The 576,716-nt window shown below is 40.4% G+C and overlaps 2 protein-coding genes, 1 non-coding gene and 2 pseudogenes across 4 annotated transcripts; 4 read left to right on the forward strand and 1 right to left on the reverse strand.

The window, feature by feature from the left end:
- The first annotated feature begins 445 nt into the window (after positions 1–445).
- On the forward strand, positions 446–1,796 carry LOC147001958 (protein-L-histidine N-pros-methyltransferase CARNMT1-like; annotated as a pseudogene). Its single transcript, XR_015048906.1, has 2 exons — positions 446–1,444; positions 1,549–1,796. The product of XR_015048906.1 is annotated as a protein-L-histidine N-pros-methyltransferase CARNMT1-like (transcript).
- Positions 1,797–20,836: 19,040 nt separating this feature from the next.
- Pgr (progesterone receptor) lies at positions 20,837–84,902 on the forward strand. The gene is made up of 8 exons (XM_021172709.2): positions 20,837–22,526; positions 24,046–24,197; positions 41,039–41,155; positions 65,010–65,315; positions 74,640–74,784; positions 76,742–76,872; positions 80,161–80,318; positions 83,882–84,902. Exons 1-8 carry the CDS (start codon positions 20,911–20,913, stop codon positions 84,035–84,037), a joined length of 2,781 nt encoding a protein of 926 aa, XP_021028368.1. The 5' UTR covers positions 20,837–20,910; the 3' UTR covers positions 84,038–84,902.
- Positions 84,903–114,907: 30,005 nt separating this feature from the next.
- On the reverse strand, positions 114,908–370,573 carry Arhgap42 (Rho GTPase activating protein 42). The gene is made up of 24 exons (XM_021171512.3): positions 370,106–370,573; positions 311,547–311,642; positions 283,484–283,545; positions 233,323–233,394; positions 192,514–192,615; positions 180,921–181,031; positions 170,715–170,819; positions 168,327–168,456; positions 156,223–156,323; positions 154,187–154,296; positions 151,399–151,477; positions 149,997–150,036; positions 138,846–138,908; positions 137,616–137,690; positions 136,807–136,891; positions 135,963–136,021; positions 131,731–131,836; positions 129,656–129,815; positions 128,329–128,473; positions 126,612–126,995; positions 126,083–126,239; positions 123,990–124,052; positions 118,516–118,595; positions 114,908–118,035 (listed from the first exon to the last, which is right to left on the reverse strand). Exons 1-24 carry the CDS (start codon positions 370,257–370,259, stop codon positions 117,947–117,949), a joined length of 2,628 nt encoding a protein of 875 aa, XP_021027171.1. The 5' UTR covers positions 370,260–370,573; the 3' UTR covers positions 114,908–117,946.
- A 55,742-nt stretch (positions 370,574–426,315) lies between these two features.
- LOC115031991 (U7 small nuclear RNA) lies at positions 426,316–426,377 on the forward strand. The gene has a single exon (XR_003837642.1). It is a non-coding gene; the product is annotated as a U7 small nuclear RNA (small nuclear RNA).
- A 146,569-nt stretch (positions 426,378–572,946) lies between these two features.
- LOC110302637 (protein cornichon homolog 4 pseudogene) lies at positions 572,947–573,251 on the forward strand (annotated as a pseudogene).
- Positions 573,252–576,716: the final 3,465 nt, after the last annotated feature.

Below are 576,716 nucleotides of genomic sequence, written 5' to 3' on the forward strand. Positions count from 1 at the left end.
ATAGGATGTTGTTTTCCTGTCAGTTGCAGTTTTTTTTTCTAAACAGCAAACCTATGATTCCCCAATTTTATATTTTTATTGAATGCTTACAGAATTCTTGATGTTCTTTTTTCCCCCAAAAGTTGGTTATGATTAACACTATAAGCTGTACACATGGCTTGAGTTGATTCCAGTGTTTGGAGCTTCATCTTCTCTGACATCTTACCCACATTTTTCTTCTGTTCCCAGAGAGAATACAGCCTATTCAGGTTCTGTTTCAGCATCCTCCATGTTTCTATAGGTTTATGTTACCAATTCACTGTTTTCTGCATATATTAATTATGTAACAATGTGACTAGATTTGTATGTCTTCCTCAGGAACTAGATGGTTACAGTAAATTAAAAGACTTAGACGCACTCGGGAGCCGGGAAGCGCAGGCGGGTCACGCTGTGGGCCGCGGCAGCGATGCAGCGACGACAGCGCGCTCTGCCCGCGTCTCAACCGGCCCAGGACTGCGGGCGAAGCGAGGGGAGGTGGAGGTGCAGTTCTCCGCCGGGCGTTTGGGCTCGGCCGCGCCTGCCGGGCCCCCGGCGCGCGGCACCGCGGAGGACGAGGAGCGGCTGGAGCGCGAGCACTTCTGGAAGGTCATCAACGCGTTCCGCTACTACGGCACCAGTATGCATGAACGAGTGAACAGAACAGAAAGACAGTTTCGATCCCTTCCAGATAACCAGCAGAAACTGCTTCCTCAGTTTCCTCTTCACTTGGACAAGATCCGGAAATGCATTGACCATAATCAGGAAATACTGCTGACCATTGTGAATGATTGCATACATATGTTCGAAAATAAGGAATATGGAGAAGATGCCAATGGAAAGATTATGCCAGCATCTACATTTGACATGGATAAGTTAAAATCTACACTGAAACAGTTTGTAAGAGACTGGAGTGAGACCGGGAAAGCAGAAAGGGACGCCTGCTATAAGCCAATCATTAAAGAGATTATCAAAAATTTTCCAAAAGAGAGATGGGATCCTTCTAAAGTAAATATTCTGGTACCTGGTGCTGGACTAGGAAGATTGGCCTGGGAAGTAGCTATGCTAGGTTATGCTTGTCAAGGAAATGAATGGAGTTTTTTTATGCTCTTTTCTTCCAACTTTGTACTCAACAGATGTTCTGAAATTAACAAATATAAACTTTATCCCTGGATCCATCAGTTTAGCAATAATCGGAGATCAGCTGATCAGATTCGACCCATTCTTTTCCCTGATGTTGACCCCCACAGTCTTCCTCCTGGTTCTAACTTTTCCATGACAGCAGGAGACTTTCAGGAGATTTACTCCGAATGCAATACCTGGGACTGTATTGCCACCTGTTTCTTCATAGACACAGCTCACAATGTAATTGATTATATTGATACGATATGGAGAATACTCAAGCCAGGTGGAATCTGGATAAATCTTGGTCCTCTACTATACCATTTTGAAAATCTGGCAAATGAACTGTCTATAGAATTGAGCTATGAGGATATTAAAAATGTTGTTCTGCAGTATGGATTTCAGCTAGAGGTGGAGAAAGAATCTGTATTGTCAACATATACTGTGAATGATCTCTCTATGATGAAATACTACTATGAGTGTGTTTTGTTTGTGGTCCGGAAGCCACAATAATGGTCTTAAGTGCTATTACCCAGAAAAACATTTAATAAGAATAAATGATGAAATAAACAACTCACAGTCAACTACCAGTGACAACAGGACACAACCTCAAATCAGTGGTGCCTTCTTATTCCTAACAAAATTTAGAAATAGTGTCTATTTTCTTAATGATGTCTATTGCGTTTTTCAGAAATATACTATACCGTGCAAATTTATACCACACAAGTTTAAAAAAAAAAAAGAAGAAGACATTATCTCCCATGCAGATATCTAATGGAGGAACTATCTTCAAGTACTGTTTTCTTTGAAGCCCCGAATTGTCTTTAAGAAAATAAACATAAACTCCAGGTTTCATGAAGCTCTTGCGAGTCTGCCATCCTAGTGACTGATCTTAAAAAAGTCCGTAACGATCTCCTTTTTGTGTTAAGCATTACCTGTGTTACTTTTAAAAGGGTCTTCTGTCAGATTTAGAATCTGGAACTGGAATTGTTCTCATTGGACCTAAGTAAAGTATACTTAGAGAATTTGAAACTATTCTTTCATCATTCAAAAGAGTTTTATTTTATCTTTTAGCTCAGCTGCATTTAGAGAACATCAAACGTCATGTATGAAATGCTAAATCAGTTGTATCACAGGTTAAAATTCATGAACTACAGTAACAGAGAAAGTCTTTGTCCATGTTAAACTGAATCTTAATCACTGGATCCCTTTGAAATGTATGTAAATATAAATATTTGGAGGTCCAAAAGCTTCTTTTATAAAGCAGTGTTAAGAAACTGGAAAAGTAAGAATAAAATCTGCCCATCTGAAATACATAATTTCGAATTAGAAATTTAAAAAAAAAATTAAAAGACTTAGTAAAGTTTTCATATAACTAAACATAAATTAAAAATCTAAGCTCATAGTGTACTTCAGGAAGAAGTAAAAAGTGACTATTGAATATCAATTTGAAATACTGAAAAATTTTGATAAAGATTTCTCTTTGGATGTTGTAAATGTGGAATTGAAGCAATAAAGTCAACTAATCTCATCACATATATTGAAGGTTGGTATTGATTATTATCTTGACTGGATCTAGAAGCATCTAGGAAACAAGCCTCCAGGCAACCCTCTGATAGGTGATGATGGATTATATTGATTGGTAAATTGAATTAGGAAGACCAACTTTAACAGTGGGGGTACCATTGGTTGACTTAGGGTTTGGACTGTAGAAAATGGAGAAGGCATGCTGAGCACTATAGTCATTATTCTCTAGTTTCTGACTATAGATGCCTTATAACTAGCTGCCTCAAGCACCTCATGCCAGGATTTCCCTGCCACGATGAAATTTAACCTTGAACTGTAAGACAATATAAACTCTTTTCCCTTTAAGTTCTTTTTGTTGAAGTACCTTATTACACTAGCAGGAACAGCCCAAAACAAACATCAAATTAAAAACTCACAGAGGAGTTATAGTGTTCTCCATGGATATATATACCTTGGACACACATAAATCAATTTATAATGCTAGAACTGATATTAAAAGACTGACAATATAATTAAACTTTATAGTTAAAAAGCAACAAGCAACATGCTCTTATCTACAAACAACATGCCCCCAAATCCTGTAGTGGCTGCCTGAAACTAAAAATAACACCAGGTTATGTATATATACATTATATATGTATATGTACATGTATTTGTATATCCTGTGTTTCATTTTAATTATAGATCTCCAGCTCCACATTCATTCTTTTTCTTAATTAAGCCTAGAGATTTTGTCTTTTCACTTACTTAAAAAGTAACTTTATGCTTTCTTTTACATTTCTAAATTTATAGCATCCTGCACTTTGATGTTTAGTAAAAATATGAGCCACTAAAACATAAGTTCTCTGCTACTGCAGCAGTGAATTGGACAACTAAGAGAGCTATGTAGTGATTTGCAGTTGGGTAGTATAAACAAAAGGGATATATATAAAGAGAGATTGGGGATTGGGGATGGGAAGGGAAGGGGAGGGGAGGGAAGAGGAGGGGAGGGGAAAGGAGGGGAGAGGAGAGGAGAGGAGTGGAAGGGAGGGGAGAGGAAGGGGAGAGGAGGGGAGGGGAGGGGAGGGGAGGGGAGGGGAGGGAAGAGGAGGGGAGAAAAATCATGTCCTGGATAAGACAGAGAATGTGATTTCACTGTGTTCTTAGAAAAAAAAAAAACAATTTAAAATTTATGAGTTTTTATTTTTTAGAACTTTCTGGCTAGTATTTTTGGACTACTATTGACTGTACTAAACCAAGTTGTAGATAAATGGAAACAGCTCTGTCCACAACTTATTTGAATGGATGGGATCTAAGTTATACACAAACTCTTTGATGAATCAAAACCAAGGATTTTCAGTGCTTGTTTTGTGTCTTATTCTGCCTTAAAAAATTGTTGAGGATTGGAATCACCACGGATTCATAAGGATGTGTTAATCTTCCTATCTTGCTTCAAGGGCACATTAAACATTGGTTTCATCTTTAAAAGAACTGTGATGATATTGACATAAATTTAAACACATTTTGGGTTTTCCTGTAACTTGTTCTGTGCTTAAAGATACAATTGTCCATTGACCACTATTACAAAATCTAAACAAATCAATACATACATTAGCCAAAAAAAAAAAAAAAAAGTACAGAATACCCAGGATTCAATCCACAGAAGTCAAGAGGGTTAACAAGACAAAGGGCCCAACTGAGGATGTCTCAATTCTACTTGTGAGGGAGAAGAAAGCAATCATGGGGGCAGATGGAGGAAGAGACATGGGTGGGAAGGGGAGGGGGAAGGGAAAGGGGGAACATGATCAAGCATTGGGGTTGAGAAACAATAGTGAAGCCCTGAGGGCCAGCAGAATGAATGGAAATATGCATTCTCTGGAGGTGGGAGGTGATGGGACTCTCCAGAATGTACCAGAGACCTGGGTGGTGAGACACTCTCAGGACTCAAAATGAGGAACTTTAGGTGAAACACCCAACAGTGGGAAGAGGGAGCCTGTAGAGTCCACCTCCAGTAGAAAGGCAGGGCATTAAGTGGAGGGATAGGGTTGACATTTCAGTCAAACACTCTGACCCAGAGTTTTCCTGTCTAAAAGAACTGCAGGGACAAAAAATCGAGAAGAGACTGAGGGAAAGGAGGTGCAGTCACTGGCCCAAATTTGGATCCATCTCAAGGAGAGGCCCCAAGGCCTTACACTATTACTGGTGCTAGGGTGTATTTATATAAAGAGCCTTTATAAAAAAAGCTATGGAGAATGTCTTGAGTGTTTTTCTTCTTCTGCACAATGAGGAAGTTCTGAGAGAATGACCCCAACAGATATCAGATGAATCAGTGTAGAACTCATTTAGAATCATAACAGATTGTGGGATGGGATATCATTAGGGAAGTCTATGAGTAATGTTCTCTAAGTTATAGACTGATAAATTCTGCTTTGCCTTACTATGAAAGGAGACATTGCTTTGGTCAGGAGGGAGAGGACTGTTTAGCCTGATGATGAGTTTGATCCTTAGGACCAATGTGGTTTAAGTTCTTGTGTTTCTAACTCAGTAAAAACATACTTCTGCCTTCTGGCTCAGGATTTGCAGTCTATCTTTATTTAATGCAGGTTTTGTTCTGATTATTATGTATTGGGAGTAATTTCTTTTCTGATCTAGTCTATTTGGAGTTCTATAGGCTTTTTGTATGTTCATGGGCATCTCTTTCCTTAGGTTAGGGAAGTTTTCTTCTATAATTTTCTTGAAGATATTTTCTGGTCCTTTAAGTTGGAAATCTTCATTCTCATCTACTCCTATTATCTGTAGGTTTGGTCTTCTCATTGTGTTCCTGGATTTCCTGGATGTTTTGAGTTAGGATCTTTTTGCATTTTACATTTTCTTTGATTGTTGTGTCCATGATCTCTATGGAATCTTTTGCATCTGAAATTCTCTCTTCCATCTCTTGTATTCTGTTGCTAATGCTCGCATCTATGGTTCCAGATTTCTTTCTTAGGGTTTCTATCTCCAGAGTTAACTTCCTTTGGGTTTTCTTTATTGTTTCTACTTCCATTTTTAGATCTTGGATGGTTTTGTGCAATTCCATCACCTGTTTGGTTGTGTTTTCCTGTAATTCTTTAAGGGATTTTTGTGTTTCTTCTTTAAGATCTTCTACCTGTTTAGCCATGTTCTCTTTTATTTTTTTAATTGAGTTACTAATGTCCTTCTTAAAATCCTCTACCAGCATCATGAGATATGATTTTAAGTCTGAATCTTGCTTTTCACATGTGTTGGGGTATCCAGGACTTGCTGAGGTGCGAGTGCTGGGTTCTGATGATGCTTAGTGGTCTTGGTTTCTCTTAGTAAGATTGTTACATTTGGCTTTCACCATGTGGTAATCTCTGGAGTCAATTGTTCTAGCTGTCTCTGGCTAGAGTTTGTTCCTCCTGTGATTCTGTTAGACTCTGTCAGCACTCCTGGGAGTCCAACTCTCTCCTGAGTTTCAGTGGTCAGAGTACTCTCAGCAGGCAAGTGCACAGAGGTCTGGAGCTCAGCTCTGCCTTCTGGCTGAAGATGAAGGCCCGAAAGTGACCTTGTCCCAGAAGCTATGTTGCTTCTGCTGCCTGAGTGCTCTCCTGTGTAGACTGGTCTCTTTGGGACCCGGGATACAAGATGATGTTCTCACCTGCTCCAGCAGACAGAGCCCTTCCCTGGAGGCTGCCTCTCCTCTGGTGGGGAAAATGTGCAGATCTCTTTTTTATTATTATTAAATTATTTTATAGATTTCCATCACAAATGTTGCCCCCTCCCTGTGTCTTCTCTGTAGAGTTCTTCTCCCATCTTCCCTCTGCTTTACCTCCAAGAAGATGCTCCTCACTCCAGTATCCCCCTACCCTGAGCCATCTCTACAGGATTAGGAACATCCTCTTCCACTGAGGTCAGACAAGTCAGCCCTCTACTACATACATGCCCAGAGGGTGGTATGGGAGTATTTTAGAAACTTTACTCCTTTAATAGACTTTTGATTTCTAAAAGGGAATAATTTCTACTGAGGTTGCTTTAAGTTTTGAATTTCCTGGATTGAATTTGAAATATGACCTGTCTTGATAATTTTTGAGAGTCACAAATATCTTCATAAAGCCAGCTCTTCCTGACCTAATGGGAAATGCTAAGGCATAGCAAGGGGAGGGATTAAAATGGAAAGTATTGAAATGACTAACCTATGGAAAGAAAGCAAAGTGCAGAAACTAAAGGAAAATTGGAAGAACTGAGCCAGGAGTTGCATAGATCCATTAAGAAATGATGAAACAGGATAACTTGTGATCACCTATCCCTAAAGTGATCTAAAATACAGAAAATTTTAATAAATAGGTAAGAAGACATATCTTAGGCTGCAAGATGACTCAGCACATAAAGGTGCTTCCTGCCAAAACTGACTACTTGAGTTCAGTCTCTGGGACCCCAAAAAATTGTCTTTTGAATGCTGTACACACAGCTATGGTATACGTGTACACACATACACACATTCACATACATGTACACACACACATACATGCAAACACACATGCACAATCATGCATGTACAGACACACCAGGTAAGAATAGTATTTAAACAATGCATTTCTGTGCAGGTGATAAAGGTGTGCCCTAAACATTGTGTTTGAGGAAACTGTCATGATGTTAGTGCAGAGATGGGACTATAAATAGGGAGAATATAGATAGGAATGCTGATGCTAGAATACAGGCTCTAGGAAACAAGATATGAGCACACAATGCAGCATGGAGAAAAGCAGAGCTGAAGGTGGGATTGAAGTGAAGCATTCCATAAGGCAGTGCTCATTTTATAGGGCTCCCATGGGACTAATAGGAAGATGTCATTTTTTGAGAGCATAGCAAAGCATCAGGATTCTGAAATCATCATAAACAGCCTCAGAGATCTGAGCCTTGTGAAGCAGCATACTGGTAGAAGGAAAAGTGATAAATCTCCGGTTTTAACACATTTTTTCTGTGAAACCCTTTATAAGGTCACGATAAATGATACCATACTAGCTCAAGTGTGATACAGTCATCAGAATGCTATGACTGAATTATCCATGCATAGCCATTATTGCATCAAAAAAATCTAGCTTTTGCAGATCACTAAGAAAGGAAATGGAAACTTAAAAAACAAACATAAAACGTAGCCTAAAAATAATAACATTTTCTTATGGCCAAATGTCAAACAGTTGACATTTATGAGATTAAGTTAAGCCAAGGTTCTCATTTAATCAAGCTATGGTTGTTGAAGGGGACATAGGGATCTGACAGACTATGTTTGAGAAAAGTGTTTAATTTTAACATAAATATGACTATGGTGATAAGTGTTAAAACTACTCTACTCAGGAAAATGCCTTCCTTTATATAAATATTATCTCCACAAGTAGTCAGCTCTAAACAAATACACAAGTGATGTTAAATAGAAGAAATAGGCTGTACTTAGATGAATGTTGTGCGTGTGTGTGTGTGTGTGTGTGTGTGTGTGTAATAGTGAAAGAGACATGAACTTGAAGGGACACAATGTTGCAACAGGAGAGGAAGGGGTGTCAATGATATATATATATATAGTACTCATGTTTAAAATCCTCAAACAATTTTTTAAAATAAAATATTTCAACTTTTTATTATTAGCAAAGAAACAATATAGACAAATACTTATGAGTGCTTCTGGAACAAGGTCAAATGGAGCCATGTTTACATGGGCTGTATTGTTTAAACATAGACAGGGCAGAAGTGACACCATTCTGCTGGCCTTAAGGGTTTTGTGTTGGCCAAGTTTATAATGTGCATAGCAGATGGTAAGAAAAGAAAAAGCTTTTAAAAGTAATTTCTGAAATAGTAATATGATCATATGATAATATATGTCTTACCAAAATATATCTGCCTCATATGGATACTTTTAGAGGTCCCTCTGAGTCTTCAAAGTGTAATACGTCTGCTCTTGGATTAAACCTATGTAACTAAAATTGAAGTTGTGAGACAGAAAAAAATGTTCTTCAGTGGTTATTGACAAGCACATAAAATCACACTGTTGGATGTATGTAGTCATATCAGAAATAATAATTGTTAAGAAATTCTTAAGTTAAAATATTAATCCCTTGTCAAGTGTCATATCTTGTAAACATCTTTTGCCATCTTCTTAGCTGCTTCTTTACACATTTTTTGTGTGTTTCTTAAATTTTATAGCAATTTCATGGTCTGATTCAGTATCATTTATTTTGTACTTGATGTTTATATTTTATGAATTTTGATAAAAATTATTTTTCATATTTGTATGTTATTAAAGATTTATTTATTTGTTATTTATATGAGTACATTGTAGCTGTCCTCAGACATCCCATTACAGATGGTTGTGAATTGAACTCAGGACCTCCAGAAGAGCAGTCAGTGCTCTTAGCCTCTGAGCCATCTCCCCCACCCCCCACATTTGTATCTTAAAGCATATAGTTTCTTCCTATCACTTTGCCAGCTCATGTCTTCTATATGGGTCTTTTGCCCATTTGGAGTTGATTTTTGTGTATGGTGAGAGAGGAAAGAGTGAAGCTCATGTCATTTGTTCAAGCAACCTACACTGTTTAATTAGGACATTTATTCTGAATATATATATATATTCCATCACTTGTCAGTTTCTGTCTGTGTTGTCCATGTGCCTCTTACTCTTCTCTTGCATGTCTTTGTAGTTAGTGGCATTCTGGGTAATGTTTGCTTCCCTTTTTCTTCTCCATGTTAATATTCTGGGACATTCTCATTCTCAGCAATGTTCCTTGTTCCTTGTAAGGCTAGTCTAAAGGGAATGAATCCTACAATCTGCTTATCTCGGGAAGATTTCATGTCTGCTGGGTTTCTGAAGGGTAGCTTTGCTGTATTCAGTCCCCACTATTACCACAATCTCCCCTTTTCCTTTTTAGGGCTTTGACAATGCCATCCTCTTGTCTCCTAAAAACTCTGCTGTGGTTTTAGTGGGGATCTTTGTGGGAAGCTGGACTTGGTATTGTTTTTTTTTGCTTAGCCCTCTTTCTCTGTCTTAGACTTTGGACAGTGAGAAGTACCTTTTGGCCTCCAGAAGCTGTTCTATTACTATTTTCTGTCACGTCTCTGAGGTCTCTGAGCCTAAAAACCTAAATGGTCATATCTTTGTCATAAGTAGGGAAGTTTCGAGATATTCCATTGCCTAAGCTGTGTCCATTTCACCTGTTCTGGAACATCATAATGTCAGTATTTGCTGATGTCTGTTTTTGCCTGTTCTGGACTGCCCATACTGCCAGTACTTGCTAAGTACATCTTATAAGATTTGAGACTTTCTTCATTTTTGCTTTTCTTTGAGTTTTATGCAACTGACATATTTTAGCAGATTGCTTTCTAGTTCAGGAAGTCTCTCTTCCACTTGAGCTGCTCTGTACTTAAGGTCCTGGGCTGCATTTTTGAATCTTATAAGTGGAATTCTTCCACTTGAGGGCTTCTGTTTGGCTGCTTTCAATGATCTCTATCTCACAGCTAGATTTCTTATTTGGATCATGAATTGCCTTCCTGATTTACTTGAAATGGCTATCTTTCCAATTGCAGCTCATTAGAATTCCTTAGAATCATTGTTTTGGGTTCTACCACATAGTTGGTCCATTTTCTCCCACTTCGGAGTCTGGGCAATGGTGACCCTTGAGAAGCATCAACCTGCCTTGCTTTTATTTTCATATTTTTATGATCCTCTGGTGATATTTGCACATCTTGATTTATTGTTTCTATTAACTTTATAGTATGTCTTTTGTAGTAAAGACTAATACAACCTGTTTTAGAATGACACATTGGTACAATGTGTTGGCTACTTGCAATTGGGCTCAGTGGTGCCATATCCATAAGCCTTCTTCACACTGCAGTCAGTGACTTTGTGTGTGGTGAATGCACAGTAGCTTTCCGAGAGTGTGGAATAATGACTACAGCAACATGGAGTGCACTTCAGCATCTTATGTAAATGTAGCATGGAACATACTTAGTAGAGCATACTACACCAGACCTTCCCTAAATCCCAATTCTGTGGACTTCGAGATTCATAGAAGCCCAGAGAACTGGAGGCAAGGGTTACGGAAGCTTAGGGGACTGAAACTTTCTGTGCCTGGAATCTATGTCATCACATCAGAGAAGTCTCATTCTTTTCTATCATCCTTTGAAGTGCCTTCTTCAAAATGTGGGCCATGGTTAGGTTGTATGTCTGATCTGACATTCCCTGACCAGCCTTTTCTAGCAATAATGCTCTCTTCACGCTGCAGAGGGAACCCACGGGTTTGTATACTGGATTTCAACTGACAGTAAATTGGCCTCAGTCTTTTCCTTGTTTTGCCAGTGTTGAAGGAATTTGGCAAGAGCCATTTGATTTTAATGCCCTTGTAGTTACTTTTTTCTTTTTTACAGATACTTGGCATGCAGAGCAAGCTTCTTATTCTCTTCTACACATTTACAAGCCTAATATCTCGTAGCAGAAGTTTTAATTAGCAGACGACTGTCACATATCTAGGACAATGTTCCGCCTACCTTCAGCGATGGCATTGGCCTCACATCCAGATATCAAATGATCTCATTCCCAAACCATCTTTCCAGAAATCTTCTTTCTCAGACCACAGTTGTGGTTGGTGAGAACCTCTGGCATTCAGGCCCTGAAAGGATAATGCTAATTAAGTGGTATTTGGAACCTTGGCAGCGGGTTGGGGGAAGACAAAAATTCACCTGTGATGTACATTCAACAAAAGGGCCAAGGGGATAAAGAAGCCTATCATGTAATGCTAGACAAACTCCAGATAAGAAATGCTACCATGATTCACAATTGCCCAAGACAAAGACATGGGCAGAGCATGTAATCAACAGTCACTGAATGTCTATTTAATACACTGTTAAATTAAAAGAAGTGAAAAATCATTCTTAAAACAAGGAAAGAAGAAAGAGAAGAGTGTCATGGTTGTTTACAAGCTGTTTATGAAACTTATCACCTATTTTCTTGCATACTTAATTTGACCACTTTTCCCAGCCTGTAGTGCTGTTTGATATAGTTAATTAGCTAAATTCTGAATGGTGTAAGGTTACCATAAAGGGTAATTTCTGTTTACAGGCTGGGTCCATGTTCAACTGCCCATTTTCCTTACTTGGAGGCTAAATCCAGAGGACTCAGGTGCTCTGGAGGACAAAAGGAACCCTAAGGTATAAGCAGACACTGTACAGAAAACCTATGAGGGACCATGTCCACCAGCGATGGACAGACTTCTGGTGAGAGTAAAGTTTAGTTGGAGAATTTGGTGACTTGTTTACAGCATTTTCCTAATGCTTTGAAGGTCATGTATATTGTTAAGAGATTTTACTCTGGAGGAAATGTACATATAGATGAATAAAACAGAACTCATCAGGAAAAAAGAAAAAGCATATCTCTAAAACAAGAATGAGTTGTATATAAGTTAGTTTGAAATAGTCAGAGGAAGACCCTTTAAGTAAAATGAATCCATTGAAATTGATTCAGTGTGAATGAAGTTGGCTACTGAAATGCATTAAGGGAGACAATAGTGAAGAATTTGACAAAACTCATTTTCAGAGAAATATTTTCCCAAGATGTGAACAGAGTGACAAGGGGGCACTGGGATTGAAGTCCTCTGTAAACTGTACTGCAGACGTTTCATTTAACTCTGGGACAAGATCACTTTAAAGTGTTTTGCCTAGTCAGTGTATTTCATACAGGATTTTTCTATGCTGTGCAGGATTCTTAAGAAAAAAAAAACCTACAAATTTTTCATGCAAATAAATATAAATGTGCTTCTTATTACCTCAGTGAAGCCAAAGGATGTGCTCATATCAGTACTAAATAATAAGATGGAGTAGATGTACTAACAATATCGGATTTACAGTAATTGTGGATTCTTCCAATTTCAATGCCAAATCCATTATTTACAAAAATATTCTGAGTTTATTATTTACTAGTTTTTGGAAAAAAAATGGTTAACTTTTATTTTTTCATTAGTTATTTATTCACTTTTCAGCCAAATAACAGTCACCTTTCTCCCCTCCTCCCAGTCTACCCTTACAAATCCCTCCTTTGTTACACTCTCCCCTTCTCCTCAGAAAGGGAAGCCCTTTTGGGTACCACTCTGCTCTGACAGTCCTGTTAGAGGAAGGGGTTTCAATGGCAGGGAAGAGTCACCCCTACTCCATTTTTAGGGAACCCACATGAAGGCCAAGCTGCACATCTGCTGCAAATGTGTTTGGGTCTAGGTCTAGACCCTACATGCTCTTTGGTTGGTGGTTCAATCTGTGTGAGTCATGTGGGCCCAAGTTAGTTGACTTTGTAGGTCATTTTGTGGTGTCCTTGACCCCTCTGGCTCCCTCAATTTTCCCCCACTCTTCCACAAGACTCCCTAAGCTCCATGTGATATTTGGCTTTGGCTCTCTGCATCTGTTTCCATCAGCTGTTGAATGAAACCTCTCAGAAGAAAATTATGCTGGGCTCCTCTTTGCAACCATAGCAGAGTATCATTAAGTGTCAGGGGTTGGATTCACATGGGATGGGTCTCTAATACAGTCAGTCTTTGGTTTGCCTTTCCTCAATCTCTGTTCCATCTTTATTCTTGAGCATTTTGTAGGCAGGACAAATTTTGGGTTGAAGGTTTTGTGGGTGAGTTGATGTTTTTCTCCCTCCACTGGAAGTCTCACCTAGCTACAGGGGGTGACTACTTCAGTCTTCGTATCACTTGCTGTCAGGAGTCTCAGCTAGGGTCACCCCCATAAATTCCTGGGAACCTCCCTTTTCCTACCAAGGTCTCCTGCTAGTCCCAGAAATGCTTGGTAACAATTTCTTTCCTCACTCCCAGGCCTCTCAACACCTACCTGATCCCCATCCCTGTTCCCATCCTCACCCCTTCTCCTATCCAGTTTCCTCCCTCCCTCCACCTCTGATGTCTATTTTATTTCTGTTTCTGAGTGACATTCACACACCCTCCTTTGAGCCTTCCTTATTACTCAGTTTTGTTGGGTCTGTGGATTGTAGCATGGTTACCCCATACTTTTTGGCTAATATCTACTTAGATGTAAGTACACACCATGGGTATGTTTCTGAATCTGCCTTACTTCACTCAGTATGATATTTTCTATTTCCATCCATTTGCCTGCAAATTTCATCACATCTTTTTTTTTAATGGCTGAATAGTATTCCACTGTGTAGATGTACCACATTTTCTTTATCCAGTCTTCAGTTTAGGGATATGGACTTCTTGTGTCATCATCAATTTTACTATTATTAGCAGATTATAGTTGTAAGTGTGCAAGATTACCAGACAAGATTACCTACAGTTCTTGTGCCTCTCCCAGTTTGGGGAAGTTGGAAGTCCAGGGTCATTAGGCTAAGTCTGGGTTCTTAGGAAGCTTCACTTCCTAGATTGCTGCTAGCAACCATCTCAGTGTGTACTTTTCATCTCTCTCTCTCTCTCTCTCTCTCTCTCTCTCTCTCTCTCTGCTTCACTTCCTAGATTGCTGCTAGCAACCATCTCAGTGTGTACTTTTCATCTCTCTCTCTCCTTCTCTCCCTCTCTCTCTCTCTCTCTCTCTCTCTCTCTCTCTCTCTTTCTCTGTGAGAGAGAAAAACATAGAAACTGTGATTGTATCAGAGAGAGAGAGAGAGATCCAATCACATTGTGGGTGAGTGATTCAACCAAGAACTTGGAAGAGACACATTCAGGGAAGTACCTACCATTTTAACAATTCTACCAGGCATTATATCAATTCCAGGCTCTCAGTGTGGTCTTATATCATCTTAATAGATATTAACTAATCTCCTTTGACAATAAGTAAAGCCTGACACAACACATTTAAATAGCCATGGAATAAGGAAATGAAAGTTTATAAATGAAGCTCTAATTCCCATCAAGATGTTGATTTCAGGGTAGCTATGAATCATGCCACTAGTTCAGAAGATGGTGTAGAAGGAAATAAAGATGATGGGATAACAATGGAAAATAATTTTCAAGAAAGGCAGAAGACAGAGAAACTGCCTTCAAGGTGCAAAGCTTACACAAGTGCTGTTAAAAACAAAGCTGGTACAAAGCTTGCAGAAAACCTGGTGTGTTTGAAGTCCACAGCAAATGACAAGCTCATGGAATGATCCCAAGTCGTATGATACATAAGCATTCCTACGAGGAAACCCTTCTTTAAATGATAGTGCTTTTCCCAATCTGTTTGTCTGCTGTGGCCATAAAACACTGATGGAAAGCAACGCTGAGGAGGAAAGGGCTTGTCACATTTTAAGGGCTGTGCTCCACCACTGAGGGTAACCAAGGCAGGAACTGAATCAGCAACCACAGACCAATGTTGATCACTGGCTTCTACCACGCTCATGCTCAGATACCCAATGTTGATCACTGGCTTACACCATGCTCATGTTCAGATACTTTTCTTATGCAGGCTCAACTGCTCAAGCTAACGCCCAATAGCCATTCCTGCATCTTGTTCTGATAAAGGCAATTCTTCACTTGAGGTCCTTCTTCCCAAGTAACTCTGGATTGTGTCAAGTTGACAAAAACTTGATAGCCATACACACAAAAAGTGGGCACAGAGATAGACTTTGTGCCATATGAAAAGTCAAATTTAATTATATCTTAGATGTAATGCAAAATCGACATGAGAGAAAGCTTCAGAGTCTCACCTTAGTAATGATTTTTTATATTTGTTTTGACAGTGAAAATGTGATTAATCAAAACATAAATTGATCAAAATAATCTCTATCAGACAGTTCCAATTGACAAAGAACTTAAAGATGAACATGCCTGGAGGTCTTAAACACATCGATGAGTTGTATCAGTTGCTAAAAGAGCTAAAAGGTATCTTAGCAGATGGTTTTTGACAAGTTCATACATGCATACAATGTTCTTGATCACACCCAAGCACCCCACCTCTCCCTTACTAATGCTGGCTATCTCCAACAAACTTCCCTCCCACCTTCATTGTCTCTTCCTTTGTTTTACATGCAGTGAGTTTAGTTGGTGCTGTCCACTTGTACATGGGTGCAGGGCCCTCCACTTGATCATGCATAAGCTACCAGTGACTGTACACCCAGTCCCAATTACTCACTCTTCCTAGGAGCTGCCAACTAGCTATGAGCGGTGCTTATGAACCCCCTGCCCAATCTATACCAGAAATTGGTTTGCCACTTATTCTTAGCATTTTGAGCAGATAATTTTTAAAAGCCAATAAATATGTGATCAGACCCAGAGATAGATGGAAGAAGATATACAGAAAACAAACAAGGGAAGGAAGGTGAGCATCATAAGTCTTTAGAGCAAAACCAAAATCCCACTGAGATTACTTCACACACTTCTTACATCAGCTGAAATAAAAAAAAATATTGACCAACTGTTTCTCAGGTTATGGCATAATTAGAACTCCAGCAACGTATGGTGAAAGAAAAATGGGGCAGCCACTGTGGAAAGTGATTTGACAGTTGTCTGCACACCTACGGGGTTGTGTGCACACCTAGGTATAGGTCCACTGGGAATGCTATAATAAAGCACCATTTCTTCAATGGGTAGCTTCGATACACCAAAAGGATAGCTACCTTGCACAGAGCAGAGCATCATCCAAGTGGCAGATTCAATTTCTGGGGAGATTTTTCTCTCTGGTGCATCGATGATACTTCTTACCATCTTACCATGGGACAGGAGTGACTGTGCAACTGTCCATTGTATATCACCCTCTCAGCAGCCCAACCTCCGAGGATTGTGATGATAGCAATGCAGCCAATGTATGAAGTCCATGGAGATCACAAGAAGGCCACAGAACACGTGAATATAGCTAGCCATTTCACTTCGGAATACTTATCTAAGAAAAATTAAAACATATGTATATAAAGACAGGAATATACATGGTAAATTTCTAGTCAATGATAAACCATACAACTGTCAATTGTCAGCATAGGCAAACACAACATGTTATAGTCATTCAGTGTATTTCTAACTTTGCAATAGAGTAAACTATTGATGTATAGTATAAATAGTTGAAACTCAAAGTGTTATACCAAAAATAAGAGCATATTATATAAACTGGAGTGGAAGTCTTCATTTCTAATGACAGTTTTTTCAAATAAAATAATTTAATTCCAAGGAGAAATGGCTGATTCTAGGAGGATAGAGGTAGCAGGCAAAACATCTCCGAAGAAGCTTGGAGAACCAAAGAGAACTTTTTTTATTGACTCCAGAGAACCAAAGAAAAAGTATTCAAAATACTTTACTCCATGCCCATGCCCATACCCATGCACCTTTGCCACACATAGCAACAAAGCATGACACCTGGCACAGAGGACAGCAAAGGAGCCTGGAGTACCCAAAGCTGAAAAACATTTGAGGAACAAAGTGTATCCATAGTGGTCTACACAAAAGACTGGATAAAGTGGTACTGGGGCTCAACTGTGTTCACCCATGCAGAATTACAGATAAAGCTTTTAGTTAATTGCTCCATCTTGGAGTAGAGAATGTAACTTCCTGCTCCCACATGTTTCCACTCATACTGACTCTTACTGCTCATAGTGACTTCCTTCCCAAATGTGGAACTAATACCCATGTGAAGGACACTGAGAATCACTGCATCACACATGTGCTCAAGGCCAACAGCATACCGTAAGTCCTGTCAGTGTGAACCCTTTATGATAGATGGTGCAAACACCACTTGCCAAATTTAACTTTCTTTCCCAAATCCATGAGCCATGACCACTTAAAGAATGTCACCCTACAAGAGTTCTCAGAAGTATCAGGGTCATGAAATACAAGGGATGTCTGAGATTCATCATAGCCAAGAGGATTCTGGGAAACAATGATAACAATGAAACAAGTTGTTCCAGGTAGAGTGTTAGAAAAGAAAACAGATATTGAAAGAAAACTGTATATATTCTGGGCATTAGTTAACAACCATGCACCTGCCTGAGCTCACTAATAGCAACATGCAGGAAGCTGCACAGAGAGCATACAGTTACTCTGTATTCGCTGGTAGATTTTGCTATAAATCTAAAACTATTCTGAAAAGGGATGCCTATTGATATAAAGTCTTTAAAAAAAAAAGTCATGTCGAAGACAGAGCATAACCTAACACCTAGTAAAGCAGCCAGGAACCTTTAGACGCCCTGTGTACAGTGATAGGATGCAGATCATCATCCTAGTGTACAGTGATAGGATGCAGATCATCATCCTAGTGTACAGTGATAGGATGCAGATCATCATCCTAGTGTACAGTGATAGGATGCAGATCATCATCCTAGTGTACAGTGATAGGATGCAGATCATCATCCTAGTGTACAGTGATAGGATGCAGATCATCATCCTAGTGTACAGTGATAGGATGCAGATCATCATCCTAGTGTACAGTGTTAGGATGCAGATCATCATCCTAGTGTACAGTGTTAGGATGCAGATCATCATCCTAGTGTACAGTGTTAGGATGCAGATCATCATCCTAGTGTACAGTGATAGGATGCAGATCATCATCCTAGTGTACAGTGATAGGATGCAGATCATCATCCTAGTGTACAGTGATAGGATGCAGATCATCATCCTAGTGTACAGGATAGGATGCAGATCATCATCCTAGTGTACAGTGATAGGATGCAGATCATCATCCTAGTGTACAGTGTTAGGATGCAGATCATCATCCTAGTGTACAGTGATAGGATGCAGATCATCATCCTAGTGTACAGTGTTAGGATGCAGATCATCATCCTAGTGTACAGTGATAGGATGCAGATCATCATCCTAGTGTACAGTGTTAGGATGCAGATCATCATCCTAGTGTACAGTGATAGGATGCAGATCATCATCCTAGTGTACAGTGTTAGGATGCAGATCATCATCCTAGTGTACAGTGATAGGATGCAGATCATCATCCTAGTGTACAGTGATAGGATGCAGATCATCATCCTAGTGTACAGTGATAGGATGCAGATCATCATCCTAGTGTACAGTGATAGGATGCAGATCATCGGTTACTGTGTGGGTAGTAATGTTGCAAAGAAAGGAGGAGGAAGGACAGTATGCAGAGATTTTAAAGGGAATGAGTGCACTTTTGGAGGCAAATGTTCAATATCTTACTCTGTCTTTAGTCAAGGCTCCCCATATACATTATACATGCATGTGCTCGTATAGGAGACTACCTGCTAGCCTCATTTCTTTGCTTCCTACACTTATTCTATGCACTGTCCAGAATGCCTCCACCCCCAGCTCCCACACTCCAGTTTTACCATTTGATACCATAAAGACATACAATAGCTGCTTCCTTGAATTCTCTTCTCCCTCCCTAATTCTCACACATTTAAAATTAGTCAGCAATATCTCATTGCTGGAATAGTCCACACCCAAGCCCAATGGTCCAGTGTAACAGCAGCGATTCACGACTATGTAGCACCTCCCTGGTGATTGACTCAGGCATCTAGGCACCTTGCCTCCAGCAGCTCCGCCTGCTCGGAAGTCTTGGAGCCTTTCACAAATCTTCTAGACCTGGCTAAGAATAACTGCAAGGCTTCAGCATTAAAATGACCTGGAAACACTCAAAGACATTTCCCAAATGACTAACTCACTTTTGAATAGCAATGTGTTAGGGCATGCACTGACTGGGATTGAGAGTGGACAGCTTATGACTGTATATAAAATATATCATATTACTCTCTCCCCTCCACATTGTTTTCATGACTTTAAAGGTGATTTATTTTTAAAGCTCAATGGTAATTATTCTAAGAGTAGAGAAACATAAAGGGGAGAAAATGCCATTTAGCTTTCCCAGTGGAAAACTTAATATGTGATGTAGATATTTAGTAAGGACTGAAGGGAACCTCATGAAAATCAGGACAAACAGAATATGACAATGTCCAAACTCCCCATACAGGCAGCGATGTGTTTCCAACTGTATTCCATCCTTAACTGCTAAGTCACATTGGTGGCCCACTTGTCACAAGAATAGTTTGAACGTGTTAGAGGAAGGCTGGACAGGCAGCTAGTAAGGTTGTTCAGTGCCAAACTCAGGATGAGTTCTATCTCCAGAATCTGCATGGTTCAAGGAGGAAATCCACCCCTTGGGGCTAGTCTTAGACTACCATATGCACAGCGACACATGTAAGCACTCACACATATACACACAAGAGCACCTGCTGCTCCTGCAGAGGACCCCAGTTTGGATCTCAGCACCTACATCAGACCACCTGTAACTTCACCTCTGAGGGCTCTCACCCTCTCTGCTGACGTCTGAGCAACTATGTAACCATGTAACATACACTCCCAGAGACATATACACATAATAAAAATGAAAATACTTGAGATCATTTTATACCTTTTATACAAAAAATAAAATGTCATGATATGTCATTGTGTTGAATATTTACAATTTTCAAATCCTGAAATCTTTACAATAACTTTGCTTTTTATAGGGTGGGGCTGGCATGCTTCTTAATTCAGTACAAATTCTGATATGTTTAGATTTCTTCTCAAAGCATCTGATATTCCAGGTGGAATCAGACTAGTGAGTAGCAGGAATGCCAACGCCAGAGATTTGGATCTAGCCAGTGATTGGCTAGGGAGGGGCTTTGGGCGGGCCTTCCTAGAGCGCCAAGGCTTGCTAGAAAGCTATGGAGCCAGTCTAGACTGTCACTATCAGTCTTTGTAGTATTTACCGGTGCGAGGATTCTGACATTCTGCTAACTTCTCTTAGCTTTACTAGAGCAACCTGCAACCAGAACTCGCTGGGATTGTAGAAAACCTAGGGAGCTGTAAAGACTGTCACTGCAGGAGAACGAGTAAGAATGAGCTACGTCTTAGTCCCAGGTTTTTGGTGAGGACTGTAAAGCAAACTTCCTAAGATGTCTAGGTTTCAACAAACATAAGTCCGGAGATAGCGGGAGTCCTTTTTTGCAGCACCGGCCACTCCAGCGCCGGGTCTCCCATTCAAGAAGAAACACGAAAAAAAGTCTCTCGAATAACTCCCAGTTCTCAGACCAGACCAGACCAGCTTGCTCCAGCTACTTCTTCCTGTCCTCACCCCACCGCCACCGGGACAGCGCGACTACCACCCTTCCTCTGCGTCTGGGTGGAGGGTAAGGACAGGAGCTGACCAAGACCGCCCCTCCCAACCAGGAGGTGGAGATCCCACGGGTCCTGCGACTCTACACCCACTTCCTCCTCCCTCTGCCCCTATATCACCAGCACCCCCTCCTCCTTCCCTTTTCCCTCCTCCCAGGAGACAGGGGAGGAGAAAAGGGGAGCTTGGGTCGTCATGACTGAGCTGCAGGCAAAAGATCCGCAGGTTCTCCACACGTCTGGCGCTTCGCCCTCCCCCACACACATCGGGTCCCCCTTGCTTGCACGCTTGGACTCGGGTCCCTTCCAAGGGAGCCAGCACTCGGACGTGTCGTCTGTAGTCTCGCCTATACCGATCTCCCTGGACGGGCTGCTTTTTCCTCGGTCCTGCCAGGGTCCGGAGCTCCCAGACGGAAAGACAGGGGACCAGCAGTCGCTGTCCGACGTGGAGGGAGCTTTCTCTGGGGTAGAAGCCACTCATAGGGAAGGAGGCAGAAATTCCAGAGCCCCGGAGAAGGACAGCAGACTCTTAGACAGTGTCTTAGACACGTTGTTGGCTCCCTCCGGGACCGAGCAGAGTCACGCCAGCCCTCCAGCCTGCGAGGCCATCACTTCCTGGAGTCTCTTTGGGCCAGAGCTTCCAGAAGACCCCCGCAGTGTCCCTGCTACCAAAGGGTTGTTGTCCCCGCTCATGAGTCGGCCAGAGATCAAGGCTGGCGACAGCTCCGGGACAGGAGCAGGACAGAAGGTGCTGCCCAAAGGACTGTCACCACCCAGGCAGCTGTTGCTCCCTACCTCAGGGAGTGCTCACTGGCCCGGGGCAGGGGTGAAGCCGTCCCCGCAGCCAGCTGCAGTGGAGGTGGAAGAGGACAGTGGCCTGGAGACCGAGGGCTCTGCAGCTCCGCTTCTAAAGAGCAAACCTCGAGCACTGGAAGGCACCGGCAGCGGAGGAGGAGTCGCAGCCAACGCGGCCTCAGGGGCCCCAGGAGGCGTCACTCTGGTTCCAAAGGAAGATTCCCGGTTTTCTGCTCCCAGGGTCTCCTTGGAGCAAGACTCTCCTATTGCCCCCGGGCGCTCCCCACTGGCCACCACGGTGGTGGATTTCATCCATGTGCCCATCCTGCCTCTGAACCACGCACTCCTGGCCGCCCGCACCCGGCAGCTGCTGGAGGGGGACAGCTACGACGGCGGGGCCACAGCCCAGGGCTCTTTTGCCCCGCCTAGGGGCTCGCCCTCCGCGCCATCCCCGCCGGCGCCCTGCGGTGACTTCCCAGACTGCACCTACCCTCTGGAAGGCGACCCCAAAGAGGACGTGTTCCCTCTATACGGCGACTTCCAGCCGCCTGGCTTGAAGATCAAGGAGGAGGAGGAGGGCGCGGATGCTGCTGTGCGCTCGCCGCGCCCCTACCTGTTGGCAGGAGCCAGCTCCTCCACCTTCCCAGACTTCCCGCTGGCACCGGCGCCGCAGCGAGCGCCATCCTCCAGGCCCGGAGAAGCGGCCGTGGCCGGCGGACCCAGCAGCGCCGCGGTGTCGCCAGCGTCCTCCTCGGGCTCCGCGCTGGAGTGCATCCTGTACAAAGCGGAGGGCGCGCCGCCCACGCAGGGTTCGTTCGCGCCACTGCCGTGCAAGCCACCAGCCGCCGGCTCCTGCCTACTACCCCGGGACAGTCTGCCGGCCGCCCCGGCCACCGCGGCAGCACCCGCCATCTACCAGCCGCTCGGCCTCAATGGGCTCCCGCAACTGGGCTACCAGGCCGCGGTGCTCAAGGACAGCCTGCCCCAGGTCTACCCGCCATACCTTAACTACCTGAGGTGAGCACCTGCAGGCAGCCCTGCCCTGCTCCATTCCCCCATCATCTCTGGGTGGCAGGATGGCCGCGGGGGCTTGTGGAGCTGGGCTTTGGAGACCCAACACCCACTGTCCATTGCCTCCCTTTTTCTTACATTTGTGTGTGTTTGGGGGGTGGGGTGCATAAAAGGAAGTGCAGATATACCATTTTATTGTGCACCATTCTCCTAAACATTGCCTGCAAACTTCCTGAAGCCTGAGCACCCAGGTTCAAACCCTGAGGCCTCACACACAATCTTTGATTGTGCTAAGGATTTGTTGGGGGCCTCATTAAATACTTTGTAAGAAGGACACCCCCCACCCCGGTGTGTGTGTGTGTGTGTGTGTGTGTGTGTGTGTGTGTGTGTGTGTGTGTGTGTTGGGGGAGGCTGAGATGTAAAAGCCCAGTTTTTCTGGGAGGGGTGGGGCTTAACTGTCCCTTCAGAACTGAAATCAAAAAGCCCTTAGGGATCTGCACAGGACTCTGGCCTGATTTTCTGAGGAACATCAAGAGTGTGGTAATCTGCAGGAGGCAAGTGTTTGAATGGTGGGTTTAAACAACAATTGCAGGCGGCCAGAGCATGGAACCTCACACTGGTGCAGACACCTATACTTCCCTCATATATGTCTTCAAGATCATTTTCCCCACATACTGAAGTAATGGACATGAAAAGGAAAAAAAAAACATGCTCAAGTTTTAGAGTCTCAGATGCAGTAACTAGGCAAAATAATGTCAATGTGTTAACAATGCCTTGAAATCACAACTATATTTATATGTTGGAGCAATCAACTGTTTCAGAGTTTTCAAACCGGAACCAGTGCTAATTCCAGTTAAATTCCTAAAGCTCAGCCGTGTTTGTTGTGACCCAGCATTGAGGAAGGAGGTCATATTTCATCTGCCAAAGGCAAAATCACTTCTGTATAAGGAGCTCTTTTTAAAGGAGTGTTTCTAGCATTTGTGAACATGGAAGGATGCACCTGCTCCCCTTTATTAATGTAAATGATTTGTGTGTTCAAGGAATCCATTATAGGGAGTTTAAGATATCAAGCACCAAGTTTAGTGCACTGACATTCAAATATGTGTGTATACATATGTATGTGCATATGTGTGTATGTATGTAAGTATATATGTATTTTTGTATGTTTATGGTCCTAGGAGCTGGGGATATAGATCAGTTCCTAGAAACTTTGCTTACCTACCATACACTGAGCCCAGAGTTCTGTCCCCAGCTCTTTAGAAACTGGGAATGGTGGCAAGTGCTTCTGTTTCCAGCACTTGGAAGCTGGAAATTCATGAGTTCAAGGCCAGACTTGATATGGAACAAGTTTAAAGTCAACCCAATTACATGAGACCTTTAGCAAAAAACTAATACACAAACAAAAAACCCATAAATAAATACTATGGTTCTATTTTAAAAATTCTCATAGATACCAGTTTAGGAAAGCTTTCTTTATCAGATAGCAGTGCACCTAAAACTAAACAGAGTCTGTTTGCATTTCAAGGCCAGATTCAGAAGCCAGCCAGAGCCCACAGTATGGCTTTGATTCCTTACCTCAGAAGATCTGCTTAATCTGCGGGGATGAAGCATCTGGCTGTCACTATGGTGTGCTTACCTGTGGGAGCTGCAAGGTCTTCTTTAAGAGGGCAATGGAAGGTAGGAAGCTTCCTCCTCATTCTTCCTCTCCATCCCATTGTCATGGAGACTATCTAAGACTTTATACATTTTAGTTATGCTTGTTTCTAAGAAATGATGGCATTTCTTTACACCTTAGATTATGATGCTCTTTTAACCATATGCATTGCCTACAATACCCAAGAGTGAATGTGGTTTGCTATTATAACTGTATGCTGTGACTCACACTTTCAACAGTACTCAAGCCATGACACTGGTGAGAGATTCTCTTCTTCTCAAGATACAGCTTTACTCTAGTGATGTGTTCATATGTATCTCCTGTATAAACAAAACACTGGGATTATAGTAATCAAAGCTACATATGTGTACGTATTTGCATATGTGTGCATACATTTACATACATATGAAACATGTTCACAGAATACATACAAATATATAGGATATATATACATATGTATATATATACATATATATCATTTAATACAATTGCAAATTATCTACATTTGTCCTTTCCATAAATCATGTTGATATAATATTGATATAATAATTTTAAACAAAAGTTTAGTGAGTAGATCTTTTTGTTTAGCATAGCTTCATGTGTATGAGAGGACAGGAATAATTGCTTTGAATAAATGAACAATTTGAATTTCAAAGTAACACGGTTTTCCTGAGACTATCATGCTTTCAGTAAAACCTGCACTTTTTTGGTTTTTTGTTTTTTTTTTCAAGACAGGGTTTCTCTGTATAGCCCTGGCTGTCCTGGAACTCACTCTGTAGACCATGCTGGCCTCGAACTCAGAAATCTGCCTGTCTCTGCCTCCCAAGTGCTGGGATTAAAGGTGTGCGCCCCCATGCCCAGCTAAGAACATTTATTTACATACTTAACAATGGTTTTGCAATAGTTTGTAGGGTATCTTTCAGACTTTACCTTCCATAGAAACATTTTAAAATTCCTTCCACCTCAGTAAACGCCAAGCCAAACATGTTTGCCTTTGAAGATAAGAATGCATTAACAGATGTGTCACAGTTTGATGCTGGAGAGAAAGATATTTTCTAAGAAGCTGACATGGAGTACAGAGATGGCGTGTGGGCTGAAGGTCAGCAGTAGGCTCTCCTGGTTTCTTGGGTTCTAAGTTCTAACAGCCCCCCCACACACACCTCATAAGCAGCCCATAAGGGGCTGGAACATTCATACTTCAGAGATTTCTAGGGAGGCTCTTCTGGAAATTTATGTGCTTTGTTTACTTTTAGAGGCTTGTTTTGGTTTTGGTTTTTGTTCTGACTAAGTAACTAAATTCTTAAGTGATTTGGAATGCATGCAGCTTCAAGGAGCTGAGTTCACTGTGCACCATCCAAGAGCACATGTGAGAATGGGGCAAGTGAGAGGACTTTATGATTCTGGACTCATTAGTGGAGTGTTGACTCCTTTCATGTTAGTATTTCTTGTATTCTATAGTATCCCTAGAATGCTGTAAACTTGCAATCGACCAGCCCCTTTAGAATCTTCCAAAGGCCAATTATTCTATCCTACTTCCAGTTTACGCAAGTCTCAAAGTCATAAATATGGGTAATTGGCAACTGATTCCTAGTAGTCATATATATTAAGTGGATATATATTAAATGGATACACACTAAGTGGATACATAGTAAATGGATACATAATAAGTGGATATATTAAATGGATACACACTAAGTGGATACATATTAAGTGGATATATTGAATTGATATGTATGTAAATACATATTAAATGGATACATATTAAGTGGATATATTAAATGGATATATGTATATGTATATATTAAGTAGATACATATTAAATGGATATATATTAAGAGAATATATAGTAAGTGCCTTTAACTGCAATGCTGTAAGTTAGTTGGTGTCCACAATATGTGCTGTTACTTTTCAGAAGTTACTGCATCAACTGCATACACAGAATGAGGATCACCTGTCATTGTCATTGGAATAGCATCCTAGTTTACTCTCAAAGGACATTATTAGTAAGACCCTATTTTAAACTGAAGTAGTAGAAATGAAGCACCTTTATTCAATAATACATACAAGGAACAACTAAATATACATATTTATAAATCATTTATTAAGTTAAATCAAATCTGTGAGCAAACCTATCCCTGTAGCAATTATTTATGTGCTTCCTATATCTTGAGAAAGGTACTCTTCTGTGACTTCATTTTTCTCTGTCCTGAACACAAAATGAGGGTAATAATGGCAGATAAGTTTTAAGGTGCAGATTAAATGAATTCATACATACGGTATTCAAAGACTATCCTCAGTAATGGTTTCACCCTTAAGAAGCATATAATACCGCTGAGGGGTTACTATATGCAAAAATGAAGTTTCACTGGAGATTGTCATTAAGTACCAGATAAAGAGTCAGAAAACTTAGGAGATTTATTTGGTTTCCTGTGGGAACAGAAGTTAGGAGCTGGAGAGCTTTGTGTGTGTGTGTCATATACTGTCAGGTTTTCATGATCAGTACTTAAACTCCTGAGCCATCTTGCTGGACTCTGAGCTGGGATTTGTAGGTTCTAGTACAATAAAGGAGGCTTCTTGTAAGGTATGAAGCTCAGTTTGCTCAAGGGCAACCGAGGTGTCTAAATACTGAGGAAAGGTGTCTAATCACATGCTCAGGAAAGATAGAGTTAGGTTGTGAGGGTATGGATGAATTGGGAATCAGTGGGCAAATGCAAGTGAATAGAATTGACAGACCCTTCTAGGAGTTTCCAGGAATGCGAGATAATCAGAGGATGTTAGTGGGTGGGAAGATGCTGTAACAGAGCTGGGTTGTGAATTAGTTCGAAGTAGAGGGCTGCTGTGCATATGGCAGGAGGACCAGAGGGCAATGGCAGGTGAGTTAACTGAAGCAATGATGTGACTGACAACCTTGGAATTACAAAGTGCTTCTTACAATCCAGTGCCTGTTTCCTAGGCTCCACTGAACTCATTTCATCTCCACAACAGAGGCAAGTTAGTACTCACTGTTTGCTCAGAGGAAATATAGCTGTCCTCATGACAGTTAGGAAGTGGTGAAGTCAGGATTCAAACCCAGATGGTGTGCTCCAGGTCTCAGCCCTCAACCACAGTGCTTCCTTTCTCAATATAGGAAACACAGTTAAACATGTTTGCCAAGTGAGGAAACATCTAGAATGCTAAATATGAATATTAAGAAAGAATGTAAAGAACAGAAATATGTGATATAAAGATATAGATCACATTAACTTCACATTTGGTGAAGCACCCGGAGAAAAGGCTTATCCAGGTGCCAAGTCAGTGTCCTGAGTGTTCCTTTCCTAGGGTAAGAGTGAGAGACACAGTCAACTAGGACAACTGGTTTTAATTGGTTCTACTGGTTTTATGTGGAAGAGCGAGGAGAGAGAGAAAAAAACATAACATTCAGGAAATAGAGAATACAAATGAGGAGAAAGTCAATTCAGTTGGTTGAAAAACCTATTGCACTCCTTTGACAAGACACTGGCAGAGTCAGTGTGAGCCAGGACATGGTCAGGAATTACACAGTGTCTATCAGAGGTGAAAATAGCACTTTCCAATTCTACTAATTTAGGCCAGAAATTTGGTCTTGTGGGGCACAAAGACATTTTTATTGGCTCACTTTAATATGCATAATGACCAGAAAACTATTAGACATTCAGTAAATCAATATTTTACTCTGTAAACTGGTCATCATACCTAATTATGCTACATTCTTATTTGGATGGGTCACTGTGTGACAACATTGGTAGGAGAGACATTGAATGCAGTATGGTTAGACAAATATTATAATAGAACTGTATTATTTATAATACTCAAGACTGTAACATGAATGCATTTGTAATTGTTTTGCTATATTATAACACTTTCATTTGGGTATTAATTATTCATGAATTAGTTACCTGAAGTACCTCAGCTCAAGCACTAATGTACTGACTACCTGTCTTACCCAGGCCCTAGGCTAAGTACAGGAGGGAGGTCAATAAAGCAGAGTATACACTGCTGGCCACTGCTTGAGAGGTGACATGCAGAAAAGGATATACTACCAATAGCCACAATTAACTACATATATGCTAAATGGTTTATGCATGCAGTGCTTTACTGCCTGAAGCACTGGCCCTTGTCAGAAACAATGGGGTTTAGAGAACTTTTATAGGAGAATTGTTATGGGTAGGCCATGGTAAAAACAGGACAGAAATGAAATGCTTTTATTTTATTAAGAACGTGTTTCTTTCAATTGGTGATGATAATTGAGCATCTAAACAAGACTGACTTAGAATCAGACTTTCCCACAATATCACTTTATGAAGAGAAATAAGAGTAGGCTGTCCACTAACAGCTGAGTAAGTCAGGAATGCTTTATCATCTGTAGTCCACAAAATTACCCAACAATCTCCTCCACTATAATTTATGTAATTAACATTTAGGGTCTTGAAATAATTCACCAATCATCGTATTTGATTTAATGTGATCTCAGAAAGTTTATCCTGGGCAGTTTCCCATTATCATAAAAATAAATGTGTAGTCATTCACTGGACTTCATTTCAAAACTCTATAGCCAGTTTCTTCTCAAGCAGGAGGTCTTTCTGTCTAACACTGAAAATAAATGAACATAGGTAGAGCTTGACACACTGAAGTAAGGAGGAAGTAGAAAGATGCATTGTGTGGCATATGTTTGACAGTGCCATTAAGAACTGTATACCATTAACACCACTGTACTGAGGAAAGCAGAGCCATCAGACATCCATATTTACCATGGCAGCTGTGTCCGCGAGCACTGAGGCCAAATTTTCTCCTAACTGCCCAAGGAACATGACAGTGCATTGTACTTAAAAAAAATTAAATCATTACTGATAAAGCTTAAGTCCTCATGCTCAACACTGTTAGTCTTCTCCTATCATGGACTCTTCAGTGTGTCTATGTTAATGCTTTACAATATGTGCATATAATATGAGGAGCTGTTTAAAACATAAGCAGTATCATTTACTAGAATGTATGTGCCATTGAATCATTATCCATAAGGCTTTTTTTCATCTAATGATGTGTATACACTTGCATATGCATGTGTACATCTGGACATGTGTGCGTGCTTCTTATGAATGTTTATGTACATAAGTGTACCTGTATGGGAGTGGGGGAATCATGTGTGTATGCATACATATGTATGTGTTTGTGCATGTGTATGTATACATGTATGTCTAAGTCATACTCTATTGCTGTGAAAAGACACAATGAATATGACAGCTCCAATAAAGGTAAGCACTTAATTTGGACTTGCTTATAGTTTCAGAGGTTTAGGCCATTATTCTCATGGTGGGGAGCATGGAAGCACACAGACAGACATGACAGCTGAGAGTTCAATATCTGGATCTGAAGGCAGCAGGAAGAGAGAGATACTGGACCTGGCTTGAGCATCTCAAACCCTACAGTTCCTGCCCCAACAAGGACTCACGTACTCCAACAAGGCTATACATCCTAATTCCTTCCAAGTAGTGACATCCTGATGACTAAGCATTCAAAGATATGCACCTCTGGGGGCCATGCATATTCATGCTACCACAATGTGTGTGCATGCTTGTATTCATTCATATGTGAATGGCATTTACATGCTTATATACATATATATTTGTGTGTACACATATGCATGCTGGTGTGTGTACCAGTGTGTGTCCATACATGTGTATGCCTTACACATATATTTGTATGTATGCTTGTGTGTACTGTATATATGCATACATGCATGTGGGGGATACATGTGTGAGTGGAATGGTGTAGTTCTAACTTGCTCTTTGAAACTTTCTCTAATGATTTAGAATTAAAATTCTTCTCTCCAAGCATTGCTGGAGTTAACATTTCTTGTGCTTGGTAAATGCCTGCCCCATTCTCTGGGTTTAAGTCCTTTGATGAAGCTCCTAAAACATCAAATCCTCCTGCTGCCAACATGACTTCATTCATTTTATAGGTGTCTATGTTATATTTAAGAAAAAATTCTATTAGGATTACAGAGATAAATATGTATGTAGTGCCTGCCTTCATTCACTGCAAACATAGGAAGAGAAAACTCAAATGCAAATCTAGTCTATTCAATGTACAAAAACATACAATGCATGTATGAATGAACACAAGCATACATATGTATGTATACACTCATGAACTTCCACTGCCATATAGACACACAAATGTACACACACATTCACACAGAAGCATTCACACATATGTATACATGCACATGCATACACATGTGCACATGCACAAATTATATGAAAAGAATATGAGAATGTTCTGGTGTGGGTATCCTAGAACTACGGAAGACAACACTACATTGCAGAAGGTCAGGACAGATATAGGATGTCCAACTAAAATATCTGATGGTACACAAAGGGATCACTCATCTAACAGACCCTGACTGGCCTTGACTTTATCTGGGCACTTGTCTAACACATGTAACTCCTTTATGAATACAATGAAGTAGAGATACTATATTATAACTAAATTTTACCAAGAAATGCACAAAGAATTACCACTACCCAATAAGTCTGACTGTAATGTCTCTGTCTTTTAAACTCCTACCTCCCCTAATGTCTTATCAGATTATTTTGGATTTGAATAAAGATTAATTATGTTTTTTAGGAGTAAGCATGGTTTCTATCTGGAGACTGGCTCCTTAACACTGTCCTAATCCTTTCTCTGCTCAGAGTGGCTCTGCATTGTGCTTTTCTTTGATTTATGTTTCCACTGCAAAGTTTATATAAACAAACTATTATAAACCAACACACTAAAACACACACACACACATCTTCTATGACAGGAAATTCTTACATCTCAATTGAGTGATTATGGTGGCAGAACAAATCCTTGGCAGGTCGTTTTATGTGAGGAAATCTTTGACGTCTGATAAAAGATAGGCGAACACCATTTGGTGAAGATTAAACACCACCTGAAAACCATGCCTGATATATATGGCTGACACTTTTTTTCATTTCCAATGATCTTAAGACAGACTTTAATGTAGACATGTGGGTCACTTTTTTTGGTTTTAAAACCCTGTCATCATTGAAAGCATTTGAAAATCATCTTTGAAAGTGATTGTTTACGCCTGTAACCTAAGCCTTAGGAGACTGACACAGGAAAGCCTTGGATTTAAAGACATCCTAATCTACACAGAAGGCCCTGTTTTCTAAAAGAAGTAAGCCATATATTTTGTGCTGGATCCACAGCTACCTAACAACACATGGAAGGGAACATGAATCCAAATTCTACTGATGCTGAATATGTTTGTGCATTTAAATATAGATGCACGCCCCATTTAATTTCTCTTTGGGAAGTTTGTCCCATTTCAGTGAACTGTTCTATGTTATTTTATACTGTGATGATCCTTACAAAGTCTTTCTTGTTTCTTCTTCTTTTTTCACTTTATCTTCTACAGAACAAAGAAACAAAATTCCTTTCCAAAAAGTTTTAGCATATTATTAATTTAGTTTTAAATTCAGCAACTGCTGCTACATAATCTGTTATTTCCTTGACTTATTTTCATGACTACATATTTTTCTGGAGGCACATTATGCAATATAATAACATCTTCTACAGAAAATCATACATAGACTTACCACATTCTTTATTGTTTTGCAACCAACGGACTTACTTATACAACTGACCAAACACTTAGTGAATATGAATCACTGACCCAAAGCTGTTCTCAAATATCTGTAGACAATATGATAGAAAGAATTCAACAGTAAGGTCCAATGATGAAATTTAAATCTATATGGAAGCTAGAAAGATCAGAAGATGACTCCAACTATGCAGACCTCAGAGTGAAGGTGTAACTTCAGAATGGTGAGAAAATAACAAACATGGAAATTATGTGATAAGTTATTGCTTTTGCTCCACATCAGTCATTGTGAGAGCCTCTTACTTAGCTCCTTTCATCAATACAGAGGCATGTATAACATTTATCTTCATCTCTAACTGCACATGCAAAATAGACTGAACAGATAATTTCCCTATGGGGTAGATACTGTTCAAACTGAATTTGCGGAAAACTCTATTGCGCTGTAATGAATGTGGTGTGTTCGCTTTGTAGTTAGATAACAAATCAGGTGAACAGAAAATGGATATTTAACTCAATAAAAAAATAGGTCTCTGGAGGAGATAATGAGAACCAACTCCAGTAAAAGCATTTAATGGTTACGGAAAATAAACTTCTGGGGATAAAAAATTATACAGGCACATGGTAGATAGTCAATAAGTATTTGTTTATTGAACCATCAGAATTACTACCCAGTGAGCATTTAGACTGCCGCTGAGGTGCGGAAGGTTTGATCTACATCACTGTACACTGAAGTGCTGTTTTATAGATAAGGAAAGGAAAGCGCCAGGAGATTAAATGAGTTGTTCAAGGCCAAGTCCTAATAGGTGGAAACTTGGATAGCAAAAGTATGTTTAATAGCAATATAAAAATTGTTTTTAGTAGATCAAAGAGACTTAGAGCATCCTAGAAACGTTAGCATTATTGAGACCTCCAAAGATCTTGTGTATATATGGATTATACGTTACCCACCATATTAGAAACTAAAATTGACATTACAGAAATTGAAAAAATTGCCCAGTGGTTATGAGCACATGCTAGGGTAGGAGTATAGATACAAGCACCCTCATGCCTAGCAACTCACAAATGTGTGTGTGTGTATGTGTGCGTGTCTGCGTCTCTCTCTCTCTCTGTCTCTCTCTCTCTCTCTCTGTCTCTCTCTCTGTGTGTGTGTGTGTGTGTGTGTGTGTGTGTGTGTGTGTGTGTGTGTATGCATCTGTGCGTGTGTATGCCAGGTACCTGTGAAGGTCAGAAGAGAGCACTCACTCCCCTGGAGTTATACTTATAGGTGGTTGTGAGCCACCAATGTGGGTGCTGAGAGCCCCTGTCTGATCCTCTAGGAGAGCAAGAATCACTCTTAAGCACTGAGCCATCTCTTCAGCCCCATGATTTTATACATTCTGAAATTCTGCTTCCCTCATTTCAAACATAATAATCCATTAGATATTGTTTTTTTTTCTGAACAAAGAATCCAATGGCAAGTAAAATTGTGCTTACAAGAATCTTTGATTATCAGCATGATTCTTTTGTTCATGTTTTATGAATCTCTGACAGGATACATGCACAACAAATCCTACTGGTTTCATATTAAAGTGAAATTAAGATATGCTTGTAAGCTGTAAGAAGAATGGCATTGTTTTACAAGTTTGTAAGTCACTTTAATATTAGCCTTCATAAAAGACTGATCGAGTCTCCTTTCTGTAATCACATCCAATCTGCTGTTTTGGGTGAAGTCTATAAAGTGGTGGTTCCACAAAGACACAAAGTTGTAAAATGGACGAGTGTTTTGATGGCCTTTTTAGACATCACAAGGAGTGGTTATTTCTTTGGACACAGCAAAAGGATGCTTTTCCACTTTTATTGTCCTTTCTGATTTTATCTCCTACAAATCACTCTCCTGTTTCTTTCTTCCAAAAGGAAATTTTCTATTTTTAAAGTACAATTTATAATGGAAGCCTTGAGCTGGGCAAGTTTTTAAATTTAATTATCAAGTTCCAAAGTGAGTAGTTTGTATCCTAAAATCTAGAATTTTCCAGTGAGTTTTGTGTCTTTCTCTCATTTGTTCCTTTTAACATTATCATGATCTTTATACATTCAATGTGCTTTAATCACATGAATTTATTTAAATTATGTTTAGCCACTGTCTTAGTTCATTTCCTGTTGCTAACAACATAATACGGCAGGCTGGATGAATTATGAGGAAAGTGATTTGTTTCTAGATCATGGTTCTGGTCCAGGTTGAGGGGACACACCTAATACCTTCTTGGTTTCTGAGTCCTGAGACAAAGAAGGACTTATGTTGAGACAAAGAGCTAAACTGAGTTCCAGAAAACTGGATGTTATAGTAGACCCTCTCCTGAAGTTATCCATGAAATCACTATTCTCTTAAATCTTGAATGGCATGCACAGGTTAGCCCCCTGTTATGACAAAGCTCTATTCAGCGATCCCATCTGCTCCTACCTCTTCATGTCTCTCTATGATATTAAATATCAGCATAAACTCTGGAGGCAGAAACAGTCTTCACGCCATAGCACCAACATGGCTTTGGCACAGTTTTCTCAGACTTCCATAAAAATCAACTTTTTTTTTTTTTTTTTTTTTTGCTGTAAAAGAGCATCCCATTTGTTTGCCTATTATTTCATCAATAATTTCTCCAATGATTGCAGGTTATTTTGGATGATAAGATTAAATTTGAATAATCTAACTCCTAGTATCTGTTGTAGCCAACACTGGACAGAAGTAGAAAATACAGTTTTTGAAAAGTGACGGGGCCAAAAATTTATGCCATTATTTCACAAACAGTTGTACAGATATTTGGATACCACAAAGTTCTTCATTGTGAGGGATTTTCTATCCATTGTAGGATGCTTGGCAGAGTGTCAGAACCTTTCTTCATAAGCACCTACTTAAGTTTATCAATCAAAATTCTGTTCATTCATTGTGGAATACCTTGCAGAGAGTTGAGGAAAATCGACTCTAGCTGCTCCTGTTTCTGTTAAGAGCATATAAAGCTTTTAAATTCTACAAAATATTCTTTAGTTAAAAATAATTTGTAAGTATCTATATTTCTAGTAGCATTGAAATAATCTGCATTGCACTGGTTGTGTACAGTTGTGACTAAATAACTGACAGAATGACTTAAAGAGAGAGTGGTTTACTTTGGCTCAGAGTTTCAGAGGGCTCTGTACATGGAAATTGGGCCCAAGTTGAGCCCCAAATCATGGAAGAATTGTGGAGGAATAAGCCATTCTTCACGATGCAGAAACAAAGTAGAAAAGGACAAGAAAAGTCCTGCATAGCTGTCCAAGGGAAGGCTCCAGCCACCCACTACACACAGCTGCCCTGCTCTATATCCAACGATTTATTTTGTCTTGGTTTTAGTCCTAGTCATTTTGCCTTCTCATCTTAAGTTTGACTTCATTGGCCTTCCTGTGCTGTGTCTTCTCCTATTTTCATGGTCGCGGTAGCCTTGTGAAAGTCTACTTTTTAAGCAGAGTTCAGGTTTTTTCTTTTTTTTAACTTTTTTTTTGTTTTTTGTTAATTAGGTATTTATTTCATTTACATTTCCAATGCTATCCCAAAAGTCCCCCACACACTCCCCCACCCACCCACTCCCACTTCTTGGCCCTGGCGTTCCCCTGTACTGAGGCAGATAAAGTTTGCACGATCAATGGGCCTCTCTTTCCACTGATGGCCGACTAGGCCATCTTCTGATAAATATGCAGCTAGAGACACGAGTTTTTAGTGTTCTCCTTTAAGCCTGCTTAGTTTACCTGTGTTTTTTTTCCATTAGAAATTTTATTCATTCAATATGTATTTAATCATACTTTTTCTCCCTGTCTCAGATCCTCTTCATCTTTCTACCTATCCAACCTTATGCTCTCTCTTTCTTCACCTCTCTTGCTTTCTTTTGCTTTTTTTGTCAAGCGCGCGCGCGCGCGCGCGCGCACACACACACACACACACACACACACACACACACACACACGAAAAACAAAATAAATAAGTAAAAAATATAGTAAGACAAAAAGGATACTCAAACAAAATCAACAACAAGATGAAACAAAATCCCACAGAAAAATCATGGAGTTTGCTTTGTGTTGGTCAACTATTCCTGGGCATGGAGCCCGCTTTGGGGTGAGGTTGATATACCCAGTGGCACTCATCCATGGGCTTTAAAGCCCAGTTCTTAGAGCCTAGGCTCTACATGTGCCTTTTGAGATTATCTCTGCCCTTTTCTTTCTCCATTTCTGGGTTATAGAAATTGAGTCTATAAAAAGTAGCCCAAATTAATAAGCAACATGCGTCTATTGAATTTTATCCAAGACTTCTGTGTGTCTGTGGTGGGAAGACTTTCTTCATGTGCACCAATTCATGGCACCTCCGTTTCCACCTCCTGGGTCATAGTTCCTGAGATAGACTACACTTACTCTTTTTTGTTGTTGCTGTTTTGTTTTGTTTGTTTGTTTGTTTGTTTTGTTTTGTTTTTTTGAGACAGGGTTTCTCTGTGTACCCCTAGCTGTCCTGGAACTTACTTTGTAGACCAGGCTGGCCTCGAACTCAGAAATTCGCCTGCCTCTGCTTCCCAAGTGCTGGGATTAAAGGCATGCGCCACCATGCCCGGCTACTACACTTACTCTTATAGATTCTTTTCTGTGTAGTTTCTTCCGATTTACAAAAGAAAACCATGATACCCTGTAAATATTCCTATACACAACTGACATTTGGTCACTTGTGCTCTTACTAAAAGGCAGCTCAAACGCTAGAGTAATGGCTCGATGCATAGGACCATGCACTCTTCTTACAAAGGATGTAAGTTTGGTTCCAAGCATCCATGTCAGGCAGCTTGTAACTGCCTAGAACTCCAACTCCAGGGACCTGGCACTCATGGCTTCCAAGGGCAGTTCTACTCATGTGGACATCCTTCTTCCATACTCAGATAATCCTAACCCCCCCCCCCAAAGAAAACAAAAACAAAAAATGAAACAACACAAAAAAACTCTTCAAAAATGACCAACATCATACAGACTTTTCTTTTAATATTTTATAGGAGATTCTTCTTCTAATTTACAGTGTGAAAGTTTTATTTCAGTTAAAATGGAACCATGTAACATAATTAAAATATTATGAATAAAAATTCACTAGACAGTGAAGTTACTTAGTCACATTTTTTTATAATATGAATGTTTTTAAATAATTGAAACAGCAGGGAGTTTAATATAGGGAGAGGTTAGAAACAATATGTAAGTGCAATTACTCAGCCACACATACACACACACACACACACAAACATTCAGGCATGCACACATGCACGCACAGGGTACCTAATGCAGTTGCTAATTCTCTTTGACTTAGAAGGCCTTATTTCCCTCTGGCTCTCATACTCTTTCTGCCTCCTCTTCCATGGGTTTCCTGAGCTCTGAGGGGAGGAATTTGATGGGGATGTTTAAATCTGAGTGTCTCAAGGTCTCTGACTCTCTATGTAATATCTGGCTATGGGTTTTTGTATTTTTTCTGTATGCTGCAGGAGGAGGCCTCTCTGGTGACAGATGAACAAGGCACTGAAAAAAATACAGAGGAATATCATTAGGGGACATTTTATCTCTACTTATTTTTCCTTTTTTAGACCAGTATTATGTGGCTTTTCCATAATCCTTGGACTGTCTAGTCTTAGGTTCTTGATCACACAAGCAGTGCTACGTATGGGCTACATCTGGTAGATTGGAATTAGTTATTGGTTAGTTACTTTCACAAGCTTTGTGTCACATTGCCTCAACATATCAGGCAGTATACCCTTGTGGTAAAGGAGTTGTGGTTGCCTTGGTGTTTATGTTACTTTTTTGATAGCATGCAGATTACTTTCCTGTACCAAAGAAGCATGGCATGAAGGCTCTATGTAGACACTAGCTCACTATCATGTTCAATATAGGCATTGTCTTCAGCAATGTGTCCTTGCTATCTGTGGAGAGCAACCCTATAGTACTGGCAACAGACTGTGTTGTTTGGGGATTCCCACTAGTCCCTTTGGCCAACAACTTAATTAGATGTAACCTAATCCCAGTACTGGGAGCTTGGCTGGGTGACAAGAGATGGGGATCCTGTCTCCCCCATTACTTGTAGATTTTATTTAGATTACCTTCATGCATGTATATATTTTAAGAAGTTTCTACTACATTAGGTTGCCATACTACCCCTCAAATGCCCCTTAATTTTAGCTGTCTCTTCCCATAGTCTCTCCCACAACTCCCCATGGCCTCCAACTCCCCACTCTTGTGAAATGAGTGGGTCTCTGATTCCAGTGCCTTCTTTTCCATCTGTTGCTTTGACTTGTCCAACTGTGATGTGATAGTTTTTGTTTTATCTTACTATATTTTATTTTGTATTTTTTAAAAAATGAATGAATGAATGAATGAATGAATGAATGAAAACCTAGCTACAAGAGTAAAAGTTGACAACTGAACTGTCATTTATACATGCTTGGAGAGGGAAAATCTGTTTTCTCTATTAGTGTGGACACTGGTTATATCAGTCACGCCAGGACAGTCCTTATGTTGAGGAGTAGTTGACTAACACATATGGATACCATGTACTTCAGTGTGGTTTTCTTTTGTTACAGTTTGGAGTTTTGTTTTTTCTTTTTCCTTTTTGTGTATGGTTTTATTTTGTTGTCTTAGTTTGGGGGTTTGTTGCTGTATAGGGTGTTTGAGAAAGAACTTAAATCTGAGTGTGTTGGGAGGAGCAGAGGATTTGGAGGGACTTGGGGATAGGGGAAATATGATCAAAGTGTATTTAAATTTAAAAGTTGTTTTAAACAAGAAAAATATAATTTAAAAATCACCATGGCAAAAAACCGAAAAGGATGTTTTAGATATCTGCTATGATCTATGCTGATAGAAGGAATGATTTTAAAATGATGAAGTAAATACATAGTCAACTGTGAAAAATAAAAGCCAGAAAGATACCCGAGAAATCCAAAGTTGTTATCTCACTTCCATGTGCATGTACCCACCCAACACCAATATACACATACAGAGATGCACACATGTACACACAGAGACACACACATGCACGCACATACATGCACACACACACAAACACATACACAGACACTCATGCATGCACACATGCATGCACACATGCACATACAGACATGCACACACATACACACACATATGCATACACATACACACAAATACACACATGTGTATTCTTATATTGTACTCATGAATTATGTTATAATTCATGGTATAGTATTATAAATGGCAGTGGGTTATATATAAAATTGTATATAATAAAAATGCTTGGAGAGGAAAAAATAACCATCTTAATTTACTATGCCTAACAATGCATTCAATTGTATAGGTTACATCCCTGTGTATGACTATATTCGGATGGCCATATGTGAACAATAAGCATTAAGATGCATATATTTATCCAACAAATGTTTATCGACATTTTATTAGATAAATGTGTTAAAGCATTAAAATTCAGCTTCCACTATGAAAAATTGGCATGCGGATTGTATGAAACAAGCATTTGGCTCATAGAAAAACACCAAAGGTTTTCTGGGATCATTCAGGTTAGACTAGATGGAAAAGGATAAGCAGATCCTTAAAGGATGAGTCAGAGGAGGGAAGGGTGTCAAGGAGCGTGGGAGACACTTGTAAGATAGGGATAGTTAGCATGCTAGACTCTGAAGAACACAAAAAGATATACATAATTTAAATGAAAAGGGAGGGGGGCTGAGGTAGCTTAAGGACCCAGCCATGTATGATGGTGTGAGCCTTTAATCACAGTGTTGGAGAGGCAAAGACAGATGGCTCCAGGAGCTTACTGAGACCAGCCAACCTAGTCTAATAGGTGAGCCCTAGGACTCAGAGGGAGATCTTTTGTAAGATACTAAAGGTTGACTTATAGCCTTCAACTGCACCCACTGATACACACACACACACACACACACACACACACACACACACACACACACAAATAAATACAAAGGAAAAACAAATATAATGTAATAGTTGCTATTTCTTCCCTTCTTTTCCCATTCTGAAATAGATGATAAATTTCCCCAGGAGAAATGTCATGTTGTGTCATACAGTTCAGGAAATTCTTCCTCAAGTTTCAACATAGACAGGTGCTGTAAACATTAATTGGGAGCTAGACAGCATCTCCTATTGGGGTTGTCATTATGACATGCATGTGGTTAACTCCTGTTGGAGAATGTGCAGGTAGATAGCTAAGTAGTTTAATAGATTGCCTTGTTATAGACATGCAGAATGATCATGTAATATTGGACCAGGGCGAAGTTATGTTGTACAAGGAACAAGCAAATAAATGTAGCATTTGCTACATCTTAAAACCTGCATATAAGCTGGGAAAGATTGTTATTAGAAAAGTGTAGGCAACAGATGTTTTACTGGACTGTCATTCCCAAAGTTTAAGACTGTATAGATTTCCATACTAACACTGGAACAAATCCAGTCCATTTGTTCTTGACTTTTTTAAACCTAAACATGCACCCAGGTACTTAAGGAAATGATACCTGTAATGAAGTCCCTTATATTCTGAATGGCTGCAAGTTCTGGGCAGTTATTGAGCTACAGAGGCAGTGTCTGGGCTCCATGCTACATTCATAGGCAACTCTTGTTGGGACTGCATGATTGCCATGTTCCTTTTGCCAAACAGACTACATGGAGACTAACCTGTAACTATACCTTACGGGATGGTGTTTCTGCTTCCAAGTTCTGATGGCCCCGCACTTAGTTGCAAAGATGCTCATCATTAGAATGAACTGAGCTTCCAGGCCCTATGGATCCACTAATACCATTTGAGCATCCATTCCAGTCTTCTGTAGTTGCCATTGAAGTGACACATTAGAGGAAATGTGGGTTATGTCAACCCATTAAGATTGTAACTTCATGTCAGGGTGCTCAACTATCAGAATGCCCCTTGCCACTTAAAATTAAATGCTAGACTACCCAGCTCTTTACCTGCCATGACATAAAAATTGTATTCAATTTAATAGTCATGGCTTCCTTATTTAGATGCAAACTTCTGTTTAAATGTTTTTAGCACTCACTATTATCTCATTTAGACCCTGAACTCAAAGGTGAGGTACCACGTGGGTCTGTCTCATTTCTAGCATACAGTGGTGGCCAGCAAAAGGCAGGCTATAAGGATCATAAGCCTGATGCTCTGTGTAGACCTTTTGACTCTGAGTCTTTATAACTTGTGAATAACTTGTACTTTTTCATTTTTAGGGCAGCATAACTATTTATGTGCTGGAAGAAATGACTGCATTGTTGATAAAATCCGCAGAAAAAACTGCCCAGCATGTCGTCTGAGAAAGTGTTGTCAGGCTGGGATGGTCCTTGGAGGTAATGTTGATGTTTTCATCAATAGTGTAGTGTGGCTTACACTTTATTATAACACTGAGTCAGAAGGATCTCAATACTTTTATTTGTTTATTTATTTATTTATTCACTTTGCATCTTAATCACAGCATCTCTCCCTTCCTTCCTCCCTCACCCTTACAAATCCATCTCCCATTACCCCCATCCCTTTTCCTCAGAGAAGGGGCAGTCCTCCTTGGGTACCACCCTGTCCTGGGACATCCAGTCTTTGCAGGACTAAGCACATTCTCTCCCATTGAGGTCCAACCAGATATTAGGGGAAGGGAATACAATGGCAGAGTCAGAGACAGCCCCTGCTCTGCTTCAATTCTTAGAGGGCCGACACAAAGACCAAGCTACACATCTGCTGCAAATGAGTAGGGAGCTTAAGTCTAGCCACTACATGCTCTTTGGTTGCTATTTCAGTCTCTGTGAGCTAATATGGGCCCAGGTTAGTTGACTCTGTAGGTCTTTTTGTGGTGTCCTTGACCTCCATGGCTCCCTCAATCCTACCCCCTACTCTTCAATAAGACTCCAAAGGTCTGCGTGGTGTTTTGGTTATGGTATATGGGTTTATTTCTGGAAAGCAGCTCTGCATCTTTTTTGATCAGCCGCTGGATAAAGCCTCTCAAGCATAGTTATGTTAGGTTCCTGACTGCAAGCATAGCAGAGTATCGTTAAGTGTCAGGGGTTGGCTCTTGCTAGTCTTAGACATGTTCCCCACCAATTTTTGTTCTCACACCCAGCCCTCTCCCATCCTCTCCCCCCACCTGATTCCCATCCTTGTTCTCTTCCTTACCTCCTCCTTCATCCTGGTCCCTTCCTTCACCCACCTCTGATGTCTATTTTATTTTCCCTTCTGAGTGGGATTCACACATCCTCCCTTGGGTCTTCTTTATTACTCAGTTTCTTTGGGTCTGTGGATTGCAACACGGTTATCTTGTACTTTATGGCTAATGTCTACTTAGATGTAAGTGCATGCCATGGGTGTCTTTCTGGGTCTAGGTTACGTCACTCGAGTTGATATTTTCTAGTTCCATCCATTTAGCTGAAATTTTCATGATGTCTTTGTGTTTCATATCTGAGTAGTTTTCCATCGTGTAAATATACCACATTCTCTTTATCCATTCTTCAGTAGAGGGACATGTGGGTTGTTTCCTTACATGTCCTTGCTATTATGAAAAAAGCTGCTACAAACATAGTTGAGCAAGTGTCCTTGTGGTATAATAGAGCATCTTTTGGGTATATACCCAGGAGTGATATAGCTGGGTCTTGGAATAGAACTAATCCAAATTTTCTGAAAAACCACCAAATTGGTATCCAAAGTGGTTGTACAAGTTTGTACTCCCATCAGCAACAGAGAATTTTTAAATGATTTTCAAGCCTGTTGGGGGCCTTAGGCTCCTTGAATAAAGAGTGAGAGATCAGAGATATCATCAAGCTTAGAACTTGATCCTGAAGGTTTATCAGATGCAGATTAAACAGTGAGAAATTAAATGACCATCACCACCATTGGACTGAAAATCCACTTGATGGACATGTAGTTATTCCCTGTACATGGTTTTGCTATTAGGCTCCCTAAGGCTTTTAATTATATGGCAATAAATACACTAAGGACGGACCTGGCAGATGACTGAGTAGGTAAAGATGCTTGCCACTAAGCCTAATGACTCAAGTTCAAACCCTAAAGCCCATGTGGTGGAAGGGAAAAACCAATGTTCCATAGTAATCCTTTATGTTAACCATACATACAGCATGGCATATGGATATGCCACTCAATCAGTCATACTGAAGTCATGAACTGTAGGAATAGTAAAAACCTTGTCTTGCAAATGTGAGTTTGACCTCCAGAATCCACCTTTTTTAAAAGGCTGGGTATAGTAACTCTGACTTATGACCCAAGTTCTTGGGAGACAAAGACCAAAATGTGACTGAGGCTTGGAGGCTAGCCAGTGCAGCCTATTAAGTTCCCGGTCTGTTAGTAGAAACCATCTAACAAAAGAAGAGGAGAAACTCCCATGGTTATCCTTTAACCCCCACAAACACATGCACAAGAATGCATGCACACTCTTACACACACACACACACACACACACACACACACATGCACTCACACATATACCCAAAAATATTGTGTCAGACTTCAAAATAATGGTTTGTTTATTCTTTGGGTATTTCATATATTTTGATCATATTCATTCCCTCTATAACATTTCCCAGAGCTCCCCTGGTTCCCTACCTACACAGCTTCTACCTGTTTCTCCCTTCCTCTTTTTCTCTCTCTTAAAAATAAAAAAATATGTGGAATCCAAGGCCTGGCTTGGTGTATGGTTGGTGGACCCAAATGACATTCCATTGTGGGGTGACAGTCATATACTATATAAGAATGCTTAGGAATCAGTTTTGTATGTGGATACAACCATTAAAAAGCCCAATGGAACATGCATTATATGTTGACATTAAAAGATTTCTTCTTCCTCGTGCTGCCTAAGGCAAGCTTGCTTGTGTTCCCTCAATGTTCCATATTTCTTCCTTCAGGAGGTGTTATTTTTAGACCAATGTTCTTCAGATTTACAACCTCACCCAAGTGCTATTTCCTCCCTAAAATTTTGCCAGTGTTCTTGGGCAAAATTTACACCCGCTCAACACACTTCCCACTTTGCTAGCTCACTGTGTTAGAGCATTCCTGGTATTTTATGGTCTCATGATTACTGTTTTCCCCAAGTCAACACCCAGGTCTCAAATGTGCTCATACAATGCCTGGCTGGGAAGGCACTCAGAAGGCAGTGACTACATTAGTACACCCACTTTTCAAATCCTGCACCTCAATTTCCTCCTCCCTTTGTGTCAATGTTATCTCCAGAAGTCTTTGTGACCTTCCATGTTTTAGAAAGCCAGCCTTTCTCACAAGTCACACATCTTGTTTGCTTTCTGAGAAAGACTTGGAGATGTTATGGTTTCTTCTGCCTCTACCTCTGCTTTTTCTATGGCACTGGGATCTCTAATACAATAGCCTTCCTCCATCATGATTATAATGATTCATCAATTCACTGGCAATTTCATAATGGGTTTTGATGATACTTAACACCTGCTCCTCTCCCAACTCCTCCTATCTCTATCCTACTCAACTTTGTATCTCCTCTCTCTCTCTCTCTCTCTCTCTCTCTCTCTCTCTCTCCTTAAATTAATTATCTACATTTCTACAGAGTCCTGTTTGACTGCCCATATACCTCTGGGTATGAGGTCATCCACTGAAGCTTGGCTGACGCATCTGTCAGGAACTTTAATCATATTATTCCTTAAATGCCTTTAAATTTTTCCCTTCAACCACAGATTAGATATAAGGTAGTAGACAGACTCTCTGGGGTCTGTCTGATAATGTGGGGTCTGACCTATAGAGTCTCATGATATTCTTGGGCTTTGCCCTGTCATCCAAGCTTGTATAGTCTTCCATTGTCTTCTCTGTACAAACTTCTTATCTTCTTGTCTGTTCACCTCATTATTTGAGTACTTCTCAAGCCATGCTCTAACACTTCCATAGTTACCACCATATTTTCCCAATTCTACATTATCACTTTTAACTAAGATTTCTCCTTCTTCTGACTTCTTCCTTCTGCTCACTTCTCCTTTTTTCTTATTTGCTTTCCTCCTGCCTACCCCTCTTCACTCCTCTTTTCCCTAATTTTCTTTATATCAGCAGAAAATTAAAATTTCCATTGTGTCCAGTGTTTGTCTTGCAATTATGAGGACATTTTGCTTGATATCTATAACTTACTATTTAGAATGGATGGGCATAATGATTCTAGTTTTAGGCAGTAAAGACCAACATATCACTGGGAGTTGGTGGCCAGCCATTCTAGCCAACCTGATACACTCCAGGGTTGTAACAGACAGTTTCACAAACTTCAGCCTTCACAGGGCTTGCACTCAGAAGTGTGGAAGGTGACACACATGCTAAAGGACAACAGGTTCTGTGAACAATGTTAAGCAGGTATATAGATGCATGAGGGTCAGGGAGATCAGCTGGTTCCTGAGCCCTATTCTGGCTCACACCTTTATTCTATAAGCAGAGCTATTTCTAAGACAGTGGGTTTGATAGCGATGACTTTCCTAAAGCAGTCCTAAAGCAGTGTGAATATATTCCTAACAGTTAAAATATGCATCCAATGTACTGCTGAAAAACAGCTTACATAGTGGTTTGCACTCCTTCATGGGAATAAAGTTAGACCAGTATGGTTTTTGTTTAGTGTATTACACACCCTGCTTAGAACCATCTTTGCTGCTCTTATCCACAGAACAGCCTAATCTCTACTAAGATAATTATGTTGTAAAAGGTGTGAGTCTGGGTCTGGAGAGCAAGGGCAGATTTTACCAGGGTAAGATCTAGAGGATCCTGGAGGTATGCTACTTACTGCCTGTGGCCTAGTTTCTAGGGGATAAAAGTGGGGAGAGAAGAGAAGTAACCCTACCTGGACCTTCTGTGTGCCACTTCATAGTGCCATATCCCTTCCAAGTTCATATCATTGGCATGTCAGAGCCCTTCTACTCAATGAAGCCAAGGTAAATAAGGGCGTCCTTTGCAAACTGGTTTTCTCCAGATGATGATCTTTATGTAGCTTTCTCTAGTCCTAACTAACACTCCCACCTCTCCAGGAGGGCAGCTTGCAGACCCGATGTCTCCAGAGTGCTATGCTCAGGATAAGGGAAGAGCACTTTCTAAGAGACATGGCCAAAGTTTTCAAGGAGAGACCCAGAGTGTGAACATTTTAGGAGAAAATGGAGAGTGCTGTTTATAAAATAATACTGTATATCCAAAAAAGTACAATATTATACATCTTGGTGAAGATCTCTTTAGGAAGTAACTCAGTGGAACTGGAAGAAGTTAGCTTGCAGCAGCAGGAATGTGGAGTTTGACCTCCACTCATCAGAGAGAATAACAGTGATCTTTTAAAGCAATTACTCTTGATCTGTCTGTGAATGAACCCCCAATTTCATATGCAATGCATCTTCTACCCCTAAAACTGTCTTTCTCTTCTCCTCAACCATTTCCACCACCACTTTTGAAGCTTGTGATCTGGATCACTTCCTTCTGTGTCTCTCCATGGTTTGTCTCTGCCTGACTTCTCTGTTACTATTCATGAGCTCTGACTTGCACTTTATTCTAAGTTCAGATGTGACATTCAACAGAGTTTCTAGCATCTGAGGAGAGACACTGAGGCTGATCTCTGGTGCATGTGTGCTTGCAGTTGCTCCAGATTTCTTTGTATTTCTCTTGTTTACAGGTGAGAGTAGTTTTTACATTGGAGTCAACAGTTCACTGCCCAGTTGCTGCAGTTTCATGGATCTGAAAAAGATGCAGAGCTAGGAGCCTGTTGGCAAAGTTTCTTTGTCCACTCTTTTATTTCCCTATTTTTATTGCCATCCTATGGCTTAGATCTCAAATCATAGGGAATCTGATTCCTTTGCATAGCATGCTTACATCAGTGAACCTCTTTTATGTGTAATGGTCTTTGAGAATGAAGGGAAACTAGCAATATTTAAAATGTGACAAAGAATATAAATGGGAACTTTTATGGGCTAGCTGACATGAGGGTGTGTCCTCCATTTCCCTAATACAATGTAGCCAAAACAAATATATATCCTCTTAGGTATGTGGATGAAACATTAAGTATTTTGTTATAAAGTATCTAATGCATAAAGTCAACTAAATGATGATATGTAGATTAAATACAGGAATTAATTCTTTAAAGTGGCATGTAAAGTATATTTTACTAAGTGCTCTTCCCTGCTTATTCCGTGCATGAGTTCTTGCCCCAAGAAATAATTAAAGATATATATTTTTACTCTTTAAGAGCCAGATATTTTCAACAATGTTATAAACCACCACTGAAGTTTTTTGTCCTTTTTAGTTTGTCTTTTCAAACAACATGCTTTCTCCAAAATAATCAAGTGTCATGGTATGGATGGGCAATAAAAATTAACACAGTATAGCTTCTTTGTTTTGTTTGTGTTTTAGTTACAATGTTTCTCCTTTCCCTTCTTCCTCTCAAAGAGCCCTCCCTGCTTTTTGCTATTTGTTATTGCATGCTTATATGTATTTGCATATACATCTATATTCCTAAATATAACCTAGTAATCACGATTAGTGTTACTTGTATACATGTTTCAGGGATGGCCATTTGGCTCTGCAACATTTGGTGTTCTTTCCAAGGGAAGATCCCCTCTCCCACTCCCAGCTTGTCTCAGTTGCCTAGGGTTGAGCCTTCTTGGGCCTTTCCCATCCAGCTTGTCGTGTTCATTGGTATCATCTTTGTTCAACTCACATTTGGGCAACCATGTTGATGACACTTGAAGATGTGTTGCTAGGAGAAATACTCTCAAAGCAAACTGCCTGGTCCTCTGGCTCTTAGATGCTTTCTGCTTCCTTGTCCACAGTGTTCCATGAGCTATAGGTGCAGGAGTCTGGTCTCCACAACTCTGCATCTTGGTTGATTGGAAATTTCTGTAACATTCTCTGTTGCAAAGAGAAGTTTGCATGAGAGGGGAGGAGTACACTTAACTGCATGTAAGGGCAGCTGTTTATAGATGACTGTTAGGGCTTATGCTGGATTAGCAAACTGTGGATTCTTTTCCAGCAACCATGGTTTTACTAGCACTGAATAGTTAGGTAGGTTCCCAGCACCAGGAATAGAGCAGTTTTTGAAAGATAATTTTGAGATTAAAAAACTTAGTATATCCCAGGGCTATATATTAGAAAGAAACATTGAAATGTATCTTTATAATATGCAGTGGCTCAATACTGTGAAGAACAGAAACACAACAGTGGCCTACCTTTTTATACCATAAATGGATTTATACAGAAGTTTATTAGCACAGTATGCTGAGATTCAAACATCGCTAATTCTTTCCTAGAGTCATTGACAAGAATCTGTACAATAAATTATCCAGGTTCCTTCCATTCACCACCAGTGCCAGGTCACCTTGGCCACTAACTCAGTGGACAGTCCCACAGTCCCCAGAGGACTCTCCACTCCGCCAGGGCCCTAGCATGCCCAGGATCTTAGGATCACTGGTGAGTGGAACACAACATCTGTTCCAATGATACCAGAAGTGCCTGGTGCCAGCAGGAACAGGGACATGGGAACCCTGCCCAACCAGTGGCTCGGGTTCCTTCCAGTCAGCACTGGTCTACCTTGGTTTCTACAGCCCCACTGCCCACAGAGCAGGTACCACTTCCAGTCACTCTAATATGCTCAGGATCTGAGGATCCCAGGACCCCAGGAGCTTGGTCAAACCAGGATCTCAGGGTCTTGGAGGAAGCTTGACTGCCAAGAACTCTGACACACCCAGAATCTCAGGAACACAGAGAAAGCTGGACTCTGAGGAGTTCTGACTCAACCGGGATTAAAGGAGGGACAGGCTTCATCAGATATAGCAAGGGCTGGGAGCACTTGAGATGATCTGATGGTGGGAGACAAGCATCAGAACAGACGCAACAAAAACCAAGGTTACTTGTCATCATCAGAACCCAACTCTCCCACCATAGCAAGTCCTGGATACACTATCACACCAGAAAAGCAAGATATGGATCTAAAGTCACTTCTCATAATGATGATGGAGGACATAAATAACTCCCTTAAAGAAATACAGGAGAACAACACAGGTAAAAAGGTAGAAGCCCTTAAAGAGGAAACCCAAAAATCCCTTAAAAATTAGAGGAAAACATCAAAACAGGTAAAAGAATTGAACAAAACCATCTAGGATCTAAAAATGGAAGTAGAAACAATAAAGAAAGAGACAACAACACACGGAGACACTCTGGAGCTAGAAAACCTAGGGAAGAAGGCAGGAGCCATAGATGCAAGCATCACCAACAGAATACAAGAGATAGAAGAGAGAATCTCATGTGCAGAAGATACCATAGAAAACATCGATACAACAATAAAAAAAATGTGAAATGCAAAAAGCTCCTAACCCAAAACATCTAGGATATCCAGGATACAATGAGAAGACCAAACCTAAGGATAATAGGTATAGACAAGAAGGAAGATTTCCAACTGAAAGGACCAGTAAATATCTTCAACAAAATTATAGAAGAAAACCTCCCCAACCTAAAGAAAGAGATGACCATGAACATACAAAGCACCTACAGAACTCCAAATACTTTGGACCACAAAAGAAATTCATCCCATCATATAATAATGAAAACACGAAATGCACAAAACAAAGAAAGAATATTAAAAGCACTAAGGGAAAAAGGTAAAGTAACATAAAGCCAGACCTATCAGAGTTACACCTAACTTCTCCCCAGAAACTATGCAAGCCAGAAGATCCTGGGCAGATGTCATACAGACCCTAAGAGAATGAAAATACAAGCCCAGGCTACTATACCTCGCAAAATTCTCAATTGCCATAGATGAGAAACCAAGGTATTCAATGACAAAACCAAATTCACACTATATCTTTCCACAAGTCCAGCCCTTCAAAGAATAATAAAGGGAAAACTCCAACACAAGGATGGAAATTACGCCCTACAAAAAGCAAGAAAGTAATCCTTTAAAAAACCTAAAAGAAGATAGCTGCAAGAACAGAATCCCAAATGTAACAACAAAAATAAAAGGAAGTAACAATGGCTTTTCCTTATTATCTCATAATATCAATGGAGACAGTTCTCTAATAAAAAGATATTGACTTACAGGTAGGGTTATGTAAACAGGCCACAACATTTTCCTACATACAAGAAACCCACCTCAGTGACAAAGACAGACACTACCTCATAGTAAAAGGCTGGAAAACAATTTTTCAAGCAAATGGTCCAAAGAAACAAGCTGGAGTAGCCATTCTAATATTGAGTAAAATGTACTTTTAAACTAAAGTTATCAAAAAAGATAAAGAGGGAAACTTCAGATTCATCAAAGGTAAAATCTACCAAGATGAACTCTCAATTCTTACCATCTATGCTCCAAATGCAAGGGCATCCCCATTCATTAAAGAAATGTTGATAAAGATAACAGCACACATAGCACTGCACACAATAATAGTGGGAGACTTCAACACCACACTCTCATCAATGGACAGATCCTGGAAACAGAAACTGAACAGAGACACAGTGAAACTAACAGAAGTTATGACAGTAATGGAGTTAACAGATATCTATAGAACATTTTATCCTAAAACAAAAGACTATACCTCCTTCTCAGCACCTCATGATACCTTCTCCAAAACTGTCCATGTAATCGGTCATAAACCAGGCCTCAACAGATACAAGAAAATTGAAATAAACTCATGCATCCTATCAGATCATCACGGACTAAGGCTGATCTTCAATAACAACATAAATAATAGAAAGCCCACATACATAACACATGGAAGCTGAACAACACTCTACTCAATGATAACTTGGTCAAGGAAGAAATTAAGAAATTCTAGACTTTTTAAAGTTTAATGAAAATGAAGCCACAGCATACTCAATCTTATGGGACACAATGAAAACAGTCCCAAGAGGAAAACTCATAGCTCTGAGATAGCTCCAAGTGCCTCCAAAAAGAAACTGGAGAGAGCATACACTAGCAGCTTTAGAGCAAACCTAAAAGCTCTAGAACAAAAGGAAGCAAATTCACCCAAGAGGAGTAGATGGCAGGAAATAATCAAACTCAGGGCTGAAATCAACCTAGTGGAATCAAAATGATCCATAGAATCAACCAAACCAGAAGGTGGTTCTTTGAGAAAATCAACAAAATAGATAAACCCTTAGCCAGATTAACTAGAGGGCACAAAGACAGTATCCTAATTAAAAAGAAAAATCAGAAATGAAAAGGGAGACATAACAACGGAAACTGAGGAAATCCAAAAAAAAAAAAAAAAAAAAAACAACAAAAAAAAAAAAACCAGATCCTACTACAAAACTCAACAAAACTGGAAAACCTGGATGAAATGGACACAGATACCAGGTAAAAAAGTTAAATCAGGATCAGATTAATGATCAAAACAGTCCCATATCCCCTAAAAAAACAGAAACTGTCATTAATAGTCTCTCACCAAAAAATGCCCAAGACCTGATGGGTTTAGTGCAGAGTTCAAACAAATCTTCAAAGAAGACCCAATACCAATACTCCTCAAACTATTCCACACAATAGAAACAGAAAATACTCTACCCAGTTTGTTCTATGAAGCCAAATTACTCTGAAACCTAAACCACACAAAGAACCAACAAAGAAAGAGAACTTCAGACCGATTTCTGTTATGAATATCAATGCAAATATACACAATAAAATTTTCACAAACTGAATCCAAGAACACATTAAAAGGATAATCCAACATGATCAAGTAGGCTTCATCCCAGGGATGCAGGAATGGTTCAATATATGGAAATCCATCAATGTAATCCACTATATATAAACAAACTCAAAGAAAAAAAAATATGATCACCTTATTAGATGCTGAGAAAGCATTTGACAAAATCCAACACCCCATTATGAAAAAAGTTTGGAAAGATCAGGAATTCAAGGCCCATACCTAAACATAGTAAAAAGCAATATACAGCAAACTAATAGCCAACATTAAACTAAATAGAGAGAAACTTGAAGCAATCCCACTAAAATCAGGGACTGGACAAGGCTGACCACTCTCTCCCTACCTATTCAATATAGTGCTTGAATTTCTAGCCAGAGCAATTAGACCACAAAAGGAGATCAAGGGATAAAAATTGGAAAGAAAGAAGTCTAAATATCGCTATTTGCAGATGATATGATAGTTTAATTAAGTGACCCCAAAAATTTCACCAGAGAACTACTAAACCTGATAAACAACTTCAGCAAAGTGGATGGATATAAAATTAATTCAAACAAGCCAGTGGCCTTCCTCTACACAAAGGATAAACAGACTGAGAAAAAAATTAAGAAAACAACACCCTTCACAATTTTCACAAATAATATAAAATATCTTGGTGTGAATCTAACTAAGGAAGTGAAAGATCTGTCTGTTAAGAACTTCAAGTCTCTGAAGAAAGCAATCGAAGAAGATCTCAGAAGATGGAAGATCTCCCATGCTCATGGATTGGCAGGATTAATATAGTCAAAATGGTCATCTTGCCAAAAGCTATCTACCTATTCAATGCAATCCCCATCAGAATTTCAACGCAATTCTTCATAGATTTAGAAAGAGCAGTTTACAAATTCATCTGGAATAACAACAACAACAAAAAAACAGATAAAGAATATCAAAAATTATTCTGAACAATAAAAGAACTTCTGGGGGAATCATCATCCCTGACTTGAAGCTGTACTACAGAGCAATTGTGATTAAAAAAAAAAAAGAAAACAAAAACAAAAAAAAAAACTGCATGGTATTGATACAGTGACAGGCAGGTAGTTCAATGGAATAGAATTGAAGATCCAGAAAAGAACCCACACACCTATGGTCACTTGATCTTGGACAAAGGAGCTAAAACCATCCAGGGGAAAATAGACAGCATTTTCAACAAATGGTGCTGGCTCAGCCGGTAGAAGAAGACAAATCAACCATTCTTATATTCTTCTACAAAGCTTAAGTCCAAGCAGATCAAGGACCATCACATAAAACCAGATACACTGAGGCTTATAGAAGAGAAAGTGGGGAAGAGCCCCAAAGATATGGGCACAGGGGAAAAATTCCTGAACAGAAAAACAATGGCTTGTGATATATGATCAAAGATCGACAAATGGGACCTATAAAATTGGAAAGCTTCTGTAAGGAAAAGGACACTGTCAAGAAGATAAAAAGGCCACCAACAGATTGAGAAAACTTCTTCACCAGTCCTACATCCGATACAGGACTAATATCCAATATATACAAAGAACTCAAAAAGTTAGACTACAAAGAAACAAATTACCCTATTAAAATGGGGTACAGTGCTAAACAAAGAATTCTCAACTGAGGAATACCAAACGGCTGAGAAGCACCTGAAAAAAAAATTCAACATCCTAAGTCATTAGGGAAATGCAAATTAAAACACACTGAGATTTCAACTCACACCAGTCAGAATGGATAAGATCAAAAACTCAGGTGACACAGATGCTGGCAAAGATGTGGAGAAAGAAGAACACTCCTCCATTGCTGGTGGAATTGAAAGCTGGTACAAGCACTCTGGAAATCAGTTTGGTGGTTCCTCAGAAAATTGGGCATATTAGTACCTGAGGACCCAGTAATACCACTCCTGGGCATATACCCAGAAGATGCTCCAACATTTAATAAGGACACATGCTTCACTATGTTCATAGCAGACATATTTATAATAGCCAGAAGCTGGAAAGAACCCAGATGTCCCTCAACAAAGGAATGGATACAGAAAATGTGGTACATTTACACTCAGCTATTAAAAACAATGAATTGATGAAATTCTTCAGCAAATGGATGGATCTGGAGAATTTCATTTTGAGTGAGGTAACCCAATCACAAAAGAACACACATGATATGTACTCACTGATAAGTGGATATTAGCTCAGAAGCCCAGAAGCTCTGAATACCCAAGATACAATTCACAAACCACATGAAACTCAAGAAGAAGGAAGACCAGAGTGTGGATACTTCTATGCATCTTAGAAGGGGGTGGGGTGGACAAAACACCCATGGAAGGCATTACAGAGACAAAGTGTGCAATAGAAACTGAAGAAATGATCATCTAGAGACTGACCACCTGGGGATCCATCCCATTTACAATCACAAGACCCAGGCACTGTTGTGAATGCCAACAAGTGCTTGCCTCTCTCCTGAGAGGCTCTGCCAGTGCCTCACAAATACAGAGGTGGATACTCACAGTCATCCATTGGACTGAGCATAGGATCCCCAAGGAAGGAGCTAGAGAAAGGACCCAAGGATCTGAAGTAGTAGGCAGCCCCATAGGAGGAACAACAATATGAACTAGCCAGTACTCTAGAGCTCACAGGGACTAAACCCTCAACCAAAGAGCACACATGGTGAGACTCATGGCTCCAGCTGCATATGCAGCAGAGGATGGCCTTGTTAGACATCAATGAGAGGAGAGGTCCTTTGTCCTATGAAGGTCTATGCCCCTGGGAGAATGCCAGGGCCAGGAAGTGGGAGTGGGTGGGTTGGTGAGCAGGGAGAAGGGGGATGGGATAAGGGGAGGGTGCTTTTTGGAGGGGAAACCAGGAAAAGGGATAACATTTGAAATGTAAATAAAGGAAATATCGAATTTTAAAAAAAGGAAAAACTTAAATTATCCAACTCATGTCACCCAGGAAGGAGGTCATTATTGAAGAGGACTAGATTCTAAGTGTCAGCACAAGTTAAGTTTAGTTCAAGTTTCTGCAGTAGAGGAGCTCTCAAGTTTCTGTGAGCTGGAGGAGATGTATTCTCCTTTGAGTGACATCTGAGGTATTAGTAGCTGGGTCCTCCCACATCAAGTAGAGAATACTGTAGAATTAATTACAGCTTGCACACTGATGGAGACTAGAACTCTCCTCCTCCTTCCTTCCATCTTTCTTTCCTTCCTTCCTCTACTCTCTTCTTCCTTCTCCGTCTTCCTTCAGTTAGCTTCTCCTTCCTAAGGTTTCTGATTTCATATACAAATCTTCTGAAGAAAGGTGAAATATGAGATGGTACTGGAAAATCTTGCCCAGAATTTAATAAAATCCTATTGGGGAATGTCAGAAGAAATATGATTTTGACATGCCAAGACATAGATTCTGCTAATGGGCTGTTTGTTCCTATCTGCTCCAATGACTGTGTTCTCATCCTAGGAATGATGTCAAGGCTCTCTGATCTTCTCAGTGCATGTGATTCTTGTTTTTATGAATCATTTCCCCAGCTTTTCACAGGTCACAGTGAACTTTTACATTTAGTTCACTGCTGTGCATTACCGAGTAGGAAGATAATTCCACCCCTAAGTATGGTGATATATCTTCTCACTAAGGCTTCATTTGGCTAAATTCTTGCCTTTAGAAAAAACATTTCTGCATAATGACTCATACACACAGAGAAAGGGAGAAGGAGAGAGAGAGAGAGAGATTCTTGTTACATTTGTAGAAAGAATGCTATAGTACCACAAATGTGACTAGTTCTTTGAAAACTAAGGAGTTTCTGCATAGAGCAATAAGTAAATGAACATGTTACTAATTAAATGAATGATGTTTTGTGGAATGTTATTGTAGCTAAGTTTCCTTTGTAGAAAGTCATACACTCGATATTTAATGAGGAAACCAGTTTCTGCCCGACTTTCCTCACTTCTCCTCCACTCACAGTTAGCCCCATTTGTCTTCATGTAGAGGAGGATGTCCTGGGATGTAGAGGATAAGCTGTATGAAAATTTTCCTACACTGCACTGCCACCCACACTTTCTCTGGATAATCCACAAATATGAATTTCTGGTTCCTAAAATGTGCCTACATATGTTCAAAAGTCTAGGAGCTTGTTCTGTCCATTGTTGAAGAACAAGAAGAAGGAGGTGGGGGAGGAGGAGGAGGAGGAGGAGGAGGAGGAGGAGGAGGAGGAGAAGAAGAAGAAGAAGAAGAAGAAGAAGAAGAAGAAGAAGAAGAAGAAGAAGAAGAAGAAGAAGAAGAAGAAGAAGAAGAAGAAGAAGAAGAAGAAAGAAGGAGGAGGAGGAGGAAGGGGGAGGAGGGGAGGAGGAGAAACCTTGAAGCTACTGTTCCCTTCTTAATGCAAGTTGCTGTGGATGATGACTACGTCCTATTTCTCTGGACTTCTCCCCATCTTCCCCTCACAGAGAAATCCTTTTATATGCTTTGAGCCAGCATTTCAGTAGGAAACCACCACACCTTACTCCCCATCTGCCTCCCTGAATTCTGCAGTCTCAAGATGTCTTCTGATCACTGTCTAGGTGTGTCTGCTACACAGCATTTCACACATGTGAGCCAGAGAACTGTGTGGAGTATCTACCAGAATTGTTCATTCTTAGGGTCCATATTGAGTAGAGATACAGGGGTTCAAGTTTAAATTTTTCAGGTGACATTGAGTGATTGAGAGAAGATGTATATTTGTAACTCAACTCTTAAATAATTGTATAAATGATTACATTGACATGTTTATTTTCTTTGAATTTATGTAGTCACATTTTTGGAACTGGAAATTGTAGGTGGATCCTAACATGAAAATGAGCCAAGTGGTATCAGGACACTAGTTGCTGTTAGAGCCTGGTCTGAAGCTGAATTCCTGACCTTGTACAGTGGCCACTGTGTCCTGTTAATCTGAAGTCATAACTTTACCAAAAACACTCTTCCAAAATTCTCTACAAGTACTGAGGAGAGACATCTAAAAAGTCTCCCAGACTAGAGTGATGTGAATTATGACACTCATGAAGTCAGAGGACTCACAGTGATCCTTAATGACTGCCAAGCCTCATGCCCTGTGTCTGCATCCTTTTCCCTGAAGCTCGGGGACCTCATCAAGGCTGTGTTTTACCTTTTGACATCTTGCTGGTGCTTCACTTCCTGCAACAACATTGAGTGCTGTCACATGAAGGTGTCACACCACACTTTCAAAATCAGATGTTTGCAGCAGGGATAAAGAAAAGCAGCGGCAAGAGAGAGGGTGTGCAGGTGCATAAGTAAGCAACAGGCATTCAGAGCTGTCTCCATCACTCATCTTGTTTATTTATGCACAGCCCAGTAGTTTGAGGACCATGCTAGGCCAGCATCTTTCTAACAGCTCTTTCTGATTTGCTTCCTCTTTCAGAGAACACTTAGATGCACCATCTCACCGTTATCTCCCCCTGCTCATTTTCCAGTTATTCATATCATTGCTATTGATTGCATACTTTAGTTGGTTCTGTGTTTTAGTTCATGATTCTTCTATGGATTGTGTAGTTCAGTTTTATTTTTTTTTCTATCTTAATGGGAATTTTAAAAATATGGGTGTTGGTATGTATGTACAATGTACACATGTTTGTGTGTATGCATGTTTCCATGTGTCTGTGAAGGCCTAAAGTTAATGCCTGGTGATGTTCTCAATCTCTTCCCACTTAATTTATTCAGCTGATATCTCTTATTGAACCTGAAGCTTCCTAATTCAAGCTGGACTCGCTAGCCAGCTTGCCCCTAGGATCCAGTCTCTGCTTAAGCACTGGGATTATAACAGCCACCATGCATGCCTGGTTTACCCTTGAAGATACCAAACTGTCTCTCCGTATCTAGTATTTCTTTTATATCAGACACTGTTCTTGTTTATTTAAAAAAAAAGTTGTCTCTTTTTTGAGAATAGCTTTTATGTTCTTGTCTTTTAAATTCCTTATTAATTATATTGCAAACAATAACTCTAAGATTCAAATATTCAGTTAACTATTTAACACTATTATAGCATGCTGGTAAACCCAATCTATTTCCCGTTGATAGTGATGCCAGTATTCCATCTGGCTTCCATTGGTCACATGGGATTTTTAAATATCAGCCCTTTATAGTTCTTGAATAGCTAGCAATCAAATATTTTTAATTTAATTAATTAAGATTTTTACATTCCATATTTTATCCCCCCTGCCCACCAATCTACCCTTCAACTGTTCCACACCCCATACCTCCTCCCCACCCCCTGTCTCCATGTAGATGTCCCCACACCCCACTCTGCCTGACCTCTAAACTCCCTGGGGCCTCCAGTCTCTTGAAAGTTAGGTGCATCATCTCTGAATGAACACAGACCCAGCAGTCCTCTACTGTATGTGTGTTGGGAGCCTCCTATCAGGTGGTGTATGCTGCCTGTTAGGTGGTCCAGTGTCTGAGAGATCTCGGGGGTCCAGATTAATTGAGACTGCTGTTCCTCCTACAGGATCACCCTTCTCGTCAGCTTCTTTCAGCCTTCCCTAATTCAACAACAGGGGTCAGCTGCTTCTCTCCATTGGTTGGGTGCAAATATCTGCATCTGACTCTTTCAGCTGTTTGTTGCGTGTTTCGGAGGGCTCACGCTGATAGGATTTGCTAAAGGAGGCAGAGGCAGGAGGATTACCATTTTGAGACCAGCCTGGACAATAAGTCACTCACACTAGAGTGAGCCAAGGACAGCACAGTTGTGACTGATTGTGCCGTTCCTTACTTCTTGTACTTCTAAAATTTGGACCACAGGCTCATTTTCAGTAGAATTTAGTCCTGTGTGGCTTTAATTCGGGGTGTGTCTTTCATAGAGAATTTACATTGTGGTATCCCAGGAACTTGGGGATAGCATCAGTGTAGGACAACTTTTAGCACTTACTCTTTGCTCTTGGTTTCCCATGTCTTGCAAGTAGGATGATCACAAGCCTCAGAGCTGCATGAGACTATGAATATGAACTATGAACTTCTACACATTCAAGTGGAGAAAGAAAGAATTGCTTCACCGACAGTCCCATTAGTCCCACCAAGTGTCCTTTATTAGGGGCCTCCAGGCAACTTACTGACATTTCCAAGAGCTAAGACACACAACAATAGAGGTATTTGATTTAATGGCTGTTGGATGGTATAAAGTATATACTTCTATCCTCAAAGTAATTTACATAAAGAAACGTAATCTTAAGAGCAGTGTATATATTTTTCAAAAGGTAGAAAAAATATGTAAATGAGTAAACTTATCTGTCAGTTGGAGATTTTGTTTCCTTTAGAGAACAGCATCATGCACAGATTTATTTTAGAAGTGCCTTGTAGAATAGAGTCTATGACTTCAGGAGCATTATGAAGTTAAAGTAATTGCTAATTTGACATACTGAAGAAAAGAGATAGGAATCTATGCTGTTGGGGAAGGTACACATAAGAAAGAAGAGGTGAGGGTGAAATCAGCTGTGTGTGCATCTTCTTCAGCTTCCCAGATCTGAACTAAAGTTTTCTGGGAAGAACATACATGACATGATCTGCACATTTATCTAATACTAGTGAACAAACCCCCAGGAGTCTATGTTGTTTTCTTTCCTTGGTGAGCTACTGTGTCTTGTCAAATGCACACACACACAGACACACACACACACATGCATATATATATATATATATATATATATATATATATATACCTTGAATATATATATATTCCTTGAAGTTCAGGAAGTGACTTTGTCAAGATTTATCTCTGCCAGGCCTGTTTTTCTTTACCAGTGGTAAGCCCTTTTGAGCTGAAAACTGGAGTCTTTGTAGGTGCCCTGGTATCTTCCTTAAAGACAAGCCCATTTCTTTTCCTTCTCCTGGTCCCTGGTCAGAATCTGGGAGTTCACACTCCATTTTTGACTCTACACCATTGTCTTTCCTCTGCTCCCATGAGTCTTAGACCTTCAACAAACTAATGGGGTAAGTTTTCTCCTTTAAAATTCACAAGACTGACATAATTTCTTATACTGATAAATTCTCATTTAGGTTTTCCAAGTGTGTTCTTAAATTCCTGATGGTCCCCATGTTTGTCCGGCCACCTCATTTTGCCTTATTATTGTTTATAGTTGTTTTTTTATTTGTTTCTCTTTAACACTTAAGTGTCTCTTAACACTTAGATGCCACTGTCTCTTTCCCATGTACTGAATGATCTAAGGGAAAGTTGGCTTTTCTAATCAAACATTGATCACCTACGACAAAAGATATGACATTATGTGTAGGTGTTAGAGACAATTAATAAATAGGAAAATGAAAAACAAACACAAATAATTTTCCTTCAGCTCTCATTTCTTTCCCACCAAGTATCAAACACAATTAAGGGTTCTGGACAGATGACTTCAAAGTTAAAGTGCTTACTGGCTGAGAATGAGGACTGGAGTTTGCATGCCCTAAACCCATGAAAGTGCTGTGGAGGTGAAGCAACCCTGGTCTAATCCCAGCCTCAAGCTGGCTGGTGAGATTGAGACTCCCTATGTCTGTGAATGGGATGGAGAACAACTGAGGATGATTCCAAACACTAACCTTGGGCGTTCATACATATGTACACAGACCTGTACAGGCATAAGCACACACATAAACATACATATACACCTATGCATGTATCCCTGTATATACGTTACACATTCACACACACACACACACACACACACACACACTTATACATGTGTCCCTATACATACACACCACAAGCACATACCCTTTTTGTACATGCTTCCGTACATACAAAACACATACATAAGATACACACACAAACACAAGTACACACACACACACACACACACACACACTTATACATATCTTCCCACACATAAACAACACACACACATACACACACAGTGGAAAAGGTGGAAAAGTGATTACTATTAGTGACTGTCATTATATATGAGCCATCTAAGATGCATAATTATACCTTATCCTGTGGTAAATACATACACTAATTTAAAAATGAGTAGCTTTGAACAGGTAAAATAATGAACACTAGAAATCAAGCTTTTATAAAATGACAGAATTGATATGCAGATATGGCCACTCCAGAGTTCATTATTTATTATTATATACTACTGTAACTGCAGACGAGAAAAAGGGCCATCACATCTCTTCTAAGCACTTTTGGAAGAATAGGCTGACCCCATAGCAGGAGGTATATTTTACAGTTAGGAAGATTCTAACAATTCAGCTCTTTAAGAAAAGATTTCCTAAGAACACTATACTTTATTTTACACCTTAAAATTAATTCTCCTGATGTTCAAAGTCCTCCATTAGATGAATTGCTTGATTTGTTCATAAAGAGTCATCAGCCTGGAGGTTTCAAAGTAAAGGCAGTTAGGAAGACCTCAGTGGGGTCAAGTGCAAATGTTTCTCTGACTTTATTAGCTGAGATTGCCTTATTTTCTCAGCTCACTGCGCATTGGGCTACATCTATTTTCTTTGTAATATGTCTGTCCAGTGTTTACCATAAGTTTCCTTTCTGTTTAAGGACCTTTTTTTTTTTTTTGGTTTTTAGCATCAAAATAAAATACACATTAAAGAAGTCTCTGTGTTATTTGATGCTGTGAACTTGAATTCTTACTCAAGACAGCACATGACACCACTAAACATTTAACTAGAAAGTAAAAGAATAAATGAAAATAGCCTTCGAGTGGAACATTTTCTCTGCTCCATATTTCCCTCATAAAGTTGGCAAGTCACTAGATTCCCATAAATCTCATCCCTAAAACGCAAACACTAATATTTGTTCAAACATTTGATCTATTAATCAGGACACTGGAATGACACAGTTATCAATATTGGATAACTCTGTGACTCATGAAAAGACTGAGCATAACCATGAGTGCTTCCTATATTTATTCAAGTTATATTTTAAATAATCAATATGTCAAAAAGTTGGGGTTTTTATTTGGGGAAGATTTTTTTTATATAGAAAATTCCAGTCAGTTTGTAAAACATTTATTCTGGTTTTCAAAAAGGCACCAGTATTTCAATGTATTCAAATACAGATGAATTCAGAATGGAGGGGGAGGGGCAGACAAGAAAAGGAGAAAGAGGGGAAATCTGCATTGTAATAAAAAGCGAAAGATTGTGGGTTGCCATAGAAATCAAAGTGCCTGTCGAGGGAGAGGGCTAAGGTTTAAAACGGTTTTCTGTGGTGCTGGCCACATTTAGTATTTATCTTTTTATCTGAGCATTTACTTTTCAATGACCTGTTTTGCTCTACACTTTTCTTGTGTTCTTAGATAATAAAGTGTAACTAAATACTTGGAAAGAAAACCTTAAGATGATTGTGTGCTGAGGATGGTTAGAGAAGAGATGAGATTACGGTGATTCCCATATCATTCCTTCTGCTTCCCTCGCTCTCTGTCTCTCTCTTTGTGTCGCACACATGTGTCCATGTATGAGTCAGTCTGTTTGTCTGTCTCACACATGCCAGACAAGTGTCTTCCAACTGACTTGCATTCCTGATGTCCTTATAGTTTATATTCTGAGACACCAAAGAATTTTCATTTGCTCACTAAGTTACCCAAGTTGGCCTTACATTCCAACATTTTATATTAAGTGTCAATTTGAAACTCTGCTGTTTAAGCCATGCAATTAAAATGTTAAGCATATAATTATCATTATAAGTTAAAATATGCTAAAAGAGATAAGAATTCACAAGGAAAAATCACATGGAGTAATCAATAGAGTTGAGTGAGGGTATGTCATATTAGCTATTAACTATTGCATTGTTAAATTGGAACCAACCATTAAAATGTATTGGAATCAAAGTCTGTGCTCTTGCTTGCAAATTCTTCCCTAAATATCCTCACAAAACCTCACCCCATGAGAACTTAGCCCACAATAAATCCCAGAGGGAGGGGCAAGGAGCAGGGAGAGCCAGGGTTTTAACATCTTATATAGCCTGAGCTCCTGAGCTAAACTCTGCTCTACTGCTCCCATTACACCATCGCCAACCTACAAATGGAATCATTAGTTTTCACTTGAGACTGCAGTGAGACTAGATTACACATCTGCAAACTTCCCAGTTTACTGTGAGAGCTTTGTAAGTCCGACCTTTCTTCTCCTTACTGACATATTCCTTTACCAAGAACCCTGTCTGCCTTCTGAACAGGATTCTGCCTCTGTTGACTCTGGGAACTCTCCACTATGACCTACACATTTTTGTTGATGTTCATGGGGTTTCACGGCACAACTCTCATCCTTTGTCATTATGACAACACCTGAAACAAGAACACTGGCATTTTTCTACTGCTAGTATATAGTAGGAGCCAGGACATCCATGTCTCACCAAATATAGCAGTATCTTCCACTCAGGTCCCCAGTCTAATGCCTAATCAAGGTGGGTGTTTTCTTAACTCAGCTCAGTGCTGTAGGAGCAAATAGATGTCTGAGTCACATCAAGTGTGTTGTATGACACTATTCCCAGGGAGACATGAACAAATGCCTGCTTGTCCCAGGAAAGAACTGACAATAGACAAATATAATGATACTTGCAAAGTCCAATTTGCTGAACCAGTGAGTTTACTGGGGTCATGTAAAGAACCATTGACAATCCAGAGGCAGCTACATCACCAAAGGCCAACCTTGCATGGTGACAGCTCAGGAAAGATGGAACCCTAAAGTATTCTGCGTGACTTATAGGCAGCTCAACAGGTTGACGAGTTCCTCTTCAAGGTATTTAGGAGAGCTTCCTCCCTGGCAGTTATTCACTGCATCTAAAACTGGGAGGTGTCCTCATGGATCTTCTAAGTTTCAATTCTCCCAAACTTACTAATGGTTTTACCTCCTCAGTGTCAAAAGCCTCCTCCAGGGAGGAAAGTTTCCACTTAGAGAAAATTGCTGTGCAACTACCTGCCATCTAGAGATGTGTTTGGATACAGTGATTGCTATCCCAAACACATGTAGCCTATTGACCAGAAGTGGACATGCCTGGACCATTACAGTTGCCATGCTTCTCTAGAGCCATGGCACACGCCCTTCACATTAAAAGTTATGCCTGTTTTGCAAATTGTATCTTGAGTGTTCTATGTTTCTGGGCTAATGTCCACTTATCAGTGAAAGCACCCAAGGAGCTGAAGGGTTCTGTAACCCTATAGGTGGAACAACAATATGAACTAATCAGTACTCCCAGAGCTCTTATCTCTAGCTGCATATGTAGCAGAAGATGGCCTAGTCGGCCATCACTGGGAAGAGAGGCCCCTTGGTATTGCAAACTTTATATGCCCCAATATAGAGGAATGCCAGGGCCAAGAAATGGGAGTGGGTGGGTAGGGGAGCAGGGCGGGGAGAGGGTATAGGGAACTTTTGGGATAGCATTTGAAATGTATATAAAGAAAATATCTAATAATAAAAAAACGTTATGCCTGATTCAGGGTGACTTGTACTAAAGTCAGCCCATCCTCAGTCACAAAGTCTTTCTCTCTGATTCACTCTCAACATGTTGCAAAGCATCAGTCTTCATAAGCTTCCAGATATCAATCAACCTGTTCTCCCACCCAAGCATTACTCAGGACCAACCCTGTTTAGCTTCTGAGATCAGATGAGTATGAGTAGGTTCAAGGTGGTTTGGCTGCCAATATCCAATCTGTTCTCAAAAGCTGACTCCTTCTGAGCCTTGCCCTCATGACTTTCCTTCTGAGTATACAACCATTCACCAAAATAGGGATTCTACAAGTTGACTAGAAATACATATAATCTGCAAACACAGATCACAGGATGAAAATAATCTCTTCTCTTAATCTAGAAAAGATTTTTGTTATTTAGATCTTGAATTTTGGTTATTTAGATCTTGTAGCAGTACGTGGGTTTATTTCAAGAAACATATGAATATGCTGCAAGTGTATGAAAGATGTTGTGGGATTTACATAATGGACATGAATTATAATAGATACATAAAGAATAAAACCCAAAAGAAGACTCACAATGGTTACATAAATGTAGCCTGGACCTCCAGCTTAGGAAGGCAATCCTGTTAACACAACTCATGATGCTGGTGTCTTCCACACACTACTTTGGCATACATCTTTTTACTCAAGACTTTATAACCTCTACTTGGTCCTGATGTGACTACAGTCTACCAACCCAGGAAATACTGTTATTATTTAACCCAAATCTGATGCCTATCATTTACATTCCATTTTTCTGTCTGTCTATCTCTGTCTGTCTCTGTCTGTCTGTCTGTCTGTCTCTGTCTGTCTGTCTCTGTCTGTCTCTGTCTGTCTGTCTGTCTGCCTGTCTCTCTCTCTGTGTGTGTGTGTGTGTGTGTGTGTGTGTATGTGTATGTCTCTTTTGAGACAAGGTCTTACGTAAGCATTCAGTAAGGATGCCTGGAGCTCCCACCTCTCAAGCACTGGGATCGCAGGTCAGCATCACCATGCCTGGCTTTGTTTCATTTCCAGATTTATGATGAGTGACAGCACAGTGATTATAAAATCTTTTTAAAAAGTACCCTGCTAGGATAATTAATTCCTATGCGTTTACATGAAGTTCTTTCCTTTTTGTCTTCTCCACAGGTCGTAAGTTTAAGAAGTTTAATAAAGTCCGAGTTATGAGAACCCTTGACGGTGTTGCTCTCCCCCAGTCGGTGGGCCTTCCTAATGAGAGCCAGACCCTGGGCCAGAGAATCACCTTTTCACCAAATCAAGAAATTCAACTGGTCCCGCCACTCATCAACCTGCTCATGAGCATTGAGCCTGATGTGGTCTATGCAGGGCATGACAACACAAAGCCTGACACTTCCAGCTCTTTGCTGACCAGTCTCAACCAACTAGGCGAGAGACAACTGCTTTCAGTAGTCAAATGGACTAAATCTCTGCCAGGTAATTTGTACATGGTATCATGCATTAAAAGGTACTATGTTTGTGGCACTATCTGAATGTGAAAATAGTCTGTATGAAAAGTCAACTACCATGTAAAGAGCACCGTATGTTTTAGTAATTCAAAATGCTTGGTGAATCTCATGTGTGTACTTGGTTTAGTTGGTAGAGCCCTAGGTCAGCATGCATCAGCCCTTGGATCAATCCCCATCAACACCTGCACACAGGCAAGACTCATATAAACTATAGGAACCCAGAGAAGGAGGAAGCACATTAATGCTGGCTGATTGCTGCCTACATGAAAAAATTAACAGCTAAGTGTTAAATCACACAAATACAGTAATTTAGAAAAAAATATGTTAGCCATCTCCTGAGAGTGTCTAGTTCATTCTTAAACCTAACTGAAGCTTTGCGCCTGTTGGAGATAAAAATCAAATGTCCCTACTCATGTAACAAATCATAACAGCATTGAAAGTACCTATATAAAGTCAGTGAAGAGTACAGAAGTTCTGAGGTTAGTAAGGAGTCTGGAAAGTCAGACAGACCTCAATCCCTTGCTCTTCTCATCACACCAAGAGAAGGATATGGCCCAGCGATACTGAGAAATTGTGTATTTTTATGGAAGTGCTTCACTGACTTTACTGGCAATATGTGTCCCTCAGTGAAGCGCTTTAGCAGCCACGTGGATGATCAAATTACAAAAAATCCATTTCTCACCTGGTTGAACCTTAGATGGCAGACACAGGTGAAGGCTTGCAGTTGTTTGTGTAGGCCTTAACCTCATCATTAGAAACAGAATAATTCTTTCAAAAGTCACCTGTTTCTCATACCATTAACATTCTTGTAATGTTCATTTTTCTGACATATGGTCAAAAATTAAACACATTATGTCCTGTTTATCCTAGAAGAAATTCAATTTTTTTTTTAAAGATCCCATTTTAATTTGCCTGAGTACATTTCTCGGCTATTATTCTACCTGAAAGTTTTGAAATATAATAGATGAATTGCTATTGAACATCCAAGGTTATATGAAACAGAAGAGATTCTTGTTTGTTTGACCTTCAAATGGATCTGACAGATGAGTCAGACTACCCAGCTTTTCATTCGCTTTACTGTAGCTGACAGGCCTTGGACAGGTAATGTTTTCCTTCAGAAAAAAGTTTTGAATATTTAAAACTTACTGTGAAGTGGCTATCAAATTTCATACATCTTTATTAAGTAAATGTCATAATAGCATTGATAAAATAACTCTGTTTTTAAAATTGGCGTTTAGCGGTGCGTTTGCTTTTCTGTTTCCATTATCTGGAAATGGTGATTTCCTTGACACCATTGCTATGGGTCGTTATTTCTCTCGCTTGTATTTTTGGAAGCTCTTTATTATCTTAAAAGAAGATTTTATAGTTAGCTAGTAAATTTAAAAAAGAAAGCAATTAAAAAGAGCATTTATTCATTTAAGATAAAAGCTGTTTTTACGTTTAAATGTTTATAAATCAAGATATTTTGACCTCCACACACTGTTGAAGAAATAATGAGAAGAAATATATGTATTGAATTTGGTAGCAACTTTTTTTATGGTAGCAACTTTTTAAGTGCTGCAGAACATAATTTATGTGTGGCAAATGAAAACAATGGTCATGCCTTTATGATTCCCTCAGTTTCTATTAATAATGCTCAAGGGCAACATTGAGATGATCAAAATTTTGTGTGGACCCTGCTCTCTTTAAGCCATATTTGCAAACAGTGAATTCAAAAGGAACACTGTGAAATGGATGCGGAGATGCTCAGTGAAATATGATTACTTTTCCTCTGAGAAGAGCTGAAGGGGACATAAATTTAATATTGCTCTCATTGCCTTTCTCACCACTGTGACATGCTAGCAGAAGTAACCTAAGGAAGCAGAGGGTTATTTTGGCTTATAAGATGATACAGCCCATCTCAGAGGGGAAGGCATTGCGGTAGGAGTGCAGGACAACTGGTCACATTGTGCCCAGTCAAGAGGGAGGAAGAGATCAATGCTGGTGTGCAGTGAACTTTCCCCTTTGTGTCCAGTTGGACATTCCAGGCATGAATGGTGACGCTGGTGTTGAGTAGATCTTCTCTCTCCAATTAACACTATGGAAATGTCCTCAAAGACAGGCCCAGGGTTTTGGTCCCTAGCTGGTTTGGAATCCAGGCAAGTTATTTAAGACTAAACATGGCACTGATCCAGTGTTATTAGATACTCTGAACTAATGTCATCTGCCTTCACATAAGGTTATGATTCTTATTTAGTGACTAATTGAATGCCTACCACATGCCTGCTGAGTGCAGATCTTAGCAATTAAATCGTGCTGCTAGGACAAAAAGCCAGAAATCGGGCTTACAGTGTGAATGCATTAGATGCTGCACACCTTTGCATCTGGGCACCGGTTTTGCACAGAAGAGAAATGTTTTTGATTCAGTTACTCATTTTCAACAATATTATTAATTATGTGGAAGGTGGACTTTTGTTAAAAGAGCCTTAACAATAAGCCAGATTGTGAAAATATAGAATTTATCCATTGTATGCATATGCTGTTGGAAATCCTGTTGACAGACCAGATCATTCTTTTGAGACAGTAAGGTGTACATCAATGTCTGATGAAAAGAACAAGGTCAAAGGCAAATCAGCCAGGGAAGACCCTGGACATGATGCTGCAGGGGCCATGAGGTTCTTTACTTCCCAGTCAGGGAAGCCTCTTTTCCTCTGTGTCTTCATTCTCATTGTCATTGACCTGTTACCATAATTACAACTAATTTTACTTCTCTCCAATAATATTTCAGAGATTCTTTTTAATTTAATGGGAACACGTAAGATGCCATAGACTCGAGGTGTTATATTTATAGACCACCTCGTAGATAATCTCCATTTGATGTTTAGCATCTGCATATGAATGACTTTGTGTAGTATTTTTGTTGTTGTCTTGAGTGAGCACCGTAGTCCTGGTTAAGACATGAAGCAGGGCATTACCTATGAAATTTTAAAACTTAACAGTACACGTTTCCTGTATTAAAGAACTTTCAACCCAGAGAGAGATCTGAGACACCTGACAATTGCATCAGACACAGAACTTATGAAAACGGACAGATGTATAACTTTAGCATTGGGTTCTAAGGAATGAACAAGGAGACTCATTAACTGTGTAAAGAGAAAGCACATTCATTAGAACAGGTGTACCTGAGGTATAGGAAATGAAAACTGTGAGTGAAATTTGGTTAGTGATAAATGGAAATACATAGAAGACAGTCGGTTGCTCTGCACCTTTTAAATGTGGGGATTCTTAAATAACATCAGAAATTTAAGTATTCAGTTACCAAAAAACTGCAATGAAAGGTTTTAGTAGCTAGTGAGAAAATGCATCTGCATAGATGAGCACTTGTATACTCTTTCCTTTGTAAGTGTTGGCCTTCTTAGGATTTCACTAATTTACTCTGAAACAAATGGCAATAGATGTACTTGGGGATTAGTAGTGGAAAGTAATGGCACAGATGAAAGTCATAAGCTTGTCAAATAGGGTCTTGAAAGTCGTAGTAAGACAAAAGTTAATAAGTACTAATTCAAAAAGCAAGGTCACCTTCTCTACCAGTGAGTTGTACAAGAATTAAAGCAATAGAGAAGTGTAGAGCAAACATTTTCTTGTGATGAATTTGTCTTGCTGTTTCCCTTTACTTGGTGAAATATTCATCCCAGGCCATGCTGTGACATTCCAACTATTGCCCATTGGAGTGCATTCCTTCTTGCTTTAAACTACCCAGACTGCACGCCATGATGAGGAGCTGAAGATAGGGACAAACTTTCCTTCATTTTCTAGCTCTGCAGCGTGAGTCGGTGACAGTGTGAAAAGGGACTTTTTTCTTTCTTCCCAAATGCAATGAAAAAGGCAAATTATCACCTTCAAAGCATGAGGAGAGAGTGGATGTGGCCTCCATCTTAGACCTGACCAGAGCTTCTATAACAACAGTCAAAATCCCCTACCTGTCTTCCACCGAAACTACCATCACCAATGTTAATGTCTTCAAATTGTCAAGTTGCATGTCTGTTCTCTTTCATGCAACTCCACTGCCTGAGGGGGAACTGGTAGAGTAACCACTTCCTAGTGAAACTCATCCTCTGGTGTCCATCCACTCCTTCCAGGGACATGGTTTCTCCCACAAAGTTTTAGTCACTATACATTTGTGCTTCTTCCTACACTATACGTTTTACTGTCCTGAGTTCTGTTCTCTCTTCCACTGGCTTCTCATGTTGCATATTTGGGATGAACAGATGTATATCTTTGATGTTCTTACTCCACTCCAATGACATTTAAGTAATGGCGTCAGTCCAGCTCCTTCAGTCATGTATTCCAAATGCTCTCAACACAGCTCCACCCAGATCACCTCTCAAGTCATCATGACCTTACTGCTCATATGCCAAAACCATTTTTCTGTATCCTGAAATAAGTCGTCAGTCAGCCCCTTCAGAACCATCTTTAGCTTTCTCCTCCTTTGTTTCCTGCCTGGGTGGTTGTCAGTTCTTTCAGCACCTCTTATTCAATACAAGGCTGGCTTACTACAATGCTACTTCCATGGACCTTTCTTTGTTTACGTAGGTTTCAGCTCTCAAACAGTTTAACCCAAGATTCTAACCCAAGAATCATTTTTCTAAAAATAATTGTAACCAACTATGTTTTTCTTCTTTCATTTCTGAATAAACTCTAAACTTTGTGGCCTTACAATTCAAGGCAGTTCTGTCATCCAGTTCTGAAATTAACAGCACTCCTCTTTCCCTCCCTTCAATTCATGGAATTTAAGCAGCACTTGCTGAAAGGCTCTTGGCTCTATTTCCCATCTTTTTCTTCTCATTTTGGTGTTGTTTTCTGTATGTAGAGGATCTTCACACACATATTCTCCTGTGTGACTTTCTAACAACTCTCCAGCATTCATACTAATCTAATCTGCCCTGCATCTTCCCAGACTGAATCCCAATACTTGGGAAGAGATAAAGGCAAGGAAGAGTCTTAGGTTCAAGACCAGCTTCTGACAGAAGTAAGACCCTATCCCAGGAAAGACAAATAAAATGGTGTAGAAATCTCAAGTGTGGAATGTATAACAAAGAGTTGTGTTACCTTAGATGAACTCTGTCATTCTTGATCAGACTAAGCCACTGAAGGTATTGGTGGTATATTGCCTATGTCTCCCTTCGATCTGGAAATATACACACATATTGACATTGATGTCTTGTAATACAAGGTCCTGAGATATGTAATTCTCCATCTAGGTTGACGCTCATCATTTCAACTGTATGACACTTTGACACTTTTTTCAAAAACAGAGATAGAACGTGTGCATTTTTATCAGAACCTTGGAAGCGCAGCAAGTCTCATGAATCATCTTTTGTCCTCTCCTTTGTCCTTTTTTTTTTTTTAAGGATTGAGAATTGGAAAATCCACAGCAATATTTTTCAAGGATTATTAAGCAAAGACACTTACAGAAAAGTACATTTTTTACACTACTTGTTAAGCACAATTAGCGGTCGTCCATCACTTCCTGTGGGTTGTTCAGTTTGCTTATCATCTCAAGTGCATGAAATCTCTCAAATCATTATCATCACAGGAATCTGATCTCTATTTTCCTAGCTTTGTTTCAGTATAAAATAATGGAATGGTGTCACAGTCAATGGGGAGAAACTTTACTTGTGAGCTAGCCTTGTACAAGTTATTTAACATTGGACTTTTTCCACAGCTACACCTCCAAAAGGTGAAGTAAGGAGGTTATTTTCTGAGTTCTATTCTGTTAGATGGAAATATATGTTCTGCTATGAATGTTAGTAACTGAGTAAATTTTGAAATATTTCAATAAAAGTTACCTTTTATACTACAAAAAAGTGTTCCTTTATTTCAAGACACTGATAAGCCTAGAATCCAGAAGTGCAAGAGAACGAGATAAAAATAAGGATAAAGTGAATATATACACAGAGTCTGATTTTCAGAAAACAGAATCATGTATGTATATATAGCTTTATAAGAAAATTTAAAACTAGTCATAGATTAATATAAAACAATGACTTAAAATGAAAAAATTAGCATAGTTATGTCAATTATTTAGATGTTTTAAAAATATATTAGAAAGGTTAGAAGTTAGAACCAATTTACAGAATAATGAGTGAATTACTAAAGATCATACTGAACATTCTGTTAATACTTTATTATGTCTAATTAATTGAACCTCACTTTCTACCAACCTGACACTTTATATATGATAAAGTTCATATATGGATATGATACAAGCTAATAAATAATATATATGAAATTAATGTTCTGAAAATATACTAAATATATGTTTCATTACTGTTTATTTGTACAGATATGTGTAATTGGTATGAATCTACTCATATATTTATGTCCATGTGCACATAAAAGTGTATGTGTGCATGTGTGGAGGTCAGAGGTTACCACTGAGTGTTCCCAGCTGTTCTCTTCCTTACTTTTAAGGGCAGGGTTTCTCACTGAGCCTGGGGCTCACGGATTTGTCTAGACTGGCTGGCAGTGAGCTCTGAGGAGTCACTTGTCCAGGCTTGTCCTTAGCTCTAGGATTATGCAACAGAACACTTTTTAGTGAGTGCTGGAAGGAAAAGCTTGCTCCCTTTGTTTCTTTGAGAAGCACTTTGCTGGCTGAGCTGTTTTCTCAGGTTAGTGGTGCCTAATTTGTCTTCTGAATTTATTGTCATTTGCAGCATTTATACTTTAATTATATGTATGTTTTCCATAACATAAAGGATAATGTTTTCTAGCTTATAATTTTGATCTCATTTTGTTTGGGAGCATATATTTCCTTCTTATTTATTTATATATATTTTTATATTGTTATTTTGACACAGCTATGGTTAGCCTAGAACTTACTCTGAAGTCAAGGATAAACTTGAACTCTTGATCTTCCTGCCACCAGCTCCTCAGTGCTGAAATGATTAGATGATACTACTACAGTGTGTTTCATTTGTTCTAAATTGGAGATTTCTCTCAATTTGATTAGTGGTTTTCCTATAGCCATTAATCTAATTAGTGGTTGGAATAAAAATATTTGCATATTCCTCAACAAAAATTCAGTTATCCTGAATCTTTAATTCAGTTATATTTAGTTACGTTTATCCTCACGGCCTAATTTGTTCAAGGTATCATTCAGTTACTAGAGTCAGGAGTGGAACTGAGGCCTCTCTGATCAACCCTTGAGGTCACACTAACACACAGTGAGTGCTTCATGTGCTTTCATTGGGTAATCGTCATGTTTTACAAAGAATTTGTTCATCAATTGATTCTGATTTTAATCAAAGAATTATCCATTTGTTCAATAGTCAATGACAAGCAGTACTTATGCTCTAGGTGAATTGTGTTAAGATTCACACTTTTTCTAAAATGACATACCATATAGATATGCACTTTAAGGAGTAAAGTCATATGAAAATATGAAACTTAAAAAAACACAAAACATTTTTTTCTTGGCAAGTTGGAGTCTTTCTGCCACAAAGTAAATTGGATTTGTGGGTGATAACAGTATCAAAACAAAGGAAAATAACTATTCTAATCATAAAAAAGAAAACCCTGGGCTCTCAAAACAGAAATGAAAGAAAACAACCTCTGGAGGGCACCAGGAATTCACTCATCTGGAGTGAAGGACAGGTTTGGATTCCGCACAAACTGAGAGATGTGATGGGAGGAAAAATGAATAAGTGTCATACATACATCCCTTGGATGCCTTGGTACCCTCTAGGCCTCTCACAGTACATCCCCACACCTTGCCTTTGCTTACTCACAGTCAGAGTCTTGGTGGTGACTGCTTCACAGCCTTTCTCCAGGCACCACACAGAGGGCAGCAAGGGTTGTGTGCATTTTCCCTGATAGCAGCATCTGCTGTTCTACCAAACTCCAAATGGAGGGACTCATTAGTCAAGCAGAAACAAGAAGGAATAATGAGAAACAGTGGTCAGACATTGAAGAGTGTGCCTCAAAAATCGGGAGATTGCTGCTTTACCATTAACTAAGGAGGCACACTTGATTTTTCATTTCAAGGAGGCTAAAAAACAGACAAATGCCATTTCCCAGCTGCTGGTGGGGCTGTTAGGAGCATGTGCAGAGAATTTCAGTGTCTAACAGAAGGAAATGCCCTCTCTCTCAGTAGCTAACAGATTAAGTATTACTCTGGCTTGATTTCTGAATTAGTCATTTATAAATGGGTAGCAGTGGACTTTTAAGGAAAATAAGTATTTTCGAAAGAGCTTCATGGAAAGGGTTTGATGCTCCCATGAAAACATTTATTTTTACTTAATCTTAAACAAAACATTAAATCCAGTTTTGTTATTCAACTGTTGTAAGTTACAATAACATCCACATTCATAGTCTCTCCTTGACCTATCCCCAGGCTCAAGTCCATGTACCCAACTGCAATCAATACTCTGAAGGTCTCGCAAATATGTCCAAAATGTGCTGCTTTTATCCCACTTGTTTCTTTGTCCTTATTTCAGATTTGGGGAGAGCTACTGAATCTCTTAAATCCTTCTTGCCTCCATAGGAAAACAAGTGTCTTATATTTTCTTCTTTAAGTGTTTGGACGATGAAACTCAACCTCACTTCTCTGCCTAACTCCTCCTACATCAACATGGTTCACATGATTTCTATGATTGTTTTCTTCCAAAACATTTGTAGGTCTCCTTCCATGCCCTTTCCAGCACTGTGTCCTCTTTTTCTTCTTTTGCTTTCTCAACAATAACCCACGTGCTCAAATTTGTGCTGCTCATATACTCAGTTATGGGAGCAACCATTGGCGTAAGGTTGACCTTTCAAGTACCATATCCTTAATGAAATTGACCCTCCCTTTCCCAGAAACAATCAATTGTCTACAGGTCTTCAGCTAGGGGTAGGGCTTCTGAGTCCCTCCCTCTCCATGCTGGAATGCCTACAGCATACTTGCTCTTGTACAGGTGTTGCATATGCACCACAGAAGCTATGGCTCATGATGAGAGAATATCATGTCAAGAAGACACCAAAAGAGTAAATTCTAGCATTTATTTCTATCATGTTAACATAGTGCCTACCATGGAAATGGGTGTTCATGAATCCAGAATGGATAGTTAATTCAATTAATGATTCTCACCAGCACTAAACCGTAGTGACAATGTTAATGACTTATAAAATAGCTATCCATTTGTCTCCTTATAGGCTGTTGTTCTGAGCATTTTCTGAATTTTAGGGAAACATTAATATCTAGTTTTGACTTCTTACAAAATTTTAACATGGTTCACATGATTTCTATGATTGTTTTCTTCCAAAACATTTGTAGGTTTCCGGAACTTACACATAGATGACCAGATAACCCTGATTCAGTACTCTTGGATGAGCCTGATGGTGTTTGGCCTGGGGTGGAGGTCGTACAAGCATGTCAGTGGACAGATGCTATATTTTGCACCCGATCTAATCCTAAATGAGTAAGTTGTTACTTTTGGTGCTGTCATTGTTATCACAGGTACATCATATAATTTGGAAAACTGCATTTCAATTGTTAATCATGTGGCAATATCCATTGATGTAAGGTCTCTATAATATGTTGACTAAGAGACCTTTGGGTGACTACTCAGGAATGTGTTAGGTGGGTAGTAGGTAGGTCTATTTTTTTGTGTTTTGGAAAGCCTCTAGACTGATTTCCATGGTGACCAGACTGGATTATATGCCCATCAGCATGATGTTTTCTAACTGCCATCCTGACTGTGGTAAGATAGACTCTCACTGTAGCTGTAATTAACTTTTCCTGGGTGACACATCAGGGTGAACAGTTTTATGTATTTATTGGCCATTTTACTCCATCATTAGGAAACTGTCTGTTCATTTCACAATAAGTTCATTAACTGATTTATTGATTAAGTGCTTTCATTTCTTGATTTTTTTAGTTTATGATCCTTGCATATTCTAGATATTAAATGCAGTATTAGTGTAGTAAATAATGTAATATTAATTAGATTCTCCTGTTAAATGTTTAGTTAAAAAATATTTTTACCTATCTTTTTAGGCTTTCTCTTCACTCAATTAAGTTTTTCTCTTGCTATACAGAAGCAACTTAATTTCATTTAATCCCACTTGCCAACTCTCTTTATTACTTCTTGAGAATTTGGAGACTTTTTCAGAAAGATTTTTGTCTATGTTTATTTGCTAAAAATTTTTGTTAAATCTTTTGATGCTTATTTGGTATTTGGATTCCATTCCTCTTGTCTTGAAAAAAATGTTTTTATCCAAACTAATATTTTTATTTATTTTTCAAAATCTGATATGTGCAATTCAATATATCATGTTATCATACTAAATGCTTATCATATTAATTTAAGTTTTCAGACTTGTACTTGTGATAATGTACTTGAGATAATGAAATCAAATATTTTTGCTTGAGAGTAGACTTACTTTTAAAAATTAAACAAAAAATGTTCTATGACTAATCCAATTTGATTTATCATATTTAAATAAATAGTTTTCAGCATGTAGTCTTTAGATGATAAGAATTTATCCAATATAATGTCTACACGGTTCTAATGGTGAATGTCAAGTTGTGAACATCTAAGTTAATAACTGACCCTATCTAATGTTTTCACAGTTGACAATCTTCATGCTTCACTCATACCTTTTTAACTGATAGTCCCTTGAAATAGGCAAGGACTCAGCATTATCCACCTTAGCAGTTCAAGAAACTGGGGCTCAGGAAAAATGGATAACCTGGCACAGACCTGAGGGTCTTAATCCTTCAGTGTGGGTGTCTTGTCTTCCTCCCACTATTAATACTAGACACAGTGACTAATTCTGGCCTTACAAAATGGCACATGCTGAGAGAATCCCTCAAATCAGGGAACCATCTACAGAGCCTGTACTAACTTTTTCAATTACATTCACTACCATTCTTTAATTTGTTTTTCTGTGTCACCACACATATCATCTAGAAAAAGTCACAGTGTTGTAAATTTTTATGAACTGAAGCAATCCATTAACTTGTGCACAAAATTATATCTACACATACAAATACATATACTAGTCTGTCAATAAAGCTGTTCCTGGCTCTAAATGCTCCAGTTCCTTCAAGATTGCTCTCAGTAGATTTAGGTATTTAAAGTGTTATAATAAAAGCAAGAAACAATATGAACTTTAATCAATGTGTATGTAATATTATTTTATAAGTCTAAATTTTCTTTGCCTTAAAAATGTAGTGCTACCATGTAAAAAAGTTTAGAGACTTTAAAAATTCCAAATATTACTTTGTTTATTAAATATATCAGTAAACTCAACAATAGGAAAGAGAGTTCCTGAACTCCTGTTCGCTGACAAGTTGTATCACTGCCTGGCTGACTAGCAATGGGTTTCCATGCTTATGCTTGTTTTTCTTTTGTGTACTGTGTGTGGTACAAGGCAGAGGATGAAGGAGCTGTCATTCTACTCGCTGTGCCTTACCATGTGGCAAATCCCACAGGAGTTTGTCAAACTCCAGGTGACCCATGAGGAATTCCTCTGTATGAAAGTCTTACTACTTCTTAACACAAGTGAGTACCCAAGTGTAAAGACACTTGGCACCTTACTTTTTAATTTCCAAGATAAATGTCAAAATATCATCATATGGTCACATACCAGATATACAATTTAGATTGTAACTGTGAAGTTACACTGTATCATGGGGCCTGCAGTCTTTATTTCCTCTGACTAGAAACAATCAGATAAGGAGTGGGTGGAAGTTTGGAGGTAAGACCTGAGAGGCACAGGATAGCCATGGGAGAAGGCAGCAAAAGAGAGTATGCGTGCACTGAGCCTTCCTGTGCCCTCCCCACACACATGACACATGCATGCACTGAGTCTTTCTGTGGCCTTACCATACAGGGCAGGTTCAGCCTGGCACTGTATGATTGATTCTTTGATTTGCAAGTAAGTCACTGGGAGCTAAGACTTTATGATTAGTGTTTTTCTCAGCAGTGTCTTTTCAGGGACTTCTGCTAGTTGCACAAATTTCAGATGTCTGAGTAAAGGAGCTTGGGATGGGAAGGAAGATACAGCTCCTTAGAATGCAAGGTACTTTTGTGGAATCCTCATGAATGTACCTATATAGCCTATGCATCCTAGTGAAAATGTGCATAACATTTTTGCCAGTAGGGAGAACTATGCAACATCCCTGGAAAGGCATCTTTAAATCTAAGAGGACAATTAAGCATTACAAAATATCAAGAGAATTGGAATGCCACGTACTTCTTACCATCTAGGAGATGGGGGGTTACATTCAGTTGTCAAGCAGAAATTTAAATACTATAGTGAGTATATCAAAATTAATGGTGTTAAGAGGAATAACTTCATGTTTCAAAAAATAGTTTATTTAGCTTAGATGATATCTTTCTATATCAAGATAATTAAGTTAAATAAAAAATTGAAATTAATTAAAAGCTATTGAAGAAATATAAACTTTTCAAACCTCAAATAGGAACTACCTTTGCAAAGACAAACAAAAAATATGGGTCTCGAGATGTGTCTTGGAAGAGCTACGAGTGCTTGTACCTGCCGGGCAGTGGTGACACACGCCTTTAATCCCAGCACTTGGGAGGCAGAGGCAAGCAGATCTCTGAGTTCGAGACCAGCCTGGTCTACAAAGTGAGTTCCAGGACAGCCAGGGCTACACAGAGAAACCCTGTCTCAGAAAAAAAAAAAAAAAAAAAAAAAAAGAGTGCTTGTGCCCTTGCAGAAAAAGGACCACAACTTGATTCCCAGCATTTTGGCAGGGTAGCTGACAGCCACTGTAACTCTAGATACAGAGGAATTCTACATCCTCACACATAGGTGTGAATACACACACACACACACACATTAAAAATAAAATGAAATGGAAAAGTTGTAAAGGGGAGGGGGCATTTGATAATTTCTTACAAACTTAAAGCTCCTGTGTACCATGAAAAAACAAAGGAAACCTTTCTAGGAATAGGTATCAGAGTCACACAGACTTTCATGAGTTTCCTAATGAAGGGATTACAAACAAAAAGTAATTTCATGTTCTCCTGTCAGGGTGAGTTAGCTGTGGGGATTAGTTTGGAAGTTCTAGAAGTACATGGATTTGAAATAACTAGAAATTGAAGTAACTGGAGAGAAAAGACTAAGTATTTAACACATGCATACAGTACATCCATAGTGATGTGTAAAAATCTTCAGTGAATTTTGCAAGAATTACTCCTGAGAAACCCCTGTATATTTAGGATCTGAGCAGCTACAAACTGAAAACCAAAGCATTATTTCTTTGATTTCTCTTTGGTTTGCATTCTTATCCCAGAGATGTAGAAAGCAGCATCTCAGTAGATGCAGGGGAAGTTGTGGGTTTTAAAGTTAGGTATGTACAGTATCTTTAACCTGAGTGCATGTCTTTACAGAAATAGTGCTGAGTAAACATCACTAAAGTAGAGTGCCGTCAATTGAGGAGGTTTTCTATTTTTCACTTGGATCTATCCATGGCTTCAGGAAAATTTTGCTTAAGGCTGGAGGTTTGTGTGTAGGGATGCAAAGAAGGAAGAGGTGTCATCTGTGGCCTCTGGAAGCAGGGGGTGTGGAATGGGGAGAGTGGATGATGATGTACTTGTATGTGAGATCCATGGAGAATTTGGACGGAAAGGAGCTAAAACTTTGTGTATAGCTGAGGAGTCACAGGAATGCTCATCTTAGTTCCAGCACACAAATACACATGAAGGCAGGCCAAAGATTAATATCCAAATTGTTTGCTAATGTACATGACAAAGTACATTAAAATAAATAATCAAATGTACATATCTTCCATCCCTATTGTTAGTAATAATGCTATGTGAGTATTGAACAGTACAATGAATTGATTGGCAAGTGAAATCTAGAAGAGCTGAGCATATTGTCTCATGTTTATAATCCAAAATTTGAAAAGTAAAGGCAGGAAGATCAAAAACTCAAGGTCATTTGTAGTTGCATAATGAGTTTTGAGTGCAGCCTGGGCTAAATAAGACCCTCCCTGTCAGGAAGGGAGGAAGAGAGGGAGGGAAGAAATGAGCGGGAAAGGAAGGGAAGGAAGGAGGGAGAGGAGAGGAGAGGAGAGGAGAGGAGAGGAGAGGAGAGGAGAGGAGAGGAGAGGAGAGGAGAGGAGAGGAGAGGAGAGGAGAGGAGAGGAGAGGAGAGGAACTACAGCTGACAGCTACAATTACAGGAAAGAGGACAATAGAAACACTATTAGAAATATAAACAAGAAAACCAAGTGGCCTGGTATAAGAGTTAAGTCAATGAATATAAAATAAATACTCAAATATGATCACCATTTCCCACAGCAGCAGGAAAGCAGTAGTAAATATAACAAAGTGATGTTAAAATTACAAGAAAAAGATCAAGTTTCCAAGACCAATCTTCATAAGAAATATTTGCGATTTACATGAAAACAAAGCTATATAAAGAAACACAAATAGTTGCTTAAAAGAGAAAAAATAAAATAAGAAGGTACAAAATAAAGTCATAAGTGAAATAAAACTAGATATTTAAAGAAAGACTATGTAGTAATGCCAAGACCTCTTTGGAGCAAATGCTACATTAAATGCACAGTTCATATAAAAGTCTGAAATGTAAGTTGTTCATATATTCTTTAACAATTACAAGATTTCTATGTCCTGATTTTGTCTTTCACTATTGTTTTCCTTTCTGAATTGTTTCTATTTAAAAATTAAATGTGTGTGTGTATGTTTGTGTAAACTCAGAAATTATGTATAAAATGTTAGTTACCTAGCTCAGGAATATATTCATTCCTAGTGTCATATTTCTTAACATAACTGCCACTTCTTGTTAATTTTATACAGTTCCTTTGGAAGGACTGAGGAGTCAAAGCCAGTTTGAAGAGATGAGATCAAGCTATATCCGAGAATTGATCAAGGCAATTGGTTTAAGACAGAAAGGGGTTGTCCCCAGCTCACAGCGTTTCTACCAACTCACAAAACTTCTTGACAGCTTACATGATGTAAATATCTTTGTTTTACAGATTATTGGTGAAAACTCTTATTAATTTCTTGTCTTAGTTGGGGTTTTATTGCTGTGAGGAGGCACCATGACCAAGGCAACTGTTATAAAGGAGAACATTTAATTGGGAATGGCTTACAGGTTCAAAGGTTCAGTCCATTATCATCATGGTGGGGAGCAAGGCAGTGTCCAGGCAGACACAGTGCTGGAGGAGGAGCTGAGAATTCTACATCTTGAAACAAAGGCAGCCAGGAGGAAGGTCTCTTCCACACTGGGCAGAGTGTGAGCTTAGAGACCTCAAAGTCCAGTCCCACCATGACACACTTCCTCCAACAAGGCCACACTTCCTCCAATAATGCCATACCTCCTAATAATGCCACTTCCCATTGGTCAAGCATTTGAAACCACCACATTTCTCTAATCTCTAGTTACACGATGAACTCTGGAGCTCTGTAAGCATTTTCCTTTTTAGATAGTCCAGGCTCCAAGCCTAGGAAATGGTGCCATTAACCCAATCTTTCACAGTGTACCTAAAAACTAATATAAAGTAGACAATCCCTCTTAGATGTGTCCAAAGGCTTATCTTCTGGGTCATTCTAGATCTTGTTAGTTGATGACTAATGTTAGTTATCACAGTGTAGTTTCCCCAAATTCTTTCTTGTAATTTGCTTTTAAAAGACAATATGATACGGTTGTATTCAATGTTGACCATATGTTGATCAATGTTGACCATATGTTGACCATACAACCATACTATATGCACACACACACACACATACATATGTGGTTTTCTGAGACATTTTTGTTACAAGCTTTTATTGCTGGCATATTAAAAAAAACACATAAAATGAGAGTCAAAGTCATTTTTAAAAAGCTACCCACTCACCAGGTCAGCTTGTGAGCATGAATTATGAAAACACTGCAAAGATGATGAGCTACTTGAATTAAACCTTTACAATGAAAGGCAAAAAAATAAAATAACCTTAAAACAATCAACTTGAAGAATAAAGCACCAGTGCTGAAGACCAAAGAAAATACACAGAACCTCAAAGAAACACAATGTTACTGTGTCAAAGAAAGAACAGAGAGCCTTCAGAAAGGTACAGTTAGCAAAACTAGCTGTCTTAGTCAGGGTTTTCTATTCCTGCACAAACATGACTAAGAAGCAAGTTGGGGAGAAAAGGGTTTATTCAGCTTACACTTCCACATTGCTGTTTATCACTAAGGAAGTCAGGACTGGAACTCAGGCAGGTCAGGAAGCAGAAGCTGATGCAGAGGCCATGGAGGGATGTTTCATACAGGCTTGGCTTCCCTGGCTTGCTTAGCTTGCTTTCTTATAGAACCCAAGACTACCAGCCCAGAGATGGTCCCACCCACAAGGAGCCTTTCCCTCCTTGATCACTAATTGAGAAAATGTCTTACAGCTGGATCTCATGGAGGCAATTCCCCAACTGAAGCTCCTTTCTCTGTGATAACTCCAACTTGTGTCAAGTTGACACAAAACTAGCCAGTACACTAATTAATAAATAAATAAATAAATAGATAAATAAACTTCAGGATTACTAAGTTCAAAATAGTAGACATCAAAATTCATATTTCATGTATTTCACAAAGGACATTCTTAGTAGAAAATCATTTAAAACTTAAGACATAAAAAATCAGACAGGAAAAGGTAGGAGTCTTAGGAGATTAGTCATGCAGATTTCATCCTCAAATTTAACTTAATAGGAATTTACAGAATAAAAACTCCATTCAGGGAAATTATTATAAAAGTTGCTGAAACTGAAGGATATGAGTTTTCTTTTCTCATTTTTTTGAGACACAGATTTTTTTGTAGCCTATACTGATCTACAGCTGGTAGCAGTCCTCCAGGCTTGCATGCCTGCTCTTTGCTAAAGATGTGAGTTTTCTAACTATAAAGGAGCAGAATATGGGCACTGAGTAATTGACTCAAGGTACACTATAAAAATTCATCATACCAAGATCGAGAAGACTATCCTAAGCATACAAATGAGAAAAGAAGCAAATCATATTAAATTACCAGCATCCTGAATGACATTGGATCTATACAATGACATATGACAATGAGCAGTGTCTTCAGAATCCCCATGAAAGCAAAACCATCAGCCAAACAATCAAACAAATGACAATGCCACCATAAGAGTCTTTTCATACACGCAAAGTCTTACAGAGTTTATCTCAAATATAACTTTTCCTAGAAACTACTTTAGGATGTGTTACAATAAAACAAGCTGAAGGCAGAGGATTCAGGCCAGAAGGTGATGTCCCTGTATAATAATGGGAAGGATCAGTCAGAAGCCTGTACTGGACCAGTAAAATATCATGAGTCTCCAGGGCACCCGCTCTGGGATGAAAATGGAGCTAAGGGATTGTTGAAATGCATAATCATATTGGGGTGATTTCTCACAGTCTTTCAGAGAACTTGATTATGGTTTTGTGACAAACGAGAAGAAAAATGAAGAAAATAAAATAAAATAAAATAAAATAAAATAAAATAAAATAAAATAAAATAAAATAAAAATGGTCAAGAAAAGAAGTGAAATGCCATGCATCAGGAAGTAATACCAACTTTACTAGTAAAAATGTAGGATACTGATTTAGTCAAAAATGGAAATACAATAGAGCAAGATGCCTATCGAGGAGCTTCTGGATTTTGCTTCCTCTGTTTCTTTTGTGATTCATCTTTAAGTAGTATGATACTTTTAAAATTGTGTACATAACATATTTCATTAAACTAGAAGTTGATCCTGTTGGTGTAGGCCTGAATTCCCCAAGAAGCTCACATGTTCACAGACTCCTCTGGGCTAGAGGGAAAGATTTCAGTGGTGTGGGACACTTAGCAAATTCCTGTCTCAAAATAAATTCAATATTAAAGAAAGACCATGTTGCTCAGCCATTCACTGCTTAGATAACATGCCTGAGGCCCTTGGCTTCATGATTTATGCTGGGTTCTTGTCATAGAAACAGTACATTTGTGAAAAATTCTCATTAGCAAGCAGGATTTATGAAATAATTGCATTTTGAAAGTGTATAACTTTAGGTATTTAATACTCGGTATATATCTGCATGCATGCATAGAAAAGAAAAAGTGTTGAAAATTAAATCACGAGAATGTAACTAATTTTATTACTTTAAAATACTGAAGATTTGGGCCTGTAGAGAAGACTCAGCAGTTCAGAGCCATTGCCGCTCTTACAGAAGAACTGGGTTCAGGTCTCAGGACATACATGGTGGCTCACAAGCATCTGTAATTCCAATTCGAGTGACTCTGATGCCATCTGCTGGCTACTATGGGCAGTTCATTCAAGGGATGCATGTCTACACACAAGACAAAAATAAGTAAATACCATACTATCATCATGTTCCCTTATGTATCTAAAGCATTTCCACATTACCCTGGAGCATGGAGAGAGTTATTTGCATTCTGGTAAGAAGAAGCATCTAGATAGGTGCTTAACAGCATTAGAAAAATGTTATCATATTTGCACAGTGTGTGATTGTATTGTTTGTCTCTCATTTTCTACCCACGGGTTGAACTAACAGCTTGTGAAACAGCTCCACCTGTACTGCTTGAATACATTCATCCAATCCCGGACACTGGCTGTGGAATTTCCAGAAATGATGTCTGAAGTTATTGCTGCCCAGTTGCCCAAGATCCTGGCGGGCATGGTGAAGCCGCTCCTCTTTCACAAAAAGTGATGACTTTTCTTTGTTTTCTTTGTGAAAATTGAATTTTGTGGTGTGCCATCTTTTTCTCAATCAGGATGGTCAGGTCTTGTGTCTTTATAATGCCTTTCTGATAGCCTTATATGTATGCACTATCACACTGTAAAGTTAGGAGAAAAACAATGACATTCTGACTTTCCTTTGTAATGTCTAAGCAGAGGTTTTTTTTTAAGTGTTGTGTGCACCCATATTTTAAGAGTTTACATGGTTTTTTAAAAAAAGGACTAAAATTGATTGTACAAGTAAACTATATTTCACCCATTATTTCAAACTTTTCAGATGAGTGTAATCAACTTTTTCATCTGACAGATCTCCATGAGAAGGGAAGAAACACCCCTACCTTTAATTACAACAGGCTACTACACAGGCTACGGCTATGTAGCTCCTTTGGTCTCCGTGCTTATATTTCCAAAAATGACTCTTAAAATGGCAGTCAAAATGTGATGTGAAACAGATTTTCAGAGGGCTTTTAGTGAAAAACAAAACAACAACAAAAAAAAAAAAAACAGAGATGAAATGGGTTGATGTTTTTAACTCTAGGCAAACTGTGTTCAGGGTGCCTGCCTGAAAACAGATTGATGACAGAGTTAATGGCAGCTATTCAGTTGCTGTGACATTTTTGAGGGCAGGTTCAGGGGGAGGGTGTCTTTAAATAAGACCTGTGAATAGACAGAAATTGTGAGATCTGTTTTCTCATTGGAATCCCTGCGGTTGGCTGACCTTACAAAGTCGGTCTCCATTGGTAGTTCCGTGTCCTTGCTTTTAAAAATGATATGGCAGCATTTCTCTTGACAAATGTTTCCTTTGGCCATTTAGTCTTATTGACATTTACCAAAGAAGCCGGGGGTTGGGGGGGGGGGGGAGGAAGGAGGAGGGAGAAAGGCAAGGGTGGGAGATAAAGGCCATTTCTTTCTTGGGGATAGTGTTTTTCTCTAGGAAATGTATAGAGCGAATCAGTGAATCTCAGGTGGGAATGATTTTTAGTGCCTCTAGATCTGAAAGAGATGCTTTAGAAATAGACAAGTCTCAGTGGAAAGTTCTGAGTGCCTATGACCCAATTCTAAGTGAGATACTTCAAGAAATCCTAGATATTGCTTAAAATCACACAACCAGGTACAACACAACAGATAAAACACAGTTCCATTTGTCATTTCTACTTAAAATATTCCTTTGAAAGACAAATAATAGTTCTTTTCTAAGATGAGTCACTGGAGATATATTAATTTAAAAAACAACTCAAACATATAAACATACACCATTATGGTATATACATAAATAGTGAGTTCTTTAGCACATTTGGAATAGGGATTAAAGTGGAGTCTAATCAGAACCCTTGACTTGTGTTCCCTTCATGCATGTGGGAATCATAATGGCTTTCCTGCACAGCAGTACCTTTATTAAGAGCAGTCAGTCAGAGTTTTACCCAAGTACTCCAATGGTCAGCATTAGTAAATAGATGCTCTTCCTATTGGTCTACATGGCTCCTTCTACAATATGTCTGAAATGCATTATGTTCTTTACTGGTGCTTGGCTCTTCGTAATATCCATACACACAGACATACTTCATTTTTCAGGCCAAAATGAGATCAGATTCCTTGGACAATATCCTAAGAGTTATTTTTTTTAATTCCTCAACTTACCCTGCTGCCATTATGTTCCTGCTATGCCAATCTTTATGTAAGAAAAAGAAAGAAAACAATTTTCTACCAGAACTTGACTCCAGACTCGTGCATGTGTCAACCTTCAATATCTGCCTTATCACTCCTGTAAAGTCTTTCTCAGTCTCTCATACTGTGATTTGATCCCTCATCTGTTTCCAAGAAGTTGTTTAAATTACAATAGTATGTAGCTGCACCATTCTAATGGTCCACAGGTCCAGGGCTTGTGCTAAGGAAAGACCATAGTGTTTTGTGACAGAGTTGACTGTGACATTCGTCCTGCTGAGGGTCTTCTGAGTGACATTGATAAACCTCTTCTTGTGTCTTTATTATTCCTTTTATCTGCAACTTTGTTTCTCTTCATTCCCAAGCTATATTTTCCCCATCCTGTGATAACTTGCCTTTTTGAACTACGTCATGGGAGCACATTTTATATGCAATTAGAAGAAAACAGTCCATTTCCTGTTCTGAACTGAATGAATGGAATATTAATTCCTTCCCTATAAAAGATTCTATAAACTCTGACATGCTTTATATTGCAAACCTCAATGTAAAAATTTCCCTGCATTTTTTTATTTTCTTCAACAAATATTTTTGAGTGAGTAATGTGAGCATAAGAAATCATATGAATAAGCTTTAATAGAAACTGGAGCTAAAGGAAACTGTATATAACTCAAGAAGTTATAGCCGAGGAGTTGTACAAATATAATGTCTGATAAGTGCAGGGCCACTAGATATTTGTAGTATATAAACTACATCATTAAGGTTTAATATGTGCAAGGCATTACAGCATTACTTATGTGCAACTTGAATGAGATAAGTGCTAAAAAAAAATAGTATTTTAAAATTAATAATTATTTAACCTAGGCAACTGCCAGCAATTAATTTGCTTTAAACTTTTGTGTATTATTTGTATATTGGAAAAGTTTTTAATACCATTTTTCAAAAATATAATTACAATAAAATATTTTTAAGATCTCTCAAACAGAATACCTGGTAACTTTTGTTCTGTGGCAGTTGTATTCATTGTGAGAGATTGGTGAACCAAAAACAATGTCATGAGTCCTTTTAGTAAAGTAACGGACCCTGAAACAGTAGATACAATCATTATTCAGTTATTTATTATTCATTATTCAATTAGTTTTCCTTTGAATTAACGGATTAATTTGATAGTAGTTATCTTTGTATATCAGAACAGTTTAACTTTCAAAATAATGAAAAGTTTCTAATTTCATTTAACAGTGGGGAAATAGAGTCTGTTGGCCCCAGGACTGAATTTTATAGTGTCCCTTGCTTTGGAACTGTCTAAAAACACTTGACAGTCTTGACCTTGATCTCCACACGTAGTTTAAATGTCTAAACACCAGGTTTTAATATTTAAGGCTAAGCTTAGAAAAAAAAAATATTCCCAGAAGAACATGACATGAGCAAATGGAAGTTATCTCATCTCCAAATCTTCTAATCTACAATTCCAACTGCGGAGACTCCATGCCTGTGTAGTCATCATAACCTTTATCTCCACTCTGAAGACCATGCTCTTTGGGTTACTCTAAACTAAAATAAAAGCTTAAGAACAAAGGAAATACTTGAAGCTTAGATGAGTTTGCTCACTGACCTATTTCATTTACAAAAGTTAGAAAAATGATTTGTGTCTAAAGAGATGTCATGTCCAGTATTGTTTTGTGGAACTATTTTGTTTCTGGTGTATAGAAACATGGCATGTTTAGTTAGGCAATGCTTTTCCATTGTACTTTTTCACACTTAACTTTAAGTTTTACTATTGTACATTGTATGAAATAAAATATTTTTAAATAGCCACAGTAAATCAACTTGTAACTTCTAACTTATTGCCAACTATAGTGATAGACTTAATGATGTATATAAAGGGCTATCTATCCTATGACTGCTCACTTCTTGGTTACTTGCTGGCTACCTGAGTGTCATATAGAGCTATTTCATTAAACTTTACCCAACTGCTTTGCAAACAATAGGCACACGATATATATCTGTACACATATATAGAGATGTTCAGAAATAGCATTTCTGTCATTTCATCTTCATTATGCCATAATTTTGTTATAACCTTGCCATGCTAATCTGTTCTAGTCACTAGTGACACCTGGGATCTGGAAAGTCTGATTCTTTTCCTTCTCCCACTGTTTACTATGAAATATTTTTATCAATTCAATGTGTGTTTATTTATTTTCCTGAATAAAATGTAGTTCTTTGAGTTTAGGGCCTAATTTATAAGAAATCTAAAGAGCATATCACCCTTTGCTTATAATATCTAATAGAACCAGTATTAATTTTTGACATTTCCCACAAACTCTTAAATATCCAGACAGCCTATGCAGAGCAGAGCACAGCTCTCTAACAAACTGTATGAAAAGTTTTTCTTCTCTTCACCTATAACAACTGACAATGGGATCAAAAACTTATGATACAATCAACTCCCCAAATAGTATTATTCTGATTATAAGAACTTTCCCTGCCCACTGGATCTGGTAGCCTTAATTCCATTGATAACTGCTACAATTTCTGGTTTTGCTAGGAACAATTGGATCATCTCTGTTTTTCCTTGTTAGCCAGATTCCAGGCTGGAATATGAACCCTTTAAATCTCTTTAAAACTCTGTAACCTCATGTATAAGAAGCACTCAAGATTTTTTTTCACAATTTTTATTCCATATTTTTAAAATACACCTTTATTTTTTATTGCATAATTCAGCAACCACTCTCTTAAGGATAGAAGGAGTTGGACAAGAGGAAGACACTAAGGAAGGCATAACTTTCTCTTTCCTATGATCCTGCCTTTTAGACATAGAAAACATATTCATCTCTTAAATTCCAAAAGAAATCCAAAGGTGGATACTCTAGGAAAAGACTGTCAACTCCCAAGTTGCTCACACACACTAAACCAGGTCATGACATAATTTTCATTAGCAGAATATCACCAGGAGTCCATGATGGTACTCTTGTCTTTATTTGGGGATGGGCACCAAGTTCATTGTCTACCTCTACCTTCAGTCTGCCACTTGTTTAGCATAGCATTGTTTCATACCCTCTGGCCTCTAAATTAAAAATGAGTGAAAAGCCCTAGAGCATCTAACTGTTCATCCACAGGATGGAATACAGTTGGTTAGGCATTGTGCTCTACATCATTATATGAATCGAAGTTAAACAAGACCTAGATAGCCAGATTCAGGTCGAATTCCACCTTTATTTAGACTCAGGGTTGGGGGAGAGCCTGCAGACTACCAGTTTCTCAGACCTAACCTTCACCAAAGTTAGTTCTTCAAAACTGAAGCTAAATGTTGTGTGTGTTAGTGCCTTCCTGGACCCCAAGGACTGTGTAGGCTGAGGCAGGATTGCACAATCTAAACCAGCCCGGGCCACACAGTTAGACTTTGTCTCCATTTTAAGATAAAATGCAAAGAGTAGTTTCCTTTATTCTTCTCTTCCCTGGAAGAATTTAAGAGTTTATGAGGCATTAATGATGAGGTAAATAACAGCAAGAGCCTGGTTACTGCAAAGGGAGGGGAGCAGAGGACTGCTTTCCTCCTAGAGTTGACAGCATTCCAAAGCAGAGCTCTGGCCCTGACTGGAGGCTGCTCCCAGGCTCCTTCAAGCTCCGTGCAGCTGGGGAGTCTGGAAAACTCTTGCAGGATTGCTGGATGAGTCCCAGAATGTCGACCTCATTTTCGATTTACTGGACTGGTTGCCTCATGTCACGCTGACCTTATTGTTAAACACAGGTTTGTTTGCCTTCTTACGACTCATGGCGAAATGGGGAAAAGCATTACTTTTAAGCTGGTTGAAAGCTTTTAACTGACAGGGCACTTTCAGAGAAATGTGAAGAGACCAGCCATGAAAGGCCACTCTGCTCATTACTTCCAGGAAGCTGCAGTATTATTAACTCTCAGAGTGACATCAGTGTCATGGCCCATATTTAGACCAATATAAGTAAAATATGCAAGCCGCATTGTAAATAGTTTTCAGGAATACATTGTACTTTATTTTTTAATTGTCTTTTGAAACTGCTCAACCCCAATAGTAACCAATTTTTTAGACATTACTGTAAATGAAACCTGTTTAAATATGATTTTCTTTTGTAGGGTATATAAGAAGCTTAACACTTGGTTACTTTTCTTTTGAGTTTTCATGATTAGCTATTTCATTCAGCAATGGCTTAAAGTGTTTTGTCACTGGAGGTAACTTTTGCTATCTTCCTTGCTCCAGGAAGATTGATTTTAAAGTATCTGTTCATCAAACTGTGTTTCTATTACATATGCAGCTGTTTTGCTTTCTTAATGTCTTCTTCAAATACATATCACTTAGACTTACTGGACCATGCAGCAATACACTTGGTGTGATTGGATTTTTAAATGTAGATTTAACTTGGTAAACACAATTTTTTTAACTTTTTAAAATAGGAAAATGGCCAATGAACTCCTATCATAGCTTTTCTGAACTCAGTTGTCAACTAGAGTATTAGCTTTTATTCCTGAGGGTTTTATGACTTATAAGAGAAACAGAAAGAAAAGAACCTGTGAGTGAATAGCAGTATGCCCTATAGCTGTCAAAAACAGAGATGCACCCTGCTCAGTCTCCACTGGGTAGAAACTCTGCCTAGAATTTCAGACAGTAAGCAGAGATAGACAGAGTCACACAGACTGCCTTCTGCGGCCATCATTTTCATCTGTACTATGTCTCTTTCTGATCTAAATATTCTGTGTATTTTAACTCTTCTGGGTAATCATTGCTCCAAGAAAAATAAGAGAGGTGTGACATCTAATTTTAAAGTATTTCAAAAGAACAACAACAATTAAAAAAAATTTCCAAATTGATGCTTTGAAACAAATAGGGGAAACATGTAAGAACTTGGAAAAAAGAAGTGTAGCTTACTAGGTCAGTTGGAAAGTTCATTGACATAAAAGCAAATATCACCCTCTTAATTACTGAGCAACATCCATGACAGGATGATACAAACCCCCAGTGATGTGCCAGGTCAACAACATGAGAAATGTTTGAAGAATTACCAGTCATTATGCAAACATAAATTGTAAATAAGCCCAGAACATGCCTCTGGGATGTTTAAGGATTTCATTGTTCTAATTGGAGGCTACATGGCTTAGGGGGAAAATCACCAATCCATATCTCTGCCTAGATGTCAACTGAGGTTTGTTGTTGTTGTTGTTGTTTGGTTTGGTTTGCTTTTAAGATCTTAATATTTCCCCTTAAAACAAAGAGAAAAATGATAAAAGCAAATTATCTATTCTGACTCCCACAGTAAATCAAAGCACCGGGTTTAACTCTGAAACTACCAACATTCTAAAGAGTTTATTTCAATGTGTCATTGTCAGTTCAATTACCTATTTAAGTATAGGGAAATCATGCCCAGAACACAGAACCAAAATGATGGTGGTGGTATGGTGGGGTGGTTGTGGTGGTTGTTGTGGTGGAGGTGGTATGGTGGTGGTGTGGTGGTGGTGTGGTGGAGGTGTGGTGGAGGTGTGGTGGAGGTGTGGTGGAGATGGTGTGGTGATGGTTGTGGTGGAGGTGGTAGTAACAATGGTGAAGTTGAGAAGCATTACTTTAGGCATCATCCCACTCTCAACAGGAAGACATCACCCTGCTGGACTGTGGCAGTACCCAGTTCTCTCTTCTCTGGTTTACAGTTGGGTGGAGAGGAAAGATGGATAATCAAAGAGCTGGGTATTACACAGTGAAAGATCGAGAACACATAGGAAATTTTTACAATAGCAGATTCCAAAGTGAGTCAAGGCATCCTAGAAAACATGTAAAGTAGTTGAGGAATTAGCTTAGCTAGCATTCAATCAAGAAGAAGGGAAGAGTCCTCCAAACTTGTAAACAATAGAGGCACAAACTAAAAAAGGAACACATGGACATGGTGCTGCCAGAGAGCGTGGAGCCAAAACTGATGTGACAGAATGAAATCCAAGTCCCAAATATATATGGTCTTGTGTACCATAGTATCGCATGAAAATGTAACTCTACATGAAAAGAGTGTCCTCTGTGTGATGCTCTAGAAGATGTCCTCCATAGCACAGACAGTGGGGTTGGGGAGGACGCATCCTGGAGGCAGGGAGCATGTTTTGAAGGAAGTTGCAATATTCTGAGCAAATGATGGGTCATAAACATAAAGAGCTGGGGTGATCGTGACCTCCTTAGTTTTCCAGAAGGCTTTGTGAGACATTACCAAGAGGCACTGACAGAATGACGACAGTAGATGAACACACAGATAACCTGCTGTACACCAGACCAGATGCCTCATTGTTTGGCTTCTGTGTTGAAACCAAAAATCCTTGTCATAAAGAATATAAAAACTAAGAAACTTTGGTTTTACCAACCACTAAAATCCAAATGAGCACCCAAACAAGCTGTACCCCTCCTCCAACATCCCCAGAGTTGCAAGTACCTGCAACCTCAAACCCCTGGTGTAGGCACTGAGGCAAGGCCAGAAGAGCTCCAGGCTTAGCCAATGGGACATAAATACACTGATTTGCCAACAAATACAAAACAAGCACATCTAATGTGTAGCTACTACCCAGTAGTGTGGCAGTATAGGGTAGGAATAAAAAGATCAAATATCTATACAGGATCTTGCCTCATGAACCATAGGAGGAGTCTGCAGGGTAAGAAGGAAGCCAATGGGTGATAGGCTGGGAAGGAAATGTGTCAGTCTGAGGTATGTCCAGCTCTCCTAGTTTAACGTATCCTGCGTTCTGTCGGTTTCTATCAAGGACTCATCTCCCATCTTATTACTACTCACAAGAGCATAGTGAGGAGTGGGAGAAGCTGACTGTGAGCTTGGTACCAGGGGGAAGTAGGGATTCCCAGCCACTCTTCTCCCACTACTTCACTTTCTGGCAATTACTAAGCCTGATCATAAATGCAACAGGATCATTCCAAGTAGAAATCCATGACTTTTGAATGTCTCAGGAGCATCAGCACCACGGAGCACTTTGATTACTGGCTTGATGCTTCCTATTCTTTACTGGCTTGACAGATTTCTGCTATAGGAGCTGGTTTCACTGTCTGGATTCTACTACAGGGTCATTTTGTCCTTTCAAGGGAACTGTGGTTTTCAGTACCTGCTATATCCTCTCCACACTGGAAGCAGACAGAATGTAGGTATCTCAAATATGAAGACTTTACAGCTTCGTAGGACACTAGCCACTGTGTTCTTGGACTTCTCCTGCCTGTGCACCACCTTTTCTTCTTCAAGATTAGTCCCTGAGTGTAGAATTCTGACATCCCTGCCACACCTGTCAGTTATGGGATGCTGTTTCTAAGGCTGAATTCTTGCTATATCTTTTAAGAGCCACCTGTAGTCAAGCCTGACTTTGTTTTCTTTGAGACAGGATCTCACAATGGCTTTCCTTGAACTATGTAGAACAAGGTCTACAACTATGTAGAACAAAGAAATTCACCTGCCTCTGGTTTCTGAGTGCTGGGGTTAAAGGTATATGTCATCAGGCCCAGTATTCAAGTCTAATTCAAGGTCTATATGCTTAACATTTAGGAGACCATATAATTTATTTTAGAAAGCCCAGCTCTTCAGACTTGCCTTGCTCTGGTCCATTTAAAGACCATCCCAGGAAGTCTGGCTTTCTTTAAGCATTTCTCCTCCAGTGTCCCTTGAGAAGGACCCATTGCCAAAAAAGACCAACAAAGATTGATGTACTTCAATGAGCTACTACACAGTTCTTTGGGAATTTCTGTCAAGAGGGTGAAATGCTCCTTTCATCTGAAATGAAGCTTTACCCCATTTGGTGCTGAGACATATGAAGCTGTGAAAGAAGGGATGACTTTAAATAGTTAACAGTAGTCAGACACTCCCTTTAATCTCATGTTCTGTGCTTCCCTTGCAGTAACTTTACTACTTTGAGTGCTCACTTCCACAGTTGATGCTCAAGTTGTTCTTTGTTTGTGAAACTAGTGTTCATGGTGGTCCAAGAAGAGAAACTCATCAATGCTCTGTCATGCCCATACCCTTTCTGAACTTTTTGTTATTAGTCTACTTTAAGTAAACAATAGGTCTCTAAGTCGATTCAGCACACATGGGTATGGAGTCTCATGTCTGTCGGTAAAGTTTTATGCCTGTGGCTTCCAATTGCTGATTAGGAAAGAAAGTATTTTGAAAAGTATTGAAATATATTGAAATTTGAGGGTCTTTGCTAGAAAGGTGAGATTGTGTCCCCATTTGTGGAACCCTGGCTCTGTTTCCCTGGAGCTGGCCAGGTGATGACTGTGAGAGCCGACAAGCAGCACCAGCATTATCCTATATTTATTTTCATCCTATTAAAAGTTCCCTCTTGACTTTTCCACTATGGCTGGATTTCAGAGGAACTGTTTTGTGGTTCCCACAAGAAAGTGGAGTTAGCCTACCCAGCTTGAACAATTTTCAGACAAATCATTTTCAGAAACATTGGGAATGTAAGTGGCTTCTAGTATAATATCAAGTAATGGTGAGAAATAATCTCTTTCTTTATCGATGAATTAAAACACCTCAAACCTTGCTATAATGACATACCAGATACATATGAATAGTCAAGACATGGCTCACATTTTTAATTCTAGTCACTATTTAAACTTGCATATGACCATATATGGCATAAAGTAGGATGTTAATATAATTTGGTGATATGTATTTTTGATAATCTATGCATTTTAATAAAGCAAGAATTGATTCTCAAGATAATTAAAGCAAACTAGTTGTTTTAATTATAAATGTAAGACAAAATACCTTATATCTTTTGAGACAGTAATGTGTGTGTGTGTGTGTGTGTGTGTGTGTGTGTGTGTATTAATTACAGTGGTCAAAATGTGATATTTATTCTACAAATATTAGTTTTCATAAGAAATTGTGTATTAAACATTAGTAAATTAGAGAGTTGTAATCTAGTTGTAAAGCTTGTTAGTCTGCACTGGTTTCATTAAAGTAATATAATTTAGTAAAGTATTGTAAATAAATGGTAGTCAATAAATAAAATTTGTGTCTACAGTGTATGTGAACCTTGCAGGGAATTTTAAGACAAAAAGATAAAAGGGTAGATTTTTTTCTTTCTGTGTTTCTGCTTGATTGGATGCCCGATATTTCATACTGTTTGTAATAAACGTATCTGTTTAATTTTCATCAAGTAAGAAGTTGGAGAAAGTAACATGTTCTATTTAGTTATTTGATCCACAAAAATGTTCTGACACCATAAAACATTTATTTCTGGCTTACGGTTATGTTTTCACATTAAACATGTCTCATCTTACCAGTTAAATGTTTCAATAATGTTGAGAAATTTTCTATTTACCTATGAAATCATATGTCATGTATTTTGTAAATACCTGATTACAACTATGAATAGTGTGTTTTTGTTTTAAGTTAACTAATCTATAAGAGGCAAATGTGCTGCTGGGTGTGTCGCTGATGCATGCTGGCACTCCCAACACTGAGGCCAGCTGAGGCTATGTCATAAACCCTAGGCTAGCCTGATCTTCACAATAATACTTAACCTCAAATTAAAAAAAAGAAAAGAAGAGAAGAGAAAAGAAAAGAAAAAAGAAAAAGAAAAGGAAAAACTGCAGTAAATCCCAGAGAATGTGTAGGCACAGTTTTAGTGCAGCTGTCAGAAATGCTGCCCTCTGGAGCCGCTTAGCTAGAGTGTTTGCATTGCTCTCTGTACTACTGATGCATAAGATCAAAATATCGACATTTTAAAACAATCTACATGACATGATATTATTTCATTTGATCAGAAGTGGTGAAATCTCATCTTATACATAATCTAATCCTAGCAGGGTTATTTTATAATGTGCAGAAGCCCACTATGTGTGAGCAGTTTGGAATTCAAAATGCCTAAGCATGAGCAGAGTGAAAAAGCAAAGCCCAGAGGAAAACTCTGTGGCACCACACTGAGGGGACACACTCTGACACAGCACTGAGGGGACACACTGTGACACAGCACTGAAGAGACACACTGTGACACAGCACTGAGGAAACACACTGTGGCACAGCACTGAAGAGACACACTGTGACACAGCACTGAGGAGACACACTGTGGCACAGCACTGAGGGGACACACTGTGACACAGCACTGAAGGGACACACTGTGGCACAGCACTGAGGGGACACACTGTGGCACAGCACTGAAGAGACACACTGTGGCACAGCACTGAAGAGACACACTGTGGCACAGCACTGAAGAGACACACTGTGACACAGCACTGAAGAGACACTGTGGCACAGCACTGAGGAGACACTGTGACACAGCACTGAGGGGACACACTGTGGCACAGCACTGAGGGGACACACTGTGACACAGCACTGAGGGGACACACTGTGACACAGCACTGAAGAGACACACTGTGACACAGCACTGAGGAAACACACTGTGGCACAGCACTGAAGAGACACACTGTGACACAGCACTGAGGAGACACACTGTGGCACAGCACTGAGGGGACACACTGTGACACAGCACTGAAGGGACACACTGTGGCACAGCACTGAGGGGACACACTGTGGCACAGCACTGAAGAGACACACTGTGGCACAGCACTGAAGAGACACACTGTGGCACAGCACTGAAGAGACACACTGTGACACAGCACTGAAGAGACACTGTGGCACAGCACTGAGGAGACACTGTGACACAGCACTGAGGGGACACACTGTGGCACAGCACTGAGGGGACACACTGTGACACAGCACTGAGGAGACACACTGTGACACAGCACTGAGGAGATACACTGTGGCACAGCACTGAAGAGACACACTGTGGCACAGCACTGAAGAGACACACTGTGACACAGCACTGAAGAGACACTGTGGCACAGCACTGAGGAGACACACTGTGACACAGCACTGAGGGGACACACTGTGACACAGCACTGAGGGGACACACTGTGACACAGCACTGAGGGGACACTGGGGAGCCACCTGGAACCATCTGTTCTGTACCATTTGCTCACACATCATTCAACCTTCTTCATCCCTTTTCACTGTTCCTTTCATTGTCTGTCTATAAGATGACCAGGTAAGAGCATATTCAAAGCAGCCATGACCCAGTAAAACTCTTAGTAATCATACTTTTTGATTCCTGTGCTTGAAATGATCCCAAATGGGGCACACTGGAGGACTACCACATACATCTCATACTTGCACATCTGGTCCCCCAGTATATTACATAATGTTTATAAAGAAAATATGAATAAAGCAAAGGAATTTGAGTTTATTAAAGATACTTAATTTAAAAATGGAAAAATCTGCTTGTTAAATTGCTAAGAATAAATTACCAATCCAAAACTTCATTTTGTTGTCATTAAAGGATTTTGGTATTATTTGTATGTCAAAAACCACTTGGGAGACTCACAAACTAAGAATTTTTTTTGAAAAGTATTCTTTTGTGTATTGCTTGTATAACATGATAAACACCCTGAACATTAAATTTTTTCTAATAAAATATGAATCACATATAAATGAAATATGTTTAAAGGAGAGAATAACTCAGCATGAACAATAACTACTGTTGATCAATCAGTTAACATGGTTATTACTAATCTAAGGTATGATGTGAGTAGCATAGCTCTTTATTTCCTTTTCATGTTTTGATTTCTCCCCATCAAGAAAGCCACTGTTAACTTTCATCATCGCTTTTGGTTCTCATGGACTCTAAACCACCTTGAATTTTATAATTCTTACACTCTTAAATAGCACTAGTCAGAGGAAATCCTGCACCTCTGTGCAAAAACCTTTCCTTGTAAGCCAGCTTTTGTAGCTCATGCCTGCAATCACAGCACTTGGGAGGCAGAGGCAGTGAAATGTGTGCTAATTGGAAGCAAGTCTGGTCTGTATAATAAACCCTAGATTAATCAGGGCTGCATAATGAGGTTCTGCCTAGTTGCAACCTGGCAAAATCAGGAGCCAAGCTGACACCCAAGTACTTGCTAGTCAGGGAAGATCAATGAGAGTGCTCATCTTTCCATTTTCTTGCACACTTGCTGTTCTATAGTAACAGTTCCTATATATAATAGACCAGTGATAACATTCAGCCTGGGCACACTGACAAATTTTGATGTGGGTGCGTGTTATATTGATTTTGGAAAGACTCATAATCACTGAGAACTTCCTTTAAAATTACAAGCCCCTTAAATAACCTGATTATGGCTTAGAAATGAAATGAAAACAGGACATCAGAAGTACATGGATACTTACGAATCACCCATAGACAGCCTGTCTATCTCAGTAAATCAAAAGCAGCACCCTGCCCAGGGCTCTAAAAGATAGGAGTGTCACTGTTTGGACAACAAATAGATCCTTGTGATTTCAGTAACCTGACCTAAACTCGGGGTCTCAGTGTCACTTAAGTGGTGACGCTTCAGTCAAGAACTCTGTGCTTACACAGGGAATCACCTACGAAGCCACTTTAAACGATAGAACACTCACATGCACATGGCCTTTTTTCCCTAAGTAATTGCCAAATGCATGCTAAAAATCAAGTCACCACATAATTTCACGCATCATTATAGGGTTATATTAACAAATTAATCAGTTTTGGATTACCAAATTTGTGATTTTTTTTAAGAACCCAAACACCCAAAGCTTATGGATATAGATGTTTATTGGGAAAAAAAGTGAAATATTCAGACATCAAAAATATTTGAATGTTAATTTGGAAGAACATTATGTTGCATAAGAGAGGTCCATTTGTGTGGCAGCCTGGGGAAGGGATTGGAAAGTCCTGTGGATGCTCAACCTCACCTCTGCTGTGTAGTTCAAGAGGATGACATTTCTATAAATGTATGCTCTAAGGTAGCAGATCTGTGAGAACCTATGTTCTGGTAAGTGTGATACTTTTGTGAGGGAGACAACGGAAAATGCACATTTTCATAACCTTTACTCCCATTCTCCAAAGAGAAAATCTCATCCATTATTCTGTAAGATGTTCTTCCCTCCCCCTTAGGATAAATCTTATGGAAAAGGAAAGAATATTATACTTAAAATTCATGTATAAGAAGAAGTTTATACTGCTGTTTTAGAATTCTTTCTGAGACAAGCACACGTCTGTGAGGAGAAGGCAGGCTTGGGGAGGTATAGTTAAGCTGCGGTGATAGACTTCTGTGCTGGTTTGAGTTCCTCTATACAGTTACACAGTGCAACTCATGGTGGGCTTACACTTAGGGGCTTGTCACACATAGCATCATTTTTATGTTTTAAAAGTTTGATCTGAATTCAGTTACTTGTGTCAGGGAGATCTTTTTCTCCATTATGTTGTTATCCCAGTATTTATACTGAGCCAGGGATTTCTTTGGAATCCTTCTGACTGAGAATGAGTGTGTGCATCCAGTTCATGAATGAACACTGCCAGTCTAGAGCATAATGTGGACGATATTACCCTGCAGATAACAAACAGAGGCAAGAGTCTGGATGCTTAGCGTTCTACACAGTGATCAGCAAACACTATTGAATTGAGTTGAGTTAGTTACCAGTGGAAATCTTAAGTTTCTCCAATCTTTGTTTTCATTTTCTCTATTTAAAAAAAAAAGTGCACCTTGGGTACTTTTTCTAGTCAGCCATCAATGGGAGGAGAGGCCCTTGGTATTGTGAAGATCATATACCCCAGTACAGGAGAATGCCAGGGCCAGGAAGCAGGAGTGGGTGGGTTGGGGAGCAGGGTGGGGAGAGGGTATAGGGGACTTTGGGGATAGCATTTGAAATGTAAATGAAGAAGATATCTAATAAAAAAAAGAAAAAAAAAGAAAGTAAAAAAAAGTGCAATATGATATTCTCTGTATGAAGAATGGGCCGTATTAAATATTCAAAAAATAATTTGTTTTTGTAAACCACTGAACAATTTTAACTGCATTTTATTTAAATTTTAATGCTTGATGCTCATAGTGAAATCTACATAATAATGACTTAATAAAAATTTTAATAGAATTTATTTAATTTCATGCTGTAAATTTCTCTTTAAATCTGTGTAATTATATTTATTGGAAAATCTAGAAACATTTAATTTCTTCCTAATTCCCTATACATATACAAATAATCTGAAGTAATGTATGATATTAAACAATAATTCTTTCAATTAATTTTACAATTATTTTCTCCATTATGTTGTAAAATTGGATACTCTCATACTAAAACATAAAATACTTAAAATATTGATATTTTGATTTGTGATGCTTTCAACCCCAATGCAGTTTTTTCTTCATTTTTTCTGAATTCTGGGTTGTTTTTTTTGTTTGTTTGGTTGGTTTGGTTTGGTTTCTGGTAAATTTGAACTATCTTTTTATATAAAAACTGTTTAATCTGAAAAAATGCCTCTTGCCTTTCTATTCCTTCATCCATCTTCATTGATAAAACTTTGGCTCAGAAAAGCAAGTAACATTTCCCACTACGTGTTCCTAAAACTGATTTTGGCATTACAATTCAAAATATCCACCTGTACTCTAATTCTTTCCAGCTCTATTTAGAAATTTCCATCTTTTAATTGTTTGAAAAAATAGGCAGATGGCTTTACACTGTACTTCAAGGATAAACTATCAAACTCCAATATGGAAGTTTTATTGATTAAGAATAATTGTGAACTAATTGCAACTGAACATTTAACAGTGTGCCTGCCATGTGTAATAAACTAGTTATTTAAAACTATGTACAGGTCATCCAAGCACTTGGGAGATAGAGACAGGAGAATTGGGAGCATAAAGTCAACCTTAACTACTTAGGTTAGTAGGTAGTTAAGAGCTCAAGGCCAGCCTGGGCTACATGATACCCTGTCTAAAAGAAAACTCAAAATACATATTTTAAATGGGTAAAGTCTTCTATATTGATTTGAAGTATTATGTATTAGTTAAATTAGTGTTTCTATAGATGAAATTTTGAATAGCATGAGAAAATCATGGGCTGAAATGGTCATGTAATGAATTTCTATTTTAATTGCAAGTGCTCTTGTAAAACTGCATTGCTTCCTCTGATATATCTTCTACAGCCTATTCATTGCTGAATGTCAAATTCATCACATCATATTCAAATTCTAAGACTGTAGTCTAGGTTCAATTTGTCATTTTTTACCCAAATATGTGTTGCACTTGAAAAACTTAGTTTATAAATATTGTTCCTTCCTTTGTGTGGTTCTTTCACCTCTCAGTATACTATTGATGCAGACTTCAAATGATCATATACGTAGAGAACCACAGGATGAGAGGACGGCATGAGCCTAAAGATCATGTGGGCCATGGAATCTTCATACTGCTTCATTTGAAGCAGTAGAAATCCTACCTCACTCTAGCACATATTTAAAGTCTGGGTAATGAATGATTTTTTCCATTGTTCCCATGAACTTCTTATAGATCAACAATGAGAATTATCTCCATCTCCCATGTCACAGAGATTCTGAGCTTGAAAAGAGTTTATCACTCATCTAAGGCCAGAGTGGATGGCGGGTTGGATCCAGAAACGGAGTTGTTTGTTATGAGGGATGGAGCAAGGTGCTTTTCTAGTAGAACTGTGTGCATGTGTTTGCATCTTGCGAAAATATAAAAGACTTTCTTCTATTGTCATCTTTCAAATTCATTGTAGACACAAATAAGCAGTCCTCTGACTCAATGCAATTCTCACACTATGGACCTGCAGTTATTCAGTCCTTACAAGTTACAGTTCCTTCACAGAAGATGGCTCCACCTCACCTGCCAGGTGCGTACAGGTTACTTTGAATTTCTGTACAACTTTCCTACAAATCCAAAGATCTCACAATTCTCCCTTCAGGTGCAGTTATTTCTCTAAGGCTCACAGAACAAACATTTATTTTCACAAGCTTAACATAAAATATTCTGAAGAACATTGGGTGAGACTTAGAAGGATCCCAAGTTCAGGAGGGATGGTTTTCTACTGAGCAGAGTTCCATTATCCTCTTATCCTCTCACCACGTGGGTTCACTAAGTAGAAGCTCTCATAATGGGGTCCTTTGGGAGGTTGTGTAGAAACCTCATCAGCTAGACACACAACCTATTAATTCACTCTCCAGCTCTCTTCTCTCAATTTCCAGGAGGGTAGGAGATAGAGTTAAAAGTTCTAATCCTCTACTCATGGATTGGTCTTTTTGCAGATAAATTTTATATATATATATATATATATATATATATATATATATATATATATATATTGAATATATATATATATATATTCAAACCGCAGTTTGACAGTAAAATAACAATAGCAGATTCTACCCTACAGCTTTCTCAGCCTTGGGCTTTTTGACCAGAAATACAGTGCCAGGCATGATGCTCACTACTGCACAGGCCTCAAATCCAATCAGAAAGTGCCTCGTTATCTCATGATAATCCAGTCTATCTTACACCAATGGGTACTTTTTACCTGGCAGGTCAGTGTTGCAGCATACAGGGTCCAGCAATGGGAAGAGCCCACTGTGAATTGACTGCTCCAGCCCCCTGGATAGTACCTTCCAACACTATAAGAGGAGGAAGTTTCTGTTAGTTTGAGTTTGCCTCTAAAGTATGAGTTCTAAAGAATTGAATTATACATAGGGCCTATGGAGGTTAACCATGGGCAATGACAATATCCTGTATTGTTTTGGAAACCTGTGGCCAGTAACTCGGAAAGAAGGTATCCCGTGCCTTGCACTGTGATTTTAATTTCATAACCCAGATCTTCTAGGAAGGACATAATTCACACATGCAAGATAGTTTCTTTTTCTCAAATCTATCTATTATCTTTCCTTAAGGCTTTTCAGAAACTCTTAGTTTGGGTTAATCCACACTCTAATGTGGCTCTGCTTTGCCACGTTCATTTTTTTTGTAGTATATATTTTTTTATTCTTTAAAGTTCCATATATCCATACAGTTTATGATAGTACCTACCTACATCTCCTTTCAATTCTCCTAGGACAGCCCCCTGCCAGCTTCATGCCAGAAGGAGGAGCTTCTGAAAAATCCTAAGTCCAGTATTTGTTGCATCTGTTCCATAAAACAAAGTTTAGCATGTGGCAATTATCCACACGACCAAGCAACTACAAAGAAGTCATATGAAATTAGCCCAAATGTCTAAATTTAAAAGAAATAAGAGCAGCATAATTAATGAGGAAAGTCGAGGCTTAGATAACTAACCAGTCACAAACAGTAGTTTTTAAACAACCACAAGGAAATCCCTTACAGTGAGAATAAGATTTTAACTTAGGATGCTTCTGCCCTCCCTCTCCCCTTTTCTCTCAAACTCTAGCTGAACCACTAATACTTCCTTACCTTTGCATGGATCCCAGAGTCTTACTGCATAGCCCAGGATAGCCTCAAACCCTTGCACATGTGGCAACTGATCAATTCTACACCATTTGCCTCTCTCCCCAGTACTGGGATTCCACAGTATGCTAGCCACAAAGGCCACCTTGATTTCAAACATCAGACACGCTTCCTGCTCCTTAATACATCTCACATGCATTCAGTCATGTGGAAAAGCAGTCTTGAGGGGATGCAGATATCTGACACTTTTACACGTTCCAGGTGGAAAAATGCGGTTCTGCAATCTTTACGCCTATCAAAGTATCATGGCCCCAGTCAGTTCTGTCCCATTCCCCTGAAACCAAATCTACATTTGCCTTCTGAGTTAGACCTGCTTCTTCCCTCTTAGAGCAAGTCAGTTTGGAAATGAGAATAATGTGCTATGACTTATTGGAACACTAGCTATCAATCAGGCTGTTTAATGTGGAACTGGAAGCATTGTTATATCCCCAAACTTATTAGCAGCACAACAAAGTTTTCAATAAGTACAGAGGGTACTATCATCACCCACCAGGACATGAGGTTGTAAAATCTGGTCTTCTTCCTCACAGATGTCACACTCAGTACGGATGTAGGGGAGTCTCACCTGTGGCTCTAAGTGCTCCTGGAAACATGTCTGTTAAGTACATACTGTGAAATGTCTTAGCCACATCCCCTGGTGCAGCTAAGAAAAAGAGGCAATCACTGGTCTGGTTTGCCTCTCACAACCAGCCTAGGGATCATTAGCAGTGTTGATGAGAACTAGGAGGGAAGGTTGCATCTCATGCAATGTCCTCAACATTTTACAACATAATGGTCTTAGGTAGCTCTGCAGTTTCTTTAAGGTTCTCCTGAAAAACTCCTCATCTGACACTTGGCTGCCCCTAAATGTCCTCAGCTTTCTCCCTTGTTCTCACTTCCCCCCAGGTCTACCTTTCCTAGCCCCTCAAATCTCCCTTTGCCTTCTGTCTATGAGCTCTCCTTGTGCAGCTGAAGCAGAGATATCCTTCAGAATGTGAGTGTCTAAACTAGGCACTGAGAGGTCATGTATCCTGTAAGATGCACTACAGGGGGTCAGTGATGCTGTGGGCTCTTTGCTTCCATGAGTAACACTTCAAAAAGATAGTCTCCTGTCATTATGCATAAATGTCCTAACTATAAGCAAAACACTTACAATTGTGCTTTGCCTTGGGGTTTATGATTTTAACCACTGAACACTGGTACTGAGGGAAACACAAGCTGAACAAAGATCTAAAATACATTGTATTGGTGAGTCATATATCACAAAACCAGACTCTCCTGTATCAGAGTTCTAGCTCTTCCTAATACAGGTGACATTAAGTAGTTCTCAGCCATTGTAGTATATGTAGCATTCCTTTGATGGTATGGAATGACTTAATAGATTGATAGGGAAGCAAGCCATTTTTTTTTCAGACTGAATGTAAAATAAACATTGCTGCAGTACCTATCCAAACAATTGTCTTTCCTCACAAAACAATCAAATTGTAGCTAGCTACTCTGGGTTGTGTGGTGGCTTGTCTATGATTTTTCTTGCATTAATTTCAGGATCACAAACTGGGTGCTCTGCCTTCAGTCTCTCACCTGTTTTCTAGGTATGATGAAGTGAAGGAGAATCACTGGAGGAAAGGGGTAGCCCATACTACAAGGAACACAGATATTCCTGGAGATATGCCATTTACTCTTGCTTGCATCTCATTGGTGGGAGAAGTATACAGCAACCCTTATATTGCAAGGGAGGGCAGGAGATGTGGCTTTCATACAGACCTACAGAAGTTCTAAGATTAATTTAAAAAAAGAGAGCCCAGACAGTGATTAGACAATTCATCCTGCCTATGCTCATTGGATGTGGTTACATGGAACTCATGGCCTGGTAGACTCCAAACATGTAATGGTTAGATGTAATCCAGGCATGATTATAATGGAACCACAGTGAAGGGTGCCATGCACAGTCAAGGAGGCAAGACTATGGATTTGTTCCTCCATCCAGCACTTGTCTGAGCTATATACACACTCTGCAGCAGGGCACAGTTTCTCATCACCTGTGGGATCACATGTGCTCATGACAAACTCAAGCTAAGCAGCCAATCACATATCTTTCCAAGTTCCACTGAAGACAGAGCAGCACCTGGTATGATACATATGCAGCTTCTCCTAGTCATTACTGCTGCCAGGATGAGGAGTTTGTAGAAATCCTAACGTAACAGTTGACATAAGAATTCCATTACATATAATACAGAAGATTTCTAAGCAAATACATAAAACATCCAACTTTCTCTTTTATGTATCAAACCAATGGGTCGCTTGTGCCCAAGGATACAAAATAAAAACGTTATGAGATTGGGGGTGTGGCTCTATTATAAGGGTCTCAAGCACAAACTGTAAATAATGACATGTCACAATGTCAAAACCTGGTAAATGCCATTCTCCTCTGTAGAACTGTGTAAAAATTCACAGTCATATTTTGTTGTTTCACCAATCTGACACAAATTTGATCCTCGTCTCATCAGCAAGCCCTTAAGAACTAGCAAGGAAGTTGTATGTCCATTTCCCCATCAACTTAGCCATAGAGCCAGAGGCAAGGTAATGTGAACTTCATTTTCAGGGTTTTGGTTTTTTTTTTTTTTTTTTTTTTTTTTTTGTCTTCTACTAAGAACTGAGGCTTCCATTTGGTGAGAAAAAGGAAAGGAGAGACCACAAGGAGTGCCAGTAACTACTATATGCAACCAGAGAGAAGAGATTGAGAAAATTATTCTAAATGAACTTTTGGGTATCTGTATGATGTGTGTATGCATTCCTGTGTATCTGTGTATATGTGGTGGGTGAGTGGGTATAGGTGAGTGCATGAGAGCATATGTGCATGTATATTTGTGCACACATGTTCACACAAGCAAGGTTTGGGTGTGTGAGTGCAGATATACATGTGGTATGCAAGTGTGGTCAAAGGCAACCTATGGCTGGTACTGGCTTTCAGTCCTGTTTCAGACAGGTTCTCCTCATTGTTCAGCATTATGTGAAAGCTAGGTCCCATGAACTTCAGAGAATTTTCTTGCCTTTTCCTCCTATCTCACAGGAGCACTGGGACTACTGCATACAGCTTTATGTGCATCCTAGGGATTTTGACTGAGGACCTATTGTTTTCACAGACAATTCTCCTTCTTCCCAGCCAGAGCTTAAAGAAATCTAGGGCTCTGACCCTAAAATGAAACCTCTTTTAATTTCTTTTTCTTTTTCCAAATTGGATATTGTCTTTATTTACATCTCAAAAGTTTTCCCCTTCCCAGGTCTCCTCCTCGGAAACCCTCTATGCCACTCCCCATCCTCTATGTGGGTGCTCCCCCACCCACCCACCCATCTACCCACTCCTGGCTTCCTTCCTTGGCATTCTCCTACATTGGGGCATTGAACAACCTCAGGCTAAAGTGCCACTCCTCCCACTGATGTCCAATAAGGCCATCCTCTGCCACACATGTGGCCGGAGCCATGGGTATCTCCATGTGTACTCTTTGATTGGTGGTCCAGTACCCAGGAGCTTCAGGGGATCTCGGGGGTTGACACTGGTAATCCCCCCACCATGGGGCTACAACCCCTATCAGATCCTTCAGTCCTTTCTCCAACTCCTCATAATGTTTGACCTATTTTTTTCAGGCTTGGGAATACAGTCTGTTAGTGTAAATACTAACATAACTACCTTCATATACTTAAAAAAAAAGATACCTTCTTTATTTACATTTCAAATGTCATCCTCTTTCCTGGTTTCCCATCCAAAAACCCTCATCCCCTTCCTCCCTCCCTCTGCTCACCAACCTACCCACTCTGGTTTCCTGGTCCTGGCATTCCCCTATAGTGGGGCATCGAGCCTTCACAGGACCAAGGGACTCTCCTCCCATTGATGACCAACAAGGTCATTCTCTTCTACACATGCAGCAGGAGCCATGGGTCTCTCCACATGTACTCTTTGCTTGATGGTTTACTTCTTGGGAGCTCTGGGGGTCCTGGCTGGTTCATATTGTTGTTTCTCATATGGGGCTGCAAACCCCTTCTGCTCCTTGGATTCATTCTCTAGCTCCTCCATTGGGGACCCTGTGCTCAGTCCAATGGTTGACTGAGAGTATCCACCTCTGTGTTTGTCAGGTTCTGGCAGAGCCTCCCAGGAGACAGCTATATCAGGCACCTGTCAGCAAACACTTCCTGGGTTCACAATAATGTCCAGGTTTGGTGACTGTATATGGGATGGATGCCCAGGTGGGGCATTCTCTAGATGGCCTCTCCCCCAGTCTCTGCTCCACAATTTATCTCCATATTTCCTCCCATGAGTATTTTGTTCAACCTTCTAAGAAGCATTTAAAAATCTACACTTAGATCTTCTTTCTTCTTGAGCTTCATATGATCTGTGAATTGAATCTTGAGTATTTCAAACTTTTGGGCTGATATCCACTTATCAGTGAGTGCTTACCATGTGTTTTGCTGTTGTTGTTGATGATGTTACTCAATTACTTCACTGAAGATGATATTCTCAAGTTCCATCCATTTGCCTGCGAATTCAATGACATCATTTTTTTTTTAATGGCTGAGTAGTACTCCATTGTGTAAATGTACCACATTTTCTGTATCCATTACTCTGTTGAGGGACACCTGGGTTGTTTCCAGCTTCTGGGTATTATAAATATGGCTTCTATGAACATGGTGGAGCATGTGTCCTTATTACATGTTGGATCATCTTCTGAGTGGTATTGGGTCATCAGGTAGTACTACATCCAATTTTCTAAGGAACTGCCAGACTGATTTCCAGAGTGGTTGTACCAGCTTGCAATCACACCACCAATGGAGGAGTGTTCCTCTTTCTCCACATCTTAGCCAACATCTACTGTCACCTGAGTTTTTGATCTTAGTCATTCTGACTGGTGTGAGGTAGAATCTCAGGTTTGTATTGATTTGCATTTCCCTGATGACTAACGATGATGTTGAACATTTCTTTAGGTGTTTTTCAGTCCTTTGAGTTTCCTCAGTTGAGAATTCTCTGGTTAGCTATGTTCCCCATTTTTAATAGGGTTACTTGGTTCTCTGGCATCTAACTTCTTGAGTTCTTTGTATATATTGGATATTACTCCTCTATTGGATATAGGATTGGTAAAGATCTTTTCCCAATCTGTTGGTTGCCATTATGCCCTATTGACAGTGTCCTTTGCCTTATAGAGGCTTGGCAATTTTATGAGGTACCATTTGTTGATTCTTGATAACCCATTGGAGTTCTTTTCAGGACCTTTTCCCTTGTACCCATGTGTTCAAAAATTTTCTCTACTTTCTCTTCTGTTAGATTCAGTGTATGTGGTTTTATTTGGAGGTCTTTGATCCACTTGGCTTTGAGTTTTGTACAGGAAGATATGAATGGATCAATTTGGATTCTTCTACACATTGACAGCCAGTTGAACCAGCACCATTTGTTGAAAATGCTTTCTGTTTTCCACTGGATGGTTTTAGCACCTTTGTCAAAGATCAAGTGAACATAAGTATATGAATACATTTCTGGGTCTTCAATTCTTTTTTTTAATTAATTTATTTTTTATTAGATATTTTCTTTATATACATTTCAAATGCTATCCTGAAAGTTCCCTATACCCTCCCTCGGCCCTGTTCCCCTACCCACCCACTCCCGCTTCTTGGCCCTGGCATTCCCCTGTACTGGGGCATATAAAGTTTGCAATACCAAGGGGCCTCTCCTGCCAGTGATGGCCGACTAGGCCATCTTCTGCTACATATGCAGCTAGAGATACAAGCTCTGTGGATACTGGTTAGTTCATTTTGTTGTGCCACCTACAGGGTTACAGACCCCTTCTGCTCCTTGGGTGCTTTCTCTAGCTTCTCCATTGGGGGCCCTGTGTTCCATCTTATAGATGACTGTGAGCATCCACTTCTGCATTTGCCAGACACTGGCACAGCCTCATACGAGACAGCTATAACAGGGTCCTGGGTCATTCTATTCCATTGATTTACCTGCCTGTCACTCTACCAATTCCATGCAATTTAATTACTAGTGCTCTGTAATGCAGCTTGAGGTCAAGGTTGGTGATTCCCACAGAAGTTCTTTTATTGTGGAGAATAGATTTTACAATCCTAGGTTTTTTGTTATTCCAAATGAATTTGAGAATTGAGATTATTTCTAATTTGGTGAAGAATTGATTTGGAATTTTGATGGGGATTGCATTGATTCTGTAGATTGCTTTCAGCAAGATAGCCATTTGTACTATATTAATCCTACCAATCCCCAAGCATGGGAGATCATTCCATCTTCTGAGATCTTCCATTTCTTTCTTCAGAGACTTGAAGTTCTTGTCATACTGATCTTTCACTTGTTTGGTTAGAGTCAAACCAAGATATTTTATATTGTTTCTGACTAATGTCATTTCCTTAAATTGTTTCTCAGCCCATTTATCCTCTGAGTATAAGAAGCCTACTGATTTATTTGAGTAAATTTTATATCCGGGTACATTGCTGAAGTTGCTTATCAGTTTTAAGAGTTCTCTAGTGGTATTTTGGGGGTCACTTCAATATATTATCATCTGCAAATAGTGATATATTGACTTCTTCCTTCCTAATTTGTATCTGCTTGATCTCCTTTTGTTGTCTAAGTGCTCTAGGTGGAACTTCAAGTACTATACTGAATATATAGGGAGAGAGAGGGCAGCCTTGTCTAGTCCCTGATTTTAGTAGGGTTGCTTCAAGTTTCTCTCCATTTAGTTTGATGTTGTCTATTTTGCTGTATATTGCTTTTACTATGTTTAGGTATGTGCCTTGAATTCCTAATCTTTCTAAGACTTTTAACATGAAGGGATGTTGAATTTTGTCAAATGCTTTTTCAGTATCTAATGAAATGACCATGTGGCCTTTTTCTTTGAATTTGTTTATGTAGAAGATTACCTTGATGGATTTCCATATATTGAACCATCTCTGTATCCCTGGGATCAAGCCTACTTTCATGGTAAATGATTGTTTTGATTTGTTCTTTGATTCAGTGAGAACTTTATTATTTTTTCATTGATGTTCACAGGGGAAATTGGTCTGACGTTCCCCTTCTTTGTTGGGTCTTTGTACGGTTTAGGGATAAACATAATTGTGGCTTCATAGAACAAACTGGGTAGTGTTCCTTCTGTTTCTATTTTGTAGAATAGTTTGAAGAGTATTGGTATTACGTCTTTTTGGAAGATCTGATAGAATTATGAATTAAACCCTTCTGATCCTCTGTTTTTTTTTTTTTTCCTTTGGGAGACTTTTAATGAGTACTTCTATTTCTTTAGGGAATATGGGACTGTTTAGATAGTTTATCTGATCCTGATTTAACTTGGGTATGTGGTATCTGTCTAGAGAATTATTGTCCATTTCATCCAGATGTCCCAGTTTTGTTGAACATAGGCTGTTGTAGTAGGATTTGATGATTTTTTAAAAAAATGTCCTCAGTGTCTATTTGTTATATATCCCTTTTCATTTCTGATTTTGTTAATTTGGATACTGTCTCTGTGCCCTCTGGTTAGTCTGACTAAAGGTTTATCTACCTTGTTGATTTTCTCAAAGAACCAGATCCTGGTTATGTTGATTCTTTGTATAGCTCTTTTTGTTTTTATTTGGTTTATTTCATTTCTGAGTTTGATTATTTCCTGCCTACTCCTCTTGGGTGTATTTGCTTCTTTTTGTTCTAAGCTATCAGGTGTGCTGTCAAGCTTCTAGTGTATGCTCTCTCCAGTTTCTTTTTGGAGATACTCAGAGCTGTGAGTTTTCCTCTTAGCACTGCTTTCATTGTGTCCGATAAGTTTGAGTATGTTGTGCTTTGGTTTTCATTAAACTCTTAAAAGTCTTTAATTTCTTTCTTTATTTCTTCTTTGACCAAGTTATCACTGAGTAGAGCTTTCATGTGTATGTGGGTTTTCTGTTGATTTTGTTGCTATTGTTGATTTTGTTGCTATTGATGACCAGCCTTAATCCGTGGTGATCTGATAAGATGCAGGGCATTATTTCAATCTTCTTGTATCTGGTGAGGCCTGTTTTGTGACCAATTATATGATCAGTTTTGGAGAAGGTACCATGAGGTGCTGAGAAGAAGGTATATTCTTTTGTTTTAGGATGAAATGTTCTATAGATATCTGATAAATCCACTTGGTCCATTACTTCTCTCAGTGTCACTGTGTCTCTGCTTAGTTTGTGTTTCCATGATATGTCCATTGATGAGAGTGGGGTGATGAAGTCTCCCACTATTTTTGTGTGCAGTGCAATGTGTGCTTTGAGCTTTAGTAAAGTTTCTTTTATGAATGTGTGTGCCCTTGCATTTGGAGCACAGATATTCAGAATTGAGAGTTCTTCTAGGTAGATTTTTCCTTTGATGAGTATGAAATGTCCTTCCCTATCTTTTTACAGGGATTTTTGTGTTTTCCCTTTAAGGGCTTCTACCTTTTTACCTGTGTTCTGTTGAATTTCTTTAAGGGAGTTATTTATGTCCTTCTTAAAGTCCTCTATCATCATCACGAGATGTGATTTTAAAACAGAATCTTGATTTTCTGATGTTTTGGGGTTTCCAGTGCCCACTGTGATGGGAGGGCTGGGTTCTGATGATGCCAAGTAGCCTTGGTTTCTGTTGCTTATGTTCTTGCCTTTGCCTCTTGCCATCTGGTTTTCTTTGGTTTTAGCTGGTCTTGTCTCTGACTGTCCCTCCTCCAAGCTTATGTGTTAGCACTCCTGGAAGATCAGTTCTCTCTGCAAGGAATTTGGGTATGGAATTAGGCTGTGTCACAGGGTCAGCTCTGGGCTAAAGGTGGAAAAGGGAGGGATCCTGTCCCCCACTGATCCTTTGTTCCTGTATCCTGATGTCTCTGGGTGGGTCCCTTTTGTGCCAGGAATTTGAGCTGAAAGGAAGGTTTCACTTGTGCTCACTGTTGTTTCAGCACTCCTGGGAGACCAACTCTCTCCCAGTGGTATTTGGCATGGAGCTCTGTGGCACAGAGTCAGCTCTGGGTGCAGACGGAAACCAGAAGAATCATGTCCCAGGCTGCTCCCACTTTTAATTTATATTATTCCATAACTAGCCACACTGAGTTTATTTGGCTTACTACAATAATTTATTATGTTTTGTGACTTTGCCAGGAACTTGAGTAACTTGGCTGAGCAGATTTAAAAATGAGCTGTCTGGGGCATCTCACTCAGGTGAGTCCATCACGTGACCCCTGTGCTGAACTGAAAGGTTTAATACCATTATTCTAACACTTATCTGCTTCTCTGCAAGACATTGATGCTGGGACTATAAATCAGTTCTCTGGAAGATTAGTATGCACTCCTACCATCCCTCCAGCCATAGAGAGATAGCTCCTCCATAGTACACTGGAGTGTTTTAAGAAGATGTAGTATCTTTGAAAACAAAACAAAACAAAACAAAAAATCGCACCCAGGCTGTTACAGTTACCCAGGCCCATTTCTGATATCTCCTCAGATATGTGAATTATTAAGACTATGGGAAATATTCTCCTAACCTCTCATTCAAGTTTATAAAGAGAAGGTCACTAAGCACTCATAACATTTCTCACTTAACTAAATTCCAAATAGTAATTTATGAAACTGATTGAAAACTTTGGTCTTCCTCAACATGAAGTCCAGAATACTCTCCAGTGGAGTGGGTCTTCAAGTACAAAGACCAAGTTAGAATGTGCTTATATATAGCTTCTTTTTTAAGTCACTGAGACACAGAATAAGTGTACAGCAAAGCTATTGTGCCAACTTAGATTCTTAGATTAGGAAAACAAAACACTACAAAGTAAGCAAAAAAAATCAGCATTATAGTTTGCTGACTATAATATTCACCATATTTATTACTTAATTCTTCATGTTAATGGCTGCAAAGAAGCTCCTGGTTTGGTACCTAAATATCTGAATTTACAGAAACAATAGCACCTCAAACTTGAACACAACATAAATGGATTACAAATGAAAACACAATTATCTTTCATGTTAAACTCCCTATTCATAATGGTATGTGTGGTGCTGTGGGTTTTAAGCATGGAGTATGAACACGCAGTGCTCCCAGATCCAGCAAGGTACATACCATTTTTCTCAAAAGTAGGTGGCAGAGGACATACTAGAACACACAAACTTCTACCATTTTGTGGCACAGAGAAGTACACAGTCTTCATCAGAGGCAAGTGATTCAGCCATAGCTTCCATATCAACCATGGAAGAGCACAGACTATGGGAAGCACCAGTATGAGATGGCCAATGGTAAGAATGCCACCATCTCACTGAGATGTCTTGGGACCCTCAGCTACAACTCTTTCCCACATTTCACTTCCTCAAATAAACCTCATTATGAACATCTTGAATCATGAAAAATGCTTCTTGAAGCCTGTTGGTCTTATTCAGTAAGCACAAAGACTCGACTTCTCCCTATGACCCTAAGAAATGCCCGCCCACAAGCATGTCTGTCTGTTGTAAATAGAGAGGCATGACATCATACCCTGTCAGGCCCCTCATCCATAAGGAAGTTAATAAACATTGTACAAATACTGATCTCGTTCCTGCCAAGAGCTTTCTAGTGAGTGCTGTCAACATTCCTACTGTGGTTTCTTAAAAAGATGGATACAACTGTATTAACATGCTTTTTAAAGTACCACACAAGTGTTTGATCCACTATGTCATTCATAAGCCTGTTTTTCCAAAGGTACTACCACTGAAGCAGGAAGTTCATGGTAACAATGGATGAACATGCCAAATGTGGTCAGGAAGTGGATAAATGCCTGTTATTAACTGTGAATTAACAAGACAGAGGCTGGCTAGAGTCAGACTGTTCAGAAATGCTAATCTCATCTTTTTAAAGTGTTTTTATTTTGGAAAGCAAGAGAATAACAAAGGAAGTGAAATTTGATTCTCAGGGGAACATCTATAGTCAACATAGAAGTAGTTTCTGGATGGGAGCCAAACCTCTGTTTTTGTCTTTACTAAGAGATGATTCACAAAGTCTCACACAGTGACATGAGGTCATGATAAGAGCTATCAGTAAGAAATGTGATGTGAATTCAAAAGACAGATTCTGTTCCTAATGTGGAGTGCTTCTGGTATTATTTGATAAACTGGACAATACATCATATCAAGCTCTAGCTGCTAAAGCACCCTTAGCACAAACATGGTACAGAGGAAAGCCTCTCATCCACAAACCCGAAACCTACAGTATTTTGAGCACTTGTATGATTCTACAACTGGAAAATTCCAGCCTGTGAAACTTGCCTCTGTACATATTAAAAATACTGCTTGAATGGTCTTTTAAGCTACATATAGCAAATATAAGAACCGGAAAGGAATTTCTTGATTTGAGCTGTCTCATCCCTGCAATCATTGCATATTTTAGAATATCTGTTAGAACATAAGGCATCTTATTTATCCACAATATTCCACAATCTGAAAGACTCGGGCCTTTTTAGATAAAGCATGCTCCGGCTGCACTATCAATTACTGTTCTGATCTGAGGTCTGAGCAACTATTCTAATTAGCGTCTGTGGAAGAGAAGGATGTGAGGTTGGGAGAGAAGTTAGCAGCAAGGAATCTTCACAGAAGCACAGAGAGATTTCATGTATTCTCGACCTAGTTCATATTCTGAAGGCAGGCACCATATGGAAGCGTAACTACAAAAGAGAAAATGGAGGACGTCTCATGCATTTTTATTGTCACTACTTGGTGTCTCAGTAGTTGGGGATTAACAGAAATATAAAGTATATCTTTTATATCTTTAACCCACTATCTCTCTGACAAAGTCTTTCCACAATGGGGCTATTGGTGAATATTTCAGTCCTACCTATAACACAATGAATCACACCAGCAAGCAGGGAGATAATGCTTCTTCACACTGCATGGACACTGGAGAGATTGAAAGTTTATTGTACTTTTCAGATACTGACACACAATACATTAGGAAAATTGTTCAGTTGAATGACTAACTTGTATGAACCAAATGAAGTGGGATGGCAGAATAGGTCAAAAATCACCTGCCAAATACAACAGTGTTGCAAACCCAAGGATACTTGCAGAGAACACCCAAGGGAATTACATCAACCCCCAAGACGTCCTCACATTGATCAAACTATAGGCATTTATTTGGATGTATATTGCAGCTTTCAGGGTGTACATATGACAGTTCATCCCACTGTCTCACAGGTAAGTTCTTCATGTCATGAATAGTATCACAGTTTGAGACATGACTCTTCCATCACCGCAATGCTCTCCTGTCCAGCACACCTTCCATGTACTCCAGAACACACATCTTCATTTTTTGTAGTGCTCCTGCATACTTCATCTTTAGGGTACTTAATTCAGGAAGAAAGTACCCTTAGCCTCTCTCCCATATATCATCATGGTTTCCTTACATATATAATTAACATGAAGAAAAAAATTCTAAAAGGTTAAATCGCAAGCACAAGTGCAACATGAACCAGCATGTTTATGTCTTGTTTCAGGGAAGGAACTTCAACAAATAATGACACAGAGTAGATCTCACCATCAGAAAGCAGAGCTGGCTTTCATACCCATGTCCTACTAAGCTCTAAGTCCCCAGTAAGCATCTGTTGGTTTAGCTCACAGACAACTGGGAGTCAGGAATGCTGGGATCTACATTAAAATAAAAGGAAAAGTTGGGATTTCTTTGTGCATCAGCAGTGGACGAAGATATTGAATCTTTACTGTCAAGCTGGTCTTTGAGAGCAAACCAGCTTCTCTTTAGGGGTTCTGATCTAACACTATGCAAGAGGTTAATGACAAAGGGCTTCAACAGAAAGCCACGTAGTCAGGCTACTGGTGCATTATAAAAGCTACCTTTTGTCTCAGAAAATGGTTACCAGAGACAGGAATGTTATTAATATACTAAAAAACATCAGGCTCTACCTTGACCAAGGAGTTTAGCAATACCTCACTGCAGTGTACAAGGACTAGAATAAGGAGGAAAGAAAAAGAAGGAGCCAAACTTTTATCAGTTACCTATCATGTCATTGTCTTTATGAGACACCCATTGCATTCAGTTCGCTCCTGTAATTTCTGGATGCATCTGTCTGTCAACTGTTACTCTCTACACATTAACTCTAATCCATTATCTTATTTCATTTAAAATCATAGATATACTGATGCATAACATTGTATGTATACTCTGCTTATTTTCCCTAGAAATTTTGATGTAATGAAGAATGAACTGAGACCCTAGGCTATAACATGTAAGCTCTTTAGACACCTGAGTGTATATGAACTAGAGAAAACATTGAAGAAGTCAGTTAGATAACAAGGCCACATGGAGAGGCTCTGGTGAGACAACCTTTTAGGCTATGGGGAAGAAAGGCTTTTTGTGATTGTAGATATTCATAGGAATTTTATGTTGAAATTACTGAAATATGTTATAATAGAAGAAGTGGCTGATATAGAACCCTTTGTTGATAACATAATAATGGAGACTAAGTACCTCTCTACTGTATGAGGTCTATAATTCAGTGGAATTCATAGGAAAGGCTATGGCTGAATGCCATAGAAGAAAACCTTGTAAATCTCACTCCTGTTAACCATGATGGCTTGTTTGCTTTTAAACTCTGTGGTCTGGGGCTAGAGAGATAACTCAGTGGTTAGAAGTACTTGTTGCTCTCCCAGAGGACCCAATTTGAAGTCCTATTTGTAACTCAGTAGCCTCTGTAACTCCAGTTCAAGGCTATCTACCTCCCTTTTCTGACTTTCATGGGTAAAAGGCATACATGTAGTACACTTACACACATGCAGACAAAACATTTATATAAATAAATAAATCTTTTTAAAAAAGCAGACTTTGTGGTCTAAGAATCGAGTACTTTGGTGTTTGTTTCCTGTTTCCACTAAAAAAAGTTTAGAAGGCATAATTTCCCAATTCAGATTTGCAAACAATGCTTTTATCATTTATACAAGAGCATCCGAAGCCCAAACTTCCCCATCATTAAAATACTTGGAGGCATTTCAAGTGGGCAGGCTGCATGTTACACCACATCCTTACAGTTCACCCACAATGGTCACTATAATGTCACAATACTGATAGGAAGCAAAAAATATGCACATGTGATTTATTAACACGTGTGTTTTAATAGAAAATTTTATAAAAGTCTCAAGATAGGTGTACATGACTTCTAAAGGAAGGGTTATTCATCTGTGCTTCACAAGTCAAATCTAGCCTGCAACAAATTATTTACTTACAGGCTTTATAGACTTATTTCTTTGACTTTTGCTCAGAAGCCAGAGAAGCCATCTAATATTCTGGATGGACTGCTTATGGTAGAATCAGTGTTTGACTTACACTCGCTTACTTTACAGACATCATATACACTATTGCTTTCAGATACTATCATTTTAGAAAACAAATAAAATATAGTTATGATAAAACAAAGACTGATTTTCTTGAAATGTTTAGGACCAGCAAAATAATCACACATAAAAACAGTATATTTAAAAAGAACAAAAATAATAAATGAACAATTTAAATTACATTTTTAAAGTAATGATTTCAAGGTTCCCCAGAGACTATCAGGCAATAAGGAACAGATCTTAACATGGGTACAGCAGATTTCTGACTTCCATATTTTGGGTATGCAGAATTGAGCTCAGGATCTAAAATTCTGCAACTGCTAGAGAGAGTAGACTGTTGAAAATCACTTCTTATTCAAAAATAAACAAGCATATTTTAAAAGTAAGAAAACAGCCAAAAGAATGGCTATGATGCAAATATTTATGTTTCTCTTTCCGTCATGGGAGCTACAAAGTCTGCTGGTGAAAAAGTTGAGACACATAGATGTTTCTTTTAGTGGCTGGTCCCTCATATCTGTGTCAGATAAAATTATAGCACTTATTATGTGTTACCATGGATACCATGAAGATACTGCCATCCACTAATACTATTAGAGGAAGACAACGTAGTTTTCAGGGACTAGTCCTGTTCTGCCTTCATAAGTTGCCTTTAGCCACCCTGGCTCCACCGACGGGTGTACTGGTCAAAGAAAGAGACAAATAAATGTTACTCTGATGACACTAGCTTCAAATAAGTACTGCAAACTAAACCATCAGCTAATAATTTATACACTCATGTTCTTATTGTCTCTCTGAAATTGGAAAGTTCTTTGTACTCACACAATCAATTAGACAAATTATATTTGTCTAAAATAGTCTCATTCTGTATACTTTTGTAAACATGATATTCTTGCCAGGCTAGCCTTGTAAGACTCATTATGTCGCTCTGGCTATCCTCAAACTAGTGGTCCTTCTTGCCAACTTCAGGAGTGCACTACCCTGTATGTCTTGTGAGTAAAGGCTCCCATGACAGAGGCTGGGATCTAGAAAGATGTGTTCACTGAGACAGTTCTGAGAACTTGGGTTTGGGATGGAATCTGAACCTTGTCTTACTGTGCTAACATTCCTTTATGCTCCCCCAAATGAGTCACTTAAGTAAGTAAATGACAGAGATACTCACCATTGGAAAAAATGGCCCCCTGGGGGAAGGACAGCTCATGGCTGTGTTCTGCTTTGCAGGAGTACATGGCTTTGGCTTGGCTGAAAGATAAAGCAGTTTATAAAAATAACATTCAATTCTAATATAGCTAAAACTACTTTTAAAAACTAATTTATTTATTTACTTTATATTATGAGAGCAGCTTCCCCTTGCTCCCTCCTCCCTGTCCCTTCCTCTCACCTTACCCTACCCCAGTCCTCTTGTCTCCTCATAAAAAGGGAGGGCACTCTCAATATGCAACCTGGCACATCAAGTTGCTAAAACTACACTTCCTTTTCTAAAAAAAAAAAAAATAATAAGATTTATTTATTTACTATATGTAAGTACACTGTAGCTGTCCTCAGACAGCACCAGAAGAGGGCATCAGATCTCATTAAGGATGGTTGTGAGCCACCATGTGGTTGCTAGGAATTGAACTCAGAACCTCTGGAAGAGCAGGCAGTGCTCTTAACCTCTGAGACATTTCTCCAGCCCGCTAAAACTACTCTTAATTAATGTTAACATAAAGACAAGTACAAATGAGTCCACATCAATGTATTCTTCACAAACAGTGTGTGATCCCGTTGTGACCAGATCACATCCTGTGCATCACTGACACATTGGAAACTCTTTTTGTGTTTCTACACAACACATCCTAAGGAGGCAACACAACTGGTAACCAGCAGCAGAGGGTCGTTTAAATATGCTGTCATCTGGCTGGGCAGTGGTGGTACATGCCTTTATTTCTAGCACCCCGGAGGCAGAGGCAGGGAGATCTCTGTGAGACTGAAGCCAGCATGGACTATAGAGCAAGTTCCTCAATGGCCAGAGCTACAAAGAAGACCCTAGTCTTGAAAAATGACAACAAAAGTATGCTGTGGTTTGTTAGGAAGCTGCTGATCATGCTCCTTTTGCTGTGGTTTTGTTTTTGCTTTTGTTGTGGTTTTGGTTTTTTCCCCCACTTTAATTTTCAGGTTACCTTATACTTAGAAGATACAGTAAATACATTGCGTACATGTGATATTAGAAGAATAACAGTAGAGGTTGCTGATGAAAACCCGGTATCTGTCACCTCATTGTGTGGGTGATGATGGATGCCAATGGATGCTTTGCAACCCACAAAGGTATTCATGTCACCTCTTAAAGGCAACAACAGCAAACTTCTACAGCCATCACCAAATGCTCTGTGCAGGCAGAACCTCTGTCTTAAGAGCAGCCAGAAGTTGGGGCTTTTGTATGAAGTCTAGTTTAAAAACACCAGAGTCCACACTAAAGCTCCATCAACCAATGCTGGTCAGGGAGGAAGTCACCAGACAAGTCCCCTCTCCTCTGCCACATTCAATTATATCCCAAAAGACTTGCCATACCCCTGACTCCACCCTCCATGTCTTCTACCAGCAATGCCCAAACAAGGACGTTTCTGCCTTTATTAACTTGATGGCTTCCCTGGTACCCTACAACCTCTCAGCTTCCTGTTCTGATCACCTACTATCCTATTATCTCCATAGCAAGCAGAGAGCAATCCCACAGTCATCAGAACCTTCAATGGTGTTCTAGTGATCTTGATGTTCGTCGCAACTTCTACTACTGCAGGTCAGGCTTTCTCCCCACCATTCTCCATTGATCTCTGTTGCCAGGTTCAAAAGTGAAAACACTTTGCCAAGACTACTGCTACTCTTTCTTTTTCACTCTTTAAGCTCTGGCACCTCCCTATATACATAGCCACTACTCGTTACGGGTTTCACTGCTCCATAGAATCCCATACTCTCTTCTCCCAGCATCTGTTGGCAACTGTCTCACCTTATCCTCCGATGCTTGGCATCCTTCTCTTCCTACCTATTACTTGTGTTCTTCAAGCATGTGTCCACGTTGATCACAGCCCTGAAAAGTCCTACTGACAAGTTTTGGGTCCTCCTGAGTCCCACCATTCCACCAAGAGTGGTCAACTCTCCCTTCCTCAGGCTGTAAAAAGCCACATGAGTGATTTGTTTACATCTTTATGGATCTTTGTGGCAGCCAGAACCCACATGGTTCTTAGAGGCAAAGCTGTATTTTAGTTTGTCTGTTTGTTTGTTTGCTGTCTGGATCAAGGACATCCACTAAAATGATGTCTTGACATCCCCTGCTTCCACTCACTCTGTCAGCTCTCAGTGTCCACAACAGGGTTCTCTCTCTGAGCTCCTTAGAAGGAACACCCAGCAGGTATGGGGAAGATTAGTCAGGGAAAGGGTCTCATGTGGAATTTAGTTTCATTCAACAGAACAAAAGGACACCAGAAGAGTCTAATGTGTTTCAAATTAAAAAACACAAACATTAGGAGCTTGAATATTTCATACAACTAACTCAATAATCATAACTATAATAGTTATAATTGAAGTAGAGACTGCCTCCAAGGCATCAGCTATTCATTTCAGAAATGTTATTGTATATATTCACAGTCATTTTTGTAAGTGCAGAATTATGATCTTCCTTTTACATAGAAAACATAGACATCTGAAATGCATAACTATGCAGCACTACAAATGATGTTCAGTAATGAGGGTAATCTGTCCCTGAGAGTGATGTGTGATCTACAGTGTATATGTCTCAGTAAAAATTAAGAACACAGTCCATAGGTACTTGGATTGGTCGATGAAGGGAGCCTAGACATCTCTGCTGAAGCCCATTTGAAGTTGATTTCAGCTTTAGAATATACAGAATTATTACAAATGCATAGGCTGATTATTAAACATCTAAGTGTGTCTTTATCATGGAACAGCCCTCTGATTTCCCTAATAGCTTGCTTTGCTAAAGCTCATGGGTTATCTTTATAATTATAGTCCTGGCCAGCCTCTATATCCTTAGGCTCCTCCTCAAACACATGTTCAACCAACCACATTGAAATATTCAGAAAAAAAAGTATCTGACTTGAAAACATACAGATCTTTTTCTTATGAGCATTTCCTAGTCAAGACAGATATAATATCTGTTTACAAAACATGTATATGTTAGATATTTTACATATTCTATGATGGCTATATCAAGGCAGATATAAATAGGTATTATGCAAATGCCACACATGATGTATGAGAGGCTGAACAGCCATGAATTTTGTGCACTGGAGGAAAGGTCTTAAATAATCTTTTTATGGAAAGTGACATAGGCTTGCTGTTCAGTTTTTACTGAACATGAAGACTACTTAGCACTTCATAATAGAAAGGCTCCATCTAGTGGAGCAATTCCACTATTGGCTCTTAACCTTCCTAATGCTTAGATACAATTCTTCATGCTGTGGTGACCCCCTCCCCCCCCCCCCGCCCCTCCAACGATAAAATTATTTCATTGCTACTTCATAACTTCAATTTTGCTACTGTTATGAATCATAATGTGAATATCTGATAAGCAGAATATCTGATATGTGACCCCTGTTAAAGGAGTTGCAATTCATAGGTTGAGAGCCTCTGCAGGACAGACAGGTAGAAATATAAGGTTAATTCTCTACGCTGAGGCCAGAAAGCAACAAGAACCTCAAAGAAATGGAAGTGATGTTTGTTGTGGCATGGTGGCTCAGTATCCTGTGCCTTTTCTGGAAGGAAGCATACCTAGACTGGTATGTGTGATCATTCTGGCATGGATTTCATTCTGTGCAACAATTATTGTACAAAAGTAGCATGATGAGTCCATGTAGGAATTCAAACCAGACAAACCCAAAACCAACATGCGAACTGTATTTCATGCTTTTGCCAAGAAAGTCATTGTTACCTTTAATAACTAGCATGCGCCTATAATCATCCAGGCACAAAGTATCCTAAAGGGAACACACTAGTGTTCCCTTTGGTTGTCAGACTATTAAAACAATGGGGCCCCCAAGGAACTGGAATTCCTCCAAGAAACTCATATAGGACAGTGAAAAAAGCAGAAGCCTAGTATCCCCAGAGGTGCCCTTCTCCTGGGAGACATTTTACACAGTTCTGACAACTTAGTAGACCACCTTGTAAGAGATAGTCAATGATGGGGCACGCTATTCCTTGACCAGCACTGCTTAGTTATACATATATATCTCTTGCCCTCTCTTCAAACACAAATCTTTTATCACACCACAAAGAGGATCTTGTTGGAGGATGTCACCAGGCCTCTTTGTTCCTCTTCCCGAATGTGTCCACAATGAATAAATCTTATCTTTCTGCTTTTCTCTATAACCTGTCTCTTTAATTAGCCTACCAAGAACAGGTGGACAGGTCAGGCTTATTTTGTTAAAGCTCTGTGGTATGACTTGCAAGAACATGAATTTGACTCTAACTACAGATGATGGCCTGAGATTATGTGAGCTTAAGACAGGCTTGGTGGGAAGTTCATATACTTTTGTAAAATTGACCAAAAAAAAAAAAAAAAGCAATAAACAACAGCATGAGTATAACTAAAAATTAACACCAAGAAGCTTTGGTTGAGTAACCTCCAGAAGACATATACACACACACATACACACACACACACACACACACACACACACACACACACACACAGCAGCAGCAGCAGCTATCCAGTTGTGGTAGCTCAGAAATGCCCCAGTATATCTGAAAGGATCAGGAGGTGAGGCAGGTTTGTTCTCTAAGTGAGCTCATTTATATGCTTTTATGACGTACCTCTTCTAACGAGAAAACCTTGGAAAACTGGCCACCTCCAAGCAATTTCATTATTCAAATTATAACCAAACTCCTCTGCAGATTGGAGGAATTTGGAGAGAATGAGGAAACTGGAACTTGAGATAGAAGCAGCAAGGAGCAGACTCACAAGACTGGAAACAGAGCCAAGTACCTTCCAGAAACAACAGAGGCTCCTTGGCTAGTTAGCTCTGCAATACTGTGCTATATTATACAGCATTTTCTGGAAGATTCTTTTAGAGCAGCAATAACTTTTAAAAGTCAAAAATATGTTTTTGACCATTGGCCCAAATTTTACTATCATTAGACATGTACTAAGAGACAAGTTACAGTAATTTCCATTCTTAGAAATTTTGTTTACAATCCTTCTTTTGGACAAGAGTGAGAGCAGGACCTCATGTATCCCAGGTTGGCCTGAAACCTTCCATGTAGCCAAAGATGATCCTCAACTTCTGAGCCTCATGACTTCACCTCCTGTGTCCTAGGATTATAGATGCACACTACCACATCTGGTTGATGGTCAGTTGAAGATCAAACCAGGGCCTATGTATGCCAGGCAAGCACTCCTCAATTGAGTTGCAGTCCAGCTAGAATTCTTTTCCAAGCATTTTAGAAGAAAGGCATCATGGTAACAATCTGATACAATGCTGTTTGCAGACATACTCTTCCTGGGAAAGGCCACTGGACAAGGCTTACTTCATTATCTGAAAAACTGAGGTCAGGTCTGCCACAAATTGTGTTGTATCAGAACAATGGAGTCCCTCACAGCCGCCGATATTTTATTTAGTTAATATGTAAATGCTTTTGAGAACGTACCGTCCAGAAGAAACTGGCTTGGGTGACCCAGCATTTTCAAATAGTTGAGCCTTTGCTGCCACTCTGAAAAATATTTTTAAATGTATTGAGTAATATCTTAAAAAGAATATTTAGAGAATTACAACATTTTTATATTTTTTGAAGTCAATCAGAAAAGGCATTCTGTTCAATGGGATATTCAGAACTATTGTGCAAACAAAACAAAACAGTTTTGAACTGCCCTCCAAAATGGAACCACAGTGGAATTTCTTTCTGCTTTAATGTGAAAGAGTCCTAGCTGTAGTTGATGGCTCACGGAGCCTGAGACTGTAGTAGACCTTGCTCCCTGGGCTCTTACTGTCCTCTTTTTTCACCTCTAAAAACAGAGGTCTCAGCAGAGAGAACATTCTCTCCCACTCAGCTCCCACCAGGAAGCATGCTATTGGCTCATATGAATCATCAGGGAAGAATCACAGTTGATGTGACAGGAGGAGCTGTTGTTCTTTCTGACTGCAGAGGGATATTATTTACTGTGTTTGCTATAAAGCAAAAAGGATAAAAACTCTGAAAAATGTCTACTAAATGAATGTGTTGATTTGCATCTTGAGTAGTCACAGAGTGTGTGTTGGAGAGTGGGGAGGACAAGATGGAGCTACTGGCTACAGAACAATGGAAGCAAGTACAGTTAATGAGTACTTGATAAATAAACACATAGAACTTTGAATTCCATGAATGAGGTTCTAAATTTGCCTTTAAATAACCTTCTTTATAATCATTGTAATTAAGCCATTAAATTATTATTAGTTGAATAACATTTTGCATGCTTGGAGAGGTCGCAGGACAACTGTTAGCAGCTGTTTCTTTCCTTCCACCATGTATACCTTGGGATAGAATTCAGGTACTTAAGGCTTGGTGGCAAACCCCTATATATACTGAGCCATCTCACTGGTCCCAAACTTTAATTAGTACTCTTGACAGAACTGTAACAGATAATTCTAAGGACCACTTCCCATCTAACTCTCAGAAGATAACCACCCAAAAGAAAACCCAGGTTTTCTGTCTCCTAAAGGATAAAGTATATATTCTATCATCTCCTCTGACTATTCATCTAAATTTTAATTTCTTTTAACAACTTTAACTGAACACCAAGAAAAGAGACTTGCAGTCTAGTTGGATTTCTGGAGACTGGCAGGAGCCATTGGACACATTCTGTAACTAAAGACACAGAAAGACAATTATGGCCAGAACGATTTATGAGCCCATTTCTATGGAGATGAGCTTAGAAATTAAAATGCCTTACTAAACCTTCAACAAATAATGAAAATGTCAGGAAGACCCTTATATGACAGATGAACACTGCATAGGGAACCTGACAGTCAGGGAACCCAGGGAGCTTAAACATTTAGACATCTGTTCTGGTCTCTGAAGAAGGCCTCACTCATATTGCCAATCTTGATGGCAATGAGACTGCAGACCTTTTGAGGAGACCATACATAGGAAGACATCCAGTGAGGGCTCACAGACACTGAAAATGCTCAGCAACTGCCAGTAACATGGAAGCAGAGGAAGAAGAGCTTCCTGGTTGGATTTTAATAGCCTGTTTCTTCGGGCTCTCATTCATCCCTCCTTCCTCTTTTCTGCTTCCATTTATGTGCTATGTTCTACAAGCTTTATTCTCTGGTCACTGTGTTGATGAGAACTGCCCTCTTCTGATTGCCTTTGTGACCCTGTCTCTCACCTTGTGGAGGCAGAAAACCCTCACATGTGGGGGGCAATCATATTGGGGGAGTTCAAAGTTTTAATAGAAAGGATCCTAGTTTTAAATGCCATAACAACTTTAACTCTCTTCTCTCTCCCCCCTTCCCCTCCCCCCCTCTTCTTTAAGTCATGAATCTTAATGTAGACTAGCCTTTGAAGCAATAGCCCATGAGATTAGTGATACTCTAAGCCTACAGTAACTTTTACTTTCCTTATAGAAGTAGACACAGTCTTACAGAAGTTACCAGCTCTATAGATGGACCATTTAACTATAGAACCCCCAAATTCTTTTAGTACAGACTCAATCCCTTTGCACCATCAGGAGACACAGTGAATACAAACACATTCTAACTCACACTGAGCCAGGTCGCTGGTAGCCATTGCTGGAGGCAGTGTCTAGCCTTAACCTCCTGCACATTTTTGGAGGCAGCTCTGGGTTTGGTATGGCTTTGGGTGACTCTTTGGAGCCTATAGAAGTTAAGCTTTGAATGGATCCACTGTAGCTCTTGTTTCCTACAAAGAAAGTCCAAGAAAACAGGCAAAGTGCTATTAGCCAAAATAATAGCAAAAACACAGCACAGTACATAACAAAAGGCTGCCTTTCCCTCAAGAAACAGGAAGGTACAGAATGTAATTTGGGTACAGCAGTCCATCACTTACGAAGATCAAAATCTACAGCAATTATAAGACATCACCTCACAAAGATGGAAAGATTCAGAGTGGGAAATGTCACAGTGTTGAGAATTTTGAAAACCCAAGCTCAAGAACAAAGCAGGCAAGTTCAGGTGGTTTCCCCATTAACCTAGTCCCTGATTAGTCACCCTGAATGGGCCAGCCAGCAACACTGGGACGGTGCCATCTAGCATGGGCTTCTAGCTTGCTCACCTTCAGCTGCAGAGATGGATCTGAGAGAGGAAGAAGCAGAGGATCTTTTCAGTCCTGAGAGCCCATAGGGCCCTTTTTTGACTAGGTCTATGGGGGGAGAGACATTCCCCGGGCTTGTGATGGAGGCCACACTCTGGCAATCTGACTCCACATCTGTTTTGGTTGCATCTTCTCGAGAACTTGATTCTGGACTAGTTGTCCAGAGACCCTGACTTTTCTGTCCATTGGAAGATGATGGGGCTGTGATCCAGGGAATCCCTCCTGACTTCTCCCTGGGCTGGCAGGCAGTGGATTTTGTGGTGCTGTTTTGTTCAGAAGAGTGAGAGGAGAGTGACTCTATGCTGCCCATGGGAGTGCTGTCTGGGCTGCTGCTGTAGGAGTCACCTGAGGAGAAGACAGACAACAGTGCTGGTAACTATGAGTCATTAACACAGAACAGCACCACCAAAGCCCTCATGCAGCCTGTCCATCACGCCTTCCATGGGCATCTGACTCCAAAGGCATGGTGAGCCTTTACCTGACATGGTAGACTATTCCTCAGTCCTAGAGAAAGGCTTTAAAGTCCGCCTCTGATGGTGGTGAATGGGACTTTCCATACATTCTCTAGGATGGTTGTTTTTTTCATGCATCACTGTGAACTAACTGCCCCATGGACAAATGTAGATCTTTGAATCATTTTTGGACTCACTCAAAGTTGAACAAAAATTGCCTGTGACTCGGGACTTAGAAGTAAGAGAAATAGGCTCCCTTCATGATATTTTGTAGTTTTTAAAATTCAATGGAAAAGACATATTTCTATTAGAGACCTATTTTTGCCTTTTTTATTTTCCTGATCACAGGTGGCTCTGAGTTATAAATAAGGTACAAGGTCTCTGTCATTCAAAGGCACCATTGAATTTCACCAGAAAATTACAAGTTGCTCCGAGCTTTGGAAGGAAAGATTTTTTTTTTCATTTTTCTACTATGAATATAGTGAAAAGAGACTGGTTGTTGAACTGGGGTGTAACTCAATGGTACAATGTCTGTCTATTCTGACATTTAACTAGGCTTATTTTTTAATGTTTCTAAAAGTATCAAAAGTCAGAGACATTATACTAAATCTTATAAATATACCTAAGTCAAAGTTTACTGGACAATTTTCTATTAAATATGAACCACAAGGAAATACTGGGGGCCTGGCAGGAAAGAGGTCAAATGAGAATCACCATTTTTTAATGTCTGTCATAGGCTCAAGCAGTGGTCCACCCTACCCAGAGGCTTAGCTCAGAAAACGTTAGTGATTTCCTGTGTGCTATTGGCTTTCTTTTTATTTCCTTATGCTCTTTGGGACAGTCTGACATCCAAGAGCTGATTCTTTAAGAACATAATGTGAAAGAAAGCTGGAAAATGTCTTTTCAGTATGACATCCTCTAGCTTCTTATCAGCTCCTCTGACAACAGGACAAAACCTGCCTCAAGTAGCACCCAGTGTCCTTGATCACAGCAACAGAAAAAAGGCAGTGAGCAAACTATTTCTTTTTCTCTTTGTAGCAACAATAAATTTGCTTGTCTAAGGAACATTACCATGAAGCTGACAGGGACTGTCTCAGTTCTAGAAGACGGGTGCTAGGGGGAAAAAGCACCCACAAGAACATCTATTTATTCCTAATTACCCAAGAAGTGAAGTCAGAATGAATGGAAGAATAAGGAAAGCCACTCCCTGTAACCAGCACACTTACTATCAGGCTCTGCCAGGCACGGCGTGTACCTCCCTCTGGGCTTCCGAGAACCTGTGGACAGGCAGATGGCCCGGGTTCTTCGGGATCCAGATCGAGACTGAGGCTGAGGAAGAGGAATGGTTGGGTCTGGGGCAGTATGAAAAATCTACAGAGGAGAAAAATGGACTGAGGTCAAGAAATAGTGAAACTGTCCTGTGCATCCACACAATGGATGCTTTAGTGGATATGAAAAGCATCCTAGCAGTACAGGAGAGACATGATACAAGAACGATTGCTTTCTTTTGCATCTCCTGAATAACACCTCTGGGGTTTCATCTTTGCAGTTCCCCATAGCTTATGGTGAAAGTGAGATCTGATATCTTTAGGGAGCCTATCAAATATGAGAAAATGTCTACCTATGCTTGTTCACAATGCACTGTTCTTTCCTTTTTGCTTTCATTTCAGGAAAGTATAACCTGAGGGAACTTGGTTCTATGGGCCTTTCCATGGAGTAACTCCTTGCAATTCAGGGGACGGTCCTAAGATGCTGAGGGCTCTGGGCTGTACAGAGACGGGGCTACCTGTCAAAAATAGAATGAGTCCAGCCTTCAGTTGTAGCTACTTAATGGGACTGTGAGCTTGCAACCTTATGTAATGACTAAGGACACCATTGTGTAGTCATTAGGAAAGGATGGCTCATTCTCTTAGAAGAAGCAGATCAGACATAATGGGCTAAATTTGCTAAGAGTCTACCTAATTTGGCTTTCACAAGTTCTTGTTTCCATAGTTACTACAAGAACTTACATTTTTAGGGAAAACTTTTATGGGAGACTTCAATTAACTAAGACTCCACTTTCCAAGCATCCCCATCCTTCATTTTGAGACAGGCTTTTGCATGTATCACAAATGAGCTTCAAACACAAGACCATGATTTGGATTCTCATGGTCTGAGATCATACGTGTATATGACCACATCTGATCTCAGTTTTCTATTAAAAATATTGGAATTACTATACAGATAGGAGTCTAATTCCATAGGGAAAGAGAGAAAACTAAATCATACTTAAGCACAAGCAATGTTGCAGTACCTTCTGAATCCATGCATTGAGCTGAGTACAAGTCACTAAAGAAGGGAACTTTAAACATCCATGATGGGAGTAGAAGTGAGCTACTCATTGGACTCTGAGACACTGAATAAATAGTGGACAAGAATCAAAGTCCCCATAAAGAAATTTAAGGAACTGACAAGATGGGTGCTTTACAGGAATCTCAAATCACAAAGGAAAGTTCACAGATAATACAAGTGTCCTTAAGGCAGAGTTGGCAGTGTGAGGAAGTTCCCAGCTACCTTCTCATAGTGCTCGATTAGGATTTCCACCACTATGTTCTGAAATTTGATGTTCATCATGGCAGCCACAGTTTCCTCCTGTGCTCTCATCAGGGTTGGACCAAATATGACACCGAGATTTGAGATGGTCATAAGATTTTGTTGGCTATGTAGTGATACTCTGAAAATAAAGAACATGTACCATTAATGTAAAGTTTCAATAGACATGAAATGTTCTTTGTCTATCAGTATGGGTGTACAAAGGAATTAAGCTATATATGCCACTAAAGGACAGTTTCCCTGCTCAGTACTGCTTATTCCCAATGTGTACAAGTAGAAAATAGATCAACAGGGGAGAAAGGTATTTAGAAGATTAATAATTAATTGCTTTGCAACAGAGGTCACATTGCTGCTCAGTAACATGAGACGTATCTCCACCATCCTACTGCATTTTGGCACCTCTTACTGGGCTTCCCTTCTCCTCTTCTCCCAAGGCTCCCTATGAAATTGACAAATGTTTAAGCAGATAGAAATAATTAACTTTATCTAATAGTTTTATACTATGTGTAAATACTCACTAAATTATCACATGGCACAATGTGCTATGTCTATCTATGTCAATTAAAGATTTAATAAGGGGTCTGGCAAATGGTTCAGAGGTAAAACATTTCTGATATGCAACCTTGATGACCTGAGTTAGATACCTGGGCCCCAAGATGGATGGAGAGAAGGAATTCCTGAATGGTTTCCTTTGACTCCACAGTACATTGTGCATGCCCGCACCATCTCCCATAACAATACAAATATGTATATTTATGATTTAAAGAAAAATCACAGGATAATAACACTAGATAAAGAAAAGCTAATAACAATAAAGGCCAAACTACTGAAGGAAATATGTCTTAGGGGTTTTATTTTATTTTTATTTTTTTGCCTGCATTAGATTCAATTTCCTCAGAGAAGCATTCAACTGTTTGGTATTTCTGCATTGTACTTCTAGTATACAGACAATTAAGAGTAGATAAGCTGACACTGTATTTTGATTCAAAGAAATTTCTTAGGACCAATTCTTAATCCAATTTATATACACATTTCACTTTATCTGAAAATTCTGGAGATTGAATTTAGAAGAATCTAGGCCTGTTGATAGAAACCCAGTATCCCATACACCTAGAAGGCTCAGACAAGCAGATGTGAGGTTCATCCTCTCCACTGCGTTACATCACCAATTCTAATCAAGGCAATTCATCAGTACAACAAGTCATCCCATCATACAAACAAAAAGTCATCTACCATTCATCTATCTATTCATCCATCTATCTACCTATTCACCTATCATTTATCTACCTGTCTATTCATCTGTCTATGCATCCATGCATCCATCCATCCACCCATCTCTCCATCTGTCTATCTTCCTATCCATCCATCTATTATTTATCATCCACCCATTTGTCTGTCTGTCTATCTATCTATCTATCTATCTATCTATCTATCTATCTATCTATCATCTATCTATTGTCATCTGTCTATTATCTATCTATATCTCTCTACCTATATATCTGTCAACTATGTATCATCTATTTATCATCTATCTACATCTATCTACCATCTACTTGTTCATCATCCTAGTTAGCTATCTGCCTACTTACTTACCTGCTAATCTGAGTGAAATAAAATCTTTATGAAAAATTGTGAACCCCAAGGAATACTCTGCAGAGTTACTATAACCTGTGGGAACTTGTTGACCTCAGTCATATCTAACACTGGTCTTCAAGCTCACTATTCTAACACACCTAAAAGAACTTGAAATACTATAAAGTAACATACATTCCTTCATACATTTCCAAGTTGATATGAAATGTTTTATCACTAGTTTAATGGTCACAGTGGACACAATTATCTGCATATTGGAGACATCCATATTGACAAAAGACAAACACATATCTTAAAAACAAACTGCATACCATTTTCTAAAGCTCACTCAAGGGAGTCCAATTACAACAGCAAACACATAACAGCATTGTTTATTTCAAAATAGACATAAGCAACCTTATCTTAACAAGACATTAAAAGAACATTGTGAGTCACAGAATTACTTGAGAAGGTGTTTTATCAAGATGTCCAGCATTTCTCTGTTTTTCTCCGGCAATTTGTGTACCAGTGCATGGACGGCCTCCACCCTGTAGTTTTGGTCGTCTGACTCTGTTATGTAAAAAAGGTTACAGATATAATTGTGGTCAAACCTGTGGTGGATAGTGCACGCCTTTAATCCCAGCACTCCGGAGGCAGAGGCAGGAGGATTTCTGAGTTCGAGGCCAGCCTGGTCTACATAGTCCAGGACAGCCAGGGCTATACAAAACAAACAAACAAACAAAAAAAAACAAACCAAACAAAACAAAACAAAGCAAAACAAAAAAAAATTAGTCAAGTGAACATCACATCCAGTCCTGCCATTCGTGCCTTAAAGCGTTGCTTCACGTGTTGCTATTAACACATGTTTAAAGCTAAGAAATGTTGAGTGAGCTTGTCCATGGTTGTAATGTTAAGAAGTACAAAAACCAAACTGCAATGTTTTGTGACTTGTTCCTCATCACTAAACTATATTGTTCCAGCCTAAGGCACTGCCGACTTGAGTTTAACAATAATACCTTCATAACTATAATATACATACATGGATGTGTGTGGATACTGGTGTAGACTGCCCAGTGTGTTAGTTGATATAATTCACATTCCTACATAGAAACATACTAGAGCTCTAACCCTGCATGACCAGAGGGAGCCAGAGCTCCTTTCTTTAGTTCATAGTCAAAGGGAAAATTCAGTGTGACTGTGATGATTTGAATGAAAATGGCTCCCACCAGTTCATAGGGAATGGTGCAATTAGGAGAGACAGCCTTGTTGGAGTAGGTGTGGTCTTATTGGAGGAAGTATGACATTAAGGGTGGGTTTTGAGGTGTCACATGCTCAAGCCAGGCCCAATGTCATTCTCTCTTCTTGCTGCCTGCCTATCTAGATGAAAAACTCTCAGCTACTTCTCCAGCACCATGTCTGCATATATGCTAACATGTTTCCTATTATGATGGTAATAAACTGAAAGTCTGAACTGTAAGCCAGCCCCAATTAAATGTTTTCCTTTTTAAAACTTGCCATGGTCACAGTGCCTCTTCACAGCATAAGACAGTGAGTGACATTTCTGAAGTGTGGACATTATAGAAACAGAAAACAGTGAGCTCACAGTAACATTAGGACAGCTGAAACTTGAGATGTCACCTTAGCAAGACCTGTGCTGCCAGACTAAAGCCTGAGTTCCTGTAACATTTTAAAAACAGCTGACATCCCTCAATGTCGGTAACAAGTTTGGGCATAAGTGTCCAGCCTTTCGAGATTTTTCTCAAACTCTATGTTATATCACCATGTCACCTAGACACAACTGTGTGGAAACAGGAAGAAAGCACCTAGGTAAAGCTAATTCTGAGGACTCTCTAAGGTGGTAGAATGCCAAGACTCTGAAATATCTGCATACATATGAAGGTAAGAGCATTTAGAACCAAGGCCAGAGTAAGCAAAGGCACCTAAGAAAATATGACTGCATAGGCAAAGAGAATGGACTGTAAATGCAATGAACAGAGATATCTCACAGAGTGAGGAGGAGCGATAACTGTTAATACTAGCTTTTAAGATCTGGAAGGAGAAAAATGACCCCAGTTTCAATGCTGGGAATGATTACCAGGTTAGATTGCTACACTGTGAGATCCTATCTAAAAAAAAAAAAAAGAAAAAAGAGAAAGAAAGAAAGAGAAAAAGAAAAAGAAAGGAAGAAACAAAGAAAGAGAGAGAGAAAGAAGCCCCATTTTCCAACTAAATCAAACAATCCAACAACCAAATATAAGATTAAGAGAAAAACATCACTGCCCAACTCACAAATGCTTGATTCATCTAACCCTCTCTCCCTGTGAGTTCTGAATATTCCTAGAATTTCAGTCATGTTTCCCTTTTTACTGAAATTTGGTACAAGAAACTTGATTCTAACTAGTCTAAAATCCACTCAACAATTGACTTAACACATAGCAAACCCTTGCCTAAGACCAAAGATGAACTCATCTGCCTAAAATATATATTTTAAATATCAGGTTCTAGGTAATGTTTTCCAAAGATGGAAGTAAAGAAAACTTCCCACCAAAAACTTGTATTAACACAGTGGCTCAAATATCACAAAGTAAAATCCCTGGATTAAGAGTCTAAAACCAAAAAGAACAACAGGGCCTAACTTATAGCTCTGGCTGGTACGATATGCTAGCGTCTTAGAGAAGTCATTTATCTACTCCAGGTCCTGACTGGCTCATCAACAAAATGAGATCATATTCCTTGGGCCTTATTCATTTTGCAAAGCTGTATTCACATGAAGACCATGTTGAATGGAGAACATTTGGGGAAAACTTTAGAAAGGTGTTGTGCTAGCATATGGCCAGCCATGATTGCTGAACTTAAATCCAAGTGACCTGTGTTTCCTGAAGGTTTTATTGGCAGGTAGCACTTTTGAAGCATTTCAAAGCTTGGTGGAAATGAAGGAAGCTGATTGGATGATTTGTTTGTGTTTTTGGTTTTCTTGACTGTGAAGAATGAAGAATACTCTTAAATTACAGTCATACCTCATACACTTCTAACAATGAAATGGCACCTCAGTGTTACAGGTGTAGGTCACTTAGGTCACTAAATTTACACTGTGGTGATCAATCAGATGCCAAGCTGGTAGTCTGGTTCCAATAGCTGTGAAGTACATATACCTAACTCCTTAGGTTACATGCTTATGTCTCTGAGCTTTCAACTCCTGATTTTCCAATGAAATCCACTAATGTAACAGTATGGCTCTCAGTGACATAAATAAATGACGAGAATCTGGGAATATAGCAAGTAACTTTAGGGAAAGGGAATTTATTCAAGATTTGTACTGGCTCATAATGTTTGACCTGTTTTTTCAGGCTTAGGAATATAGTCTGTTAGTATAAATACTAACATAACTACCTTCATACACTTGTTTATTTTTATTTTATTATTTTAATTTTTAATTAGATACTTTCTTTATTTACATTTCAAATGTTATCTCCTTTCCCGGTTTCCCCTCTGAAAACCCCTATCCCCTTCCCCCTCCCCCTGCTCATCAACCTACCCTCTCCTGCTTCCTGGTCCTGGCATTCCCCTACACTAGGACATCAAGCCTTCACAGTACCAAGGGCCCCTCCTCCCACTGATGACTGACAAGGTCATCCTTTGCTACATATGTGGCTGGAGCCATGGGTCCCTCCATGTGTACTCTCTGGTCTAGACTCTGGGAGCTCTGGGGGTCCTGGTTGGTTCATATTGTTGTTCCTCCTATGGGGTTGCAAACCCCTTCACCTTCTTGGGTCCTTTCTCTACCTCCTCCATTGGGGACCCTGTGCTCAGTCCAATGGTTGGCTGAGAGTATACACCTCTGTATTTGTTTGGCACTGGCAGAGCCTCTCAGGAGACAACCATATCAGGCTCTTGGTAGCAAGCACTTATTGGCATCCACAGTAGTATCTAGGTTTAGTGACTGTATATGGGATGAATCCCCAGGTGGGGCAGTCTCTGGACCTTCATAGACTTGAGATCATGCTTATAACCACACAGCTGCTGTCACGAGGATGGAGAGGTGGTTCAGTGGTTATGGACACTTACTGCTCTTGCAAAGGGCCTGGGTTTAGTTACCAGTACCCATATCAGAAAACTCATAACTGCCTGTATCTCAAATCCCAAAGGATCCAATGCTTTCTGGACCTCAAGGGCATACATATGATACAAATACATTCATGAAGGCATTCCACATAAGTAAAAATTAATATAATTTAAAACTTTTCTGTCAGCCAGGTGGTGGTGGTACATGTCTTTGATCCCAGCACTTAGTGGGCAGAAGCAGGTGGATCTCTGAGTTCTGAATTTGAGGCCAGCTGGTCTACAGAGAGTTTTCCAGGACTACTAAAGGTACACAGAGAAACTCTGTCTCAAAACCCCCCAAAAAATTTCCTATCATAGAAAATATGTTTTTGTCACTCAAATAAGAAATTAGAATTTCTTTCAGCCTTTTCAAATCATATAAGACTGTCACCTCAATAACAACAGATTTTGGGAGTGTACATAGTTTGTCTTATTAAAGAACAAAATATTTAGTTTACTGTGTAATTTTTATTGGCTATAATATGCCACATTGTCAATATTTTTTAAAAAATATGAAAAATGTCTAGGAGAGTTCAATGTGCGTGTTTAAGTAATAGGCACTAAAGTAGTAGGCTTCAGGAGCAAGTGTACTTACTGACAGCAATGATGAAATCCTTGTGCAATTTGTAAGTCATTAATGGTTCAGCAAGGCACCTACAACAGAAAACCAAAGAACAGCTAGAACTATAGAAACCTTTGTCTTCCTACATTTCCAGGTCATCTTTTACAAACTCTGTGATTGTTTTTAGCCAACCAAAGATAATACAATGACTAACAGAAATAACTGACTGGTTATGTAGTATGAGAAAGTCCTAGAAAGGGGCTCCAGACAGAGCTAAACTACAGACCTCAGACAGCCACTTGCCCTGAGCACTCTTACCACAAGTGTGTGAAAAGGGATGCTACACTTAGCATGTAGGTCTGATGGTGGATGCTGGCCTAGCATGCGCAACACCCTGAATGGGTCCCTAGTACAATGTAACCCAGGTATGGCAGTATACATCTGCAATCCTAGCACTGTTGAGGTAGAGACAGGTGGATCACAAGCTCACAGCCATTCTCAGACATGTGGTAAGTTGAAGGATAGTCAGGGCTACAAGAGACCCTGTCTCAAAACTAAACAAAAACAAAACAACAAAAAGGTGCTATAACTTTAGAAAAACTCATTTGAATATATTTTAAAACACACACAAAGCCTGAAATATTTAAAGCAACAACAAGACTAACTTGGGATGCACAAAATACTGCAGTTTTTTAAGATACTGTTGGAAAAAGCATTCCTAAATGTGTAAATGCCATTGATGTTGCTTCCCCTCATGGAAACGCTTTGGCCTGGGGAGTGAAGCCCATGCACATGGATGCCATGTAATCACGTGGTTCCTTCCCAAGGAAGAGGAGAGCATTCGTGGCCAGAATCCCCAGTACTAAACCGTCCTCACCTGAGGTAGTTTTTCAGCCCACTCGTTATAGTCTTATTGTCCCACAGCTCAATATCAATGTCCATATCAGGAGGGGACTTGGGAGCTGTAAAGAATAAAAATTGAAATGTTTAAACTGCAATTCAAAATATTCCCTGTGACATGACAAGAACATATACCAATTCAAGTCGGTTGAAGGATGAGAGGTTCAGTTCTTAGGACTCCAGTAGAGCGCAGGAAACTATACTCCAGTAGAGTTCACTACTGGAAAGTTGTATTTGTCATCTGATTGGAAACTCACTCTGTTTCTTACACTAAAAGATACCATGTAGCATTATTGTCTCTTGAATCAGTTTCTTGATAATGAGAACAGGACAGGACATGCTTCTAAGTGCTTAGCATGGGGCAACATTAATTCAATCCTCAAATATCTGAAGAAGCAGGTAGTATTATCACCCTCGACTTGAAAATGAAGACACAGAGAAACTAAGCAAATTACACAATAGAAGAAAGCTTTTAAATGGTGGAGTGGGATTCCAAGCTAAGAAACAGTCTAGAACTATAAATGCCATCTGTTACAGTGCAACATTTAAAACTGAATAAAAGGACTAGTGTTTTAGCAGACTGGTAAAATGTGAGTTCTTACATCCATGGTCTTGGGTTCAGGTGGCAGGACCCACACATTTGAAGCAAACTTTAGAAAGTTAACTTTCAGTATGATGTAAGAATTGACAAAGATAAGAAACCATCTATGTCTCAGAGAGACCTGAGTTGGATTACCTGTACAAATATCCAAAATCAATGGCACCCCTCCTTCCTCTAAAACTTACAAAATGTGGTGTTCATGAGTTTCTGGACCTTGGAGTTCACTCCTCCTATTCGGTACAGGCCCAAGATGGTGATGCCTAGTAGGAAGAAATTTACAAGAAAATGACTTAAGGACTGAGTCTAGCACAGAGCCTAAAAATCCCAGACAAACATGCCCATGCAGAATCTGAAAGGCATTCACCCAGTTTTGCTGTGGATTATTAGGCATCTTACCCTGAAAGCACCCATTTAGCACCGACATCTGAGAGCAGACACTCAACAGTGATTTATGTGTTTTGAGACCTTCAAAGTCTTGAAATAAAGCCGCCTATTTACCACTCTTTGAACATAAAAATGCATCAAAGATAGAAGACCAATATTTCCCATCTATTTCCTCTGTGTTAAAGAGTGCTCTGCATTCAATAGTCCCATGTCAAGTACATCTTTATTTCAAAAGCAAGGGAGAAGATTGAGAGAATCCAAGAATTCTACTCCACCCCTTAAAAAAAGGTACACGTAGGAAAACTGTGAATGCAAGTTCAAAGAACTCTGAAGCACAGCAGGACTTTTGCTTTAAGCAAGTGTCTCAGGAAGTAAAAGTAGTAAAAGTAAAAGGAGAAACAGTATCACGAGGTCATGATTTATTCCCAGAGGGAAAGTTGAAAGATCGGAAGAATAAAACAGTCTTTCAAGTCACAGAGAATGTAAGGCAAGTGGTACAGTCCTCCTAAGATCTGACCTCTAGTATTTGACAAACTTGAAAAAGCTTCCAATGATAGTTTGCTCTTCAGCAAGAAGTAAACATGGTAACATGTTTGACAAAGGTCTGAGAGAAATAGTGAAGAGGTTGGAGAGAGGCCTCAGTGGAGAGCACTGCCTATTCTTACAGGAGCCAGGTTGTTTTCCCAGCACCCATAAAAATAGCTTTCAACCATCCATAACTCAAGTTTCAAGTGATCTGATGTCCTTTTTTTTTTTTTTTTTTTTTTTTTTTTGGCCTCTTCAGACACCAGGCATTCACACAGTATACATAAATACATTCAGGCACTCACATATACATATAAAATAAAATAAATTAATCTTTAAAAACATATTGTTCAATTAAAAATATAGCTAGCATAGTTTAAATCTATAGCATTCTCAATATTATTTTCCTGTTCATGCCCCAAAGCTCACTACCACTAACTGAGGAGGTTGGGTGGGAGATGGATTCATACATATGGGGATAGCCGTGTACCCAGCCCCAAACTCACCTCTCATTTCTACAGCTTGAATGCATTTTCTCACAAAGTTGAACCCTGCTTCATTTAAGTACACTGCAAATGAGAAAAGCCTAATTAAGATCTGATGTGGAGTTTGCCTTCCCCACTTCAGCTGGAGACCTCAAGGTTTACCAGCATGGTGGTTGCTACTGCATTCATCAAATATCTTAATTCATCAGGGAGTCTCCCACTCAGTTACTTCATGAAGCTGCATAGTAGGAAGCACAGACCCCTCGATGTGGTGTTGAGGCCCTCCACTTTTCCTGAGGCAGCATCCCCCACATCCAGAAGAATGAAAAGTAAGAGAAAGGCCTTTCGGGTATTTATTCTTCCCCCATGAGGCCACTACAGCATTGTGAGGCCCTAAGCATAATTCATCAGCTTGCTGAAAACTCTAGTGCTCTCTTTCCATTTAGGGTCTGGGTTTCAAGCTTGCTTCTCTTTAAGTTATTCTTTATACTCAGAGTAACCCAGATCTACTCAGTCTTCCTGCAGGACTTGTGAGTACACATGCACAACCTGAGTCCATGGCCTGGACCTCCTCTACCCCTGGTCTTCACGTAGAAAATAGCAAATAATTTTCACTCTGTGCTAGACTTTCTTTAAATCAAGCTTAGGGTTGGGAAGATGGTTCCGTGGTCAGAGGCACTTGCTGCCAGACATTATGACCAGAATTTGATCTCTGAGACCCACAAAGAAGAAACAGAGAATCAACTCTTGCAAGTTGTCCTCTGAGCTCCACACAAAAGCCACTACAGCATGTGTCCACCAACTACAGCCATCACTCAATATCAATCATGTAATAAATATATAAGCTGTGAAGGCAAAACTAAACTAGATTAATTACATAAAGGAAAACATTTAAAAATGCCAAGTAAGAGGAAAACTTGAAAAGTCTTTATATTGTTATAATTTTCATCATGTGTGAGGCATGCAATTTTTTAGTATGCTAAAATAGTAATAAATAAGAATAATTCAAACCATTAAAATTTAAACCCTTCCAATTTTAAAATGGTTTTAATTTTAACTTAAAATTTGGGTAACTGAGCACATTGTTCATCTTGTCAATGAAACTGTATAGGAGGAAGAAATCATTTCCAAACTGTTTCAATAAAACTAACCTATAACACATAGAACCAAGAAAACAGTATAATGTAAAATAGAGTTGTTTTGTTACATGTTCATTTTGAGTTAAATAAGCAATAGACAGGCTATCTTTCAAATGCAGACTGTAATTTGGAAATAATGTCCTAGTCTATTCTAATACACTGAAAGCAGCTGCCTTACATAGCAAAAATATGTTAGAGTTCTTTGACTATAATGCATGATCATTATTAATTCAGGGTGTGGAGAAAAATCAAAACAGTGTTGGCAATAGCAACCAAGCATTTTTGTTTGTTGCCTTGAACTGTTTGGACTTTACCTCAAAGAGCTAACTCCATGGAGCTGAGACAACAGCCAACATTGAATACAGACAGGCAACCAACCCTGCAGCCTCATCCAAGTCCGGATATGATTCTGTGTGTCTTAGAGCATGCCTATTGACTTTTACAGATGAGATCCTTCACGTATAAGATGGAAAAAGTGGGCCTTCTGGTTTCCATCTGTGCCCGGAGCTGATCCTGTGCCATAGGACTCCATATATAAATAGTGTTAGGAGAGAGCTGGTCTCCCAGGAGTATCTCCACACCTGCAAGCACAGGTAAGACTACAACTTCTCTTCAAATTCCTGGTCCAAGACGGACCCTCCCAGAGCCATCAAAACACAGGAACAGCTGGGGACAGGATGCTGCTGGTTTCTGTCTGCACCCAAGAGCTGACCATGTAGCCACAGCTCTCCATACCTAAATTCCACACTGAGAGTTTCCCAGGAGTACTGACACAGAAGCTTGTAGGAGAGAAAAACCACAGTAAGAAACAGCAAGACTAGGTAATCAGGGATAACCAGATGGTGAAAGGCAAGGACAAGAACATAAGCAACAGAAACCAAGGATACTTGGCATCATCAGAACCCAATTCTCCCACCACAATGAGCCCTGGTTACCCCAATACACCAGAAAAGCAAGGCTCTGATTTAAAGTCACATCACAGGATGATTATAGAAGACTTTAAGAAGGACATAAATAACTCCCTTAAAAAAATACAAGAGAACACGGGTAAAAAGGTAGAACCCCTTAAAGGGAAAACACAAAAATCCCTTTTAAAAAGATAAGGAAGGACACTTCATACTCATCAAAGGAAAAAAAATCTACCAAGAAGAACTCTCAATTCTGAACATCTATGCTTCAAATGCAAGGGCACCCACATTCATAAAAGAAACTTTAATAAAGCTCAAAGCATACAATGCACCACACACAACAACAGTGGGAGACTTCAATAGCCCACTCCCATCAATGGACACATCATGGAAATACAAACTAAACAAAGAAACAGTGAAACTAACAGAAATTATGGACCAAATGGGTTTAACAGATATCAATAGAACATTTCATCCTAAAACAAAAGAATATACCTTCTTCTCAGCACCTCACCCTCTCCAAAATTGACCTCAACAGATATAAGAAGACTGAAATAATCCCATGCCTCCTATCAGATCACTATGGATTAAGGTTGGTCTTCAATAGCAACAAAACACCAGGAAGCACACATACACGTAGAAGCTGAAGAACACTCTACTCAATAACTTGGTCCAGGAAGAAATAAAGAAAGAAATTAAAGACTTTTAAGAGTTTAATGAAAACCAAAGCACAACATACTCAAACTTATGGGACACAATCAAAGCAGTGCTAAGATAAGAACTCATAACTCTGAGTGCCTCCAAAAAGAAACTGCAGAGAGCATACACTAGGAGCTTAACAGCACACCTGAAAACTCTAGAACAAAACTAAGCAAATACACCCAAGAGGAGTAGGCAGGAAATAAGTAAACACAGGGCTGAAATCAACCATGTAGAAACAAAAAGAACTATACAAAGAATCAACAACACAAGGAGGAGCTGGTTGTTTGAGAAAATCAACAAGATAAATAAACCCTTAGCCAGACTAATCAGAAGGCATAGAGACAATATCCAAATTAACAAAATCAGAAATTAAAAGGGAGATATAATAACAGAAACTGGGGAAATTAAAAAAAAAATCATCAGATCCTACTACAAAAGCCTATACTCAACACCTGGAAAATCTGGATGAAATGGACAATTTTGTAGACAGACACCAAATAACAAATTTAAATAAGGATCAGATAAATCATCTAAACAGTCCCTTAATCCCTAAAGAAATAAAAGCAGTCACCAAAATTATCACAAACAAAAAAGCCTAGGACCAGATGAGTTTAGTGCAGAGTTCTATTAAACCTTCCAGAAAGACCTAATACCAATACTCTTCAAACTATTCCACAAAATAGAAACAGAAGGAACACTACTTGATTCTTTCTGTGAAGCCACAGTTACTCTGATACTAAAACCTCACAAAGACACAACAAAGAAAGAGAACTTTAGACCAATTTCACTTATGAATATCAGTGCAAAAACACTCAATAAAATTCTCACAAATCGAATCCAAGAGCACATGAAAATGATCATTCATCATGATCAAGTAGGCTTCATCACAGGGATGGAGGGATAATTCAATATACAGAAATCTATCAATGTAATTCACTACATAAACAAACTCAAAGAAAAGAAATACATGGTCAATTCATTAGGTGCTGAAAAATCATTTGAAAAAATCCAACACCCCTTCATGATAAAAGTCTTAGAAAGGTCAGAAATTTAAGGCCCATACATAAACATAGTAAAAGCAATATATAGCAAACCAGTATACAACATCAAACTAAATAGAGAGAAACTTGAATCAATCCCACTAAAATCAGGGACTAGAAAAGGCTGCCTGTTCTCTCCCTATCCATTCAATATAGTACTTGATGTTCTAGCTAGAGTAATTAGACAACAAAAGGAAGTCAAAGGGATACAAATTGGAAAGGAAGAAATCAAAATAACACTATTTGCAGATGACAGTATACTTAAATGACCCTAAAAACTCTACCAGAGAATTCGTACAGCTGATTAACAACTTCAGCAAAGTAGCTGGATATAAAATTAACTTAAACAGATCAGTAGCCTTCCTATACTCAAATGATAAGCAGTCCGAGAAAGAGGTTAGGGAAATGACACCCTTCACAATAGTCACAAACACTATAAAGTATCTTGGTGTGACTCTAACTAAACAAGTGAAAGATCTCCATGACAAGAAGGAAATCAAAGAGATCTCAGAAGATGGAAAAATCCCCCATGCTTGTGGATTGGCAGGATTAATATAGTACAAATAGCCATCTTGCTGAAAGCAATCTACATATTCAATGCAATCCCCATCAAAATTCCAAATCAATTCCACATAGAGTTAGAAAGAACAATTCTCAAATTCATTTGGAATAACAAAAAACCCAGGAGAGTGAAAACTATTCTGAACAATGAAAGAACTTCTGGGGGAATCACCATCCCTGCCTTCAAGCTGTACTACAGAGCAATAGTGATAAAAACTGCATGGTACTGGTACAGTGACAGACAGGCAGATCAATGGAATACAACTGAATACCCAGAAATGAACCCACATACCTATGTTTTCTTGATCTTTGACAAGGGAGCTAAAACCATCCAGGGGAAAATAGAAAGCATTTTCAACAAATGGTACTAGTTCAACTGGCTGTCCACATGTAGAAGAATGCTAATTGATCCGTTCTTATCTCCCTGTACAAAGCTCAAGTCAAAGTGGATCAAGGAACTCCACATAAAATCAGATCCACTATATCTAATAAAAGAGAAAGTGGGGAAAAGTCTCAAACACAAGGGCACAGGGGAACAGTTCCTGAACAGAACACCAATGGCTTATGCTCTAAGATCAAGAATTGACAAATGGCACCTCATAAAATTGCAAAGCTTCTGTACAGCAAAGGACACTGTCAATACGACATAATGGCAACCAACAGATTGGGAAAAGGTCTTTACCAACCCTACTTCCAATAGAGGGTTAGTATCCAATATATAAAAAGAACTCAAGAAGTTAGATTCCAGAGAACCAAATAACCCTATTAAAATTGGAGAACAGAGCTAACCAGAGAATTTTCAACTGAGGAAACTGGAAGGGCTGAAAGACACCTAAAGAAATGTTCAATATCCTCAGTCATCAGGGAAATGCAAATCAAAACAACCCTGAGATTCTTCCTCACACCAGTCAGAATGGCTAAGATGAAAATCTCAGGTGACAGCAAATGCTGCCAAAGATGTGGATTAAGAGAAACACTCCTCCATTGCTGGTGGGATTGCAAGCTGGTACAAACACTCTGGAAATCAGTCTGGCGGTTCCTTAAAGAACTGGACCTGAGGACCCAGCTATCCAACTCCTCGGCATATACCCAGAAAATGCCCCTACATGTAATAAGGACACATGCTCCACTATATTCATAGCAGGCATATTTATAATAGCCAGAAGCTAGAAACAACCCAGGTGTCCTTCAACAGAATAGCAGATACAGAAAATGTGGTACATTTACAGAATGGAATACTCCTCAGTTATTAAAAACAATGACATCATTAAATTTGCAGGCAAGTGGATGGAACTTGAGAATATCATTCTGGGTGAGGTGACTCAGTCACAAATAAACAAACATAACACATACTCACTAATAAGTGGATATTAGCCCAATAGTTAGGAATACTCAAGATGCAATTCACAGACCATATGTAGTATAAGAAGAAGGAAGACCAAAATGTGCATTCTTTAGTGCTTTTTAGAAGGGTGAACAAAATATTCACAGGAGGAAATATGGAGACAGTGTGTGGAGCAGAGACTGAAGGAAAGGCCATCCAGAGAGTGCTCCACGTAGGGATCCATCCTAAATATAGTCACCAAACCCAGATGTTATTGTGGACACCAGGAAGTGCTTGCTGATGGGAGCCTGGTATGGCTGTTTCCTGAGAGACTCTGCCAAAGCCTGACAAATACAGAGGCAGATGCTTGCAGCCAACCATTGATTGGAACGAGGACAGGAATCCCAGATGGAGGAGTTGGAGAAGAGACTGAAGGACCTGAGAGGGTTTGCAGCCCCATAGAGGGAGCAACAATGTTAACAATCCAGAGCCCCCCCCCCCCGCCCCCCCGGAGCTCCTGGGGACTGGACCAACAACCAAAGAATACACATGGAGCTACCAATGATGCTGGTCACATATATGGCAGAAGATAGCCTTGTTGGACATTAGTGTGAGGAGAGGCCCTTGTTCCTGAGGGTGTTTGATGCCCTAGTGTAGGGTAATGCCAGGGCAGGAGGACGGGAGTGGGTGTATGGGAAAGCACCCTCATAGAGGCAGGGGGAGGTAGGATGGGATAAGGGGTTTCTGAAGGGGAGATCTGGAAAGGGGAAAATATTTGAAATGTAAATAAAGAAACTATCCAATAGAAGAAAAAGCATTCATTCATTCAAAAAAAAGAAAAAAGATGTGAATAGTGGCAATGGGTAGACACAACTGTCATCCCAGCACTACAGAGCAGAGTAGGATGGAGAATGCAGAGGTTAAGGCCAGCTTGGGCTACACAGTGAGACTGTGTTAAACCCAAAACTAACAGCGACAATAAAAGACAACAGAAACAAAAGGGTCCTTCGAGGTGAGAGGATGGAAAGCAGAAGATGTAGTCAAATCCAGATGAGAAAGGAAGATGATGTGTACCCTTCCAATTAAAACTCATGTCACTAGGAGTTGGGGAGATGACTCAGTAGGTAAAAGTGCTTGCCACATAAGCATGGTAACTAGCGTTCAGATACCCAGCAGGCCACAAAAATACAAAAAATAAAACAACAACAAAAAATACCCTCCTAGGTGGACATGGAAGCTCAGCCATAATTCCAAACCCAGAAAGCAGAGACAGAGGACCCCCCCCCCCCCGCCCCCCAGCTAAGTGGGCTAGTGAGGCTAGCCCTTGGTGAGCTCTTGTTTTTGCTGAGAGACTTCCACTCAGTGTATAATGTGAAAGAACAATGGTAGATGACTTCAGACACCAGTCTTAGACCACCCCATTGGCCCACAAGTACACACACATAAGCATGGGTACACACACACACACACACACACACACAAAGAAAACAAACAAAAATACATATAAACACAAAGATACAGAGTCATGTAAAAGCATTCAGAGACTTGCCCATACACAACATATAATGAAACTGGTAAAAAGAGAATAAAATGTTTGTTAGTTGACATGGTTTTAATCTCTTTTACAAACTTAGTATAAAAATCTCACCTTATAGGACTGCTAAAGGATGAATTAAAAAAAAAACACTTTAAAAGCTACAAAAATGATGTTTTAAGTAAAGTAAGTGATGTGGGGTGTTGGCTTTGTGCTCACACCTGTTGCTGACTGCAGTTTAATGTAAACCCCTGTGTGTATATGGATGCGTCAGGCCTTCCTTATTCTTTGGGTATGTCTGAAACAACTACAGCTTGAGGAAGTGTCAACCAGCAGTGTCCTTGTTTAAAAAAGAATGTCATATTACTTAAAACACACACACACAAACAAACAAAACAGAGCAAACTGAAGCCAGAGCAATGCTTTGTTTCTTTGAATAGACATAGCTCAAGCATTTAGTGGGGGAAGCCTTGTGATCCTAGGAGGCAGCTGAGAAGATTAAGAAATGTTCCATTATGCTTCAATAAATCGCATGGATTAAATGCAATACAACACTGAACTGAAAAGACTGTGCACACTGTAGCTACTGTTTACATATGTTCACTGCTTTGTCCCTCATCCAGGAAGACCATATTTCTTAGAATCTTGAAGACTAGTTATCATTATAGAATCAATGCTATCCAATGCGATGGAATGAAAATGATTCTATTGTCACTTCCCAGGAGACCAAGGTTATTGCAATTGGCATAGGATCAGCGTGATGCAGAAGGAGGTTACACTCTGAACTCCCAAATCACTGAGGCCCTTTGTGGACATCCACTATGAGCCAGATAAGAACATTTGCTGCTGCAAGCCTCTGAGATCTGCCAATCAGTAATCAGCTGTCACCACAGCCTGGCCTGGCCTTCTCTCATTTAATATGTGTAATTTAAGCAATTTTTGCTGTGACAACACAGACTCAAGAAAATAAATTCAAGCCAACAAAATTCATAGTCTTAATGAGAATAATATGCCCCCTTTGCATCATCTCATGTCAGTTCACATTCCCAAAGGTCTGTTGAACAATGCCTCCACTACAGTGCTCAACATTCACTGATATGGTGGAGAAAAGGGGGCATATGGTTAACATAGTTTGTCTCCAGTTGACCTGTAAAATATAGCCTTGGGAAATATCAAATTTTAGGACATTTGTGTGATGCAAAATGATCAATATTCTAAAGTCATGAGAGGGTTATTATATAGCTTTCATTAGTGCTAAGAAAAATTCAACTAAAGATGTTGGTTTTAATGGCTGAAAAATAGAAACCACTTACTATTAATTACAGAAAAGACAGCCATGGAAAGTTTCATTAATATGTTAAATGACACCATTAAAAGGGGTGTGCATGAGCTGGGAGATGGCATGAGTAAAGCTCTTACCATGCAAGCTTGAAGTTAAACCTGAGGAACCTACGTGAGGTTAGACTTGGGAGATGAAACTGCCCTCCTAGCACTCAGACAATCGATGGGAGTCACAGAAAAGAGATCCCCTGGAAGCCCAGGGCTGGGTAGCCTGGTGTGCTCAGCTGCAAACAGGAGGCCTTGTCGTTATTAAAGTAGACAGTAAGGACCAACAGAGAGGTTGTTCTCTGAGCTGCACACAATGCTATGGCAAGGGGGTCCCCACACTTACACACACACAGATAGTGAGTGTTTCTCTTAGCTCTACTATGGCAGAAGACAACGTATTCTTGGCATGGGGTAGAAAGAAAGGGAACTCATCTTACGTGGTAGAAACATGAAGTTCTGGATGGGGGCTATGTCTACTTCAGAACAGTCAGCCAAGAAGAGCAATCGAATGCTATTCCTTTGGTCCCCTTTCTCCACCATGCCTGAGACTGAGCAAGCTTCTTCCATGGCTTCCTCGAGGGGTAAAGTGGATCAGCTAACAAGCTATAAACTCTCTGGAGACTGTTCTGTGCCCCACCCCTACTTCTCCGTGTTTTGACGAAGACCAGAAGAATACTGAGAGCCCACCTGCCACCAAATTCCCAGACACTGAAATCCTACAGTACTAATGGCATCTGGTCTGAAGACAAACTACTTAATAAAGTTGAGTTACTCAGTCAAAAGTTAAGTATAAGCATTTTTCCCCGTTGAAAACTGTTCAGGGCCAAAGCTTTTATTAAAATCCAACTAAAGTTTCCATGAGGCTGTTTAGCATCACAAAAGCTATGAATCTCGACAGAGTTCCAACAGCAGTGAGGACAAGAACTGCTTTTTGCAGCTAAAGAGGTTTTGTTCTTTCAACTGCCTCCTGACTCAAAACCCAGCTCTCCCTTCCTCCGTGTGACCCTGGTGGTCTCACTGCACCTCCCTGGGGCTGCCAGGAAAAAGCAATGCTTGTCTTTAATCTCTCACTCACATTTCTAATCTGGCAATCTGACTAAAACGTACAGATATCCAACATCATGCCATATGTGTTTTTAGAGGGAAAAAGGAGACAAGAACACATTTATCTTGAGATACCCTCAGGACCTTTCTCTTCTTTCTAAAGGACCCATGTAACATGTGTAAGCTAGAACTCTCTTTGGTGGGAGTAAAACTGCATTTGACCTTTGAACATACAGAGCTTTGTCCCTGTGGGAGGGTAAAATGATGGCCCAAGCTACCTAGGACACCTGGAAAATCCCAGTGACAAACTATTCAAGCAAGGCTCAGGAGGAAGACTGTGCACTGACAGCAGCTGTTTAGAATATGAAGAGAAAGGTTAATGTCTGTTTCACACTAGGAAGACCACATGCCAAGGCACACATGAAGAAAGTCATCTAGACAATGGTTAAATGTTAAAGCCCTTCAGGAACTTTAAGAGTGTATATCCCACACAAACATCCACTGAGATACATCCCTGTTATCCACCCAGGAGTAAAGCAGAAAAATATAGAAAGGACCACACAGGAGGATGTGGAATTAAATACTTTGGCTTACAGAATTGCTACTTCATCTAGATCCAGGGGTGAAGAACCTGCTAAAGTCCCCCACAAAATTTGCCACCTGAGGAGCAACAGGCTTAAGGTGGCAGCAGAGAAAAACTCTGACACACTGATTGCCTTTTTCTTTGTTAAGGGCCAAGACAGAGGTGTTCAGCTATGACTACTAGTCAAGAAAGATGATTTTGTTTTCCTGAAAAAGGAGTTCAGATGGCAAAATTATGGCATTTTCCTAGTGAGGTTCTATCTCAATGGTCCCATTTGAGGAGAAGTCCCATTCTCATTTCAACTAGGCAGCATCTGTTTAAAAATAAGGATAGATACTTTCAAAAAATAAAATAATTAATGATGTTTTATAGTCTCCAGAAGAACATATTATGTTCTTCATAACCAAATAGACATACGTTCAATATCCTGGCCAGTTTTTTCTGGGGTTCTTGTTTCATTTCTCACATGGAGGTTTGCCCTGAGAATGACCAAACTTTCCTTTTCTAATGAGTTACGCAGCTTTACTTATAGCACAGAGAGCAAGTATTGAATCAAGTGTGACAGCAAAGCAAGGGACTTCTTCCTGCTCAGACTGTACAGGTCTTTTGGCTACACCAGAACACCACAGCCTCATTCTCTGCTCTATGGCATGTCTCTGAACACAGCCTTGTTGAGAACACTCCGTCGTCCTTACTGTTTGTTTTCATGATACTGTGTGGAATTAGAAGTTAAGGGTTTTCCCTCAGGTTGTGTTTGAAGGGATGGACCAAGCTGAGGGGGATGACACCAGCAAGGATCATATTCAGAACTCACATGCTCTTTCTATGGCTTTCTTGTTTTTCTGTCAGGAAATGTGACTGCATTGATTTATGGTTTACTCTTCAGGGTCAGTCAGAATGTAGAAAAGCTTGTTTCTCATTAAAAATTTCTGTTTCTTTAAAACTCTTAGTCCAAAATCTATGAAGTGTTCATGCAAAAGCTCTAAAGGGAGAGGAAAAATGACTTACTTTCTTCTTTCTTGCTAATTATGGCGGGTAGCGTGTAAATCTAGAGAAGAAAGGACATCAATTAGTTACTGCCATTTATGGCCACCCAGAATATTGGCAAGGTGATGCTTACATAAAAACAAAAATCCAGGGACCAGGCTTGCAGGCCACCAGCTGACCAGGCACTAGGCTGGCAGTCCACCAACTGACCAGGGCCTAGGCTGGCAGTCCACCGACTGATTCCAGGGTGTTCCCATTTGCTCAGCTTATCTACTGACCCCTGCTATGGGTATATCCTTGATGGTCCAACCTGAGCTAAGTTCTGCCCTTCTCCATCTGACTTGGGCATTTCACTCTCTTTTCCAACTCATGCTTATAGCACCTTCTTCTGGAAGTGTCTCTCACCATAAAATTCATCTGACTTTGCTCCTTCCTCAAACTTATTTCATGTGGGCACAGTCTTGTTGACATTGCTGACATCACAAACCATTCCTGAATCTGCTCTAGGTCAGGACTTCTTAGGTATTTGTTAAAAGTTTTTCAGAAATTTAAAATCTAGCACTGATTGAAATTTTTGATTTTTGATTGACTGACACTAACAACAACACAGTAAAAAAAAAGAAAATAACATAGAGCCAAATCCTTTTACTATCTAGTTTTGTAGTCTTGAAATCACACCTTTGTGTACTTAGTGCTTAAAATTTAGACTGTAAACTTTAGAGTCTAAAATGGACTCTCAGTGCCTGGCACACCTGACTGTAACCTAGGAACAGGGTTTGAGGGAGGCTCTCAGGGTCCGTAGAACATGCTAGCTAGTGCTGTTACTCACGCATTACTTGGACTGCTCTGGGTCTTTGCCACCAGTAGAATCTTCTCTAGTGATGGAGTGGTATCTGTTTTTTTCAATGTGCTCTCCTTCTATGACCCGAGAACAGTGTTCAGTAAGGAAGCAAAGAGCAACGAGTAGCTCCTCTCTTCCCTGCATAAAGCTCCCTGGTGTTTGTGAGTAAACTACTACACAGAGACATCAAAACGACTATTACAGACAAGATGTGCATCACATGGGGATGGCTCCCACCACAGCTCTGGTCAATTGCTGGTCTTTAAAGAGAAGCCTAGACCACAGGATGACCCCACACATATTCCTAATAAAATGAGGCAAGACATGAAACCAAATTCATGACTGTAAATGCTTTAAAGTAATTTTAGAATTGTACATTGGTCTAGGTAATCTCCCTGAAAGACTAATTACAAGGAGTTACATGATAATGACTGAGGAGACACCAGGAAAGCAGGACAGGCCGTTCTCTTCTTTGTTACTTTAATGCTTCCAGTTATATTGTATACACATAAAAAGGAAATGCAGAGGTGCTTTGTAAGTTTTAGAGTGAAACAAAAATTAGATATGGCGTCACACTCTTACCGGTTCTTTCCCGTCCATGGCCTCCAGCCAGAGCTTCCGGTTAGCTTCAGAGAATGCCTGTAGCGTAATGATGCCATGCCTATCAATAGACAGACACTATACATGTGACATTCATTCTACTGTGCCTTGGCTAATTTTCTACAGCATTTGTTAATTTTCATATCCTTGATTAATTAATTATAAACTCATAATTTGGAAAGAAAAGATTAGAAGAATGAAGAAAATAGAAAAAGAAAACTGGAAGGTTTGTTTTACAGTCCTTTTCTGGAAAAGTCATGCATGTCACTCACACATGACAGACACTCACACATGACACACATGACACTCACACCCATACATGCACTCACACGCATGCATACACACATACACTCTCAAACACTTACCTGCTCACATACATACGTGGAAACCCAGATACTCATACACATCTACACATGTGGACACCCATAGACAGACACACATATACACATGTACAAGCACACACATGCGCACACACTTTTTAAATTTAAATGATGACAGGTAAGTCATGAATGTATTGAGTACAGGGTTGTCTGGAGGAATTAATTCAAAGTTTCCCCCGAAAAGGTCAAAAAGATGGCAAATGCATATCCACTGCTACTCAGTCACCTGCTATTCAACAGTGAGAGTGATTAAGCTCATGAGCCTGATATGGGACCAGCCAGTCACTAAAAATGGCTTAGCTCACAACCAGCCAATGGTCCGTAGCATTTCTCTGAACCGTGATCACAGTATTAAATGAAGTCCCCAAAATAATTCTCACGCCAGGCATGCTGTGAATGTCTGCACTGGGAGGCTGAGACCAGAGAATCACAAGCCCAAGGCCAGCATGGCTTACACAATGAGTCTGAGTCCAGACTTGGACTACAAAATAAGATCCTGTCTCAACAATGTCCCCAAATTTCTTCCATGCAGTCACTGTGAAAAATTACTTAAGGATGTATTTCCAGATAAAAGAAGGCACCAAATAGAGGGGAGTTGAGGGTGATATAAAACTTATACATTAACTCATGTACAAGAATTGATATAAACCCATAATTCCCCTGCAAAACACTGGGAACTTTCACTACTTACATGAAATGATTAAAAAGCTGGAATAGCCAGGCGTGGTGGCACACGCCTTTAATCCCAGCACTCGGGAGGCAGAGGCAAGTGGATTTCTGAGTTCGAGGCCAGCCTGGTCTACAAAGTGAGTTCCAGGACAGCCAGGGCTACACAGAGAAATTCTGTCTCAAAAAACAAAAAACAAAAACAAAAAAAAAAAACAAAACAAAAACGTTGGAATAGCATAATCTGTCAACAAACAATTTGCATTTCTTCTGTAAATATGAAAATGGCTCACTAGAATGACAAGAAAAGAAAAAATGTATAGAAGGGCCCAGATAATTGGATATGATTGAATTGATTTTTGTTTCTCTGGGACAAGTTCTAAGCACCACAAGCTTTATATACTTCAAGCTTGTGTTCCTCTCCCTTCAGCCCTTAGAGTGCTGTGATTACAGATGCTTGTTGCTGTGCCCAGCCTTGCTCCAGAGTTTAGGTCAATATTAAAATGTGATACAACTGTCAATACCTGCTGGATGGTTTTAGTTTGTTCTGGGTGCTGTGTTCATAAGAACACTTTATTATCTCATTTAACCCTCAGCAAACTCTAGAGGTGTGGATTTAATTTTTTATTTTAGAGATGGAAATGACAAAAGTACAGAGTTTAAGTAATTATAACTAGAATATGCAGAAATATAACAGTGCTGTGCACCTAGTAGCCCTCTAGACACTTGGCCAGCTCTGGAGTATGTTGTATTCCCTCTAGAATCTTCTGAGTCCATGATAGTAAAACCATCAGTGATGTTAAAAATGCCTATGATGAGCTTTTGCCTGCTTTAGGTACCCCTGTCTTCTTACTGGGTTGCTTTATCCAGCCTTAAGATAAAGGGAGGTGCCTTGTCTCACTGCAATTTGATATGCTGTGTTTAGTTGATATCCCTGGGAGGTCTGCCCTTTTCTGAAGGGAACCAGAGGAGGAGTGGATGGTGGGGGGAGTGGGAGGACTGGGAGGAGAGGAGGGAAGGGAAACTGTGATCAGAATATAAGATGTGAGAGAATAAATTTTAAAAGTAAAAACATTTGTCTTGAAACCAGCAACCAACACTATGGGCTTCTTCTCCTTTGCTGGGGTATAGGCTGCTCTGCTCTTTCCTTTACTATGCTAATCATATATATATATATATATATATATATATATATATACACACACACACACACACACACACACACACATATAGTTTCTCTGGGACAAGCAGCATTATGCCTTGTGGCTCTTTTCTATTTTAAATATAATACAATGAAAATTTCTTGGATAAATATGTGAAAGACTGAAGTAAACATGTTCACAGTCTCATTACAAACACTATATGTCAGTGGTTTTCAGCCTTCCTAATGCTTTGACCCTTTAATACAGTTCTTCATGTTGCAGTGACCCAAACTACAAACTTATTCCCATTTCTAGTTCATAATAATAATTTTGATACGTTTGTGAATTGTAATGTAAATATTTGTGTTTGCCAATGGTCTCCTACTGCCCCTGTGGAAAGGTGAATCACCAGTAAAGAGGCTGTGACCCCCAGGTTGAGAACCTCTGCTCTACCCCATTTCAGTAAAGAGGCTGTGACCCCCAGGTTGAGAACCTCTGCTCTACCCCATTTCATGTTGTGCTTCTTCAGACTTAGAAACGGAAATTAAGTAAAAGCTACAAAGTGGAAAGTAATGCTCAAACCTTTCGACCACTTCTATGTCAAAGCAGAAGCGCTTGTCAATGGAATCTGTCTTCCGTCGGATACACGACTTTAATTTAAACATTTCAGGCGAACCAGTAACAAGGCCGTTCTGAAAAACAAGGTATCTGGTTACTAACATAAGGTAGTAGTGGATTGAGTACAGTGATCAAAAGTTGTCAACTGGATCTGCTAACTTAAAGATAAGTCATGCATAAAAATTTAACTTCCTCTGCTTTCTAATTTTCTCCTCTCATTGACAATATACTGTGTTTTGTTTTAAAAAAAAAATCTGCCACAGGATTTCCCTGTACCTTAAGGCAATCTACCCTGAAGAGGAATAGGCATTGTACAGAGTACACACTCTTGGACTCGGAAAGATGACACAGTCACTGTAACATCACAGTTGCATGTGTGGTATGTGTGCTAGGATACTGAACAATTTCTCCATCAAAATCCCCTATTATAATAAGTAAACATGATACAGATAGCTTAGAGATTAGTGCCATAGGTATGTTTTTGTACTGGAGTCTTGGAGTGATAAACAGTGGCTTGCACCAAATCCCAAAGGAGCCTGAACAGGAAAGAACAGGAGCCAGAACAGGAAAGCTCACATTCACCGTTCTGCTCCTGCAGGCAGCCATAACATGCATGGTTTCACTGCTAGCCCACTTCTTGGAGAATAAAATGCATCCTCTCTGGATGGGACAGAAGAGGGGCCTGAGGACTCTCAGAAATCCTCTTCTCCATGTGAGATACCCATCTAGAATGCAGAAAAGTTTAGCTCAATATTCGTTAGCCATTTGGTGGTTGTGAGCCTCACAGATTTATTATCAGCAGTCTGGCTTAGTTTGTTTGCATTATTGTGACATAAGTTGACTTTCTGTCAATCGCTATTCAAAGTGAGTCACAGATAAATGTGAATTGTGACTTAAGGACTCTGCAGGTGAAACACAGGCTTTTTTTTCTCTGGTATGTTCCCCTTCTTTTATGTGTGTCTTTCACTTTGAATTATTAGGCTCTGGTGGATGCCTGAGCACAATAAGTTTCAGTTAATACATCATAACATTTCTAGCTTTAACCATCTACTCTACCATGCCCCACATGACAAACTGCCTGGGTGACTCATTTACTTTCTGGAAACAACTTCCTCATCTGTTAAAATAAGGTTGGAACAAATTATCTTTTGGACAAAATCCACCTCCAGAATTCTTAGCCCATGACCAAATTAGCTAATTCACAAGATTGGGTTAGGGTTAGGGATAAGGGTAGGGGTAGGGTTTGGTTAACTAAAAAAAAAAAAAAAAAAAAAAAAAAAAAAAATGGAAAAAAGGAAAAAGAAGGCAATATAGAAGGAAAGATAGACAGACAGGAAGGAAGGAAAGAAGAAAAGAAGGAAGGAAGTAGGAAAAAGAAAGACAGACATAAGGAAGGAAAGGCACAGACAGAAGATGAAAGAGAAGAAAGAGTGAGTTACACTTGATGTGCAGCACAGACTGTACCATTTCATCAAATAAGGTTCATCATGTTCTATAATCCTGGCTAGCCATGAAACATTTAGTGACAAATTTAGAACCTTGATTGTTGATTTGAAAAATTGTTAGTCAGCATTTTGTTATATGAATTTATTGAATGTCAGAGGCTAGGGCATACAAGGGCTTCTATAGCATTGCTGGCTAGGACAGGATACAGAATCTTGGGGACAAGCTGGGCCCAGGCACTGGCAGTCCCTTCCTTGTCTGGTAATGAACCCGTAGTGTAGACCTCTCTTCTGAAGCTAGAAATGTAGGAGGGTACCTCAGATATTTACTGAAAGATTCCTACTTGCAACACAACTGTTTATAACTACACGGTAGCCCAGCTAAATAAAAACACTACCCATTAGTTTTAATGTAGTTAAGGTCACTAAAAGTCTTTTAGTGACCTTTTCAGTTATTGACAATGCATGCAGTTACTAGGGAAAGGAAGCGTAAGTGACTATTGATCGCCCATTCCTTAAATAACATGTTTTAACTTCAAAAGGAGAGAGCTCACTCACCATCTTCCCACTGGCTTTCACATCGGAGACGCTCATTGTGAACATTTTGCTTCCTTTGTCGTAAGTACAGTAGTGTTTAGTCCATGTGAAACCCAGTGGTCCTAGTGCAGAAGACAAAAGCCACTTCAGATTTGGAGGAATGCTCTGTACCTGAGTGTGTGTGGGCATGGGCAAATGGAGAGTGTCCACACATCACTGTACCTGAGTGTGTGGGCATGGGCACATGGAGAGTGTCCACACATCGCTGTACCTGAGTGTGTGCATAGGCACATGGAGAGTGTCCACACATCGCTGTACCTGAGTGTGTGTGTGCATGGGCACATGGAGAGTGTCTACACATCACTGTACCTGAGTGTGTGCATGGGCACATGGAGAGTGTCCACACATGACTGTACCTGAGTGTGTGCATTGGCACATGGAGAGTGTCCACACATCACTGTACCTGAGTGTGTGCATTGGCACATGGAGAGTGTCCAGACATCGCTGTACCTGAGTGTGGGTATGGGCACATGGAGAGTGTCCACACATCGCTGTACCTGAGTGTGGGCATGGGCACATGGAGAGTGTCCACACATCACTGTATCTGAGTGTGTGCATGGGTGGGCACATGGAGAGTGTCCACACATGACTGTACCTGAGTGTGTGCATGGGCACATGGAGAGTGTCCACACATCGCTGTACCTGAGTGTGTGCATGGGCACATGGAGAGTGTCCACACATCGCTCTACCTGAGTGTCCACACATCGCTGTACCTGAGTGTGGGCATGGGCACATGGAGAGTGTCCACACATCACTGTACCTGAGTGTGTGCATGGGCACATGGAGAGTGTCCACACATCGCTGTACCTGAGTGTGGGCATGGGCACATGGAGAGTGTCCACACATCGCTGTACCTGAGTGTGAGCATGGGCACATGGAGAGTGTCCACACATCACTGTAGATGGAACATCTCTGTCAGGAAAGGTGACTGAGGAACATATTACAGATTCAAACAGCTTCATTCAAGCTCCCTCAGAGACTCTGGAAACCCACAAGTGAGCCCATCTGTAAACTTCAGCTATCTTAATCTTGTCTATTGACATGGAATTTGGTAATAGGTCCAAACTATGAACAGAAAGTACTTGAAAAGCCAATCACACAGACATTGAACTATACTTTTAAAGATGGGGGTCTTCTTTGATTATTCTCAATCTTACCATGTAACCGAAGCTAGCCTTGAGCTCATGTTCCTCCTGCCTTCAGCTCCAGAGGGCTGGGGTTCCCAGTGTCTGTCACTATCCCTGGCTGCTGATAGAATACTTTCAGTACTTAGAATGTGGACAGATATATAGTCAGCACTTGACAAGTCAAGTAAGCACTTGAAAAATAAATTAAAAGTAAACAATCATTTTGTCTGACATTTTGACTTTGGAATTACTTCCTCTTAGTGTTATTGTGAGAGAAATAAGCCCGAGGATGGGTCTTGGAAGGTAGGATGCCCTTTGTATACCACAATAGCAGACATGGGTCTCCAGGGCTGAAATTCAGCACTTAAGACGCAGAAGCAAGAGAAGTTCACAGTCATTGTTAGGTACCTAGCAAGGCCAAGGCCCACCTAGGCTACAGGACACCTTGTCTTTTTTAAAAAATTCAATTGTTTTTAAAAATCATAACCCTAGCGTCTTGTGGAAAAGCAGGGGATAGAACTGAGCAAGCTGGAGGGGGGAATCTGGTACACCACAAGAAGACCTACAGAGTCAACTAACCTGGGCCCGTGGGGGCTTACAGAGCCTGAGCCACCAACCGAAGAGCTTGCATGCGCTGGACCTAGAGCCCCACCAGACCTAGACAGATGTGCAACCTGGTCTTCATGTGGGTCCCCTAACAAGTGGAGGAGGAGCTGTTTCTGACTCTGTTGCCTGCAATTGGATTCCCTTTCCCTAACTGGACTGCTTAGCTGGGCCTCAGTAGGAGAGTGTGTGATGAGTTCTATTGAAATGAACAAGGGTGAGTAGTACCCAAGAGAGGCTTCTCCTTTTCTGCGGAGAAGGGAGGATATAATGAAAGGAGGGATTTGTAAGGGTTGGACTGGGAGGCTACAATTGGGATGTAAAGTGAATGAATAAATTAATGAAAAAAATCCCCTATTTATATCATTTGTATTAAAAAGAAATGTGTATTATCAGTAACACTCATTTTGTTTCTGCCCTTCTCATAGCACAGCACTCCATGTTATGGGCTGCTAGTATCCCTGAAGAACCAGATGCTCCTGTGTCTGCAGTGGGGTGTAGCCTTCATTCTGTGTTTTCCTGACAAAGTACAAGAGCTTGCAATTACCCAGAAGACTGTCCTGAATCCGAAAGCCATGATGGGCTGTGTGAGTTGGAAATAGAGCTTAGGGCTCCCTTCCTCGAAGCTTCTTCAGCTCCCACTCCAACCACTTTAAACCGAATCCCTTAGATACCTCTGTGCATAATATGACTGCTGGCTTGATTTCAGAACACTGCACTGAAAGGCAAGCAGTTAGAACAGAAAACAGCCCCTCGAGACAGAGCTTCAGGAGCTGCTGGGTTTCATTTTTATTAATAACAAGCATCCATGGTATCAGCTTTAACTTTGGTAAATACTTAAGGTACTTTAGATTTTAAAATGACAGGGTACACATACACTTGGCAACCATGGAGGGATTACAGCAATTAGCTCCAGTTCTGTTGTGAAAGCACTTCATACCGCAGTACTTGACAAAACTAGATACTCCATGCCATGTGAGGTAGACTTCTTAACAGCTGGTGGCACTGAGTGGCACACAGCTGATGCAAACTGGGGACTCATTAGGTAGGATAAGCTGGTATTTTAAAACGAAGCAGCCACCATGCTCCAATGACATTTGAAACAGAAAATGTCTTTTTATCCTGCCTTATCTTACACATGAAACCCATTGCACCTTGTGATGATGTTTGCTGTTCATCCTGTGTCTCCCCTCAAGGCTTGCTGGCAGCTGTGTGGGAGATGGACTTAGATCTAAGTTGCTTAAAATTCCTTTACTAAAGAATCTGGAAAGATAAATTTTATCACAACTCCAAGGCTGCAAAACAAAAAAAGCCCAGTCATCCTTTCCAGTGATTAAAGAAAGTGGTGACAGTTATTTGGCAGGGTGGGGATCATATTCTTCAATACCTACTACAAACCTTTACTTCAAAACCTTCATGTTAGACTTTATAAAAGAGCATGACACACCTAAGAAAAGCAAGGCCACCAGCTGTGGTCATTTTAAAGAAATAATACTGTAAATTGTTTTCATCACTTTACTTTTGAAGGTAAAGTTATTTTCATACATTATGTTCTGATTATGGCTTCCCTCATCTTGTCCAGATCTACCCCACACCCCATCATTCCAACACCACACTTTCTCTCTTAAAAAGCAAACAAGAATAAGACAACAAACAATTAACAACAACAAAAGAAACAAAGAAAGAAGAAATATAGACACACACACATAAACATACGCACACACAAACTCAAAATTGGATATCATAATTAACAAATAAAAGATTTTTAAAAATATTTTGTAACCAATCCTAAATCTGATAGGGGACTAATTTCCAATATATACAAAGAGCTCAAGAAGCTAGACTCCAGAAATTCAAATAACCCTGTTAAAAATGGGGTTCAGAGCTAAACAAAGAATTCTCAACTGAGGAATACCAAATGGCTGAGAAACACCTGAAAAAATGTTCAGCATCCTTAGTCATCAGGGAAATGCAAATCAAAACAACCTTGAGATTACACCTCACACCAGTCAGAATGGCTAAGATCAAAAATTCAGGTGACAGCAGATGCTGGCAAGGATGTGGAGAAATAGGAATACTCCTCCATTGTTGGTGGGATTGCAAGTGGTTACTCTGGAAGTCAGTCTGGAGGTTCCTCAGAAAATTGGACATAATACTACTGGAAGATCCAGCAATACCTCTCCTGGGCATATACCCATAAGAAGTTCCAACTGGTAATAAGAACACATGCTCCACTATGTTCATAGCAGCCTTATTTATAATAGCCAGAAGCTGGAAAGAACCGAGATGTCCCTTAACAGAGGAATGGATACAGAAAATGTGGTACAGTTACACAATGGAGTACTATTCAGCTATTAAAAACAATGGATTTATGAAATTCTTGGACAAATGGATGGATCTGGAGGATATGATCCTTAGTGAGGTAACCCAATCACAAAAGAAGTTCTTAGATATACACTCACTGATAAGTGGATATTAGCCCAGAAACATAGAACACCCAAGATACAATTTACAAAACACAAGAAAATTGAGAAGCGGGAAGACCAATGGGTGCATACTTCATTCCTCCTTAGAATAGGGAACAAAATACCCATGAAAGGAGTTACAGGACAAAGTTTTGAGCTAAGACGAAAGGATGGACTATCCAGAGACACCCCACCCAGGGATCCATCCCATAATCAGCCCCCAAACCCAGACACAATTGCATATGTCAGAAAGATTTTGCTGAAGGGACCCTGTTATAGCTGTCTCATATGAGGCTATGCCAGTGCCTGGCAAATACAGAAGTGGATGCTCACAGTCATCTATAAGATGGAACACAGGGCCCCCAATGGAGAAGCTAGAGAAAGCACCCAAGGAGCTGAAGGGGTCTGCAACCCTATAGGTGGAACAACAATATGAACTAACTAGTACCCCCAGAGTTCATATCTCTAGCTGCATATGTAGCAGAAGATGGCCTAGTCAGCCATCACTGGGAAGAGAGGCCCTTGGTATTGCAAACTTTATATGCCCCAGTACAGGGGAATGCCAGGGCCAAAAAGTGGGAGTGGGTGGGTAGGGGAGCAGGGCGGAGGGAGGGTATAGGGAACTTATAATAAAAAATAAATTAATTAAAAAATATTTTTAAAAGCCCAATATAAAGCAATATAAGACCCCCACCCTGGAAAAAAACTGTGCAGAAATACTTGAGTTCATTTTGTGTTGGCCATCTACTTCTGGCCATGAGGCCTGCCCTTAAGAATGGTTAGTAAGCCTGGTGGGACTCACTGGAGAAGTTAATTTTTTGTTTGTAAGCAGTTATCAGCTGAAGATAGCTTATTGTCTAGGAACAGGAGCTTGCATCTGCATCCCCATCTCAGCACTAGTAACCCCTGTGTCTGGGAATGTGTAGGGGGCCCTTTGCTTGTTGCCACAGGGTCTGTGAGTTCACATGTGTCCCAATCCTACTGTGTCTGGAGGCCTTGTTTCCATGATGTCTTCCATGCAAGCAATCTTCCCACCTCCCCATAGTTCCTTGAGTGCCGAAGGGAAGAGTTTGACAGAGACATCCCATTTAGGACTGAGAGCTCTAAGGTCGCCCATACTCTCTGCATTGTCCAGTTGTGGGATTGTCTCTTTCCATCTACTGCAAGAAGCATCATCTCTGCTGATGTTTAATGAGACATTGATCTACCGGTGTGGGGTTTCTTTTGTTGTTATTGTTTGTTTATTTGGTTTTGCTTTTGTTTTGGAGCAGTCGTATTTGGTTTAATCCTAGGTCCCCAGGTTCTTGGCCACCTGAGCAGTATTGGAGATGGGTTCCATCTCATGGAGTGGACCTTACACCCAATGAGATACAGTTGGTTAGAGCTACACGTTTGATCCACCATTGCATTAGCTCATCTTACGAGAAGGTCACCATTGTAAAGTGTTTGTAGCTGTGTTGGTGTTCAACATTCTCCTCTAGTAGCTTGTAGAGTACTTTCCATTACTAGAACACCAGTCAGTAGTGGTGAGGCTCAACTTCTCTGTGTTCACTGAGTTATAGAGGTCTTATCTTCAGCAATAGCACAGTTTGTGGAGAGCAACCAATAGCCTTGGAAATAGCCTAAGCTATTACATGCTTCCATAATATAGCTTGGGCCAGCAACTCAACTAGCTATAGCCCATTCCTGGTACTGGGCTGCAGTTGCTGGCTGGTAGGAGGAAGCTCGCCCACCTGATCACACCTGAGCTTTGTGTACACTACAGCACTACCCCTGGACACTGCCATCACTGTGCCCTGCGCTACCTGGGACACACACATTTTAATCGTGGCTTCTAGTGATCTGTGCTCTTCAGGTTGGGCATGTGTTCCAACACCACCCCCAACCTTGTGCCTCAAATGCACATGCCTGTTTCTCACCCCACGCAACTGGCCCGCTCCCATGTCCTACATGCTCAATTCGTGTCATAGGCCTGAACCTTCCTGGATATATTTTTCATCACCACAGTCTCATGGCACAGCTGTCAGCTCTCTGATTCTTTCCATTCTGGTCCACACCAACTCTAAGCCAACTGTCTCTCTGCTAATGCAAAATATGTTTTTATATTACACAATCTGTCAAAGTTACTCAAGATTTTCTCTCCTATGCTGTCTTGATGATTATTTTTTGCTACTGCTAATAAATTATGATGAGCTCTATTCAGATATGACAAATTGACTTAGCTCTCAATCTTGTCACAAGTCTGCCTATTATTAATATATTTAAGTTTATGATAGATAGAATCTCCCAAAGTCTAACAGTTTACCCCACAGGGTCTCAGAAGCTATGGACACAGATACAAGAGACTGCCTGAATTGTGGTATGAAAACTACTGTAAAACACTGTGTACAGACTAAAGAGTCAAAGGCCATATTGTCTATGTTAAGGTGAGCCATTTCTCATTTCATGAATTATCTGATCCACAGGAAAAAAAGGGGTCTCTTCATAAAAAGCCCTTAGTCTTCTGGGCTTGAAAGCCAGACTGACTCCAACCAGGTTACCATGGAGACCACAGAGAACTGTTTAGACTATAGATGATCTCTGCCATTTTTTTTTTTTTTTTTTTCGAGACAGGGTTTCTCTGTGTAGCCCTGGCTGTCCTGGAACTCACTTTGTAGACCAGGCTGGCCTCGAACTCAGAAATCCACCTGCCTCTGCCTCCCGAGTGCTGGGATTAAAGGCGTGCGCCACCACGCCTGGCTGCCATTTTTTAATATATGACCCTAGATTGTAATTTATTCTTCCTCAATTTCTGACTACATTGACAACTAAGATAACTATAGCTTGACAGCTAAAAAACAGACCTAGCTCCTTACCCTAAGGTATTCCACCACTATATCTAATCATTAATTCGTTAACTAGCTAAGACTGCAAAATTTCTTACAGACTTCACAATAAATGGTACATAAGCTCAGATGTAAGCTTTCCCAGATATAATCTGTTACTTCCTTACCTAAACTAGGTTTCCATTGATTAAATGCTTCATAATTCCTCTTCTTGCTAATTCCACTGTCCTAACATTATTCAAGTTCTTATAAATTTGCCTAACTCTAATAAAACATTCCACTATACAATCCAACTATATAATCACAAATTTTTGTTCCTTCTGCTCCGCAAAAATGTTATCTTAAAGACACTTCATGTTGTTAACTCATGCTGTTATCTCTTTTATAAACGTATAAGCTACCGGAAACTCACTCAGATCTACCTCTCATGAACCAAGTAGATTCTACCCAGATAGGTGCCTAAAGTTCCCACTTACTACCTATTCCAGAGGGTGGGATTCCTCTGGGTTTCAAATGTACATCTAGTGTGTGTGTGTGTGTGTGTGTGTATGTGTGGTGTGTTTTAGCATCTTGTCAAGTCCAGACACTTAGTACATCCAGGACAGCTCCAGAGAGGCAATCTCCAAATAATCCAATCTTCTCTCACAGACATAGACACTTCTGCTGAACTTGCTCTCTCTTATCTAACCACAGATGGTTCCACAGACCATAGACAGCAAGGAAGCAGCCAACTCTCCTAAGACTACACCAACATTCCCATACCCATTCTTCTAGTTTGCCTGGAGATGACATGTCACCCCAAAGACAGCAAGAAGTAGTTAAAGATGATGAAGACGACCCTATTCCTGCTCCACCATTACCTCTTTCTAATTTTCTTCTTGTTTAATTAAACCAAAATGTAAGAATGTTAGCATTTTGTCTAAGCTCCTCCCCACTATGCCTGACTCACTATAAAAGGTGCTGCTTACCCCCTCCCCTCTCTCTTAATTGACCCTCTTCCATGTGCTCACAGCTGGCCTCTACTTCTCCTCTCTCTCCTCTCCTCTCCTCTCTCCTCTCCTCTCCTCTCCTCTCCTCTCCTCTCCTCTCTCCTCTCCTCTCCTCTCCTCTCCCTCTCCTCTCCTCTCCTCTCCCTCTCCTCTCCTCTCCCTCTCCTCTCCCCTCCCCTCCCCTCCCCTCCTCTCCCCTCCTCTCCCCTCCCCTCCCCTCCCCTCCCCTCCCCTCTCCCCTCTCCCCTCTCCCCTCTCCCCTCTCCCCTCCCCTCCTCTTCCTCTTCCTCTTCCTCTTCCTCTTCCTCTTCCTCTTCCTCTTCCTCTTCCTCTTCCTCTTCCTCTTTCTTCCTCTTTCTTCCTCTTCCTCTTCCTCTTCCTCTTCCTCTTCCTCTTCCTCTTCCTCTTCCTCTTCTTCCTCTTCCTCTTCCTCTCCTCTCCTCTCCTCTCCTCTCCTCTCCTCTCCTCTCCTCTCCTCTCCTCTCCTCTCCTCTCCTCTCCTCTCCTCTGCTCTCCTCTCCTCTGCTCTCTTCTTCTCTGCTCTCTCTCTCTCTCTCTCTCTCTCTCTCTCTCTCTCTCTCTCTCTCTCTCTCTCTCTCTCTCTCTCTGTGTGTGTCCCTATTACCCTCTCAACTCCCCTCCCCATGCCTTAAATAAACTCTATACTGTCATGTGGCTGGTCCCTCAGGGCGAAGGGATGCCTCAGCATGGGCTTGTGGAGGGACCCCTTCCCCCCATACCTGACTACACATCCACCAAAACATACCCTCTCTGTTATTTTTTATAAACACATCATCAGGTGTTTCAGTTTGTGATGTCTCAGTGTGTGTCTCAGTACGTGCTGCTCAATGTCACAAATCCTCACCTTTGATGAAATTCTTACTCAGTACAAATTAAATTACTCTCAGATAACACTCACTCTGGCCCTTCAAAGATGAGAAATTTAAAATAAATATCATATTATCTGAACCAGTGGAATGCTCTATGACCAGTGGATAGATCTATGAACTGGGGCCTCAAAGCTAATTCTTGAGGGTTGGTCTGTTGCTATGTATTGTAATGCTAAATTCTGTACTAGAAGGTGTAGGCCTAGGCGTGAATTCTCATGTTTGCCACCTTTTGCTGTGCAAACCCTACTCCTTAATTTAAAACTTTTGGTTGAATAAAATTAGTTACAATTATTGGAGGATTAGAGGCAGGTGGGTTTTGAGTTACCTGGTTGGGGTTAAAAAAGCCAAGAAGAGGAAGAACAAGAGGAGAGGTGGAAGCTGCCATGAGGGGAGAGGAACCACGAGCCCATGGCCAGGAGGATGAGCAAGTATCTGAGTACACCAGTGGGGAGGTAGCCAGGCCAGTAGTCAAAAAAGTAAATTAGGGGTGGGTTACCCCCCAGTAATTGTCAAAGACAAATAAAATAACAATAGTATGAGTCTCATTTATTTGTAAGCTAGTCAGGGATAAGTTTAAAATAGTTGCCCTATAGCTATTTCTTATGCTGTAATTATAAAATAGCTGCAAAGTCATCAAGATTCATAACCTCAAATCTGAAAGGAGCATATGGTTAATGAGAGAGACAGTGCTAGTCCCTCACCTGACCCTGGGTCCTTTGTCCATCCAGAGTGTGTGGCAATTCATGCTTCCAAGTCTGTCTGTCAGATTGGTATGTGCTTGTATGACACTATTTAATAACTGAGCACAACCTGAGTATCTCACATGCAATTTTCATTGGCTTGTTAGTGACCATCTTATACATGATACCGAATTCCTTCATAGTCAATGTTACAGCTCTGAGTTCTCCATCACAAACCCTTCAATTATAGAATATTGCCAACTAAACCAACCTTTTCCACCTTTAGCATGGAGACTTTGGAACATGCTCCCTTGAGTTCCCTAGAGTTTCAATGGACAGGACAAGAAATGCAAAGGCTGTATGTGATGTATTTGTGTGTTGAAGTTGATATATGTAGATGTTATAGCTTTTGTCAACTTGATACAAATATAGACTTACTATAAAAGAGGGAATATCTACCGAGGCATTACCTTTATCTGGCTGCCCTGTAGGCATGTGTGACACTTATTTTCTTGATTGCTTTAGATGTGGGAGAGCCCTACCCACTGTGAGTGGTTCCATCCCTTGGCTGGTGGGCCTTGGCTCTATAAGAAAGGGAAGTGAGCAATCGGTGGAAATCAAGCTAGTAAGCAGTTCTTATCTATTGTCTCTCCGTCAGTTCCTGCCTTCAGGATTCTGTCCTGACTATCTCATTGATGGTCAGTGATGTAAAACTATAGAATAGAGCTTTACCTCCCTCTAAAAAGCAAAACAAAACAAAACAAGAAACAACAAAACAAAACAAACAAACAAAAAAACAAAAGAGTGCATGAACAAATGTTTCTAAGCCTTGGTGGCAATTTGATTTGACACTGCTGCAAAAATCTAAACATGCATTTTTCTACTTTACAGAGCACATACTGATCCATAAGGCCAGAAATAACAGCTCACTCGTCACAAATGTAAGGATAGCATGTTAGGGTACATCTGACATGAAAATAGTCAAAATAGTCAAGGTGGTTTCATTTACCAACCACACACAGAAATGACCCCAGTTACCCACATATAAGTGGATTTACTTTGATTTTTGTGGGAAGAACATTCTGAGTATGGGGTTGTTGTGACAGGTCTCTGTTGCATCTGGTAGTTGTTTTCTCTGTTCAGGAAGTAGAGAGTGTCAATGTGACATGGCATAATTGCTGTTTTTACTTCTGAAAACTGGCAGAACCCAGAATTTAATGACATGATGCTGCTGAGGGAAAGATGACTAGGGCAATATTTGTTATCCTGAATAGGACTTTCATTCACAAGCTCCCATGGGACTTTAAATAGCGAGTGCTGCCACAATTACCTTCTAAAACTGACCCCTGTAGTCTTTTCACTGGAGATCCTTCACTAAAGTCTGTGGTGAAATAACACTTCCTCACTCTGGTTATGGTAGTGGTGGAGAGAAGACTGTCTTACATTCTGTATAGAAATTCAGTCTTCCTATATGAAATCATAGTGATGCTTTCAAGTAAGTAACCAAGATGTGTGGTGCAGATACAACATGGTAAATTATAAAACATACTAAATCCCAGGGCCAGCTAGATGGCTCAGCAGTAAAAGGGTCTGCTGCCCAGGCTTACAACCTGAGTTCAATCCCTGGGACAAAGATGGTGGAAGGAGATTCCACAAGTTATCTTATGACCTGCATATAGTACATGTGCACACACCATAAACACACACAGACAAATGCACACATTTTTACAAGGAGGGGATAATGGCTTGGGAGTTATTTGTTATGCAAGCATGAAGACCTGCATTTGGATCTCTAGAACCCAGGTGAAATATCAGTATGGCAGCCCACACACACACAAGGCAAAATGGGGAGTCCTAGAACAAGCTGGCTGTGATGACTATTCTTGTTTGTCAACTTGAATATATCCGTTATTAAAACCCAACCTGCAGGGTACACCTGAGGGATTTTTTTTATTGATTCATTTGAGGTGGGAAGATCCACCTTAAATCTGGACCATGGAAAAAGGATGCTTGCTATCTTTGTCTGCTTGCCCTGCGAGCAAGGTCAAGTTAATTTCTTCACTGTTATTAAAGCCTACTTCCTTGGGATTCCAGTGTATACTGAAGAGCAGCTGAGACATTCTGGACTGAGCAACTATAGGTTGCTTGTTCTTTCCACTGAAAATCAGACATTGTTGGAATAGTTGGATCATAGCCTATAAGCTCCTCTTATAAATCTATCAAACCTGTTTCTCTAGATCCCTGACTAACGCACTAGCTAATGGGAATAGCCCCACTGGGAGAGCTCTGGGCTGGACTGACAGAGTCTGTCTACATGAAAAGGTGGAGTGATGTGAGGGATGACATGAACCACTATGGGCATGAGTGCATAAATGTGCATGCAACCACACATGTGTCCACACACATGCAAACATGCATATACACACATGGACCCCACACACATGGAAAATAAAAAGAGAGACCTCAAGTCTGTCTCTGGGACTCACTTTTCTCCTGGACGTAAAGATAGCCCTCCATGGTCCACTGGCTGGGAGGTCTATAATCTTGATTGGCAGACTTCATCCTCTGCATCAGTCTCTCCACTTCTTGCCGAGTGCTTTCAAAGTTATTCCTTGTCTTAAGTGAAGAGAAGCCACAAACTCACTGAGCATTTTCCACCAGGTTTGAGGAAGTGGTTATCTAAAGTTTTAAAACTGCCCCGGAGAGCAGGGTAACCTTCAAGTCTACTCAGTGTAAATGGAATCTGCTGTGCTGAGCTGTGTGCCTGCTCTGAGTCACTTTAGTAGAAGCATCCCTGGATGACTCTGTACATTCTTCTCTGACTCTTGTGTGAGAGAGACGTTCTAATTCAGATTCTGTGGAGAGTCCCAAGTCGGTGAATTACAGCAAATGAAATTATTGACCATCTGCTAGCTTTGGATTAGCTCAGATTAAAAGTAGATACATAAGAACTTAATCTCTTTTTTGAGGAAGAAAAGAAATGGTGTTTTTGATATATGTGACAATGAGCATGTTTAAAATAAAATCCCTTCTTGTCCCAATGGCTTTTACTTTTATTTTTTTTAGAATTAAAGAAAATCACTTTGCTATAATGAACTCACAAATAAAAGTTTCACATGGATAGATTAAGGTGGTTACTCAGAAAACCTCAGCTCCAGAGTCTATCGCTCAGTGAAGTCTACAGCTGAAAGTCTTGTTAGAAAGCACTCACATGGTTTAGTTTCTAGAAATACTAATACAGTTGTTAAAAGGCCAGTGTAAAACTTATTCACACAAAATCCACGTTCTTCTTTCTTTTGAGAATAATAATTTATATGCTTGATAATACATTTGCTTAAGATGTAGGAAAAAGAACAAGGTTTTCTCGAAAAGAATCTGGTTTGCATTCAAAGCACTTCACCCTAACAACAGTGTGTCAAAAAATAAAGTCCAAAGCTTACTCCAAGAGCACTCGATGGATGGTCCATGAGAGGTGAACCTCAGAGTAGAGTAGGGTCTTTATCTGGAGACTATCATGCTGTTTTATGCTTTTAAATATAAAGATTGATTGGGTCTTTCAAGTGCTTCCTTTCTCCTATCCCAACTGAGGTAATTGCAGCTAATACTGAAAGAACTTGTAAAATCTCTCTGGCATCTGCAATTTTCCATTTTATTTTATTTTACGGAAGACAGACAACCATCTTCTACATTGAAAAACAAAACAAAACAAACAAACAAAAAAAAAAAAAAAACAAAGACAAAAAAACATAGTGCAGACAAGCTAAAGGCAAAAGTATTTCTGCTGGGGAACCTAAGTGTAAAAGCAGAAATCCAAACATGATGAGAAAAATCCAATTGCATAGTTCTGCAGGGACATGCCAGCTCAGTAGCATACTGTCGAGATTCCAGAATGATGAGACCCAGAGAAGCAGAGAGAGACACACCTTTTACAGAAGACTACGTGAAGGTTATTTTGGCTAGATTGCTATCCACTCGGGCATTCAGTGATTGATGACTCAACAGTAGGATTTTGTTCTTCCCCAGGTTTGAGGATGGCAGAAATGTATTGGCCAATGGTAGACATGTGACTATGTGTTCTGAGACCAAAAGAGCTAGAGGACATCACAAAATAAGTTGGTAGAAACGGATAATGTGTAAATGGCTCTCATCTGTATGTTAAAGCAAGGCTTTTGAATGCTTCAAAACTACTTTTAAATATTCTGCAAATAATTAATTGCAGGTGTTTTATGTGTGCTTTCAGAGATATTAGACATAGAACACGAAGCCAGAGACCATCCCTTTGAAACTGGAGAAATACTACTTTCTCAACAAACGAGACTTGCCTAAAGCCAGCCAGTCCCTTTTGTGTTCCTGGCTTTGAGAAGTAACTGAGAGATGGAAGACAAACACACTGTGAGTCCCTGTGATGTTTTGATATCTGCATATATTGTGAAATCATTTCTATAATCAGACTAAGTAATATATGCATCACTACATGTATTTTCTGTTCTTGTTTGTGTGGTGAGAAGAATTGAAGGTCCATTAAAGAAATTTCAGGTGTATATACTGTACTAACTATACTCAGCACAGAGGATGTGAGAATCTCATTCACTCTGAAGTCACCCACTAAGCTAACAAGATTACCACTAACTTGCAAGGACCCTACTTTGTAATACTTTTATAAAACCCAGTAACATACATTTTTCTATCATGAAATCAGTTCCTCTTTGGCATACATTCACCTAGTTGCTAGAAAATAAATCATGAGGATGTCTGGAAAGAGGACTCCCTAAGCTACTGTGGTTTGCCACATTTACATAAGGTCTGGCTTGGTCCTAACTGAGTCACTTTGAGGTCATTGCTAAGGAATGGCAAAGAGGACAGAGTATCCTTACATTCTGCAAGTTGAACTGTAGCTGTTGCTTGTACGGTGCAAATTCCTGGGCAAGTTCATATCCCTCGTGGTAAAATGTAAACAAACCCTGAAGGAAGGACAATAGCTGCAAAAGATAAAAACATGCACGTAAAAAATCATAAAAGCTTGCTTTTCTATATATGAAAAGACCATCCAATACAAAATATCAAGGTGATTATCTTTCATTCTAATTTCTCAAAGCAATAATTTTCGATCAATGCATTTAGCCATGGAAACATGGGTGTGAGGCAGAAACAAGAGGTCATTGCCCTTTCACTGTCTTTCCCTGTGGTCATGAACATGCATTGTCTGCTGTTCTACCTTCCAAATGCATCATGAAACAACCACAGGAGGCCACTAAGGGGATCACAGATAACTGGGAAAGGTCTCTAGACAAAACTTAAGGTGAAAAGGCATTCGATTTAGAGACTGGGCAGGATATCACAGGAAGGAGCTGGCCACAGTCAATAACAATTTGTCCCGAGGGAGAAAAGAAAATTTACCACCAGGTGGCAGTATAGATCCTGTTTTGGCTAGGGAAGGCTATTCAAGGAGAATTTAAAGCGGGTTAAGAGTGAGTTCGAGGCCGGCCTGGTCTACAAAGTGAGTTCCAGGACAGCCAGAGCTATACAGAGAAACCCTGTCTTGAAAAACCAAACCAAACCAAACCAAACCAAACCAAACCAAACCAAACCAAACCAAACCAAACCAAAACAAAACAAAACAAAACAAAAAAACAAAAAACAAAAACCAAAAACCAAAGAGTTAAGTCCAAACATAGAATCACATGATCTTTTTTACTCTGAGCAAAATCTTCAGAAAAGAAATTTCATATTCCTAGCCTTGAAATCACAAATTCTTTTTGTGCTTACATTTGTAAATAAGGAGGACTTATAAAATTATGGGATGAGTATGTATGTTACTAAGTTTATCTAGAAAAAGTGATTCATTTGATACTTTATATAATTGCCTGCAGTCTTATTCCATAACCATAGCCACTGTCTTGGTCAGCCTACAGCTTCTTGCTGCAATAGAGTGGAAAATACCTTCAAAAGAAGCCTAGAGTGTACCATTTGTTATTTTTCAAAATAAAAAGAGAAAGGCTATTTGAAACCATCTTCTTGTGAGAGTGGCTTCTCTCACCTGCTCTGTGTGGGGAGGCAGGGACACCCAAGAGTCATCCCATGTTAGTGTGTGTGTTGGGATTGCTAATTCGGATGTGAGCCGGATCTACTAGGGAATGATGATTTCATGTTTTTCTTCCAACATGCAAGTCAACTCCATTCTGAGTTAGGTTCATTTTTAGGAGTTTAACACTTTAAAAATATTCTCTTATTTTTTTTTTCATTTAACTTAATTCTCCAGTTTAGAGCAAACTGGGGCTTAAAGCTGGATTTAAACACTTCCAGGTAGGCCCTGCATGTGTAGATCTAGACTTTTTCAAAGGTTAAAAAACATTAAAATACTTCTGAAATGCCTAACTAACAGCAGTCCTCTGACTAGCCATTAGAAGAGCATTTTCTCTGTTGGCATCAGTAATTGACCCATAGTGAAACTCTCCCACTGTGTATTAGACATCATAGGTAGTGGGTGTCCTTTCAAAGCCATCAGAAGCCACCCAGGTAATTAAATTTACAGGTAAGATATTTTTAAAACATTGCAAAACCTACAAAATATCTAATACCCTTAAATCCGCTTTTCTAATATTCAGAGTATGGGGGCAGGAAGGACACACTGTGTCAGAAATATCATGGCATCTCAATAGTGTGTGTGGATTCCTGGAGTCTAGCTTGAGGCTCTGGAGTACGGTCAGTTTATCTATTAAAAGATTAGATGCATACAGAAGTGTCACATGCTTGCCACTGTGTCCACAACTATCTAAGAGACACCTCTTCCCACACAGAAAAAACACCTCTGGTGTTTGTCAAGTCACTCGTCTGGAAATAATTTGATAGAGATTGTGGTGAGCCAGCACTCTCCACTGAAACCTGTTTGTTAATTGCGCTTTAAAAGTCATGATTCCAGCACTTCTGTCTCTCTGAGGTTGCTCTGTATCCTAAGCATTTCCAACACATCGACTGCCACAGACAGAAATCCACCTGCCAGCCTCATTAGTGGGGCTGTAGAACCTCGTAGTAGGAAGCATGCATTTTCTTCCAAGACACATTCTAAGCACCCAGAGGGGAGTGAACACTTTTATTGAAGTACATAAAAATTACACACCGAGAGATGGCTCAGAGGTTAAGAGTACTAGCTGCCCTTCCAGAGGATCTGGATATTGACATCCAGCTTCCAAATGGCAGCTTATAGCACGCTGTAACTCTAGTTTCCAGGGATCGAGTGGCCTTCTTCTGGCCTCCATGGGTATTAGGTCCATATATGGTTCACATACATACATACATGCAGACTAAGCTTATACACACACAAAGTAAAATAAATAAATAAATCTGAAATATTAATTAATGGCACACCAAGAGCTGTCACCTTTTTCCTCTGTGCTGCATTTCCTTGGAAGAAGCTTGGTAAAGTCTAAACAAAATGGGTGTGAAAGAAGAGTCCCTAGATGGCGGCAGAGCTCAACATTTTAAAAAGGAGTGTGTACATGTGCAGGCAGATGGCACACTGGGCAGATGCCATGGTGGTAAACAAATGACAGTCAGTAGAAAGACCCGGGAAATATGAACACCTGCTCTTCCCAGACCTTCGTCATCTTTGGTCAGTATGGGGGAAAAACAAACAAACAAACAAACAAACAAACAAAAAGAAATAAGGCTTAAGCTCTCTGTAGAATAAATGTGCCGTTCACAAAAATGATAATAAGGACTAATTGATGTATAATTTTATTTTGCATTTATTATTTTGTGTGTATGTGTGCATGCAGTGGGTGAGTGTGTCACAGTGCACATGTACAGAACAATCAAGAAGGAGTTGGCGCTCTCCTTCTACCATGTGGGTTTTAGGGAATAGGGCTTGGTGGCAAGTACTTTTTCTCCAGATTCACGTTCGTTTAGTACCAGGAAATGCTGTCACACTTTATTGTTTCCATGGTGTTTAGAGTCAAATTGTTATTTATTAGCCCTCAGACCAAACCAAAAGTCAAAACTTATATACACACTGCAATAAACTGACTGTCATAAAAAATACAAGAAGGGTAAGTGGGATGTCACAATTTGGGATAAGGTAAGGAGAAACACACACACACACACACACACACACTTCAAGTGAATGGAAGCTTCCATTTCCCCACAATTCAACAATACTAATCATACTTGACATCATGACCCCATGTTTGTAGATAATTTTTAGAACTAAATAAAAGTTCATAATCTTCCCACCTGTTGGTTGCCACTTGACTAAAATCCAAATGGATTCGTGGGCATGCATTAGCTACTGATCTCTACACACACAACTCAGTGGGCTAACGTAAGATGATAGAGCATGGGCAGTGCCTAGCAAGAGGCAGAACCAGCTGCAGCAGGATGCTCCACAGCCCCTACTTCCTACAGCCACACACCAACTTCTCATAGTTCCACAACCTCTGGAAACTGGGGCATGCATTAAAATAAATAAAATGCAAAAGGAAATGCAAGACATCTAGAGTACAAAGCAAATTGCAAAACTAACCATTCATCACTGCCCTGAACTTGTATACACAAAATACTAAAGAATCCATTTTATAGAAAACTAGTAGAACTAATCAGCCACTTCCGTGAGATTAGTGTGTAAAGACTGAGTTTATACTGGCATACACTACTACAGACAATCTGAAATAAATGAAATTAAGAAAACTCCCATCTTCAAATGCCTTAAAGGAATAAAATACTTACCAGCTAATTTAGTAAATTTAATTCAAAGCTTATTTTGAAAACCATGAATGCAGAATAAATAAATTAGAAATTGAAACAAATAAAATCTCTCCCTTTCACAGTTTGAAGAACTTGAAACTGTTAAGAAGGTATTTTCTCCACATTAAAAGGCAAGTACAGTAAAATCAAAACCACACTTCACATCTTTGCAGAATCCAGAAATTGTAAATTCACATAGATTGGGAAGCAGTACTAGCTGACCAAAGAGCTCTTAGTAAAAATAGAGTAGGAAGCCTTACGCATCTTAATGTCATTCCAACTTAATGCCAGACAGCATAAATGTGCAGCTCACTGTGATGGGAACAGACAAACAGATACATATCAGTGACCATGGCAGAGTTTGAACGGCCACATTTGGTTCTCAGCTGGTAGCACTGTTAGGGAGGCCGTGGAACTTTCAGGAGGTGGGATGCTGCTGGAGGAAATGAGTCACTGCAAGTGAGACGTATGGCTTACCATCCACTTGGCTTCTAGTTTTCTATTCTGCCCAGATCTGAGCCATCTCCCACAGCTACCTTGCATTCTCTATCACAATGGACTGAGTCCCCCTAAACAGTGAACCACATCTATCTTCCCACACACACCACAAATCTCTGGTTAACCAATGCTTCACAAGATTCTCAAGAGCCTCACAACTAGGGAATAAACAGGCATTGGTGAATATCTGAATAGATTCGCTCCTCACACACCAGGAAACTTATATACATACTGCAATAAATTGACTGTCATAAAAAGACCTGTGCCAAGAAGGGTAAGTGGGATGTCACAATTTGGGATAAGGTAAGGAGAAACACACACACACACACACACACACACACACACACTACAAGTGAATAGAAGCTTCCATTTCCCCACAGTTCAAGAATACTAATCATACCTTTTGCCTGCCATCTGTGAACAAATGATTATAAATTCTCCTCTTGATACAACTAAGATCATATCATAGAAAGAGGTACCTGAGTGTTTCCAGACAGAATGAGCCATAAGAAAGCTCAAATGAGGCAACAGCCAATCCCTAACTCACTCTCCAGAAGGTACACAGATAAGAAAATACCATCCCAGGTTCAGACAAGGAATAATTGTACAGTTAGTAGGCAGAGCCAGAAAGACATGTAAATATGTGTGGAAGAAATGTACAGGGAAAATTAAATTGTCAAAATTTATGGGCTCTCATACTGTGGTTTAAAAATAGGCCTTAACTTAGAAATGCCTATTGGCAAGTGTTACAGGAGTTCTCCACCTAGGGGAGAAGTAAGAAGTGTGGCTTTCTAAACTACAGTGTGTGCCAGGAGGAGGATGGATCAGTGGTTAAGAGAGCTTCCAGTTCTTCCAGAGGATACAAGTTTGGTTCCCAGTACCCACACCAGGAGGCACACAACCTGTTAACTCTGGCTCTCAGGGATCTAATGCACTCTTCTTGCCTCCAAGTTGTATGCACATGTGTGCTTGTGCATGTGTACACACACACACAGCATACAGACACATACACATATATAAAGTTTTTCAAAATCTTACACACACCCCCAATAAAACCTCACCATGGGGCTCTCTGTCAGGGCTTAGTCAGAAAGAGAGGACTAGGGATCATAAGTAGTGGCCTTTGTTATAAAATATGGCTTGCTAGGCTCAGGAACCACAGTGAGATTCAGAAGACCTCTCTAAAGTCATATGGAGTTTGATTAGATTGTCTGTTAGGTAAGTTACATTTTCATTCTAAGGGAATTTAATTACTTAGCTCTTCAGCAAGCAGAGTTCCCTGGAAAGTTGGTAGAAAATTAAATCCTTGAAACTGCATTGTATCTCCAAAGCTCCTAATCCTCCTGGATCAGGGTGCAAGCCTTGTGATACAGAGGGCTTTGCTTATACGACTGAGCTGCTGGACTCCAAGCTGAGAACCTGCAACCCAGGAGAGGACCACATTCTCGCAGGCTCTGCTCCTCCCCACTGCATATGTCTGGTGGGATCCCACATGGAAGCAGATGATGACAGATTGTGTTCCTTCACTATGTCATCATTTCTCTGAAGGAGGGATACGGTATTTCATTTTTCTATTTTTTCTTAAACCTTTTTATTATTTAAATGCATTTGATACATTAAACATATTAATAGTATTAAGTATTTTGACAATCAAATAATACATAAAATTTTTTATATTCATATCTTTTTATACCCTAAAAATATCACTAGTGAATATTTAATACTACACATAACTGAGGATTCTATATCTAATGTTGAATACTAAATTATTTCAAAACATACAAAATATTCTTTGGGAGCTAAGCATGATAAGAGGGCATAAAGTATTAAAAAGGAATCATTAAGAAATATATTAAAAAGCATTTATATGATACAACCTGACAGAGTGAGAAGTATTTAAAATGCATTATATATCTGTGTACATTGTCTAACAATCAGTTTACTTTAAAAATTATCAGTGTTTCTGGAAGAAATATTATTTTATCAGTAAGTATACTTTAAAATTTTCAAAATAGCAAAAACTCTTTGAAGTTAAACATTAAGAAAATGCTAATTTCAAGCACTGTGAGAAAGATTATCAATAAAATGTCCATGATGTTTGCAGAAGATGATTTTACTATTTTCAACTATTAATATTCAACAAACAGAATAATTATTTTAAGATATATTTCATTGTTATGTCTCTTTTCATTACTGTCTCTAGTAAATTGGATACTGTCTCTGCTCTCTGGCTAGTCTGGCTAAGGGTTAATCTATCTTGTTGATTTTCTCAAAGAACCAGCTCCTGGTTTTGTTGATTCTTTGTACAGTTCTTTTTGTTTCAGTCCTGAGATTGATTATTTCCTGTGGTGAATTTGCTTCTTTTTGTTCTAGAGCTTTCAGGTGTGCTGTCAAGCTGCTAGTGTGTGCTCTCTCCAGTTGCTTTTTGGAGGCACTTTGACCTATGGGTTTTCCTCTTAGCACTGCTTTCTTTGTTTCCCATAAGTTTTGGTATGATGCGTCTTCGTTTTCATTAAATTCTAAAAAGCCTTTAATTTCTTTCTTTATTTCTTCCTTGACCAAGTTATCATTGAATAGAGCATTGTTCAACTTCCATGTGTATGTGTGCTTTCCATTGTTTTTGTTGGTATTTAAGACCAGCCTTAGTCCATGGTGATCTGATAGGTTATATGGGATTATTTCAATCTTGTATCTGTTGAGGCCTGTTTTGTGACCAATTAATTATATGGTTAATTTTGGAGAAGGTACCATGAGGTGCTGAGAAGAAGGTATATTCTTTTGCTTTGTTCTATAAATATCTGTTAGATCCATGAGGTTCATAGCTTCTGTTCATTTCATTGTGTCTCCGTTTAGGTTCTGTATCCATGATCTGTCTATTGCTGAGAGTAGGGTGCTAAGTCTCCCACTATTATTGTGTGGGGTACAATGTGTGCTTTGAGCTTTAGTAAAGTTCCTTTTATGAATGTGGGTACACTTGCATTTGGAGCACAGATGTTCAGAATTGAGATTTCATCTTGGTAAGATTCTTTTCCTTTGACCAGTATGAAGTGTCCTTTCTTATCTTTTGGATAACTTTTGGTTGAAAGTTGATTTTATTCAATATTAGAATGGCTACTTCAGCTTGTTTCTTAGGACCATTTTTTTGGAAAATTGTATTCCAATCTTTTCCTCTGAAGTAGTGTCTGCCTTTGTCACTGAGGTGTGTTTCCTGTATGCAGCAAAATGCTGGGTCCTGTTTATGCATCCAGTCTCTTAATCTATGTCTTTTTGGAAGAATTGAGTCCATTAATGTTAAGAGATACTAAGAAAAAGTGATTGTTATGTCCTGTTATTTTTGTTGTTAGAAGTGGAATTATGTTTGTGTGACTATCTTCTTTGGGTTTGTTGAAATATTACTTTCTTGCTTTATTCTAGGGTGTAGTTTCCCTCCTTGTGTTGGTATTTTCCATTTATTATCTTCTGTAGGGCTGGATTTATGGAAAGATATTGAGTAAATTTGTTTTGTCATAAAATATCTTGGTTTCTCCATCTATGGTAATTGAAAATTTTGCTGGGTATTTGTGTTCTCTTAGTGTCTTAATAACATCTGCCCTAGATCTTCTGGTTTTTATATACTCTGTTGAGAAGTCTGGTTTAATTCTGATAGGTTTGACTTTATATGTTACTTGACCTTTTTCTCTTACCGGTTTTAATATTCTTTCTTTGTTTTGTGCATTTGATGTTTTGACCATCATGTGATGGGAGTAATGTCTTTCTAGTCCAGTCTGTTTGGAGTTGTGTAGTCTTCTAGTATGTTCATGGGCATCTCTTTCTTTAGGTTAGGGAAGTTTTCTTTTCTAATTTTGTTGAAGATATTTACTGGCCCTTTAATTTGGGCATCTCCTGCTCTCTTCTATACCTATTATCCTTAGGTTTCACTTTCTCATTTTGCTCTGGATTTCCTGGAAGTTTTGGGTTAGGAACTTTTTGCATTGTTTTTGACTATTGGGTCAATGTTTTCCATGGTATCTTTTGCACTTGAGATTCTCTCTTCTCTCTCTTGTATTCTGTTGATGATGTTTGCATCTATGACTCCTGATTTCTTTCCTATTTTATCTATCTCCAGGGTTGTCTCTCTTTGTTATTTCTTTATTGTTTCTATTTCCATTTTTAGGTCTTGAATGGTTTTGTTCATTTCCTTTGCCTGTTTAATTGTGTTTCCCTGTAATTCTTTAAAGAATTTTTGGGTTTCCTCTTTAAGGGCCTCTGGCTGTTTACCTGTGTTTTCCTCTATATCTTTAAGGGAGTTATTTATGTCCTTCTTAAAGTCCTGTATCACCATCATGAGAAGTGATTTTTAGAGAAGTGATTTTTAGAAAAGCAAAAAGATTTGCTTTTCTGGTGAGATGGTGTATCCAGGATTTGCTATGGTGGGAGAATTGGGTTCTGATGATGCCAAGTAACCTTGGTTTCTGTTACTTATACTTAGGCTTGCCTCCTAGCTTCTGATTATCTCTAGTGCTACCTGCCCTCTCTATATGTAACTGGAGCCTGTCCTTCCTGTGATCATGGTTGTGTCAGAACTCCTCAGAATTCAGTTGTTTCTGTGATCCTGTGATTCTGGGATCCTGTAAACCTGAGATCTTGGGTATGTCAGAGCTCCTGGGATTCAAGTTGCCTCTAGGACTCTGAGATCCTGGTGTGATCAAGCTCCTGGGATCCTGGGATCCTGAGATCCTGTGGTCCTAGGCTTGTTAGAGTGGCTGGGAGTGGAGCTTCTTCTGGGTGTTGTAGGATTGGCTGTGGAGTTAGCACCCAAAGCCTGCTCATGACAGCTTTAATCCTATGATCCTGTGTGTGTTAAAGCACCTGGGAATGGAGCTTCCTCTAGATGTGGAGTTCATACCCAAGGTCTGCTCAGGACACCGACTTAGATAGGAAGGAACCCATGTCACTGGTCAGGCAGCGTTTCAGGGTGCCCAGGTCCATGGTATTTCATTTTTATTATGCATGAGTATCTCACAGACTGTCATAGCAAGAAAGGGGTAGCTGCTCTATGGTTTCCTTAGGCATTAGCAAGCCTGCCTTCTCATTTCATGGGAACTGAGCTATGTCTATGGACTTGTACCAGAAGATTGCCCTGATGCCAGAGCTGACCTTATCTATAACAGATGCTACTTTATGAAGATGTTCATGTGAGCAATACTGTTACAAATTAGGCCATACTTGGAAAAAATGCTAAGAAAATGAAATAAGCTTAATTCAGTCCAGGATCCCAGCCCTTGGGACATGCCACTCATATTTGGGATGGTTAACACACCCCTTCCATACTCCCAGTTAATCGTCTCTTGAAAGGCACTCCCAGATATAATCAAAAGTGAGTGTCCTTCATCTCCTGGGCATTTCCTAGCCAAATCAAGTTAACTAATCAAACATCACTGCCACAGCAATGTACACCATTTTTTAGCTTTAAATTAATAGGTTTTGTTTGTAGCATATTTTAGGGCTCTCCTGCACCCCTTCAAGTACCCACCCATCCTTCATGCCATACATATGGCCTCTATAGTTAACAGCTTGCATTCCTATGGAAGAGTTATTACAGTTAGTGAGTTAATATGGATACATTATTGACTGAATCCAAAATTCTGTTTTTGAATTGTTCATTCTATGGGTTTTTCTGAAACATTTCATAGCATTACAAAATGACACAGGGAAATTTACTGCCCTAAAGGTATTTATCCTTCCCCAATTTCCTTTTTCAAAAAATTTTCATTAATCATAATATCAAACAAAAAAGTTGCTCTCAAACATTTTTCTCACAGATCATTTTTGTGGCTGTTATACATTAAAAAACTAAAACTTACCGGTTCCACAAACTCAAACTTCTTCTTCTCTTGAACCTCTTGGATCTTAAAGACATATTCTAATGAAGCTTCATAGAAGTTCTGATGTTCTCGGCCAATCTGTGAATCTGCCTAAAATATAAAAGCCTAGAATGTGACACAGGGTTAAACCATCATGAGTCTATAACGGAGGGAGTGAAGATGGATGAACCCCACAAACCCTCATGACTCATACACAGAAGGAGTGAGGACAGGTGAACCCCATAAACCCTCATGAGTCTATACACAGAGGAAGTGAGGACAGAGTGAGCCCCCACAAAGCCTCATTAAATAGTAGTTTCAAACAGTTTTAATGCAGCTAAAACTCACTAGAGCTTATAGTGAATAGATTCAAGATAAATACAGACACACATACAGAGCTAACCATCAAAGGGTATGATACAACAAGCTACAACACCTTCACAAATGAAATGAAAAGGCTATAGTAAATTTTAAAAATCTCTATTAAAATCACAGTAAAAGTATGGGAAGAAATTTACAGAGAGGAATACAAAGGCATATGAGAATCTACAGAGTCAGAAACGCACTAAATTCTGAGAGAAAATGGTAGAAATTGGCTCTCGACATAAACAATTGACAGTGAATTAACTCAGCCTATGAATTGGAACAAAGATATCTGAATGGAGAGGAAGGAGAGTAAGAGAAAGTGATGGGATAGATGAGTCTGTAGTGAGACAGGAGTATGGTTTGAGGGAAGCTGGGCAGAGCAATGGGGCTTGGAGTAGGACACTCTGTGTGGGTGAGCTGGACAATGAGTAATTATATACATGTGTAGGAAGTTCACACTGGAATCCATGCCTTCATATGTTGAAAACTTAATAAGAAAGAAAAAAGAAAGAAAGAGCTGGGGGAGGAAGGCAAGGAAGAAAGAGAGGAAGGGAGGCAGGAAATGTGGGCAGAAGTCATTGTCCTGAAAACCGGAGGTAGGGGAGCCTAGCAGAACTGCCTGCAGAGGAAACAGGGAAGGTAAGATTGTAAGATCTTAGCTGCTTCATAGCAAGTCTGGATTTTAATAAAAGAAGTGTTTGAGGATATTAATCAAGAAGGCTACACACCATTGTGGAAAATCTGGCATATGCATTTTCTAAGCAGAGCCAAAACCAAACAAAAAGCTGACCAACAGTTCCGTAGTGAATTATGTTCTACCAACACCAGGGGCACCTCTTCCTCCTGACTGTAGTCAGTATGTGAGAAAGCTACTGAATCAGTTTCATTGTTTCAGATGGCTCTGTCTCTCCTCTTCCATGACATAGTCAGACACTCTGGAAGAGTGACTCTGGATCTATACAAGCACACAGGCCACTTTTCTTGTCCCACTCCTTTCTCCAGCAGCAACTGGGATAATGAAAGCAGCTGAGGAGAGTGTCCACTGATAGGTAACCTGGGAACAGAATGTGGTTCTGAGCCATTGACAAAGGTAATGTAGCTAAGCAAAGGTAGCACAGAAACATGCAGGTTCAGCTTCTTGCCCTGGTCATCACAGAAACAAGAGTTTTAGTTAGAACCTCTTAAGATGATCACATACTTAGTTTGTATTTGGCAATACAGTTATAAATAATCCAGTACTATCAGCAACTCACTTGGGGCTTACAATTGAGAATACCAAAGTTTAAACTAACATATGTTGAAAATTAGGTAGATTTTAGCCAAACATTTTCTGGCTCTGGAAAATCATTTAGGACCATTGTAGTTCCCAGTAAGAAGAAAAGTGAGATTCCAGATAAATGTACCACTTTTTTCTTATCATCATCTAGGAAAGTGAATTAAGTTGGGCATCGGAAGGAAGTGGTGGCTCTTGAGAGACAAATTCTAATATGCTGCCTTCTGTGGTACCAGTAGTCCCCATATGATCACTTTCAAACCACAAAAGCCACTAAGAGTGAAAGCAGGAGTTGGAAAGACGTGACAATGGTCTCTCCAAGGCAAGCTTTGGGCACAAAATCCTGTTTCAGGCAGCATTTCATTTAAAGATTTAATTTTCTTTAAAAGGTGTCATCATTGATGGTGCAAACTAGCACATAAGAAGACAATAGAAACCTGAGACACCTTCAGAGCCAAAGTGGCTGTTTCTAGCTCACAGGCTGAGCAGAAGTCAGACCTGCAGGCCTGACTGCTGACATCAGACAGGCTACTACTAACAAGACTGGATCATACTAGCCAACAGTACTCTCATAGTAAGTAACCAGCCTGAAATTAATGAATTGTGTCCCTAAATCCAACCACCAGACTTCTGAAACGATGCAGCCAAGTAATAGGAATGCTTCAGTACTTCTTAAAAGGGTGAACAAAACGCACACAGGAGGAAATATGGAGACAAAGTGTGGAGCAGAGACTGAAGGAAAGGTCATCCAGACACTGTCCCACCTGGGGATCCATCCCATATACAGTCACCAAACCCAGACTTTGTTGTGGATTCGAGGAAGTGCTTGCTGATGGAAGCCTGATGTGGCTGTTTCCTGAGAGTCTCTGCCAGAGTCTGACAAATACAGAGGCAGAAGCTCACAACCAACCCTTGGACTGAGCTTCGGTGTCCCCGATGGAGGAGTTGGAGAAGGAACTGAAGGACCTGAGGGGGTTTAAAGCCCCATGGAGGGAGCAACAGTGTCAACAGGCCAGACCCCCCCCCAAATGTCCTAGGGACTGGACCGACAACCAAAGAATACACATGGAGCAACTCATGGGGTTGGCCACATATGTGGCAGAGGATGGCCTTGTTGGATATCAGTGGGAGGAGAGGCCCTTAGGCCTTAGAGTGTTCAAAGCCCCAGTGTAGAAGAATGCCAGGGTGGGAGGACAGGAGTGGGTGGGTGAGTGAGCACCCTCATAGAGGCAGGGGGAGGGGGATGGGATAGAGGGTTTCAGAAGGAGAGACCTGGAAAGGGGAAACCATTTGAAATGTAAATTTAAAAAATATCCAATTAAAAAAAAAACAAAACAAAACAAAAAAAAAACAAAAAAGAGTTGCCATGGCCATGGTGTCTCTTCACAGCAATGGGAAGCCTAACCATGACAGAGCTCCATTTAACATTTTGTCATGTTTTAATTGTTTCAGTGGATTTCACAGATGAAGTGACCCACTGTCTCTCACTTCTAATTTAAAGAACAGGCTGGGAACTGGGAGGTGGTGCTGTCCCTTTAATCCCAGCACTTGGAAGGCAGAGCTGAGTTCGAGGCCAGCCTGGTCTATAGAGTGAGTTCCAGGACAGCCAGGGCTACACATAAAGAAACCCTGTCTCAAAACAAAACAAAACAAAAATAAAAAACAAAAAATTCCTATAATACAACCAATTTAACTTTATCCTCGACTAGTTTACAAATAAATGACACTCGTATTGTTATTTTATTCGGCTTAGACAATTACCCCTAATCTAATGTACTCTTCTATGTGTTGGCCTCAGCAGTATACTCCAGAGACTTGCAGTTTCTCCTGGTCTCTCTCCTCTCATGGCGGCTTCTTCCTCCCTGTCATTCTTCTTCCTCTCTTCTCTGACCTCCAGCCCCGGAATCCTAAACCCACCGATGTCTCCTCTGTGCAGCTGTTGGCTGTCAGCATCTTTATTTTCCAGTCAGAAACTTTGGGTCAAGGTTGCATAGCATTATGATGAGATGCCAAAGCTTTTAAGTTCAGACTCCATTTTAGAGAATGTGACCTAAGTTTGAACTCAGGTTAACTAACAGGCTGGTACTTAACATTAGTTTCCAAGTTGCCCTCAAACAAAACTTAAGCCTAGCTCAAGTCTCTAGGCTAATACCCAGCAAGACCAGAGTTTATAGGCTACACCCTCAACAAGACCAGTGTCTCTAGGTTATTCCCCCCACAAACCTGCACCCCAAGTTACAAGCCCAAACATTTCCTAATGACCACCAATGCAGAGAGAAGCAGAAATTAAGTTTATGATATGACTCCCAACACCAGCCAATTGTGTTAAAGGCCATAGTAGCTTTCCAGTCAAGTGAGCTTGTCTCCCACACCTTGGCCAGGACTGCTTTGATGTGTACATCCTGGGCCCTACTATATTTACTTTTTTTTTAATTTATTTTTTATTAGGTATTTTCCTCATTTACATTTTCAATGCTATCCCAAAAGTCCCCCATACCCACCCCCCCAACCCCCCTACCCACCCACTCCCCCTTTTTGGCCCTGGGGTTCCCCTGTACTGGGGCATATAAAGTTTGCAAGTCCAATGGGCCTCTCTTTGCAGTGATGGCCGACTAGGCCATCTTTTGATACATATGCAGCTAGAGACAAGAGCTCCGGGGTACTGGTTAGTTCATACTGTTGTTCCACCTATAGGATTGCAGTTCCCTTTAGCTCCTTGGGTAATTTCTCTAGCTCCTCCATTGGCTATATTTACTTTTTAATCTTACCTCAGGACCAAAGATGGACCTGCTGGGGGGTGTCCACTTGATCTCATTTTCCCTCCTCCCAATGTAACCACATTAAATAAACCTGTCTTGCTTTTTACTATTAGTTGGGCTGTTTCAACTGGCTTCTTGAGGACAGATGACCTAGTTTTCTGGGTACAGATTGTGACTCTAAATGTGGTAAAACTCTATTAGCTGATAAAAATAGTAACATGCCTAAACTAAACTGTGCTTGAATGCAATATGGCTTATGGAGGATACTTCCTTTCCTTCTAGGGGAGATGTGAGCAGATGATCATGTGGTCACCGTCCAGTGAAACTCTGGGTACTGACTCTCTAGTGTCTGAATGTTACCTTGGAATGACAGCATTGCAAATGTGCACACTCGAAACTCTAGCTGAAGGAATGCAGTGCCTCCACAGGGTGAAGGCCTCTGCACCTGGCCTCCTCCAGACTTGGCTCTTCCCACTCATTGTCTCTCTATCTTATCACTACATGAATCACAGCCACAAAGCATGTGGTGTCCGTGAGGTTTTCCACACAATCACTCTCTGATGGTAGCAGACCCCTGACACAAGAGTCTGAAATCATCTCTTTAGAGATTTGGCTGCAGTGTATACAGTCATTCCTCTCAAGGCCCCACCCTTTCCAACAGAGACTGAGAAGGTAAAATAGTTATTTTTGCCAGCTTTCAGTCTTAGATGCTTTTGCTTATTAATATACAATAAAAATTGAACTCACTGAAGATTCTCAGAAAAAAACAGTCACCAGAGGGAAGCATACTTAAAGACTATGCCAGCTCCATTTCTTCTCAGCACAAGGTGAGGAAGGGCATTTTTAAGTTAAGTTAAGATTAATTCCCTTAGACTAGAGAGGCTGACTGGAAAAAAACTTAAGTCAGGAATAGTGACTCACACCAATAATTTCATCATTCAGGAAATGGAGGCCAGAGGATTGCTGTGAGTTCAAAGCCAAGGCAGACAACCACACTATACAGAGTGGTACTCTGTCTCAACAAACAAAAAAAGCAAAAGCAACCAGTGGAGGTATAAGGACAGCAACCACCTTGCAAAACCTTCAACCCAAAATGTGTCCTGTCTACAGTTGTGTAGGGACAAAGAACAGAGACAGAGGGAAACTCAACCAATGACTAGGCAAAATTGAAACCCATTCCATGGGCAAGAACCAATCTCTGACACTATTAGTGATATTCTATTATTTTTCCAGACAGGAAGCTAGCATAATTGTCTTCTGAGAGGCTCCACCCAGCAACTGACAGAAACAGATGCAGAGACCCACAGCCAAATATTAGATGGAGCTCAACAAGTCTTGTGGAAAAGTTGGGGAAGGATGGAGGGACCCAAAGAAGACAGGGACTTCTCAGGAAGATCAACAAAAAAGTCAAATAACCTGGAGTCTTGGGGGCTATCAGAGACTGAACTACCAACCAAAGAGCAAGTACAGGCTAGACCTAAGTCCATCAAACATATGTAGCAAATGTGCAGGTTGGTCTTCATGTGGGATCGCCAGTAACTGGACTGAGGGCTGTCCCTGAATCTGTTGCCTGCCTAACTATGGTTAGGATCTACATGAGGGCATACTGGAAGGAGAGGGGGCTGATATTGGGATGTAAAGTGAATAAATAAATAAATTTAATTAAAAAACAGACTTTGTCTATAATACTAGCAACAAATGTTGTCGCCTTTTTATGACTAAGTGAAACAACAGCATAATTCAACTTCCAAGTGGAATAGTTTGCAAGCAAACAATGAACAGCAGCAGCCATAATATCTGAGCAGCAGGTGTTCCTGTTATTTAGGGGGCAGAAGGGACTTTCATTTAAAAATGGATGAGTTCCATAAGAAAACAACATGGTTCCGTAGTCGCTTTAAGTCCTCCTAAATAGTAGTGTGCTGCCTTGGTGTGAAGTATGGAGAGGCCTCAGAGAAAATATGGGTGGTGGAGTTGGAAAAAAAGTTTAGAGTTTAGAGTTAGTGAAAGTATATGAGAAGACTGGGAACAAACAAACAAACAAACAAACAAAACCAGAAATGAACTGTATAGCACATTCTGCCAGGAGTACACTGCAAAAGCCTGTTGAGAAGGGATGGAGGGACAGACACAGACACAGAGAATTGGAAAGAATGAGAATCAGAAATTATGTCTAAAATGTGTTTATCTATTTATGTGTAGGCCTGCATGAATGTATGGCTCACTGCATGAATTCACGCATCCAGAGAGGTCAAAGGCTGTTGGATACCCTGGAGCTGGAGTGACAGACAATTATGTAATACTATGTGAGTGTTGGGAACCAAGTCTGAGTCCCCTATAAGAGCAGTTAACTGTTCTGAGACATTGAGCCATCGCCCCAGTCCCAGAAGATACAACCAGACTATCAAAAGGGTGGTTACAAAATATCTGCTTTGGCATGGTGTACAGGGGAAGTTACGGTAGAAACAACAGAGTGAGTACAGACCACAACCTATAGATAGTGCAAGGAACCAGAAGATTTCTATAAGGGGACTGCACAATAAATGGATTAATCAGGGGGCCAACTTACATGTAAGATGACTTTTGTGGTCATAGCCAAAGTAGCTGGTTCACTTCCATAAACAACGGTAAGTTGATAGGTGTGCGGTGATTGAAAAACAGAGGAAACAACGGAGTATAAATTCCATTCACCCAAAAAGAATACCAGCATGAACAGGTCATCGAAGAAGTTAAGGGGACATTTAGGAACGGCCACAATGTGTAAGGTTTCACAGACCCCTGAGGGGTGGTTGACTGTCCTGGCACCTCTGAGTGGTGCAAAATGCCCAGACATAGCAGGATCATGGCCTTTGACACAGGCAGTGTACACAAGAGAGGTGCAAAAGAGTTTATAACCTGAATGAAGGTGAAGAACTGGACACAGGGACTGAACCAAGACACTGGCTCCATTGAAGGTGAGGGTAAGAGGCATTTCTTGAAGTATTAAATGGAAAACTAAACAGGATGTCTAAAAGGAATCCACTTGTTCCCTTACATTCCTAACTGTAAATCAAATGAATATCCATTATTCTAAGCTCATTCTTTTTTGTTTGTTTGTTTGGTTTGTTTTGGTTTGGTTTTGGTATTTTGAGACAGGGTTTCTCTGTATAGCCCTGGCTGTCCTGGAACTCACTCTGTAGACCAGGCTGGCCATGAACTCAGAAATCTGCCTGCTTCTACCTCCCAAGTGCTGGGATTAAGTGGAGGTGTGTGCCTCCACTGCCTGGTTCTAAACTCATTCTTTATTCATTAGCATAACACAGAGATATAAAGTCTAGAAATACAGCCCCTCTTCCCCACAGCTAGTGCTGGGATGCAACTGTAGTATTGTGACACAAAACAGACCCTCTTTAAACAAGTCTGAGACATACTGTATATTCTGAATTCCTTGCTAAGTCTAGTATTCCTCAACTCTTTAGATAGTTTGCCAAAGAAAATTTTTAGGTTTTTCTCCTTATCCGAGTGTGTGGGTTGCAGTTTGGGGGTGTGCACTTGGCTTTGTGTGTTTATGTGGAGGACACAGGTCAATATCAAGTGTCTTCTTAGATTGATTTGGAGACATTGTCTCTCACCAAACCTGCAGCTCCTATTTTTAGTGAACTCGCTGGCACTAGCCCTAGAGTCAGTTGGACTCCACCCAAAAAGCACTAGTTACAGGTTTGTAACTCCTAGCTTTTAACTCAAGAGTCCAAGGACCCAAACACAGGTCCTCATACTTGCATATGCAATGTGTAGCAAATACATTATCCTCTGCCACATCTTCTCAGTTCCAAACACACAAGCAATTCCAACAGCCCAGGTCAATGTCTATAACTGTTGGTACTGTAGATGTATGAGTTACACACTCCATGAGTTCATCTCTCACCATTTCTGCAGGGCAAACTCTTAGTAATAAAAATTCTGTAAGCTACCTGGCACATTTTAAATCTGTGGAAATAATCGCTGAAGTTACATAAATAATAGTCAATATTTTTATGTCATATGAGGAATACAGAGCATGACCAGAGGCTAGGGAGGAGGCACAGGTCTTCAAGTGCAACATTGAGGAGGCAGAAGCAAGTGGATAGGTTTGAACTTTAGGATAGCCAAGGCTGCCTAGTGAGAGTCTAGCAAAAAAAAAAAAAATACATACATATATATATATATATATGTATATATATATATATATATATGGAGAGAGAGAGAGAGAGATACAGAGAGAGAGAGAGACAGAGACAGAGACAGAGAGACAGAGACAGAGAGAAGGAAAGAGAAGGAAAAGAGCACTCCACAATTCTCATGTCTTTGTTAACAACAGATTTTTCTTCTACTGAAAACATCTTATTAGTTTGCATTATTTAGAACATGGGACATGAAAACAATATAGTTTACATGTCTTCATTAATCGCCTCCCTCTTGTATCCTTCGCTGGCTTTTCATTGATTTGCAAGTGCTTCTTATATGAGTATTAGAAACTCCTGAGTTATGCTGTATAAACTCCCTAACACTTCATCATTTAATTTTGCTTAATATCTTTTAATATCAATATTTTTATGTACTCATGATCTTCTGTTTTTCCTTTATAACTTCTCTCTCTCTCTCTCTCTCTCTCTCTCTCTCTCTCTCTCTCTCTCTCTCTCTCTCTCTCTCTCTCTCTCTCTCATCCTGGAAAGAAATTACTCATTCACATATCAAATGTTATTTTTTATTCCAGCCAAAGTTAAGCCTGTGGTCTTAATGGGTTTGACTCTAGCTCTCTCATTACTTACTCCAATGGCTGTTTTAGTTGGTGGCTTTGGATCTCGGTCAAGACAAATTGACCATTTCATGCAGTGTCAGCCCCTAATTTTCTAAGAAAAATGAGTAATGAGGCAGCTCTGCAGGTGAGCAGACAGGGGTGTCCTTTTGAGAGCAGGTTAGTAAGCCTGATACTGCCCTGGAAAGAAGCAGGTGACATCTAATACCATATCACAGAACTAAAGACAGTGTGGTGACTTCACTCACCAACGTGTCTGATTCCTAGAGGAGCAGCAGGAAAGGCTCCAATCCACACTCTTCCTAATCCACACCATGCAGCCCTAAGGAGTGGCTTTAATCCAACTTCTGTTGTGTTGTGCTATGGGTCAGCCTTTCTAACTGCCACCTGTGTGTGCTTGCATATTAGAGAGTGATACTGAATATCACGGCTAACACTGTAATCCCTTTCCATCTCCAGTTACATAATGACCCCCAAATAATACCCGGCTATTCTCAAGCCTAAGGCACTCACAGCCACTAACAAGGACAGTATTAATACCAAGCTAAGCTGTCAGGGAGACTAGAGAAATCCTGTAAAGGGCTTGAATTTGAGGAACAGTTACTGGTTCCTGAAGAAGATGTAGGTACCATCTCAGTAAGCATGATTCTTATGTCTAAAGATACTGAACTTTCAGGCTATGCCTCCTGCCATGGCATGCCCTTGTTGTGGCTCACCGATGACACTCAGTAAAGGCTTCTGCCATATAACTACATCTATGTTCATACTACAAACATTTCTCTCCAAAGTTAATTCTAGTGCAATGGACAAGAAAGCATGAGGGAGTTCAAATATTTGTAATAGACAGACAATCCTAAATTACAGGACATAGAGCCAAGTCTTATAACATTAGACATGTCCAAGAAATGAGCCCAGTTTAAGAGAGAGCCTAGTTCAGATTAATGTCAGGTGGTCTCCTGTTTCATTTTGGCCTCAAGCTTCCCACAATTGCACAACCATATAATCAAAAAAGTTTGTAATGCAGTTAACTAATGGTAGAAGGCAGTGGTTTAAATGAACTCTTATAAAACATCAAGTAAAACAAACTTCCTAATACTAATCATCCTTTTAAGTTATTTTTTGTATTTTTAATTTTCTGTGTAAGTATAGTGTTTCTGCATAAATTTATGTGTGCCATGTGTATGCAATGCCCACAGAAGCCAGAAGAAGCTGTCAGATCCTCTGAAATAACTAGACTTGTACATGACTGTGAGCTACCAGATATGGGAGCTGGGAACTGAATCCAGGTCCTCAGCAAAGAACATCTGATTGCTGAGCCAGATCTCCAGGTCCTAATAGCTTTAAACTAAGACACTGGACATTCTCAAGGAGAATGTGAACATATGGACCAACAGGACCTTCCAGGTCTTTTTCTGACACTGGACTAAACTCTTCAACCTCTAAGTGTCAAGCAGCCATCGTGGCTAGACTTGGTAGTGGGAGATGGGAGGAATGAGGAGGGCAGAGATGCAGAGTGAACTTGGAAAGCAGTTCATTAGGGGAGGTGGCTTTCCTGGGAGACATGTCTGAGATTCTCCCCTATGGAATCTGCAAACACAGAGATGGGAAAATGGGGCTGCAGTGGATAACCACATAAGCAGGTTCTAAGGCCCAGAGCATGAGGAGACATCAATACTGCCCCGCACTGACAGAATCATGTGCTACATACATTCTGGGGCAGAGGGGACTGTCAGGATTTTGCTCCACAGCACCTTCCACTATCTGCATTCTCATGGGTCACCCTCTGCTACACACACTCTGGGTCCTGAGTGTGCTCCAGTTATGTTGCCCTGACACGCCAATGGCAACAGAATTGGTATTTACACCCCCCACCCTGCCCTGAATGAACTCCACCTGAGACTGGTGCTGCACTGCTCCAGCCTGTCAGAACTGCCCTTGACAGTGCTACGTACACTTATACATTACCAATAGCAAGAACAAAATCTAGCATATTCAGAACAAGAGAATATAAAAATTGCTAGCAGGCATACAGGAGTAAATGTCTTTGAAATAATTGATGTAAAACCGTCGAGATTTCAGCACATGCAGTTGTCTGTCCCTGTCCTTCCCCTTGCTGGAGCAAAGCCTTAAGAAACAATGTCACCATCATTTCAACTTTAATGTAAAGACTACAGTATGAACTAGATTGATCCTGTCTTTTTAAAATATGCCCAAGAAGAAAAAGAAAAAAAAAAAACAATACTTGTTTCAGGCTTTCTCATTGCTGAAGAAAACACTTATCTTACACAAAGAACTGTCAGTACTGACTGCCACACAGTGTAAACTCGCCCAACTATCCACCGCTACTGCCATTTAAGAAGTTACAGGTGGGGATACATCCAGGCTGGGAATTTTGATGTCACATGACTTAATGTGCATGCTTACCTCTTGCAAATGAGACTCCTTTTTCTTAGCCGATAAATTCAGATGTTTATCCAGAATAGAATAGTATTTTTCACTCTCTTTGTCAAATTTCTTCTTTCCATCCTAGGGAACAGCAATTTGAACAAAAGAGATTCAGATCAAAGCATCAAAGAAGCCTTCATTTCTCCATATTCACCATCCTCATCATCCTCACCAAGGGGTCAAACTAACGAGGTCAAAACCTTAATTTAATAGATAGGACACTGTCTACATCATATCTTTAATGAGACCAAGATGTAAATGTCTAATTTTTTAAAGATTTTGGTAATTCCGATCAGTAAACACATAACCAGTCTAGAAAATCACCCCCTAACTCTTCACAGAATCACCTTCTTCACCAGGAGAACTTGTCTGACTCTGGAGCTCCCCCTTCTGTACCTCTCTTCCCCCTTCCTTCCCATCCTCCCATGGTTTCTCTTCCTTTCTTTTCCCTTTGTTTCCATCCTTTCCCTCATCCTCAGTTGTATTTCAGCCTGAAACTTGCTATGAAGAGCAGTCCAGTCTAAAACAAGTTCTAGCAATTCCCTGTCACTTCCTATAGAGCAGGTGACTGATCACCACTAAACAAGGAAGAGAATACACCCTTCAGACTAGACTAGAAAGAATTTCCTCAGTGCAGTATAGAGGGTGGCTAGGTGACACTTACATCCAAGTTTTGGTGTTTTAAATAATTCGATTTTACAGACAAGAAAGATGTTTAGATTTTTGTAGTTTCAAATAATTAAATAAAATTACAACTGAAACAAATAGAATATTAGTGACATCTATATCACATTCTCTGGATGTAACTTTAATAGCTGGCATTTTCTTATTCCTAAACCCTTTTCTTTTCTCTTCTCTTGACTTCTTTTCTTTTTTCCTTTTCTATTCTATTCTTTTTCTTCTCTTCTTCTAGGTGGTGGTGGCAGAACCTGGAAACAGGATGACCCTTCAGGAAGACAGTGAAGAACATTGCTTCCTTGGAAGTATAAGGAAATCTCTGACAAGAGTGGGCACATCTGGACTCATCTTCACTAACCCCAGACACTGTATGAAAAAGGGAATCCTGCTCCATTTGTGAGGTCATGTACAACAATTCCAAGCTTAAACTACCTTGGCTATTTCAGTGTTTTTCAAGCTGCAGCCTTGACCAGATAAAGCTTTTCATGGGCAAGCATTTCATGGTTTGTTTAAATGCCTATCTCTGGCTTCCTTCATGTGGAGTGATTGGTTTTGTGAACCAGTTTTGTGTCAACTTGACACAAGCTAGAGTCATCAGAGAAAAGGAGCCTAGGTTGAGGAAGTGCCTCAGTAAGATCCAGCTTTAAGACATTTTCTCAATTAGTGATCAATGAGGGAGGGCCCAGCCCCCTGTGGTTGGTGCCATTCATGAGCCGGTAGTCCTGGATTCTATAAGAAATCAGGCTGAGCAAGTCATGGGAAGCAAGCCAGTACACAGCACCCCTCCATAGCCTTTGTATCAGCACCTGCCTCCTGGTCCTGCTTAAGCTCCTGTCCTGACTTGTTCCAATGATGAACAGCAATGTAGAAGTGTAAACCAAACAAATCATTTTCTCCCCAACTTGCTTTATGGTCATGGTTGTTTCATGACAGCAATAGAAACCCTGACTAAGACCCCGAGAGTCCAGACTGTCTAAGAAGAAGTCCTGTGGCTGGTGTGCACCAGGCCTTGCTTTGGTATGTGCATAAAGTCACGGGGAAGCAAGGTGCTGCTTGACGGGATGGCACTGGACCTATTCCCAAGTGCAGGATTTGCAAATGACCAGGCAGACTCAGTTGAATGGAGAAGTACTGCCTAAACAATTAGACACCTGAGCTGAGCTTTAGGTGACTTTGAAGTCCTGAGATACACACTGAATATCTGTACATCGAGGGATTACATCTGCAAAGAAGGGAGGAGAAAAGGAAGTGGTGAACGAAGCAAGAACCTGTCTCAAAAAAAAATAAAACCTTCATCTCTACATATATTTACTACTTCAGGAGAAGCATTACCATAAGAAACACATTGAAAACTCCATTGAAAAAGTATGATGAACCCACATAACACAGGATGTGGAAAAGACACTCCTCCAAAGACCAGACAATCCCAAGCTTCTAAATGGGAAGAGGATGCAGTCATTTCAATCAGTATTTCCCAGCCATGGGCACTCATATTTGGCTCCAAAACAAACTGTCTTCATGTCCCCTATCAGAGAGAATTCTGCTTTCATGCTGGCATGAGGGAACAGCAGATGTTTAATGAGCAAATGAAATTTTGTTTGTAGCGGTAGGCACCTTGATTGCACAGATATTCTAACTGCTCAGTCAACTGGTACATAAGACCCAGGGGATCATTCTTCAAATAATCCATAACTGTCTAACTTGGATACAAAACATCTAATATCTGTTTGTGAGCAGCTACACAGGGACAGTCAGGCTGACAAAGGGGCTTCCCATGCTAGGCACTGAAGGAACTGGGTTCAGGAAGAGGGTGCAGCTGTTGGAAGGACACTTGCATCTTGTTTCCCCTTAGCATTTGGTGACATTTTGGAAAATGTTAATTTGATGCTAATACATCAGCCCATCTGGCAACACAGAAAGCAATTCTAGAAGCAAGTTTTGAATTCTTCCTGGCCCAAGAGCTAAGACAAAAAATTAGAAGACATACAGGAGGCTATAATGTACAGAGTTCTAGAAAACCAAAAATAGTAATTCACACCACCCTACTGCTATGACTCAGTACTCATGTGATACAGGTCTTGCATGAGGATGATTCCAGAAACTAACTCTTATGTCTTGTACAACTAGAATTTTCTCTGAAACCAGTGTCACAGAGGGGAAAAAAATGATCCATGAACCTTTATATGTATTTGATCATATGGCCATTGTCTTCTTTGTGTAATAAAAAGATTAAAAAGACAAAAAACCTACCTATCATCATGACCCTTTCCTGAAGGCCACTTTTGTACTAGGCCACCATTTAAAACAAAGCCAATGGAAATAAAGACTTCATGAACACAGAAGTGGTAGTGGAAAGGGCTATTGATAAGATGCTGCAGACTTAGGTGAAGTACTGTGTAAGCTGGATTGTGTTTAGCACCTTGGCTGAGGCAGACATGTGTGTGTGTGTGTGTGTGGAAAGCTACAAAAAGACAGACACATATAAAGTAGTCCAAAGTACTGATTCAGTTCTGAGACCACATAACAACTAAAAGTGGCAGCTATTAGCATGGCTGGTAACCTGACTCCTTCTCAAAGCACAGAGCATGGACTCTTCAAAGATCTATAATAGCTGAGTCACTGTCTTACATAGTGCTGGGGGAGCCATGCCAACTCACACTCCAAGTGTCAACTTCACTATCAGAGTGATTAGTTACTACAAAAATCTAATAGTTACAAAATCTTAGGCATACCGTGTATGAGAAAAGATTAAAATGCACTACTGCTAAAACAGTGCTAACTCAAAACCTGCTGCTGGGTACAAGAGAATACTCTGAAGAACAGTGTGGAAGTTTAAATGAGAATGGACCTCATAAACTCAAAGTGTAATACCCAGTACCCCAGTTGGTCAAACTGTTTGAGAAAGATTAGGTTTGTTGAGGGAGCTGTGTCAATAGGGGGAAGCTTTGAGGTTTCAAAAGACTTTTGACATTCCTGGTGCTGTTCCCCTCCCCCCTCTCATCTATACCTGTGGGCATACTTTACACAATAATGGCCATGGTCTCACCCTCTAAAATTGTAAGCACCAAAGAAAATCTTTCCTCTATAACTTGCCTTGGTCTTGGTATCTTATCATAGCAACAGAAAAGCAATTAAGACAAAACGATCCCACTACACTTAGATAATTCAAATAGAAAATTTCTAATCATACCTCACCATATTTTCTCATTGTGTTGGCTTGGGTAAGGAGAGAGTCCGAGACAGAGTCTCATATTGCATCACCGACTAGCCCAGAACTCTATGTATTCAAGGTACCAGGAGCCCTTCTTCAGCCTCCAGAGTTGTCTACCATATTGGTTACATTATTTTCTATAGAACACCACTACAAACACCTATTCAAATAGCAATATTGGCAACCATTAAATTACAGCTCAAAAATTCCTTATTTTTAAATGAGGAATAAATATTTTAAATTTCTTTTACAAACAGAATGCACACATAGGATTAATTCTGAAGATTATTTCATTGTTGCAATTGCCACTCAGGCCACTATAAAATTTACCCTGTAACTAATTATGTCATCACTGTAGTGATTCCATTGTCTACATCCCCAAGAGCTACATGCTTTGAGATATCAGCACCAGGTTAGTACTGAGGACAGTGATGTGAAGAATATCAACAGGCACAGTTCTACTTTAAAATAAGGGCCATGTTTTATTTTATTGTTTTTTATTTTCTCTCTGTGTGTTTTTTGCCTGCATGTATGCCTACATACCACACACATGCCTGATGTCTATGGAGACAGAAAGAGAAGTCATATCCCCTGAAACTGAAGTTACAGAGGTTATGACATGCCAGGTAGATGCTGTGAGTTAAACTTGAGTCTTCTGCAAGAACAAGGATTGATCTTAAGAACTGAGCCCTCTCTCCAGATCCTGAGTGTATGTTTAAATAATCACCATGGTAGACATTGGCACATAGGCACAATCAAGACAGCACCAACAGCCACCTCCAGCTAGGATTCTCCCTCGACTTTTGTTGTTGTTTTTGTTGAGACAAGATCTACTATATCCTTGGCCTTGACTTTGCTATCCATTTGAGAATGAACTTGAACTCATCATCCTCCTGCTTCAGCCTCTAGAATGCTGAGATTGCAGGCCTGTATCATCTGTCTAGCTTTTTGTAATGGTGGGGTTTGTATCTTATAAAAGGACAGAGAGTCTCTTCTTTGTAACATGTGCTTTACAAGGTTCCTGAGCCCAAGGCATCCCCCATGTAGACATCCTATTGATTGGGAGCCGCTGTGTAGCTTGTATAACAATACCCTTCCAGTGGATGGATGTCTCTGTGATTTCCTATCTCATCAGTCAATTCCCCACCAACTTCCCCATCCCAGAATGCCAACAGACAGACATTCCTGAGTAGTTGCAGCATTCTCATCACCCATATTGCCCCTTTCCCAATTACATCACCATGAGTAAATGATATTCAACATAAGAAAACAATCTCATATTTGGACATACAGGGTATCCTATACATGAGAAAGAAGGATACAAAAATAGACACAGATAATACAGACATGAAAGCAGACTCAACACAGAGAACAGAAAACCCAAAGTGTAATAAGGATGAGAAGAGATGTTCAGGCTCATTAACAAACAGAGAATACCAAAGGAATTCATAAGATGTTCACATTAGAATTATTAGATGTTGCCAAACACTAGAGAATTGAATGACATTGGCTAGCAAGATTACTCAGTAAGTAAAGATGCTTGCTACTCAGATGATGACTTAGTGTTGATCCCCAGGACCCACATGGTGGAAGGGGAGACCTGATGCTCACCACTTGTTCTCTGATAGCCTACACACTTGTAGCATACATGCATCACAAACATACACAAAGTAAATAAATGAATAAATAAATATGAAGAAATATGAATGCTAATATACAAGACTCTGGTCTTCTCCTTCTTCTGGAACTGAATGGGCACATTTCATTTTAGAGGGAAGGGTTGTCGTAAGCATCCCAGACAGACCTGCCCTCAGAAACAAGTTCTAAGTGATTTTTAAAGAACAAGCTGACATCTTGTTAATGAGTACACCTTTTATAAATCATTAACATTAGCCTTTCCCCCACTCCTATGCTTGTATCTTATGCACATATATGTATACATATCATGTATGTACATGGAGACCAGAGATAGACTTCAAGTGACTTTTGTTCATCAAAGCAGGGTCTTTCTCTTTAGCACCAAGCTCATAAGTATACCTACTCTTGCTAGTGAGCTTGACCCCCACTCTCTGTATTTCCGGCATTGGAATTACTGTGGGTTCTGTGCCCACCTGGTGTTTGCATGCTTTTTACAGACCTAAACTCCAATACTGACACTTACACAGCAAGCATTGTACCCAGTGTGCTCTCTTCTCATTAACTTCCACCCCTTTACCATGTTATTTTATATCTGGCACCTATACTTTGAGGTGACCATGACTAAAAGAATTAAGAGGGAACAAATCTTTCGTAAAATTGGAGAGAAACAATTTGCCTACCCTAAAAGGTAAGCTTACCAAAATTTTACTTTGTGAGCTGATACTATCATAGTTACCAGAACAAGGTCAGGTGTCAGTAGAAGCACTGTGGGTAATCAACAGAGAGCCTGGGCTATTTGCACACACACACACACACACACACACACACACACACACTGCAGCAAATAAACCACAGAAGCTCTTCTTTCTTCCAGAAAAATGTAGGGTAAAGGCAGATAAGAGGAAGAATGAGAGAGGGCACAATGGGGAGGGGAAAGAAGAGCAACAAAAGGAGATGGAGGGAGGAAAGGGATCAGAGGAGGGAAAGTCATGGTGCAAGGAATTCTGAAGTTTGAGGCCTTCTGGCATAGAGGGCTCCAGAACAGGTAGGCGGGGTTGGTCTCTCATCTCTGCTTGGCCTTTGTGGACCAAGCATCAGGAGGAGGGCAATATGAATGGGCTATGATATGATGAGCTCTGACACAATGTTATAAATAAAATTACCATTTTGTAACTCTATATTCCAAACAGGACATTTGGAAAATAACTCTGGGCAACTGAATTCTGAGATGCCCCCATTAAAGTTACCCAAACCTTTTTCTACCCTAAGCATTAAATTTTCCCTTTGTTTGCAGATCACTGAAATAGATAAACCTGGTGCAATATAGTAGTGTGACAAAGGTTATATAGTATGCTTGAGATAGGAACTATTTGTGATTGGAACTCAGGAAGGTATTCTCCTCTAGTCCTGAGGGACAGGTAATAGCAGGCAGAAGTCAAATTTTATATTGTATTAATTTTAAAGCTGTTTTACATAAAATCTCCTAGAATCAGAGATTGGGGGCAAAGTTCCTGCTAAAGCTTCGTGTGTGTGTGTGTGTGTGTGTGTGTGTGTGTGTGTGTGTGTGTGTGTATGTGTTTGTATATGTATATGTGTATGTGAGTAGATGTACATGTTTGTGCCTGCAAGTTCACATGTGTGTGCATGTGTATATGTGTGGTGAGCACATGTTTGTATGTGAATGTCCTCTGTGTGTGTGTGTGTGTGTGTGTGTGTGTGTGCTTGTATGTGTGAGAGTTTTGTGTATGATTGATGTAGTCCTTAGGCAATAAAATGGAAGGACAATGAATGTGAAACAGGAAGGATAGCCAGCACAAGGGTTCATGACCAAAGCAGCCACTGTAGCAGGAGGAAGTATCCAGGTGCTCAGAAAATACAACACTTCTCATTCACTCCTTTGAAAGCCCCTGTACCTTGGTGAACAGCAACAAATAGCACTCTTGCCCAGATGTCTGCTCACCTTTCCCTCCAGAGGAGAGTCAGCCTCCAGGGAGGGCTCTGACTCCAGGACTCAGCAAGGAGGCAGAGCTGAGTCCCAGACCTCTGAGCACCTTCCCCACCAGAGGAGAGTCAGCCTCCAGGGAGGGCTCTGAAACCAGACTCAGGTGAGAGCACCATCTTGTATCCCAGGTCTCTCAGAGACCAGTCCCCTTAGGAGAGAATGTGGGCCACAGAAGCAACACAGCTTCTTATATAGGGTCCCTTCTGGTCTACATCTTCAGCAGGAGGCAGAGCTGAGATCCAGACCTCTGGGCCTCATCCCCACCAGAGGAAAATTGGCCTCTAGGGAGGGCTCTGACCCTGGGACTCAGGTGAGAGCACCATTTTGTATCCTAGGTCTCTCAAAGATCAGTCAGGAGAGTTTGCAAGCTGCAGAAGCAGCAGAGCTTCTTGAACAAGGTCCCTTCAAGCCTTCATTTTGAGCCAGGAGGAGGAGCTGAGACCCAGACCTCTGGGCAACTTCCCTGCCAGAAGACAGCCTCCAGGGAGGACTCTGACCCCAGGACTCAGGTGATAACTCCATCTTGCATCCCATGGCTCTCAGAGACCAGTCCGAGCAGGAGAGCACATGGGCTGCAGAAGCCACAGAATTTCTTGGACAGAGTCTCTTCCAACCTTCACCTTCAGCCAGGAGGTGTAGCTAAGCTCGAGCCCTCTGTGCACTGTCCTTGCAAGAAGAGAGCTTGCCTGCAAAGAGTGCTCTGATCACTGGGACTCAGGAGAGAGTTGGACTCCCAGGAGGGCTGACAGAGGCTAACAGAATCACAGAAGGAACAAGCTCAAGCCAGAGACAGCTAGAACATCTAACAGCAGAGATTTCCAGATGGCAAGAGGCAAATGTAAGAATCTTACTAAGGAAAACCAAGAGCACTCAGCATCATTAGAACCCAGTACTCCCAGCACAGCAAGTCCTGGATACCACAACACACCCGAAAAGCAAGATTCGGATTTAAAATCAAATCTCATGGTGCTGGTAGAGGATTTTAAGAAAGGCATTAATAACTCACTTAAAGAAATACAGGAGAATACTGCTAAACAGGTAGAGGTCCTTAAAGAGGAAGCACAAAAATCCCTTAAAGAATCCCAGAAAAACACTGCAAAACAGGTAGAAGACCTTAAAGAGGAAATATAAAAATTCCTTTAAAAATTAAAGGAAAACACAAACAAACACGTGATGGAATTGAACAAAACCATTCAAGATCTAAAAATAAAAGTAGAAACAATAAGAATACGCAAAGGGAGACAACTCTGGAGATAGAAATCCTAGGAAAGAAATCAGGAACCATAGATGCAAGCATCAGCAACAGAATACAAGAGATGGAAGAGAGAATCTCAGGTGCAGAAGATTCCATAGAAAACATGGACACAACAATGAAAGAAAATGCAAACTGCAAAAAGATCCTAACTCAAAACATCCAGGAAAACCAGGACACAATTAGAAGACCAAACCAAAGGAAAATTGGTATAGATGAGCATGAAAACTTTCAACTTAAAGGGCCAGTAAATACCTTCCACAAAATTATAGAAGAAAACTTCCCTAACCTAAATAAAGAGATGACAATGAATATACAAGAACCTTACAGAACTCCAAATAGACTGGACTAGAAAAGAAATTCCTCCCGACACATAATAATTAAAACAATGAGTACACTAAATAAAGATAAAATATTAAAAGCAGTAAGGGAAAAAGATCAACAAACATATAAAGGGAGACCTATTGGAATTACACCAGACTTCTCACCAGAGACTATAAAAGACAGAAGATCCTGGATGGAACCTAAGAGAAAACAAATGCCGGCCCAGGCTACAATACCTAGCAAAACTCTCAATTACCATAGATGGAGAAACCAAAGTATTCCATGACAAAACAAAATGCACAAAATATCTTTCCATGAATCCAGCCCTTCAAAGGATAATAGAAAGAAAACGTCAACACAAGGAGGGAAATTATGCCCCAGGAAAAGCAAGAAAGTAATCCTTCAACAAACATAAAAGAAGATAGCTGCAAGAACAGAATCCCAACTCTAAAAACAAAAATAACAGGAAGCAACAATTACTATTCCTTAATATCTCTTGATATCAATGGACTCAATTCCCCAATAAAAAGACATAGACTAACGGACTGGCTACATTAACAGGACCAAACATTTTACTGCATTCAGAAAACCTACCTCAGGGACATGGACAGACACTACCTCAGAGTAAAAGGCTGGAAAGCAATTTTCCAAGCAAATGGACTGAAGATCCAAGCTGGAGTGTCAATTTTAATATCAAATAAAATCTACTTCTGAACCAAAGTTATCAAAAAAGACAAGGAGGGGCACTTCATACTCATCAAATGTAAAATCTTCCAAGATGAACCCTCAATTCTGAATATCTATGCTCGAAATGCAGGGGCATCCACATTCATTAAAGAGACTTTAGTAAAGCTCAAAGCACACATTGCACCTCACACAATAATAATGAGAGACTTCAACACCCCACTCTCATCAGTGGACAGATCCTAGAAACAAAAACTAAACAGAGACTCATTGAAACTAACAGAAGTTATGAAACAAATGGATTTAACAGATATCTACAGAACATTTTATCCTAAAACAAAAGGATATATCTTCTTCTCAGTACCTCATGATACTTTCTCCAAAACTGGCAATACAGGCCTCAACAGATACAAAAATATTGAAATTATCCCATGCATCCTATCAGATCACCATGGGCTAAGGTTAATTTTAAATAACAACATCAAGAATAGAAAGTCAACATTCACATGGAAGCTGAACAAAACTCTATGATATCTTGGTCAAGGAAGAAATAAAGAAAGACATTAACTGGTTAGAGTTTAATGAAAATGAAGCCACAACATACCCAAACTTATGGGACACAATGAAAACAGTCCTAAGAGGAAAACTCATAGCTCTGATTGCCACCAAAAAGAAACTAGAGAGAGCATACACAGCTGCCTGACAGCACACCTAAAAGCTCTAGAACAAAAGAAAGCAAATTCACTCAAGAGGAGTAGACTGAAGGAAATAATCAAACTCAGGGCTAAAATCAACCAAGTGGAAACAAAACAAACAATACAAAGAATTAACCAAACCAGAAGTTGGTTTTTTGAAAAAAATCAACAAGATAGATAAACCCTTAGCCAAACTAACTAGAGGGCACAGGGACAGCATCCTAATTAACAAAATCAGAAATGAAAAGGGAGACATAACAACAGATCCTAAGCAAATGCAAAACATCATCAGATCCTACTCCAAAAAGCTATACTCAACAAAATGGGAAAAGCTGGATGAAATGGACAATTTTATAGACAGATACAAGTTAACAAAGTTAAACCAGGATCAGATTAGTGATCTAAACAGTCCCATAAAGAAACAAAATCAGTCGTTTATAGTCTCCCAACCAATGAAAACACAGGACGAGATGGTTTAGTGCAGAGTTTAGTGCAGACCTTCAAAGAAGATCTTACTCCAATTCTCCTTAGACTATTTCACACTGGAGAAACAGAAAGCACTCTACGAAATTCATTCTATGAAGCCACAATTACTCTGATACCTAAGCCACACAAAAACCCAACAAAGAAAGAGAATTTCAGACCAATTTCCCTTATGAATATCAATGCAAAAATAATCAATAAAATTCTCACAAACCAAATCAAAAAACACATCAAAATGATCATCCATCATGATCAAGTAAGCTTCATCCCAGGGATGCAGGGATGGTTAAGTAGACAGAAATCTATCAAACTATTCCACTACATAAACAAACTCAAACACAAAAACCACATGATCATCTCTTTAGTTGCTGAGAAAGCATTTGACAAAATTCAACACCTATTCATGATAAAAGTCTTGGAAAGACCAGGAATTCAAGGACCATACCTAAACATAATAAAAGCAATATACACCAAACCAGTAGCCACCATCAAAGTAAATGGAGAGGAACTTGAAGCAATCCCACTAAAATGAGGGACTAGACAAAGCTGGCCACTTTCTCCCTACCTATTCAATATACTACTTGAAGTCCTAGCCAGAGCAATTTGACAACAAAAGGAGATCAAGGGGATACAAATTGGAAAGGAAAAAGTCAAAATATCACTATTTGCAGATGATATGATAGTATATGTAAGTGACCCTAAAAATTTCACCAAAGAACTCCTAAACCTGATAAACAGCTTCAGTGAAGTAGATGGATATAAAATTAACTCAAATAACTCAGTGGCCTTTCTCTCACAAAGGATAAACAGGCTGAGAAAGAAATTAGGGAAACAAGACCCTTCACAATAGTCACAAATAATATAAAATACCTTGGTGTGACTCTTAACTAAGGAAGTGAAAGGTCTGTAGGATAAGAACTTCAAGTCTCTGAAGAAAGGAATTGAAGAAGATCTCAGAAGATGGAAAGATCTCCCATGCTCAGGGATTGGCAAGATTAATATAGTAAATATGGCTATCTTGCCTAAAGCAATCTACAGATTCAATGCAATCCCTTTCAAAATTCCAACTCAATTCTTCACAGAGTTACAAAGGGCAATTTGCAAATTCATCTGGAATAACAAAAAACCTAGGATAACAAAAACTATTCGCAACAATAAAAGAACCTCTGGGGGAATCACCATGCCTGACCTCAAGTTGTACTACAGAGCAATTGTTGTAAAAACTGCATGGTACTGGTACAGCGATAGACAGATAGATCAATGGAATATAATTGAAGACCCAGAAATGAACCCACACACCTATGGTCACTTGATCTTTGACAAAGGAGCTAAAACCATCCAGGAGGTAAAAAGAGAGCATTTTCAACAAATGGTACTGGCACAACTGGCAGTTATCATGTAGAAGAATATGAATTGATCCATTCTTATCTCCTGTACAAAGCTCAAGTCTAAGTAGATCAAGGAACTCCACATAAAACCAGAGACACTGAAACTTATAGAGGAGAAACTGCGGAAAAGCCTTAAAGATATGGGCACAGGGGAAAAGTTCCTGAACAGAACAGCAATGGCTTGTGCTGTAAGATCAATAGACAAATCGAACCCCATAAAATCGCAAAGCTTCTGTAAGGCAAAAGACAGTGTCAATAAGACAAAAAGGCTACCAACATATTGGGAAAGGATCTCTACCAATTCTGAATCCAATAGGGGATTAATATCCAGCTGCCTGACAGCACACCTAAAAGCTCTAGAACAAAAGAAAGCAAATTCACCCAAGAGGAGTAGACTGAAGGAAATAATCAAACTCAGGGCTAAAATCAACCAAGTGGAAACAAAACAAGGATCTCTACCCATTCTGAATCCAATAGGGGATTAATATCCAATATATACAAATAACACAAGAAGCTGGGCTACAGAAAATCTAATAACCCTATTGAAAATGGGGTACAGAGCTAAACAAAGAATTCTCAACTGAGGAATACCGAATGGCTGAGAAGCACCTGAAAAAAAGTTCAACACCCTTAATCATCAGGGAAATGCAAATCAAAACAACTCTGAGATTCCACCTCACACCAGTCAGAATGGTTAAGATCAAAAATTCAGGTGACAGCAGATGCTGGCAAGGATTTGGAGAAAGAGGAACACTCCTCCATTGCTGGTGGAATTGCAGATGGTACAACCACTCTGGAAATCAGTCTGGTGGTTTCTCAGAAAACTGGACATAGTACTACCAGAAGATCCAGTAATACCTCTCCTGGGCATATACTCAGAAGATGTTCCAACTGTTAATAAGGACACGTGTTCCACTATGTTCATAGCACCCTCATTTATAATAGCCAGAAGCTGGAAAGAACCCAGATTTTCCTCAACAGAGGATTGGATACAGAAAATGTGGTACATTTACACAATGGAATACTACTCAGCTATTAAAAATAATGAATCTATGAAATTCTTGGGCAAATGGATGGATCTGGGGGATATCATCCTGAGTGAGGTAACCCAATCAGAAAAGAAGTCATTAGATATGCACTCACTGATAAGTGGATATTAGAACAGAAACTTAGAATACCCAAGATACAATTTGCCAAACACATGAAACTAAAGAAGAAGAGCAAAGTGTGGACACTATGATCCCTCTAAGAAGATGGAGTAAATACCCATGGAAGGAGTTATAGAGAAAAAGTTCAGAGCTGGGACGGAAGGAAGGACCATCCAGAAACTGCCCCACCCGGGGTTCCATCCCACAAACAACCACCAAACCCAGACACTATTGCATATGCCAGCAAGATTTTGCTGACAGGACCCTGATATAGCTATCTCTTGTGAGGCTATGCGAATGCTTGGCAAATACAGAAGTTGATGCTCACAGTCATCTATTGGATGGAACACAGGGCCCCCAATGAAGGAGCTAGAGAAAGTACCCAAGGAGCTAAAGGGGTCTGCAACCCTATGGGAGAAACAAGAATATTAACTAACCAGTACCCCCCCCCCAGAGTTTGTGTCTCTAGTTGCACATGTAGCAGAGGATGGCCTAGTTGGCCATCAATGGGAGGAGAGGCCCTTCATCTTGCAAAGATTATTTGCCCCAGTACAGGGGAATTTAAAAAAAAATTAAAAATTGAAATTGCACTCTCTAATTCCTTCTTATTAATCAAACCTTGTCTTGAGTTTCAGGAAGCCTACTGCAGTTCAGATGGTCACAATACCCATTCTGCAGCCATGGAGAACGCAGAGCAGTAGTGTGGTGCCCTGTCAGGAGTCTAGTTCAGATGGTTAAAATTCCTCTCCTGCAGCTTTGGAAAACCTAGGGCAACAATGTGCTGGTCAGTCAGGAGTTTAAAGGACAAGAGGGGTCAGTGAATATAAAGCCTCTTACCCAAAGTTCAGAAGAGTGACATGTAAAGGGGACAAGAGGAGAGATCCAGAGAGTGCAACCTAAGGGATGAACTGGCCTTAACATCAAACACATAAGATCTTTGATGTATATTATCTTTATGACTTTGAGATAAGGTAAAGGATGCCCTTCATGTGACCTGCAAGCTCGTTGAATCAGTCTATATACTTTCCTATGACAGACCACTCGGTAATATTTATGGGTAAGAAACAGTGAATTATCAGGATTCCCACCTAAAAAGTAAGACTTCGAGGTTCTTGGAAATGAACAACCACCATATTTATCATGGTGGTGCAGCCCCCATTAAATCATACCACCAACAATAGTGGACTTCTTAGTTGCAGTATTTAGAAGAAATGAAAGAGGGGGGGGGAGAGAGTTAGAGAAAAAGAGCACCCTGAAGTTTTGGACACTGCACATCCCTGACTACTAGCTCAGAATTAGCTATCCTCCTTAAAACTGGCTTTATGAAAATCTCTTTTGACGGCTATCGTTTTTCACAGTAACAGACCCTCTGACTTGTACCTGGACAAATGGGTACCAAGAATAGAGAGCACAGTTTCCAATCCCCTAGGAAGATGTGTTCATCTGACTAGTACCTGAGACACATTGGGAACAACTTCTAGAAACTTTCTAAAAAGCCCTTATCTTATTCAACCTTCAGTGCCACAGACAGAGGACATGGTCCCAACTTACATTGTAAAATGCCCTTGCCTAGCTCTGATTTTCTTTCATTAACTGCATTTTTTAACTTAAAAAAAAAATGTGTGTGTGTGTGTGTGTGTGTGTGTGTGTGTGTGTGTGTGTGTGTTCAGGTAACCACAGAGGTCATATGGGGGTGTGAGATCCCTTAGAGCTAGAGTTACAGGCATTTGTAACCCACAGGATATGGGTTGTGGGTCTCAAACTCCAATACTCTGATAAAGCTGTGACCATCCTTAACTGCTGAGCCATCTCTCCAGATATCTCCACTGACTTTTGATATAAAGATAGATAGATAGATAGATAGATAGATAGATAGATAGATAGATAGATAGATAGATAGGTGATAGATAGATAGATAGATAGATAGATAGATGCTAGATAGATAAAAAATAGATAAATAGACTTTTTAAAAGAAGGATGACATCAAAACGATGAAAGACTAAATTGCATGAATCTACTAAAATGAGAAAGAAAGAAACAGAGAGAGAGAGAAAGAACGAAGGATAGAAGGAAAGAAGAGAGAAGATAAGAAAAGAGAAAACAGAAGATGAGAAAAGCTTTAGAAGTTTATAATGACCACACCTTGTGAGCTGACAAACAAACGCTGATGCCAGGCTGGAGCTATGCCTGTGGTTAGTAGCGCACATGCCTAGCATGCAGGAAGCCCTAGGTTCAAACACAACACATGCCAGGGATGGTAACAAAACCCAGGCATTCCAGAGGTGCATCCTCAGCTGTACAGTGAGTTCGAGGCCAGCCCAGGATACATGAGCCCTGTCTCTTAAATAGAATAGCAGTCATCCTTTTCTCCCACCTTCCTTCTCCTCCTGGTTCTCATTCTTCTCTCAACACCTGAGCTCAGCTGAAGTGGACAAGACAATGTGTCCAGCGTCACCTCCCTGCAGAAGTGTGAACTGTGAGAATTGCCTGATCTTACACACCAGCTATGGATACCTCAGATACTCTCTGGTCTTCCCTTTGGTCATAGATTCCAAGGACAAAGCCCCATTCCCATTCCTGAAATTTCACATCAGCTGGTGAGGACAGCACAAGGCTGAAAGCAGGAAAGGAGACACTATGGGCCAACCAAGGTGAAAGCAACACTACAGACCAGAGCCCTCACTCTCAAAAGATAAAATAAAATATAAACAAAACAACAAAACCCAGGAACAAGGCTCGCCCCTTTCAGGTATTTGCAAAAAGTTTCAAAGAAATAGGAGATAGCTGGTGATTTGTGACTTAGTACACAGACAGGCACAGAGAGGTCACTGTTTCTCATTATATCTTTAGCAAATAGTTTTAACAGTGATCTCTGATCATATTTGGGACTTTACTAAACTAAGTGGTGGAAGTAAACAACAGGGAAGGAGGCAGAATACATATTTCCTTCAAGTGTGCATGCCAGGTAACTTCAATAGGAGGAAGATTGTTGAGTTGGAACATTAGCAGTTAGAATTAGCAAACATGACTCTAAAAGGATAAATTTTATAGTAAAAAAAAAAAAGCCAAAATTAATTATTTGGTTTATAATTCTTTTTTTTTTCAACTGTCAACACATCAATCAATAAAAATCAAACTTTAAGTTTGGCAATTTTAACAGATTTAACTTGTCAGAAGATTTTTTGTTTGTTTCCATAAGAAATGAACCTATTAAAAGGACAGACAACTTTATATTAAAATACTACTTGAGACCTATCCTCCTGTAAATCACAATGAAAATGGTGATGGCTTGTCATTTTTGTCAACTACTTACAATTTTTAAGTTTTTTTTTTTCCTCTCACTTTTACTGAGAGCCATTTGTTCATTTTCTGTGGCTACATAAAAGGAATCTGGCAATATAACTTAATGAGTAAAGATGTTGGCAGCCAAATATTTTGTGACCTGAGTTTGATCCTAGGACCCACATGGTAGAAAAACAAAACTCTCACAAGTTTTCTGGTCTTTACATACATGGCATGCTGTCATGCTGTATCATCTCAGATAGATAAATAAATAAATAAATAAGTAAATAAATAAATAAAAATAAATAAAACGATAATTTAAAAACTTTTTAGTGGGAATTTTTACCCAATTTACGTCATTCTGAATATTAATAGTCCTTGATAATTGGAAACTTCATTTTATTTTCTAGTAAATTCACATTATTCTAATTACCTTACAAATAAAAATGTCACAAAACCCAGAGTTTGTTTTAAAGTAAAAGGTAAGAACATGTTTTACCTATCCTATCAATTCTGAAGATATCTTTCTGTATCATGAAGTTTTAACTTCACCAGAGTAGGAACATCTGACCAAAACCAAATTACACAAAACAACGATGAAATTTTAAACACTAAGACTCAAGATTCCTACATCAATCTCCAAAGACACATACAAATGCACATGTGTGCTCACACACACACAGATACACACACCCCACATATATGAGCACATACTCTCAGTTATAGTCACACATACACCCATGCATAAACATACATGCACATACACATATACATAACTATGCGTGTACACATACACATACATATACCACTCCTAACTTTATCTGTGAAGTGTAGCACTGGTTAAGGATCCCATTTCTTGTACGATCCTTCAGCTCCTGAGGGAATTCTTATTATGCACATACTCCTAGCATTCTGGAGAACATATGATGGGCTCTGGAGTGAAAGCCAGGGTAGAGGAAACAACTTACAAATTTGTTTAGCTGAACACAAAACTGAACTGTCACATGGTGACCATATGTTCTCCATCTCCACAGAGGGAAACAGAAGGGAAATGACCAAAGGAAAGATATTTATGTTAGTCATCAGGAGGGTTGTTAAACCACTTTAGCATACCAGATTACGCTAATTAACAGAAGCAGTGGGGGAATCTTCTTCCTGTTAGTCATGCAGTGTGTGTATGGGAGCCCAGTCTCTTTTTAAAGAACAGGCAGCATTTAACAGATTTCGAGATCACTGTAATTGATGAGAAACCTGACATTTTCCTTTAAGATTTGTCTAGAATCATCTCTGGGATTTTTATCATGAAAGCTACATTCGTCTTCATTTAATTCTAAGCAGACATTGTACATATTCAGTTCGTTCCTATTGTATTTGCAAAGATGGCTTCCTTTTGATAATATTTTGTAAAAAAAAAAAAACCTAAAACATCAAATTTTATGGTGAACCTTTGAGACAAGAGGGGCAATGCCCCTTCTCAGAATGTGTCAGTACAATACAACTGATTTATGTGGATACAGAATTTCAGTGACCATTCACATCAAAAGTCACTAAAGAGTCTTGGCTTTCAGGACCACAGGATTCTCTCTAGATGCAGCAACCAGTCCCCAACCCACTTCTATTCCTTGATGGTATAAGCTGCAGAATGAAATGCATGGAGTGCATGAAGGGTGAGGCTTACCTCCCAGACAGACTGATTATCACAGTATATGGGTCATCTCAAGAAATGACACAAAAGGGGGCTACTCTGCCACCTCAGCAAAACAAATCCAAAGATTTGACTTACTTATTTCGTGAATGTGATAACTGAGAGTCCTGAGGATCATCAAGAACAAGACACAGTCCCCATACCTGAAGCCTTCATCATATAATGTAGGGAAAGGGAGATGAGCCCCAGTATAACAAACAAATATAAAAACATAAGAAAACAAATGAATCATCAGCTAGGCATCAGGAAATCAGGATGACTGTAAAGGGCAACTTAGACACTATCTGGGCTGACAAGTTATAACCATTCTATACATCCAAAATCTCTTATATCCTATACCACGTACATCATATTTCCACCATTAGAAACTAATGTTTTAATGGTGTGGGGCTAGGGTTGAAGAATGCTTAGATCACATCTATTTTACGTGTGAGTTTTTTTTGGAAGTAACATGAAGAAATTATTTGAGAATGGAGATATAAGCAAGAAATATCTGGATTGAATTAAAGCAATAAAATAGGAATGAAGGGACTATTAAGAAACTATTGAATTGGTGATGTTAAAACAAGAGTAAGAGGTTGCACCAAAGGATGGTGAAGGTTTTTAGTTAGAAAAAACAGAGCCTACATGCAGGTTTTGTCTGTGGAAATGAGTCTGTACACCCTGTACCGAGTTACTGTCATAACTATGAAAGTGTTGTTTTTAAACTGAAAGAAAAATTAGGTATTGGAATTGTAAACAATACAAGTTAAGAGTCAGGTTCCAGACAGTCACCTGAGTGCTGAATGACTAAGGTGAACCACTAGAATAAGGGACCACAGACAACCTGGACACCTCAGGACTGCTCGGTCCTTCTCCTAGACAGTAATCAGTTACCATCAGCAAACATTAACATTTTGAGAGGAAGAGCTGGGGCTTCAAATTTAGTCCAGTACAACACTGGCCAGGAACATGTTTAATCCCCAGCACAGAGACATAACCAAGCAAACAACAGCAAAAACAACACTAAGTCAGAAAACCAGGATTACTTGTCATCATGTATTAGTGGCAGAATTATTATGTGGCCCAAGATAGGAGACATGTCCACCAACTTCATTTCCTTCAAGAATGTCTACAACTGTCCTGTTACACATTAAGTCACTTCAGTGGCTCATCAAGTATTTGCTGAACACATGGGTCTTGAAGTACAAAATATAGTGCATAAAAATCAGATGCCAAGCAGACTCTGCTACAAAGATCACAAAGCTTTAACAGACAAAGTAGCTTCTACAGTAGGGATGCTGAAATCTTACTAAGAAACAAATGAGAAAATACATATCAAAGTATGAGTTGATTCTACTGTGCTCTTAGAGGCAATGGAGAACCCACACATCTTTCACAATAAATTTGTTTAATGTCCACCTTTATTATCTTTAATTATGCATTGTGGGACTATGTGCGCATAATTGCAACCCCTATGGAAGACAGGAGAGGACATCAGAACCTCTACACATGAAATAACAGGAGACTCTGAGCCCCCCCCCCCATGAAGCTTGGAGCCTCTGCTAGAATGGTATGTACTCTTAATTGCTAAGTCATTGCTCTAACCCCAAGATCCACTTCAATGTAATAATAGCCTCCTCCCACAACGTAGAAGATGCCAGTGGTGAAACACATTTTGTAAAGATTTTATTAAAACACACTTCTTCTATAAAGAATATTATCCAAATTTCTTCTATTAAGAATATTATCCTCTGTGAAGAATATTAGAACCACTTGCTTTATGAATCTAAAAGCCAAGTTATCTGAAATAATCATTTAAGCTATTTTATGATAAATATGAGAAATTGGTTACTTTTGAAAAACAATATCATTTTAGGCTTCATAAGACAAATAGTAATTTGCTTTCTTCCACATGTCTTTAAAACTGAAGAGTTTTAAAGCTGGCAGGAAAGAGAGCAGACATGTAAGCACAAACATGTGCATGGCTCTCCCACCATCCACATGCAGGACTCCCCCACCGCCTCCACAGCCTCCAGTTGGTTTTTGATCTGCTGTCCTACTTTTCCCATGCTGTGCTTCATGCATGTCTCTATCCCATAAATAGCTCACAAGGTGATCAGATTAAATCAGATGAATGGGTTAAGTGGCAAAATTAAGACTGTCTATGAGTGTTCTCCTACCTGTTATTCTCTTGCTCTTGCTCTTGCTCTTGCTCTTGCTCTTGCTCTTGTTCCCTTGCTCCCCCTCTCTCTGCCTTCCCTTTCCTCTTCTCTCCATGTGGCCATGGTCAGCCTTCCCTATTCTCTTCCCCTCTCTGCTGCCTTTCTACAATAAATGCCTTAAAGCCAGAAGAAGAAGAAGAGGAAGAGGAAGAGGAAGAGGAAGAGGAAGAGGAAGGGAAGAAACAAAGAAAAGACTGTCTATGAGTAACAAATAAATTAAAAGACCTAGAAAAATAGTCTAATCTTGTCATTTGAAATAACAAAACCAGACACACAAAAACAGAAACTGGAGATAAAAAAGAGTCAATGAATTTTATATGGAAGTTGTAGGAAAGATATATAACACTAATGAGGTATAGTGAGCCACCATGAAGAAGGGAAATCATAGGAAAGCCAAATGCTTACACTCACAAGCATCTTCAGCTCAGCAGTGCTAGTCTACAGTGAGGCCAAGGAAACTCTGAACAGGATAAAGCTTTTAGCATGGAGGATACCTCACACCACATCCATGGGGCACACATCTGTAAGCTCCCCACCCAGAAGGTGGAACCAGGAAGAGAAAAAAATTTCAAGGTCACCCCTGGCTACACAGGTAGTCAGAGATCAGACAGGGCTACTGGCCTTCTCAAAAACAAACAAACATCGAAAACAAAAAGTTTAAGAGCTTCCATACAAAGTTGTCAGCAAACAAGACAAATAGATGCAAGAGATGCTTTTGCTACTAGCAACTGTAAGCAGACTCTAGTAAGTCAGTAAAAAGGGTATAAAGAACTTCTGGTACTAGGCAGATACAGGCTATTTGTTAATTAATGATGCCCTATTGGACAGTAAAACCGTGCCAGGAAGTTTGGTAAGGTAGAGCTGGTTGAGACCTGGAGACTCCATGGGCACACACCTGAGGCTTAGGTAACTCCCTACTCCCTGCCAGATTCCTGACTTGAAACACATGCCATTCTCCTCACATAAAAGAAACATGTCCTGTAGTCCCATAGGCCCAAAACAGAGTTCTCCATGCTAATGAGGCACCTAGAGGACCAGAGGGCTTAGTCAAAAAGTTTCCCTTTCTAGACATTCCTCTCTGCAAGAGATCTACCTTGAAAATGGGTATGGTATGGTATGCATCTATTTTCTGCCATGAAAAACAACAAACTGTTTAGAACCATGGACTGCCTTTTTCATCACGATCTGTCATGGGGAGCCATGGAGAAGGTATTCGACTACAGGGTCTCAGCTTAATTCTCAGGCATAAGGCCTCTCTGCACTCCATGCCACAACAACTAAGCATGCCTCCACTAAGCCTAGGACAACCACGCGTAGGACAAGCCAGAGCTCCCTTTCCCCCCAACCCCGTGCCCAGGGCTAGATGCTGTCCCGAGCCCATGGTCCCCATCGTCCCCTGACTCTGTTCTCAGCTCTTCTATGATGAGTGCCTGGATGTCCAAGAACCCCATAGCCGTGGCCTCGCCTGGAGACCCTTTGCATCAGCTCTGGCTTTCCCACGTCTCAGACTGTGTTTTCCCAATGCTGGGGCAGAGCCTCAGTGCTTCCCTACAGGACAGCACCTGCTTGGCTCCTGAGGTGGCATAGGATAAACAAGTCAAACTCCCTGTGTTCTGCTTCTCCAAGCGGCCGTGCCCAGCAGTAGAGTGGACACACACCCACAATTCCCCTGTTTGGACCTTGTAGTTTATAGCTAATATTTTTCTTTTAAATGATCCATAAAGCATAGACTTTAAATAAAGGATGACAAAGAAGTCTGACAGATATCTTCTTTGGAATATTTGTTGTAGTCTCACTAACCTGTCTTCAAGGGGGAAATTAGTACAAAGTACCCTGGTAAATCCTCCTTTCATATTCAATAATATGTTGTCCCCAAAGCTTGCTTACATAAGGGAAATGGCACAGATGCAAATCCAAACCAAGGGATTCTAATCGGGGGAGATTTCACAATAACTAAACATTTACCATGTTAAGCAATCAGCAATGCTCACCGTTTGAGGCAGTTGTGAGGTGGTCGCTTAGAAAAAGTCTGTAATGAAAGACATTATCCAGATTCCCCACACAGGACTCACCAACTCCTCAGGGAATGTCTCTTTCATACACACATATTTTTAAAGAACTTTTTTCCTTATATGATGTCTTGGTTTTAATTCAATAAATCAAGAAAACAAAGATTGAAAAATTGACTTGGGCTGGAGAGATGGCTCTGTGGTTAAGAGCACTGACTGCTCTTCAAAAGGTCCTGAGTTCAAATCCCAGCAACCACATGGTGGCTCACAACCATCTGTAATGAGATCTGACGCCCTCTTCTGGTACATCTGAAGACAGCTACAGTGTACTTAGATATAATAACAAATAAAATTTTAGGCCGACAGAAGCGAGTAGAGATTCCTAATTCAAATTCCCAGCAACAACATGATGGCTACAGCTACAGTCTACTTATATACATAAAATAATTAAATAAATAAATAACTCTTTTTTAAAAAAAGTAATGACTTATAACATACACTTCATAATACATAAGACCCTGCCACATCACCAGTGTCATATGGTTTCATCAAAATCCTTCAGGATCTGGGCTGAAGAGATAGCTCAGGGGTTAAGAGCACTTGCTGACATTCATGCTGAGGACCACAGCTCTCTTCTCAACCCCCAGAACCCTATTACCCCAGCTCCTGAGGCACCCTTTGCCCTCTTCTAGCCTCTGGAGGTACTGTTCTCATGTGAATGTGTGCATTCTCAGAAACACACAAACAACAAAATCTTTTTTAAAATTGCTACTATATTTACTTATCCAAAGCTACACAATTACAAGTCTTAAAGATGCTACTCTTAGGACTTAAAGGGTCCACATATGTATGACCGGTGCACGTGCTGGGAAGGGTAGGGAGGTTCATCTTGTCCTGTTGCCTCTAACTTAGCCCAGTTGGAACAACTTGGGTACAGGGAATTAGATGGGGGTGTCAAGGTGGCCCCAAAGCACTTTAGTTGTGGGAAGTTTAAAAGGTTTCACATTTTGTAGCTTGAGCTCCGTGCACATTTATAACTTTGCTGTGGCAATAGTCCTTTCAGACTAATTTAAAGAATTTCATTATTAACCTTTGTAGTTGCAATGAAACTATAAAATCCCAATGTGAACTTAATTTGGCAATTATAGACCTCTATGATCCTTTTGTTATTTTTTTAATTGACCAAAGCAATTATATATGCTAACCAACAACAAAACATGTTAAAGCAAATTTAGGGGAAAAGTTTATGATATAAAAAAAGGTTTAGAAACCAATTTCAAGTTTATATAGATACAAAATAATGCAACCACTTGATGAAAGCTAAGTGAAAGGCTTTCTAAACTGAAGGAAAAGAAAATGCCTGTAGATATCCCAGCCACATGGTGAGACTGACTCAACAGACTTCATGAACACTGAGATTGGAATACACCATGGGTTCAGGAAACAGTGGGTCCCACAGATTGAGTTTAGGTTGTAAGTCTTGACGGCAAATGACTTTACCACCAAGCTATCTCACTAGCTCATCTTGGCTGAGCCATCTTACCAACTCGTCTTTGCGTATTTTAAAAAGCTGTATGACAAATCCTTATAAATAACCTAAGAAAGTGGTCAATATAAAAAAAATCCCATAAAATTCCATAGAAGATAAAGCTGTGGCCAACACAATTTGCTCTGTATACATCTGAACTGCCTTTATAAAATCCACCCAATGGTTCAACATTAGACTTACTGTGCTCAGTTCTAAGATGTCAAGGGAAAGTGACCGCTAGGCTATGTCCTTCTCTCAAGCATGTGTCATGGGAGGAACAGAGGAACCAAAGCTTTGGAGTCTAAGAAAATTTGCAATCCCAGGATTTAATAAGCACACCCTTGTCTGCCTGTGGTACAACTGGACCATCTTTGGGTTCTGCCAAAGCAGCCTTAGACCAACTGGCAGTATATAGTCTGCCAATGAACAAATTCAATCATTCTAAGTATAGCCGATCATGTTTTTAGATCAATAACCAGGAAGCAAGGGAAATGGGTTCGCTTCAAATTGGCAAGACCATTAACCCAAAATACTGAAGCATTTCCAGGATGGCCAAAACATAGAGACTAATTGTCTATAGGGTCCTAAGCCACACATGGGACATCTATATTATACGCTGTCCCCCAAGATTCATGGACCTTCTCAGGAGATATAGAAGAGCCAGAAGTCACAAAGGACTGGAGAAAAGCAGAATCTTCAGTCCTGGATGGGACCACAGCATCTGTAGTTGTCTGAACAAAACTGAGCCAATCAATTTTCCAGGGTTGGGAAGCTTGTTAGTCTACTGACAGTGGAGAAGCTGCTCACATTAGGTGGCTGCTGGGGGAAGTTTTCCCTAAGGGTGTAGCCTCTGGATAGCAAGTTTCAGTAGACCTTACACGAGGAATATATGGGTAGCACAAATTGGACTCTTTGGATCATGGAAATAACTAATTTTTCAAAAGTAAATACAAAGTAGGGAAGAGTAGGGACAGCTGGTTCTGTGAGGAATTAGAGGGACAGAGTAAACACGATCAAAACTGATCATAAATATGCATTAAATTCTGAAAACTCAATAAAAGATCGTATTAAAAACCCTATTTCCAGGGTTCCATGACCACCCAGGCTCTGATTTTCTACACTGTTTTTGCTTGTTTGTGTGTTTGAGACATGAACTTGATGTATAACAGAAAGTCTTGATCACTCTCTCCTATATTCTGGGATTGCATGCTTCAGCCACCACACAGAGAATCCCTCAGTGTTTTTGTAGTCTTAGAATTGCTTTTTGCAGTCTGTCCACAGTGGAGACTGAGGCAGAATTCTGACAGTTTTTTGAGAGCCCATCCTCAAAACACAAACAGAAAATACTTCACATTTCTCCTGAATCTCAAAGTTGCTCTGAGTCACTGTTGGTTCTCTGGGGGAGAGTACCAACAGAGAATTTGGAAACATTTTGAAATAGGAGCCATAAATTTCACTATGGAAAAGTCACACTGGAATGCATAAATTGAGAGGGAAGTGTGCAGAGAGAGGACCTGACAAAACTCTGGACAAAGTTCTAGAGCTCAGCCTGGGTGATGTCATCGTTGGTGACGTTGGTGACGTCATCAGCAAGATTCCCCTCGGGCTCCCACCAAACATTTTTGTGCCAACTTGCTAGCTAACAGTAAATGGATCATTTCAGCATTTTTTATTTATTAGTTTTATAGGCTTGCTTGTGAAGATGAATTCCTAGGTTTCCTAGCTACTAAAGAAGGTCCTCAGAAAATAAATGTGACAGATTAAAAGGGGAAGAAAATGTTACAATGATTCAGTTTTGAGGTATTCCAAAGGACCATTATAGCTTATGCTAAAACAAAGGCAAATCAACTAGCCTTGACAGATTGTTCAATCACTAACATGTTTGGATTCAAAGCTTAAGGATCCATTTTAAAATGCCAGGAGTGATGGTACATGCACGTAATTCCAGAGCTGACGAGGCAGAGAAAGAGGATCCCTAGGGTTCACAGGTCAGGCAGCCTGAACCACCCCAGACTGCTTTCTCAAAGAAAACAAGGTAGATGCTTCTGAAGTACACACTGTCTTCTAATTTTGCCCGTGATGACTAGTTTTAATTAACTGCTTGACTGGGTTATGAAACCGCAAAGGTATTTATAAATCACACTTTTGCATCTGGAAGGACATTTTCCAGAAAGGGTTAGCTGAAGCAGGGAAGACCTGTCCTGGAGGTGGGTAGCAACATCCTGTGGGCTGGCATCTTAGAGTGAATGAAAGAGGAATAGGGAGGAAATGTTCAGGGCACCCACATTTCCCCACTTCCTGCTTCCTAGAGAAGTGAGCAAGCAGCCTCATGGGCCATCTGTGACAGCCAACCACCAGCCACGCTATCATCACACCTTCCAGCTATAGCCTACACCCTCAAACAATGAGCCAAAGAAATCCTTCCTCACTGAAGTGGGCTCTTGTCTGGTATTTGGTCATAACAAAAACAAAAGAAACTAACAGAATGCCTCCTTTAGGTGTTAATTATTATTGCAACTGAGTTGTAAGGATGAGCTCCAGGTACAAACTGTTAAATTTCAAGCATTAAACAGTTGAGTGTCGTCTAGACAAAATAAACCACCCTAGATAGTGTCCTCTAAAATTATACTGCATTCTGACAACTACACCTATTTCTGCAGTTGTCTAGGTCCCACACACAGAGCCACAAAGCACATCATTACTTTCTGCAACCCCAAGTACTAAAACTGTCTCTTCACTTGTCTATGAGGTTCCAGCTGAGTGGTATAATCTTTTCCTGGCATGTCCAAGGTCTGTTTCCAGTCACCAACATTGTACAAGGTTAATATCCATCATCTCCCAAATCAAGTATCAAAGGCTATTAACCTTCAGAATTTTAATATTAATGAGGAAGCAGACAGAAATTACACCAATACCAATATCTACACCATATGTCTCTGTACCAAGTACTGGGCATTTCTAAATGAATACACCAACTGGAGCAGCTAAGTTGGACAATAAATGAAACCTTGTGACCTGGGCTACAGGCAGTGTATGGATGAGGCAAGTCTCCACTCAGAGCAAAGACCTCTGGATCCCAGCCTAAAACACAAGCTGGACATTTGAATCCAAGTTTTGTTTTAGACTTTATGCCTCTTGCCTAATGACTTTCTCAGCTGAAAACCATGAGAGCAAGGGAAAAGAATCCTAAAAGATGAAGGAGACAGGAGAGTACAGGGTAACATAACAATGGAGGAGCTCAGATCAGGCGGGAAGTGAAACTGTTTGCACATCTCTGTCTGTCTGTGCATCTGTCTGTGTGTCTGTGTCTGCCTATCTGACTGTGTTTCTGTGTGTGTGTGTGTGTGTCTGTGTCTCTCTGTGCCTCATGTCTGTGTAGACAAGAAGAGAGAGAACAAGCAGAGGTTACCCTGATGGATTAAAGGGCAACAGAATTGGTTAGGGTTGGAAGGCTAAATCAAGGATCTACATGTAGGGAAGGGCAACTAGACAGACAGAAAGACTACCATCTTCTGTCCCAGGAGATGTCCACTGTCACAGGGATAAGCATCAACCAAAGCAGCAGAGACAAAAGTTAAATGAGTAAATAAATAACATACAGTAAGAGGGAACATAATTCTCTGTGTGATTGCTTTCCTAATGCAAGGCTGTGAGTGTGTTCCCTAGAATCCATGTGACAAAGAGCTGGGTGCTGGTGGTGCCAGACAAGATGGATGGAAACAGCCAGAAGTTGTCTTATGCATGCAACTACTGGGCAGATAAGTCAAACCAGGGTGAGGCATTCTTTAACAGTTCAGTCACCTCCCTAGCCATGTTAGTACTTCCAAATTGAGTGATGAAGCTATACACAAGGAAAGCCTCTCTCACCAGAGCAGAGAATTCCACAAAAATGGGGGCTTGGACTCCATCATGCATACAAATTGACTAGGGTGTGCATTAAATTTTGGAGAAGCACTTAGTTTAAGATGGGACCAAAAATAGTTCTTCTGTAATGACAGGGATGACAATCAAGTCCCAGATCCACACTAGAGTTTTAGAGGGAGACTTTTGTTGTTGTTGTTGTTGTGATGGTAGTGGTGGTTGTTGTTAATGTGGTATTGGGGGGAGGTGTCTGTCTTTCTGTCTGTCTGTGTAAACTAGAGTGCCGCGCTCAAGAACCATCTCCCTTCATTTGTATTTTATATTACCACTTATAGACCCAGAGCTTGCCAAGGATAGTAGCCACTAGGGAAGCTCTGGGGTTCCCTATCTCTACTATCCCAGCTCTACAAGCACCCAGATTTTTGGTTACATGGATTCTACGGAGCACACTCATGGCCTTGCACTAGCAAAGCAATCATTTTGCCAACCAACCCATAACATCAGCCCTGGGTCAGACCAAATTGAGAAGATACAGAGTACTTTCTGCCTCTGGATATTACATGAAGAACAGATCAATGAGGCTGGGGACACAGGTGAGTCCTAATAGACACAAACCAAAAGGAAAAAGAGCACCTCTGTGCAAGAAGGAACTGAAGACCAAAGTCACGAGGAGGCTACGTACAGGCTGATTTCCATAACCTCAGGCCTTCATTATTACCTTTATGTGTCAGTCACCCAGACATACCTGGCAGAGCCCACATTCAAATTAATAATTATCTGTTTGCAAACTCTTTTTTTACTCCTCTTTAAACAATCAAATCTCTTATTTCACATACTCAGGATATAGTCAAAAAGAGATGAAGAATTTAAAGAGAAGCCATTTTTATATCCCATGAAGCTTGACTGGGTAATTAAAGAAAATCCAGTACAAGGTTACCTTCCAAACTCCAACTGCATAGAGATCTAAGCTAAGAGGCACAGCCAAGGCACAGAGGTCTGCATGTAGTCATTTTCCCAAACCAGTCCTGCTCTAAAAGACATCAATTACATCCCCAAATCTCCAGAGGTCAAGTGACCTAAGACACCAGAAAGAAAGTCAAGGAATGCTAAAGCTTCTATGAACTTGAGTTTATTTATTAGATTCACATTCTTACTATGTCTGATTTCACCCTGTACCCATCACATACCAAGAAAAATTGAGCAAATATTACTTAACATTCTACTTGTAGTGCTTTTTTTTTTTTAATTACAAAGGAGTGGTTTAAAGACCAATGAGTTTCCATAGCGAGTTTGCCAGCATCACCAGGGAAACCAGTTAGCCATATTTACCAAATAAGGCAAGTTTTTTCAGTGCCTGGAATCTTTCTACAGTGAGCTCACTCTACCCCTCCCTGGCTTTCTACAGTCCTCACAGGTCCTGGTCATGGCTCCTACACACTCCATAAATCAGGAAGCTCCCATACAGATGAGGGAGGCATGTCTCCAGGGCTCAGCTGGCTTGTTTTCAGATCACTCCTAGCTGTATATAGAAGTGTAAGAGGCAAAATACAGCCCAACTTCACAGCAGTAAAGATCACTATTAAACTAAAGCCACTAACAGAATTAGTGAGAGCTTTTTGCTCCTGTGCACACATATGGCAGACTTTACCTCACAGTTCTCAGTGTAGTTCCCAGCTGAAACTCTTGCTAATTTTCCACTCATGAGTCTACACACGTGTCCACTGATTTATAATTTTTTAACAAATGACTCCATTCACTTGCTCAATTTCAAAGAAATAATTTTCCATTTTTAACTGTTTCTGTATAGAAAACTGGTACACAAAGACAAAATTTCAGCCTACAATGTATCTATTAAATCTATGGCAAAAACTATCACCTTTTTACCTAACATTCACAGTATTATAGAATGAGTTTTCTACTATATTTGGCAATTCAGGTCGAGATATGAAACCTGAATGCCACAAATACAGAGTGGTTTTCATGTGACTATTTCAAGACAAACAGTTCTGCATCTTTCTCTTCTCAATGGTCTGTGCCCAACCACACCCAGGAACAGCAAATCAGAAGTTTGTTTTAGAGGAAATATTTCCATAGAAATAAATACCACAGAAGTAAGGAAATCTGCTGTTTGTGTTAAAATATGAGTTGTAATCAACAATGTGCAAAGTTACACCCAAGTTTATCTTTCTAGAAATGCTGTGGTCTCCAAGCATAAAAACCTTGTGCTTTGAGTATGGTGCATATTGCTCATAGGTGCTTGTGTGGAAAGCTTGGTTCTAGTCTGGTGGAGTTGAGAGAGAGGAAAACATTTTAAAAAGTGATTAGGTCTTTGAAGGGAATTCATGGGGCTAAGATTGTAGCTTAGTGGGTAGAGTGCTTGCCCATCATGCAGGATGTCCTGGGTTCAGTTCTCAGAAAGGCATAAACTGGGCATTCTAGCAGACACTAGCACTCCAGAGGTATAGGCCGAAAGATGAGAAGTTCAGGGTCTTCCTTGGCTAAAAACGGAATTTGAGGTCAGCCTGAGCTACACAAGACTCTGACTCAAAAAGGAGCAGGAAGCAAAGCAAAGAGTACACTGTTCACTGCCTTAGGAGAGCAGAAATTCACAGTCAGGGTACCTCCCCGAAATCTCTCTGGCTTACCCCCTTATAGAGGTCTCCTTTCTAGTCCTGCCTGCTTCTCATCTCTGAATGTGTCATGAGGCCTCTCCAGCATCATCTCTTTGAGATCTCCCAGACATTAACCAAATAAGCTTCTTTGTTTTGTAAGGCAGCCTCAGGTACTTTGTTAATTCAGAGTAGAAAAATAAAGATGGCGAATCACTGCACAAATATTAAGTCTGAATGTATTACTGAAATGACAACTGGAATTTATTTTAAGATGCAATCTTTTGTGGGTTTCTTATTGTGTTTTGTTTGTTTGTTTGTTTGTTTGTTTTTTCAGTAAGGAGCCAGGGAGTAAATACTTCATTCTTTCTGGGCCACACGCTGTCTTATACAACTACTCTACTTAGCTGATAGAATAGAAAAACTTAGAAAGCAGACAAATGAATGATACTAGATTCCAACAAAGATTTAATTTCTGGGTACTAAATCTGGCTTTCATGAAATTTTCACATGATAGAAAATATTATTCTTTAAATTATAACAAAATTAAGAGATATACTAACTGTTCACAGCTCATGGGCCCCACACAGAGATGGGTAATTTGTTTGGTCTATAGCTTTCAACCTATACCTTAAAAAACAAAATTCATGTTTAGGACAATCACAGGAAACAACTGTGACCTTTAATTCTACAAGGAGGAATTAAAAAGAGAGAGCAGGCACGCCAGGTCCATCATAGAGATTCCATTACCATATCCCAGATGACACAGATGTCACACTCCTTTTGCTAAAAGCATCCACAGAGCAAGAAACAGTGCCATGTGATTGTTTTTAAAGGCAGCTGTAGTTTACTTCCTGAATGCCTCCCAAAGCCCCACTATACATTTGATACCAGTCTGTAGTACTATTGGGAAAAGAAGGAAGCTTCAGGAAGTAGGGCGTCATTGAAAGAACTTAGGTAACTAGAGGTGTGTTCTTGAAATGGTTCTTGGGACTCTAGACCTCCCCCTTCTTCAGAAGAGAGCCCCTTCTTCTGCCACCCATCCTTTGTCATGTGTGCAGCCCTGTGGCAGGACCAAAGGCAACAGAGCCAGGAGACTACGAACTGAACTCCGAAACCACAGCCAAATTAAATGAAAGAGGAAAGGCTGATCTCAGGCACTCGTTATAGTAACAGAAAACCATGGCACAGTAGGGACCTGTGCAGACACACAAAGAAAAACAGTACAGGGACAGAGAAAGATGACACATCATGAAACCCGAGACCCAACATCAAGTGCCAGGAAGACAGAAGACTCCAAAAAGTCAGAGCAAAGACAACCATGACCTGAAAGAAGCCCAAGTGCCCTTCTGCCTGTACATGCCTAGCCATGAACTCACTTACGTGTATCACACACACACACACACACACACACACGCACGCACGCACGCACGCACGCACACACACACACACACACACACGCACACACGCGCACACACACACTGACTTCTAAGAGGGCTTAGTTACTTCATGGATTGTATGACACTGGTGATTTATATGTTTAGTTTCAAACAGTACAACTAACAGCAGTGAGCAGTTAGCAAGCATACTTGCTAAATTATGGTATAAACCATATTACTTAATGTGGTTCATATTTTTAAAAACTTAAAAACAAGAACAAAAGCTCCAGTCCTCCAGTGTGCAGGAAGCACCTCAGACATTTCACAAATGTTCTCAACTGTGACAGTTCCTCATTTCTCAGCCTTCTGCTTCAACTGGGAGGTTAGTTCCCCTTGGTTCTGATTGGAAATCTTCAAGCAGTTCTATTTGATTTTGCTGTAGTTTTTGAGACAGAGTTTCATGTAGCCCAGGTTGGCTTCAAACTCCCTGAATCTAACTCTTGCCTTGAAAATACTATTCCTCCAGTGTCTACCTCCCGAATGCCAGGACTATTAAATGCATGTGCTTTCCCACTCATGATTCTGCCAGTCTTAGACCTGCATCTGATAGATACCAACATGCCACAGGCCTCTGCCAGCCCCACTGATCATCAGAATGGATTTGTTCTTCCCCAGTGTTTAGGGAATAGTCTGCTCTGTGTGTAGCATTAAAGCTGCTCCGTCATAGCTCTTGATTTCCAACATTTGCTATTACCGTGAGTGTGCTGAGGATAGCAACACAGGCTATCTGCGTGCTCTTGGGGCTAAGAATGAAACAGCTCAGTACTCTCTGCAGAACATTTCAATGTCTAGGACAGATGACCGCATGCTAATAAAATTTCCAATGACTCAGAACTGGGGAAGGAGGACAGCCTGGACATGATCGTATCTATATGCCAAGGGTCTCAGGACTTTGGAATAAAGAAACTGAAAGTTTATAAGAATCTCACCAAAATCTCTGCTAGGCAAGAGGTGAAGGGAGCCTAATTTCAAGGTTTCTAATATTCTATTTTTATCTCATTAAACAATGTGATGAATTGCATTACATGGACACCTGTTTATTTCACTTTGGATTTTTATGTCTGTGCACATGCGTTTAATTGCTGTCATTGTATGTGTGCGACTTTGCATACAGAAGGCAATCTATGGAGTGTTTAGTTCCCACTGAAAGCAAAGATTTAAGTTTAGCCAGGAGAGGTAGGAAACTTCTTCAATCCCAGCACTTGGGATGCCAGAGCAGACCTTTCTGTGCGACTTTGAGGCCAGCCTGATCTACATAACAGCCTGGTCTACATAGCAAGTTCTAGGCTAGCCAGAGGCACATAGTGAAACACTGTCTCAAAACAAAACAAGCATTCCAAAATTTGTCATCACTCTCCTAGAATTGCCAAAGGAACTAGGTTTGTTACAAAAAAAAAAAAAAAAAATCATTGCAAGAAAACAAGTTTGATTCCTATCTAAGTCCTAACCACTAAAAAATGCAGATAAATTTAGTATATTGCAGTATTTCTCAAGATCTCTCACAGCACAAATACCACCATGACGTCAGCAAGGCTCCACTGTCATATAACCAACTACAACTTATATATATATCACATGTAAATGGTTCTAGCACTTTAAAAAATTATGTATTGGACCTAAAAATGGATCAGAAGGATAAAACAAAAATAAAACTTGTGGGAACACTTAAAATATTCCTAAGTATGGGAATTCATCCAGTGATCTACGGCATTGCTCACAGGAAAAAGACAGTAGTAATTACTTCTATAATTTAGGTTTAATTAAATGATAATATGAGCACCTAATTTCTTGTTTTACTTAAATTAAAAAATGTTCAGCAGGGTAGCTTTGGATTATAATCTAATTCTGAACACTAGCTTCATAGATAGCTCTGCTTTGTCAATGACTAATACAAAAATTCAACACATCAGGACATAATGTGTCTTTCGAATTTTTCTTTTTTGTACTCGTGTTCCTATCATGCATGGATATGTATCACATGTTCCAGAGTCCTGGGAGGCTGGAATGTTGCATCCTTGCAACAGGAGGTTTTGAGCCACCTGTGTGTAGGTGCTGGGAATCTAGGTCTTCTGCAAAGGCAGCAAGTGTGCCTAACTGCTGCACTGTCTCTTCAGACTCTGTGCGAGTCTGGACGGTTACATTTGTCTAACGCAGAGACAACTTTCTCTTCAGGTGATGTCATCTGGCTGGTTTTAGTGGTAGTGATGAGGACAACCATGGGAGGCCATGCTTACCTCTGAGTTACTGGCAATGCCTCTTAATCTCTTGGCGTTTCAGGTGAGTAGTGTAAAAACAATAGTGGCTTCTACTCTAAAGCTGCTGTGTGGGCTAGGGCTTTGCAGTTGTGCAGTGTATCTTTCCCAAGCAATGTCCATCCAAGATACACTTGAGAACCACATTTTATCAACCTCTGTGATCAACGCAGGTATGTCTCTTCTATGATACAACGTGATATGTGCTGACCTGCTCAGTTAAAACCCACATAACAGTAACACCTACTAACAACTCTGAAATAAAAGCAGGGACCTTCTTGGCCCTTACTATGTAAAAACAAACTCAAGTTCAGAAGATAGTTTTTAGTTAGCGAGACTCTGATTTCATGTTTGTGTACTAACATAAAATTTATTTCTAGAACCTCACTCTTCAAATGATCTCATGCATTACTAATTTTGATGAATAAAGAAAGAAATATTTTTTGCATTTACCAAAATATGTTGGTGTTTTTGAACAGTCATGTGAATTCGCTCGTCTGTGTTTAAACTCTGAGCCCACCTCGGCCCATTCGCTTAACTTCTACATTCCTTACCTAACAGCTTTCTGTCTCTGGTGCTGACTGTGAGGAGGGATGAGTGTACGTGTAAAGTGCTTAGGAGGGTGTTTGCTTATTTGTTATTATTTACAAATATAACCAATTACTAGCAATCAAAACTTGGCAGCTTCAAACATGTATTATGCTCTCCTGATGAAGGTGCAGTCTGTATTTCTCAGTGAGCTCCCCTCTGGGGGAACAGTGAAGAGAACATAGCTCCCCACACCAGCAGTCTTCTCACTCTTCTAGGCTCCCATACTGCTCTACAGAAAACTCCTTTGTGAAATATTCAATTCTACTATTAGCAAGTAGAGGATTATACAAAATACATTTGAATTACCAAAATCTTAGGTGCAGCCAAACCTCCTCATTTCAAACTCAGCTAGTTAATATGATTCCCTAGCTGGTCTCTGGGACCTTCAGCACACACAAGATGTGCAACCTGACTACTTTTTTGAGAAGTCCAAGCTAAGATACTGCTATAACTCAATTGTTAAGAACAGGTATTGAAAGCCGGGCGTGGTGGCGCACGCCTTTAATCCCAGCACTCGGGAGGCAGAGGCAGGCGGATTTCTGAGTTCGAGGCCAGCCTGGTCTACAAAGTGAGTGCCAGGACAGCCAGGGCTACACAGAGAAACCCTGTCTCGAAAAACCAAAAAAAAAAAAAAAAAAAAAAAAAAAAAAAAAAAGAACAGGTATTGAACAGGGCATGGTGGCACTCACTTTTAATCTTAGGACTTCAAAGGCAGAGGCAGGTGAATTTCTGTCAATTTGAGGCCAGCCTACTCTTACAAAGCAAGTGCCAGGATAGCGAGAACTACACAGAGAAACCCTATAAGGAAAAACTTGAAAAAAAATGAAAGAAAAGAAAGAAGGAAGGAAGGAAGGAAGGGAGGGAGGGAGGGAGAAAGGGAGGGAGGGAGAAAGGAAGGGAGGAAGGAAGGACACATATTGCTCTTTCAGAGAGAGGTCCTGTACTAAGTGCCTAGTATCCATGTCAGATGGCTAACGGCCATCTATCACTCCAGCTCACTGAGTTATAAAGCCCTCTTCTGTCTTCTTTGGGCAATTGCACTTACATGGACATACCCACACAGAGACCCATACTCTAGTATCATTAAAAATAAAACTTTAAGAAAATAATGTCAACAAAGAGACTTGCAGATAGATTTAGAATGCTACTAAATGACTTCCTATCTGCCTATAGAACTCAGATATGATGATTAACTGGAGAAAGCTCCACTGGGAAGCCATGAGCAGCACATGGAAACCAGACCAGACCAGTATCTACACGGCCTATCGACAACGGAGAGAATGTAAGACCCAAGCTACCAAACCCGCACTGTGAACCATAAACCACCTCCCTCCAGATTACTCTCACCACATGTCTACGATTGCCCACTGCACTGCATGGAGAGATCACAAGGTGAACAAAAGCCTTATCACTCAGAACATCAACAATTCTCCCAGATTATCTAAAGCCACGTATATACATAGGACAACAAAGCACACTATAGCCATTTTTCACATGGACAGACTCTGTGGCTGTGACATAATTCTGGCAGTTCTGCCTGGATTTCTCTTCTAGATGCTACAAACTAAAGTAACATATGCAAGGCACATTTAAAAATAATAAGCAAATGTTCAGAGACAGAACTACTACAGGCAGAGCAAAAGGATGTTTGTGCTCTGTTATAGTCTTCAACATGAAGTCAATGTAGAAGAATGGAGTTCAACTTTGCAGTGACTACCATTGCATTGTTTATCTCTGTATTCAAATCATAGAAAAATGTTCACATGCCTTCCATCAAACTCTCTCAGAAATGAAAATCAGCATCTTCAAAAGCATTTCTCTCCAAAGTGAAAGCAGCTTTCAACTTTTATGGCCAGGACTTTTGTAGTTCTTTTCTCTAGAAAAGTAGTCAGTGTGGAGCATCTAGTGCGTGCTAGAGATTCCAGGGACCAGTCAGGGAATCATATTAACTACTTGAGTTTGAAGTGAGGAGCTTTGGCTGTACCTAAGGTTTTTGGTAATTAAGTTGTATTTTGTATAATCCTCTACTTGCTAATAGTAGAATTGAATATTTCACAAAGGAGTTTTCTGAATTGCAGCACGGGAGCCTTGAAGAGTCAGAAGATTTCAGGTGTAGGGAACTACATTTTCCTCCCTGCATCCCAAGAGGGGAGCACACTGAGAAATGATCCCCAGGACTCTGTAAAGTCACTTCTATTTCAATTACAGCTATGCATTCTGGTTTTTAAAAATTTTTTTTTTCTGAGACATGTGGTTGTTGAGTAAGATTCAGGTGAATCCAGATGCTGTGGCAGACACCTGTCATGTTAGCATTCAGGAAGCTGAAACAAGAGCACTTACTAAACTCACAGTTTGCCCGGAAACAAAATCAGGTATCCGGTCAATCTGGAAAGCAGAGCAAGATGCTGTCTTAAAAGAAAGGAAAAGAAATGCAGAGCTGTGTCTACCCTTACCGTTGGAATCTCCACATGAACAGGAAGTGGAGGAGAGGCTGTGGCTTTGCCTTGCCTCTGTTCCCTCTGGATGAGAGAAGAGATTTCCAGCACAGTCAAAGACAAACAACATGAGTCATTTTATTTAAAAAAAAAAAAAAAACCCAAAGGCTATGATTCATCTAGCTCTGTAAGAATGCTTTTCTGGCTACATCTACACACTGGGAATCCTTTCTAATAGTAATTGTTAATTGTTTTGAATCCCTACTTTCAGTTCATGTTTGCAGAATATAATCCAAGAATGTCATGAGATAAATTAAACCAAATATTCCTCAGCCCGCTAACACGTGTAAGAGGTCAGGCATACAATAGAACTCAATTCTTCATATGCTATCAGACCAAGAACCTTCCAATAAATACATCCATGACAGCTGTTTACAGATAAGCCTTCTAATCTCCAGATACACACAAAAAAGCAGGACCCATCTCCTGTCCTCTAGTCCAATCACCTATCATTAATCTTCCTGAATGCCTCTCTCTCTGGCACAGCCTGCCTCCTTCCCACAACTGGAACTCACTAAGAGCCCAACTTTCCACAGTGGAGGATCAGGTGTCTCATGCTCCACGGAGGATACAACAGAATAAGTCTGTGGTCAGTCAGGGCTCTGATCTACTTAAGCTGAGCAGGATCATCAGGCTATGAGGCCAAAGACACTTGATTCAGCATTTTCCACTTCTGTTCATAGGATAAACAGGCTGGAGAGTCCGCTGACTGCCATGGAAGACTCTAGGCTCATCCATATCCTGGTCTTCCCATCCCAGCTGGCTAATTGGCCCCAAAATGCTTGGGAAATTCCACTGGACAGACTGAACAGTTGCAGTATTCTTTGGATAATTAGGTTTACAAAGCAAATAAGGAAATCTCCATATAAAGAAGCAGTGAAGCAACAAATAAGATGGACACCCTCATGTATGGTTGCTTCCTATGCCCAGAAGAAAACAACAAATAAGGTGGACACCCTCATGTATGGTTGCTTCAGACTCCCAGAAGAAAACAACAAATAAGAAAGATACCCTCATGTATGGTTGCTTCCTACTCCCAGAAGAAAACTAACATACATGTAACTTTAGAAAGGGATAATTGCTTTTTAACTCTCTTTTCCCTTTACTGAAGATCTCTTAACAATTCAGAAGGAAAAGTATGAGGCACATAAAACAGAATCAACATGATAGACAGACAGGTATTCCTAGCCACAACATCACTGGTTTTATATTTAACACCCCAGTAAGTACTTGATGGCATAATATCCCCATTTGTATCTGTAGTTGTTCTGTCCAGTGACTGAGATATTCACAAAACAAAACAGTGGGTGTTACTGCTCCTGTTTCAGTAGGTGAACGCTGCTGTGTAAGTCTTCCAGGGAGAAAGCAGCAATCCATAGCTGAAATCACCTCTTGCAGGATGGACTGGCAAATGTGGCATGTGCTAAACCTAGGAGAGAATGCCTCGTGAGGCTCACAGATACAGTTTCAGAAACACAGAGGAAGCAGAGCACTTGCATTTCTAGGCTTTGCTTGAGGACCACACCCCTGATGTCCACTCATTATCCCTTTCACTCTGGGTCACAATCTTCAGTGCATTCTCTCTGGCTTTAGAGTCTGTTATCCAGCAAGATGTAAGGGACATGGGGTATGGATCGTGTCTCTCTTGTTTACAGCTGTGTTCCTTAATCTTATCAAACACTAAACTTACCAAGTAAGGCAACCATGAGAAACATAAACATTTGCTGAATTAATTAGCAGAAAAGGTTCTGACTCATTCTTTATGTGAAAATTGGTGGAACAAAGCTCTAATTCAAGCCAAACACTGATAACTTATTATGGGAAACAAGGCTAAGAAGTATTCAGTCCCATGAGAGGGAAAAATGTCTCTTGTCAAAGAAAAAAGAGTGTTGGCAAAGGGGCTGAGTGAGGACATCTGCTTCCTGATGCTGCCATAGGACATAAGGCATCAGTAGGAGTTCAAAGAGGAGAGGGCAAGGCATACCCCAGAAGAGAGAAAGACATAAGCAAAAATACGAAATGCTCAGGTGGGGCACTTGGAGGAAGAAAAGCTCCCACCTATGTCTGTTGATCTGTGCCCTGACATGTAACTATGGGCCAACTCAAGGACAATATCATTAGGATTAAATCTTCTGTTAATGTCACAACCACTGAAGCTGTCCTGGGAGGAAGAATGACATGATCCAATAGGACAGATTTTGTTGGCAGATAAAAGTGGGGGGTTGCTGAACAAACAGTCAGACATGCCATTACTTCAGCCAGAAAGGATGGAGGGGACGGGAGGAAATAACACTACAGGTTGTCATAGATTGACTACAATGAAGTCCAACACAGAAGAGCAAAGATAAATGCAGGAGGGGCTGTGCTAAAGAGCTCCATGGGAGGAGAGAGAGGGTAACCCAAAAGTGATATGATAGAAGTACATGGGACACATATTGAAAGTTGTCAAAGAATAACATTTACAAAAAAGAATGTGGAAAAATAATCTTCCTGGTGTAAAATCCTCACATTCTAACTGTGTACATGGTGTTGAGCAAGGGCAGGAAATGGAAATCTAAGATGGTGGAGTTCCATGAGATGGTCCATCAGGTACCCACTGCTAAGGTTGACAACCTGAGTTTAATTCTTATGACCCACACAGTAGAAGAAGAGAAACAATTCCTGTAAGATATCCTCAGATTTCCACATGCTCACTATAGGGTATGCATGTGTAGGGATACACAAATCAGCAAATAATAACTGAATATGTGAATGTAAGTTTCAAGTCAATTTTTAAAATAGGCTCAGAAAAATTGCAGCAGGTCCATACACAATGTATAGCAACTGAAAGACTTTCTGTCAAATATATTTAAAGTTTTTAACACAAATAAAATCATGAAAATATGACAAAAAATAATTTTTAAAAAGTCCTTTCTGAGTTTTGATAAAATTTTCAGTATATAGTGACCTAATGTTTTATTTTATCTCCAGTAAGAAAAAGTCTTCTTTTATTTTACAAACCCCAATCCTTATCCTCTCTGCAAAAAAGTCAATTCCCAACCATCGCAGGAGCAGGAGGAACCCACATAACATACACACATGTTATCTATTTAGTAGAAGAATAATATCATTTATTTTTAAAAAAGAATTCCAGTCTTTGTAATAGGCTTTCTTAAAAAGTATTAAAATGATGTCATTTTAAACATACAAAATATTTAAAAATTCAAAATATTTTCAACAAGTCATAATTTCAAAATATTAACATCGGAGATTATATCACCTTTAATTAGCAGGATAATATCTAAGGAACAAGGAAAAAAGTCACACTTACTTTAGCTGCACCGATCTGTTCTTTTCGAAATTTCTCAAGGGGTGCAATTAATACATCATTAGCATTTTGAATCTGAAAATAAAAATGCACATATATTAAACTCTATTACAATTTCATGTAAATAATACTGAAAAATGGTCTCCTTCATTTAGCTTATTGAATGCAGTTTTTGTCCTCAAATCTATTTCTATAAAACTTAAACTTCATGTCTTATTGTATTTTTTGCCTGATAATGGAGTGGGTTTCATGTATGATTTCCCTCAATACTAACAAAAATGCAAAATAATATAAGTAAATTACTGAAACTGTTTTGAATGTTTGTATTTCTTCTATATTTTACTAAGAAAACAGCATTTTGAATACTAAATTTACAAATACTTTCATTACACTGATTCAATGTCATCATCCTAAAACTGGCACAGCTCTTCCACTTGCCAGTAGCTGTTAGAATCCCACAAATACAGGGGAATAAAAGGCTCATCTCATGTCTTCTCTTACCTAATGAGTTTCTTTGCACGTGGGATTTGCCTAAAGGCTCTGGTGATATTTCCACCCAAACAAAAACAGTATCTGATTTCATTTCAACACAGATCAGTTTATCTCCATGTTCCAAGTGGCGAGTTGTTTGAACTTTAAATCAGATAGATTGCCCAGTGTGGGTGGGTAAGAATACTACAGGGGAGGCATAAGATACAAGGGTGGGCACTGTACAAACAGAGGCTGAAATACACACACACACACAAACACACAGACACATACTGATAAAAAACCACACACAAACAGACATACAAATATACACACACATAAATGTACACACAGACTTACACAAACAAACAAACACACATACACATCTTTCAAAAAATAAGGAAAAGAAGGACCAGCAGCGAAATTAGTGATGCCTTCTCTCCCTGCACTGACCTATATGATTTGTTCTATATGGGGCAAATGAAAATCTGAGGAGGAAAAAAGAAACTACTTTTCACATTGGCTCACTTAAACATATTTGTTTTTATTACATATTTTCCTCAATTACATTTCCAATGCTCTCCCAAAAGTCCCCCATACCCTCCCCCCCACTTCCCTACCCACCCATTCCCATTTTTGGCCCTGACATTCCCCTATACTGGGGCATATAAAGTTTGTGTGTCCAATGGGCCTCTCTTTCCAGTGATGGCCTACTAGGCCATCTTTTGATACATATGCAGCTATAGTCAAGAGCTCCGGGGTACTGGTCAGTTCAGAATGTTGTTCCACCTATAGGGTTGCAGATCCCTTTAGCTCCTTGGGTACTTTCTCTAGCTCCTCCATTGGGAGCCCTGTGATCCATCCAATAGCTGACTGTGAGCATCCACTTCTGTGTTTGCTAGGCCCCGGCATAGTCTCACAAGAGACAGCTATATCTGGGACCTTTCAGCAAAATCTTGCTAGTGTATGCAATGGTGTCAGCGTTTGGAAGCTGATTATGGGGTGGATCCCTGAATATGGCAGTCTCTAGATGGTCCATTCTTTCATCACAGCTCCAAACTTTGTCTCTGTAACTCCTTCCATGGGTGTTTTGTTCCCAATTCTAAGAAGGGGCACAGTGTCCCCACTTTGGTCTTCATTCTTCATGAGTTTCATGCATTTAGCAAATTGTATCTTATATCTTGGGTATCCTAAGTTTTGGGCTAATATCCACTTATCAGTGAGTACATATTGTGTGAGTTCCTTTGTGATTGTGTTACCTCACTCAGTAACCCTAACCCTAACCCTAATCCAAAAAAAAAAAAAAAAAAAGAAGGGCGTGGTGGCTCACGCCTTTAATCCCAGCGCTTGGGAGGCAGAGGCAGGTGGATTTCTGAGTTCGAGACCAGCCTGGTCTACAAAGTGAATTCCAGGACAGCCAGGGCTACACAGAAAAACCCTGTCTGGAAAAACCAAAAAAAAAAAAAAAAAAAAAAAAAGAAACATATTTGTTTAAACATATATAGCCATACTTAAACATATGGTTTTTCCATGAGTTTAAAAACCATATATAAAATGCCAATATAAGATTTTTATTTTTACTTATTTCACTTAATTTCATAACTTTGGTTGGTCTCTACTTGAGATAAACTTGTTTTTTTAAAACCTCTGTGTGTGTGTGTGTGTGTTTCTGGAACTTTGGACACACATATTCATGTGGAGGTAAGAGAGAAATCTTGGGTGTTGAAGGATGAAACCCATCCGCAGTAGAGGAACTGAAGAAGGAACTGGCTAAGACTCATGTAGCTATTCAGAGGATCTTGATACCCATCTCCAGCATCAGGAGCTTATGACTGACTACCTGAAACTCCAGAGGATCTGAGACCTTCTTCCAGGCTGTGCATAAACCCACACATGTGCACAAACTCACACAGAGACAGACATATGCATCAATATTTTTAATTAAATTTAAAAGGGAAAGATACTAAAGAAAGGAGGAATGATCAGAATAACATGAGCATGCTTGGGTAAGTACCCTTTGCACAACAAATGCTCATGAAGGCTTTCACAGTGCCTAGATTAAAGCTACCATTTGCTAGGAGTGAACTCAAACTTGTAAACACTCATCTGAAATGTATTAGGAACTCAAATGGTAGACAGACCCAGCCTCGTCGGTCTCTTAGCGCAAAAACTGGTAATCCTGAGACTCCTCATTCCTAAGCTCTTTAAGGTGTTCAAAAATCCACATGAGAAAGTGTTTTAAGTTGTTAATATGATTTGGCACATGCCAGTTTCTCAGTTCACATGGGCTTCTCCATCCCCTGCAGTCACTTAATTTTCACAAACTATTTAAAAATGATTTTCTGGAGTGAATGAATTTGAAACTCATACTAATTTAAAAAGCATTATCTATCAGGGCACTTACACCAGATCATAAACTTCAGTGTAATTTTTCCTTTAAACTATTGTAACATTTTGAGATTTTTGCATCTTGAGTGGACATGTGAAGTCAATGGCTGCTGTTCATAATATGTGAATGTAAATTCAAGAGATTCTGATACAAAGGTCAACACAAAAGGTGGCTAAGTGATTTTACACCCAGCTTTGGCTATTTCTAACCCAGGTCTTTGCATACTTCTAGGGAATGTGGGGTCTCCTTTCTGCATACTCCCAATCACATGTATGGAATTATTCAATTATGTTCTAAGCCATGGACAAAACATGGAAGGTGTTAATATTGGGGAAAAATTGAAAGACACTGTTATTTATGTAAAACAAAGAAAAATGGTGCTCAACATGGCAAAAACCCACTAGTTAATTTGTAAAAGAGGGTGTGATTTGGTTGACCGAGCTTACCATTATCTTTGTTTAATCTAGAGAAACACAATTTTGTTTCACACAGAACTCTTCCTCCCCATATCAACAAAGCAAAAGAAACAAGAAACAACAAAAGATCTGCTGAAGTTCCTTCCAGAAGTACAGCTCAAGTCACAGAGTTCAGGTGGATGTAGACTCTGGTTCTGTGAAATGTCTGATTTGGTATGGCTTTGCTGGGTTACTTTAAGAAAAATACAAGGACAATCTTAATGTTATCTTGATAAATATTGGTAAAACTTTAAAGTCTTAGAAATACCTTACTTGACATGTCATTTATAACCCTTATTAATACCAAGCTTTTGGCTTTATTTTTATAGATATTGGCTCATAGTTAACATTTAAAAATATTTTACCAATGACTCCACTTATTTTCAGTACAAGAGAAGTGAATCAGATCAAAGACCCACGCACCCTTCCCTGTGTGAACTTAGTCGGCTCTCTTCCTATTCCCTGATGCTATACAACATTGAATGAATTCCTAAATCTTAGTCTAATGAAGATGAGAATAGAATTTCATTTCATAGCTTGTTTACAGAATGAAATCTTTATATTTATGTCTGTCGTATGTGTATTAAGATGTATAAAGCCTTTACTCCTCCCTTTAAATCCACTGTCATGCTAATTTTTACAGAGCCCTGCAACTGTGGGATAAGCTACATTAAACCAAGACACTATTTCTTTTCGGTGTCCGAAGTGATTCTCGTAATCAGTCACAGTGATTGTCTGACATCACTCAAAAGCAAAGGATGCCACTATTTTAATGTGATTAGAAGTAAAGAGTGTCCAAAATTGCTGTTACTTATTTCCCTATACATACATGATACAATTTCCTACAGAGCTTGGGAGATCTAGTGTTAGTTTTCAAGAGTAACTGGTTCCTACTTTTCACTGCTGGGATGTTGTTTGTCAAACAAGAGTCACTGAATGAGAGGAATCTTAAAGATCCTTACATTTTTACTACCATCCCCACCCCTATGCCTGGCTGGTTAAAAACCAGTGCTCTTGGCTCTTTCCATAGTTCTTCACTAACTGTAATGACTGTACTATACTATATGGCAACTTTCTAAGTAATAAGAAGATGTTACTACCTCCCACTTGCATATACCAAAAGCAGTCACAGATCTGAAGCAAATCTATAAAGATATTCTATAGCACCCGCCAGAGTAGTTGTTTTAGAAAGCTATAAGAGATGATGTTGTTTACAATAAGAAAACATGAATGTATATACCTCACTGTAAAAGTAATGTCCTGGGAGATATCAATGTTGTAAGTAAATACAAAGGAGTTTTCTGCAGGTACAATGGTAGAGGTACACACAATGCAGTCGATACTGTACAATGTGTCTCCCAGATAAAAATGGACTCTTCTCCTACTGGGTATTTACAACTGGGAAAAGTGCATACCAGGGTGCTTTGGAATGACAAGCCAGCATCCTTCCAGTGCTGTGTCCCAGATCTTTGCCAGTTCTTCTTCTTTAGCATCTTGTCTGACATGGTTGCTGGTAAGGTGTGGGAAGCCACATGTGCCGTTGCAGGGTGGATATCAGGATATCCAGTGCAGGTGTTTGAGCAGGTGAATCAGATTGCCATAAGGGCGTGGAAATCATTGCCCACCTGTGTTGACAGTGTTGCAGAACTCCAGAGAGACAATGAGGCACTGAATCAGGTAAGAGAGGAGCGCTCTCAATTGGTTTGGGAGAGAGGGTCTGTTTGTGTTTCCTCAGGATCATTGATAACAGCTGCAAGTCCCAGAGCGGCTGACCAGAGCAATTCAGGGCAGGTGGAGCTGTGAGGACGTGGATGTTCCTGTGACTGGAGATGCTCCTGCTAGTGAGAACTGAAGAGCTCTGTGTTCCTGAAACCATGCCTTTGACGCATTCGGATGTTTCCTCAATTCTTTACATCTAATGCCAGATTTTAAGCCTTAATGGAACTTGAATAGAACCCATCATTGTTGGCAATTTTACCTCTTGACTTACCTCTGCATTTTCTTACTTTAAGGAATGGGTGGGAGTGATTTTGTTTGGTGCTGCCATATGCTGTGGACTGGTGTTCATGCTCTGGTTGGTATGCAAATTCAGAACCCAACAAAAACGTGACAAGGTGATTATAACTCAGGCACTTTTAGCTATTGAAAACGGTGCCTCCCCTGAAGTTTGGTTATCTATGCTCAAGAATTAGTCGGCATCTGAGTTCTGTGCTCTTGCACCCCACGGATTTATGGATCCATTGCACTGGGATGAGAGAGACTCGACAATCATTGATCAGCCCTTGCACATTGCTGAGGTTTCCTCATTGCACACGATAGGGTGATCATGATTTCCCCACTAATTCATTTTTAAAACTTGGCTGGCCTCTTTAGTTCGCCCTAGGTCATTTAGTAGTTACTGTCACACAGCACTGCGGTATCCAGAGACAGGCAACTTTCCTCATGCACAGATCAACCTAAGACACGGGGCCTGGTGGTGATAGGGTTACCCTATGACGTGTAAGGCTGTGACATTAGAGGAACGACCTAAAACAGGAGCCACGGCGGATGGACATAATTGCACAGGCCTAGTCCAGCCTCATTTTATTAAAACAAAAAGGGGGAGATGTGGGAAGCCACATGTGCTGTTGCAGGGTGATGCTGGCTTCCACTGGCCACCACACATATATAGGCAGTAAAGTTTTCCAAAATTAACCAATCAGATGAGAGACAAGTTAACCAATCAGATGAGAGAGAAGTGAACCAATCAGATGAGAAAGAAGTTAACCAATCAGATGTAGGCATGCAAATGAGGTGGTAAGCATAACCCAAGCACAACCAGTCCGGGTGTGAGACACGCCTCTCCTAGGCCTATATAAGCAGCATCAGTTCTGGGATTGGGGTCTCTTCGCCTCTGCAATCAAGCTCTCCCAATAAATGTGTGCAGAAGGATCCTGTTGCAGCGTCGTTCTTGCTGGCCAGTTGGGCGCGCACAAGAGTAAGGTGTTTCAGAAAACTACAGTAGGGCCCATCTCTTGGATATAGACCAGTTGAACTTTCTACATTACAAATTGCAATCCTTTCCCAGTTATTGTATGTCTTCTAAGTATAAGCTTAGTGGAAAAGCAAAAGCAAAAGAAAAGACTGTGAAAAAGAAAAAGTTATTCAAGCTATCTGGACACCACAGCTAACCAGTTAATTCTTACTTAAATTTAACTTTCTGCTTCAATTTTTGAATATTTAGCCTCTCCACATTCAGGACAGTGTTCTACTGTGAACCCCAACACCCTAGATCTCAGCTGTTTAACTCCTACTCTGACTTAAATTAGTAACATTTTTCATCTATTTTTACTAGTGATGATACTTATTTCCTGCAGGAATATATTGGAAAAAGAAATGTCAGCTTGGAGAACTATGCCCAGGAATCTACTCTTCTTCAAAAAATTAGCAAGGCCATACTCCAGAGTCTAGCACCATGCCCTATGTGAATGATATCAGTTGTGAGCTTATTCCCTGACAATGGCAGCCAGCCTCTGTGCTTCTAGATATTTGACTTCCTCTGACAAGCATGAGCCAAATTGTAGCCTGCTGTTTCCCAATAAAATCACCCATTCCCATATAGTGAAGAGACAGAAAGCCATTCAACCATGAAAGAATCAAGCCAAGAAGGAGAAAGTAAATCACAGGTGTTCATCTAGTTTGATATGAGCTGGTTACAGCACAAGGCTGTGCCAAACAGAACTTTCTAAGTGCTGGAATACTTGAACCAAAAGATACTTCCTTTAGCTTTTGATGCTGTTGCTCTTAATCCAGATAAGTGTGAGGTTAAGCAAAGAAAATTTTTAAGTCAGATGCAGTGCTGCATATTCCAGCACATAGGAGGTTAAGACAAGAGGATGACATTTAAAGTCATCATGGGCTGCACAGTGAGAGCCAGTGTCAAAGCAAAAGTGCTGTTAAAGCCAATACACACTAAGGAAATACCTAAAAATACACCTGTGACTGCAGCGCATGTCTTCTCCTACCCTATCTGTTTTATCATTGTCCCAACAACTGTTTCCTAGAGGATAAATTAAAAAAGATGACATTTTAAAGAAATCCAAGGAAAAAGAATGACGGGCTGCTTTACAGCTAAAAATAACAAGACCTCCAGTTCAAATTAGAATTGGTGCCTTAAAGGCTACTGAAAACATTTAGTCCAAAGATCTGTAACTATGTGTACCTTAATACTTTCTTTCAATTTTGAACAGAGTATTCACTTAAGGTTTTTATAGACTTTTCAAAACGATGCTATGAACTCAAAGGCCATTCCAGAGGAGCTTCATGTACACCATTCAGAACCTGAGTTTTCAAGGCAAAAATAAAAATGCTCTGAGCCCTGCTGATTCTCCTCAGATGACTGAATGGTCATTCCTGCCCAATTCAGGAGAATGGCTCTTTGTAGAAACTGGTAAGGTGACTCTGTCTACTCCTCTAACATTCCAGGGTCCCTTGGACCTGCATGCTTCTAGAGGCGCCGCTATTAGATTCCAGTGCTGTTGTTTGCTTGTTAAGTCTATATGAGGTGGCCAAAGATAAGCCCATAACCGCCAGCTCGGGTATATCAGCACCCCAGGCTCCTGAAAAAGAGACCTCCACCCATCCTCAGACCTTAAGAGCCAGACACGTTGCATTCTGACATGAGTTCATTGTAGCCTCAGGAGTTTTCCCTTTTTTGTGTGCTTTATACCTTAATTGAGTTGAAAAGAAAAATGGCTTTTTGTATGAGGTCAGGAGGGGTGAGTTTCAGCAAATGAATAAATTTATATAATTCAATATATTCTCCAACCTCTACCCCAGTGGCAAATATAATTTAATGTGATTTCTTCTTGTTGATTTAGTGTGTTCTTCCTTCTAGTCATCACAAAGAACACCTTTGGCATGAGAAAATAAAATTGCTCATCTGATTTAAGCTGCTAATTTATTATTTTAAGCAAGTTTCTGACAATCTTTGAAAGCTTGTAGGAAGAAAGAAAATTCATTAAATAAACCCCAGAGTCACAGTGTTGTGACAGCAATTACATCTTAGTAGTTAGATGTTAGCATATTTTAATCAGAATTGTACGATATTTAGGTCATTTTCAATTACTAAAACCTTAAGAAAGATGGTGTGTTGGTTTGTATATCCTTGGACCAGGGAGTGGCACCATCTGAAGGTGTGGCTTTGTTTGAATAGGTGTGACCTGATTGGAATGGGTGTGTCACTGTGGGTGTAGGTACAAGATCCTCACCATAGTTGCCTGGAAGTCAGTCTTCCACTAGCAGCCTTTGGATGAAGACATAGAACTCTCAGCTCCTCCAGCGCCATGCCTGCCTGGATACTGCCATGTTCCCACCTTGATGATAATGGACACAACCTCTGAACCTGTAAGCTAGCCCCAATTAAATGTTGTTTTTTACAAGACTTGCCTTGGTCATAGTGTCTGTTCACAGCAGTAAAACCGTAACTAAGACAGATGGACAATATCACACCGGATGGCAAATTCTTTAAACTCTTTATCACAGTTTTACAGAAACAGGAGAAGGTGCCAGTGAAGAGATGCTGTGTACCAAGAATGTGGAAATTTAGCAAGATAAAGCTCTGTGTAGGAAGACATAACACAACACCACAACACAACACAGAGGCTTTGACCTGCCTCAGAGTAGTGCAGGAAGTCCCAGGAGCTGTGTAGTTCGGGATGTGCTGGAACAGGTTTATGTTATCAACAGCCTTTGGGTCTATGTTACACCATGTCAATCAGCATGTGCTATACATCAGGTTTATCACATGCACACAGCTATACATATATGCCTTGGTGGCAAGGGCTAACCTTTATTCAGGACACTTCTGCCTAGAACTAAGTAAGTATTTCTTTGGAAAATACCAATCTGAAACTGGCAAGCAATGGTTGAAAAAATACTATGTATATATGTGCATGGGGCAGTTCCCAAGCATTGGACCTGAGAATGTAAAACGAAGAGCTGAACAGGCTGTTCCCTCACAGGAGCTGGAGCAGGATTCTGGACTCATAGGTAGCAACATCCCTGAGCAGGACAGAGAATTTTTTCATGGATAAGGTACAATTATTATTCCTATCTCTCAGATAAGGACACTGAAAACCAAATAAACAAAATAATTTACCAGAGACCACTCATACCTCATAAACAGCAAAGCCAGAGCTGGAAGTCAGAGATGGAACAGACTCTAAACTGCAAAGCATCCTTTCAGTGTTCATTAGAACACCCCTCAGAATACATATGCTGCAGGGCCAAAATCAAAGTCCACTTCCTAATACCATTACATGAAGAGCCAATATACCCTAAACCATAATATTTAATAATAGTAATAATTAGAAAACAAAAAAGTCTGTGAAACTTGATTAGTGAGTTCACAGATTGCTGTCAGAAACTCTCAACTTTGAAATATATCTACTCCATTCCCTGTCATAAATCATTTTGAAAGCTACGTCTAGCTGAGTACGTTCCAAAGTACAGGTTCATGTGGTGCTGAAGCCATGTTTATTAATTTATATATATACAAATATATATATATATATACATATATATACACACATATATACACACATAATATGATTTTTAAAAAGAAAAAAATCAATCTGAGTGGACTAATAATGATTTTTCTTGGCTTATGAAGCAGTTGCAATAAAATAGTGGTGAGGTAAGAATCTGCATGGTTGGGAGAGGGGGTGTCTCTCCACAGTTATTCACCCCAAGTAGAAGTATTTCCTATAGGTAAGAATACCAATTAAATTTTAGAAATTAGGGAATATGAATACAACCCACTCTTGGTTCAGTCTCCCTGAAAGAACATCTCCACGAGATTTTTATGTCCCACATTTTCTTGACATAAACATGGGAACCATGGTAATGATAACACCCCATAGGTCAATACAGATGCCTGAGGGCAAGTGCCCATGACATGTGTGCATGTAACATTTCTGTACTCTAACTACTGCTGTAGTGACCAATTGGATGTGAGCATCTGAAAGATCTCCTGAGGATATGGAGAAGAGAAAATAATCTTTCTAAATAAATAATTCCTTAATTAAATTAGCCAACTGATTGAATTTCTGTGTTGTTAAAAACAATAAAAGCAGGGAAAAGTCATCAAAAGTCATCAAAAAAGTCATCAATCAGCTTTTTAATAGAAAACTACAGAAATACATGAACAGCCAAGAGTGGCGTCAGCCCAGCAAATCTACAAACAGAGATATGATTTATTTTGCAGGACTTTTTTTCTTTTTCAACTTTCCCAGGCATTTGAGCACAGGCTCTTAGTCATGACTAGGAATTACCTCATAAATACATTCCATGTGTTGTAACCCTTGTTCCTGGTCTTCTTAAAACCCAGATCTAGCCATAAACTCCCTGCCAGTTTTCCATACTTTCCAGCTGTCAAAATCCTTTCTTGACCAATTAAATGAGAAAACTCTTTTACCTTCTTCTTCAAGATCTAACATCATGAGGAGTATGAGTGATTTGCCAAATGAAACAGATTCTCTTCACAAGAATGACAGGCAACAGAGATACATTCCTTTTCCCTATCTGTGGGACAGAGACCCCAAAGAAAACACAGCTGGCTACTACTACACCATTAACTTCTGACCTCTTTGGATCTTAATCTTCAGCCATAACTGGAATCACTTTCAGATCACAGTGCTAAACTGATGTGTAAAACTGCCTTCCAGGTAACCAAGCTTCTCAATTGCTTTTCTTCTCCGAGACACTCACAGTCTTCCCCACTCATCCAAGTGTTCACAGTACACTGTGGGAAACCCAACTCACCTTGAAGAATCTTGAAAGAAGACAAAACAACAAAATTATTGATGTCTACTTTTTTGTCATCCTGAATAATTAAGAGCTTTAGTATTAACCCCTCAGAGGCTCAGTTCACACACACTGAAAGACTGCTCTCAATTGTGAAACCATTTCTTATCTCATGGCTATCCAGGTCCCCAGACAGAGTCTTGACAACTGGACAATCCTCCATCACTCTGACAGTCAACAATTACAATGTATTTGTAACTTTCTTTAATAATATCCTATGAGATCCTAGTATATGAGTTCTTAATGATATACTTTAACTAGTCTCAAGTTAATTAACCTTGCAATTTAAATGATATAGCCAATTAGTCATATAGCTACATAGATGTGAGATGGAGAATTCAGGAATGAAATAAAACTATTCAGAATGCTACAACCTTCAAAAGACAAATAGCTGTTCATCCCAATGAACACATGAAGACAAAGCTACTAGAGTCAGTGTTTCTGATGCTGTGTCTCCATCCCAACTCTGTCCTGTCTCTTGTCAGGCCAGCATCTAGGTACACATCAGGGCCTTTGGTGTGGGTGAGCTCTCAGGGGTTATCTGCCAGAAGAAAAGGAGTACAAATAATCTCAACTCACATTTATCTCACAGTTCAAGATAAGAAATCCTACACTCTCCTCAGATGTACATGCTTGAACAGCCAGGTGAAGTAAAGACATGCATAGCTTGCCTCTAACTCAAATTCAGTTACTAAGCTTCATGTCTGAAAAGAAGTATCCCACTCTCATGTTATCTCAGGAACTCAGATTCTAATATACCCAGGTTCCATTCTCCTGCCTTGTTCTTTCTAGTGGATGATACCAGAATCAGCAACCTGTCCAAGCATTCAAGTACCACAGCTTCTCCTTCTAGGGCATCTCCATTACCAAAGTATCCCATCATGTCTCTGGGACTGCAGCAGCATCCTATATGCAAACCTGTCAGGATGAACTTACACATACACACACACACACACACACACACACACACACAATTTGGTTTCCCACAGAGATGATGGTGGTATATAAACAAAAAGAGAAATTAATTCCTGGGACCCTCAGAGAAGGAGGTTATCCTGAGCTTCAAAATTTCCTCTCCTCTCACACACTGCAAGCCATTTCTCCTCCCAAATAGAGCCGCCTCCACAGGCTCCAGCTCACACCCATCCTTCCCAGACTCACCTGTCTCACTATCCATCTATTGAAATGTTTCCACCCTAGAAGCCCCAGCCTGTGTTATCTCACAAGTGACCCATCCTTACTGCTCCTGGTTTAAGTCTTAAAAGAATTTCTTGAGATTCAATAGAGACCACCCCACCACTCTAACAGAGTACTGTGGACCTGTCAATATCCCAACCACAATATGGGTGCTTCCTGCTTTCCTTTTAAGTCATGATGGAGTGAAGTTATTAGACAAAAACATCTAAGGCACAGAAAAGACTGGGTACAAGACTAATATTGAATTTCCTATCTTCCTTCTTGTATCTCTCCTGGGTTGAAATTTCTGACCTTTGCGACAACACCTGCTTTATACAGAGTTGGAGATTGGTACAGGGTTTTTATGTACACTAAGCAAGTGAGCTAACTCTTACTAAATTAAATGGAAATATGCTCAGTGTGGGCTTGGCATTTGCACATGCTTACAGCCTTCTCCTAATCAAATTCCAGCTACAGCCTCAAAGAGCATCCCATTTATTCACACACACTAATTGAGTATGGAATTTTTTAATGAGTCACCGAAAAAGGTAAAGCCTGGGACTATAGATTCGTCTTTGTGACTTTTGGGAAAGAAAACACTCTGGCCAGTAATGAATGTAGGTCACCTTCTATTAGGCTGTCAAAGTCTGGGTCTTTCAACATTAACTTCTGGAACTTATAGTTTCTTTATCAATTCTGGTTACCATTTTGGAACTGGATCTTGAATAAGCAGCTGGAATGGGGCAGGGAGACCAGGCATACTAAATGTTATCTGGCAGAGCAACCTGACCCTGGACATTTATTGGGGATGAATAAGCAATAGCATGCTTATCATTGTGTGCCAACAATTCAATTAGACACATAAACAACCTTGGAAGACTGAGTCATGAGAGAACACAGCTTCTTGTGGCCCTTCAGCTTTGCAGTCAGGGAACTATAGGATCATATTACAAGGGGAGCACAAGGGCAAAGAAAGGCGCATGGGCAAAATTGGAAAGTTGTTTAGCTCTGTAACTGCTACAGAGCCACAGGGCCCCAGTTTCTGCTCTCCAGCTTAGCTTTGTTTATTCTAGCATGCTTATTTAACCAGGCATGCCCCAACACCCTGCCTCTTCACTGAATCCCCTCACCAAGGACCATCCTCTGGGAACCTATGGTCTAGTTATCTGCAACCAAAAGGTTTGCCTTCAATCCTTTCCACTATTTCTGCACCTTTGTGAAGGTGCCCTGATCCATGCTCTGGAGCATCCAGTTTACTTGGCATCTGCTAGTTTCCTGGCAGTCCAGTTTGAGATCAGTGTTCTGAAAGACAATTGCCCTTGGAACAGGATGAATGGCACCATACCAAGAATGCCCTAGTTTCTTTCTGTGGTTGTGATAAAACTCTGACCAAAGCAACTTAGCAAAAGAATGGGTTCATTTGATCTTACATTTCCAGATCTGAGTTCATCACTGAGGGAGAGCATGGTAGGCACTCAAGTTCCACTGGCTATTGAATACATTACCTTCAACCAGGGAACTCCCCCATACCCATGAAATCCCATCAGGAGCCATGGAGAATGCTGCCTCCTTGCTGGCACACTCTCTGCCTTGCCCCTAGCTCACCACAGTACCTTTTGCAGTTACCTGCCTAGGAATGTACTAGCTACAGTGGGATGGACTCTCCTATATCAACTAGTAAGATGATAAATGATACAAAATGTGTAGGTATATCCAACCAGAAGAAACACTTCATAAACTCCAAGTAAGAATTCAGTTAATCACAAATTAAGTATGGTAAACCAAAGCCACATGTGACCAGGGATTAGCTTACAATATTTCAACTGCTAATTCCTGGGTTAATAAATGTAAATCAGCCACTGTAAGCAAGTACTCTGTAACATAATGCCTCTCCTCTTAAACAGCTTATATATTGAAGTTCAGGAAGATCGTTAAATAAGCAAAATAATAATAATACTTAAAGCAGTAACAATAAGGACAAGCACAAGAATGAAAATAAAACAGAGAGATGATAGGACCTTAACCTGTGAGGTACGGGTCAGAGTAACTCCTTGTGTGAGCCCCACCCTCTGTTGATGACCTTGACTGTTGGAAGAGACAGTGAAGCCAAAATGGCTGTGTGTGGACATAGGAAAAAAATGGAGGAATGCCTTGGTGTCCTTGGTGCTTACAAACATGCCCCTGACTACAGAGAGGAGACACTATGGAGCAAAACAACAACAGGCACCTCAGAGACAAGACTGACCCCTTGACCAGAGGGCCATGGCTGTTTCCCTTCCCATATAAAGGCTGGTTAAAGACAAGAGGAAGAGAGGTCTTCAAGATGTAGATCCACTGTTGTCTCAGATGGTTGTGGCTCTCTGGATGAAGCACAGCTCCAAGATTCACATAAATAAGTAAACCACGCAAACAAGAAGAAAAGCAAAGTGCTCAGAGAGGACAAAGCTTGAAACTGTGCCTTGAACTATAACCTCCTCTTACCCCATTACAACACATACCACACACACACACACACCTCACACACAAACCCATACCTCACACCCCCATACTTCACACTCCCACACCCGCACTCCTCCCATCCTCCCACCCTCATGCTCCTCAACCCCTACTTAACTCTCCGGAGGATTTTCAGTGGGAAGAAGAACAGGTAAAAATACCCTGAACAGGACATGCATGCTTGCCACATTGAGGGTGTGGACAAATGGCAATATGGCAAAAGCATAGAAAAAGCAGACTACTACACAGGCTCTGGCAACAGCCACAGTACACGAGGCCCTGAAACTCGCAGCCCAGAGTCAAGACTATTTCATGAGCTACCACAGGAGTGCAGAATGTGGTTAAAGGTCACAGGAATGTGAATTACATACTATAGTGGACAACCCTTGTTTTTCACACTGTTGTTATTTGTAAGGTTGTATTCCTCCTGAGGTTTCCAAAGGCCATTACTACAGAGAGGAGGAAGGGCCACTGAGGAACCCCTGACCTGAAATTGAACCCAACGCCTGCACAAACAAAAACAAGAACCCTGAAACCACCATGGAAAAAACCCTTGGTGTAAGTTGCCAGGAACTTCCCATGAGACAGGCCCAGCTATTTGTAATTGTTATCTATGATTCCACACAGGGAAGAGCTGGCAAAATTAAAGCAACTACTCTCTCTGGGTGAATGAGAGGGATTTTTGTGTCATAAGTAACTTGGGCACTGTCTTTCATGTTTCACAATACAAATGTCCATTGATCCAGGCATGTAGGTTCTGGTTTACCAAGAAACAATATATCATAGCCTATCTATACACTGAATCTGCTTCTTTCATGTCCAAGTTAGGCTTAATTGAAAATAATCCAGAGCTAAATGAGATGACAACCTTGTAATAGCATAGGACAGATAGTGTCCCTTCTGGAGTGAGAGTGGTATATTTAGGCCAAAGACTGCTCCACCATGTGATAGCAGATATCACTAATGGAGCCCCATCTTCCTAGGAGATCTGATACGAAATCATGGCTTCTCAGTTTCACTTTAGAAATTAATGCAAATTTAGGGACAATTTTCATCTCTCTTCTGGGTTACTGAAAAGCAACTTTGAAAAATTCAGAGGATTTTTTTTTTTTTTACAGGATTCAATCACAAAATAGCAGTCTCAAAAATAAATGGTTTGGCCACTCTGTTTAAAGTAAGTTAGCTCTTTCCTTACAAGTTCAGGGAGAGAGGCTCTGCTTCAAAGGAATCAAGCAGAGAGTGACACGTGAGGTACCTAACATTCTTGGTAAATACAGGCATGTGTACACACACACACACACACACACACAAACTACATAGAAATATTTAACAATACAAGATTCTGGTGTGGGGCCGCCTTCACAATCATAGTTATGGTAAAATTACAGGGCCAGTGTGAGCTGAAACACCACAGCATTTCATGCGGTGAGAACAATTCAAACACAATAATAAAACTCAAAATCAGATTTAGTCCTAGAAAACACCGGCTTAAATCCTGGAGAAAGACAAAAGTGATTTCATGCATTGGGAATCTGGAGGGTATATATATATATATATATATATATATATATATATATATATATACCACATTACTTATAGCTGCCTGAATACTCGATGTTTAATGAGATGATAAGAGTTGTATACCAACCATAATCAAGGGAAAAGGTTTAAACTACACTTCTTGGAAATGTGCTTCAATTATATATACATAGCACAGACCATGCTCAGGATTGACATAGCAACTGCTAGTTTCCAGGCACTTTTGTTGTGCCTAATAGTTTATGCTAATCAGTTCAAATTTATGAAATCAGCTTACCCACAAAGCAGAGGTGATCTTTAAAAAAGGTTAAAATGGAAACTTGTAAGATGGATGAGCCAACAAAGGCACTTTCCACAAAGCCTGACAGACTGAGTTCCAGTCCCAGGACTCAGTTGTTGAAGATAGAACCAACTCTTACAGCTTGTCCTCTGATCTCTACCTGAGGCTCTGGCACCGTGCCACTCACTCATGTATTCTGGAAAGCATGTACACACAGGCATGTGCACAAGAACACAGAGACAAACACAAAATGTAAGTAAAATGTCATTTTAGAAAAGCTTATAATGCTAAGCATATTTAAGAAAGAAACATCACCAACCACAGTAAAACTCAAGCATAAGCAAGGTAAACTACAAAGTAACAAAGACCAGTTAAATTAGAAACTTTGAGGGCCTGCATATAACTGTGGTGATTATATAATAGGATATACAATGGTGGAAAGTATCTAAGTTCCTCTGCATCTCAATGCAGTGCATCAGGGCCTTAGGTATATCAAGCTACAGTAATAACGCACCGTAGCAGAGCAGGACCCTTGTGAAGAGTTTGATTTTCACATTTACATCTGCACACATGTTTAAAAGATAAATATGTAAGTATGAGCCACTCTCCCAGTTGATAGCTGTAACTTCACATGAAAATGTGCAACTTGGTATAAGGTATCACTGGGTAAATAAGATAAAGTCGATGTGAATTTTTAGATCTTTAGAATGTTAAACATCAGTGACCTGGGTTGGGTGTATAGCTCAGTGAGTGGAGTATTTGCCTGGTATACATTCAGGCTCTGGATCAGATCTCAAGTACCACATACACCAGGTAGAATGGTACAAGCCTGAAATCTCATCATTCAAGTTGTACAGGCAGAAGAATCACAACATCAAGGTCAGCCTCAGCTAGAAAGTGAATCTGAGGCTAGCCTGGGCTACATGAGACCCTATCCCACACCCACAGAAAAGGACTTGGAAGTTTCCAGCTCAGAAAAGAGGGTGGCCCACACTTGCTGAGTTCTGCCTCCTAAGTCAGTTAGCCCCACCCATGACTTTGTTCCTATCTTGGTCTTAGCATTTTTTGTTCTTTATGGAAGTTTCTTTGGCTACAGATTGCCTGGGCTTTTGACAATTACCAATTTTACTGGTGTTGCTTCCAGGATGTAAGGTTGCTTTGTCATGCTATGAGTTTGAAACTTCTTGTATAATTTAAGCCCTTAGAATTAAATCTTACCTGAGACTGCATTAGTTAGGGAAGCAGAAACCGGCCTGAGTAGGGCCACAGGCCTCACCCGGCCGGATCAGCCCCAGGGTAGCGGGAGCGCAGTGTTGCCTGACACCCGCCAGCTACCCACGACCCCCGCCACAGGATTTTGGGACTGCTGGTGAGTGGAACACAGCTTCTGCTCCAATCCAATTGCGCGGGACCTGAGACTGCATTAGTTAGGGAAGCAGAAACCGGCCTGAGTAGGGCCACAGGCCTCACCCGGCCAGATCAGCGCCGGGGTAGCGGGAGCGCAGGGTTGCCTGACACCCGCCAGCTACCCACGACCCCCGCCGCAGGATTTTGGGACTGCTGGTGAGTGGAACACAGCTTCTGCTCCAGTCCAATCACGCGGGACCTGAGACTGCTCTGGTTGGGGAAAGAGAAATCCGGCCTACATAGGGCCACAACCCTCTTCCGGTCAGAAAAGCACCAGGGCAGCTGGGGTGCAGGGTCTGCTGACACTCGCCAGCTACCCACAACACCCGCCACAGGATCTTAAGACTTCTGGTGAGTGGAGCACAGCTTCTGCTCTAATCCAATTGCGCGGGACCTGAGACTGCATTAGTTAGGGAAGCAGAAACCGGCCTGAGTAGGACCACAGGCCTCATCCAGCTGGATCAGCGCCGGGGTAGCGGGAGCGCAGGGTTGCCTGACACCCGCCAGCTACCCACGACCCCCGCCGCAGGATTTTGGGACTGCTGGTGAGTGGAACACAGCTTCTGCTCCAATCCAATTGCGCGGGACCTGAGACTGCATTAGTTAGGGAAGCAGAAACCGGCCTGAGTAGGGCCACAGGCCTCACCCAGCCGGATCAGCGCCGGGGTAGCGGGAGCGCAGGGTTGCCTGACACCCGCCAGCTACCCAAGACCCCCGCCACAGGATTTTGGGACTGCTGTTGAGTGGAACACAGCTTCTGCTCCAGTCCAATCACGCGGGACCTGAGACTGCTCTGGTTGGGGAGAGAGAAATCCGGCCTACATAGGGCCACAACCCTCTTCCGGTCAGAAAAGCACCGGGGCAGCTGGGGCGCAGGGTCGGCTGACACTCACCAGCTACCCACAACACCCACCACAGGATCTTAAGACTTCTGGAGAGTGGAACACAGCTTCTGCTCCAATCCAATTGCACGCGGGACCAGAGACTGCATTAGTTAGGGAAGCAGAAAAACGGCCTGAGTAGGACCACAGGCCTCTTCCGGCTGGACCAGCACCGGGGTACCCTCAGCTACCCACGACCCCCGCCGCAGGATTTAGAGACTGCTGGTGAGTGGAACACAGCTTCTGCTCCAATCTTTAAATAGTGACAACGATAACAACTAACCCCAGAGATTACCAGATGGCGAAAGGTAAACGTAATAATCTTACTAACAGGAACCAAGACCACTCACCATCATCAGAACCCAGCACCCCCACTTCGCCCAGTCCAGGGCACCCCAACACACCGGAAAAGCTAGACACGGATTTAAAAGCATATCTCCTGATGATGATAGAGGACTTCAAGAAGGACTTTAATAACACACTTAAAGAAATGCAGGAGAACACTGATAAAAAGGCAGAAGACAATAAAGAGGAAGCACAAAAATCCCTTAAAGAATTGCAGGAGAACACTGCTAAAGAGTTACAAATCCTTAAAGAAAAACATGATAACATAATCAAACAGGTAGAAGTCCTTACAGAAAAACAGGAAAACACATCCAAACAGATGATGGAAATGAATAAAACCATACTAGACCTAAAAAGGGAAGTAGACACAATAAAGAAAACCCAAAATGAGGCAACACTGGAGATAGAAACCCTAGGAAAGAAATCTGGAACCATAGATACGAGCATCAGCAACAGAATACAAGAGATTGAAGAGAGAATCTCAGGTGCAGAAGATTCCATAGAGAACATCAGCACAACAATCAAGGAAAATGTAAAATGCAAAAAGATCCTAACTCAAAACATCCAAGAAATACAGGACATAATGAGAAGACCAAACCTACGGATAATAGGAGTGGATGAGAATGAAGATTTTCAACTCAAAGGACCAGCAAACATCTTCAACAAAATTATAGAAGAAAACTTCCCAAATCTAAAGAAAGAGATGCCCATGAACATACAAGAAGCCTACAGAACTCCAAATAGACTGGACCAGAAAAGAAATACCTCCCGACACATAATAATCAGAGCAACAAATGCTCTAAATAAAGATAGAATACTAAAAGCAGTAAGAGAAAAAGGCCAAGTAACATATAAAGGCAAGCCTATCAGAATTACACCAGACTTTTCACCAGAGACTATGAAAGCCAGAAGATCCTGGACGGATGTTATACAGACACTAAAAGAACACAAATTCCAGCCCAGGCTACTATACCCAGCCAAACTCTCAATTAACATAGATGGAGAAACCAAAGTATTCCACGACAAAACCAAATTCACACATTATCTCTCCAGGAATCCAGCCCTTCAAAGGATAATAACAGAAAAAAACCAATACAAGGACAGGAACCACGCCCTAGAAACAACAAGAAGGTAATCCCTCAACAAACCTAAAAGAAGACAGCCACAAGAACAAAATGCCAACTTTAACATCAAAAATAACAGGAAACAACAATTACTTTTCCTTAATATCTCTTAATATCAATGGACTCAACTCCCCGATAAAAAGACATAGACTAACAAACTGGCTACACAAACAAGACCCAACATTTTGCTGCTTACAGGAAACTCATCTCAGAGAAAAGGATAGACACTACCTCAGAATGAAAGGCTGGAAAACAATTTTCCAAGCAAATGGCATGAAGAAACAAGCTGGAGTAGCCATTCTAATATCTGATAAGATTGACTTCCAACCCAAAGTCATTAAAAAAGACAGGGAGGGACACTTCATACTCATCAAAGGTAAAATCCTCCAAGAGGAACTATCAATCCTGAATATCTATGCTCCAAATACAAAGGCAGCCACATTCATTAAAGAAACTTTAGTAAAGCTCAAAGCACACATTGCACCTCATACAATAATAGTGGGAGACTTCAACACACCACTTTCACCAATGGACAGATCATGGAAACAGAAACTAAACAGGGACACAGTGAAACTAACAGAAATTATGAATCAAATGGATCTGGCAGATATCTACAGAACATTCTATCCTAAAACAAAAGGTTATACCTTCTTCTCAGCACCTCATGGTACCTTCTCCAAAATTGACCACATAATTGGTCACAAAACAGGCCTCAACAGATATAAAAATATTGAAATTGTCCCATGCATCCTATCAGATCACCATGGACTAAGGCTGATCTTCAATAACAAAATAAATAATAGAAAGCCAACCTTCACGTGGAAACTGAACAACACTCTTCTCAATGATACCTTGGTCAAGGAAGGAATAAAGAAAGAAATTAAGGACTTTTTAGAGTTCAATGAAAATGAAGCCACAACATACCCAAACTTATGGGACGCAATGAAAGCATTTCTAAGAGGAAAACTCATAGCTCTGAGTGCCTCCAAAAGGAAACTAGAGAGAGCACACATTAGCAGCTTGACAACACACCTAAAAGCACTAGAACAAAAGGAAGCAAATTCACCCAAGAGGAGTAGACGGCAGGAAATAATCAAACTCAGGGGTGAAATCAACCAAGTGGAAACAAGAAAAACTATTCAAAGAATCAACCAATCAAGGAGCTGGTTCTTTGAGAAAATCAACAAGATAGATAAACCCTTAGCCAGACTCACTAGAGGGCACAGGGAAAGCATCCTAATTAACAAAATCAGAAATGAAAAAGGAGACATAACAACAGATCCTGAAGACATCCAAAACACCATCAGATCCTTCTACCAAAGGCTATACTCAACAAAACTGGAGAACCTGGATGAAATGGAGAAGTTCCTAGACAGATACCAGGTACCAAAGTTGAATCAAGATCAGGTTAATGATCTAAACAGCCCTATATCCCCCAAAGAAATAGAAGCAGTCATTAATAGTCTCCCAACTAAAAAAAGCCCAGGACCAGATGGGTTTAGTGCAGAGTTCTATCAGACCTTCAAAGAAGATCTAATCCCAGTTCTTCACAAACTATTCCACAAAATAGAAACAGAAGGTACTCTACCCAACTCATTCTATGAAGCCACAATTACTCTGATACCTAAACCACAAAAAGACCCAATAAAGATAGAAAACTTCAGACCAATATCCCTTATGAATATTGATGCAAAAATCCTCAATAAAGTTCTTGCTAACCGAATCCAAGAACACATCAAAACAATCATCCATCCTGACCAAGTAGGTTTCATCCCAGGGATGCAGGGATGGTTCAATATACGGAAATCCATCAACGTAATCCAGTATATAAACAAACTCAAAGACAAAAACCACATGGTCATCTCCTTAGATGCGGAAAAAGCATTTGACAAGATCCAACACCCATTCATGATAAAAGTCTTGGAAAGATCAGGAATTCAAGGCCCATACCTAAACATGATAAAAGCAATCTACAGCAAACCAGTAGCCAACATCAAAGTAAATGGTCAGAAGCTTGAAGCAATCCCTCTAAAATCAGGGACTAGACAAGGCTGTCCACTTTCTCCATACCTATTCAACATTGTACTTGAAGTCCTAGCCAGAGCAATTCGACAACAAAAGGAGATCAAAGGGATACAAATTGGAAAAGATGAAGTCAAAATATCACTTTTCGCAGATGATATGATAGTATATATAAGTGACCCTAAAAATTCCACCAGAGAACTCCTAAGCCTGATAAACAGCTTCGGTGAAGTAGCTGGATATAAAATTAACTCAAACAAATCAATGGCCTTTCTCTACACAAAGAATAAACAGGCTGAGAAAGAAATTAGGGAAACAACACCCTTCTCAATAGTCACAAATAATATAAAATATCTTGGCGTGACTCTAACTAAGGAAGTGAAAGATCTGTATAATAAAAACTTCAAGTCTCTGAAGAAAGAAATTATAGAAGATCTCAGAAGATGGAAAGATCTCCCATGCTCATGGATTGGCAGGATCAACATTGTAAAAATGGCTATCTTGCCAAAAGCAATCTACAGATTCAATGCAATCCCCATCAAAATTCCAAATCAATTCTTCAACGAATTAGAAAGTGCAATCTGCAAATTCATCTGGAATAACAAAAAACCTAGGATAGCAAAAACTCTCCTCAAGGATAAAAGAACCTCTGGTGGAATCACCATGCCGGACCTAAAGCTCTACTACAGAGCAATTGTGATAAAAACTGCATGGTACTGGTATAGTGACAGACAAATAGACCAATGGAATAGAATTGAAGACCCAGAAATGAACCCACACACCTATGGTCACTTGATCTTCGACAAGGGAGCTAAAAACATCCAGTGGAAGAAAGACAGCATTTTCAACAAATGGTGCTGGCACAACTGGTTGTTAACATGTAGAAGAATGCGAATCGATCCATTCCTATCTCCTTGTACTAAGGTCAAGTCTAAGTGGATCAAGGAACTTCACATAAAACCAGAGACACTGAAACTTATAGAGGAGAAAGTGGGGAAAAGCCTTGAAAATATGGGCACAGGGGAAAAATTCCTGAATAGAACAGTAATGGCTTGTGCTGTAAGATCGAGAATTGACAAGTGGGACCTCATGAAACTACAAAGCTTCTGCAAGGCTAAAGACACCATCAATAAGACAAAAAAACCACCAACAGATTGGGAAAGGATCTTCACCTATCCTAAATCAGATAAGGGACTAATATCCAATATATATAAAGAACTCAAGAAGGTGGACTCCAGAAAGTCAAATAACCCCATTAAAAAATGGGGCTCAGAACTGAACAAAGAATTCTCACCTGAGGAATACCGAATGGCAGAGAAGCACCTGAAAAAATGTTCAACATCCTTAATCATCAGGGAAATGCAAATCAAAACAACCCTGAGATTCCACCTCACACCAGTCAGAATGGCTAAGATCAAAAATTCAGGTGACAGCAGATGCTGGCGAGGATGTGGAGAAAGTGGAACACTCCTCCATTGTTGGTGGGACTGCAAGCTTGTACAACCACTCTGGAAATCAGTCTGGCGGTTCCTCAGAAAATTGGACATAGTACTACCGGAGGATCCAGCAATACCTCTCCTGGGCATATATCCAGAAGATGTCCCAACCGGTAAAAAGGACACATGCTCCACTATGTTCATAGCAGCCCTATTTATAATAGCCAGAAGCTGGAAAGAACCCAGATGTCCCTCAACAGAGGAATGGATACAGAAATTATGGTACATTTACACAATGGAGTACTACTCAGCTATTAAAAAGAATGAATTTATGAAATTCCTAGCCAAATGGATGGACCTGGAGGGCATCATCTTGAGTGAAGTAACACAATCACAAAAGAACTCACACAATATGTATTCATTGATAAGTGGATATTAGCCCAAAACTTAGGATACCCAAGATATAAGATACAATTTGCTAAACGCATGAAACTCAAGAAGAATGAAGACCAAAGTGTGGACACTGTGCACCTTCTTAGAATTGGGAACAAAACACCCAGGGAAGGAGTTACAGAGACAAAGTTCGTAGCTGTGATGAAAGGATGGACCATTTAGAGACTGCTGTATCCAGGGATCCGTCCCATAATCAGCTTCTAAACGCTGACACCATTGCATACACTAGCAAGATTTTGCTGAAAGGACCCAAATATAGCTGTCTCTTGTGAGAAGATGCCGGGGCCTAGCAAACACAGGAGTGGATGTTCACAGTCAGCTATTGGATGTATCACAGGGCTCCCAATGGAGAAGCTAGAGAAAGTACCCAAGGAGCTAAAGGGATCTGCAACCCTATTGTTGGAACAACATGATGTACTAACCAGAACCCTGGAGCTCTTGTCTCTAGCTGCATATGTATCGAAAGATGGCCTAGTCGGCCATCAATGGAAAGAGAGGCCCATTGGACTTGCAAACTTTATATGCCCCAATATAGGGGAATGCCAGGGCCAAAAGAATGGGAATGGGTGGGTAGGGAAGTGGGGGGCGCTATGGGGGACTTTTGGGATAGTATTGGAAATGTAATTGAGGAAAATATGTAATAAAAATATTAAAAAAAAAAAAAAAAAAAAAAAGAATTAAATCTTACTGTGTCATTTCAACTCTGCCGTCCATTCTGTGTGTGACATGAACACTGAATGACAGCATATGCCCTCCTGGGTATGAAGAACTTTTGTGGCTAGACCCAGTTCCTAATACCCAAAGCTTGAGATCACAATTTAAAATTGATCAAAAGAGACTCTGCTTTACCTGCTTACTTTTACTGGCCAGCACATCTATTGAAACCTATTTCTTCAGGAATCAACCTTATACGGAATACCAGTTGAAACAACTAGCTATGTGAGACTGAGTAACTACAAGATTCTTAAGAGTTCCAACCCACCCCTGCCCACTGTTGGGTTAGTTAGACTGCAGACTCCCTGGGTGGCCTGAAATCTCTATGTAACCCAGACAGGCCTAAAGTTCTCAGATCTACCTGCCTCTGTCTCCCTAGATCTGCTTTCAAAAGCATGCACCATCACACCCAGCTAATTGGAGAAAATGTGAAATAAACCAAAGAGGTGATGATCCTGTGCCACAGCACTCCATATCCAAATACCACCACGGGGAGAAAGCTGGTCTCCTAGGAGTGCTGACACACCTTTGAGCAAAGGTAAGACCACCACTTCTGCTCAAATTCTTGTCCCGAAAGGGACCTGCCCAGAAGCCATCAGGACACAGGAACCAAGGAATATCCAGGGACAGGATCCTTCCATTTTACATCTGCACCCTGGATCTGACCCTGTGGCACAGATCTCCATACCCAAATACCTCCCAGAGAGAACTAGTCTCCCAGGAGTAGTGACACAAGGGCTTGCAGGAGGGACAAACTACAGTCAGAGACAGGAAGACCACCTAACACCAGAGATAACCAGATGGCAAGAGGCAAGGGCAAAAACATAAGCAACAGAAACCAAAGGTACTTGGCACCATCATAACCCAGTTCTCCCACCACAGCAAGACCTGGATACCCCCATGACACCAGAAAAGTAAGACTCTGATTTAAAATTTCATCTCATGACAAAGATAGAGGACTATAAGGATATAAATAACCCCCTTAAAGAAATATAGGAGCACACTGGTAAACAGCTAGAAGCCTTTAAAGAGGAAACATAAAAAATCCCTTAAAGAATTACAGGAAAACACAATCAAACAAGTGAAGGAATTGAACAAAACCATCCAAGGTCTAAAAATGGAAATAGAAACAATAAACCACAAAGAGAGACAATCCTGGAGATAGAAAACCTAGGAAAGAGATCAGGAGTTATAGATGCAAGCATCTCCTACAGAATACAAGAGATAGAAGAGAGAATCTCAGGTGCAGAAGAAACCATAGAAAACATTGACACAACAGTCAAAAGAAAAGCAAAAAGACTCCGAACTCAAAACATCCAGAAAATTCAGGACACAATGAGAAGACCAAACCTAAGGATGATAGGTATAGAAGAGAGTGAAGAGTCCCAACTTAAAGAGCCAGTAAATATCTTCAACAAAATTATAGAAGAAAACTTCCCTAACTGAAAGAAAGAGATGCCCATGAACATATAAGAGGCCTATAGAACTCCAAATAGATTGGACCAGAAAAGAAATTATTTCTGTCAAATAATAGTCAAAACACCAAATGCACAAAACAAAGGAAGAATATTAAAAGCAGTAAGGGAAAAAGGTCAAGTAACATATAAAGACAGACCTATCAGAATTACTCCAGACTTCTCACCAGAGAATATGAAAGCTAGAAGATCCTGAGCAGATGTTATACAGACTGTAAGAGAACACAAATGCCAGTCCAGGCTACTATACCCAGCAAAACTCTCAATTACTGTAGATGTTCTCCAAGATATTCCATAACAAAACCAAATTTACACAGTATCTTTCCACAAATCCAGCACTTCAAGGGATAGTAGATAGAAAATGCCAACAGAAGGAGGAAACTACACCCTAGAAAAAGCAAGAAAGTAACCTTCTTTCAACAAACCCAAAATACTCTCAATTCTGAACATCAATGCTCCAAATGCAAGAAACTTTACTAAAGTTCCAAGCACACATTGCTCCTAACACAATAAAAGTGGGAGAATTCAACAACCTTCTCTTATCAATGGACAGATCATGGAAACAGAAACTAAACAGAGATATATTGAAACTAACAGAAGTTATTGACCAAATTGATTTAAGAAATATCTATAGAATATTTCACCCTAAAACAAAAGAATATACCTTTTTCTCAGTACCTTATGGTACCTTCTTCAAAATTGACCATATAATCAGTCATAAAACAGGCCTCAACAGATACAAGAAGATTGAAATAATCCCATGCATCCTATGCGATCACCACGGACTAATGCTGGTCTTCAATAGCAACAAAAACACCAGAAAGCCCATATACACATGGAAGCTGAACAAGGCCCTACTCAATGATAACTTGGTCAAGGAAGAAATAAAGAAAGACATTAAATAATATTTAGAATTTAATGAAAATGAAGGCACAACATCCCCAAAGCAGTGCTACAAGAAAAACTCAGCTCTGAGGGCCTACAAAAAGAAACTGGAGAGACCATATAATAACTGAGAGACCAGCTTATCAGCACCCCTGAAAGCTCTAGAACAAAAAGAATCAAATACACTCAAGAGAATTAGAAGGCAGGGAATAATCAAACTCAGTACTGAAACAAAAAGAACTATACAAAGAAACAACTAAACCAGGAGTTGGTTCTTTGAGAGAATCAACAAGATAAATGAACCCTTATTCAGACTAACCAGAGGGTACAAATACAGTATCCAAATTAACACAATCGGAAATGAAAAAGGATATATAAGAACAGAAACTGAGGAAATGTAAAAAAAAAATCAACAGATCCTACTACAAAAGCCTATATTCAACTCAACTGCAAAATCTGGATGAAATGGACAATTTTCTAGACAGATATCAGGTGCCAAAGTTAAATCAGGATCAAATAAACCATGTAAACAGCCCCATAACCCCTAGAGAAGTAGAAGCAGTCATTAAAAGTCTCCCAACCATAAAAAAACCCAGAACCAGATAGGTTTAGTGCAGAATTCTATCAGACCTTCAAAGAAGACCTAAGACCAATTCTCTGCAAACAATTGCACAAAATAGAAACAGAAGTAACACTACCCAATTCATTCTATGAAGCCACAGTTACACTGCATATTCTCCCTTAGAGATGGAATGGTTTCTGTCTAATCAGGAACCTGTCACAATTTCCTTTCATAGAGGACTTCATAAGAGATTTTTTTCCTACTTCTATCATGTCTAATGTTCCAAATAGATTTTAAAAACCCATAACAGACAATCTTGATTTCAAGTTATCAGTTTCTCATAAAGTGATTATATACACCTTTTAAGCTTACTTGAAAAAAAATTGATCAAAAGTACATATGCTTTGATTCATACAAAAGGAAATATTGCTAATCAGATACAATCTGTAACTGGAGGACTCTAGGTCTGAGAAAAGCACACAGTACAATTTCTACAACAGCAACTATGGATCAGTCAAGCCTGGGTTCAAAGGATAGTCAAGCCTACCTAGTGAGAGTCTAGCAAAGAGAGAGAGAGAGAGAGAGAGAGAGAGAGAGAGAGAGAGAGAGAGAGAGAGAGAGAGAGAGAGGAGGAGGAGGAGGAGGAGGAGGAGGAGGAGGAGGAGGAGGAGGAGGAGGAGGAGAAGGAGAAGGAGAAGGAGAAGGAGAAGGAGAAGGAGAAGGAGAAGGAGAAGGAGAAGGAGAAGGAGAAGGAGAAGGAGAAGGAGAAGGAGAAGGAGAAGGAGAAGGAGAAGGAGAAGGAGAAGGAGAAGGAGAAGAGAAGAGAAGAGAAGAGAAGAGAAGAGAAGAGAAGAGAAGAGAAGAGAAGAGAAGAGAAGAAGAGAAGATGTAGGGGAGGGGCTATGGGGATTGAACTCAGTCTGTGGTTTGCTTGGCCAGTGCTATACATCTCTAGACCTCTCCTCATTTTTACTTTTCATGGTTTGTGTTGTAAGCAACAGTGTCTTAGGAATCCCCCACTGACCTTGAACTCACTACATAGCTGAGGATACCCTTGAACTTCTGACCCTCCAGTGTGTATCTCCTTAGAGCTGAGATTGTAGACATGTAGCATCACACCCAGTTTACGCAGTACTGGAGATGAAACTCAAGATTGTGTACATGCTAGACAAGCTCTCTAAGAACCCAGTTATATCCCCAAACCCTTTGAACTTTTAAAAATAGTATCTCTGAGTTATCTAAGCTGACCTTGATGTTATTGTGTTGGCCAGGGCAGGCCTTAAACTCCCAAACCTCTTGCAGCAGTGTCTATAGCAACTGGGATTATAGGCTAGCGTCTGCATAAAATACTAAGCAGCACATGATAAGCTACTTGTTAGAATGAATAAAGTAGCACCCTCTAATAAACAGTAAAGTTCCCTGAGGTTGAAAACTATTGCATCATCTCTGGCTAGACAGCCCCAATAACCCTGATAGGTACAAACTAGCTGCTAAATTCTGCATGACACAGTGGAGCCACTCAAGGAAAAATGAGCCCAAAGAATGCAAAAGACGAATTCCCAACCAGTCCACTAAGGCTTGAGTCAAATGGCCTATTTCATCCAACAGGAAAAGTGGATGTTGTCCCCAGAGTCTACTCCCATGTCCATTTCTATCTAAAGTACAGTGGGGTACTTGAAGCCCACAGTGCATTTTCCCACTGAAGTCACATATTTGTCATGTGCCCAAATTAGCTCTCGGTGTATATAAGGCACTAATACTGGGAGTGTGTAAGCTGGGAATGCCTTAGTCCCTCTTCTCCCAGGGCACAAGGAAAAGTAGGAAAGTACACCCAAGCCAATCATGTCCTGGCACCAACATAGTAAAGACAAGTAATCCCTCACCATTCACCCCAAGGAAGAGGAGCAAAACCAGTAGAAACCAGATCTTATATGGGAAGCAGTGCCCTGAAGCAGAACTGTGGGATTTCCTGCACACAGACCCTCTATATGGATGAAATGACCACAAGTCACACATACAGAGAGTCTGATATTTTGCTGAGTAAAAGCAAACAAGGAAACCAACTTCACCCTGTTAACTATGCTCTCTTTAGTTTGATACTGTTGAGAATTCTTGTTAGCCAATTCTTGTGGTTTATATCTTAAATTTTCATTATTTTATTCATTTTAGGGACTCAAGTCAGATCTAGAACCTCATACTTGCTTAGCAAAAGTCCTACCACTGGACATCATCCTCAGTTTAGTTTTTAAATTTAACATTTGCATTTACTCTGACAAACTTCAACCTGTATATAATGAATCTGATTCATATTTACCCCTCCCCTTGCTTGTACCCCTTCCTACTTCTTCTGGATGCTGTTGCCATGCCAATACATCCCCCCATTTACCTTCATGTCTTCTTCTCTTTTACATTACTACCCTTGACTTTACTGTCAATTGCATGAGCATGGTGGTGTGGCCACTTACTAGAATATGGTCAATTACCAGTGGCTACACCTCTAAAGAAAAGTGACCCTCCCTTCCCTAGGGGCAGTTAAGTGCCAATTCCAGCCTGGTTTTCTGTGTTCTTGAACAGTCTTGTTTTTTTAAGAACTCTGAAACACAGTCAAACTGGGTCCTTGTTGGGCAGTGTGATGTGGATGCTCTTCAGAGTCTGAGGATGGGAAACTGGGCTACTCTTCACTAGTAATAGTGTGATTTCTCCTGCTTACAGCTGTGTAGCATAAGTGGCACTGACACACTTCCATTCACACATGTGCAAAGCCATGTTTAAGACACTTTGATCATAATTCCCAACACTAGAACACCATGGAAAAAGGTCTCCATCATAGCAGATACAGCCCCAAAGCCAAACACTGTAAATTCCAACAAATATAACTTCCAAACACTTTATTAAGTTGGACTACATTGTGTTTTTTCCAAATATGGTTGGTCTTTTATTTCCCCTGTCCAGACATCATTCCTGGTACTTTGAAATGGGAGGAAACTGTATTCCAAGAAGAATATTTCCTTCTGCTTTTCTTCCTTTGGTTCTGAAATTAAAAGCTTAGTCCCAACCAATCTCTCTACCCTGTTCCCTTCTCTCAGCCTTGAGTGGGCTGAATCAGACCTTGTTTTGCCACAGTCTGCTAGCGCACGTAGGGTGAAGTATTCCAACCTAGGTGAAGTCTATTTTCCTACCACATCTATATTCCTACAAGAAGCCACTGCCTGGTGAGCAGCTGAGCTTGTCTTCCTGATGAAATCCTGGCAAAGTAGGGGGTTCCCTCCCCCCTTTAAATTCAGACCTTAGAATTGAACACAGCCTTGATTAGAGAACCTTGTCTGGGCTCATTATTTTTCTCATCCGTTCTTCCCATATAGCCCCAGCTTTCCTTTCAGGAACCCAGTTCTCCATGGCCACTGGCAGCTACATACCCAAGACTCCTAACTAGCTAATGCTAACAAACGGCCACTGGGTACCATTTCATAACAGCACTAGTGATGGTTCACTATAGGATATTATTGTGGATGGTTCTAAACTTGTAGATGCTTGGGTTTACTGTTTATCAAAAGCTGAACTTTACCCAAGCAACAGTCTAAACGTTTTAGCATCAAGTGACTAAAAGAACTGATTTCTTTGTAGAGCGAAGCTTCTCAGATTTTCACAGGCACAGAAAGACTGTGACATTGGGGTTCACATTAGTGAGCCTGAAGTGAACCCCTGCTTCCATATTTCTGTGCACTTAGGAGAGACTCACCATTCAAGGTCTACATACAATGAAAGCCATTGAGTTTACCATAAAACTCAGGAAACAGTGTGCTCCCAAGTTCCACAGACACACATTTTCAAGACTGCAATGGGAGGGGAAAAAAACTTCAACATTTAGCCCCGTGTAGCTGTAAAAAGTATATGTCATGGTTCAAATATACAGTACATGCTAAAAGGGCTCCTGTGTTGGTGGCGTGGTCCCAGCTGGTGATAGGTACACTTGAGATGTGGCTGGGTGATGCGGGCACTAATGTCATCAGTGGGTTAATTCACTAGAGTGTTAGGGGTTGGGGATGTTTTAGAGAACATAAGAAGGTAAGTCCCTAGGAGAAGGTACCTCCTGTGCCTAGCCTCATTTTACCATCCTGAGGTGAGCAGCTTTGATCCAACACACCCTCCTGCTGCTTAAGAGCGACAGGGCAGGCTGACACATACTGAACCCTCAGAAACTGGTGAGTGCACATAAGCCTTTCCTCTTTTTGAATCGTCTTCTCAGGCATTTTGTCACAGCGATAACACATGACTCACAAAACATGGTTTCATATCTTCAGTGGCTGTTTACAGCCTTTGCTGAAGCTTTACAGACAGTGACTTTTCTCAGTGAATGAGGTAAGCCTGGGGACACTGAGCAGAGGTCTCTATATATAGTTTCTCTCCTACTAACCTCCTCCACCCTTTTCTCCAGGGACAAACAGACCAGAGGTAAACATTTCCCGCTTGGTTTCTAACCGGTGCTAGTGACCCATGTGCTTATAACAGTCATCAGGTGGGACTGTCACCCCTTCCCAGGAGTGCTGCTCTGCCCTGCCAGATCCCTGTGTCTCCATAACTACAGGAAAAGCACAGTGTGTGTTGCAGCTGGTTCCATGGAGGGTTCCAACTCTTTCTGTAAAGCTGTGACTTACACAAATCCCAACAGATCCTTCTGCACACCCTCCCCATAACCACCTTTTCTCTTCACATTAAATACAAGAGTTGTGTGACTTTCTGCAATCCAAACCTTGGTCAAGTAACCCACTTCTGCACAGGAAAGCAGGAGGAAAGCGTTCTTCCCAGCTGAGCAGCAGAAAGAACTACACAAACTAGAGAGACATAGGTGACAGCAACTTGAAGGGACCTTTTAGAGATAGTTAGTAAGTGCTTAAACTGTCCCCCAAAACACCACATAAAACCAGAGATTGCTGGGGCCTAAAATCCCTTACAATCTGAACACTGAGAGAGTGAGGCATGAGCTGTTGTTGTTAGTAAGATCTTCTCACTGATACTCATTGCCTTAGACATTTGGTTTACCTGAGTGGTATGACGGTATGTTTTCAACTGTGCCAACTGGGGAAGGGTGCAACACATATAAACTTCAGCTCATTTTGTACTGAAATTATACATAAAGGCATTCTATGTAGTTGTCAGTTTGTTTATTTTAGAGACACAGTTCCAAGTAGCCCGGGCTGCCCTGAAATCACCATGTAGCTGGGGATTGCCCTGATCCTTCTGCGTCTCCCAAGTTCTCGGATTGTAGGAATTTACCATCACATAACACCAATTATTTTTAAATTCTTCCCTAAGATAATTTCAGGGCTAATTGAAATATCTAGATTAGATAACTGTCTTTGGAAAGTCAATGTGTGGGAAAGCTGTAGCTGTATTCAGCATCCTGAGTAGTAGGGGCCAATAGAGATCATAAATGTTGGGCTACGGAAAGGTCACAAGAAGTAACACAAATTCAGTAACCACCTGTGCCTCTCTAACAGAATATTACAGGATACATTTCGAGATCTGGAAATATTTTCTTAAAATGCTTCATACAGCAATTGTAAAACCCCTGGCATAAATGTTAATTAATTTATTCAAAGTCACAGTCTTAAAGAGGAGGGAAGGGGAGGGTGGTTGAAAAGAGAACTTTCTCAGCAAGTATAAAAAAAAGCTCATCTGTTGCTTCAGGTCCCACACATGGAACAGGCTTCAGAAGTAGAGACCATAAATTTTTGTGAAGTACAATACTTGACAGCCACAGGCTGAGCGGACACATTGTTTGTCTGATATAATACAGAACAACTCAGGAAAGCTGAACATTTCAAAATAAATACGTAAACACATACAACCACATTCTTTGAAAATAACGGCTGAAACTGGAGATGAAAAACACATGGGCCCTGAATGTGAGGACATGCCACACACACAGGGCTTACAAAGATGGCAGCAACACAATAAAAGCCAGGAAAAATGAGGGAGTGGTAGTTGGAGACAATCTAAGCAGCAGACTGCACAGCAGAGACTGCCATCTTGTTCTGTCCATGGAGAAAAGTTTTCTCACACATCAAGCACGGCATCTGAAGAGAGAATGCACCCACCTGAATCCTCTCCACTTCCCCGTGTAACAAAATCTAGGTTCCCAAAGTCTAATCATTTTTGTAAAGCCTGTGTGCTTGTATGAGTGTGTGTGCAGCATATGTGTGTACACACATTCAATTAGGTGGATATGTAAATGCATATGTAGGGGTGGAAGTCAGAGGCAAATGCAAAGTGTCTTCCTCAAATGCCAGCCACCATTTTTTTTCTTTTGAGACAGAGTCTCCCACTGAACCTGCAGCTCCCTGATATGTCTTCATTAAGTGGTCAGCGAGCACTAAAAATCCTTCTATCTATGCCTTCCGGGATTTTGGCTTTCAGGTGACTCTTGCAGTGCCTGGCTTTTTAAATTTGTCCTGGGGTTGTGGACTCAGATTCTCATATTTGCATAGCATGTACTTTACTAGCTGAGCCATCTCCCAGATCCTAAGCAAGATTAGGTATTAAAGGGACAATCAGCTCACCTGTCTGCAGCAGAGAAAATGCCATTGTCTTTATTTGAAAATAACTTTAATGCTAATACATTTCAATGTTTTCCCAATATAAATAAGACCTTTTCAGTTGCCCTATAAAGGTAAGCGAGGTAACTATATTCTAAATGAGTAAGCTCTCTTATCCTAAACAATATATCAGAAATAACACCCAAGTGCATCAGAAAGACAGTACGGCATAACAAAAGTCATTTGAGGCTGAGAGAACTCACACTACTGAATTATTAAATGGCAATCAACAGGATCCTTAAAGATATGTTTTACTTTTTAGAAGTTGTTCTCTGTCAATTTTGTCAACAACAGAGATTTTCCAAACTTTGTCTGATAAGCACTTCTATTGTTACTCTTTTTGAAGTTACCATGTCTTTTCTTGTTATTAATAAGGAATTAATCAACTCTCAGTTGTACGAACCCCTTTCTTTGTTTCTCTATCAAGTTTGTTCATAACAATTGTCACTCATACTAATTGCTGAGCTCTCTGTGCCATGTGCCAAGGACTCCAGTGCTCCAGGATTGGTGACCACAAAGTCTTGGCTTCCATCATCAAGGGTAGAAGGAAAGAAATGGGGTGGAAAGGAAGCACTTCTCATTCAAATTTCCTCACAGCCCAAACTCATAGATAAGATTTAACAGTGCAGAGAGAAATAGTGAGTCCTGATATTCAAAGTATGACTAGTGGGTGAGTCTAAGTGGGAGAGATGTAAGCCCTACACTTGGCTCTCTTCCCTAAACTGAGTAACCCACTGCTTAACATAAAGTTGCCATTGAGCACACAGCTAGTTATGAGTCCAGGTGCTTCCCCAGATCCATACTAGGGATTGTAAAAAAAAGAAGCCAAGACAGTCTCCTCTAACCCTGAGCTTCTAAAATGACATTCTGGCTTTTCTTTCTTGTTTCTAAACCACATTTCTTAACTTTCTTGCCACACCTCTCTTGTGGAAAAGATAGTCTGAGTGTACAACAAGGAGGGGAACCTGAAAGAAAACCTCATTAAATGAACATTAATGTGAACAAGAAGCCAAGAGCAAGCCACGCAGTCTACATCAGCATAGGCAGAAAAGATCTGGCCCTCTAACTGCTGAAAACCAACTCTTTGCTGCCCTGGGAAATTTCCCACAGACAAACATTCCTACAACTTCCTTCAGCCACCCGTGGGCGGTGAGCACACATGTGGTTCCAGACACATGCACAAACGTGGTCTTAATTATAACCTGCTGCCTCTAAGAAACCAATGGTTGAGTCCATCGACAAATGATGGCCTCATTTTCTGCAGTCATGATTTACTTCAGTAAAAACCTTTGTTTTATAATTTTGCTTTTGGAACCTGTCAAAATAGTGCATTCTTCTGCACTGTCCTCAGTCACCATGAAAAAGCCTTTAAATGTGGGCATGTCAGCAGAGGCGACTCTTCCTTTTGACCAATGTATTCACCATAGAATTGGGTTCAGTTTCTCAAAGGACAGCATTCACACAATTAAACAATGGCTTGACACATGATAATAGAATCATCTTGGCATTTTCAATTCACAGTCTATAAGACTCGGGAATGAAGGGTTAATGAAAATGATCAAAAGCTTCACTGCCTGCAGCACAGTTCAAGGGCTTACAGAACACTCCAAAAAAAATATTCCATCTAATAACACTTGGATCAAATAGGTAATTTGGGTTTGGGGCCAGTTAAGACCTCAGGGAATTCAGCCTCTGTAACATAAAATGGAACCATATGTGGTATCAGTTTCTTAATCATATGAAGTTAGTACAGGAAAGCCTACTAGAGAGGAAAAATCTACTGACACTGATGGTTCTAGACTCAGTTCCTAGCCCAGTCTTCATGCTGGTCACTGCCCAGACCTTAGCATCTGCAAGGACTCCCTCAAGGCACCAGAAACGCTCTCACTTAAGGGTACTCAAGCAAATGTGACTTTGTCTTACAGTCTGTTAGGGGTGAGCGAATGCTTTCCTTCATTCTTAGAAGTTATTTAATTATGTAAAGATGTTCCACTCTGATACTTTTGCAAACTGTGATAGTATCTGCTCTGTTTTTTATATATATTTATGGGGGGGGGGGGGTGAGAAGACTCAGAGGTTAAGAGCACTGCCTGTTCTTCCAGAGGACACAGGTTCAATTCCCAGCACCCACACGGCAACTCATAATAATCTGTAATTCCAATGCCAGGGGATCCAACACCCTCACAGTGACATACATGTAGACAAAACAAAACAATGCCCATGAAATAAAAATAAAAACATCATTAGACAAAGAAAACTAAAGATAGAAACACAGTTATGCACCATGAAATGTACTGTCCTTCATGCTGGCACGGGGCAGGGAGTGAGGAGGTCTCCGTGGTGACAGAGTATCTCTCCTTTCATTCCTCTGGAAGTCTTTCAGATTACATTACTACAGTTTCTAAACTTTAGAAAAAATTTGCTCATCCCTGCATGACAGAAAACTGTAGAATGAAACTTTTTCAACAAGGAATTTGGGTGTAAGATCCAATTTACTCATACTCTCTACAAGAAAAGCCACACAGTTTTGGGGACAGCCACTCGAGCAATAACTTGCTTCACTTTTCCAATTATAAAAATGCACTCCAACTTGATACACCTTCCTGCCTCACCCCTGCAACTGCCCTCTACTCTGAAATTCCTGTGGGCCCTGATGATCTATAGAACTCCGTTCTTAATGACTGAAACATGAACAGTCATCAGGTATTAAGCTGGTTTGAAGATATACTGTAAAACTGAAATTTATAAATTGAAGGTCAGAAACTCCCTGTAGCTGCTTTGCCTAGCATAAAGAGAAAAACAACACAGCACAAAGCCTCAAATGACATCCATAAATCATAGGCACAGCAACAAAAGCTATAACATATGGAAAATGCCACATTTGTAGATGATTCAGAATCACCTGAGAGTATACTTTGAGAAAATTACAAATTATATTCTAAAACCAAATTATTTTAAAATGTTTGTGGTTCAGACAGCTAATGTCACAGTTGGCTTCAACTCAAAGATGCCTGAATGCCCTCATGAGAACTCAACCCTACCCAGGTGACTCAGCACATGGAACCACTAGCTACCTAAGCATTGCTTCATCATTGCATTTCACTGAGTTCTCCAGGTCTGTAAGGGATCCCTTGGCCTGCAACCTCTTTAATCCACTTAAAGACACATTTTAAAAACTGGTAGTAACTTTCCAGAAAGGGTGAAGCACACCCTGACCTGCTTTAGTGAGAGGAACAAAGTCCTCCAACTCAGTGGCTCATCAAATCCTTAAAAGCAGTCCTGGCTGCCTTCAGGAGTGCTGAGTCCAAAAGTTCCCTGTGGTGACTGACTGGTGCTCACTGCTTTTCTAACTTTCTGTGTCATAGCTCTGCCCCTTTAGAATGGCCTGGTCACCTCCAGATAGATGGGAAACGGAGAGAGCTGAGGGAGTGGGGGTGGGGTGGGGGTGGGTATAGAAAAGAAGAGAGAGAGAGAGTGAGAGAGAATCGGGTAAGGAGGACATCTAGTCACCTTCCTTTAGCAACTCATCAGATTTCTTAACACAGACGTGACATAGATGTGTTCCTGAGGGCACTTAGTTATCACTTAAGACCTAGTGCACAAACCCTTCCCGAATCCCTCCTAGCAGAAGTAATACCCACCTCCCCTGAGCTCCCATAGAACTTCCTGTGTGCATGGCTACCAGCATTCGGTGTACCTGGTATCACTATTATTTGTGCAGGGCCTCATCACTAACTCACCACCTAAAGGACAGACACTGCCTAGCTTATTTCCTCGAATCCTGTTACAGCACAGAGGCCATCAGGTGATGCAGATCAAGAAGGGATGATGGGTCTTAACAGCAGTTAAGAGTCAGTGACCTGGAGCTCCCACTGGCCAGGTTCTGACAGGCAGACTGCAAAATGAGTTAGTCTGTGAAGTGTAAGCACCATCCTTTAAAGTTTGTCCTTGCCCTGTTTGCTGTTAGCAACAAAGACAACCAGAAAAGCAGTCTTCTGTAGGGTCCAGCACTGCCCTTCTTGTTGCTGGAGTTTTGACTATGCAGTCATCATAGACAGGCCTCAATCTGTCTATTCATAAAACCAAAGCTGTATAACCTTCCTTACATAAAGCACTGAGTCGCTTACACTGGTGACATCCTAGAGTACTTGCCATGCATACAAAAAAAAAAAAAAAAGGTTTAAGCAATATGAATTTCCATAGAAAGGTATGAAGGCTATATTATTTGACCTCAGAAAATTTATGACAGCTGCAAAAATTGCACTTATATAAATACTTGATCATAATGCAACATTCAGCTCCCACTTACTATGTGTAATGAGAAATGGTTAGACTAGAAGCTGCCTTATTACCCCCAGTTAATTATAAGTCAGATGGTGTCACAGAATACCATCAAAATCCACTAGAAATCGCTCCTGGTAAATACATTAGACAATGGGTCACAGCTGTGTCTATCTTGCAAGGTCTGGCACTATTTGGGGCTATCTCCACTAGAAGGATGAAGAGGAGGGCTCTACTGCTAGGAGATGTCACTAAGTGTCCCACAAGGAAGGAGATAATCCTCTGCAATAAGAAAGCCCTCAGCTCAAAATGCTAACAGTCCTGGATCAAACTCCTGCTCCCCTTAGTCACTGCTGTATTCAGCCTCACTCCAGACCCCACTAGACAGGATTTGCATCATGGAGTTTGTTTCTCTTACAGCATCCTCCACCTCTCTGCCACCTGTTGCCAGGATCATGCTCAGGATCACATACTATACTGCCTTGATTTTCAGTTTCACCTTCAAAGTTCCAGTTACAATAGCAAGAAAAATTACTGTGGAAATATCAAACTATTCTCATTTTTATAGCATGCTTTTCAGAGGCTGGCAATAAAAGCTCTTAAAAATGCTTGTCTGGAAAGAACAAAAGGCAAAGGAAATGACTTATTTAACTACTGCCAATTAAAATAATGAAGCATCAAATGACTACAATACCCAGAGTATAAACACACTTTTGACTCCTGTGTCTACAATGATCATCATTCACCTAACAATGATCAACTAACATGCCAACATTCACAGAGAACCATGGTATCTGACATTTTGACAATCTCTGTCCCATCCCAAAGCAAGTGTCTTACAACATTCTCCTCTGGAATATTCCACATTTCCTTTTGCTTTAAAATGCTCACTGATAAACATGGAAGTACATGGATGAAGCATCTGCCACCCATCCCAGCATAGATAAAAACAAAATTATGCTACAACTGTGGCTACTAAAAAAAACTGAAACAAGAAGTTAACACTTCTGTGTTAGATAATAACAAGGCTATAGAGATATCATACAGCCTGTAAACTGTCTATCTGGAATGAATGCCATGGCCACCTTGGCAAACAATAAGGCAGCCCTCAGAAGGATGCAGAGGAGGGCTGTACTCCTAGGAGATGTCACTAAGTAAATGGGAGGCATGAAGCTCAGTTGGTGAAGTACTTTCTTATTATGCATGAAGCTCTGGATCCCACCCCTATAAAAGGAGCTTGGTTGTGAGTGATAGTTATTCCTAAAGTCTAGAGGTGGATCAGAAATTCCATGCCATCTTCAGCTATAAAGAAAGCAGTCTTGCTAAATAATCCATGGTGTCCTGTCTCAAAAAAACAAAAACAAAACAAAAAACAAAAACAAAACAAGAAAAATAAAAACAAAAACAAAACAAAACCCCACAAGGTCAGTTCTATCAATATCCAGTGTGATGGGGCCCCTCCCCTGGGTACACAGCAATTGACAGTCAGTGTTTGCTTGGGAAGGAACAGTCACTTTTGTTGAAAGGTGTGGCCACTAGTAAGTTACGCATCATTAAGGGAGTAACCCTACAAATATGCAAGTGCAAGCAAGCATCTTTTGCTAAATGCAATGGGATATAGACATGAAAGTAGGAGAGGGATGTGTTAGACAAAGAAGGTTTCAGGGGGAGCAGGGTGAAGTGTGACAGAGAAATGGAGGACTGCATATAAGTAAAATACATTATATGTATGCAAAAAAGGTCAGAGAATAAAATCTTCTGAAAGTGTTCATATGACTGATAAGTAAACACAGTTCTGAAAGACATACACTGTGTGTGTTTGTGTGTGCATAAAGCAGGCTCTCAAACATGACTGTTCACCAATGTTTATATCTCATTGTTCCCAAAAGCCAAAAGTAGAAGTAACCTGGTATCATTTGGTGAAGGATAAATCTGTAAGTGTGTATTTTTTTTTATACTCAGAAATAGTACTCAATCTTAGGAAAGCAGGGACTCTGGCCCATACTATAACATAGGGAAATCTTCAGAAGATGTTGTTCTCTGTGAAGAAAGCTAGTCTCCAAAGTCCAAATGCGGAATGGATTTGTCTATGTGAGGAAGGGAGAATATAACGCAATTGTGGGGAAGAAGGGTTTGTTCAATGAAGAGAGTTTCAGAACTGCACAGTGATCATGGGTGAAAGACTAAGGCACAATAAAACATGCCCAGAACAACACTGAATGTTCAGTTAAATGTTTAAGATCATCTGTCATATGTTCTGGGATTTAATTACAGAAAAACAAATCAGGGGACTGAAGAGATGGGTTAGCAGTCAAGAGGATTTGCTGTTCTTGCAGAAAACTGGAATATGGATCCGAGCATCAAGTAGCTCAGAACTGTACTGTCTTCTGGTCTCCTTGGGCACTCACACTCCTGGGAACAAACAGATACACATACACTTACATATATACACAGATACACACACATTCAAACACACAACATTCAAATATACACAATACACCACATAACAGAGATAAAAAAAATAGAACATTTTATACATACAATATCTACAGGAGTTTGTAGCATCATTTCTATATTCCCTTAACATTTCGGAGTAAATGTTAGAATCATTTACTCTTAATTTCCTGCACATCTTCAAGGTAACACATCTAGATATAACTGAGCCACTTGTGTATGGGAGCTAAGCTCAGAGCAACACAGTCTACTTATATTCTGTTGTGCTTTTTTTTTTTTAATTTTTAAAACCTCACAAAAGAGAGAGAGGAAAGATTGCAAGAGCTGAAATACAAGAAAATCTTCTATGAAACAGTTCTTCCTAGAAATGGCTGCATAAACAAGACCTGAACAATAGCACTAACGGATATAGTAACATGGGGAAAGGAAATTTTCATGGGGTCCCACTCCTACAGCAAGGACTATCGACAACTAATAACTGCTGGGAAAGGGAGAATGTGCCTCATCCAGGAACAAGCCCACATGTTCATGGCCCAATGCACAGTGGTCAGCTCTTAACCCATACACACACAAACACTAAACAGAGATTCAGGAAGTGGTAATTATATACCTGTGCATATACATACATACATACATACATACATACATACACACACACACATGCAACACGTATGTGGTGGTTACCTGATAGAGCTTGAAGGAGAAAAGGGAGGGAGAAATGTGATGTAACTCTAGTTCAGTCAAAAATATATTTTAAAATAAATAATTTGCGTACAAATTAATGTAAACTAAGACTCAAAAATTTAAGTACTATGAGCTTTAACAATATACACAGTGAAGAGACCACCACTTACATTATTTCTTCTCATGCAACCTGCCTTAAAGGAGATGATTCTGACAGGCATTCTACACCGATGTGTTACCTCCATCAGGGAAACTGTTGTGATGCATGTAGACGGGGGAAGTAGACACGCACAGGTATGCAAGGGTGTCTGCAAATGATGACTTGGAAAGGAAGTAGCAGGGGGAACCAAATGCTACACTCCATCTTGGCTTTTCCCCATGTGCGCCAAGATTCACCAACCCCATCTTCTCGGCCCCCTCCAGCACCCAGGCTCTCTTCAACTCTTTAGTCCTCTCTTCTTGATGACAAGCCGTTTGAGCAAAGATCCAAAAACTGACTGCACACTTATTCGCCAAGTCTCTGCTTCGAAGAGCCTCATGGCAGCCAGATGTCTTCTAATCATGCAGCCACATTCCTTTCTCCACATACGTGCCCTGTCCTTTCCTCTGGGAGAGCACATCTCACCAACTGACACTAACTATGACTTTCTCCTGTGTAATCTGTCTGCCAATTGCACAGCAGAAACTCTTTTGGCTCCCCACTGTAGTCTCAGCTCAGAGAACACTATCCACTTCAGAGAAAGACACTTTAAGTGGTTGCAAAATGTGAGCACTTCCCTTTTCAAAAATTTCCCTGGCCCTGTAAGTTGTTTTTAGTCAACATACAAAGAAATGGCATTTCCATACATGTGTATATTGTGCATATATGTGTATATTGTACACATATATGTATATTATACATACATGTGTATACTGTGCTATTATAAACTTTTGTTACTCAGCTCCCCTCCTACCGTTCCCTTCTTCCCACATGCCCTTCTCCTTTCATAAACAGTATATATACATATGTGCACATATACATACCCTCAGATATATATGTATATATACACAATACATGTGTGTGTCTGTGTGTGTGTGTGTGTGTGTGTGTACCAAAATACTGCATTCCAGTCTGAATTATTTTGCTTATCACACTATCCTTAGAGAAAACCCTATAAAGAACACATGGGATTTCTACTTATTATTTCTTATAACTAGTTCAAAATATGAGAGGCAAATTAAACTTACAAATGCTTTTGCTTCTCTTTTAGAGGTTCTCAAAGACTGTCTATGCCTTCTGTAGAAAATGTACACAGCAACTATGGTTTTATCATAAAGATTATGCATTTAGCTCTCTGAAGAAAGGCAGCCATGGCACTGGTTTCTGGGTGTCTTACTGGGCTGTCAGCAGACACTCTTCAGCAGTTCACTGCTTTGCTGCTTTGTTGTTTAAAACTCCCCTTCACACTTTGCTCTCTTAGCATTTTCTTATATAATGTATAACCATATGTTTGCTTGTTTTCCTTGTCCTTTAAAATCAAATCCCCATCCAAGTATTGAATATTATGCAGCGATTTTACAAATATTTACTTCTTATAGCATCAAAGTATATTTTTATGCTACGTAAGTATCAAACAGCAGCATTGAATCATAGTTTAAAATACAGCCAAAGACTAGTAAATAATCAATACCACCAATAAAAAGAATGGATAACCCTGCAGAGTACCTGTCTGGTCTACACAGTGAGTTCCAGGACAGCCAGGGCTATACAGAGAAACCCTTTCTTGGAAAAAAAAAAAAAAAAGAAAAAAAAGTGAAAGATAGATGCTAAGGGGAAGGGGGTTGAGAGGTCAGAGGTCAGTATATCTGTATGCAAGCATGAGGAGCAGAGAGTAAATGCCAGAAGTGATATGAGACCAGACACAGCAGGTTAACTTGCAATCGCAGCACTCCTGTGGCAGTCAGGAGAACTCTCAGCTCTTCGTCAGCTAGCCAGGTGTGTAGTTGTCTCAAGGAAGGCGCAAAGACCATTCCCAAGGTTGGCCTTTGACCTCCATGCATTTGCTAACACTCACACACATATGAATATACAGACACAAACACAACACAAAGAAAAAAGTGTGAAAAGGTAAAAACTAAAATTTCTCAATATGATGCACAGTTTTCAGTCTACAAAGTAATAGTCATGACCCCTATAAGATAAAGAGCAAAGAGAAGGACACAAGGCCCAAGGGCTGTGTCCATGTGGAAGCCATCATTAGGAAAAAGAACTCTTTTTTTTTTTTTTAATATTTTTATTACATATTTTCCTCAATTACATTTCCAATACTATCCCAAAAGTCCCCCATAGCGCCCCCCACTTCCCTACCCACCCATTCCCATTCTTTTGGCCCTGGCATTCCCCTATATTGGGGCATATAAAGTTTGCAAGTCCAATGGGCCTCTCTTTCCATTGATGGCCGACTAGGCCATCTTTCGATACATATGCAGCTAGAGACAAGAGCTCCAGGGTTCTGGTTAGTACATCATGTTGTTCCAACAATAGGGTTGCAGATCCCTTTAGCTCCTTGGGTACTTTCTCTAGCTTCTCCATTGGGAGCCCTGTGATACATCCAATAGCTGACTGTGAACATCCACTCCTGTGTTTGCTAGGCCCCGGCATCGTCTCACAAGAGACAGCTATATTTGGGTCCTTTCAGCAAAATCTTGCTAGTGTATGCAATGGTGTCAGCGTTTAGAAGCTGATTATGGGACGGATCCCTGGATACAGCAGTCTCTAAATGGTCCATCCTTTCATCACAGCTACGAACTTTGTCTCTGTAACTCCTTCCCTGGGTGTTTTGTTCCCAATTCTAAGAAGGGGCACAGTGTCCACACTTTGGTCTTCATTCTTCTTGAGTTTTATGCGTTTATCAAATTGTATCTTATATCTTGGGTATCCTAAGTTTTGGGCTAATATCCACTTATCAATGAATACATATTGTGTGAGTTCTTTTGTGATTGTGTTACTTCACTCAAGATGATGCCCTCCAGGTCCATCCATTTGGCTAGGAATTTCATAAATTCATTCTTTTTAATAGCTGAGTAGTACTCCATTGTGTAAATGTACCATAATTTCTGTATCCATTCCTCTGTTGAGGGACATCTGGGTTCTTTCCAGCTTCTGGCTATTATAAATAGGGCTGCTATGAACATAGTGGAGCATGTGTCCTTTTTACCGGTTGGGACATCTTCTGGATATATGCCCAGGAGAGGTATTGCTGGATCCTCCGGTAGTAGTATGTCCAATTTTCTGAGGAACCGCCAGACTGATTTCCAGAGTGGTTGTACAAGCTTGCAATCCCACCAACAATGGAGGAGTGTTCCTCTTTCTCCACATCCTCGCCAGCATCTGCTGTCACCTGAATTTTTGATCTTAGCCATTCTGACTGGTGTGAGGTGGAATCTCAGGGTTGTTTTGATTTGCATTTCCCTGATGATTAAGGATGTTGAACATTTTTTCAGGTGCTTCTCTGCCTTTCGGTATTCCTCAGGTGAGAATTCTTTGTTCAGTTCTGAGCCCCATTTTTTAATGGGGTTATTTGACTTTCTGGAGTCCACCTTCTTGAGTTCTTTATATATATTGGATATTAGTCCCTTATCTGATTTAGGATAGGTGAAGATCCTTTCCCAATCTGTTGGTGGTTTTTTTGTCTTATTGATGGTGTCTTTAGCCTTGCAGAAGCTTTGTAGTTTCATGAGGTCCCACTTGTCAATTCTCGATCTTACAGCACAAGCCATTACTGTTCTATTCAGGAATTTTTCCCCTGTGCCCATATCTTCAAGGCTTTTCCCCACTTTCTCCTCTAATATCTTGGCGTGACTCTAACTAAGGAAGTGAAAGATCTGTATAATAAAAACTTCAAGTCTCTGAAGAAAGAAATTATAGAAGATCTCAGAAGATGGAAAGATCTCCCATGCTCATGGATTGGCAGGATCAACATTGTAAAAATGGCTATCTTGCCAAAAGCAATCTACAGATTCAATGCAATCCCCATCAAAATTCCAAATCAATTCTTCAACGAATTAGAAAGTGCAATCTGCAAATTCATCTGGAATAACAAAAAACCTAGGATAGCAAAAACTCTTCTCAAGGATAAAAGAACCTCTGGTGGAATCACCATGCCGGACCTAAAGCTCTACTACAGAGCAATTGTGATAAAAACTGCATGGTACTGGTATAGTGACAGACAAATAGACCAATGGAATAGAATTGAAGACCCAGAAATGAACCCACACACCTATGGTCACTTGATCTTCGACAAGGGAGCTAAAAACATCCAGTGGAAGAAAGACAGCATTTTCAACAAATGGTGCTGGCACAACTGGTTGTTAACATGTAGAAGAATGCGAATCGATCCATTCCTATCTCCTTGTACTAAGGTCAAGTCTAAGTGGATCAAGGAACTTCACATAAAACCAGAGACACTGAAACTTATAGAGGAAAAAGAACTCTTACAACTGTAAGCAATCAAAGCTCTACCCAGGGAGTTATGCTGAAGTAGCAAAACAGAAAAGAAAAATTTCAGCACCATATACTATATATATATATATATATATATATATATATATATATATATATATATACATAATATAAGGAAAAAAGTCATAAAAAATGAGAAAGTACTTCATCAAGCATGCCCTGTTTTACATGGGTCATGACAGCATTATCTGAGAGGAGAAGGCATTAAAATCTGTCCATATAGTTAACAATTGCAAATCAATAGAGTATATAAACCTTAGGAAACATAAAGGTACAGAAAGATTAGGTGTCCATTTTCATGTATCTACATACAGATCTTCTAATTCAGCATTTTTATATTTAACCATGAAAATAGCAACCATTATGACATCAATTGAAAGAAAAAAAAAAATGCCTGAACATTCCTGAAAACAGAATGCTATGGTACAAATATATTCTGAAGTTAATACCAGCTTAATCTTCTGTGGATTAGCAGACATGAACAGAAAACACATAACAATATATTCCCTGAGTTTTAGAAAGGAAAAGTACAGTTTTCCAAAACTTTTTCCAAAATGTAAAGAGGAACACACCATGAAGCACTGACCTTATCTCTCATTACTAGCCTTTCTTCCAGTCCAGAGTAGAAGTATTATATGAGCTGAGGAGTAAAATGCTTTCAGGAAGCCTGCCAGCACAAGCTCCACTCACTGACCACTGAATAAGTTCTATTCAGAGACATTTTTAGAATTTTGAGGCACCTTTAACTGTCATTATGACTCCTAAGTCTTCTAAAACATGAATACATTGAAATATTTAAATATTTTTCAAAGTATTAGCAAATACTCTCATTCTTCCTGTCCTCTACATTAATGACTTCTATTGGTGGAAGAAAAAGAGAGAGAGAGAGAGAGAGAGAGAGAGAGAGAGAGAGAGAGAAAGAAGAAGAAGAAGAAGAAGGAGGAGGAGGAGGAGGAAGAGGAGGAGGAGGAGGAGGAGGAGGAGGGGAAGGAAGGAAGGAAAGAGAGAAAGAGAGAATGAGAGAAGTATGGGAGGAAGGAAGGAAGGAAGGAGAAAAGAAAAGAGGGAGGGAGGGAGAGAGAGGGATGTGGAGGGAGGGAGGAGAGGGCAGGATCAGGGAGGGGAGAGAGGGAGGGAGAGAGGTCAGCAGTTGTTGCTATTAGGCTATGCCCTGATCTAACTCACTCCACAGTGTGTAAAATAGTGGTTTGTTTAGAAAGTGCTTCAGTCCAAGACATTCCAGTTTACAAACAGTGTATGACTCAGTTTGGAGGATGAAAAATGATACTGCAGTTAATGCACACATAAACAATATTACCTGCCTGGTGTCACCCACAAGGCAGCGCCTGATAAATCACTAGCTCCTAAAAGTGGAAAGGGTGCCATCCTATAAACTGAAACTGTGAGGCACAGGAAAAGCACATCAAAGAGACCAGGTCTGTGAACAAGCATGAGTCCATATGCACGCACGCACGCACGCACGCACACACACACGCACGCACACACACACACACACACACACACACGCACGCACACACACAATCTGGTGTAGCAACTTTTGATTGATGAACCAAGCTAGGGCTAAGATGACTAACATACTACCTGAGTTTTAGAGAGGAAAAGTACAACTTTTCAAACAGTGTTCTGAACTATCCCACACATATGCCTATGTAGGACATGATAAGACCTGTGTCTACTTACATATTACAAAGATATAGGGTATTGTGAAACAGTGACCAGGGATTGAGATCCCTTTTCTGTTCCTGGTGGTCTGTGTCGCACTAACTCTGCTTCAGTCCCTGGTGACACCCAATAACAGTGAAAGCCAAAGCACTCTCCACACTTAAAAAAAGTGCAGCTGAGTATTAAGATTGTCAGTAATGTGATAAAAATATTGCCCAAACCTCAGTTGTTAACACTCTGTCCTCAGTTGGTGGAAATGTAACCTTTAGGACGTGGAGCCTTGCGAGAGGAGGCCACTGCTCAAGGGCTCTGAGGTTCTCTAGCCTAGCCAGATTTCTTGACTCACCCCAGCCCTAACAGCCTCTTGCATGTGGATGAAAATGTAACCAGCCAGCTTCCTGCTGGGCTTCCATGCCTTTCTATGAAAAGGGATTGTATTGCCTCTGAAACTGCAAGGCGGAAAAAGCCCCTCCTCTTCAGAGTTGCTGTTTGTTGAGGTTTCTTATCATCTCATCTTGGAATAAATGAACGTACAACAGGCAATAGAAACTGTAACTCCTTCTGGTGAGGCTGTGATGGAAACTGTAACTACCTCTGGTGAGGCTGTGATGGACTGAGTGATGTACTACCATTCAAGGCAGCCTTCCTGTCTCCCCATCTAACTCTCACAGTGTGATGGAGACCAAACTCTGAACTTTACCCATGAGGGACACTAACATATCTTTTCGTTACACTTTAATTTCTGAAAATTCCATTTAATTACTACATTCGTACTGAGGTCTGCACATCTAAAGCTTATTTCTGATTGTTAATGTGAAGGGCAGTGAAGTGTCTCCCTGCTTAAAGGCATTGGAAACAGCAACCTGTGTTTGATTCCCAAAATACACAGAAGGAAAAAGAGAGCCAGTTCCACAAAGATATCCTCTGACCTCCACACAGACACTGTAATAAACATAGTGCACACATAAGCATCCTGTGCACACAAGCAGTAAAAGGAACAACAACAATAATAAAAATAAACCTCAAATCCATTGTTTTAAAAGCTGTATGCATACAGACCAGATGTGCATATTAATAAATGCATGTCTGTGTTCAATGTGCACGCAGTACCTGCCAAGGCCACAAGAAAGTCTCAGGTTCCCTAGAAATAAAGTTGCAAGTGGCCGTGGCCACCTTCTGAATGCCAAGAACCAAACACAGCTGCACCAGCTCTCCAGCTCCCCCAATTATATTCAGTTTCTTTTTTGGCTTGGCTTTGAGTTTTTGTTGTTGTTGTTGCTTTCTGGGGTTTTTTTGTTTGTTTGTTTTGTATGTTTGGTTTTGGGGGTTTGGGTTTTTTTTTTTTTATCTTTATATGCAAGGTTTTAATGTGTATCTCTGGGTGCCTTAGAACTTATTGTGTAGTGAGGCCTTGAACTGAGTGCTGAGATTAAAGGCATGAGACACCAGACCCAGGCCAAATTTATGGTTTGAGTGAAGTATTAGCAACGCTTGTGCTCCAATATCTTACACAAGCTAACCTATTAGCCTAGAAACATTTTAACCACGTTTTTCCAGCCAGTAAAGTCCTCCTAGCTGTAATGACCCCTGTCAAATGTTACCATTTCAAAAGTCTCATGCTAATAGTCTAAAAAGTCAGCTTTACTTCAAGCCTCAAATACGCCTCTATTATAACACCTACAGTCCTGCACTAATATGACCCACGCATATCTGTTGAAGAAAAATAGGCTCTTAAGAAAGTTTCCCCAATAATTTAAATTCTCACAATCACATTGATTAAGAGAGAAGTCAAGTGAATATGTTTATATCTGCTGGGCAAATGAAAGAATTAAACATTAGTTATCTTATTAGCAACAGTAGAAATTACAGTCTCAAATCTTCTCAAAATTATATGTAGCATTTGCTTTGTGTTTCTGTCTGTGAGATGCTGTATGGGTATCTAATTCAGGTTTACACCTTCTTCAGACATGCTCAGACAAAGCAGGATTCAAAAGAAATAAGAAACAAACTTACCAGTCTACGCCTTTCTTCTTCTACAGCAATAAGTAGCCTTGCAAATTCTTTCAGTGACTGAGCTATTTAAAAACAAGACAGAAAGAAAGGCATCAATCCTCTTTCAGGGATAATATTTAATTACATAGGAGCAACCATTACAATGAAGCTAGTTCTTCATTTGTATGTCTTTTAGTATGTGATTTTCTTTGTATATCCATAAAAGCATGTACATAGTAAGAGGCTAGTGACTAATAGCTGTGGGTAAGAGATGCTGGTTTCTCTTTGAACTAAAAATTAAAGTCTATAAGTTTGTCTATAATGATCTTAAAACAACTACAAATTATATATTTAATGTGGGAAATGTATATTTAAATAGTCCTAAATCTCTTTCAACAGTGGTCTGTGGGTATAATACATTTTTCAAATCTATAGAGGCAATAAGCCAGGCAAAAGAGATGACTGTGTTGGTAAAAGAACTTGCTGTATGAGCCCGAGGACCTGAGTTCAGATCTCTAGCACCTACATAAAATACTGGGCACAGTCACACATGCCTGTGACCACTGTGCTGGGATGGGGAAAATGATATAGAACAGATGGGACCACTACCTCAAAGCAGTATGATGGAAAATTATATTTTCTGAACTCTCCTCTGACCTCACACATACACATGAGCATATGAGTGTATACATACATGTGCATGCATGCACACACATACACTCAGGCACACACGTGTACAATGCCCAATAAAATGTAATACTGTACAGCTATATTTATTAGTGTTCAGTATTACAAAGTCCCCCACTAAATTCTGTTAGCTCAGGAACATCATGGAAGAGAGGACAGAAAGAATGTAAGATCCAGATGGAAATATGAGGATGCACAGGAGGGAGAGTTGCTGACCTTCCCTGCTCTCTAAATATATAGCAGTTATGATGAGCTGCAATAGCTGCACAAAATCTTGCAAAATTAAGCCCAGCAACCGTCATCATGGAAAGGGATGGAAGTTGGAAGTTCCCACCTATTTCATGGATTTGTTGATGGTTGAGGGGAGAAGAAAATACATTTTCTTCTTCAGTGCCCAAGGTCCTATAAATAATCCCTCTCTCATGATCTTCTAAGCAACTCTAATGAAATTCATTGGGGCATTAAAAAGACAAGACAGAAGAGGATCCAAAAGAGTGGAGGAAGAAAAAAAAAAGGACAATAAAAAGTGAATCAAATACATTACATAAGTATATGAAAATGTCATATTGAAAGACATTTTATGACATGAACAGAAAACAGTCAGATAGATGATAGATAGATAGATAGATAGATAGATAGATAGATAGATAGATGTAAATTTATTTATTTAGCTAGACAATAGTAGCACATACCTTTAATGCCAACACTCAGTCCACAGAGGCAGAAAGATCTCTCAGTTGGAGGCCAGAGTGATCTACAGTTTGTTCCAGGGGAGTTGGGGCTAAACAGAGAAACTCTGTCTTGTAAAACCAAAGAAAGAAAGGAAAGGGAAGGGAAGGGAAGGGAAGGGAAGGGAAGGGAAGGGAAGGGAAGGGAAGGGAAGGGAAGAAAAGGGAAGGTAAGGAATGGAAAAGAGAAAAAAAAAGAAAAGAAAAGAAAAGAAGAGAAAAGAAGAGAAAAGAAAAGAAACCCACCTACCAACCTTGTAAATAATTGCAATATGCTAAGAAAAACATTTCAAAATAGAGAATTTTAACTAAAAGTACAATTGTATAGTACTTTTTAAAACTTCCTTTGAGTAAAGAGAGTTGACAGAACAAGGTTGGATAGTTTGATGGGTTTTATGTCTTATTTTCTTTTACTGTTATGATAAAATAGTCTGACAAAACCAACTTAAAGGAGAAAGAGTTTATTTTAGGCTACAGTTCCAGCTAAGTCCGTCAAGCAAGGAAGTAGGAGAAGAAAATGAGTGAATCTATTAGTCACATCCTGGCGGAACTCCAAAGCAACAAAGCACTTGCTCCTCAGCAATTTTGCTCCACTTTCGTAGTCTAGAGTCCCAGTTAGGGAATGGTGCCGCCCACAGTGGGCAGGCAGGTTTTCCCACCTCAATTAAAGTAATGAAGATAATACGCCACAAGAATACTCAGAGGCCCATCTCCTAGATGAGTCTAGATTTTGTCAAGCTGCAAATTAACCCTATCACAATGGGTGACTAAAGGGAAGGAGGAAAGGAATGAAGAAAGGGAGGGAGGGAGGGAGGGAGGGAGGAAGGGAGGGAGGGAGGGAGGGAGGGAGGGGAGGGGAGGGGAGGGGAAGGAAGGGAGGGAAGGGATTAAACTACCTGTGTCAGAAATAATACACTCATTATAATATGAATATTAAAACTATTAACTGAATCACTCCCTTGTGTTGGAAGAATAGGAGAACAATGTGGCAATTTGAAAACATGGCTCATTAAAAAGGAATACCAGGATATCAGGAAGTAGTACCTAAAAATGAAAATCAAGAGCCAGCAGGACAATCATGGTCCTGAAAAATAAAAAAAAAAAAAAAAACAAGCAAATAAACAAGCGTAAGAAATGATGGCCTCTGACATGTCTGGAAGTAATTATAAGCAGTGAGAACCAGCAGGAACAGAGACTGCTAGGTTTTGGTTTTTTTAAGTTTAAATAAAAATATGTAGTTTTTTAAAAAATAACAAAAAAGGGGGAGATCCTGCGAAATCTATTTTCTAATAGTACAAATCTGGAGGGACCTAGGTGTATGTGATACAATTTGCCAAAGGTAAATGGTATCTACCACACAGAAGCTGATGAGAAACCCTGAATCAAATAGGCCTTCACTTAAGAATTCCAAGCAGCAGCCTAGTCCCTCTGGCTAGATCAACTCTAAAAGTGATGGCAGGCTCCTGGTCACTTGGAGACACCTACTGACACCCTCAGGCTCCAGGTCACTCCAAAGACACCTGCTGATGTCCACAGGCAAGCTCCTGGGTCACTCAGGAGACACCTGCTGATGCCCACAGGCAAGCTCCTGGGTCACTCAGGAGACACCTGCTGATGCCCACAGGCAAGCTCCTGGGTCACTCAGGAGACATCTGCTGATGCCCACAGGCTCCATTAGGGAATCCACTAAGGTGCAGTTGCTTTAAATAGCAAGTTGGTTTCTGAGTAAGAAATGAGGTTCTCATTTCTGTCTCCACTGTCTCTCTTTGTTCAAAAGAGAGTGATGCCATTTTCTACTTCCACTGAACTGGTCTGTTTCCCATATAAATACTATTTATAAACTCGGCAAGATAATTGCTGATTATAATGTAAATGTCTGGGAAGACAAACTTTACCATAGAAAATAAATTGAATGTCTGGTTCCCCACAACAAACCCCACGCCCATCCAGTGGTTTTAAAAAACTGGATCCAATCTGACAATAAATTTTGTTCCCTCATTTTCTTTGGATGACTTTTCAGGGGAAAGTCTTCAAACAAACGAAACCCAAAAAGCTAAACTTGTCCTTTTCAAATATTATAAAGCAGTTCCACTTAAAAAAAAAAACTGCATATTTTTGGTGCAAAGAAAGACATTTGTGTTCTTTGAGAATGTAAACACATGGGAACAGTGACTATCAGTCTCGTAAAATTGGTTGGTGGCCCATCAAATTCAGAAGAATGTGGCAGAAGCTCTTCTAACTCAATTTAAATGATCTTGGGTACTGCATTAATAGCACACTTGAAGAACAGAAATAAGACAAGAAGCCCACAGCATAAGCACTAAAGTCTCAAGTTACTATCAAGTAAAACAAATTTTAGGAGAACAGGTTCCTGGAGACCCCCAATCACTACCCTCCCCGGCAAAGTCCAACAGGAAACTGTCAGAAGCTGGGTAAAACCAGCTTTGTACTGTTCCTGCCCAGCCACTAGAAATGAGGGGCAATGTTAGCCTTGTTGGCACTCAGATCCACAAATGCCTTAAAGCCCACAAGACCATGGGAGGACTGCAAGCAATTCCTCTAAAATCAGGAACAGCACAAGGATATCCATTCTCACCAGTCATATTCGATATATATATATATCTACCATTCTAACCAAAGTAGCTGAGACAGAAAAAAAGGGATATAAACAAGGGAAAAAGGAGACAAAATAATACCTGCCAGGCAGGCAACAAAATTCTGTACTCAGAAAATCCTAAATGGGCTGTGAGATGGCTCACCAGTCAAGAGCACTTGCTCCAACAGAAAAACTAAAGTTAGGTTCCCAGCACCACAGAAGGCAACTCACAAGTACCTAGAACCCTAGTTTCTGGGAATGATGCTTTCCTTTGGCTTCTGCAGGAAAACACATGAGCATGCACACAGGCACATAAATAATAATAAGAGAGAAAATCCTAAAAACACCTCTGAAATTTCCCTAGAACTGATAAACAAACTCAGGCATGCACAGACACACACAAACACAGTAGCATTCCAATGCATTGGCAATGGCTGAGGATAAAAAAGGGGGGAGGGGGAGGCAATCTAGTTCATGACAGCTTTAAGAAAGAAAGTAAAAGCTAGAATAAACTCAAGAAAGGAAGTGGAAACATCCCTAAGAATAAAAATTATCAAACACAGAAGTGAAGAACAGAAGAAGATACTAGAAGGTGGGAAGGCTGTGCACAGATACAGGAACCAACTCTATGTAGACAGCCTTAGAGAACAAGAGATTTACAGATCTGCATGAAACACCAGTGACATTCTGCACCAAAACAGAAAAATATAATTCTTAAATCCAAGTGGAAGTGCCAAGGCCCCCAAATACCAAAGGAGATTGTCAGTAAAAAGGACAAGTCCAGGAATAAGTCTAAAATTGTGTTAGAAAATGATAAAGATCAAAACTATCATGGAATTATCATGAAAACAGGAGCATGCACTGGTGTAAGGGAAGGGAGGACCCAAAGATAAACTCCCACAGTTGAGTGTATCAACTTTGACAAAAATCCCTGAGCATATGTTGGGAAAAGAAAGCCTTTTCATCAGACAGTGCTGAGAAAGAGCAAGAACGCTAAAGTGATACCAACTAGAGCCTTATCTCTCGAACCCATACAGATGTGTTTTAGCTTCATTTCTGCTGCTGTGATAAAAACATCCTGACAAACAACTTAAGAGAGAAGTTTATTTAGCTTACAATTTCATATTATAGTCCATTATTACAGGGAAGTCCTAATAGGGAGATTGAGACAGTGGTCACAATCACATAGCATCCCAAGATAAAAGTGAGTGCATCTATGCTCACCTGCATGCCTGTGCCAAGTTCATTCGTACACAGCTCAGGGTCTCCAGTCTGCATAATGGTGCCACCTATCCTGGGCTGAATCTTCCCACACTCAGTATTTTAATCAAGATAATCCCCCACCCCCTTCATGCCTACAATCCAACCCAATGCAGACAAAGCCCTCACTGGGACTCTTTTCCCAGGGGATTCTCAGTTGTTAACAATTAAAAAAAAAAAAAAAAAAAAACCTCAACCCAGAGTGGATCAAGCTCCTTCATGCAAGAACCAAGACACTGAACCAAAGGCTTAACACTTTGATGTACTTTGGCACAGGAAATAATTTCCGACGCTTAGGATGCCTGACCTGGGAATGGATCAAAACACTTCTGCACAGCAAAGGAAGTGATCAGTGCTGTAAATGGCTAACACAGAGAATGAGAGAAAATCCACCTCCAAAAAGTGACCTGACAAGCAGAGTGGAGAACAAGTGAGCGATGGGTTAGTAGATGCCTCTCACTTACAGTTCTGTAAATGGACGTCCACACATGAGCAATGCTCCCCACCTTCACCCATCAGAAAAATACAATCAAGAGTGCAAGGAGGTTGCATCTTAGCCTTCTCAGCATGGAGATAGTCAATTAGTCCATCAAGTAAAATAGAGAGAAGTCATGCTGTGGAAGGAGCAGAGCTCTGTGTGCTGCTGTGGGGACAAATCAGTGCAGCCCCTAGGGAATCAGTACAGAGTCTCTTCAAAACCACTATAAAACAGGTTGTACTACCACTCTGGAAATCAGTCTGGCGGTTCCTCAGAAAATTGGACATAATACTACCAGAGGATCCAGCAATACCTCTCCTGGGCATATATCCAAAAGATGTTCCAACCAGTAAGAAGGACACATGCTCCACTATGTTCATGGCAGCCTTATTTATAATAGCCAGAAGCTGGAAAGAACCCAGATGCCCCTCAACAGAGGAATGGATACAGAAAATGTGGTACATTTACACAATGGAGTACTACTCAGCTATTAAAAGGAATGAGTTTATGAAATTCCTAGGCAAATGGATGGACCTGGAGGGCATCATCCTGAGTGAGGTAACACAATCACAAAGGAACTCACACAATATGTATTCACTGGTAAGTGGATATTAGCCCAAAAACTTAGGATACCCAAGATATAAGATACAATTTGTTAAACGCATGAAACTCAAGAAGAACGAAGACCAAAGTGTGGACACTGTGCCCCTTCTTAGAATTGGGAACAAAACACCCATGGAAAGAGTTACAGAGACAAAGTTTGGAGCTGTGACGAAAGGATGGACCATCTAAAGACTGCCATATCCAGGGATCCATCCCATAATCAGCTTCCAAACACTGACACCATTGCATACACTAGCAAGATTTTGCTGAAAGGACCCAGATATAGCTGTCTCTTGTGAGACAATACAGGGGCCTAACAAACACAGAAGTGGATGCTCACAGTCAGCTATTGGATGGATCACAGGGCCCCCAATGGAGGAGCTAGAGAAAGTACCCAAGGAGCTAAAGGGATCTGCAACCCTATAGATGGAACAACATTATGAACTAACCAGTACCCCAGAGCTCTTGACTCTATGTATCAAAAGATGGCCTAGTCGGCCATCACTGGAAAGAGAGGCCCATTGGACTTGCAAACTTTATATGCCCCAGTACAGGGGAATACCAGGGCAAAAAAGTTGGAGTGGGTGGGTAGGGGAGTGGGGGGGGGGAGTATATTGGGGAGTTTTTGGGTAGCATTGGAAATGTAAATGAGGAAAATACCTAATTAAAAAATTAATTCTAAAAAAAAAGAAAGAAAAAAAAACAGGTTGTACTATCTGTGGGTCTGCGCTGAAGAAGGCAAAATTCCATATAAGAAATACCCACACACCCACATTTATTGCAGCACAGTAACCAAGCTATTAGATCAATCAAGGTATCTCATGCATGCATACACATCAAATAGACTATTACCTACTCATACAGAATACTGAAGTCATTCAGGGACACAGAGCATGTGGCTCTGGCAAGCCCAGCCCTTCTCCCTCATTTCCTAGGTCCTGCTAAATAAAAATAGTTCCATTACATTCTTAAAGCTGGCCACCAGGTGAGTTCTGTTATTTAACCATTTCCTCCCCCTGAGGCTGCCTACCAAGGTCAATCTATCAAAGTATTGAAATCCAGCAACCAAAAGCCTCCTTTGACTTGCCTAATTAACATGTGCAATTACACTTCATTCTAACACAGGGTTTCCCAGTATACCTTTATAAACCCTCATTTTCCTGAGACATATCTGTCTCCTTTCTACCCAGTGGCAGTCCTTTCTCCCTCTGGGACAAATACCCTTCCCAGTCTTTCTTGTTCCCTTCCCCTTCGCCCTAGTCCTCTATCTCCTGACGTTGTCTCTTATTTATTCTCTGCCCTCTGCTTCTCTGGGGCAAATCAATCTCTTGTACTAAGAACTCACTGGGTGTCCTGTGCTGATATGGATTCCTTTGCAGGAAAATGGATGAAACCAGACATCATACTATTCAAAATCAACCAGGAAGACAAGCACCTCATTTTTCCTCTTATGTGTGTGGAAAAAGGGATTTTTTTTTTAAAGGTGAAATCATGGAGGATGATTAAGAGGACAAGGGAGTGGGATAAGGGTGAAAGAGGTAAGAGAGGCAATGAGGGAGGAAGAGATATGATCACATGACTGCTAAAATTATATATGAAAATCTCAGTGAAGCTTATGAATATGTATAACCAATATACATTAGTAATTTATTAAACACTACTTTATTAAAAAAATGAAATACATAGGAGCTTGGGATCTTGCTGTACTCCAGACCTTAAGCAGAAGAAACAAAGTTATTCCTCCAGCTCCTACTTTCTGTGAACCTTTGAGCCATTTTTTCAAAGGTGTCACCTTGGCAAGATTTAAAAAGATTGTTAATTGTACAAATTTTTCTAGTACCTGTGTAGAAATAACTACTAATGGCCTTTCATATGTTATTTGTTGATACTGATACTGAATGTGAGTAACAATCTAGGCCCAGAGTAGCATCTAATATAATAGCCATTACAGATTTTGACCACACCTATTTTCATTATGGGAACTTGATTTGGGTAAACGTCTCCAAAAATAATATTTAATATCCAATGGGTTTTCCAACAGTGAATACTGTGTTAATTTATAAGTTAGAAACAATATATCCATGCAGCATATTCAATGTACAAGAATAAAAATACCAGCTTTTAGTCTTTGACATAGGAAATATCATCAAAAAGATAAGGCAGATATTTCAGAAAGCTATGTTAGTTGTCCAAACTACTGCCACCTACATAAAACTTTCCTGGCTGTATTCATTGCTAATCATTCTCCGCTTCCTGCCCATCTGCAGCACATGATAACTGGCAAACAACCAGGAGAGTTTCCCATATAAATTTTAATGTTACAGAAATTTTTGAGGTCACAGATATTGTTAAACATATTTCTTTTATCTCCATAACACATATTGTAAAAACACATTGGGAATTAGCAAAATCTATTCTCCAAATAAACTTAGGAGCGGCCATATGAGTATAAGGATTCGCAGAGGCACCAGTTAAATCCCACCCTCTGAGTGAAGAAGGTTAGTGATGGGTTGGACATATTTGGCAAAGATACCCATTTTCTAACATTCCTGACATTTTTGCTGCTTGGAAGCAAGAAATGGAGCTTTGAAGTTTCACCTCAGCCCTTGGGATTGATTTTTACATACAGGAAGACTTGATGATAAGCTGTAGCATGTGAGTTAGTTCTATGTTCCTAAAACTATCCATACCAAAAAAAAAAAAAAATAGCATCGGTGTACAAAGTTGATGACTGTATGGCACATGTTACAAAACTGAATGACTCTATATGCAGCATGAGTGTTTGTATGTTACAAAGAAGAATGACTCTGTATGCCACATTCATGTTTGTATGTTACACTGCAGACACATGCAGGGACCAACTACTGAGAGGCTTTCATTTCTTTGAATAATTACAAAGCTCAAGAGTAGCTCAGAAGTGTTGTCACTGCTGATCAATGGAACCTCAGCATGAAGCAACAAACACAGTCTGCTTGTTGCATGCCCAAATAGTGTCAACAAAACACGTGGAGGGGTATTAGAGCTGGCCCCGCCTTTCCCATCAGGCATTGGGCATCTTTGGTCTTTGACTGCAAAGAACATCTTCTGGCACAGACCACCCCACCACCCACTTTTCCATACTGACCTTATTTGCAACCACAACTCTAGTTGCTATTTTCTGGGACCCACAACATCAAATAAGACTTTAAGTTCTAGGAGAAAACCAGGACAGGTAAGCAGGAGTGGGCGGGTTAGTGAGCAAGGGGAGGGGGCAATTTGGGGGAAGGGGGGTTGGAGGGGAAATGAGGAAAGTGGATAAAATTTACAGTGTAAATTTTTAGAAAAATCTAATAATAATAATTTTTTTTTAAAAGACTTTTAAGTTCTACATAAACCAGCCTCCCAATGCTGGTGCAAGCCTTTAATCCCAGCACACAGGAGGCAGAGGCAGGCAGATCTCTGTGACTTCAAGACCAGTCCAATCAACAAAGTGAGTGAAAACAGCCAGAGCTACAAAGAGAAGCACTGTGTCAAAACAAGTTCCAGAGAGACCTAATTCCAAAGCCAATAAATTGCTTCCTAGAATAATGAGAGTGAGGGGGCTGGAGAGGAGGTCGGGGAAGGAGTATGAATGGTCCACTGACAAATGCTGGCAAGTCCACATAAATATACATTAACACACAGACTTTTTTTTTCTTCTAAGACTTAACAGCCCCTTGGAAAGCAAGGTCTCTCTCTCTCTCTCTCTCTCTCTCTCTCTCACACACACACACACACACACACACACACACATACACACACACGTGAAAAAATATTTTAAGTAGTTTAAGATTATGACACAATTTTCTAATTAAGTATTAAGTAAAATAAATTCACGACCTACAGATAAGCAGGATGGTAAAACTGAATGTGCATCAAGCTGATCTGGTCCTCCACAGTCAGGAATGCCCTGGTTTGCCCTGGTTTCCACCTTGGAACTTGTCTGTTATGATCACACAGGCCTCATTTGGTCCCAGCTGTCCTCAGATCATAACCCAGACTCCAAACAGGATTCATCAAGGATCCTCTCGTGGAGTCCACTGATTATTCCCATGCTTCCCTTGATGGTGTTTTGCCCTCCCTATACTTCTCAGGTATCTTGCAGGAGTCACAGCCTGTGGACCAGTGTCTTTCTAAATTCCCAACTGGTTTCCTTAACACCTGGATTCTGGTATCCCTGAGGTTTGCAAGCACCTACATCACTAAGCAGGTCAATCAGTGTGCATAATTACCATGCCTATACATCTGGACTGAGATCTATAACTCAGGACCAAATCTTTCATCCTCCACTCTTTTCTAGTCCAGCTGGACACTCATGGCCATTAAGATCTGAGCTCCAGATAAAAAAAACAAAACAAAACAAAACCAGAAACTTGACCTCTAAAGGGGACCTCCTATGGACTGGGGAAGTAGCTCAGATAGGGCAGTCCTTTCTAGTGAGCATAAGCCCTGAATGCCAACCCCCAACCACCTTAGCCCACAACAGCATAAAGGCAGCCTGGTGGTGAATACCTGGAATCTCAGCAGCACTTGGGAGGTGAAGGCACAAGTGTCAGAAGAGTCATTTTCAGCTACATAGGGAATTTTAGGCCAGTCTGGGACACATGAGACAATCTCTGAGAGAGAAAGAGAAAGACAGACAGAAAGATGGGGAGGGAGGAGAGTTTGCTATTATTGCTCCTTATTATCAGTCTTACTTATAAAAATTGAGGAAATATTCTTTTTTCAAGAAAAACGTAACAAGGCATGTACAGAAGTAACACTCTGTTATATATTCAATACTTTTTTCTTTAGTAAACGCTTTGATAATACCTACTTTGAAAGCACCAAGCAGGACTGGAAAGATGGCTCAGTATATAAGAGCATTTGCTGTTCTTGCTGAAGACCTGAATTTTGTTCCCAGGGACCATGTGGCAGCTCATGACCTCCTGTAACTCTGGGTCCAAGGACTATAGGGCCCTCTTTCGGTCACAAGCACTGCACTCTGCTCGTGCACATGTGTGTGTGCAAAACAAACATATAAAATAAAACAAATAAAACTTAGAAAAGAGAAAATGCCCAACAAAGGAAGTGTGTTGGAGAGTTCAGTTATATGGGTGTGTATGTGCTGGACTTTTGTACATGTTTGTTACATGTGATTTATACAGAAGATCAAATTTTTCACAGTCAATGTGTAGGAATATGAAAAGAGCAACATTTCAATGCCACAGAATTAACCTGAGCTTCAGCTGAGTTTTCCCAGGCACCATCATACACTTTCTGTGAGTTTCTATAAAATCTGCAAATATCCTTCAGTTGGAATCTTGCCAAGGGTTGTGCATATCAAGCCCACAAGTCATAGACTGACTCTGTTTTCTTTCCAAACACAGTAAGATGCTAACAAACTCAAGAACTTAATGGAACTTATTGCCTTGTTTCTTGTGCTACACCAACTGTCTAATGTCCACAAGTGATATGAAGCGTTAGCTTCATTTCATACGGGAGTTAGAACGGAAGGCTTGAAGGTGGGACAGCTTGCCCCACAGCCCCAGAACAACCACTCGAGTGACAAAGTAAGTATTTAACTTGATCAATTCCACAGTCTTCCAGCCAACCATGATTGCAAGGCTGTGGGGACAACAGTGCCAGCCTGCTACTCTGCCAAGTTACAGGAGAGAATTGTTATCTTTAAAGGTGACACTCCTGGGGCCATTGCTCACCGAGGGTGACTAGCCACCAAGGGGGAAGGATGGACCAACCCCTCAGGAACTTGTTGATGACAATCACCCACTTAAATCTAGCACACACACCCTGCTAGGCTTGCTGCCATCAGAACTAACTTCCCACCATGCATTCCTTCCCATTCTGCAATGGCATTCCTGCCCCTCAGAGTCTTCCTGCAACCCCCTTCCCTTCCTCTTCTTTGCCCAGCTTTACTGTTCCACAACCGCCCATCAGTTGTAACCTCCTGGCTGTGATCCACAAGGACACTAAAAGTTCAAGCTATCTAACCCCTTTGGTTTGTGTTTCCAGGAATCCTGCTATTCAACCCTAGTTTACTCCAGATCTTATTTCCCACAGTGGCTATCTCAAAAGAATGTTCCTTCTCGAGAACCCAACCCAAAATTTCCCTCATTCTCGCCAGATGCCCTGGCGTCCTGTTCCACACAGACATCAGCGAGTTCTGATCAGAACTATCCACTCTTCCATTGCTGGTTCTTCCTCTCTGGAGCTGACTACTCCTGCTCCGAGCCTCTCATTGCACCACAAATGTTGCTTCCTCGTTTCTCCCCTCCCCCTCTTTACACAACCACACCTTCCTCCCACCTTGCCTCCTTTCCTCTCTATTGCTGTGATAAAACATTCCAAGAAAACACAAATTAGTGGAAGAAAATGGTTTACTCCAGTTTACACATTACAGTTTATTACTGAAGGAAGTTAACACTAAAGCAGGAAACTGAAGCAGAAACTACAGAGGAAGGCTGCTTGCTGGTTCTAAAAGGCTCATGAACTGCTAGCTTTCCTTCTACAACCCATGACCACCTATCCATGGAATGGGACCACCCACTGTGGACTGAGCTGCCGTACATAGATCAAGAAATTTCCTAGAGATAGATCAACCTGAGCAGGGCCATCCTTCAACTGAGACCCCACCCTCTTCTCAGGGAACTCTAGGTTCTGTGTGGGAAACAGTCTACACTAAGCACACAGTTACTGTTCCTTCCCCTTGATCTACATCTTAACATGAAGCAACCTACTCTCCAAAGGGTGTAAGAGGAGCAAGAACGACACAGGGTGGATTTAATCGGATTTAAAACTACTGCTCACTATATCTCAGGAGGAAGTCATCCATGAGTACACAAACCTGTCAGATGGGTAAATTGAGGCAAATCAGCTTAACAGTCTTCATGGTCATAAAATTGATGATATACACAGTTATACTTTTTAACTCCAATTCGCTCACTAAAAAGTAGGCACTTGCACACTTTTGCAGAAGTAACCCCATCTTCCCAAGTCATTATCTGAAATTTATCAAGTCAAGTGATGATTGGGAATTTCCAACAAGATTTTTTTTTTTGAATCTCAAACAATATGTATCAAGACTTAGCTCACAATTAATGTTTCACCCATATGTACCCATGCCATATAATCACATAAATGTGGCTACAATTCCTCAACAACCCAACTGAAGAATTACCTTCACCTCTTCCCTCTACACATCTGTTCAGCAAATGCTGATCTCACTCCTCTAACTGTCTCTGTCCGTACTCAAAAAAAGTCTCACATCAGCATCTGGAACTGTAACCCATTTTAACCTCTGAAGCATGATCATCAGTAGGGACCAGGCTGAAGGTCAGTGGTAGAGCATTTGCCCTGCATGCAAAGCACCAATTCTCCATTCCAAGCATCACATCAGCACATAAAAATCTTCCTACAAGGCTCCCTTGACTTTGCCACTTTACAGCTCAGCAACTCCGGGTAAAGAAATTACAACTTTCATACCATAAGCAATATGTGTGGTTTCCATGAGGTTGACATAAGCACCTGGTTGCATGTATCAATACAGGGCACTGGAATTTCTAGCCTTAGTGTTTTGACTTTGAAAGTATTAAATATTCTGATATTCTACATTTCTTTTCTTCACATCTGTGCCCCACTTGCATCAGTGTTGAGACCCAAATCAAATGACCTCCTCTATTGCTAAATCCTGGTGTCCCCAGCCTCCAGTCCCTTCTCTGGCTTTGGCATACTCAAAGCAGTTTTGTCTGCACTTCACCTGAAACACTGTGCCTTCCATAGCTTTTCAATTTGAAAGTTTTGGTTTTTTACAATTTTTTTTTTTTACAGTCCTGGGAAATTTTCACGGCATCCACATACCTTATTTATTCTATGGGCATACCTGGAACAAAATCTTCTCTCAGGCTTCAAATGGAAACAACCAGAATTCACTCTGAGCATCTGGACTGTACAGCATTGGTCACTCTATCAGTGTAGTCACAAAGAGCACACCTGGTACCACCCTTCCCTCCCCCCAGCCCAGTTACCACCAAATCATCTTCTGCGCAAACAACTGATTGATTAAAGTAGGAATCATGTCTTTATGATCCTGGGCAGAAGCCAGCAGAGATATTCTAGGGAAACACTCTGGCCTCCTTGTGTTGTCAATCCCCCAACTTTTGTTACTTAATGGATTGATATCAAAGTACCGGACATAGAAGATTGGCCAGGGTGGGATGGGTGGGATCATATACATTGCACAAAAATATAAGATTGCTTTTTCTCTTTCAAAAATGGGTGAATCTTCTCTACAGATTAGAGGACAATCTCATCTACTGAACAAATTCTATGCCAGCCAGAACTGCATATGAAGACCCCATCTCAAGAAAAAAGGAAGAGGCCTTTAAGTTCCATTTTCCTTGACTCTGACTTGAACAAAAAACTATTTCTATAACAAAAAGGGGAAATAACCAGGTGCCAGGTTTCTTGTTTCCAAAGAAGGGACCAATTGGTCTATCTCACAGTTAAATTTACACATGTTCTAGCCTTCAGTTCATGTCTTTCTCTAAATTATAGGATGGCCGCAGTCATGGGGAGAAGGAAATTAGATACCCCACACACCCCAGGCCTGGACAACGTGTAATAAATCCATTTCCCTTCTACAATTTCCCTTTCTTAATTTCTTTTAAAGTACAGAGAAAATAGGTGGTTGGTTATAGACCTAAGTGCCTAGTAACAGCTTCCCACAGCTGAATCAGGCTCCAAAGAGCAATATAAATCCAAGGCTCGGACACCTCCCAACCTTGGGACAAAGACTACTCATTTTATTCTGGTGAAAGGGAATCTGGACATTTCTGAGACTGAAGATAAAATAAAATGGATGTTTTGTGTGAAGAATAAAAGGTTTGAACTATAGCTAAGTAGTAAACAATGTATAGTGTCATAGGCTTGTTTTCATTAAGCTTTGGTCTTAGAGAGCCTGCCATCTTGCTTTACTTAGGATTTGTTGGGGACTAAACTTGGGGATTTGTGCATGCTATACAATCATTAAACTTTACTTTCTGAAACTACTCAGAACTTTGGTGAGATTTTTAAAGATCTTTCCTTCTTCTGTTATTGAGACTTCTGTTACTGACTCTGTAGGGAAGGTGTACGGACCTCACCTTCACTTGAGGTCCAAGACTCAAACATGACCTCAAAGCTCTTCTGTACAGCCCCAGGAAAACCACCTTGAAGTGTATGCTTGGTGAAGAAATAGCTCCAAACTGCTCCTTTTATTTATTGGTCACATAGCCAGGACAGATACCCAGGACTTCCGATTTGAGGTTTGTTAGTCAACTGTGCTCTCCTTTCTAAGCTTCTCCCTCTGTGTTGCTTCCTCTCCCTAGCCGTTCGTGGCTGGCAAGTTTATCCATACATTTTCCACCAACTCCCATGAATTGATTTTTCATCCGTTTTACATGCTGGTGTTTCCAAATTGGGACTACAAATCCCTCAGTGCTCCCTAACGATCTATTGAGTAACAAGCAAGTGAACTTACAGTCTGTGCTCATGATAAAGGAGTCTAAGCTGTAAGTTCACAATTACATTGTGCTTCTGGAAGCTGCTGCAGTGTTCAGCAAGTGATATTCCTTTAATACACTAATATTATAATATAAATCATTTTTTAAAAATTAAAATAAAAATAAAGGAATCACAGAACAAAAGAAGGAAGAGATATTCAATAACTAATGTGCATGATGTCCCAAGATAGCCCAAAATTTTGCAAATATAATATGCATTTAAATATTAAAACAGTGATCATTCAAAAAAATAACATTGGTAATTCTATAAAATCACAGCAACATTACTGTGACAAATAGTTTCTACTCATGCACACAACACAGTAGGTCATACAAAGCCTCATCTCTCTAGCCTTACGACCATAAAGGAAGAAAAAGATGATAACTAGAAAATCTTAAAAGCATATAACTTTCAGGCAGAGATGCATAAACTATCCATAAGAAAGCAGCTGTGGCATAACACTGTCTTGGACAGTTGCGTTAAAAGTTGATATATTGTTTATGTTCCAGTCAGCAGCAGTGAAATTAGAATTTACAAGTGGATGAGGAAGTCACCAATAAAAAAAGAAATCTGCCTGCCTCTGCCTCCAGAGTGCTGGGATTAAAGGCATGCGCCACCACGCCCGGCTACAAAAAGAGGTCTCTTAAGTGAATGTTTCAGAAACTCTAATAACAAAACTGCAGATGGCACCTGTCTCCTGCACAGACTTTCACTTTCTGAAAAGTGCCTATCTTGGGAACTGGAATGACAGCTCAGAGGTCAGCTCAGAGGTCAAGGGTGCTCCCTGCTCTTCCAGAGGTTTAGAGTTTGGTTCCTAGCACCTAACACAGGTGGTTCACACTGTCTCTAATTCTAGCTTCAAGAAACTCAACACCCTCTTCTGGTCTCTGAGGACAGTTGCAGGCACTTTATAGACACACACATGCACATGAATTAAAAACAAAGTAGTACATATCTCTGTTAGTAGAAAAAGATCTGAAAGACTATGAAGTTCTATGCAAACCATATGAAGTCCATTTCTAAGATACCAAGATAGTCATAACACACAGCCTGTGAGGTTCTCACTGTGGCTCTTCACAGTAACGTGAGTGCATACAGCAAATATTGACAGTTTGAGCCAGGCTATCCCAGACAATTGTCTTCTGGACCTGCACCCAGAAAACAACCAAGTGAAACACTGAGCACAGCTAGTCTGCAGCAGCGCTCTTACATTTTCCATCAGGCTGCCATAGTACCCTCTGAAAACACTATCACGACCACCTGAGCTCTCTGATGTGGCTTCTGAACCTTTACGTTAACAATTCCCAGCTCCACCTGCCCAGGCCTTGCACACAACATTTGCTTTCTTTTTTTTTTTTTAATTGGGTATTTATTTTATTTATATTTCCAATGCTATCCCAGAAGTCCCCCACATGCTCCCCCACCCACCCACTCCCACTTCTTGGCCCTGGCGTTCCCCTGCCCTGAGGCATATGACGTTTGCACAACCAATGGGCCTCTCTTTCCACTGATGGCCGACTAGGCCATCATCTGACTCATATGCAGCTAGAGACAAGAGCTCCAGGGTACTGGTTAGTTCATAATGTTGTTCCACCTATAGGGTTGCAGACCCCTTTAGCTCCTTGGGTACTTTCTCTAGCTCCTCCATTGGCGGCCCTGTGATCCATCCAATAGCTGACTGTGAGCATCCACTTCTGTGTTTGCTAGGCCCTGGCATAGTCTCACAAGAGACAGCTATATCTGGGTCCTTTCAGCAAAATCTTGCTAGTGTATGCAATGGTGTCAGCGTTTGGAAACTGATTATGGGATGGATCCCTGGATATGGTAGTCTCTAGGTGTTCCATCCTTTTGTCTCAGCTCCAAATTTTGTCTCTGTAACTCCTTCCATGGGTGTTTTGTTCCCATTTCTAGGAAGGGGCAAAGTGTCCACACTTTGGTCTTCGTTCTTCTTGAATTTCATGCGTTTAGCAAATTGTATCTTATATCTTGGGTATCCTAAGTTTCTGGGCTAATATCCACTTATCAGTGAGTACATATTGTGCGAGTTCTTTGTGATTGTGTTACCTCACTCAGGATGATGCCCTCCAGGTCCATCCATTTGTCTAGGAATTTCATAAATTCATTCTTTTTAATAGCTGAGTAGTACTCCATTGTGTAAATGTACCACATTTTCTGTATCCATTCCTCTGTTGAGGGGCATCTGGGTTCTTTCCAGCTTCTGGCTATTATAAATAAAGCTGCTATGAACATAGTGGAGCATGTGTCCTTCTTACCAGTTAGAACATCTTCCTGATATATGCCCAGGAGAGCTATTTCGGGATCCTCCGGTAGTACTTTGTCCAATTTTCTGAGGAACCGCCAGACTGATTTCCAGAGTGGTTGTACAAGCTTGCAATCCCACCAACAATGGAGGAGTGTTCCTCTTTCTCCACATCCTCGCCAGCATCTGCTGTCACCTGAATTTTTGATCTTAGCCATTCTGCCTGGTGTGAGGTGGAATCTCAGGGTTGTTTTGATTTGCATTTCTCTGATGATTAAGGATGTTGAACATTTTTTCAGGTGCTTCTCAGCCATTTGGTATTCCTCAGGTAAAAATTCTTTGTTTAGCTCTGAGCCCCATTTTTAATGGGGTTATTTGATTTTCTTGAGTCCACTTTCTTGGGTTCTTTATATATATTGGAGATATATATATTATTAGGATAGGTAAAGATCCTTTCCCAATTTGTTGGTCACCTTTTTGTCTTATTGATGGTGTCTTTTGCCTTGCAGACGCTTTGCAATTTTATGAGGTCCCATTTGTCAATTCTCGATCTTACAGCACAAGCCATTGCTGTTCTATTCAGGAATTTTTCCCCTGTACCCATATCTTCGAGGCTTTTCCCCACTTTCTCCTCTATAAGTTTCACTGTCTCTGGTTTTATGTGGAGTTCCTTAATCCACTTAGATTTGACCTTAGTACACAGAGATAGGAATGGATCAATTCGCATTCTTCTACATGATAACCGCCAGTTGTGCCAGTACCATTAGTTGAAAATGCTGTCTTTTTATCACTGGATGGTTTTTGCTCCCTTGTCAAAGATCAAGTGACCATAGGTGTGCACACACCATTTTCAATTGTCCTCCTCCCTCCCACCTCAGGTCTTCCACACAGTTTCAAAGTCCTTTGCAAGCTCTTGGTCTGAAATGTTTGTTCCTCAGCTGGTGGTACAATCTGGGGAGGCCATGGAAGCTTCAGGAGGTGGTGACAGTTTGGAGAATAGTTCACTAGGGGGAGGTCATCAAGGGTTATAGCCTGGTCCTTGGTTCGCAACCCTCTCTCTTCTTCGAGATCCACCATGAAGTAAGGAGCCTGTGCCACACATTCCTACCGCCATGAACTCCACTCACTATGCCTTCCCTGTCAGTCAAGCTGAGACCCTCCCAATCTGTCAGCCACAATAAATCCTGGTCCTATAAGCTGTTTCTATCCGGTATGTTAGTCATCAGTACATAAAAGCAGTTACTATGACTGCCATCTCTTCCCTTCTAAAGGTGAGAGATGCTTTCCCTCATCTGCTAATGCTTCCCTTCAGCTGCTTTAGTCAGTGCTGTCTCTGAGACAGCTTCCTTCCAGATCCCTCCCACCCAGCCAGGACTGATCTATCTTGGATGTAGTCTCAGCACAATGGAAGTTGCTCCTTAGCATTTGACACACTCAAGTGAACTCTGATTTCATGGTAGCTTTTACTGTTGTTTTCCTCAGAGATCGTATAACTATAAATGACCCAAGCCAGTGAGGGAACCTCAGTCCTGGCTGCCTGTGAAGTTCTTATGAATAATGAGTTTTACAGATAGGAAATGCAAGCACAGACAAGCTCAGTTGAAAGAAACCTACAAAGCAGGTTTCTCATTCTCATAGTCCTGCTCTGGCATCTTGCACAGAGAGAAGGCAGGGAAACAACTATCCTATTATTGTCCCCAGTAAGCCATAGCTGCCACCACACTCTCATGCTTCAAGCAGGCGAGTTTGGGAGAGTCAACCAACCATCTTTTTGACTCCTCTGCTCTTGGCTAAGAAAGCAGCAGGAATATTGGGTAAACAATGGATCTTAGAAGAGATGAGTTTGTTTTTACCAAGGCTTGTAGACACTGCACATTGCAGCATTCTGCATTTTGACTGACCCTGCAGTTATTTCCTTTTTTGCTGAGATTATTTTTGTGACATTGTGTTATCAACCATAGGTGAAAGCCTGTCTAAATAGGCCTTCTTAAAGCATAACTTTAACGTGTGTTGTTAGGGAAGGAATATTACAACCTTTGAGTCAGTGCCCTACATTTGGGCAAAAGCTTGGGTCACCATCCACGGCCCTGTCCCCAGGGGATGTACACAGCTTAAAATACAACAGGTAACCCATAACAAAAGAGCAGAAAACCAACTTCAATTCTGTTTTGAAATTTTTTTTACGTTTACAAACATTAAGAAACACACATTTCTAACACGTATGTAAGAATCATATGCATGTGCATAGATGTGTAGGTGCCTGCTTATGTGTAAAATACTTCCTCAAGTTTAGAATACCATGCCTTAAAAATCATATTAGACATGTCTAAATATAAGAAATGGTCTCACTGGATGTCCCAAGTTAGTCTTGAACTTACAATCCTCTTGTGTTAGCTGCCTAAGTAGCTAGTCTTACTAACTGTGCCACCATGCATAATTAGTTTGCTTTTAGTGTGACTATAAAGTTCTGTTTAGCTAGCTTTGAGACACTTATTTCTTTGAAGGTTTAGGAGGCACTGCAGGGAGGCCAGTCATTCAACAAATAGTAAGCACTGATTACAAACAGCACTTCAGAGCACTAAGAAGGTGCAGAAACTGGGGTCTCACTTATTTCCTTGAAACAGCTAGAGGAGACAGTTGGAGCCTCAGTAGAATAAAATTAAACCACTTTTAGTAGAATAAATCCATGAAAGAAAGATGGCTTCAGGGAACTCATGCATATCAATAAGATAAAACAAATAATCAAACAAAATAACAACAACAAAACCACCTTTTATTCAGGCTTGTGACATTGGAAGTTTTCCAAACCATATTCTTTTATTGAACCCTGAAATTAAGAAAAATAACTAATTTTTAAACTTCAAACAAACTCCAGTTTCTTAAAATACACACAAGCCAAGGATTATGAACCAAGGCCTTGAGAGAGTTGGAATGTCAAGGCCCTCCTTGGCTACACAGAGAGCTGCAGACCAGTGTGCTCTACGTGAGAACTTGTCTAAAAGAAAATAAGCCCATTAAGGTAAGACAAAATAAAAAAATATATAAATCTGACAATATGATCTTACTAAAGTAGCACTGTCTCTCTCACTTACTTAGAGTTCCCCGCTAGGCCATACTCTGCTTTTTCCAGCACTATTTGTGGGTGGTTTCTGTGAGGGTACAAAAATAGGGTGGCTTAAAAAAAAGGAGAGATGGAAAACAATAATTCAATTGTCTGACTGAGAGCTATTAAAGAGTAAAATATGCTTCCTTCAGAGTTCAAAAGAAAATGTTATTTGTATAAACAATCAAGACTTTTGGAACTGTTCCACTTTCGGGATACTTCCTGATTCACATAACCACACTTAAGTGGACTGTAATGATGGTTTGCAAAACCTGACAGACTGTCTTCCAAATCAGCAAATGAGGAGGGATTCTTTTTCCTTAAATTTAATAAAATATCAGAGGTCTCTTTAGAAAACTTGCACTTCATAGCATCATTGTCTTTGGTTTATGACATTGTTTAAAAAGAGATCTCAAATCAAGTAGCAAGCAGAGGCCCAAGCAGTCAAAAACTGCCCAAGAAAAGTTTCATGGCTACAAAGAACTCCACTTGATGAACCTTGTTGTAATTTAACAATCCTAAGAACAATTGTATGGGGGTTGATGTATTTGTGAGTCTTTGAAGTTGGTAAACAAATTCTAAAGAAAACAGTTAAGGGTTTTCAATAATTTAACCACTGGTTTGTTTGGAAGAAAAGTGGGTTCTTAAGTACAAGACATTCTGGATTTATAATAGATCCATTATTTGTATTATTTTTCTTCATGTGTACGTGCATGTAGTGTCTCTGTGTGTGTACTAGTGCATGTGTGTGCATGCTAATGCACATGTATATGTCTGCACATGCAAGCCCCAAGGTTAATGTTAGGACTGTTTCTATGCCACTCTTACACTATTTTCTCTGAGGCAGGGTTTTCCCATTGACCCCAGCGCTTGCAAGTTTCTTTAGCCGACTTTCTCTGAGATGCACCTTCTGCATCTTCTGAGGCTGGAATTTCATTTCTGTGGGATTTGGGTGCTGGAACACTAGTCTTGTTTGTGTAGCAAGCATTTCAGCTGAGGAGCCATCTCCTCAGCATATGTCTGTTAACCTTCATCAATGTCAGCTCTCTATCTCTAAGTGTTTCTACCCTACATAAGAATTCCCTCACAATACAGAGCAAATAGCTGGTCAAACTGAAACTTTTTCCAACCGCCTCACTGAGAAACGCCTTCACTTGACACCCTCAGGCCAATCTTCCAGGATCACTCGGGCTCCTGACTTTAATTCACTATTAAGTTCCTTTGCTGCTGTACCACATGGGCAGGCCCTCTGTCCCAAGGAGATATCAAACAATTACATATTTATACTTGGATAAAGCATTGTTGATTCAAACACACCCACTAAGCTGGGTGTGGTGGTACACGCCCGTAATCTCAACACTTGGGAGGTGTAGGCAGGCAGATCCAGACCTCAAGGTTATTAGCCACATAGCAAGTTCAAGACCAGCAGAGAGTTTATGAGGCCCTTCTCAAACAAAAATAGCACCAGAGACATAACTCAGGAGGTGAAGCTATTAGGGAAATGGCTTAGCAGGTAAAGCACTTTTCCTTATAAGTCAGAGGATCCAAGTTCAATCTCTGGGACCAAGAAAAGGTGGAATAAGAAAACCAATTCCATAATGTTGTACACTGATAGAAAATGTAGCTGTTTATCTTAAATTTAACATTTGCAGCCTTGTTTTTCACCATAGTCTCCTGAAGACAGAAAAAAAAAAAAAAAAAAAAAAGAGCCAAAACTATATAGAACCATCCAAAACAATGCCAGATATATAACAAAGCTTGGTTCAGGTTCAACTCCTCCATGAAAGCATATACATATAATGTGAACTGTATTGTTATGGGTAACTTGTTTTTGAAGGCAACAAGCAGGTTCTTCATTCTAGACAAGTAGACACTAATGACCCTCATTACTCTGAGTACACATTTGCACTCAAAACATAGTTAAATACAGGAACAGAAATATACTAATCAGATCAGAAATAGCTAGATGGTTATCACAAAAACACATTCTACTCTGAGTCACCCAACTGGTTGGTTCCTTTCTCCATGAAGGATTTGGCATGAACCTTAGTTGGCTATTAGTTACCTGTCTCCAACACAAGTGTTCTTTTGAGGTGTGTCTAACTGAATGACATCTTCACCTAAAACATTTACTAGCAAACTGACTCTTCCTGATAAATGTCTAACTCTTGAATGCAAGTGTTATCTCTTCCCAGACTTCGCTAGGAGTCTCTGAAAGTTATCCACAAGACACTGCACCCTTGCCAAAGCTGTTTATGCACAACCACACATGCACTGTAAGATGCTTTCCAGGATTGCTTAGAATAAATAAACTTTGCCTAGCTCAGCCTGACTAAAAATATCTAGACACACACACACACCCACACACACACACACACACACACACACACACACACATATATATATATATATATATATATATATAGAGAGAGAGAGAGAGAGAGAGAGACTCAGGAATTATTTCAAGGGCTAGAGAGATGGCTCAGTAGTAGAACATTTGCAGCTTAAGAGTGAGGATTCAAGCTTAAATGAGCAAAGCCCATGTAAAAGCTCTGCCCAGTAATAAGTGTGAACTTATAGTCCTAGAACACTGCAGTTAGATGAAAGGCAGAGACAAGAGAATCCTCAGAAGCTACAGGCCATCTAGCCTGCAATATTCAGATGCAAACAATAAAAAAATCATATTTCAAACAAGCTGAAGGCCCGGACCAACACTGAGAATGTCTTCTAACCCCTATATATACATGATGGCCTGTGTTCACACATGCACATGCAAGCTCACATACTCACACACACACCCTCAAACATGCAAACACATACATGCATCACATGCACAAGAATATTAAAATTTATTTTAAATTATAAGTGCTAAATAGAATAACAAATCAGAGTAACTTGCATGATCTGCCTTCAGTATGAATGGAGTAAACACTAAAGTAATATATGAAAATGCACAGAATTTATTATCCTATGCACTCAAGTGCTTAATTAACTTTGTAAGACTGCCCATCACATAGGTAGGTTCACAGTAATATCTTTGAACTTTCAGATATTCAAACCAAGTCACTGTAAACAGAGTTTTCAATAGAATAAGACTGTTTTCTGTATACAAACCCTTTTATTCCTACTAGTCTTAAAGGTGTGTATATAACTCCTGTTAGAACATGGTCAGTCCCAGAATGTGTGGGTACCAGGAATACCATTGCAAAGGCTACTATGTTTTTGCAGTGATTGGAAAATATTACTGCATATTAATAGATCATAGCAAAATAACTGTGCACTTTTTTCCTAACCTACCCTATAAATACATCACATAAGAGAAAAGTTGATAACACCCACCCCACTAATTTCTAAGCTCCAGTTTCCTAACTCAGCCTTCTTACCTCAGGACTACTAAGTGGTCCACAAAGGGTGTGATTTGAACAGCAATTAGAAAGCTATCTGGATGGACTCAGCAAGCTGCTTCCACTCATCCAGTGCTACATGCAGCAGGTAAGCCAGTGAGCGCAAGCAAAAGCCCACAGCTCACCTATCCTTGGTGCAGAGGAACAATGGCTTCTAACAGTTTTGGGTGAGAAGGTGAATGTATAATAAAAGGCTCTATTTGGAACTTCAGCACAGGAGTGTCCCCAAGAAGTCCCCACTGGGTCCTACATGAGTAATTCTAGTTTGCTTTGTTCCAAACTGTGTCACACTGTCAATCAATAGCAAAAAAAAAAAAAAAAATGTCCAAAGGGTATGAATGTAGGCAGGTGGGGGGTTACAGACTGGATACTGAACAGACTTCTCCAGAATAGCTTTCACAGACTAAGGAACTAGGCTGCCATATAAAGGCACCTCCTTTTCCATAATCAAGGTCTGAACATGTCTCCTCCCACCATGGGCACATGAGAATCTGGCCATCCTGTCTCAGGCTCCCACTCCTCACAAACAGAAAGCCTGACTCCACCGCGTCTACACATCACCTTACACACTGCTCACTGAGGAGAGATTGCTCTGCTGTCATTGTTAATCCATCCGATTTTACATTTATGCCATGGGTCAGTCTCAAGGTGATTGTGGCTGAAGCTGTTTTAGCCATTCATCAGTTGCTGAACTAATCAATCATAGCTTGCTCCTCTCTCTTTCTCTGTCTCTCTCCCTTCTTTCCTTCCCCCTCTCTGTTTTTTGTTTTGAGACTGGGCCTGTCCTATGTCAACCAGACTGACTTCAAATTCAGAGAGATTTACCAGCTTCTTCCTTCCTTCCAAGTGCTAAAGGCATTCACCAACACTCTCAGCTCTGTCTCTATTCTACTCCTCTTTTGTTGAACTGGAGAAAAAAGAGACTAAATAAAGAAACTTGTCGTGGAGCTTCAGTGAGTTTGGGATAGGATATTCCCCTGAAGAACTGGAGCTACTGAGCACATGCCAGGGCACCCCCTTTCTATCGCAGTAGCTTCACACCTCAGACTGGGTTATGCATCTCTCTTAGTCCCTTGCCCAGGGAAACAGATTGGCATAATCTCATAATTGTCATCTATCAGAGATTAATCAAAGTGTTCTATTACCACAGAATTTATTTTAAAATCTTTAGACTGCATTGGGGGCTAATTTATAATCTTATAAATACAGGTTGCATGATTGACATAAATTAATTTACTATACTTTTATGTTAGTTGCTATCAGTGGTTATAGAAATAATTTCTGCCTATAAGAAATCATTTCACTCAGGACTGGGAACATAGCTCAGTGGTCAAACTCAGTGAAAGTCTCTGCGTTCCATCTTCTGTAGCACAAACACTCAGCGGTGATGTAAAATTAGCAAGCAGCATTTACTCCTTCATTACCCTCACCTCATCTCTCATCTATTATATTATCCCCAAAGCCTTTAAACAGAATATAATTACATATTGGCAGCTGACATTAAGCCTTTGCCTACTGGGCAATGCACACCTTTCCAATCTAATCTAGAAACAAGCAGAACACAGCATTGTGTGTTTAGTTATACTGGAAAGAGTCAAACAGATGAGAGATTGAGTTCCCCACAGCCTGGGAAGTTACCTAGTGCCTGCTTGGAAGGCTGTGAAGTGTATGACTAAGACCCTGCCTCTGCAGCTCCCACATTCCTCAAGTGTGACTTCAAGAGAAGCCTTAGCAAAGGCTTGTTGGAAAGCTACAGGCTATATGGACAGCTGTTGCATGCATTCTTAGCAGTGACAGTGAGAGAAAATCTGGAGCAACCAGTATGTACTCAAGACACCATTTTATTAATTTTCATATGCTCATATGTATGACCTGATAGAATAAAGGCACTAAATTAAATGGTGCCTGTACAGACTCAGAAGTATTTTATAATCTTTTGCAAATGAAAAACTACTAATTACATGTGCTTCATTCTATTAGAAATAATTAGAAATACAGAGAAAATTGAAAGCTTCTTAAATCATATCTCCAAAAGACTATCTCTGATGAGGTTAACCTAAGTCAAATGCCAAGACATATAAAGGAGCCTTGCTTTTGCATCCACAGAACTTAGTTTTATAACACAGTTAAAACTAATACAATTACTTGAGTATTGTTTTCTTTTTTTTTTTTTTAAGATTTATTTATTTATTATATGTAAGTACACTGTAGTTGTCTTCAGACACTCCAGAAGAGGGAGTCAGATCTTCTTACAGATGGTTTGAGCCACCATATGGTTGCTGGGATTTGAACTCCAGACCTTCAGAAGAGCAGTCGGGTGCTCTTACCCACTGAGCCATCTCACCAGCCCCGAGTATTGTTTTCTTAAATAGTGATGCCTGTGTGTTATTATTCTCCTAGTAATATAGCCTAGGTTTATCTGGCTGTGTTGGCTGTATGTATTTACAACACAAATGTCAAAAAGCCAGAAGCAAGTGGGACAGCATACGCTGAGCATATCAACAACCTAGTGGTATGATCTCCATCAGTGTAACAAGAAAAGTGACCAGACAGTTCCAGAGGATGAGGGAACCTGACCATTCCTGCTCATCCTTCCCACTCATCCTAAGGATGAAGGAAGGGACTTGTTGTTCGATGTTCATATAGCAAGTAGGTCTCTCCTCACTTCCGATGGACTCCCTAACCGTCATATGTGAGCCACTTTCCAAGCCAGATTGAAGCAAGAAGAACCATCTACAAACCCAGGTACCAGCAATAACCATGTGTCCTTCACACTCCTAAACATATAGCTTACCAAGTAAGCACTGGCTTGCCTAGCATCCATAAAGCCTTGGGTTTCATCCCAATACCATGTAAACCAGAAATTTAAAGTCACCTTGCCTACCCAGTAAGTTGAAGGAAATCTGGTATATGTGATACCTGGTCTCAAAAATTTTCCAAAAATGAAACATACTTTCTGCCTGAGAGTTGTTGAACCATAGTTAGAACACTAGTTCAACATATCATGACTAAATGTGCTTTGTTTTCTTTCTAAACAAATGCTAGTGTTAGCCAAGAATTCAGTGTTGATGTAAGGAAAATGAAAGGTAGCTCTTAAATCCTATACCACATGTACTAAGTACATGCTCAGCCTGTGTTTGAAGACAGGCAAACAGTGTTATCACTATTTTCTCAAAGTGCTGACCTGAGTTGGAATGATTAAGTAATTTCCCCACGGGGGAGAGGGGTGGGGAAGGGATCAATTTAGAAATGATTTGTAATGTCTTTTCACGGAAACTCAAAATCATACCTTCAGTTTTATTAAATTTAGAGGCTATTCTAAATATTTATTATTTAGAAATGTGCAGAGTCTGTGTGGTTTCGATGAGAACACTACCTGCACTCAGCACGTGGACTCCAGTACTCACCAATACTAATTTCATCATCAGTTTCTGCGTCTCCAATACACTCAAACTGGAAGTCTTGCAGAGACTGGGAAAACTTCTGTACAGCCATGGACAGATCTGCAGTGAAGAGAGACCCATCATGAGGTGAGGTGCTTCAGAAAATCAAAGGAAAACATGGTTTTGAAAAATACAAGCTTGGTGAATTGACGAAAATATAACAAGACTACTAAATAGCTACATGCTTTAGAGTCTGAAACTGCCCTTTGACCCTTCAAGACAAGAGTGGGGCCAGTAAATTACCTGGAAGCCTCTATCAGGGAATGGCCACTCAAACATCAGAAATGAGACATTTATTTGAAAACAGAAGGAATTCATGAAAGGTGACTAGCAGGGCTGAGAAGAAGTTGAATGATGGATAGGAAAAGCTCCATGCACCCTGTGAGAAAGGTAGGAATGGGTTTTACCCAGTGGATTACTGACTTAGGTGCCGAAGGCAAAAGGTGACCTGAGAGGCTGTTTATAAAGAACTTCGTGATTTGTTGGAAAACTGTGTAAACACACTCCCATGCAGGCTTCAATCCAATCAAGGATTAGAGTGGAAAGTCAGAAAAGGAGCTCATCTTTATTTCTGGGGTGAAGAATAAATAAAGTACCTTCCATGCCAGACCCCCAAAAAGTAAGCTTGTGAATCAGCCACCTTGGATGCATTTCTAGTCCTGAGCTGGGCTGCCTGGATTGAAAGCCATGCCCCTCCACCAGCTTGCTATGTTACTTGGGCTACTTGCTGAACTGCTCTGGGCTTTGTTTCCTGCTATTATATGGAAAATTGGAATAACAATGACTCATTTCCAGAATAGAATGAAGGATTTATAAGATCAGTGACAGGTCCTTAAACTCCACTCAAATGTGTCAAATGAAACTAAAAAATGACTTGACAGTACACATCAGGGAAACCATGACATTTTCATCTCCCAGAACCATGCTGACCTTTGGCTGCTGACTCTTCTGAAGTTGTTTACAGTAAGAAAATGTACAGCTTTTTCAAATTAAATGATATATGTATTCTATTTAATACTATCCTTGCATGAGTTATAAATCGATATTAAACTCAAATTTGACCAAATCTATAGGGACTAAGATGTCTGAGATGAAACTTAATCAGAGTTCAGCCTCATGGCCTTCCTTGGTGGGTCCCTACAGCCTGCTCTTAGCAAGGATCCTGCTAAGTGAGAGAGAGTCCCCAGCCTCAGCATCCAGCTTCTTCAGCACATCCCACACCATGCCCGCCAATCTTTGAGGTAGAATTCCTTGCCTGTCCTCAAGCACACAGGCCCCCACCATGCACATCACTCCTTGTCATGTTTCCTTAACTAACAATTCCTTCTAAATCTGTTCAGAGCAGACAGTAAACTCTTCACTATTTCTGTTAGACCTAAGCTCAGTCTCGTGTCTACTGCGATCGTCCTGACTTCTGCTGTCCTCAGTCTTCCTTACAGGACTTAAACAGTTATGAAAGCATAAATACAAGGAGCCACTGGCAAAAACACTGGAGCATCCTTCAACACAAGGGATTGGCCTCCTTCCTGCATTCCCCAATGGCAGTTCTGAGGACCATAGTCCCCAAGTTTTAAAAATTGGGAAATTCTGTTGACGTCTTATTTTAAATGTATTAGGAAGAAGTTTTGTTTGGTTGTTTTTTTATTTACAAAATAAACTATGTCCTTAAAAGAGGATGTTTCTCACAGATTGACATCTCTTCTTATTAAAGAGAAAAACTCTAGGGCCAGCTCCTAAATCCCACTTCTGGATACTTTGAATTCGAGCTTCCTGGTGAACTCTAAGTCAGCAAGAAAAACAAGGGCTTTATGGGATAGACTTCCCAGTTGCGTGCAGTATACTCCTCTTTCCGCAGGCTCATTTTTCTGATCTGCAAAACAAGGAATTTACACTTCAGGACTGTTGGGAAGACTAGAGGAGGTTTGTACCAGGTGCTTCTTAGAAAAGACAGTAAGTAGCATCCATTATTATCTTGATTCCTGCTCACACAGGTAGTAAAGATGATGGGCTTTTCAAAAAAGGGGGCTGTGCAAAAACAGGCGTTTACCAGGATGACCAGGTCTAATTAAACAGAATAACAATAATAGCCATATCAAATAGTGTGAAGAGAGAGAAGGCACTCTGATTCTGATTCCTAGGATATGTTAAGCCAAGCTGTCTGTGAGTACTCTTGCTAAAACCAGAGGGAAGCATAAAATTTAACCTCTCTTTACTGTCCCACACAGACTATAAAGAAGGCTCATGCTTTGCTGGCAGCACAAGAGACCAGGGATTCTCCAATGAATGTCCTTCCTTCTCCCTCCCTCCCACCATCAAGAGACCTTCTGAGCCTCTTGTAATACCAGATGAGCTGCTTGGACACATGTGTCCTATGGAACTCTGGGTATAAGCTTCCATTTCTCCCTAAATACCTTCTTAGCTCTATGGATTCCTGAACTACAAAGCAAAAGCTCAGCTGTTCCTTCACAGTCATTGCTGTGAATGTCCACAATGATTTCTATCCTCAAACAAGAAAGTGCCTGCTTATTGTGACACTAAACGCAGGCAAGCACTTGGACATTGGCCCCGCAAGAAGGTTGATTGGTTTCCACCCCTATGGTTTACAGTAACTAGTGGTACAGTGTGGGTAAGTTCTGTAACTGTGTTAGACAGTCGTTCATAAGCAGATTTGGGGTCTTCGTGAATACACCCATCCCATAATCAGCAGCTGTTAAAACAGGAGAAGAAACTGTAGGATGCTGACTGCTCCTCAAAAGAAAGGGTCTTAGACATTCTTCTTATAGTAAATGGAGACACAACATACAAAAGGGCCCAAGGATCCTAAGGTCACTTTGTTATGAAATATAATGTGGAGAGGGAGCCTTCCCATGCCAAGGTGTCTCCCTGAGAAATTATGCCATGCAACAGATCTGGTATAAGGGGGTTTATTGTGCTGTGTAGGGGGCATGAGGACCTGGAGACATGGTAGATGCAGAAAAGTGGACATGTAGACAGGCAGACAAATGGGAGCAGAGTCGTGAGGGCAGAGAAGGGGTGGGGGACAGAGAAGGACAGAAAGGCAGAGAAAGAGAGACTGGTCAGGAACACATGGGAACACTGGGGTGGCCAGCAGTGCTTTTATATGCCACCCCCACCTCACCTGGTGGTGGCAGGTGATGGGCGCAGGTTATTACATAAGCCATTGCTAGGTCCCTGTAAGGAGCCTAATGGAATTGCCTGGATGCTAACACACTTTACCTAACTGGAGGCTTTTGGTTAAAGAACAAAATTACTACTGAGCTCTCTTACAAAAGCTAATTCTGTGAATACCCTGGTTAGAAATGTGCTGCCCAGAAAAGCTATCGCAATAACTTTAAGAGATAATATAAAAGCTCCATATGGACTAGCACAGTTGTTTCTCTGGCCACTGGCCTCTCTGAGGCTGTGTTTTCTTCCTCATTGGCTCTCTTGAAGACTATTCCCCAAACAGAAAAAGAGTACCTTATTTGTCTGCAATAAACTAACCTTGTCTACTATGTAATGCTTCATGTGTGCGCTCTGAATTCATTTGACAGACATCCTATGATCCAAGGAATAAAGGAATCTAGAGCAAAATTTCAGTGGCATCTGTACCTCAATGTACTCATCTGCTAGGCTATGGTTTGCAATTGGCCTCTGTAAGGAATAGACAGGGTAGACAGTGAACCAAAAAGTCTCCTGGCAACTGGAGAGCACTGAGAACACACTGAGTGTTTCTAAGGCAAGCATCTCAAAAAAGGAGAAAGGAAATGTTCAGAGTGGCATAGCAAACCATAGTCCCTGGAACATGCTCAAGAAATCAGACTTAGACATTTCAAGTGTCCCCTTTTGATGCAACAGGTATTACTGTGTGTCTCTGTGTAACAGATGAGTGTCTATTTTAAAACTAGGTTAAGTTGGTCCTGACCCCCCAACCCCGATCCCAAGCCCTCCACAGTGCTTTTGGAAGCATATCAGTTAGGATTACATGCAGGAATCCAGACCTCCAGCAGGTAACAGGACAATTCTAAGACTAAAGAGGAAAGGTGAGAGTTGGATGCACTCAGCTGCTGGTGGGATTTGAATCCTTGCCCCTCCTTCTATTTAGTCTTACTTTGCAGCTGCCAAAGTTGAAATGCCAAACAATAATGCCATCAAGGCAAAGAACTTATGTTTGCTGTTATCAATGCAACACAAAAATGTTGAATGCTCCCTAAACCGATAATCTTGGTTCTATCTCCTACTTGGTGTACAATTCTGAACTATAAAGCCCAATGTCCTTCATTCGTTTGAAAATAACACAAGCCGGGGGTGTAGCTTAATGAGAAAGGACAGACTTCTCATGTTCAAAGCCCCAAATTCAATCAGAACACTAAAAAAACAACATATAAAATAAAATCAGAGCCATACTCAACCCCATAGTTGTCTAGATGAAGTCCCTAAATGAAAGTACAGCTTCAACTTCCTTTAAATAAAGATGACTTGTTTAATTAAATAAAGATCCTTTAAATAAAGATGATTTATTTAAATAAATAAAGCTCACCATAAAATGAGCTTGGTTTTAAACCAAATTAAGGGCTATAGCTCTGGTTATAGAAATGTTTGTGTAGCATCCACAAACCTTTGCTTTCTGTCCTCCACAACCCATAAAACAGATGTGGTGGTGCACACCTGTAAGCCCAGCTCTCAGGATGTGGATTTGGGAGGATAACATTGGCTACACGGAAAGTTTAAGACAAGCTTGGGCTACATGAGATTATATTTAAAAAAAAATTATTTTTAAATGTATCGTTAAATTTTAAATTGTCCCAAACAACAGAAAATCAATTTTTCCACCTAAATACAAAAGGAAAGATTAATAGCATAAACCATGGGATGGAGAGATGGCTCAGCAGTCAAGAGTACTGCTCTTACAGAGGATTCAAAGAACCCATATGGTAGCTTACAACCCTCTAAAAATTCCAGTCCCGGGGGTCTGTTCTTCTGGCCTCCACTTACATCAGTCATTCATATGGTGGACATCCACACATTCAGATAGCACATATTCATAGAACTAAAGAAGTAAACACTTAATTAAAAAACTTATGGACCATGCCATGCAGAGGATCAAGCCCAGACACTGGGGTCTAAAGACAACTAAGAAAACCTGTTCCAGCTGGATCCAGGGCAGAGACCGCATTCATTTCCTAGGGAGCAATGTCACCCACAGTCAACACGCTTTGAGTGCCACATTCCCATCTGCCTGCCTGAGAGTTGTTTGTGGAGTGGCTTCCCAAGTATTCTCATTCACCTCCGAAGCCATGGCATTGTGCTTTATTCAGCAATAATAACCTGTACCATCCAGGAAGAGATAACACTAATGATACTCTATAACCTCATTTCATAAGAGGAATGCAAAGTCCCAAGTAAATATTTAATTAGATTCCTATAACTATATTTTACATAGACTTAAAGCTTGAGATCTACCTATATTTTAGAAGAATCAATGGATTTACTATGAAGTTAGCTTCTATGGGAACATATATAACCTGTCAGTCCACTGTTATGAACCACATTTCCAAAATTCAGTACTTCTAGGATTAGGTTTAAATAGATCTCCAAGGGGACATATCCCCAGACATACATCATCAACTTCACTCTACTGTGAAGAGGGCAGACAGACACTATGTGGCAATGAGAACCCGAACATAGAAACAAAGCAAGGCCTGGTGGGGCACCCAGGTAACCCTAGAACATTGGGAGGCAAGAATTCCAGGAAGATGGTGGATTCCTTATCAGACTCAGCTACGTAGCAAGTTTCAGTGGAGATAAAACTGAGATAAAAAAGAAGGAAGGAAGGAAGGAAGGAAGGAAGGAAGGAAGGAAGGAAGGAAGGAAGGAAGGAAGAAAAGAAAGAAAGAAAGAAAGAAAGAAAGAAAGAAAGAAAGAAAGAAAGAAAGAAAGAAAGAAAGAAAGAAAGAAAGAAAGAAAGAAAGTAGAAAGAGAATTAAAACAGAACAGAGCAGATGTACCAATGCTTCTTTACAAAGAGCACAGTCCAGTAGTAGAGGTATAAGGGATACAATTAGCTGCAGCAGAGGTAATAAACAAATTCTCCTAAAAGGTTAACACTAAAAGGTTGACAAGACCGACCGTGATAACCGTCATACCGACCGTACTGTGCACCTGGTACTCTTCAAAGCACTTAACACAACCAACCCTGACGTCTCTGCAGCAGCCATTGAGAACTAGAGAGCAACATTTTCATTTTGCAGATGAAAAACCTGAATTACAGACAGGGTGTGCACAGGCCACCAAGATGGCCCAGGGGTTAATGGAGCTCACAGTAGGAGAAGGCAGTATCTAAAAGTTCTCCTCTAATTTCCCCACATGTACTATCTGTGCTGTGCACACAACTCATCTTCAGTAAGTAAACAGATGATAGATAGATAGATAGATAGATAGATAGATAGATAGATAGATATCAGACAGACAGACAGATGAAAGAAAAGAAAGTCAGTGTCTGTTCACAACTTCACACAGACTAACATCATAAGAAGTTAACCAGAGGGAGAAGTGTATGGCGGACTTTTGGGATAGCATTGGAAATGTAATTGAGGAAAATATGTAATAAAAGAAAATAAATAAAATAAAATAAAATAATTAAAAAAAAAAAAGAAGTTAACCAGAATTTTAACCCAGGGAGCCATACCAGCACTCCCAGCATCTGCCACAGTCTGCAGTCTTTGGATAGTAGTGGAAATTTAGAAGACACAGTGCATCCTGCTGGGGGAGAACTATCACAGGCATCAATAAAAACAGAAACTTGAGAGATACAGCCAGGTACCAGCAAAGATAATAATTTCCTGAGTCCAGAAACTTGTAAAGCGCAGCTTCGACAGACCCAGCCATACTATCAAAACTCACAGGCAGCAGAAATATTTCACCATCTTAAATAAACCATGCTCTGTCTTGTAGTTATGTTATCCTACTTAGAACATGTACTTAGGGACCGGAAAGATGACTCAATGGTTAAGGGCACCAACTGCTATTCCAGAGGACAGGGGTTCAATTCCCAGCACCCACATGGCAGCTCACAGATACTCCCTAACTGCAGTTCTAGGGGATCTGACACTCTCACACCAAATGCACATAAAAGGAAAACTATATATTTTTTTAAAGAACATATATTTAGTCCACACTCTAGAATAAAAATGATCCTTTCAAGATTCCTCCATCTCTTCAAAAAGCCTCCCCTGTCTTCTTCCATCTTCACACTTTACCTCTCCCTTATCAAAGTATTGTACATAGAGGCTTTTGTATGTACTGCACATAGAGGCTCTCTAGTCTCTCTTCTATACCAGATGTGTGTAAACCTAACTTAGCCAGCATATTTTAAACAGTACAATAAGGTGAAGAAAGGCTGTCACCCTTGAATCTCCCCAGTACCTGTCACATCTTGTCATTAGTACATGTTAAATGGTTGCAAGCACAGATTTGTAAGAGCTGGGTAAATAATTAAACTCTCAGAGACTATCTCCTTCTAAGCTCTTACAAGGCCACACGTCCCACAGTTGCACTTTGAATGAGACATGTCCTGCACTGTCTCATGGATTTGAATCCTGCCCTGATTGATAGTGCTAACTATGGAGAATATGGACACTTTAGGTAGTAGTCTTGTTGGAGGGAGTATGGAGTGAGCTAGGAGAGGGGATAGGTATATATCCTTTACTCCTTTAAAAACAAAAACAAAACACCTAAGTTCATTAGTGATAACACATACATACAGGGAGTGGAAGGGGAAAAAAGAAATAGAGAAGAAGAGAGGGGCAAAGATGAAGAAAGAGAAGAATTTGCATAAAGTAAAGATTCCATTGTAGGTAAGTTGCTGAAATGCTCATGGTAATGGACCAGAGCTTTAACGTAATACAAGCCACACAGCACATTACAGAACAGACCAAGTCAGGAGTCTGGCAAATAAGCCTCCGTTTTTAATCATCTCAGAGATGGTTTTAGGGTTCTCTCTGGAATCACATGTGTCAGCTTGTTCTATGCAGGAAAGTCCTAAGGAATCATGCTGGGCATGAAGCATCCAAGGAAAACACAATGGGACTCAGGGTTTCTACAGCTTTCACTTGAACAAAGTCTCTACATGATTGTTTCGCAAGTTTCTATTTTACGTACATGTCAGAAAATAACGGATGTTGGATAATTTAAAGAAATATTCCTCAGAAGACTCCAGGACAAAGCTCCGGGATTGTTAGTCATTCATACATGGAAAGTAAAACAGAGTCAAGGAACATCTCTCCCCAAGAGGCCACTACATTGCAATGGGCAAGCTGGTGGGAAACAGCACCATAGGTAGAACTGGCAGAGGCCACACAGCCCTGACATGGCTCACAGTGCCCTGGAGGTACAGAGAAGAGCAGGTTACCCAAGGCCACCTAACTCGTCTGATGTGTGCCAGGGTGGAACAACCACACTCTGCGGCATTCAAAGACGGGGAAAACCAACAGTGCAGTGTGAATGGCCTCATTCTTTTCAGAAGAACATTCTGGATCTTCATCTCTGCACCCATTTGACATAGGATACATTCACTCCTCTCAAAGGCAACACATATCAACAAAACATCTCTTTCTAGCATGCAAAGAAGTCATGTCTGAGCAAGAAGTTAGCTTCATCAAATCCCAGGTTTCTTGTAGGGGAAAAAAAAAAAAAAGACACTAACTCCATGCAAGACTGCTGTGGATATTATATGAAATTTCCTAAGCATTCAGAACAAGTACTGACTCGCACAATCATTAACTACTAAATCCCTATTTATTATGATAGCAGATGCAGAAGATGAAATATTTTCATTGTAAGCATAACACATTTAATATGGTATTCAATTCCTATCTTCAGGAGAGCTTCAGTAAAAATAAATAGTGGGACTGGCTGCTTGTGAAGACCAAACAGTCTGTAATCCCATGAATGCTGTGTTTGGGAAGCTATTCCAGAAGATTCCAGTCTAAAAATAACAACAACAAGAGTCCAATACTTGCCCAGATTTTATCTATGATGTCTATAGAGCCATAAATTCCATAAAAATTAAAAACGAAAAGCCACAAAGATTTCACTATTGCTACAACCCAAGTTAAAAACAGATAGCTCAAACGACAAAATAAACCACACATCTTCCTACCCTCGGGAAAATGCTTGTGAAAGAGTGAATGCCAGTGGGAGTCTGCAGCTGCCCCAGCTTCTTTGTTTGATTTCATAAGCATGCCTCTTCTCTCTGCTTGAGACGGGATCTTATGGAACCCATGCTGGACTCAAACTTAATGGGTAGTCAAGGAGAACCTTGAATTCATGAGTGCTGGGCAGTCCCATAGCAGGTATGGATGCTCGTTGTGGACCTAGGACTTCCTGCGTGCTTGACAGGCCTTCTGACCATAGCTGTCTCCCTAGCCCTCCACAGTTGCAGCCACTTTTCTCTGGAGCACATACCATTTCTGTCTACCCAAGATCAAGACTTTGAGCAAGACTTTGTGTTGCCTTTACTCGGGCATTCACCAGCCTATTGCCAACTCTTAACAATTTATTTCCTTTTTCCATCCAAGCGTTCCTGGCATCATATGCTAAAGATATTTGCTGTTGAAGCATGGTTTGGCTACTTTCATTTCCCTGCAAAGCCACACACTAAGCTGTTGTCTTCTGGATTATCATGTTTCTCCTATAGTTATGTTGTTTTTATTTCAGACAGTGGATTTGTGTCACTCCCCCCAACTCCACTTTCACTGAAATTATATTTCCCCTCATGATATGGAACCCCATGTGCAATGCTGTTTCAAAGCACTGAAGCGGGCAAGAACCTGAGACTAGATAGGTCATGAACCTACAAGAAAACCAAATACCACTGCTGTGCTAAAGAAACACAGCAATACAATGACTCCTAATGGAATTCTGCTATAGATATTTGCCTTGCTCAGCCACAATCAGAGACGCTTCTTCCTGCAAGCAGATGGAACAAATACAGAGACCCAAAGCTAGTCAATGTGCAGAGAATAAGAGACCTTAGAACACTCAGTCTCAAATGTGATATCTCCATCAAACCCCTCCCTCTGGAATTCAGGAAACTGCAGAAGAAGTGTTGGAAAGAGGATAAATGCCAGAGTGAATGGATGGATGAGAGCATAACCAAGGTTTTCTAGACACAGGAGGGCTAGTGGGCATATAACTGAACCACCGTGATGGCTAATGCTGAATGACCCAGCAGTGTGCTTCAAGGGGAAGTTTAACAATTACTTGTATTGTTATTGTCCTCACCATTGAGCATCTGTTGAAACACCTTAGGTGAGTTTTCATTTTGTAATTACATGTATTGACATTCATAGGCCCTCAGCCTCCCCAGGCAATAACCACAAAAGGATGAAGAACATTCCTTCCCAGGACTTGGACAATCAGCTAAGCAGAGCAGATCTTAGGGTTCAGTGTAGTTATTTACAGAAAGTAAACTGATCCCTCTCTAGACCTAGAAAAGATCACTTAGAGATAAGAAGGCAGTGAGTACGCCCAAACTTACCTCTGGCTATGCAAAGTGCTGTGAGAGACAAAGAAAAGAAAACCAGAGTCCCAGGAAACTCAGGCTGAGTCAGATAGATACTGAATCCAGTGGGTGGAGTCTGAGCAGACAGAATGGCTACAGGTTCTTTCTTAAAGTCAAAAAATTGTTAAAAGGCATTAAACCATCTGATCAACATCCATTATTATAGAAAAAGATATATGGTTTTCTGTTTTCTTTCAGCATCTTCCAGTTACAAATAGGTCTCATAAAAAAGTTCTGAATGTCCTGTATGATTGTGCATACCTTTAATCCTAGTACTCAATAGGAAATGGTGAGCAGGTCTGTGAGTTAGAGGCCAACCCAATCTACAAAGTTGAGTTTCAGGCCAGCCAGAGCTAATAGAGATTCCTTATGTCAGCAAAAGAAAACAGCATAGGTTTAGTATACATGTGGACTCAGGGTATCTGTCCTTGGCAGGAGTGAACTCTGCTCTGAGAGCATAATGCCACATGGCAAACAATGTCCACAGCTCTGACCCTGCTACTCTTGGCTTCTGCCCTCCTGTCCAGTGGATAACTTCATGTTCATGTCTCACATCCTATGAAGAACATGTTTTTTAATTGATGCTGTGGGTGGAGAGTAGGCCTTAGAATGTTATAGTCAAGTGTATCACTACCAAGATAAAGCCCCAGTCTCCAAATTTAACAACTTAAGTTCAGAGTCTCCATTTAGAATTGCTTATAACTGCATGATAAAAGGGGCACAAATTAACTTTAGACAGGTCAGCAGGAGAAATGATCAGAAAAAAAAAAAAAAGTTCTTTCTTACTAAGGTAACGCGTTTTTATTTAATTGTTGTGGTTTAAGTATAAGTTCAGGTTTTACCAATCTCTTTCTACATTTTTTAAAGTTTTTATTGTATATGCATGTGTTTAGGGAAGGGGGGGGCATAAGTGCCGGAAAGTTCACTCACCATGGCATATATGTGGAGATCCAAGGACTATTTACCAGAGAAAGGCAGTTAACATCATTTATTATATGGGTCTCAGGTATAGAACTCACGTCTTCAGGCTTGGCAGCAAGAACTTTAACCCACTGAGACATCTCGCTAGTCTTTACTAATAACTTTAATGGGCTGTAAAATGTCTCAAAGGTGTAGCTCAGTGGTGGATCTGTTGTCTAGTTTTTACAAAACCCTGTTTCTTCTGGATATGATACACACCTTTAATCCCAGCACTCTGGGCAAAGGCATGCTGATCTCTGGGTGTTCCAAGCCAACCTGGTCCACATAACAAGTCCCAGGCTCTGCAAGGCAACTTAATGTGGCCCTGTCTCAAAAACAAACAAAAACATATCCCTAGGTTTTAATCCCACAAACATATCCCTAGGTTTTATCCCGCAAGACTAAAAATGATAGAGAGGAAGACAAAAGAGCAGAGGAGAAAGTGCAAGGCAAGGAGAGAGTTGGGTGGGTAAAAGACAAAACAAAACCATTCAACCTATTGAGAGGATGAGGCCAACAGCAAGTTAAAGGCATGGACTGCCATGCCTGACAACTTCTGCCAAATCCCGGGAGCCCATGGTAGAAATAAAGATGAGTCTCCTGAAAGTTGTTCCCTGACCTCCACAGTGCACGGCAATGGTATGTGTACACCCATCACCACCACAAAATCAAGTCAATGAAGAGAGAGAGAGAGAGAGAGAGAGAGAGAGAGAGAGAGAGAGAGAGAGCAAAATCTCCAAAAACATATATGTAGGGAAGTACTCAATTAAAGACCTTACATTCAATAACTGTTTCAATGAAATAAATAAACACGCACTGGGATTTTTTAAAAAGTTTGACGACTCAGTAACTCCTTCATTCCTGGATGAGTTTTATTCCATACCCAATAAACTAGTACAAAATTTTAAGCGAGGTCTCTGATGATGTGACAATTTAAACTTAAAGGGACAAGTTGCCTTCAGGATAAATAACTAGAATACACTTATTTTTTAGTGTAGTTTCTGGAAAGAGGATGTTATTTTTCCTGTTCATGCTCTCTTAGCTCTGGTGTAGTACTTTCCAGGCGGTCTTACAAAATCATTCCCATGGGACCATGAAGAAAAACACAAGCCCCATTTCTAGCCCCACCACTTTCAGCATTAGAACAATCATGGCCACAGGTCCATTCTTCTTATCAGGAGACAAAATTACTTAATAATGTGTTGTTCACATTATCCTACAATGTATCCGAATTTGCTCTGTCCTTAGCTCTTGACTGTAGGATATACACATTCTATTTTAGGGTCACACAGAAAGAACCTTACTGGATGCTTTAGGTCTCAGTACTTTCCCTGTGCCAAGCACAAATCTGGCTACTTAACAGTAAGCAAATGTAGGTTAGTTGATTTGCTGCATTTTTCCAGCTTTCATCCCAACTGAAAGATTTGAGATTATAGATAACTCAATAATAATTAGTAAATAATAATAAATAAAATCCAACACAAGCAGTAAGCTTGTGTACTCGGTCCTAATGGTAAATGCTACTCAGAAAAATAAATGGGGGAGGAGCACAGAGGAGTGTGCAAATGGGTTAAGCATGGCAGGTGGGTGAAGAGCTACTAAGAAGATCTGAAATAAAATGATTAGGAATCAAGAACCAGCTTTGTCATGACATTCAAGAGTCAAATGTTTTATTTGAATAGAATTCTCCTTGTTTTCCACCTCCAGCCAATAGGCTGCTACTGTCACTGTCCTCTATGCCTTTGATGCGTCTAGAAGTGGCTTTCACAAGTTGAAAAGCTGTCTTCTCAGCTCCACTGGATAGGGATGTGTTCTATCTGCATTGTCTTTAACCCTGCAGAGCTCTCAGGCACTCCAAATTTGCTTTGTAGACCCAGAGAAGCAGAGTTGTTTAAGAAAGTTGATGGGGGGTGGGGGGGTGGCTGTAGGTGTGGGGTGTGTATGTGTGTATATGCACACATGTGCACAGGTGTTTCTTTGGGTACCTGCACCAGCCTACTTACTTACAAGGTCCAGAAGAGTGTGTCAATACCCTCCAGTACCACTCCACATCTTTCCAGTTTATTCAGTCCCTTACTGAACCTGGAACTAGGCTGGCAGTCAGCATACCTATGTGAGCCTCCTGTCTCTGCCCCTACAGCAGGTGGATCCATGCCTGGCTTATGTGGTTGTTGGGATCAGAACTCAGATCCTCATTAGCAAGTGCTCTCAACCATTGAGCCATCTCTCCAGACCTCAATACAAACCTATTTGACTAAAACAAGTACTGTGTGAGAACAGGCTCATCAAATGAATGACCTACTTTATTATTTATTATTTTTATTTATTATTATTTACTAATTATTATTGAGTTATCTATAATTTTTGCAGGAAGGAGCTTTCCAGGACATCTCTCAAGCCTTTACAGCTCACACTCCTCGTGCACCCAGCTGGGCTGCCTACAACCCACGTTTTAATTCCAGCTCCACACATGCACAATTATGCATATATGCCTACAATCCCAAATTCCCAAATCTCAGGAGGCTGAGGCAAGAGAAACTACTATACATTGGAGTACAGACTAGCCTGAGCTACACAGCAGAGCAACCTAGCCTCAAAAAACAAACCAACGAAAACCAATCCCAGCATTCAAAGTTTTTCATTGTTGAGGAGGTAGAGATTTGAAGTTTTGGAGTTCTGAAGAAAGCCAAATTTCAAAGGTAGGGAGCTCAAAACCCTCCTTCTCTTTGTTAAGCTTGGAATGTGACAGTGACCTCAAGCAGGCTGCCTACGTGCAGTCTAATTAACCCTGACATTCCAGAAGACATCATTGCCCCAAAGTCTCTATTTTTCCCAGCAACAAAATAATTAGGAACAACTCATTGTCCTGAGTGTGAGAAGCTCCACAGCCAAAGTTGCTCAAGTGGACACAGTTGGGATTCCTGGGGCGTCTGCTGAGTAATCTTCTCTCTTTCAATCTCAGCCCAGCTGCTAAGGACAGATCACTGGAGTACAGGAGAGTTAGTAGCTCCAGGAAAGAGCTCTGCGTTTGGGGATTGGGTATCACGGAGCTTTGTTTTCACGCTGCTTTGTAATACATTTCAATATTAAATGGACAGAACTTGCCTTCTCAGCCACTTACAGAATAGTCATCCCTCATAAATAGATAATACACTAGCAGTTAACTACCTAAGGGGTTAGAAGGATGGCTCAGCAGTTAAAAGCACTTATTGCTCTTACAGAGGACCCAAGCTCAATCCCCAGGTACCCATATGGTGCCTCACAACCATCCATAACTCCAGTCCCAGGGAACCAACACCTTCCCAGATCTCCATGGGCACCAGGCACACATATGCTCATATATACATTCAGGGAAACACTCATACACAGACAAACCTTAAAGAATCTTTTAAAGTATTACTTAATAAAGGTGTACATAATCTATAAACAGTTTTAATACTGGTCTTAATCTTTATTGCATTTTACTAGTGTATGTGTGTTTATGTGTGTTTGCAAGTGCTTTCATACAGGTGCCACAACATATGTATTGAGGTCAAAGGACAACTTTTGGAAATTGGTTCTTTCCTTCTACCATGTGAGTCCCAGTAATCAATCAAACTTAGCTCATCAGGCTTAGCAGCAAGTGCCTCTACCTGCTAAGCCACTCCCTAGCCATAGATTAAATGACATCACGAGGGGTTAAGTGATGTTGCGGTGTTCTGGCACATTCCAGCGAACTCTATCTCATAAAACTAAAACAAACAAAGAAATCAAATGGTAAATGGTGTGATGAGATTTTTCACTACTATGTTAAAAAACAATACCATAAAATTGTAGACATACAGAACATCCAGGTATTATTTAAGGCACTCTAGCAATAGGTTTGACTTGCACATGGGATCAATATTCACTCCTGATTATGTTACCTGGGAAACTAGCTAAGCCTTGCTCCTTTATTTCCTATGTAAAATGGAGGTAAAAAAACACGTGGATTATTTCTCTATAGCATTTCAGTGAGATAGGTGGTATACTAATGGCTTGAAAAAAACTCTCGTCACGTGCCTTACAGGTCCATGTAGTTCATCAGTTTATGGAAGGTGGGATATAGACTTTAAGATACAATGAAGTCATAAAGAACAAGTCTTTCTGTCTTTCTCAAATCACTGCATAATGAAAGACAGGATTGGGCTCACTCAAGGGTTATGTACTAAAATCAAGTTTAAAATGTAGTCTGGTGGGGTTTTTTAACCTCCCCCCCCCCAAATAATTCCAAAATTGCTTTAGTGTTTCAAAATGGAATAGAATAGCAGAAAATGAAGTCCGTAAACATATGGGAGAATGAGTTTATTGAAAACAAATCACAGAACACACAGTATAAGTAGAGAATAATGATCTTTGTGCCCTGCCTTCCAAAGCAGCCCCGGCCCCACCACTCCACAGTGTCCCTTCTTGTTTTCTGTGGAAGAGCCAGGCATGGTGCCAACATACTCCACATCTTAACCAAGGCAGTGGCTTATGGCTTCTCCTTTCAAATGTCATTCATTATAAAATATTTCCAAACTTTAAAAGAACATTCATTGTATTAGTATGTAAAAAAAAGGTCCCTTTTCCATAACCATATTGCCCATATATAGCCATGATACTGCTAAAGACTCAACACTTCTAATTGGTTCAAGAACAATACAATGAGAGCTGAAAGCCTAAATATACTCCATCAGCAATTTAAGCTTGCCACCTAGCATCTCACTCCATTTAAGCTGTATGTGTAAAACAATGTATCTCGGTGAGTTTGCAATTGTTTTCTGCTTAAGTGTACTTTATTATTAGAGATGAGAGTGATGTTCCTTGAGTTGGTTTGTGTTTGTTTTAATTAGCTTGTTTTTTTTTTTTTTTTTTTTTTGTGATTCATTCTAATCATTAACCTGCCATAATCTTGAACCACCTGGGAAGAATGTCTCAGTGAATGATTGTCTAAATCAGATTTGGTCTGGGAAAGTCTGAGGGAGATTACCTTGATTACTTTGAGTTGGGAAGATTTGCCTACTACAGGTGGCATCATTCCCTAGGCAGGAGATTCTGGATGAGTTTGCAGACTTGGGCTCAGTTACCAATATTCACATGTGGCTCATGACCATCTGTTACTGGAGATCCAGAGGACCCAATGCTTTCTTCTAGCTTCCAAGACTTGCACACGTGTCTTGTGTGTATGTGTGTGTGCAAACATCCAGCCATAAAATAATATATTAATTTTCAAAAATAATGCAAAAATATAATTTATAAAAATTAAGAAAAGTACAAATCACTTTCATTTCAAAGGTATCAGGTTGCTGACACACTTAGCTCACACATGACAGTTGGGCATTTTAGATTACAGGAGCAATGACAATATCACACTCCTGTTCCTGTGTTACGTCCTTGTGCAGAGTGACCAGCTCTGGGAAGCATAAATGACTGAGACTCAACACTATTTCAGTCTCAGGGTCACCTCCCTCTCTCACAGTTTCAAAGAACATACAGGAAGACCCAGGTGGCAGTGTGACAAGGGCAATCAGTTAAGGCTGTAACACTAGCACATGTATTTGCCACACCACAAACAAGTTCTTGCCTCTCATGCAGGAGGGAATTGTCTGCTGGAGAATAAAACATTATTGTCATCAATAGAATCAACATTACATTAGCCCGTGGCCACCCATGAGCAGGAGGCAGAAAGAGGTGTTTCAAAGCCTGGGTAAGAACTGATTTCAGGAAGAAAAAGGAAATGAATCCCATCCCCCTTCTGTTAGAACATCTGCTGTCACCCTTCTATTTTCTGAAAAGGTCACAGAGGTTCCCTCCAGTTTGCTTGTTTAAAAAACTGAAGAACGCGTTTAGAAAGGCTGGAAGTCTCTGCTTGGACCAGACACCCTGTGGCTTTCCCTCCAAGCCTGGGCATGTCAAAACAGCACCCAACCATCAGTCATTAGACAATGACAGGTGAAGCCTACTCTTAGGATTAGCTAAAGACAAAACAATGGTTTTTAGATTAAAAGAAAAATACTTCCCACACTAGGTTATTTTATATCATCAACTTAATCTCTACTTTTATTTGGGGGTACTGTGGGAAAGCAGTCCCTCCCAGAGAATCTGCTTACTGGACAATATCTTATATCAGTGTTCCCTACTCACCACTCAGTTGGTATGCTAATAATTCAGAACCCAGGAAGATGCTGTGCTTAAAATCTAGGCATTCAAGAAGCATCAGTCTCCCAGAGGGGACAGAGAGAGAAGGAAAGGGAAGGAATGTGCAAAGGTCGCTCACGTGACAGGCTCACAGAGCACAAAACAGTACTGAGTTCATTTCTTTCCCACACTCAGTCTTCATCACACACTCAAACTCCAGGCCTTCCCAGACAGCCTATGGTCTTTCAGGAGGCCCCAGGTCTCACTAGGGCCCAACTCAGACACACTCCTCCTTGTCTCTCACATGTACTCTGCAAAACATCCAGACAGCCCATCAGATAAATCTGTCTTCTTTCCTGAAGCAAGCCCAATTATTGGAAGTCACATGCCCTTGCTCCAGGGCTTCATACAGAACCTTTCATTACCCATGTCTTCTTAGGACAAGAGATAAGAATCAAAATACTGTGCTTACATATACACAGCACACCCACACATGAACACAGGCATGTGGCTGTCTGGGATACATTTGGAGAAATGCGTCATTAGGCGATTTAACCACTGCATTCTTATACAACCCCAGATGGTACAGTCTGTCACTTCTAGGCTACACAGGAGTGAAATCATATATATGCATGCAGTCAGTTGTTGACCAAACACTGTTAAACAGCTCATGTAGCAATATGTGTTTTACAACAACATATTTATTAATAAAGATCCAAAACCATAGCAGCCCTGTGTCAAACTCTAGAAGTGGCTAAACTTTCCCCAGAGCAGAAGAGGAGAGCCTGAATCACAGGAGGTCACAGGAGTTTCCAGGTGTCCTCCTTCATTCCAGACCTCAGATGCACAGCACCCCAGCAAAGCCTTCCTTCCTTCAGCCATTTGCCCTCACCCCAGAACTCACTCCTCATAGTGCTGCCTTCCTAGTAGGTTTGAATTCCATTTCCACTAGGGAGTAGCTTTTTCTGTCTCAGCCAGATTGCTTAAGCTCTTCTTCATGGTCTCAATTTTCTATCTACAGAAGAAGTGTTGTTTGGAAGATTAGGAGAATAAATTTATAAGTTTCCTCATCAAATATATTTTCTCCTCTTTTATAACAAAAGAAAAAAGACATGTGCAAACTGGCAAAGGAAGGGGAAGGGGTTAGGAGTTAGTCAGATAGCTAGGGTTTCCCTTTAATTTTGTTGTTGTTGTCTATGTTTCTTGGTGATTTGGGGTTTTTTTAAATATTTTTTATTTGTTTACCTTTTTTTTTTACTTATTCACTTTATATCCTGCTCACTGCCCCCTCCTGGTTACCCCCTCCCATAATCCTTCCTCCCATCCCTCCGGTTTTTGTATTTTAATGAGGCAGGGTCTTGAGTAGCCCAGGTTATCTATGTAGCTGGGGAGGATTCTCTTGCTTCTTACTTTCTGCCTGCTGGAACTGCAGAAACGCACCTCCATGCCTGGCTTTACATGTATTGGGGGAGCAAACCTAGGGCCTTCATGCATGGTAGGCAAGTGCTTTAGAAACTTGCATGCCCAGCCAGCTGGTGTTTTTTAAACCTGGACTGCACACGGAAACTGCACTGAAACAACAGTATCCAGAATGTTTTAGCATTTTAGACTTCACCGAAACATGAAAAAGTCCAGAAATTAATTATACAAAAACACTATCCCAATACAAAGGTTTTAGGGAGTCCCAAAGAATTAACAAGCATTCCAATTTTTAGGTCAATATTAAGAAAATGGAATTCCATTTAAAAAATAACTATCCTGCCTCCAGACACATCTCCCACAGAAATATTCTCACATAGCCACCGCCTCTCTAGGTAAACGGTGGCTGGAACATAGGTCAGTGCTTTGGGCAGCTGTGTGTTCGGGTGGGGCATGAAAGGAATGAATGTGGTTATCAAGGCGTTTCTGAGTAAGGAGCCCTTGGAAGGAGATGACAGTGAGGGGTCATGGGAAAAGAAGTTCCCTTCACCCTACTTCCTGGCCGCATTCACAGTGTACAGGCCATCAGCAGCTGATGTTTACCAAAGGGAACTGAAGAGGGGGCTCTCTGGGAGGGGGAGGGACAACGAAGCCCATAGATACAGAGCTTACTCTTATAACATTACACTGGGCTCTCTGGGTGGGGGAGGGACAACGAAGCCCACAGATACATGGCTTACTCTTTATTACATTACACTTTAAAAACGCTAGACACGTTTTGCAGGCTTTAGCACATTTCACCACATCAGACATTTAATCCCTACAGCTTTGATAAATCCAGATAAATCAAGAAATTCTTCAGTTAATCACACAAATAAAATTCGATGAAGGGCAAAGACAACGTTCTTTTAGAACAATAAGTTTGCAAGCTGAGGTAACTTTCAGTGTCCTAAAAGAAATATTTCAGGATTGCAAATTAAGAGTTCAGCTCCTTGGGTACTTTCTCTAGCTCCAGGGAACTGGTCTTGTGAAGATTCTATGCCCCAGTATAGCAGAATGTCAGGGCCAGGAAGTGGGAGTGGGTGGGTTGGTGAGCAAGGGAAGGGGGGAGGGGATAGGGGATTTTCGGAAAGGAAACTAGGAAAAGGGATAGCATTTGAAGGATGGACCATCCAGAGACTGCCCCTCCTGGGGGTCCATCCCATAATCAGCCACCAAACGCAGACACTATTGCATATGCCAGCAAGATTTTGCTGAAAGGACCCTGAAATAGCTGTTTCCTATGAGGCTTTGCCAGTGCCTGGCAAATACAGAAGTGGATGCTCACAGTCATCTATTGGATAGAACACAGGACCCATAATGGAGCTGAAGGGGTCTGCAACCCTATATAAGTGGAACAACAATATTTACTAATCAGTACCCCCAGAGCTCATGTCTCTAGCTGCATATGTAGCAGAAGATGGCCTAGTTGGCCATTATTGGGAAGAGAGGCCTCTTGGTCTAGCAAACTTTATATGCCCCAGTGCAGGGGAATGCCAGGGCCAAGAAATGGGAGTGAGTGGGTAGGGGAGCAGGAGTGGGGGAGGGTATAGAGGACTTTTGGGATAGCATTTGAAATGTAAATGAAGAAAATATCTAATAAAAAAATTTTAAAAATGTAAATGAAGAAAACATCTAGTAAAAAAAAGAAAAAGAAAAGAAAAAAAAGTTCTCCTAGTTGAAAAAAGCTTGCTGGGGGGGAAAAACAGTTGGAAATAACCTGAATTTCATAAAAATCCAAGAATATTTTAATCAACAAAAGCCCCTTACATTATGATTTCTTTGGAAAAAATCAGTTGAGAAATATTAAACAATTAACAAAGCTTTTGACAATATTGCCAGCGTCGCTGTATTTTTAAAGGAGTCTAAGCTAGTCATGGAAGCTCAAGCTAAGCACTTGGGAAATGAAGACAGGAAAGTCAGGAATTCGAGGCTAGCCACAGCCCCATTGTGAGTTCAAGACTCAGCTTAACTACATAAGACCTAGTCTTAAATTCTTAGAAAGGAAGAAAGGGAGGGAGGGAGGGAGGAAGGAAGGGAGGAGGGAGGGAGGAAGGAAGGGAGGAGGGAGGGAGGGAGGGAGGGAGGGAGGGAGGGAGGGAGGGAGGGAGGGAGGGAGGGAGGGAGGGAGGAAAGGCCGAATGTAGATACATTCTATGGGCCTTTGTCTTAATCCTGGGAGTCTAAAAAGAGTACAAGCCCATTTCAAAAAGATCTCAAATGAGGGTTGATCTCAATAAACAGCTTATCGCTTCAGTTCCAGTACATATTTTCCTTGCAGTTATGAATTTACCAATGGAAACGGGCCTCAGTGCCTAGGCTTGAATGTTATTAAACAGTCTGACAGAATGTGGAGCATCGGCCTCGCTGTGGAATGCAATGGGCTTCATTTGCCTCCTGCTTCTTAAAGAAGAGAGCATCAAAATATTCAAAAGCATGAGCTATAATAACAAACAGATCTCCACATGCTTACTTCATTTGTAAAGTAAATTTTCCATCATCTTTTTCCATCCTCTGAGTGGCAATTATTAGTTCCTAATAGCATCCTCTTCACTATATCAAGGCGAAAATGTGGCCTGCAGACTTCATACATACTAGTCTGATAAAACATTTCCTTACATAAAAGCAGTTAAGGGACCTGTTCTAGTTTGCTCTGTGATGAACACCAGGCTCAAAGGCAATCCTGTAAGGCACAAAAGGACTTATTTCATCTTACATTTCCAGGTTATAGTCCATCACTAAGGTATGACAAGGCAGAAATCTGGAGGAGACACCATGGAGGAAGGTAACTAGCTGTTTCATGCTCAGCTAGCTCTGATGCAGTGTGAGGTTCTTAGGGATGGTGTAACCCACAGAAAGCTGTATTCTCCCATCTCAACCATCAGTCAAGACAAGCTCTCATGAACAATGTGCATAAACCCATCTGACTTGGGAAATCCCTCAATTGAGAGTCTCTCTGGGCTGTGTCAACTTGATAGCTGAATCTAACCAAGACAAGACTAATGTGCAATGGTCTGATTAACCTGAAAAATGAGAATGTATATGCATGTAAGATTGGCTAAGTTTCTCTGCTTAAAAAATTTAAGCCAAAGTCACTTCCTTTTGGGTACAGTTTTTAAAAATGTTTCTTTTGGGATTTATTCATTTTACTTTATATGTGTTATGGTTTTATTGCTGCACAAGACCACAGCAGCTCTTATCATGGAGAACATTTAATTGGAGCTGGTTTACAATTACAGATTGTAATTCCAACAAGACCACACCTCCAATTAGTGTCACACCTATGGGCCAAATATGCAAATACATGAGTTCATAATGGCCATGCCTACTCAAACAACCATAATGTGTATGAGTGTTTTGCCTGCATGTGCATCACACGCATGCCTACTGCCCACAGAATTAAGAAGAGGACCTCAGATACTCTAGAAATGGAGTGAACGATTATTATGAACTCATGTGAGTGCTGGAAACTAAACTCTGTCTTCTGCAAACGCACCAAATGCCCTTAACCACTGGGACACTTATCCAGTCCGTGTGTGTGTGTGTGTGTGTGTGTGTGTGTGTGTGTATGAGTGCACATGTGTGTGTGTGCATGTGTGTATGTGTGTGTATGTGTGTGTGTCTGTGTGTGTCTGTGTGTGTTTGTGTGTGCATGTGTATGTGTGTGTGTGCACATGTGTGCATGTGTGTGTGCGTGTGTATGTCTATGTATGTGTGTGTGTGTGCATGTGTGTGTGCGCGCGTGCATGTGTGTGTGTGTGTGTGCGCGTGTGTATGTCTGTGTATGTGTGTGTGTGTGTGTGCGTCTGTATGTGTGTGTGTATGTGTGTGTGTGTGTGTGTGTTGTGTATGTGTGTGTGCTTGGAGGTCAGAGAACAACTTCAGGGAGTGAGTGTTCTGTTTATTTCTAAAAGAAAGATGGCACAAGCTGTCATCACACAGCTGCTTCCTCAGATCCCATGATGCTGCAAGGCTCCAAACTCAACAGCTCCCAACAGCAGCATCTAACTGGACAAACTTCTCTGTTCTCTCAGTGAATATTGGCCCCTCCCACATTTGAGTTCCAGTCTAAGTTAAAGAAATTCTTCTCACCACCCCTGCTGTGCCCATAATGAGCATGAAGGATGATAGGGGCATATGTAAATAATTGCCTCTGAAGTATTAGATCACTATAGCCCAGTCAGCAACATGTCAGCTACTGAGACTACTACAATTAGCACTGACTCTAACACTGAGAATGTATGTGGTAGGGAGATAAGAAACATATTGACTATTCTCCCTGTTATTTCCCTCCCCATCAAAAACAACAAAAATTTACATTAGGCATAAAAATAAAGTCTTTGACACCTTGCCACCACATACTCCGTGGAAAACACCACACACTGTTTTGAATCTCACTTCACAGTTTATAAAGAATGTAAACTGAAAGAGAAATTACCATGTGTCTTCTGTACAATAAGGTAGGCAGAGGAAGGGTCTGATTAATGAGTAAATCGAAGGCTGACTTGGTAGGATGCACCTGCAATCCCAGAGCTTGAGGATGGAAGCAGGAGAACCAAGAATTCAAGGTCATTATTGTAGGTTCAAGGCCAAGGCCAGCTTGAGACTGGGGGATGGGGGATGGGTGGGAGAGAGAGAAAGAGAGAGAGAGAGAGAGAGAGAGAGAGAGAGAGAAGAGGTAAACAGCAGTCATTTCTGGCACAGTGAGACTTCCAATTCTCTCCCTGCCCCTGTGATCAACACAGATCTATGACCACATATGGCCAGTAAGAAGTTACAAATAGCATTAATTTTTTTTCTCCTTTAAGTTTTAAAGCAAGTAGAGATTGCCTTGACATAGTGACTGTGTTGACAGGAAGGTGCCATTGGGAAAAAATGCTGTTTTCAGTCAGTACATTCTGATAAGTTTTCCCTCCTTGGCCTCCTCTCAGATCATCGGACCCCACTTCTTCATCCATCCAACTCTATGCCTTCCTTCTCTCTCTCTTTAGAAAGCAAAGAGGAGGGGAAAAGGCACACACGTATGCACACATGTACACACACACACCAAACTCACAAAATCTTAACTGCTAATATATAAGCAAAGGACAAGTAATGTAAAAATACCAAAACAAAGCATTATAAGACAAAACATCCGCCACAGTACCAGGGATTCTGTTTGTGCTGTCTGTCTACCTCTGGACTTTGGGCCTCCTTTAAATGTGGTTTGTAAACCTAGTGAGAATCTCTTGGAGAAACTAATTTTACTTCTGTAAGCAGTTCTCAATTGGCCATTAATCCCTAACCCTAACAATCAGGGTTAGGGATAGGAATAGCATCCAATTCCCTCTCAGTGCTGGGAGTACCCCCTCCTTGGACCTGTACAGGTCCTGGGCATTCTGCCACACATGCATCAGTCTTGCTGTGTCTGGGATGGACTGGTTCCTTGGAGTCTTCCAGGCACACCGACTCTTAGCAATCTTCCCACCTCCTCTTCCCCATAGTTTCCTGAATGTCAAGGTGAGGGGCTTGATGGATGCACCCCATTTAGGACTGAGAGTTCCAAGACCTCACATTCTCTGTACATTGTCCACTTGTGTGACTCTATCTCTTTCCATCTACTGCAGGACTGAGAGTTCCAAGACCTCACATTCTCTGTACATTGTCGACTTGTGTGATTCTGTCTCTTCCCATCTACTGCAGGAATCTCTGTACATTGTCCACTGTGTGACTCTATCTCTTCCCATTTACTGCAGGAAGAAGCATCTCTGGTGATGGCTGAAGGAGACATTGATCTATTGGTATAGCAAAATATCATTAGGAGTCAACATATTGCTATGTTCCTTTAGAGCAGTTGTTCTCAACCTTCCTATTACTGCAACCCTTTAATACATACAGTTCTTCATTTTGTGGTGACCCAACCATAAAATTATTTTATTGCTACTTCATAAGTGTAATTTTCCTACTGTCATGAATTGCAATGCAAATATCTGATATTCAGGATATATCATATGTGATCCTCAAAGGCATCATGACCCACAGGTTGAGAACTGATGCTTTAGCTGAACAACAATATTTGGTTTTCTCCTAAGTCCATGTGCAGGTTCCTGGCCACCAAAGCAAACTCAGGCATGGGTTCTATTTCATGAGGTGGACCTTGAATTCTATCACACAGTGGTTGTTAATTACAATAGTCTTTGTGCCACTATCACATTGCACCAGCATATCATGCAGACAGGCCACTACTGTAGATTGAATGGTTGTGTCTGGGTTCCAAGGTTCTAATAAAGGGGCAGGCACACTGGCATCACGTCTCTCAGCCACACTTTCTGGGAAAGCTTCATACTCATCAGATGTTACTTGCATAGCCACCTGGTGGGTAGTACCTGCAGCAGACACAAGCTTAGTACATTAGATGACATATACTGTTAATGTCAACGGTCCCTGCTGGTGCCTGAATCCACACTCAGAGCAGGAAAACTCTAAGAGACCATACTCTGCAATGGACAAACTGAGGCATGCTGCCTTTGGAAAGGTTAGGCGGCCCACTGCTAAAACATCTGCTACATGCTTTATCAGAAGAGAAGAAAACAACATACTGAGATGGGCAAAAGTCGAATATAATTATAGCAAAGTCTATTCTACTCACTTATGACACCTAGAAAGGTTATATGGGATTAATGGAATGCTAGAGAAGCCTACATTGTTTGAAATCTACCTCATAAACAAGTCATGTCTTGTTTATTTAAACTCCACAAAGAAAGCTAACACACTTTTTTCACATTTTGTTTGTTTGTGTGTGTGTGTGTGGGTGTGTGTGTGTACACATTCCCACAGAACAATGTGGAAGTCAGGGAACAAATGAGAATTGGTTCTTTCCTTCCACTGTGTGACTCATGGAGACCAAAGCCAGGTGGGAAGTTTGGCAGCAAATGCCTTTCCCTAATGAGCCATCTTGCCATACACACCCCAACCAGTTCTAAGAATTTCTTTTCGTTATTTTTTAACAAACATTTATTCACTGCATTTGTGATCACTCAAGCATGTATATATGCATGGGAGAAAATGCCCCATGCACGTGTGGAGTTAGAGAAAACTAGAAGTCAGTTCTCTCCTTCTGTCATGTCTTCTCCCAAGACTTGAGCTCAGCTCATCAGCATTCGTGGAAATTGCCCTACCTGCTGAGTCACTTCTCTCACATTTCTCATCACTGGGACAAAATATCTGACAAGAAGCAACTTAAGGGAGAAAGGGTTTACTGGCTCCTTGTTTGGAGGGACATAGCGCATTCTAATCATAAAGGCATAGTGACAGAAGTATAAGGCTACTTGTTCACATCTTAGACCAGGAAGCAGTGATCTCACAGGAAGTGAAGCCAGTATACAAACCCCAAGGTTTATGCACAGAATTTCACTTCCTCCAAGTAGACCCAACCTTTTAGAGGGCCACATCCTCCTAAAAATAACATCACCAGCTTGAGACCAAATGTTTAAGCACAGAATCCTGTAGGGGTTTTTCATATCCAAACCACAAGTATCAACATAAAATGTTGTAGAGCAATACAATGATAACAAAATTCTGGTAAAACAGAACACACTGTAAGGTCTGCTCTTGTAACTTTAAAAAGGGAACTCAGTTGGGGGCCAATGTTGTAGTCTTGAGATAACCTGAGACCTCTGCCCACCTATATCCTCTCAAGTCACTGTTTATAAAACTAGCTTTAGTGACAACTTGATAAGAATATGTAAATGTTCTTATTAAAATGCCTTGCCACTTCTTTATTCTCATACATTCCCCTAGAGGAAACTGCTCAGTTAATACTCAGGAGCCTCTGCACATATAGGTTAGAGTGATAAATTCATAGAAGTCCATAGATCTCAAAACTAGTGAGAAAGGTTGAGAAAGCGCACTCACACCTTCTAAGGCTTTCAAATGGATGCAGAGCTGCTCCCTTAAAATCAGGGAATGCACTCCTCCTGGTTTTAACAGAGGTTAAAGTTTAGAGCTAGGTAATCACTACAGATGATACTAAAACCTGTAGTCCAGGGTCAAAGTCTCTTTAAAAAGAGACTATGCCACGGACCTTGACTTTACCAGAAGACTCTTTATTGTAATATAATCCATAACAGGTGCTGGCAGCAACTAATCTGCATATGTTTTAAAGTACCTGAGAAAGGGCAGGAATGTGTTCAAAGTGCAGCATATACATATGTAAAATGCCATTATATACTCCAACACCATGTATGGTGAATATAAGCCAATGGGAAAATACACTCAAATGTGTGTGACTGTGTCAATATATATGTGTGCTTACATGCCAGAAAGCTTGATCCCCCAGAAATTTTGGTTTTATCCCATTATCTTTCTTATTCTACTCAGCAATCCCTTCATCACCCAAGTAGGTATTAAGAATTAAACCCCATAAGCCTTTCTCTTTGAATGAAGAAAACCCTGCCAGCACAGATTTTTAAAGCTAGTGTTTATAAATCTTTACTTTGTGCTAAGCATCTTGCCATGGGCTGTTAAATAATTCTAATCTGCACCTTCCCAACATTCTTAGGAACTGAACACGATTATCTCCCCAGCTACTTATAATCTGCACTTAGATTTGAATCCAGCAGAAGTGCAGAGTCAAAGTTCCAAACCACTATCTCCATACTTCGTCTGTATCAAGTGAAAGTTTGTGTTTCCATATGTTGCTTGGGTCCATGGAAATTGATCCCATTATGAGTAACAGGACATATCTGACAAGCTAACCTGACAGTCTTTGAGGTTGGCTAATTACTGTGCCTTGAGCCCTAACAGAATTGAGATCTTAGTGCTAGATAATCAACACCCGAAGTATCTTTCACGACTTTAGATCTGACTGAGCAACACAGAGTAAACTGAAGACTATTTTTCCCTTCTCAATATTGAGGGATATTATAAGTGTCTCAGTGGAGAAGAGCACTGTAAATGAGACATAGATACTCACCATCCCAAGGATGCAGCTTTCTGTGTGGACCCACAGCCCTTTTCCTTGGGGCCTTCTAGAGGTCTTACCATCTAACTGTACCATATCACTACCTATCACGTCCAAAATCATCTTAAAGGAATTAACATGTACCTTGGAACTCAGAGAAAAGATTCTCCCAAGCCAGATAAGCATAGTTTATTGTGCCCAGCTGCCCTTACAAACATGTATTTACAGCTTTTTGCTTTGTGAGTGTCTTAGGGTTACTATTGCTGTGATGAAACACCATGACCAAACCAACTTGGGGACAAAAGGGTTTATTTCACTTGTAGTTTCATATAACAGTTTATAATCAGAAGCAATGAATGTAGGCTCTCGAGCAGAACAGGAACATGGAGTCAGGAGCTGGTGCAGAGACCATGAGGAGTGCTGCTTACTGGCTTGTTCCCCATGGCATGCTCATTCTGTTTCTCATAGAACCTTGGACCACCAGCTCAAGGGTGGCCCCACCCACAATGGGCTGGACTCTTCCCCCATCAACAACTAGTTAAGAAAATGCCTATAACCTGATTTTTTTTTTTTTAGTAATTATTTATTTCATGTATGTGAGTGCACTGTCACTGTCTTCAGACATACAAGAACCATTACAGATGGTTGTGAGCCACCATGCCCAGTTAGTGGGAATTGAAGTCAGGACCTCTAAAAGAGCAGTCAATGTTATTAACTGCTGAGCCATCTCTCCAGCCCCCTATAAACCTGATCTTATGAAGGCATGTCCTTAATTGAGGCTCCTTCCACTCAGATGACATTAGTCTGTGTCAAGTAGGCATAAAAAAAGTCAGAATAATGGCCATGTATCTGTGGTTGTGAATTTGCAAGGATAATGGTGTAAGAACTCTTTCTACCTGTTTCAAACCCTTTACAGTTATTCAGCCTTCATTCACTCAGCCTTTAACTGAGTCCTAGTGCAGGAAAAGCAAACCTGATAAGTGGGCCAAATCTGTAACCCAGCTCTAAAGAGGATAAACCAGTAGAATCACAAGTTAAAGGCTAGCCAGGGTCACACAAGTTCAAGTCAGCCTGGACTTTGTCATTGGAAACTCTGTCTAGAAAGAAAAACAAAAAACCAAAAAACCCAACAACAACAAAATAAAAAATAAAAATAAAATAATAAAAAAATAATAATAAAAACCAAAGGCCAAACGACCAAAAAAGGGAGTTAAACAAAACATACAATGTGTTAGGTTGTGGAAAGTGATTCACATGAGAAAGAGACTGGACAGAATGCAGGGAGAGAGGCCAAGGAGTAGCTCAACCTTCCCTCAGGGCTGTCCTGCTGGAAACCCTCAGCGTGCTGAGCATGCTCCAGCCTCCACAAAGCCAGGTGTCCTCATGACCAGTGACTGGTCTGTGTAGGAGGCAACAGCTTTAAAATGGAGGAGCCAAGAGCAGGTGCCCAGTGCCTTCAAAAGTCACAGTAAACTGTCAGCAATGCTCCCTGGGTCCCCAAAGTGTCTCACAAAATCCAGGTGTACCAACTTAAAGAACCTATTGGTCCCAAGAGGCACTTGTCAAGCTCTGAACAAGAAAGATTCTCCACAGTCACTTAGAACTAGGACCAAGTCCTGACTTTGAAAGAATACAAAATAACAGAAAGCAGCCTGAGTTCTAAGAGGCACCAACACATGTTACTTAACTTTAGAACTATTTACAAGCAATCATTGTATTGAAAAGTTAAAAAATAAAGAGCAAGAAGGTAAATGAACAAGAACAGAGTATAATGACTCACAAATGAAGATGCCACGTTGAAACCCATTGATTTGTAATCTAACCTTAAAAATCAGCTTAAAGAATTTAGAATTAAAGTTTAAAACATAGCACGGGGGCCAGGTAATTATTATTTGTTAGGCTGAGAAAACATCAATAGGAAAATCACTTGCCACTGCAGCCCTACAGACTGAGCTCCATCTCCAGATGTTATGTAAAGGGGAAAGGAAGGCATGGAGCCCACAATGTTGTCTCTGACCTCCAAAGTGCCATGGTTTGCTCACCACATAAAGTCTCTAAGTAAAATTTGTTAGATGTCGCCTATGCCAGTCAGAGACACATATGTACTTTCTGTAAGTCCTTGAGTGGAAAGGAATTCAGGCTTTTACATGTACAGTTGATGTCTTAAAATCCATGAGAAAACACTGGTACTCCAGCTGTTGTGAAAGTTCATCTAAAAAGGCTATTCTTGATTAGAGGAACCCATCTATCCACTCCCTCCCCTTCCTGCAGATCTCGCCAAAGGTTTTGAAACCAGGCAAAGTCCACCTTTGGAGCACAATACCCTGAAAGGGTAGTTTCTGTTTTTCATGTTGTGGTTGTCATAAGTGTGGAGTTTGTTCTGGCTTTTGTTGTACTGATCACAGAGGTTTGAATGAAAAATTTTCCCCATAGACTGAGATATTAGAATACTTGGTGGCTCCATTTGGCGAGGCTGTAGAACCTCTAGAAGTCAGAGTCTTGTTCAGGAAAGTCATTGTGGGAGGGGTGAATTACCATTAGGGGTATTAGTCTTGCTCCACTTCCTGTATACTCTGTACTTGGTGCTCATGGTTGAGAAGTGACCTCTGAACTTCCTGCTCCTGCCTGTACCCCTGTCTTTTACCATCATGCCTCCATTCCACGATGGGCTATCAATTTCTGGAACCATAGAACAGGTAAACTCTTCATTTTATGTACGTTGCCTTGGTCATGGTGCTTTATCACAGCAGCAGAAAAGTAACAAATGCACTGGGTATCAAACCCAGGACCTCTCAGTTGCAACTGCTCTATGGTCAAGCTTTATCTCCAGTCCTCTCTCTGCTTTTCATTCAGAAAAAAAAAAAAAAAAAAAATGTCTCACAAGTGGCTTAGGGTGGCCTTGATCTCACTTCATAGCCTAGGCACACTTTGACTTTGTGATTCTCTTGATTCACCCTCCTAAACAGCTGATATTACAGTCTAAGTCACCTGGATTTTCAGCTTTTTGATGTCTTGATTTCCTTTGGCCACCTAAACTTTATATATTTCAGAATAAATATTAACTATTACAGATAATAACTTACTGAGGATAAAGTTCAAGGCTATGTCTATTCAAGGGAAACAATGGTACATTTTTCTGGCCAACACACTCCTTTAATGAGGAACTGAGGATAATTTCTTTGTTTCCATTATTAAGATTAACTTAGAGTTAATGGTTGGACCATTCCAGAAAATTTCTAGAATTACTGAAGGAAGCAAGTGGGAATATAAAGCTAAGAGTTTTTAGTTTTAAGTCTATCACAGATTTTTTTGTTTTGTTTTGGATACATGTATAAAAATATCTTCAACAATGAACACACATGGTAGCTCACAACTGTCTGTAAAACCCCAGTCCCAGAGTATTTGGTGCTCTCTGCCAACCTCGATAGGCACCAGGCAAACACAGAAAATAAATATATTCTAAAATTTTAAATCGTTCAAAATCAATTGATGCACTCTACCACGTCAACAGGCAAAAGAAAAGTTATACAAGACTTGCAGGCAAATCTTTGTAGTACTGTTGTTTATATAATTCATTTATTTAAAAGACTACATAAGACTCTTGAAGGAAAGATAACTTTGCAGTTTGTTAAGTGTACCTCATACCCACACGTTTACTGGTGTGATGGATGACATGAGCAAAACAGGTAAGCCAAACTGGATAAACTAACTGGGATTCGGACACACAGAAGAATGTTGTTTAACACAACACTGAAAGAGCTACCACATCCCAAAATGAATACACTTGGGTAAAAGATCAATGAGAATACAAAATTATTATGGGAACATTCTGTGAATTATGACAGACACAGGACACTCCAAAACACAGAGAGAACATGATGAAATCTGCAGACTTTGGTTAGTAACAATCTACAAACAGACTTGTTCATTTTGAAAATGAACCACACTTATTGCAGTATTTTAACAGGGGGGGGGACTTCACATGTGAGAAGAGAAAAAGGAAGGGAGGTTACATTGGCTCAATTTAGAAAAATCTTTTTTAAAGCTGTACAGTTATAGAACCTGGATTAGTATATAGTAGTTCCTTGTAATTACAAAAGTTTTGAGTATTTTGAAAATGGTCATACTAAACTTTGTAAGAACAGAATAATTGAAGGGTCATATACACATGTATTTTAAGTTGTTAGAAGCGTATATGTTAAGTAAACTTAATTCATTAATAATAAACTTTCCAAAAACATGACCTTAAGCAACAAAGCCACATTAAGTTAGTACTAAAAGTCCTTACTTTAAGTTTTTTCTCTTTTAACTTATTATAGGCACACCATGTGTTTTAATAACATTTATCTTCATTTTCCTCCTTAACCCATCCTAGATTCACACCCCATCCTTAACTTCTTATCCTCTTTCTTTTGAATTCATTTGTGCTGTTTGCAGAGGCTTGGTTGTGGGGCAATCCAATGGGGCATGCTCAACCCTCCCATAAAGAAACTGGCTCTCCTTCCCCCACCCTCAAAACATTCTTAGCTATGGTGGGAGTCATTTTAAGTTATGTGAAGATTTTGTTTTGTTTTGTTTTTGTTTATCTTTTTCAAACATTCCTTTAGGTTTTGAATTTAACCGTTAGTTTTATAAATCTGGAATTTTCCTCTCAGAGAGTTTGTATTCCCCCATGAGAAAAACAGTTCTGTTATTACTAAAAATTATCATTATTGCATAAACAGTACTGAAATGTTAGAGAAAGTTTGGAAAACAGAACTAAAATAATTATAATCCCACCATCAAAACAGCCATCTGTGTAAATTCTCTTCCCTCTTTTTCCAGTATTATTGAGAATAACTACATGGGAACAACTTGTTCCTGGAGTCTCCTGGGTTCCACCTGAAATCTCCAATTTACTTTAGGTGGTAAGAAAACAGACTCTTTCATTTTGTTAGATCCCATTTAGTTTCTGAGAACACACTGGAAGCCTAAAGAATAGGATTAAGGAGTGACAGATTGAAATTTTCCACTTGATCTACACAAACCATGTTCCTCTGTGGACAGTCTTCATGGTTTGCCTCCTATACTAATGAGATCCCAGGTTAGAAAAACAGATCATAGTATGTCATAGCCAAAGTACAAGAATTCTTCTGTTCAGAATCCCAGCATGCTCTATGTGCCTGCCATGTCCTAGACAAGAGAGATGGGGGAGGAACAAGGATGTCCCACTAAAGCAATGATGCCTGAAGTGACAAATGCTGGCTCCAACTACAGGCTGAGTTTGGTACTGGGTACAGTGACTCAAACAACCGTAAAAATTTGGAAGAACCATGCCTGGAATTGAGAATTGATAATGAGCTTTCCTGATAAGCTTTCTCTGGTCCTATTTGCCTTCCAAGTGCTCCTTTCTGTAAATGCAAAATGGCTGCACTGTTCTTTTATGCTGAATAACAGATTCAAGATGTGTAAAATCTACAGGATAGTGATAGCTGGAAGAGCTAAGTCTACCATGTATAGATGTGACCCTATGAGTACACATAGACATACCAGACACACACACAGAGAAACACACAAAGAGAGAGACAGAGAGAGACGAGAAAGACAGAGAGACAGAGAGGGAAGAAAGGTGAGAAAGATGGGGAAGAGGTGGGAACAGAAGGAAGCATACAGCATAGACCAGAGCTCTCTCCCAGCATAACCCAGGCAGACACACAAGCGAAGAAAAGTGAGAAAGCCAGCTGTGGGTTCCCACTAGCCTTGACCTCTTACCTCTTCTGAATCTATCTGCTTGTTTGCCTCACATTTTTCTGCTGTTGCCACAGAGACTGATGCTAAATAATTACGATAGCTAAAACTTCCCACAGAGCTTGAAGTGGACACATCTTTCAGCCCCAGCCTTAATCTATATCAAGTCTATCTCTACATACAGCACTACTTCATGTGTAACTGCTTTCTGACAACAGTGCAAATGACGAGTATTTCAGCTAAAAGAAAAAATATCTAATAGTGAAGAAAAGAACTGGAGGAAAAAAAGAAAGCAGATGGCATTTAATCATTCCCCAACATGTTTCTGGTCACCCTGCACAAAATACCGTTATTCTTGGTGTTGCCCATTGTACTGGCTATTTTTGTGTCAACTTGACACAGCTGAGTTATCACAGAGAAAGGAGCTTCAGTTGAGGAAATGCCTCCATGAGATCCAACTGTAAGGCATTTTCTCAATTAGTGATCAAGGGGGAAAGGCCCCTTGTGGGTGGGACCATTCCTGGACTGGTAGTCTTGGGTTCTATAAGAGAGTAGGCTGAGCAAGCCAGGGGAGGCAAGCCAGTAAAGAACATCCCTCCATGGCCTCTGTATCAGCTCCTGCTCCCTGACCTGTCTGAGTTCCAGTCCTGACTTCCTTTGGTGATGAACAGCAGCATGGAAGTGTAAGCCGAATAAACCCTTTCCTCCCCAACTTGCTTCTTGGTCATGATGTTTGTGCAGGAATAGAAACCCTGACTAAGACACCCATGGTCTTTGCAAGATCTTTCCAGCTGTGTGTGTTTTCCTTGCGAGATGACTGTTTTTTCCTTCCTATACCAGAACCACTGTTTAGTAGGCCTTGTAAAGCATGAGTTGTCAAGGAGATCTTCTCCTTATTTCCCCCATCTCAAATGCATTTAAGATTAAATGAGATTAAAGTAAATTTAATAACTACTGAAAAAAGAATCTATCCAATGTAGAATCCTTTTTTTTTAATATTTTTATTACATATTTTCCTCAATTACGTTTCCAATGCTATCCCAAAAGTCCCCCAAAGCGCCCCCCCACTTCCCTATCCACCCATTCCCATTCTTTTGGCCCTGGCATTCCCCTATATTGGGGCATATAAAGTTTGCAAGTCCAATGGGCCTCTCTTTCCATTGATGGCTGACTAGGCCATCTTTCGATACATATGCAGCTAGAGACAAGAGCTCCGGGGTTCTAGTTAGTACATCATGTTGTTCCAACATAGGGTTGCAGATCCCTTTAGCTCCTTGGGTACTTACTCTAGCTTCTCCATTGGGAGCCCTGTGATACATCCAATAGCTGACTGTGAACATCCACTCCTGTGTTTGCTAGGCCCCAGCATCGTCTCACAAGAGACAGCTATATTTGGGTCCTTTCAGCAAAATCTTGCTAGTGTATGCAATGGTGTCAGCGTTTAGAAGTTGATTATGGGATGGATCCCTGGGTACGGCAGTCTCTAAATGGTCCATCCTTTCATCACCGCTACGAACTTTGTCTCTGTAACTCCTTCCCTGGGTGTTTTGTTCCCAATTCTGAGAAGGTGCACAGTGTCCACACTTTGGTCTTCATTCTTCTTGAGTTTCATGCGTTTAGCAAATTGTATCTTAAATCTTGGGTATCCTAAGTTTTGGGCTAATATCCACTTATCAGTGAATACATATTGTGTGAGTTCTTTTGTGATTGTGTTACTTCACTCAAGATGATGCCCTCCAGGTCCATCCATTTGGCTAGGAATTTCATAAATTCATTCTTTTTAATAGCTGAGTAGTACTCCATTGTGTAAATGTACCATAATTTCTGTATCCATTCCTCTGTTGAGGGACATCTGGGTTCTTTCCAGCTTCTGGCTATTATAAATAGGGCTGCTATGAACATAGTGGAACATGTGTCCTTTTTACCGGTTGGGACATCTTCTGGATATATGCCCAGGAGAGGTATTGCTGGATCCTCCGGTAGTACTATGTCCAATTTTCTGAGGAACTGCCAGACTGATTTCCAGAGTGGTTGTACAAGCTTGCAATCCCACCAACAATGGAGGAGTGTTCCTTTTAAACAAGTTCTGTACATAAAGCACAGAACCCTTGCACGGTTTGGGCCTTACACAGATTCACTTACTGAGTATCCCTGTTGATGTTGCTGTTTGGGAAGTTGTAGAAACTTCCAGTGGTACAGCCTTGCTAGTGGAAGTCTCTTGTTAGGGTGGGTCTTGAGGTTTTGTAGCCTGGCCCCACTTCCTGTTCTTTCTGCTTCCTCCATGTGTGTAATGTGATCTCTCTGTTTCCTGACTGCCTGGTGGGAGTCAGGATTCTGTTCCTTTCCTTCAGAGCCATCATGGACTATACTCTCCCCCATTCCTAGAACTGGATCTCTGAAGGCATTTTCTCCTATAAGTTTCTGTTTTCACAGAACAGAAAATTAATGAATACACATGGATAAAATATTAACTTATATGATATTTTGTTCAACACAGGATTCAATATTAGCTCACTTTTCTGTTTGCTTGTTTATTGCTTTTTGAGACAGTCTCCCTGGGTGTCCTCCAGGTCCCTGTGTTGTCAAACCTAAAACTGCTGATCCTTTTGTTTCCAACTGCAGAGAACAAGATGCATACAGATTTAGGTGGTAATGGACATTGAATCCAGAGTCCTGTGCATGCTAGGCAAGCATTCTACCTACTCAGCTACCTCGCTAGCCCTAGTTCACACCTGTTTAAGGTTTATTTTTATTATGTCTATATTTGTACATGTGTGCACACATGTGTTTTCAGTGCCTGTCAAGACCATAGGAGAACAATGGATTACCTAGAACTCTAGCTACAAGCAGTTGTGACACACTTACATGACAGCTACGAAGTGCACTCTGGTCCTCTAGAAGAACAGCAAATGCTCTTAGCTGAGCATTTGTCCTCCAGGACACCATTCACTTTTTTAGTTGATAATATATGTAGACAATATTAATAAATGTCCTAAAGACTCACAAATTATCACCTAGCCTATGGTAGAATAAATGAGATAATTCTAATTTAATCCATTCTTGTTCTGCAGGAACTCATTTTAGATTTCTCATTTGCAACATACTTTCGAATTCCCAATCTATAACTTCAATTTCACCACTTTTATTTCTTGAAATTTTCATGGAATTTATCTATTGTCATCTTGCAACCAAAAAAATAACACTTCGTTCTCTGTTTCAAACTGACTCATTTGAGCAAAGTGGCCCGTTTTTTTCTATCAGCCAATCCATGTCCCTCCAGAACTTCAAAATTCTCAGAAGAGTAGACTAAAAAATGTGTGGCTGATTTCAGAGGTCTAAGTTTAAACAGAAAATGTCTGCTTTCAAAACAAGGTGAATAAGCTTCCTTGACCTTCATGTCACTTGCAGGTTAAGGCAGCTCTGAGTGCCTCTAGATGTTTTACAGGGAGTTAAACAAGGTTCTACTCTGAAGGGCCTCCATACATAGTCCCTGTGATACACAACACTCACCAGTGAACTGTGGCTCTATGGGATTAATAGAGTACCAGCACACTGCTCAGCATGCGGGCTACTTCTCCACCTCTGTGCAGGAAAGCAGCAGTCAGCTCATCCAGGTTAGAGACAGCTCACCTCATGTGATGTGGTCCTCAGCATGGGGTTTCCCTCATCTCTAAATTTTGACTAGGAGTCACCTTGAGAATTACAGCTTGTACCAGCAAGATGTCTCAGTGAGTAAAGACTCCTGCAACCAAGTCTGATGACCTGAGTTCCAACCTGAGTCCATATGGCGAATGAAGAGAACACATACACACACACACACACACATAAATGAATGTAAAAAGCATGTTTTAAAGAAACAACCATGACCACCCTTATGCATGTGACAGGTTTGGTTAGTAAAACATCATTAAACAATGTTTTCCTTCACACATTCAATAAATTATTACATCTTATCTTTTCTATTTTTCCCTAACATTAATTCAACTTACTAAATTGACTTCAATGGCCTTCTAGGATCAAACTGAGCTTAGAACCATGGAACATTTGCCACAAAAGGTAGCTCTGGGCACCTAAGGATCACCAAGACAGTTCTTATAGAGAGTGAAATCCATATCACATGCAAAATCCAAAATGTCTTCTCCATGGTTTGTCTTTTGAATGTATTTTCTGTTCTGCCCAGAGCCAACCCTAGCTGATGAATGGGTAGGGGCGTTTGTTACAAAGCTGTTATCAGGGCTGCTGACAGCATCATGAATACTTATTCTGCAGCTCTAAGTACCTCAAGAGCTTATTCAAGGATGCCATTCCCAGGCCCTCCTTCATAGTTGGACACTGAACCAATACCTTCTGCCTTTGCTGATTTATTTTTTTCTTCCTCTATGCAACATAGCTGCTCACAAAATAACAGCTTAAAAGAACTAGGAGGAGGTATTTCCTTCTTTCTTGCAGACCCATTTACAAAAACAAACAAATAAATAAAATAATCCACACTCATAAAATATTTGCTAACTTTTTATTTCTTAGTACATTTTTAGAATAAAGTTTGGTTTCACTTTCTGATAATATATTCCCCCTAAGGAAACATGTTTTACCCCAGGAATATAAAAACCATAAAAACACAAGTCCAATTCCACTTTAGAATCAACACTGGCATCTTTGCTAACTAGAAGTTCCTATCAGTTCACTGTCATAACTACTAACTCCACAGTCTTCGTTAACTGCCTAGCATCTGTTTCATCCTGAATCTGCTCATTTATTTCATTTACTCATAATTAAATTCTGGTATCTAATTATTAGAGCCTAAAAACATCCTGTACAATGAACCATAAACAAGTCTGTACTGGTTCTGTACCGGGAAATGTTACATTGCTGGACAAGGCCCCTATTCACCATGGAATGACTGCAGGCCATGCTTGAACCCAGCACAGTTAAGGGCAGAGCCATCAGTGAAATCAGGCGTGGGAGTTGGCTGTGTATTTTAGGCCAAATTTCAGTGATGTTCAGGCTCCCAGTTCCCATGTGTCGCCCCTCACATCCCATTAGCCAGTCACGAAGATTTTCTTTTCAATGCTTGGTTCATGAATCCCTGTATGGCTAGACCATCCTCCCAAACAAAACAGAGAATGTCACTCACTACTGTTACTCCCGGGAAGGGAGCAACAGTCTTCAGTCTCTTAGGAAGACCTTGAACCCCCTTCTAGCTAAGTTGCTTGCTCTGGAAGAATATGTCAGAGTATAAATCTAGAGAAACAGAAAGTTACTCTGAGGCTAGGGAACCTAAGATATAATCTGGCCCCAAGCCTCACGTACCTGCTCATGACAGATGCCTGTCTCTCTGCTTGTATCTGAGATAGATAGCCTGCATCATTCCACTGTAGGCTTTCTATCCCAAGGGTAGCTAACTTCTCTGTGCTACTCTAGTGCATGGCACCCCAGGACAAAACTCTCTTAGACCGACATATTCAAACGTCGGAAGACCAATCTCTTCACCCTAACACTTCCTAACTGGAGACAAGTTCAAAAACGATAGACACGATATGGTCAGTCTGTGATACAAAGTCAGTCTGATTTAGATAACAATCCTTTCAGTTGATCTGCTATTGTTCAACCAAGTCAAAGATCCAAAGTCTAAGCAGGTATGTCTGCTCTAATGAGTGTCCACTAACTCCAGGCCAAGTTCAAACACCATGCCCAGATGTTAGAGGTCTGACTGCTGTTTCTGCTTACTAAAAACTCTTCCACATTGGTGAAGAAACCGGTATTCAGAACAAGTCACTCCAAAACCAAACACAATGAAGATTTATTTGCCCCAGAGAGACAAAGGGTGGGGAATAAGAGTCAAAGACAGAAGATAATGGGCCGGGGAGAAGGGGAAAGGAACAAGGGAGCGAAGGAAAGGCTACTTGTCCTGGAGGAGGAGAACAAAGGACTGTCTCTGGATACAGAGGAGACAGATGTAGCTCATAGGTAAATGGCAATTTAGAAAGGTAAAAAGGAAAACCCTGTGTTAGGGTGAGGTCTTTAATTTTAATTGGGAATGTTAATTAGATGAGCTAAAGTGGGCTTTTGATTGCTGGGCTTGAATACTTTGACAGCTGGACCTTGGTGGTCAGCCTCAGGAGGAGGAAGTGGCCAAATGAGAGACTGGGTCTCGGTGGCTAGCTTTAGGAATGGAATTTGACTGTTTTTTAGCAGATTTTTTAAGCACAGGGACTAGGGGAAGGGCAAGGCCTACCAGAGCCATATTTGCCATGCTCAGGCTCAATGGAGTCCCTTTAATTGGAACTTAAGAATTTCACATCCTAACAGCAGAAGATGAAAAACAAGTCTGAAGATGGAGTTAGCCAGAACACCTACTTTGGATGAAACTGAATGTCTTAGCACCAACACCCAAATACACACATTTGTTTGACATAAAAGAGCGCTTAACAGTTGAATTCATTGCTAATCCTCTGAAATGTTTTAATAAGTTTAGCAGAAGTAGGAATATAAAATGCTGCTAACCACAACCTTTCTACCTCAGGCCATTTTAGAAATTACTTTACAGGTGCATAGATTTTTAACTCCCTTTTAAGCAAATTGATTGATCATCTGAAGACCATTTGAAAGATCTGCTAAAAAGATTCCATTTTCCCAAAAACAGGATTCCAGAAATCTTTGCTTTATTCTTGCACTACACTCTCTCTTGATTTAAATAGCAGAAAGTAAGTCAGGATATTGATACCACATTAGAAAACTATATCTGCTCAGAGGGGCCAGACAAGGTCAGCACCACAAGTCTTGCCTTAATTTATTTATTTATTCATTTTTTTTTTTTTTTTTTTTTTTTTTTAGTGAAAATGAGCAGAAGAGACACTTTGGTACAATAATTTGGCTAGAAAAGATGCCTGGCAAATATGATAAAATCTGAGCCATATAAAAGACATAGACACCTGGGTCTCCTATGTCGAAAGACATAGACATGGGGTAAGAGAATCCAGTGAAGCTGGGCATAGACAAGGCAATGGACTGGGGCAGACCACAGTAGTACTTCTACAGGAACAAGTTTTGCAGATCCCCTAAAGGAGAACTAGTAAACAAGTAACATTTTATTATCTCAAATTCCTCTTGGCTAAAGTCTTTAAAATGTCCAAGTGATGCACAACAGAAATTAGAGAAAATACAAATTAATGTTCATCCCAGCACAAGTGGGAAGGGCTGGACCCTTGAGAGATACAATCACTGTGGGATGCCCTGAAGAACTGTAGGAACCTCAGCCCCTGTTTCTCACTCTCTGTTTTCCATCTGTCAAATACAGAACAGTTTTCTATACCATTCACTTCCCACCTCAGCGTTCTGTCCTTAGCTCCCAAAACATCAAAACAACCGAGGAGTACAAACTGATGCATGAGACAAAGGGAAACCTGGGAAATATGAGCCCAAACTAACTTTGTCTTCTGCTGAAATAATCTTCTAAAGTATTTTGTTAGTGATTAAAAAAATTAAATAAAAATAAACCATGATTGACACAGTGGTTAATAAATGATTGGACTTAATTGCGACAATCTATCTCTGTAGCAAAGCCAGCAGCCCCAAACCCGAACTAGCAAACAGCCTCTGAGAGAGTTACAAACTCACCAGAGACTGAGTGCAGGGTCCAGGTCAAGGTCCACTCCGAAAGTAACTAACAGAAGGCCAACCTTAGGAGGCAGTAGAAGCCAGTTACTGATGAAGCATCTCTCACTTTCTCTAGTTCACTGTGACTCACCTGCCTCAGCACATGCTACCTCAAGATAATAATATCATGTCTTCCGGTGAGGGATTTCCACAGAAACTGAAATCCTTTCCAGACATTTACAAAAAAATTAAAACAAAAAACTTGTAAAATCAATAAAGTCACTATAGACTCTGCTAGGGAATCGGTGCCAGAAGTATATTCTCAGCATGCTTAAAGCCTGATTTTGTAAGCTCTGAAGAACCATGCTTGGGACACTAGTTACACTTTCATGGAACACCTGGCATAATTAATTGGCCCACTAAAAACTGGATGCTTACCACAGCCAAATAAAATAGACCAGACCCGAAAATGTTATTTTTAGGATTTGTCTTGATGCCTCTTCTAAAGGACAAAAAGCATTTTTAGGACAAAATTAGATAAAAAGAAAAGACAAACTAAATAGCCAGAAATTGGAGGTAGAAAATCAAGAAGGGAAGGTTAGTGAAGATCCAAAGTAAAGTTGCTAGCAAATAATTTACAGAGACTCTTTCATGAATTAGAAACAAAGAAACTAAAGTCCAAAGACCAAAAAGCTGTGTTTCTCCCTGACTGACTTGCAGTTACATGCTGGAGATTTGAAATTCAAGGGACCCTCCTACACATCCCACACACACACACACATACTCACACACATCCCACACATTCATATATACACACATACACTCACACATACCACGCACTCACATAGAAACACACACACTCACACACACCACACACTTACAAACACACACTTACACACACCACACTCTCACATACAAACACACACCCACATATACACACACCCTCGCTCAAGTGCACATATCAGTCAAATGTAGAGCTACGCTTTGGCTGAGAGATGCTAAGCAGTTACACAACACCTGCCTCAGCCTCCCAGTAGGTCTCCCTAACTTCCGACAAAGGGACAAGGCTCTGAGTGTCCCTATTAACATGAACTCCGATACACCTCGCTTCATATGTTTATACACACTTCCTTTTCAGTATATTTATTTCATTGTGTTTCCATGGGCATATTTTTGCCTTGTGTAATGACAATGATACATAAATAATTTTTGCCTTACTTTTTCTTTCAATTTCAGATGGTAAAATTTATGTTTAATAGATAAGTAATGAATTTAATAAGCTTTAATAGCACTTGCTTGTCATTTTGTATTATTTTCAATTCTAAGTAAATATAATTACATTGCCAGGGACCACAGCCTATCTATACATCACAGCCAAATCACAGTGGTGGTGTGGGGTATTAAAATAGCTGAAAACTTTTACAACTCTTTAGTTGGAGATTTATTTGTATTATTTTTAAGTGTGTACGTGTCTGTGTCTCTTTCCATGTGTGTGTGTGTCTGTGTGTATGTGTGTGCGCTTCATGAGTGTGTGCTTTCCATGGAAGCCATAGGTTTTAGAACTGCTGGAGCTAGAGAGATACAGGCAGTTTCAGGCCACCTGACATGGGTGCTAGGAACTGAACTTAGGTCCCCTGGAAGAGCAATATGTGCACTTTACCACTGAGCCACATCCCCAGCCTCAAGGACAACTTTTAAAAAATACTACAGAATCCAACTATATACTGAAGTGATACATTCTGAAATAGATGGTGATAGTATATTGAAAAAAATCAGTCTTTTCAGTAATTAACCATCATGTTTCTATAAGAACAGAGAAAAACCCTCTGCGACCTCTGATCATCCCACTGGCCCAACAAAAGATTCATGGGACAGCCTGGAATTCAAGCTGAGGTCTTTCAGGCTGTGGTGTTGGTGGGTCCAGCATGAGGGCATGCATAGTGCATCCCATGTTGGTTGAGTGTCCTAAACCAAGGTGTGAGAAAGGGCAAGTCCTACCACGAACATCTCAGACTCACTAGGCATTTGATGCATAGCTGAATGTACAGGCAAACACTTGCATATAAAATAAAATGAATAAATCTATTTTTTTAAATTACTTTATCCTTGGGGAAAAATGATCTATGCAGGGACTGGCGTCAGCTGATGACTATATGAAAACCAGCAGCCAGAGCAAGCTAAAGAGGCTGTGAATGACTGCTTCTTATTTCTAGTAAAGTCCAATGGAGGCTGTGGTTGTACTCCAGTACCCCAGCACCCCAGCACATCAGGGCTTCCTAACAGCTTGTCACAGCATGCACACCACAGGCTTCAGTTCAGAAAGAGAGACAAGTGCCGGCATTACAGGAAGAATTTTTCCCAAGATGAAAGTTTTATTCAATCACATAGTGGATACATGATCCAATTTCCTGTTGGTGAAGTAAAGCCAATGGCAGATGTTGCTTTATATAAAATACAGCCTGCTCTGGTTCCCTTTACATTTGGTATGTAGACTGTTTTAAATTACTCGCATGTAAATAGCACCTCAGGCTGTGGGACTTCAACTGTAACTACACTAACAAAGGATGCTCAGATGCAATGAAAATATTTAACATAATGGTGTGAATACTGTATGTATTGCAATTTATTTATGCATATTGTATTTAAAGTGTGTCCATTTTGACATGGAAGGTTAAATTAAAATGAAATAAAGTTTTTCATATAGAAAAATTTTGGAGTATGTTAATAGCAGTATTACTTTATCAAAATATGAGACAACAGGGCTAACCAGAGTGAAAAAATATTCTAAAAATAGTGGAATGGAGGCACAACTATAAGTATATAAAAACCATTGAATTTTAGCAGGGTAAGTTTCACAGCAGGAAATCATGTCTCAACAAAACTGTTTAAAAAAAAAAAAAAGAATTGTATTTAAAGAACAAATTTCCCCAAAATTAAAAGTCAGCATTTTGAGCTGGGTGTGGTGTACATGATTTTAATCTCACCTCTCAGGAGGTACGTGAATCTCTAAGTGTGAGGACAGACTGTTCTATGCAGAGAGTTAGGCAAAGCTGCACAGTGAGACCTTATCTTTGGAAAAAAAATAATCTGTTAAATGGTAAAACAGCTTTTTAACAATAAGTCATAGTCATTTGTGCAATTTCACCTTCATAGCAATGTCCCTTACATCTGAGTCACTACACAATATTATCATTGCTGAACAAAATTCTTTTATTGAGATGCGTGTACATGTGTATGTGAGAGCACACATGTGTTGTTTGCTCCTAAGTGCAGGTATACGTATACCACAGCACACAACGTGGAGATGAGGGTAACTTTCACAGGTCTGTTCTCTCATCCGACTCTGGATTCTGGGGATTAAACCTAGTCCGTCAGCATTTGACCAGCCCAGGATTCTTTAATGCCAATATTAATGTATTTACTCGTTCCTTCCTCCTTTGCTCCTTTCTTTCTCCTTCCTTCCTTCCACCTTCCTTCCTCCTTCCATTTTCCTTCCTTCCTTTCGCCTTCATTTTTCCTTTCTTCCTTCCTTCTTCCTTTCTTCCTTCCTCCTTCCTGCCTTTTTCCTTCCTCCTTCCATCCTACCATCCTTCTTCTTTCCTTCCTTCTTCCTTCCTTTCCCCTTCCTTCTTCTTTCCTTCCTTTCTTAGTTCCTTTATTCCTTTCTTCCTATTTGAGATGGAGTTTTCTGTATCCCAGGCTGTCCTCAGACTCACCATAAAGCCTTGGACTTCTGACTCTCCAGCTCCCAAGTGCTGCCATACAAGGCATTGCACTACCACCTCCAGTTTATGTGGTGTTAGGAACTGAATTGCCTGAGTGGACTACATCCTAGGCAAGTGCTCTACCAACTGAGTCATATCCCCAGCCCACAAATATCAAATAAGCCTAATCTAATCAATTTGGTTGTTGTGAGATCTTATAGTACTCTAGAAGTTTTAGAATACTCAATCATTTTTCTTCCCATAGAATTTTGGAATCAGTCCCACTATTAAGTGGTCTGATTACAACCTTTGGCTTCAGTACTTTGAGATATTAGCTGGACACAATCTCTTATAAATCTGATCATCTAATAAATACATTCATCCCCTAGAGTCAACATTCACTAGTGGGGAAAGTGTGAGGAAATTAACATCCATTGCTCTAGATCCTCTGCATATGTCACGAATCCAAGGCTGGAGAGATGGATTAGCAGTACGAGCAAGAGATGCTTTTCCCCAGGACCCAGGTTAATTCTCAGAACCCACATGGCAGCTGCTAACCAACTGTAACCTAGTTCTTGGGGGATCTGATCTTCTGGCCTGTGAGGACACCAGGCATGTGCACATGTAGTGTACAGACATATATCCAGGCAAAATATCAATGCACATTATAAACAAAATTTTAAAATTATACCCAGTACAGAAAAATGCATGCATTGTTAACTATTCTAGAGTTGGCAAAGTCACCAGAGAAGCACGGGATATGCCCACAACTACAAATGGAACTGCAAAGGCACTTCGTGCACTCCAAAGCCATGTCTCTTTCCATTAAACTGGACTAGCTTCTGTTCAAGCCATATCTCCCGCACACCTACCAAGTGCTGAAAGTGTTCGAACGATCAGAGACGAAATGCTAATAGCCCTAAATCCCTGTGAGTGACAAAATAAAGCTCATCTAAAAAGCAAACATTCTCTGTGTCTTTTATTCAGGTTTAGTACTCAGATGATTTGGATAAACTGGGATTACCTAACTGAAGTTCAAAGCTCAGACTCAAAACAAGAGGTAAGCTGAAGCTGAAACTGAAGCCAGAAGACGGGAGACAGCACCTAGTGACTGAGGTCTCCTTGTTACACCCTCTGTAAATGGGTGCCATATACATCACTCAGCCAGCCACAAAACTGTAATTTTTATTAGAGCAATGTAAGGAATTAAAAGAGTACCAGAAGCCAGGGGATGGTGGCTCATGCCTGTAACACCACCTCTCATGAAGATAAAGTTGAAGGTTTGCCCTGAGTTTGAAACTAGCCTAGGCTACTTGCTAAATTTGAGGCCATTAACAGCTCTAGAGATTGATGATGATGATGATGATGGCAGTGGTGGTGATGGTGAAATACATGAGTGACAGATGACTAGATACATAGATAGATAGATAGATAGATAGATAGATAGATAGATAGATAGATGATGGACAGGTAGATGGGTGAGTACTGAGAAGAAAAGTACCCAGTTTGGTCTAAACTTGACCATCTGAGACAAAACTCATTGTCTTGTGGGCCTTTCCTGGTTTTCATCCATTAGAGTTACTCAGGATATATTGTATATTCTTTTTCTTTACCCCCTAAAGGTCATATCTTTAGATGCTAGCCCCAAAGGCCAGACTTTCTGTCCATCCATCCACATTCTCCCATGCCTGATCATCCTTTGATATATATATATATGTATATATATATATATATATATACACACACACACACACACGTATGTGTATATTTATATATAAAGCAGTAGCCATCCAATTATTCCCTCCTGGTGGTTTTCATGCCAACTCTCATTCGCCCTCTTCCTTGGGTCATCCTCCATCTTCACACTGAGCCACATTAATCTTCCTTCCTGATTCTAAACTCAGTGTCCTTTCCCATCAATGCCTGCTCTTGACTAGTCCACAACATGCTACCAATCCTACCACAGCCTTCTCTCACTAATAATGCCAGAATGGCCTCAAATCACAATCAGCTGGGTGTAATGGTATCCACCCTTATCCCTGCTAACCCCAGCACTCATGAGGATCTCTGAGTTCACACTCATCTGAACAACAAGGCAATGTCCAGGCCATCCAGGGCTACACAGAGAAACCTGGTGTCAATTGGACAAACCAATATACATCACTATCATCTGTCTATCTGTGCCTCTCAGGCACCTGGAAATGTTCCTTTCTAAGCCACAGTCTTCCTTTCATAGAGAAACTAGGTGGGAAAAGTTTTCTCCTCTGAAGTTGATCTCATGAGGGCCCATTCTGTTCAGAGAAACTACTCACCTACCTATTTCACTTTTGAGACGTATAAGGTGTGATCATCATTTACTATAATTTATGAGATGCTCCCATTATACCAGAAAATCAGCCAAATCAGATAAGCCAATAGTGCTAAAATTTCACAATTTTGCATTTCTTAAAACACTCATATGAATAGCCTTCTAATATCCAATCTAAACATTAGACAAAAAAAAAATCTATCACGCTCAATCTGTTCTACAGTGTTCATCAGCCACGTGATTCTTGCCACTCCCTGCATGTCTATTATAACGTTATTTCCACTCCGGAAAGGAAAACATAGAAAATCAGATCCTTCTTATGTTCTAAGGTAGCAGGAGGCCTGTGATTGGACAGGGAAAAGGGATGCAGAGCTAAGAGTTGCAGAGATAGAGAACATAAGAGGGAGAAAGAGAGAATGGAGAATGAAGATGGACAGACATGAACCAGGGTGGCTAGAACCAGCCACAGGTACTTATAATATCATAAGGTTAGAACAACTGGGATGAAACTTTTATTATTATCAATTGGCTCAGAGATTATTGTATTGGCATCTTGTAAACTGAGATTTTATTGATACATCCATCTGATTGGCTAATCATAAGGCTCAAGAGTTTTGACTTACTTAGTTACTGGAATGTGGGAACACGGATCTCGGAGAGGAACCATGGTCAAGGGACAAGCAAGCAAGAGACTGTGGGGGACTAGCTGGAGAGAGGTGCAAGCAGCTGGAGCACAGGAGCATGGTCCAGCCCTGCTGGGGATTTGGTGGGTTCATATTTAATATTTTCCACAACAGAAAACAGTTGGAAAAAACAAATATGACCCAGCATATTGTGCAGCCTATTTGCACCTTACTGCTCAGTGTTGGACTTGTTCTGAAGCAAACTACATGGTCGACACACTGCCCTATGTGTAGATTCCAGCACAATTCTTGCTTCAGTGTAATAACAGAATATGTTTCCTTTCCATACAGGGTCTGGTTGTATAGCCTGGGGTAACCTGGAACTCACAATCCTCCTGCCTAAGGATTCCATATGCTGCTTTGAAAGGAATATATCATCACAGCCAGCTTTGATAAGTGGATTCTTGACAGTGAAGTCAGATCCTGTAAATAGAAGAGCTCTGGTCAGCCACTTCTAATTAGATGTCTTCTAGAAATATCCAAACTAAAGTGTAAATCTCAGCCCAGGAGATTGTTCGGCAAATGGAGTTTTCTTGCTGTGTAATTCTGGAAACCTAGGTTCTCTACCTGCATGTGCACATGCACACACATGTGCTTGTACACACACAAAATACTTTTTTAAAATTTAAGTTCATCTAGACAAATATTTACATAACTCCTCCTCCTCGTCTTCTTCCTCTTCCTCTTCTTCCTCTCCTCTTCCTCCTCCTCTTTCTCCTCCTCCTCCTTCTCCTGAGACAGGGTGATACATAGCTTAGGTTGGCCTCAAACTCACTATGTAGCCAAGGATTCCCTGAAACTCCTGACCTTTTCTCAGTGACCTGATTGCTTTGATTAAAGGTGTGCACCACCACAAATAATCACATTTAACAACTGTCCTGCTATCATCTTGGCCCTTTTCCTTTGCTTCCGGGACTATTAGGATGAACCAGTTTTATGTGCGCTGCTAGGACTCTATAGAAACCAGCTATCGTAACTGGGAGCTTAGCTATGAAAGATGAAGCTGAGGTTCTATGACCAGGCACTTGGCAATGGGCTCTAACTTTCAGGATGAAAGTCAGTAAAAAGCAGCTCTTGGCTGCTGAGGCCTGGTCTACTGGGGACATATTGTAAGGATTATTAGATTCAGAGTAGAGGTTTGGCAGGCTAAAGGAAAGACAAAAACTGGCAGAGTTGTGAGCTGAATCTGCCAGGTGACAGGTGAGGGTGTGGGATAGAGCACCTGCCTGGAAGCTGAAATGGGCAGAATTGCAATTCAAGCAGCAGAGATGGCTGGCTCTGTAGTCAGAGCTCTGCCAAGAAAAAACGATTCGTGAAAGAAATTCAAGAGTATACAAACTCAAGCCCTTTCTCCTTTTCTCATCTGTCCGTCATAAGCATTTCACTGTTGCATAAATGCAACAGTAAATTGTCTACTCAATGCAGTGTAATGTTTCAGGTTTTAAATCTCCTATTTTCTGCTTAGGAATCTAGGGGAAAAATGAGTCATTTTCCATATAAATACATAAAACATTAGTAAACTTGTACTTGTTACCAATTCAATAGTAAATGTAAACTCTGTTCTTTTTCTCTTGCATCTCCTTTAACCCAGTTAACACTGCAGTCTCTGAACCATGAGGATTGGAAGGATGCTTGTGAAAGCAGCTTTTCAGTGACTCAGTTTAGTGGTTCCTGCATTTTCTGCACTCTCAGAACACCCTCACCCTAGTGACTGGAGGCCATGCATGCAGTAGTTACTTCTAAGGTGTTCCTCACACTACACAGGATCTGCTTTTCTATGCCCAATGCAACAGATTTTTCTGACCTTCTAACCCAGAACACCTCAGTGACCACTCACTGCAAAGAAAATCAAGAGAAACAGAGACCATTCCAGAGTGTGTACTGAGCTCCTGTGGAACTTGCAATGAGGCTGCTGGAGTAATGGGCCAGGCTGGCTTAGTTCCCCTCCGATGAGCACCAAGGCACCTATTGAAATTAACACAAGTATGATTGCCTTCCAGAGGAACAAGTCCCTGAAATGACCTTAAAGCTTCACAATTTGAATCTAGCACCTAAAATTAATTACAGCTCCTTTGGAAGGCATCTGCTCACTTACCTGGAGCTCTGAGGACTATAAGGAGCAAATGAATGGTTTCGGTAATTACACATTCACACTTTTGACTGGGCTACCCAGTCTAACAAGTGAAACCACCTCTGTAGAATTCACAGCACTAAAGCAGCACCCCGGACAGCTAAAGACAGCCCATCACAAGTTCAAATACCTGGAATAGCCTGAGGTAACACTTCTCAGTCTGTAAATGACTGTGTAAACAGGAAGGACCCATGGAAGGCCTCTCAAGCACTGTAAAGGTTTCCTTTCCTCTTTTACCTAATTTTTTCCTTACACCACAACAACTCCAAATAGATACTGGCTTAGTAAACATACCTGTGCAGAGCAAGGCAGAGTTTGTGAAGAAAATGGGAGATGGGGTGCATTATCTTTCCTACCACAATTCCTTTTTGTTATTATCGTTCTAGAAGAGTCTCATGTAGCTAGCCCAGGCTGGCCTCCAACTTGCTGCATAGATAAATTATCAAGTGAAGCCATGACATCCTTCAGAATCCTCCTGTTTGCACCTCCCAAGTACTAGGATGCAGGTCCATGCCAGAGTACCAGCTTCCCTTCTAAGACAACTCAGGGTGTTCACTGACACTGGGTTTTCTGTTGATCTTTAACATCTTCCTTCTTCCAGATCACACATACATGGGTAGCTATGAACCTCATACTCAAGTCTGAGACTGCAATGATACATACCTACAGGGAACTGTGCTAGCCTATTCTAATTATTTCCCTCCAGAGGCATATTCTACATCAGCCTGTGCCCGTGTAACCACTGGAATAAGTGCCATGTATCTTCTTGGGATTATAGGTTCCTAGTTGTGGGACTGTGATAGGCAGCCTACTTTGGTTGAATGGGGCTTGCTCTGGTGACCCAGTAGAGAACTCTACAAGAGACGGAAAAGCAAGCCACGTTCCCAGAGCCAGGTGCCTGACACCACAGAGCCCCCAACTCCATAATTCTGTGACTATCAGTCATGCAGACAATGTCCCAAGCTTCTGGCATTCTGGCTAGACTCCACCTCCACAGTTACCTGACTATAACTAGGTATGCTCCTCCCCACAGTTAAACAGGAAGGACCCATGGAAGGCCTCTCAAGCACTGTAAAGGTTTCCTTTCCTCTTTTACCTACTTTTTTCCTTACACCACAACAACTCCAAATGCAAAGCTCCTCCCCATAGTTACCAGGTAACAGCAAGATAGCCCAGAGGGGCTGCTTGGCCCCCTCCTTGCTCTCTTTAAGCTTTCATCTTTCTTACTCTCTTCTCTATCCCTCTTTCTCTCTCTCTCCTCCCCCCTTCCCCCACGTGGCCATGGCTGGCCTCTCTCTTTCTACCTTCTCTCTTTCTCTCTGGCTTTCTACAATAAAGCTCTAAAACTATAGACTGTCTCAGCTCATCTAGGCCCTCCATGCTTGAATGATGGGATAGGCTTTCGCCTAACCTCCCGCCAGAAGGCCTTCCTGCGCTGCAGCCACAGACTGGACCAAGGACTCTTGCCTGCATGGGAACCATCAATTGCCCCCCATCTCCTCCTACCCTCTCCTCACTTCAGCCCCTGGGCTGATGAGCCCCCCATTCTGTTCTCAGCTCCTCCGCGGTATTCAGCGTGGAATGCCAGGAGCTGAGAACCAGGTGCCTAGGACTGCCCCTTGTCCAGCACCCACCGAGCTGGGCTTCTGTGGCTTTCCACAGCCAGACAAACACCCAGGGCCTCATAGAAAGCGTGTGGCAGTCCTCCCGAGTCCGCCTGCCTAGAGCACTGGAACTCTGACAGGACATGGGTTCTCTCCCACTCCCCTCTTTCCCCACACCCATGGCCCCCACAAATAGTGGCAGAAACATCTGTCTCTAGAAGACAGGTGTCCTTTTAGTGACAGATGTCTGTGAAGGAAAGCCATCACCAAGGCATCAATGCTGGCGGAGTTTCCACGGCAAAAGCAGCAAACACTACCAGATGTTATCAACAATCTCTGAGAGAAAAATTAGCTTCACCAAAAGAACATTGTCTTAGTCAGGGTATCTAGTCCTGCACAAACATCATGACCAAGAAGCAAATTGGGGAGGAAAGGGTTTATTCAGCTTACACTTCCATGTTGCTGTTCATCGCCAAAAGAAGTCAGGACTGGAAGTAAACATGTCAAAAAGCAGGAACATCAGATGCAGAGGCCATGTAGGGATGTTCCTTACTGGCTTGCTTCCCCTGGCTTGCTCAGCCTGCTTTCTTATAGAACCCAAGACTACCAGCCCAGAGATGGTCCCACCCACAAGGGGCCCTTCCCCCTTGATCACTAATTGAGAAAATGCCCCACAGCTGGATCTCAGGGAGGCATTTCTTCAACTGAAGCTCCTTTCTCTGTGATAACTCCAGCCTGGGTCAAGTTGACACACAAAACCAGCCAGTACAAGCATCATTAGATCAGTTAACTGGAGCTGACAAGTTTTGTATTAGTCTTTCAATATTGCATACATTAAAATCGTAAACTCACTTGCTTTTAAAATAGTATGAATGTAATACACAGAGTTTCATGCTTACATATTGCCCTAATTTGTATTGCTGGAATTAACAACATGAGCAAACGTAACTTGGGAAGGAAAAGATTTACTCTGCTTATATTTCCAGGTCACATTTTGTCACTGAGGAAAATGAGGACATACACTGAAGCAGGAAATAAGGAACAACACTTCTTACTGACTCAATCTCTATCTCACAGTTAGCAGCCTTTCTTACAGCCAGCTCTGAGGGATGATGTTGTCCCTGGTGGGTGGGGTCCTCCTACATTAATTTGCCAATCAAGAAAAAGCTCCACAGACATTCCCACAGGCCACTCCTAGGGAGACAAGCCCTCAACTGAGGTTCTCTCTTCCCAGATCTTGTAAAATTGGCAATCAAGTTTAGCCATCACACCTACATTTACCAATCATAATAAATAATCAGCGATAGATAGATAGAGAGATAGATAGATAGATAGATAGATAGATAGATAGATAGATAGATTCCATTATGGCTATTCCTTTTCAAAGAAACTGAAATACACATATTTGAGAAACTCTTAACAGCAAACAAAATGGCTAGCAAGTTCCAGCATAAACTACTGAGAGGGAAGCCAGAATAGAAGTAGGCTGGCCTCTATGTTACAGGGCAGGGTGGACTGAAGAATGCTCACACTGCTAGTAAGCCTTCTTATTTTAGTATCCACCAGTTATGGGGGCAAGACTCTGGAGCCTCTGAAATCCAAAAGCATCACCTATGTAAAGGCCACAGTATCTACACGGAACCCATACACGTTCCACCCACACTGCACCTCAGCGCTGGACCACTTTCCATCAGTAGGTAATGTAAATACCTGTTACATGACATTGCTTTGGAGAAATGACTGTGGTGGTTGATTGAGAAACTTCTTCCATGGGCTCATATGTTTGAATGTTTGATTCCCAGTTATTAGAACTATCTAGGAAGAATTGGGAGCTATGGCCTTGTTGGAAGAGGTGTTTCACTAAGAGTGGGCTCAGAGGATACAAAAGCCAATACCAGGCCCAGTGTCTGTCACTGTTCTATCTCTGTCTCTCTCTCTCTCTCGGAGTGTGTGTGTGTGTGTGTGTGTGTGTGTGTGTGTGTGTGTGTCTGTCTTGTCTGTCTGATACCTGCAGATCAGGATTTAAAGCTCTCAGGTACTGCTCCAGCACTATGCCTTCATCCTTCCCACCATGGACTAAACCTCTGAAATCATTAGCAAGCCTCCAATTAGATGTTTTCGCTTATAAGAGTTGCCTTAGTCACAGTGTCTCTTCACAGCCATAGAACAGAGACTAAGAAAACGATGAAGAAAAGGTCTATAGACAGAGGTAGATTTTTCAGTTTTTGCTTTTTTTCTGACTGTATACACAGCAAAGAACATTATCAAATGCCACTTCATACATGTAGAGGTCTACATGTGTTTGAATTATTGGTTGATTGATTTTAGTTGACAAAAGCTGGGTTGAGGAGATGACTTGCTCATTAAAGTGCTTACCATGTAAGCATGAAGACCAAAATTTCAGCCCTAGACCCACATTAAAAAACAAACAGCCGGGCAGTGGTGGCACACTTGGGAGGCAGAGGCAGGCGGATTTCTGAGTTCGAGGCCAACCTGGTCTAAAGAGTGAGTTCCAGGACAGCCAGGGCTACACAGAGAAACCCTGTCTCAAACAGAGAGAGAGAGAGAGAGAGAGAGAGAGAGAGAGAGAGAGAGAGAGAAGAGAAGAGAAGAGAAGAGAAGAGGAGAGGAGAGGAGAGGAGAGGAGAGGAGAGGAGAGGAGAGGAGAGGAGAGGAGAGGAGAGGAGAGGAGAGGAGAGGAGAGGAGAGGAGAGGAGAGGAGAGGAGAGGAGAGGAGAGGAGAGAGAAGGAGAAAAGAAAAAAAAAAGAGAGAAAAACAAACAAACAAACAAACACCTGGATATGGTGGTTCGATTGTTCAATCACAACACCGGGGAGACAGAAACAGACAGTCCCTGGGGATTCATGGCCCACCAGCCTAGTCTAGTTGAAGGTGAATTCCAGGCCAGGTTGAGACCTTGACTCTGAAAACAAGGTGGAAAACAGAAATGACAGCCTGGGAGTTTCCTCTGAAACACACACATACACATACACATACACATACACATACACATACACACACACACAATTGAAAAAACTGTATACACTTATGGCACACAAAGTTACATTCTGACACATGCATGTACCCCAGAATGGCTATAAGGTAATCTCCTCACCACCTCATGCGTGTCCCCCCTTTAAAGTAGAATAGTTGAAATTTCATAGTTACTTTCAATCCCATTTTCTCCCCCAACCATCCACTTCAAGAACAAAAGTTCATTTTTGTTCTTTCTCGAGGATTCTTTAAACTAAAAGTATAAACAAAGACTAGTATATGGGAAAAGATATAAGAGAATAACTCTGAAATATTTCAGCACATATGATCCTTTAAAAGGAAAAGCAAATAAGTAAAAAACTGATTTTATGATTGTTTAAGAGTGGACAGCCGGGGCTATACAGAGAAACCCTGTCTCGGAAAAAAAAAAAAAAAAAAAAAGAGTGGAGATTTTGAGTCACACATCTTGAACAAAACTTGAGTCACTGTTATCATGAACATTATCAAACACAGATATAAAGTACATGACAAAATAAGCAGAAAACCATAGCAATGAGGTTTGTAGCTACTAAATTTATAGCTAGCATACCTGGGATTCGAACTTAAGTCAAGCTCAAAATGCTGAACCATAAGCCTGTCCCTCACAGTGGACACACAAATGTAATGTAATAACACAGGTATTTTATACATATTTAAAATACAATCACATAAACCTGTCAGACCAACAGCTATGGAAACTGAAGGCAAGAAGAGCAATCAAGCTGAGGCATTCAAACCTATCCTGGGCAACATATTGAGATCTCATGGGGGTGGGGGGTGGAGATGGCTGCTCTTCCAGAGCACCTGAGTTTGATTCCTACCACCCACATGGTGACTCACAACCGTCTAAAACTTCAGTCCCAGAGGACATGATACCTTCTTCTGACCTCTGAAGGCATGGAGAGTACATACCATATACACATCTACAGAGGCAAACATTCCTGCACATAAAATACAGTTTTAAACTCACTGTGGTAGTACAATCCTGTGATCCCAGAATTGGAGAAGTTGTAACAGCTGGATTTTAAATCAAGGCCTATCTGAGTTACATCATGACACATTGTCTCAATGTACAAAGAAACAACACCAACAACTACAAAAAGCTCACAAAATAAAACTTTCTAGTTGAATATATGAGCAATCTTACAATCAACTAAAGAAACTTGGGTCAAGAAACATGTGTGTAATTTTTATTGAAACAGGCATGCTGTACATAAAAACCAAAACAAAAAAAAATGTATGTACAATTAATATAGTGCCCTGAAACAATAATACCAGGACTCCAGAGGTAGAAACAGCAAGATAGAGAGCTCAGAGCCAGCCTGGGCTACATAAGGCTTTGCCACAAACAAACAAACAAACAAACAAACACAATGCATAGAGAAAAAGTTACTATATAATTGAGAATAGAAACCAGACACTGATATCATTAGTCAAACAGGGTTATATTAGAAAATCATTAGTGAAACAATGTTTAGTTAAAATCCTGAAATGGACCATAGGCTTAACAATTAAACTAGCTGAAAACCCCCTCAGAAAGGTAAGAAAAAGTCAGAAGGGCAAGTGGAGGATCAGGGCTCCCTCAGAGAGACTGGGAAAGCACTAAGACAACTTCAAAACCTTCAAACAAGGTAGTGGGATCCCAGCAGCTGAGGAGGGAGGGCATCTAGCAGCTGTGGCCTGGCCTGGAGGATCCTCCACAGGGAAGACTGTATTGGTGAGCAACAGGCAGTACTCTACTGTGACCTCAAGGATTGTTTGTTTCCGGATAGCTGATACTGGGTGTGTGCGTGTGTGTGTGTGTGTGTGTGTGTGTGTGTGTGTGTGTGTGTGTTGGCTTGCCTGTGATCATCTGAAGTGTCTTGGGAACTGGTCAGGCTTGCATGGCATGCACGGTTACCCACCGAGCCAACTCACTAGTCCTGGGAATTCTTTAGTAAGAAATAAAACATTTCTTTCATAATGAAAGGAGTAATAAGTGTGTGTTAGTTACAAGAATGCACTGTCATCACACAGCATTCTGGAAAGATAATAGGTTTATACATTTAAGGGCATACGGCTGAATTCATGAGGCAGGGTCTCAATATGTCCAGCCTACTTAGGGCCAGCCTACAGGCTGCATTCGTCTCAGGGTAGCTGTGAATGCAGAACAGTATATCTTCGAATAACAATATCAAAAGGTTGGGCATTCCTGTTATTCTCTAGGTCTTGATACACTCACCACTTCCTCTGGTGTGCATGACAGAACAGTTCTAACAAGGGCTGAGAAACACATTGTTTTTATAAAGCTAAGCTGAAGAATCCCAGGGAAGTAACAGCACCAGTGAAAAAAACATACATGTCAGGAAGTATTTTCAACGTTCGAAACACCAAATGCAGAGCACCTGACATCCCAAGTGTAGTCAGCCTGCCTAGCATAACACACCAGGAATGGTTTAGCCTCTATGAGGAAGCATCCCTGGTGAGGAGGGTTCCCTAGTAACAACTCAAGGAAATGCAAAGAAGCATTTCACATTGTCACAAACCACAGTAAGTAATCATTATCATAGTAGTCTCAAATCCCAATTAATTGACAATGGGCATTCCATCTGTGCGATTACAGCAACCCTGAACATGTCCTGGGGACTATCAGATCACCCAGAGGCCTCTCCATCCTGTAAGCGCTCTCGTAAGAGGCCAGAGACCGAAGCACTTCTCTTTTCAGAAGCTGAAGCCTTCCCAATTTTCCATGTAAGACACAAGTGGATTCTGGGAAAGGCAATGGTTAACGTTTAGCGTGTAGTAAGTAATCCACTTGGTTCTCAGTATGAGAAAGCTTGAGTTGTAATAATGGAAGGAGAAGTTCTAAAGGAGAAACGAGGAAAGAATATCCTGAAGGGAGAAGTGTGGGAAAGATACTGACATCTACCAGGTCTGACTGAATGTAGACCTGAGCTCTCATCAATGACCAACACTGCACACCACACTATGCAAGCCAAAATTTAATACGAACAGAACACTCACAAGGGCTTTAAAATACACGGGTACCCTATTGTGTCCAAACAGCTTACCAATGGCCAAACTGCAGACGAGTATTTTTAAGAGGTCAAATCAATGACGAGTCATTGTTGTATGAAATTACTTTTCCTAAAGTATTACTAAATTCACTAACTTCACTTTGACTCTCCATACTCTCGTTTCCACTCTTCCCAGAGAGTTTTGCTTGCTTTGATTTGTTGTTGTTGTTGTTTGTTTTGTTTTGTTTTGTTTATGAGACAGGGTCTCACTCTGTTGCCCTGACTGGGGTAGCTCTCTCCACCACTTTAAAACGAAAAATCAAAACAATTTAAAACAACAACAACAACAAAACCACCCCCCCCAAAAAAAAAAAACAAACAAACAAACCACCAGGCACTGAAACTTTAGCAACAACAAACAAAAGTGAAAGTCTCTACCAACTTTTCACTGACAAGCCTCAAAAGTTGACTTTCAAGGGCTGTAGGGGAAACTTTTCCTTCCCAGTGTTGCCTGGGAAGTAAATCCGCACCACCAAGAACAGACTTCGTTGGCCACCAGCAGGGGAGCCCTTCAGCTTTTGTCCCCAACCCATTCAAACAAAAGAAGCTCGGTCTGGGGCTTCCCAACCAGGGTCCCGCACCCCATGGGGTCTTGCACACTTGGGGACCCGTCACTCACTTCTCAGCGCCCCGATGAGCAGAGAGCCATCCTTCAGCAGCTCTTTGATGAACTTGTTGGTTCTCTCCAGCTCGATCTCGTGACACTGCAATCGCTCCCTAAAATCCGGGCTGTCCAAATACGAATCGCTGAACTCCAGAGTGGGCAGCCCCATGGCCCAGGCGCGGCGGCCGCTAGCAGCGGCTGGTGCGGGGACACTGCGAACGCCGGGGAGCGCTGGGGAGAGTGGAGGACTGGGCCCCGCGCGCCGGGCTCAGTGCAGCTGCCCCGAGGCCGGGCGGAGGCTCCGGGCGCTGTCACCCGCTCTCATCGTCGCTCGCTCGCACCGTGGGGGTGGCGAGGCTACACGCTGTACTGCAGAGGAGTCTTCTGACAGCGTCACTCGCTGACCCTGGGGACAGTGGCGCGCGCTTAGTTGGCGGCGCCTCACGGCGACTCGGGCCCGCAGGGAAACCCGCCCCCTGTGCCGAGCGCACGCGGGCCGGCCTGCAGCTCCCGGGCAGACCCTCCTCCACCCTCCCCGCCCCTCGCTGTCCCCGCCCGGTCCCCGCCCGGTCCCTGCCGTGCGCACTTTGCTCCCCGCACCCAGCACTGCTGTGTTGTAGCCTCACCCGATTCCTACCCGTCCCCGTCTGGGCCCACTGTGAGCGCCAGGCCCTGTGCGCCCCAAATCATCTCCAACCCCCAGCGTCCCCCTTAGGAACAGTCTGACTCCCACATTAACCCCTGCGGGAACTACCACTTCCCAGCCGGTTCAAGTTTCACTTCAGGGTCCTGCCCATAAGTCCAAAATAGAAAGGGTGTCCCGCCTGACTCCCAATCCCCGCTAAATTGACCCATCAGTGAGGTGTGTTTGGTGTTATCCCTCAGTCTGTAAGAAAGGGGAATTGATTTTATTAACTCATTTCACATATTATATACCCCTGTTTTAGTGTCTCTAATTGACACATGGGTGGGTGGGACTAGTTCAGAGACTTTCATCGACTTGACCTGATCAAGCATTTCAAAGGAATCATTAATTCCTTTGGTGGTGGTGGTAGGTAATACCTGCATTCAACTGGCTGAAGCAGGAGAATTGCCAAGAGTTCAAGGCCAACATGAACTACACAGAGAAACACTGTCTCTGAGATGAATATATATATATATATATATATATATATATATATATATATGAATTCCTGCAAAGAGTCAATTAGCAGAGGTTGACCGAATAAATGTGCGTTCTGTTGAAACCCTGACAACAAAATAAACTACTATTTTATGTCATCCTGCACTCACCTGTAGCTTTTTTGAGAACTCCGTTACTTTTCTTAAGGATCTGTTTTTAATTTCTACATTCCACTGCTTTGTATATTTGAACCATCTGTTTTTAAAAAAGAAAGGAAGGAAGGAAAAAAGAAACTTGTACAAATCATGGGAAAATCCACTGAAGTGCTTTACATTTTTTCCCAATTAAATTTCAGGAACCTTTAGCTGCTATTTTTTTTCAGCCATAGAATAACATTAAAAATAGCATGTAAACAGCGTGGTGACGCATGTCTTTAATCCCAGCACTCAGAAGGCAGAGGTAGGTGGAATTCTGAGTTCGAGGCCAGCCTGGTCTAGAGAGTGAGTTCCAGGACAGCCAGGGCTACACAGAAAAACCCTGTCTCAAAAAACCAAAACCAAAACCAAAAAAACAAAAAGCAAAAATAGCATGTAAACTTTAAAACAGACAAAACCATGTAAACAGTATGCTTGATGACTTGTTTTAAATTCTTATTTTAAAAGCTTACATCCATATTTTTAGTACAAGTCTGCACACTTTAGAAATGTCTGATGGCAGTTCTATACATTTTCTTCTTGTGATATTTACTTCTAGGGATGGGAACACACATCTGAACACTGGAAGTCAAGGGACACTCTGCTGCAACTGGTTCCTTCCACAAGGGAGACACCAGGGATTGAACTCAGATTCTTCGGCCCAGCAGCAATCACTTTTGTCAGCTGAGCCATCTTGCCAGCCCTCATCTTAGCTCTTTTAATTTCTGAGTGTGGAGCTTGTCTGTCAGTTTCATAGATGCCTCATTTGGAAGTACAAGGGAAGGCAATAATACTTTTCTTCATCATTGAAGGGGCTATCGTGAGCTGTCTTTCATGGACTGTGATTTAACCATTTGTCACACAAACAAAGGACAGAAAACTGGTCATGGTTAACAAATGGTATACTCACAACTTTTGCATGTTGCTGCTGTTCTAAGCACCTAACATTATAAAGCAAGAAAATAGCTTCTGTCTCATAAATAACTGCCTTATAACCAATTCTGTGGATTGCTTTGATAAGCAGCTTTTAGTTGTTGGTGAGGTTTCTGTGGGAGTCTTATGGGCAGCTGTAGTTTAGATTCTAATACCTGGGTTATCATTCCCTCAGGCATAGAGGTTATTGTGTTTTAAGCTGACTATCTACACCACTGGGACCCAGGTAAAGTGACTTATATGAGAAGGTAGAGATATTGGAGCATCCTGCATGACCCTGAGCGTTTCTCAGAAAAGAAAATCCAGAGAATGACAGAGTATATTCGTTGCAACGGGTTGGGTATGCAGGAGCTGGGCAGGGGTGCGTACCGACCCAAGGGCTTCCACTGAAGCCCATCTGAGCAGTGATGTAAGCCTGGCACTGTGTGTCTACCCTTCACCCAATAGGATCGAAGTACAGTGTATTATGAGTGGACACTTTCCTGCACTGCTCTCAGTTACTGGTGACTCAGTCCGTGATTCATGCTTTAATCATACTTGTTAGTCTAGCCCTCTCCCATGCCACATTAACCCAGCTATCTGAAACATTAGAAATGGTTCAGCTTTTAAACAGATTTACTAAAAGTTTTGAACAATAATAAATGAACCAGATTCCATGCAAATGGCGGTGTTCAAAAGGTAAGCTCTCCAAATCGGCAAGTGTAAAGTCTCATCTGAAATTTCACTGCACTGAAATGGAGCCTTTCCGGAGACTTTCAATTGTGCAGTACGTGGCATTGTTGGCTGCACAGATATTACAGGCTGTACACACCCTCTGGCACTGACTTGGATATTGGCACAGTGAAATGTCTCTGTTTTCTTCATAGAGCAGTGAGGAGTGGAGCTGTGTGTTTGGTTTCAAGAGTGAGTAGGTAGTTGAGGCGTGCAGCAGATGCAGTGCTGTGGATCTGTCCTAAACCTTTGCCTTATCCCAGATAGATGCCTCCAGAAGTGTTTCTGTGAAGGTATTATTTTGCAGTTACTGAGAACAGACATTTCTTTAAGATTAACTTTTATTTCATAACTAGGTATATAAATACGTGTGTGTGTGTGTGTGTGTGTGTTTGCACATGCCATGTGTACATATATCCTTGTAGACCAAAAGAGGTTGTTCCTCTAAACTCTGATCCTCTGCAAGAGCTGTGTGTGTCCTTAACCACTAAGCCATCTCTTTGGCCCACTGAGAACAAACCTATGCTTGTAAGAAGCAAGTCTCCTGAGACTACCGTGATGCCTGGGGAAAGAAAATGACTAAGCTATAAGCCACTGTAGACTCTTTGGCCTACATTGAAGAAGAGAGTTTAGAGCATTGTCCCTGTTGACATCTCTAGAGACATCTTCTAAACACTGCCTGGTCTCAAAGGAATTCCGAGAGGAACTTTCACAGCATTCTGCTTCATTCTTATACCAGATTCTATGACTTCCAACATGAAAATGAAAAACAAAGACAAACAAACAAAGCCACAGGTAGGACAGCACATGCCTTTAATCCCAGCAGTCTGGAGGCAGTATCAAGCAATCTCTGAAAGTTCAAGGACAGGGTGACATACAGAGACCATGACTCAAAAAAGAAAAAGTTAATAGTAACTTTATAAGAGCATGATTCTTTTCTTAAAATCACTCACTGTGGTAAAATATAGGAATATATGTAAATTTTATCATCTTTATTATGCCCACCTCACAACCTGGCAAGAACTGCTCCATTTTCTGCCCCAGCCTGTGTGACTTCAGAAGTTCACAACCATCTGTAATTGAATCTGATGCCCTCTTCTGCTGTGTCTAAAAACAGACAGTATACTCATATAAATAAAATAAATCTTTTTTTTTAAAAAAAGTTTTGCTCTCATGGTTATTCCCCACAATGTTCTATCCCCAGCATTCATTATCAGACTGGTTGATATATGACATCACCACCTGATTGAATTACAGAATCTTCTGTGGCTATAAAATGTTCTCACAGCCTTTCTCTAATACATGCATCTCTCCTCCTGCCTTTGATCACTGTCATAATGAACAAACCCTAAATATAAATATGTATTTTGAAGTCATTTGAAAGCTGTCATCTACATAGCTGGTCAGTGAAACCCTATCTCAAAAGAAAGACTTTTAAGTCCGCATTTTTAAAAAGATAATTTTATTTGCATTTAAAGAAAAGAAATGTCTTTGTACCTCTGTGTGCAATGTGTGATTCTCAGAGTTCCCATTGCTACATTAGACTTTTCCTTTCTTGCCTTCTCTTTTATAGTGTTGGGAGTTGGACTTAGGACTGTGAACAGCTAGGCAAGGGCTGTGTCTTTGACTATTTCCAGCCCTAACTAACTACAGTCCCATGTTAAGCAGGTTGTACACGATATAAAATGCATCAGTCTTCACTATCTGTCTTGTTGGAGATAGCACCTCTTGCTGCTCACAACTATATCTTCCAGACTAGCTTCCAGGGCTTCTTGTGTCTCTGTCTCCCATCTCCCCATAGACACCAGCACATCATGGGTTCTGGATTCTGTGTTCAGGACCTTAGGCTAATGAAGCAAGCGGTTTATTGGCTGAGTCTTCTCTCCAACCTTAAAATAACTATGCTTTTCTTCTTCTTTCTTCTTCTTTCTTCTTCTTCTTCTTCTTCTTCTTCTTCTTCTTCTTCTTCTTCTTCTTCTTCTTCTTCTTCTTCTTCTTCTTCTTCTTCTTCTTCTTCTTCTTCTCCTTCTCCTCCTTCTCCTTCTCCTTCTCCTTCTCCTTCTCCTTCTCCTTCTCCTTCTCCTTCTCCTCCTCCTCCTCCTCCTCCTCCTCCTCCTCCTTCCTTCTCCTTCTCCTTCTCTTTCTCCTTCTCCTTCTCCTTCTCCTTCTCCTTCTCCTTCTCCTTCTCCTTCTCCTTCTCCTTCTCCTTCTCCTTCTCCTTCTCCTCCTCCCCCTCCTCCTCCTCCTCTTCCTTCTCCTTCTTCTTTGGTATTTCCTTGTATGAGGTCTCATATAGTGGAATTGGGTCTCAAACTCTATGTTACTGAGGGTACTGGTGTCACAGACATGTAAACTGATTTATGTGGTTCTAGGAATAGATCCAAAGGTCTTGTGAATCTTAAGCAAGGCCTCTAGTAACTGAACTACATATTCAGCCTCCATTCTTAACCCCTAAAGCAGTGGTTCTCAACCTGTGAGCCACAACTGCCTTGGGGTCAAGTATCAGATATTCTCTAAGATTCATTACAGTAGCAACAAAATAATTTTATTTTTGGAATCACCACAACATGAGGAACTGTATTAGCAGCATTATGAATGTTGCGACTCACTGACTTAGAAAGTTCTAAGTGATACTATTGAGAATGCAGGATGCCTTGAAACTGGTCCCCAGTTTTGTTTGTTGTGAGGAGGTCTTAGAATGGGTTTAAAGAGAAACAGGGGAAGGCTGTCATGTTTAGGGTGGAGCTTGACTGGGCATGAAAAGAGAAGGTGGAGATGATTGTTTGCTTTCAGGCCCAAAGCGTGTTCTTGCTGGACCATCTGACAGCCTACTACAGACCCTGGCAAAGGCAGGGAGGGATGTTTAAAGGAAAATATCATGCCCCATGGTAGCTTAAAGAAGCTAATTCAAACGAATAGCTCCACATACAACACAAAGATGTCAGCCAATGAGTGCTGGTCACTCCTGAATGATTAAACCTGAGAGAAGGAGGAGACCTACAGTCTCTGCAGCTGGAGCATTGTTGAACAGGAAGAAAACAGATGCAAAAGAGCATCTGTCTAGGAGTCAGAGTGACCACTTCCTTTACAGGAGACTGCATCCCCTCCAGTCTGCACTGACATTTATTCTGTCAGTGTGCTTAGACAATAAGTCAGAAGGCTTTTCAAAATCAGCGGGAATGATGACAAAACAAAATCATTGTTTCGGCAAAGGGCAGAGTTATTATTTTTAAACTTTATATATTTTTAACATTTGTTAGTAATTTTTTCCCTATCCATCAGTTTATTAAAGTGGGAGAAAGATGTACATTGCTGAGAGGAAGTGTTAGTTTTGCTAGATAAACAAAAGTAGACAGGGAGCCAAGGAGACTGACACCCTAGCTACACTGTTTATGTGTCTCCAGCTCTTGCTCCCATCCCACTGTAAAGACAAGGTTTCAGTGCACCAGAGCACGCCAGCTACAGAAAAGGCTCTCAGGCTGTCCTGTTCACTATTATGTTCTTTGGAGACAGGGTCTCCTGGATCTCAAGATGGACTTGATCTCACTACATATTAGATGATCATGAACTCTTGATCTCTCTGCCTGGTTTTCAGTAGCACTGGAGATTAAACTTGAACTTCAGTGGCACCGGAGATTAAGCTTGAACTTCATGTATTCTAGGCAAATACTGTTAAAATTATAATGGAAAAAAGGAAACAAAATCAAAACAAAACATGATGTTTCATTCTAGACCAGTGGGTATAGTTTTATGCAGAGAGGAGGGGTGCACTTGATAGGGAATGCCAGGTGTAAATGAGGGATAGATGGGGTCTCTTTCCTTTCCTAGGATGCCCTTCCTTTGGGAGAAAGTTTCTGAGCACCGAGGTTCCCTGGTAGTAGACTTAGAAGCCAGTAGCTCCAGGCATGGGTGTGCTAAAAACTTGTCTTACAGGTTCTTCACTCAGAAGACTGAGGGATGACTCACCATCTGACTTTTTCTTTCATGTTGGAATAGAGAAAGATGAAGAGAAGAAACAAGGATATAAATAGTGACAGAGCATGTCTGATAGGGAGGGGAGAAGAGGGAGAAGAGAGGGCTGAAGGTAGAGGAAGGATGTGAAGGAAAGAGAAGAAAGTGAAAAGAAAGAGGGGCGGAAGAAGAAGAGGGAGGAGAGGAAAAAGAGGAAGATGAGAGGGTAGAATGAGGAGGGGAGAAGGGAGGAGAGGGAGAAGAGGGAAGGGGAGAAAAGAGAGGAAGAGGAAAAGGAGAAGGGGAGGAGGGGCAGGAGATCAAACAAGAGGAGAAGGATGGGGAGAAAAAGAAGGAAGAGGAGGAGGGGGAGGAGGAGGGGGAGGAGGAGGGGGAGGAGGAGGGGGAGGAGAAAGGAGGGGTTTCTAGGTTCTCCTTTAGGTGCTGCTTGACTCCTGGAAACTCACAGTAGTTTAAGAAGAATGAACTAGCCAGGAATGGTGGTGCACATTTTTAATCCCAGCACTTGGAAACAGAGCTTGGAGGATCTCTGGGAATTTTAGTTTCATAGTAAGACTATTTTGAAAAATAAAACAAAGCAAACAAACAAACAAAAAACCTGTTCCACCTTTGCAGACCAATATGGTACCACAGGATTTGCTTCCTGCTAATTGTTTCTCCCTGCCATTCCAGAGACTGAGAAGTGGCTAAGGAGTTACAAGTAAGAAGGAACCCGTGGTCCACTCATGTTCTTTAACACAAGACCAAGTGAGTTAGCATGAAAATAGCATCAGGCTAGCAAGTGAATTAGTGGATAAATCACTTGCCAAGCAAACATGAGCACCAGAGTTCAGTTTCCAAATGTAGCTGCCTATAATCCCCATGAGTGGAGGATGGACACCAGAAATCCCTAAAGCAAGTGGCAAGCCAGACTGTACCAAATGCTAGTTCTAGGTTCTGCTGGATATCCTACCTCATTGAGTAAGGTAGACCAAAAAGACTACTGACACCACCACCTTATCACCTCATTCACATGTGCAACCACACATATATGAACATACATATACACACAACCACACATATGTATGCATACACACACACATACACAGCCACAACCAATTGTAATAGCAACAACAACCTCTTTTTCTCAACCAGGTATGGGGTTCTTGCCTATAGTCCCAGAAGTTTATTTTAGGCCACATGTACTGTATATTAAGACCCTGTTTTAGTTAGGGTTTTACTGTTGTAAATAGACAAAGGTAACTCTTATAAGGACAATATTTAATTGTGGCTGGCTTACAGGTTCAGAGGTTTAGTCCATTACCATCAAGGTTGGAACATGGCACCCAGGCAGCATGATCCAGAAGAAGTTGAGAGTTACAAAATCTTGTTTCAAAGGCAAACAGGAAAAGACTGGCTTCCAGGAACATAGGAAGAGGTTCTTAAAGCCCATGTCCACAATGACACACTTCTTTCAACAAGTACACACCTACTCCAACAAGAACACACCTCCTAATAGTACCACTCCTTGGGTCTAGCATATTCAAACCATCACAGACCCTATCTTAAAGGAAATAAATAAGCAAGCATTTCACAAAGACTAACCATCCATTTAAGTGCACAGACTAAAGGATGCTGCCTTAAAATTGTCCCTCTCTTTCCAAATTGACACTTCCTGATGATCCTTCTGGCAGCTGCCTTTCTGGCAGAAACCCATATCTGTTTCTCCAAGCTCCTAGCAACAATCTGTCTCTACAATGGACATCCCAGAGGCATTTATTTAACCTGCTCTTCTAATTTCATTCACTTCCCCCTGCACCGCCCCCCACCTCCCCCTAATGCCTCATTTGAATGAGTGAAAAACTTGATAACCGTTGTACCTCCAGGATACTAAGCTACTTTGGTATCTCCAGCAACAGTTTTCTTTTCTTCTAGCTCTGGCTTCAGCAATTGTTTAGCCCTGAATGCTTAGAGAATAAGAATAAGCCTTTGGCTCATGTCCATGTGTCCACTGAGCCATTCTTTAATCAGTAGTTGAAGACAGACTTATTTTTCTGAAAAAGCAAGACATATTGTCTGGGCTTGAAATTCTTCAGTGCCCTCACTTATTGACTGGATGTAGTCCAAACTTCTAGGTGTGCCAACCTGCTGGCTTCTATCTCTCCAACGCTGCTGACTGTCTTATTTTTTTTCTTTTATCTGGAGTCAGGCTGCAGTTAAGCTTCATTGCTCAAAAGGCACTGTATGGGCTGGTGAGAGGAATCTTGAAGGGGGTCAAGAGATCACCAAGAGGCCAGTTTCCATCTGAGTGGGGAGGTACATGTTTGAATTTCAGGTCTTGGGAGGTGGAGGCAAGGAAGACAAGTTGTTCTTGGTCAGACTCAACTTCATAGCTCAGTCAGCTTGGGCTGAAACAAAACAAAATAAAAAGATTTCTATTTATTTTATGTTTTAACTTTGAGGATTGCCTTTACAAATCATAAAAGCATGTTGAGAGTCATGAACACAAGTGTGATACTAGAGGGTGCGGAAGGGTCTTCTGCAGAGTCTTTTCCACAGCTCATTCTACTCAGCAAGTCCTGCTGTGGTGCACAAGAAAACCATGGGATCCTGGGGCACTGCCACTCTGTGAGGCATGTTTAAGGACTGTCTTCTGGTGCCACCTCAATGTTACTGGCTAATGAATAAGACAGCTAGACAAGTTTTTTTTGTTTTTTGTTTTTAAGATTCCATTTTTTAAAGGTGTATGTGTGTGACATATGAATGCAGGTTCCCTTAGAGACCAGAAATGTTGATCACATATATATGGAACTGGAGTTACAGTAAGTTGTGAGCCATCCAATGTGGGTGCTGGGAACTGAATTAGATTCCTCTAGAACACTGTAAAGAGCTCTTAACCACTTAGCCATCTCTCTAGCCCCTGTGGGATATTTGCAATGACTACTCATTACAGATGAAGTTCAAATGATATCACAACTTGCTGGATGAATACAGATCTGGCAAGAATTCCATCTTTCATTTTTAGATAAAGCCTCAGTATGTAGCCCTAGCTGATGTGGAACTCACTACATACACCAGACTGGGCTCAAATGCAGACATCTGACTGCCTATGCCTCCTGAGTGCTGAAATTAAAGGCATATGCACTACATTCATCTATAGTGTTCTCTCTACATTAGAATCCATGTATTAGCTTATTTTATTAACTGTTGCTTTTAAGTCAAAGACAAAGACAGCATCTTGCTTAAACAGACACAACAAGCATCTCCTGAAAGAAGAAGCAAAAGTAAAATTTGGTTTTGTCCTTCCTGGCCCAGAAAGAATTGTATCCACTACAACAGTGGGTGCCCCAAACCCACCGTTCTCTTACATGAGTGGAAGAAAAGTTAAGAGTATAGAGTAATTAAGATATTCCTCTTCATGGAACTTTGACTCCAGTGCAATACTTCAAAGACATTATTTCTCTCCCAAGGAATCTGCTGGGATATGTGTTTGCCCTCACTTTTCCAGAACTTTATTGAGGTTAAAGTGTAAGGAGCTTTCAATAAGGCAACAGAAACCTGGTGATTACATTTTGGTTGATGTATCATCAGAACTAAAAATAGGATGGAAAGATGGGAAATTGTTACTGGAAGCTTCATCTAAGGCATGCTCAGAAATTACAGATGAGGCAGAATGGTGGCTGGCATTCAACTTGCAACCACACAGGAGACGTTTCAAAGCACACAGAAATCTCAAGGGTTCAATTCCACAGTTTTGGAGTTAACAGGTGTTCTTGTCTGGTTTTGTTTGTCTGTTTTTGTGGGTTTTTAAAGCGATTTTTTATGACGCCCAGGCTGGCTTCAAACTCACTATGTAGCCTAGAATGGTACTGACCTCATGATTCTCCTGCCTCTACTGGAAGGAGAATCCAATCTAAATTCTGAGGCTATAGGCATGTGACAATCTAGCCAGCCCTTTCATTCACTTTGACTCTGTCCTTTGGTTTTGATTGCCCCCTTCCCTGGGACTATAAGAGAGAGGGTGTGTGTGTGTGTGTGTGTGTGTGTGTGTGTGTGTGAGTTCAGTTTACCTTGGAAAATAGGACAAAGCCTCAAATATAACATTTGGCTTTATTTACGAGACAAATTTTCTGGTCTACAGATAATATGCAAACTGTGTTCTCATATGAGTTAACCAGCATATGAGATGGTACAGAGTTGAATCATCTATTGGGACTTGGAGAGAGAGTGACAGACACTAAATATATTTAATTCAATTCTGTCCCCCATGTGAAGACATAACTAGATATTTATTTATTTCTATGTATGCAAATATGTGTAACTGCATGGGTTTTTGTGCACAGTGTGTGCACGTATTCAAAAGCCAGAGAAAGGCCTCAGGGTTCCCTGGAACTGGAGTTACATACTATAATTGTTATCAGCTTGATGTAGGTTTAAGGATGTATACCTCAATTTTCTGGAAGAACTGTAAGCATTTGTAACCCCTGCTCCATCTATCCCCTAATATGTGGGGAATGTGTGCAAACTGAGAGACTGGCTTTATGGAACAAAGCCAGGCTGTAGTAGTACAGATATAGATTTTTATTTCTTGATCTTAGTTGCTTACATTTCATTAGAAAGGATTTTCTTGACCCTGGAGATCATAGCAACTTGTTAACTTTACTTGTTGGATTCATGGTCCAGCCTCAACCCAGAATTTATCTACTTCAACTAAATTAAACACTTGAAGAGGGGGATTTCTCTTTCTGCTTCTGTGGAGGTCCTGGTTTTCCTCTCTGATAGAACACCAAGCTCATCACAGGTATCTGTTTTATTTAGTCTCATGTAGCCCAGGATTTTCTCAAACTCTTTCTGTATGTGAGGGTGACCTTGAATTCCAGCCCCTTCCTCCTCAGTGCTGAGATGACAGGTGTGCAAGTCTGCATGCATATTCTTATGAATAATCATCCCTACACCAGAAAGGTAAAACATCATGTCTGAAGCCATATTTTCCTGATTCTTTGAGAAGCCTTCCCAGTCATCATCCCCAATAACGTTGTCTCCTCAAGCCTTGTCTTATGTGCCCTGGCTTCACGGAGTGCAAAACACACAGACACACATAGACATATAATACACACACACACACACACACACACACACACACACACACACCAGCAGGGTTAACCTGATCCCAGCAGTGGCCAGTAAGACAGAATTCTTAAATTTTGAGGACATTAGGACAGTTGATCCTGAGCCTAATTGTGAAGTTTATTGCTGCTGTTGTTATTGTTTATTTTATGTCTATGAGTGTTATATCTGTATATGTGTATATCTGTGTATCCTCTGCATACAGTTTCCACGGAGACCAAGAGAAGGTATCAGATTTCCCCGAACTGATGTCATACATGGTTTTAAGCCTCCATTCAGGTGCTGGGAATCAAACCCTGGTCCTTAAGAAGAGCAGCTAGTGTTCATAACTGCTGAGTAATCTTTCCATGTACAACTGTAAGGTTTTAACCCCCCTTTTCAAGCTAGCTAAGTACATAAATGTCTCTATGATTCCCTTTTTAGGTTGGCCACTCACATTTCATTGCTCTCTTTGAAAGCAATGTCTGCTCACTCTCTTTCCCTATCCCATAAAGGGAAATATTGTGTATTGTGCTCAAATACATCCAAATAATTAAAAGTAACATTCTGAGTTGGGTATGGTCCCACACACCTGAAATTCCAGAACTCACACAGTTGAGGTAGGAAGGTCAGGAGCTTAAGTATCCTTAGCTACACAGGAAGATTGAAGGCAGCTCTACACTTTCAGAAAAATCACAGGGTCTTTTGCCTTACAGAAGCTTTGCAATTTTATGAGGTCCCATTTATCGAATCTTGATCTTACAGCGCAAGCCATTGCTGTTCTGTTTAGGAATTTTTCCCCTGTGCCCATATCTTCAAGGCTTTTCCCTACTTTCTCCTCTATTAATTTCAGTGTCTCTGGTCTTATGTGGAGGTCTTTGATCCTCTTAGACTTGACCTTTGTACAAGGAGATAAGGATGGATCAATTCTCATTCTTCTACGTGATAACTGCCAGTTGTGCCGGCACCATTTGTTGAAAATGCTGTCTTTTTTCCACTGGATGGTTTTAGCTCTCTTTTCAAAGATCAAGTGACCATAGCTGTGTGGATTCATTTCTGGGTCTTCAATTCTATTCCAAGATCTACCTGTCTGTCACTGTACCAGTACCATGCAGTTTTTTGTTTTGTTTTGTTTTGTTTTGTTTTGTTTTGTTTTGTTTTGTTTTGTTTTGTTTTTATCACAATTGCTCTGTAGTACAGCTTGAGGTCTGGCATGGTGATTCCCCCAGAGGTTCTTTTATTGTTGAGAAGAGTTTTTGCTATCCTAGGTTTTTTTATTTTTCCAGAAGAATTTGCCAATTGCCCTTTCTATCTCAGTGAAGAATTGAGTTGGAATTTTGATGGGGATTGCATTGAATCTGTAGATTGGTTTCAGCATGATGGCCATTTTTACTATATTAATCCTGCAAATTTATGAGCATGGAAGATCTTTCCATCTTCTGATATCTTCTTTGATTTCTTTCTTCAGTGACTTGAAGTTCTTATCATACAGATCTTTCACTTCCTTAGTTAGAGTCACACCAAGGTATTTTATATTATTTGTGACTATTGTGAAGGGTGTTGTTTCCCTAATTTCTTTCTCAGACCATTTATCCTTTGTGTAGAGAAAGGCCATTGATTTGTTTGAATTAATTCTATATCCACCTACTGCACTGAAGCTGTTTATCAGGTTAAGGAGTTCTCTGGTGGAAGTTTTAGGGTCACTTATATATACTATCATATCACCTGCAAATAGTGATATTTTGACTTCTTCCTTTCCAATTTATATCCCCTTGATGTCCTTTTGTTGTTGAATTTCTCTGGCTAGAACTTCAAGTACTAAGGCAAAAGACACTGTCAATAAGACAAAAAGACCAACAACAGATTGTGAAAGAATTTTTACCAATCCTAAATCTGATAGGGGACTAATATCCAATGTATACAAAGAGTTCAAGAAGCTGGATTCCAGAAATTCAAATAACTCCATTAAAAAATGGGGTTCAGAGCTAAACAAAGAATTCTCACCTGAGGAATACCGAATGGTTGAGAAGCACCTGAAAAAAAAAATGTTCAACATCCTTAATCATCAGGGAAATAAAAATCAAAAGAATCCTGAGATTTCACCTCACACCAGTCAGAATGGCTAAGATCAAAAATTCAGGTGACAGCAGATACTGGTGAAGATGTGGAGAAAGAGGAACACTCCTCTACTGCTGGTGGGATTGCAAGTTTGTACAACCACTCTGGAAGTCAGTCTAGAGGTTCCTCAGAAAATTCGACATAATACTACTGGAAGATCCAGCAATAATTCTCCTGGGCATATACACAGAAGAAGTTCCAACTGGTAATAAGAGCACATGTTTCACTATGTTCATAGCAGCCTTATTTATAATAGCAGAAGCTGGAAAGAACCCAGATGTCCCTCAACAGAAAAATGGATACAGAATATGTGGTACATTTATACAATGGAGTACTACTACTCAGCTATTACAAACAATGAACTTATGAAACTCTTAGGCAAGTGGATGTATCTGGAGGACATCATCCTTAGTGAGGCAACCCAATCACAAAAGAAGTCATTAGATATGCACTCACTGATAAGTGGATATTAGCCCAGAAACATAGAACTCCCAAGATACATTTTGCAAAACACAAGAAAATCAAGAAGAGGGAAGACCAATGGGTGGATACTTCATTCCTCCTTAGAATAGGGAACAAAATACCCATGGAAGGAGTTACAGAGACAAAGTTTGGAGCTAAGATGAAAGGATGGACTATACAGAGACTACCCCACACGGGGATCCATCCCATAATCAGCCACCAAACCCAGACACTATTGCATATGCCAGAAAGATTTTGCTGAAGGGACCCCATTATAGTTGTCTCATATTAGGCTATGCCAGTGCCTAGCAAACACAGAAGTGGATGGTCACAGTCATCTATAAGATGGAACACAGGGTCCCCAATGGAAAAGCTAACGAAAGCACCCAAGGAGCTGAAGGGGTCTGCAACCCTATAGGTGGAACAACAATATGAACTAACCAGTACCCCCAGAGCTCGTATCTCTAGCTGCATATGTAGCAGAAGATGGCCTAGTCGACCATCACTGGGAAGAGAGACCCCTTGATATTGCAAACTTTATATGTCCCAGTACAGGGGAATGCCAGGACCAAGAAGCGGGAGTGGGTGGGTAGGGGAGCAGGGCGGAGGGAAGGTATAGGGGAATTTGGGGATAGCATTTGAAATGTAAATGAGGAAAATATCTAATAAAAAATAAGTAAGTTAATAAATAAATAAATAATGAAATAAAAGAAAAATCACAGGGCTTTTCCATTTGGTAAAGAGACAGAAAACAGATCTAAAGAGACTAAAAACAGATCTGTCCTATTTTCTTTTCTGAGATGTAAGAAAATTGTCCACCCCCACATCACACTGAGGGCCATTCAAAGTCTGCTCCACTGCCACATCTCCTACTGAACTTAGGAAGGAGCTGAGCCAGGCCTCTAGGTTCAGTCTGCCCTTGAGGTTTTCCCTTCACCTATGCACTAAGTTTTAAGTGGACTTCTGTCCTGGAAACCTCAGTGCTCAGACAGATATCCAAACAATGTGCATTCTGAGCATCTCAAATGCCTACGCACTAACCACAGCTGTTTGTTTATCCCATTCCAGCAGTGACAAACACAGTCACTGTTTCTTGCCTTTTAAGGTAGCAATTCAGTTTAATACTGGAGGAGGAAGAGTGGTGGACTGGGGACAAGGCATCATTATGCAAGGAAGAAAAACTACAAGCCGTCATAGCAATCTGTTCTTTGAATGTTCACTTTGAAGAGGCAAACACAGTTTATACAATATATGAAGGAATGGGAGCAACACTGTGACAGACAACATAGCCAAATGGTGGGTGGGAGGTGTAGGTAAGCAGTGGATGTTTTGTCCATGTGTAGGGGCCAGAGGCTGATCCTGGGTGTCTCCCCCAATTTTTCTATACTTCATTGTTTGAGACTGGGTCTCTTATTGGCTTGGAACTCACTGATTGGCTACAATGGCTGGCCATCCTACTGTCTTGGCTTTCCAGCTCTGGGATTATAGGCACACAACGACATGCCTGGCTTTTTGTGGGGAGCTGAAGATTCAAAGTCAGATGCTCATGTTTGTGTAAGCAGAACTTTCTTTACTCACTGAACCATCTCCATGTTTTCCTGGTGAACATTTATAGGAAAATTTATTTTTAATTTTCAATTTTTAAAGGTTTATTTATTTTTATCTTATGTATTAGAGTATGTTCTGCCTGTGTGAATGTCTGTGTGCCATGTGTGCCTTATGCTTGTGGAAGTCAGAAGAGGACATTATAGCCTCAAGAACTGGAGTTACAGATGGTTGTGAGCCACCAAGTAGATGTTGTAGTTTGAACCCAGGTTCTCTGAAAGAACACCAAGTGCTTTGACCTGATGCACATCTCTCTAGTCCTGGTGTCAAGCTCTTGAAGCATCATGTAGAATGCTCAGTAGTACACACATTGTGTTGACTCTGACATAAGCCATTGGTCTTTGTACAAAACTTGCTTCCTAGAGAGAAGCACCCTTTTTACTTTTACTTTATTTTTTAAACCATGAAAAGCCATAGCATGATTATATTTGTCAAGAGATGACACATGGCACAGACTTAAAAAAAAAGATTTATTTTCATTTTTTTATTTCCCTCTCTCTGTCACTTACTCTCTCCCTTTGTGTGTCTATGTGAGTATGTCACATGTATGCAGAGGCTTATGGAGCATAGAGATGGTGATGGAACCCTTGGAGTTGGAGTAATGGAGAGTTGGAAGCTGCCTAGTATGTGCACTAGACACTAAGCTGAGGTCCTGTGGGAGAGCAGTAAGAGCTCTTAACATTAGAGACATCTCTCCATCCCTGGCACAGTAATAACCCATCCTAAAGGTTATTTTGTCTCATGAAATTAGTTGTAGTATTCCATTCAAGACAGAAGGGTAACTTTGCTCATACAGGTCTTTACATTTCTCATACTGTCTCATGTAACTCTTGGTATTAGTTAAAAATTAGTCAGTCACAGCATTTCAATGGACTTGAAACAGTTTTGACTCAAGGGGTCTCTGCTGTTAATGTTGGGTTTTCTTAGGGCCTTGCTAGCTCTGTAGCTCTGACTATCCTGGAGCACCCTCTTTAGGGCAGGTTGCCTTCAAAGTCACAGAGATCCTCTTGCCTCTGCCTCTAGAATGTTTGAATTAAAGGTATCTGTGACCATGCCTGGCCCTGTTGTCTTAATATAATATTTTTTAAGATGTATTTATTTATTTTATGTATATGAGTACACCATTGCTCTCTTCAGACATACCAGAAGAGGGAATTAGGTCTCATAACAGATGGTTGTGAGCCACCATGTGGTCACTGGGAATTGAACTGAGGACCTCTGGAAGAGAATTCAGTGCTCTTAACCCCTGAGCCATCTTTCCAGCCCCAATATAATATTTTTATTAGTACTCTGAGAATTTTATATACGTATACAATGAATTTGGATCATACTCACTGTAGTGGCTGGTTTTATGTCAACTTGATACAAGCTGAAGTTATCACAGAGAAAGGAGCCTCCCTTGAGGAAATGCCTCCATGAGATACATTTCTCAATTAGTGATCAAGGGTGGGAGGGCCCATTGTAGGTGATGCCATCCCTGGGCTGGTGGTCCTGAGTTCTACACAAAAGCAAGCTGAGCAAGCCAGGGGAAGCAAGCCAATAAATAACATCCCTCCATGGCCTGTGCATCAACTCCTGCCTCTAAGTTCCTGCTGTGTGTGAGTTCCTGTCCTGACTTACTTTGGTGACGTATAGCAATTTGTGTTTCTTGTATGGATGTAGGGCCATTCACTGGAGCATGGCGTTCTAACTGGAGCTACATCTTTAAAGAAAACTGACTTGTCCTCCTCAGCAAGCCTCCTCAGTAAGCTCCTCAGTTTAGGGTGGGGCTTCTCACCCAAGGGGAACCTTTTTGTGGGCAAAGACTTACTTTACTGAAAGTCAGAGACACATCTGACTTACCTATAGCACCATTAAGATCTTTTTTATGCCTAATTAGTTCCTTGACTTTTCATAGATTTCTTTCTGATAATAGGTCAGACAATCAACTCCAAAGCTTGAGTCTTGATGTTCCAGAAAACAGATAGCAAAGTTAAAAGAGGACTTCCTGTCTTCTGAAGATCATGTGTCTTGTGGTTTGAATGAGAATGACCCCCATAGTCTCAGATACAGAATACTTGGTCCTCAGTCGTAGCACTCTTAGGGATAGATTGACCTTGCTGGAGGAGGTGTGCCACTGAGGGTTGGCTTTGAGGTTTCAAAAGTCCCTGCCTTTCCCAATTAGCTTTCTTTCTACCTCCTACTTACAAAAAGAGTGTGTATTCTTAGTCACTGCTTCAACATCATGACCACTTGCGTCCTGTTATGCTCCCTTCAGGAACAATGTCAAGACATTTGCCCTCTGGAACCTCAACCTCCTATAAACTTTTTCTTCTATAAGTTGCCTTGGTCGTGAAGTCTCTTCACAGCAACAGAAAAGTAACTGGGACCTGCCATGTCTCAGCAAAGAGACAGGTTGTGAGTTCTGAGTGCTCATCTGCATCATTTGTTATATCGTGTGGTCTGAAGACAGGTTGGGCTCTCAGGGTTAACCACTGTTCCAGAATTGAAGTAGGCAGGGAGCTGTATTTTCTATAGGCAAAAGGGATTACTGAAGCCTTGACAATGACAGATGTCCACATATTATCACAAGCACGAGGAGCATTATTTTACCAATTTTATAGACTCAAAGGGACTGCTTTGCCAAAATTCACAGCACAGCTAGTAAAAAGCTAAATTAATTCTTCTAACCACTTGTGGCTGTTTGTGTTGGTATTTAAATGGAGAATACATTAACCACATTGGCTACTTTTGTTTCTGGTTGTTGTTGGTGGTGGTTCTTGTTTGTTTGTTTAGTTTGATTTTATTTTGTTTTGTTTTATGGTTGTTGTTCATTCATTTGTTTTGTTTTTTTGAGACAGGGCTTCTCTGTGAAGCAACTTTGATTTTCTTGGAACTCACTTTGTAGAACACGCTGGCCTCAAACTCAGAGATCTCAACACAGAGCCACCAGCCTTTGCCTCCTGGTCGCTAGGATTAAGCCACTACACTCGGCTGTGCGCGCGCGCGCACGTGTGTGTGTGTGTGTGTGTGTGTGTGTGTGTGTGTGTGTGTGTGTTAAATAATAAATGAACTGCATTTATTTTGTAGGTGTGTATGTGTTGGGGTACAGAATGAAGGTGACAGGACAGCTTTCAGAAATCTGTTTCTCCTTCCATCCCGTGAGTCCTAGAGATCGAACGCGCTGAGCAGCCACTCTTCTTAGCCATTTCACTGGCCAGCACTAGGTACTTTAAACATTTGTTCTCGAAGGGCAGTGGTGGTGCACACCTTCAATCCCAGCACTGTCAGATGCAGGTGAATCTCTATGAGTTTAAGGGCAGGCTGTTATGCAGAGAGATTTCCAGGTCAGTCAGGCTACAAAAAGAACCCTGTCTGGGGTGGTGGTTTGTTCTTATCAGGCATGGTAGCTCTCAGCTATAATCTCGGCACTTGGGAGGTAGAGGTAGAAAGATCAAGGCCATCTTCAGGAACATGGTGAACTCAAGGCTTCACAGGGATCCATGAGACCCTTCCTCAAAAAGATTCTGTTTTCTTTGTCTAAACAGAAGGGGCATATAAATAGGCATCTCAATTTCTCTTCCAAAGTCAAAATAATTTGGTACATTTTATGACCTAAAAAGAAATCTGAACTATTTTGCAAGTAGTTGCAAACAATAAGAAAATATTTCTTTAAATATATCCCAGCATTGCAATAAGAATTACTAATATGAGCACATTAAAAAAATCTGCAACTTTTTTCCAGTTGAAAATAAGGTTTGGTACAAAAGTTGTTATCAAGTTTTGCTGTTGCTATCATTTAAAAAGTGAATATCAAAAAACTACAGTGTTATAAAAGCAAAGGCTGAGGTAAAGCGTTAATAGACTACAATGCCACTGGACTTAATAGGAAACACTGGTTTAAGTGTCAAAGCCATCCCAGGCTCATGGGTCTAATACTTGCCTATGCTGGCGGTATTGTTTTGTGAGGAACATAGAATGTTCAAGCACAGATCCTGACTAGAGGAAGTGAGTTGCCTCAGAGTGAATTTGGGGATTTACTTGCCCAGCAATTTTCATCTGTTTTCAGCCTTTGGTCTGTTAGTGTGTCAGGGTGAGGAATCTCAGCCATACAGTCTTGCAACTGAGAACTATACTGTGATTTCCCCACTGTGATGGATGGTATCCATTTATACCACGAGCCAGCATTAATCTCCTCTTCTTTAAGTTACTTCCATTATATATTCTGTCTTAACAACGACAAAAGAAACAAAAACAGAAAAAAGTAAAATACAATTTTGAACTGCGCATAGTGGCACATGCCTTTTATCGCAGCACTTAGGAGGCAGAGGCAGGTAGTTCTTTGAGTTCAAGCCAGCCTAGTACACACAGTGAGTTCCAAAAACAGTCAATATTGCACAGAGAAAACATGTCTCCAAAGAAAAAGAAAAAGAAAAAAGAAAAGGAAAAAGAAAAGGAGCAAGCAAACAAGAAAGAAAGAAAGAAAGAAAGAAAGAAAGAAAGAAAGAAAGAAAGAAAGAAAGAAAGAAAGGAAAAAAGAAAGAAAGAAAGAAAAAAGAAAGAAAGAAAGAAAGAAGAAAGAAAGAAAGAAAGAAAGAAAGAAAGAAAGAAAGAAAGAAAGAAAGAAAGAAAAGGAAGGAAGGAAGGAAGAATGAGAGAGAGAGAAACACTGATAAACCTTTTAAAAATATATTCTTCTAGAATATTTGGGGGCCAGGGAGCAGGGAGAATTGGGTGAAGACAATGGGAGCAGGCTAATTGTCCAGGCTGGTATTGAATTTATGATGCCCGAGTAGGTGGTATTACAGGCCTGTGCCACAAAGCTATGAATACCCAGAATGTATAAATGAGCTGCTGCCTAACCTTTCCAGGTCAATACTCTGACTGTTGTACAATTTCAATATCCTTTTGTTGCTTTTCTTCCTAACACACTTCAGAGGCATCAAACCATCTCAAGAAACTTGTTCAGAAGTGACAAAACAACAATGGAAAAAGTCACCCATGGAAGTCCTGTGAGCATCAATGGAAGCCGTGTGAGAAAGAGACTGTAGAGATGGCTCAGTGGTTAAGAGCATGTGTTGCTCTTGCAGAGGATTTGGATTGTGTTCCTGCTCTCCACATGGAGCAGCACACAAACATCTGCAACTCCAGTTCAAGGGATATGCTGCTCTCTCCTGGCCTCCAAGGGTACCCATGCATGTGTACCTGTGTGAGCACACACACATATACATAATACAACAAATATTTTTTAATAAAAGAATCTTTGTGGAGACAAGAATCTCAGCTTCAGACTGGATGGAAAAACTGGGGGGAAAATGCAATCCCCAAAGTAGGTTTAGCATTCTGACCTAAAGAGAACAGAGTTGGGGGTTATGGGAGACCTTACTAAATTAAACAAACCAAGAGAAGCTGACAGTACGGCATCAAGGTAACAAATTTGTATACCATGTTTCTTGAGGTCTGATTAAGAATAAAGAGCTATAACTTGGAAATGGTCCATAAATAATAGAAATCTCTTAGCCACATAATTTAGAGGCATTTCAAGAAGATATCTTAGTGCTTAAAATAATCCTGTGGCTTTTTTTGTGTGTGTGAAAATGGGATAATGTTTTTGGTGTTAGAGAACATGGTCCTGTGAGAATTAAAATATGCTGTCAGTGTATGAAATAGCTACATGCTATTTTCAGTATGTGGTTATAGAAACATGCTAATCCTACATATTTTGCAGATTTGACTGTATCTATAACATTATGCACAATAGTAGGTGATAGATAAAAACATACTGATTTAAACATTTCCAGAAGTCTAAGAATATAATGACTTTAAATAAAGAGTTGACATTTTATACCTTCCATTATCAGCCTTTCTAAACTATTTCTGAACCATCTTACTGTTTTTTACCCTGTAGTGTGAGTCTATAGTCTGGTTTTTTGTTTGTTTGTTTGTTTTCAAGACCATTTCAAGTACATTCTTTTAAAAAAATCAGTCATAGATTAACTTAGCGGACTGAGTTCCATCCTTCTACCATGTGGGTCCTAGGGCTCAAACTCAGGTCACCAGGCATAATGAGCAGGTGCCTTTTCCTGCTAAGCCCTATTCACAGCCATCAAAGTTCACTGTTTCATCCATGGGTGTCATTTGCATTCAGTTATAACTGAAGAGTGACTTAACTGTCTAAAGTCACAGTAATCTGTCAGGAATCTAGGTGTTGCCTGACAAATTCCCCAAAAGTGCTGGGTCCGGAAGAGCCTCAGGGAACAGAGAGGGCAGCGTTCCTGACCTGTGCTGACACAGACAGGCTTCCCTTGGGTTACTTTTGTTTACAGGTACTCAAGGCAGTGTCCAATGCATTCAGTAAGATCTCCAACCTCAGCTCCTTCATATCTGATCACAAACTTCTCTAAGGACAGTTAAAAGAGACTTTCATATGCTCTTGAAAGTTTACCTGTTTGGTAACAAGAAATCGTGTTCTGTTGTTGTTGTTGTTGTTGTTGTTTTGTTTTTTTTAATCTTCCCAGGCATTCAAAAAGAATGTACTGGAAGGAGGCACACACGTTCAGTAGCAGGTATCTCTACTTTCAGCATGGTGAGACAGGAGAATTTGGAGTTCAAGGCCAGCCTGGGCTATATGAAATATGCTGTCATAAAAATCAAAACAAAAACAGTATGCAACATTTAATGTAGATGGTCATAACTGATCAAAACACTGAGAATATGGACTGAATGCTCTAGAGTGAAAGGGACATCTATAACAACTACCTCCTCCATCCCACGCAGGGATCAGGCAACACCACAGAAGTGGGAGAAGAGAGTGTGCAAAGAGTGTTCGAGAGCCAGGGAAGCTCTGTGGAATGCTGTGAAATGCTGCTGTGAAAAGCACTGTGAATGCTGTCTTTTGATCTGGACATGACATGGCGTTGTCCCTATGAACACATAGGAGTGTTCACCTACATAAGACCTGGACAAGATCAAGCAATACAGAATTTCTGGTTGTTTGGAGAAGGGGATTAGGAGGCCTTACTTGTAGCAGATAAGCTATTGATGGCTGGCGGCTGGTGGGAGGTGAGTCATTTTTTCATTGGGAGAGGTTAGTCACTGGTAGGTTGCCTGTACTCTATGGATGGACCCACACCCATGCTCATATGGGTACCATTAACTGTACTCAGTGGCTTGAGAGAGGAGAGGAGAGGAGAGGAGAGGAGAGGAGAGGAGAGGAGAGGAGAGGAGAGGAGAGGAGAGGAGAGGAGAGGAGAGGAGAGGAGAGGAGAGGAGAGGAGAGGAGAGGAGAGGAGAGGAGAGGAGAGACAGACAGAGGCAGAGAGAGACAGAGAGACAAAAAGAGGAGAAAGAGACACACAGAGAGCGAGGCAGAAGGGAGAAGGGGAGAGGGATAGAACAGATGTGTGTGAGACTGCTGACAATGGCATTGATTTCCACTTGAGATGCAGCTAAAGACTTAAGGTCAGTTTACCTCTTCCACAAGTAGCAGCAGTAGCTGATTTAATACCTAGTTTTACAACAAGGCATGCACTACACTATTGACTAGATCACCCAAGGCTCAAGGCTCACTGCTTTCTGCTTTATAGCAAGTGGGTCCTGCTTCAGTTAGGATCCTGTAAGCCACAGGAAAATTGTGCTATGTTCCTATATGTGGGTGCTCCGAATCTCTTCCTAGTCCCCTTCTCCAGGCATAACTACTAAAACAAAGCAAAGCAAAACACTCCTACTTTTCATGGCATTTAGCCAATTTCAAATCACTTCTGGGACTCAGATTGACAGCTCGAAACACATTTCTATAAAATTCATACATACATACATACATACATACATACATACATACATACCTATATTTATGGGCTTGGCCAGATGGAATGTTTTAATATTAGCAATTCTCATGTTTCAATGCAATAGCACATTGTGTATAATAATAACATGTAATTATATTCTTTGCTATTATGCAATGACCTCACAGTGGGGTGTAAACACTAATTAATTGAGGTTACAAAGCCCTGTGAACACAGTGCCTGTGCTGCACTCACTCCTATTTTCTCCAGAGGCTGCTTTGAAGTATTGAATATTTAATTAATGATTACAACTCTCGCTTCTATCTGAGAAGATTGAAGCTGAGTCATTTTTATCTTTTCCCATGGTTTTCAAATGACTGATTTGACAAAGAATGACAAAGGCTTGAAAGAATGACAAAGGCCTGGTTTGTGACAGTCTATTTAAAGGCCTTAGATGGTAGGGTTTGATGACACATACCCATAATACCAGCATGGGGAAGGCACAGGAAGTAAAAAGATTAAATGTTCAAAGCCAGCCTGGGCTAAATAGTAAGACTCTGTCTCAAGAAAGACAAAGGGAGAATGTGAGGTGGGTTAGGAATATAACAATAAGTAAATAAATAAATGAGAAGAAAGAATGGTGTTCCCCCAGGACATGCAGTCTAACAGGCCTGGTAGTAAGCAGAGAGCTATAGTGTTTTACAGGGTACTATGATTTCAATGACTGTCCCCTCCAAAATGCATGTTGCAACTTATTATTTCTTGTTGTTTTGTTTGCTTTTCTTTTGTGACACTGTCTCACTTGATGAGGTTGGGGTTTGGTCTGTTGCTATGTGTTGTAATGCTAAATACTGTCCCCCAAGGCCTGGTTGCCCCTAGAAGGAGAAGGGCTATGTTTCCTTGCACCCCCAAGTTATTCCTGATTGGTGAATAAAGATGCCTGTGGTTAAGAACTGGGCAGAAGAGAGATAGGTGTGCTTTGGGTTCCTGGGCTTAGGGGGTCTGAAGAGACCATGAGGAAGAAGGAGAGAGAGGTGGAGAGAGGAGAGAGAGGGTAGAGAGAGGAGAGATGCCATGGAACATGGCAAGTCATATCTCAGGGTTATTAGCAGTGAAGTAGACATAATAGCTTAGAGGATAGATATCTTCCCAGCTTTAGTACATTAAAGGTTTATTATAAATATACAAGTTGGGTGTCTTTTATCTGAATGACCAAAAGCAGGGTAGAAACTCCTGATTTGAGATTAAATATTTTCTACAACACTCACTTTGTAGTCCTTGATGAACTGGACCTTTTTATATACACCAGGCTGGCCTTAAACTCACAGAGAACCAATAGCCTCTGACTCCTGAGGCCTAGGATTAATGGTGTGGGCTGCCATGCCCAGACCAAATATTTTCCTTTGTTTATTTGTTTGTTTTGAAACAGAGCACCACTTTGTACCTCAGACTGACCTGGACTTCTCTGTGTACCTGAGGCTAGCCTTGAACTCATGATTTTCAACCTCCTGTCTCCCAAGTACTAAGATTATAAGCACCACCACCAAACCTGGTTTTGTTTTTTTGAGATAGTGTCTTGCTAGATAGCATTGCCTGTCTCTGGACACACTGCATAGTATGGGGCAGCCTAACATCCAGAGATGCTCTCCTGTCTGGACCTGCTAAGTGCTAGGATTACAAGTGTGGCCTCCATATCCAGTATTGTGTTAGCCATCACTCCAGTGTTGAATGGTGAGACATTTGTTACAGTTTGAGTGTGAAGTATTCCCAAAGTCTCATGTGTGTGAGCACTTGACCCCCAGTGCTATTTCCAGAGGCTTTAGGACCTGGGTGGGAGCAGCTGGAGAAAGCTGTAGAAGGGTCTTAGGTCTTATAGCACAACCTTTCCACTTTGAGATATGTGTTTATTGTATATAAATATACTATATGCATATCTTTCATGTATATAACTATAATATATATGTATAAATTATCTACACATATTTGTCTGTTCACTGGACCACAGTGATGTGAGTCAACAGCTTCACAATTTCTGCTGACATAGCCATACCTATTCCCATTGTTGTGCCTTCTAATTCCTGACAGATTACATCATCACACTTCTGAGCTAACACAATCCTTCCTTCTTTAAGTTCCTTCTTATCACACTTTGCTCCCAACAGTGAGACCACCACCCCTACCCAGGATTGGGCGGGGTTAACACTGTTATAAAAGGTGAGCTTGGATCCATTTGCTTTCTTTGTTTGTCTTGTTTGAGCATGTGAGAAGTAGTTCAAAGCATCATGTTGGAAGCAAAACCACGATATCCCCATACTTCAATACATGGATTTTCAGATGAACACATTTCTGCTCACTGTGAGTCACCCAGCCAGCGGTATTTTGCTACAGATAATACGGCAGAAATATACTTTATGGAGGATCCTATATCATTACAGGCTCTAAAACTTACAAGCTACATGTCCTTGAGAAAACTGCCTGACTGTACTATGTTCAGTTTTCTAAGTCATAAGATGGAAAAATAAAAATTGCACATAGAGAGTGATTATTGTGAACTGTTTGGCCACAAATGGTTTAGTTTACTAATCTAGTAAGACTAAGTGACTTCTAATCAATGTAGAGTCACTAAGAAAAGCAAGATTTTTCTGAGATACTGCTAGTATATTTAAAGGAAGGACTTAACCTCAGACCATTAAAGTCTGGTTTCTACACTTAACTATTGGCTTCCTTCACCTTGAAGCAATGAATACATCTGTCTTAGTCAGGGTTTCTATTCCTGCACAAACATCATGACCAAGAAGCAAGTTGGGGAGGAAAGGGTTTATTCAGCTTACACTTCCATACTGCTGTTCATCACCAAAGGAAGTCAGGACTGGAACTCAAGCAGGTCAGAAAGCAGGAGCTGATGCAGAGGCCATGGAGGGATGTTCTTTACTGGCTTGCCTCCCCTGGCTTGCTCAGCCTGCTCTCTTATAGAACCAAGACTACCAGCCCAGAGATGGTCCCACCCACAAGGGGCCTTTCCCCCTTGATCACTAATTGAGAAAATGCCTTACAGTTGGATCTCATGGAGGCATTTCCTCAACTGAAGCTCCTTTCTCTGTGATAACTCCAGCTGTGTCAAGTTGACACACAAAACCAGCCAGTACAACATCTAAGAGGATTGTTGGGTTTTAGACAGGGGATAAATGCTTTTTTAATAAACCAAAATGAACCTGGCCTCCAGGTTCTTCCAGCATCTCTCAATCCCTACCCGTTACAGGGCAGGGCTGGCATGTCCCACCCTCTACCCTGAACTTTCTATTCCCCTTTCCTCTGTCTTCCTGTCTGCATTATGACTTCCTGGCTTCATTCCTTTGGGCTGCTGTACCTGCCCAAGATTTGCCCCTAATAAGCCTGCCTTTATACTTTAATTTGGCTTGAATTGGCCCATTTCATCACATATAACTTATCAAGGGTCACACTGTAATTTCATCTAATCTATTTAGCAACCCTCTACAAATGAGAACAGAAACATCACACTTGAGGTTCCTCCCACTGAAGTCCTGAAACATCCCTACCAAGTGGGCAGGCTTCCTTCCTCAGAGATGAAGCCTGAGTTGTTGAGGCCTGTCTTTCCAAGTTTCTGTTGCAAATCACTGCCAGCCTTTTATTTTCTTTTGTTTTCTGACATGACTAGTTGTGTGTCTGTATGTAAGCTTAGATAGGGTCAGGTCAAATGTTTAAGATGGAGTTTCATACCTAGATTGGCCAGGAACTTGCTCCATATCCAAAGCTGGACTCAAATTTATTATTCCACTGCCTCTATCTCCTGAGTACTAGAATTCACAAGTATTTCTACACTTGGCAATATTTTTCATCCAAAGATTTATTTATTATTATACACTGTACACTGTAGCTATCTTCAGACACACCAGAAGAGGGAGTCAGATCTCATTACCAACGGTTGTGAGCCACAGTGTGGTTTCTGGGACTTGAACTCAGTACCTTCAGAAGAACAGTCAGTGCTCTTAACCGCTGAGCCATCTCATCTCATTAAAAAAAAAAAAAATTAAAGACCTTTAAATCAATTAATTTTAAAAAAATCTTTGTCAATCTTGCCTTTTACAATAGTAACTGGAGGACTCACAAGGAACTGTATTAATTATATATGGTTGTGTTTACATATATATCATAAATGAAAATAGCAACTAGTAAGGAGTATGCCAATGTTAATTCAAATCATGTTAACCTATTTCATATATGAATACAATGGTGTGGGGAGATCATCACATCAGAATTTCATATTGCTAAGAAAATTCATAGTCTCTTGAGAAATGGAACTGGTGTTAAAAATGTTTAAATTTATTTGTTTATTGAGACAAGGTTTCTCTGTGCAGTCCTGGCTGTCCTGGAACTTGCTCTGCCTCCCAATTGTTGGAATTAATGGTGGGTGCCACTACCTGTATACAATTTTATTTTTATTGTGGCAAAAAATAAAATTTATCTGCTGGACATGTTAAGGCACTGTCAATCTTAGCATTCCAGAAGCAGAGGCAGAAAGATTTTTGTGAGTTCCAGGCCAGTCAGAGCTACACAGTCAGACCACACTCAGACAAGGGCAATTTAGGAAAGAAGGGTACATTTGGGCTATTTATTCGTCTGGAGGGATGACTTGGGGGTTGAGAGTCCTTGTTGCTCTTGCCAAGGACCCAGAGCCCACAAGGCAGTTCACAATGGCCTGTATCTGAAGTTCCAGGGAATCTGGTGTACTACAGAGTACTCTCACTTTGTGACCAATTAATTTCACTCAGTATAATGCCTGAGAGTTGGTCAGTGCTGCAACACGTGGCAAATAAAATAACATAAAAAGGAAAGGCAAGGACATGACTGCTCCTATGTATGATGGAGAATAAAGTCCCACCCAGGTATGTGGGAAATGACAGCCAGAGGGAGACACATCTTGGAGAGTCCAGAGTGGACATTACTGAGCCAGTGGGAAAGCGGTAGGGAAAGGAGAGGGCAGAGAAGGGAAGGAGAAGCAATCAAGAGGACAAAGGTGCAAAAAGGGTAGGTGATCCAAATGGCTGGATTGTATAAGGATGGAGCAACCCAGCTTCCTGGGTTGGTGAGTTCAGGGTACAGGGGCATACATGCCAGAAAGACCTGCAATCAGTGGGGACTGAGGAATGCTGGGAGAACCCAGTGACCAAATTTACTTTGATATGTTAAATAGGTACCAGGGTTTGAGACTTAACTCTATATTAACCGAGATAGATCATGGAATGTTATTCAGTTCATGGTGCTCAAGCCAAGGAAACCCACCATCAAGGAAGCTATGTCTCATACAAAGCAAAAAGGACCCCCTTTTCAGATCACAATGGGAAGAGATCCAGGACAAGCAGCTGAGGTGCCTATTTAACATGTTAATGTGGATCTGGTGGCCTCCAGGCTCTCCCAACATCCCTCAGTGTCACAAGATATTTCTCTCTCTCTCTCTCTCTCTCTCTCTCTCTCTCTCTCTCTCTCTCTCTCTCTCTCTCTCTCTCTCCCTCCCTTTCTCTTTCTCTCCCTTCCTGTCCCCTGCTCCTTGGTTTTCTCTCTCTGCCTTCCATGCCCCTGCTTTTCTGTCTTCTCTTCTGCATGGTGACTTCAATAACCATACAGTTAAAGAGTTCGTGACCCAGTTTCAGCTTTACCAACCCCCTCACACACGCCATCACCTTGGTACATAACCTTTTAGAGACATTCAAACAATTAGTTTTTGTGTGCATCAGAATGTCTTTACCCACTCATTCATGAATGCCTTGTTATTGGGGAAACTGTGGTTCTTTTGGGTTGGTTCTTAATCTCTGAAATAAAAGAAGTTAAGATTGTTTTGTTTTGTTTGTTTGAACTCATCGACTACTTTATTCAAATTTAAGAGAAAGACAATAGAGCAAGTGAGCTGTAAATCTTGGCAGTTGCCTGGGAAAGGGATGTGGAAAGAGAGAGAAGGCCATGCTGTTTGTTGTGGAGGTCCACCGGCAGAGGAGGACTGCAGAAGGACTGAGAAAACCCAGAATGCCAGGGAAAGACGCTCAGGCTTTGGACAGTATCTCCCTCCCCCCACTAGAAGAAAAAGAATAAAGAAAAGTTATACTTTTCCTAACTCAGGAAAAAACGGGCAGGTCACAGGGCAGAGGCTCACGCTGCTGCCAGGCAGAGGGGCTACAAACACCTGCCTTGAGAGGGGCCTTCTGGAAAGGAGAAGCAATCCTCTCATGGGGGCAGTAATCCCCTTTCCCAGAGTTTGGAATGCCTGGTCTCCACCCAGAGCAAGCTTTGCAACTCAGAACAAAGCAGAGGCACAGAAACCCTTTCATATGGTAATTGAATTCCTTGGAAAAGGACCAGACATTTACATTTGTAGTGTTACCAAGAGAGGTGGAGTCCAGAGCTTCTAGAGCCTGGGGATGCTGTAGCAGACAGGTCTGCCTCCTAGCTTTAAGCTTTGCATTCTTTAGGATATATATACTGAAGACTAAACGATCCTTGAACTTCATCATATAGTAACTGTGTTTTTAACTTCTTGGAGTGGGGAGGTGTCTCTCACCATTTTCTATAGTCTCTGTAGTATAGAAGGTTGGTTAGTGTTTGCTTTAGTTTACGTTTGAGCAAGGGTTTTTGTTGCTCACATCATTTTTGTTTGTTCGTTTGTTTTGTTTTGCTTTGTTTGTTTTGTTTGGGAGACAGGGTTTGTCTGTGTAACCCTGGCTGTCCTGGAACTTGCTCTGTACAGCATGCTGGCCTTGCTCTCAGAGATTCTCCTGTCTCTGCCTCCTTCTTGAGTGCTAGGATTAAACGTGTGCACTATCACCACTCAGCACACAAAGTTCTTCATACTTGTCTTTTGTTCTTTTGGCGGTGGTCACCATTGGAGGGGCTCTGGAAGCCTGGCAAACGTGGCTGTGGTGATCTTAGCCTGACTCTCCTTCCCTCGGGCTGTGCTAACTACTGTTAGATTAAATTCCTAAGGCTAGCCACCAAGCCCATATTTGGCCACATCCTCATTTGAGGCTGACCAGCAAGGTCCACCTTTCAAACTACAGAAGTCCAACAATCAGAAATCCCCATTTGGCTCACCTAATTAACATGTCCAATCAAAATTAGCCAACTCATCCTAACACTCTGTTTGTCCTTAACCTTTATAAACTGTCATTTGCCTTTGGGTCATGTCTGTATCCTCTCCATCTAGAGACAGTCTTTTGTCCCTCTGGGGCAAATTCCCCTCCCCGCCTTGTTCTTTTCTCCCCACCTTCCCCTTATCTTCTGTCTCCTGTCTTGTCTCTGATTCCCTCTGGGGCAAATAAATCTCCTTCATGCTGTCGCATGCCAGCTTCCCAGGTCCTTACAGTCCTAGTGAATGTAGGGTGGTAGCTAACGGAGGGTCTGCCCTCTTTCAAAACAATCACTGATGTTCAGCACCTGCCAATTCAAATCCGAGCTCTCATCTAAACTGAGGTTTATTCTGGAGCCAACTATGCAGAGCCATAGGTAGAAACACAGAGTTAGGTTACCCCCAATTCCACAGCCTCACATGCTATCTGATGATATACTTAAGCCTTAGGTTAATGGGAGCTAAGACTCTGCTTACACTCTCCAAAGAATTTTACCTAATGGTCACCCTGATTCTAGTTCACATAACGTGAACAGCCACAGATGACTATTAAGTGGGCTAAAGTTGGTTAACTGATTAGAAAGAGCTTCAAAGACTGCAGAGAGGTTGGAATGTTGAAAGTCTAGAACTCAGTTATCTTCAACTACTGTTTCTGTCATTGACATGTATATTCTGGCTATCAGCCTTTTATGAGAAATAGGATTTGCATATATTTCTTCCATTTAGTATATTGATTTTTGAGGGTGAGTACCCCTGATTGGCATTATGACCAAAAAAACACAGACACACTGTCTGAAGCTTTCCATGTGTTTTGTTCTAGTTTTGTAGTTTTAGTCTCTAATCTATTTTTAGTTGAGTTTTGCTAATACTGCAAGGTAAGTGTGGTGGTTCGAATAAGAATGGCCCCCATAGACTCATATATTTGAATTCTTGGTCACTAGGGAGTGGAACTGTTTGAGAAGGATTGGGAGGTGTGGTCTTTGTGATAATGTGTCACTGGCATCAGACCAAACTTTGCCACTCCTTCCTTCCTTCCTTCCTTCCTTCCTTCCTTCCTTCCTTCCTTCCTTCCTTCCTTCCTTCCTTCCTTCCTTCCTTCCTTCCTTTTTGCTTTCTTTCTTTCTTTCTTTTTTTTTTTTTTTTGGTTTTTTGAGACAGGGTTTCTCTGTGTAGACCTGGCTGTCCTGGAACTCACTCTGTAGACCAGGCTGGATTTGAACTCAGAAATCTGCCTGCTTCTGCTTCCCGAATGCTGGGATTAAAGGCATGTGCCACCACTGCCCAGCTTACCCCATCCTTTCCATTAACTGCTTTTTGGTAGTATTTTGTAACTTGGAAGTGTGGGGCATCTATTTGGTCATTTTTCAAAGGAGTTTTGATTATAGCTTTTGATATTTTCCTCTTGGTTAGGTCTGAGAGAAACATCACAGAAGAAGTGCTCTGCTCTTGAGATATCACACACTGTTAATCAGTTCACTGTGGACAATACTGCTTTGGTGTCTTGTGGGTGTTGGGTCTCATCCTTTGACAGTTTATTTTTGTTTTTCATGTTTATCCAATCCATGGCTTCCTCCTCTGGATTTCACTGTCTAAATATTTCTCAGCTCCATCTGTGTTTCCTCTGTGTCTTTGAACCAACATCCATAAAACATACTGTTCTTTCTCTTAGGAATCCAGCTTCTTCTTGACATTGTGACCCTTGGACTATTTTCATCCGTTTTGATTTTCCACACGTCAAATCAAACATCACCTCTTCTAGGAAGCCACCCCTGACCTCCATAGACAACTGAAGGTCTTGTGCTTAGTTCTCATAGTATTGTGCCTAGTACTCCTAGAGTTACTCATATAGTGAATTGAGATTTGCTGGTTTGGATTCTGGATGGATCTTTACCTCCTCACTCAATGCTGAGCTCCCTAGCATCAGACAGTTTTTACCCCCGTGTCTCTGTCAGTGTAAAATTGGGCTGCAGTATTCATACCGTCACATGGGAGAGTCATGGGATGGCAGTGTGCCTTCTGAATGCTCATATTTTTTCAGTAGCTCCATTACATTCTCATTGTTTCTGAGTAGCTAAGAAAAGAAATGGGAAGGCAAATGTTCACAACACTCTCCTAGAAAGCCATTGGATTTTTCATTACTATAATCTTTAAGAATATCTCATATTGTGAATCTGCTTTTGGTAACTTACTGTCTAAATCAAAGAATTACAATAACTTAGCACCCCTCCCCAAAGAATCTTTTTTTTTTTTTTTAATAACAACGACCTTTAAAGTCAGCACATGTGTGGGTGACTGAAAGGCCAGAGGCAGGTGTCTCCCTGGAGCTGGAGTGAGAGGTGATTGTGAGCACACTGATTTAACTGCTAGAAACTGAACTCTGGTCATCTTGATGAGCAGCCAGTGCTCTGGAATGCTGAGCTATGGTCTCTCTAGCTACTTGTCTCTGCCTTTAAAACTTATGTTAATTAATAAATGAATTAATTAATTAAGAGTGTGTTTGTGTTTGCATGTGTGTTTGTGTGTACATGTAGATCAGAGAACAACTTGTGGGAGTTTGTTTTCTCCTTCTACCATGTGGGTATTTGAGCTCAAACTCTTGTCATCAGGCTTGGCAGCAAGTGCCTTTTTTTATCCACGGAGATATCTTGCTGGCCTGACCTATCAGTTTTTATTGCTCAAGCCCTCTTTTGAAGTCTTTGACTTCCATCAGCCAGGATGTTTATTCAGTATGTTTTTGTCTGTTAAAGATGAATAGGGAAACACTTGATTGTATCAGCTTTAGCAGGAGAAGGGACTGGATTCTACTTATTTACATATTTATCTTTTTTACTTTGAGACAGTATCTTGATGAGTGGCCCAGGCTGGTTTTAAACACGAAAACCAAGATCCTTCTTGCCACATCTAGATTACAGGATCACCCACCATGCTTGGCAATTTATTCTTTAATTATAACTTGAGGGGCTAAAGAGTTGGCTCAGTGGTTAAGAACACCAGCTTTTTTTCAAGAGGACCAGAGTTTGGTTTCTGTCACTTACAGCTGATGCCTACTTCTATCCTCTATGGACACTCCTAGATACACATGTAGTACACATACAACAATCATGCACATCAAATAAAAACAAACAAATCTTTTTCAAAAACTATGGTTAATTATGGTTGGAATGAGAATAAGTTTGAGTTTTTCACAGCTTGTACATTCCTTCTTTCTCTTCCCCCATAGAAAGAGTCACCTTGCTTCCCTTCAAACTTCAGTTCCAGACATTAACTTGTAATTTAATGAATGGTATCTGTTGCCTGGCTCTGACAGAAAGGGCTGAAATATCTGTAGAGTATTTAGCAAGATCTTCCTGAATGCTTCATTTTCTGGGAAAAAAATATTATAATCCACATTTTTACACAATAGTACAATCAGTCTGTTTCCTTAAGTAAGAGATGAATGAATATTAATCTTTTCAGAGGATGGCATGACTGTAGAAAGTCATTATTACTCTCTTAGAAAAGATTAAGAAGGAATTTAGGTATGCTAGCTCAGGCCTGTAATTCCAGCCCTTTGGAAGACTGAGGCAGAGGAGTTATATGGTAGAACTAGGACTCAAAGATAAAACACAGTTAATGAGATTTTGTGAATTCATAGTTATGTTCCTGAGTTCTAGAAATCCACACTCCTAGGAAGATGGGTGTATAAATTAATTTGAGATCCCATGGTAAAGTATTATTTCATTTTTGTAATTTCACTGAGTAGAATTTTATTTAATATATGTATTTGGGAGAAGGGACTAAAGATGGTACTCAGGCCTCAGCTTTCGACTGCTGAGCCAAATTCTTAACCTGATAGAACATGCTGAGTACAGCTGTTTGATTCTAAATGGAGAGGACCCTGAGAGGACTAAACTCTCTAGGAAGCTCTGTCATTGCAGACAAAAGACAATTCTTAAAAGAGAGGCATAATGTACTCTTTTTGATTGACAGAGATGAAAAAATAGTTAAAGTACTAATTTTTGTTATCATAAAATTAAAATAAAAAATGTGTTCTAGAAAGTGCAGAAAAACTAAATATAAATACATAGTTGACCTATTTCCCTAGTATTTTTGCATATATATAGTTTATGTATATTTACATATAATAATTTATACTAATATTCACATTTATCATATAGTATATAATAAATATATAACATAATATATATGATATAATATATAGTTAATATATATCTATCATAATATATATTTATGTATTATCTATAAGAATGCTATTATATATTTTAATATAGCAATATATTAAAACTAATGTATTTATATATTAATGTATTAAAATATAAGTGAAATATATTAAAATAAATTTATATAATATAATTTTAATATAATATTAAATAACCATATGTAAATAACATATATGGTATATATAGTATACATATACTAAATATATTGTATATATAATATATTATAAGTTATATTTTATATATAATATATATTATATACACTATATATAAGCCAAATATAGAGACAAGAGAGATTTTCACCATTTAAAAGTATGTGATGCTCTTGCAGATTATGAACATCAGCTGGCTCCTAACTTCCTGTAAACTCCAGTTCCAGTGAGTCTGTCAACCTCTTCTGGCCTCCAAGGGTACCTGGGTCCACATGGTGTAAGTTCATATCTGCACATATACATACACATAAACATATCTTAAAAGACTAAATTCCAATTTCATATCAGCGCACTAGATTGCTTTTGTTAGTAGATGTATCATCAATAATCAAAATTTTAAGTATTTTGTGAGATTTGTTTGATAACTACTTTTTAAAACATGGCTTTTGCATAGTCAGATTTGTTAGAAAAGGGACTACAGCCCACACTTTGGGAATCCTGTGGCCCAAGTACAGGTTCACAAGTTTTACAGTATGTCTTCTATTGTGCGAGACTTTTCCTGAGGAGATTTGGGATTAATATATTCTCTAAAAAGCAGAGGTCAGACAAAAGAAGTGGTGTGTGCTGGCCTAATGAAAGCTGAATCCCAGAGCTTTTTGAACAACATGTTCAACAGGTTCGAGACCATCTTCTGCTCAGCAGTCCTTACTGCTCATAGTACTTGGTGTCAGCATTCCTTCTAGGCTCTGCCCCACAGTAACCTAGCAATAGCCAGGTAGGCCTAACTATAAAAGGGGCTGTTTGCTCCCACCTCATTCTCTTACTCTTTTATTCTCTCTGACTCTCCTCTCTCCCTGACTCCTTTCTCCCTCTCTCCTCCTCCCTCCTCTCTCTCCACTTGTTCCTGGATGTCCTCTCTCTTCTCTGTGTCTCTGTGTCTCTGTGACTCTGTCTCTCTCCTTTCCAATTCCACTTCCAATGCCCTAAATAAACTCTATTCTATACTAAATCCATCATATGGCTGGTACTTCATGGGGCAGGGATGCCTTGGTTTGAGCTTCATGAGGCACTCTTTTCACTTCACTATACCACACCTCTATCAAACATATCCTTGGCTCTTTCTCTTTTTTATAAAATACAACACTTGGGAAGAGAGGTGCTTTGTGGACCTAGCAAATTTCAGGGATTACCTGAGACTTATGGGTTGTTTACTTCCTGAGTCCCTATGAGACTCACTTTAGAGTCTTAAGGAGAATTTAAATTGAGAGAAAGCATGCTCCCACATTCTTTCAAATGGAAGCATAGTATCCCACAGTAAGACACAGCATCATCTATGAAACATGTCCTAGATCTTTAATCACACCTTGTTCCAAATGTCTCATTATTGGTTACCATACTGTAAGCACCATCCTTGAAAGCCAATTCATTAGCATTTACCTGGTTACTTCTTTGAAATCATTTTTTTAAAAAAGAATTATTTATTTATTTTATGTATATAAGTACACTACAGCTGTCTTTATGTCCTATTACAGATGGTTGAGAGCCACCATATGGTTGAAATTGAATTCTAGACCTCTGGAAGAGCAGTCAGTGCTCTTACCTGCTGAGCCATCTCTACAGCCTGAGATCATTTCTTAAAAATTGAATTTCAAATGAGTTCTATAGTTTTCAAGTGAATTACCAAATTATTGTCACAGAAAGACTTTAAAAAACTCAATTTGGTCTGGGCGTGGTGGCGCACGCCTTTAATCCCAGCACTGGGGAGGCAGAGGCAGGTGGATTTCTGAGTTCGAGGCCAGCCTGGTCGACAGAGTGAGTTCCAGGACAGCCAGGGCTACACAGAGAAACCCTGTCTCGAAAAACCAAAAAACAAAACAAAAACACAAAACAAAAAAACAAAAAACAAAACCAAAAACAAACAAACAAACAAAAAACCCCAAAACCAACTCAATTTGGTGCCTTAGAAGTATGGAGACTTCAATTTTGCTACAACATTGCCATACATTTTCTAGAACTACGAAAAGAAATGAATTGCTAAGTGAAGAATGTGGTTTCCCACAGACAAACATTGAAAACATTATGTTTAATGAAATGAGTTAGTTATAAAAGGCCACATGTTATATGAACTGTCCAAAATAGACTAATTCACAGAGACAGAAAACGAATTAGTGGATGGAATTGATAGTGACTCTTAGTGGATGCTGGGTTTCTTTGCAGGGCAATGAGAATATTTTAAAATTGGATGGTGGTGAAGCTTGCATAACTCTGTGGATATACTCTAATCACTGATGCTTATACTTGCAAAGAAAAAGAACAAGCTTGGGGGATAGCAGAACAGCAAAGAGCGCTTGCTGCTCTTGCCGAAAACCCACTTCCAGTACCCAGCACCCGGACTGTGGCTCATAGCCACCTGAAATTTCAGTTCCAAGATGCCCAATGCCCTTTTCTAGCTTCCATAGTACCTATACATGTGTAAATATTCCACATAGATACATATGCAAGCATACAAATGAGAATAAAAGTGTGACATAGTTCAATAAAGTTATTGATAAAAGCTTTAGCAGAAATAATCACCAATGAAAAATGGCATTACTGCCGTGGTGATTTGCTCTAATTAATAGTGATTTGTAGTCTTAATTTCCCTCGTGTATGGATATTTACACTTGCTGAGTTTCTGTCATGTCTCTTTTTTCATTTTCATGAGTCATTATTTTTGCAATGATTTGCATTAGACAATGATTCCTGCTTTCTGTTCACTCATTTTATTATTTTTTATTTTTAAGTTAAATGTATGCATTTGTGTATGTATGTGTGCCTGAGAATGTATGTGTACTATGTGCATGCAGTGCCTGCAAAGATCAGAACTGGGTATCAGATCCCTAGGAACTGAATTTACAAGTAATACTTCACAGGCATGAAAGTACTGGTAACCAAATTCAGGTTTTCTGTAAGAGTAACCAGTGCTCTTAATCACTTCAGCCAAGATACACACACACACACACACACACACACACACACATTACTATAGATTCCTATAGATAGAACCACCATTCAAAATTATTAAACTAGTTACATATTTTGAACTACTTGCGATGAAGACAAATAAAATTCAGCATTGATAATATTGAGATCTGCACCACCATCCCAGCATAGCTGTAGCCATTTTGTACCATGCCTGCCAGTTATTTCATATTGTTGCTCTAATATGCCTGCCATTCATTGACAAAGAAAAATAACTTGACTCTGAGCAAGGTATTGCTGATCTCATGTCCTATTATGTTCTATATGTTCTAAGGATTGTTAGTCTTAAGAAATACAGACATCTTCGGCTCAAACCCTGTGGAGGGGCCCAAGGTCCCCAGAGGACTCTACACACTACAATCGCCCTAGCATAGCCAAGATCTTGGGATCACTGGTAAGTGGAATGCAACATCTGTTCCAAATAATCCCAGAGGGTCTTGTGCCAGCAGGAACAGGGAAAAAAAACCCTGCCCAACCAGAAACTGGGATTCCTTCTGGTAGCTCCAGCCCCGCACCATCTTGGGCGCTAACTGGGCAGGTACTAGCACATCCAGGATCTTGGGATCACTGAGACCAATCTATGCAGGAGAACAAGTGAGAGGCAGAAGCAACAGAGTTTCTTGGACAGGGTCCCTTCAGGCCTTCATTCTCAGCCAGGAGGCAGAGCTGAGACCCAGAACCCTGTGGACCTTCCTTGCCAGAAGAGAGTCAGCCTCCAGAGAGGGCTCTGACCCAGGGAGTCAGGAGGTAGAGCTGAGCTCCAAACTTCTGGGCATATTTCCTGCAAGAGGAGAGCTTGCCTGCAGAGAGAGCTCTGACCACAGGGACTCAGGAGAGAGTTGGACTCCCAGGAGTGATGACATAGGCTAACAGAATCACAGGAGGAACAAGCTCCAGCCAGAGACAGCTAGAACATCTAAAACCAGAAATTACCAGATGGCGAAAGGCAAATATAAGAATCTTACTAACAGATACCAAGACCACTGGGCATCATCAGAACCCAGTACGCCCACCACAGCAAGTCCTGGATACCCCAACACACCCGAAAAGCAAGATTCAAAATTAAAATCATATCTCATGATACTGGTAGAGGATTTTAAGAGTGGCATTAATAACTCACTTAAAGAAATAGACAACACTGCTGAACAGATAGAATTCCTTAAAGAATTACAGGAAAACAATGCTAAACAGGTAGAAGTGCATAAAGAGGAAACACAAAAATCCCTTAAAGAATTACAGGAAAACTCAAACAAACAGGTGATGCAACTGAACAAAACCATCCAAGATCTAAAAAATGGAAGTAGAAACAATAAAGGAAAACCAAAGTGAGACAACTCTGGAGATAGAAATCCTAGGAAAGAAATTAGGAACCATAGATGTGAGTATTAGCAACAGAATAAAAGAGATGGAAGAGACTCTCAGGTGCAGAAGATTCAATAGAAAACATGGACACAACAATCAAAGAAAATGCAAAATCCCAAAAGATCTAAACTCAAAACATCCAGGAAATCCAGGACACAACGAGAAAACCAAACCTACGGATAATAGGCTTAGATGAGCATGAAGATTTTCAACTTAAAGGCCAGTAAATATCTTCAATAAAATTATAGAAGAAAACTTCCCATACCTAAAGAAAGAGATGCCCATGAACATACAAGAAGCCTACAGAACTCCAAATAGACTGGACCAGAAGAGAAATTCCTCCTGACACATAATAATCAGAACAACAAATGCTCTAAATAAAGACAGAATATTAAAAGCAGTAAGGGAAAAATGTCAAGTAACATATAAAGGCAAACATATTAGAATTACACCAGACTTCTCACCAGAGACTAGGAAGCCAGAAGATACTGGACAGATGTTATACAGACCCAAAGAGAACACAAATGTGAGCCCTGGCTACTATACCCAGCAAAACTCTCAATACCATAGATGGAGAAACCAAGGTATTCAATGACAAAACCAAATTCACACAATTTCTTTCAACAAATCTAGCCCTTCAAAGGATAATAAAGGGAAAACTCCAACACAATGTGCGAAATGACACCCTAAAAAAGCAAGAAAGTAGTCCTTCAACAAACCTAAAAGAAGACAACCACAAGAACAGAATCCCAACTCTAACAACAAAAATATTAGGAAGCAACAATTACTTTTCTGTAATATCTTTTAATATCAGTGGACTCAATTTCCACCTCCCCCCCCCCAAAGATATAGACTAACAGACTTGCTACATAAACAGGACCCGACATTTTGTTGTACACAGCAAAAACAACTCAGGGACAAAGACAGACACTACCTCAGAGTAAAAGGCTGGAAAACAATTTTCCAAGCAAATGGTCCAAAGAAACTAGTTGTAATAGGCATTCTAATATCGAATAAAATCGAATTCCAACCCAAATTTATCAAAAAAGACAAGGAGGGGCAGTTCAAACTCATCAAAGGTAAAATGTTTCAAGATGAACTATCAATATGTATGCTCCAAATACAAGGGCACTCAGATTCATTAAGGAAATGTTAGTAAAGCTCAAAGCACACACTGCACCTACACAATAATAGTGGTGACTTCAATATCCCACTCTCACCAATAGACAGATCCTAGAAACAGAAACTAAACAGAGACACATTGAAACTAACAGAAGTTATGAAACAAACAGATTTAAAAGACATCCACAGAACATTTTATCCTAAACCAAAAGGTTATACCTTCTTCTCAGCACCTCATGGGACCTTCTCTAAAACTGACCATATAATTGGTCACAAAGCAGGCCTCAACAGATATAAAAATATTGAAATCATCCCAAGCATCCTATCAGATCACCACAGACTAAGACTGATCTTCAATAACATCATAAATAATAGAAAGCCAACGTTCATGTGGAAACTGAACAACACTATACTCAACGACACCTTGGTCAAGGAAGAAATAAAGAAAGAAATTAAAGACTTTTGAGAGTTTAATGAAAATGAAGCCAAAGCATACCCAAACTTATGGGACACAATGAAAGCAGTCCTAAGAGGAAAACTCATAGCCATGAGTACCTCCAAAAAGAAACTAGAGAGAGCATACTGTAGCAGTCTGACAACACACCTAGAAGCTCTAGAAAGAAAGGAAGAAAATTCACCCAAGAGGAGTAGACAGCAGTAAATAATGAAACTTAGGGCAGAAATCAACCAAGTGGAAACAAAAAGAACTATTCAAAGAATCAACTAAACCAGGAGCTGGTTCTTTGAGAAAATCAGCAAGATAGATAAACCCTTAGCCAGACTAACTATAAGGCACAGGGACAGTATCCTAATTAACAAAATCAGAAATGAAAAAGGAGACAAAACAACAGATCCTGAGGAAATCCAAGACATTATCAAATCCTACTCCAAAAGGCTATACTCAACAAAACTGAAAAAAACTGGATGGAATGGACAATTTCCTACACAGATACCAGGTACTATAGTTAAATCAGGATCAGGTTAATGATCTTAACAGTCACATTTCCCCTATAGAAATAGAAGCAGTCATTAATAGTCTCCCAAACAAAAAAGGCCCAGGACCAGATGGGTTTAGTGCAGAGTTCTATCAGACCTTCAAAGAAGACCTAATTCCAATTCTCCTCAAACTATTCCACAAAATACAAAAAGAAGGTTCTCCACCCAATTCATTCTATGAATCCATAATTACTCTGATACATAAACCACAAAGAGATTTAACAAAGAAATACAACTTCAGACCAATTTCCCTTATGAATATTGATGCAAAAATACTCAATAAAATCCTCACAAACAGAATCCAAGAACACATCAAAACGATCATCCATCATGCCCAAGTAGGCTTCATCCCAGGGATGCAGGGATGGTTTAATATATGGAAATCCATCAATGTAATCCACTATATAACCAAAATCAAAGACAAAAATCACATGATCATCTCATTAGATGATGAGAAAGCATTTGACAAAACCCAACACCCCTTCATGATAAAAGTCATGGAAAGATCAGGAATTCAAGGCCCATAGCTAAACATAATAAAAGCAACATACAGCAAACCAGTAGCCAACATCAAAGTAAATGCAGAGAAAGATGAAGCAATCCCACTAAAATCAGGGACTAGACAAGGCTGGCAACTTTTTCGCTACCTGTTCAATATTGTACTTGAAGTCCTAATCAGAGGAATTCGACAACAAAAGGAGATGCAGGGGATACCAATTGGAAAGGAAGAAGTCAAAATATGACTATTTGCAGAGGATATGATAGTATATATAAGTGGCCCTAAAAATTCCACCAAAGAACTCCTAAACCTGATATACAGCTTCAGAACAGTAGCTGGACATAAAACTAACTCAAACAAATCAGTGGCCTTTCTCTACACAAAGGATAAAGAGGATGAGAAAGAAATTTGGGAAACAACACCCTTCATAATAGTCACAAAAAATATAAAAGACCTTCCTGTGACTCTAACTAAGGAAGTCAAAGATCTGTATGACAAGAACTTAAAGTCACTGAAGAAAATCTCAGAAGATGGAAAGATCTCCTATGATCATGGATTGGTAAGATTAATATAGTAAAAATGGCTATCCTGCTGAAAGCAATCTACAGATTCAATGCAATCCCCATCAAAATTCCAACTCAATTCTTCATTGAGTTAGAAAAGGCAATTTGCAAATTCATCTGGAATAACAAAAAACCTAGGATAACAAAAACTATTCTCAACAATAAAAGAACCTCTCAGGGAATCACCATGCCTGACCTCAAGTTGTACTACAGAGCAATTGTGTTAAAAAACTGCATGGTATTGGTGCAACAACAGACAGGTAGATCAATGGAATAGAATTGAAGACTCAGAAATGAACCTACACACCTATGGTTACTTGATCTTTGACAAAGGAGCTAAAACCATCCAGTGGAAAAAAGACAGCATTTTCAACAACTGGTGCTGGCACAACTGGCAGTTTTCATGTAGAAGAATGCGAATTGATTCATTCTTATCTTCTTGTACAAAGCTCAAGTCTAAGTGGATCAAAGAACTCCACATAAAGCCAGAGACACTGAAATTTATAGAGGAGAAAGTGGGGAAAAGCCTTGAAGGTATGGGCACAGGGGAAAAATTCCTAAAAAGAATATCAATGGCATGTGCTGTAAGATGAAGAATAGCTGAATGGGACCTCATAAAATGGCAAAGCTTCTATAGGGCAAAAAATACTGTCAATAAGAACAAAGGACACCAACAGACTGGGAAAGGATTTTTACCAATCCTAAATCTGATAGGGGTCTAATCTCCAATATATACAAAGAGCTCAAGAAGCTGAACTCCAGAAATTTAAGTAACCCCATTAAAAATGGGGTACAGAGCTAAACAAAGTATTCTCAACTGAGGAATACGGAAGGGCCAAGAAGCACATGAAAAAATGTTCAATATCTTTAATCATCAGGGAAATGCAAATCAAAACAACCTTGAGATTACCTCATACCAGTCAGAATGGCTAGGATCAAAAATTCAGGTGACAGCAGTTGCTGGTGAGGATGTGTAGTTGCTGGTGGGATTGCAAGCTTGTACAACCAGTCTGGAAATCAGTCTGGCGGTTCTTCAGAAAACTGGACATAATATAACCAGTAGCTCAAGCAATACCTCTCTTGGGCATATACCCAGAAGATGTTCCAAATGGTAATAAGGACACATGTTCATAGCAGCCTTATTTATAATAGAAGCAGAAAAGAACCCAGATGTCCTTCAACAGAGGAATGGATACATAAAATGTGGTTCATTTACACAATGGAGTACAGAGGAATGGATACATAAAATGTGGTACATTTACACAATGGGGTAGTACATATCTTTTAAAAACAATGAATTTAGTCAGGCATTGGTGGCCCACACCTTTAATCCCAGCACTTGGGAGGCAGAGGCAGGCAGATTTCTGAGTTTGAGGCCAGCCTGGTCTACAAAGTGAGTTCCAGGCCATCCATGCTATACAGAGAAACCCTGTCCCAAAAAGCAAAACCAAAAAGAGAACAAAACAAAGCATAAACAAAAACAAAAAACAGAAAACAAAAAAACAAAAACAATGAATTTATGAAATTCTTGGGCAAATGGATGTATCTGGAAGATATCATCCCAAGTGAGGTAACCCAATCACAAAAGAAGTCACTTGATATGCACTCACTGATAAGTGGATATTTGCCCAGAAACCTAGAATACCCAAGATACAATTTCCAAAGCACAAGAAAATCAAGAAGAAAGACCAACGCGTGGATAGTTCATCCCTCCCTAGAATAGGGAATAAAATATCTATGGAGGGAGTTGGAGAGACAAGGTTTGGAGCTAAGACAAAAAGACAATCCAGAGATTGCCCCACCTGGCGGTCCATCCCATAATCAGCCACCAAACACATAGACTGTTGCATATGCCAGCAAGTTTTTGCTGAAAGGACCCTGATATAGCTGTCTCCTGTGAGGCTTTGCCAGTGCCTGGCAAATACAGAAGTGGATGCTCACAGTCATCTATAGGATGATACACAGGGCCCCCAATGGAGGAGCTAGAGATAGTACCCAAGGAGCTGAAGGAGTCTGCAACTCTGTAGGTGGAACAACAATATGAACTAATCAGTACCCCCAGAGCTCATGTCTCTAGCTGCATATGTAGCAGAAGATGGCCTAGTTGGCCACCATTGGGAAGAGAGGCCCCTTGGTCTAGCAAACTTTATATGCCCCAGTATAGGGGGACGCAGGGGCAAAAAGTGGGAGTGGGTAGGTAGGGGAGCAGGGTGGGGGGAAGGGTATAGGGGACTTTTGGGATAGCATTTGAAATGTAAATAAAGAAAATATCTAATAAAAAAATTAAAAAAAAAACTAATAAAAAGCCAACATTCATATGGAAGCTGAACAACACTCTACTCAATGATACCTTGGTCAAGGAAGAAATAAAGAAAGATATTAAAGACTTCTTAGAGTTTAATAAAAATGAAGCCACGGACAAGCTAGAGAAAGCACCCAAGGTGCTGAAGGGGTCTGCAACCCTATAGGTGGAACAACAATATGAACTAACCAGTACCCCCAAAGGTTGTGTCTCTTCTTGCGTATGTAGCAGAAGATGGCCTAGTTGGCTGTCACTGGGAAGAGAGGCCCCTTGGTATTTCAAACTTTATATGCCCCAGTACAGGGGAATGTCAAGGCCAAAAAGTGGGAGTGGGTAGGTAGGGAAGCAGGGCAGGGGGAAGTTATAGGGAACTTTTGGGATAGCATTTGAAATGTATATAAAGAAAATATCTAATAAAAAAAGAGAAAATAAATAATTTAAAAAAAGAAGAAAAAAAATGAAGCCACAACATACCCAAACTTATGGGACACAATAAAAGCAGTCCTAAGAGGACAACTCATAGCTCTGATTGCCTCCAAAAAGAAACTAGAGAGAGCATACACTAGCAACCTGAAAACACACCTAAAAGCTCTAAACAAAAGGAAGCAAATTCACTGAAGAAGGCAGGAAATAATCAAACTCAGGGCTGAAATCACCCAAGTGGAAAGAAAAAGCACTATACAAAGAATCATGTAAACCAGTAGCTGTTTTTTTTTTTTTTTTTTTTTTTTTTTTTTTTTTTTTTTGAGAAAATCAACAAGATAGATAAATCCTTAGCCAGGCTAGCTAGAAGGCACAGGGACAGTATCCTAATTAACAAAATCAGAAATGAAAAAGGAGACATAACAACAGATCCTAGGAAATCCAAAACATGATCAGATCCTACTCCAAAAGGCTATACTCAACAAAACTGAAAAAGCTGTGTGAAATTGACAATTTCCTAGACAGATACCACGGACCAAAGTTAAATCAGGATTAGATTAATGACTTTTTTTTTTTTTTTTTTTTTTTTTGGTTTTTGAAGACAGGGTTTCTCTGTATAGCCCTGGATGTCCTGGAGCTCACTTTGTAGACCAGGCTAGCCTCGAACTCAGAAATCCGCCTGCCTCTGCCTCCCAAGTGCTAGGATTACAGGCGTGCGCCACCTCGCCTGGCTTAGATTAATGACTTTAACAGTCCCATTTCCCCTATATAAATAGAAGCAGTCATTAATAGTCTCCCAACCAAAAAAAGCCGTGGACCAGATGGGTTTAGTGCAGAGTTCTATCAGACCTTCAAAGAAGACCTAATTTTAATTCTCCTCAAACTATTCCACAAAATAGAAACAGAAGGTACTCTACCCAATTCATTCTATGAAGCCACAATTACTCTGATACCTAAACCACACAAAGATTTAACAAAGAAAGAGAATTTGAGACCAATTTCCCTTATGAATATTGATGCAAAAATACTCAATATAATCCTCACAAACAGAATCCAAGAACATGTCAAAACAAACATCCATCATGATCACGTAGGCTTCATCCCAGGGATATAGGGATGGTTTAATATATGGAAATCCATCAACATAATCCACTATATAACCAAACTCAAAGACAAAAATCACATGATCATCTTTTTAGATGCTGAGAAATCATTTGACAAAATCCAACACCCCTTCATGATAAAAGTCCTGGAAAGATCAGTAAGTAAAGGCCCATAGCTAAACATAATAAAAACAATATACAGCAAACCAGTAGCCAATATCAAAGTAAATGGAGAGAAACTTGAAGCAATCCCACCAAAATCAGGGACTTGACAAGGCTGCCCACTTTCTCCCTACTTATAATATTTGAAGTCCTAATCCGAGGAATTTGACAACAAAAGGAGATGCAGGGGATACCAATTGGAAAGGAAGAAGTCAAAATATGACTATTTGTAGAGGGTATGATAATATATATAAGTGTCCCTAAATTCCACTAGAGAACTCCTAAACCTGTTATACAGCTTCAGTGCAATAGCTGGATATAAAATTAACTCATACAAATCAGCGGCCTTTCTCTACACAAAGGATAAATGGTCTGAGAAAGAAATTAGGGAAACAACACCCTTCACAATAGTCACAAATAATATAAAATACCTTGGTGTGACTCTAACTAAGGAAGTGAAAGATCTGTATGATAAGAACTTCAAGTCTTGAAGAAAGAAATCAAAGAAGATATCAGAAGATGGAAAGATATTCCATGCTCATAAATTTGCAGGATTAATATAGCAAAAATGGCTATCTTGCCAAAAGCAATCTACAGATTCAATGCAATCTCCATCAAAATTCCAACTCAATTCTTCATTGAGTTAGAAAAGGGCAATTTACAAATTCATCTGGAATAACAAAAACCTAGGATAGCAAAATCTTTTCTCAACAATAAAAGAACCTGTGGGGGAATCACCATGCCTGACCTCAAGCTGTACTACAGAGCAATTGTGATAAAAACTGCATGGTATTGGTGCAGCAACAGACAGGTAGATAAATAGAACAGAATTGAGGACCCAGAAATGAACCCACACACCTATGGTCACTTGAACTTTGTCAAAGGAGCTAAAACCATCTAGTGGAAAAAAGACAGCATTTTCATCAAATGGTGCTGGCTTCCCTGATGGTTATCATGTAGAAGAATGTGAATTGATCCATTCTTATCTTCGTGTACAAAGCTCAAGTCTAAGTGGATCAAGGAACTCCACATAAAACCAGACACACTAAAACTTATAGAGAAGAAAGTGGGGAAAAGCCTTGAAGATATGGGTACAGGGGAAAAATTCCTTAACAGAACAACAGTGGCTTGTACTGTAAGATCGAGAATTGACAAATGGGACCTCATAAAATTCCAAAACTTCTGTAAGGCAAAAGACACTCTCAATAAGATAAAAAGTTCATCAGCAGATTGTGAAATGATATTTACCACTCCAAAATCAGGTAGGGGCTAGAGAGAGTACCCAAGGAGCTGAGGGGAACTGCAACCCTATGGGTGAAACAACAATATCAACTGACCAGTGCCCCCTGGAGCTCGTGTCTCTAGCTGCATATGTATCAGAGGATAGCCTAGTTGGCCCTCAATGGAAAGAGAGGCCCATTGGTCGTGCAGACTTTATCTGCCTCAGTGCAGGGGAATGCCAGGGCCGGGAAGTGGGAGTGGGTGGGTGGGGGAATGGAGTGGGGAGGGTGTGGGAGACTTTTGGAATAGCACTGGAGATGTGAATGAAGAAAGTACCTAATTAAAAAAAAAGAACTTAAAAAAATGAAAGATCCATTAAAAAAAATCAGGTAGGGAACTAATATCCAATATATATTAAAACTCAAGAAGGTGGACTCCAGAAAATCAAATATCCCAATTAAAAAAATGGCATACAGAGCTAAACAACGAATTCTCAACTGAAGAATACCAAATGGCTGAGAAATACCTGAAAAAATGTTTAATATCCTTAATCATCAGGGAAATGCAAATCAAAACAAATCTGAGATTACACCTCACACCAGTCAGAATGTCTAAGATCAAAAATTCAGTTGACAGCAGATGCTGGCAAGGATGAAGAGAAAGAGGAACACTCCTCCATTGTTGGTGGGATTGCAAGCTTGTACAACCACTCTGGAAATCAGTCTGGCGGTTCTTCAGAAAATTGGACATAGTACTACAGGAGCATCCAGCAATACCTCTCCTGGGCATATACCCAGAACATGTTCCAACTTGTAATAAGAACACATGATCCAGTATGTACATAGAAGCCTTATTTATAACAGCTAGAAGTGGGAAAGAACCCAGATGTCCCTCACAAGAGGAATGGAAACAGAAACTGTGGTACATTTACACAATTGAGTACTAATCCTCTTTTAAAAACAACGAATTTATGAAATTCTTAGACAAATGGATGGATCTGGAGTATATCATCCTAAGTGTGCTAACCCAATCACAAAAGGACACACATGATATGCACTCACTGATAAGTGGATATTAGCCCAGAAACATAGAACACCCAAGATACAATTTGCAAAACACATGAAACTCAAGAAGAAGGAAGACCAAAGTGTGGATACTTTGTCCCTCCTTAGAATGGGGAACAAAATACCCATGGAAGGAGTTAGAAAGACAAATTTTGGATCTGAAATGGAAGGAATGACCATGTAGAGACTGCCCCACCTGGAGATTCATACCATAATCTGCTACCAAATGCAGACACTATTGCATATGCCAGCAAGACTTTGCTGACATGACCCTGATATAGTTGTCTTTTGTGAGGTTATGTCAGTGCCTGGAAAATACAGAAGTGGATACTTACAGTCATCTATTGGATGGAACACAGCGCCCCCAACAGAGGAGCTATAGAATGTACCCAAATTGTTGAAGGGGTCTGTAACCCTATAAGAGGAATAGCCATATGAACTAACCAGTACCCCGTGAGCTAGTGTCTCTAGATGCATATGTAGCAGAAGATGGCCTAGTTGTCCATTGTTGGGAGGAGAGGCCCTTGGTCTTACAAGGATTATATGCCCTAGTGCAGGGTAATGCCAGGGCCAGGAAGTGGGTAGTTTGTGGTGCAGGGCAGGGGCAGGGTATAGTGGACTTAAAGGATAGCATTTGAAATGAAAATGAAGAAAATATCTAACAAAAATATTCAGAATAAAAAAAAAAGAAATACAGCAAACCTTTATGTAGGACCCATAAGTTAAAAGGTCAATATGAACTGTTATTTGTAAAATGACTTGAGTCAGAGTTGATGACCGGGAGCACTTCCTGTGCCTGCGTATGAACTCCCTGTGTTTGTTTGTTTGTTTGTTTTTGTATTTTTCCTTTATTAGCTGACAGAAAAAGATGTTCAATGCCATGGCTTAGCCCTGTCTGAGCTACAGTCCTGTTATATCAGTATTAAGGTGTGCATTCAACAAGTCATCTTTGTCTGACTGAGATCAGTGTTTGTGTGGTTTGTGGGGCAACTCTTAGACTACAACAGATAAGTCAGCAGAGAGTTGGCTATTGCATAATGTTGGCATAGTTCTTAGAGGTAGATTCCACATTCCCTTAGTAACACTATGCTGATGTCATCTGGGCCTTGGCTGCAGTGGCCAGGGTGCTGCCCCTTGAAGAGTTGTTCACAGCACTGCTTTGCAGATGCCTGTTTATTATCTCATAGTCGATAAGTTGTCCCCCCTGAATGAGCAGAGCTACTTCATGTGTTACATGCACGCAAACAGAAGCCAGTTTCCAAGTTGTATTACACTCTGGATACTTCTTCACATCATTGATAGCAGCAATGGGGAGTCCCCAGTTGGTACACCCCAAGCCCATGAGATAATCCCAGAAGCCCTTGCTCTGAATATAGTCCACCACTTTGCTCACCAGCATTTCAGTAAAGGTTGTGGGGCTCAAGAGACAGATGACACTAGAATTGACCCGAGTAAGCCCTCAGACCTCCACCTGGAAACCTCCTCATGACACCCAACAGATATACACTATTCTAAACACAAAGGGAAAGTCTCTGAAAATCTGTTGACACCATGTTTAAGATTCTGACCACTGCATAGGTATTTCCTATAAGTGAGAGGGAAGGACAGAATCTCTACACCTGAATGAATTTAATTCTAGACTGTTGGTAGTCTTGATGATTCTCTAGAAGATGAAAAAAGGAAGATAAGGATTTTAACTGAGTTAGTTTCAATATCACAGTCTAAATAGCTTGCTACAGGTGGTATCTGCTCAACTCCTAAATCATACATGTTCCATGTAGCTTTAGAAGGAATTCAGCATGAGTCTTCTTTACTTACACTTTGGAAAAATTGAAAATGCTAAAACAGTTGGTAGCATTGAGCAGAAAATGTGTCCTTGGGTATCTTAATGCAGAGATTTACTTCAATATATGCAGTATCTCCTGTAGCTCAGGCTGGACTCATATTGCTGAAGATGACCTTGAACTTCTGATCTTTCTGCCTCCTATTCCTAAGTGCTGGGGTGACTGGTATGCACTGTCATGCCTGGCTCACAATTACTCTTATTTGAATAGAACATGCAGGAAAGTAGGCTCTGTTTTGTTGCACCAAAATCCAAAGTTCATGTTGTTGATTCTATACCTTATTATAGAAACCACTTCTAGTGCTTACCCCATATTAAATCAATTATAAAATTTATCATAATTTTAGAATTTGTTTTTGTATTTTTGAGTCAGAGTCTCTTTCTGTAGCCCAGGTTGACCTAAATTTCACTCCATAGCAAAGAATGACCTCAAACTCTTTGTGGTATTTCTGCTGTGCCTTCCTTAGTCTTAGGATCACGGTCATGTGTCACCACGTTGGGTTCTGTGTTCTCAGTACACAAAGGTATTATAAATAATCAACCAGCAGGAGATGATGTTTCCAGGAAAGAGCTTCACATTCTTTGTTTTCTTAGTGTATGAAAGTTTGTTCTCAGCAACAAAATCCAAGAGATGGCTCATCACATGCAAATGTGATGTTGTAATGAAAGAGCAGAACTGTTCAGCCCAGATTGCGATCTGCATTGTCTACTTTATTGTGAACTTTAACATCTGTCCAAACCAATGCCTCCAACTCTGTCCCAGAACTAATTAAACCTAAGTCAGTAAGTGGCTGTGGAGAGAGCTTCTGGGAGTAGCACTGGGTGGGCCTTGTTCATTGTTCCTGTTCCTTACCTCTGGCCCTGGGGGTGAAGAATGGGGGATACAGGGGTTAGGGGAGCTTAACAAATTTGTGTTTCTATTTGGTTTGGGTGACTTTATCCAATTCAATGGGGTGCTCTCTCAATATCCTGACTAGTTACAAATAACTTGGTATGACTATGGACTGAGAATTTTCTAGACAGTAGAAGGTAAGTGTTCTTATCCTAGACACATACATATGCGCGCGCGCGCACACACACACACACACACACACACACACACACACACACACACATAATGGGTTCACTGTCTGAGACAATGTTTGACTATAGTAAACATTCATATGTTTAAATATATCAAAATATCATGTTGCACATCCAAAATCTATACAAGAGCCAGCCATCACTAAAGACCTATACACAGTATTTCTAGGGTGTCGAGAAACATAGTGTTCACTGGTAAGTTGTTCAAGCTCCTGCAACTAACCCCACACCCATTTACCTATAAGTAGTCATAATTAAACTCATTAGCTGACAATGAAAGGCATAAAATTACAAAGGAGACTAGTAATGAAGAGGAAAGAGATCAGGGGTGGAAACAGGGTAGGACAGAATAATACAGGGAGCATATGGTGAAAGTATATTACATGTGTATACAAATGTCACATTGAATCAGGTATTGGGCATAATTTGTATGTGCTAATAAAGCACTGTCTAATAGGAGAAATAAGGTAAAGAGGAGCAGTAGGGAAGTTTGGACCACACTGAGAAGACAGGGAAGGATGTAGGACAGGAAATGAGAGGTGACAGAGGAGATGCTAGGCTGGGAGATGCTGGGGAGTTTGTGGACCTCCAGGTCACGGGCAGTTTAGCTATCCCAGATTCACATGAGAGTGGAGTCAGCCTTTGCAGTGGGAAAACGGATGATGCGTCCCAGCATAAATAAACAAGCTTCCCAAGGAACAAGTCACATGTGCAGAGAGTTGAAAAACAAGCACAGGCAGGCTCTACAGAGAGCCCTCGCTCTGAGGAAGGGCGCTTGCTCCCTGGGAATTAGTCAGGGCCTTGTAAAAAGTTGGTATGTAAACACATCTGTCAGGCTCAGCCAGAGCATGTGTTTAGTTAACACCTCTCTGGTTAACACTGGGCAGTTTCACAGGTGTATACCCATAGCTCTCTTGGGTTCTGTGAGATTGGAATGGAATTGGTTCCTGTGAATATAACAGAGATCACCAGCATGACACAGAGATTATATAGGCATGATGTAATGGTAAAGAGAATGGAATCTTAGAGTCTTCTTGATTTTGAGTTATATAAAATGATAGGGTGTGAACATGTTAGGTAGCTATGATGAATGGGAAGCTTTTCTAGGTTCTGACAGTCAATGAGGTTGGTGCTACACTAAACTCCACATGGCACAGCAGTACCAGGTGCTCATGCAAAATTACTGTGGAGTTACAGTGTTTGTTTCCACAGGTCTAGGTGAGGCATAAGTTTCTATGGAAAAATATAATCTGTTGATTTGGGAAACAATTTTATAAAATATCACTTGCTTTATCTGCTTCACACACATGCACACATGTACACACATGCACACACACAAACACATTATATATGTATAAAAGAATATATATATATATATATATATATATATATATATATATATATTCACTCTGTAAATTTGAACACAGCCTGTTCTTAATAGCCAGTTTCAGGTCAGTCAGTGGTAGATAATGAGACCGTGTCTCATTTCTTTTCTTTTTAGTCTTTCTACTGCTCTCAGAAGCAAATTTCATACAGTGAATGCAATCACCCTCCAAAAGTCTTTAAGAATTAGAATTAGAAAGTAAAAGATAGTACTCAGTGGGATTTATACTACAATTTTTTGGGGGGGGGTTACATGCAATTTTTAACCTTACTACAACAAATAAATGTATTTAATTTTAATAATGGGTAGCTTAAAGAAGATAATTTGAGATAAATATTTCTTACATTTTTACTTATTTATTTTTATATCTACTTATTTATTTGTTGTATGTGTGTGCAGATGTGTGTGTGCGTGAGAGAGAGAGAGAGAGGGAGAGAGAGGGAGAGAGAGGGAGAGAGAGGGAGAGAGAGAGAGAAAGAGAGAGAGAAAGAGAGAGAGAGAGAGAGAGAGAGAGAGAGAGAGAGAGAGAGAGAGAGAGAGAGAGAGAGAGACTTGGCAGCAGGCACCTCTATCTACTGAGCCATGTAACCTGCCCCAAATTAAGATCCTTCTAGCAGAACAATGTCATTGTAGAATGAATGTATTTGTCTGCTTTACTAATAACATGTTTTTCCTATGCAGAGCCTCATCTTACATAGGAGAACCCACTTGTGTAAAACGGACATTCTTGGGCTATCAGGACATTTGAGGACAACAGATGGTGTCAGAACAGTGGGAGATGATGGATGGGTCAAGGCAGATGCTGAGTCAGAGGAGCAACACACACACATGGGAACTGAGCTGCAAGTGGCCTAATTGTTCAGGGAGATATCAGGGAATCAGACCTTAAGACCTCAGAGACAATGTGCTCCAAAGCCTGACCTTTGAAACAAGAGAAATATGCAAGCCAGGAAGTTAGGAGACATGACCGTAGTCACACAGCCTGCTTAGTGTTGTGCTGCTAAATAGAAATTTCTATTTATTTCTCACAAGCCACATGGGTCCTCACAGACTCTGCTTCTCCAGCTTGGTGGTCAGAATCCTGAACTGTACTCTTTCATGAGACGAACCCCAAGCCAATTTAAGAAACCTTTAGATAACAAAGAACTGTGCCCTCCTCCACATCCGAAGGAAGACAGGTATCCTTCTCAGATTCTCCCCCTCCCCACCGAAGAAAGACATGTATCCTCCACAGACAGACACTTCCCCTACCCCCAACCACTCAGTGTGTGCCACTGCTTTTCCTTGGTACAGGCTTACATTGCATTCCTTTTTAGCTCTTTCTGTATGAAGAAGCATAGCATTGCAGATAGGTATGCATATTCTTCTATGCATAGTTTGACTGACAGACTGGAGAGAACTACACATGCAACATTGAGCTAGTTAGTTAGTCTTTGTGCCTCAATATGCCTAGTGAAAGTAAGGATTGATAAAATGGACATCATGCCTTAGTCTGTTCTGGCTTCTGTAGCTTGGCATTACAGAATGGCTGGCAAACAGGTCACAGAAATTTATTTTTCCATTTGGGAGGCTACAATTCTCTAACTGAGGTGTTAGCAATAGAGGGAGCCCTTTTCTGGATTTCATACTGCCATCCTTTGAAAGAGAGAGCAGAAAGGCTCAAGGACTTGTGTAGCTGCCAGGGCTAGCATGGTTGAGGAAGGGACAGTGTGACATGGTTCCTGCCCCTGGAGCAGAGCCACAGGAACTTGGTTCTTAGTGATTGCTATGGTTGTTGTAGGTATAAGGCTAATTTGCTTAATAATATACATATTTTCATGTTATGGGAATATTCTCCCTGTCAAGGTTAATGAGTCCATGATAAGTTAGAAATAGTATGAGTCTGGGAGGTAACAATGTGTCTAATGTTTCTTGGCAAAATGGTAATACTGTGACTTTCAGGACAGCCATTAAGGTTGTAGGAAAGAACTCTGAAAATATGAGTTCAAGAATATATAAACAAGATTTCTCAACTATGCAAAATATAAAGATACAATATGAATTGTATGAGGGGCTTCATGGACCTATAGGAACAGAGGCAGCTGCACTAATGAGTCAGTAAAGCAAAAGGAATAGTTAAAAAATAAGGCTCATGGTTCAAGTAATAAAGGAGCACCGGGAAGTAAGGTACTGAGAATCTCACCTACCAAAGATTCCACACAGCTAAGCCTATTGTTTGTGTTAATAAAGTTAGGCAGATCTCTGAGCTCAGTCAAGATCTGTCTCCAGATCAAGTTCCAGGACAGCCAAGCTGAGGCAGTGAAGGAGTTGGAAAAAGAAAGTGAACTGTCTCACAGAAAAGTCCCTATGTCTATATTTGGCAACTACAAATGCTGTGCCCAGAGAACTGCATAGGTCTTACTATGTTAAATAATGTACTTGTTGTCTTTTTCTAAGAATCAAGGGGTTAGGGCCATAAAAAGCTGATTTGTGGGATAATCAAAACGGAACAGAGGGCAAATGTTAGAATTGATATACAAATAAAAGACTGGGCTTTTGTCTCAAGACCTGAGCTATCCAGAAAGCTAAGCTTTTAGAATTTTTCTGACTTGGGTCAGAAAAACCAAGAGCTATCTCAGCTCTTTTAGAATTTTTCTAGCAGGTTTTCTGACTTTGGTCAGAAAACCCATGCACTGCCTATAGAGCTGTCTAGAGGGTTATCTTGAGCAGACCACAGAGTTGTCAACTTGCACCCATCACTGATTTTTGAGTTGTTTCTTTGGCCACTCCCAGATACCTCTTCCTCAGGACTTGTCTTAAGCTGAGACTAGTCTCTCGCATGTAGTCTGGGTGGTCTTAAACTTTTATGTAGTTGAGGATGACCAGGAAGTTCTGATCCTCCTGCCTTCACCTCCCAAGTGCTATGGCTGAATGTGTAGGGGTGTGCACCACCATACCTGGCTGGAGTCCTTCTGATGTAACATTAATCCAGCTAATAAAGGTTCCATCCTTAGTGCCTCTTCTCCTTCTAATTCTATCACACTCAGTCCATGCATACATTTTGGAGGTGACATATACACTTAGTCAATTCATCCAGTGTTTGAGTATATACAATGACTATAGTTCAAGGTGACACATATACCTTTCAATAAACATTATCAATTATTTTAGGTCTAATTCTTTGAATGCAATTCTTGTCTCCACAATTGGTCAGACTCATAGTTTAAACCCAAGCAACTCAGGGCACTTTTGATTAGGGACCACCCACTCTACTCTCTGTGGTGAAGAGGCTCAGGATGTGGATGAGTTTGTACTCAGTGAACAGATTTTCCAGGCATGTAAGAGAGGAATACATTTGTTGATCATATGTTCTCTAAAGGGCCCTGTGATGTGCAGAAGACACTGCTAGATGTGGCAGTGCTCATGGAGATAGAGCATGTTGAAGAATCACACTGTAATCTTTGGTAGTCTTTCTCTGATGGGAGAAACCTGCTGTCAGGAATCTAAGGTCAGGGAGAAGTCAAAGGCATTTGAAGTGGCTGTGATCTGAATATCATCATGACCTAAACACAACCCTAGTGGTCTATACAAATGCCACATGTTAGCCATGTGTACTTTGCGAAGAAGAAAAGGTCTGGTGTTTATAGCTGCATTTGCTGGTGTTGAATTTTGATTCTCCATAATGGCATTATCACAACTTATTGTTAAGACAAAGTTGCATTTAATGCTTACTGTGGTAAATGAATAGACTATCTCCATCAAGCTTTGATGCTTTGTTGGTGCACAGAAAGCAAAGTCAGATATATTGAGAATTAAAGTTTGCTCAGGATAATGAAAAGATTTGTACTGTCAACTAACAATCCAACTAGGCACTTAGGGATACAGGTTACTAAGGAACTTGTCAGCAACACTGATAGGTCTTAAAAGACTGGAAGAGATGCAAGATTGACTATGTAGTGTGTGACATAAGCTATTTAATTTTCAGTGTTCCACAATAAGTTCCAGTGTATGCTTATCAAGGTCCTTTATTGCTCCCCAATTAATGTCAGTAGCTGGAGATTTTCCATCTCTTGGACACCTGTTGGTGGAGGCTCAGAATCCTGTAATGTTTCCCATAGGAGAGAAAATTCATGGACCCTAATAATAGAAGTCTTTGGAATGTCAATCAAGTTGTTTCTGGGGCAGAAGTAGCTGATAACCTGATAAAATATCCCCCCTCTTTAATCCCAGACCATAGTCATCCATTGGTTCTGACATGGCTTCTAGTTAATCATCTTACTTGGAAGTCCAGACAATCTATGACTGACAAAGTTTTCTGAGTTTCCTCTATAGCTTAAAAACACCTTTGAGGGTCATTACCTCCCTAATGACATGTCATGATCTGCCCTGAGTCTTGACTTTGCATCCGAACTGTGCAGAGCACCCTTCATCCCTCTGCAAGAGTACCATCCTCTGAGGCTTTCCTCTAGACTAACAGAGCTCACCTTTCCCTCAGGTTTATTTTCTGACATCTTTGTTTCCAGCTTAGTAGTAAGAGCAGGATTGAGATGAAGAGTAGAATGTTGGGTGTCTACGATTGGGGACTGATATGGGCAACTGGACTTGTTTTACTATTGAGCTTGTTTGGGATGACAAGAACATTTTAGTAATATACAGTAATCATGAAGGTTACCCAAAATTGTTACTGCCTGGTCTGGAGATGATGGCTCAGTAGCTGAAAGCTTGTATTGTTCATCTAGAAGACTGCAGTTTGGTTCAAAACTGCCTTAGTTCCAGCTCCAGAGAATCTGACATCTTCTTGTGACCTCGCCTGGCCATGTCACACAGGTACACACACACACACGTGCACATTCACACTCATTCTTGAACATACACAATTAAAAAATGATCTACAAGAGTGCTTGTCTAGCATGTAGGAAGCCCCAGCTTTGGTCACCAGCATCATATGAAATTGAATATGCTTGTGCTAGCCTGTAATTCCAGCATTTGGGATATGGAAGCAGTAGAATCAGAAGTTCAAGGCCATCTGCAGTGAACCTAAGACAAGCCTGGGCTAAATAAAACCCTGTAGCCGCCAGTGGTCACACGAACTGGGTTCCGCTGAAAGGTGGGCTGGGACTGAAAGAGATCAGAGGGTGAGAAAAGAACGAGGCCAAGAAAAAACTTTCTGTTCAAAGCCTCTGAAGTTTATTGAGAGTCCATGCTTATAAAGAGGGTAGGCCCATCCTCCGCCAGCCCATTCTTGGTGCCTAGATCCAGCCCATAGGTGATCTACAGGGTGTGTCTCCGGAATGTCTCAAGGATCTTTCAGCAGGAAGCAGAGTCTTGGAGAAGAGCAAATAGAGCCATCAAGATCAGAAGGCTCTACCCTAGGTCATCTCCTTCTTAGTGGCAGCAAGGTCAAAGTCTGGATCAGCTTGCTTCAAGGCTGAGGGAGGCTACAATTCCTCCCTAAATATATAATAAAAATTAGCTGGACTGAGGCATAAAATTTATTTATGCTTCATAGTCCTGCCTGGGAGTTAGGTGGCTGGCAGCTGCACATGGCTTGAAGACTCAAATTTTCCCAAACTATTCTTATCCTTCAAGGAGAATATATGCAGCTTGTTTGTGTTTATTTTGCACAAACATGGCTCTGTGGTGTATTATTAATAAGCCATGGCCTCTTGGCATATACTTCTGTCTTAAACTGATATAGAACGAAAATCTGGTTGCCTGTCATTGACTGACCGGCCCTCATAGCAGGGCCAAAGCCACAATATATACTCAATATGCTTCTTCATATCGATGAATATCTGCCACCTGCACTTGCTAGAGGCAGAGCTGCACCCTTGCTGAAACAGGATGTAAGGCATTGACTGACCTGCTTGAAAAACAAAGTCGAGACAGTTGAAAAACAACAGAATAAAAACTTCTTTAGGGATGTCCAGGTACTCTATTTAGTTGCAAATTAGCAACGATTAAGCTTAGACTCTGACCTCCCAGTATAGGAGAGGTGACTGAGAATCAGCAGAAAGGCTGTAAATTCTCTGGAAATGGAGGCTGTGCTCCAAATTAACTCTTCCGGCTAAAAAAGATTTTTAGCCGTCATCAAGATTGGAATCATACTAGAAGACTCAAGATCTGTGTCCACTTGACAAACCAATCTTTCAGGCAGTCATCACGCTCCATCTTCTTTTTGTGAAAAAAAAAAACGCAGACAGAACCTCTTCCCCAAATTAAAACAGGGTCTCGACCATTCCATGTGTTAGTTCCTGCCATTTAACCATGGCATAAGAACCAGAAGTAACTGGATGCCAATGGCGATCTGCTGCAGACTGACCTTTAATGTCAGTTTGCAAAAAATTAAAAATGAATAAGATAAAAGTAAGATGTGCTTTTGGTGACCTTGGGGTATATAATTGCTCCTGTTTTGTTTTTAAAAGCCAATTTTTTAGAGTGTGATGAGCGCGTTCAACAATTCCTTGTCCCATCTGGTTATAAGGAATTCCAGCTTTATGTCTGATATCAAATTCCTTACAAAATGAAATAAAATTGTTGCCAGTATAGGATGGCCCATTAACTGTCTTAATGACTTGAGGCAATCCCATAGCATTAAAGGCTTGTAAACAATGATCAATTACATTTCTAGAGGCCTCTCCCATATGTAGAGAAGCAAATAGAAATCCTGAACAAGTGTCAATACAAACATGTATATATTTTAATTTTCCAAATTCTGCATGAGTTACATCCATTTGCCAAATATGATTGGGCATAAGACCTCGTGGATTAACTCCTAAATGCAGAACTGGAGATAATGTAATACATTTAGAGCATTGTTTTACAATCATTCTTGCCTGCTCTTTAGTGATCTTGTGTTGGAGCCTTAAGGTATGGCTAGAGAGATGAAATTTATCATGATCTCATCTAGCCAATGCAACAGGATCTGAAATTAAGGCTTCTCCTATTAGATCTCTGTCAATGCAATCATTGCCTTCAGCTAAAGGTCCAGAAGACCAGAATGAGCTCGTATATGACCAATATAAAACAGATGTTTTCAAGCAAGAATGATGTTTTGCAATTGTGAAAACAGAGATACTGCTGGCGTATTAAAGTTAAACGTATCACAAGTCTCCAATAAGAGAATTGGTTGTCCAACATATAAACTATCAGTAAAAATATTAAAAGCATCATTTACAGACTGAAAAACATTCAGTACCACTGTCAGCTTTGCTAACTGAGCTGAGAGGCCAGGAGTCTCTATGACTACCTGTTGATTATTCATAAGATATCCAGCTCGCCCTTTAGAGGAGCCATCAGTAAAAATCAAAAGAGCATTATACAAAGGCTGTAAAAAGGTCATATTAGGAAATATCGCCTCATGTACATTTAAAAACTTTATCAGCCTATCTTGAGGATAATGATTATCTATAGTTCCTATAAATCCTATTTGAGCAAGCAACCAATCTGTACTGTGCTGCTTCAGCCAAGTATCTTGATCTACACTATAAGGCTGAACAATGATATCTGGCTCTTTCCCAAAATAAGTTAGTACCTGCTTTCTTCCAAGTATGATCATCTGAGCTACTGCTTCATAATATGGCAGGATATTAGGAGATATCTTCAAATATATCCACATTAGAGGAGCTCTTTGCCACAACAATTCTGTAGGCATATGAATCATATTAAAAATCAACAGATATAAAGGCAAAGATTAATCGATATAAGTAACAAATTGTTCTTTAATAGCTCTTTCCATTTGTTGTAAGGCCAGAAATCCTTCTGAGGTTAAAGATCTAGGGGAGGTAGGGTCATAACTCCCTTTAAGAATATCAAATAAAGGTTTCAATTCTCCTGTAGTAAGCTTTAAATAGGGGCAAAGCCAATTAATAGCACCTAACAATTTTTGAAAATCATTTAAAGTTTTTAAACTGTCCCTGCGAATAACTATCTTCTGGAGGAAAAAAGCTTGATCTGTAATAATTATAAGGATCCTCAGTCTGTACCTTCTCAGGAGCTATCTGTAGTCCTTTATTGCTAATGCCTGTTGTAAATCTCTATAACATAAAAGCAAGTCCTGGGGGGTTTTCCCCGCCATTAAGACATCATCTGTGTAATCAATGATGTAGATCATAGGCCATTGTTGTCTCACAGGCTGAATGGCTTGTGCCACAAACTTTTGACATAAGGTAGGACTATTAGCCATGCTCTGTGGAAGAACTGTCTATTGATATCTCTTCATAAGTTCTTTAAAATTTATAGAAAGAATACTGAAAGTAAATCTTTCACAATCCTCAGGATGTAAAGGAATAGTAAAGAAACAATCTTTCAAATCCACCACAATTTTATAATATCCTTTAGGAATGGCTACCAGAGATGGAAGCCCAGGTTGTAAAGCTCCCATAGGTACCATGGTTTCATTAACCTTTCTTAGATCTTGTAACAATCTCCATTTACCAGATTTTTTCTTGATAACAAATATTAGAATATTCCAAGGAGACTAAGATTCTACTGAATGTCCTGCCTCTAATTGCTCCTGCACTAGCAAAGAGACAGCTTCTATTTTCTCTTTAGGTAAAGAGCAACTGATCAACCCACACCAGAATATCATTAAGTTATTGAATTTTATCAGCATGGGATGCAGGCAAGATAGTGGCCATTACTGAAAATACCCTAAGCCTCTTGTGTCAGAGTGAGGTTTAGGACTTTCAAAAGTCTTAATACCTTGTCCTTCCTTTCCTAGCCCCTGACCAGGCGAAAATCCTTGTCTTAGCATCTGCTTAGTCACTGCTTTATTAGGACTGCACATTATAATGCCCATCTGTGACAAGAGATCTCTTCCCTATAGGGTAACAGGCAAATTTGACATAACATATGGCTGAATTTGTCCTGAATTCCCTCCTCATCTCTCCAGGTTAGCAATTTAGAGCTTTGTTTTGGGTTTTTGGCATAACCAATTCCTTGAAGGTGAGTAAGTGTATCAGACAAAGGCCAAGTTGAAGGCCAATCTTGTCCTCTAATAATTGTTACTGAAAGATCCTGACAGAATGTAAAAGGTCACAGAAGCCCTGAAATTGGCAAGATAGATGTCACTGTTAGCAGAACTAGCTTCATTGATTTAGAAAAATAGAGGTGCACAATGCTCTGGCCACTCCTTGAACCTGTGTGTCTTCCAATGTTTTGACCATTCCTTGACCCATGTGTGTGCCCACTGATGAAGCCCATTGCCAGGTGTTTGTGATATTGGTTGCTGAGAAAGAGTCAGAAAATCTCCCCAACAACCACAGCCTGGCCAATCCTGAGTTGCTACACCTGCACCAGACTCTTTCCTTGTACCCCTCCCATACCCATTTCTTGAGAATAGACATTGTTTTGATCTGGAAATCCCCTACTCCCCCCCCCTTCTCCTTTCCCCCTTGAGGGCCTATAAAAACTGGGGCTTCTTTCCCCTCAAGGTCGACTCCTCTACCCCTGCGTGGGATATGAGTCGTCCCCAGAGCTCTGGCTTTCCCTGAATAAAGCCTCATATGGTTTGCAACAAGCTCGGTCTATCGTGAGTTCTTGGGTGTCTGCTATTGTTCTGAGACCTGAGCGAGGGGCTCCTCTTGGAGTCTTTCAGTTACATCAGCTCCTGTATCTATTAATCCTTCAAAGCTTTTTCCTTCAATTATCATTTTAAGATTATGTCTCTGATTAGTAATAGATTGAACCCAACACACATCAGAGGAACCAAAGCCACTTTGTCCTCTCTCATTCTTAACAATATGGGCGGTAACGGATTAAAGGAACTAAGATAAGTTGAACAATTCTTTGATTAGCAGGTACAGTTATAATACCATGAGGGGAAGCAGCCACGATTTTAATCTCTCCCTCATAATCATTATCTATAACACCTGGATAAATCTGCAGACCTTTTACAATAGAACTACTTCGTCCTAAAAGAAATCCACAAGTTTCTGCGGGTAGAGGCCCCAAAACTCCTGTAGATAGAATTTGAACTCCCATTTCTGGGGTTAATCCTGTGTGGGTGGTGGAACAGAGGTCCAATCCTGCATTTCCTGGGGTTGCCCTGACAAGTTCAAAAATGGATTTCTTTGGCTGGGCAGCAGCTTCATGGCCCCATAAGCTGCTTGCTGTGGGTATCTCGGGGCCTGAGGCTGGACCCTCCTCTCGTTTCACAGCAATAGACGGCCTTGAATGTCTGTCTTGGATTTATATTCCCTAGCCCAATGGTTGCCCTTCCTGCATCGAGGACAAACTCCTGGAGCATGGCCTGCTTGCCCACTCTCGGCACCTGTACTCTTAGGACAATCATTTTTAAAATGACCCAAAGTTCCACACTTAAAACATGCGTTATGCCCTCATTTCTGTGCAAGCATTGCTTGCACAGTGGTTCCTTGCAAAGCAGCGGCCAAGGCCAAATCCTGATTATATGACAGCCCAATCCTCTGTACAAAGCCAGATATATCCCTAAGTCTGTCTGTCCTTTGTGAGGCCAAATAGTGGAGCAACACACTGAGTTAGCATTCTCATAAGCCAATTGCATAATGAAAGGAATTCCTGTTTGAGAATCTCCAAGAATTCTACTGGTTGCTTTCAATAGCCTATCCACAAAGTCTGGTAAAGCTCATCAGGACGCTGCCGAACGCTGGCTAAACTTCCACCAAGATCCCCTTTAGTTGGTAACTGATTCCAAGCACGGTGAGAAGCCATAGCAACCTGCGTGTACACTCTAACAGGAAACCCAATCTGATTATCATTGCCTTCATATTGACCTTCTCCTAAAAGCATGTTAACATCCCAGTCTGGATTACCTGTCTGAGCATTCAAGGTGGCAGTTCTCTTACTGGCTTCTTGCCATTCGGAATTCCAAAGTAAGAAATCTCCTGACAGAGTAGCCTTACATAGAGTCTTCCAATCTTGGGGAGTTAAATGTGACTCCATGACAGTATCCAATAATGCTTGTGTGAAAGAAGCTGTAGGGCCATATTGTGCAACAGCTGATTTTAACTCCTTTATCACCTTGAACTCCAAAGTCTGGTATTGTCTGACCCTATTATTTTGCTGATCAATTATCTCAACTATAGGAACTGCTAACACATCAGAAGTAACTTGCCCTTTCCCACGAGCCTGACTCACAGCTCTTTCTAGCGGAGATTGGTATATTTCAGAATAGCTGTTCTTCCCTGTATTTGACACCTTTTTTTTAGCTCCCAAAGCTCATTAGTCAATTTCTGAAACTTGATTTCAAACTCTAATTTACTTAGTTGCCTATCCATATGAGTATCATCTCCTATAGTGGAGGCCATAGGTGGAGCAGGAGGTTCGCAAGGAGGCCAATCCTCACCAAAATATTTGGCAGCTCCTTTTTCTGAATAATCTTCCTTGTCTAATGTTAGCTCATCATCAGAATCTCTGTATCTTTCTAATTTGGGGTTGAGAGGGTCCTCTCCTGAGAAAGTCCTCTCTGGTAGGCATTCTTCCTGAGATTCTTCAAACTCTGCCTGGGTACTATCTGATGCCTGCGAGGTTTCTTCATCAATAGCACACATAAGAGCCCCCAGAGGCAGAGAGTGAAATTATCTGCCTGGGTGTTTCTCAGAGCTTCTCCAATTCTCTCCCAGGTTCTCTTATCTAAGGTTTTTTCTTTTCTGAACCATGGGCAGCAAGAATCTATCTGATCTGAGAAATCTTCTAAAAAATGTTTTTCAGACCCTACTCCTCTCACCTGAAGCAGCTCTTGGAGGCTGTGGACAAATGCCTGTTTAGAATTTTCTGATCCCATTTTCTGCTGACCACCCTTAAGTGGAATCAGTGCCGGGTCAACACTGTCCCAACTTAGCCCATATCCTATTGCACCTACAGCAACAATTTAAAAAAGAATAACTTTAATGCCAGCGCTAGCATGAATACCTGTTGCTCATTTGTTCGATATGATCTTCTTGTTCTTCCCTTCTCGTGGAGTTCCACATAAGACAGCGTTCCTTCAGTCTGTCCCACTGCGTTCAGGCCCCACATTCTGGGTGCCACCTGTAGCCACCTGTGGCCACATGAACTGGGTTCCCCTGAAAGGCTGGCTGGGGCTGAAAGAGATCAGATGGCTAGTAAAGAATGAGGCCAAGACAAACCTTTCTGTTCAAAGCCTCTGAAGTTTACTGAGAGTCCATGCTTATAAAGAGAGTAGGCCCATCCCTCACCAGCACTTTCTTGATGCCTTGAGCCAGCCCGTAGTTTATCTACAGGGTGTGTCTCCGGAATGTCTCAAGGACCTTTCAGCAGGAAGCAGAGTCTTGGAGAAGAGCAAATAGAGCCATCAAGATCAGAAGGTTCTACCCTAGGTAATCTTCTTAGTGGCAGCAAGGTCAAAGGAGCTTCAAGGCTGAGGGAAGCTACAAAACCCTGTCTCAAAAAATGTAACTATGCTTACCATACTCAGTTGCATTTTCCCATAATTATACAGTGATTGTGGAAAAGTTTTATGCTATGTGTTTCAGTTATTACTACCAAAATTAGTCTTAAAACAATGTAGTACATGAAACCCAGCAATTTCCTTTCTAAGTATGTTTAAATTTTTATATCACCATCATCATCTTCTTCATCATCCTCATCATGTACATGCATACAGGTACATGTGCACATGCCATGATTTATGTGTGGACAGCCCATGGGAATTACTACTCTTTCAGCTTGGCATCTGGGAGAACTCAGGCCTCCAGGACTCCATAGCCAGTGTTTTAGCTCCTGAGCTGTCCCACTCCTCTGAAAAGACCTTCCTGTCCTTCACTTTCCCTCTGCAGAGGCAGCTGCATTTTACTTTCTTCTGGTATTTAACTTTGTATGTCTAAACAAGTGTCTGCCTTTTCTTCTTCCATCCCCGCCCCCCCATCTTTCTGAAATAGTATCTTACTGAGTATCTGCAGCTGGTTTTGACCTTTGGGACTTGCCATTTAGACCAGGCTGTGCTCTCTCTTCCTTCCTCCCTTTCCCTCTCCCTATCCATGTCCCTCCCCCTTTCTTTTCCCCCTCTACCCTCCCACTCCTCCATCTCTTTCAGACTCTCATTCAAAGTTCTCTAATTATCCATTTCCCCCTTTTGACACAAGAGCACTTGACTTAAAGTGTGCTCATCTGAATTCCCTAACTTTCCAATGTTTTTCTGTGTTTCTCTTCTGCCAGATCCATGCATTTTTAATAAACTCCTGAACATGTTGAAACTTGAATTCTGTGTCATGTGTTCTTAGAGTGGCATTTAGCTCCAGGCACTCACTGAGTGGACAGTCACATCCTTTGTTTTCTTCCTGGTACTCTTCTCCCATGTTCAGCTGGCACACTATTCTGAGGTCTGACAGCATGCCACGCTCTTTCAGCTCTCCCCCATGCTGGATTACAGATTACATATTCACAGCGGCTGGCTCTGGCTGGGGGCCTGCTTCCAGCAGACAGAGCTTCTGAAGTCTGACACAGCAGCAGCCTATGGCTTTGACCCATCCTCTCACGGAGATGCCTGATGCCATAATCTACATGCCAGAATGACTCGCCATAGTTGATAGAATCAAGGACAATTTCACTATGTCATTTATGCCTTACAGTTGTGTTTATTGCTTCTTCAGCCCTCAGAGCTCTACTGCATCCTGACTTCCCTTTGGGCTGTGACCCCAAGGTTCTGAAATGGCTCATACATATGACTTCCTACAGTTAGAACAGAGCAACCCTTGATAAGAAGCCAAAATAAGTCAAAACACCCTTTCTGCAGAGAGACAGATTCAGAGGTGAGTGGGATTCCTGGAGGAAGAGGCGAGGAAGAGGAAAACTAGGTGCTAACTAGGAGAGGAAGTGGAAAGAATTCTTTGTTGACACGGATTGTCCTGTGCTATATAATCTTCAGCTTCGTTTTGTTTTGTTTTGTTTTTCAAACACAGTTGCCATGATAACCCCTGTCATTCTTTTCTTTACAGAGTATCTACAAAGGACAACTGAACTGCTCTGCAGGATCTCCAGGTATAGGGGAGCACTTGGGAGACCAGGAATTCATGGTCATTCTTGGATATATGGTGAATGCAAGGTTAGCCTGGGCTCCACTAGACATTGTCAAAAAACAGCAGCAGCAGGAGCAGCAACAACAACAACAACAACAAAATCAACCAAATAGAAAACAAACAAAAGAAACAACCAAAACCAAACTCAACCAACCAACCAACCAACCAACCAACCAAAAACAAAAAACAAAAAACAAAAAACAAAAAAAGAAAACCAAAACCAAAATATATTAATATATGGTCTCCTCTTTCCCATTTTGGTTTTGGTTTTCTAGTGGAATCTCAGCCTCAAATGTTAGGGTAAAGGGCAATATAGTCAACTTTTAAAATTGCATATATGTATGTCTGTGTGTGTGTGTGTGTGGGCTCGAGTGCCACAGCACAGGTATGAAGGGCAGAGTTCAGTCTCACCTTCAACATGTAGCTCTTGGGGATTGAACTCAGATTGTCTGTCTGGAGGCAATCTCTTTTACTCATCGAACCATCTTGCCCACTCTCAAGATAATGAAATATTGAAAGCCTAATTGTCTCTAATAAAAACTTGATTTCAATCAGTTTAGACTCTTCCTTTCTCTTCTTCCTTAATTACAGCTGAGCTCCTTAAATCATGAGATGAGTTAGTATTACCACGTTTGGTTTACTTAACAAACTGAAGATTGACCATATGCAAGAGAGCTCATTTTATCCCTGACACTAGTAATGATATTCTGTTATGTTTTCAGATAGGATCCTAGCATAACTGTCCTCCGAGAAGCTCCACCTAGCAGTGCATGGAAACAGATTCAGAGACCCACAGTCAAACAATAGGCAGAGGTCAGAGAGTCTGGTGGAAGAGTTGGGGGAAGGATTGAGGAATCTGAAGTGGATAGGGACTTAACAAGAAGACCAACAGTGTCAACTAACCTGGACGCTTGGGAGATCCTAGAGACTTAGCCAGCAACCAAAGAGCAAGCATGAATTGGACCTAGGCTCCCGGTAAAAGACTCCGAGAGGAGCCCCTCGCTCAGGCCTCAGGACAATATCGGACACCCAAGAACTCACGATAGACCGAGCTTGTTGCAAACCATATGAGGCTTTATTCATGGAAAGCCAGAGCTCTGGGGATGACTCATATCCCACGCAGGGGTAGAGGAGTCCACCTCTAGGGGAAAGAGGTCCCAGTTTTTATAGGCCCTCAGGGGGGAAAGGAGAAGGGGAAGAGTAGGGGATTTCCAGATCTAAACAATGTCTATTCTCAAGAAATGGGTATGGGAGGAGTACAAAGAAAGAGTCTGGTGCAGGTGCAGCAACTCAGGATTGGCTGGGCTGTGGTTGGTGGGGAGATTTTCTGACTCTTTCTCAGCAACCAATATCACAAACACCTAGCAATGCGCTTCATCAGTGGGCCCACACATGGGTCAAGGAATGGTCAAAACATTGGCAGATACACAGGTTCAAGGAGTGGCCAGAGCATTGTGCACCTCTACTTTTCTAAATCAGTGAAGCTAGTTCTGCTAACACTGGCATCTATCTTGCCAATTTCAGGGCTTCTGTGTCCTTTTACATTCTGTCAGGATCTTTCACCGGCACATATGTAGAAGATGTGCAGCTTGGTTTTCATGTGGGTCCCCCAACAATCGGAGTGGGGGGCTATCCCCAAACCTGATGCCTGTTTGTGGATCCTATCCCTCTAACTGGGCTGCCTTGTCTGCCTTAGTGGGAGAGGTATGTGCCTAGTCCTGCAGAGACTTAATGCATCAGAGTAGAATCATACAGGGAAGGCTCCCCCTTCTCAACGTAGAAGGGAAGGAAGGGAAGGGAAGGGCTGTATGAAGGAGAAAGTGGGAGGAGGGGGCTGCAATTGGGATGTAAAGTGAATAAATAAATTAGTTGGAAAAAAGTTAGTTTCTCCTTTACAAAACCCCAGAGTCCAGTACAGAGTTTTGTTTTTCTTTCCTTTTTGAAACTGTATTTTTTTCTTTTATGTTCATCAGGACACACAACTTCCTCTCCTAGAAATTTCCCACAGATTCTCTCACAGGCTGTGTTCTTCCTAGTTCATTCCCACTGGGCATTTTGAGCATCAGCTGCAGACTGCTGTGATGCCTAACTCCACCACTGAATGCTGTCACTCTCTTTGAAATGCAAGTTATATCTGAACATTCATATCATTCTCCATGTACTCCAGAAGGAAATCAATCTTTGGAAGGCCACAGACCCTTTTTGTCCCTTGTCTGCGTGGAACGGGTCTCTGGTCACAGGTGGGCAAGGAGTTGGTGGGAATTAACAGACAGACTCGACACAAGGGAGTGTGGATCTGAATGTAATTTTTCAAATCGAGCATCAAACTTTTTATACAGAAGAAAATAGGGAAGTTGGGTGACACACCAGCAAGGTAAAACGAGGTTACTGGATTCTTACACAAAACAGAGGAATGCAAACACAGAAGTACTGGCAGTAACCAACTGGGATAAAATTCAATGTTAACAACTGAGATAAAAAACAGTTCCACCTAAGGTACACTTAATTTTAGAAGCCAGGGGCAAGGGCTTCGTGCCCTTGCCATAGTTCCTACTCTATTGTATAGTCCACCTTCCCCCCAGGCCATTGTAAATACTTGTGTATGGGTGTATCTCAGCTATGTATAGTTCTAAGTATCTACTCTGGTTCTTCTTTAGGTCACAAACTTCCTTCTTCCTAGATAATGGTAAATTTCTGTGTAGGGTAGTGATTTAGCTATCCATGCCCAAGGTTGGATCAAGGACTACCTAGAATCTAACTTAGCTATATGTCAAGATATCAGTCCTTAGGAGCACTTGTAATAAAGCAATATTAAGGGAAAGCACACAGATGCATTTACCAACTAAAGCAAGGTCATTGGAGCATTCTTTATACAGGATGCCACGATTCCAGGAGACTAAGTTTCCGTGAACTTTTTGCCTTGGGACAGTGCCCAGGTTTTTGGGGCCTGTCGCGCTTGTCACTACTGGAGTGGATGTACCATTGGAATATATGAGAGGCTTCACAAAGAGATTTCCAATTTATGATCCCTCCCTGCCAGAAGGGAGAAAGAGGTAGGCACTGAGAAAGTTGAAGGAGCACTGCTTCCAGGTACACTCTAATTGGAGTTTTCTGTGACTGGTGTTCTGGGAGTGCCACTTAATATTCAATAAATGTTCACAGAGTGGAGTCTGTGCATGAATAAAAGAAGAGGAGTAAAAGAAGGAACAAGGAGAAATTCACACTGCTTAGCTTCACTATTAAATGGTGAGGTTTTAAATGATGCATCTCATGCCTTCCATACTGTCTCTAAGCACTTCCATGCCCATTCACTCCTAATGAAAATTGACTCATTCTCAGAGAATCTGCTCAGAGTTTATTGTGTGTACTCAGAGACATTTCACTCTTTTCTGATTCATTGCCCATGTTCAGCCACCTGCTGGAACACCTTCCTGGTTACCAGACTGCCAGTTCCCATTGGAAATCTCTTGCAACTGTTCTGCTCCGGATGGGTGAAAACTACCCAGGAAGGGGAGTAGCCTGAAGACCTCCAGAAGATATTCATTTAGTCATGAGATGAGTAGACAGAGTCACCCTGGAAGAGTGAAGAGATTGGAGAATATCAGAGGGAGGATTAGGGGAAGTGAGTTAGATGTGGTCTTACTCAAAACAAGTCTGTAGCCCTTAACACAAAGGTGACTTTCTGTGTGGGGTTTCTGTCTGCCTTACCTGTTACTTATAGAAGTCACAGCCTGGATACATACACACGTTCTTTTTTCTTGTTTCTTATTTTCTCTGTTCCCTTTCTTCTATTTCGGTTACTTTTCTACTGCTTTGATTAAACATCATGAGCAAAAATATGTTGGAAATGAAAGGGATTCTTTGGTTTATGTTTCCACATCACCGAAGGAAGTAAGGACAAGAACTCAACCAGGGCAATGATCCTGAGGGCAGAAGCTGATGTAGAAGCCATGGAGGAGTGCTGCTTACTGACTTGCTCCTCTTGGCTTTCTTAGTGCACTTTTAAAATTAAATATTTATTTATTTATTTTATGTATATGCGTACACCTTCATGTGATAAAAGGGTATCAGATCACATTATAGATGGTGTGAACCACCATGTGGTTGCTGGGAATAGAAATCAAGACCTCTGAAAGAGCAGCCATCAACTGCTGAGCCATCAACCCAGAACCATCAGACCAGATTGTCTTCAGCCTTGGTGGCCTAGGCCATCCCCATTAGCCACTAGTTAAAAACATGCCCTACAGGCTTGGATAGAGGCAGATCTTATGGAGACATTTTTCTCAACTGAGATTTCTTCCTCTCATATGATTATAGCTTATGTCAAGTTGCTATAATTCTATTCAGCACAATTGACCCTTTGTCAGCCTGACATACAAACACATCATTGCTAAGAAATAACCTTTCTATTTTGTTCATCCCCAAGATCATATATCAATACCATAATATAAAACATTTTAGAAACTTAAAAAGTCTCACACAGTTAAGAATATAAACATTCTAAAATTGTAAAAGCATCCAGCCTCTTTTGAGATCTAAAAGTCTCTACATAACTAACACAACAAACAAAAAAAAAAAAAGGAAAAGATCTTTTTTAAAAAATATTTTTTATTACGTATTTTCCTCAATTACATTTCCAATGCTATCCCAAAAGTCCCCCATTGCCTCCCCCCCCCACTCAACTACCCACCAATTCCCATTTTTTGGCCCTGGCGTTCCCCTATACTGGGGCATATAAAGTTTGCAAGTCCAATGGGCCTCTCTTTCCAGTGATGGCCGACTAGGCCATCTTTTGATACATATGCAGCTAGAGTCAAGAGCTCCGGGGTACTGGTTAGTTCATAATGTTGTTCCACCTATAGGGTTGCAGATCCCTTTAGCTCCTTGGGTATTTTCTCTAGCTCCTCCATTGGGGGCCCTGTGATCCATCCAATAGCTGACTGTGAGCTTCCACTTCTGTGTTTGCTAGGCCCCGGCATAGTCTCACAAGAGAGAGCTATATCTGGGTCCTTTCAGCAAAATCTTGCTAATGTATGCAATGGTGTCAGCATTTGGAGGCGAATTATGGGATGGATTCCTGGATATGGCAGTCTCTAGATGGTCCATCCTTTTGTCTCAGCTCCAAATTTGGCTCTGTAACTCCTTCCATGGGTGTTTTGTTCCCAATTCTAAGAAGGGGCAAAGTGTCCACATTTTGGTCTTCATTCTTCTTGAGTTTCATGTGTTTTGCAAATTGTAACTTATATCTTGGGTATCCTAAGTTTCTGGGCTAATATCCACTTATCAGTGAGTACATATCATTTGAGTTCTTTTGTGATTGTGTTACCTCACTCAGGATAATGCCTCCAGGTCCAACCATTTGCCTAGGATTTTCATAAGTTCATTCTTTTTAATAGCTGAGTAGTACTCCATTGTGTAAATGTACCACAATTTTTGTATCCATTCCTCTGTTGAGGGACATCTGGGCTGTTTCCAGCTTCTGGCTATTATAAATAAGGCTGCTATGAACATAGTGGAGCATATTTCTTTCTTACTAGTTGGAACATCTTCTGGATATAGGCCCAGGAGAGGTAATGCGGGATCCTCGGGTAGTACCATGTCCAATTTTCTGAGAAACTGCCAGACTGATTTCCAGAGTGGTTGTACAACTTACAATCCCACCAACAGTGGAGGAGTGTTCCTCTTTCTCCACATCCTCAACAACATCTGCTGTCACCTGAATTTTTGATCTTAGCCATTCTGACTGGTAAGAGATGGAATCTCAGGGTTGTTTTGATTTGCATATCCCTGATGATTAAGGATGTTGACAATTTTTTCAGGTGTTTCTCAGCCATTTGGTATTCCTCAGGTAAGAATTCTTTGTTTAGCTCTGAGCCCCATTTTTAGTGGGGTTATTTGATTTTCTGGAGTCCACCTTCTTGAGTTCTTTATATATATTGGATATTAGACCTCTATCTGATTTAGGATAGGTAAATATCCTTTCCCAATCTGTTGGTGGCCTTTTTGTCTTATTGATGGTGTCTTTTGCCTTACAGAAGCTTTGCAGTTTCATGAGGTCCCATTTGTCAATTCTCCATCTTACAGCACAAGCCATTGCTGTTCTATTCAGGAATTTTTCCCCTGTGCCAATATCTTCGAGGCTTCTCCCACTTTCTCCTCTATAAGTTTCAGTGTCTCTGGTTTTATGTGGAGCTCATTGATCCACTTAGATTTGACCTTAGTACAAGGAGATAGGAATGGATCAATGTGCATTCTTCCACATGATAACAACCAGTTGTGCCAGCACCATTTGTTGAAAATGCTGTCTTTTTTCCACTGGATAGTTTTAGATCCCTTGTCGAAGATAAAATGACCATAGGTGTGTGGGTTCATTTCTGGGTCTTTGATTCTATTCCATTGGTCTACTTTTCTGTTGTTATACCAGTACCATGCCGCTTTTAACACAATTGCTCTGTAGTAAAGCTTTAGGTCAGGCATGGTGATTCCACCAGAGGCTCTTTTATCCTTGAGAAGAATTTTTGCTATCCGAGGTTTTTTGTTATTCCAGATGAATTTGCAGATTGCTCTTTCTAATTCGTTGAAGAATTGAGTTGGAATTTTGATGGTGATTGCATTGAATCTGTAGATTGCTTTTGGCAGGATAGCCACTTTTACAATGTTGATCCTGCCAATCCATGAGCATGGGAGATCTTTCCATCTTCTGAGATCTTCTTTAATTTCTTTCTTCAGAGACTTGAAGTTCTTATCATACAGATTTTTCACTTCCTTAGTTAGAGTCATGCTAAGATATTTTATATAATTTGTGACTATTGAGAAAGGTGTTGTTTCCCTAGTTTCTTTCTCAGCCTGTATATTCTTTGTGTAATGAAAGGCCATTGACTTGTTTGAGTTAACTTTATATCCAGCTACTTCACTGAAGCTGTTATCAGTTTTAGGAGTTCTCTGGTGGAATTTTTAGTGTCATTTATATATACTATCATATCATCTGCAAAAAGTGATATTTTGACTTCATCTTTTCCAATTTGTATCCCCTTGATCTCCTTTTGTTGTCTAATTCCTCTGGCTAGGACTTCCAAGTACAATGTTGAATAGGTAGGGAGAAAGTGGGCAGCCTTGTCTAGTCCCTGATTTTAGTGGGATTGCTTCCAGCTTTTCACCATTTACTTTGATGTTGGCTACTGGTTTGCTGTAGATTGTTTTATCATGTTTAGGTATGGTCCTTGAATTCCTGATCTTTCCAAGACTTTTATCATGAATGGGTGTTGGATTTTGTCAAATGCTTTCTCAGCATCTAACAAGATGATCATGTGGTTTTTGTCTTTGAGTTTGTTTATATAATGGATTATGTTGATGGATTTCCGTATATTGAACCATCCCTGCATCCCTGGGATGAAACCTACTTGGTCAGGATGGATGATTGTTTTGCTGTGTCTTGGATTCGATTAGCGAGAATTTTATTGAGTATTTTTGCATCGATATTCATAAGGGAAATTGGTCTGAAGTTCTCTATCTTTGTTGGATCTTTCTGTGGTTTAGGTATCAGAGTAATTGTGACTTCATTGAATGAGTTGGGTAGAGTACCTTCTACTTCTATTTTATGGAATAGTTTGTGCAGAACTGGAATTAGATCTTCTTTGAAGGTCTGATACAACTCTGCACTAAACCCATCTGGTCCTAGACTTTTTTTGGTTGGGTGACCATTAATGACTGCTTTTATTTCTTTAGGAGATATGGGAGTGTTTAGATCGTTAACTTGATCCTGGTTTAACTTTGGTACCTGGTATCTGTCTAGAAATTTGTCCATTTCGTCCAGGTTTTCCAGTTTTGTTGAGTATAGCCTTTTGTAGAAGGATCTGATGATGTTTTGGATTTCTTCAGGGTTTGTTGTTATCTCTCCCTTTTAATTTCTGATTTTGTTAATTAGGATGCTTTCCCTGTGTCCTCTCGTGAGTCTGGCTAAGGGTTTATCTATCTTGTTGATTTTCTCAAAGAACCAGCTCCTCGTTTGGTTGATTCTTTGAATAGTTCTTCTTGCTTCCACTTGGTTGATTTCACCCCTGAGTTTGATTATTTCCTGCCTTCTACTCCTCTTGGGTGAATTTGCTTCCTTTTATTCTAGAGCTTTTAGGTGTGTTTTCAGGCTGCTAATGTGTGCTCTCTCTAGTTTCTTTTTGGAGGCACTCAGAGCTATGAGTTTTCCTCTTAGAAATGCTTTCATTGTGTCCCATAAGTTTGGGTATGTTGTGGCTTCATTTTCATTAAACTCCAAAAAGTCCTTAATTTCTTTCTTTATTCCTTCCTTGACCGAGGTATCATTGAGAAGAGTGTTGTTCAATTTCCACGTGAATGTTGGCTTTCTATTATTTATTTTGTTATTGAAGATCAGCCTTAGTCCATGGTGTTCTGATAGGATGCATGGGACTGTTTCAATATTTTTGTATCTGTTGAGGCCTGTTTTGTGACCAATTATATGGTCAATTTTGGAGAAGGTCCCATGAGGTGCTTAGAAGAAATTTTATCCTTTTGTTTTAGGTTAAAATGTTCTGTAGATATCTGTTAGATTCATTTGTTTCATAACTTCTGTTAGTTTTACTGTGTCCCTGTTTAGTTTCTGTTTCCACGATCTGTCCATTGGTGAAAGTGGTGTGTTCAAGTCTCCCACTATTATTGTGTGAGGTTCAATATATCCTTTGAGCTTTACAAAAGTTTCTTTAATGAATGTGACTGCCCTTGCATTTGGAGCATAGATATTCAGAATTGAGAGTTCCTCTTGGAGGATTTTACCTTTGATGAGTATGAAGTGTCCCTCCTTGTCTTTTTTGATAACTTTGGGTTGGACGTTGATTTTATTCGACATTACAATGGCTACTCCAGCTTGTTCCTTTGGACCATTTGCTTGTAAAATTGTTTTCCAGCCTTTTACTCTGAGGTAGTGTCTGTCTTTTCCCCTGAGATAGGTTTCCTGTAAGCAGCAGAATGTTCGTTCCTGTTTATATAGCCAGTCTGTTCATCTATGTCTTTTCATTGGGGAATTGAGTCCTTTGATATTAAGAGATATTAAGGAAAAGTAATTATTGCTTACTATTTTTTTTGTTTTTAGAGTTGGCATTCTGTTTTTGTGGCTGTCTTCCTTTTGGTTTGTTGAGGGATTACTTTCTTGCTTTTTCTAGGGCATGGTTTCCATTCTTTTATTGGTTTTTTTCTGTTATTATCTTTTGAAGGGCTGGATTCGTGGAAAGATAGTGTGAATTTGGTTTTGTCGTGAAAAACTTTGGTTTCTCCCTGTATGGTAATTGAGAGTTTGGCTGGGTATAGTAGCCTGGGCTGGCATTTGTGTTCTCTTAGTGTCTGTATAACATCTGTCCAGGATCTTCTGGCTCTCATAGTCTCTGGTGAAAAGTCTGGTGTATTTCTGATAGGCCTGCCTTTGTATGTTACTTGACCTTTTTCCCTTACTGCATTTAATATTCTATCTTTATTTAATGCATTCGTTGTTCTGATTTTTATGTGTCGGGAGGAATTTCTTTTCTGGTCCAGTCTACTTGGAGTTCTGTAGGCTTCTTGTATGTTCATGGGCATCTCTTTCTTTAGGTTTGGGAAGTTTTCTTCTATAATTTTGTTAAAGATATTTGCTGGCCCTTTAAGTTGAAAATCTTCATTCTCATCTTCTCCTATTATCTGTATGTTTGATCTTCTCATTGTGTCCTGGATTTCCTGGATGTTTTGAGGTAGGATCGTTTCGCATTTTGCATTTTCTTTGATTGTTGTGCCGATGTTCTGTATGGAATCTTCTGCACCTGAGATTCTCTCTTCCATCTCTTGTATTCTGTTGCTGATGCTCACATTTATGGTTCCAGATTTCTTTTTTTTTTTTTTTTAATTCCTTCAGTTATACTTCATCTTTTAATTTTTTGGTTGAGGTCATGCATGCTTCCATTTTTATTGAGAGATATTTTCTTTTTCTTTTTTTCAAATATTTTTTATTACATCTTTTCCTCAATTACATTTCCAATGCTATCCCAAAAGTCCCCCATACCCTCCCCCCCCCCCCCGCTTCCCTACCCACCCATTCCCATATTTTTGGCCCTGGCGTTCTCCTGTACTGGGGCATATAAAATTTGCATGTCAAATGGGCCTCTCTTTCCAGTGATGGCCGACTAGGCCATCTTTTGATACATATGTAGCTAGAGTCAAGAGCTCCAGGGTATTGCTTAGTTCATAATGTTGTTCCACCCATAGGATTGTGGATCCCTTCTGCTCCTTGGTTACTTTCTCCAGCTCCTCCATTGGGGGCCCTGAGATCCATTCACTAGCTGACTGTGAGTATCCACTTCTGTGTTTGCCAGGCCCCGGCATCGTCTCACAAGAGACAGCTATATCTGGGTCCTTTCAGCAAAATCTTGCTAATGTATGCAATGGTGTCAGCGTTTGGAAGCTGATTATGGGGTGGATCCCTGGATACGGCAGTCTCTAGATGGTCCATCCTTTCGTCACAGCTCCAAACGTTGTCTCTCTAACTCCTTCCATGGGTGTTCTGTTCCCAATTCTAAAGAGGGGCATAGTGTCCACACTTCAGTCTTCATTCTTCTTGAGTTTCATGTGTTTAGCAAACTGTACCTTATATCTTGGGTATCCTAAGTTTTGGGCTAATATCCACTTATCAGTGAGTACATATTGTGTGAGTTCCTTTGTGATTGTGTTACCTCACTCAGGATGATGCCCTCTAGGTCCATCCATTTGCCTAGGAATTTCATAAATTCATTCTTTTTAATAGCTGAGTAGTACTCCATTGTGTAAATGTACCACATTTTCTGTATCCATTCCTCTGTTGAGGGGCATCTGGGTTCTTTCCAGCTTCTGGCTATTATAAACAAGGCTGCAATGAACATAGTGGAGTATGTGTCCTTCTTAGCGGTTGGGACATCTTCTGGATATATGCCCAGGAGTGGTATTGCTGGATCCTCTGTTAGTTCTATGTCCAATTTTCTAAGGAACCGCCTGACTGATTTCCCAAGTGGTTGTACAAGCTTGCATTCCCACCAACAATGGAGGAGTGTTCCTCTCTCTCCACATCCTCGCCAGCATCTGCTGTCACCTGAATTTTTGATCTTAGCCATTCTGACTGGTGTGAGGTGGAATCTCAGGGTTAATCAGGGTTCCAGATTTCTTTCCCAAGTTTTTTATCTCCAGCGTTGCCTCACTTTGGGTTTTCTTTATAGTGTCTACTTCCCTTTTTAGGTCTTGGATGCTTGTGTTCAATTCCATCACCTGTTTTGTCTTGTTTTCTTGCAATACTTTAAGGGAATTTTGTGCTTCCTCTTCAAGGCCTTCTACCGGTTTAGCAGTGTTCTCCTGTATTTCTTTAAGTGAGTTATTAACGTTCTTCTTGATGTCTTCTACCATCATCATGAGATATGCTTTTAAATCCCGGTCTAGTTTTTCGGGTTTGTTGAGGTGCCCAGGACTGGGTGGGGTGGGAGTGTTGCATTCTGATTATGGTGAGTGGTCTTGGTTTCTGTTAGAAAGATTCATATGTTTGCCTTTCGCCATCTGGTAATCTCTGGAGTTAGTTGTTGTAGTTGTCTCTGGTTAGATCTTGTTCCTCAGGTGTTTATGTAAACCTCTATCAGCAGACATGAGAGACTAGCTCTCTCCTGATTTTTCAGTGCTCAGAGTACCCTGTAGGTAGGCTTTCCTCTTGCAGGGAATGTGCCCAGATATCTGGTTTTCGAACCTGCTTCCTGGCTGAAGTTGTGATCCACTCACAGAGGTCTTAAGATTCCGTGGAGGGTCCTGTGTATACCTTATGGGTGTCCGCAAACTCCACGCCCAAGGTACCCTTGTGCTGGCGTGGACCAGACGGGACTTGTGTCCCTGATCAGGCCGGGTTTTCTGCTTCCCTAACTAATGCAGTCTCAGTTCCCGCGTGTGCGATTGGATTGGAGGAGATGCTGTGTTCCACTCACCAGAGGTCTTAAGATCCTGTGGCGGGTGTTGTGGGTAGCTGGCGGGTGTCAGCCGACTCTATGCTCTAGCTACCCCGGAAGGGCAGGAAAAGATCTTTTGGAAAGCTTAATGTTTTGTACTGTGGGCTCCTATAAAATAAAATAAAGAATATTAAATACTTTCTTATTTCAAGAAGGAAGGACAAGGGCACAGTCACAGTCCGAACAAAGCAAAACCAAACTCCAACAATGTAAATAACTCAGTGTCCAACATCCAGGATTTCCTCACAAAATCTGGGCCTGTGCAAGTTGCTTGGATCACTTCTGCACCTCCATCCTTTGCAATACCCACAACTTGTCTTCTAATCTTGGGCAGGCTCCACTTCATTATTGTTTCTGTTCTTTGTAGTCATCCCATGGTATTCATAACTCCAAAGTACTGGAGTCTTCTGCTACAACTGTGCTCCACTTTCACAACAGCCTCTCCTGGGCTCTTTTCACTGCAGCAAACCTCAAATTATCCTCATGACCCCTCAGGACTTTGGCTTCAGCTGCTACCAGGGCTGCACCTTCTCTCATGGATTCTACTGGCCTTTCATAGTGCTGAGCCTCAATAGTTCCTTGATTCCTTGGTGCCTTCAAAATTTCCCAAGTACCACTTGGGAGACACTTACAGATGACCAAATTTGACTGCCAGCATTAGATACAATTTTAATGGCCTCAGGAACATGTTTTCTGTGTGCTAATTGTGAGGAAACTTCTTCCCAGAAGATTTTCCTGTAGTGGTAATGTCTCTTCTTAGTTACTACTGCTTTCTAAGCTGTGGCTGACCAGCATCAAGAATCCAAGCAAAATAAAAGTTTCACGTTAGTGTTCTCAGTATCTTGTTGATCATAGCTGATTCTTTAGTACTAGCTAACAGAAGTGTCAATTGTTTTTTCAAAATATGCAAAGTTCCCAGTAGAGCCTTTAAGTGACCTTTAGGTTCTCTGTTAGAACTTCACAAACTAGGCTTCCATCATCTGCATTCATCTCAACAGTCTTATCTTCTTAGCTCTGTCACTGAGCTTTCTTTTTAGCCCAAAGAGCCAAAGTCCTTTTGTAATCCTCCCAAACCCAACCTGGTCAGGTCTGGTACAGCAATGCCCCACCCCCAGTACATATTTATCTCAGTGACTTCTAAGGCTGTGATTAAACACCATGAACAAAACCAAGTTGGAGGTGAAAGGGTTTATTTGGCTTATGCTCCATGTCACATTTCACCACTGAGGAAAATCAAGACAGGATTTCAAACAGGGCAGGAAAATGAAGGCAGGAGCGGATGTCAAGGCTGTGGAGGGGTGATGCTTACTGTCTTGCTTTCTACTGCTTGCTCAGCATGCTTTCTGATAGAAAGAACTCAGGACCAACAGCCCAGGGGTGGTCCAACCCATCATAGGCTGGGCTGCTGAAACTCTAGGGAAGGAACCTATTCCCACTCCCTGCACATTCTCCTTTTCCTAGCTGTACAGGAAATATAAAGTATGCCCTCATGTTTCTTCTTTGCGCCCCAAACTACGACCATGGTGGATTATCCCTTCAAACTGCAAACCAAATTAATCTTCCTGTAAGTTGCTTTTTGTCAGGTGTTTGGTGTATTCATGACTCTGCTGAGCCTGATTCCTCCTAACTAGAATGGTGTTCATCTCTCTGTGAGAGCTGTGTGTTTTGGCAGTTTTCCCAGTGAAATGAAGCAAGTTCACCCAGGATGCTTAATCTGCTGAGAATATTCTCATCCCACTCACCTTTGTTCTAGACCTTTGTTTTCACTGAAAAGGTTCTTTACAAGGGCTGGTGAGTTGGCTCAGCCATTAAAGATATTTACCATCAAGCCTGAAGACCTGGGTTCCAACCTGGGAGCCATGTAAAAATTAGAACCAAATCCACAAAGTTGTTTTTTGATCCCCACATTTTAAATGAGAGGCAAATGGGTCATGTATTGGCACTCATACATGTATGAGCACATGCCGCTGCTGCTGCTGCTGATTGCCTTAGGGTTTCATTGCTGTGAAGAGACACCATGTCCAAGGCAAACTCTTAAAAGGCAAATGTTTAATTATAGCTGGCTTAAAATTTCACAGATTCAGTCCATTGTCATCATGGTGGAAAACATGGCATCATGCAGGTAGACATGGTATTGGAGATGCCAAGATATCTTGATCCAAAGGCAGCCAGAAGGAAACTGTTTCCTTCAGGCAGCCAGGAGGATGCCCTCTTTCACACTATGAGGGGCTTAAGTATAGGAGCATCAAAGTTTACCTATACAGTGACAAACTTCTTCCAACAAGATCATATCTTTGAATAGTGCCAATCTCTTGGTTTATTTAAATCACTATTCAAACTTATTCAAACTCACTTATTCAACCCACCACAATGATTGATGATGATGACAATGAAGAAGAAGAAGAAGAAGAAGAAGAAGAAGAAGAAGAAGAAGAAGAAGAAGAATTCTTTTCAGACCTTGCCTACCCATTAAACTTGCTTCTTACGTTGCCTTTGACCCTATCTATCTTTACCTTTAAAGTGCTTAGAGTATGTGTGCCACTGACCCATTTACTTTAGCTTTTGAAACAGGGTCTCTTAATGGTCTAGAGCTTGCCAAGTAGGTGGGACTTGCTGGCTAGTCAGCTACAGTCATCTGCCTGTTGCTGCATCCCCAGTGTTGGGACTACAAATATGCCACAATGGCTAGCCTTTTCAGTGAATCCTGGGGATAAAACTTTGTACTTGCAAGGCAATAACATTATTAGTGAATCTATCTCCCTAGCCCTTTGCTAACATAAGACCATGGTGAGAATAAGTCAGCAAGACAGACTCCTGACTTGTGTTCAAGCCAGAAAGGCCTTGCATTGACCCACTGAACACATCCTTAGTGTTTAGCAGCCGCTGGATCAGTGGCCACACAGAAAGTCACACAAATGTCCTAAATTTCCATGTACATGAAGTGTACTGTGTTGTTAAAGCATAAACAATCCTGACTTAGGTCATACAACAATTTCTGTGGTCTAAATACATCATCATTGACCCCAAGCCAACCAGCATGACATTCCTGAAAAAAGATGTCATGAAAGCCCTGGTCTTTCACAAAATTTACTCCTGCATGCCAAGTTAAAAAGCGTCAGGGAAGTGACCAACATTCACAGTGAGCTTCATGCAATGATAGACTATGATGCTGGAGACAATGACATTCCACTGGCACATCACATGTCAAACAGAACTTCCCCCAGCTCTGGGTGACACCATTATGAATGAACTCATTTTCCAAAAATCCTTCTAATCCAGTGGTTCTCAACCACTCCTAATGCAACACTTCAACACAGTTCCACATGTTGTGGTGACCTCCAACCTATAAAATTATTTCACTGCTCTTTTATGACTATCATTTTGCTACTGTTATGAATCATAATGTAAGTATCTCATATGCAGGATTTCTGATATGTGAGCCCCAGAGGGATTGAGACCCACAGACTGAGAACCAGGGTAAACCTTTCACAGTAGGCCACTTCTCAAGGCCCAGCTTTTCTTATCCTTTTCGGCTATTTCTTGAGTGTCTATTATTGATCTTTATTGATGTACTCTTTTTAATATTTGTGAACTTCATGTCCAGTCTGAAAGCACCTATAGTGTTTAACAAAGTTGTCTTATTTTCAGTTCCTCTTGACTCTGTCAGAAGAAAAAAAAAAAAAAGAAAACCAAACAAACCCAAACCTCTTACAAACATACACAAAACCCAAACCTACTATGTTTAGAACCCTTAACTACTCTGAAATTAGTCTCTGTGTTCCATCTTGATTGTTCCACACTTGATGACCTCTGAGAGCTGTGTCTGGTACATTTCACCTTATTTCCATTCTTATCCCTCAGATCTAATTTAAGCATCCATGACCCTGTTTCTAAATGATCAGAATAGATCTTGTGTAATAATTTTCATTTTACTTAAATTCCATTTTAAAATATTTTTCTTTTGTTTTCTTTGTTTGTTTTGTTTTGGCAAGACAGATTTCTCCATGTCTGGAATTTGCTGTTGACAAGGCTGTACTAGAACTCAGTGGTGGCACATGGCTTTAATCCCAGCACTTGGGAGTCAGAGGTAGGCAGATTTCTGAGTTCAAAGATAGCTTGGTCTACAAAGTGAGTTTCAGGACAGTCAGGGTTACACAGAGAAACCCTGTTGTAGTGGCTATTCCTGGTTGTCAACTTGACTATATTTGGAATGAACTACAATCCAGAATTGGAAGGCTCACCAGTGACCCTTATCTGGAGGCTTGGAAATCCTTATCTGGATCTTGGTATGGAGATCTTGAGCCATAGTGGCTATGGATTCCAGAAGATTAAATCTCCGAGTTTAAGGAACACACGTTTAATCTGGGCTACACCTTTCATCTGGGATTAAAGGTGTGGTGTGACACACCTTTAATCTGGGCTATACCTTCTGCTGGAGACAATATAAGGACATTGGAAGAAGGGAGTCTAGCGCTCTTGCTCCTTTGCCTGCTTGCTGTGTGAGACTGAGTAACTGCTAGATCCTTGGACTTCCATTCACAGCTGCAACTGAACCATTGTTGGGAATTGGGCTGCCGACTGTAAGTCATCAATAAATTCTTTTACTATATAGAAACTATCCATAAGTTCTGTGACTCTAGAGAACCCTGACTAATACACCTGTCTTGAAAAACAACAACAACAACAACAAAATTGTTTTATTGCTCATATTTGGTGGGTAACACTGTTCTAGTGTCCTCACTCCACATGACAAAATCAAAATGTATGGGTGCTAAAGTGTCTTAACTGGCCAGATGGTTCAGTGGATAAAAGTGCTTGTCACACAAGAAGGATGCCTTGAGTCAGGTTCCAGGTACTAATGATAGAAGAAATGATGCCTCATAAAAGTTGTTCTCTGACCTCCACATGTACATGGGACCCACACACACCTGCACACACCACACACACACCACACCACACACACACACACACACACACACACACACCCCACATGGTGGGGGAAGGAGAGAACTAATTTTTTAAATTCTAAAAAATCAACGTAAAGTTAGTTATATAGAATGGTATATTTTCATATAACCCACATATATCTTCCTATATTTTAAAATATTCTTTACATTATTTAAAACACTTAACACTATAGAAATTCCCTGCAAGAAGTTCTTATATCATCTATTCATGTTAAAGCAGCTGCGGTCTTTTCTCAAATTATTTTGATATATGGTTAGTCGGGTGGATGTGGAATCCATGGACATAGAAAGAAAACCAAGCCAAGTGAACAAGAAGTCCCAACATTAACTCTGAAATTCCACTTCCCAGAGATGGCACTGTTAATCAGTTAGTCAATGTCAGTCTAAATATTCTGTGTATGTATGAATGAAAAAAATGTTTCGTCATGTATAAGCACAATCCACATAACACAACCATTTATCAAAGTTAGCCAGTCTGTTTCTGGAAACACAGGATACAGTTATAATTTTTATTGGTCTTGGCTATCCGTTGCTGACTGGAGTTTTCTTGTGTGTGCACGTACAACAGTGGGCTTCACTATGATTATTTTCATGCATAAATGTGAGCAAAATACAATAATGTACCTGCATATACAGTTATAAAAATGTCTTTAGCCAAAATTTCAGTTAACTTTAGACAATAAATCTTGTTGGTTATGGAATTCTTAAGATTCTTTGTGCCCTCCTCCATATGGCATGAATGAAGATTTATTACAATTGGTTATTGATCAAATTAGCTTGTAGAAGTATAGTTGTCTTTCATTCCCTTCTTGGTTCAAAGAAGAAATTGAACATCAAAATCTCCATATGGAGTTATTCCAATTATGGCAAGATAGCCAATGGACAAAAATTACCCTGTTCATTTACAGACAAAAAATATTGTCTAAGAAAGGATACACAATGCAGGATAGTCAGCAGTTTATCTCTGCCAAGACAGAGTAAACAAGCCCTTCATAGTTCCTGCTTCATTTTTAAGGTCTGTCAGATGGTTGCAGGCCAGAAGTCTAAAGACAGATGCTCAGATGTTTTGAGTAATAGGGGATTACCCAAGTAGTCAGCTGTGTCTGCAATTTGTTATTTTTGGAAGCTATGTTTTTGTACTTCCTACATATTCAGACAATAATTTGTTCTCAGATTTCCGATAGGATTGAAAACTAGTTATAGTCTTGTAATTAAATTCAATTTGTTTAACATTGAGGAAGATGATATAAAAAGGAAGGTTTTCAGTTAAAGTCAGAATATAATTCAGGTATAAAATTGTAAACTCTTAAATCAGGATAAATAGTAGAGTGCTTTATGTAATTGACAAATATGATGGACTGGATGATATTAATTGTATATAATCCTTTGCAATTTATATAATCATTATGATTATGCTCAATGTATGCCTGAGAGAAGAGCACTTTTTAAAAATGTGGACAGAAAGCGTGAGATGTTGGGAATTGGTTGTAATGTTTTGTATAAATTCGGTTCCCAAAGCCACGCTTCCAGACCTGAGGGTTCCTGTCCCCGGTTGGCTTTGATTAGTAAAAAAGAATTGCTGTACAGTCAATGGCTAGACAGGGATATGGAAGTGGGACCTTTAGATTGTGTGGGCAAGGGACTGAGAGAGAGGAGAAGAGGAGAATCACCATAACTCAGAGGGAATAGGATCAGATTTAAGAGCTACGGAGAGAAGGCACCCAACAATGTAGGTGGAAAGGGAATGTGGTCCTATTAGGGGGAGGGTTCCTCAGAAAGGAACAGAGCAGCAAAGATAAAATATAGATTTAGAAGGTGTTAAGCCCGGAATACTGGAGGGAAGTATGTGCTAGCTGTGGAGAGGTTTAGAAGTGCCCAACCATTTGAACTAGTCAAGGCATTTCAAAATCAATTGGCATGTGTATGTGTGTGCTACAATCCCTGACTACATTCCCTTTCCTCCCATCACCTTCTGCTGGTCTCTTCTGCTCACAAAATGTTCTCATTTGTTTTCAGTCAAATGCCTATATGTATATGTATGTGTATGTGTGTGTGTATATATATATATATATATATATATATACACATATATATATGTATATATATGTATGTGTATATGTATATATAATATATATGTATATATATATATATTATGTGTATTTATGCATACCAGTCAGCCTTTTAGCAAGATAATGATGCTAGTTCATGTTAAATATATATTTTATAATTGTAAGATTATAACATATAAACCACATTTCAATTTAATAATATGATATGAATATTTTAAATTTTTACTAATTATTATTGTTTATGTTTATATATGCTTTATGTATGTGTGAGTGTGGGCATACATTTTGGAGGTAGAAGACAATTTTTGAAATCAGTTCTTTTGTTCTGCCATGGGGTCTGGGAATCAAACATCAGGACTAGCAACAGTACTTTTTAAAAAAAAAAAATATTGGTTATTTTCTTTTTTTATTAGATATTTTCTTTATTTACAATTCAAATGTTATCCTCTTTCCTAGTTTCCTCTCTGAAAACTCCTATTTCTTTCCCCCACCCCCTGCTCACCAATCCCCCAACTCCTGATTCCTAGTGCTGGCAGTTGCCTATACTGGGGCATATAACATTTACAGGACCAAGGGATTTTCCTCCCATTGATGATCAACTAGGCCATCCTCTGTTACATATGCAGCTACAGCCACGAGTCCCACCATATGTTTCTTTGGTTGGTGGTTTAGTCCCAGGGAGCTCTGGAGATATTGGTTAGGTCATATTGTTGTTCCTCCTATGGGGTTGCAAACCCCTTCAGCTCCCTGGGTACTTTCTCTAGCTCCTTCATTGGGGACCCTGTTATCCCTCTTCCTGGTTTCTCCTCTGAAAACCCCTTATTCCTCTCCCCTCCCCTGTTTCTATGAGGGTGCTTACCCACCCACCCACCCACCTACCCTCTCCCACCTCACCACCCTAGCATTCCACTACTGTGGGGAATCAAGACTTCACAGGACCAAGGGCCTCCCCTCCCATTGATACCAGGGAAAGCCATCCTCTGCTACATATGCAAATGGAGCCATGGGTCCTTTAATGTGTATTTTTTGTTTGGTGGTTAAGTCCCTAGGAGTTCTGCGGGGTCTGGTTGGTTGATATTGTTGTTCTTCCTATAGGGTTACCCTTCCCTTCAGCTCCTTCAGTCCTTCCCTTAACTCCTCCATTGCAGTCCCCATGCTCAGTCTGATGGTTGGCTGTAAGCATCCACATCTGTATTTGCACAGCTTCTCAAAAGATAGCTATAGTCCTGTCAGCGAGCACTTCTTGACCTCGGGAACAGTGAATGGGTTTGGTGGCTGCATATAGGATGGATCCCCAGGTGGGGCAGTTTCTGGATGTCCTTTCCTTCAGTCTCTGTTCCACTCTTTGTCTCTGTGTTTCCTTTACACAGGAGGAATTCTGGGTTAAAAGTTTGGAGATGAATGGGTAGCCCCATCCCTCAACCAGGAGCCTTGCCTAACCTCTTGATATGGTTCTCTCTTCCCTTTGTTGGGTAATTCAGCTAATGTCATCCCTGATGAGTCCTGGGAGACTCTTTCCTGGCATCTGGGACTTTCTGTTGGCTACTCCCAGTTCCCCTTCCTCCATTGCTACATACGTTTGCTCAATTTCCTGACCCTCTGTACATCTCCCATGTATCCTCCCACACCTGATCCTTTCCCCCTTTTCTCCTCTCTTTCTCCCAAGTCCTTTCCATGTTCTACCTCCAGTGATTATTTTGTTCCCCCTTCTAAATAGGCCTGAAGCATCCACATTTTGCTCTTCCTTCTTCTTGAGCTTCGTATGGTCAGTTAGTTGTATCCTGGGTATTCCGAACTTTTTTCCTAATAGCCACTTATCAGTGAGTACATACCATGTGTATTCTTTTGTGACTGTGTTACCTCACTCAGAATGATATTTTATAGTTCCATACATTTGACTACAAATTTCATGAAGTCATTGTTTTTAATAGCTGAGTAGTACTCCATTGTGTAAATGTACCACATTTTCTGTACCCATTCCTCTGTTGAGGGACATCTTCCTTGTTTCCAGCTTCTGGCTGTTATAAATATGACTGCTATGAACATAGTGGAGCATGTGACCTTGCTATATGTTGGAACATCTTTTGGGTATATGTAAGCTCTTCTACAGAGCAATAGTGAAAAAAAAACCCCACATAGTATTGGTACAGAGACAGGCATATAGATAAATAAAATAGAATTGAAGACTCTGAAATGAACCCATACACCTAAGGCCACTTTATCTTTGACAAAGAAGCTTAAACCATAACCATGGAAAAAAGACAGCATATTCAACAAATGCTGGTGGATTAAATGTCAGTAGGCACAGAAGATTGCAAATTGATCCATTCTTATCTCCTTGTACAAAGCTCAAGTCCAAGTGGATCAAAGACTTCCACATAAAACCAGATACACTGAATCAATTAGAAGAGATACTAGGAAAGAGCCTTGAACACATCAGCACAGGGAAAAAAATTCCTGAACAGAACACCAATGGCCTAGACTCTAAGATCTACTATACACAAATGGGATCTTATAAAATTGGAAAGCTCCTGTAAGGCAAAGGACACTGTCATCAGGACAAAATGACAAACTACAGATTGGGAAAAGATCTTTACCACTATTCCATCTGATAAAGGGCTAATATCCAATACATACAAAGAACTCAAGAAGTTAGAGTCCTGAGAACCAAATATCCCTATTAAAAATTGGGTATAGCGCTAAACAAAGAATTCTCAACTGAGGAGTCTTGAATAGCAGAGAAGTACCCAAAGAAATATTCAACATCCTCAGTCATCAGGGAAATGCAAATCAAAATGACCCTAAGATTCCACCTCACACCAGTAAGAATGGCTAAGATAAATAACTCAGGTGACAGCAGATGCTGGTGAGGATGTGGAGAAAAAGGAGCACTCCTCCATTTGCTGGTGGAATTGATTGCAAGCTGGTTCAACCACTATGGAAATCAGTCTGGCAGCACCTCAGAAAAATGGACATAGTACAACCTGAGGATCCAGCTATAGCAACAGCACTTTTAACAACTGTGCAGTTTACTAGCTTGAGTATGAATTTTATTTTACTTTTTATCTTTGAGATAAGTTCTCACTATGCAGCCCTGGCTAGCCTAGAACTCACTAAATAGATAAGTTGATTTCATGCTCATATTTTCCTCTCCTTTCCTCCCTCCCTCCTTCTCTCCCTTCCTCCCTCCTTTTCTTTTCCTTCCTTCCTCCCCCTCTCCCTCCCCCTCTTTCTCTCCCTCCCTCTCTCCTTCTCTCCTTTTCCCCCTTTTATTCCTTCTTTTCTTTGTCTCATGTGCTTGTTTCACCTCCCTCTCCTTTTCTTTGTCTCTTTCCTTTTTGTATTTTCAAAATAGGATTTTACTGTGTAGTTTAGGCTGGTTTGGAAGCCACAACTCTCCAGCCTCATATCTCAAGTGATGTGATTACAGTCATGTGTGACTGTGTAACATATATATGATATACATATATAGATACATGTATACATATATTTGCATGTACATACATTTATACATATAATATTAGGTATCAAAATTAAAGACAAATTGTTAGTAGACTAGTGAAGAATTGGAATATTCTCCCGTTTTCTGCCTTCAAACCTTTCCATACAATGTTGTCTCAAGGAGTCAGAATGCAAATTATTACCTTCGAAGCAATCTGTAATGAACTGTGGAGGGATACAAGATTAGCTTAGCTGGCTCCTGAGTCCATCTCACAGCACACACAGTAAGCTAGTAACTATATCAGCAAAGTTTGATGTAGAACGGCCTTGCCCCACCGATTTCAATGTCATCAAAGATTTTCTGCCTTGGCATGTGTTGGTGATAGTTTGTTTGGTGCCTGTGTGATGTTGAGTACGCTGATTTTTGAACATCTGAACTGTGTTTGCAATTTACAGTATTTGCAGAGTTGCAGGTAGCAAACATCTTAAGACTACCTCAGTGTCCCCCCACCCAAAAAAAGTGGCTGAAAGCAGAAAACAGCACAAAAACATTACTTTTCAGATCTAATTTTGGCATCTGGAGCATATTCAAAACCAAATCACACACATAAGAAAAATGGAGTAAAATAGAGATCATGTTGTACTACTCCAGGCATAATTGTGGACTTTTAAAAGCCCTGAAGAAAAGCTATAATTTTAGTCTTCCCACCAAATACACACTTCCCTGGTTTTTGTAACAGCCCCTTGAGGTCATCTGGGAAGGTCAAATTATCAGTCTAATTTTGGTCTGCTAGTCACAGCATAGAAAGGATTGGTGGCAATCACACCGGTTGTTAAGCCTAAAGTCAGGCAGGAAACCTTTAGGCATTTTTAGGATAAAGTTGAAATATTAAACATGAAACTCTTAAATTAAAAAGAAGCTTTTTGGGTGTGCTGTTTTAATTGTTTTAATTGCTAACTTTGAATGCAGATAGTGATATCATTTGGGGTATGTCTTCCTCAAATGCTATTCTTATATTTGATGTGTAGCGATGCCATTTCTTTTTAAAAATAGATGTTTATATGTATATGTGCAGGTGCCCTTGGGATCTAGAAAATGGTGTTGGATACCATGGATGTGGTACTGGTACTGGTGGTCATGAACCACACAAAGTACATATAGGAACTGAACCTAGGTCCTCTGCAAGAGCTTCAAGCACTATTAATCTCTGAGCCATCTCTGCAGCCAATCAGTATTTCCTTGGTGGTCTGGTATTCCACTCTGTCTCCCAGATTTCACTGCTGGCTTCTTGATTTCTATCTGGACAAATCTTTTGACTTTTCCAGTCTGTTTTCCTGAGGAGCACCAAAGAGATGGATCAGAGAGATGACTTCTGCTGTCTCTATCACCACTGTCATTTGTGCCTCTCACAGACAGGGAGTGTAATTACTGTAATAACAGCAACTGGAGATATAATTAAAGGAATGCACTCTGAAAATGTCAAGTGTTTTTTTTTTTTTTTTTTTTTTTTTGTGGTACTGTTGTGGTGACATCACAGAGGTTGACATCATCTTGTGGTTTATTGGTATTTGATGTTCTCATTATGCCTAACACCCCACAACTGTTTGTCAATGCAATTACTGTCTCTTCCTCCTCCTCTTCCTCTTCCTCCTTCTTATTTTTCTTCTGTGTGTTTGACTGTTTGATACAGGATTTCTCTATGTAGTCCTGGTTGACTTGGAACTCACTATCTAGACCAGGATGGCCCGAAACTCACAGAGATTCTCTTGCCACTGACTCTGGAGTACAAGAATTAAAAGTGTGCATCACCACACCCAGATCCAATTTTCCCTTTAGTCAAATATTCATATTTGAAATTGACCCACTGATCAAAAATACGTGTGACCTCCTTTCCTTTCCTTTCCTTTCCTTTCCTTTCCTTTCCTTTCCTTTCCTTTCCTTTCCTTTCCTTTCCTTTCCTTTCCTTTCCTTTCCTTTCCTCTCCTCTCCTCTCCTCTCCTCTCCTCTCCTCTCCTCTCCTCTCCTCTCCTCTCCTCTCCTCTCCTCTCCTCTCCTCTCCTCTCCTCTCCTCTCCTCTCCTCTCCTCTCCTCTCCTCTCCTCTCCTCTCCTCTCCTCTCCTCTCCTCTCCTCTCCTCTCCTCTCCTCTCCTCTCCTCTCCTCTCCTCTCCTCTCCTCTCCTCTCCTCTCCTCTCCTCCCCTCCCCTCCCCTCCCCTCCCCTCCCCTCCCCTCCCCTCCTCTCCCCTCCCTTCCCCTCCCCTTTCCTTCCTTTTCCTTCTTTATTTCTTCCTCCTTTTCCCTCACTCCCCTTTTTCTTTCCCCCTTCTCTTCTTTTCTTCCTTCCTTCCTTCCTCCTTTTTTTTCATCCTTATGTTTCTTTCCTATTTGTGTTTTTAAGATAGGGTTTTACATTGTGTAGCTCAGGCTGGTCAGGAACTCACAACTCTCCTGCCTCATATCTCAAGTGTTATGATTACTTTTTTTTTTAAATCAAAGTCTATTCTAAGATTTGATTACTGATGTGGTTGCTAAATCCCCATAGACAGAGTCCAGGACAGATTTGATTTATACTAGATTCTCTTCTACATCAAACAGTATGACTCACAGGCAAGAGTTACAGAAGAAGTTGGTATTTAGCAGAAATTGAGATTTTATACCCAGAGAACTGGGTTTCCATTCTGATTCAGCAATGATGTTCTATGAAATCCAAGTCTGATGAATGAAAATTTATCATATTTATTGACTTCTCCACAACAAAAGTGCTCAGAAGGAAAGATGATGTCAACCTGGACATGATGGGATGCCATATTCCTACAGTCTCAGCACCATGTAAGCTTATGCAGGATGACTTGCACAAATTTGAGGCTCTCCTGGAATACATTGTGAGCATTATGTCATCCAGGGATACACCAGGAGAGATTACATGAAAAATGAAAAACAAAACAAAAAAAGGAGCTCCTCTGTTTATGGATGCAGGGACTTCTCTCTGATTAGGAAGATACAAGAAAGAACTTCTAGTGAAAGCAAATTCGAGCAGAGGTAGTGAAAGTATGAAAGATAAATCAGCATCTGCTATAATTAGAGGTAATTCAAGATGCCTAAATAGAAATTCTTTCCTTGTTTAGATGGTAGAAAGAAAAATAAATCACATGGGATTGTGAGAGCTAAAGTAAAATCAATGTCAGAGACACTACAGACTTCAAATTTTACCCCAGGGCCTCAGTTACAAAAATGGCACTGTACTGCTCCAGAAACAGGTACAAACAGAACAGGACAAAGATCTAGAAATAAATCCACATGACTACAGCCATTTCATCTTTGCTAAAACTGTCCAAAAAAGATCCACACAGTGGGAAAACCTCTTAACTATAAGATAAAATATCCCCCAACTTGATTTTGGTCAGAGTATATTATCATAGAAACAAAAAAGATATTAAATCCAGGTTATAAAGTATTAATATGATTGTGATATCCATGGTATAGAAATTGTTCTGTTCCCTGCTGCTGTGGTTTCTATGAAAATATGCATTCACTGTGGCAAAATGGTATAGAATTATAAATATACCTATATTGACTTTCTAGTTTTGAGATTGTTCTATAATTTTGAAAGATGTGACCTTTGAGGAATGATGGGTCATGATTACATAGAATTTCTCTGTAGTAATTTGCCAATACTTGTGACTCCATAATGTTGCAAAATAAAAAATATTTTTCAATGAAGCAAAGAAAATATTGACTTTCATAATAAAATTGGATTTGGATCTGGAGATATGACTCAATAGTTTAGAGAGATTTATGTTCTTACAGAGAACCAAATTCTGGTTCCTAGCACCAACATGGTATTTGATCCGTTTTGAACTAATATTTGTATAAGGTGAGAATATGGCAATGAGCTTATTCGTGTGTGGATATCTGTTTTTCTAAGCACTGTTTACTAAAAAAAAAAAAAAAAGCTAGTTTTTCTGTCCTCTGAGGTTAGCTGTCACAAATCCCTGTAACCCAGTAAAATCAAGATTAGAGGCTTGTAATTTATCAGATTTATATTAGTAAATTCTCAACCCACAAAGCGCCCACACAATGAACTCAGAGCCAGTTGATACAAGCTGCCCACCTAGACTGGACAAATTGTCCTGTACTATCCCACCCCTTCTATGATATTCATAACTACCTGTGGCTATTTAAAGCCACATGGATCTCTTCCTTCATCTTCCTTCCTTCTCCCTATGTGTCCCTATCTTCCGGGTCTCTAAAATTCTAAACCCACTTTCTTTATCCACTGCCCAATCTCAGGCGCTAGCCTTACTTTGTGCCTGCTCTCACTTGCATATAGACAGCAATCCACTATACTTCTCCTTTAAACAATAATTGTATCTGGGTCTAGTAAGATGCCTCAGAGGGTAAAGGTGCCTGCCAGTAGCCTGAATGTTGGTACCAGGACCTCTGAAACCTGTGTCATCACATAGGTGACAGTGTGACCTACACACCTGTTGCCAAGACAACAGCCACCATATTCCCAGAATCCATCGAGCTCACCTCCCAAGTTTACCTGTGACCATGTTACAATCCATATATATAAGACGATTTTCCCTCCCTTTCTCTCTCTCTTACCCCTCTTCTCTTTCCATTGCCACCTTGCCCTTTTCCCCTCTCAATAAACCTCACGTGAAACTGTTTGGCCTGGTGTGGTCTTTCTGGAGCTGCCGCCGCTGATACCGAACACTGACAACCTGAGTTTGATCCCTGAAACCCATGTGGAAGAGGAGAGAAATGACTCTCTTAAGTTGTCCTCTGAGCTTCATACCTGTACTATGACACATGCATGACACCCTCCATGTAATCTCTCTCTTTCTCTCTTTCAATATAAGCTTAAGAATTCCGAGTTTCTTGACAATAATGCCCACATAGCATGTTAAACTGAGTTAGAGACTGTACAGTTTCTCCTCCCATATAAGTATCTTACAGGTGTCTATAGTGAGAAGATTGGTAAAGGGTGTTGGACAATGAACTTCCTGAGTGTGACCCTTCATGCCCCCAGGGATTGTAGGCAAATATCAATCCATGAGGACAAATGAAGCAGAGATTGATGGACTGGGCATTCAGAAACCCTGTAAGTACGTATGACAATGACAACACCAGAACTAGCTCCAGGGAGACAGATCAACTTTACTTGGGGGTAATTAAAGACTTATATAGTTTTGGCAATGTTCATAGTAATATCCAGGATAGACAAATGTCATTGACTGAAGGATTAAGGTACTGAGATGCCTCATTAGCATGGAGAAGGCATTCTAGGAATCTCAGGTGCTAGCTGAAAGGGTTCTTATTGGGAGAAAGAAAGTTGAACCTGTAATCTAACTAAGGCTATTGTACATTCTGCATGTGGGGGTTAAGGTCAGAGAAGAGGAAGCCCTGCTAAAAAAAACGTCCTCCATTTTTGCATCAAGCCCAGAAGACTATCCAGACAATAGAATACAACCTTAATTAGAAGAGCAACACTAAGACCATCATCAGTTTACATGGCAGACACTGTTTATTCTCAGGGGGATGCTCAGAGACACTGTCATCTGGCTTTTAGAATGGTTAGCGTGTAATATGCTAATCTTGCAGATAAAGGAACATTTTTATGTTACTTTTGTGCATTGGATTTAAAAATCTATCTTAGGGAGCCCACAATTCTTATATTACCAGAGGAAAGAGAGAGAAGGAAAGGAAAAGGGAGAGAAATGAAGGGAGGAAAGGAGGGAGAGAAGAGAGAGAGAGAGAGAGAGAGAGAGAGAGAGAGAGAGAGAGAGAGAGAGAGAGAGAGAGAGAGAGAGAGAGAGAAGATTGTTGACTCATGGTGCTTTTCTCTTATCAGGCACTAATGCTTGTGTCCAGTTATAGTGATTCTGCACAGGAGCATACATGAAAGGGTGTAACCAAAGCTGAAATCACCTACAAACAAGCCCCCCAGCATTTGCATTTCTTCAGAGCACTGCTGTCTCTGACAGCTGAGTGACTTTTCCTATTTCTTAACAATCACTTCTCACACTTATCATGATGGTCATGGTGAGCTAATTTACATGGGTTAATAAATCTGTTAAAGTGGTCTTGTTTGTTTGCTTATTTGTTTTCTTTTCTTTTTTCCCAAACTCCAGACAATCAAAGTGTTGTTGTAAGATGGGCCCTATCGAACTATGAGCTCTGAGATATTACTTTTGAGACAGGGAACAGCAGAAGTATTAGGACAAGTGTCAAGGGAAACCCTGTTCACTGGCATTCTTCAAATGGAAAGAGACTATCCTAGACCTTCTTACATGCTTTTGTTTGTAGTTAAAAACACTTATGTAATTACAGGTGTGCACTACCACATTGGGCTCTTTCTTTTACCACATGTGACAATAAGCAGATCAACTGGAGACAGTGAATGACGGTAAAGATTTTCAGTTCACAGTTACGTTAGGTGAAATTGATTCAATAAACATCAGTAAACAGACACCATCCTTCCATCCCAGTCAGTGGTGCAAAACAGCAAGAGGGAACAATCCATACATATTATGTGTCATTTCTTATGGTGTGAACTTTGTATTTCTCTACCCAGGTTCCTCAAAACCCAAATTATTCCTGTGCAGTGTATGTATCCATGCTTCATATGACCCTTGCTTGTCACTCGTGTAGTGACTAACTGTGTTGGCCATCAGAACAACTTGCAGTGTTTTCTTTTTCTGTTTTTGTTTTTGTTTTTTTTCCGAGACAGGGTTTCTCTATGTAGCTCTGGCTGTCCTGGAACTCACTCTGTAGACCAGGCTGGCCTCAAACTCAGAATACTGCCTGCCTCTGCCTCCTGAGTGTTGAGTGCTGGGTGAGTGCACCACCACGCCCGGCTTTTTTTTTCCCAGTGTTTTCAAGTAGCTATTATCTTCCTTAAGAATGGCCTTGTGACAATTAGGTTTAAATGACAACTCAACACAATTTAGAGCCAAGTGGGAAGAGAATCTTAGTTGAAGAATTGACTAGATCAGATTGACCTTTTGGAATTGTGCTGACTGTTAATTGTTGAAGGGGGTCCACTCCAGTGTGGGCAGGACCACACCCTGAGGGAGGTGGTCTTATTCTACATAAGGAAGCTAGCTGAGCATGCATCTGTAGCTGGACTTTTTGCTACTTTATTGGGTTCTTTTTTTTTCTACCACCTTTATCCCTACTAATCTCCCAATACTAGATAGGAGAGAAAGAAGGTTTAGAGGTTAAAGGGGTCATCTATATCATTTGACTACTTCCTATGGATTAGGGGCATCAGATTCCTTGGAGTATGTCCAATCTTCATTTTGAGAGTATCTCCAACCAGCAACCACAATATGGCAAACAGCAAAAACCAAACAGCAACCAGCAACCAGCTGCAGCAGCAGCAGCCTCTGGGGGATTTGGCATTTTTATGAGTCTCCTGAATTCCCAATGTAGATGATTTGTAGCTGGGAAAATCACACCCCAGTCACAGCATGAGACAAATTATGTTCTGTTGCTGTGGAATATCTGAAGCAGCCCGGTAGTCCATATCTGGGAATAAAGCAAAAACATGTTCATGTAACATTTTCTTCTTTTTTAAAAAAAATTTTTATTAGATATTTTCCTCATTTACATTTCCAATGCTATCCAAAAAGTCCCCCATAACCTCCCCCCCCCCACTCCCCTCCCCACCCACTCCCACTTCTTGGCCCTGGCATTCCCCTGTACTGAAGCATCTAAAGTTTGCAAGACCAATGGGCCTCTCTTTCCAACGATGGCCGACTAGGCCATCTTCTGATACATATGCAGCTAGAGACACGAGCTCTGGGGGTTACTGGTTAGTTTATATTGTTGTTCCACCTATAGGGTTGCAGACCCCTTTAGCTCCTTGGGTACTGTCTCTAGCACCTCCACTGGGGGGCCCTGTGATCCATCCAATAGCTGACTGTGAGCATCCACTTACATGTTTGCTAGGCCCAGGTGTAGCCTCACAAGAGACAGCTATATCTGGGTCCTTTCAGCAAAATCTTGCTAATGTATGCAATGGTGTCAGCATTTGGAGGTTGATTATGGGATTGATCCTCGGGTATGGCAGTCTCTAGATGGTCTATCCTTTTGTCTCAGCTCCAAACTTTGTCTCTGTAACTCCTTCCATGGGTGTTTTGTTCCCAATTCTATGAAGGGGCAAAGTGTCCACACTTTGGTCTTTGTTTTTCTTGAGTTCCATGTGTTTTGCAAATTGTATCTTGTATCTTGGGTATCCTAAGTTTCTGGGTTAATATCCACTTATCAGTGAGTACATATCATGTGAGTTCTTTTGTGATTGGGTCACCTCACTCAGGATTATGCCCTCCAAGTCCATCCATTTGCCTAGGAATTTCATAAATTCATTCTTTTTAATAGCTGTGTAGTACTCCATTGTGTAAATGTACCACATTTTCTGTATCCATTCCTCTGTTGAGGGACACCTGGATTCTTCCCAGCTTCTGGCTATTATAAATAAGGCTGCTATGAACATAGTGGAGCATGTGTCTTTCTTACCAGTTGTAACATCTTCTGGATATATGCCCAGGAGAGGTATTGCAGGATCCTCCGGTAGTACTATGTCCAATTTTCTGAGGAACCACCAGACTGATTTCCAGAGTGGTTGTACAAGCTTGCAATCCCACCTACAATGGAGGAGTGTCCCTCTTTCTCCACATCCTCACCAGCATCTGCTGTCACCTGAATTTTTGATCTTAGCCATTCTGACTGGTGTGAGATGGAATCTCAGGGTTGTTTTGATTTGCATTTCCCTGATGATTAAGGATGCTGAACATTTTTTCAGGTGCTTCTCAGCCATTCGGTATTCCACGAATCTAGCTCTTCAAAGGATAACAACAGAAAAACAAAAACAAAACAAAACAAAACAAACAAACAAAAAAACAATACAAGGATGGAAACCATGCCCTAGAAAAAGCAAGAAAGTAATCCTTCAACAAACCAACATTTTCTTTTTAAAGAAACCAAAATTCTCACTCCAGGTATCTGCCAGCCAGGCAGACAACATTCTCCATGGATCCTTCCTTTATTACTGTTGCTGTGAGTAAATTCATTGTTTGAAGGTGATGCTGTGTGTAACAAGGAATTCATTTTCCAAGCTCCTTTGGTGAGCTTTTACCTTGAGCACCCTTGGTAAAGGACTGTGACCTCAAAGTGTAAACTGAAACAAAACTCTCTTCCCCTAAGTTGATTTCTTTCAGGTTACTGTCAAAGCATGAGCATGAAAGGGGAATCCAGCCTGAGCACAGTAGAGGTAACACTGGCCATTTCAGATGTGCAGAGACAAAGCCATAGTTTATGCCCTTTAAGTAGAAAGTATAAGTTCTTAATACAGAAAGAAAAATTGAAGTTACTAAGATGTTTAATAAGAAACCATGAAACTGTAGGGATAAATAAATGTATCTTTTTAGCTTTAACTCTCACCTCAGACTACAGAAACATAGTAATTGTTTGTAGTAAGCCTTCAGGTAAGAGGGAACAGTCATTAAGTTTGAGTATTTCCATGTATAAGAAGCAACAGTGTGCCTGGTGATGGAAATCAGTTGGCAAAGTGCTTGACCAGCAGTTAGGAAGCCCTGGCATTGATCCTTAGCCCTCAATGAACTGGGCATGGGAGTAAATGCATTTGAAGGTGCAAAGAGAATGACTAGAAGATCAAGATCACCCTCTTCTGCATAGCTAGTCTGAGGCTAGCCTGGGCTAAATGAGAATCTGTTTGAAAATTAAAGATTGGCTGAAGATATGGCTCGGTGATTGAGAGCACTTACCTCTCTTCCAGAGGTCCTAGGTTTGGTTCCCAGCACCCACATGGCAGCACATAAATGCCTATAACTTTATTTCCAAGGAATCCAATGCCTCTTCTGATAAACATGTAGGCAGAACACCATACATATAAAAATAAAAATACATAAAATAGGTAAATATAAATAAACGATTAAATGAGCAAAGGAACAATTACACAAGTATGATTCTACGCAGTGTCACAAGTTCCTCTCCTCTTCTTATGGTAGGGCTGTATCCTACTAAATCTGTTGATTTTATCAACTTAGCTGTGTGTGATGCAGCACTTGCATAGCACTTGCTATTGTTGAGGGGAGCTTACTGGAGCTCATAGTGGTGGTATGAGGAGAACCACAGAGTGCTAGACTAGCAGCCAAAATGGTCACAGGTTAGAATCTCAACTTTAGTCCTTAGTGCTCATGATCTTTGACACAGGGATACTCAAGTTTCCCTACCATTCTTATTCCCCTTGATGAGGTATCTTGTTGCATAATCTAAAATGCCATTTCAGTAGGTGAGAATTTTATAAGGGAGCATTGTGGTTTTTGTTATCCTTGTTTGTTTGTTTGAGACAGGGTTTCTCTCTATAGTTTAACCTGGCCTAGAACTCCCAGGTATTCTTCTGCTTCAGCCTCTCAAGTGCTAGATTAGGGTCATATACGGTCAGACTTGGTGTTTTGTTTGTGGTTGTTTGTCACTTCCTCCTGCAGACTTCCTCACATAAAGAGATAATCTTAGGAAGCAATGAGTTCTTTCTTTCCCTAGAAATGGAACAGCCATTGTGACTGCATGTGACTGTGGGCAAGAAGAAGCTGAGGAAGGGAGAGTGAAGAATGAGAAAATGCAGGTCCTCTGATAATGTTATGCAACCTGGCACTCACCAACTGTGGGGCTTTAGCACATGTCATCTGTGCTGCATCTTAACCCATCTTCAATTCTGAGGGATATTTGCAAGAAAGAGTTCAATGAGCTATCTGTCACAGGTGTTAGCTAGAAAAAGGACTGGGTCCTACACCAAGTTTCTGCAACTATCCAGTTCATGGTTTGCATTAGTAAACAAAACAAAACAACCAGTAGATCAAGAAATAAATGTATTTTTGAGCTTTTGTAGATTTTTTATCATTATTTATTCTTTAATGATTTATTGATCATTAATCCTCTTCATCATCATCATCATGGTGTGTATGTGTATGTGACACACACACACACACACGTTGCCTGCTGAGGCAACAAGAGATTACTGGATTTCCAAGAATGACAGAGTGGCTGTGATTAAGCTGTCCAATGGAAGTACTGGGATGGAAACCCTGGTCCTCTGTAGGAGCAGCACACACTCTGAACTCTTTCTCTACCCATCTCTCCAGCCCCCCCTAAGAATATTCTTATAATGAAAATTTGGGGACTGAAAGCTAGGCTGCTTTTATTGCATCTCCATTAGCTGGGGAAGTTTTGAGATAGGTTGGTGGTCCAAAAGAGGAAGTGAGTGCTGCCTCTGGGTGGGTTCAGCTTTGCAGTTTAGAAATTGCTAGTTCACACATACTGCTGCCAAGATGGTGGTTGCCACATGGTGAGATGTAGCCAGAAGTAATCTTTGTTGGTTTTTGCCCAAAGCTCTTAACTGACTTGACTCTTCTTACCCCTCTTCTTTGTCCTCCAACCCTTACTGTAGGGCACACCAGAAAATGGCACTTATTAGACATATTAAATTCTCTGAATTATTGAGGTTTTTTTGATTTGTGTTTTTCCCTTTGAATTCAAATATAACCACAGTAGTAAACTATTTTAATATATTAGACTTGAAAAACAAAACAAAATGAAAACAAGTAAACAAACATACCAAACAACAATAACAACAAACAAAACACAACCACACTAGCCCAAGCTGCAAGGTAGTGTTTGTCTATCATGCATGAAACCCAGGTTTTTGATCCTAGTATGATGTAAATTGAAATAGCAGCGAATATGCATAATTTAAGGCTGAAGAATTACAAGTTCTAGACCATCCTTAGCTACATAATGGGTTCAGCATTAGCCTGGGCACATGAGGTCCTGACTGAAAAAGAGATATTGCTAGACTCATCGATAAAAATGTATATATGTGTGTGTGTATAACTGTGTGTCAGTGTATATACACTTTGGATGAGTAGATTTGAATTTGGCAGTTGTAGACCATATTCAGTTTCCAGTTGATAAGTTTCCCAGGAAGAGTAAAAATGTGTTGTTGTTTTTTAAAAAATGAATAATCCTTTGACAAACATGATGTTAAAATTTTAGAAGCAATTCAAGAGTCCAAGTCACAGCCCCTAGATTGCTTTACAGTCCTATGGGCATTCCTGAGTTACCATACAGATTTCCAATCCGAAGCTTACTCTTTAAGAAGTGTCATAGAGTTCAACAAGATATTTCTTCATCAAGAAGATGGAGTTTTCAGGAGATTTTGAAGCCTAATTTACAAATCCCTAGATAAGACTGATGTTTGTGAGAAGTGCTAAAACCATGAGCTCTTCTCACATTTGGATAATATTTGAAAAATATTTGGAGTAGTTGCTTTGTGAAAGTATGTTCTTCCATCAACTCACAGAACTAAAAGATGAAAGATGGGGCCAGATACACAAGTGCAGAACTGCAAGCCCAGGTCTTGGGAGGAGGTAGCAAAAAGATCAGAGGTTTAAGATCATCCTCAGGTAAATTTCAATGGGTGCATTTGGAAGAAAAAGGGAGAAATGGAATGGTAGTGGGTAGATGGGATAGTACTGAAGGAAACTCTACCTACACTTCAGCCACACCATCTTGCCAAGATGGAAAAGTTTTGCATTTCTCTACCTCTGCAATTTCCTCACACTTCTACCAGAATTTCCTTCTAGTAAACCTTTGGACATATAAAAAACAAAACTAAGCTCAAATTCTTCTATTCTGAAGTCTTCTCTGGGCTTACCTGAAGAGTAGATCTTTCTAGTCGGGAGGTGGTGGTGTACACCTTTAATCCCAGCACTTGGTAGGCAGAGGCAGGCAGATTTCTGAGTTCGAGGCCAGTCTGGTCTACAAAGTGAGTTCCAGGACAGCCAAGGCTACACAGAGAAACCCTGTTTTGAAAAACAAAACAAACAACAACAACAGCAAAACAAAACCCAAACAAACAAACAAACAAGGAGTAGATCTTTCTCATTCTGAATGAGACTAGTACTATTGGTGAATTTCCTCTGTTGCATAGTATTTTATTTATTTATTTTTTAATTTTTAATATTTTTATTACATATTTTCCTCAATTACATTTCCAATGCTATCCCAAAAGTCCCCCATAGCGCCCCCCACTTCCCTACCCACCCATTCCCATTCTTTTGGCCCTGGCATTCCCCTATATTGGGGCATATAAAGTTTGCAAGTCCAATGGGCCTCTCTTTCCATTGATGGCCGACTAGGCCAACTTTCCATACATATGCCGCTAGAGACAAGAGCTCCGGGGTTCTGGTTAGTACATCATGTTGTTCCAACATAGGGTTGCAGATCCCTTTAGCTCCTTGGGTACTTTCTCTAGCTTCTCCATTGGGAGCCCTGTGATCCATCCAATAGCTGACTGTGAGCATCCACTCCTGTGTTTGCTAGGCCCCTGCATAGTCTCACAAGAGACAGCTATCTTTGGGTCCTTTCAGCAAAATCTTGCTAGTGTATGCAATGGTGTCAGCGTTTAGAAGCTGATTATGGGATGGATCCCTGGATACAGCAGTCTCTAAATGGTCCATCCTTTCATCACAGCTATGAACTTTGTCTCTGTAACTCCTTCCCTGGGTGTTTTGTTCCCAATTCTAAGAAGGTGCACAGTGTCCACACTTTGGTCTTCATTCTTCTTGAGTTTCATGCGTTTAGCAAATTGTATCTTATATCTTGGGTATCCTAAGTTTTGGGCTAATATCCACTTATCAGTGAATACATATTGTGTGAGTTCTTTTGTGATTGTGTTACTTCACTCAAGATGATGCCCTCCAGGTCCATCCATTTGGCTAGGAATTTCATAAATTCATTCTTTTTAATAGCTGAGTAGTACTCCATTGTGTAAATGTACCATAATTTCTGTATCCATTCCTCTGTTGAGGGACATCTGGGTTCTTTCCAGCTTCTGGCTATTATAAATAGGGCTGCTATGAACATAGTGGAGCATGTGTCCTTTTTACCGGTTGGGACATCTTCTGGATATATGCCCAGGAGAGGTATTGCTGGATCCTCCGGTAGGACTATGTCCAATTTTCTGAGGAACCGCCAGACTGATTTCCAGAGTGGTTGTACAAGCTTGCAATCCCACCAACAATGGAGGAGTGTTCCTCTTTCTCCACATCCCCGCCAGCATCTGCTGTCACCTGAATTTTTGATCTTAGCCATTCTGACTGGTGTGAGGTGGAATCTCAGGGTTGTTTTGATTTGGATTTCCCTGATGATTAAGGATGTTGAACATTTTTTCAGGTGTTTCTCTGCCATTCGGTATTCCTCAGGTGAGAATTCTTTGTTCAGTTCTGAGCCCCATTTTTTAATGGGGTTATTTGACTTTCTGGAGTCCACCTTCTTGAGTTCTTTATATATATTGGATATTAGTCCCTTATCTGATTTAGGATAGGTGAAGATCCTTTCCCAATCTGTTGGTGGTTTTTTTGTCTTCTTGATGGTGTCTTTAGCCTTGCAGAAGCTTTGTAGTTTCATGAGGTCCCACTTGTCAATTCTCGATCTTACAGCACAAGCCATTACTGTTCTATTCAGGAATTTTTTCCCCTGTGCCCATATCTTCAAGGCTTTTCCCCACTTTCTCCTCTATAAGTTTCAGTGTCTCTGGTTTTATGTGAAGTTCCTTGATCCACTTAGACTTGACCTTAGTACAAGGAGATAGGAATGGATCGATTCGCATTCTTCTACATGTTAACAACCAGTTGTGCCAGCACCATTTGTTGAAAATGCTGTCTTTCTTCCACTGGATCTTTTTAGCTCCCTTGTCGAAGATCAAGTGACCGTAGGTGTGTGGGTTCATTTCTGGGTCTTCAATTCTATTCCATTGGTCTATTTGTCTGTCACTATACCAGTACCATGCAGTTTTTATCACAATTGCTCTGTAGTAGAGCTTTAGGTCCGGCATGGTGATTCCACCAGAGGTTCTTTTATCCTTGAGAAGAGTTTTTGCTATCCTAGGTTTTTTGTTATTCCAGATGAATTTGCAGATTGCACTTTCTAATTCGTTGAAGAATTGATTTGGAATTTTGATGGGGATTGCATTGAATCTGTAGATTGCTTTTGGCAAGATAGCCATTTTTACAATGTTGATCCTGCCAATCCATGAGCATGGGAGATCTTTCCATCTTCTGAGATCTTCTATAATTTCTTTCTTCAGAGACTTGAAGTTTTTATTATACAGATCTTTCACTTCCTTAGTTAGAGTCACGCCAAGATATTTTATATTATTTGTGACTATTGAGAAGGGTGTTGTTTCCCTAATTTCTTTCTCAGCCTGTTTATTCTTTGTGTAGAGAAAGGCCATTGATTTGTTTGAGTTAATTTTATATCCAGCTACTTCACCGAAGCTGTTTATCAGGCTTAGGAGTTCTCTGGTGGAATTTTTAGGGTCACTTATATATACTATCATATCATCTGCAAAGAGTGATATTTTGACTTCATCTTTTCCAATTTGTATCCCTTTGATCTCCTTTTGTTGTCGAATTGCTCTGGCTAGGACTTCAAGTACAATGTTGAATAGGTATGGAGAAAGTGGACAGCCTTGTCTAGTCCCTGATTTTAGAGGGATTGCTTCAAGCTTCTGACCATTTACTTTGATGTTGGCTACTGGTTTGCTGTAGATTGCTTTTATCATGTTTAGGTATGGGCCTTGAATTCCTGATCTTTCCAAGACTTTTATCATGAATGGGTGTTGGATCTTGTCAAATGCTTTTTCCGCATCTAACGAGATGACCATGTGGTTTTTGTCTTTGAGTTTGTTTATATACTGGATTACGTTGATGGATTTCCGTATATTGAACCATCCCTGCATCCCTGGGATGAAACCTACTTGGTCAGGATGGATGATTGTTTTGATGTGTTCTTGGATTCGGTTAGCAAGAACTTTATTGAGGACTTTTGCATCAATATTCATAAGGGATATTGGTCTGAAGTTTTCTATCTTTGTTGGGTCTTTTTGTGGTTTAGGTATCAGAGTAATTGTGGCTTCATAGAATGAGTTGGGTAGAGTACCTTCTGTTTCTATTTTGTGGAATAGTTTGTGAAGAACCGGGATTAGATCTTCTTTGAAGGTGTGATAGAACTCTGCACTAAACCCATCTGGTCCTGGGCTTTTTTTAGTTGGGAGACTATTAATGACTGCTTCTATTTCTTTGGGGGATATAGGGCTGTTTAGATCATTAACATGATCTTGATTCAACTTTGGTACCTGGTATCTGTCTAGGAACTTCTCCATTTCATCCAGGTTCTCCAGTTTTGTTGAGTATAGCCTTTAGTAGAAGGATCTGATGGTGTTTTGGATGTCTTCAGGATCTGTTGTTATGTCTCCTTTTTCATTTCTGATTTTGTTAATTAGGATGCTTTCCCTGTGCCCTCTAGTGAGTCTGGCTAAGGGTTTATCTATCTTGTTGATTTTCTCAAAGAACCAGCTCCTTGATTGGTTGATTCTTTGAATAGTGTTTCTTGTTTCCACTTGGTTGATTTCACCCCTGAGTTTGATTATTTCCTGCCGTCTACTCCTCTTGGGTGAATTTGCTTCCTTTTGTTCTAGTGCTTTTAGGTGTGTTGTCAAGCTGCTAATGTGTGCTCTCTCTAGTTTCCTTTTGGAGGCACTCAGAGCTATGAGTTTTCCTCTTAGAAATGCTTTCATTGCGTCCCATAAGTTTGGGTATGTTGTGGCTTCATTTTCATTGAACTCTAAAAAGTCCTTAATTTCTTTCTTTATTCCTTCCTTGACCAAGGTATCATTGAGAAGAGTGTTGTTCAGTTTCCACGTGAAGGTTGGCTTTCTATTATTTATTTTGTTATTGAAGATCAGCCTTAGTCCATGGTGATCTGATAGGATGCATGGGACAATTTCAATATTTTTGTATCTGTTGAGGCCTGTTTTTGTGACCAATTATGTGGTCAATTTTGGAGAAGGTACCATGAGGTGCTGAGAAGAAGGTATATCCTTTTGTTTTAGGATAGAATGTTCTGTAGATATCTGCCAGATCCATTTGATTCATAATTTCTCTTAGTTTCTCTGTGTCCCTGTTTAGTTTCTGTTTCCATGATCTGTCCATTGGTGAAAGTGGTGTGTTGAAGTCTCCCACTATTATTGTATGAGGTGCAATGTGTGCTTTGAGATTTACTAAAGTTTCTTTAATGAATGTGGCTGCCTTTGTTTTTGGAGCATAGATATTCAGGATTGATAGTTCCTCTTGGAGGATTTTACCTTTGATGAGTATGAAGTGTCCCTCCCTGTCTTTTTTAATGACTTTGGGTTGGAAGTCAATCTTATCAGATATTAGAATGGCTACTCCAGCTTGTTTCTTCATGCCATTTGCTTGGAAAATTGTTTTCCAGCCTTTCATTCTGAGGTAGTGTCTATCCTTTTCTCTGAGATGGGTTTCCTGTAAGCAGCAAAATGTTGGGTCTTGTTTGTGTAGCCAGTTTGTTAGTCTATGTCTTTTTATCGGGGAGTTGAGTCCATTGATATTAAGAGATATTAAGGAAAAGTTATTATTGTTTCCTGTTATTATTGTTGTTAAAGTTGGCATTTTGTTCTTGTGGCTGTCTTCTTTTAGGTTTGTTGAGGGATTACCTTCTTGTTGTTTCTAGGGCGTGGTTCCTGTCCTTGTATTTGTTTTTTTCTGTTATTATCCTTTGAAGGGCTGGATTCGTGGAGAGATAATGTGTGAATTTGGTTTTGTCATGGAATACTTTGGTTTCTCCATCTATGTTAATTGAGAGTTTGGCTGGGTATAGTAGCCTGGGCTGGAATTTGTGTTCTTTTAGTGTCTGTATAACATCCGTCCAGGATCTTCTGGCTTTCATAGTCTCTGGTGAAAAATCTGGTGTAATTCTGATAGGCTTGCCTTTATATGTTACTTGGACTTTTTCTCTTACTGCTTTTAGTATTCTATCTTTATTTAGAGCATTTGTTGTTCTGATTATAATGTGTCGGGAGGTATTTCTTTTCTGGTCCAGTCTATTTGGAGTTTTGTATGCTTCTTGTATGTTCATGGGCATCTCTTTCTTTAGATTTGGGAAGTTTTCTTCTATAATTTTGTTGAAGATGTTTGCTGGTCATTTGAGTTGAAAATCTTCATTCTCATCCACTCCTATTATCCGTAGGTTTGGTCTTCTCATTGCATCCTGTATTTCTTGGATGTTTTGAGTTAGGATCTTTTTGCATTTTACATTTTCCTTGATTGTTGTGCCGATGTTCTCTATGGAATCTTCTGCACCTGAGATTCTCTCTTCCATCTCTTGTATTCTGTTGCTGATGCTCGTATCTATGGTTCCAGATTTCTTTCCTAGGGTTTCTATCTCCAGCGTTGCCTCATTTTGGGTTTTCTTTATTGTGTCTACTTCCCTTTTTAGGTCTAGTATGGTTTTGTTCATTTCCATCATCTGTTTGGATGTGTTTTCCTGTTTTTCTGTAAGGACTTCTACCTGCTTGATTATGTTATCCTGTTTTTCTTTAAGGATTTGTAACTCTTTAGCTGTGTTCTCCTGCAATTCTTTAAGGGATTTTTGTGCTTCCTCTTTATTGTCTTCTGCCTGTTTAGCAGTGTTCTCCTACATTTCTTTAAGTGTGTTATTAAAGTCCTTCTTGAAGTCCTCTATCATCATCAGGAGATATGCTTTTAAATCCGTGTCTAGCTTTTCCGGTGTGTTGGGGTGCCCTGGACTGGGCGATGTGGGGGTCCTGGGTTCTGATGATGGTGAGTGGTCTTGGTTTCTGTTAGTAAGATTATTACGTTTACCTTTCGCCATCTGGTAATCTCTGGGGTTAGTTGTTATCGTTGTCACTGTTTAAAGATTGGAGCAGAAGTTGTGTTCCACTCACCAGCAGTCCCAAAATCCTGCGGCGGGGGTCGTGGGTAGCTGGCGGGTGTCAGGCAACCCTGCTCTCCCGTTACCCTGGCGCTGATCCGGCCGGATGAGGCCTGTGGCCCTACTCAGGCCGGTTTCTGCTTCCCTAACTAATGCAGTCTCAGGTCCAGCGCAATTGGATTGGAGCAGAAGCTGTGCTCCACTCACCAGAAGTCTTAAGATCCTGTGGCGGGTGTTGTGGGTAGCTGGCGAGTGTCAGCCGACCCTGCGCCCCAGCTGCCCTGGTGCTTTTCTGACCGGAAGAAGGTTGTGGCCCTATGTAGGCCGGATTTCTCTCTCCCCAACCAGAGCAGTCTCAGGTCCCGCGTGATTGGACTGGATCAGAAGCTGTGTTCCACTCACCAGCAGTCCCAAAATCCTGTGGCGGGGGTCGTGGGTAGCTGGCGGGTGTCAGGCAACCCTGCGCTCCTGCTACCCCGGCGCTGATCCGGCCGGATGAGGCCTGTGGCCCTACTCAGGCCGGTTTCTGCTTCCCTAACTAATGCAGTCTCAGGTCCCGAGCACTTGGATTGGAGCAGAAGCTGTGCTCCACTCACCAGAAGTCTTAAGATCCTGTGGCGGGTGTTGTGGGTAGCTGGCCTACATAGTATTTTATAATATCTTAGACTACTTAGCTTCTCTGCACTTCCATTTTGGGACCATAAGATGGAAGTAACAATAGCCTCACATACGATTAGGAAGATTACAAATAATTCAGGTCTGGCAAGATGCTCAGTACATAAAGACTTGTTCTGAAACTTGATGATCTGAGTTAAATCCCACATAGATGATGGAAGGAGGGAACTCAATCTCTCAAGATGTGTTTTAATCTCCATATGTGCACATGTACATATAAGCATGCACACATATACACACACATTCACTCACACACACACCCACAAATAAATGCAAAAATGTAAATATTCTAGTGTGAAGCTTGACAAACACTAAGTAAACTACAGTTGTGCTTCTTATTGATTTTAATGCCTTCTGTACTTAAAAAACCAAATGCATATCATCTAACTTATACAATGGTAAGGGGACCCCACTAATCCTAAACAGAACCAATGGCCTGCTTATATCTGCAGCTGCTCTTTTTATTCTCTGGCCTGGGACACAGTCAGTGGCAGACAGCACATTGTTGGGTGGAGGCTCCATGAGGCCATCAGGTACTGCTGACTTCACTGCTCCAGGAAAATGCTGATCCAGGAACATGGGAAGCACTCGAAAGTGGCTCCATGCACAGATGGTCTGGGTTTCACTTCACTCAGTTTGCATAGCTCAGTGCAGCCAGGCTGTCATAGGGAATAATCACACCTTCACCAGATGAAGGGATCAGTTCACTATGCATATTACACTCTATTTCTAGTGACTGTAACTACTTGAAGTAATCTTTCTATCATGCAAGTGTCCTTTGTGTTTGAAATAAAACTCATGGGTGATCCAGAGGTATTCTTTGATGAGGAGCAAATTAGTTGAATTATGCTGGGTGGAGATCATGGAAAAGAAGGCCTGCCATCCAAGATGGAAACAGGCCAGAGTGTATTCCTAGAGCCCTCAGGTTGCCAAGGAGACACACATTGTGATGGGCTGTTTAGAATAGAGGAAGTGTTTTGGGGACAGTAAATATATCCAATTCTATCTTGCTAGACACCATTTGTAAATATCTTTCTACTTGGGGATGAAAGATTATATGCAAGTGTTATGCCTATAACTCTTTCAAAAGACACTTATCTAAACTTGGCCAAGAAACCCAACATTGTCAGTAAGTTGTAACTGACATGTTTCTCTTTATGGATACCAAACAGGCTTGGGGCAGTGAAACCTAGATTTCTTGTGCAGTCACTTTCTGGGAAATGTGTAGCCAGGAACCTGGATTCCCACAAGTCCTAAGACTACATTACCAGAGGAGTTGGTAACAGCATAAGGCATGTAAGAGTCACATGTCCTGGTGGGGCCTGACATCTCTAAAAGTATTTCCCATCCTCTTTTCTTCTCTGATCACCTCTCAATTTTCTTCGGGTATAATTTTCATGTCAGTTATTCTCAACTCCTTGAAAAATCTATAGCTAATCACACTTTTTTGAATTCTCACTGAACACTCATGTGGAATTCCCTTCTAAGTAATTCTGTTTCCTTTCAGTCTTGACTTCAATATCTTTAGAAAGTCATCCGTACACACACCATAACCTGTCACCCTTCTTTCTGGGCTTTGTCACATGGTAACCTGTTTCTTTCCTTCTTGGATTTAATTGTTGGGTCTTGCTCCATCAGGTCCATGCCCACCCCATGATTTAGAATGTAGTAAGTATTCAGAATATGCTTATTTAATAGATGAATGAATGAATGAATAAAGGGGTAGATATAATTTTACACAGTTTAAGGATGCCAAACATACATAGGATTGTCAGTATGAAAGTAAATAATTGGACTGGAGAGATGACTCAGCAGATAAGAGCACTGACTGCTCTTGTGAAGATCCTGATTTCAAATTCCAGCAATCACATGGTGGCTCACAACCATCCATAATGAGATCTGACGCCATCTTCTGGTGTGTCTAAAGACAGCTACAGTGTGCTTACATATAATAATAAATAAAAATAAATAAATAAAAATAAAAAAGCCTATTTATCAAAAAGAAAGAAATAGAGAGAGAGAGAGAGAGAGAGAGAGAGAGAGGGAGGGAGGGAGGGAGGGAGGGAGGGAGGAAGGAAGGAAGGAAGGAAGGAAGAAAGAAAGAAAGAAAGAAAGCAAGCAAGCGAGCAAGCAAGCAAGCAACTAATTCAGGAAGAATAGACATAAAATAAAAGCATTGAGTGGAGAAGTTTCAGTTTAAAAATAATTTTATTTTAAAATAATCTTAATATATGAAAAATTTCAAGAAGAAAATATAAGAAACGTTTTGAACATTTCCGTTTCTTGGGCTGTTTGACCGTCTCTTAAACTATGATGATTAACTTCATTGCCAATGTGAATGGATTTAAAAATCACCTAGAAGACACACCTGTGGACTTTTACATGAAGTTATTAAATGGAGATTTACCCAAGAAAGGAAGTCATGGGTTTAGGTCTTAGGGTAAATAAAAATGAAACATAAAGGTTCTGGTCTTTACCAGCCCAGCGCTACCTTGGACGAAAACTTGGCGGACAGTTCCATGGTCCCCAGAGGACTTTCCATGCCTCAAGGCACCCTAGCACACCCAAGATTTTGGGATCACTGGTGAATGGAACGCAACATCTGTTCCAAAACATCTGGGAGTGGCCTGTGGGAGCAGGAACAGGGATACAGGAAAACAGCCCGACCAGCATCTGGGGTTTGTTCCTGTGGCGCCAGCCCTGCTCCACCTTGGGCAAACTCAGCGGATAGTCCCATGATTCCCAGAGGACTCTGCTCACCACAGGTGCCATAGCACACCCAGGATCTTAGGATCACTGAAGCAAGTAGGCCTCCAGAGGGGGTCTGACCCTGGGTCTCAGGTGAGAGCACAATTTTGTATCCCAGGTCTCTCAGAGACCAGTCCAAGCAGAGGAGCACGCTGGCCACAAAAGCAACAGAGCTTGGACAGGGTCCCTTTGGGTCTTCATCCTCAGCCAGGAGGAAGAGCTGAGACCCAGACCTCTGGGCACCTTCCCTGCAATATGAGAGTATGCCTGCAGAGAGAGCTCTGACCACTGGGACTCAGGAGAGAGTTGAACTCCCAGGAGTGCTCACAGAGGCTAACAGAATCACAGGAGGAACAAGATCCAGCCAGAGACAGGTAGGAAATCTAACACCAGAGATTACCAGATGGTGAAAGGCAAATGTAAGAATCTTACTAACAGAAACCAAGACCACTCAGCAACATCAGAATCCAGTACTCCCACCACAGCTTGTCCTGGATACTACAACACACCCAAAAAGCAAGATTTAGATTTAAAATCATATCTCATGATGCTGGTAGATGACTTTAAGAAGGGCATTAATAGCTCACTTAAAGAAATACAGGAGAACACTGCTAAATATGTAGAAGTCTTTAAAGATTTATAGGAAAACAATGCTAAACAGCTAGAAGTCCTTGAAGAGGAAACAAAAAAAAAAATCCCTTAAAGAATTACAGGAAAACACAACCAAACAGGAGACAGAATTGAACAAAACCATCTAAGATCTAAAAATGGAAGTAGAAACAATGAAGAAAACCCAAAGGGAGACAACTCTGGAGATAGAAACCCTAGGAAAGATATCAGGAATCATAGATGTGAGCATCAGCAACAGAATGCAAGAGATGGGAGAGAGAATCTCAGGTGCAGAAGCTTCCATAGGGAACATAGACACAACAATCAAAGAAAATGCAAAATCCAAAAAGATCCTAACTCAAAACATCCAGGAAATCCAGGACACAATGAGAAGACAAAACCTAAGGATAATAGGCTTAGATGAGAATGAAGATTTTTCAACTTAAAGGGCCAGTAAATATCTTCCACAAAATTATAGAAGAAAACTTCCCTAACCTAGAGAAAGAGATGCCCATGAACATAAAAGAAGCCTATAGAACTCCAAATAGACTGGACCAGAAAATAAATTCCTCCCGACACATAATTATCAGAACAACAAATGCACTAAATAAATACAGATTATTAAAAGCAGTAACAGGAAAAGGTCTAGTAACATAAAGACAGACCTATTAGAATTACACCAGACTTTTCACCAGAGATTATGAAAGCCAGAAGATCCTGGACAGATTTTATACAGACCCTAAGAGAACACAAATGTGAGCCCAGGCTACTATACCCAGCAAACCTCTCAATTGCCATAGATGGAAAAACCAAGGTATTCCATGACACAACCAAATTCACACTATTTTTCTATGAATCCAGCCCTTCAAAGGATAACAAAGGGAAAATTCCAACACAATGAGGGAAATTATGCCCTAGAAAAAGCAAGAAAGTAATCCTTCAACAAATCTAAAAAAAGATAGCCACAATATCAGAATCCCAACTCTAACAACAAAAATAACAGGAAGCAACAATTATTTTTCCTTAATACCTCTTAATATTAATGGACTCAATTCCCAAATAAAAAGACGTAGAATAACAAACTGGCTACATGAACAGGACCCAACATTTTGCTGCATAAAGGAAACCAACCTCAGGGAGAAAGACAGACACTACTTCAGAGTAAAAGGCTGGAAAACAATTTTCCAAGCAAATGGTTTGAAGAAAAAAGCTATAGTAGGCATTCTAATATCGAATAAAATCTACTTCCAACTCAAAGTTATCAAAAAAGACGAGGGACATTTTATACACATCAAAGGTAAAATCTTCCAAGATGAAATCTCAATTCTGAATATCTATGCAAGGGCATCCACATTCATTAAGGAAAGTTTAGTAAAGCTCAAAGAACACATTGCACCTCACACAATAATAGTGGTAGAATTCAAGTCTCCACTCTCATCAATGGATAGATCCTGGAACCAGAAACTAAACAGAGACACATTGAAACTAACAGAAGTTATGAAACAAATGGATTTAACAGATATCTATGGAACATTTTATCCTAAAACAAAAAGATATAGCTTCTTCTCAGCACCTCATGGTACTTTTTCTAAAACTGACCATATAATTGGTCACAAAACAGGCCTCCACAGATACAAAAATATTGAAGTTATCCCATGCATTCTATCAGATCACCATGGACTAAGGCTGATGTTCAATAACAACATAAATAATAGAAAGCCAACATTCACATGGAAGCTGAACAACACTCTACTCAATGATAACATGGTCATGGAAAAAAAAATAAATTAAAGGCTTTTTAGAATTTAATGAAAATGAAGCCACAGCATACCCAACCTTATGGGACACAATGAAAGCAGTCAGTCCTAAGAGGAAAACTCATAGCTCTAAGTGCTGCCGAAAACAAACTTGAGAGAGTACAAACTAGCAGCTTGACAACACAGGTAAAAGCTCTATAACAAAAGGAAGCAAATTTACCCAAGAGGAGTAGAAGGCAGGAAATAATCAAACTCAGGGCTGAAATCAACCAAGTGGAAACAAAGAGAAAATCAACATGATAAATAAACCCTTAGCCAGACTAACTAGAGGGCACAGGGACAGTATCCTAATTAATAAAGTCAGAAATGAAAAGGGAGATATAACAACAGAACCGGAGGAAATCCAAAGCATCATCAGATCCTACTACAAAAAGCTATACTCAATGAAACTGGTAAAACTGGTTGAAATGGACAATTTTCTAGACAGATACCAGGTAACAAAGTAAAATTAGGATCAGATTAACGACCTAAAAAGACCAATATCCCCTAAAAAAATAGAAGCAGTCATTAATAGTCTCCCAGCCAAAAAAAAAAAAAAAAAAAAAAAAATGCCCAGGACCAGATGGGTTTAGTGCAGAGTTCTATCAGACCTTCAAAGAAGACCTAACTCCAATTCTCCTCAAACTATTCCACAAAATAGGAGCAGAAGGTACTCTACCCAATTCATTTTATGAAGGTATCATTTCTCTGATATCTAGACCACTGAAAGACCCAACAAAGAAAGAGAACTTCAGACAAATTTCCCTTATGAATACTAGTACAAAAACATGCAATAAAATTCTCACAAACCGAATCCAAGAACAGGTCCTCATATAAAATATCCAGAAAATTGGGGACACTATGAAAAGACCAAACCTAAGAATAATAAAAATAGAAGAAGGAGAAAATGCCCAGTTCAAAGGCTCAGGAAATATTTTCAACAAAATCATAGAAGTATAATATACTAACCTAGAGAAAGAGATGCCTAGGAATAAGCTTACAGAACACTAAATAAATTGGAAGAGAAAAGAAATCCTACCACCCCTCTGTCATATAATAAACAGATCATTAAATGTACAGAACAAAAAATGAATATTAAATTTAAAAAGCCCAAGTAACACATAAAGGCAGACCTATCAGAATTATGCCCAACTTCTCAACAGAAACTCTAAAACCCAGAAGAGTTTGGCATATATCGTGAAGAGTCTAAGTTGTAGGTTTAGATTTCTCAAAACCTACTTTAATAAGTGTTCTTGAATGCTTCAACTCCCCTTCTAGTTCACCATCCAGATGTAGGGGAGAAAGGATGGTAAATAGGACAATGGGATGTGGATCTGTTTAGAAGTTCTTTGGGGGCAATTCCACTCTCTGCTTGTCAGCAGTCCAACTCAGTTGTGTCAGGATTTCAACAGTCTAGTTCAAAAGTACCACCAAACATAAATCAGCAACAGCAGCACAATCCAGGAGAAACCTCCAGGTCTCCATGGAATTGAGTGACAAGGACCAGTTAGAATGCCAGGAGTTCTCTGTTGAGCTTCTTTCAACAAAGTGAAGATCAGCTAAGACTTGAGACCAACAAAGAGCTGCACAGCTAGCTTTGCAAGCACCCTGTCACTGTCCATTGAGTCCTACTTATACCCTTTCCAAACATCACATGTCCTCTCACAGGTATTGCCTCAGCAAAACACCATGAGTCTGAATCACATGACACAGTCAGAAATTTCCACTTTACTAAGTGACCACAGATGACAGCCCAGACAACTATATCCAGCAAAACTTTCAATCTCCATAGATAGAGAGAGCAAGATATTATATGACAAAACCAAATTTAAACAGGATCTCTCCACAAACCCAGCCCTACAGAAGATACTAGAAGGAAAACTCCAATACATGGAGCTTAACTACACCCAAGAAGCACATGCATTCACACACCAAGATCAAAATAATAGGATTTAGCAATCATTGGTCATTAATATCTTTCCACAACAATGGACTCAATTCCTCAATAAAAGGGCACAAGCTAATAGAATGGATGCAAAATCAGGAGTTACCTTTCTGTTGCATATAGGAAACACACTTCTATATCAAAGATGATGTTACTTCAGAGTAAAGGGCTGGAAATTATTTGTTCAAGCAAAGGGACCCAAGAAGCAAGCTGGAGTAGCCATTCTAATATCTAATAACATATAGTTCAAACAAAATTAATTAAAAGTGATAGGAAAAGATACTTCATATTCTTCAAAGGAAAAATTTACCAAGATGAATTCCAATTTTGAATATTTATGCCCCAAATGCATATACTTGTTTATAAAAGAAACATTATTAAACTTAAATAATTAAATCACAAACCAAACCCCACACATTAATAGAAGGAGACTTCAACACCCCACTCCCACCTATGGACAGGTCATCCAGATAGAAACTAAAATGAGAAATAATAAAACTAACATGTTATGATCCAGATGGACATAACAGACATCTGCAGAACACTTCACCCAAACACAAAAGAATATACTTGTATTCCTATCAAATTGCCCTGGATTAAAGTTGGACTTCAACCACAACAGAAACAACAGAAAGCCTACAAACTCATGGAAAATGAACAACTCTCTACTCAGTGACCACTGGGTTAAAAAAAGAAAATAAGACTTTCTAGAATTCAATAAAAAGGAATGTGTGCAATGAACCTAAACTTATGGGATAAAATGAGCACGGCTAATAGGAAAGTTCATAGCACTAATAAGGACATTAGTGAGATTTCATACTAGCAACTTAACAGCACACCTAAAAGTTCTAGAACAAAAGGAAACAAACACACACAAGAGTAGTAGAGGGTAGGAAACAGTCAAATACTGGGCTGAAATCAATAAATTAGAAACAAAGAGAACAATACAAAGAATCAATGAAACCAAGAGCTAGTTCTTTTAGAAAATCAACAAGGTAGACAAACCCTTATCCAAGCAAACTAAAAGGCGGGTTGGGGGGGCATCCCAATTAACAAAATCAGTTATGAAAAGGGGGACACCTAAACAGATACCACAGAAATCCAAAGAATTATTAGGTTTTTCTTACTTCAAAAACCTATACTCACAAACTGAATGCAAAAACATCATTAACCATGATCAGTTAGGCTTCATCAAAGAGATACTGGGCTGGTTCAACATACAAAACCCCATCAGTGTAATTCACCATATAATTAACTGAAAGAAAAAAACCCCACATGATCATCTCATTAGATGCTAAAAAGCCTTTAACAATGTCTACTACCTCTTTATGTTAAAATTCTTAGAGTGATCATGAAGGGATACAAGGTGCATACCTAAGCATAATAAAGGCAATATACAGCAAGCTGATAGCCCACATCAACGTAAATGGAGAGAAATGTAAAGCAATTATACTAAAACCAAAGATAAGACAAGCCTGTCCACTCTCCATTATTTTTCAATATAGTACTTGAACTTCTAGCTAGAGTAATAAGACAACCAAAGGAGATCAAGGGGATGCAAATTGTGAAGAAGGAAGTAAAAGTATATTTATTTGCAGATGATATGATAGTATACATAAGCAGTACCAAATTTTCTACTGGAAAATTACTATGGCTGATAAACACCTTCAGCAAAGTGGTTGAATACAAAATTAACTAACTAACTAAATAACTAACTAACTAACAACAACAACAAAAACAATCAGTAGCCTTCTTATATACAATAATATGTGGTCTGAGAAAGAAATTAGAGAACCAACACCATTCATCATAGCCACAAAAAATCTAAAATATTTTGGTGATGTATTTTGCAAATAAGTGAAAGACCTGTGTGACAAGAACTTCAAGTCTTTGAAGAAAGAAACTAAAGAAGATATCAGTAAATAGAAAGATCTCCCGTGCTCATGGATCGGTAGATTAACATAGTAAAAATGGCAATTTTACCAAAAGCAATCTACAGATTCAACACAATTTCCATCAAAATTCCAACCCAATTCTGTACAAAGTTTGAAAGAACAGTACTCGATTTCATATGGAAAAATAAAAAAAAAACTACAGTAAATAAAACTATTGTACATAATTAGAGAACTTCTCGAGATATCACAATCCCTGGTTTCAAGTTGTATACAAAGGAGCAGTGAAGAAATGGATGGTATTGCCCTAAAGACAGACAGATTGATCAACGAAATTGAATAGAAGATACAGATGTAAATCAACACACCTATGGATACTTGAGTTTTAGCAAAGAAGTCAAAATTATACAACGGAAAAAAAACATATTCACTGAATGATGCTACTGAGTGTCTGCACATAGAAGAATGCAAATAGACTCATGTCTGTCACTCTGCACAAAACTCAAGTTCAAGTGAATTAATGACCTCAACATTAAACTGGATACAATAAACCTCATAAAAGTGAAATTAGGGAATAACTTTGCACACATTGGTACAAGAAATAACCTCATGAACAAAACACCAATAGCATAGGCACTAAGATTAACAAGTAATAAATGGAACCTCATAGAACTGAAAAGCTTCTATATAGCAAAGGATACTGTACACTTACATTTTCCAAAATATCCTTTAAAAGTATAAAGTGTACTTTAATGCTTTAACCTCCCTCTTAGCCCACTACCCACCAGATGTAACAGAAAGGCAAGGTAAATAAGGCAAAGGAGGGTGTGGACATGTTTAGAAATAGTTTTCTGCAGCGAATCCTATCTGCATTGTCAGGATATTAGCAGTTCAATTTACATGAATCAGCAGCAGCAGCCCAATCTAATAGCAAACAGAATTCATGAACTTCACTAGAAGTTCTTTGGTGCATTTCTGTCTAAGAAGTCATGACAAATGATGATCAGCAAAGACAAGGTGAATCAAAGCTACAGCATTATCAGCGAAGATCAGCATCATCAAAACCCAACAAAGACGAGCAAAGAATGGTAACGTGAACCAATACCATCTCTGTCTTTTAGGTTATACTTGTACCATTTCCAAGCATCATGTGTTCTCTCAAGTGTATGTTCTAGCAAAACACCGCATGCCCTTTTTATTCAGGAAGCTTCCAGAAAAATACCATGTGTCTGTTTTCAGCAGAACATCCTTTGGTAAGACAGTTTCCAGAAAAACATCACATGACATAATTGAGTCTTCAAAGAAACCAGAAATTTCCACTTTAGAACAAGGACAAAACAGCAACCTACAGAATTAGAAAAGATCTTCACCAACCCCATATATGACCAAGAGCTGATATCCAAAATATGTAAAGAACCCATCATCAGGGAAATGCAAATCAAAACGACTCTCAGACTCCATCTTACTCCCTCATCAAAATGGCTAAGATAAAAACCTCAAGTGACAACTCATGCTGGTGAAGATGTGGAGCAAGGGGAACCTTCCATTGCTGGCTGGAGTACAAACTTGTACAACCACTTTGGAAATCAATTTGGAGGTTTCTTAGAAAATTGGGAATAGATGTACCTCAAGACCCAGCTATACCACTCTTGGGTATATATCCAAAGGATGCTCCACCATACCACAAGAACACTTGCTCAACTATATTCATAGCAGCTTTATTTGTAATAGCCAAAAGCTGGAAATAACCTAGGTGTCTCTCAACCGAAGAATAAATAAAGAAAATATGGTGTGTTTACACAATGGACTATTACTCGGCTATTAGAACAATTGACACCAGACAGACAACATGGCATATATTCACTTATAAGTAGATATTAGCTGTAAGCTAAAGGGTAACCATGCTACAATCTATAGACCCAAAGAAGCTAAGTAACAAGGAGGGCTCAGGGGTATATGCTTGAATCTCAGTAAGAAGGGCAATTAGAATAAACATGGTGGGTGATCAGGAGGGTGGTGTTGAGGAGTGTGAGGAGAGGACTAAATGGGGAGGGAGAGAGGCTAAGATCAGGAAAGATCAGGTGGGGGAAGATGGAGGCAGAGAGTTCTGGGAGATATTGGGAATCTAGATAGAAATCTAGGGCAGTGGAAATTCCCAGGAGGGAGGGTGACCCTAGCTAAGACTACTAGCAATGAAGGATATGAAGCATGAACTGGCCATCTCCTGTAACCAGGCATGACTTCCAATGGAGCGGTTGGGATACCAACCCAGTCACAGAACGTTCAACCTATAATTTTCCTACCTACAAGATATGCAGGGGTAAAGATGGGGCAGAACTTGAGGGAATGGCCAACCAATGACTTGTCCAGCTTGAGATTCATGTGATGAGAATGATCCACTGTTAATATAATATTCTGTTATACTTGCACTCAGTATCATAGTATAACTGTCACCAGAGAGCCTTCACTCAGCAACTGATGGAAACAGATGCAGAGACCCACAGCTAAACGTTAGGCAGAACTTGAAGAATCTTGTCGAAGAGAAGAAAGAATGATTGAAGGAGCTAAAGGGGTCAAGGACACCACAAGAAATTCTACAGAATCAAGTAATAAGGACCTATAGGGGCTCTTAAAGACTGTACTGCCAACCAGAGAGCATGTATGGGGCAGACTTAGGCCCTTTGTACATATGTAACAGTTGAGTTGCTGGGTCTTCATGAGGGACTCCTAACAGGGGTCAGGGGCTAGCTCTGTCTATGTTGCCTGCCTTTAAGACCCTTTCCCCTAACTTGGTTGCCTTATATATCGTCAAGAGCAGAAGATGTGCCTAGTCTTATTCTAACTTGATATGCCAAGGTTGGTTGATATCTGTGAAAAGAAAGAGAAAGGGAGCGGAGGGTAGAGGGAGAAGAGGCAGGATGGACTGGAAGGAAAGGAGGGAAGGAAACTCTGCTGAGGATATGAAATAAATACATACATACATACATACATACATAAATAAATGAGAGAGAGAGAGAGAGAGAGAGAGAGAGAGAGAGAGAGAGAGAGAGAGAGAGAGAGAGAGAGAGAGAGAGAGGGGTGTTTGAGGCCCGGTACTCCTCTTTCTCTGTTTCCTGACTGCAGATGCTATCCCAGCTAGAGCCATAATCTCTCCATTCCTTTTATGCCATGGTATGCACAAACTGTAATCCAAAGCAAATTTCCTTGAAGCTTCATTTGTCATGAATTTGTGTACAGCACCAAGCAACACTGTGACCACATTTATCCCATAGGCTCCTTTCCTCAACTTCCTCCAGAAAGGCCTTTGGTCAGGAAGGATCTGGTGGGGGAAGATGGAGGGACAGAGTGCTGGGAGACATTGGGAACCTAGAAACCTAGGTTTTAGCTGTTGCCTTCCACACTGTACCAGGGTTGACTGATCATCAGACTATGGAATGGTACCACCATTCTCTTGCCAGATAATGAAGACACCCTTTTATCTGTCTCTATCCTGGTTAATTGCTCCAGGAATCTCATGCTAGACTGAGAAGACATTGGTGAGTTAGAAGCTCATTTGTGAACCTCTGCAGAACAAATCTGTGATCTATTGAGAGTTAGGTGACTGAAGCATGTGACACTAGGAAAAACCCTGGATCTGAATCAAGCAGTCAGTCCTGGGTTCATGACCCTGAGATAATTCAATAACTATTGCTTTTGGCTTCTGAGTTTCTGGATAGTTTGTTATGCAACAGGTAATGAGTAATATAGCTCCTGACATTCCTGGTTTTAGTATAAAAAGCCTCATGTCCAGAATGATTTCCCAATTTTGTACAAACAGCTCATGCATCAGACAAAAGATAATTTATGTTAACATTACAGTCTTAGGGTTGTGGAGAATAGTAAAGTCTTGATGATAGTGTCATCTTCTTCAGGATATTATTTCTGAAATTTCTTATTTCTAAGTTCTTTTTCAACATAAAATCAATTCTGTGTCTAAATTCTCTCTCTCTCCTCCCTTCTTCCTTACCCCTTTCCCCCTTCTACTTTCTTTCTTTCTTACTGTGGCAGCTGTGAAGACCATGACCAACCAGACAGAATGTGGCTGCCCAGTAAACATTAATGCAAGCACTGAGTTTGCAGTCTGCTATAAAGAGAGTCTTACATCAACTCTTGACACAAAAGCATCTCTCAAAACATGAGGTTTTAATTCTAACTCCTGTCTAGCAGGAAAAGATTCTTGCTGTAATCTCTGTCTTTGATCCCTTTCTTTCATTCTAGACTAGACAAGATTTCCCCAAAGCACGAATTAACAACCTTGGTCACTTGTCATTTAAGCAAGAGAAGATTTATTATTTTTAATCCATGAGTTAAATGTTACCTTGCATAGTAGTTTTCTATGAGATGTCCTTGTCCTGATTTTTATTTTCTTGGTTTGTTGTGAGATGTGTTGCTGTGTGCCATTCTTCCCATCCCTGTTATAACAATAGGAAGCTGGTGTCTATCATGGTGACAGTATGAACAGGCTACTGTGGTGGCATTAAGAATACACTTCCGGTGTGGTTGATGGGAGGGGCTCCTAAATGCCAATCCTCCTGGGGAGGATAAGAGTTAAAGGTCCCTGGGGGAGGGAGAGGCCTTTTCCTCAGTAGGTTAGCTGTTGGGAGGATCACCTTGCTCTTTTTATTGTTCATGCGTTTTTAAATAACCCCTCACCCAGTAGCTTATAAAAACCAACTGGATTAAGAATAAAGAAGAAACAAAATAGGGGATTATCTAGTATGAGGAAAGATGAGTGGGAGTAGGGTTGGAGGACAGGGTAACAGGGTTACACATCATAAAATGCATTTTATACATCCATTAAAATGTTATAATAAAGCCCACTGTTATAGAGAGCTAAGGTATGCAAAATAGAAAGAAAAAAAACCCAAAGATCGCAATTGTGAAGCACCATGGAAAAGGGCCCTTCCTCTCCTCTCATCTCCCTCTCTTTCCCACTCCTCTTCTCTTCTTTCCTGTCCCATCCCTTCTTGGTTTCTTTCTCTCTAATCTCTTGTTTTCTCCCTTCTTTTTCTCTCACTCCCTCTGTACTTCCTCTTGCCTCCCTCCCTGATTTTTTCTCTCTCCTCTTCTCTCCCCTCTCCTCTTTTCTCTTTTTGGTCTCTTCTTTCCTTCCTTCTTTCCTTCCTCCCTCCTTCCCTCCCTTCTTCCCTCCCTCCTTCCTTCCCTCCTTCTCCCCCCACCCTTTCAAAAAGGAAATGAATATGTGCCATGTAAAAGCAGGAGGTTCTCTGGCAGGGAGTGTAGGTTATACTTGCACAAGGCAGAGATTAAAGAAATCTCATTCTCCCTATATATCCAAATGGCAGAGATTGGCAGTAGCTGAGGCCCAGGAACAGAGGATTTCTCTGAATCTTCAAAATCTAAGTGCAACATGGAGACCTTCAGATCAGTGGAAGTTTGCCTGGAGGACTGAGAGGAAATAGAGATTCATGGAGAGAGCACAAATAACCTTCAACATTCCCCAACCATGTTGCAACTGTGCTCAGGTTCTCACTAATGCTGTGTCATTCTCACACTACGCTACATCTCCAGCCCTAATTAGTCGTTGAAGTAGCATGGGAAGAGATGCTTCTGTGCAGACAGATGGAGTCCCTTTGTAGTCTGTGAAACTGGACCAGGGCTGGGTGGCATAAGAGAGGTAACATGGATCTTCAGATGTGATGATTTCACAATAAGTCATAAATTCTCCAATACCAGCCCATTCAAAAGTTGGAATCTAATGAAAATTCTCATCATATTGACCAGGAAGTGGACACAGAACAGGGTCTGGCATCTTATGAATGGCATCTGTCTGTCTGCCTGAGATCACTTTGTCTCTGATAGCAAGCAAGCAGCTGAGGCATTCTGTCAGCAGCCATGTAGAGGAGCCCATTGTTTGCAAACCTTGCTGTTCATCAAGACTTCAGGCTGAAGATCTGCTCTCACATATTGATTGCAACTTCCTGAGAGATGTCAGGGTAGAACTACAGCTAAGCTGTGTCCACTGAGAAACTGAAGTAAGAATATTGTCTGCGATTTTTAGATAATCTGCAATATATTTGTAATGCAGTCAATATCTTTGTCCATCCTTAGGCTTCAGTAAACTTTAAAGAAATTAATATAACTAAACCTTACCCTCTGTGTTATAAATATTTCTAGAATAATAAGGTTTCATTCTTTTATGGATGTGGAGGGCTGCACTAGGGATTGGACACTTGGTCCAGTGGAGGAGGAAGGCTTTGTTAGGATTTAAACACTTGGTTCAGGGCCTATGCACAGTTGACAAACACTCCACCTCTCAACATGATGTGCAGCTAACCCATTCTGGAATCAGATGCCAGTGCAAATCCTGGCTTACAGTCTCTGAAGACTGCCAGAACTTACCACACATTTCCTGTTCTGTCCTGTTCTATGGCCAATGGACATCTGGTTTCTGAGGACTGCCATTCTGCTGCCATGAAACCCTGGAACTATCATATATTAACATGGGAGATCTGGGATTATATTATATGACAAACCAACATGGAAAATCTGGTTTGTGGCTATAAGCATGAGCAGAGGGTGAGAAAAGAGAACTGTTGTCTTCCTAGGGAAAAATACCTATACAGAGGTCTTTCTTTTTAGGAGGACCAATCATAAGTCTTCATTTAGATCCCATGTGACTCACTGTGTTCTTGTAATTGTCCCATTTATTTTTGAGCTGCTTTGGAGAGCTTGCCTTTCTTTGTAATTAAGTGATTCCTTTCCAGACAGTGTCCCAAGGCCTCATTACTTAGTCCCTTATTTCTATTCTAGAACGGTGCCTGTAGAATAGAAGCAATACCTTGTGACTATAGTTTCTGCAACGTGAGTTTTTGCAACACAAGACTGGCCAATGTGTATGGAGCCATTGCTAACAAAAGCTAACCCCTGACAATGTCATTTCTAGGCGATCTCACGTACAAGCTTAGAATAGAGAACAGTTCTGTCACAGCAAAGTTTAAGAATACTTTAGAAGGCTCAGGATGGAGCTCAGTTAGTAGAGAACTTGACTAATGTGCATAAAGTCCTGGGTTTGGAGACAATGCTGCATAAACTGGGGCAAAGGTTAAGGCTTGGAAACTAAGCATCTGGAAGAGGCAAGCCAGAGAGCCAGAATTACAAGATCATCTTTACCTACACAACAAATCTGAGACCAATGTAGGATATGGTGGATCCTCCCAAAAAGAAAACAAAAAAGAAGAGAAAAAAAGAAAGGACTCAGTGTGTCAGGTGCTCACTTTGAAAGCATGAGGGTTGGAGTTCAGTGTCCAGAACCCACACAAAACAAAACAAGAAGCGGGCTGGTGGCACATGCTTGACATCCCAGTGCAGGGGATGTGGGGACAAGAGGGTCGCTGGGGCTTGCAGGTCACTCTGCCAAGTTCTAGATCAGTGAGAAACCTTGTCTCAAAAACAAACAAATAAACAAACACAGACTTCTAAGGAGAAACAGCCAAACTTGTCAGTCTCTCACACAAACATGTGCACATGCACATACAGAATACACACACATATATACATTTAAAAAAGGAAAATTGAAATTCATTCCTAGAAAGAAATTTATTTTATTTTTATTCATATTCATATGTGTGTCAGTGTGTGCATCATGGATGCATCATGTATATATGTGTGTATTTATGTCTGCATATATGTATGTATGTGTGGATGCATCTGGAAGCCAGAATATGGCACATAATGCCTGGACTTAGTTATAGGCAGTTATGAGCAACTGTACACTGGACTGGGAACCAAATTCTGATCCTCAGAAATAGTAGAAAGCACTCTTTTTTGTTTGTGTGATGGTTTGAAAATGCTTGGTTCAAGGAATGACACTATTAGGAGGGGTGGCCTTATTGAAGTAGGTGTGTTCTTGTTGGAGGTAGTGTGTCACTCTGGGCATGGGCTTTTTTTTTTTTTAAATTTTTTTTATTACGTGTTTTCCTCAATTACATTTCCAATGCTATCCCAAAAGTCTCCCATACCCTCCCCCCTACTTCCCTACCCACCCATTCCGATTTTTTGGCCCTGGCGTTCCCATGTACTGGGGCATATAAAATTTGCGTGTCCAATGGGCCTCTCTTTCCAGTGATGGCCGACTAGGCCATCTTTTGATACATATGCAGCTAGAGTCAAGAGCTCCAGGGTACTGGTTAGTTCATAATGTTTTGCACCTACAGGGTTGCAGATCTCTTTAGCTCTTTGGATACTTTCTCTAGCTCCTCCATTGGGGGCCCTGTAATCCATCCAATAGCTGACTGTGAGCATCCACTTCTGTGTTTGTTAGGCCCCAGCATTGTCTCACAAGAGACAGCTATATCAGGGTCCTTTCAGCAAACGCTTGCTAGTGTATGCAATGGTGTCATCGTATGGAGGCTAATTATGGGATGGATCCCTGGATATGGCAGTCTCTAGATGGTCCATCCTTTTGTCTCAGCTCCAAACTTTGTCTCTGTAACTCCTTCCATGGGTGATTGTTTCCAATTCTAAGAAGGGGCAAAGTGTCCACACTTTGGTCTTTGTTCTTCTTCAGTTTCATGTGTTTTACAAATTTTCTCTTATATCTCAGGTATACTAAGTTTCTGGGCTAATATCCACTTATCAGTGAGTACATATCATTTGAGTTATTTTGTGATTGTGTTACCTCACTCAGGATGATGCCCTCCAGGTCCAACCATTTGCCTAGGAATTTCATAAATTCATTCTTTTTGATAGCTGAGTAGTACTCCATTGTGTAAATGTACCACATTTTTTGTATCCATTCCTCTGCTGAGGGGCATCTGGGTTCTTTCCAGCTTCTGGCTATTATAAATAAGGCTGCTATGAACATAATGGAGCACGTGTCCTTCTTACCAGTTGGGAAATCTTCTGGATATATGCCCAGGACAGGTATTGCGGGATCCTCCTGTAGTACTATGTGCAATTTTCTGAGGAAATGCCAGACTGATTTCCAGAGTGGTTGTACCAGCTTGCAATCCCACCAACAATGGAGGAGTGTTCCTCTTTCTCCACATCCTGGTCAGCATCTGCTGTCACCTGAATTTTTGATCTTCGCCATTCTGACTGGTGTGAGGTGGAATGTCAGGGTTGTTTTGATTTGCATTTCCCTGATGATTAAGGATGTTGAACATTTTATCAGGTGTTTCTCAGCCATTCGGTATTCCTCAGGTGAGAATTCTTTGTTTACCTCTCAGCCCCATTTTTAATGGGGTTATTTGATTTTCTGGAGTCCACCCTCTTGAGTTCTGTCTTAGTTAGGGTTTTACTGCTGTGAACAGACACCATTACCAATTCAAGTCTTATAAAAAACAACATTTAATTGGGGCTGGCTTACAGGTTCAGAGGTTCAGTCCATTATCATCAAGGTGGGAGCATGGCAGTATCCAGGCAGGCATGGCACAGCAGGAGCTGAGAGTTCTATGTCTTAATCCAAAGGCTGCGCCTGGAAGACTGACTTCTAGGCAAGTCAGTCTAGGGTGACCTCAACTTCTAGGGTGAGGACCTTATACCCACACCCACAGTGACACACCCATTCCAACCAGGCCACACCTATTCCAACAAGGCTACACCTCCAGATGGTGCCACTCCCTTGTCCAAGGATATACAAACCATCACATTCCACTCCCTGGTCCCCATAGACTTGTTAAAAAACATGAGTCTATGGGGGCCATACTTAAACATAGCATAATGCAAAATGCATTTAGTCCAGCTTTCAAAGTCCTCATAGTCTATAGCAGTTGCAACAATGTTAAAAGTCCAAAGTTCAAGGTCTCTTCTGAGATTCATTCAACTTAATTAACTGTAATCCTCAAAGCAAGGCAGGAAACCAGCTGGGCAAACTCCAAACTCTGCATCTCCATGGCTGATGTCAAAGCGGTCTTCAGCTCTCCACTCCTTTTTCATCTTTGTTGACTGCAACACACTGCTTTCTCCTGGGCTGGTTCCACTCCGTGTTAGCAGCTTTCCTCAGCATGTATCCCATGGCTCTGGCATCTTTATCATCTTTGAGTCTCCAAGGCAATTTCAATGTTACAGCTTCTTGTTTCAGTGTCTGGGATTCCACTTGATCTTTTGTATTCCTCCTAAGGACTGGCATCACTTTTCCAGCTCTGCCTGCTGTAGCAGTCTAAGCTCAGGTTGATCCACTGCACTACAGCTGCTGTTCTTGGTGATCATCCCATGGTACTGACATCTCCAATACACTGGGGTGTTCCACTCCAACTAGGCTTCACCAATAGCCTATCATAGGCTCTCTTCAGGGTGCCAAGCCTCAAATCCTTTGCATGAACCCTTCAGTCCTGGGTCATCAACTACAGCTGAGGCTTCACCTTCTCCAATGGCCTTCCCTAGCCTCTCACAGTGCTAACCCTCAGCTTCTCTTCAAGATCCCTTCATTCCTTCACAAGCAGTACCACCTGAGTGACTCTTACACATTACCAAGTCCAGCTGCAGCACGAGGTACAACCTTCGCTATCTCTGGAACACAGCTTCTTTGTGCTCCCAGAAAACAATTCCCATAAGCTTTCACCTCAGTAATGCTGGTCTCTTCTTAATCACTGCTAATTTCTTAGCTCCAGCTAACCAGCTTCAATTGTCCCAGTAGTCCCAGGTATCTGTCTAGAAATTGGTCTGTTTCGTTCAGGTTTTCCAGTTTTTTTGTTTGTTTGTTTGTTTTAGTATAGCCTTTTGTAGAAGGATCTGATGGTGTTTTGCATTTCTTCAGGGTCTGTTGTTATGTCTACCTTTTCATTTCTGATTTTGTTAATTAGGATGTTGTCCCTGTGCCCTCTAGTGAGTCTAGCTAAGGGTTTATCTATCTTGTTGATTTTCTCAAAGAACCAACTCCTCATTTGGTTAATTCTTTGAATAGTTCTTCTTATTTCCACTTAGTTGATTTCACCCCTGAGTTTGATTATTTCCTGCCATCTACTCCTCTTGGGTGAATTTTCTTTTTTTTTTTTCTAGAGCTTTTAGATGTGTTGTCAAGCTGCTAGTATGAGCTCTCTCTAGTTTCTTTTTGGAGGCACTCAGAGCTATGAGTTTCCCTCCTAAAAATGCTTCCATTGTGTCTCATAGGTTTGGGTATGTTGTGGCTTCATTTTCATTAAACTCTAAAAACTCTTTAATTTCTTTCTTTATTTTTTCCTTGACCAAGGTATCATTGAGAAGAGTGTTGTTCAGTTTCCACGTGAATGTTGGCTTTCCATTATATATGTTGTTATTGAAGATCAGCCTTAGTCCATGGTGATCTGATAGGATGCATGGGACAATTTCAATATTTTTGTATCTGTTGAGGCCTGTTTTGTGACCAATTATATGGTCAATTTTGGAGACAGTCCGGTGAGGTGCTGAGAAGAAGGTATATCCTTTTGTTTCAGGATAAAATGTTCTGTAGATATTTGTTAAGTCTATTTGTTTCATAACTTCTGTTAGTTTCATTGTGTCCCTGTTTAGTTTCTGTTTCCACGATCTGTCCATTGATGAAAGTTTTGTGTTGAAGTCTCTCACTAATATCGTGTGAGGTACAATGTGTCCTTTGAGCTTTACTAAAGTGTCTTTAATGAATGTGGCTGCCCTTGCATTTGGAGCATAGATATTCAGAATTGAGAGTTCCTCTTGGAGGATTTTACCTTTGATGAGTATGAAGTGTCCCTCCTTGTCTTTTTTGATAACTTTGGGTTGCACTTTGATTTTATTAGATATTAGAATGGCTACTCCAGCTTGTTTCTTCGGTCCATTTGCTTGGAAAATTGTTTTCCAGCCTTTCACTCTGATGTAGTGTCTGTCTTTTTCCCTGAGATGGGTTTCCTGTAAGCAGCAGAATGTTGGGTCATGTTTGTGTAGCCAGTCTGTTAGTCTATGTATTTTTATTGTGGAATTGATTCCATAGATATTAAGAGATATTAAGGAAAAGTAATTGTTGCTTCCTATTATTTTTGTTGTTAGAGTTTGCATTTGGTTCTTGTGGCTGCCTTATTTTTGGTTTGTTAAGGGGTTACTTTCTTGCTTTTTCTAAGGCGTTATTTCCGTCCTTGTATTGGTTTTTTTCTGTTATTATCCTTTGAATGGCTGGATTCGTGGAAAGATAATGTGTGAATTTGGTTTTGTCGTGGAATACTTTGGTTCCTCCATCTATGGTAATTGAGAGTTTGGCCAGGTATAGTAGCCTGGGCTGGCTTTTGTGTTCTCTTAGTGTCTGTATAACATCTGTCCAGGCTCTTCTGGCTTTCATAGTCTCTGGTGAAAAGTCTGGTGTAATTCTGATAGTCCTCCCTTTATATGTTACTTGACCTTTCTCCCTTACTGCTTTTAATATTCTATCTTTATTTAGTGCATTTGTTGTTCTGATTATTACGTGTCGGGGAGGAATTTCTTTTCTGGTCCAGTCTATTTGGAGTTCTGTAGGCTTCTTTTATGTTCATGGGCATGTCATTCTTTAGGTTTGGGAAGTTGTCTTCTATAATTTTGTTGAATATATTTGCTGGCCCTTTAAGTTGAAAATCTTCATTCTCATCTTCTCCTATTATCCGTAGGTTTAGTATTCTCATTGTGTCCTGTATTTCCTGGATGTTTTGAGTTAGGATCCTTTTGCGTTTTGTATTTTCTTTGATTGTTGTGCCGATGTTCTCTATGGAATCTTCTGCACCTCAAATTCTCTCTTCCATCTCTTGTATTCTGTTGCTGATGCTCGCATCTATGGTTCCAGATTTCTTTCCTAGGGTTTCTATCTCCAGCGTTGCTCATTTTGGGTTTTCTTTATTGTGTCTACTTCCCTTTTTAGGTCTAGTATGGTTTTGATCATTTCCATCACCTGTTTAGAATTGTTTTCCTGATTTTCCTTAAGGACTTGTAACTCTTTTGCACTGTTCTCCTGTATTTCTTTAAGTGAGTTATTAAAGTCCTTCTTGATGTCCTCTACCATCATCATGAGATATGCTTTTAAATCTGGGTCTAGCTTTTCGGTTGTGTTGGGGTGCCCAGGACTAGGTGGGGTGGAATGCTGTGTTCTGATGATGGTGAGTGGTCTTGATTTCTGTTAGTAGGATTCTTACGTTTGCCTTTCACCATCTGGTAATCTCTGGAGCTAGTTGTTATAGTTGTCTCTGGTTAGAGCTTGTTCCTCAGGTGACTCTGTTAGCCTCTATCAGCAGACCTGGGATACTAGCTCGATCCTTAGTTTCAGTGGTCAGAGTATACTCTGCAGGCAAGCTATCCTCTTGCAGGGAAGGTGCCCTGATATCTGGTGTTCGAACCTGCCTCCTGGCAGAAGTTGTGTTCCACTCACCAGAGGTCTTAAGATCTTGTGCAGAGTCCTGTGAGGAACTTGGGGGTTTCCAGAAACTCAATGCACAAGCAACCCCGGTGCTGGAGTGGACTGGAAGGGACTTGTGCCCCTAGTCAGGCCGGGTTATCTGATTCCCTAGTAAATGAAGTCTCAGGTCCTGCACGATTGGATTGGAGCAGATGCTGTATTCCACTCACCAGAGGTTTTAGGATCCCGTGGGGGATCTTGTGTGGGTCCTTGTGGGTGTCCGGAGACTCACCGGGCCAGGAACCATGGTGCTGCAGTGGACTGGAAGGTGGTTGGATGTCCGGAGCCCGAAAAGGGTGCTGCCTCAGAAGCTCTGTGGCTCCCACCTGTCCCAGAATCTGTCCCCTTCTGTGTGCACACTCTCACCTGTGCAGACTACTTTTTGGAGGAGTCCGGGAACCAAGATGGCTCCCACCGTTCCTGAGGCAAAAACCTTCTGGGCCAGGTGGATACCTGTCCTCTGGCCGGGGAGGTGGTCGGATGTCTGGAGCCCCCCAAAAGGGCCCTGCCTCTGAAGCTCTGTGGCTCCTGCCTGTCTCAGAAGCTGTCTGCTTCTGTGTGCACACTCTCACCTGTGCAGACTACTTTTTGGCGGAGTCCTGAGCATGGGCTTTAACTCTTATCCTAGCTGCCTGAAAGCCAGTCAGAGACCTTCAGATGAAAATGTAGAATTCTCAGCTTCTCTTGCACCATGCCTTCTTGAATGCTACCATGTTACTGCCTTGATAATAGATAATGGACAGAGCCTCTGAACCTGTAAGCCAGTCCCAATTAAATGTCTTTATATGACTTATAAGACTCTGTGTAGCCCCTGGAACTTCCCTTGAACTTTATCAGTAGACCAGCCTGGCCTTGAACTCAGAGATGCACTTGCTTCTGCCTACTGAGTGTAGGAAGCACTCTTAACCACCAGTCACCTTTTCTGCTCAGTCTGTTCCATGTTACTTGTGTCAATAATCAATATGACAGCACTTTATATGCTTTCATTGCATAATACTAACACCATAACAGCAATCCACTGTACTGAGGTACAGTTTTACTACTTTAAAATCCTTAAATACAAACTATACTTAAAACACTGAATATAAAAAATAAATGTGATCTGTAAAATAATATTTACTAAACTTATCCTCATATAACTTTAAACAAAGGAAACTCAAATTACGATATTTATTTAATAGGTTTTGTGAAATTATTGGGGGATTACCATAATCCAAATTTCTTATTGCTAGTCTAGCTGCTGACTCAACTGTGCTTCCCAAATACTTGCTGTTTGTTATTTTTGTCCCGCAGACTGGTGTTCTGGGAGGGCATATCATTGTGGCATATGCTGTTGGTCCATCAGGACTCATGGGGACCTACTGATCTCCAGTCTTTTCCTCCGTGCTCCTCCTCCCTCTCCTCTCCCCCCACTTCTCCTCTTCCTCCTCATGGGGTCTATTTGAGACCCCCTAGGCCTGTAAGTCAAACTCTACATGTCTCTATTCCACCAAGTAATTGGCTGTTGCCAGTTTTATTTAACCAATAGTTTTAATTTGCAGAGTAAGGTTTTCAAGAGTATCACTTGTTGGGAGCATCTTGGGGTGTGCAGAGCTGGGGGCAGGGCCCGGGACCAGATCTTGGGAGCCAGTATTTAGCATATAAATACAAGCAGCACCAGACTTTGAATGTCAGAGAAAACAAAACAGCTAGTAAGAGAAATCACTTTCTCCTAACAATGCACAAACATCTGATTACACATTTTACACAAGAAAGTCTCTCAGGGAATCAGAATACCCTATGTCTGTTTTGTTTTTTTGTTTTTGTTTTTGTTTTTGTTTTTGTCTTTGTCTTTGTCTTTGTTTTTGTTTTTGTTTTTGTTTTTGTTTTTGAGATAGGGTTTCTCTGTGTAGCCCTGACTCTCCTGGAACTCACTCTGGAGACCAGGCTGGCCTCGAACTCAGAAATCTGCCTGGCTCTTTTTCCCAAGTGCTGGAATTAAAGGCATGTGCCATTGCGTTCCTTTACTTACATTTCTAAATAAAACTGGACCACTACTAAATTGCGTGTCTTTTGTGATATCACTAGCTCTTTGTTTGTTTTCTGGGTTTCTGATGAAGGTTTGTTGACATGACTGGAGCTACTATAAGGAGTGTGTGGAGGAAGCAAGGGAAGTGGTAAAAAGGCAAATGACATTAGTAATTTGCAACATAATTGGGTACAACCTTTATCAATCTTCCTTGGCAAAGAGCAAAGTCTACGTTTAATGTTTTCCATCAGTTTGACAGTGGCATCTTCACATGAGCTGGCATGAGTGGTCACAGTCATAAAGCAAAGCACTGATACATTATCTTAACTGCTCTTGAAAATGCAAATGATCCCTCATAAGATAAATGATCTTCAGCTGGGAATCTGATGGTTTCTCTCTCTCCATTCAACACAAGGAACCAGAGAAGAAATGTGTCTTTTTACAACTTTCCATGAACAGTTTGACCACTGTTAGACTCCATCTCTTGTTAAAGTGTATCCCAAAGGAACCACAGCAGCAAATCAAACTAACTTTAATTGAAATGTCATCTTATTAGAGTTTTCTTTGATGAGTATGTAGTGTCCTTCCTCATTGCTGTTGATTAGTTTGAGTTCCAATTCTATTTTCTTAGATATTACGGCTATACCACCTTTATTCTAATGTCTATCCTTAACGTTTTCTTGGATGTAGCATGAGGATGGATCATGTTTTCATATCCACTTTGTGTGTCTTTCTCTTTTTGTTAGGAAATTGAGACCATTCATATTGAGAGGTATCAATGACCAGTGATTATTGATATCTGTTATCTTTTTTTGTTATTGATGGTGGTGGTGGTATGTATGTCCGTGTGTGAGCATGCGCACACAATCCCCTTCATTTGGCCTTGATGGTGTGAGATTGTTTAGTTTCTGTCTTTTCATGGTGTAGTTAGCCTCCTTAGGTTGGAGTTTTCCTTCTACTACCTTCTGTAAGGTTGGATTATTAGATATATATTTGTTTAAACTGTACTATATCATAGAATATCTTATTTTTTCCATTTATGGTGATTGAAAGTTTTGCTGGGTATAGTATTCCATTCTGGCATCTGAGATCTCTTGGAGGCTATAGCACATCTGTTTAGGTTTCTCTGGCTTTTAGAGTCTTCATTGCGAAGGTGAGTGTAATACTAACAGGTCTGCCTTTATATGTTATTTGGTCTGTTTCCCTTGCAGCTTTTAATATCTTTGTTTATTCTGTATATTTATTGTTTCAGTTATGTGGTGAATGGATGTTGTGGGAAATATTAAAAACATGAACCACCCCACATTAAACCTAGCTACTCTCTACCTCCTTGGGCTGGCTGGCCAGGCACTGGCAGGCAATAGCCAACCTGTTTTAATCTCATGGAGACTCTATGACCCAGGGCTCCAAAATCTTTACACCTAGCTTGCGAAGTTCCCACTGGCAGGTCGCTACCACTCAAACGCCATGCTTAAAAACTCCCATGGTCTTTTGTGGTACACACCAGGCAAACCCATGGTTTGCCACTTTATTTTTCTCTCTGAAACCTGGTCAAACTGCCAAGTGAAGGGAAACACCACACAAACAGTTCAGAATCAATTGTAACTCATTCGCTGGGTGCATTAACTACAATCCTAATCTTGTAAGCCACATTAAATCTAAATCCTTCAGTGGTGAATCATAGGGGATTTGCCATATAAGCTGGGAGACACTAGTAGCTACATCTTGTCTCCTCAATATCCCTGTCCAGCACCCCTATTTCTCTTCTGCCTATTCTCTTCCCTGTCCAAGCCAGAAGTCCCTACTTGCCCAGTGACTGGCTCCTTTATTCGTTGGGAGATGCATCACAAGAAGTCACCTGAGTACATGACTCATTCCTCGTTACATACAACCCTCCTGGGAAAACACAAACAACACTAGGGCCATCCAAAACAAGAGGACTTTCTTTTCTGTTCCAATCTATTTGGTGTTCTGTATGTTTCTACTTTTATAGGCATTTTATTTTTTAGGTTAGGAACAATTTCTTTCATGATTTTGTTGAAAATATTTTCTGAGCCTTTGAGCTGGGATTCTTCTTCAATTTCTATTTTTCTTAGGTTTCATCTTTTCATAGTACCTCAGATGTCCTAGATATCTAGTGCCAAGAATTTTCTAGATTTAACATTTTCTTTGACCAATGGATTAATTTCTCCTATTGTATTTTTTATGTCCAAGATTCTCCCTTCCATTTCTTGTTCTGTTGGTGATGCTTGCTTTTGTAGTTTCTGTCCAAATTCCTTAATCTTTCATTTCCAGACTTCACTCAATCTGTGTTTTCTTTATTGCTTCTGTTTCCATTTCCAGGCCTTGAACAGTTTTATTTGTTTCCTTCATCTGCTTGTATTTTCTTGGCTTTCTTTAAGGGATTTAGTCATTTCCTCCAATTGTTAGTGTTTTCTTGGATTTCTTAAAGGATTTATGCATTTCCTCTTTAAGGAACTCTATAGTTGGTTTTAAGGTCTTGTGCTTCAGCTGAGTTGAAATATCCAAGACCTGCTGAAGTAGGATGGCTGGGCAATAGTGGAAGTGCTGGCTTCTAGGCATCTGGGTTTGGGATGATTATAGATCTTGGTGCTGAGTTTTGGGTTTGTTGTGGGTGGGTGTTTTATTCCTAGGTTTCTGTAATGGCCAAGTGTTGCCCATTTTATTGGCCTACTCGGTATGTTCATAGGGACTGCCTACAGGTGTTAGAGGATGCTATGCAGTTATGGACAGGGAGAGAGAAGATAGGAGGGCATGGTCTATGGGATCCACAGGAGATGCAGGCAGGTGCACCTGGTGATTTGTTGCAATTCTAGGTCTAGGATCAAAGGATTGGGTCTAGGGCAGTGGTTCTCAGCTTTTCTAATGCTGCTGACCTTTAATACCATTCCACATGTTGCGATGACCTCTAAATTATTCCATTGCTGCTTCATAACTGTAATTTTGATATCATTGGAATCTTAAATGCTTTACTTGCTGGTTTAATCATGACCTGATTTGGGCCTCTGGGATTATACCTTGCCAGCATCATTTGTGAATTTAATTTTAGTTCTGAGGTGATTTTAATAAAAACTGATTGCTTAGGTAATTAGTACTATGAAAACATGTGGAAGAGAGTTGCACACACAGAACACACATCGTGGTCAAGTATTCATCAGGAGGTCATTGCTACATTTTTTGGCAAAGTTTACTTAAAATTACATTTTCTGTTCCAAACATCTCTTCCTATATACAAATGTTTTCCATTAAACTCACTAGACAACTTTCTAGTTTTTATTTTTATACATATTTTACCCTTTATTTTATGAGTATGTGTGTAGGCCTGAATGAATATATGTTCACAACATGAGATTGGGTGTTTAGAAGGCCAGAGGGCTTTGGGCTCCATTGAATTGGAATTACAAATAGGTCTGAACCACCTGATGTAGGTGCTGGGAATGAAAGCTGGGGGTAGGAGCTAGAACAGAAGTGAGCCACTGAACTATTTCCATAGCCACTGCTGTGAGTGTGTGTGCGTGCGTATGACTGTGTTCACATGTATTCAGGTTCTCTTGAAGGGCAGAAGAGGGCTTTGGATCTCCTGGTACTGCAGTTATAGGCAGTTGTGAGTTGCTCCACGTGGGTGCTGAGAACTGAATCTGGGTGTGTTTTAAGAACAGCAAGCTCTCATAAGCACCCAGTCATCTCTGCAGCTCCTGTTCATGTTTTCAAGTTCTGAGAAGGTTGAGTTCTGTGTAGAGATGGTGAAAGTTCATTCAAAAGACTGATTTATGAAGTCTGAATATGGCAACTCGGTACCTGCCCTTCCAAGATGCCCTGATTCTTGGTATAACAACTGGACCATATAGCCTTGTACTTGGGATGACTCTGTAGCCTTGTACTTCTGTAGGTCTGGGTGTGACTGAAGTGAACAGAGGGGTTTGGAGTTTAGTAAAACCTCTCAGACTGTTTCTCAAACAGTTTGTCCGATAAACTTTCTGATTCTATGAGACTTGAGTGTACCTCAGAGTACCCCAAGAGATATTTTAATTCCCATGCCTTTGACTAGGTTGTTTTGAAGTCATGAAGAACTTGTCCTGAAACAATTGCTTAATGCTCAACAGTTGAGAAATCAAACAATTTTAGTCTTCTGGATCATTTAATGAATCACTGTGAAGTCTTCCTTGCACTCCATTTTCTTTTCTAGGCACTAAACGGCAATAACATCTGGCTCCAATATTAAACCAAATCAAAGTTTTGGCAGGTTTGCTGATTGTTTCCTATGAACAAACCTGTGACTGAGCAAGAGTCCTAGGATTAGGCAAAATGCTGTATATTGTTACTGCCTGAAGTGATCATAGAATATGGTCTTGAGCTGAGCCTTAAAAAATTTATTTTGTATTTTTATTTTTTTAGATTGGATATTTTATTTGTTTATATTTCAAGTGTAATCTCCTTTTCTGGTTCTCCTTCTGTGAACTCTCTATTCCATCCCCCCTTAACTAATTTCTATGAGGATGCTCCTCTAGCCACTCATATTGGTACACACCTCTGTCAATTTCCTGACCCTGTGTACATCTCCTCCATCTCCTCCCTTACCTAATTCTGGCCCACTTTCCCCCTCCCCCTCCTGTCTTCCTCCCAATTTCCCCCACCTTTTACTTCCCTTGATTATATTGTTCTCCCTTCTAAGTAGGACTGAAGCATCCACTCTTTGGTCGTCCTTATTCTTTAGCTTCATATAGTCCATGAGTTGTATTGTGGGCATTCCATGATCTTTACCTAACTTTTTGTTGAAGGACGATTTTCTTCGATATTAGAATGGCTACTTCAGCTTGTTTCTTATGATTATTAGCTTGAAAAATTATTTTCTAGTCCTTTACTCTAAGGTAGTGTTTGTCTTGGACACTGAGGTGTGTTTCCTGTACGCAGCAAAATGCTGGGTCCTGTTTATGCATCCAGTCTGTTAGTCTATGTCTTTTTATTGGGTAATTGAGTCCATTGATGTTAAGAGATATTAAGGAATACTGATTGTTGCTTCCTGTTATTTTTGTTGTTAGAGGTGGTAATATGTTTGTGTGGCTATCTTCTTTTGGGTTTGTTGAAAGATTACTTTCTTGCTTTTTCTAGAGTGTAGTTTCCTACCTTGTGTTGGAGTTTTCCATCTATTATCCTTTGTTGGGCTGGATTTGTGGAAAGGTTGTGTAAATGTGGTTTTGTCATGGAATATCTTGGTTTCTTCACCTATTACCATATTTGAGAGTTTTGCTGAGTATAGTAGTCTGAGCAGGCATTTGTGTTCTCTGAAGGTCTGTATTACATCTGCCCAGGATCTTCTAGCTTTCATAATCTCTGTTGAGAAGTCTGGTTTAATTCTGATAGGTTTGCCTTTATATGTTACTTGACCTTTTTTTCCTTACTGCTTTTAATATTCTTTCTTTGTTTTGTGCATTTGGTATTTTGTTATGTGATGGGAGGAATTTCTTTTCTGGTCCAATCTATTTGGAGTTCTGTAGGCTTCTTGTATGTTCATGGGCATCTCTTTCTTTAAGTTAGGGAAGTTTTCTTCTATAATTTTTTGAAGATATTTACTGGCTCTTAAAGTTGGGAATCTCTGCTCTCTTCTATACCTATTATTCTTAAGTTTGGTCTTCTCTTTGTATCCTGAATTTCCTGGATTTTGGGTTATGAGCATTTTGCATTTTGCATTTTCTTTCACTATTGTGTCAATGTTTTCTATGGTATCTTCTGCACCTGAGATTCTCTTTTCTATCTCTTGTATTCTGTTGGTGATGCTTGCATCTATGGTTCCTGATTTCTTTCCTAGGTTTTCTATCTTCAGGGTTGTCTCTGTTTGTGATTTCCTTTTTGTTTCTATGTCCAGTTTTAGATCCTGAATGGTTTTGTTCAATTCCTTCACCTGTTTGGTTGTGTTTTCCTGTAATTCATTAGGAGAGTTTTGTGTTTCCTCTTTAAGGGCTTCTACCTGTTTACTTGTGTTCTCCTGTATTTCTTATGTTGTTCTTAAAGTCCTCTATCATCATCATGAGATGTAATTTTAAATAAGAGACTTGCTTTTCTGGTGTGTTGGGGTATCCAAAGCTTGCAGTGGTGGGAGAACTGGGTTCTGATAATGCCAAGTAGCCTTGGTTTCTTTTACTAATCTTCTTGTACTTGTATCTCGCCATCTGGTTATGTCTGATGTTAGCAGTTCCTACTGTCTCTGAAGGAAGCTTGTCCCTCCTGTAAGCCTGTGTTTCAGCACTCCTGGGAGACCAGCTCTCTCCAGGCAGAATTTGGGTATGTAGAGCTGTGGCACAGGATCAGCTCTGGGGCACTGATGGAAACTGGGAAGATCCTGTTCTTGGCTGTTGCTTAGTTTCTGTGTCCTGATGGCTCTGGGAAGGTCCCTTTTGGGCCAGGAATTTGAGCAGAAGTGGTGGTCTCACCTGTGTTCTCAGGTGTGTCAACACTGCAAGGAGACCAGCTCTCTCCTATTGGGATTTGTGTATGGAGAGCTGTAGCACAGAGTCAGCTCCGGGCACAGATGGAATCTGGAAGGATCCTGTTTCAGATTGCTCCTCGATCTCTGTCAGCTTTCTTTTTTCTTTTCTTTCTTTCTTTTTTTTTTTTGTATCAGAAGATGGCCTAGTCAGCCATCAGTGGAAAGAGAGGCCCATTGGTCGTGCAAACTTTATATGCCTCAGTACAGGGGAATGCCAGGGCCAAGAAGTGGGAGTGGGTGGGTGGCGGAGTGGGTGGGGGAGCGTGTGGGAGAATTTTAGGATAGCATTGGAAATGTAAATGAAATAAATACCTAATTAAAAAAAAGATTCCTTTCTCTACTCTTGTTGAGCACTCACTCACAGTCTGTATCAGCATGCACACGGTACAGTCCTCCCTATTGCTGGGTAAACTAGATATATTTTCTTGGATTGTAGTTAATGTTCATGGTTATGAAGTTGTCTTTATCTATGGGACAGTATGGGTCAGTAACCTGAGCAAGACCAGCCTTCCATGGAGTGCAGTTTTTGAGGATTATTTTTGTACTGGAAGCTGTATGAGAATAAGGCCAATTCCAGCCCTCAACTGACTGGTGCAGAGGCTCATGATAATAAACTCCTTGGCTTATAATACAACACATTCATTCACACACACACAGAACTCTGTGAGCTGCATTCAGTTTTGGAGACATATTATCTTAGCGAGTTATAGGGGGACAACAATGTGTAGACATAGAGCTAATTGAGGAGCCATCACAGTCAGGGGTGGAAGAGCATACAGGTGAGAAAATCCTCATGGGAAAATGCTACTTTTCTTAGTTTGTAGAAGAGACAGCTTTAATGGTGAAGACAAAAGTCCCGCACTGGGCATGAAGCATGCAGTCCTGAAAGAAACCTGTCCTCATGCTTGAATATACGAATTTCCTGCAGCTCCGTACTGTACTTAGACATCTGGGTCAAATACTACTTTAATTACTTTTCCTGTTGCTAGAACCAAGTATTAGATCAGAAGCAGCTTAAGAGGGAGAATGGATGTTTTGGCCAATGGTTTCAGGACAGAGTCCATCATAATTGGGAAAAGTAGTGGTGAGAACATCTCCCCTCCTGGCCCTGGGGCTGCTTGCTCACATTCTTGTGGATTGGGAAACAGAAAGGAACATTTAGGTGGTTAGCTGCCTTCCTCACTTCCTCTTTCTGTTTAGCCTGGGACTTTAGGCCCTGGGACAGTACTATCTATAGTCAGGGAGTTAATTATCTCTGGACTTCTCTCACAGACACACTTAGTAGTGTGCCTTACTAATGCCCAAGATGCTTCTCAATCCAATTCAATTGACAATGACATCAAACCATCACACATACTGTTATGAGACTTGGTGCTATATATTATGTGATAGTTGTGCATATCTTTATAGTTTAAACAATTTGGGAAGACAGATAGTGTAATAGGGCAGATGACACAAACATGAGCACAACCAATGGGTACTTCTAATATAAAGGCAATCAGGGAGACAGTAACCAGGGTGTGTTTCCAAGAATCTGAGCAAATATCTAGCAGTTATCACAGAAAATGAGGTTAAAGCAGAAAAAAAACATTCTAGACAAAAGGGTCATCATGGGTCATGGCATGGAGACAAGAGGGCAGAACTTGCTCACAAGCTAGAAAGTATCCATCACTGGAAGGAAGGAAGGAAGGAACAGTGAATGATGAGGCTGCAGAGGTAGTTTGAGGACTATCTCATGTATGGAAAGGTTCTGATGCTAAAGTCTTGTTCTCCAATTAGTTCTTGATTTGTCAGTAAGAAAGCCTGGGATTAATTGCTGGACAAATGGTATAGGAAGGACTTCTGGGTCCCAGGAGGAAAAAGGCAGATGCAAGAAAGAAGAGAGGAGTTTTTGGGTGATGCCTTGGAAGGAGAGGTGTTGGGGCCACTGCTACAGGCTGGTAGTCATGGTTATTTGGCAGGGGCCAGATAGGGTTGGCCAGAAAGTTTAGGAGAGGTGGAAGAGACGGAGTTAATACATTGATAAGGGCATGCTATTCCAGGTGTGAGATAATAGTACCCAGCAATTGTAACCAGAAGGCTAATTGTAAAGGTACAAACTGTGTGTATGTTCTATCTGAGGATTCAAGGATCATGGGATTGCCACAACCTCTCAGAGTAAAGGTGGTAGCAATAAAACTACATGGGACAGCCTCACATTGGGTTTGTATCTTGTAAGACATGGGACTCTTCAAAATTTCCAAGTTGAGGAATCTATGATAAGATTTGCAGTGCAGACAACTGAGATGGTATGCTTTCCAAGAGGTCATAGGACAGTCTGCAGCAAATGGTACTAGCTTCAAGGCTGTTTCAGATATCTACTAATGGTGTTTTGAAGACCTGAAGTATAGGAAGCGACAACTTGAGAATAAAGTGGACAAGGTTTGATGACTCACTGCATGTAGGTGGGTAGGAAAATGGAGGGCCCAAGAATCACTCTTATCCTTGTACCGGGGGCTTGAGAGATGAAGTAGCAATTAAGAGCACTTGCTACTCTTGCAGAGAACCAGTATCCATGTTGGGCAGTTCACGACCACCCATAACTCCAGTTATAGTTATCCATCATCCTCTTCTAGCCTCCGTGGGCACTCACACATGTGTGAATTCACTCACATAGACAGATACATATACCCATTAATAAATATAATAAAAGCAAATATAAAAATGTATAGAGTCAAGCATGGTGCCTCTGGAGATTTCTGTATTAGTGAACATGTTAAGCTTAATCTTAGATGGTTTTGTTCTCTTGTGCCTCCTAATGGAAAGACCCAGATATAAGCACATGATTTAGATGCAGTTGTACATGTTTGAGGATCCTTAACTCAGAAGAGTTTGGCACTTACATCTTCTTCCTGGAGGAAAGCATTTGATGATATAATGGCTTAGTAGAGACCCTAATTCCTCACTTTATTGCTTCCCAGAACTGCTCCCTCCTCTTCACCTCCATCTAAACCTTTGTTTCTTCATTATAAGAAAGAAAATAACCCAGTTTCTGAAGCCCATATACTATACTCATGGGTGTACAGCCACTCTCTAGAGCATGCTAGCCTATCAGGAAGTATATTCTTAAAGAAAAATGACTGTCACTCCTCAGGAAGCTAACAATTGTCAAAAGATCCTCAGTAAGGGTGGGATCTCACAAACCCCACATCCTCCAGTCCAGAATCTTGATTGACTTGATTTTGTGTGGTCAATCTCAATTGCTATGAGTCTAGTAGTTCTGTGATGTCCACAAGATGCTCTTTGGCTCCTGTATTCTTGATCTCTGGCTCTTCTTCAATGATATCTAAACCTTGGGGAGGGATGTGATACAAATTTCCAAGTCAAATGACTTATTCTCTTTTATAGCAGACAACACTAAGAAATAATGGGAGCAAAGGAGAAAGGAGTAGACTTAACATTAGTTGTTATATGTCATGATCTGATAGACTCCATCTTCTTGATTCTAGCCCATTTTCTGCTCGTCACAGCTTAGCACCCCTCTTTACACTACAGAGGGCAAGTACATGGTATATGATTAGTACTCTTCCTTCTCTGTGTGCCATAAATTATATCACCTCACAACCCACAATTCTGTCCGTTTACCTGTCCATCTTTAATAGCTGAGCATTTAAAACACAAGGATATGAAAAGCTCTGTTATTACCATTATGATGGGAATCATCTCATCTGGTGAGTGTACAGAAAGGAAAGAAAAAGGAGATGAAGGGCAAAGTCTAATGGTCATATGTAGGACTGAAACATTTATCTTCTGCCTTCATGGGACCCTAACCATTGACCATTTAGATTTATTTTTTTATTTTTTTTTTAATTTTTAATTTTTTAAAAAATTTTTAATATTTTTTATTACATATTTTTCTCAATTACATTTCCAATGCTATCCCAAAAGTCCCCCATAACCCCCCTTCCCTACCCACCCATTCCCAATTTTTTGGCCATGGTGTTCCCCTGTACTGGGGCATAAAAAGTTTGTGTGTCCAATGGGCGTCTTTTTCCAGTGATGGCCGACTAGGCCATCTTTTGATACATATGCAGCTAGAGTCAAGAGCTCCGGGGTACTAGTTAGTTCATAATGTTGATCCACCTATAGGGTTGCAGATCCCTTTAGCTCCTTGGGTATTTTCTCAAGCTCCTCCATTGGGGGCCCTGTGATCCATCCAATAGCTGACTGTGAGCATCCACTTCTGTGTTTGCAAGGCCCCGGCATAGTCTCACATGAGACAGCTATATCTGGGTTCTTTGAGCAAAATCTTGCTAGTGTATGCAATGGTGTCAGCGTTTGGAAGCTGATTATGGGGTGGATTCCTGGATATGGCAGTCTCTAGATGGTCCATCCTTTTGTCACAGCTCCAAACTTTGTCTCTGTAACTCCTTCCATGGGTGTTTTGTTTCCAATTCTAGGAAGGGGCACAGTGTCCACCCTTTGGTCTTCATTCTTCTTGAGTTTCATGCGTTTAGCAAATTGTATCTTCTATCTTGGGTATCCTAAGTTTTGGGCTAATATCCACTTATCAGTGAGTACATATTGTGTGAGTTCCTTTGTGATTGTGTTACCTCACTCAGGATGATGCCCTCCATGTCCATTCATTTGCCTAAGAATTTAATAAATTCATTCTTTTTAAAAGCTGAGTAGTACTCCATTGTGTAAATGTACCACATTTTCTGTATCCATTCCTCTGTTGAGGGGCATCTGGTTTCTTTCTAGCTTCTGGCTATTATAATTAAGGCTGCTATGAACATAGTGGAGCATGTGTCCTTCTTACCGGTTGGGACATCTTCTAGATATATGCCCAGGAGGGGTATTGCTGGATTCTCCGGTAGTACTATGTCCAATTTTCTAAGGAACCGCCAGACTGATTTCCACAGTGGGTATACAAGGTTGCAATTCCACCAGCAATGGAAGACTGTTCCTCTTTCTCCACATGCTGGTCAGCATCTGCTGTCACCTGAATTTTTGATCTTAGCCATTCTGACTGGTGTGAGGTGGAATCTCAGGGTTGTTTTGATTTGCATTTCCCTGATGACTAAGGATGTTGAACATTTTTTTCAGGTGCTTCTCTGACATTCGGTATTCCTCAGGTGAAAATTCTTTGTTCAGTTCTGAGTCCCATTTTTAAAGGGGTTATTTGATTTTCTGGAGTCCACCTTCTTGAGTTCTTTATATATATTGGATATTAGTCCCCTATCTGATTTAAGATAGGTAAAGATCCTTTCCCAATCTGTTGGTGGCCTTTTTGTCTTATTGACAGTGTCTTTTGCCTTGCAGAAGATTTGCAGTTTCATGAGGTCCCATTTGTCAATTCTCAATCTTACAGCACAAGCCATTGCTGTTCTATTCAGGAATTTTTCCCCTGGTCCCATATATGCAAGGCTTTTCCCCACTTTCTCCTCTATAAGTTTCAGTGTCTCTGGTTTTATGTGAAGTTCCTTGATCCACTTAGATTTGACCTTAGTACAAGGAGATAGGGATCGATTAGCATTCTTCTACATGATAACAACCAGTTGTGCCAGCACCATTTGTTGAAAATGCTGTCTTTCTTCCACTGGATGGTTTTAGCTCTCTTGTCGAAGATCAAGTGACCATAGGTGTGTGGGTTCATTTCTGGGTCTTCAATTCTATCCCATTGGTCTACTTGTCTGTCACTATACCAGTACCATGCAGTTTTTATCACAATTGCTCTGTAGTAAAGTTTTAGGTCAGGCATGGTGATTCCACCAGGGGTACTTCTATCCTTGAGAAGAGTTTTTGCTATCCTAGGTTTTTTGTTATTCCAGATGAATTTGCAGATTGCTCTTTCTAATTTGTTGAAGAATTGAGTTGGAATTTTGATGGGGATTGCATTGAATCTGTAGATTGCTTTTGGCAAGATAGCCATTTTTACAATGTTGATCCTGCCAATTCATGAGCATGGGACATCCTTCCATCTTCTGAGATCTTCTTTAATTTCTTACTTCAGAGACTTGAAGTTTTTATCATACAGATCTTTCACTTCCTTAGAGTCACGGCAAGATATTTTATATTATTTGTGACTATTGAGAAGGGTGTGGTTTCCCTAATTTCTTTCTCAGCCTGTTTATTCTTGGTGTAGAGAAAGGCCATTGACTTGTTTGAGTTAATTTTATATCCAGCTACTTCACTGAAGCTTTATAAGCTTTAGGAGTTCTCTGGTGGAAATTTTAGCGTCTCTTATGTATATTATCATATCATCTGCAAAAAGTGATATTTTGACTTCATTTTTTCCTATTTATATGCCCTTAATCTCCTTTTGTTTTCGAATTGCTCTGGCTAGGACTTCAAGTACAATGTTGAATAGGTAAGGATAGAGTGGACAGCCTTTTCTAGTTCATGATTTTAGTGGGGTTGCTTCAAGCTTCTCTCCATTTACTTTGATGTTGGCTACTGCTTTGCTGTAGATTGCTTTTATCATGGTTAGGTATGAGCGTTGAATTACTGATCTTTACAAGACTTTTATCATGAATGGGTGTTGGATCTTGTCGAATGCTTTTTCTGCATCTAACGAGATGATCATGTGGTTTTTGTCTTTGAGTTTGTTTATATAATGGATTACGTTGATCGATTTCTGTATATTAAACCATCCCTGCATCCCTGGAATAAAACCTACTTGGTCAGGATGGATGATTGCTTTATTGTGTTCTTGGATTCATTTAGCGAGAATTTTATTGAGGATTTTTGCATCTATATTCATAAGGGAAATTGGTCAGAAGTTCTCTATCTTTGTTGGATCTTTCTGTGGTATACGTAGCAGAGTAATTGTGGCTTCATAGAATGAGTTGGGTAGAGTTATTTCTACTTCTTTTTTGTGGAATAGTTTGTGTAGAACTGGAATTAGATCTTCTTTGAAGGTATGGTAGAACTCTGCACTAAACCTATCTAGTCCTGACCTTTTTTTTTGGCTGGGAGACAATTAATGACTGCTTCTATTTCTTTAGGGGATATGGTACTGTTTAGATCGTTAACTTGATCCTGCTTTAACTTTGGTACCTGGTATCTGTCTAGACATTTGTCTATTTCATCCAGGTTTTCCAGTTTTTTTGAGTATAGACTTTTGTAGAAGGATCTGATGGTGTTTTGGATTTCTTCAGGATCTGTTGTTATGTCTCACTTCTCATTTCTGATTTTGTTAATTAGGATGTTGTCCCTGTGCCCTCTAGTGAGTCTAGCTAAGGGTTTATCTATCTTGTTGATTTTCTCAAAGAACCAACTCCTCATTTGGTTAATTCTTTGAATACTTCTTGTTTCCACTTGGTTGATTTCACCCCTGAGTTTGATTATTTCCTGCCATCTACTCGTCTTGGGTGAATTGTCTTCCTTTTTTTCTAGAGTTTTTAGATGTGTTGTCAAGCTGCTAGTGAGTGCTCTCTCCAGTTTCTTTTTGGATGCACTCAGAGCTATGAGTTTCCCTCCTAGAAATGCTTTCATTGTGTCTCATAGGTTTGGGTATGTTGTGGCTTCATTTTCATTAAACTCTAAAAAGTCTTTAATTTCTTTCTTTATTTTTTCCTTGACCAAGGTATCATTGAGAAGAGTGTTGTTCAGTTTCCACGTGAATATTGGCTTTCCATTATTTATGTTGTTATTGAAGATCAGCCTTAGTCCATGGTGGTCTGATAGGATGCATGGGACAATTTCAATATTTTTGTATCTGTTGAGGCCTGTTTTGTGACCAAATATAAGGTCAATTTGGAGAAGGTCCTGTGAGGTCCTGAGAAGAAGGTATATCCTTTCGTTTTAGGATAAAATGTTCTGTAGATATTTGTTAAGTCAATTTGTTTCATAACTTCTGTTAGTTTCACTGTGTCCCTGTTTAGTTTCTGTTTCCATGATCTGTCCATTGATGAAAGTGGTGTGTTGAAGTCTCCCACTATTATTGTGTGAGGTGCAATGTGTGCTTTGAGCTTTACTAAAGTGTCTTTAATGAATGTGGCTTCCCTTGCATTTGGAGCATAGATATTCAGAATTGAGAGTTCCTCTTGGAGGATTTTACCTTTGTTGAGTATGAAGTGTCCCTCTTTGTCTTTTTTGATAACTTTGGGTTGGATGTCGACATAATTCGATATTAGAATGGCTACTCCAGCTTGTTTCTTAGGTCCATTTGCTTGGAAAATTGTTTTCTAGCCTTTCACTCTGATGTAGTGTCTGTCTTTTTCCCTGAGATGAGTTTCCTGTAAGCAGCAGAATGTTGGGTCATGTTTGTGTAGCCATTCTGTTAGTCTACATCTTTTTATTGGGGAATTGATACCATTGATATTAAGAGATATTAAGGAAAAGAATTGTTGCTTCCTATTATTTTTGTTGTTAGAGTTTGCATTCTGTTCTTGTGGCTGCCTTATTTTTGGTTTGTTGAGGGGTTACTTTCTTACTTTTTCTAGGGCGTTATTTACGTCCTTATATTGGTTTTTTTCTGTTATTATCCTTTGAATGGCTGGATTCGTGGAAAGATAATGTGTGAATTTGGTTTTGTCGTGGAATACTTTGGTTTCTCCATCTATGGTAATTGAGAGTTTGGCTCGGTATAGTAGCCTGGGCTGGCTTTTGTGTTCTCTTAGTGTCTGTATAACATCTGTCCAGGCTCTTCTGGCTTTCATAGTCTCTGGGGAAAAGTCTGGTGTAATTCTGATAGTCCTCCCTTTATATGTTACTTGACCTTTCTCCCTTACTGCTTTTAATATTCTATCTTTATTTAGTGCATTTGTTGTTCTGATTATTATGTGTCGGGAGGAATTTCTTTTCTGATCCAGTCTATTTGGAGTTCTGTAGGCTTCTTGTATGTTCATGGGCATGTCATTCTTTAGGTTTGGGAAGTTGTCTTCTATAATTTTGTTGAAGATATTTGCTGGTCCTTTGAGTTGAAAATCTTCATTCTCATCAACTCCTATTATCCGTAGGTTTGGTCTTCTCATTGTGTCCTGTATTTCCTGGATGTTTTGAGTTAGGATCCTTTTGCGTTTTGTATTTTCTTTGATTGTTGTGCTGATGTTCTCTATGGAATCTTCTGCACCTGAGATTCTCTCTTCCATCTCTTGCATTCTGTTGCTGATTTTCACATATATGGTTCCATATTTCTTTCCTAGGGTTTCCATCTCTAGCGTTGCCTCACTTTGGGTTTTCTTTATTGTGTCTACTTCTCTTTTTAGGTCTAGTATGGTTTTGTTCATTTCCATCACCTCTTTGGATGTGTTTTCCTGTTTTTCTTTAAGGACTTCTACCTGTTTGGTTGTGTTTTCCTGTTTTTCTTTAAGGACTCATAACTCTTTAGCAGTGTTCTCCTGTATTTCTTTAAGTGAGTTATTAAAGTCCTTCTTGATGTCCTCTACCATCATCATGAGATATGCTTTTAAATCCGGGTCTAGCTTTTCGGTTTTGTTGGGGTGCCCAGGACTAGGTGGGGTGGGAGTGCTGGGTTCTGATGATGGTGAGTGGTCTTGATTTCTGTTAGTAGGATTCTTATGTTTGTCTTTTGCCATCTGGTAATCTCTGGAGCTCGTTGTTATAGTTGTCTGTGGTTAGAGTTTTTTCCTCAGGTGATTCTGTTAGCCTTTATCAGCAGACCTGGGAGACTAGCTCTCTCCTCTGAGTTTTAGTGGTCAGAGCACTCTCTGCAGGCAAGTTCTCCTCTTACAGGAAATGTGCACAGATATCTGGCCTTAGGACCTTTCTCCTGTCCGAAGACGAAGGCCCAAAACAGGACCTGCCTGGAAGCTGAGTTGCTTTGGCCTGTCCCAGAAGCTGTTAGCTTCTGTATTTTATACTCTCACCTGTGCAGAATACTTTCGTAGGAGTCCTGGAACCAAGATGTCTGCAGCTGATGCTCAGGCCAAGTGCTCCCGGCCCATGTGGACCCCTATCCTCTGGCCGGAAAAGTGGCCAGGTGTCTGGGGCCCGAAAAGGGGGCTGCCTTAGAAGCTCTGTGGCTCCCGCCTGTCCCAGAAGCTTTTAGCTTCTGTATTCAGTACTCTCACCTGTGCAGAATACACTCTGCGTGTATACAGGTGCGGGGTCCTGGAACCAAAATGTCTGCTGCCGATGCTCAGGCAAAGCGCTCCTGCGCCAGGCTGACCCCTTTCCTCTGGCCAGGAAAGTGGCCGGGCTGACCCCCTTTCCTAGATTTATTTTTTAAATTTAAGTGTGCGTGTGTGTGTGTGTGTAGATGGGATCTGGGGATCAAACATGGCAGCAAGTGCTTTTCCAGATGTGCCATTGCTATTTCATAGGCTCGATGATGAATCTGGGGTCCATATACAGTTCTCAGACCCTGCAGACTTAGATGGAAGTATCATACCAGGTATCTGTCTCTATCTATCTATCTATCTATCTATCTATCTATCTATCTATCTATCTATCTATCAGCATCTATCATCTCTATTTCTGGGTGATTGTTATTTCATTTTCCTTCCTTCCTTCCTTCCTTCCTTCCTTCCTTCCTTCCTTCCTTCCTTCCTTCCTTCCTCCCTCCCTCCCCCTCTCTCTCTTTCTTTCCTTTTTTATTTCTTTGTCTCTCCTCTCTCTTTCTCTCTCTCTCTCTCTCTCTCTCTCTCTCTTTCATTCTTTCTCTTTCTCTTTGGTTTTTTTTTTTTTTTTTTTTTTTGGGTGGCATGGTTTCCTGGTTGTTCTGGAACTTGCTCTATATGTTCTGCAGACCAGGCTGGCCTCACACTCAGATATAGGCCTATGTCTTTTTTTCTGAGTGCTGGGGTTAAAGATGTGAACCACCAAGCTCTACTGAGAGATGCTTAATATTTTTAAAAGATTGACTACAAAGCTTTGAGTATATGTTCATGCAGGAGAGTGCTGTATTAAATGCCAACCCAGGTATTGTGACTATTAATCTTGGCTGTCATCTTTATTGGACTGAGAAAGGTCTGGATAAGAGTTAAGTAACCTCAATATGTCTGTGACAACATTGAGGGCATTTCCAGAGATGCCCAGATAATGAAGGCTCTCACCTGATGAACGATTTAACCCTTGATAGACTCCAACATGACTGGCCTATTAGTAGGTGGTAGAGCTATAGAGGGTGGGCCTACTTGGATGATTGGAGTTAATGGGGGTGTGCTATGGGAGAGTATATTTTGAACTTACTCTTAATATTACACTCTCTGATTCTTTGGCACTATAATAGGAGTATCTTTGCTTGACTATGTTCTCTGTGTCATGCTTGGTCTCATCTCAGGCCCTAAGTAATGGGACCAAACGATCATGGGTATAAATCTGAAGTTGTGACCTGAAATTATTTTTCCTGCCTTTAAATAATTTTCTCAGGTATTTGTTACAGTGACAAAAAAGTCTTAGAAAAAAATCAGTTCCAGTTATATGATTTGGTTACTACAATGCCAGCCAGAGGACTACGTTGCATAGTCTCAGAAGCCAAAGGATAATCTAAAGAGTAGTGTGGGTAAAAGAGGAGGGGTTTCAGGATCTAGGATACACAGCAAGCCACAGAGTGTCAGGGTGATATTTCCCAGTTGTGGAGGGCCACCTCATTTTTCTAGAAAGAGCCACAGGCCTTAGGGCTGTGCTTTTCAGACACATTCAGTACCATCAGTGATGTTCCTGGGCACTGTGTGGATTACTCCAGCACTCCCTCTTGTTTTACTCAGGGGATCAGGAGTTATGCTGCTCCCTCTGTGTGGCATTTCTCCTACAGTGTTTCTATTTAGTCACTGTTATGGGAAGCCCTGTTCTGGTTTCTCTTCAGCCTGTCTCTAATTGGAGCTGGTGAGCTCAACTCTGGCAAGACACAAATAGTTGATGTGTATGACTGAAATCAAACTGCCCATGAAGGCGGGTGTATACAGTGCCAGTAACAACTCTATTTACAGGGAGAAGATAAACGACAGAACAAGTCATCAAACAACACTCTTGCCTGCTTACTTCCCTACCCAGCTTTCCCAGTCCTTGATGTGCAACCCCGTGATCTCTTGTGAGTAGTTAATTTTATCCTGGAAGCTGTTGGACAAGTTTGGAGTTAAGAGCAAATAGATACAATTGAGCCTGAAGTGTTTGTCCCTTTTTCTCTGATAGGAGAAACTGAGAGGCCAGAACACATACACCATGGAGACAGAGAGATGGTGTCATCATTTTGAGTGCCATCATTCACTTGGGCTTCCCTTTGAAATTGGGTCAACCCCTCATTACACATTTAAATGGTTTCTCGAGTACAATCTTGATGTGTTTATTGAGACCAGAGGAGAGAGGCCTTCCTAGTGTCCTTTCTATTGTGTTTCTCCAGGTTGATAGAGATATATCGTCAACTAAACGAGCCAATGCTGGAAGAAGAGGTGCAAAGTCCTTTCTACCTGGGTTTGCTGGGATGTTCCATCTCTACCATGCTATAGGTATCTGTGATGCTAGAGAGATTTGGTGAAAATGTGTGCTCATTGTTACTGAGTGACTGATTGATGAAAACTGTTCTAAATTACTACTGGCAATCAGGATTTTGTTGACCTTTGGCTTAGGTTTTCTCCATATGGTTTAGGTTTTGTGGCTGTGTTTCTAGTTCTGAGTGACTGCAAAAAAAGTGAAAGATTAAGAAAATAAAAATAAAATATGATTTGAGAATTTCATCTATTCCAATTCAGTAAATAATTTTTTTTTAAGAAATCAAGAGTATGCATGAGGTCATGTCCATGTCTGTGTGTTATGCTGCTGCAGGTGGCCATACTGATGTGAGTGGCTTGCTCTGCTATCTGAGGCCTTGTTGATGTCTAGCCTATGCTGCTGCTGAGGGCCGTGTCTGGATCTGTGTTAATGTTTGTGGACCATGTTACCACTGACGGCCACGTGGCTGTCAGTGGTGTGTGCTGAAGCCGCGTGGATGCCCAGTTGTCGTGCTGCTGTTAGGGGCCATATTGAAGTGAGTGGCCTGCACGGAAGGCCATATTGATGTCAATGGTCAGGCAACCTCCGAAGGCCTTGTCTGGGTCTGTGGTTCTGCAGCATCAGGAGGCTATGTTTGTCGTCTGTGAATGCTACCAGAAACTAAGTGGAGGACATTCATCTGTGCTCCTGCTGACTGTAAAGAGTGAGGAGGCTACTTTTGCTGTGATTTTGATGATACAGGCACACAGTTGAGAGGGAGAGGCATGGCAGGCTTCTGTGGTAAGCCCTACTCTCTCAATCCCCATTGCCACTCCTTAAATAAAAACCTAGACAGGAAGCCACCAAAGAGAACTCCTAAAAAGTGTGATGGAAATGAGAAAGAGTAACTCTTCCTAATTGATGCCTTCTAGTGGAGGAGTGGGAGGGGAAGGACTTGTTCTGTGTAAGGGGCAGTCCTCTAAGAATTTGACCGTATGTTCGTGTTCGGTAGAGTACAAAGGTTGCTCCATCCCACCTTGAGGGATACCCTGTGACCACTAGGAGAAAAGGGGAGGGAGAGAGAGTCAGAGTGGGGAGAAGAAGAGGAAGAGAGGCTAGGAGACATAAAAAGAGAGAAGGGAGAAAGGGATGGAGGAGACCAGGGAGATGGAGAGTCGGGGAAGGGGAGGAAAGGTGCAAGAGATGGGAAGAGAGAGAGAAGGTGAGGGAAAAGATAGAGGGGAGACAAGGAGAAACAAAGGGCAAGGGAGAGAGAGGAAAGAAGAAAGGAGAGAGGGACAGAGGGCGGAGAGGAGGAGACAGAGAGAAGGAGGCAGGGAAAGGGTCAGAGAGGAAGGGGACAGAGAGGAGGGAAAGGACGAAAGACTAGTGAGAAAAAGAGGAGGAAGAAGGCAGATTTATTATAACTCACCCCACGGACTCCCTAGCTGAATTTTACTTCCTTCTCCAGTGCTCAATTATTGGTTTGTAATTGCTTACCAACTTTTAAAATGTAGGCAGGTAGCCGGGTGTGGTGGTGCACTTCTTTAATCCCAGCACTCGGGAGGCAGAGGCAGGAGGATTTCTGAGTTCGAGGCCAGCCTGGTCTACAAAGTGAGTTCCAGGACAGCCAGGGCTATACAGAGAAACCCTGTCTCGAAAAACCAAAAAAAAAAAAAAAAAGTAGGCAGGTGCAGTTGCAAATATAGTTTGATGCATAATTGTCATTATTATGCTTGGCATTTGCAAATTTAATTCTAATTACAGAATTAGCTGCTGTCTTGTATCAGAAGGAAAAGAAAGTGTTTTAATTTAACATTTTAATAGGAAGTGTATGCATATTTACTAACTTCATTATGAAATAATCATCAAGCAATTTTTGACTATCTATGCCACAAAACACAATGAGATTTTTTTTTTTTTGATGGAAGATGCTATAGTCTTATTTTAGTAGAATGTTTATTCACAGCAAACATTCTATGCTCAGTCCTTGGGTGCCCCCTTGTGGACATAAGTAGTGACTAGTAAAGTAGGTGAAAGCAAATGGGTTTTACATTTGCTCTGACTTAGCAGAGGGATATAGTGACAAAAGCATAGAATGCTTTCTTTTCTTAGCACCTTAATGCAATAACCACATTATATGTCATATAGTATATGCGCACATATACATAAAATTAATTAATTAATTAATTAATTAATTAATTAAGGGCCTTGCTCTATAGCCTCTTGGCTGGCCTGGGACTCTCTATGTAGGTGAGGCTGGCTTCAGACTCATAGAGATCCACGTACTCTGTCTCCTGAGTGTTGGAGGTTGGGGACACCACAACTGGAAAACACCACATAGTATTATTGATAAGAGTCAGATGGCAGTATGATAAATATATAACATACAAATGTATATTTGTTGTATCAGATGGGTTAATAAAACATTGTGTACTCAGAATGTCCCTCAAGATATGAAAATCAATGACTGTTATTGCAGAGGACCAGAGCCAGATCCCAGCACTCACGCTGGCTGTCTCTAACTGCCTGCAACTGCTGCTCTACATGAACAGATGCCCTCATCTTCCTCAGAGGACTCTACATTCCTGTGCACATACCCACTATCCCTCTTATTAAGAAAATACATAAACACTAAAAAAAAATGCAACATAAAGGAAAACAGGAATGTGGAGACAGGAGAAAAACAAAGAAAGCCAGGCTTCTGTCTGTTCCCCAAAAGTCAGAGGAAGAAACATCAGCACCATGTGAGTGAAATCGGCCCTTAGCTTCCTAAGCAACCTGCCCTAGCCAGCTCGGCAGGCTAGCAGTACTTACTGAAGCTTTCACAAGGCTTTGTCCAAATTGTGTGCTCAGTAAGGACTTATGCTACAGACTCCAATGAGTCATAGTCATTTCAGCCTTTGGAAAGATATCCTGGGGTGTGTGTGTGTGTGTGTGTGTGTGTGTGTGTGTGTGTGTGTGTTTGAGCTGTGTATGTAGAAGACAAGTACTTTCTATGTGCTTTCAAAGTAAATTATCACAGAGCACTCCCAGACAGAACCACCCCTCTCCCCTCTAAAATCAGAGACAACCCCTTTCTCAGACTTCACTGACTTAAACAGCTGCAGGAAAAAATCTCTCTCCTTTCAACATCAGCTAATGCACAATTCTGAAGCATTTTGCTATTTTATTAAAAACTGATGTGTGATATTAAAGTCGTAGAGGGTGATCTGTATGTCAATGGTCTCAAATTCAAATTTGAATCTCAAATTCAATCCAGTTCTCACTTCGTGAAGAGAAAAGCTACCTTTGAAGTACTCAGAACCATTTAGACACACTAAGTTTTTCCCACAAGATGTCACTGTTGTACCAAGAAAATGCAATCACAAGTGTATTTTTCTGTCTTTGACCTTATTTTTATAAATTGATTCAATAATGTTCATATACAGGATATAGTCTTGTACCTAAGGACATCTATGAATTGGTTAGATTTGTAGATACTCAGTAGCCCCTGCACCTGTATGCAAGCAAGCACACCTTAATTGTATGCACCCAAAATACAAAACTGGTCATGTAAAAATACACAGAAGGTTATAGTTGAGATGATTTACTAGACACATTTTCTGAGGGTGGTGGAAGCCCAAACATCTCACTGCATGTGTATGACACTCAGGTTGAGAGCATTAGTGGACTTAGCAGATCTAACAAACCAGGTTTGCTTACCCATCCTCCATATGCCACTGAGAAAAATGAAGATTTATTCTTTGTTGGGAAGAGGGACAATGATATCCAGTGGCTTCCAGCCCATCTTTTGTGAAGGGTCTGAAGATATCAGGGAGATCAGAGACCAAAATCCATCTCAGCCGCTGGGGTAATATCTGGGAAATGAATTCACCAGTGTGATTCAGCTTTCTAATTTGTAAGTGTCAGTGGTAATTTCTCATGGTTTCTGCTGGAGTAAACTAAGACTGCAAATGTAAAGCAAATAGAAGGGGGAGGTTGAGGCTGGAGTGATGGCTCAATGGTTAAGAGCACCTGCTGCTCTTCCAGAGAACTCAGGCTTGAATCTCTGCAGCCACATGGCTGGTCACAGAAGTGTAATTCCAGTCCCAAGGAACAGATTCCCTTTTCTGGCCTCTTCTGGCACTACACACATGTGATATGGATATACATGCACCAAAAATGTACATGCAAAACAATAAAAAGAAGCAAGAAAACATTTAGCAACAGTGGGTGCTTCTTGTTAATTCATAGCCATAGTGTATGCTGAGGCTTGAATTGGTTTCACAGATACAGAATTCTTGTTCTAACATGTAAATATATGTACAATGATTTAAGTATTTGGAATAACTGATAGTCTGAAATGAAATGGCCTTTATTCATGATTTTGCTTGTTGAATTCAGCTACTTATTGAATAAATGGATCTGGACCTGCTTTTGTCCTGATTCTCCTCAGCTGGTGATTGGAACCAAAATTTGCCTTAAGTTTGGCAACTGAACTTAGTTAAACAGCATTTGGCTACTTGTTAATCAAACTGTTGGATTTCCTTGTCTGACCACAATGCATTGTATGTGGCTCCTATTTTTAAGCCTCCATTAGCTCCCTAAGGATCCTAAGATAAACTGAAAACATGGCTGACATCTGCAGCCTGCCCAATTAGTCGAATCAACCTCAGATGTCAAAGCCAGAATGTCCTCACACCAACTCATATGCCACATGTCACAAAAGGAGGATCTGAGTCCCAGCGCCTGAATGAACTTGCTCAGTGTAGTATTTCTCCTGAGGTATGAACCAGGACTATTATTCAAGCATCTTTGCTCCCTGGCATCAGTTCTGAGTCAGGAGGACTCTGGGATATTTCTTTCCAATCAAATAGTCTTAAAGACAAAGGACAGGCTCTATCAGAGTACTCCATAGGCCCCTGTCACCCAAAGCATCTAAGTTGTGTCTGCACAAAGATCTCATAAGTGCAAAGAAATCTTCATTTTTTGTTCAGTATTTTCACTTTTTAAGACTATCCAACCCCTTTAAATCTTTGCCAATAGCATTTTAGGCTGCAGCTCAGGCAAGCCTGGAACTCACTATGTTACTACCCTGGCCTTGATCTTTCTTTGATCCTTCTGCCTCTGCCTCCTGAGTTCTGGAATGGCAGGCATACACTGCCATGATGGGCTTCTTTAGAATTTTAAAAATATTGCTAATAATTTTTACATGGCTTGTGGGCCGTGGGCCATGGGCCAATATGGGGCCAATGTGTTCTCCCAGCAGATGGGGACCTACTTTAAGAGCAGTAAGACATGAACCATTAGGCTCTTAAAACTCCAGGGTGTGCTCTGCAGTTGAGCAACATCTGTTTCACTGAGGATCTGGTTTGAAATTCGGGATCCTAGGTCTTAACTCTTCAGACTTCTTCAGCTGGTATCCACATTATTACAAGAGTCTCATGACAATCTTGTGAAGGGACCCTGCAGTTTGAGGAACAATTTCCCCCTTGTTGTGCTGGAATCAAACCTGGGGCCTTGCACATGTTAGGCAAGCACTTCACCTCCAAGTTTCCATGGACTCTGATCCTTATCACTGATGAACACCTTCTGTGGCTGCCTGGCCAAGAGCCTTCTGGAAGCAGTACATGTGCTGTCCTCTCCTGGTGCATGGTTACCCTACTTGTCCACATGGAGAACTACACATCACAGTTTCAGTGTCTTCCTTGGAGGAGTATTGACTAGCATTTGTTTGACAAGAACTACGTTTTATCAAATGAGTTATTATTTTTTATTTAGGAATATATCTATTGGTGAAAAATTGAGGAATACATTTAGCAAAAGCAAAATAGCTGTCAATAATGAATTTACCATTTTGGTCTAACACATTTCAGTTATGTACATGCACACACACACACCCATTTACTAAGTAATACATCCACAGGGTAAACAAAAAGAGAGGGATGTACAGAACATCTGGATTGTCTCGACACCATGTCTGCAGTGACATTTTAAAGCCCACTTGCTAATTTTTTCTGTATACCCTTCCAGAGAAGTTTATGCACATTCCTATAAGTATGCATTGTATAATTTCTCTATTTAAATCCAGTTTCACACCTATGCTTATGTTTATGCAGCTATTAAAAGGACCACAACTATGATACAACTTGGGAACTGCTTTTTTGCTTTTTATTTTACCCCAAACTTGCAACATTTTTAAGAGTTTTTATAAGTAGCCAAAAATATTTGTATATCTTGATAATTATGAACTTAGCAAGTAGGAGTTACTTTGCAAATTTTAGTCCCTCTCCCAATGTAGATATTCTTGTGATAGATTCTTTGTGCAGCATAAAAGCCAAGTGGGTGTTGTGTGGAACCTGGGGAGACATGATGAATATACACCTGAGATGTCAGGGTGTCTTACACTGTCTCCTTTCCTATGTCTTGGCTGCTCAGTTCATTTCAATTCTATGGATTACTCTGTAATCTACGAATATAATCTCCTTTTTGAAAACACTAAGGAGGTATTTATAGTTTGCAACAAATAAGACTTAACCACTACATAAAGCAATGTGAGAGGAGGAGAAGATGGCATTTCTATCTGGCTAGGAGGTGCTTCTACATATGGTGGAGAGGATGTAATCCTCTAATGAGGAAAGGAGAAACAAAAACAACAACACCTAAAAGCAAGGAAATTATGAAGGGCTGTTGATGGGAAATGAACACCGAAGGGAAGGTGGTCCTCACTGCAGGTGGCAGGGAAGAAACACACTCCAGAGAATAGCTTCTTGGCAACCAGTAGAGGAAAGAGAAATTCATGGCAAAGAGTTCTGGTCTACCTTCTATCTCCAAAGGAATGTGATGGGAAAGCAACAAAGAGAATTAATTATCAGACATACTATGGACTAGATTCCAACCAGACAGACCCATACCCAGAGTGTTATAGCTTGTCTGCAGAGGTGACTGGGGGTAGGAGGGGGATGGTCACTGTAGCACAAGGACCTGAGAAAGGGCAACTGGGGATTGCAGGAATACACAGAGGAAAAGGTAATCCTGACACATCCGGTGAAGGTCCATTCTTGAGGTGAGGGATAGGTGAACAGCACTGAATACTCCCTTCAAGCAAGGTGGTACTGTCACCCTCCTCAAGCTCAAAGTTAAATTCCGTCTCAATGCATCAGTTCATTAGGTTCAAGTGAAAAGTAAAGCCTTGCTTATTTGTGAGAGGTTCCAAAGTGAGGGGGCAGAGCTCAGGAAAGAGCTAGATGCTGCTGGAGTTGTGTGGTATCTTGGAGGTGCCATCAGAAAGTAGTACAAAGTAGTACAAGTGTTTTCTCACTTTCTCACAGGAGCCGTAAGAAAGCTGGACCTTCAGGTGTTGTGACTGGGAGTTCACTTCTTCCCCGAGCATGTACAGATGTTCAACCTTTGCAGAGAAATACAGACATCCTTTCACATTTTGTATTTCTCAGTCATGCGAGGGACCAGAGATTCTTCCTCCCTGAAGTCCATTTTTATGATAAAGCATTTGAATGGTTATAGAGATTTAAACTTTAGGTTAGAAGTATTCATTTTTCTACCAAAGGAAAAACAGTCATAGTATTTCCTAGAGGAATAAGGAAATGAAATGTCACAACCGAAGAGACAATTTAGCTGGAGATTTTGTATGTATGTGTACCTTGCTGTATGTCTGAGAGATAAATCTATATGGGGAAATGTCATTTGGGGACTACATTTTTATGTTCTGGAAAAATGGTAGAAGAGAAATGAATAATTGACCCTGGCCATTTTCTGTTTTCCTTGCTTTCTCTTGCTAGTAAATAAAAAACATAAATATTAAAAGCATTCACTGAAGCTGCCTTTGGAAGATGTGGGTTATATTGTAATGGGCACACACATTGAAGAGCATTGCCCAGATCAGTCATGATTTTTCTCCCCTAAGCATTGCCTTGGTGTGGCTCTATGACATTATCATGTGATGTTACAGAGCTCTCTGTAATTGCTCTCTAGCTGGCTTAGCCCTTGGTGAGCTACACTTTGAACAAACCTAGTTTGTTCAGCTTGGGCAAATTTTTACATTTGTCTAGCAAGAAATAATTCTTCCTCTTACAGACAATCATCAGGAATTTCCTCTATTATTAAACTGTCTGCAGTGTGGTTTTAAAAGAATACATTTACACAAAATTGTTCCAAATAATACATCTTCCCACCAGCCCAGTGTTTCCTCTGAAGGCACTTGTGGTGCACATAGTATTATTTAGTTACCCCTGCAGTCATATTGGCTGTGAGGACCCTGGAAGGGAGGAATGTTAGCAGACCTGCTTTATACGAAGAAAATACTCACCTTTGAGAATTGGCAGCAGAAGCTAGCAGATGTGAGTCAAAAGCCATTTGGTGAAGGCACAGACAGTATCTGGCTTTTGTGTCCATGTACCCTGGGAACCTATGGATCAGGTTTAGGTACTGTTTATTGGGTGCTGTCCACCTTATTTTGAGACATGATGACTCACTGGCCTGGAACTCTCATCAGGTATGTTAGGTGGCTGTCTACTGGTCTCTACCTTTCCATGATGGCATTATATGTTTGTATCACTGCTGAGGTTTGAGTGAAAAATACCCCCATGTGCTCATGTACTTGAATGACTGGTTCTGGGTTCATGGTGTTACTTAGGAAGGTTATGGGACTTCTAGGATGTAGAGCCTTACTGGAGGAAGTACGTCATTGAGGGGATTACTTGGAAGGTTTACAACCTTACCTCATTTCCTGTCCTTTTTTTCTTTTTGCTTCCTGTCAGTGGGTGGAAATGTGATGAGATCTCTTTCTGCTACTGACCCATGCTCTTCCGACTGTTGCTGTGCCTTCCTCACCACAATGGATTCTACCCTCTGGAACCATAAGCCAGAGTATCTTACCACAGCAGTGGAAGGGGACTGGGACAAACACTGTGCCTGTATTTTTTTTTTTTTAATGGATCTGGATCTAGGGTCCTTGTAATTCTTTTGTGAGCATTTTATTGCCCAAGATGTCTCCACAATGCCTTATTTGGATTCTCATCCCTATAATTATCTAATATATATTGCTTATTAAAGAATTACTAGCTGGATATGGGGTCTTACACCTGGCACTGGGAAGAGAAAGCATGGGGATGAGGAGTTCAAATTCACTGTCATTTACATAGGAAGCTCATGACCAACCTGGGCTACATGAAGCTCTGTCCATGCTAGGGATGTAGCTCAAGGGGAGAACACCTAGTGAGCACACCTTGGGTTCAAGTCCCCAGCAGCAAACACACAGAATGACAGAATTGAAAAGCACAAAGTACACAGTCTGATAAGGTACCAGTTAGAGCTAGGTGTGCAGCACAATTCTTATACTATAATTTCTTGTGGGGACTGAGTCCTAGCCCATCTGTTCTTCTGATTCTGCCTCCTCAGAGGTACCTTAGAAGATTGTATGCCTCTGGTAAGGCTAGATAATAATTGTCTAGGATAACTAGATTAGAGTCAATTACTTTTGTTTGTTGGGATAAAAAGCAACTTAGAAAAGAAAGTGATTTTTGTTTGTTTGTTTGTTTGCCTGCTTGTTTGTTTTTATTTTATTTTGTTTTGCTTTATTTTGATTTGCAGTTCTAGAGGGAAAGGTTCAATCCTGGCAGGAAAGGCATGTTTGTAAATGTAGAAACAGATTGACTTCATTGCACTCAGAAAGCAGAGAGAACAGGAATTGGGGCAAGGCCATACAAATGTAGGATTCACCCCTAGCGATGTACTTCCTCCAGGAAATTCCACCTGGGAAAGGTTCCATAACCTTTCCAAAGGGCTTTCCCAACTAAGGATCAAGTGTTAAAATACATAAGCCTATGAAGGCATAATTAATTTAAATCAGTGCTGCATATAAAACAGACAAACTGAAGAGAGCACTCAGTGTAGTGACAGTAGAGACAGATAGATTCAACTGTGTGTAAAACTGAGACCACAGGGCATATACTGTTTGTGTTCTGTCTCTTTTATAAAAAAAAATATGGCTATTTTTCTTATAGTGCAACTATAGGCTTACTCTGTTAATGGATTATTTTTTATGCCCTTCACTAAGATTCTTTTAAAAAGATTTTAAAATTTATTTTTATTTATATGAGAACACTATAGCTGTCTTCAGACATATCAGAAGAGGGCACTGGATCTCATTTACATGGTTGTGAGTCACCATATGGCTGCTGGGAATTGGACTCAGGACCTCTGGAAGAGCAGTCAGTACTTTTAAATGCTGAACCGTTTGTCTAGCTGTTCACTAAGATTTAAAATGATTTAATGATAATAATTATTTTATTTAAAGATATTTAATTAATTAAAATATTTTAAATTATTCAAAACAGTTTATAATAATGGACAGTTGCTTACTTGCTTGTAACAAGTAATTTTCATTCATTATTTCTTCAGAGTTCGACAAACAACGTCAGGTTTTCATAAGACACTGAAAAGAATGGCTTCTGTTGGGTGATGCCATTCCTGGGGAGACTTAGTTATTAACATTTACCTACCACAGTTAGGGAAGCAAGAAGAGACCTGAGTAATAATAACAATAAAGTCCAACTTGGCACACCAAGAAACTTATTGGGTTTACTTATAGAAATTTGGGTGAGTAGTTGCAAGAACATGAACAATTCAAAGACAGTTGCATAATCAAGAGCCTACCCCAGCACAGATGACTACTCATTAAAGCCGAAACCCTGGAGCTCTCTCTCTATGACTTGTTAGGAGCTCAGCAGGTTACAGAGTCTCCTCCCGTTTTGACAGTTCTTACTGCTTATATAACCTTGAAGAGAGAAGGGTTTTGTCAATATGATACTTTTAGGAATTTTCAGAGACTTGGGAGTTGTCTTCTACTTGGGTTATTATGAACCTTTGTCAATTTAGAGAGAATTGCTACATTGCAGGTTTACCCAGAAAGGAATCACTTAAAATACTCAGTTTAACGTACGTGAAAGACTAGTGAGCTCTGCAGGGAAAGCTAAACTTCAGTAGAAAGCGAATGCCATGATGAGAAGTGCCCAGCCCAGCTGTCCAGCTCCCCACTTCTCTTTCCTACCCAAGCTTTAAGAGCAGACACAGAGCGTCTAGGTGCTGTGGTCTGTTGGATAGAGAAATTTTTGGACTGAGAAGATATGGAAGCTGTTTCTAACAGCTCCATGTATTCAGAAGGATTATTTGCCTTTCAATAATTTGTGACCATGGATGTTCTGGTGCCACTCTGAATCAGAATCATGTCAGTTTTAATGTATTAATCCAGAGATAGGCTTGCCCTGCATAGAGATGGGCATGGAAGGATGGTAAAGCAGAATTTGGAGCTCTCCCTGGGATAGGAAGGATACCTAGGCGAGAATTGTAATTCCTCTCTTCACCTCCAGAAAGGATGAGGCCTCATGGGTGTGATACTTCATTTCAATACATTAAAAAAAAATTGATTTTTTCCATAAGGGGACTTTACCAGCTTTTTATACATTGAGTTGTATCCTCATCATTTCTAGCTAACTGCAGAACATTTCATCACTACCAAATGGAGTCTTGTACCTGATAGAATCACCTGATCTTCCGCTTCCCTAGGGCTGACAGCCACTCAACTATAGATTCTCCTGTTCTAAGCACATAATGTAAATGAGTAGCTCCATGTGTGGCCCATTGTGACAAACTTCTCTCACTCAACTTCATTTCTTTCTATGGTGACTGATGTGCTCAGCCTCACATTTGCTTCTCAGTTCATTTGGTGATGGACATGAGAGAGGACTTTAGTTTTGACTAGTCTAAATCACTGTCACATCTGTGGTGACATTTCCATAATCAACATCTCGTTCAGTTTTCTTGAAAAGTTTGATGAGTTGGAATACCCCTGGACACTAAGATGCATGGATGGGAAATTGCAGCACATTTTTAGCTAATATTTTTTTTTTTTTGTTGTTGTTGTTTTGTTTTGTTTTGTTTTTTCTTTCGAGACAGGGTTTTTCTGTATAGCCCTGGCTGTCCTGGAACTCACTTTGTAGACCAGGCTGGCCTCGAGCTCAGAAATCCGCCCGCCTCTGCCGCTCGAGTGCTGGGATTAAAGGGGTGCAACACCACACCCGGCGCTAATATTTTCTTTAAGATTGAGACTTCTTTATGTATAAATAAAGGTGAACTATCTTTTTTTAAAAAAAGATTTATTTATTTGTTTTCTTTCTTTTTTTTAAATTATTTTTTTTATTACATCTTTTCCTCAATTACATTTCCAATGCTATCCCAAAAGTCCCCCATACCCTCCCCCCCCACTTCCCTACCCATCCATTCCCATGTTTTTGGCCCTGGCATTCCCCTGTACTGGGGCATATAAAGTTTGCATGTCCAATGGGCCTCTCTTTCCAGTGATGGCCGACTAGTCCATCTTTTGATACATATGCAGCTAGAGTCAAGAGCTCCAGGGTACTGGTTAGTTCATAATGTTGTTCCACCCATAGGGTTGCGGATCCCTTCAGCTCCTTTGGTACTTTCTCTAGCTCCTCCATTGGGGGCCCTGTGATCCATTCACTAGCTGACTGTGAGCATCCACTTCTGTGTTTTATTTATTATATGTAGCTATCTTCAGACACTCCAGAAGAGAGAGTCAGATCTTGTTATGGATGGTTGTGAGCCACCATGTGGTTGCTGGGATTTGAACTCTTGACCTTCGGAAGAGCAGTCGGGTGCTCTTACTCCCTGAGCCTTCTCACCAGCCCGAACCATCTTTTAATATGCATAAAGCATCACTGCTGGAAGTGACCTTGTTTGAACATTTACTGCCTTAAGTGCTTGCCGGCATAAAGTCTTGTCCTCTGTGGGAAAGTACTAGGCCAGCTGAGTACAAATAGACAGATCCTGAAATCAGTGGAGAACAAATATCTAAAAATCTTGTGAATAGGTGCCTAATAACTCATACTGATCTGATCTTCTTGCTGAACTGTTTATCCAGTCAATATCCTGTTCCTGGGAATAGGTGCATTACCCAGAGACAAAGCGACCCCTTCTCCACCCTCCCTTCCTGCTACTATGTGTAGCCCCACCCCCCTCCAGCCTGAAGCTGGCTGATCCAGACTTTGACTTTGCTGCCACAAAGGAGATTACCTAGGGTGGAGCCTTCCTCCTTAGATCACTCTATTGTTCAGCCACTGCCACTGTTCTTCAAGACACTGCTACCTGCTGAGAGGCTGTTGAGCTATTCCGGAGACTACACCCTATCCTGCACATCATCACCTGCTGCTGGTTCCAGGCTCCAAGAATGGATTAGTGGGGGATGGGCCACCCCCCCCCCCCCCTTTATAAGCACATTTGCTATTAAACATTTAAGCTTTGATGATCAGGAATCTTGACTTAGTTCCATTTTTCTCTCGACCGCCTAGTTCCCCTCTATTTTCAGCCCCGGCTTGCCTCCCAGGTGAAACCCGGTCCATGTGAGCCAGGTTTGGCTTCCAACAACTATGAGTATATAACCTGTGTGGGGAAAATTAAAAAATTTGTCAGGTTGAACAGGACCTCTTGTCTTGCTGTCATTCTTTTTGTTTCTTGTCCCCCATTTTCTTCCAGGTGCCCGTCAAGTCCCTGTTCGACTGTTCCTTGGGTCAGGACAAACTGGAGCCCAGAATGATGTGGGGCTTCCCAGGGATTGCTGAGGAAGAGAACTCCACTCATCATTGGAGGGTAGGCCTATCCTCTCATCTCAGAAAGCGCCAGAGAGCAGCTTTGGTTCAGCACAATGCCATGGTCCAACCCAATCATGAGACAGTCAGGGAGAGAGAACTTAAGCGGTGCAGATCTTAGGAGAAATATGGTAAGACATGGGACACCCATTCTCTAAACAGTCACTTTTTGTGACAGGGCTAAAGGAGTCACTCAAAACATGAGGAACTTGGGTTAAGAAAAAGGATTTGAAGAAATATTTAGATTTTATGGGAGAGATTTGCCCATGGTTCCCCCAAGAGGAAACGGTTGATGTTAAAAGGTGATGCAGAGTTGGTAATTGCTTCAGAGATTATTATGAAGCATTTGGATCTTCAAAAATACCTGTTATGGTCTATAACTACTGGTCCCTCATTAATGACAGTCTTAAAACCACCCCTGGAGAGCTAGATCTCCAATGCTTGGTGTTCAAGGGAGAGCAGTCTCTTAAAGAATCATTCTCCCGTTCTCCTTTCGCTAACCTAACAATTAATACACTGGTTTCTTCCCCTTTAAGAGAAGAACTTTTGTCCGTTCCACCTTCTGGGGCTGATGGTGTCACAGATCTTCAAACTTTACCGCTCATGAAGGATCTTTCTTGGCCCCCACCTAGGGAGGAAATTAAGACTGCAGGCCTTTATCCTTCCCTTATTGATCTTGATAGTGAATTGCCACCCGCTAATGAAGCGTCTCTGGCAGCTTGTTATGAATCAGAGTGCTATTGAGATCTGCTAGAAGCAACCACAATCTCTTTAGTGTTGGCCCCTCCCCTGAGAGGCACTGCTGCACTCCCACCTTTCTTTCCTCCACCACCCATGGGACTTTAGATGCAGTCTTTGATTCACTTGCAATTAACTGCTAACATAGCGTTCCTGCACCCTATGGTAGAGACCCGAAAGGAACACGTACAACTGCTTAGTGCTTTCCAGTCATTAGAAGCCAAACTGCATGATCTAATGCTGTACTGGCTAGTTTTGTGTCAACTTGATTCAGGCTGTAGTTATCACAGAGAAAGGAGCTTCAGTTGAGGAAATGCCTCCATGAGATCCAGCTGTAAGGCATTTTCTCAATTAGTGATCAAGAGGGAAGGTCTGCTTGTGGGTGGTGACATCTCTTGACTGGTAGTCTTGGTTCTATAAGAGAGCAGGCTGAGCAAGCCAGGGGAAGCAAGCCAGTAAAGAACATCCCTCTATGGCCTCTGTATCAGCTCCTGCTTCCTGACCTGCTTGAGTTCCAGTCCCGACTTCCTTTAGTGATGAACAGCAATGTCAAAATGTAAGCTGAATAAACCTTTTCCTCCCCAATTTGCTCCTTGGTCATGATGTTTGTGCAGGAATAGAAACCCTGTCTAAGACAAATTGGTACCAGAATAGTGGGGTATTCCTGTGACAACCTGACCATGTTTTGGGGAGGTCTGTGGAAGGACTTTGGAACTTTGGGCTAGAAGATCCATTTAGTGTTAAGAGCTCTGTAGGATGTTGTGTAGGAGTTTGGAAGATAATGTTGAGAACAGTGCAGAAGATGGAGGGAGGCCTGGCTTGTGAAATTTCAGAGAGAAGATTAAAGACTCTTTTCAGGGCCATTGCTATTTTGATTGTGAAGATTCTGTGGTTCTGGTTAGCTGGGACTGAAGAATCAGCTGTAGTTAACAAGATATGAGAACTACTAAAGCAAAAACCTTTGCATTTCTGGGACTATTGATGCTGGTTAGCTGGAGCTAAGAAATTAGCGGTGATTAAGAAGAAACCAGTGGCTGGGTGGTGGTGGGACATGCCTTTAATCCCAACACTTGGGAGGCCGAGGCTGGTGGATTTCTGAGTTCGAGGCCAGACTGGTCTACAGAGTGAGTTCCAGGACAGCCAGAGCTACACAGAGAAACCCTGTCTTGAAAAACCAAAAAAAAAAAAAAAAAAAAAAAAAAAAAAAAAAAAAAAAAAAAAAAAAAAAAGGAAGAACAAGAAACCAGCATCAGTGAGGTGAAATTAAAAAGTAAAATGTAAAAACAAAATTCTAGGCCTTTAGGCCCAGGCTTGGGAATGTGACCTTTGTGACTCAATGTTCCAAGGTATGCTAATCATAAAACAGATAGCAACATTCCTCCACCCACCTGCTTCCTGGGTTCAAAGAGTGTTCATTCAAAGAATGTGCTATTGTTAGGGGCTCTTAGAAACTGTCTTGAGAGATAACCCGAACAATTACCAGGTATTCTTTGTGGCACTTGTGACTTTGCACTTCCTTGTGACTCTTAACTGGTATCTTTGATATTTTCCAACAATGCCCTCCCCACTTCCTTGAGTTGTGGTTTCTTCCTTTAAATATCCCCTTATCCAGCTACTCCGGGCGCCACGGTCCTCTACCCCTGCATGGTGTATGACCGTGGGCCCGAGAGCGCTCTTGAATAAAAATCCTCTTGCAGTTCTCAGCAAGACCGTTTCTTGTGGGTGATTTGGGGTGTTTCCTCTCCTGAGTCAGAACATGGGGGAGTCCTCATGTTGTGGGTCTTTCAAAATCTGGGAAGTGTTTTCTGAGAGCACAGAGGCTGTGTTCCAGAGATAGCCAAGGTTGTACCTTGTGCTGTGGCTGAACTTGGTAATGTGTAAGAGTCACCCAGGTTGTGCTGGTTTTGAAGGCATGAAGGGGCCATGAGAAGCAGCTGAGACTCAGCACTGTGAGAGGCCATGGAAGGCTATTGGGGAAGGTGCAGCCTCAGTAGCAATTGATGTCCCAGGACTGAAGGAGTCATGCAAAGGAGTTGAGGCTTAGCACCATGAAGAGAGCCTGTGAGAGGCTATTGTTGAAGCCTAGTTCCAGCGGAAGATGGCAGTGTTTTGGAGATGCCAGTACCATGAATGACCACCAAGAACAGCAGCAACAGTGGAGTACAGGCATCTGAAGCCTAGAAGACAAGGTGTGTGCTCCAAAGGGCAGAACTGGAGAAGTGACCCAAGCCCTTGAGGAATCCAGAAGATTGTGAGTGGATCCCAGACATTGGACAGTTGGAGTTTGATTTTGCTTTTCATTGTGACTATGCTCTGATGCTTTTCCCTCTTGAAGGAAGTATTTTAGTGGAATCCACAGTTAAGAGATTTTTAACTGTAAAGACTTTGGATTTTAATAGAGATTGAAATTTTAAGAATTTAAAAGGGACTTTTAAAGTTATTTAGATCTTGGGGATGAATAAGAAAGTAAGGGTTGAGGCTTATTAGTGATGTGTTTATGTGTCAAGTTGACAAGGGGTCAATTGTACTGGCTAGTTTTGTGTCAACTTGACACAGGCTGGAGTTATCACAGAGAAAGAGCTTCAGTTGAGGAAATGCCTCCATGATTTCCAGCTGTAAGGCATTTTCTCAATTAGTGATCAAGGGGGAAGGTATGCTTGTGAGTGGTGCCATCTCTTGACTGGTAGTCTTGGTTCTATAAGAGAGCAGGCTGAGCAAGCCAGGGGAAGCAAGCCAGTAAAGAACATCCCTCCATGGCCTTTGCATCAGCTCCTGCTTCCTGACCTGCTTGAGTTCCAGTCCCAACTTCCTTTAGTGATGAACACCAATGTGGAAATGTAAGCTGAATAAACCCTTCTCTCCCCAGTTTGCTTCTTGGTCATGATGTTTCTGCAGGAATAGAAACCCTAAGACAAATGCCTTCACTGCAACAGTGGCCTCAAGTCTCTGTTAAAACAAACAAACAAACAAAATCAGAAAAAGAAGGTCCTAGCCTTCCCTCTCTCCCTAAGGAGTGGAACCACAGTACTTAGAGATTCCCGTTCCCCAAAAACTAACTTGGAGAAAAGCCAGAAAGTGAGTGAGGAAGAGAAGGATATAGATGATAGGTTATCAGCCTGACTTGCGGGAGACTGAGGATGCCTCTGCAGCACCTATGGTCATACCTGGCTTTGCCCTGCCCCACTATCATTATCAAGCACTAGAGTTCAAGATTTTGGAAAAACTTAAAGCTACAGTGTCTAATTATGACCCCACTGCTCCCGTCACTTTAATGACCCTTGGGTCCTCTGCAGAGGGATGGCTTTTGCCTGGGGAATTTTTGCAGCTTTCTTGAGATGCACTCACTGGTGGTGACTTTGTATTATGGAACTCATAAGTGGCAAAGATGGCAAAAGAAATAAAAATTAAAAACCATCTGGTCTCTGAGAGACCTGAGATACAAGTTTGGTATCTTGCCTGAGTCCTGGGGTCAGAGCCCTCCCTGGAGGCTGACTCTCCTCTGGATTGACAACTTTAGTGAGTGCAGTAGAGGAGCCTGATTTGGGGGCAGTTTTTTTTTTTTTCTAGGCAGTCAAACATTCCCAACAGACCTGAGCCAGGAGGCCAGGTGAAAAGAGCATTTGGTTGCAGAAGCAAGAGAGCTTCTTGGAAAGGGTACTTTTGGGCCTTCATCCTCAGCCAGGAGGCAAAGCCGAGCCCCAGACTCCTATGCACCTTCCCTGTCAGAGGAGAGTTGGCCTCCAGGGAGGGCTCTGACCCCAGGACTCAGTCGATATCACCATCTTGTATCCTGGGGTCTCTCAGAGACCAGTCCACTTGGAGAGCTGCAGGCTGCAGAAGCAACAGAGCTACCTTTCAGGCCTTCATCTTCAGCCAGGAGGTGGAGCTGAGTTTCAGACCTCTGTGTACCTTCCTTGCCAGAGGAGAGCTTGCCTGCAGAGAATGCTCTTAGCCCTGGGACTCAGGAGAGAGTTGGACTACCAGGAGTGCTACAGACACTAACAGATTCACAGGAAGAACAAGTTCCAGCCAGAGACAGCTAGAATATCTAATACCAGAGATTACCAGATGGTGAAAGGAAAACATAAAAATCTTACTAACAGAAAGCAAGACCATTCGGCATCATCAGAACCCAGTACTTTCTCCGCAGCGAGTCCTGGATAACCAACACACATGAAAAGCAAGATTCTGACTTAAAATCATATCTAATGATGCTGGGAGAGGATATTAAGAAGGGCATTAATAACTCACTTAAAGAAGTACAGGAGAACACTGCTAAACAGGTAGAAGTCCTTGAAGAGGAAGCACAAAAATCTCAAAGTATTGTAGGAAACCCCAACTAAAGAGGTGATGGAATAGAACAAAACCATCCAAGATCTAGAAATACCAGTAGAAACAATAAATAAAACCCAAAGAGAATCAACTCTGGAGATAGAAATCCTAGGAACGAAATCAGGAAACATAGATGCAAACATCAGCAACATAATACAAGAGATGGAATAGAGAATCTCAGGTGCAGAAGATTTCATAGAAAACATGGACACAACAATCAAAGAAAATGCTAAATGCAAAACGATCCTAACTCAAAATATTCAGAAAATTCAGGACACAATGAGAAGACCAAACCAAGGATAATAGGTACAGAAGAGAGTGAAGATTTCTAATTTAAAGGGTCAGTAAATATCTTCAACAAAATTATAAAAGAAAACTTCCTTAACCTAAAGAAAGGGATGCCCATGAACATACAAGAAACCTACAGAACTCCAAATAGACTGGACCAGAAAAGAAATGCCTCCTGACTCCTAATAATCAGGAAAACAAATGCACTAATGCAAGAATAGAATATTAAAAGCAGTAAGGGAAAAAGACTAAGTAACGTATAAAAGCAGACCTATTAGAATTACACCAGACTTCTCACCAGAGACTATGAAAGCCAGAAGATCCTGGACAGATGTTATACAGACTCTAAAAGAACACAAATGCCAGCCCAGCGTACTATACTCAGCAAAACACTCAATTACCATAGATGGGGAAACCAAAGTATTCTATGAAAAAACCAAATTCATACAATATCTTTCTGCAAATCCAGCCCTTAAGAGGATAATAAATGGAGATAATAAAGGGAAAATCCAACACAAGGAGGGAAATTATGCCCTAGAAGAAGCAAGAAAGTAATCCTTCAACAAACCTAAAAGAAGATAGCTGCAATAACAGAATTCCAACTCTAACAACAAAAATAACAGGAAGCAATAATTACTTTTCTGTAATATCTCTTAATATCAATGGACTCAATTCCCCAGTAAAAATACATAGACTGACTGGCTACATAAGCAGGACCCAACATTTTGCTGCATACAGGAAACCAACCTCAGGAACAAAGACAGGCACTACTTCAGAGTAAAAGGCTGGAAAACAATTTTCCAAGCAAATGGTTCGAAAAAACAAGCTGGAGTAGCCATTCTAATATCGAATAAAATTGACTTCCAACCTAAAGTTATCAAAAAAGACAAGGAGGGGCACTTCATACTCATCAAAGATGAAATTTTCCAAGATGAACTTTCAATTCTGAATGTGTATGCTCCAAATGCAAGGGCAGCCACATTCATTAAGGAAACTTTACTAAAGCTCAAAGCACACATTTCACCACACACAATAATAGTGTGAGACTTCAACACAGATCCTGGAAACAGAAACTAAACAGAGACAAAGTGAAACTAAAAGAAGTTAGGAACTAAATGGATTTAACAGATATCAACAGAACATTTTATCCTAAAACAAAAGGATATCCCTTCTCAGCACCTCATGGTACCTCCTCCAAAACTGACCATATAATTGGCCACAAAACAGGCCTCAACAGATAAAAAAAAAATTGAAATTATCCGATGCATCCTATCAGATCACCATGGACTAAGGCTGAACTTCAATATAAGCATAAACAATATAAAGCCAACATTCACATGGAAGCTGAACAACCCTCCATGAGAACTTGGTCAAGGAATAAATAAAGAAAAAAAATTAGACTTTTTAGAGTTTAATGAAAATGAAACCACAGCATACCCAACCTTATAGGACACAATGAAAGCAGTCCTAAGAGGAAAACTCATAGCTCTGAGTGCTGCCAAAATGAAACTAGAGAGAGAATAAACTAGCAGCTTGACAGCACACCTAAAAGCTCTAGAACAAAAGGAAACAAATTCACATAAGAAGAATAGAAGGCAGGAAATAATCAAACTCAGGGCTGAAATCAACCAAGAGGAAACAAAAAGAACTATACAAAAGAATCAACCAATCCAGGAGCTGGGTCATTTAGAAAATCAATAAGAAGATAAACCCTTAGCCAGACTAACTAGAGGTCACAGGGACAGTATCCTAATTAACATAATCAGAAATGAAAAGGGACACATGACAAGAGAACCTGAGGAAATCCAAAACATCTTCAGATCCTAGTACAAAAGGCTGTACTCAACAAAACTGGAAAACCTGGTTAAAATGGACAATTTTCTAGACAGGTACCAGGTACCAAAGTTAAATCAGGATCAGATTAACCATCTAAACCATCCCATATCCTCTACAGAAATAGAAGCAGTCATTAATAGTCTCCCAACCAAAAAAAAAAAAGTCCAGGAATAGATGGGTTTAGTGCAGAGTTCTATCAGATCTTCAAAGAAGACCTCATTCTAACTCTCCTCAAACTATTCCACAAAATAGAAACAGTAGGTACTCTACCAAGTTCATTTTTTGAAGCCACAATTACTCTGGTATCTAAACCACACAAAGACCCAACAAAGAAAGAACTTCAGATCAATTTCCCTTAAGAATATCGATGGAAAAGTTCTCAATACAATTCTTGCAAACTGAATTCAAGAACACATCAAAACGATTATCCATCATGATCAAATAGGTTTCATCTCAGGGATGCAAGGATGGTTTAATATATGGAAATCCATCAATGTATCCCCTATAAAAACCAACTCAAAGACAAAAACCACATGATCATCTCATTAAATATTGAGAAAGCATTTGTCGAAATCCAACAACCATTCCTGATAAAAGTTTGGAAAAATCAGGAATTCAAGGCCCAAACCTAAACATCATAAAATCAATATACCACAAACCAGTAGCTAACATCAAACTAAATGGAGAGGAACTTGAATCAATCCCACTAAAATCAGGGACTAGAAAAGGCTGCCCACTTTCTCCCCAGGATTTTGAGACTGCTGGTGAGTGGGACACAGCTTCTGCTCCAGTCCAATCACGCGGGACCTGAGACTGCATTGGTTGGGGAGGGAGAAATCCGGCCTACATAGGGCCACAAGCCTCTTCCGGTCAGAAAAGCACCAGGGTAGCTAGGGCGCAGGGTCAGCTGACACTCGCCAGCTACCCACAACACCCGCCACAGGATCTTAAGACTTCTGGTGAGTGGAACACAGCTTCTGCTCCAATCCAATTGCGCGCGGGACCAGAGACTGCATTAGTTAGGGAAGCAGAAAACCGGCCTGAGTAGGACCACAGGCCTCTTCCAGCTGGACCAGCACCTGGGTACCGCCAGCTACCCACGACCCCCGCCACAGGATTTTGAGACTGCTGGTGAGTGGAACACAGCTTCTGCTCCAATCTTTAAACAGTGACAACGACAACAACTAACCCCAGAGATTACCAGATGGCGAAAGGTAAACGTAATAATCTTACTAACAGAAACCAAGACCACTCACCATCATCAGAACCCAGCACTCCCACTTCGCCCAGTCCAGGGCACCCCAACACACCGGAAAAGCTAGACACGGATCTAAAAGCATATCTCCTGATGATGGTAGAGGACTTCAAGAAGGACTTTAATAACACACTTAAAGAAATACAAAGGAACACTGGTAAACAGGTAGAAGACAATAAAGAGGAAGCACAAAAATCCCTTAAAGAATTGCAGGAGAACACTGCTAAAGAGTTACAAATCCTTAAAGAAAAACAGGATAACCTAATCAAACAGGTAGAAGTCCTTAATGAAAAACAGGAAAACACATCCAAACAGATGATGGAAATGAACAAAACCATACTAGACCTAAAAAGGGAAGTAGACACAATAAAGAAAACCCCAAATGAGGCAACACTGGAGATAGAAACCCTAGGAAAGAAATCTGGAACCATAGATACCAGCATCAGCAACAGAATACAAGAGATGGAAGAGAGAATCTCAGGTGCAGAAGATTCCATAGAGAACATCGGCACAACAATCAAGGAAAATGTAAAATGCAAAAAGATCCTAACTCAAAACATCCAAGAAATACAGGACACAATGAGAAGACCAAACCTACGGATAATAGGAGTGGATGAGAATGAAGATTTTCAACTCAAAGGACCAGCAAACATCTTCAACAAAATTATAGAAGAAAACTTCCCAAATCTAAAGAAAGAGATGCCCATGAACATACAAGAAGCCTACAGAACTCCAAATAGACTGGACCAGAAAAGAAATACCTCCCGACACATAATAATCAGAACAACAAATGCTCTAAATAAAGACAGAATACTAAAAGCAGTAAGAGAAAAAGGCCAAGTAACATATAAAGGCAAGCCTATCAGAATTACACCAGATTTTTCACCAGAGACTATGAAAGCCAGAAGATCCTGGACGGATGTTATACAGACACTAAAAGATCACAAATTCCAGCCCAGGCTACTATACCCAGCCAAACTCTCAATTAACATAGATGGAGAAACCAAAGTATTCCACGACAAAACCAAATTCACACATTATCTCTCCACGAATCCAGCCCTTCAAAGGATAATAACAGAAAAAAACCAATACAAGGACGGAAAACACACCCTAGAAACAACAAGAAGGTAATCCCTCAACAAACCTAAAAGAAGACAGCCACAAGAACAGAATGCCAACTTTAACAACAAAAATAACAGGAAACAACAATTACTTTTCCTTAATATCTCTTAATATCAATGGACTCAACTCCCCGATAAAAAGACATAGACTAACAAATTGGCTACACAAACAAGACCCAACATTTTGCTGCTTACAGGAAAATCATCTCAGAGACAAAGATAGACACTACCTCAGAATGAAAGGCTGGAAAACAATTTTCCAAGCAAATGGTATGAAGAAACAAGCTGGAGTAGCCATTCTAATATCTGATAAGATTGACTTCCAACCCAAAGTCATTAAAAAAGACAGGGAGGGACACTTCATACTCATCAAAGGTAAAATCCTCAAAGAGGAACTATCAATCCTGAATATCTATGCTCCAAATACAAAGGCAGCCACATTCATTAAAGAAACTTTAGTAAATCTCAAAGCACACATTGCACCTCATACAATAATAGTGGGAGACTTCAACACACCACTTTCACCAATGGACAGATCATGGAAACAGAAACTAAACAGGGACACAGAGAAACTAAGAGAAATTATGAATCAAATGGATCTGGCAGATATCTACAGAACATTCTATCCTAAATCAAAAGGATATACCTTCTTCTCAGCACCTCATGGTACCTTCTCCAAAATTGACCACATAATTGGTCACAAAACAGGCCTCAACAGATACAAAAATATTGAAATTGTCCCATGCATCCTATCAGATCACCATGGACTAAAGCTGATCTTCAATAAAAAAATAAATAATAGAAAGCCAACCTTCACGTGGAAACTGAACAACAATCTTCTCAATGATACCTTGGTCAAGGAAGGAATAAAGAAAGAAATTAAGGACTTTTTAGAGTTCAATGAAAATGAAGCCACAACATACCCAAACTTATGGGACGCAATGAAAGCATTTCTAAGAGGAAAACTCATAGCTCTGAGTGCCTCCAAAAGGAAACTAGAGAGAGCACACATTAGCAGCTTGACAACATACCTAAAAGCACTAGAACAAAAGGAAGCAAATTCACCCAAGAGGAGTAGACGGCAGGAAATAATCAAACTCAGGGCTGAAATCAACCAAGTGGAAACAAGAAAAACTATGCAAAGAATCAACCAATCAAGGAGCTGGTTCTTTGAGAAAATCAACAAGATAGATAAACCCTTAGCCAGACTCACTAGAGGGCACAGGGAAAGCATCCTAATTAACAAAATCAGAAATGAAAAAGGAGACATAACAACAGATCCTGAAGACATCCAAAACACCATCAGATCCTTCTACCAAAGGCTATACTCAACAAAACTGAAGAACCTGGATGAAATGGAGAAGTTCCTAGACACATACCAGGTACCAAAGTTGAATCAAGATCAGGTTAATGATCTAAACAGCCCTATATCCCCCAAAGAAATAGAAGCAGTCATTAATAGTCTCCCAACTAAAAAAAGCCCAGGACCAGATGGGTTTAGTGCAGAGTTCTATCAGACCTTCAAAGAAGATCTAATCCCAGTTCTTCACAAACTATTCCACAAAATAGAAACAGAAGGTACTCTACCCAACTCATTCTATGAAGCCACAATTACTCTGATACCTAAACCACAAAAAGACCCAACAAAGATAGAAAACTTCAGACCAATATCCCTTATGAATATTGATGCACAAATCCTCAATAAAGTTCTTGCTAACCGAATCCAAGAACACATCAAAACAATCATCCATCCTGACCAAGTAGGTTTCATCCCAGGGATGCAGGGATGGTTCAATATACAGAAATCCATCAACGTAATCCAGTATATAAACAAACTCAAAGACAAAAACCACATGGTCATCTCGTAGGATGCGGAAAAAGCATTTGACAAGATCCAACACCCATTCATGATAAAAGTCTTGGAAAGATCAGGAATTCAAGGCCCATACCTAAACATGATAAAAGCAATCTACAGCAAACCAGTAGCCAACATCAAAGTAAATGGTGAGAAGCTGGAAGCAATCCCTCTAAAATCAGGGACTAGACAAGGCTGTCCACTTTCTCCATACCTATTCAACATTGTACTTGAAGTCCTAGCCAGAGCAATTCGACAACAAAAGGAGATCAAAGGGATACAAATTGGAAAAGATGAAGTCAAAATATCACTTTTTGCAGATTATATGATAGTATATATAAGTGACCCTAAAAATTCCACCAGAGAACTCCTAAGCCTGATAAACAGCTTTGGTGAAGTAGCTGGATATAAAATTAACTCAAACAAATCAATGGCCTTTCTCTACACAAAGAATAAACAGGCTGAGAAAGAAATTAGGGAAACAACACCCTTCTCAATAGTCACAAATAATATAAAATATCTTGGCATGACTCTAACTAAGGAAGTGAAAGATCTGTATAATAAAAACTTCAAGTCTCTGAAGAAAGAAATTCTAGAAGATCTCAGAAGATGGAAAGATCTCCCATGCTCATGGATTGGCAGGATCAACATTGTAAAAATGGCTATCTTGACAAAAGCAATCTACAGATTCAATGCAATCCCCATCAAAATTCCAAATCAATTCTTCAACGAATTAGAAAGTGCAATCTGCAAATTCATCTGGAATAACAAAAAACCTAGGATAGCAAAAACTCTTCTCAAGGATAAAAGAACCTCTGGTGGAATCACCATGCCGGACCTAAAGCTCTACTACAGAGCAATTGTGATAAAAACTGCATGGTACTGGTATAGTGACAGACAAATAGACCAATGGAATAGAATTGAAGACCCAGAAATGAACCCACACACCTACAGTCACTTGATCTTCGACAAGGGAGCTAAAAACATCCAGTGGAAGAAAGACAGCATTTTCAACAAATGGTGCTGGCACAACTGGTTGTTAACATGTAGAAGAATGTGAATCGATCCATTCCTATCTCCTTGTACTAAGGTCAAGTCTAAGTGGATCAAGGAACTTTACATAAAACCAGAGACACTGAAACTTATAGAGGAGAAAGTGGGGAAAAGCCTTGAAGATATGGGCACAGGGGAAAAATTCCTGAATAGAACAGTAATGGCTTGTGCTGTAAGATCGAGAATTGACAAGTGGGACCTCATGAAACTACAAAGCTTCTGCAAGGCTAAAGACACCATCAGTAAGACAAAAAAACCACCAACAGATTGGGAAAGGATCTTCACCTATCCTAAATCAGATAAGGGACTAATATCCAATATATATAAAGAACTCAAGAAGGTGGACTCCAGAAAGTCAAATAACCCCATTAAAAAATGGGGCTCAGAACTGAACAAAGAATTCTCACCTGAGGAATACCGAATGGCAGAGAAACACCTGAAAAAATGTTCAACATCCTTAATCATCAGGGAAATGCAAATCAAAACAACCCTGAGATTCCACCTCACACCAGTCAGAATGGCTAAGATCAAAAATTCAGGTGACAGCAGATGCTGGCGAGGATGTGGAGAAAGAGGAACACTCCTCCATTGTTGGTGGGATTGCAAGCTTGTCCAACCAGTCTGGAAATCAGTCTGGCGGTTCCTCAGAAAATTGGACATAGTATTACCGGAGGATCCAGCAATACCTCTCCTGGGCATATATCCAGAAGATGTCCCAACCGGTAAAAAGGACACATGCTCCACTATGTTCATAGCAGCCCTATTTATAATAGCCAGAAGCTGGAAAGAACCCAGATGTCCTTCAACAGAGGAATGGATACAGAAATTATGGTACATTTACACAATGGAGTACTACTCAGCTATTAAAAAGACTGAATTTATGAAATTCCTAGCCAAAAGGATGGACCTGGAGGGCATCATCTTGAGTGAGGTAACACAATCACAAAGGAACTCACACAATATGTATTCACTGATAAGTGGATATTAGCCCAAAACTTAGGATACCCAAGATATAAGATACAATTTGCTAAACGCATGAAACTCAAGAAGAATGAAGACCAAAGTGTGGACACTGTGCACCTTCTTAGAATTGGGAACAAAACACCCAGGGAAGGAGTTACAGAGACAAAGTTCGTAGCTGTGATGAAAGGATGGACCATTTAGAGACTGCCGTATCCAGGGATCCATCCCATAATCAGCTTCTAAACGCTGACACCATTGCATACACTAGCAAGATTTTGCTGAAAGGACCCAAATATAGCTGTCTCTTGTGAGACGATGCCGGGGCCTAGCAAACACAGGAGTGGATATTCACAGTCAGCTATTGGATGTATCACAGGGCTCCCAATGGAGAAGCTAGAGAAAGTACCCAAGGAGCTAAAGGGATCTGCAACCCTATTGTTGGAACAACATGATGTACTAACCAGAACCCCGGAGCTCTTGTCTCTAGCTGCATATGTATTGAAAGATGGCCTAGTGGGCCATCACTGGAAAGAGAGGCCCATTGGACTTGCAAACTTTATATGCCCCAATATAGGGGAATGCCAGGGCCAAAAGAATGGGAATGGGTGGGTAGGGAAGTGGGGGGTGCTATGGGGGACTTTTGGGATAGCATTGGAAATGTAATTGAGAAAAATATGTAATAAAAATATTAAAAATCAAAAAAAGTCAAAAAAAAAAAGAAAAAGAAAAGAACTTCAAGTCTCTGAAGAAAGAAATTGAAGAAGATCTCAGAAGATGGAAATATCTCCAATGTTCATGGATTGGCAGGATTAATATAGTCAAAGGTGTTTTGTTCCCATGGAAGGAGTTACTGAGACAATGTTTGGAGCTGATGAGACAAAAGGATGGACCATCCAGAGACTGCCCCACCCGGGGGTTCATTCCATAATCAGCCACCAAATGCAAACACTATTGCACATGCCAGCAAGATTTTGCTGAAAGGACCCTGATATAGCTGTCTCTTGTGAGGTATGCCAGTGCCTGGCTAACACAGAAGTGAATGCTCACAGTCAGCTATTAGATGGAACACAGGGCCCCCAATGGAGCAGCTAGAGAAAGTACCCAAGGAGCTGAAGGCGTCTGCAACCCTATAGGTGGAACAACAATATGAACTAACCAGTACCCCCAGAGCTTGTGTCTCTAGCTGCATATGTAGCAGAAGATGGCCTAGTTGGCCATCATTGGGAAAAGAGGCCCTTCGGTCTTGTAAACTTTATATGCCCCAGTACAGGGGAAACACCAGGGTCAACAAGTGGGAGTGGGTGGGTAAGGGAGCAGGGCAGGGGAGGGTATAGGGAACTTTCATGTTAGAATTTTAAATATAAATGAAGTAAATACCTAATAAAAAATTGGAAAAAAATATAGTCAAAAGGCTATCTTCCGGAAAGCAACCTACAAATTCAATGTAATTCCCATCAAAATTCCAACTCAATTCTTCACCGAGTTAGAAAGGGCAATTTGCGAATTTATCTTGGATAACAACAACAAAAAAAAAAACCCAAAAAAATCTATGATAGCTAAAACGATTCTCAACAATAAAAGAACCTCTGGGGGAATCACCATGCCTGACCTCAAGCTGTACTACAGAGCAATTGTGATAAAAACTGCATGGTACTGGTACAGTGACACACAGGTAGATCAGTGGAAGAGAATTGAAGACACAGAAATGAAACTACACACCTATGGTCACTTGATCTTTGACAAAGGTGCTAAAACCATTCAGTTGAAAAAACACAGCATTTTCAATAAATTGTGCTGGCTCAATTGGCAGTTGTCATGTAGAAGAATGCAAATTGATCCATTCTTATGTCCTTGCACAAAGGTCAAGTCTAAGAGGATCAAAGACCTCCACATAAAACTAGAGACACTAAAACTTATAGAGGACAAAATGGGGAAAAGCCTGGAAGATATGGGCACAGGGGAAAAAATTCCTGAACAGAACAGTAATGACTTGTGCTGTAAAATCGAGAGTCGACAAATGGGACCTCATAAAATTGCAAAGCTCTGTAAGGCAAAAGGCACTGTCAATAAGACAAAAAGGCCACCAACAGATTGGGAAAGGATCTTTACCAATCCTAAATCTGATAGGGGACTAATTTCCTATACATACAAAGAACTTAAGAAGCTTGACTCCAGAAAATCAAATAACCCTATTTTAAAAATGGGGTACAGAGCTAAACAAAGAATTCTCAACAGAGGATTACCAAATGGCTGTGAAGCATCTGAAAAAATGTTCAACATCCTTAATCATCTGGGAATTGCAAATCAAAACAACCCTGAGATTCTACCTCACACCAGTCAGAATGGGTAAAATTAAAAATTCAGGCGAAAACAGATGCTGGGAAGGGTGTGGTGAAAGAGGAATACTTGTCCATTGCTGGTGCGATTGCAATGTGATACAACCACTCTGAAAATCACTCTGGCGGTTCCTCAGAACATTGGACATAGTACTACTGGAAGATCCAGCAATACCTTGTGGAAAGCCGTGCAGTGAGCAATCGCTGTGGAGAGCCGTGCGCGTGCCGCGAGCAATCACCATTATAAGATGGCGCTGGCCTCCGCTGTGACAAACTAGTAAACAAGCCTTGTGCGCAAGTGCGAGAGTGAACTCACTCCTAGTCACTGCCCATTCTCAGGGTGTAATAGTGGTGTGATGGGCAAGCAACGAATCAAGAGCTGTCACGCCACATCAGGTGCTGAAACATCATGGCTGAGTGCTATATAAGGGACTCCATTTTCTGGGGTCGGGATCTTCCTGAGAAGTAAGCAATAAAGCTTTGCTGCAGAAGATTCTGGTTGTCCTGAGTGTGTTCTTGCCGGCGGGGACAAAAGCTCAGGATAATACCTCTCCTGGGCATATACCCAGAAGATATTTCAACTTGTAATAAGAACACATGTTCCACTATGTTCATAGCAGCCTTATTTATAATAGCCCAAAGCTGGAAAGAACCCAGATGTCCCTCAACAGAGGAATGGATACAGAAAATGTGGTACATTTACACAATGGAGTGCTACTAAGCTATTAAAAACAATGAATTCATGAAATTCTTATGCAAATGAATGAATGTGGAGGATATATCATCATGAGTGAAGTGACCTAAACAGAAAAGAATACACAGGATATGTAGTCACTGATAAGTCCATATTAGACCCAAAAGTTAGACTACCCAAGATATAATTTTCAAAACATATGCAACTCAAGAAGAAGGAAGACCAAAGTGTGGAGACTTCGTTCCTTCTTAGAATGGGGAACAACATTCCCATGGAAGGGTTATAGAGACAAAGTTCAGAGCTGAAAGGGAAGGAAAGACCATCCAGTGACTGACGTACTTCGGCATCCATCCCATAAACAATCACCAAACCCAGACACTATTGCAAATGTCAGCAAGATTTTGATGACAGGACCCTGAAATATCTATCTCTTGTGAGGCTATGTCAGTGCCTGGCAAATACAGAAGTAGATGCTCACAGTCATCTATTGGATGGAACACTGGGCCCCCAATTAAGGAACTAGAGAAAGTATCCAAGGAGCTAAATGGGTCTGCAAACCTATAGGAGGAACAACAATATGAACTAACCAGCACCCCCCAGAGTTTGCGTTTCTATTTGCATATATAGCAGTGGATGGCCTAGTAGGCCATCAATGGAAGGAGAAGCCCTTGGTCTTATGAAGATTATATACCCCAGTATAGGGGAATGCCAGGGCCAGGAAGTAGGAGTGGGTGGGTTGGGGAGCAGGGCAGGGGGGAAGTATAGGGGACTTTTGGAGCAGAAAGTAGGAAAGGGATAGCATTTGAAATTTAAATGAAGAAAATATCTAATTAAAAACAAACAAGCAAACAAAAGTTTAAACAGAAAAACAAAACAAAACTCTATAGTAGTATTGTTTGAATAAAGCTATTGTGCTAATCATCTGTGAAGGAGTAACAAAGCATCTATGTATATAGCAGGTAATAAATTACTAAGCTAATTTTTTTATATATTTATCATATTATTTTTTAAATGATTGCATTTGCCTTCTACTTCTAACGAAAATTTTGTTGCAATACAATATGTTATCTCTCAGCCCTCAGTAACCTGGGTTGAGAGTTTCAGGCCAACCTAGGCTAGACTACATACTGAGGCTGCCTCAAAAACAATTGAATTGAAAGTAAGAGAGAGAGAGAGAGAGAGAGAGAGAGAGAGAGAGAGAGAGAGAGAGAGAGAGAGAGAGAGAGAGAGAGAGAGATATTAAGTTTTTCTATGTATATTTTAATTGAATGGTTGATAAATGCATGCACACAGTGGTTACTTGTGTATTTGTTCTATGTATCTATATATTATCTCTACCTGTTTGTCATCTAACATCTCTTTATATCTATTATTTAATCTATCTCTGATCATCAATTAATAATGTAATAATATCCTAAGCTTCAACACTACCACCCAGCTGTTATTCTCAAATGTTCATACTGCCTCTGTCCTCTGTAGCACTCAGATTTATGGTTGTATACCAGTCAGGTGGTTGGGACTTCTGCCATGGTATTCCTATTTCCAAACTAGGTGTGACACCCCATGAAGAGGCCTCCACAGTTCCCATTAATATGTTTATAGTAGGACTGAATGATAAACAAGGGGGTTAAAATCCTTCTCCTTATGATTAACAAGCGGTTCAAATCCTACCCCTTCTCAAAGTCCTGAGTATAATCACTGGCTTTGCCACTGGAACCATGACCCTGACTGCTTCCGTAACTATCTACTCTTAATTTTCCTCTCAGTTCATATGGGACCTCGAATGGGTGGCTTAGGCCATTGTCATCCTCCAGGAACAAATAGACTCATTGGCCAAAGTAGTGCTACAAAATTGGTGAGGATTAGTTCTGATAACAGAAGAGAAGGCCTTTGCCTCTTTCTCAGGGAAGAATGTTGCTTCTATATCAGCCAACTGGAAATAGTAAAAGTCAACTCCAAACTGATCTCCAAAAACTTAAGGCCTGTGATCTCTAAAAACATAATCCCTGGCCAGTGGATTGTTAATGATCCAATATGGAATGGAAGACTGCTGTTCTTAATACCCTCTCTCCTTTTGCTAATCCTACCCATTGTTCTCTGTCTTATAATCCTGTTTAGATTTCTTCAACAACAAATTCAAAAGATTTCTAACAAAACCTTTAATTAGTTGTATTGCCAGAGTATCAGCCCTTTGCTATGATACCAAGAGGCCTTCACCACCAGGATTATGACCTGGTGGTGAAGATCAAGTTTGCCCAAGGACTTCATTACTCCCAACAGCAAGAAGCAATCTAACAATAACATATCCCTTTCTTCTGACTCCAGAATGTAAAACCATAACAGGCCAGCGGACAAACATCAGGCCTGCTCCAAAGCTGAGACTTGGCCCTTGTCCTGGTGAGACTTTTTCATCAGCTCACTGCACATGTTCTAAAACCCCTACAAAAGCCTGCCCCTCCACCCAGCCTGCTGCTGTCTTTATTCCTGCTTTTCATGGATTGGGCCTTCCTGTGACTCCATGTGGTTGGCCTGTGTCCTAGTCTATTATATCCTGAGTTTGATACTGCATTTATTTCTAATTGATGTTCAAGTTCACTGAAGAAAAATGGATGTTGATCCATTCAGTTCTCTAAGTTCCTCAGACTTCTCTGCCATGTGTTAAGTACATTTTGAATCAGGTGTCTATTACAATACAGTATTCTTAGAGAGTAGGGAGTCCACCCAAAACTTACATAGACTTCTGTCAGCCTGTTTTGTAGCAGTCATTATCAAAACTGGGATTGACTCTAGGAATGCTACGGAAAATTAAGTTAGTTTTAGGATACAGACAGATGTAAAATTCCACTCTTGTTTCTTCTAAAATAGATAAAAGTTAGAACAATGAACTGGATTGCGCTAGGCATTCTTATCCTCAGCATCACATGAGCCTGGGTCACTGTGGAGGTGGAGTCAAAAGGAGAAGATCGGTATCATCTTTGCATATATAGGGAGTTTGTGGTCAGAATGGGCTATAAATCCTGACAAAATAAATTCAAATATATTTGATAAAAAACAAAATGACAATAATAGACTTGGTCAGTTCCTTGGAGCACAATACCTTCCAAATAGGATGAAGAGAGGTAAGTGGTCACGAGAGTCCTTTGATGCTAGGGCACAGGGATAGCAGGCTGGAAAAGGAACAGGAAAGACTTCACTTAAAGCTGGAGACAAGATGCTATTCCAGGCAGAGTTCTCCACAGAGCCAGAAGACAGAACAGAACAAACTGGCTGTATTTTGTGCACAATCTTGGTCATGCTGTTCTGGATTTTGCCTCCCTTTAGAGTAGTTGCCCCATTCTGAGCCCTTGAGCCCTGTTTCAGCTGAATTTTCAGTGTTTTTATAGCCTCCTGATTTTAAACTGTTCAAAGCAAAACAATCAGGAGATCCAGCAGAACCACAGGTTAAAACAAAACAAAACAAAAACAAAAACAAGAAAACTTCTGAGATAGTTAAAGGTAAAGGCTGATTTTGAGGTGAGAAGCAAGATGAAAGTGGAGCAAGAAGATGATTTCTTTTTCCTTTCCTCTTCTCCTGGAACTGGATGTCAAATTTCACAGTGTTGTTTGAGGTTTACTTAGTATCAAATACCAAAATTCCCAGGTTATCTGAGGAAAGACTATACCAAAAGAGTATAGGGCTCTTCATAGAATTGAGGAGATAGATGGAACATTTGTGAAATTGAGGTAGCTGGGGACCCAGCAGCTCATGGCTCTTGTCTCAGTCATTACTTTTGGGGTCAAACAGAAGATGAACTGCAACACAACTGGAGAAAACTGTCAATAGATGAGAACAGATGACAGATGGAGAAGTGCGCAGAGGAAAAAGAAAGCTTGTTTCTGTGAGTGAGAAGCAGACCACTGACTGCCTCCACTGCCTTTCCTTGTGCTCTAATTACTTGTGTGACCTTAGAGTCATAAAATAAAGCATATTACTACTGTGACATCAAATGACATCTTTGAATGAATAATTTGTCATAACTATTCATAAATGATTCTTAACATCTGACCTCATATTCTAGACAGAGAAGAAAGACTCTTCAGCGTTCCCTTGCAATGTGATGTCTCTGCAGCTTTATGTTATCTGGAACTTGAAAGATACACACATACACAAACACACACACACAGAGGTACACACACATACATACACACACAAGTGCACACACACACACACACACACACACACACACACACACTCTCTCATGCCATGTGAGTGTGGGAAGGAAGGCCACATTTTCTCTGCCTCTCTCTCTTACATGACAAACTGCCTCTTATTGCTCTAGGTGCCCCCATTTGTCTGGTCCTCTTACATGCACTTCTCACCAAAACTCATTTCCAGGAAATCACATTTTCCCTAGCATTGTATTGTTGCATTTTAAAAACAATGTGAGTCATTTCCTTTCATGGAACAGAAAACAGAATTATGACTGTTTCATCAGGAAAAGACAATTTTACAGTGGGTAATACTGGGTACAGAACAAGTAACCACCAGCTTCATTCTTGGAGTACAGTTCATATTTGACACCAGGGACATGGTCTCTCAGCCCCTAATATGAAAAATGCCAGAACATGACCACATATACAAGACAACTCTATTTGTAAATCATATTTACATTGTCATCTTTAATATGGTTCACCAAAAGTTTCCTTGTCCCAAGTCTATATTTCCCAGTTCTTGATGCCATGTTCTTTTTTTGTCTTAAACAAACCTGTGCTATGGTGATTATATCAAGCATAAAAAGGCAAAATGACTGCAGGTGGATTCCACCTGAGAAAGATGGGACTGCACAGCATGCATGGGACAGCCTCTGTATCTTCCACTGGTCCAGCAAAAATTTCCCTTTGGAAATACCCAGTGGAGGTCCAGTCATCTGTGCCCTACCTTTCAGTTCCTTTCTTAGATTTATGATCATGCATGAATTCTTTCAGTGGGCCATTATAGAGATAGGCAGCATGGTCCTATTCATGCCCCCTTTTTGTTAGGTACTTTTCTCATTCCTGTGACCAAATGACCACTGAGCAGCACTTTTGGGGTGCTTAATTTTGCTCATGGTTCATCATAGTGTGAACACCACAGCAGCAGGGTATAAGACTGATAGCTCACACCCCTGCAGACCAGAAGCACAGAAAAGAACAGGCCATTGCTGTCTTGGATTTCTACCATCTGCTCACACCTTCATCCATCCTATGATTTCCGTCCAAAAGATGGTGATGTCCACATTGGAGGAAGGGCTTCCTCTTAAGTTAGTCCTCTGGAAATGTCCTTTGAGACATGTGCAAATTATTTCTCTTGGATGCCCTGAGCATTTGGAAAGATAATCAGATTGGCAGTGGAAACAAACCATTATACCATCCTAGTGAGTACATTAGCTAAGGAGATCAACTCTAGCTTCTGTGTGGTTATCTATCAGAGGACTTGGTTCTGAAATTGCATCAAAAGGAATTTTAATTCAGATAAAAATAAAACATAACATATAGAATTGCTACATAATTGGCAGAAATTCAGAATAAATGCAAATACCTGAACAAGGTATTTTGAACAATGTGGGATACTCATTTGGGCAAGGTCCTTTATCAGCTGCTCCATTAAAGCACATCTTGTACTACTTCTGGCTTTCCACAGTCTCTGCTCAACAGAGCACGCTGGTTGTGAACCGTTGAAGGCTATGAGCTTATATCTGATAGCTTCCTTTGGAAGGCAGAATGGTGTCATAGCAGAGAACTAAACTTCAGAGTTAGATTTAAGCTGTAACCAATTGGCTTTACATTCAACTGACTTTGCAATTTGAACAGCCCACTTGACCTCTCTGGCCATGATTTTATTAATATGGAATAAATTACATCCTTTATGACAGTGGACTTCTTCAGCATGCTCATTTTTGAAGTGTAGAAATCTAATTGACTAATGTCCAAGGTCATCCTCAATTTGAAATCTTCTCACCCAACACTTAAATATTTCTTAATCCTAGTTAACTTTAGAATCAGATATCTGAAGCAGAGTTTAGTATCTTCCCAGCCTATTACTGAGTGTGGTGGTTTAAATATGCGTGGTTCATAGGAAATGGTACTATTAGGAGGTATGGCCTTATTCATGGAGACTTAGTCTTGTTAAAGGAAATGTGTCACCATGGAGAGGCAGGGCTTTTAGGTCCCATATATATGCTCACATCTGGCCAGTGTGATCCAGAGCTGCCTTCTGGCTGACTACAAAAGACAGTCCCTTCCTGGCTGCCTCAGTGACTAAATAAGTAACAGTCCAGTGGGTTTTTGATGAAGTTTAACATCAAGACAACTTTTAAATGCAAAAGAGTTGCCAAGATTTGTGTCTCAGTTCATTGGGGTGAACAAAGCAGAGGAAGCTCATGTGCATGTCTTTCACTTGCAGCTCTCAGCAGATGGTAGCACTTTTAACCTCACAGAGGAGACTTTAAAGCAAGAGGTTATCTTCCCTTTTCCCTTTGGGATCATAAAAATAATGCCCAAAAGCCCATCTCTAGGGAGTGCAGAGCTATCTCGATGAGTAGAGGCACTTGTCACCAAACTGGTGATCTGAGCTCCATCCACAGATCCCTATCACAGAAGGAGGGAAAACAGTTTTGTAAATCGTTCTCCACAAATGCTATGGCATTTTTTCTCTCTCTGTCTCTCTCTGTCTTTCTCTTTCTCACCCTCTCTCTCACACACACAAACACACACACAAATAAATGTATACAAATTAAAACATTTTCTCATTTATAAAAATCAAAAAGTAGCAATGTGCTATCATGGCAATCTACAGATTGGGAAAAGATCTTTACACTCCCTACATCCAATAGAGGGCTAATATCCAAAAGATACAAGGAAATAAAGAAGGTAGACTCCGGAGAATCAAATAACCCTATCAAAAAATGGGGTGCAGAGCTAAACAATGAATTCTCATCTTAGGAATCTTGAATGGCTGAGAAGCAAACACTTAAAGAAAATTGAACATCCTTAGTTATTAGGGAAATGCAAATCAAAACGACCCTGACCTCACACCAATCAGAACTGCTAAGATCAAAAACTCAGGTGACAGCAGGTGCTGGTGAAGATGTGGAGAAAGAGGAACACTCTTCCATTGCTGGTGGGATTGCAAGCTGGTAAAACCACTTTGGAAATCAATTTAACAGTGCCTCAGAAAACTGGAAATAGTTCTACCTGAAGACCCAGCTATACCACTACTGGGCATATACCCAGGAAATGCTCCAAAATATAACAAGGACACATGCTCCACTGTGTTTATAGCAGCCTTATTTGTAATAGCCAGAAGCTGGAAATAACCCAGATTTCCCTCAACAGAAGAATGGATACAGAAAATGTGGTACATTTACTCAATGGAGTACTACTATTCAGCTATTAACAATGAGTTCATGAAATTCTTAGGCAAGAGGATGGAATTAGAAAATATCATCCTGAGTGAGGTAACCCTGACACAAAAGAACATACCTGGTATGTATGCACTGGTAAGTGGATATTAACCCAAAAGCTCAGAATACCCAAGATACAATCTACAAACTGCATGGAGCCTAAGAAGAAGGGAGACAAGGGTGTGGAAACTTCAGTCCTACATGGAGGGGGTAACAGGACAATCAAGGGTGTTGGAGGGAGACAGAAGAGATGTACAGAGGGTCAGGAAATTGAATAGAAATATGTAGCAGTGGGGGATGGGGAACTAGGGTAGCCACTAGATTGTCCCAGATGCCAGGGAAGCAAGAGGCTACCAGGACCCAATGGGGATGACTTTAGCCAAAATACTCAACAAAGGGGATTAAGAACCTGTAAAGACCACCTCCAGTAGACAGGCATAGTCCCCAGTTTAGGGGTGGGCCACACACTTATTCCAAAAATTTTAACTCAGAATTGTTCCTGTCCAAAAGAAAGGCAGGAACAAAAAGTACTGATGTCAAGAATCACTTGCTGACAGAAGCCAGTCTGGCGGTTCCCTGAGCTATTCTGCAAGCACCTGACCAATACAGATGCAGATACACACAGCCAACCATCAGATTGAGTCTGGACCCCAATGGAAGAGCCAGGGAAAGGAATGAAGGAGCTGTAGGAGATTGCAACCCCATAGGAAGAACAATATCAACTAACCAACTGGATCACCCAGAGCTCCCAGGGTCTAAACCACCAGCCAAAGAGGGATTTATGGCTCTAGCTACATATGTAGCAGAGGATGACCTTATCTGGCATTAATGGGGGGAGGCCCTTGGTCTTGTAGAGGCTCGAAGGCCCAGAGTAGGGAGATGCTAGAGCAACAAAGTGGGAGTGGGTAGAGGTGCACCCTCATACAGGCAAAGGGGAGGGGGGAATGGGATGGGGGTTGTAGAGGGGAAAGAGGGAAGGGGGATATCATTTGAAATGTAAACAGATAAATGATTTTAAAAATGACTCATAAGCCTGAGCATCGGCAACAGACATCTTGGTTCCGGGACCCCGCCGAGTGTATTCTGCACAGGCCCCAGACATCCGGCCACTTTCCCGGTGAGAGAAAAGGGGTCTGCGCAGCGAGGGAGCGCTTTGCTTGAGCATCAGCAGCAGACATCTTGGTTCCAGGACCCGGCCGAGTGTATTCTGCACAGCTCCAGAGATCACCAGATGGCGAAAGGCAAACGTAAGAATCCTACTAACAGAAATCAAGACCACTCACCTTCATCAGAAAACAGCTCTCCACCCCAACACAACCAAAAAGCTAGACCCGGATTTAAAAGCATATCTCATGATGGTGGTAGAGGACATCAAGAAGGACTTTAATAACTCACTTAAAGAAATACAGGAGAACACTGCTAAAGAGTTACGAGTCCTTAAAGAAAAACAGGAAAACACAACCAAACAGGTAGAAGTCCTCAAAGAAAAACAGGAAAACACATCCAAACAGATGATGGAAATGAACAAAACTATACTAGACCTAAAAAGGGAAGTAGACACAATAAAGAAAACCCAAAGTGAGGCAACGCTGGAGATAGAAACCCTAGGAAAGAAATCTAGAACCATAGGTGCGAGCATCAGCAACAGAATACAAGAGATGGAAGAGAGAATCTCAGGTGCAGAAGATTCCATAGAGAACATCGGCACAACAATCAAAGAAAATACAAAACGCAAAAGGATCCTAACTCAAAACATCCAGGAAATACAGGACACAATGAGAAGACCAAACCTACGGATAATAGGAGTTGATGAGAATGAAGATGTTCAACTTAAAGGGCCAGCAAATATCTTCAACAAAATTATAGAAGAAAACTTCCCAAACCTAAAGAAAGAGATGCCCATGAACATACAAGAAGCCTACAGAACTCCAAATAGAATGGACCAGAAAAGAAATTCCTCGCGACACATAATAAACAAATGCACTAAATAAAGATAGATTATTAAAAGCAGTAAGGGAGAAAGGTCAAGTAACATATAAGGGCAGGCCTATCAGAATTACACCAGACTTTTCACCAGAGACTATGAAAGCCTGAAGAGCCTGGACAGATGTAATACAGACACTAAGAGAGCACAAATTCCAGCCCAGGCTACTATACCCGGCCAAACTCTCAATTACCATAGATGGAGAAACCAAAGAATTCCATGACAAAACCAAATTCACACATTATCTTTCCATGAATCCAGCCCTTCAAAGGATAATAACAGAAAAAAAACCAATACAAGGATGGAAATCACGCCCTAGAAAAAGCAAGAAAGTAATCCCTCAACAAACCAAAAAGAAGACAGCCACAAGAACAGAATGTCAACTCTAAGAACAAAAATAATAGGAAGCAACAATTACTTTTCCTTAATATCTCTTAATATCAATGGACTTAATTCCCCAATAAAAAGACATAGACTAACAGACTGGCTACATAAACAGAACCCAACATTCTGCTGCTTACAGGAAACCCATCTCAGGGAAAAAGACAAACACTACCTCAGAGTGAAAGGCTGGAAATCAATTTTCCAAGCAAATGGCCTGAAGAAACAAGCTGGAGTAGCCATTCTAATATCAAATAAAATTGACTTCCAACCCAAAGTTATCAAAAAAGACAAGGAAGGACACTTCATACTCATCAAAGGTAAAATCCTCCAAGAGGAACTCTCAATTCTGAATATCTATGCTCCAAATGCAAGGGAAGCCACATTCATTAAAGACACTTTAGTAAACTCAAAGCAACATTGCACCTCACACAATAATAGTGGGAGACTTCAACACACCACTTTCATCAATAGACAGATCATGGAAACAGAAACTAAACAGGGACACAGTGAAACTAAATGAAGTTATGAAACAAATGGATTAACATATATCTACAGAACATTTTATCCTAAAAAAAAAGGATATACATTCTTCTCAGCACCTCACCCGACCTTCTCTAAAATTGACCATATAATTGGTCACAAAACAGGCCTCAACAGATACAAAAATATTGAAATTGTCCCATGCATCCTATCAGACCACCATGGACTAAGGCTGATCTTCAATAACAACATAAATAATGGAAAGCCAACATTCACGTGGAAACTGAACAACAATCTCCTCAATGATACCTTGGTCCAGGAAGGAATAAAGAAAGAAATTAAAGACTTTTTATAGTTTAATGAAAATGAAGCCACAACATACCCAAACCTATGGGACACAATTAAAGCATTCCTAAGAGCGAAACTCATAGCTCTGAGTGCCTCCAAAAAGAAACTAGAGAGAGCAATCGTTAGCAGCTTGAGAGCACACCTAAAAGCTCTAGAAAAAAAAGGAAGAAAATTCACCCAAGAGGAGTAGACGGCAGGAAATAATCAAACGCAGGGGTGAAATCAACCAAGTGGAAACAAGAAGAACTATTCAAAGATTTAACCAAATGGGGAGTTGGTTCTTTGAGAAAATCAGCAAGATAGATAAACCCTTAGCTAGACTCACTAGAGGGCACAGGGACAACATCCTAATTAACAAAATCAGAAATGAAAAGGGAGACATAACAACAGATCCTGAAGAAATCCAAAACACCATAGATCCTTCTACAAAAGGCTATCCTCAACAAAACTGGAAAACCTGGACGAAATGGACCAATTTCTAGACAGATACCAGGTACGAAAGTTAAATCAGGATCAAGTTAACAATCTAAACATTCCCATATCCCCTAAAGAAATAGATGCAGTCATTAATAGTCTCCCAGCCAAAAAAAGTCCAGGACCAGATGGGTTTAGTGCAGAGTTCTACCAGACCTTCAAAAAAGTTCTAATTCCAGTTCTGCACAAAATATTCCACAAAATAGAAGTAGAAGGAACTCTACCCAAGTCATTCTATGAAGCCACAGTTACTCTGATGTGTATACCACAGAAAGATCCAACAAAGATAGAGAACTTCACACCAATTTCCCTTATGAATATAGATGCAAAAATTCTCAATAAAATTCTCGCTAAACAAAGCCAAGAACACATTAAAGCAATCATCCATCCTGACCAAGTAGGTTTTATTCCAGGGATGCAGGAATGATTTAATATACTGAAATCCATCAACGTAATCCATTATATAAACAAACTCAAAGACCAAAACCACATGATCATCTCGTTAGATGCGGAAAAAGCATTCGACAAGATCCAACACCCATTCATGATAAAAGTCTTGGAAAGATCAGGAATTCAAGGCCCATACCTAAACATAATAAAAGCAATCTACAGCAAACCAGTAGCCAACATCAAAGTAAATGGTGAGAAGCTTGAAGCAATCCCACTAAAATCAGGGACTAGACAATGCTGTCCACTCTCTCCATACCTATTCAACATTGTACTTGAAGTCCTAGTAAGAGCAATTCGACAACAAAAGGAGATCAAGGGGATACAAATTGGAAAAGATGAAGTCAAAATATCACTTTTTGCAGATGATATGATAGTATATATAAGTGACCCTAAAAATTCCACCATGGAACTCCTAAAGCTGATAAACAGCTTCAGTGAAGTAGCTGGACATAATATTAACTCAAACAAGTCAATGGCCTTTCTCTACACAAAGAATAAACAGGCTGAGAAAGAAATTAGGGAAACAACACCCTTCTCAATAATCACAAATAATATAAAATATCTTGGTGTGACTCTAACTAAGGAAGTGAAAGATCTGTATGATAAAAACTTCAAGTCCCTGAGAAAGAAATTAAAGAAAATCTCAGAAGATGGAAAGATCTCCCATGCTCATGGATTGGCAGGATCAACATTGTAAATATGCCAATCTTGCCAAAAGCAATCTACAGATTCAATGTAATCCCCATCAAAATTCCAACTCAATTCTTCAACGAATTAGAAAGAGCAATCTGCAAATTCATCTGGAATAACAAAAAACCTAGGATAGCAAAAACTCTTCTCAAGGATAAAAGTAACTCTGGTAGAATCACCATGCCTGACCTAAAGCTTTACTACAGAGCAATTGTGATAAAAACTGCATGGTACTTGTACAGTGATAGACAGGTAAACCAATGGAATAGAATTGAAGACCCAGAAATGAACCCACACACCTATGGTCACTTGATCTTCGACAAAGGAGCTAAAACTATCCAGTGGAAGAAAGACAGCATTTTCAACAAATGGTGTTGGCACAACTGGTTGTTATCATGTAGAAGAATGCGAATTGATCCATTCCTATCTCCTTGTACTAAGGTCAAATCTAAGTGGATCAAGGAACTTCACATAAAACCAGAGACACTGAAACTTATAGAGGAGAAAGTAGGGAAAAGCCTTGAAGATATGGGCACAGGGGAACATTTCCTGAATAGAACAGCAATGGCTTTCACGGTAAGATCAAGAATTGACAAATGGGACCTCATGAAACTGCAAAGCTTCTGCAAGGCAAAAGCCACTGTCAATAAGACAAAAATACCTCCAACAGATTGGGAAAGGATCTTTACCTATCCTAAATCAGATAGGGGACTAATATCCAATATATATAAAGAACTCAAGAACCCAGAAAATCCAATATCCCCATTAAAAAATGGGACTCAGAACTGAACAAAGAATTCTCACCTGAGGAATACTGAATGGCAGAGAAGCACCTGAAAAAATGTTCTACATCCTTAATCATCAGGGAAATGGAAATCAAAACAACTATGAGATTCCACCTCACACCTGTCAGAATGGCTAACATCAAAAATTCAGGTGACAGCACATGCTGTCTAGGATGTGGAGAATGAGGAACACTCCTCCATTGTTGGTGGGATTGCAAGCTTGTACAACCACTCTGGAAATCATTCTGGCAGTTCCTCAGAAAATTGGATATAGTACTACCGGAGGATCCAGCAATACCTCTCCTGGGCATATATCCAGATGATGTCCCAACCAGTAAGAAGGACACATGCTCCACTATGTTCATAGCAGCCTTATTTATAATAGCCAGAAGCTGGAGAGAACTCAGATGCCCCTCAACAGAGGAATGGATACAGAAAATGTGCTCTATTTACACAATGGAATACTACTCAGCTATTAAAAAGAATGAATTTATGAAATTCCTAGGCAAATGGATGAATCTGCAGGGCATCATCCTGAGTGAGGAAACACAATCACAAAGGAACTCACACAATATGTACACCACTGATAAGTGGATATTAGCCCAAAACTTAGGATACCCAAGATATAAGATACAATTTGCTAAACGCATGAAATTCAAGAAGAATGTAGACTAAAGTGTGGACACTGTGCCCCTTCTTAGAATTGGGAACAAAACACCCACGGAAGGAGTTACAGAGACACAATTTGGAGCTGTGACGAAAGGATGGACCATCTAGAGACTGACAGATCCAGGGATCCACCCCATAATCAGCTTCCAAACGCTGACACCATTGCATACACTAGCAAGATTTTGCTGAAAGGTCCCAGATATAGCTGTCTCTTGTGAGACTATGCCTAGCAAACACAGAAGTGGATGCTCACAGTCAGCTATTGGATGAATCACAGGGCTCCCAATGGAGGAGTTAGAGAAAGTACCCAAGGAGCTAAAGGGATCTGCAACCCTATAGGTGGAACATCATTCTGAACTAACCAGTACCCCGGAGCTCTTGACTCTGGCTGCATATGTATCAAAAGATGGCCTAGTCGGCCATCACTGGAAAGAGAGGCCCATTGGACACACAAACTTGATATGCCCCAGTACAGGGGAATGCCTGGGCAAAAAAAATGTGAGTGGGTGGGTAGGGAAGTAGGGGGGAGGGTATGGGGGACTTTTGGGATAGCATTGGAAATGTAATTGAAGAAAATACGTAATAAAAAATATTAAAAAAAAGGACTCATCAAAGTATATACTTATATATTTAAAATTTCCTATTAGATAAATATCAGCCTGTCATCATTCTAGTAACATTTCTGAATTTGGTATGCTTGTTTTCACTTATAAGTCATTTTAAAATTGTAAGCAAAACAGCATATTGATCATGTACACATTTCAATGTCCTGTTATAGTAGCTACTGACTTCTTACAGAAAGGTACAGGTGAGTGATATGAAAGTATAGTAAAGTCATTGTGAACTATGCTACTTTAGAAATTAGAATCCTACCTCATGAGGTGGCAACATTACAGTTATTATCTTTGCACTATTTCAGTGATATAAATCATTCATATCTCAGCAAAACTCCAGATTTAGTGTCTACTGAAATAATTCAGAGGAGAGACAAGGAGGTTTGCTATAGAGAAGTCGAGATCAGGACAGAGGACTCCTGTGAAAGTCCACATTTAGGTTAACATACTATCCTCTAAAACTTCTAGAACAAGCACTTTTCCTGCAGGGCTTTGCCTTGTCCAGGTTGTTGACTGGCCAGCTTGGACTGCCACTTACAGGAGGGAGCAACAGTGCATCTTTGTTCTTCATCAAAGCCTCCAGTTACATATAGAAGTATTAAGGTTTAGGGCACCTTAAGCCAGTACTGGCCTTCTAATCAGTTCTGGGTGTCATGTCTCCTTCCATGGGCAGAGGGAGACTCAGGTCCCATCCTTCTGAATAGCAATTCAACTCCTACTGTTTCCAGCATGTGTTTTAGAAGCTATGGATTATAAGGGATGTCAGTCCATCCAATGTACTCCAAGCCTGACCATGTCTAATTTGATATTAAGTACAGACCCACTCAAGGTGAAGGAATTATGAGACCTGAGGTAGGGTCAGTGTTGACATTTTGAGTCTCTTTATAGCCCACAGATGAAATGGTCAATGAATCTTCAGTTCTGATTAAATAACAGAGAAAGCATTGCACCAAAATAGAAGGAATCCCTATCATGGCAGCACACATTGCTTTACCTCTGTGAACTTGTCCTTATGTGTGTAAAAATAGGGAAAGTAGATCAAAACACACTGGAGGTCTCAGACTCAAATGGCTATAAAATATCATTTGGAATTATTCCTTTTCAGAATGATTTCTTTTTAAAAAATTACCTCTCTCCCTTCCTCCTTCTTTTCATCCTCTCCTCTCTCTTTCTTTTTTCTTTCTTTTGTGCATGTGAATATGTGCAGATGTGTATATGTCACAGTGTTGCATGTGGAAGTCAGAGGCACCTTGAGGAAGCCAGCTAGCTCCTTTCACTACATAGACCACGAGACTGAACTAAAGTTGTTTGACTTGACTATAATCTCCTCTAGTAACTGAGCCATCTCACTAGCACTCAAGGGATTTAAAGATTCATCTGCTTTGAGATAGTCTCATTTTTAAAAGAATTAAAAATAGACATAAAGTGATTTAATTACTTTCTTTCTTTCTCTTTCTTTCTTTCTTCCTTCCTTCCTTCCTTCCTTCCTTCCTTCCTTCCTTCCTTCCTTCCTTCCTTCCTTCCTTTCTTTCTTTCTTTCTTTCTTTCTTTCTTTCTTTCTTTCTTTCTTTCTTTCTTTCTTTCTTTCTTTCTTCCTTTTTCTCTCCCTCCCAACATCTCTCTGTCTGTCTCTCCTTCTCTCCTTTCCTCCCTCCTTTCCTCCCTTCCTCCCTCCTTCCTTTCCTCCTTTCTTCCTTCCTTCTTTTTTCCTGTCTTTCCCACATGCTCTTAGATACATATTTAGTTTAGAACATTCTTGTTTTTCCCATCAATTTTCCATCTTCTCCTTTCTTCCCCTTCTATTAGCCTCTCTCTTTTGTTGGCAATACCACTTCTATCACACTTAACATATATGTAAGGCTCGGACCCCAGGACTTGGGTGAGATTGTTATCTTCTATCCTGGGTCTCTCAGAGAACAGTCCATGCAGGAGAACATGCGGGTTGCAGAAGAGCTTCATGGACAGTGTCCCTTCTGGCTATCATTCTCAGCCAGGAGGCAGGGCTGAGACCCAGACCTCTGGGCACTTTTCTCACCAGAGCAGAGCAGAGAAAAGCTTGCCTGCAGCTAGTGCTCTGAATCCTGGGACTCAGGAGAGAGATAGGTTAACAGAGTCCTGACAGAAGCTAACAGAATCACAGGAGGAAGAAGCTCTAGCCAGAGACAGCTAGAACATCTAACACAAGAGATTACTAGATGGCAAAAGGCAAATGTAAGACTCTTACTGACAGAAACCAAGAAAAATCTCCATCATCAGAACCAGTACTCTGACCAAAGTGAGTCCTGGATACCCCAACACAGATGAAAAGCAGGATTCAGACTTAAAATCATATCTAATGATGCTGGGAGAGGATTTTAAGAAGGACATTAATAACTCACTCAAAGAAATACAGGAGAACACTGCTAAACAGGTAGAAGTCCTTAAAGAGGAAACACAACAATCCCTTAAAGAACTACAGGAAAACACAAACAAACAGGTAAAGGAATTGAACAAAACCACAAAATATCTAGAAATGGAAGTAGAAACAATAAAGAAAACCCAGAGGGAGACAACTCTGGAGATAGAAATCCTTGGAAAGAAATCAGGAATCATAGATGCAAACATCAGCAACAGAATACAAGAGATGGAAGAGAGAATCCCAGGTGCAGAAGATTTCATAGAAAACATGGACACAATAATCAAAGAAAATGCAAAATGATCCTAACTCAAAACACCCAGGAAATCCAGGATACAATGAGAAGACCAAATCAAGGATAATAGATATACATGAGAATAAAGACTTTCAACTTAAATGGTCAGTAAATATCTTAAACAAAATTATAGAAGAAAACTTTCCTAACTGAAAAAAAGAGATGCCCATGAACATACAAGAAGCCTACAGAACTCTAAATAGACTGGACCAGAAATGAAATTCCTTCTGACACATAGTAATCAGAACAAGAAATGCACCAAATAAAGACAGAATATTAAAAGCAGTAAAGGAAAAAGGTCAAGTAACATATAAAAGCAGATCTATTAGAATTACACCAGACTTCTCACTATATACTATGAAAGCCAGAAGATCCTGGACAGATATTATGCAGACTCTAAGAGATCACAAATGCCAGCCCAGGCTACAATACTCAGCAAAACTCTCAAATACCATAGATGGAGAAACCAAAGTACTCCATGACAAAACCAAATTTACACAATATCTTTCCATGAATCTAACCCTTCAGAGGATAAAAAAGGGAAAATTCCAACAGAAGGAGGTAAATTACCCCCTAGAAAAAGCAAGAAAGTAATCCTTCAACAAACCTAAAAGAAGATATCCACAAGAAGAGAATTCCAACTCTAACAACAAAAATAACAGGAAGCAACAATTACTTTTCCTTAATATCAATGGACTCAATTCCCCACTAAAAAGACTAACAGACTGGCTACATAACAGAACCCAACATTTTGCTGCATACATGAAACTCACCTCAGGCACAAAGAATGACTCTACCTCAGAGTAAAGGCTGGAAAACAATTTTCCAAGCAAATGGTCCGAGGAAACAAGCTGGAGTAGCCATTCTAATATCGAATAAAATCAACTTTCAACCTAAAATTATCAAAATGATAAGTAGGGGCACTTCATACTCATCATAGGTAAAATCTACCAAGATGAACTCTCAATTCTGAATATCTATGCTCCAAATGCAGGTTCATCCGCATTCACTAAAGAAACTATAGTAAAGCTCATAGCATACATTGCACCATACACAATAATAGTGGGAGACTGCAAAACCCCACTCTCATCACTGGACAGATCTTGGAAACAGAAACCAAACACAGACACAGTGAAACTAACAGAAGTTATGAACCTAATGGATTTAACAGATATCTACAGAACATTTTATCCTAAAACAAAAGAATATAAATTCTTCTTAGCACCTCATGGTACCTTCTCCAAAATTGACCATATAATCAGTCACAAAACAGGCCTCAACAGATACAAAAATACTGAAAATATACCATGCATTATTTCAGATCACCATGGAGTAAGGCTGATCTTCAATAACATCATAAATAATACAAAGTCAACATTCACATAGAAGTGGAACAACACTCTACTCAATGATACTGTGGTCAAGGAAGAAATAAAGAAAGAATCAAAGACTTTTTAGAGTTTAATGAAAATGAAGCCACAACATACCCAAACTTATGGGGCACAATGAAAGCAGTCCTAATTGGAAAACTCATAACTCTGAGTGCCTCCAAAAAGAAACAAGAGAGAGCATATACTAGCAGCTTGACAATGCACCTAAAAGCTCTAGAAGAAAAAGGAAGCAAATTCACCCAAGAGGAGTAGAAAGCAGGAAGTAATCAAACTCAGGGCTGAAATCAACCAAGTAGAAACAAAAGGAACTATACAAACAATCAACAAAATCAGAATTGAAAAGAGAGTCATAACAACAGAACCTGAGGAAATATAAAACATCATCAGTTCCTACTACAAAAGGCTATACTCAACAAAACTGGAAAACCTGAATGAAATGGACAATTTCTCTAGACAGATACCAGGTACCAAAGTTAAACAGGATCAGATTAACCATCTAAACAATCCCATATCTGCTAATGAAATAGAAGCAGTCATTAATACTCTCTCAACTAAAAAGTAAAAAATAAACAAATAAATAAAATAAAATAAAATAAAATAAAATAAAATAAAATAAAATAAAAAGCCCAGGACCAGATGGGTTTATCGCAGAGTTCTGTCTGACCTTCAAAGAAGACCTAATTCCAATTCTCCTCAAATTATTGCACAAAATAGAAACAGAAGGTACTCTACCCAGTTCATTCTATGAAGCCACAATTACTCTGGTACCTAAACTACATAAAGACCCAAAATGAGAGGTAGCTTCAGGCCAATTTCCCTTAAGAATATCGATGCAAAAATAATAAACTTCTCGCAAACTGAATCCAAGATCACATCAAAATGATCATCCATCATGATCAAATAGGTTTCATCCCAGAGATGCAGGGATGGGATAATATACAGAAATCCATCAATGTAATCCACTATATAAACAACCTCAAAGACAAAAACCACATGACCATCTCATTAGATGCTGAGAAAGCATTTGAAAAAATCCAACACCCATTCTTGATAAAAGTCTTGGAAAGATCAGAAATTCAAGGCCCATACCTAATCATAATAAAAGCAATATACAGAAAACCAGTAGCCAACATTAAACTAAATGGAGACGAACTTGAATCCATCCCACTAAAATCAGGGATTAGACAAGGATGCCCACTTTCTCCCTACCTATTTAATACAATACATGAATTCATAGCCAGAGCAATTAGAGAACAAAAGGAGACCAAGGGGATAAAAATTGGAAAGGAAGAAGTAAAAATAACACTATTTGCATATGGTATACTAGTATATATAAGTGACCTTAAAAATTCCACAAAAGAAATCCCAAACCTGAGAAACAACTTTAGCAAAGTACCTGGATATAAAATTAACTCAAACAAATCAGTGGCCATTTTCAACACAAAGGATAAACAGGCTGAGAAAGAAATTAGGGAAATGGCATGCCACCTGTCCTGGTGGCAAGACCTGGAGCTGGTTTGATGGACGGAGCTGCCGTGGAGGATGGAGGCGGAGGTGTTCCTCCTTGACTGTTTTGCGCTTATCTTCCTCTCCATCTACTTCATCATTACATTGTCTGATTTACAATGTGATTACATTAATGCCAGATCATGTTGCTCAAAATTAAACAAGGTTCATTATGGTGTCAAGTGGTAACATGGAAGTATTTGATCCAACAGAAATACACAACCGGGGACAGTTAAAGTCACACATGAAAGAAGCCATGATCAAGCTTGGCTTCTACCTGCTCTGTTTCTTCATGTATCTCTACAGTATGATTCTAGCTTTGATAAATGACTGAAGCTGGAGAAGCCAAGCTACACTGCACACTGCACAATTGAGGAGCCAGAGACTACTAAACCACCCTTAGAACCATGACCAGAGCAGTATATATTTTGGTCTTTGAACAAAAAAACTATTTTTGCTGTATTTTTACCACATTAAATATTAAAAAAAAGAAATTAGAGAAACAACACCCTTCATAATAGTCACAAATAATATAAAATACCTTGGCATGACTTTGACTAAGGAAGTGAAAGATCTGTATGATAAGAACTTCAAGTCTCTGAGGAAAGAATTTGAAGAAGATCTCAGAAGAAGATGGAAAGATCTCCCATGCTCATTGATTGGCAGGATTAATATAGTAAGAATAGCTATCTTGCCAAAAGCAATCTACAGATTAAATGCAACCCCCATCAAAATTCCAACTCAATTCTTCATCGAGTTAGAAAGGGTAATTTGCAAATTAATCTGGAATAACAACAATCCTGGGATAGCAAAAACTCTTCTCATCAATAAAAGAACCTCTGGGGGAATCACCATGCCTGACCTCAAGCTGTACTACAGAGCTATTGTGATAAAAACTGCATGGTACTTTTACAGCAACAGACAGGTAGATCAATGGGATAGAATTGAAGGCCCAGAAATGAACTCACAAACCTATGGTCACTTGATCTTTGACAAACGTGCTAAAACCACCCAGTGGAATAAAGACAGCATTTTTAGTAAGTGGTGCTGGCTCAACAGGCAGTTAGCATGTAGAAGAATGAGAATTGATCCACTCTTATCTCCTTGTACAAAGCTCAAGTCTAAGTGGATCACAGAACTCCATATAAAACCAGAGACACTGTAACTTAAAAAGGGGAAAGTGGGGAAAAATCTCAAAGATATGGGCACAGGGGGAATATTCCTGAACAGAACAGCAATGGCTTGTTCTGTAAGATTGAGAGTCGACAAATGGGACCTTATAAAACTGCAAAGCTTTTGCAAGGCAAAAGGTACTGTCAAAAGACCAAAAGGCCACCAACAGATTGGGAAAGTTTTTTATAATCCTATATCTGACAGGGAGTAATATCCAATATATACAAAGAACTCAAGAAAGACTACAGAAAACCAAATAATCCTATTAAAAAATGGGGTACACAGCTAAACAAGAATTCTTAACTGAGGAATACTGAATACTTGAGAAGAACCTGAAAAAAATGTTCACATTCCTCTATCATCAGGGAAGTGGAAATCAAAACAACCCTGAGATTTCACCTCACACCAGTCAGAATAGCTAAGATAAAAAATTCAGGTGACAGCAGATGCTGGCGAGGATGTGGAGAAAAAGGAAAACTCATCCATTGCTGGTGGGATTTCAAGCTGGCACAACCACTCTGGACATCAGTTTGGTGATTCCTCAGAAAATTGGACATGGTTCTTCCAGAATATCCAGCAATACCTCTGCTAGTCATATACCCAGAAGATGTTTCAACTTGTAATAAGAACATATTCTCCACTATGTTCATAGCAGCCTTATTTATAATAGCCAGAAGCTGGAAAGAACCCAGATGTCCTTCAACAGAGGAATGGATACAGAAAATGTGGTACATTTACACAATGGAATACTACCCAGCTATTAAAAAACAATGAATTTATGAAATTATTGGGCAAATGGATGGATCTGGAGGATATCATCCTGAGTGAGGTAACCCAATCACAAAAGATCACACATGATATGCACTCACTGATAAGTGGATATTAGCCCAGAAACCTAGAGTACCCAAGATACAATTTGCAAAACACTTGAAACTCAAGAAGAAGGAAGACCAAAGTGTGGATACTTCGTTCCTTCTTAGAATGAGGAACAAAATACGTATGGAAAGTGTTAAAAGAGACAATGTTCAGAGCTGAGCCAGAAGGAAGGATCATCCAGAGACTACCCCACTTGAGGATCCATCCCATAAACAACCACCAAAGCCAGACACTATTGCATATGACAGCAAGATTTTGGTGACAGGACCCTGATAGAGCTATTTCTTGTGAGTCTATGCCAGTTCCTGCCAAATACAGAAGTGGATGCTCCCAGTCATCTATTGGATGCAACACTGGGCCCCCAATGAAGGAGCTAGAGAAAGTACCCATGGAGCTGTAGGGGTCTGCAACCCTATAGGAGGAACAACAATATGAACTAACCAGTACCCCCAGAGCTCATATCTCTAGCTGCATATGTAGCTGAGGATGGCCTAGTTGTATATTAATGGGAAGAGAGGCCCTTGGTCTTGTGAAGATTATATGCCCGAGTATAAGGGAATGCCAGGGCCAGGAATTGGGAGTGGGTGGGTTGGGGAGCAGGGTGTGGGGAGTGTATAGGGGACTTTCAGAGAGGAAACTAGGATAAGGTTAATGCATTTGAAATATAAATGAAGAAAATATGTAATAAAATATATATAAATGATCATTTTTGAGATTTGGGAATTTTGAAATAGGGTTTCTTTATGTAGTCTTGGCTGTCCTGTAACTCTCTCCATAAGCCAGGCTCACAAACAGGATCTTAAACTCATAGAGATCCACTTGCCTCTGCTTCCCAAGTTCTGGGATTAATGGCATGCAAGAACACAAATGATTACTTTTTTTTTTTTTTTTCGAGACAGGGTTTCTCTGTGTAGCCTTGGCTGTCCTGGAACTCACTTTGTAGACCAGGCTGGCTTTAAACTCAGAAATCCACCTGCCTCTGCCTCCCAAGTGCTGGAATTAAAGGTGTGCACCACCATGCCCGGCATGATTACTTTTTAATAAAAACTAACAGTATAGAGAGTAGGCCCACTTTTGGACAGAACTCCCTATTATATGTCAACCATAGGAAGAGCCCATTTCACAGTAAGAGGAATTAGTGTGAATTGTTGCCATGGGTCTTCGAAAACTACAAGTGTTTCCAGAGAGTGGAATGGGAAAAAAAAACTGTAAATTATTTCTTATCTGTTTCACTCAGGAAAAGAAGAGCCACACTGTTGATATGGCTCTGATATCTCCAGACTAGGTGCAGAGTTTGAATTGTAGAGACATGAAAAAGGTGAGGCATAGACAGGAACATAGAGAATTCTCTAGAAAGTAGCAGTGTTTTACTATGCAATTCATGAGCTAGAAAATCAGCAAAGTTAGAAGCCCCTCTGCCCTGGTGCATCCTAAACTGAAGAGTTCTGGAGTCCACCAGGACAAAGAGAGAGATAGTTGTTTACAAGGAAGGATTAGCAAATAGAGTCAAGTCAAAAGCTGAGCTCCCTCTAGAGGGCACTAGAACACATTATCTTTAGGTGAATCCCTAAACTTGGAGCTGGTAGGGAAGAATACATAAAAATAACATCCTTGACTTGCACACTGACTTTAAAAATCACTGCACTCCTATGCATTGCCTATTTGGTCTTCCCTTTACTGAAAAGTCACATTGACCTCCCCACCATGCAAGCTAAAGCTCTTACATCCCAGACTTTAGGGTTAGTTTATTCTCCTTC

The sequence above is a fragment of the Mus caroli genome, unplaced genomic scaffold (genome assembly GCF_978045245.1).
Source record: "Mus caroli unplaced genomic scaffold, Mus_caroli_1 scaffold_11, whole genome shotgun sequence".
Lineage (NCBI taxonomy): Eukaryota > Metazoa > Chordata > Mammalia > Rodentia > Muridae > Mus > Mus caroli.

Excerpts from the sequence above, each read along its gene's own strand:
- Arhgap42 (XM_021171512.3), bottom strand. The coding sequence starts at position 370,259 with ATGGGGCTGCCCACTCTGGAGTTCAGCGATTCGTATTTGGACAGCCCG. Across the intron at positions 150,037-151,398 it reads CCATGGACGGGAAAGAACCG|ATTTACACGCTACCCGCCAT; the intron begins GTAAGAGTGTGA and ends TTTCTTCTCTAG. Across the intron at positions 118,596-123,989 it reads AAGCCAGTTTCTTCTGGACG|CCAAGCCAAAGCCATGTACT; the intron begins GTACGTTCTCAA and ends TTTATCTTTCAG.
- Pgr (XM_021172709.2), top strand. The coding sequence starts at position 20,911 with ATGACTGAGCTGCAGGCAAAAGATCCGCAGGTTCTCCACACGTCTGGC. Across the intron at positions 41,156-65,009 it reads GGCTGGGATGGTCCTTGGAG|GTCGTAAGTTTAAGAAGTTT; the intron begins GTAATGTTGATG and ends TCTTCTCCACAG. Across the intron at positions 74,785-76,741 it reads CCCGATCTAATCCTAAATGA|GCAGAGGATGAAGGAGCTGT; the intron begins GTAAGTTGTTAC and ends GTGTGGTACAAG.